The sequence below is a fragment of the Chlorocebus sabaeus genome, chromosome 9 (genome assembly GCF_047675955.1).
Source record: "Chlorocebus sabaeus isolate Y175 chromosome 9, mChlSab1.0.hap1, whole genome shotgun sequence".
Lineage (NCBI taxonomy): Eukaryota > Metazoa > Chordata > Mammalia > Primates > Cercopithecidae > Chlorocebus > Chlorocebus sabaeus.
Genome location: NC_132912.1, coordinates 122,225,426 through 122,802,141, shown reverse-complemented (window position 1 = coordinate 122,802,141; position 576,716 = coordinate 122,225,426). Strand labels below are relative to the sequence as shown.

Sequence of the window (576,716 nt, the reverse complement as noted above, 5' to 3'; positions counted from 1 at the left end):
TTAACTGACTTTCAAAGCATAAGGTTGGCACTGATTGGTTGACTTTTGGAGAGATGCTCAATGAAGCAAGTTGTCGTTGACTGATTTAAAGCCACTTCTGGTTTTCACTGCTTACCACGGCTATAAAATTGGCAGTATTTTCTTGAGAGTGTGGGGACTTTTCCTTCTCAGTCTCTGCCACACCTCTTGATTTAGACTCATGAAGAATTAAAGGGAAATAGCATTACTAACTCCAGGTAGATCACGCCCATCTCATCCCCTTGCCTCTGTGACTAGCCACTGTTTACCAAGAAAATGAAATAGACTTGGCTGGGCTTGCTTTCCACAGAACCATGCTGCTTGCTTTATTGCTTCCTGCGCTCTCCAGGTGACTGTGGATTGATGAATAAATCCTTTCTGCTTTTTGTTATGGTCTCAGGAACAACTGATGATAAAATAGGTAGTTTTCGTTTTCCTTTTTTAAGGGAAAAGTTTCTAACTTTTTTGGTCCTCTTAAACTTCAGCCACTCTTCTTGGCTTCTTCTTAGTTGTGGTCTGTGCCTCTGCATTCGGAGGCCAAATGAATGAATATGTAAGTCAACAAATTCTGTTGATGTGAATATGCCCAACTTTTCAAAACTTGGATTTGCTGGATGGGAGACAGGATGTATCCAGGAGAAATACCTAAAAATGCACAGCTACCTTAACGATACCGAGGGAATTATAGAGATAGTAAGTACTAAAAGAATTCAGAAGTGAGAGCAAGGCTGAGCGATTAGGCAGGCTTCACAGAGGAGATGAAACTTAATCTGGCTCTAAAATACCATTTGTATTTTAATAGGCCGAGAAGAGGAAGCATTAAAAATGGATGACAAAACATTTTAAGTCAAGGTGGGGATTTATTTTATCTATTTAAAGATAATGAAGAAGAGTTCTGCTTCTAGTTACTAAGTAGAGAGTTGCAAGAGACCATTATCCTTTGTCTAACAACCAAATAATATGAATAAGCTATACATGTATATGAACTAAACCTTCACTCTAGAAAATGAGCAGCCATTCATAGAGGAGAAGAGACTTGCGGCTGCTCTCCTCCCTGGCTGAGCAACAACAGGATTAATGCTGCAAGGGTGGGGGTAAAGAGGAACCAGTCAAAACTTGAATAAACATTTAAAGACCATAGTGAACTGGAATGACAGATTAGAATTCCAGGAGTCCCAGTCCCAGAGCAGGTTGCACCTGCCTGCCCAGTCTTTGCACAGGTCTTCACTGAGTGCTTTGGGCAGTACACTAAAAGCTGGAGGCAGAACTGAGAGAGATTTTCCCTGAGGCACACAGGGAGGGACTCCTCCAAGTCTCTGGGAGGTAGGGGAAGAACAGGATAGCAATCCAAGGCACTAAACACTCTCAGCCACAGAGAGCTCAGAATAATGTCCCTATAGCACCCAGGAAAGTAGAGAGAAATCTCCCTAGGTACAAAATGTCTAGGGCTGGACTGTGGGGGCAAGTCAGGTATCTAGGAACCCAAAAAGCTGGGAGTGGATTGTAAAAAACAGAGAGATCCATTAGGAAAACTGGCAATTCAGCTATAATAAACAAAGAGCTCTTCCGATCTAAACAGTGGTCAGATTCTACAGAATCTGAATGCCCTACAGAAGAGAATGCCCTGTGCCTGCTCCCAAAATATTTGAAGCAAATGGTGAACTGAATCAAAGCTGCAAAAATGGCCAGTCCTAGCTGAACTACAGATAGGACTGATTCACTACCTCACTCTATCTGCTTGAAATAAGAAAGAACATGCCCATTTCTGGAAGTAAACTTTCTTTACTTCAGTCTCTATTGTTCTTTTATACAAAATATCCAGCATACATCAAAAATCATAAGGCACACAAAGAAGCAAAAGAAAAAATATGATCCATAGACAAAAAATAGTCAACAGAAGCACACACAAAGATGGCCCAGCATTTGAAATTATTAGACATGAACTTTAAAATAACTATGATATATCGAAAAGATACCTGCACTCTCGTGTTTGTTGCAGAATGGCTCGCAATACCCAAGATGTGGAAGTAACCGAAGGATCTATCAACAGATGAATGGGTAAAGAAAATGTGGTACCTATACACAATGGAGTACTATTCAGCCATAAAAAAGAATGAGATTATGTTATTTGGAACAACATGGATGGAACTGGAGGTCATTATGTTAAGTGAAATAAGCTAGGCACAGAGAGACAAACATCACATGTTCTCAATTCTGGGATCTAAAAGTCAAAACAATTGAACTCATGGAGATAGAGAATAGAAGGATGGTTACCGGAGGTTGGGAAGGGTAATGTGAGGCTGGGGGGAATGGCTATGGTTAATAGGTACAAAAACAGAAAGAATGGGCCGGGCGTGGTGGCTCAAGCCTGTAATCCCAGCACTTTGGGAGGCCGAGACGGGTGGATCACGAGGTCAGAAGATCGAGACCATCCTGGCTAACATGGTGAAACCCCGTCTCTACTAAAAAAATACAAAAAAATTAGCCGGGCAAGGTGGCAGGCGCCTGTAGTCCCAGCTACTCGGGAGGCTGAGGCAGGAGAATGGCGGGAACCCGGGAGGCGGAGCTTGCAGTGAGCTGAGATCATGCCACTGCACTCCAGCCCAGGCGACAGAGCGAGACTCCATCCAAAAAAAAAAAAAAAAAAAAAAAAAAAAAAAAAAATAGAAAGAATGAATGAGACCTAGTATTTTACAGCACAACAGGGGGACAATTGCCAATACTAATTTAATTGTACATTTAAAAATAACTAAGAGTATAATTGGATTGTTTGTAAAGGATAAGTGCTTGAGAGGATGGATATCCCATTTTCTATGAATTTTCCATCACATGGAAATATTATGTATTACAGGCCTGTATCAAAATATCTCATATACCCCATAAATGTATACATCTACTATGTACCTACAAAAATTAAAAATAAAATAAATAACAATAATATAGGTGCTAAAAATATCTAGTGGAAAAATAGACAACATGTTAAACAGAGAATTTCAGCATATTTACAGAAACTATAAAGACCACAAGGAGACCAGTCAGTTAAAACAGAGAGAACACATTTTCAAGGTTTTCACCTTTTGTTATTAGTTTTTTTTCCCATCAACTTAGGTTAGCTTCTTTATTTTACATATGTAAAGAATAGTTTTAAAAAGCAAACTTTTCTAACAAGCCAAATAAAATTGTGTGTGCTAGACCTAAATTATCTTGGAACATAAATTAGAAACTTTTATTAATCTCAAAGTAAAAACAACATTTGAAACATATCTATATCTAAGCTACTAAACATATGCCAAACATGCAATCTCTGTAGATCTTTCTTAGTTATTATAACTTACTTTCATTTATAAGGAATTGATGGCTCATTTCTTTTCACATAAAAGACATCATAAACACACCAATTCTTTAACTGACACTTTGCAGTCACATGGAGTCATCCTAATTTGTCAAACCAACTCTTAAACGAATGGGTTTATTATTACATGCAAGTTCATCCTCTATTTCATTAATGACTAATATGCAAAAAAAGTTTTCCACTTTATTTTTCTTTTAGATAAATTAGAGGGCAAGATGGTCAACCATTGTCCTGGTTTTTACAAAAGAAAATCATGACTTTGCAATAATTAAATTCACTGAACATACCGAAGATTAATTAATTGGCACCATTAAGTGAAGACTATGTTTTACTTCATTAAACTCCAAACTTACTGATGGTAATATTCCAGGCCTGTGATTCTTATGTCTTCTTTGCCTAAAGGCCTTGGGAAGTTTTATAACATGTCAGCCCCATGCTGGTCAGTCAGATTTTCCTTCCAGAATTCACAAAGACGGGTTACATTTCACTGTTCACGTCATCTTTGCATGTACCATTCCTGAAAGGACCTGTTTAGTATTCATCCTAAAGCAAATCTGATGAAAAGTATGAAATAAACACAAACCCCAAAATGCAAAACCTTTTTAAGAGACCAAACTAATCTTAGTATTTTAGTAATTGCCATATTGAAACAATTTCCCCAAGAAGTTGACAATTGCATTCAGAAGGATGCAAAGAAAACCAAGTATCTCAAAAAATAAGCTCTCCAGCAAGGATACAAGATCAAAATAATTTTGCCAACCATTCCCAGACTTGTGAGTGTCATAAAATGTCTTTTATTGCTGCTTTTTATTTCATCTCCCAAATCACTCCTCTCTTTTCATTTTGCCTCATCAATGCACGCCCCCAGAATGGCAGGGCAGCCATTTGCTTAGAAAGCATTCAGCTCTGGCGGGTTTCCACTGGGTGACCACTGGCATCCTTTCTATGGTGTGGGCAAACAGGAAAGGCAACTGTCTTTCCTGGGGAACTTTCTGGGGAAAGTAGGGAACTTTCTTTCCCTACTGCCTGCCTTCCTGGGCTGCCACTCCACAAGAATATCCTGTATCCCATACAATAAAAGGAATTTCTCTTGGGCTTCATGAAAACTGGAACTGACAAGAATCTCAGAAGTGCTCTAGAAATGGCTTGGGATAGCAGTGGCGGAGATGGAAGGAGTGGTTTACAGAGAGGAAGGAGACAGGGACCAAGACAGAGAAAGCCAGACAGCACAAGAAAAGAAAAAGGTCTGCTCATTAAAATCAGACCAAAAACATGTTTTGCAATCTAAATTATAGATTGGTATTTTATTGGGAAAGGGGAAGGGGTGTTTACATTTTTCCATTGAAACATGTTTACTTAATGTCCATATTATTCATGAAAACTGTAATCACAACATGCTTTTAAGAGACAGCTGAGCTGAGTCATCAGCTACCAAGCATCAAACAGTTCTTCCTCCCTCTTTCAACACCCAACATTCACCAACAGCATGGCATGTTTCTTTTTGTTTGTTTGCTTTGTTTAGAGAAAGAGGAGAGGACCTCACACATTAACAGCCTAAGACTGGTCCTGAGTTTCATAAACCCTGAGAGACTGACCAAAAATGCCCCTGTATGTCCAGATCTTTGTCACTGTGTCCAACCCTCCCATCTGCATACCACTCCTTTTAAGACCCATGTGTTTGCCCCAGGGCATGGTAAATAGTCTTCCTCAAGCATTCCCTCCCCTCCCCTCACTGTAGTAATCCCACAACCATCACTGAAGATTTGTTCTTGGTTCCAGACTTTCAAGAAAGGATGAGGGGCAAGGAGGGACAGGGAGAAGGAGGCAGTGAATGAGTGGAGCAATAGGCTGAGCCTGAGGTTAGAGCCTGGAACAGAATCATCTACCTTCTTGCCGCTTTTGCGGTCAAGAAACTGGCTGGGGTGATAGGAACTCAGAGGGCTAACAGTGGGCCTTAATGCCTGAAAAATGAGAGTGCTAGACCCTCACAGATCATCTCTTAGTCCCCCTCTAGCACTGAAATTTCAACATCCTAGAACCTTGCCTTTCACATGGACTTGCTCAAAGTTTGACATTCAGCGTAGGGTTGCCAAATTTAGCAAATACAGAAGCAGAATGCCCAGTTAAATTAGACTCAGATAAACAGTGAATAATATTTTGGTATAAGTATATCCTATGCAATACTTGGGACATACCTATTCTAAAAAAAATCATTCCTTGTTTATCTGAAAATTTAACTGGGTGTCCTGAATTTTATCAGGCATCTCTCTGATTTAGTAGACAATTCATAAATTGTTGTTCACATAGCCACCACTTACTCAGCACTAATTATGACTGGGGCCTGGGATTTATAAGAATCATTTGATACTAACAGGCTTATGAGAGAAGTAAAGACAGAGGCTCCTTGGAGTGAGGCAGTAAGAGCAGGACAGAAGTCCTGGCCCAGGTGTCTGCATGCCATTTACATGCAATCATTTAGCAATTATTGCAATATTGACAATGCATCAAATATCTTTGGAATGCTGAGCATGGAACACTATTTGCCTTTAGGGAAGAGAATTGAGAATCAGAGGTGAGAGAGAGAATTATTCTTCACTGCTTATCTTTCATCTCTACTGTTTGGATCTTTTTGTTTTAGCAACACATGCAATCTACGCAACTTTTTAAATTGAAATAAAACTAAGTCCCAAATAAAGATTGGTGTAATTTGCAATTTTGGTAAATAGACTTTTGTCAACATTAGTGCTTTATCAGAAAGAGTGGCAACAACACTCTTATAAACATGTTGATGATGTTTCTTTTTGTTGAAGGTAGAGTCCCTCCTCACAGCATTGTCCCCAGTTACTTACAGACTGTAAAACACAGTCTTGCTATATGGGCAGACTACACATCTCAGGGGTTTGGCATACAGATTATTTTGTCACCCAGGTACTAAGCATAGTACCTGAGAGGTAGTTTTTTGATCCTATCCCTTCTCCCCGCCTCCACCCTCAAGTAATCCCCAGTGTCTGTCATTCCCCTCTTTGTGTCCATGTGTTCTCATGGTTTAGCTCTTATTTATAAGTGAGAACGTGCGAGATTTGTTTTACACACAGTTTCCCTATATAACAAACCTGCACATGTACCCCTGAACCTGAAATAAAAGTTAAAAATGAATACATAAGAAGATGGCCGAATAGGAACAGCTCCAGTCTCCAACTCCCAGCGCGAGCGACACAGAAGACCGGTGATTTCTGCATTTTCAACTGAGGTACTGGGTTCATCTCACTGGGGAGTGCCAGACGATCGGTGCTGGTCAGCTGCTGCAGCCCGACCAGCGAGAGCTGAAGCAGGGCGAGGCATTGCCTCACTTGGAAAGCGCAAGGGGGAAGGGAATCCCTTTTCCTAGCCAGGGGAACTGAGACACACAACACCTGGAAAATCGGGTAACTCCCACCCCAATACTGCGCTTTAAGCAGACAGGCACACCAGGAGATCATATCCCACACCTGGCCGGGAGTGTCCCACACCCACGGAGCCTCCCTCATTGCTAGCACAGCAGTCTGTGATCTACCGGCAAGGCAGCAGCGAGGCTGGGGGAGGGGCGCCCGCCATTGCTGAGGCTTAAGTAGGTAAACAAAGCTGCTGGGAAGCTCGAACTGGGTGGAGCTCACAGCAGCTCAAGGAAACCTGCCTGTCTCTGTAGACTCCACCTCTGGGGACAGGGCACAGTAAATAATAACAAACGCAGCAGCTCTGCAGACGCAAACGACTCTGTCTGACAGCTTTGAAGAGAGCAGTGGATCTCCCAACACGGAGGTTGAGATCTGAGAAGGGACAGACTCCCTGCTCAAGTGGGTCCCTGACCCCTGAGTAGCCTAACTGGGAGACATCCCCCACTAGGGGCAGTCTGACACCCCACACCTCACAGGGTGGAGTACACCCCTGAGAGGAAGATTCCAAAGCAAGAATCAGACAGGTACACTCGCTGTTCAGAAATATTCTATCTTCTGCAGCCTCTGCTGCTGATACCCAGGCAAACAGGGTCTGGAGTGGACCTCAAGCAATCTCCTACAGCTACAACCTACAGCTGAGGATCCTCACTGTTAGAAGGAAAGCTATCAAACAGGAAGGACACCTACACCAAAACCCCATCAGTACATCACCATCATCAAAGACCAGAGGCAGAAAAAACCACAAAGGTGGGGAAAAAGCAGGGCAGAAAAGCTGGAAATTCAAAAAATAAGAGCGCATCTCCCCCGGCAAAGGAGCGCAGCTCATCGCCAGCAACGGATCAAAGCTGGACGGAGAATGACTTCAACGAGATGAGAGAAGAAGGCTTCAGTCCATCAAATTTCTCAGAGCTAAAGGAGGAATTACGTACCCAGCGCAAAGAAACTAAAAATCTTGAAAAAAAAGTGGAAGAATTGATGGCTAGAGTAATTAATGCAGAGAAGCTCACAAACGAAATGAAAGAGACGAAAACCATGGCACGAGAAATACGTGACAAATGCACAAGCTTCAGTAACCGTCTCGATCAACTGGAAGAAAGAATGTCAGCGATGGAGGATCAAATGAATGAAATGAAGCGAGAAGAGAAACCAAAAGAAAAAAGAAGAAAAAGAAATGAACAAAGCCTGCAAGAAGTATGGGATTATGTAAAAAGACCAAATCTACGTCTGATTGGGGTGCCTGAAAGTGAGGGGGAAAATGGAACCAAGTTGGAAAACACTCTTCAGGATATCATCCAGGAGAACTTCCCCAACCTAGTAGGGCAGGCCAACATTCAAATCCAGGAAATACAGAGAACGCCACAAAGATACTCCTCGAGAAGAGCAACTCCAAGACACATAATTGCCAGATTCACCAAAGTTGAAATGAAGGAAAAAATCTTAAGGGCAGCCAGAGAGAAAGGTCGGGTTACCCACAAAGGGAAGCCCATCAGACTAACAGCAGATCTCTCGGCAGAAACTCTTCAAGCCAGAAGAGAGTGGGGGCCAATATTCAACATTCTTAAAGAAAAGAATTTTAAACCCAGAATTTTATATCCAGCCAAACTAAGTTTCATAAGTGAAGGAGAAATAAAATCCTTTACAGATAAGCAAATGCTTAGAGATTTTGTCACCACTAGGCCTGCCTTACAAGAGACCCTGAAGGAAGCACTAAACATGGAAAGGAACAACCGGTACCAGCCATTGCAAAAACATGCCAAAATGTAAAGACCATCAAGGCTAGGAAGAAACTGCATCAACTAACGAGCAAAATAACCAGTTAATATCATAATGGCAGGATCAAGTTCACACATAACAATCTTAACCTTAAATGTAAATGGACTAAATGCTCCAATTAAAAGACACAGACTGGCAAACTGGATAAAGAGTCAAGACCCATAAGTCTGCTGTATTCAGGAGACCCATCTCACACGCAGAGACATACATAGGCTCAAAATAAAGGGATGGAGGAAGATTTACCAAGCAAATGGAGAACACAAAAAAGCGGGGGTTGCAATACTAGTCTCTGATAAAACAGACTTTAAACCATCAAAGATCAAAAGAGACAAAGAAGGCCATTACATAATGGTAAAGGGATCAATTCAACAGGAAGAGCTAATTATCCTAAATATATATGCACCCAATACAGGAGCACCCAGATTCATAAAGCAAGTCCTTAGAGACTTACAAAGAGACTTAGACTCCCATACAATAATAATGGGAGACTTCAACACTCCACTGTCAACATTAGACAGATCAACGAGACAGAAAGTTAACAAGGATATCCAGGAATTGAACTCATCTCTGCAGCAAGCAGACCTAATAGACATCTATAGAACTCTCCACCCCAAATCAACAGAATATACATTCTTCTCAGCACCACATCGTACTTACTCCAAAATTGACCACGTAATTGGAAGTAAAGCACTCCTCAGCAAATGTACAAGAACAGAAATTATAACAAACTGTCTCTCAGACCACAGTGCAATCAAATTAGAACTCAGGACTAAGAAACTCAATCAAAACCGCTCAACTACATGGAAACTGAACAACCTGCTCCTGAATGACTACTGGGTACATAACGAAATGAAGGCAGAAATAAAGATGTTCTTTGAAACCAATGAGAACAAAGATACAACATACCAGAATCTCTGGGACACATTTAAAGCAGTGTGTAGAGGGAAATTTATAGCACTAAATGCCCACAAGAGAAAGCAGGAAAGATCTAAAATTGACACTCTAACATCGCAATTAAAAGAACTAGAGAAGCAAGAGCAAACACAGTTGAAAGCTAGCAGAAGGCAAGAAATAACTAAGATCAGAGCAGAACTGAAGGAGATAGAGACACAAAAAACCCTCCAAAAAATCAATGAATCCAGGAGTTGGTTTTTTGAAAAGATCAACAAAATTGACAGACCACTAGCAAGACTAATAAAGAAGAAAAGAGAGAAGAATCAAATCGACGCAATTAAAAATGATAAAGGGGATATCACCACCGACCCCACAGAAATACAAACTACCATCAGAGAATACTATAAACACCTCTACGCAAATAAACTGGAAAATCTAGAAGAAATGGATAATTTCCTGGACACTTACACTCTTCCAAGACTAAACCAGGAAGAAGTTGAATCCCTGAATAGACCAATAGTAGGCTCTGAAATTGAGGGAATAATTAATAGCCTACCAACCAAAAAAAGTCCAGGACCAGATGGATTCACAGCTGAATTCTACCAGAGGTACAAGGAGGAGCTGGTACCATTCCTTCTGAAACTATTCCAATCAATAGAAAAAGAGGGAATCCTCCCTAACTCATTTTATGAGGCCAACATCATCCTGATACCAAAGCCTGGCAGAGACACAACAAAAAAAGAGAATTTTAGACCAATATCCCTGATGAACATCGATGCAAAAATCCTCAATAAAATACTGGCAAACCAGATTCAGCAGCACATCAAAAAGCTTATCCACCATGATCAAGTGGGCTTCATCCCTGGGATGCAAGGCTGGTTCAACATTCGCAAATCAATAAACATAATCCAGCATATAAACAGAACCAATGACAAAAAACACATGATTATCTCAATAGATGCAGAAAAGGCTTTTGACAAAATTCAACAGCCCTTCATGCTAAAAACGCTCAATAAATTCGGTATTGATGGAACGTACCTCAAAATAATAAGAGCTATTTATGACAAACCCACAGCCAATATCATACTGAATGGGCAAAAACTGGAAAAATTCCCTTTGAAAACTGGCACAAGACAGGGATGCCCTCTCTCACCACTCCTATTCAACATAGTGTTGGAAGTTCTGGCTAGGGCAATCAGGCAAGAGAAAGAAATCAAGGGGATTCAGTTAGGAAAAGAAGAAGTCAAATTGTCCCTGTTTGCAGACGACATGATTGTATATTTAGAAAACCCCATTGTCTCAGCCCAAAATCTCCTTAAGCTGATCAGCAACTTCAGCAAAGTCTCAGGATACAAAATTAATGTGCAAAAATCACAAGCATTCTTATACACCAGTGACAGTCAAACAGAGAGCCAAATCAGGAATGAACTTCCATTCACAATTGCTTCAAAGAGAATAAAATACCTAGGAATCCAACTTACAAGGGATGTAAAGGACCTCTTCAAGGAGAACTACAAACCACTGCTCAGTGAAATCAAAGAGGACACAAACAAATGGAAGAACATACCATGCTCATGGATAGGAAGAATCAATATCGTGAAAATGGCCATACTGCCCAAGGTAATTTATAGATTCAATGCCATCCCCATCAAGCTACCAATGAGCTTCTTCACAGAATTGGAAAAAACTGCTTTAAAGTTCATATGGAACCAAAAAAGAGCCCGCATCTCCAAGACAATCCTAAGTCAAAAGAACAAAGCTGGAGGCATCACGCTACCTGACTTCAAACTATACTACAAGGCTACAGTAACCAAAACAGCATGGTACTGGTACCAAAACAGAGATATAGACCAATGGAACAGAACAGAGTCCTCAGAAATAATACCACACATCTACAGCCATCTGATCTTTGACAAACCTGAGAGAAACAAGAAATGGGGAAAGGATTCCCTATTTAATAAATGGTGCTGGGAAAACTGGCTAGCCATAAGTAGAAAGCTGAAACTGGATCCTTTCCTTACTCCTTATACGAAAATTAATTCAAGATGGATTAGAGACTTAAATGTTAGACCTAATACCATAAAAATCCTAGAGGAAAACCTAGGTAGTACCATTCAGGACATAGGCATGGGCAAAGACTTCATGTCTAAAACACCAAAAGCAACGGCAGCAAAAGCCAAAATTGACAAATGGGATCTCATCAAACTAAAGAGCTTCTGCACAGCAAAAGAAACTACCATCAGAGTGAGCAGGCAACCTACAGAATGGGAGAAAATTTTTGCAATCTACTCATCTGACAAAGGGCTAATATCCAGAACCTACAAAGAACTCAAACAAATTTACAAGAAAAAAACAAACAACCCCATCCAAAAGTGGGCAAAGGATATGAACAGACATTTCTCAAAAGAAGACATTCATACAGCCAACAGACACATGAAAAAATGCTCATCATCACTGGCCATCAGAGAAATGCAAATCAAAACCACAATGAGATACCATCTCACACCAGTTAGAATGGCGATCATTCAAAAGTCAGGAAACAACAGGTGCTGGAGAGGATGTGGAGAAATAGGAACACTTTTACACTGTTGGTGGGATTGTAAACTAGTTCAACCATTATGGAAAACAGTATGGCGATTCCTCAAGGATCTAGAACTAGATGTACCATATGACCCAGCCATCCCATTACTGGGTATATACCCAAAGGATTATAAATTATGCTGCTATAAGGACACATGCACACGTATGTTTATTGCAGCACTATTCACAATAGCAAAGACTTGGAATCAACCCAAATGTCCATCAGTGACAGATTGGATTAAGAAAATGTGGCACATATACACCATGGAATACTATGCAGCCATAAAAAAGGATGAGTTTGTGTCCTTTGTAGGGACATGGATGCAGCTGGAAACCATCATTCTTAGCAAACTATCACAAGAACAGAAAACCAAACACCGCATGTTCTCACTCGTAGGTGGGAACTGAACAATGAGATCACTTGGACTCGGGAAGGGGAACATCACACACCGGGGCCTATCATGGGGAGGGGGGAGGGGGGAGGGATTGCAATGGGAGTTATACCTGATGTAAATGACGAGTTGATGGGTGCAGCACACCAACATGGCACAAGTATACATATGCAGCAAACCTGCACGTTGTGCACATGTACCCTACAACTTGAAGTTTAATAATAATAAATTAATTTAAAAAAATAAAAAATAAAAATAAAAAAAAAAAATGAATACATAAATACTGTCTCACTTTTCTGTGCAAGAACCCTACCCAGTTAATTAGGGAGAAAATTCCCCTTTGCCTCAGACTCCAGCTTTTCTGTGAACTCCACTGCCTCTGTTTCTCCCGGAGGCAGAGAGCAGCTTTTACTTGGATGAATAACTTATCCGAGGGAGCATTCTGTTCCCCAGACTGCCTGGGAGGCAAAGCAGAAAGCCGCCTCACAAATCCTGGACCCACTGGGAAGAACCTTTGATCTCACCCTACTGACTCCACGGAGTCTCATTAGTGGTTCCAAATGTCAGATGTCCTGTTCCCCCTAGTCCTAAAGGCTGAGACACAAAGACTAAGACTCAATGGATTCAGCTCTAAATGTTTAAGGATGAAAAGACATTTTCATGAAAATCCTATGGTAGCAAAGTTATTTTCTCCTAAGTGGACGTCAACCCATGGTTTCTCGTTCTCTCAGATACACAGATCTGCACACACAAAGAAATTATTATAGTTTAAAAAAAAAAAAAAAACTATCTGCTTGGGACCTACACTTCACAATTTTTGCAAATTATCACTATCGTTCTCAAAAACCAGATTGTCAGCATTGCAAGAGAAGGTAGGTCAAGGAAAATAAGCATTCTTTGAGGCATTCAGCCAGATGTGATTTGAAGCAGTCCGTGAGAGGTGTGCATGCACAGCACACAATTAGCAGTTCCTGTCTCTGCACGAGTTCTTCTTCCAGCACCAGGAAGCCTCCAGGCGCTTGCAAAGGCTGGCCTCAGATGAAGCACCACAAGCCAGCTCCTTCCACTATTAATTGGTAAAAATTGAATGCCATCGATAAAAAGGTGAATAGTCAGTGACTGCAAAAGCATCAAATGGCAAAATGACAGTGAGCTTCTCATGTATATTATTTACAGCTCAGAGTGCAAAGGATGCAGGAAAGAGAAAGGAAGGTTAGCACTTTCTGTAGGAACAACTGGATAACTGAAATTGTGCAAAAAGGCAGATAAATATGGACCAGAGTGCCTTGCATTAGCATCCAGACTGATCTTATGATGTCACTGACACCATCTGGAAAACAAGAGACATGGCGCCAACCTGAAATAATCGAAGGAATCAGAATCCAGTTATTAAAAGGTTGTTCCAGGGAAAAACTGAGAAGAGCCATTTGAGAGACAGACTCCAGGGAAATGGGATCAGTGTTCCGAAGTTTAAAGTTAAGTTCTTGCTTACACAGGCAGGAAACAAAGAAATCTGACAGGATAACATTTTTCTATACAAGGCTAGTTTATGAGTGAAACAACTTAATTACTTACGGTCTGTTTTCTTTTCTCTACAACTTGTTTTCATCTCCTTTCCAATGATTTTTTTTAAAATAATCCCAACTCTTATTTGAGATTCAGTGGGTATGTGCAGGTTTGTTACCTGAGTATCTTGTGTGATGCTGAGGTTTGGAGTATGAACATTTCCATCACCCAGGTAGTGAGCATAATATCCAACAGTTTTACAACCCTTGCCCCTCTTCCTCTCTCACCATCCAGTAGTCTCCATTTAAGTCCATGTGTACCCAGTGTTTACCTCTCACTTATAAGTGAGAACATGCCGTATTTGCTTTTCTATTCTCGCATTAATTTGCTTAGGATAATGGCCTCCAGCTGCATCCTTGTTGCTGCAAAGAACACGATTTCATTCTTGTTATTGCTGTGTAGTATTCCATGGTGTTTATGTGCTACATTATCTAGTCCACCACTGATGGGCATCTAGGTTGATGCCATGTCTTTGCTCTTCTGAATAGTGCTGTGATGAAGAGTATATTTAACATTCCATCTTCAGACAATGTGATAGCCATAAAGTCTTTGCATAAGAAAGGCAAGGGGAAGGTAATCTAAAATGAAGATCAATAACAAAGAAGGAAAGGGTCTTCCCTGTCACTCTTTAGTCATTTACAACATTTTACAAAACAATGCAGTTAGGGAAGAAGGCTAATCTATAATCAGAGAAACAAAGGTTATAGCTGCCTACGTTACAGCTGCCTGTCACATAACTCAGGCCCCATAATCACATTCCTTTAAGGTTCAAAATACTTTAGAGTTCCAACAGCTTAGTTTTAAAATTACTTATTTTCACACTGGTTTCTCACTTGCTCTGCTCCTACCTCCCTGGGAAGTACTGGGATTATGCAGTAGAAAGGAACATATGTGCATATTAAAACGATGACTTTTCTATTTTCTCCATCCTCCCCACCCTGTCGTGGTTTTCATAGCTCTTACCATCACCCAACATGTTACCAGTTCATTTATCCCCTGCCTGTCTTTCCCAGCCTGCTGCAAGCTCCAGAAGAGCAGAAGCTTTCTTTTATTCACAAGAAAATCTCCAACTCCTAGAACAGCATCTGACACATAGTATAGGGCACCAGTAAACATGTGCTGAACTACTGGATTTATCCTTTTATTCACTGAGCACTCAGCAGGCACCTGGGGATTTTGCTGAGTGATGTGTATGCAGATGATGAACTGGATAAACAGAATGTGGTCTGTCCATACAATGGAATATTCTTTAGCCATAAAAAGGAATGAAGTGCTGATACATGCTACCACATGGATGAGCCTTGAAAATATTATGGTAAATGAAAGAAGTGAACATAAAAGGCCACACATTGTATGATTCCATTTCAGTGAATTGTCCAGAATAAGCAAACCCATAAAAATGGAAAGCAGGTAAGTGGTTGCCAGGGGCTGGGCGATTTGGGGATTGGGGAGAGTGAGGGGATGGGAAGTAATAGTTAAAGATGATAAAGTTTTGGGGGAGTGCTGATGAAAATGTCCTAAATTGATTATGGTAACGGTAACACACCTCTGTGAATATACTAAAAATCATTAAATTACATATTTAAAAATGGGTGAATTGTAAAGTATGAAAATTACATCTCAATAAAGCTATTACAAAAATAAATCTGACTTCATCATCACAGCAACATCACAATTCTGCCTTCTTTATGCCTCACTTCCCATCAAATTGTCTTTTCCAGGAAAAATAACTAATAGAAATGCTAATAATAACTCATTTCTTCAATTATTCTCCTTTTTTTCTAAAGAAATCCTCATAAAGCATCAGACAACCACAGATGGGGCCCATTGTCTCAGGTGAGTCATTTTCAGCATCCTCCTCTTCATCTCCAGGGCAGGAGCTGGACTAACCTCTCAAAAAGAAGGATGATATATTAGTACCTGACTATTGCAGAAGAAAATATGAAATATAAGTGCAAGTCTTATCACTCTTAGGAATCAGGATTTCCCTGGTCAGGGAAAGAGTTATCATTTTTGGCAGCAGAAATTTTGATTTGATTTCCAACCCACTTGGAGACCAACTGATAAAATGCTGTTAACTGTCACATTGTCAGCTGTTTTCAAAAAAAGTAAAATAAAACCAACACATTTGTTATTTTAAAAACAGGCAGAGTGATTCTTCAGTTTAAACCTCTGCTAGATTTTGAAATTCTCTGAGGTCTTCCATTCCCCCCTAACATTTATAAATGTCTAGCTGAGTTCCGAACAATCCAGAATCATGACTTCGCTTCATCCCCTTTTTTCTTTTTCTTATTCCCTGACCCTCAGTCTACAGACATGAACCACTCTCATCTGTCCCTGAGAGGACAAGGCCCTGGCAGTGTTGCAAGCACTCCGCACTTTCAGAAAGCATCTTCGGGTCAAAAAGCAAAGAGCAGCACGTTCTTCTCTGATGAAACTATAGCTTCTGGCTGTCCTCTTGTAGCTCCAAAGTGGTTGCACAATGGAGATACAGATTTCTGAAACAAGACCATTCAGCCTTACTGATCTACAGAAAGTCATTGTCTTTAGTACTAAGAGGGAAAAAAAAAAAAAACTATTTTATGTGGTTTTGCTCTATTTTTGAAGGAAAAAAAAAATAGCTTACTTTTTTCTCTGTAGACGTTGGGAGAGGAATCAAAAAAATTGAAAAAGCTGGGGAAAGCACCAGCTCCAAAACATTCCCGTTGCTCAGCACTCAGCAGTGAGTGCTGGGTGACATAGATGGAGTCACACCTAGGCTGTGGGATAGCAGACGGTACGATCGTGTGTCTCCTCTGGTGTGAGCACCCCTGAGAGCCATCCATGGGCTCAGCTCTGTGCTGGACATGGGAGGTACCATGTGCTTACTGCCAGCCCTGCTCCAGTATGTTCATGAACATGCTAAACTGGTTTATAATACAGCACTAGAGCAGAGCTTCTCAACCTCGGCACTCCTGACAAGCTGGGCTGGAGAGATCTCTGGAGTGGGGGCTTCCTGTGCACTGTAGGGGGTTCAGGAGCAGCCCGAGCCTCTGCACACTGAATACCAGTAGTAGCTCCTGAGTCGTGACAACCAAAAATGTCTCCATCCCTGGGGTGCGGGGAAATCACACTGCATAAGGGCCGTAATTGGAGTAAATGTAAAGTTCTAGAGGGGTTGAGAACAGTTCAATTCAAGGGGTAGAAGCACCCCCCGGGACCTTACTCGCAGGCTCACAGAGCACACAGAATGAGATGCAAATAAAAGTTGCTTCCGGCCAATTGTAAGAGAAACAGCAAAGAGAAGATGAGGGCTGTACTGAAAAGCCACAGGAACAAAAAGGAATTTGAACAAGCTACTCGGGGCAACTAGGTAGGGCAGGGAAGATCACACTGTGAACAGCATTAAGTGATGCCAAGTCTGTTGTCTGGCATGGGCTTAGTTACCCCTTGGTGAGAGTCGGGAGCCAGGAATGCAGGGATTGCTCCCGTGGGTGGGAGATTGGGTTGGGAAACATAAAGCTTTCTTTTCTTACCAAGTGGGTTTAACATGGCACTTCCCACCCCACCCAAACCAAATCTTCATGCTACTTCAGGTTAGGAGGAGCCAAGTTCCAGATGCAGTGAATCTCTGCCTGTGTGGACAAAGAGATATGTTCAAAGATGAACCCAGAGAGGGTAAAGTGGACTAGGGAGAACTTCAGAGGATGCTCAGGTCCAGGAACAGCCTCACTCCCTGTAAGGTCGGTGTCCAGAGCCCCATAGCAACTAAGACCAACCCAGCTCTCAGAAGAAAGAATGTCAAAATGCTTGTTCAATTTCACATTCAGTGCCCAGAATCTTTTCTTCACAACTGAAATGAAATGAGCTGAAGGAGGTGAGTCCATGCATGAATCTTCAGCTCACAAAGGAAATACATAAGGAGCACGGTAAGTGCCTGCTGTCCTCCCAGAACGCCTCCCAGGGCGGCCGAACAAACGTTTGCTGCGCAAAGCCTGGTGTTGGATTAAAGGGGCGGTTTAATTCTTTCCTAGGAACACGCAAGAGATCTACAGCTCTGATCTCCAGGATAGTGAAATGAGGTGGTGAACGATAAGGGCATAATTTAGCCAGCTCAGTGAATAAATAATCATTGCAAATGAAGCAGTAGCACCAAGTAATTAAATTAATTTGTCTCATAGACATGATTCCCCGACTCTCCACTGACAAAGTTGCCTTTCTAGATTTGACTTTTACTGTTGGGCCCTCTTTGGATGCTGAAAGAAGTTCTTAGCTTCCTATTCTCAGAGGGTTCCCCTGGAAAGGGCGTGAAGAATCATAGACAAACATTCCATTCTTCACCCCGTGCTGCCAGCCCCATCACGTCCAAAGGGTGGGATGTAGACACCATCACAGTTACATGTTTTTCTATCTTCCCTTTGACGCTTTCAATTTTCTTCTGCATTTCTGAGCTAAAATTGTAACAGGTTTAAAGTTGGGAAAGGGATGCAGGAAAGACGGACCAGGTATGAAGGCTACTTTCATAAATTGGGGCTTTAATATTAACATACAGACCATGTTCATAAAACCTCAAAATCTACCTTATGTAGAGATCAGGACAAAATTAGAATAAGGAAAAAAAAGTCTGTTTAAGTAATTATCTTTTTTTTTTTTTTTAAGACCACAGACTCAAGAAGGACATAATTGGAATTTTTTTTTTTTTTTTTTTTTTTTGCCATGGCCTGGAAAGAAAGGTACATTCAACCACAAAACAGGCCTCTCTGAAAAAGCCATTGCCGTGGACTGCCACAATGACAAGACACAAATACCTTCTGGTGTGGGAGCCACAGGACATGTGAGCCTCCTTGCTGGTTCTCCTCTTATATCAAAGACCACTCTCACAAGATGAGGCACTCAATATCTTTTATCAAACCAGTGATCACCTGCAAGCTATGGTATATTTTTACAGCTGTGTAGAGCTATGTGGCATGAGAATGTGGGACTTATAAATTGCTGACCAATAAATAGACATTATGGGCAACAGCATCTTATCAGCCAGTGTGCACTAAGGTTTCAGGAACAGTTGTTTCTGACCTTACTACCCAATGAGGAATAACTGATTCACTTTTCAGAGGTATATTAACCCAATTCGGACATCACGGAATGCTTGAAAAATAATTCTTCAGTACATTAAACAGTCTCCTGGATCTATTAAAGCGAGCTTATTCATAAAATATTATATTGCCTGTTTTTGTCATTGCCATATGCCAGATTTTTTTTTAATGACATTGTGAAAATAAAAGGCATTTTTAAAGGGAAAGATCAAAAATCCTTCCCCAAAGAGCATTTTCAACTCTCTCCATCACTTCCTCAATTCAGCTTCTCCCTCTACCAGCCTCCTAAAACTGCTCTCCAAGGTTAGCATCCTGAAACCTCCCGAACTTTAGTCCAGAACCCCCTCTCCACCACCGATCATCCTCCTGAGCCTCTCAGACCATTTGAGAGAATTCCCCTCCCCACCCTCACCCTCCCCACCCTCACCCTCCTCTCCTCTGCCACCCCTCAACTCCCATTTATGGACATGGTCTTCCCGTCCAGCTTTCAAGACACTGCTTCTTGCTGGCTGGCTTTCCACCTCTTTGCTCTCCTTCACTTCTTCATGCTTTTAATTTGTTTCCCCTGCCTGCTTTCTAAAGGAAGATGTTCCCACCATGGCTTTGACCATGATCCCCCACCATGCTCTCTCTGGATTCTCTCTTCATTCACCCCCTAGTTTGCACACACAGCCTCAACTCTTTCCTAAAACCCTGATGACAGTTGTCCCCAAAGATCCCCCAGCCCTTAAACTGGATCTGTGCAGGCCCAGCTCATCATCTTTCCTCCAGATGATACCTCCAGGCTTCCCGATCTCTGCTCCCCCATCATCCCAGGTATCCAGCCAAAAACCCCAACAGCCCACTTGGGTTTGGCTTCTCCCCCGAGGCCCCTTTTCCAGGACCCTCGTCACAGCTCTTCACTCCTCGTTATTCCCATTGCCACGGCCCTGGTTCAGGCTATTGTGAGCCCTAGCCTGGTCTACTTTTTCTTAGCTGGTCTTCCTGCCATTCTCACTGAGCCATCCCTGAGAGGTTGCATTTAAGATGAGAAGGCCAGCCAAGCACTTAAGCCAGGAGGGCTGCCCATGGTATACGGGCTTACTCAGAGCTGCAAAACACCGCTCCTGCCAAGGAACAAAGCTACCCAGACTCCAAGTAGACATGATGAGCACCAGACCTACTGTATGTACATATACTCCTCTATTAAGTTTATGTTAAACACTGGGGAAACAAACATAAAACATATTTCTTGGCAGGACACAGTGGCTCACATCTGTAATCTCAGCACTTCGGGAGCCAAAGTGGAAGGGTCACTTGAGGCCATATTTCGAGACCAGCCCGGGCAACATAGTGAGACCCTGTGTGGATTTAAAATTCATCTGATTTCAGTTCTCCAAGGAAACCTCTTAATTCCGGGATCACTGACTGTAAATCAAACAAAACAAGTAAACACAGACAGATTATATATATGGTGTTAAGTATCATGTCCTGAATATTCGTCACGAACCCAGAACTGTGCCAAGTGGTACAGGGTGTACATTAAAAATATTCCCTTACCCCGTCTCTACTAAAAAAAAAATACAAAAAACTAGCCGGGCGAGGTGGCGGGCGCCTGTAGTCCCAGCTACTCGGGAGGCTGAGGCAGGAGAATGGCGTAAAACCCGGGAGGCGGAGCTTGCAGTGAGCTGAGATCTGGCCACTGCACTCCAGCCTGGGCGACAAAGCGAGACTCCGTCTCAAAAAAAAAAAAAAAAAAAAAAAAAAAAAAAAAAAAAAAATCCCTTCATTTCTGAGAAGTCTGAGGGGAAAAAAGAAAAAGAAAAAATATATATATTCCCCACCACAGGACCTGCAACCTAACCTGAAGAAAGAATTCAGGACACTGTCTCTGCCCCCCAAGAACGGTAAAGTCTAATTTGAGTAGAATCCTGAAGACCATAACAATTCTCAAATAAAAAGCGCCTGGAAGATAAAATTATTTAAAGAAGAAAAAAAGCTTTATTTGGAAAAATTCATTCTTAGAAAAAAAATTATCACAAGGATAAATAAAATAAATAAAAGCCTGGTTTATTTTTCTCTTCTGTAATTCCGGGATCCTACCGCTAGGTTTGTGATGCTCTAGAACAGTTTAAATAACATACAAGGGTGTCTTCCCTAGCCACGCAAAATGTAGCTTCAGTTCATTTCAAGGTTTAAAATGAGTAGATCACCTAAGGATAGGCTCAGGAGACAGAAGAACAAAACACAGCCATAAAATCAAACCAACCAACGATGTCAGCTCTGAAAATACTGGGAAACTGCTTTTTTTTTTTTTTTTTTTTTTTTTTTTTAATGATAAATGGCACTTCTGCAATGAGACCTGGGCTGGTGGGCAGCTTTCCTAACTCCATCAAAAGCCACCACCTAGGGAAGAAACCCTTAACCAATGGTTAGTTATGGGATCATCAAAGGCGGGTCATATGCCGTCCAAAGAAAGAGCTGAGCGCTGATTGAGTGTGTTGAGATGGAAGTACTTATTGTGCTTGGGAAAGCAGGCATTCATAATCTTCCATGTCTCTCTTACATTTAGAAATCCAAATATATCTGCACATTTATTTTTAGACTTACTGTTTTACACCTAAAAGCCTCTTAATTAACCTATCAATCACAGACTTTAAACTGTTTATACGTCTGAAATGCGTGCATTGGTTTTCTTCCAAATGCTAACCTGCCTCCAGTCCGTGGGTTCTTGAGAAACTCTGGGAAGCCAGTCATGAGCTAGGACGATAAGGATCCTGGCTCCCCATGGCCTTTGCCGGAACGCCTTTTGGCACACACTGGCTTGCAGTTTGGGTCTCAGAGCTATGCAAACTACAAACCCCATTCCTCTTCCCTTAGGATCACATTCCAACGCCAAATGGCAGATTAATTGAACATAGAATTGCAAATTGCTTTGGCTTTTCCTACTTTGAATTTGTTTCCTGTGATCTTATGTATAGAATGTGGAAACCAAGGATAATGCCCATTATAACCATATCTGTAATATTTGGGACCAAAGAGATCCAAGGAATGTCTTTAAAATATGCAAGCACACATGCGTGTACATATGTGCACACATGCATGTACATATGTGCACACATGTGGACACACACTGACACAATCTAATGCCTTGGGGACAGGTAGAAGAGAAACCAGGCAGTTTGCAAGTCAACCAGTTTTCATTTCCACCAACTATGCACACGTTTCCATTGAAAGACAAGGGACAAGGACGTGGATCTCTCTTTCATACTTACCTGTTTTTATCTTGGAACTTAAAAGCAACTTAATCACATTAATTAGGTTTCACAGCAGTGCTGCAATATCTTTTTTTGAAATTTCTGAAACCAGAATAAATGGAGGTTGTACCCCAAGATCATTCTTGGGGTCCTGCAAGCAAACTAATTTTATCTAAAACTTAGACTAAATTAGAAAATTATTTCAAAAGGATCACATATCCCCAAACAATGGAAAAGACATAAAAAGAAGCAGAAGAGAAGTATAGCAAAAGGAACAAAAACAAAAGTTGCCCTTAGAAGTCATATCTCCAAATTTGAGGCGTTTTTGTTTCATAATATTGCTTCTTTTTTGGAATATACTTTAAAACAGTTATCTGAATTCCTAGGTGATAGGTTCCTTTCAGGGTAACAGCGGGAGTCCTGCTTGTGAATTCAATACACAACCAGGGCCATATCTGCTTTTATGTTTTAAGCATGAAAGTATTTTAACAACTATTCTGACTGCATTATCAACTTAGCAATGGAGAGAAATGCTGCGAGATTCAAAGACTTCCAAAGTGAACACGAGCCCATCGTATTATCTTAAAAATCATGACGAGTTTGTTTCATCATTTCAGTTCTTTGAGTTTTATACCCTGGTTCTCAGGCACTGGGCAATGCCCACAGCAAGAATGAATACTTGGGAAATTAATTCATAGGACATCTTTTTCTTGTTATGAAAAGTTATATTTTCTTCTAATGACATGACACACTAACTCTTGGCTCCAAACATGCTTTATTTGCAACATCCTTAAGACCCATTTATACCTAATGTTCCATTATTGGAATGCTAAGCATGTGGGAGTTATTTATATCCTACTGCTCAAGGTCATCGCCAAGATCTGATTGCAAAAATTCAAAAAATTTGCAACCTCTGGCATAAATGGGTTAATCAAGTGGTATGACTCTGCTGCCCAAAATTTAATTGTAAACCTGAAAGGGGATCCCCAAATTCCCACTAGTCGCTATTAAGAACCATCTCAGAGCCTTCACCCAGAGCCTCTGTTCTGCCTTCCCAGGAGGCAGAGGTCAGTTCATCTGTTAGTCCTTGCTTAGATCCAAGCCGGGCATTTTATCTATGTGTATCTCAAATCACACTTGCCGGGGAAATGCAAGGGGGAAGAAACCTTCCTGCTCTCATCCTCCCTTTCTGGAACTTGGCCCACTTAGAATATTGCTTCCTGATCCTTCCAATAAGCTAAAACCCCAGAGGCACTTAACAATTAAAAGGGACCAGAGGCATTCGATTGGAACATGTACATCATGCATAAAATCTAGCTGTTCTTTCTCATGGCCCCCATATTGCTAACATTGCCTGCCCAAGTAAAAATGCAAATTGCCACATAGTTTAATCTGTGCAGGATTCTTACCTTTGTGCAATTAAAAGAGAATAAATTTGAAAGTTTTCATTCTTCCCCCTCTGCCTCCACCAAAAGAAGTAAAAACATTAAAGCCACTAAGAGACTTCAAGTTCACACTGAATTCCTCTGAGCTAGGAGATTTAGGAGATCATGAGCAATCACACTTCTTTTACAGAGAATTCAGGCAGGATCAAATTAGGTTGTCTGGTTTTCATAGTCCCCACAGGTCACAGTTCTGTTTAGTATCAACAGACCCAGAACTTATTATGACAGCAAGTTCAGTCTATTTCCAAAATATCATTCCCCTAAGGTGTAAATACTGGCCAAGCAAGCTGACCATCACATTAGCCAAGCAAGGTCAGTTGCTCACCCCACCTCCCTGACCTAGAATGTTCCTTTTAAGAAAACTTGGCCAGGCGCAGTGGCTCATGCCTGTAATCCTGGCACTTTGGGAGGCTGAGGTAGGCAGGTCACCTGAGGTTAGCAGTTCAAGACCAGCCTAGCCAACATGGTGAAACCCCATGTCTACCAAACATACAAAAATTAGCTGGGCATGGTGCTGGGCATCTGTAATCCCAACTACTCAGGAGGCTGAGGCAGAATTGCTTGAACCCAGGAGGCAGCAGTTGCAGTGAGCCAAGATCGTGTCACCGCACTCTAGCCTGGGCAACACAGACTCCCTTTCAAACAAACAAACAAACAAAAATATAGCTGCTGCACGTACCAGATGGATATGTACTAGGTGGATACCACTTGAATTGGGCATACTGACACATCTCCTGAATTTGTAGATTTTTTTTTTTTAGATGGAGTCTTGCTGTGTTGCCCAGGCTGGAGTGCAGTGGTGTGATCTCAGCTCACTGCAACCAAGCTCCACCTCCCGGGCTCAAGCAATTGTCCTGCCTCAGCCTCCCAAGTGACTGGGATTACAGGTGCCTGCCATCATGCCCCACTAAATTTTTTTGTATTTTTAGTCGATACAGGGTTTCACCATGTTGACCAGGCTGGTTTTGAACTCCTGACCTCAAATGATCGGCCCACCTGGGCCTCCCGAAGTGGTAGGATTACAGGTGTGAGCCACCACTCCTGGCCCTGAATTTGTAGATTAACCCCAATAACAAAGTAAAAATGGCCCCTAATTAAGTACTAATAATTAAGTATAAACTACTATGTGTAGTTTATAGATATTCTCTCATTTTTTTCTTCACAACAATCCTACAACATTGATACTCTTGTTAGTCCTATTTCAGACAAGGAGACTAAGGCTCAGAGAGGCTAAATAAGTTGCCCATGGTTACACAGCAAGTAATAAGGGCAGAACCAGGATTCAAACCCAGACCTTTTCCACCCCAAAGCCCTGCACTAAGCCTCTCCTCTACTACCCATCGTGATCTGCCATGTGCCCACAGGGGTCCCCTGACTCTCCTCACACTTCCTTCGCGGCCTCATCACCTTCTCGGCCTCTGAGTTCTGGAATGTCTGCTTAGCTTTCCCTGGAAGTAGCCTAGGCTCTTCCCAACTGTGACCCAGGCTCTGTGGCTCCGCTAGGCTATTGTGCATCCCATCCTGGCCTAGGCTCCAGAATGTTCCATGCTGTCTGCCTTGTGGGTTACAGTCCCACGCATCCACCAGGACTCTGGATGTTCCATCATAACTTATGTGAAATCCCTTGCAACATCCTGCAAAGAGTACTGTAGGTTTATCCTCATTTTACTAGAAACTGAAGATCAAAAGGATTAGTGTCTTCCATGGGTCATGCAACTTATTTAGTGGCAATTCCTGGATTGGACCCCAGTAGTTGGCCTTGAAAAGCCTTGTTTTCCCCATTATTCCATGGTACACCGTACAGAGAATAAATCAACAACCAATTCAACAACCGTGTATAGGTTATTGATTTATTCTCTCCACTACAACATTTTCCATTTGTAGTAATTTCTAGTTCAAAAGAAAAGGAAATTTTTCAAAAATTATTACCTCAGTTGCAGTAGCGAGCATCCCCACAATTCTTGTGGTTTCACACAGCAGTAGTTTTGTTCTCACTGCTACCAAGTCCACTGTGGGTTCACCCACGCCACTCTCTGAGGAAACTGCCCCTCACATGGTGACTCAGGTCTGCACCCCCACATCACCCTGCTCTTCCACGGATGCCCCATCAGGGGAAGAGCTAGGAGAGACTGGAGAGGCAGCACCATTTGAGAGGTAACATGAGTGATTTCAGAGGTAACATGAGTGATTTCAGAGGTAACAAGGTCACACAGCTAAAAGGTGGCACATTAGGGACCCAAATCCAGATTTATCTACCTCTAAAATCTGAGTTCTTCTCAAGAGAGATGTACCTATTTTATATACCATGACAATTCTACATAAACAAGAGGCACTTACTGCGCATTAGCTGGAGCTGGTGCTGTGCCTTGCTGACTTGTCTGGGGGTTGGCTGGCTGATCTCGGCTGGCCTCCGTTGGGATGACTTGGATGACATGACTCTGCTCCACATGCCTCTCCTCCTCCAGGAGGCTAGCCTGGGCATTTTTCATAGCAACAGCAGAGGCACCAGGGCAGACCAACCCAAAGCAAGTCATATGGCTGAGCCCAGAGTCAGGGGTAAGAGGAATGGTGAGGGAGTACTGCAATGTAATATTGCAAAAGGAGTAGAATTAGTCCAGGGACGTGCAAAGCTTTTCTGTGAAAGGCCATTTGGTAAGTATTTCTGACTTTGTAGACTATACTATTTCTGCCCCAATTACCCAAACTCTGTGATTGAAGCATGAAATAGGCCATAAATAATAAGTAAGCTGATGAATGTGTTCCAATAAAACTTCATTTAGAAAAACAAACAGCAGGCCCAATTTTCTCTCAGGGCCATAGTTTGCCAACCCCTGAATTAGGGCTGTCATTGTACCTTCCACAGAGGACTCTTGTCCTATTTCTAGAACTATCTTGTTGGACATTCTTGAAGATGTCACCTTTCTTCTTGTCTGACCTTAATGTTTTAATTTACGATGTAAGGATGGTCAAGTAATTTTTTTAGAAGTATAAAATTCGTACATTCATCATCCAAATTATATTATCATGTAAACCAAATGATATATTCTGGGGCCTAGTGTAAGACATTATTCTCAGCCTGTTAATAGAATATTGTGTTTGTCCTTAGTATTATTGCTCACCTGCACAGGCTGAAATTCTACCATTTTTATTTGAACAAGATTTGTCATGCAAAAGACACTGATTACTAGCAATATAATCTTAGCTCCATCAAAGTCAAATAGATTTCTCCATTCATCCAACTAGGAAGTCAGCGAGATATATGGAATGAAAAACAAACTGACATTTTTAATGACAAATGGGTAGCAAAGCTTTATGGATTAAGAGAATAAAAAATTAAATACTAGGGAATAAACACTGGGTGATATCAATGAAGGTCATAAAGAAACATACCATTAACTGATCTATGAAGATAAGCTATAGTTGAGGAACACTATAAAACAGGAAGCAGGTATCCACAGGGAACACAGTATTTAACTGAAGGTTATTCTGTTTATCATCATCTCTTTTATTAGCACGTCAATAGCATGTAATTCAGTGAACTGCAATATCACAGGAGGATATTTTTGCTTTTTTCTTCTCCATTAATCTTCCCTGCTAGGCTGTTGCCAGAATTACAAATAAGAATATTTACATTAATAGCTACTGCAAAGAGAAAAATGCATGTGAAATAACTCTGCAACTATCCATAAAACCAGGGCAACATGCAGAGGTTTGCAGACATCAAGGGGTCAATTTTTGCTCCCAGGGAACACTTGGTGATGTTTGGAGATATTTTTGATTGTCACAACTGGGGAGTGCTGTTGGCATCTAGTGGGTAAAGGCCAGGGATGATATGAAACATCCTACAATGCACAGGAAGGGTGCACACAGCAAGAAATTACATGGACTAAAGTCTCAACACCTTCTAGGCTGAGAAACCTGCTTTTCATAGATGAAAAAAGCATAAGCTCACACTGACAGCAGCTTTTCAATCACTGGAAACTCCAAATCATGATCATATATCACACAAAAGGGACATGTATTTTAGACCATCCCGAGGGACTTGATTTTGTAGCCTAGCAACATTTCAAGGCAGGTATGTGGTGTCAAAAGATTCTGCAGAAGTGCCAGAGAAAAGCACCATTTCAAAAAATGGGATACAATTCCAAAACCTGGCCCAGAAATGATAAATGGCCCCAAATACTGAGCGACTCATTTGGTTTTAAGTATATTAATAAACTGCCTTTACTATGTAAATAAAGAATCATTTTTTTAAAGCCTACATTGTGGATAGTTTCTAAACCAAACCACAACATATATGGCAAGAATCTCATCACAAATCATCTCATTTGAATTGTGTCTTGACAATCACATGCAACATCAGTTTTACTGTAACTTGTCATGATGTATCTCCAACAGGATGTAATTTATCAGCAGGTCAAAGAGCTGGAAAATTAATATCTGTTTAGCTAAATAGATCACACCTGTTAGCAAACTTGTCCCAATAATCTGGCATCATGGTTTATGATATATGCAGACCAAGGTCATTTATCACTTGGATTATTTATATAACTCACAGTCTTGTTTTCTGAATGTGTGTGTGTGCCTGCACATGTGCACACATTTATGTGAACTCTTTGAAATGCTTTTACATAATATGTTTAAAAAAAATAAGTGAAGGGAGTGCTAAATCACCTCTGCAACTTTCTTTGAATTCTGTTTCTCTGTTGCTTTGTTCTTCCACCTAAACAGCAATTGGTGTCATTTGTCATTCCCACTTCAATTTATTCCTAAACTGCCAGTGATAGGTTTTCTGCAAAAACACACGAGAGTTCCAGGGCCTGAGAAAAATTCCCACAAATAAACCTTAGCCCTTCATTAACAGCAAAAGAGCTCTCCAGCCCTCCTTTGGGGGCTCTCCTGAGCAAAAGTGTGCATAGGAGTAGTGACAAGCAAAATTTGCAGAGTCAGGTCAACCCAGGTTCAAAACCCACCTTGACCACATCCGGACTGTGACCTCAGACAAGTAGCATAACCTCCCTGATCCTCAGCCCCATACATGGAAAGTGGAGATAAAATTACCCACCTCCAATTTGCACACCCATGTTCATAGCATCATTATTCACAATAGCTAAAACTTGGAAGCAACCCAAATGTCCATCAACAGCTGAATGGATAAACAAAATGTGGTGTACACTTATGATACAGTTTGGCTGTGTCCCCACCCAAATCTCACCTTGAATTGTAGCTCCCATAATTCCCATGTGTTGTGGGAAAGACACAGTGGGAGATAATTGAATCAGGGAGGTGGTTTCCCCTATACTGCTCTCGTGGTAGTGAATAAGTCTCACAAGATCTGACGGTTTTATAAGGGGAAAGCCCTTTCACTTGGCTCTCATTCTCTCTTTGCTGGCCACCATGTAAAACATACCTTTGCTCCTCCTTTGCCTTCCACCATGATTGTGAGGCCTCCCCAGCCACATGGAACTGTGAATCCATTAAGCCTCTTTCTTTTATAAATTACCCAGTCTTGAGTATGTCTTTATCAGCCGTGTAAAAATGCGCTAATACAACATACAATAGAATATTATTCAGCCTTCAAAAGAAATAAAATCCTGATACATTCTACAACATGGATGAAGCTTGAGGACATTATGCTAAGTGAAATAAGCCAGTCACAAAAAGACAAATACTGCAGGAGTCCACTTACACAAAGTACTTGAAGTAGTCAAATTCATAGAAAGAGAAAGTAGGGTGGTGGTTACCAGGGATAGGGAGGAAAGGGAATGGGGAGTTTTTGTTTAATGGGTCTAAGATTTCAGATTTGCAAGATGAAAAACTTCGGCAGATCTGCTGCACGACAATGTGAATATACTTAAAACATGACTGAACTATACACCTAAAAATAGTTAAAATGGTAAATTTTATGGTGTGTGGTTCTTACCACAATTTCAAAAAATTTTAACATACCTGCTAAAACTGTTGTGAGAACGAAATGAGGTTATGCTAAGAAAGAGAGAGGACAAGCAACACAGAGAAAGCAAACAAAGGATAATGAAAAAGGCTTGGAGCAAGTAGGCAACAGTGAAGAGAAAGTTTCCTGCCAAAGACCAAGACCAGGAGCCCTTGTCCTTAAATAAGAGGTAGGCGCGGTGGTGGGTGGCAAGAACCTTTAATCCTGTTGTGAGAATGAAATGAGGTTACTGAGCACAGAGTTCAGCACATAGCCCTCTGTTAGTGTCAGGAATCATTATTAGCTAAATAGCCTGCTAACTATTCCATCAAGTCCGTTTTGAACATGCATTTTGAGCCTGACCCTGTGCTAGAGTGAAGAACAGTACGCATGAGAAAGAGACATTATCCCATCAGGTTGCCCACAAGGACACTGAGGAAGAACACCTGGCCCAGGTGAAAGAGCAGAACAAGGCAGGGATGCTAAGTTCCATGAGCCAGACCAATGACACTGGGTATCAGAGAGGAGGAAAATTAGGCAGAAATTTCAAGGATGCATTGGGAAGCTCCTGGCCCAACACCTGGCCCAGAACAAGTGCACAAGAGCATTGGCCATCGTTATTATCACTGTCATCTTCTGTAAATGGGATGGGATGAGTGCCTCCTCTATCACCAGGATTAACGGTTCTTGCCACCCACCACCGCACCTACCTCTTATTTAAGGACAAGGGCTCCTGGTCTTGGTCTTTGGCAGGAAACTTTTCTCTTCACTGTTGTCTGCTTGCCCCGAGTCTTTTTCATTATCCTTTGTTTGCTTTCTCTGTGTTGCTTGTCCTCTCTCTTTCTTAGCCTTCGGCTCAGTTTGGGAGTTATTTGATTTATTATTGGCCACACAGGCAAACCTATTCCTTTCCTTGCTAAATTTTATAACTTTACAAATGTTGGCAATAGGGGTGACCACAAAAACTATAAACCATCTCCATGAAGTCTTTTCAATTCATTCAGATTGCTGTGGATTATGTAACATCTTTAAAAAAAAAAAAAAAAAAAAAAAAAAAAGGCACGTTTGTTTTATCCTTTTACTTAAACTTTACTTGTTTTTTGCTTGATTTGGCTTTTATTAACAAAAAACTTTCCCACAAAAGAAATGAAGCTGCCAGCACATAGTTCTCTAGGCATTAGGGCTCCCTCATCAAACTCAGGAAATGGCAACCATCACCCAAGAAATTTGACTTGCGGTAAAAACACTTTGTCCCATCATCAACCTTACCCACTGCCAAAGAGTGAATGCTTGGTCAACCTGGGTCACAATTTTGGCCTGGGCATTCTAAAAGTGTAGAATGTTAGAGTTTGAAACAAACATAAAAACGACCCTGTTCAATCCCACACTTAACAAGGAGACTGAGGCTTATGAAGAGGAACCTACCTAACAATGACTGTACCCATTTATTACTATGTCTTTCTGCTCACTATTGACCAATCCAGCATTGCCCAGTGGTACCTGGGGGAAAAGTCAACTCTTGTCCTTCTACAGCTTCCAAATTTCCAGAGCTTGCCCCTGAGAAACCAATCTCTTCTTCTCAGCCAGCCCTCCACTGCAACTTGAATTGATGGCTCTATAAAAATAAAATCCATTTGGGAAATGTTTGCCTTTTCCTTCTGACATAACTGGGACATGACATACTGAAGAGTTCGAGCTACGAAGGATTTCTCATGCCCTAAACCCAGACTCACCAAGACCTCTACCACCTCAACCCCACCTAACACCTCAAATATCACCCTGTGCCCAAATTTCATGTAAATGTTAATTCTAGCAAGCATCATGTGATATTTTTCTTGCAACAGACAAGAGGGTGAGTACTGTAACTGATTACAGCTCTTTGAGGTCCTCATGTGCTGAACCCAGTTTATGCACTCCCCAGGCCTTCCAACCTCCCTCCCTGCCCATCCACTTCCTCCCTTCTTGCTTCCCAGAGCCATCCTAAAAGGGTTCATGCCAGTCTCTTAGCTGCAGAGCCCTGGCTTCTGCCACCACCACATTTGCTGGCACCAATTAAGGTGCCCTACATGTGGTATCAACTGGCAAAGTCCACCCAGCTGCACACTGGCCAGACAAGACCCATGGCAGCCTTGTCTTCCCCGGCAGCTCCCTGGAGGGAGCAGGAAACAACCCAGATATGCTAACAGCCTACAGCATGAATTTTGGCTGATGAAGCCGAGAGACAGGAAGGAGCAAGCTGGTGAGGCTCTCACCCTCCCTCCCCACTTTGGATGGGACCTCCAGTGGGATTCCTCACTTCTCATCCAGCAACTGACCCATGTACTGTTTTCTTACCAACTCTGGTGGTGCACTCTGTAACCCACGACCTTGTCTTTCCTTTCCTTGCTTCCTCTCCTATTTGTTCTTTGGGGTCTCACCCTCAATAAAGCTTGAGTACAGAGCAGGGCAAGCTTTCTCTGTAAATAGCCAGATGCTAAATATTTCCAGCTTTGCAGGCTAGACAGTCACTGCTGCAACTACTGCACTCTACCATTGCCGCACAAAAGCAGCCATTGACAATTTGTAAGTGGGCATGACTGTGTTCCAATAAAACTTTATTTATGAGCATAGACATTTGAATTTCATAAAATAGTCACATGTCACACAATATGGGCATATCTCAGAAATACTGCATGCTCAGTGCTAGACTACCACAATAAAGCAAATATCACAGTAAGGTGAGTCACACAAATTTTTTGGTTTTCCCATGCAAATAAACATTATGTTTACACTATACTGTAGTCTATTAAGTGTGCAATCACATTATATCTATGTGTGTGTGTGTGTGTACATACATACCTTAATTTTAAAATGCTTTATTGCTAAAAAAAAAAAAAAAAAAAAAAAAAAAAAAAAAAGTTAACAATCACCTGAGCCTTCAGGGAATTATAATCTTTTTGTTGATGGAGGATCTTGCCTCAATGTTGATGGCTGCTGACTGACCAGGGTGATGATTACTGAAGGTTGTGGTGACTATGGCAATTTCTTAAAATAAGACAACACTGAAGTCTGATGCAACAATTGACTCTTCCTTTCATGAAAGATTTCTCCATAGGATGCGATGCTGATTGATAGCATTTTACCCACAGTAGAACTTCTTTGAAAATTGGAGTTAATCCTCTCAAATTTTGCCACTGCTTTATTAACTAAGTTAATGTAATATCCTAAATTCTTTGTTCTAATTTCAACAACATTCCCAGCGTCTTCACCAGGAGCAGATTCCATCTCAAGAAACCACTTTCTTTGCTCATCCATAAGGGGCAACTCCTCACTGGGCACGGTGGTTCACACCTGTAATCTCAGCACTTTGGGAGGCCAAGGTGGGCGGATCACTTGAGGTCAGGAATTTGAGACCTAGCCTGGCCAACGTGGTGAAACGCCATCTCTACTAAAAATTAAAAAATTAGCTGGGCATGGTGGCCTGTAATCCTAGTTACTTGGGAGGTTGAAGTAGGAGAATTGCTTGAACCCAGGAGGCAGAGGTTGCAGTGAGCCGAGATCGTGCCGCTGCACTCCAGCCTGAGTGACAGAGTAAGACTCCATCTCAAAAAAAAGACACAACTCCTCATCCATTTAAGTTTTCTCATGAGATTGCAGCAATTCAGCCAGATCCTCAGACTCCATTTTTAATTCTAGTTCTTTTGCTGTTTTCATCATATCTGCAGTTACTTCCCCCAGTGAAATTTTGAACCCTTCTCAAAATCATCCATGAGGATTGGAACCAACTTTTCCATACTCCTGTTAATGTTAATATTTGACCTTCTCCCATAAATTACAAATGTTCTTAATGGTATCTAGAATGGTGAATTCTTTCCAGAGGGTTTTCTATTGACTATGCCCAGATCCATCAGAGGAATCAATATCTATGGCAGCTATAGCCGTATAAAATGTATTTCTTAAATAATAAGACTTAAAAGTCAAAATTACTTCTTGATCCAAGGGCTGAAGAATGAATGTTATTTTAAGAGACATGGAAAGAACATTAACCTCCTGTACACCTCCATCAGAGCTGTTAGGTGACCAGATGTATTGTCAATGAGTAGTAATATTTTGAAAAGAATAACTTTTCTGAGCAGTAGTTCTCAAAAGTAGGCTTAAAATGTTCAGTACACCATGCTGTAAACAGATATGCTGTTATCCAGGCTTTGTTGCTGCATTTATGTAGAACGAGCAGAGTAGATTCAGCACTATTCTTAAGGGCCCCAGGATTTTTAGAGTGGAAAATGAGCATTGGCTCCAATTTAAAGTCCCCAGCTGCATTAACCCCTAACAAGAGAGTCAGCCTGTTCTTTGAAGTTTTTAAACCAAGCATTGACTTCTTTCTAGCAATGAAAATTCTAGATGACATCTTCTTCCAATAGAAGGCTGGTTCATCTACACTGAAAACCTGTTGGTCAGTGTAGCCACCTTCTCGATGATCTTGGCTATATCTTCTGGATAACTTGCTGCAGTTTCTACACCAGCATTTGCTGCTTCACTTTGTACTTTTATGCTAGAGAGATGGTTTCTTTCTTTAACCTCATAAACCAACCTCTGCTTGCTTCCAGCTTTTCTTCTGAAGTTTCTTCCCCTCTCTCAAGCTTCTCAGAACTGAGGAGAATTAGGGCCTTGCTCTGGATTAGGCTTTGGCTTAAAGGAATGTTATGACTGGTTTGATATTCTATCCAGACTACTAAAACTTTCTTCATATTAGCAATAAGATTGTTTTGCTTTCTTATCATTTGTGTGATTTAAAGTGGGAAATGTGACTCTTCCTTTCACTTTAAGAGAGAGAGGTTATTGCAGGGTTATTAATTGCTCTAATTTAAATATTGTTATGTCTCAAGGAATAAGAAGGCCTGAGTGGGGAACACATACAATATTGATTAAAGTCATTATCTTCTATGGACAGGGCCCATGGCACCCTAAACCAATTACAATTATAACAACAACAAAGATCACTGATCACAGATCATTGTAATAGATATAATAATACTGGAAACATTTGGAATATTTTAAGAACCACCAAAATGCAAAACAGAGACACAAAAAGAGCACGTGCTGCTGGAAAAATGGCACTGAAGGACTTGCTCAATGCAGAGCTGCCACAAACCTTTGATTTGTAAAAGACACAGTATCACAAAGAGCAATAAAGTGAAGTACAATTAAACAAGATATGCCTGTATTCGTCTTCTTACAATATTCTGTCAACCATTTAAAAAATGGACAAACCACAGCTGGGCATGGTGGCTCAGGTCTGTAATACCAGCATTTTAGGAGGCCAAGGTGGGCAGATCACCTGAGGTCAGGAGTTTGAGATCAGCCTGGCCAATATGGCAAAACCCCATCTCTACTAAAAATACAAAAATTAGCTGGGCATAGTGGAGCACACCTCAGCTACTTGGGAGGCTGAGGCAGGTGAATTGTTTTAACACAATTCACAATTAAGGTGGAAGTTGCAGTGAGCTGAGATCGCGCCACTGCTCTCCAGCCTGGGCGACAGAGAGACTCTGTCTCAAAAAAATAAAAAATAAAAAAAGGAAAAACCATTACTTGTTCATGGGCAGTACAAAACAGGCAGTGGGCTAGATTTGACCCCTAGGCCATTGTTTACCAACCCCTGATTTAAATCACTGAGTTGTTGGGTTTCTTAGCTCACAGCCTATGCAAAAATAGGTGACACAGGCCAAAGTATGCCAGCCCCTGCTTTAGCACAGAAGCTTTGTTTACAGCCTGTTTTTTACAAATCCCAGACTAAGACACACCACAGTCATAATCCTTAGGTAAATTTTAAAAATAGTAATTTTTTTTTAAGCTTTCTTAATAATTCTCTGCACTGAATTAGAGCCTGAGTTGCTGGCAGGTCATACCAAGAAAGCCAAATTCCTCACTTCCTTCCTGCAGCCGTCCTAATCAGTGAAGCTCAGGGATGCAGAGACTGGTCCCCACAGCTCCTGCTGTGTCAAAGCCACCTTCCGTTCTCGTTTATCTTTCCCTGGGTGTAATTCTTTACTCCCCTTTAAGGTCAAGAAACATAGATTACATTCCTTTGTATCCTCCACTAGTTCTTCCTGCACAATGAATATTTATTACTCAATAAACATATGTTGATTCTTTATGAGAGCAGGAGCAAGAGGACAGCTTTGGTGATGGAGCTGAATTGCCTTTATCAGAGCTGCTTAAGGAGGGAATAGGTTGCCTTGGAGAGATGTGAATTTCTCATGTCTTAGATATTCAAGAAGGTCTATAAGATCACAAGGCGAGGATGCTAAAGGTTAAGAATTCACACCTCAAGTAGAGGATAAGACTTCATTTTGGCCCCTAGAGTCAGTGACTCCCCAGATTTAGACAAAAGTTGAAGAGTTAGCTCTCAGAGATGCAAGAGAAAGAAGGTAAGAGCATTGTTAGAATTCCAACCATATGCCAGACACTGAACTGACTGCTTCATACATTAATTATAATAACAACCAAGATGTATTAACCCTACAATATGTGCCAAGTACTGTGTAGTATTTTTTTACAATCTGCTCCAAGGACACACAGCTGAAAAACAAAACAAGAACAAAACCCCAGTCCAATTGACCTCAAAGGCCATGAGTTACCCTTCTTATGCCCTTCTCCTTGAGTGGGAGGTAAGGTCACACCATGAGGTCCTTCTACATCTTGATGAGACCATATTGTCCAACCACTATAAGTGACACTAATGGGTTTTTTTTAGTTATTATTTTACTAAGTTGAGATCTATTGTGATGCTTCTGCTCTTGAAAAAGAACATTTCAAAGAATCAAACTACTCCTTAACTTAAAAAAAAAAAAAAAAGTAGAGAATCGTAGTTGTTACGGAACATGGACTCACCCCAGGGAAGTGGGAATAGCTCATAGCAAACTGCATCATAGCACACCACTAATTAAGAATGCTTAAATGGCAGTGAGTGCCTCAGAGGGCCGCCACAGGCTAGAACCATGCTGTTCCAATGAGCCTGGAAATAAGCACTTTGTCATTAACCTGACATATAATTTATGTGGGTATAAATGTGTCTCCTCCCTTCCCAAAATGGGCAGGAGCCAACGCAGTATCCCAGCTGTGCACCCCAGCTTCTCCACAGAGAAATACAATTCTCCTAATGATCTAACTTTTGTTTTGACCCAGAGCCCATTTTAAAATACTGCCTCTCTCCAGACCTCCTGCCAACAACAGCGAGCTGATGTGCTGCTTAGGAGAGCCTGAGAGCAGTGCTATTATTTCTGCAGACATTCACCCTGATGCATGTTAATCAGCTGCATTAACCCAATGGGCAAGAACAAGGCCTTACGGTTTGCCCACCTGGAGAAGCAGCCAGGTTCAGGGACACAAAAACAGGCCAAGTCTACACCCATGGGCATTTGACTTCCTGAGACCCTGGGACCCTTGCACTCACAGGTTCACAGCGTCCTCACCATTTGGATATTATTTATATTGCTGTTGTCTTGAAGCAACCTAGGATGCAAGTCCTAGGAGCCTCTCTCAGCATTCCAGGTCTGCAGCAAGACTGCGCTGAAGGAGGCGTAATGAGGCAGCTTCTCCCTCTGCATTAGCTCAAGTTACTGCGGTGACCCAAGCACAGCTGTGGCAGCCCATCCATCTTGTCACCTCTGCAGAAGCAAGCATCTGCTCCCCTCCCCAGGTCTCTGCCAGGCTCAGCTGTCATCCTGCAACTGCCTCCATTCACACCACTCTCCAGGCCTCCAGTCAAAAACTCCCTGGAGAAAGGGTTCCATCTGTCAGTTGGCTGTCTTCCAACGAGGAGTGCCCTATTGACCAGAGTTCTTGAGCCCGGTCACTTGAGAGGCCACCACTGACCTACATACTAGTTCTTTTTCCTTCTTATAGTTCCAAACCACACTCCCATTTCCCTCCTCCACTCCACCACCTTAGGCAACCTCTCCAAAGTGCTCAATGTGCACCTTCTTGGTTGCACTCTTACAAAATGAATACATGATTATGTGTGCATTTTCATAAATGTACATTATGTGCGTGTTGTTGATCTCATTCTGTTTCCTTAAATTCTGGTTTTTCTCTTCTAGGGTCAAGCTCTACCCCCTTTTATGTGATAAAAGTTATGAGTAATGTAATAAGTTATGGATATGCTTACCAGAAAAATACGTGAAAGGAAACAGTAAATTTTGCACACAATTTTAGGGTGTTCACATGTGGTAAAAGCCATCTTTGGACCCCTGAGGGTCAGGGAGCTGAGGCTGAGCCTTTGTCAGATACACTGGCCTTTAGCCAGGGCTTGATGGTCTAGTCTGATCAGTAGTAGCCAGGGAAATAGGGTCACAAGACAGAAAAAGGACACCTGTGCACAGAGAACTTCCTGTAGCCCATCTTCTCTGAGGGGGTTGGCCATGGCAGCCATTCTAAGTACAGTGAACTTCCTTTCAGTCTGTTCCTCCAATAAAGGAATGTAATATCATAATAACCCACATGTTATTCCCATTCTGAATGCCCTTTCAGCTCATCCCCTTACTCATACCCATCACCTCCTTCAAAATTCAGAGTCCTACCAGAGGGAATTCTTCTGTATTAATCTGTTTTCACACTGCTAATAAAGACATACCCAAGACCGGGTAATTTATAAAGAAAAAGAGGTTTAATGGACTCACAGTTCCACATGGCTGGGGAGGCCTCACAATCATGGCAGAAGATGAAAGGCACATCTTACATGGCGGCAGGCAAGAGAGAATGAGAGCCAAGCAAAAGGGGAAACCCCTTATAAAACTATCAGGTTATGTGAGACTTACTCACTACCATAATAACAGTATAGGGGAATCTGCCCCCATGATTCAATTATCTCCCACTGGGTCCCTCCCACAACACATGGGAATTATGGGAGCTACAACTCAAGATGAGATTTCAGTGAAGACACAGCCAAACTATATCATCTTCTCATCTTTACAAACCATTTTAGTCACACTTGCCTGACATAAAATTTTGAATTTGTTATATGATGTTTAGAAAGAATTCCAAACAGTTTTTTTCAGTTATGGTTTACCCCTATCACCAGGTTGTAAACCCACTGAAAAAAGGAGCCAGTCTGCAATACATATGAAGAGGTAGAGAATGGTGTTCATCTGAATTCCAGAGTGCAGAGGGATGAGAATGATTGTCATGAGAAAGAGGAGGAGAGCTGGACCCCATTTTCAGGAGGCTAGGGTCAGTGGGAAGGTTTTGTATCAAGACCTTAGTACAAAACAAAACACCACAGAGCTCAGTGGCTTCAAACCATCTTTGTTATCATCTCTCATGGTTCCGTCCATCGCCTGGACTTAGCAGGGCTGATGAGGCCCACAAAGCTGCCTCATTCCCCCATCCCGCTGCTGCTGCTTCCACTTCCTCTGAAAATGCTGTTTCGCTATTGTGACACCTACTGTTTGCCAGCAGCCTCCAGCCAGGCTTGGTCTCTGCTCCTCGGCTGCTGGTTCTGCTCTGCTTCTGCCCCTGAGGAAGGAGGCTCTCCCCACAAGTGGCAGCTGGATGACCAGCCTTGGAAGATTGTGAGTCCTGTAGGTCCCGAAGAGCTGGGCTTGCTTTTACATGTCCACAGTTCTCTCTGCAGAGAATTTATGACAAGCTCCCAGGGCTTAGACTGGAAAACAAGAGGTATGAAAAAATACATTAAAAAATAAAAATTTTAGGACGGGCGTGGTGGCTCACGCCTGTAATCCCAGCACTTTGGGAGGCCGAGATGGGCGGATCACAAGGTCAGGAGATCGAGACCATCCTGGCTAACACGGTGAAACCCCGTCTCTACCAAAAATACAAAAAATTAGCTGGGCGTGGTAGCGGGCGCCTGTAGTCCCAGCTACTCCGGAGGCTGAGGCAGGAGAATGGCGTGAACCCGGGAGGCGGAGCTTGCAGTGAGCCAAGATGGCACCACTGCACTCCAGCCTGGGTGACAGAGCAAGACTCCATCTCAAATAAATAAATTAATTAATTTAATTAAATTAAAATGTTTTAAAAGTTTGCTGAAGTCTTCCTTCCCCATCACGACCCTCTTTTGCCACACGCCCATTTTTCTCCTCCTCAAAATGAATTTTCTGCCTTCCTGGAACACACTCCCCAGAGTCAGAGAACAGGTTTTATCTTCTCTTTGAGCTCAACTTCATTCCCCCTACCTGAATTTACCAATACCAGCCAGTGCTATGCTGGTGAAGATGTGGTGGAACCAACACTCTCATGCTACCAAAAGAAGTGGAAATGAGCTGAATCGTTTTGGAAAACAGTTTGACAAGAATCGTTAGAGCCCCTTCTAAATTTCTCCTCTACAAATTTATCCTAAGGAAATAATCTTAAATGCACAAAAGTTATGGATATACAGATGTTATTAAGAATAGCAAGGCAGCCAGGTACAGTGACTTGCATGTGTGATCCTGCCTACTAGGGAGACTGAGGTGGGAGGATCTGAGGCCAGGAGTTTGAGACCAGCCTGGGCAACACAGCAAGATCCTGTCTCTAAAAAACAAAACCAAATAAATAATAGCAAGGCAAAGAAAATAATCTAAATGTCCAGTATTGGCAAATAATAAAATAGATTGGCATATCTAATGAAATGATTAAATGCTACTTAAATTGATTATAAAAATGATGTAATAATGTGGGGAAAATTAAAATACTTATGTATCATGTAGTTAAAGAATAAGGTGATGTAAAATTGTGTACAAGTCTTAGAACCAAATTTGTTTTGAATCCTATGCATAGGATGTACCAAAATGTACCAAAATGCTAAAAACGATTGTATTGTGTTGGGATAGGTTTATGTAAATGTTTCTTCTCTCACATAAGTTTCAAAATGAAAATAAGGTTGCCTAATGATCCTGTCTGCTCCCTTCCTCAGAAAGCAGAATTAATGGTCCTAAGTATTATCAAAGCAGTTGGCTCTTTAGAGACAGGTTCTATGGTATATACATGTAAACTGCCATTACAGTTTTCTTTCTGATGCTCTTTTAGCATACCATATCTTTACACATAGCAATATTCAGGAAAAAAAAAAAAACAATCCAGTGAAATACTGTATTTCCACTTTGGAAACCACGCTCCACATTCTGTCTAACTTTGCTTCCGTGACCAGAACCCCCATTCAGTATAAAGTCAGCAATTTCCACGCCATATACTGTGTGCTCTCCCAGAGCTGAAAATCAGAATGACAAGAGAAACTCAAAGCTGCCACAAATTGTCAAAGGTGCATGTTATTGTAACAACAATCTGGCAGCAGCAGGCAGAGCTTATTCCTACAGGAGCAGCTGTTGGATAGGAACTGTTGAGAGAAAGAAAGGAGAAGATGAACATGTACTAACAGTCACTAACCAGCAACTTGTATCTTGAGTATTCCTAAAGAAGGTGTTTACATTTGAGGTGGTGGTCCTGGCACGTTTTAAACATCTAAACATCACTGTAGAGAGAGAATTCCATTTAGATCCAGTTCATGTTGAACTTTACTCCAGAGGCTTCCTAGCAGAATAGCTCTTGTGATTTGAAAGTGAGAGCCGCATGTAGGAAGCTGACTCCACAAGCCTTCAGTAGCCTTCTGACATCAACACCTGTAAGACCAGAAACTGAGCTAAACCTTGGCGGTTGAACACAGCAAGAAGAACGGTGGCTTTTGGAATTGGAAAGACTTGGGTTCAAATCCAGACTCAGACACTTACTGGCTATGTCTCCTTGGCAAGATGCTTAGTCTCCTTCGGCCTCCATTGTCTCATCAGTAAAATGAGAATAATAATTCCTGTTTTACAGGATTCTTAGGAGGATCAGAAATGACCTATGTAAATATGAGTTAGCATATGACCCAGCAGTTCCACTCCTGGGTATCTGTTCAAGGGAAACGAAAACACATGTCCACACAAAAACTTATACATGAATGCTTCTAGTGGTATTACTCATAATAGCACAAAAGTAGAAACACTCAAATGTCAGCTGAGGAATGGATAAGCAAAATGTGGCAAAATCAAAAATGGAATATTATCCAGCAATAAAAAAAGAATGGAGTACAGATACATACTGCAACATGGATGAATCCTGAAAACATCACACTAAATGAAAGAAGTCAGACACAAAAGCCACACATTACATGATTCCATTTATATGAAATTGTCCAGAATAGGCAATTCTACAGAGACAGAAAGTAGATTGTGGTGGCTGAGAAGGATCAGGGGTAGTTAATGGATATAGGGTTTCTTTTTGAGGTGGTGGAAATACACTAAAATTGACTGTGGTGACGGTTGCACATATCTGAATATACTAAAACCCACTGAATCATAACACTCTAAATGGATAAAATGTATGATATGTGTATTATATCTCAACAAAGCTGTTATTTCAAAAAAGAAATGGTATGTGTAAAATGCCTCATGTAGTTCCAGGTATTCAATAAATCATGGTTACTCATACACCTGCCATTCAGTTATGATTGGACCTCACTTCTCTCCCTTCTAGAAAGTACACAACTTCTTTTGTGCAGTGTGTTTCCTGCTCAAAAGGTAATACTAGAAGCAAAATTATAATCCCTAAAAAAGACTTTTGAGCTTACCATTTCTTTTTACAAATGGGAAAATTGAGGCCCAGAAGACTGATATTTCCTACTTGGAAAACTGCAAATAAGGGTCAGTTAGAAGAGAATATAGGGAAGGAAGGTGGATCAATCAAGCAGAACATGCCAGCAAAGCCAGACAAGAGCAACAGCAGTGAAGCTCCAAAAACATTGGTGCTCCCCAGGTTCAAGGCTGTTCCTGGAGGAAGGCTGCAGGTGGGGAAAGGCAGGATGAATAGTAGGAAGAATGTTAAACGGGGTTAGCTCATAAAGCATCCTACGAATAACGCTTGCTGAAGTTGGGCAGAAGCTCTTTTTATTGGAGTTTGATCCTAGAAGTAAAACTGGAATACGAGAGCAAGTTGGGACCGTTTGGCAGTCTATATAAATAACATTTTTATCTGCTTTGTTGTAGTTTTTTGTTGCTGTTTTTTGGTATGGTGGGGATTGTTTTGTGTTTTTAGTTTAGTTTTGGTTTTTTGTCTTTTGCAGAAATGTATGAATATGGCTCTTCAGACTTCCAAATTTGGAGAGTTTGGGGGAAATAATCTATGGTCAAATATGAGTTTTAGAGGAGAAAAAAAATATTTTTCCCTTACCCATCTTAGATTCATTGGCTGGGGCTGTGTACATTATTAACAAGCTAAAAGGCCACATTTCCCAGCCTCTCTTGCAGCTAACTGTGATAATGTGATCATGTTCTAAGTAATGATACATAAATGGGAGACTTCCCAGAAAGTGCCTTAAAGGGAAGTGCATGCTTTTCTTTTTCCACCTCTGTTACCTGGAACTCAGATGTGAAGACCAGAGCTCAGGCAGCTGTCATAAACACGAGGGTGAGGGCCTCACCCTATGACTGGCAGAGGGGAGACCTGGGAGAAGCCCGGGTCCCTGGCAACCTCACAAAGTGCCATACCAATCCTGAATTTCCTACCTCCAGACTTTGTTATGTGAGAGAAAAATAAGCTTTAGTCACGCCTTAATCTCATTAGACTATATCCCAATTTTTTTTTTAAGTGTCACTTGTCTCAAGAAATTTTTAATTTGCAGACGAAAATATCTGAAAGTTTACCTTCAAAGACAACTTCTCTCATGGAAATTACACTCAGTCATGGAGACAAAAGAAAAAAAGCAGGTGGGGGGGGTGTCTTAGGGAGACAAGCTGGACCTGAAGAATAATTCTGGGAACTCCACAAAAACTCACTGTTCTTGTTTACCCTGTTCTAAGTCACAGGAAATTGAATTAATTTTTGTAAATGTCAAATATTAGTGTTACCCAACCAGCAATAGTGCGTACTAACACACTACTAATGTATGCCTTAGGACATTTCTATTTGCACAATATGCAGCAAACACAGGACAAGAAATCTCCTTCTACTGAATCACTGCACAAGCTAGAACTACATAAAATATGAGTCTGCTTTCAGAGATTCACATCTGAGACGGGTCCCTTGGTCTTACAGTCAGCTGGGCATAAGTGGACGGTTGAGGAATGTAGACTCCCATTGGAGATAAATGAAGCTAGCTGCCGACAGGCATAGGACCATAAAGAATTAAACACAATCCTGATTTCAATCCCAGAGGTTTCTAGTGCCTGGGCTTGCATAACACTGGCCAGTCCTGTTCAATCTCAAATGCACCACCACAGCCCAGGAGAGAGACAGCCCAGACAGGGAAAGCAGCAATTCTCCCTGAGCTGTCTTCCGGTCTCTACAGAACAATCGGCCAAGCCTTCCCCTTGTTTTGGAGACACATAGCGCTTATTCACTACCTTAATGAAGTCCTACTGTGGCATCTCCAGAAATGTATGTAGGAGAGGAAAACACATGCCTCCCTCTACCCTTCTAGGGCCTTTGGCTAGTCTAGGAATGAAACTGACAGAAGATTAACAGGGGAAAAGTCATATTAAATATGTACACATGTAACGGAGTCCCACAAACATTCGAGAAGCAAGGAAGTGGCCAGATGATTGAGACTTATACAGCATCCTAAGCTACAGAAAGGGGTAGGAGGGACAACACAAATTGATAGAGTTTGAATGTTTGTCCCCTCCAAATCTCATATTGAAATGTGATCCCGTGTTGGGGGTGGGGCCTGGTGGGAGGTGGGGTCATGGGGTGGATCCCTCATGAATGGCTTGGTGTTCTCCCCATGGTAATGAGTGAGCTCTCACTCTATTTGTTGTTTAAAGGAGCCTCGCACCTCCTCCTCTCTCTCTCTCTCTTGCTCCTTCTCTCACCATGTGACATGTCCGCTCCCCCATGGCCTTCTGCCATGAGTAAAAGCTTCCTGAAGCCTCCACAGAAGCTGGCACCATGCTTGTACAGCCTGCAAAACTGTGACCCCAATAAACCTCTTTTCTTTAAAAATTACCCAGCCTCCAGGATTTCATTAGAGTAATGCAAAACAGACTAATACAGAGGATGAGGGAAGGAAATGTATGATGAATAGAGGTTGTTTTGTTATGCAGATGAAAGTCTCTCAGATAATAAAAGCTGTGGGAGCAGCTCTAATGACTAGTGAAAATTCCGTTTAGAGAGGTCCATTGTTTTTACAAAAGGGCAACTTTTCAGATCTACTCCTGGGTCTGCAGTTTCTCAAAATAACCAGCTGAAATTAATCAATATGCTAAAGAGGGATATTTGGGTGGCATATTCTGAGTTCCTATTGTCACATTTTGGGGTGATGTGTCCTCAGTCCCAATATGTGCTTGGAGAGCCTTGTCTTCCACTTCATGTCTAATAGTTTTTTAGCCACATTGAATGAGCCTGTTGCAGGTGCCCTGTGGGGAGGGTGGGGGGGGGGTGAACATTTGCAGCAGACACCACTGACCCCACCCGGATCCCCTTGGATCCCCCTCCTGGTGCTGAGTTCCCATGCTCCAGCCCCCACTGACAGCTCCTAACTACAAGCCACTCAGAGCAGAGCATCACCCTTGGGCTCCAGGGACCACCAGCCTATGTGGAGAGTGGAAATATCTGGACTTCTGTGTCCCTAGGGGCAGCTGGTAGCCTCTGGCTGACCAGTGCCAGGGCTAGGCTCGCTTTCCTCCAGAAGACAAACTCTGAGGTGCAACTCACACTCCAGAGCTCCTTTCTGGCTCAGGCTGAAGCTGGGTCTTCACCAGTCAGACCCCTGCTTGGCCCCTTTCTCTTCCCATCTTTGCCTCTACAACTCCCTTCTCCTAGGAGCACATCCTTTATAAATCCCTCTGCCTGCTCCCTTCCTCCTTCATAAATCCCTTGCACCTGAATCCTTGGCTCAGGGCCCGCTTCTGAGGGACCCCTCCTAAGGCAGAGTGCTTGGGAAGAAAGGCATGCCCATAGAAACAACCAGAATGATCATCAGACATGATTCTGGGGTCTACTGGGGGAAGCTGTACTCTCCTGACATTTTATTAGTTGATGTTTTCTGCCACAGTTAAGAACTTGGGAAACAGAATCAGACACTGACTTAATTAAATGAGGCTCAAAGCTGTCCCAGCTTCAGTAAACACGGACACCTGGATCTTACACACACACGCCCATCTCAACTCTGCACACGCAGGAGGGAGAGAGAGCTTTGCTGGAAAAAGAGGGCAAATCCTCTTTCAAACTGTAGCTGCCCCAGGCTGAAATTTGAAAGGCTGCTCAGCCTCCACCCAAGACTGAGTCTGAAAATCCACCATTAGGATTAATTCCTTGGGGTTGGGGTAGAAGGGATTGCATCTCCAGACCTCTTCAGAGTAAAAAAAAAAAAAAGAAAGAAAGAAAGAAGAAAAGAAAAGAAAAACCCTAGTCATTATCAGATATTAATATATTTTTGATAATTGACTTTATGAGGAGGCTGATATGAAGCTTCCCATGGCAATTATAGCTATAGAATGTAGAAATATGTCCAAAGAAAGATGTTCGGGAAAGGGGGCAGTCAGAGGCAGGTGAGTGAGCAGTACAGGGAGAGGAGAGAAGCAGACAGGAATTTACAAACAGGAGCTGGGGCTCTAACTTGTGGGATTTGATGGTGAGATGTCTCACAGGAAGTTCTCCCCTCCCAGACAGGGGGCCCCGGGCTTCCTGCCTCAGAATTATAGCAGCAGGCATCATGGGAAGGTGAAGAGCTTCCCCAAGGATGACCCTTCCAAGCCAGTCCACCTCACAGCTCTCCTGGGATACAAGGCTGGCATGACCCACATCCTGTGCAAAGTCACAGAAGCTGCTGCCACACACTGCTGCGTGGTCTGAAATGATACCTAGTAGTATTCACCACTTAGTATAATAATAACAGCCACCATGTATTGAGCAATTAGTACTCAATTAAATCCAAGCACTGTGATAGGTAAACACTTTATAAGAATCCTCTTGTTTAAACCCCATAATAACCCCATGGGGTTGGTACCATGATTATTCCTATTTTACCAATTAAGAGGCATATGGGTTAAATAAAAGCTAATCAGTGTTGGAGGCAGGATTCAAACCCAGGGTATCTGACTCCAAACCAGCCACCGTGCTTCTCCTAATGCATCCTCCCTGTTCTGCAGATGTGGAAGCTAAGGTGGAACATAGGCACGTGGGCTGTATCGAAAGGTTAGTGACTGAAGAGCAGGACCCAGAATCGGGGCTACCCACTCCCAGCCTAGTGGTCCACAGCAATTCTTTCACCCAAGGGACCAAGTCAGAGGCCTTCAGGGAGAACTTCAGCTCTGCAGCATGGATCCCCACCCCTTCTGGTCCAAACCCTGCCAACCCTCCAGCCTCACCTCCAGTCTCACCAGGGCATGCCCTGTCTGCTAAGCCTGCTCTCCTGTACCACCATGTCCCAAAATGCCATGCTCACACTGTTGGAACCTAGTTTTTAGATTCCTTCCTGGGCAGGGGTCGCCACGAGAGACCACTCGACACGGAAGTCACAGCGGAGAGATTTATTGCTAGCGCGCTAGGGTCCTATGTCCTAAGTTGGCCACAGGACCCCGAATGCTTGTTACAGACAGTTTATAAAGGCAAAAACCACAAAAATTCACAAAGCTTGAGGTGCAAGATGATTGGAGCAGGTTATGGCCTGAGCAAGGTGTCTTACTCTGATTGGTTGGTTTGAACCTGGTTTGAACCCGCGCGGGGTATTTCCCGGACTTGTTCTTCTGTTTGAGTTCCAGGAATTTGGGTGGGTGTTTTAGATAGCCACATGGACATCAGGCGGGTGTTTTAGATGGCCACCTGGTCATTGGGTGGGTGCTTTAGATGGCCACCTGGTCATTGGGCGGGGGCTTTTAGATGGCCACCTGGTGTGGCTTTTCTAAGCTTCTAAGTTTCTAAGTCTCTAAGTCTAAAAGTTTCTAAGTTTCTAAGTCTATAGGTCTCTAAGTCTCTAAAGGTTTCTAAGTTTCTAAGTCTATAGGTCTCTAAGTCTCTAAAGGTTTCTAAGTTTCTAAATCTATTTTCAACACCTTCCCTCCCTTTGCACAAGTTGTCCCCATAGAAGTGACTGCCAGGGAATGCCTTTTCCCCTACCTGTTTGATTAATTCTACTCATCCTTCAAGGTTTCTTACAGCACCTCCCCCGTACGATTCCCTGAGCTTTTCCTAACATCCAACCCACACACCCACACTCCTCCCTGACCACCCTGCTCAGCCTTCCTCCTCACTCCCCCAGCTGCACACAGACATCCTCCACATGAAAGCATGTTTATCCCAGTGCACATCTGTCTCTACCTCCCACTGCAAGCTTCAAGAGAGAGTCCCACATGTTGCTCAATTGTGTCTCCAGGAAGATTAGGACACTTAGGCATGCTCCACAGAGAGGGAACAAGCAAGCAAATAGCCACTGAGATCACACTCAGAAATAACTGGTTATTTCTTACCACAAAAAGTAAGTACATGAGGAAATGCAGATGTTAATTAGCTTGATTTAGTCATTCCACAATGTATGCATATTTGAAAACACATGTGTGCATAATAAATATGTACAAATTTTGTCAATAAAGAAAAACTGGTTGTCAAGCATATTTTGTACCACCCCGAAATTTTTTTTATTTCTGTAAGTTAAAAGTTCAGCCAAAAGTTGAACAATAATTGCCTTCTGTAAGAAACAAAAGAATCTCAGGGAAATGCAAATCAAAATTACAATGAGATACCACTTCACACCTGTTAGGATGGCTATTATCAAAAAACAAAAGGCGAATGTTGGTGAGAAGGTCAAGAAATGGAACCCTTCTGCACCGTTGGTAGGAATGGAAAATAGTGTAGTCACTATGGAAAACAATACGGAGGTTCCTCAAAAAATTAAAAATAGAACTACAATACGATCCAGCAATCCCACTTCTAGATGCTTATCCAAAAGAATTGAGATCAGGATCTCAAAGAAGTATCTGCCCTTTTGTGTCTATTGCATCATTCACAATCTCCAAGATATGGAAACAACCTAAGCATCCATCAACACATGAATGGATAAAGAAAACATAATGTGTACGTGCAAAGAATATTATCCAGCCTTAAAAAAGAAGAAAACCCTGCCATTTGGAACAACATGGATGAACGTGGAGGACATTATGCTAAGTGAAATAAGCCAGGCATAGAAGGATAAATACTACATAGGCAATTCCACTTATATGATGTGTCTAAAATAGTCAAACTCATAGCACCAGAGAATACAAAAGGTTGCTACGGGCTGTGGGTGAGGGGAATTGGGGACTTGTTCAATGGCTATAAAGTTTTGGTTATGTCAGATGAATAAGCTCTAGAGGTCTGTTGTGCAACTCAGTGTCTATAGTTAACAACACAGCATTATGCACTTCAAAGTTTAAGAGGGTAGATCTTATATTAGTGCTCCTAACACAGTAAAAAAAAAAAAAAAAGAAAGAAAGAAAGGGGGGCGGGAAGAGGGACACAAGGAAGCCTTGAGAGGTGATGAATATGCCTATTACCTTGACTGTGATGATGGTACTGGTATTGGCATATGTCCAAACTCATCAAATTGTGTTTTAGTCACATTAAATATGTGCTTTATATATTAATTATACACAATAAAGCTATAACTACAAAAAAGGGAAAAAGAATTGCCTAAAACTGAATGATTACATATATACTCTTGCCCACAGACTGCATGGCCATTTGCTGAACACATAGCCTGCAATTCCGCTCAGTTACCACATACTGGATTCCCCATGGCTTGTCTGATCTTCTGCCTCTCGAGGGTTGGAGGGACACAGGAGATCAAGGGACAGGGCAGCCACCCATCCACTCTCACTTCTCACCCCCTCTCTGTTAAGTGATGCCAAATCCCTCCTCATGACGTCAAGAGCAAGGAGAACACAGTCTTTCCAAGGCAGCCCATTCTATCATGACAGAGCTAAGACAATTAAATCAGACCCACAAGAGAAAAATATCCTGTGTTCAACCATAATCTGCCTCCATGTAATTCTTCCCCAATACTCTTGGTTCACCCCTAAGTCCACTCAGATCCAGTGTAATCCCTTTTCCAGAAAAGAGCCCTTCAGAATCCTCCCAAGTCCCATCAGAGTCGAGATTCAATATCTCCAGCTCTGCCAACCACTCCTCTCTGGACAGGGCTTTGCATCCCCCACCACACTGACTGCCCTTCTTGGCACCTGCCACGATTTGTCAACAACTCACCAGCGTCACCAACTCTGCTGCTGTTGATGCTGCCCAGGACTCTATTACCTCTTTTGGCAGCTACAGCCCAGTGCTTCCTCACTGAGTTTACGGACAACCAAATTCTCCAGTCGTTTCCATTCATGTCACTAGTAAGCCATATCCCTCTCATTCTAAATGGGGCAGCTGGGCTTATGGACTGTGATGGTTAATATCAGGTGTCAACTTGATCGGACTGAAGGCTGCCTATATAGCTGGTGAAGTATTGTTTCTGGGTGTGTCTGTAAGGGTGTTGCCAGAGGAGATTAACACTTTAGTCGGTGGACTGGTAGAGGAAGACCCACCCTCAATCTGGGCAGGCACCATCCAATCGGCTGCCAGCATGGCTAGAACAAAGCAGGCAGAAGAAGGTGGGAAAACCTGGCTTGCTGAGTCTTCTGCCTTTCACCTTTTTCCTGTGCTGGATGCTTCCTTGAACATCAGACTCCAGGTTCTTCAACCTTTGGACTCTTGGACTTACACCAGTGGTTTGCCAGGGGCCCTCAGGCCTTCAACCACAGATTGAAGGTTGCACTATGGGCTTCCCTACTTTTGAGGCTTTAGGACTCAAACTGAGCCACTACTGGCTTCCTTGCTCCTCAGCTTGTAGATAATCTTTCATTGGACTTAATATTGTGATTGTGTGAGTCAATTCTCCTTAATAAACTCCCTTTCACATATACATACATCCTATTAGTTCTGTCCTTCTGGGAACCCTAACACATGGACCTTAAATAGATTCAGGTAAATTTCACTTTGCTACGTCATTGTGGCAGAGACTGCTGGCTGGTGCTCTAGATCCATTTCCTCTTCTTCCCAGACACACAGCAAGAATCCACTTCCCAGCCTCCCATGCAGGTGACTTAGTCTTAGCCAACAAAATGTGAACCACAGTCGAGGTATTTAAGAAGCAAGTGTGGCTTCAGAACACCACACAGTTGCTGATAAATGTTTTTCTTTATAGAAGAACTCTGACTAATAAATGAGGATGGAATGATAGAATTAGAATATCACCACTTTACAACCCTCTAATGAAATAATGAATGTACACTGTGATCATTAGTAGTCAAAACACACACTATCTATGAACTAAACTTGTCCAAAAAAATCACCTGTATCTCAACAAGACTCTAAATTTAATTATTAGTTCAGAGGAATATGTTTACATAATGGAGATGCAACCAGCAAAATCCAAACTGGGAGACTCTACAGAACAAGTGACCCAATAATAAAGTTAAAAGGACAAATGTGAGGAGGGAGGGAGATGTATAGATTAAGAGAAACTTAATCCCCCACCATCCAACAACCACATATGTGTACACATCAACCAATGCAATGTGAATATCCTTGTTTGAATCATGATTCAAAAGTGTTGAGAGGGAGAGAGAGAGAGAATCTGAATCAGGGAAACTTGAACATTGATAAGATGTTTGATATTAGGAAACTACTTTCAGTATCTTAGGAGTGATAATGGTGTCATAGTCATGCTTATAAAAAATAGAGTCCTTTTCTTTCAGACATCCATACTTACCTATAAAAATGATACGATGGCTGGGATTGGCTTCAAAAAAATCCAGTAGGGTAGGAAAAGGAGGAATAGAAATGAAACAAGGGTGGTCCTGAATAGATTGTTGCTGAATCTGAATGATACGCATTTGGAGTGAAGTTTAGACCTCTGTTTTTTTATACATTTCAAATATTCCATAGTAAAAGATAAAGGTTATTTTAAAAGAAAGTGAATGTCCCTCCTCCATCCTTCCTCTTAAGAATGCACACCTGGAGGGGGATGCAAATGAGGTGTTTGGGGATGGGAGGCCCACAGGATGGAAGGAGCCGGGTCCTCATGGGAAGTCATCAGCCAGACATGAATATGCACCTCAGGCTACTGTGTGAACAAGCACTAAAGTTCCATTGTATAGGAGCCATTATAGCATTTTGGGTCTATTTGTTTCCACTCTCTTGTCTACACATAAAATACATCAACAAATAATTTGGTCTTGGCCCACAACTTTTACTATGTACTCTTCAAAATTATGCTTTCATCCAAATCGTTTTCTCTTATTGGCTTTGTGTGCATTTTTGCATTTGAGCTATGACATGAAAATGCCAAGGACAGCATATTTGAATGTTGGACAATGTCCTGTGGCCATCATTAAAACTCTCTACAGGGAGACCAAGTCAATTAATCAACATCCTTTGAGTAGCGATTCTGTTGTGAATATATCTAATTATACTAACCCTTGCTTATAGTACTCTGTTCTGTGTAGAGATTACTATGTCCCTGTCAGATACTTTGTTAAACTCTAACTAGGTAACTGACAGTTGGGTCTAATAACTATGTTAGAAAAAAGGAAATAAGATCAGATTTAGAGCCAGGCAAGGTGGCTCATGCCTGTAATCTCAGCACTTTGGGAGGCCAAGGCAGGTGGATCACCTGAGGTCAGGAGTTCAAGACTAGCCTGGCCAACATGGTGAAACTCCATCTCTACTAAAAATACAAAAAAAAAAAAAATAGATGGGCATGGTGGCACATGCCTGTAATCCCAGCTACTCTGGAGGCTGAGGCAGGCGAATCGCTTGAACCCGGGAGGCAGAGGTTGCAGTGAGCTGAGATCATGCCATTGCACTCCAGCCTGGGCGACAAGAGTGAAACTCCATCTCAGGGAAAAAAAAAAAGATCAGGTTTGATTTATTCTTACTAAACCCACATTAACTCTATTGATCACTTTCAGTTCTAAGTGCTCACAAGTAATTCCCTTAATAATTTCTTCTAAAATCTTGACTGGCTTCTGTTGTCAAGCTCACCAGTCTATAATTTGGGGAAGGGGGAAGCCATCTTTCCCTTTTCAAAAATCAAAACTATCTTTGTAGGGTCTCCAAACTTTCAACACCACTCCCTTTTGTCCTCCACAGTCCCTCAAATCCACCCACAATGGTTGGGTTGAACCCACTTGGAGAATCCACTTGGCAAATATTTCCTTAGCCTGAGATACCTGAAGTCATTTAGAGGAGCTCAGGCACTCAGTGCCAATTCACTTTTTATCAGTATGTATTCTACCACTCTTGTTGAGAGTCTCTTCTCTGAAAGAAAAGAGAAGCAAGATAAGAATAAAGTCATTCTACTTTCTCCATGTCAATTACATTCATCAGACTCATCTTCCACAACAGTTAGCTGTTTCCTTTGGAAAGAAACGGTAGATTCTCAATGCCTTGAGTCCCTCTAGCTCCCTTCTGTGCCCAGCTCACATCCAGCTTCTCAGAGACAAGAGACATGCCAATTGCACACTCTTTAGCACAAGCAGGGCTGCAGCCCCACGTCCACATCTGGCCTCCAACCCCATGACCTGGATGAGCAATGTACCAACTTCACAGCAATGTATGATCTTTTAACCTTCAGTGCCAGGTCAAGGCTAGCTGGCAGCATGGGTTGCCTTTGTGTTTCAATCCCCAGGCCCTACTAACTCAGCAGCATTAGATCAAAGAGAGTAGAGGAAGAATGAACAGGAGAATCCCTCACAAAGGAGAAAAGTGATTTGTCAGAATCCATTTCACATGAAATTTCTTTACTCCTTCATAAAAATCTCTTCCTCCTGGAATGATGGTGTTGTATGCACTCCTGAGGGTTCCCTTTTAGTTCCAGCTCACATGAGGTTAACCACGGAGCAGAGACAATCCCTGAGGCCCCCTAGACAGGAGTGCATGGCTGACACACGCTTGACCCCAAGCCATCCTTGTCATTCTCGCTTTGCCTAGCACTAGAAAGCCTTCTGGCCATCCTTGGCATTTTTGTTTCAAATCCCAAATCATTCTCATCCTTGGCCTTTCTAACACTACCTTTCCAGATCTACGCCATACTCAATCGTGTGCCTTTCCCGTCCTCCTTTAAAGATGACCATTCATCCAAATGCTATGCTGGCAAAGAGCAACCCTCTCAGGGCTGCCATTTCCTCCCTCCCTAAACTGACTTGAGGTTTCCAAGTCGAGCTACATTGCCCAAACCTTCTCCATATGATAAATCTCTTCCCTGTGTTCTGACTATGGATTTATGTCTCTGCTTTTTCTAAAACTTATGAAGTCTCCTCCTTCGGGTCTATGGTGTGCACGTTATGCCCTGCCTTTGTCTGGTATCAGTGGGATGGAGGTGGTGAGCGAATAGACAAAACCAGTCAGAGATTATTTTAAACTTACCAAGAGCTGGGTGATTTTAGGAATTATATAGAAAAAAAATACAACATCCCATCAAGGTCAACATCTTTAGAATCACATAGGAAAGACATTTCTATGTTTTAAGAGCCAATAAAGTACAAAATCCAATGAGGCGATCAACTTGCACGGGAGTGTATGTAGACAGGAGAACAAGAAGATGCATAACTTGAATCCAGGGACACAGGTTAGGAGACAATACCCCTCTTGAAGATGTGGAGTCTTGATGAAGGGTTCCTATAAACACAGCGTTCTGTAGCCCTGGCACATGTCCACTGTGCTGGTTCAACCAAGCCAATAAGGCAGCTTCTAACACTGTGCAGGCAGCAAATTAGTTTCCTTACTGAGTACACATCTTCTAACCTTAGGAATACTTAGAATTAAGTATACAATTATTGGAACTTGCTAGACTTAAAGCGGTGAAATACGTAAATTGATCTTTAAAAGTTGAAGAACTCATTTTTTCTGTATACAAAATCTACCCTGAAGGCACCAAAAGACACATCTTTTTCCCAAGGTTGCCACTAACTTCACTTCACTATTCAATTTCTCCTCCGACTGGGCTATGGGTAACAGTGCAGGGGTTGCTCCCTGCCCTCAGGGAGGACAGACAACCTCCAGCCAGACAAGAGAAGGACCTGTCAGACTTTCTCCTTCTAGCTGAGCCTCCCACAGGCAGCCATGTGGTTAAGCCCTGAGTTACACCAAATGTGCCTGTGGGCCATTTGGGGAATTTGCATCCATTTGTCCCATTTGGCCACACAGAATCCCGTCCTGAAAACACTTTGACTCCTCAATCCTTTTATCCTCACTCCATGGGCCTCAATGGCTTTTCCCACCAGCCCTGCAGATTCCCAAGAAGAGTTGCATCTTATTGAGTTAACACCAGTCACAGCTTCATTCTGAACAGACTTATTTTCTTTAAGTAAGAGCTAGCTCCCCCTTAGAGCCATGGTTTCTCACATTACCAAATAAGATGCTATTGTTCACTCGTGATCGTGTGGAATGAGATCATTCAGATAATTCAATAAAAAATAAGACTGGAGGGGAGAAGCAACTTTCCTCTGCCTCTTAGGTTCTGTGGCTGGGCCTGAGAATCCAGCTGAAATAAGACAGACTAACAGAGAAAAGCACACAAATTATATATGATATTTTTACATGTACCTAGGAACCTTACAGGAGAGATGAAGACCGTAAGAAGTGTTTAGGACTCAATGCCTTTTTAGAAAGTGTTAGGACTCAATGCCTTTTTAACAAAAGAATGATTAATTTGAAAAGATGTGTCAAGACAAAGGAAAAGGGTTTCAAGCTTCTAGGGGTGGTAAGTTGTGAGAAAGTGACTAGGAAATATATGGGAGCAACTAGTGGGAGACAATGGTTATGTTAGTAGGTGTGTTTGTACAGGTTCATCTCATTATCGCCTCCTACTCTCTGGTGATGAGAATGTTCTTCTCTTCCAGGTGTATAGAGGGCCCCTTTCTCATGGGAAGTTTTATGACCTGCTTTTAGGTAGAAGAGGAGGTCAGAGAACCCTCCCTGCATCTGCTATTTCTTAAGTCCCTTCAACTCAAAATAATCAATTGCCAAAGTGGCATATTTTGAGGTTGCATGTTCTGAACCCCTTCAAGACATGGATGAAATGTACTCACTTGTGTGAAACATCAGTCCACAACTCACCCCTGAAATCTGACTCTCTAGGTCTGAAATCTGGCTCAGCTACTTCCTAGTTGTGTAACTTTGCTCTTGGATCCTCGGTTTCCCAATCTGTAAAATGTGTCCAAAAATAATACCTAAGTGCCACCTAAAGCTGTCATAGGAATGAAATTCTATGACCCACATAAGCACTTAGTCCATAAGAAGTGTTCTATAAATGCAATAATCACTGCAGATTCAGGGGTATTTGGAGTCTATCCACTGGCTCCCAGGAGGTACAAATCCACACTTCAGTGGAACAGTCTACTTCAGTCTTAATATTAATGACTTTCCTGGCTTTGCCTCTTCCATTATTTCCTGCATTCAACTAAACCTAGCTTTGACCTAAAAGAAAGCAAGATCTGAAGCAAGGAAATGGAATTTTGAGAGAAAACATAGCAAATTCAATAAGCTCTTAGAAAATAAGTCTTCTGAACCTGTCATTTTCACACTAACTACCTTGTAAACTCCTAGAAAGTGAAGACTTGCAACTTTTTAATCAAAATTTAATTAGCAACTTGCACACAATAAGCACTTGGTGATCAGGAATATAAATGAAAAAAGTAATAAGTTTCCAGTCACTAGGTACCAGGAAAACCAATTCGTCATTCATTCTTACTCATTAAAGACAACTTCTCCAAGCTCTTGCCCGAGAGACACCCAGCAATGATTTCTCAGAGCTTGGATTGTAGAGCCCCTTCCTCTCTTAGTCACTTACTCCCAGTATCCCACTCCCCTGCCTGTATTTGGTTTCCATGTCCTCTGAGAGATCCTCATTGTGTGAAATAGAGAATTCCTGTTAACAAGAATGATCTGGAAAACACTGGAATGTGAGTTCCTTCTCTGTAGGAACATGCTAACAGTACGTATATTTGTGGTCATTATCTTTCCCCTCTCCGATATCAGGATGTAGCCTGTGGGCTTCATGACAGGTATTGTTCCTACAAGCCCAAATTGCAATCTTTTCCCGACAAGATATCTCATAAAGAGTTTATATCACACGAGCTCCAGGCTTAGTCAATAATTTTTAAAGTTGCTCTCCTACCAAGAAGCCTCTTCTCCAAACATGCCTGGAGGAAGAAAATCCAAGACCCTTTACAGTTTACACCTATAAACATACTATTAGAAAAGGCTCAAGTACCCAAATCCCAGAGATCTGTGGAGGATGTCAAAAAATTTGATTGCCTCCATAAAGGTCTGTTATATTTGTAAAAACTCAAGGGCATTGTGTGGTTTAATCTGGCTTCTTTTTATTTTTTTATTATTTTTTATTATTTTTTTATTTTTTTTTGAGATGGAGTCTTGCTCTGTCACCCAGGCTAGAGTGCAGTGGCGCAGTCTCGGCTCACTGCAACTCTGGCTTCCGGGTTCAAGTGATTCTCCTGCCTCAGCCTCCCTAGTAGCTGGGATTACAGATGCGCACCACCACGCCCGGCTAATTTTTGTATTTTTAGTAGAGATGGGGTTTCACCATGTTGGTCAGGCTGGTCTCGAACTCCTGACCTTGTGATCCGCCTGCCTTGGCCTCCCAAAGTGCTGGGATTACAGGCCTGAGCCACTGCACCCAGTCTAATCTGGCTTCTTAAATAGCAAAGTTACTTTCTGATACGTAGGGAATCCGCAGCAAGCTAAAAGAAGTTAAATTCAGTAGCAAATGGTGTAGCAAATTATTTCAAGAACGGTAAATAAGAACAGGGAATGTCAAGGTTCTCCCAAACATTCAGAGTTGAACATGAAATCACCACCCAAAGGATGGGAGAGATATTTGAATATTCACTTTGTGAGAGACTGTATTCCAGGGCCAGGATGAGGAGTGCATTTGAAGTCTGTGTTTACTTGAAAAATATCTGGCCAGACAAAGCGGCTCATGTTTGCAATCCCAGCACTTTGGGAGACCGAAGCGGGTGGATCACTTGAAGTCAGGAGTTTGAGACCAAAATGGTGAAACTCTGTCTCTACTAAAAATACAACAATTAGCCAGGGATGGTGGCGGGCGCCTGTAATCCCAGCTATTCGGGAGGCCGAGGCAGGAGAATCACTTGAACCTGGGAGGTGGAGGTTGTGGTGAGCCAAGATTGTGCCACTGCACTCCAGCCTGAGTGACCGAGTGAGACTCTGTCTCAAAAAAAAGAAAAAAAAAAAAGAAAAGAAAAGAAAAAGAAAAAGAGAAACATCTGCTGTAGAGCAAATGAGTTTAACAGCTCTAAGGAGTGAAGATATCAGAAGAAGAAAGATTAGCTGCTAATTTAACAAACATCTATAGAGTTCCTTATTGGGATATGCCAGGCACCAATCCCAGATGGTGCTAAATAAGAAAGATGCACTCCTTAGCTGCATGAAGCTTAAAGTCCAGTGAAAAAGTACTTGTCATTCCACCGAAAAAATCAAACCCCACGCTCCTACATGATGAGCAGGGTTCTTGGTTCTATATTGAAAAGGAGGAAGCTGGACAGCCTGGAACACACAGAAAGAGTAGTAGAGAAAAAGATCCGGGGGCCCCAAGTGCCCTCCATGGGCATACAGTGACATGGTCTGCACACTTGAGTTGTCCGGAAAAAGATGGTAAAGGCTCTAACAGCAATGAAACATTCAGCTGTTACCCCTTTCTTCAATTCTGTGCTCAGCCAACAACATCCTTGTCGTAACTCGGCTTCCAAGATAAGGCCGAGGCTTTTAGTTACCTTCCTGATACTAATTTTCCCCTTCTTTCTGTCAAAGAAGATAAACTTCTTCTCTCCCCTCTTATATTCTGTGCCTGGAGGCCAGTGAATTAAACAAACAAAAGGCAGATTTAAAAGGAGATGAGGTACACGTTTTTTGTTAATATTTACATGCATGAGAGTTCACAGAAAAGAAGTGAAACTCAAAGAAGCAGACAGAACTGGGGCTTATATGCCATTTTCACAAGGAAAAGGGGATTGAGTGGGTTTTTTAAGCAAGACAGAGGGATTTTTTTTAACTTTTATTTTAGGTTCAGGGGTACATGAAAATTTAGGCTTTAGCAGATTTGTTATATAGGTAAACTTGTGTCACAGGGGTTTGTTGTATAGATTATTTACAGGTACTAAGTACTCCCAGGTACTAAGCCTAATACCCAGTGGTTATTTTTTTCTGATCCTCTCCTTCCTCCCATCCTCCATCCTTAAGGAGGCTCCAGCGTCTGTCGTTCCCCTCTTTGTGTCCACGAGTTCTCATCATTTAGCTCCCACTTATAAGGGAGAACATGTGGTATTTTTTTTCTGCTCCTGCATTAGTTTGCTAAGAATAATGACCTCCAGCTCCATATAGGTTCCTGCAAAGGACATGATCTCATTTTTTTTTATGAGTGCGAAAATGGTATCCCATGGCATATATGTACCACATTTTCTTTATCCAGTCATCACTGATGAGCATTTAGGTTGATTCCACGTCTTCACTATTGTGAATAATGCGCAGCGAACACACGTGTGCAGGTGTCTTTATGGTAGAATGATTTCTATTCCTTTGGGTGTATACCCAGTAATGGGATTACTGGGTTGAATGGTAGTTCTGTTTTGAGCTCTTTGAGAAATCGCCACATTGTGGAACTGCTTTCCACAATGGTTGAACTAATTTATACTCCCACCCACGGTGTATAAGCATTCCCTTTCTCCACAAACTTACCAGCATCTGTCATTTTTTGACTTTCTAATAACAGCCATTCTGGCTGGTATGAGATGATATCTCATTGTGGTTTTGATGTACATTTCTCTAATGATCAGTGATGCTGAGCTTTTTTTTATTTTTTTCATTTATTTGTTGGCTGCGTGTATGTCTTCTTTTGAAAAGTATCTGTTCATGTCCTTTGCCCACTTTTTAATGGAGTTGTTTGTTTTTTGCTTGTTAATCTAAGATCCTTATAGGTGCTGGATATTAGACCTTTTTCAGATGCATCATTTGTAAATATTTTCTCCCATTCTGTATGTTGTCTATTTACTCTGTTGATAGTTTCTTTCACTGTGCAGAAGAAGCTCTGTAGTTTAATTAGATCCCATTTGTCAATTTTTGCTTTTGTTGCAATTGCTTTTGGCATCTTCATCATGAAATCTTTGCCCATTCCTATGTCCAGAATGGTATTGCCTCAGTTCTCTCAGGGCTTTTATAGTTTTAAGTTTTACATTTAAGCCTTTAATCCACCTTGAGTTGATTTTTGTATATGGTGTAAGAGAGGGGTCCAATTTCAATCTTCTGCATATGGCCAGCCAGTTATCCCAGCACCATTTAATGAATAGGGAACCCTTTCCCATTGCTTGTTTTTGTCAAGCTTTGTCAAAGATCAGATGATTGTAGGTGTGCAGCTTTATTTATGGCTTTCTATTCTGTTCCATTGGACTATGTGTCTGTTTTTGTACCAGTACCATGACATTTTGGTTACTGGAGCCCTGCAGTATAGTTTAAGTCAGTTAATGTGATGTCATCAGCTTTGTTCTTTTTGCTGAGAATTGCCTTGGGTATTTGGGCTTGCTTTCAGTAACGTACAAACTTTAAAATAGCTTTTTGGCTCAGTATGGTGGCTCCTGCCTGTAATCCCAGCACTTTGGGAGGCCAAGGCCAGTGGATGACCTGAGGCCAGGGGTTCAAGACTAGCCTGGTCAACATGATGAAACCCTATATCTACTAAAAATATAAAAATTAGCTGGGCATGGTGGCACATACCTGTAGTTCCAGCTACTCGGGAAGCTGAGGCACAAGAGTCGCTTGAACCTAGGAGGTGGAGGTTGCAGTGAGCCGAGATCATGCCACTGCACTTCAGCCTGACTGACAGAACAAGATTCTGTCTCAAAAAATAAGTAAATAAATGAATACATAATAAAATCGCTTTTTCTAGTTCTGGGAAGAATGTCACTAATGGTTTCATAGAAATAGGATTGAATCTATAAATTACTTTGAGCAGTATGGCCATTTTAATGAAAATGATTCTTCCTATCCATGAGCATGGAATGTTTTTCCATTTGTGTGTGTCATCTGATTTCTTTGAGCAATGTTTTGTAATTCTCATTGTAGAGATCTTTCACATCTCTGGTTGGCTGTATTCCTAGACATTTTGGTTTTTTTGTGGCAAGTGTGAATGGGATTGTGTTCTTGATTTGGCTCTTGGCTTGGTTGTTGTTGGTTCAGAGGAATGCTAGTGATTTTTATACATTGATTTCATATCCTGAAACTTAGTTGAAGTTGTTTTTTCAGCTGAAGGAGCTTTTGGCCCAGGACTATGGGGTTTTCTAGATATAGAATCATGTCATCTGCAAACAGGGATAATTTCACTTCCTCTCTTCCTACTTGGGGTTGGGTTGTAAGGGACAATAAATTGTGGGGAAGGGACTAGGAGAGTTACAGAAAAACTAATGGAAGACAACGGCTATTAGTAAGGTCTGTTTATGCAAACTCATCTCAGTATCCACTCTCTGCCTCCAGTGATGAGTTACCACTCCTGGTTCAGACGAGGCACTTCTCATAGGGAAATTCATCCCCTGCTTTTAGGCAGATAAGAGGAGGACAGAGAATTCTTCCTGCATCTGTTGATTATCAATTGAAAGAAAACTGAAAAAAAGAAAATTGAAAAGAGCTTGTAGCTCTTTTTAAAAATGGCATATTTTGGGGTGGCATATTCTTATCTGCTTCATTTCTTAATAGAACATCTAGCTGAATATATGGCCACCTAGAGTAAAGACTATATTTCCCACATGCCCTTGCAGCCAGCCTTGTCCATGTGACTTAGTTCTGGGCAATAGGATGTGAGAAGTGTTATGGGCAACCTCCGTGTCAAGCTCCTACAAGAAATGCATCAGCCCTTTTCTCCTTCTCCCTTCTCACTGACTGGAAAGCAGACACGGTAGCGGGCATTCTTGGATCACGTGGATGAGGTCACATCCTAGGGATGATGAACAAATAAATAGAAGAAAATTGGGTCCCTAAGGTCTTTCTGAGCTTGAACTTTTATATGCAAATAACCAAATTTCTATTGTATTTGGGCTACCATAAAACTTGGATCTTGGATCTGTCTTATTCAGTTGAACTTATACCCTGACTAATATAATGTGTAAATTTCCCCTTACAGGGAACACAAGTCAGAAGACATGCATGTTCAGCCCTCTGGTAGTCCTATTTCATATGGCAAATTAATACACTAGCAGTTGTCCCGAAAGCAGGAGTCAGCCTTCTGCAGTCTGCCAGCAGGGATAATAGCAGATGCCCAAGTCCAGCCTCTTGGAAATGCTCTTAGAGGTCAGCCCCCAAGCCTATAACAATAAAAAGAGCTCAGATGGTACAGAGGATGTTGAACCTCACCACAGCACAAACAATAGGGATACAGCCAGCAATCCCTCAAGGGTCTGAATAACCAGACCTGCAATCTCATCATTACTATAGACTTTCGTGGTCATGCGCCCTTTTTTTTTTTATCTGTTTTACAATCCATGGCTAACTTGGCCAGAGTTCTCATAGAAAGTGTAGTGTTATGCTAATCCATTGTTAAAAGAAAAACTTTAGAAAAAATAAATTTGACAGGCTGGGTGTGGTGGCTCACATCTGCAATCCAAGTAGTGGAAGGATTGCTTGAGCCCAGGAGTTCAAGACCAGCCTGGGCAACATAGTGAGACCCTATGACTACAAAAAAATTCTTAAAATTAAGCCAGGCATGATGGTGTGCACCTGTAGTCCCAGTCACTCCGGAGGCTGAGCCCAGGAGGTCAAAGCTGCAGTGAGCCGTGATTGTGCCACTGCACTGCAGCCTGAGTGACAGAGCAAGACTCTATCTCAGTCAATCAATTAATCAACTCAACAGCATTCCTTTGAGCATTAGAGGGTTCATGAATTGGACATCACTCAAAACCAAAAGAGGTCCAAAGAGCTCTGCTCCATAGCATGACCAGCAAACTTTTATAGGTTGACCACAGAAGCTAAGTAGAGAAATTACTTGATTGGCTACAGCTTGGCATTTGCCTTATTTGGGTATAATCCAGTGGAGAGTCCCAAGTTAGAGGTTGGTTGGGGATTTCTGATTGGTTAAGCTCAAGTTTTGTTTTACAAATTCCATTGAAATGGATTTTGGTTTGCTCTCCAGATACAGAGACAACTTTGGGCTAATGGTCTCCTTCTTATTTTCTTTAACACCATGATGACCAAATTGTCATAATTTGTTGGAACTTTCTTGATGTTAGCACCAAACACCTTGCATCCTGGAAACTCCTTAGTCCTAAGCAAACAGGGATGGTTGGTCACCCTGCGTGATGCATCCCGGTACATGGACAAAGAGCTGAATCCACATCCTACCCCAGATTCCTACAACCCTCTGTGTGTGGTCTTTATATTTCACTCATCCCATTGTCCGAAGACATTGTGAGTGTCCCTGTGAGCTCCTCCCCAGCACCTGCTATAGTGCCTGGCACAGCCCAGAGATAACTAAGAGCTCCTTTAACTGTATTATATTCTAGCGGGCATGTGTGTATTTTGCTCTCTTAAACTATTGGAAAGTCATCCTTGGTAAAAGAGAAAAATGACATTACAGGATAGGGAGGGAAAGGAGTGACATATTTAATGAAACACATTTGAAAGTTGGGAAATGACGAGAATTATATCTCAAGCGCTGCTCTGGAAATGGAATAAAGACAGCAGCATTCCAAACCCTCCCATTTTACAAAGCCAGAAGAATTATTTTGATTACTGACAGCTCCTGCTATAAAACTTGGGAACAAGATCATAAAGCAAGTTACAATAAGGCATGCTTCAAAAGTCGGAGACACAAAGGCTGAATAATGAGGATGGGCCATTTCTAATTAACAATGGCTCTGGACTGCCCTCCGGGAGTTGAGGCATAAATCAAGTGGTGACTGTTGTCTATGAAGTTTGTCCCCATTGCTACCCCTGCCACATTGAGCTGCTATGAGCTGCTGCTTTCTGTCTGTCTGTTATTTCCCCCGACACCAGGAGTTCCTGGAGGGCAGGGATATCTGGCACAGTGCTGAGCACATGACTGGCATTGAATGAATTCCTGTGGATGTCACCAAAGGTTCCCTGGTCCCCAGATAATAGCTTTTCTGGACAGTGCAGGGGTAAAAAGTGAGGACTCACCTAGACTGCCTCTGAGTGCTTCCGTTTCCTGATCCATAAAATAGCACCTAACCCACAATGTTTTATGAGGACTAAAGAAGTCACACGCAGAGACTCTGGAATCCTGCGTGGCATAGAGTAGGTGTCATAAAGTAGTGCTGCTTTGATTACTTCCACAATATGACACTATCTATTCATTGTGAAACTTTGAACAGCCTGGAAGTTGATTTACTCAAATGCTAAGTGAAAACAGTAAGTTACATTAGAGTGCATGTGGGATGATGCCATTTATGTAAGAAAAAAAATGTGTGAGCAGCTGAAGGCACCTGGCCCAGGCCCCCAGAAAGGAAAGGGTAGAGGGAAGAGGAGGAAAAGGGTAAAAGCAAGAAAGGAAAGCAAGCAGAACAGTCACACTTTGTTCTCCTCACTCCTGAATTGTTTAAATCTTCTGCAGTATGAATATAATCATGTCTCATTCACGGACTTAAAAAAAAAATAAGGCAAAAAAATCACCAAAATGGATCCCTGAAATCATACTGACCAGTGTTGCCCTATGAAAGCTCCTGACCACTCGGCCAACATCCCCAGGCTGAATGTTGCATGCTGGGCCTCACCCTCACCCAGAGCCCCTCATCCCAAGCAGGGCTGATGCTGGGGGCTAAATAGTTCTTTGCTGTGGGGCTGTCCTATGCATTGTCAGTCGTCCAGCAGCATCCAGGCCTCCATGCCGCTACATGATAGTGCTATTCCTTGGAGCAGTCCAAGTTGTGACAACCAAAAATGTCTCCAGACATTACCAAATGCCAAATGATTTTGCTCCAAGGGGGCGAAATCACCCTGGATGGGAACTAATGTTGACCCATTTTGTGAAAATGAGTAAGTGATTGCCACCTATTTTTAGGGAGTGCCACCTATATGCCCCTCACTTCTGAGCAAAGCCCAGCATCAGCATGGCAGAAGGGGGCATCGAGAGTGCTAAGCTAGATCATCAGCTAGATCTGCTGCTGCTTCTTCCTTTCTTGGAGAGATGGGATCTCGTTATGTTGCCCAAACTGGATTCAAATTCCTGGGCTCGACAGGCACTCACCAGTACCCTGAATACACTGAGCTTGTCTGCTTTGTTTTTTTGTTTTCTTTTCTTTTCTTTTCTTTTTTCTTTTCGAGGCAGGGTCTCACTCTGTGGTCCTGGCTGGTGTGCAATGGCACCACTCATAGCGCACTGCAGCCTCAAATTTTGGGCTCAAGCAAGTCTCCCACCTCAGCCTCCCAAGTAGCTGGGACCACAGGCGCACATCGTATGCTTATTCTTCACTATTGTAGACAGAACAACCTGAGGACCATTATCCACGTCCTCTTTGTAAACACTGCATCTCCCCCAAGACTGTAAAAACCATTCCACAACATTTGGTTTGCAAAACAACCCTTCCCCACACCTGTTCCTGCTCCTCTCAGTCTCACAAGAAAATGTCATCTCTTTCCCTGGGGTCCCAGGCCATGATGACAGTTTACATTTATATTGTGTGTTCTGCTAGGAGAGGATGTGAAGAGCTAAACTACACAGGGGACTTTTGGGAGAAACTATCAGAATCAGAAACCAGAGGCACTGAAGGATCATGGCTCTGGGAGTGGTTTGGGCAGCTGAAGAGGTTAAAACAGAGGACAAGTTTCTATAATTTGAGAAGCTAAAGCATTCCTTCTCCCCTGACCCCAACTCTCCTCCTCCCGCTTCCCCTTCTCTCCCCTCCCTCCCTCTACCTTTCGTCTTCCTCTTCCTCGCTAAGGGGAATTGGGCTAAGTTAGGGACTCTGGGCAGGAACCCCTAAGAACTTCCAGATGCAGAATCTCCAACTTGAGATTTAGCCCCTGCAAAATCTAGCCTGTCGGTGAGAGACTAGCCTGTCGGTGGGAGCGGCACTGGGCTTAGTGGTAGAAACCTTGGTCTGCTTTCCTCCTGCTGAGTGTGACTTTGGCAAAGCTCTTATCCTCCCTGGACCTCAGTTTCTTCATTTATGAACTAGAGATAATAATCTACCTGCTGTATTGGCCTCGTAGGATTATTCTAAGAGGTCAGTGAGATAATGTTTGTGTTGAGCTTTATAAATGATACAGAGGTATGCCAGCTGTTCTGGTCCTAAGACTCATCCCCTCAAATAGCTGCAGGCCTTACAATCCCCAAGAGATGAAAATAAGAAGGGGATGGAGGGTGAGAGGTGATTTGTCAGGAGACACCCGAAGAGATCTGGGTACTGGCCACGTAGCATGTCCCATGGAATAGGAGCTAAGATTTCATGAAGACTGATAAACTCCAGCATTAGAGCATATTTCCAGGTTATCTCTCAATCTGTCTCCCTCCAGATATAGCACAATAGCTATTCACATGGGAACGGGAAGCAAAGGGAGGGTGGGAAACTTTTCAGGAGACAGAGCCTAACAGCCACGTCACCCTCTGTCTTAAGGGGCCTGGAGGCCTTGTGCCCTCCTTTGACATTCCAAAGGGGATTCTAACAGACTCCTTAAATTGCCGTCAAAGCTCAAAGTCCTAAACGTATAATCTAGGTGGGGGAAGTATATGTCAGTCACCTTTTCCCCCTATACAGCCTTATTGCCCAGATGTTATTGTTGAATTCAAGGCACGGAGGCAAGATTCTCCAACACAGGTAATCTAACCAGATACGCTGTCTGGGGAGGCACAGAGAAGACTGGCATGCCCTGATGGGCCATCGGAGGCTGCCCTGCTCTGGCAGAGGATAGGAAAATGGCTCATGCTGCTAGAGGAAAGTATTTGTAAATCTGCTGTCTGAGTAGCTTCAAAGCAACAGAACCTCACCTTTTGCAAATGAGAAATGGAGACTCTGTGATATGACCCCCAGATATTAGATTAAGAACAACTCTCACTACTATTGCCATCTACTGAGATCTCTGATGTGCCAAGCAACTAGCTAAATGCTTTTCCTATCTTTTTTCACTTAATCTGCCCTACACAGGCAAGCAGATGAGGACCCGTAGCAAAGGGACTCGCCCAAAATGACACCATCTGCGAGTAGCAGAGTCAGGATTCGAACACAGATCTGTCTAATCCCAAAGTTTTAACCTCAACCACAACTCACGCCACCTGCAAGCTGCCCAGCAGTGTCTCCTTCCAGCAGTTAGTTTTAGAGTGTACATTAATCAATGTTGCATAGTAATAAAGTCACAAAGTGGTTCACAGTGGCTCACCGTGCAGCCAAGGTTAATTTCCCTGACCCACATCCCCTGTCCTGGCCCTCTTCTAAACTCTGTTTAAGAAGTAAAGGGGGTTGTAGGGGAGCGGACAAAAAAGCCAGTGAACTTTTGGAACTATCTTCAATTTAGTGGACCAAAGAAATAATTAACCCAAAGGTTAGATTCCTTTTTCTGTTTACAATCTAAACATGTTATAAGGAAAGTCAAAAGTGGGGTCTTTGAAAAGCTGAATGAAAAGGACTAACCCCTTCAAAGCAATTCAAAAAATGGGGGAAAAAAGAAAGCAGGAAAGTAAGAAAAATTAGAAATGAGACTACAAATATGAGAGCAATTAAAATAGTTAATGAAAATAACTGGTTATGCCAATAAATTTGAATACCAAGATGAAATTGATGGCTGTTAGTAAAATGAATTGCCAAAACAGACTCAAGAAGTGATAGAACTGAACAATCATGATAGAATTCTTGGGGAAAATATGTCAAACATCTACCACTACAGTAGGAACCAGACCCAAATAGTTTTGTCCATAAATTCTATCTGTCCTTAAAAGAATAGTTAATTCCTACGCTATTCAAATTATAACAGAAAATGAAAGAAGATGAAAAATTTTTTCCAAATTGTTTTGAGAAGTAGACATAACTTTGATTCAAAATATAATTTTTAAGTTAAAAAAATTTATAGTCTTGTATTATTAATAATACAGATGAAAAACCTTACTCAATATATTAATAAAATGAATTTGAAAGTATTTTTTTTTGGTTTTGGTTTTGTTTTTTTAATATATTTTTTGGTTTTCCATTCCTGAGTTACTTCATTTACAATAATGGCCTCCAGCTCCATCCAAGTTGTGCAAAAGACGTAATTTTTTCTTTTTTATGGCTGAGTAGTATTCCATGGTGGGTGGGTGTGTGTGTGTGTGTGTGTGTGTGTGTGTGTGTGTGTGTGTCTGCGTATGCACCACATTTTTTAGCTACTTATTGGTCAGTGGGCACTTAGGTTGGTTCCATATCTTTGCAATTGTGAATTATGCTGCAATAAATAAATACACATGTGAAGTGTGCAGGTGTTTTTTTGATATAATGACTTATTTTCTTCTGAGTAGAATGAGTAAAATGGATCTAAGTGTTGATCTACTTTTGGTTCTTTAAGAAATCTCCATACTGTTTTCCATAGAGGCTGTACTAATTTACCTTCCCACCAGCAGTGTATAAGCTTTCCCTTGAAAGCATATTTTTGAAGCGCAGTGAGCAAGTTGGGTTTATAACAGGGATTTCAGGATGGGTTAAAATTATTAAATGGTTTAACATCAGGAAATTTATTAGTGTAATTCATTGTATCAGTAGGTTAAAGATGAAAAATCCATATGCTTACTTTAATAGATGTCAGAAAAAGAATTATGCAAAAATTCTGAGTAAAATTATAATTTTTAAAAAATCTAAATTTGATAGGGTATTCAACATATATCAAAAGCAAACAACATATTAAATAAAAGTATGCTACTGAAGTTAAAACAGGAAAGGATGACTGCTATTACCACTACTTTTCAACATTGTTCTTGAGGTTCTAAAATTATTATTTATAGATTTTATTCCCAGAAAGTCCATGCACCTCAACTAAAAACCTATTAGAACCAAAGACATTCAGTTAACACAACTATATAAAAGCTAAATATATACAAGCCGGGCGCAGTAGCTCACACCTGTAATCCCAGTACGTTGGGAGGCTGAGGTGGGCGAATCACGAGGTCAGGAGATCAAGACCATCTTGGCTAACTGGTGAAACCCGGTCTCTACTAAAAAAAATACAAAAAAAGTTAGCCGGGCGTGGTGGTGGGCTCCTGTAGTCCCAGCTACTCAGGAGGCTGAGGCAGGAGAATGGCGTGAACCTGGGACACGGAGCTTGCAGTGAGCCGATATAGGGCCACTGCACTCCAGCCCGGGTGACAGAGCCAGGCTCCATCTCAAAAAAAAAAAAAAAAAAAAAAAAAAGCTGGGCGCGGTGGCTCACGCCTGTAATCCTAGCACTTTGGGAGGCTGAGGTGGGCGGATCATGAGGTCAGGAGATCGAGACCATCCTGGCTAACACGGTGAAACGCCATCTCTACTAAAAATACAAAAAATTAGCCGGGCGCCTGTAGTCCCAGCTACTCGGGAGGCTGAGGCAGGAGAATGGCGTGAACCGAGAAGGCGGAGCTTGCAGTGAACTGAGATAGCGCCACTGCAGTCGGGCCTGGGCAACAGAGAGAGACTCCATCTCAAAAAAAAAAAAAAAAAAAGCTAAAGCTAAACTAAAGCTAAATATATTCAAATCAAAGTTTTCATTTATATCAGCAACAAGAAATTATAAAACATAATATAGTAGATCCACCTCAAAATATTTTTTAAAAGTTTAATGCCAAAAAATAAAATTAAGAAAAGACTTATTATTTAATAATCAAGAGGATGATAGGAATAATTTCCTTCATGTTTTCTTGATTCTTTTAATACAACCCGGAATTAAACCCTGTGGCCATAAGAGGCCTGAGAAATTATTCAGTCTCGCTCCCCGTTCACTATAAAGGAAACTACCAACCCCACCGAGTTTGAACAACGTCACTGGGCTCATAAATCCTGTAAGAAGCTGGAGAAACACTAGAATGCAAATCCAGTCCATCCTCTTCCTCCTCCACTTTACTACTTTCATTAAAGGATTTTATATGCCAAAAAGATGCATCTAAAATGCCCTCTGATTTAAGAAAAATAATTTGCAAATGCCGTGGAGATTAAAACAATCTGTGATTGTTTTCTTATGTACTTTAAATTGTCTTTGTGAAACAAAGGTCTACAGGGTAGAACAAATGTAATGTGCTCTTCCGTAACACCAAACTGTAGGCAATTAGTGCTTTTCAATAGTCATTATGCCATTTCTAAAACAATAAAACCTAGTGACCATGATGCCTGGTAGCAGATTGCAGTGCATCTCATCTGTAAACTCCCCAAAGTGTCAGTTTAAATCTGTGCATGGTATTGCAATTATAATGAAAAATGTTCTGAATTTAAAGCTATCTACCTTCAACCATCTGGAGATGCTCCTTTATTAAATGTGCTTCTAGCATTGGTGGAGTCTCATGATAATTCATTTTTGAAAGAAAAGAAATTCATCCCTGGTTCACAAGCCTGTTCAGACAGCCTTGCAGTCTTGCATTTAATAATAGCCTGAGAAAGAGAGAACAAAAGCTGCTGTATCTCTGCTGAGACAATTCGAAGACAGAGACCAGAGAGATAAAGACTATCCTGGTCTCAGATGCGGTTAAAATTTAAAAGCAACTTACAAGTCAATTCAAGAAAGACTGACAAATCCAGGAAGACATTAGCTGTAATACAAACATGAGATTACTATCAAGCTGTAATAACAAAATCCAAACATTTTCTCACCATCACCTTTATGAGAGAAAGAAAGAAAGAAAGAAAGAAAGAAAGAAAGAAAGAAAGAAAGAAAGAAAGAAAGAAAGAAAGAAAGAAAGAAAGAAAGAAAGAAAGAAAGGACGTTAGCATAAAAAGAGAAAGCACTGCAGTTCCTGAAAGTTTAAATCCCAATCTTCTTGCTCAGCATATTTTTCCAAAAGAATAAAATACATATTCGGGGAAGATGTAAAAGAGGCTATAATATAGTCCATACCATTTTCTTTAATGTAGGCCATTCTATTTTCTTTTGGGAAAATTGCTTCTCCTTTTCTATATGTAATTGTTCAAAAGGTGAGGTCTTTAAGCGCATGTGCTGGGCATCTGTTTACACAGCCTCCTTTACCTTGCTTTCATTGTAAGGGGATCCCACATTTTCTTTTTTTTTTTAATTATTATTATTATACTTTAAGTTCTGGGGTACATGTGCAGAACGTGCAGTTTTGTTACACAGGTGTACACGTGCCATGGTGGTTTGCTCCACCCATCAACCCGTCATCTACATTAGGTATTTCTCCTAATGCTATCCCTCCCCTAGCCACCAACCCCCCAACAGGCCCCAATGTGTGATGTTCCCCTCCCTATGTCCATGTGTTCTCATTGTTCAATTCTCACTTATGATTGAGAACATGCGGTGTTTTGTATTTTTAGTAGAGACAGGGTTTCATCATGTTGGTCAGGCTGGTCTCGAACTCCTGATCTCGTTCTTGTGACAGTTTGCTGAGAATGATGGTTTCCAGCTTCATCCATGTCCCTGCAAGGACGTGAACTCATCCTTTTTTATGGCTGCATAGTATTCCATGGTGTATATGTGCCACATTTTCTTTATCCAGTCTATTATTGATGGACATTTGGGTTGGTTCCAAGACTCTGCTATTGTGAATAGTGCCACAATAAACAAACATGTGCATGTGTCTTTATAATAGAATGGGGAATCCCACATTTTCTATGAGGAACTGCACTTTCCCAATTCTGAGCCATGTGGCTTAGGACACACACACACACACAAACACACACACACACTTAGCTATATGGCTAGACCATCAGTGTGGCTTAGGAAACACACACACACACACACACACACACTTAGTTACATGGCTAGACCATCGGCACAGGCTGAAGTGAGACACAGCTGATGTTCTCTCACTGCCCCTTGAGAAAACTGAGCAGTTTCTCCAGGGAGACCCTGAGTCAGAGGAGGCCTCCCTCTCCAGATGGAAGCTTTCTAAGCCAGGGCAGAGTCAAGGCATCTTTCCTCCACTCACAATCAGTCGCCTGCATCAAACCTGTTTCCACTGCCCCTGCCACCCGCTGCCAACTCTGGAAGAACCGGTTTCAGGAAAAGAAGCAGATACACAGTCATGTGCCACAAAATGATGTTTCAGTCAATGAAGGAATGCATATACAAGGGTGATCCCATAAGATTATAATGGAGCTGAAAAAGTCCTATTGCTCAGTGACATCGTAGTTGCTGTCATACCAGAGCGTAACACATTACTCACATGCTTGTGGTGATGCTGGTATAAATAAACCTACTGTGCTGCCAGTTGTATAAAAATGTAGCATATACAATTGTGTACAGTACATAATATTTGATAATGATAATAAATGACAATGTTACTGGTTTGTCAATTTACTATACTATTATTGTTATTTTAGAGTGTACTTTCTTCTACTTACATTTAAAAAATAGTTAAAAGTACCCCGGGCACAGGCTCATGCCTGTAATCCCAGTACTTTGGGAGGCCGAGGCAGGTGGATCACGAGGTCAGGAGTTCGAGACCAGCCTGACCAACATAATGAAACCCTGTCTCTACTAAAAATACAAAAATTAGTTGGGCATAGTGGCGCGTGCATGTAACCCCAGCTACTCAGGAGGCTGAGGCAGGAGAATCGCTTGAACCTGGGAGGCGAAGGTTGCAGTGAGCTGAGATAGCACCACTGCACTCCAGCCTTGGCGACAGAGCAAGACTCCATCTAAACAAAATAAATAAATAAAATAAAATAAAGCTAAATGTAAAAGTGCCTCATGCAGGTCCTTCGGGAGGAATTACAGAAGGCGGCATTATTATCACAGAAGATGACAGCTCCTTGTCTGTTATTGCTTCTGAAGACCTTCCAGTGGGACAAACTGCAGAGGTGGAAGACAGTCATACTGGTGATCCTGACCCTGTGTAGGCCTAGGCTAACATATGTATTTGTGACTTAGTTTTCAACAAAAAAGTTTTAAAAAGTAAACAATTTAAAAATATGGAAAAAACTTTATAAAACAAGGATATAAAGAAAATATTTTGTGTACCTGTACAATGTGTTTGTGTTTTAAGCTAAGTGTTATCACAAAAGAGTCAAAAATTGTTAAAAAATTAAAAAGTTTAGAAAGTAAAAAAACTTGACACTAAGCTAAGATTAATGTGTTATTGAAGGAAGCAAACTTTTTTTTATAAATGTAGTATAGCCTAAGCATACAGTGTTAATAAAGTCTACAGTAGTGCACGGTAATGTCCTAGGCCTTCCCATTCACTCACCACTCACTCACTGATTTGCCCAGAGCAACATTCGGTCCTGCAAGCTCCCTTTATGTAAGTGCCCTTGACAGGTATATCATTTTGTATCTTTTTTTTTTTTTCTCAGACAGAGTCTAGCTCTGTTGCCAGGCTAGAGTGCAGTGGCATGATCTCAGCTCAGCTCACTGCAATCTCCGCCTCCCAAGTTCAAGCGATTCTCCTGCCTCAGCCTCCCGAGTAGCTGGGATTACAAGCCGCCAAGCCCAGCTAATTTTCTGTATATTTAGTGGAGACGGGGTTTCACCATGTTGGCCAGGATGGTCTCAGTCTCCTGAACTCATGATCCGCCCACCTCAGCCTCCCAAAGTGCTGGGATTATAGGCGTGAGCCACTGTGCCCGGCCCATTTTGTATCTTTTACCATATGTTTACTGTACCTTTTCTATGTTTCCATATATTTATATACATAAATTCTTACCATTGTGTTACAACTGCCTACAGTATTCAGTAAGTAATATCCTGTATAGGTTTGTAACCTAGGAGCAACAGGCCTTACCATATACTAGCCTGGGCTGATAACCCACCTAGTTTTATGTAAATACACTCTGTGATACTCACACAATGACAAAATCGCCTAATGATGCATTTTTCAGAACGTACCTCTATCATTGAGCAACACATGACTGAACTTCAAGGACATATTAAGCCCCTCCCCCTCACACTATAGGTCCCTGGAGTAACAGGTTGGACTGGGGGAAAGGTTTAAGCCAATTATAGATGAAAGTTTCAGCCTGGATAGAACTAAGTAAAAAGTAATGAAAATGTTAAAGAATTTGCTCAAGATTTTATTAAGGGACAGGAAAGAGGAAATTGACAAAGTATGGCTATAGGCAATGACTGCAAGAAATAAAAACTATTTCTTGTTTATGTCCCCCTGAGTTTGACACATTACAGATTATTTTTAACAACAAAATCATAATAGCACAGGAAAATAAGAAAGGCCATCAAAGGCTATAAAATGATTTTAAATCCTGGGAAGATAACAGATGGAGTTACATTAGTATAAAAATCAGAACTAAGAACATGCTAGCCCAGAAGACCTGAGATGACTGAGGCTAACCCCAAGGGCCCCGGAGAACTCCATACTCTCTACAGAGAAACACCAGGTGCAGGGGCTGGCCAGGCGGCCATGATCAGAGAGATTTACCAAAGAACTGCATTCTGAATCAGTGACAGTGCTAATGGGGGTTTCCTGCAGCTGTTGAGGGAGGGTAGAGATTGATTTCAAAGATGCACGAGGGAAATTTTGAGAGTGATGGGAGTATTCTACATCTTGATAGGGATGGTAGTTAAACGGCAGATAGATTCAACACCAAAAAGGAATGCACCACTGCGCTCCAGCCTTTTTACATTTTATTATATGTAAATTATACCTTAGTAAAGTTGATTTTTTTAAAAGAGATTTCAGCTACACATTAACCAGCTGAAAGGTATGGGTCGTGTTTGGATCCTAATTCAAACAGGTTAGGGAAACAAGAGAACTTAAAGGATAAATTGGAAAATATGAACATAATCTGAATATTCTATGATTTAGGTATTATTGCTGATTTAGAAGTGGGTATGATGAAGGTATTGTGGTACATTTAGAAAGAGTATCCTTATCTCTTACAGATTTACACTAAAATGTTTACAAATGAAAGTATACAATGTCTGGGGTTTGATTCAAAATAATTCAGTGGGGTGGATATAATGAAAGGGACTACAAAGGAAACAAAATTGGCCACAAGTTAATTATTGGGTGATGGATACATGAGGCTCATTATACTCTTCCCATTATTTTTTTGTATGTTTGGAATTTTCCACATTAAAAACTTAGAAATAATTATATGCTGATATGGTTTGGATCTGTGTTCCCGCCAAATCTCATGCTGAATTGTAATCCCCAATGTTGGAGGCGGCATCTGGTGGGAAGTGACTGGATCACGGCAGTGGATTTCTCATGATTGGTTTAGCATCATCCCCCTTGGTACTGCCCCTGCAAAAGTGAGTTCTTGTGAGATCTGGTTGTTTAAAAAGTGTGTAGTACCTCCCCTCTCTTTCTCTTTCTCCTGCTCCAGCCATGCAAAGTGCCAGCTCCCGCTTAGCCTTCCACCATGATTATAAGTTTCCTGAGACTTTCCCAGAAGCTGAGCAGATGCCAGCACCAGGCTTCCTGTACAGCTTGCAGGATCATGAGCCAATTAAACCTCCTTTCTTTATAAATTACCCAGTCTCAGGTATTTCTTTTTAGCATTGCAAGAATGGACTTACACATATGCACATATGAAAAAGACCAAAAGAAACTTCAATAACATATTAAATTGATCATGGTTTTTAGAATTAGGGTTATTGATGATTTCCAAGTTTTTCTCCATAATTTTTATCAAAACTTTTTTAGGAACATAACATTTTAGGGTTTGGTTTTTTTTTTTTTTTTAATCTGTTTTAATTTTACCCATCCTTTAAGAATAACTCAAGTCTTCTCTCCTCCAAGAGCCTCCCTTGGTCCCTCTGACAAAGACTGTCTTCCTTCAACAGCGCATGTGAAACTACTTCCTCTTCTTAGCACTTGACACATGATATCTTTGGTAACTGATTATCGCATATGTTTAATGTGGCAGTCCGGGGGGGGGCGGTCCCTAAGACCGTTCTTGGGTTTAATCTTTTGCTAGGATTCAAATAACTCAAAAAAATCCTTATACTCGTGATTCTAGTTTATCAAACTGAAAGGATACAGATTAAAATCAACAAAGAAAGAAGATGCACGAGGTAGAATCCAACGGAGACCAGGCATGAGCTTCCAGGTGTGCTCTCCCAGGAGAGCCATGCAGACAACACTTAAACTCCCCTCAGCAACGATGTATGGCAATGCACACAAGGTATTCACACCCAGGGACGCTCAGCTGAGTCTTGGTATCTGGGGATTTTACCGCGGCTCAGTGGTGAAGACATGGTTGACTGGCTGTGTGGCTGGCCTTAGTCTCCAGCCCCTCCAGAAGTCAAACCCATACTATGTAGCCCAAGGCTACCACCGCAAATCATGCTGCGCTTTGGTCTCAATGCTTGTTCCCTAAAAATGCATATGTTGAAACTTAATCCCCAATGTGATAGTATTAACAGGCAGAGCCTTTAGGAAGTGATTAGCTCTCCACCCTCATGAATGGGATTAGTTCCTTCATAAAAGAGGCCTGAGGGAGCCTTTCCACCCCTTCTGCCATGGAAGAACACAGCGGCAAGGTGCTGTTTATGAAGCAGAGAGTCCTTACCAGACAGTGGATCTGCTGGTGCCTTGATCTTAAACCTCTAGAATGTGAGCAACAAATTCTGTTCTTTGTAAGTTACCCAGTCTAAGACATTTTGTTGTAGCAGTGATAGCAGCAGCAGGCCATCTCATGCAGCCACTGCCATCATGTGGGCTGCTGCAGGGAAGACACAGGGAGGAGGCAAACAGCCCCTCCCACCCCAAGCCCACCACCCTGGGGGCTGCCACAATGGGGCCAGGCTGGGTCGTGCTATGGGCAAGGGGGAGCTCCAGATCACCCCTGAGGGCCAGGACCACAGCAGGAGCTCACGGCAACATCATCCCTGCCCCGCTGCCTGCCCAGGCCCAGTGAGGACCTGGGGCCCCTGCCCCAGGCTGCAAGGGGGCGCAGCCGGGTGCCGTGCCCATAACAGCAGCCCGAACAGACTAAGACACACTGTTAGCACAGACTATCTGGTATGACTCAAGGCCTCTAGGTAAACAAGACATTCTTCCCAAGCAGGATATTCCACAGATTTGGAGGTTACCTCCCAGGAGCTAGGCGAGGGTCATACTTTTGGGGGACAAGGTTGACCCTTCACTTCTCATTTATATTTTCAATCCCCTGAAATACCGTAAATGTTTCATTTATACTTTCAAGCAGAAATACCATAAATTTCGCTGTATTTCAGTTATTTGGCATGTGCTTTGCACAGAGAAGAAAAATGCTTTCTGTCAAGGCCGTTGCCCCACACACACTTACTGAGAGAGGCCGACTCAGAGTCTGTTGGAAGTAAAAGAGGCAGTGGAATTAGGGTTTCCACCATCAGAGATGGACAAAACCTGTGAGAAACGGAAGAAAACAGTTCAGGGAACTGAGCAATAAGGAATTTTGGGAAAGAATTGAAAAGGCAGGTAGAACTGTGTTTTTTGAAGTGAAGTCAGCAGACCAGCAGCATCAGCATGACCTGAGAACCTGTTAGAAATACAAATTCTAGGCTGGACGTGGTGGATCACACCTGTAATTCCAGCACTTCGGGAGTCAAAAGCAGGAGGATCGCTTGAGCCTAGAAGTCCAAGACCAGCCTGGGCAACATAGGGAGATCCTATTTCTAAATAAATTAGCTAGGTGTGGTATCACATCCTGTAATTCAATTCAATTCAATTCTGAACTAACTACCCAGAGATAGTGTCAGATTCCACAGGTTGAAGGATTCAGTTTCATGAAACTGACCTTACTCCAGATGCCACTCACAAGTGTTGGGTCCTCAGATTTCCAGAACTTCTGTCCAACTTGGCAATAAATCAGGGGTTCTCACAAACCCCTCATCAGCTTTGATAATTTGCTAGAACAGCTCTCAGACCTCAGAAGTCACAACTTGCTTTTAAGAGTTCATTATCAAGAATACAAGCCAGGAAAAGCCAAAAGGAAGAGACGCATAAGGAAAGGTATGGGAAACGGATGCAGAGTTTTCACGCGCTCTCTGGGCACGCCACCCTCCCAGCACCTCCATATAGTCACCAGCCCAGCTCCCCAAACCCCATTGTTTAGAGATTTTTATGGAAGTGTCATGACACAGGTATGACTTTTTTTTTTTTTTTTTTTTTTTTGAGACGGAGTCTCGCGCTGTCGCCCAGGCTGGAGTGCAGTGGTGCAATCTCGGCTCACTGCATGTTCCACCTCCCGGGTTCACGCCATTCTCCTGCCTCAGCCTCCCGAGTAGCTGGGACTACAGGCACCCACCACTACGCCTGGATAATTTTTTTTTTTTTTTTTGTATTTTTAGTAGAGAGACAGGGTTTCACCATGTTAGCCAGGATGGCCTCGATCTCCTGGCCTCGTGATCCACCCATCTCGGCCTCCGAAAGTGCTGGGATTACAGGCGTGAGCCACTGCGCCCGGCCAATTTATTATACATTGGTGATTGAACTTAACCTGCAGCCCCTCTCCCTTCCCAGAGGTCAGGAGAGTAGGACTGAAAGTTTCAGTCCTCTAACCATGCCTTGGTCTTTCTGGTGACCAGCCCCTATCCTGAAGCTGTGTAGGGGAACCCAGCCACCAGTCATGTCCTTAACATATCACTCTGGAGATTACCAGAGTCTTTTGGAGCTATGTGCCAGGAACCGGGGACAAAGACCAAATATATATGCTTTTTTTTTTTTTTTTTTTTTTGAGACAGGATCTCTCTGTGTCACCCAGGCTAGAGTGCAATGGCACGATCTCAGCTCACTGTAACGTCCACCTCCCAGGTTCAAGCAATTCTCATGCCTCAGCCTCCCAAGTAGCTGGGATTACAGGCGTGCACCACCATGCCTGGCTAATTTTTGCATTTTTGGTAGAGATGGGGGCTCACCGTGTTGCCCAAGCTGATCTCAAACCCCTGACCTCTATGTTTGGATATTTGGACACAACAGCCACTGGCGTAAAGTGCAGTCTATGAAGATCACAGCTCCAAAAGCTCCACTTCACTCAACTATTCGGGGCCCACATAGGTAGCAAAGTGGCTAACCAGTGACATTACACTCTCACGAAAGGTCAGGTTGTAGAGACTTGTTAATAAGAACAGAGAATGCATAAAGTTCCTTTTGCTTCTAGAATGAACCATGTTGCCCAGTAGCCCCAAGGAGCCCCCCAGTTTCTCTCATAGGAACCAAAATGGGTTCAAGCCAAGGATCTAACTGGTAAACCAACAGAACAATATTTATGAAAAATTAAAGTGCAATGTTTTATAAATGCTAACCCACTCTTTGGCCTGGATTTATGGCTTGCTCTAACAGCTCACTCTTCTCTCCCCTCAAGCTCAGGTTCTCATTTGCACCCAGTTTATTAGGAAAAATAGATTGGAGCAGGGAAATTTCCATAACAATGATCTTCTCTCATGCTGAAGACATTCTTAATCAATGAACTGACAGCATAATGGGCTGCTCATTAGATCCTTCAAGAATAATAAGTCCCAGGCAAGTGAAGGGGCTCTGCCTGAGCCTAAAATTGAGGAAACCACAGAGAAAGATATGAAAAAAGCCCTGAGGCTGCAGCAGATCTTCTTAAAAAGGAACTGTCTGGGTGAGGTACTTGGCATTTTGCAAAAGATTATCATGGCGTTGTAAGCATAACAACTTTCACTTATGATTATTTATAAAAAGAAAAATGAATAATGAATTTGGTGTTGTGATTAGACAGCCTAAAATACATACATTCAAATCATTGTAAGTGTTTTAAAGAAGAGGTATCAGTAGCTTATTTCTGAGTAAACAAACCATCACAAAACTCAGTGGCTTAAAACAACAATCAGTTGTTGTTTCTCACACACCTGGAGGTAGGGGGTGACTAGTCTAGTCTAGGCTCAGCAGGGATGGCTCTGCTCCACGTGTCACTTATCTTCCCTGGACTAGTGGACCAGCTGAGGCACAGTCTCCTCATGGTGATGGCCCAGGCACAGGAAGTCAGGTGGAAACCCACAAAGTCACTTAGCCTAGGTTTGGACTTGACACCATCACTTCCGCCTCATTCTGTTGGCCAAAGCAACACACATAGATTAAACCCAAAGTCAAGGGGCATGGATGGAATGCACGATATAGGGAAGGGTAAACCTAGGGGCCAATAATGCAATCTACAACAGGGAGAAATGCATTTTTCCCATAAGGCATATGAACTGAAATTCTCTATAGTTGAACACAGTTTCTTGATTTTTTTTCCATAATAAAACTATTTCTTTAAAGGTGACAGAATGTATTTGCTGTAAACTACTTTTTCAGCCTCATCTCCATAATGCTCTGGCTTGCACAAACCTTCCACTGGAACGCAACTAGCCAAATTACTGGCTCCCAAACATACCCTATAATTCTACTTTTTTTTTTCCTTTGCTTAGAGCAGTGATTGTCAAAGTGTGGTCCCTGGACAAGCAGCATCAGCATCACATAATAATTCACGAGAAATGCAAATTCTAAGTCTTCCTCCAAGACTTACTAAATCAGAGTAGTCTGTGTTTTGATAAGCACTTCAGGTGATTCTAATGCAGGTTGAAATACGAAAATCACTGTCTTCCCCCACAGAGGACATTTGATTCTGTTCCTATTATTAAGCCCAATGCAGATACCCCCTGAAGAATGCTTTATGTCACCATCTCCCCCAGCCAAGACTATCTCCCCACTTTAAACTCTCCTGGTACTTATTATATAGTCAGTAAATTATTAGTTACTTTTTCATATTACCATATCTTATCTTCCCAGCCCAACTATAGATACTATAGCCCAACTATAGATACTGGTCAACAGGCCATTTACCGTGCAATTTAGAGTCAGAGGGACCTAAGATCTAGTCCCAGTTATGCCCCTTACTAAGTACATGGTCTTGGGCAGGTGACCTAACCTCTCTGAGCCTCAATTTCCTCATATGGATATGAAATTGGTAAAACTCACTCACTCCACAGTGTTTATGCAAAAATAGAAGTAAGCTAACACCAAGCACTTTCAGCATGGCATCAAGAAGGCTGGGGCCAGTATTGGAGACCAGAACATGCCACCCCAAAATATGCCACTTTGGTATAAGGATTATTTTGAGCCAAAGGCAACTGAGAATCAACAGATGAGGGAAGTCTTCTCTTACCTCTCATTTTCTGCCTTAAAGCAGGACATAAATTTATAAAGATGTCCCTCCTTCCCTCTCTACCAGGAAGGACAAAGGTTGATCACCAAAGACAACTTTAGACCCTTATCAGCTTGAAGATGACATCAGAGGAATCTACCCAACAAACTTTACTAACCAGACTTTATCTATCATTCATTTCTCATTTATTTTCTTTTCCACAACTTCTAGCTCATAAAGACTCAAGATCTGTTTTCTTTCTTTTTTTAATTTCAGCTTTTATTTTTGGTTCAAAGGGTACATGTGCAAGTTTGTCACATGGGTAAATTGTGTGTCACTGGAGTTTGGTACACAAACGATTTTGACACCAGGTAATAGGCATAGTACCCAACAGGTCATTTTTTTACCCTCACCCTCCACCCACCCTCCACCATCAAGTGGGCCTTGGTGTCTATTTTTCCCCTCTTTCTGTCTATGTGTACCCAATGTTTAGCTCCCACTTCTAAGTGAGAACATACATTGTTCAGTTTTCTGTTCCTGTATTGATTTGCTTAGGATAATGGCCTCCAGCTGCATCCACGTTATTGCAAAAGACATGATTTCATTCTTTTTACGGCTGTGTAGTATTCCCTAGAAAATGTGTATCAAAGTCCTTTCTCTTTGTCTTGTCACTTCTCCCAAAATGTGTTGTTTTTGTTGAAGATGCTGTATAGGCCAGAGTTGTAAGGCACCTCTTTGAGATTTACTCATTTTTCCCTGGTATCTCCCATGAATACATGAGGCATACATGTTAATAAACTTCTGCTTTTCTCTTGTTAACCTGGTTTTTGTTATAGGGATCTGTTCCAGGTAAGAGGAAGGTGGGGGAAAAATTATTTCTTCCTCTCTTATACCAGTATTTGGGCTTCTTCACCTCTGCTACAGCATCTTACCCACTGCAGATGAATGCATTAAACTGCTGGTTAAACATTTGTTCTGTTTTAAATATAAATGGGATTTTATTCTCTGGACTTGTGCTCTCTCCCCTGAGAAGTCCAGAGTTTTCCTATGCTGTGCATTATTCATTCTCACTATCGTTTTTGGTCACAAGAGTAGAGTTCTGAAGGATTGCTGAGGCCTCAGGACCTAACAGCCAGCGAGCTCGCTCCAATGCCCACATGCTGCTCTGAGAACAATGAAGCAGAGACATTTATGAGATCTAAAATTCTTTGTGGAGCTTGTCTCCTGACCCTGGACCTCCTTTCAATTGGGTTTACAAGAGGCATCGAGACATTCAGCTGTTTGATCAGTGCCATATGAGGACAGAGTGATTTTCAACATGGCATGAACCAAGTGGTAAATTATCCCAGCTAAAATAATCCCCATCAAAGAGAGATGCCGGACTTGAGCTTTCAGAGTTGACTCTCAGGTATGTTAGTCATTGTCATCCAGGACCTTTGGCTAATTCAACTTTTTTGTGAATGACCTGGAGGTTCAAGTTGAAGAGATGGTGACCCATGAGACAAAGAGAATTAAAATGCTCTTAATTACAAAGAATTTGAATGTGTTGCACCTAGGAATTTAGAAATGTGAACCCTGGTTAAAATCATTTAAGATTTGTGAATTAAAGCATAATTACTTTCATTTCATTCTAAGAAATGCTAATTATGAAGCTAGTTTTGCAAAGAAATCATCATGTATTGGGGGAAAGGTTTAATCACTACACATTTGGAGATAGAGGATTCATTTGCTGGTAGATAATACAGATGCCAGAACTGAGTTTCTGGGGAACAATATAGTTCCACTCTTTTGAAAAGACATTACAGTAGCCCTGTTGAAATATTTACACTTTTCTGAAGGATGTTCATCACATGGAATTGGAAGCACCAGAGAAACAAAAACTGGTAACCAGTTTTTCGTCTCAAGGGACATAGATTGGAGGTGGCAATGTCCAACTGTACCTGGGCCCCGGGCTCAGAAAAAGCCACTGTAAGCAGCAGCAGTTCAGAAATCCCTGCTGCTCTTCCAGACCCATCTCCATCCTTCCAAAATGACTCCCTTGTTTATAAAATCCCAAAATTTCTCCCTTTTCTCTGGGATATTCCCTCATTAATAAATGATATCCCAATTGCGATAGCCCAAATAAATTCATTTCAATTGCCCAGGGAATTCTGTCCTAAACAGAAGGAAAAAACGTCTCTCTCTACTTTTTCTTTCCCAACTAAAAATGCAATTGGTACATGGTTAAGTCTGTATCTACCTATCACTAGGTATAAAGTTAAAAGTTCTATTCAGTGCATCTTCTCAATGTTGTACCTCCTACATCTAACTTCAAACCAGCATATTTAGAATCACTTTCTTGCCAGATATTTGGCTTAGGCACAGCTGTGGGTACTGCCAGTTAGAAAGCTCAGCTCTTTGTTTTTCTACAGCCAGAGCACTACCTGGTCTTATTAGACTAAATAAAGATGAGAGTCCTTCTAGTTATTGTCCACCTCTGGTCTGGATGCCCACTACCTGCTGGCTGACCTCCTCTTGCACATGGAGCCTGCTGGTGGGTGCTCCACGGTGAAGTGTTGGCTGAACTCCCTGCCTGCCCATCTGACCTCCCCCTGCTAGACTCTGCTGATGCCTGTCTAGTGTAAAAGACAGACTACTTGGATCAATTAAGGGGGTGATTTCATTCAAGCTACTGCTATGTTAGGACCCAGAAAGCAATACCCTAAAGTATGGCACTTTTGGCATGCTGAGTACTTTGAACTATAGGAGATTGGAAGGCCCCAGAAGTGGCCTCAGAACAAGGTTTCTCTGACCTTCTTCCCTCTGTCTCTATCCCCTCTTTCCCCCTCCGCTCTTTCCCCCACTTTTCCGCAGGAAGGGTCTCTCTCTGAAGTTCTCTTATCCACCTAAAGATAGACTTTCCAGAAAGAATACAACTATCATAAGCTCCCTCCCCAAGAATCTCAAAAACCAGGGAAGATTAACTGTATCGCAAGAGAAGAGACTGAATGCCTAGACAGGCTTTATCACAGCCTATCACCCTTACTTTTAAGGGCTGTTCAGAGATAATTTTTGTTTCCTGGGAGACTTTTTATCTACATAACAAGATGACCTAGGTTTGTTGTGCATTTCCTCCCCTCGCCTTCCCAGAACTTGTGTCACTATCACCCCCAGAAGCCCCAGGCCACTTTTCCTTTCTGTAGCTCAGATGCTCTATAAACTTCAATCATTTGACCCTTTTTTGAGCCTCACATTTTGTGGGACTCCCATGTGTATGCACATAATTAAAGTAGTTTTTCTCCTGTTAATCTGTCTACTGTCAATCTATTGCACAGATTCAACTATGGAAACTTCACAGGGTACAGAGGAAGTTTTCCCTCCCCTACAACTATAAAGAAGATGTTGATTAATGAGGAATACCTGAAAGAAAGGAAGTTGGCCTGGGATTTTCTAGAGACACATAGGTCAGGTGTGGTGGCTCACATCTATAATCCCAGTACTTTGGGAGGCCAAGGTGGGTGGATCACTTGAGGTCAGAAATTCGAGACTAGTCTGGCCAACATGGCAAAACCCCATCTCCACTCAAAATACAAAAATTATCTGGGCTTGGTGGCAGGCACCTCCAATCCCAGCTACTTGGGAGGCTGAGGCAAGAGAATCGCTTGAACCTGGAAGGGGGAGGTTGCAGTGAGCCAAGATGGTGCAAATGAGCTCCAGCCTGGGCAACAGAGTGAGACTCCATCTCAAAAAAATAAAATAAATTTAAAATTTTTTTTTTAAATAGAGGCAAGTAGGCAAGAAATTCATCCTCAATTCTCATGGGGGTCATAAGGAAGAGTGGAGGTGGCTCTCATCTTGGAATTTGTTGGAATATTCAAGAGCAGAGTGGTCATCTACAATTAGCCCTTTCTCAGAACACAAAAGGGTGGGAGATTCCTCAATCAGCTCTGTGTTTTGGGAGCACAAGGCTAAGGAAAAATGCAACATTGTCACCAGTACTGAGTTTCTACCATCTCACCAGAAACTGAGCTCTGATAAGCCCCTTGCAGGCCGCCATGTGCCAAAACAAAACAGTTATTTTAAAAACAATAATTGCCAACTTTCATACTATAATGCTGTTTTCTTGGGGCATTTGGAGTTCAGCTAATTGATCAACCCCCAGGAAGAGATTTTCAGCAAACTGGCTTTCAGAAAGCTGAACCACTTCCTCACAACATTCTCTAAGATCAGACAGACACAGGCATTTTTGTGCATCTCCTAAAACAAATGCTGAAGCCCCTGAGAGCTGTGAGGGTCAAGAGAGAGCCTTCCTCTTGGCCCTCTGAGGGTTCACTGAGAAATCAACTCACAAAAGGTGGGTTCATTGGAGAAAAGGCACACAGATTTATTTAACATGTATACACGGGAAACTCATAGAGTGATTACCACCTTCAGCATGGTTCAGAAGCTTATATTCCATCCTAGAAAAGCAGGTTATGGGAGAAGAGAAGAAACATTCTGCTTGAAACAAGCCCAATTTTCCAACAAGCTGTATTCCCATAGAACAGAAGTTTGAGAAACTTACATTTGTACAATGAAACACACCTGCTGCCTGTTGACCAGCTCCTCCTCCTTACCCCTCCCTAATTCCTGTTTTCCAGCATGTACATGGTTAAAATGAGATGCTAGACCCATTGAACCACCTGCTGCCTGTTTATCACCTCCTCTTTCTTGCCCCTCCTGTTTTCCTTCTCAACTAGATAAACCCTTAACTTAGTAAGAGACAACGTGGATTGGAGGTTTGGCTTCTGTCTCTCTGGCTGACATCATCCATAAAATAATGAACCTTCTTCCCTGGCAATACTCATTGTCTCAGTGACTGGCTTTCTATGCAGTGGGCAATGTGATCTAGAGAGAACCCCTGGTATTCAAGAACATGTTGAAGGACAATAAAGGATTACTAGGGAGAATGTATTCAGGTATTACTAGGGAGAATGTATTCAGGAACATGTTGAGGGACAATAAAGGATTACTAGAGACTAACTAGGACATTATCTTGTGAAAGGGTCTGTTCAGGTGTGGCTACAATCTTACTCTTACAGGGAGGGGAAGAAGAAACAGTTGTTCTCCTTGATGGGTCTGGGTCTTAGGCAGATGAAGGAGCTTCCATTCTTTGGGAGAGATGGTGGTGGGCTGAGGGAGGTCAGAGAGACCTTGAGGCTTCTTCAGTTCAGTATGTCAAAGTGCCATATTTGGGAATATCAGTTTCTGAGCCCAATAGGACCCTGACTTGCCTTGCAAGCTCACACACAGCACATTTCCTCCAGAGCCAGGGAGTCCTCAATAAATGTCATCCAAATTAAAGCATCCTTGGATGTAAATCTATCATTTGTTCATCAAGCAAAATCACGTTTCAGTAGTTTCCAGCTCTGCAAATCTCAAATCCATCAGCTGTATTTGAACTGTACGGGCAGAAAGGAGACAAAGATAACAGCCAGGGGGCTTATTTATGCCCCCGGGTTTTTCCCGGCTCCCTGGACCTGGTCCTGTGCTTGTCCATACACTGGGTGTCAGAGTGCCAGGGAGACTGACTGTAACCACAGCAAGGCAGAAAGCAGAAGGAAGACCAAAACCTACAGGAAAACCAAAACCTCCCACACTCGGCACAGTGTGATTGAACAGCAAAGTACCTTGTGTAAATCCGAGTGTGGACATCTGTGTTTCCTCAGAACAGAACGAGAAGCTCTCAAGAGTTCTAAAACTGCCCTTCTAGCATCACATCTAGGAAGATGTGACCCCACCTGGGGAAAAAAAGAAGCTGTGGGTAGCCACAGTGGGCTTGGATGGAAGAGGCTGAGAGCTCTAGCTTGGCGCCACCATGGAGAAGATTCTCACCCAGAGAAAGATGAAAGGAAGCCAGGCTGGCCACAGAGAGCAACTGATAACGCAGCACTTCAAGTCACTTCCCAGCAATCAGGGCTCAGAGGCAAGCAGAGCAAAAGCCAGGAGACAGCACTACATGGGGCCCAAAGAGACTGAGTCAGACCCAGAGTATTTCTTTGACCACACATGCTAAAGGCTAACGCCTTCATTCCGCAGTCAGGAGAACTCGTAATACACCATCAGACCCCACCATGTCATGATGGGGAGATGGAATATACAAATGCACAAGGCTCAGGCCACACATGCTGGTAGAACTATGACCCACAACCTCCACAGCAAGCAACCCAGACATGGTCAATGAGTGCCAGCTTCCAAGTCAGAACGAACCAGGGAAAGCCTCCCAAACCAATGAGCTCAGAGGCCTGCTTCCAGTCAACCCACCTGCAGCCTCCCTCTGCCAACAGCTTCCCATCAGAGCACACCCAAAGCCTTTCTTTCTCCCTCTAAGGGTTTACCTCTCCCCTGCATGTCTCGGAGTGCCTGCCATTACATGCAACAAAAGCAGTCTCCCGGCTAGAGCAAGTTTCCATAAATCACCTTTGCTTGTTCTCACTGAGGGAGAGGGGGGTCTTTGTTAATTGCCACATGTTAGAATTCACCACAAAGCATAACGGTGGCATGATCAAGGGGTGTCACTGTAGCCCTTTACAAATCCCCAGCTGTGGAAAGGCCACATTTTCTTAGGCCACTTTCATACCAGCATGAGTGGTTGATTGTGAAATTAAGTTTTTATTGCTTTGCAGTAAAAACGTAAGAGATGCCTTCCCTCCAAAGGCTGGGAACTAAACGTGACTCAAAGTTGTGTCCCAGTTTACTTATCTACAGACTCATTAAATGAACCTCCTCCTTAGAGATACTGTGAAGATTAAGTGTTTATACATGTAATGTGCTTAGATCATAATAACTAGCATATATTAGTACTCAGTCACAATTTACAACTTGGACCTCGCACAGTGGCTCACACCTGTAATCCCAGCACTTTGGGAGGCTAAGGCAGAAAGATCACTTGAGGTCAGGAGTTCAAGACCAGACTGGGCAACATAGTGAGACCCCCATCTCTACAAAAAAAATTTTTTTTTAATTAACCAGGCATCGGGTGCATGTGATGACTTGCACCTGTAATCCCAGCACTTTGGGAAGCTAAGACAGGTGGATCACTTGAGACCAGGAGTTCAAGGCCACCCTGACCAACATGGTGAAACCTTGTCTCTACTAAAAATACAAAAATTAGTTGGGCATGGTGGTTCACGCCTATAATCCCATCTACTTGGGAGGCTGAGGCAGGAGAATCACTTGAACCTGGGAGGCGGAGATTGCAGTGAGCTGAGATCATGCCACAGCACTCCAGACTGGGTGACAGAGTGAGACTCTGTCTCAAAAAAAACAAAATAAAATAAAAAATAAAATAAAATAAAAATTAGCCAGGCACAGTGGTACATCCCTGTGGTCCCAGCTACTGGAGAGGCTGAGGTGGGAGGATCACTTGAGCCCAAGAAGTGGAGGCTGCAGTCAGTCATTATCATACCACCACACTCCAGTCTGGGCAACAGAGCAAGACCCTGTCGGGGAAAAAAAAAAAAAAAAAAAAAAAGACGAGCAACTTGTCATGCTATTTCAAGAGTATGGAGTTGTTAGTCTGAACTCATACTTTGTCATTGTTATAAAGACCTCAACCAAGCACCCCTCTGATTCTGTATATCTGCCAGGTGGGGCCTACAATAGAATGTTCTCAGGGGAACCCTTACCTGCTTTTGCTCGTGAACTCACTCCTCTTGAATTTATCTCTGTTTGGCTTACTTCTTTCTAGATGTGCTGTGTGTCACAATACAGACTGGAAAGGGGAAGCACTAAAGGTCTATCAGGGTGGCTGGGTCAAGAGTGGGACCTGTGGTGAGACACAGGATGGTGGAGAGGGGCAGGTGTGGGATGCAGGAAAAGTCTACTGTCTGGAAGGAGAAAACAGCATCTGCTGTTGTTTTAGAGTGAAGTGTTCTTATTTGTGACACCTGTTGTTATGGGTAGAATTGTTTCCTCCCCACAACAATTTATATGTTGAAGTCTTAACTCCTAGTACCTCAGAATGCAACCTTATTTGGAAATAGGGTCATTGCAGATGTAATCAATTAAGATGAGGTCATACTGGAGTAGGGTGGGCCCCTAATCCAATAAAACTGGTGTCCTTATAAAAAGTGAGAATTTGGACACAGGCAAGCACACAGGGAAAGGCCATGTGGAGACTGGAGTTATGCTGCCACCAGCCAAGGTACTCCCAGAAGCTGGAAAGGGAGCCTGGCCCTGCTGTCATCGTGTGCGTGTGTGTGTGTGTGTGTGTGTGTGTGTACGCGTGACAGGGTCTCACTCTGTTGCCCAGGCTGGAGTGCAGTGGTGTGATGTTGGCTCACTGAAGCCTCGACATCTTGGGTTCAAGCAATCCTTCCCAACTCAGCCTCCCAAGTAGCTGGGACCACAGGCATGCACCACCACACCCAGTTAATTTTGGTTTGGTTTTACTTTGGTTTGGTTTTGGTAGAGACAGAGTTCTGCCATGTTGCCCAAGCTGGTCTCAAAATCCTGGGCTTAATTAATCCCCTTGCCTCAGCCTCCCAAAGTACTGGAATTACAGGCATAAGCCACCACAGCCGGCCTTGATTTTAGAGTTCTGACCTCCAGAACTGTGAGTCAATGTACTTCTGTTGTTCTAAGAGCCAGTTGGTGGTTCTTTGTAACAGCAGCCCTAGAAAACCAATACACTTGTAGAAAAGCTAAATTACTGAAAAAAGAATCTGCCCTGGTGCAGTCATATACTGCCTGAGATCCTATTCCACCCAAAGGGAGAGAATAAAAATAATATATAAAAATCGCCACCAGCCTTTAATAACCACCCCAGAAAGCAGGACTTCCCACCCTCACAAACTACAGATCAGAGTGTGCCCTGATGCTGCCTTTTCAGAAGCCAGTGTGACAGAATTCCCAAAGAAATACACAAACCCTTTGACACAGAAATTTCGCTCACAGGACCTGATCCTCACACATACTTGCAATTAAATGCACAAAGATCCACACAAGAATATATTCAATGCAGCAGTTGTTGATAATCACCAAAGCAGGGGGACAAAACCTAACCTATAAATGCCTCAGTAGTGATGTACCACCCACATAGAATAACCTGTGGTGACTAGGCCTTCCCAGACGAATCTCAATACTAACGTGGAAAACTCTCTAGGCCTAATTGTTAGGAGAAAAAAGCAAATTGTGGATCAACAGATGTAGTATGTAACAATACACGTGTTTAAAAAAACAGGGCCCAGGCACAGTGGTTTAAGACTGTAATCCCAAAGTAAGGCCAAGGTGGGCAGATCATGAGTTCAGAAGTTCAAGACCAGCCTGGCCAAGATGGTAAAACCCTGTCTCTACTGAAAATGCAAAAATTAGCCGGGCATGGTGGCATGCGCCTGTAATCCCAGCTACTCAGGAGGCTGAAGCAGGTGAATTGCTTGAATCCGGGAGGCAGAGGTTACAGTGAGCCAAAACTGCGTCATTACACTCCAGCCTGGGCAACAGAGTGAGACTCCATCTCAAAAAAAAAAACCCAGTAGAGGTTCTGGATGTTGAGGAATGACAGGGGAAGTACCTGTGGGTATAAATCGGTAGCACAAAGATTATTATCGTTATCTTAGTCCATTTGGGCATAATTATCTTAGTCCACCATAAGCTACCAAAGTTAGGTAGCTTATAAACAAACAAACAAAAGACATTTATTTCTCATAGCTCGGGAGGCTGGGAAGTCCAAGATCAAGGCGCAGATGGATTCAGTGTCTGGTGGGGGCCGTTTTCCTCAGAGATGATGCCTTCTCACTGGGTCCTCACAGGGTGGAAGGGCAAACTGGGGTCTCTTCTTTATAAGAGCACTAATCCATCTCATAAAGTCTCCACTTCCCAAAGGCCCTACTTCTTCATACAATCATATTGGGGATTAGGTTCCAATGTGTGAATTTGGGGACAGCACAAACATCCAGGCCATAGCACTGGTGATGGGACAGTGCTCTGTACCTTGATCACCATGGTGATTACATGAGTCTACACATGTGATCAAATGGCAGAGAACTACACACCCACATTGTACCAATGTCCACTGCTGGTTTTGATATTGGGGGAAACTGGGTGAAGAGTTCAGAGGACCTCGCAGCTCTATCCTTGCAACTTCCTGTTAACCTAGAATTACTTCAAAATAAAAAGTTTTTTGTAAGTAAAAACAAATGCAAAATAATAAAATAATTACATAGAACATTTAAAAAAACTCTTTATGTATGTATATATACTCCTATGGATATGAGTGTCTATGAATGCACAGGAAACGTTTGAAAGCACAGTCATTAATCATTGCCAGTCCTTTTCCCTGGGATGGGTGTGGAATTTGTGGAGAGTACAGCACTGTACTCTAGAACTCTATCAACCTTAGCATTGACGGAATAGTTTACAACAAAGCCTGTACTTTGTAATAATGCTACTTTGAAGAGCAATCTATTTGTCCACCTCTGAGGGATGGCACTAACTAACCACCTTTGTTTTCTATTTAAAAATAAAATAAGCTAAGAAGAGTGAGAAAAGTATCTATAATTGAAGAACATTGCTTCACACACCAGCTCTTCTGGGTAAGTCAACGATGGGGCTTTTGTCTGCCACCTGGAGAGGAGATTCAGCACAATAGAAGAGGGGCTGGAATCAAAAGGACCCAGTCAGTCCATCAGCAGCCCACTGGCCTCTCCCTCGCATTTGTGATTGTTAACTGCCCCCTGCAGAAGCTTCCCTTTGTATCACTATAGTCCCCCTCATCTGTGGGGAATATGTCCCCAAACCCTCAGCAGATGCCTGAACCTGCAGATTGTACTGATCCCTATACATACTGTGTTCTTTCCTATGCATGTATACCTATGGCAAAGTCAGACTTATCAATTAGGCACAGCAGGGGATTAAAAACAATAATAATAAAATAGAACTGTAACAATATATTGTAATAAAAGTTACATAAATGTGGTCTCTCTCTCTCTCTTAAAGTATTTTAATATTTTTAGACCGCAGTTGATCATGGGTAACTAAAACCACTTTAAGTAAAGCTGTGGATAAGAGGGGACTACTCTATACACACTGAGAAAAAGGTCTGTGAAACAAAACAAGAAAGCAGAGCACTTGCTTTTGTCTATTTTGGAGAAACTATTTATAAGGATTCCTGAAACCACTTGCATATGTGGAAGAGTAGGAGTCCAGTTGTAAGAGAAAAATATTAGGACCTCTCCCCTCCCCCTCCCTCTCCTCCTCTCTCCCACTCCCGTCCCTCTCCTTCTCCCTCACCCACCTCCTCCCACCACCTCTCTGTTGAGGCAGGGCAGGTAAGGGCTGCCCCCATGTAGAAAGTGTGCTACCAAGAAAGATTTGCATTGGAAGGGCCAGATGTATGCTGCATAGACCTTACAGGCAGTCTCTCTTCTCCTTCTTGCTTCCTTTGCACAGAATCACCATAGATATCACAGGAGCTTGTGCAGTTGGAGGAAAGGAAAAGAAAACCATTTAACAGCAGGCTGTCTCCTCTACACAAAAGACACCTTGTTCAACAGGAGAATTTACCAGGATTTGAGACAAGCCCTTACTGTCAAAGAGTGTTGTGGCCAGCCGTGTGCTCCAGGCATGTGTTTTTCTTGGAAACCTCATCAGGAGACAGTGACAGTTGGCAAGGACTCATGCACTGAAGTTCCGGCTCGTACTATCATTCCACGTTCACCCTGCTGCCACCACCCCTTTAACAGCCCTAGAAGGACAGCGACTCAGCCCTGGATGTGTACAAGTTAAAAGAAGGGAATCGAACCCCCTTTAAAGGAGTCTAGAATGCCAGCTTTGGGTAATCATGACTCGATGCTTTATCATTTACTTCATCACTACCTCGACCATTGGGATTTGCAAGAATTTCCCTTTAACAAAGTAGATCTTTTCTAGTAGGGTCTGCCCTCCCACCCTTTTATTTTCCTTTTTATTCTTTTATTCGGTCCCTGATGACTTCATATCTCTTGAGGAATGGCTGAAACCCCTTACAACAGCCCTGACTTCTGAACCAAAAGTCAGTATTCCCTGGACACACAGGATCCTGTCACACACAAGGAGGGGTCAAAAGAGACCAGTGGCCATGCCAGATAATGACTAGCAGAAGAACCATCAACTCTTCCAAAGTCAAAATTATTATTTTTTATAGACAATGTATTAGTACTTTTTCATGCTACTGATAAAGACATACCCAAGACTGGGCAATTTACAAAGGGAAGAGGTTTAATGGAGAACTCACACTTCCATGTGGCTGGGGAAGCTTCACAATCATGGCGGAAGCAAGAAGGAGCAAGTCACATTTTACATGGATGGCGGCAGGCAAAGAGAGGGCTTGTGTAGGGAAACTCCCATTTTTTAGAATTATTAGATCTCATGAGACTCACTCACTGTCATGAGCACAGCACAGGAAAGACCCACCCCCATGATCCAATTACCTCCTACCAGGTCCCTCCCACAACATGTGGGAATTAAAGATGAGATTTGGGTGGGGACACAGTCAAACCATATCAGAGGGCCTGCAACTATTTTTCATAATCATCAAAGTCATTTACTGAGCACCAACTGGATATATGGCCACTTCGAACACTAAGATGTGACCCTTGCCCTTATGATGTTTTCAAAATTGAGATCAAATCCACGTACCATAAAAGTCACTATGTTGCCTCCAACTTTAAACCATAACTTTTATACTAACCAATCTGGACAGTGAATTTACTCATTGAATTCCCTAAGGGTATACTTGCGAACCAAGTTATTTTAGCAACTCTACATAGAAGGTATAATACTTAAAGTTCAAGGCTGTCTTGTGGCCTCCCAAGACCTCCTCCAGTGGGCCCTTCCCCCTACCCCCAGCCTCGTCTCACACCCTCTCCCATTCTCCCTGGGCTCTGGCCACACAGGTCTGCCCTCAGCTCCTTCAACACTAAGCTTTGCCTGCTTGTCACTGCCTCTTCTTGGAAAGCTCCTTTCCTGACTCTGCAAGACCTGTGTCTTATGCACATCCCAGCCTCACTGTCCCCACCTAGGACACCTCGCTTCATGTAAGAACTTTCCTCTCTCTCATCATCCCATCTCCCTCCCTCCCTCCACTGAACAAAACTTGTAATTATCTTTTTATTTTATTTTATTTTATTTTATTGAGACAGAGTCACTCTGTTGAACAGGCTGGAGTGCAGAGGTGCAATCTTGGCTCACTGCAATCTCTGCCTCCTGGGTTCAAGCAATTCTCCTGCCTCAGCCTCCTGAGTAGCTGGGACTACAGGCACGTGCCACCATGCCCAGCTAATTTTTTTTTTTTTTTTTTTTTTTGGCTTTTTAGTAGAGAAAAGGTTTCACCATGTTAGCCAGGATGGTCTCAATCTCCTGACCTCATGATCCATCCACCTCGGCCTCCCAAAATGCTGGGATTACAGGTGTGAATCACCATGCCCGGCCATAATTACCTTTTTATTTGTTCACTCATTTACATCTTCACTCTCCATCCTCTTCCCATAAGAAAGTAGGCTTCACAAATGCAAGGAGTTTGTCTCTACCGTTATCACTGAGTACAATGTGGGACCCTACTCATGCTCACCGTGAATAAACCTGCTTTCAATATTTTCCTAAGATTCACATAAAACTTTGGGGCTTTAATCACCCACTTATCTCTGTGTTAGAACAGATCTAGTATTGCTTTCCAAGGAAAGTGTTGGTACTTCAGACAAGTACTTCTGTGAGCCCTGGGCAAGTGAGCCAGCCCTCAGTTCAGGCACAAATCCTGGTCAGATCCAGGATGCCCACCCTTTCTCCAGCCCAGGGTGGATGCTCTGTAGCTATTTGTCAGAGGACAGACATCAAACTCACTGCTATCCTATATTTAGCAACTCCCACTTAGCTGCCAGAAATAATATGATGAAGGGCTGCCTGGAGAATGTGCCATAAATTCTTTCCTTTATTTATTTATGTATTTATGAGACAGAGGCTCACTCTGTCACTCAGGTTGGAGTGCAGTGGTGATATCATAGTTCACTGCAGCCTCCAACTCCTGGGCTCAAGCGATCGCCCCATCCCAGCCTCCTATAGCCACTGGGACTACAGGCATGAGCCAACCTGCCTGGCTTCTTTCCTTTAATTTTTAATGTAACTTTTTTTGCATCAGCTAGAAAAAAATTGAGCCATTTTTTATTCCCATATGAAAGTTTTTACTAAACTATACTTTTTCACTCTACCGTTGACCCACATTGAAAGATACTATGAGACACAACCCTAGGAAACTCATTATTCTATATGATTATATATTCTGTCTGAATGTTTTTGAGGATATTATTTGCTACATGACACTGGGTCTCCTACTGAAGACCCACAAGAGAAATCTCTCAGCTCCCCTGTAACAAGAATAGCTGTGCTTTTCTGAACACTGGCTTGTTTTTAATCTTTTACGTGCCACGAATCTTATTTATGCCTGTGCTTTGGAGGCTAAGGAGCTCATAGCCACACTTTTGGAACATACCATGGACACTTGATGTGCTAATTTTACCCTGGGCTTCACTGGATTTTTTATAAACTTATTTTCCTTTGATCTCTATTTCTTTACTCACTTATTTTTATCTTGTTAAACTAAATCTATTATTGTCTCATAATCCTTTCTAGAATAAGGCAGGGAATCTATATAAGCAGAGTTAAGATTTTGACAGTTTGATGCCATGTTACATAAAAACAGTGATACGGGGGTATATTTGGACAGCCTGGCTTAAAATACAGACTGTGTAGCATTTCCAGGGTTTAGTTCTGAGGCTCCTAGGGTCAGCCCCAGGACTACTGAAATTTACACCAAGCAATAAATCTATGGGGTAGTCTATTAGGAAAGATGTCTTTCATGATGCCAGGGACAAAGAAAACACACAGTGGCTTCCAGTATGAGCATCTAGGCAAACTCATTAGGTTGGATGCTCCAAGTGGAAGATGGTGATCTGTAACAGAGCTGCTATCTACATGGGTAACTCTCTTTTTAGTGTGTGCTCTGGGTGAGTTTCAACATTCTACTCCATGCATCCTCTCTATTACCCCATCTCTCACCTCACTAACCCCATAACCCTTCTATTCATATCCATTATCAACACACCCCCACCTATGGTTTGAATGTATCCCCCAGAATTCGTAACTTAATCCCCAATGTGACAGTGTTGGAAGGTGGGGCCTAATGGAAGGGTTGGGTCAAGAGGGCTCAGCCCTCATGAATAGGTCAATACCATTATGAAAAGGGCTTGCAGGAGTGGGTTCACTGTCTTGGGCTCTTTGTCTATCCACCTTCCGCCATGGGATGGTGCAGCTCTAAGGCTCTTACCAGATGCTGGCCCCTTGATATTAGACTTCAGCTTGCAGAAGTGTGAGCCAACAAATTCCTGTTCTTTATAAATTACCAAGTATGTAGTATTTTGTTATAGCAGACAAAACAGACAAAGCCACCCTTCAAAGCCCTCACCCTCTTCTCTGAGCATTTCCTTCTTGTTCCTCTGGAAATCAGATGGTCTGGTAGGGAGGAAAAAAAAATTGTTTTCCTTCCCTGGGTCTCTGGCTGGAGCTCTGGAAACTAAACTGACAAAAGACAGATTAACAAGAAAATAACGGAGAGTATAACACATGCAACGCGCATACACAGATGAGAAACAGTGATACGAAACTCAACGTGGTCGTTAGATCTTGGGGCTTGTTTAACATCTTAATGAAGAACAATAAATTTTTTAGAAAAGTGACAAGACAAAGGAAAAGGCGTGTAAGCTTTTAGGGGCAGCAGACTGTGGGAAGGTAAATATATGGGGAAAACCAGTGGAAGATAAGGTTCATTTGGTAAGATTTGTTTGTGCAGCCCGTCTTGGTGCTGATACTCCTTCTTCTTCATGGCCATAAAACCTCCCTGGGAGAGGGATTTATGGCAGGCCTTATTTCTCCGGAGTACCTGCTTTTAGTAAGATAAGGGAAGCTCTGGGAAAGCTTCTTTCTGCATTGGCTCTCATTTGCCTCCGTCTCAAAATAATCCCTGTGCCAAAGCAGCATATTTTGGGGTGACATATTCTGATCCTCTGCAATCTCTAATCATCCCTTCCCTGAAGCCAGCGCCACCATGTTGGAAAAGGTCAAGGGATGCCATTCACATGGGAGGCAATGCTGTGCAGTGAGCATTTGATGTGACCATTGGGAGGCAGCCTGGGCTGTGGTCCCTCAAGGGGTGCTGCTTTCTCTTCTGCATTTCACATCCCTCAAAGCCTGGAGGTGCAAGCTCTTGGAACAGAACATCCCCAGATCAGTCTTCACTGTTCCATACAGTTTCTATCTACCAACCTCCCAGTCGCTCCTCCCCATTCACTGATGACTGCAGCATTTGTCTTGATCTCTTTCTCCTCCCACTGCTGTTATTATTCTCAGTGATTTCAACATCCACTGGATGCCCCATCCCACACTCTGGCCTTTCAGTCTTTGCCTTTAATCTTAGTTTCAATAATCTTTTCCTTCACTGCACCACAGCCTCACAACTGGAGTCATCAATAACGGTGCCTCCTCCAATCTCAAAGTCCAACATCCAAATTCCTTGTCCATCCTTTCCTATCCTTCCACTCACCTACTGCTATGGTTGGAATGTTCATTGCCTCCAAAATTCAGGTCGAAGTATAGTTGTCATTGTAGCAGTATTAAGAGGTGGGACCTAAGCAGTATTAAGAGGTGCTTAGGCCAAAAGAGCTCCGCCTTCATGGGTGGGGTTGGTCTTGTTATAAAAGGGTGAGTTCAGCCTTCTGCCATGGCTGATGTGGCAAGAAGGCCTCACCAGATGCTGGTCCCTTGATCTTGACCTTCTCAACCTCCAGAACTGTGAGCCAATAAATTTCTGTTTATTATAAATAGTAAACAGTCAGGTATTATGTTATAGCAGCAAAAATAGACTAAGACACCAACTCTAGGGCTTCCACTCTAGCAAAGGTTTTCTGATCCACTGGCCCCAACACTTTTTCACTATTCAGAGCCCCAGTTGGGTTAAACTCCATTTAACCCAAACACATAGTGAAGCTCTTCTGGAGATTTTTGCATGGCCAAGCTGACTGGACTCATTTCACATTTATATCAGATGTGCAATTGACACTGGCAGGCACTCCTCCTACGCCTCCCCAAAACGTGCTCTTTCCCACTCTCTGGGATTATAAAAACTGAAATAATCCAGGCCATCAATGAACATCACCTGGGTTGTCCAGGTTGCTCCAGACTGTGGCCAGCCACCAGTGGGGTCCAGTCACAAGGATCACTCAGATTTCACAGGCTAGTGGGGGCCTCAGCCCCTTTTGCACTCCTGGGGCTGCCTGGGAGCCTCTCACATGCTTGTGTACGGTTCTCTCAACATTGGACTTTTTGTCCTCCTCTCTTTGACATCTGCTACTCAAAAAGTCACTTGAGGTGGCACCTCCCTGTGGCTGGCCACCAACAGGATGCCTTTCAGGATCATGCTGCAGTGGAAATGAGTGTACTCTTTGCTCAGGACCCTTGTCTGTTCCCTGTGGAGCTGGCAGGACTATGATCACAGCACTCCAGCCACGAGACTAAGCACTCGACCTGGGTTCAGCTGGTCATAGTATCCCATACCCCAGCACAATGGTTGGTCCAGGAGTGGGTACTGCCATAAGCCTGGGCCCCCAGAGTTCTTATCCACAAATACTGGGAGATGAAAAGGCATCTTTCCACTGAGTCCGTTTCCCTGGGGGATGTGAATCTAGGGCAGTGATAGCCATTTTTCCTTCTAGGTGGAGAAAGCCTTTCTTCAGGGGGCCAATACTCAGAGAGATAGAGAGCCCAGGTACCGTCACCTGAACCTGTACATTCCATCCAGGCCTGAAGATCGGTCCCTGGGCTGGACAGGTACAAGCATCAATTAATTCTCCTTTGTGCTGGACCCAGTTTGATTTGGGTTTCCTTCATTTCTTGGCACAACGAAGCACCATTAGTAGAGCTGGTTGTCCATGCCGAGACCTGATACTCTTGATTCTGCTCCCCTTGAGGAGCCAAGACTGCTTGAAGTCCCCTGGCATCTTCACCACAGCTACACTGTGCTCCACGCAGGAGAAGGAACAGTGGACCCCTCACTGTGCTGCACACTGAGTGCAACTGAGACCCCAGAACCTCACTGGTTCCTACAGTTTCTGCACTGCTGTTCCTACAGCAGCCACACTCTCTCCGGACTCAGATCAAGTTGTTGAATCTGAACTGAAGGTAAATGTGCAAGGCATGAGCCCTGTTGTCCTCCTCAATCCAGGCTCTTCGTCAGCACCAATGCAAAAATCTCTCCTCCCTCCCCTTCCAGTCAATAGCCCTCTGCCCCTCCATTGTCACACGTGCTCAGACATATCTGAACACCCAGTTAAACTCAGTCCGCAAACAAACACACACACACACACACACACACACACGCACGCACGCACTTACTTCTATGCTTAAGGTAAAAAGAAAGAGCCAAAGGAAAGGATTGTAGAGTGTTTTGCTCAGAAAGTCAAGAGGAAGGCCATCCATGCAAAGAAAATGAAGAGAATAATAAATATAATAACTGAAATGCCTTTTAAGAGATTCAGAAAGGACAATCTGTTTTCCCCTTCAAATGCCAGCCAAAAGGGGGGGAAAAGTTTCCAGCCTCTACTTAAAAACACAGCCCAACTGTAATTTCCTATGGCTAAATCCACTGCCTGATTGGTCTCTGCCTGGGACCATTTTTGAGTAGCTGCCCTTTTCTCCATCAATAGGCTTACAGTGGGAATGACCATGTTCAGTCAGCACAACCCCCAACTCCCACCATCCCCTGACCACAGACCAATACCCTCTAGCCCAGGAATTTGGAATGAAGACCAAAAGAGGCAGCTCAGCCCTACAGGAGGGCAAGGAGGACTATAACTGTAAGAGCTGCTGGCTGCAATTTTCTAGATACTGCATCCTGGCTCTGGTTTATGCTGAGGCCCAACCATGGCCCTGATCTTGGGTTCCACCATGGACCCCAAAGAATTCTGTTTGCTGAAACTAGCTCAAATGGATTTTTGGTACTTGGCAGCCAAGAGTATTAATTAGAAGAGACATTCGATGAGGCAAAGATGATTATTAGAGGAACTTAATGAAAAGAGCAAAGTGATTCCCTTCCCCTCTAAAAAAAGTAAGGAGACCAAATCCATGTCTCCAAAGATGGACATGCTGGAGGATGAGTGTCAGGCAAGGGACCATGGGCACATTATTCTCCCCTAGTGCTAGTGATGTCAAGATGAAGAAAAGGAGCAGTTACTTTGAAAAAGAAAACTGGATTGACAGCTGTCTTGGGAACATGCAGAAAGAGGCCAATCTTTAAAACTGAAGCTAGGTAGGGAAGGAATGAGTAACTGCATTACCATAAGCAAATAAGTGACATTTGACCTTCTGCCATGGTTCATGTGAACTCGGTCAGCTGTACTGGCCCCAGAGGTTGCCCTCCCTTACTTAGAGCTAAAAAGCTGACTTCAAAATTTCTCAGCTGATGACAGTATTCTCAGGAAGAGCCCATGAAGTGACAGATGGGAAGATGTTTTGCAAAGTTGTAATCACTCCACCAGCACAAAAGAGAGAAATCATCATTTAATTTCTGTCCCACAATTATTATCCTGTTGAACATGCGGAACACAGTAGAGAGAGAAACTAATGAAAAATAAGCAATTTTCTAAAATTAAAACAAAAAAAATTAACACAGGCCAGAAATCTGATTACATCGTTTCTGTGAGTAAAGCCTTTCTATGACTTCCCGCCACCTACAGATCAAGTCCCAGATCTGGACATTGTGGCTCCGCCACATTGCCCCTTCCCCTCCCCCTGCCCCAGTCTTGCCCTCTGGGCACCAGCAACATCAAAGGCTTATGACTCTCCTACTCACCACGCTGGTCCTCATCTCTGTGCCTGGTGGCCAGCTTCTGGTACATCTCCTTCCTTGTTGACACAGATTTTCCTTACTTTTTTGAAAAATCGCTTTGTTCTTACCACTTCGTGTTCCTCTAACAATCATCTTTGCCTCATTGACTGTCTCTTCTAATTAATATTGTTCTGGCTGCAAGTAACAACAACCAGCTGAGCTGGCTTCAGCAGAGAGAATTCACTGGAGTGACATTGCCTGCCCCCATATCACCTGGCTCATTCACCTGCTTAATTCCTACTTTTTTTTCTTTTTTCTTTTTTACTTTTTTTTTTTTTTTTTGAGATGGCATCTCACTCTGTCGCCCTAGCTGGAGTGGAGTGCAGTGGCGTGATCTGGGCTCACTGCAACCTCTGCCTCCTGGGTTCAAGCGATTCTCATGCCTCAGCCGCCAGAGGAGCTGGGATTACAGGTGCACACCACCACTTCTGGCTAATTTTTTGTATTTTTAGTAAAGATGGGGTTTCACCATGTTGGCCAGGCTGGTCTCGAACTCCTGGTCTCAAGTGATCCACCCACCTCGGCCTCCCCAAGTGCTGGGATTACAGGCATGAGCCACCTACTTCTTTCTTTAACCTTCAGCTCATGGATCCCCTACTCCAGCAAGACTTCAAGACCCTGCTGGGTTAGATGCCCTACCTCTGCACTTCCAAAGTGTTCTGTACAACACTTTTGCCATCTTCCTCACCAGTGAAATCAGGAGCTCCTCAAGGGCAGAAACTTGATTCCCCAGTGTGAGTTATTTGCACAGCTGGTTGGGAAAATTCAATATGTGTTGGACACATACACAAATTACCAAGAAGGTGAATTCTTGCTGGTGACCGATGTAATGGATATGAATCACTGTCACGCATACATATGTTTTTTAATTTCCTGAGCAGTTATCCTTGCCCATGGAATCCTATTTCTCCAGAGTCGATTTCAATCTATTTCACCCACATTCTGCCTGCTTCAGACTCTCTGGCATCCTCTCTCGCTCAGATTTTTCCATTTGAACTTGAGATTGTTTCATTTATTACCATTATGTTGTTCTGAAACATAAGGCCACACTTATTATTGTGGATTTGATGTTATCTGGTGACAAAAAGACTAATTAGGAATTATCTCATGTTTCAGCTCTCAGGATGCTTTTTTCAAATGACTGACGCTGAATGACTTGCTTGCCGTTTAAATAACAATAATAAGCAGATAAGCAGGTCTTATTTATATGTAAGTGTTCCATATATGATCTCACTTCATCCTTACAATAGTCCTGAATAGTCATTATTGTTGCCATTTTATAGATGAGGAAATTGGTACTTACAGAGATTAAGTAACTTGCTCAATATGCTACAGATAGTAAACAGTAGAACCCAGAACCAAGCTGAGGATATCAGATTCTAAACCATCCACCATTCATATCAATGGGTGCAATTACACCCAAACAGAAGCCAAATGAAGAAAAGGAGGGGGCTGAGAATGGGTGTGATGTGAACCCAAAAGGATGATAAGAAGCTTGACCAAAAACAAGTGACTATGTTTCATTATGTTCCCAGCAACTTTTTTATTGCTCTAAGAATGTGTGTTACTTTCTTTATTCTCTTACTGTCTGTCATAAAACTGGAAACTGGAACCTAAGGCTAGGAGTGATTGGAGTGCATTAATCCTCACTTCTCAGCTGGAATTTGACATAAGACCATATATCTAAGACCACCTTAGGAATCTCTTGAAAGCAATAAGTTTGCAAACTAAATTGCCAGCAGCAGCACAAACCACCTTGGGGTTTGTGAGGTCTGCACCTCCTCCCACCCCCTGCTATGAATGCTGCTCACCAGGACTCACACATTCTCTGAGACCAGCATGCAAACTATAAATCACCAAGACTTAGGAGGATAAGGAAGACTCCTTCAGGGTTTCCTCTGGATGCAACAGACATAGACACTGTTCTGTGCAACCCCACCTGGGCTTCCTGATGGACATGCCCCTAAAAATTACAGCAATGCTCTAACAAATGTCCAATGAAAATTTCATTCAGATCCACTGACATAGATTGGAAAAGAACACATGTGAGTCCGAGTATGCAGTCTGCTTCACTGCTTCTCATTTGGGGTACATTTCTCCATTGGGCCAGAAACAGAAAAGTCTTAAAAGTGCTGAGTCCAGATATTTTAAATTAATGAAAAGCACATATCAAAACTTAATGGGGGAAAATAGGTCAGCTCCCATTTTTTATCAAGAAAAAGGGCTCAGTGGTAAAGCCTTGGAATGCACTGCAGACTGAAAATGTGTTGCCATTAGAAGAAATGAGGCTGAGGTGTAAGGGTTTCCTCTGTTTTTGACTTTCTTTCTCCATAAGTGACAGAAAATGCGGTTTATTCATAGAATTTCACTATGAATTGCTTGAGGAAAGTAGACTTGAAAAAAATCTATTGAAATAAATGTTTTCTGGAAGGTAAGTACACAAGTGAAAGGAAATGTTTAAGTTCTACCAAACGACTGATGATTTGTAAAAATGGTAACTGTGAAGCAAGGCAGGTGTATTAGTCCATTTTTATACTGCTGTGAAGAAATACCCAAAACTGGGTAATTTATTTAAAAAAAAAAAAAAAAAAAAAAAGAGGTTTAATGGACTCACAGGTCCACATGGCTGGCGAGCCCTCACAATCATGGCAGAAGCTGAAGGAAGAGCAAAAAGACTTCATACATGGTGTCAGGCAAGAGGGCATGTGCAGGGGAACTGCCCTTTATAAAACCATCAGATCTCATGAGACTTATTCACTGTCATGAGAACAGCATGGGATAAACCCACCTCCATGATTCAATTGCGTCTTACTGGGTCCCTCCCATGACATGTGGGCATTATGGGAGCTACAGTTCAAGATGAGATTGAGTGGGGACACAGCCAAACCATATCAACCAGGTTGGAAATATTGCTCATTAGTGTATATTAAGACTTGTCTAATTCATCTTGCGAACAGAGGGAAATAAGGGAGCAATAAAGTAAAGCCATTCCCGTGACTTGTGAATTAACAGGAACTTGCTTCTCTTTCTGTCTCCTACAGATGAGACAGAACTGTCATTGTTCCCTTGCCATGTGCTGTGGAGTGACTCTTCCCAAAGAGAATGCTACCAACATATAAGTTGTCACATTATCCTCTCATGTCTGATTTCAAACAAGGCATTCAATGGTCACAAGGTAGAAGCAGCCCAACTGTTCATCAATACATAAATGAAGAAACAAAATGTTATCTACATAACACACAATGGATGTTACTCAGCCATAAAAAAGAATGAAGTGCTGATATATACTACTATGTGGATGACCCTTGAAACATTATGCTAAGTGAAATAACCCAGACACACAAGGCCACATATTGTATAATTTCATTTTTTTCTTTAATGGTCATTATTATTTTTCCAGCTTTATTGAGGTACTGCTGACAAATAAAATTTTATACATCCAAGGTGTATAACATGATGATTTTATACATGTATAAATTGTATAATGATTGCCACAATCGAATTAACCATCACCATTTGGTGTGTGTGTGCACATGTATGTGGTGAAAACACTTAAGATTTACTCTTGGCTGGGTGTGGTGGCTCACACCCATAATCCCAGCACTTTGAGAGGCTGAAGTGGGAAGATCGCTTGAGTCCAGAAGTTCAAGACAAGCCTGGGCAACATAGTGAGACCTTGTCTCTATTTAAAAAAATAAAAAATTTAAAAAGATCTACTCTTAGCAAATTTAAAATAAATCATACAGTATCATTAACTACAGCCACCATGCTGCACATTATATCCCCCAAACTTATTCATTTTATAACTGGAAGTTTGTACTCTTATTCAGCATCTCCCCATTTCCCCCAACCTCTCAGCCTCTGGCAACCACCATTCTACTCTCTGCTTCTAGGAGTCCAGCTCTTTTATCCCACACATCAATGAGATCATACAGTATTTGTCTTTCTGTGTCTGGCTCATTTCACTTAGCATAATGCCCCCTCCAAGTTCATCCCTGTTGGCACAAATGGCAGGATTTCCTTCTTTTTATGGCTGAAGAGTACTCTATTTTATTTATTCATCCATCTGTCAATGAGTTGTTTTTCTATCTTGGCTACTGTGAATAATGCTACTATAAACATGAAGATGCAGATATCTCTTCAAAATACTGATTTCATTTCCTTTGATATATACTCAGAAATGGATTGCTTGATTGTATGGTAGTTCTATTTTTAATTTTTTGAGGAACCTCCACACTGTTTCCCATAATGGCTATACCAATTTACATTCCCAGTGGACGAGGGTTCCAATTTCTCCACATCCTCACCAACACTTGTTATCTCTTGGGTTTGTTTTTTTTTTTTTAATAATACCTGTCCTAACAGGTGTGAGCTGATATCTCATTGTGGTTTTGATTTGCATTTCCCTGATGATTAGCACCATTTGTTGCCCATTTGTATATCCTCTTTGGAAAAATGTCTATTCAGGTTCTTTGCACCTATTTTTTAATCAAGGTATTTGACTTTTTCCTATTGAGTTGTATGAGTTCCTTATATATTTTGGATATTAACTCCTTGTAAGATATACGGTCTGCAAATATATTTTCCCATTCTGTAGGTTGTCTTTTCTTTTTTCTTAATTTTTTTTCTTTTCTCTTTTGATCTGCCACTTCAGGAGGTTGTCTTTTCATTTTGTTGGTTATTTCCTTTGCTGTGCAGGAGATTTTTAGTTTGATAGAGCCCCACTTGCCTATTTTTCCTTTTGTTGCCTGTGCTTTTGATGTCATATCCAAAATATCATCACCAACAAATGTCAAGGAACTTTCTCCTTATGTTTTCTTCTAGACATTTTATGATTTTAAGTCTTATATTTATGTCTTTAATCCATTTTGAGTTAATTTTTGTATATGGTGTAAGGCAAGAATCTAATTTCATTCTTTTGCATGTGGATATTATTTTCCCAGCACCATTTTTTAAAGAGACTATCCTTTCCCCACTGTGTGTTCCTAATGCCCTTGGGAAAGATTTGTTGACTGCATAAGTGGAGGTTTATTTCTGAGCTTATATAATTCCATTCATATTAAATATCAGAATAGGTGAATTCATAGAGACAGAATGCCAGTCGATGATTGCACAGAGCTAGGGAAAGAGGAGAATAGGGAGCAACTGCTTAATGGATACGGGGTTCCCTTTTGGAGTGAAGAAAATGTTTTAGAATTAGATAAAGGTGTGACTGTACAACATTGTGAACGTATAAATGCCTCTGAATTTTTCACTTTAAAATTGTTAATTTTATCTCATGTGAATTTCACTTCAATTTTTAAAATTCTATAAAGGCATTTACCTTAATAAATGCTATATGGAAATTTTAACACCTAAGTAAGAGGATGGTGTAATAAATGCTTATAGTAAAAACACTTTTATGAGAGCAGGCCTGCTGCCCTCCACTTCACTCAAAACTGAAGCATGGAATTCTCTGGATGGGTCAGAATCTTCTGAAGAGATATAGATTTAATTACAGGACTATGGGTTTAGTTGAGTAGGAAACTTCCCAGCCACAATATTCTATCTACCATCTCCTACGTCCATTCTTACAAGAAAAAAAAATGCAAATGTCAACATCTCCCAAACTTCTTTCTTTAAAGCTGTGCCATGGTCATGTCTGCCTTTTGTTGAGTACCTTGGATGTGGGAGAGCAAACTGTCCCGCCCCAAGACGGCCCTTCAGGTTCACGGAAACACCACGCACCATAGCACTCACAAGCTCCTCTAGTATGCAAACCTACATCCATACTCAGGGTCCAGCCACTGCACAGGGAAAGACCTGAGTTTTAAAGAAATCGGGAAATCTGAGAACACTGGAAAGTTTACTTTTTGCTGGCTCAAGCCTTATTATATTTGCTCCATCTCCACATAAAACCCTACTCTAAGGAAATATACTGTACAAGAGAGATACGTTATTATGAATCCCAGGCCACAACTCTCAACTCTTCCCTCCCAGAAAGAAATACCCTAGAGTTAAAAACTACTTCATTTCTAAAATAACTTATCAGGACTTTAAAATAACTCTGCTGCCCGCAACCAGAAATTGGCTAAAGCAGGTTCAAAGCTGAATGGGTGGAAGAGATAATGCAATTCCTAGTGCAGTTCTTTCCACATGGGGCCATAGGAGGAGAGAGCATCTGAACACACTGCTCTTCCTTAGACACACTCTTTTCAAGTTGAACATTTGCACAGGACAATGACTAGGAAAGACACATATCTGAATGTACATAGAAAGTAACTCATAAGCAGTGATGCAAAGTTGGAATCAGAAGCTGAATGCAAATCTGAAAGCTACACTTGTGCAGCATCTCCACCCAGAAATTCCTCAATACTGTAGGGGAAAAAAATCCAATTTGTCAGTGTTGACAAGAAAACATATTATTATTCTAAAGACTGCTTTTCCTTGGGACCCATTTCAGGAGATGCAGGCACAGAACACAATGCAATGCGTGCACTAGGAACTGTCCAAGGTTCCCAAATAAATCTCCTACTGTTATCTCCCTTGAGAAGAAAAGAAACAAACCAAGGAAATAAATACTATTGCACCAAACTGGTAATTAGAGAATCAGTAAACAGAGCAAGCCCTAAAGTTTGGATCCCATCATATTTGTCTTTCTCTCCTCACTCTAGAATTTTTGGCACATCTTCGGATAGGGGGAAACTGATCAAAATGATGAGCTACTGACAGTCCAGCTCCCCTTGCCTCAAGTCATAAATACAACTTCCCTCTCTTTCAGAATCTCTACTCGTATCAGAGAACATAAGACAGACAGAGGTTTGCATTAAGAAATTCTTTTTTTATCTTTTTTTTTTCTTCAGAGATCCTTGTTCTGATGCATTAAGAAATTTTTTTTGTTTTGTTTTGTTTTTTGTTTTTTGTTTGTTTTTTTGTTTTTTTTGAGATGGAGTCTTGCTCTGTCACCCAGTCTGGAGTGCAGTGGTGTGACTTCAGCTCACTGCAACTGAAGTAGCTGGGATTACAGGTGCATGCCACCATGCCTAATTTTTTATATTCTTGGTAGAGACAGGGTTTCCCCATGTTGTCCAGGCTGGTCTCGAACTCCTGACCTCAAGTGATCTGCCCACCTCAGCCTCCCAAAGTGACGGACCACCTGATTTGTGAACTCCCTGGAATTTTGCACAAAATGTGTGTTTACCTGCATCATCTACAGAGAGGGGCAATAATTTCATCAAGCCCTCAGAGGCATCCTTAACCCAAAAAAGCTGTAGGTTCATTATTTTAAAGGCTCCCAAGAGAGATCAAATGACTGAGCAGAACCTAGTTTTGGCTTGGTCCTTGGGTTGCTGCCATCTTTACCATATTCAGAATCTGGTCTTCAGAAGCTACAGAAATATTTTCACTCTACTGGTTTATTCAAACAATTTTTGTTGTACCTGTTATGTACAAGAATGGGGGGTGGAGCCAAAAGCCATTGTAAAATTTGAAACCAAGTCCCACAAAATTAGGCAAGCATCAATTAAGAGAACTCACAATGCGAAAGCAAATCAGGTACATTTTACAAAGACTTGCTCCAAATCAGCAATGACTTACGTTGATTTGGCTTACTTGAGACTTGAAATTTAACAGATATGCTCTTAGATCCTTCAACTTTCCTTCAGTTTAACCTGTACCTTTAGACACAACATTGTGAGGTTGCAACTTAAATTCATATCCACATCTGCAGATAGTCACAAAACTAAATCAAGTCACTAGCATATTGTGGTTTCCCAAAACTCTAGTCCTATATACAATTTTCTTTTTTTGGCGCTTTTTTTAATTGTACTTTAAGTTCTAGGGTACATGTGCACAACGTGCAGGTTTGTTACATAGGTACACACGTGCCGTGATGGTGTGCTGCACCCATTAACTCAACATTTACATTAGGTGTATCTCCTACTGCTATCCCTCTCCCCTCCCCGCCTCCCCACAACAGGCCCCAGTGTGTGATGTTCCCCTTCCTGTGTCCAAGTGTTCTCGTTGTTCCATTCCCACCTATGAGTGAGAACATGCGGTGTTTGGTTTTTTGTCCTTGTGATAGTTTGCTGCGAATGATGGTTTCTAGCTTCATCCATGTCCCTACAAAGGACATGAACTCATCCTTTTTTTATGGCTGCATAGTATTCCGTGGTGTATATGTGCCACATTTTCTTAATCCAGTCTATCATTGATGGACATTTTGGTTGGTTCCAAGTCTTTGCTATTGTGAATAGTGCTGCAATAAACATACGTGTGCATGTGTCTTTTTAGCAGCATGATTTATAATCCTTTGGGTATATACCCAGTAAAGGGATGGCTGGGTCAAATGGTATTTCTGGTTCTAGATCCTTGAGAAATCACCACACTGCCTTCCACAATGGTTGAACTAGTTTACAGTCCCAACAACAGTGTCAAAGTGTTCCTATTTCTCCACATCCTCTCAAGCACCTGTTGTTTCCTGACTTTTTAATGATTGCCATTCTAACTGGTGTGAGAGGGTATCTCATTGTGGTTTTGATTTGCATTTCTCTGATGGCCAGTGACCATGAGCATTTTTCCTGTCTGTTGGCTGCATAAATGTCTTATTTTGAGAAGTGTCTGTTCATATTCTTCACCCACTTTTTGATGGGGTTATTTATTGTAAATTTGATTGAGTTGTTTGTAGATTCTGGATATTAGCCCTTTGTCAGATGGGTAGATTGCAAAAATTTTCTCCCATGCTGTAGGTTGCCTGTTCACTCTGATGACAGTTTCTTTTGCTGTGCAGAAGCTCTTTAATTAGATCCCATTTGTCTAATTTGGCTTTTATTGCCACTGCTTTTGGTGTTTTAGACGTGAAGCCCTTGCCCATGCCTATGTCCTGAATATTGCCTAGGTTTTTTTCTAGGGTTTTTATGGTTTTAGGTCTAACATTTAAGTCTTTAATCCGTCTTGAATTAATTTTTGTATAAGGAATAAGGAAGGGATCAAGTTTCAGCTTTCTACATATGGCTAGCCAGTTTTCCCAGCACCATTTATTAAATAGGGAATCCTTTCCCCATTTCTTGTTTTTGTCAGGTTTGTCAAAGATCAGATGGTTGTAGATGTGTGGTATTATTTATGAGGGCTCTGCTCTGTTCCATTGGTCTATATCTCTGTTTTGGTACCAGTACCATGCTGTTCTGGTTACTGTAGCCTTGAAGTATAGTTTGAAGTCAGGTAGCATGATGCCTCTAGTCCTATATATAATTTTCTTAACAGCTGCTATTAATTTGTCTTGCGTGATCCCAGGTGGAACCAGTTCTATTCTCTAGAATCTTCTCTGACAAACACTAGAGTTTGTGTGTTTCCTCCACACAAACTCAAAAGCAGATGCCAGATCCACACGGGCACTTTGTTTATAAAAAAATCACCTCACAGCATGGAGAATGCAGGTTCTGATCTTCAACAGGAAAGTCCCTTAAAATGTCTCTTCAGCAAGGAAGTCCCTTAAAGGTTTCTCCTCACTCCCACCCCTGCTGTATTTCTCTCCAATGTATTTCTGTCGTTTATCAAGAGGATGTCCAGGCTTAGAGATGTTCGTGTTTACATCGAAAGAAAGCAGCAGAGCTGAATGGGAAGTGAGGCAGTGCTGCAGCCGCAGAACCCAGCCTCCCAACCAGAGGTCATTCTGGGAAGGTGGTATCCCAGTTTTACTGAGAAGAAAACAGAGATGCATGTATGTCTACACAGTATTTGGTCACTCACAGGCCAGCATTCTTCCCATTCCTCCAGGAGCAGGGCAGTTACCTCTGAGCTGTTAATGGCAGCACTGAGTCAGCCCTAAGGTAAAATGTCAAGATCAGCCCTGGGCAAGACAGTGAGGCTGGCCAAATTCGGCTCTTCTCACACCCCATCCAGCCTGTCCCCTTTCTACTTCTTCCCCCACCAACCTCCACCCCCGGCGAATCACCCACCAGCAGCCCACTCCGTGAGCACATCCTTCAGAGATCCTTGTTCTGATCCATAAGAAATTCTTAACAGAGATGGACCACCTGATTTGTGAACTCCCTGGAACTGGGCACAAAATGTTGTGTTTACCTGGCCCTGAAAACCACCCCAGTCCCCTGGCGTGTCCCTGGCTTGGGATCTTATGGGACATGTTTTCTCTCACTTCTGGGTGAACAGAGATGTCCTGCACAACCAGCCTGTCTCCCTCTCTCTCTTTCCAAGCAAAATGTGTGTGTCTTAGCAGTGACATTTGGAGACCAAGCCTTCATACTGGCTTCCCAGTGGAATACAGTGTGGGCTTGTCTTGGATGCTCCTGGAGCAGTGACAGATGCTGCCAGGTGGGGTTCTGGGTGCTGACTTCCACGCAGGTGCCAGGGTGAATGCAAATTCCCTCCAGGCATTGCAGCCATTTGCTCCAATCTCGCCTCTGCCAGCCTCTCCTCTGCCAAATTCAACCCTGGGTTTTTTGGCTTCTTTTACTTTCTCTGCCCCAACCCCTGAGGAAGCTGTTAATGAATGGACAACTGCCCAGAGACCAGCAGCCACAGGCCGGTGGAAGCCACGAAGCTAGAGAAGCTCCAAAGGGAACAGGCCCCGCTGGCGACCTTGCCCGGCCAGTGTGTGGTGGGGCCACGCCCCAGCTGCACTGAACTGTCACACTCGGAGCTGCACTCTCCGCAGGAGCACGCATCTTAGCAGGACAGCTTTCTCGACCAGAAATACAGATACAACAATTAACTACAACCCACGACGGCCTCACATAAGAGCTGCAGCCCCGAGCTCCTCGAGGGCCCTCTGCGAAGGCAGCCGTGTTCCTCCAGGGGGCTGTGTACTCTTCGAGACACTGTGGGTGCTGGCGGGCTACAGAGAGGAGCCAGGGTCACATTGCATCTTCCGAATTCTCTCCCTCTGCACCTTGGTGACTCCGGAGAGGACCAGGCAGAGCCGGGAGTCACGCACCGGGGCCAGACGGGGATCCCAGTCCCTCCTGCGCCACCTGCGGGTCGCTCCATGCGCGGCGACTCAGGGTCTGCAAATGGGGTGGTGACAAGAGATGCAGACAGCTCTTTTGCGCTTCTTCGGGGGCTGCAGAGTTGCAGGGAGGATTGGATGAGTCCAGCGTTCGGCGTCAGGGTTCACTATCAAAAAGGTTTGCTATTTCTATCCCATCCGGTTTCTTCTAACAACTCTTTTTTTCTCTTGTGTCCCTGGAATCACAAGACCTCACTGCATTTCACTACACAAAAACACACAGCTAAAACCGAGGTATCCTGATGCAAGTCACTGACCCCAAAGAGAAAATACTGATTTTCTCCCAGGAATTACACAGGGTCCAGATGGAAGAGTGCTGTTTATCTGACCACCAAGATTCTCAACCTCACTGTCATTTTCAGACAAAAATCAAAAACTATGTAAATATAAGGAACATCTCCTTATGTGCCTCCTCAGCAGTGTTCATACTTTACAGAAAGCTATCAAAGTTTCCGTCTTTTCTGACATAAATGGAGAAACAGCAACAGAGAATTGAAAACAAGGGAAGTAACTACACTATTTGGTAAAATATGTTGAAGTCCTAGTGCCCAGGGCCTCAGAATGGGACGTTATTTGAAAATAGGGTCATTTTAGAGATGGAGTCTTGCTCTGTTGCCCAGGCTGGAGTGCAGTGGCACAATCACAGCTCACTGCAGCCTTGAGCTCCTGGGCTCAAGTGATTCTTCCTGCCTCAGCCTCCTGAGTAGCTGGGACCACAGGCAGCTCAATATACAGTTAGATGAGGTCATACTAAAGTAGCGTAGGCCCCAATCCAATATGACTGGTATCTACAACAAAGGGAAAAATCTAGACACAGGCACACGCAGAGAGTGATATGGTTTGGTTCTGTGTCCCCATCAAATCTCATGTCGAACTATATTCCCCAGTGTTGGAAGTGGGGCCTGGTGGGAGGTGACTGGATCATGGGTGTGGCTCCTCATGAATGGTTTAACACCATACCCTTTGGTGCTGTTCTCATGATAGTGAGTTCTCGCCAGATCTGGTTGTCTAAACGTATGTAGCCCCTGCCCCTCACCCACTCTCTCTCTCTCTCTCTTGCTCCTGCTCCAGCCATGAAAGATGAGCCTGCTTCCCCTTCACCTCCCACCATAATTGTAAGTTTCCTGAGGACTCCCTAGAAGCCAAGTAGACGCCAGCATCATACTTCCTGTATGGCCTACAGAACTGTGAGCCAATTACACCTCTTTTATTTAATAAATGACTCAGTATATTTCTTTATAGCAATGCAAGAATGGGCAAATACACGGGGAGAGTATCATGTGAGCATGAAAGCAGAGGCCAGGATCATGTGTCTACATGCCGAGGAGCATCAGAGATGCCCAGCAAACCATGAAAAGCCAGGGGAGAGGCCTGGAACAGATTCTCCCTCACAGCTCTTGGAAGGAATCAATCCTCCCAACACCTTGATCTCCAATTTCTACTCTCCAGAACTGGGAAATAACAAATTTCTATTGCAGGAAGAAGCCAAGGCAGAGGTAGAGGAAGAGGACGTGGCTATTGCAGAGGAAGAGGGGGTCGTAGGTCATATTGTCTCTCAAGACAACTCTTTCAAAGTGATAGGGGATTTGGGATATTTTTTATACAGGTTTTGTTTATGTCAGTTTTTAATCAACATAAATGTAGGACAATCAAAGTTTCTGCTTTGTGCTGTGTGTTACAGTAGCTCTAGCAAACTGATATATTCTTCCACAACCAGAAAGTTCAGGGAAAGTCATACATTCTTTCTTCCACAACCAGAAATTGTAGGTTATGTGGAGAATAGACAACACCGGGTGGTCTGTGGATATTCATGGATTTACTCGACAAAGATTTTTGGGTACCTGCCCTTGGTAGCTACTGTGCTTGGCTCCAGGGCTATAACAGAGGGTAAATCACAGTCCAGTCAGATAGGCTCTCAAGCCACAACACTGACTTCCCTACAGCCAGGGAAAGTGCTTAGGGAGCATGGGGGGAGTCGCATGGGGCTTAGAGGTATCTAGGAGGAATCTGCATGTAACCAGGAGCAGCTGTGTGTAACCAAGGAGAGCCAGAGGTGGCCAGGATAACAGATGCAACAGCAATCAGGGCTACAACAGTGAAAGAAGAGGCTCCTGGCAGCTTCACATGCCCACAACCACTGTTGCTGACACAAAAATATAGGGAGGAAACTTCTCTTAGCAACTGGCATGACATCTTATCTTATTGAAAAGACATTTTGCTAAGAATTTGGAGTGGGCAACTATGATGAGACCTCAAATGTTAAGTTGCAGTAAAACTGTAGGTCACTAAACTGCTTCTAGGTGAGAGTAGGATCTGTTACCTGCATTGATTCATCTGGCTGAGCAAGTTAGGCTGAGCCCTGCACAGGGAAGCAAAGAGATTCCTAGTGGAAGGGCAAACGGCAAGGCAAGCGACTCTGGGGACAGAGAGAAATGCCTAATTGGGATTTTTAAGTCAGTTATTGAGGTGAAGGGTGGTTAAAGTCCTCCCTCTGTTTCTTCCAGGAATTTGCCAGTGACTGCCCCCATTGTTCCTCAATGCTCGGGGAAGTACCTTGGTGGGGACAGCCCAGTGAAAAGGACAGGTGAACGCTGACAGCTGATTAGCCCAGATGCTATGTTTTTTTTTAATAATTTTCTCACCCTTACCCTAATTGCGAGGCATGTGCACAAACAGAAACACCACCTCATTCCAAGTAAAAACTATTCTCGAGAATGATGTTTTCCGAAAACAATGGTATTTGCTACATTCTTAAACTAACCCCTCTGTGGACAGGGAGGCTTATCTTTAGGTCTCACAAACACCATGCAAGGTGTGTAGCATCCTGCCCATTTTAAAGATGAGGAAGAGAGGCTCCGGGGAGCCCAAGTAACTTGCCAGAACCTGCAGTGGTGTGCAGTGGGAACTGGATTCTCTCTCCCTCCACCCAGATGCCTTTCAATTCCAGAACGTGACTGCCTGACCCCTTCATGCCCCTCAGTCAGTTCACCAAACTGGAAATCACAGAGTCTGTGTGTGACGGAAATGAACAGCCTAACACATTTCAGGGGCGCTGAGAGTGTGGGGAGCAGTGGGAGTGTTTACAAGACTTTTCTAGGATGAAAGCACTTGTGTTCATAGACTTTGTAAAGTTCTCGCTATCTAATCACATCTCCAGAAGCAATGCTGGATTTGCCCTCTCTCGCTTTTACACCTATATACAGAAAGATGACCTCCAAACGGTGCTGTGGTCACAGTCACCCAAATCTTAATTCACAGTTTTACAACTGTAAGGAGCCTAGATTTTTCTGTAATAGGCAGAAATCTGCTGAGTGCCCAGTTTTTTATGGTATATGGTTTTAATTCCCCCCAACTCAATTATTATTCTATACATATTAAAAGCTACACTCAGTCTTCGGGTGGCTGAATTATTTTTTCTTAACATAGTTCATGAATTATGGCTTATATACAATGAAATTCTATGTAACCACTAAAAAGAGAAGTAGGTACATATATGTAAAAGAAAGTATGTCTATAGTATGTCAAATGAAACAAAGTAAAGAGGAGAATGGCATATATATGGGCCTATTTTCATTCTAAAAAATAAAAGATCAGGCAGGCATGGTGGCTCATGCCTATAATCCCAGCACTTTGGGCAGCCGAGGCGGGCAGATCCCCTGAAGTAAGGAGTTCGAGACCAGCCTGACCAACATGGCGAAACATCATCTCTACTAAAAGTATAAAAATTAGCCAGGTGTGGTGGCTGGTGCCTGTAATCCCGGCTACTCGGGAAGCTGAGGCAGGAGAACTGCTTGAACCCGGGAGGTGGAGTTTGCAGCGAGCCGAGATCACGCCAATGCACTCCAGCCTGGGTGACAAGAGCAATACTCCATCTCATAAATAAATAAATAAATATATATATATATATATATATATATATATGAAGAGATACAAGAAACGTTCACACAACCACACGTGGTTAAAATTGGGAAAGGAGCCCCAAAAAAACAGGGGAGCTTGGCATCTGCCTTCCATTGAGCATTAAGGGAGCAGTCTGAGAAATTGCTGCTCAGCCAATGGACCAGCCACATACACTGTCAGTCTTTGGTTTGCTTAGGGTTTCTATCATGAACAAGTGTTGAATTTCATCAACTGCTTTTTTGGCACATGTCGAGATGATCACAAGACTTTTCTCCCTTAACCCATATTTTACTTCAATTGATGTTATAATGTTAAATCAAACCCAGCTTGTTCGTGATTTACACAACTAATGGAGGCAGGATTTGGCTGGCTAATATTTTTGGTAGGATTTTTGTAATCATGTTTCTAAGTGAGCTTCCTTTCCCATTCAGCCCATGTCAGGTTATGGAATCAAAGTTATTCAACTCTTAAACTATGACTTGAGAATTGTTCCTTCTTTTTCAATATTCTGGAATAATTTGTATATAATTTGGATTATTTATTTCTGGAATCTCTGATAGAAATTGCCAGTAAAAACCATCTGGAATATCCTTCGTGGAAAAACTTTTAACAAATGGTTCAATTTTCTTAGATTATAAGACTATTCAATATTCGATTTCTTCTTAATTTTAGTAGGCTATATTTTTTTACAAGTTTGTCTATTTTATCTAAACTTAATGTTTGTATGCTTAAAGAGGCTTATATTTTAGTGTCTGATTCCTAATATTTTCATTTCTAATATTGTCTGTTTCTCTCTCCTTTTCTAGATCATTTTTACCAAAAGTTTGACATTTGTTTTAGTCTTTTTCAAGAATCAAACTGGCTTTATATACCCTCTCGACAGAAAATGTTTTTCTATTGTTATTCTAATGTTTTATAGTTTGTTAATGTCTGTCTTTAACCTATTACTTTCACATTTGATTTGGGTTTATCCTGCTTTCTTTCTACTTAAGTCTGATGGTTGTTAGTTCATTAATTTTTCGCCTTTAACATATTCAATATTAATTTATTAAATATAATATGGGAGATTTAATATTCATACTCAATATGTTATTAACTTATCAAATATAAAATGGGATATCCTATATTATACGTCATATATTTAACATGTTATATTAAATTATATTAGATATTTAACACTCTCCATTTTCTTCTAAGAAATCCTCCACGATATTTAATATTTTACCAATACCTCATGCACCACTGACCCCAAGGAATTGTGGGGCAGCTAGATAGGTACTGACATCAGTTGCCAGCAAAGGCCCCCCTAGTGCTGTGGCACAACCCATATTGTGCCCTTCCCCCTTTGTTGCTCACTGGCTCCCAGTTTTGCTCAGGTGTTGAGAGTCCTTGGCTTCTCAGGCTGTTTCCAGCCCCAAGGGGTTAATGCTGAGTACTGAGCCACTGTGGGAATCCAATTCCCTCCCATGTGATCAGAACAAACCTTGCATGTGACTCAATCTGAGCCATTGGGATTGGAGGAAAGCCTGGCAGGGGTAGATGCGGGAGAATTCACAGAAAGGTTTTTGTTCCCAATAAAAAGAAACACAAAGGAGAAAACACTGCTCCCCTTTGCTAAATGTTGTCACATTCAGTGGCAGGAACTCCCAAAGCTATTTTGCAACTGTGAGAGGGAATGTTTCCCACACACCGAAAATGGCAGAGCTGAAAGCGAAAAAGCAACAAGGAACTGATGACATGGAAGCCCTGCGACTGCATTTCTTGTTACATAAGATAAGCTCCTTGTTATTCAAGCTCCTTTTACCAGGTCTCATTATTTGCAGCTAAAATTGTCCTGCAGGTGCCACAGGAAGACAGCCTCCTGCCTGCTGAATGACACTGAGTGGCAGTTTTACAGTGCCATTGCGATGTCATCTTAGAATGCTTACCATGAATAGGGCAACTGAAAAAGACACCTATGCGTTCTTGCAGCATTGCTTATGTCATCTTAGAAAAAGCACATTATTCTACGTTATTCTTTTGTTCTTAGGAACTCAGGAAAATGTCTCTTTTGTAAACTCATATTAAAATGATAGATGATCAGAATAAGCTTGTGAGGGGAAAAAATAAATAAATGAATTGAGATCAGAGCTTGTGTCTGCCATTGTGAGGACCCAGAGCAGCCTCCTAAAAAGCCACATTACCAGCTGGGCATTCACATGGCCCAAGACACGGGATGTGTCCCTGTACATGCGTCACTACCTGCCAAGTACAGTACAGGCATGTTGGAATGGTCTTGGCTAAGCACTGACTTTTCAGAAGATAACATTTCCATGTTAGGGTCCTTGCCCATATCTTCAAATGCTGTCTTCAATTGGCATTATTCAGTGTCCTTGGGTTGCAGGTAACTGAAACATTATCTCAGAATAGTTTAAGAGGGCAAAAAGGAAAAGCACACATTTAATGGTTCGTGTGGGCAAACCAAGGAAAGGGGTGTCTGGACATAAGGATCTAAGCACCCCTTCAGGATGTTGCCTCCTCTTCTCGGCTTTTCTCTGCACATCAGCTGCCTTCTCTCAGGCAGATTTCCCCACAGGGCTGGAACCACAACGGCCAGCAGCCCATGGCTGTCACGCAGAGTCTCAGGTGGAAAGGCAAGCCTTCCCCCCACCAGCTCCAGTGGGAAACTCTCTCACTGCCCAGTTTGGGTCACATGCTTATTACTGGACCAATCTCTATGAGAAAGAGGGTGTTGGGAGTAGAACTGTGTTCTCCCAAAAGATATATACAAGTCCTAACTCTTGGTGTCTGTGAATGTAACCTTGTTTGGAAACAGGGTCTCTGCAGATGTAATCAAGTTCAGATGGGGTTGTATTGTAATAGGGTGAGCCCCAGTCCAATAACTGGTGTCCTTATAAGAAGTGAGAAGTTTGGACACAGGTTGGAGTGATGCATTTACAAACCAAGAGACACTAGGGATTGCCAGCAACTCTCAGAAGCTGGGAGAGAGAAATGAAACAGATTCTACCTCAGAGTCTCCAGAAGCAACCAACCCTACCATCACCTTGCTTTAAGACTCCTACCCGCTACTACTGTGAGAGAATCCATTTCTGTTGTGGTAAGCTACCCAGTTTGTGGCATTTCATTATAGCAATTACAGCAGTTGTAGGAAACTAAGACGGAGGGCAGGACACCTCATTTAGTATAAATGTGCATGGCATAGGCTTTATTTTAAACTGTTTCTTTTCAAAAACTTTTCTTATCTAGCACATTTATACTAGATAAGGTGACCCCTTGTGATGGTTAATTTTATATATCAACCTGAATGGACTAAGAGATGCCCAGATAGCTGATAAAACATTATTTCTAGGTGTGTCTGTGAGGGTGTTTCCAGAAGAGACCTTTGAATCAGTAGAGTGATTCAAAGTAAACAAGACCACGGTCACCAATGTGGATGGCAGTCAAAAGATGAATTTTCTCTCTCTCTGGTTGAGCTGGGATGTCCAATTTCTTCTGCCCTTGGACATCAGTGTTCCCAGTTCTTGGGCCTTTGGACTTGGACCAGGACTTACACCACTAGCTCTCCTGTCTCTCAGGTCTTTGGACTACGACTGAATTACACAATGGAATCTCCTGGTTCTCCAGCTTGCACATGGTAGAGCATGGGACTTCTTGGTCTCCATAATCATGTGAACCAACTTCCAATAGTACATGTATATCTCCTAGTGCTTCTGTTTCTCTGGATTGCAGGTTGGTCAGGTGCCCACTGCAGTGGGAAGGGAGGCGGGGATACTATGAATGGCAGCCCCTAATACATGGCTGGAGGAGAAGAAAGAGCTGTGCCCCAGAGAAGGGAGAGGGACCTTGTTACTAGAAGAAGAGTGTAAAGAGTGCTGGTCAGGCAAGCACACGAGCAACTGCGTCATTTCACACTGTCATCCTCTGTGGTCAGATTTCTTAGAGATGGAGAGAGGGGAATATGGTTTTGGGTGGCAGGAAATGTTTATTCCTTCTTCTGAAGATAGTGCAGATTCCTTCATCCAAAGCTAGGAATTTATAAGCCACTGCAGTTTGAACAGTTTTATTCTTCAAGGATTGAAGTAACTTGATTTGGTTTGACACTCAGGAAGTTCATGGATTCACTCTGTGGTGCAATTCTGCTGTAAGAAATGTTTTATTAATTACATCAAGATAATAACAACTTAAAAGTAAAGTTCCTGTGAAGCACATATTCTATTTCAGTTACCTATCAGAGTTGACCTTTTATCTCAGCAATAAAATTGAAATTATGCATCAAATATGATAAAAATCTTTTCCAAGGAATTGAAATTAGTTATCATTAAGGTGCTTTAAAACTATTTTTAATTGCTAACATGCTGATATTAAATGGAGAGTTAGAAGATGAAAAAGTGTTACTTATACAGAGTAATCTTCAAGCAGACACCATTAGATGGCCTCGTGCTTAAAGATTCTATTTCAAGGCAAGCCCTACTGCAGTTAGAAGCCTAATGAACCACACAGACAGAATCCTTTCACAGCCTGGGCAGTCAGGAATCTTCTCCACAACATGTATTCACTTTCAGCATGCACGCCTTGCACGTGGACAGCGAAGATAAAGGAATCAGCCTCATGAATATGCATTCAAACCAGTCAGCCAAGAAAGAATCTACTGAGACCTCACTCATCATAGCCAAAGTGCTGCTTTAGACACTCTATGTATATCAACTAAGTTAAATCTCACAATACGCTTATGGGTTGGGTACTATTATTATCCCCATTTGATAGAAGCAAACTAAGAAACAGAAGTTATGACACTTGCCCAGATCACACAGCCAAGACAGTGGCGGAGCACCAGGGTTCTAGAGTCTGTGATCTTAACCTGCCTGGGACAAGAGGCTCTGACAAAGATCCCTAAAGGGTCTTAAAATACCTCTGCTGAGATAAAACCTTTCCAGGTGAAGCTTTAGTCAACAGTGCTTGATAGCAGAAAGCGAAATGGTAAGTACAGAAATCAGTTCTATCCATCCACGCAGTGTTTGACGACAACCACAGGAGGTGGTAAAGGAAGTGAGGGGGGTGCCCTGGAAGGACAGGCAGGATTGGGTTAAGGTGAGCAGAATCCAGGCATTCATAACACAGAGACAGCCACACTTTGCCTCTTTGCCATAGAATAGAGTCGTCTGTTTCCTTTCAGGTAGCTTGGGCCAGAATCCACAGGTCACCAGGAAATGTATGACAAGACAACCCAGGTGAATAGGTGCAAACCCCTGTAAACGAGGGTGACCAACTCATCCTGGCCTTTCCAGGCATTCCCTAGTTTTCACACTAAAGTGTCGAGTCCAGGGACCCTGTGAGTCCTGGGCAGATAGAATGCTTGGTCACCTTACTTGTAAAATTCTAAAAGGAGAAGGAAAGCTTTTCAAAAAGAAACAGTTAACAACAAAGCCTATGCCATGCACATTTATACTAGATAAGGTGACCCCTTGTGATGGTTAATTTTATGTACCAACCTGACTGGACTAAGAGATGCCCAGATAGCTGATAAAACATTATTTCTAAGTATGTCTGTCAGGGTGTTTCCAGAAGAGACCTTGGAATCAGTAAAGAAGACCGCCGTCACCAATGTGGATGGCATCCTCCAATCCATTGAGGGCCCAAATAGAACAAAAAAGCAGTCAAAAGATGAATTCTCTCTATCTCTGTCTCTCTCTCTCCGCTTAAACTGGGATGTCCAATTTCTTCTGCCCTTGGACATCAGTGCTCCCAGTTCTTGGGCCTTTGGACTTGGACCAGGACTTACACCACTAGCTCTCCTGTCTCTCAGGTCTTTGGCCTCATACTGAATTATACCACTGGATTGCCTGGTTCTCCAGATTGCAGATGTCAGATCATGGAACTTCTTGGCCTCCATAATCACATGAACCAAATCCTAGAATACATATACGTCTCCTAGTGGTTCTGTTTCTCTGAAGAAACTGCCTAAGACACCTCAAAAAGACTAAAACCATTGATACCACTGAACCTGAGCTTCTCTGGACACTGCCATATCGAGGCTGTGGGACCTTAGGAGAATCACCTTGTCACTCCAGGCCTTAGGAGGATCACCTCATCTTGTTGGGCCCTAGTTTTCCTACCTGTAAAATTAAAGGTTTGAAGTTAAGGTCAATTTCAGTGCTAATAACCAATCTATTATTCTTGAGTTAACATCAGTGTTAGAGGAGAGCTCCTGACCAAACACACACACATACACACACACACACACTCCCTATACAAAGTTTTCTTATTTAGGGGAAAAACTCATACCGCACATTATTTTTCACTTGAGATATTCATTATTTGAGGTATACTCTAGCATAAATTTAGTACTTGGGGATTTTTTAAATGATGATTTTTCTAGATTGTTAACATGTTTCCTAATTTTACTATAGCCAGTTTTAATTTCATAATTAAGGGTGGGGGTGGGGAGATGCTTTCAGAATAAACGATGCGATAAACATCACAAGATGTTCTTCATGAATGGTAGCTCTTATCTCCCAGACATGTACCTTGGGAAGACTGAACAAGCTAGGTCAGGAGAGCAGCAACCACTAGGAGCTCTCCGCTCCAAATAACAAGGTCCCTGTTGATTGGTCTACCATGTTGCCATTTGAAGACAAGGGTAGAATTTGTATAGTGGATTGATTATTAAAGAAATGTGGTTAGAACAATTCTAGTCAACAAAACTCCACTGAGCATACAGGCCACAGAGAGCTGTGGCTGGGCAAATCTAACTGAAATATAAGCAACTCAGCTTCAATAAGTATAAGAAAATGGTTGTGTTGGCCGGGCGCAGAGGCTCATGCCTATAATCCCAGCACTTTGGGAGGCCCAGATGGGTGGATCACCTGAGGTCAGGAGTTCAAGACCACCCTGCCCAACATGGTAAAACCTCATCTCTACTAAAAGTATGGAAAAAAAAAAAAATAGCTGGGCCTGGTGGCATCCACCTGTAATCCCAGCTACTCGGGAGGCTGAGAGGCAAGAGAATCGCTTAAAACTGGGAGACGGAGGTTGCAGTGAGCTGAGATCGTGCCACTGTCCTCCAGCCTGGGTGATAGAGCAAAACTCTGTCAAAAAAAAAAAAGGTTGTGAACTATTTTCTACGTTGATGTTGGGGAAGCGGACAGCCTATTTGCCAGGTAGTACATCATGTGACCACTCACCTTTCCTCTGTGCCCAACTATGATTACCCTCTCACTCTTTGTTTCCAAAGGAATGCAGAACCAATTTTTTAAATCATGTCTTTATTTCCTGGGATAGAGGATATGCTCTAGAGAAGAGATTAAGACTATGAACACTGATGCCCTTCTGACCTGACTCAGCCTTGTACTTCGCTCTTGAGTTCAACCTACTTATACAGATGGCAGGTGGCAAATAAAGACAAAATTATGTTGTCTACCCACTGAGACGGGATGCATCTCAGGTAAGGGACTCATATCCAAGATCATGCTGTCAATCAAAGACAGAAAAATTAGATCCTAAACTTCCAGTAAACAGAGCAACAAGTATTTTTACCTTTCATATCAGCAAGAGGGTTATCTCATCTTTAGCTGGTAAGAACTTGTTCTGCAGACAGATTGCAATTTAACATCTAGCGTGCCATCTCTGATGGGCAACATGCACAAACTTTCTGCCATTTCCTATCTACAAGATCAGAGTAAGTGTCCAAGGTTTGGTTTATTTTAGGTATCCCTAAATACAGAAGTACCCCTGAGTTAGGGTGACACAGAGCATTCTAGAAGCAACTTTATAGAAAACCTTAATTGCAGGCTTAATCCCAAAATAGAAATTCTCTTCACTGCAAACTGTCAGTGTGATTTGGCATGCCCCAAAATACACACTTGGGTGCCATTGGTCATCCTTTCATTAGAGTTTTATTTCTGAGCTGCCTGAAGCTTTTTATTCTCTTATCTTCCTAAACTTCAGTCATTTAAAATAGTGTGACAGTTATGAAACAATAAACGTAGACATCAGTGAAAATGGCATGCTGTCCAGAATTAGACACACATAAATGATCAGTTGGGTTTTAACAAAGGTGCCAGGGCAATGGATTAAAAAAATCTTTTTAACAAATGGCCCTGGGGCAATTGGTCATCCACATGCAAAAAAGAAAAGAACAACTCAAAATGCATTATAGACCTAAATATGAGGGCTAGTACTATAAAATTTCTGGAATACACGGGAGAAAATCTTAATGACTTTGGGTTAGGCAAAGATTTCTTCAGTAAGACACAAAAAGCAGGAACTATTTTTGTAATTGATAAATTGGACTCCATCAAAAATATAAAAATTTTACTCTTCAAAAAACGCTTTTTGCAAAAATATTTGCAAAACTTACATCTATCCAAAGTACATAAAAAATGCTTACAGTTCAATAATAAGACAAATTAGCAAAATATTGAACAGACATTTCGCCAAAGAAGACACGGATGGCAAATAAGCACAAGAAAAAAAATGCTCTTTATCATTAGTCATCAAGGAAATACAAATAAAAATCACAATAAAACGCCAGGATGCACCCACTAGAATGGCTAAAATTAAAAAGACTGAAAATAACAAGTGATGGCAAAGATGTAGAGGAAGGAAATCCTAACCAGTGCAATCAAGCAAGAGAAAGAAATAAAGGGCCTCCAAATTGGAAAAGAGGAAGTCAAACTATCTACGTTTTCCAATGGTATAATCATATACCTAAAAAACCCTAAAGTATCCTCCGAAAGACTTCTAGATTTAATAAATGAATTCAGTAAAGTCTCAGGTTACAAAATCAATGTGCTACTATACACTGACAACAATCAAGCTGAGACTCAAATCAAGAACTCAATCCCCTTTACAATAGCTGCAAAAAATAAAATAAAATACCTAGGAATATACTTAACCAAGGAGGTGAAAGATCTATATAAGGAGAACTACAAAACACTGCTGAAAGAAATCACAGTGACACAAATGGAAATACCTGTCATGCTTATGGACTGGAAGAATTAATATCATAAAAATAACCATACTTCCCAAAGCAATCTACAGATTAAATGCAATTACTATCAAAATACCAACATCATTGTTCACAGCATTAGAAAAAAATTCTAAAACTCACATAGAACCAAAAAAAAGCCTAAATAGCCAAAGCAATCCTAAGCAAAAAGAACAAATCTGGAGGCATCACATTATCCAACTTCAAATTATACTACAAAGCTGTAGTAGCCAAAACAGCATGGTACTGGCACAAAAGTATACACATAGACCAATGGAATAGTGCACAGAACCCAGAAACAAAGCCAGATACTTACAACCAACTGATCTGCAACAAAGTACACAAAAACATAAATTAGGGAAAGGAAACCCTGTTCAGTAAATGGTGCTGGAAACTGGATAGCCATATGTGGAAGAATGAAACTGGATTCCTATCTCTCACCATATATAAAAATCATCTCAAGATAGATTAAAGACTTAAATCTAAGACCTGAAATTATAAAAATCCTAGAAGAAAACCTAGAAAAAACTCTTCTAGACATTGGCGTAGGCAAAGAATTTATGACTCAGACCTCAAAAGCAAATGCAACAAAAGCAAAAATAAATAAATGGGACCTGATTAAACTAAAAAGCTTCTGTACAGCAAAATAAATAATCAGCAGAGTAAACAGGCAACCCACAGAATGGTAGAAAATATTTGCAAACTATGCATCCAACAATATTTTGACTAATCTCCATAATCTACAAGGAACTCAAATCAGCAAGGAGAAAAACAAATAATCCCATCAAAAAGCGGGCAAAGGGTTCTGCATTCCCTGCACAAAATGCCTGGCAAAGCCACAGAAACCATCCCTGCTACGGAAGAGGAGGTGCCACAGCTCCAGGCTGACAGAGGGTCTGGAACAGAATCTGACAGTGATGAATCAGTACCAGAGCCTGAGGAACAGGATTCCACACAGACAACCACACAACAAGCCCAGTTGGCAGCAGCAGCTGAAATTAATGAAGAAACAGTCAGTAAAGCAAAACAGAGTCAGAGTGAAAAGAAAGCACAGAAGGCTATGTCCAAACTGGATCTTTGACAGGTTACAGGGGTCACTAGAGTCACTATCTGGAAATCTAAGAATATCCTCTCTTTGTCATCACAAAACCAGATGTCTGTAAGAGCCCTGCTTTGGATACCTACATAGTTTTTGGGGGAACCAAAAATGAAGATTTATCTCAGCAAGCACAGCTAGCAGCTGCTGAGAAATTCAAAGTTCAAGGTAAAGCTATCTCAAACATTTAAGAAAAAACACAGACTCCAACTGTACAAGAGGAGAGTTAAGAGGAAGAAGTTGATAAAACAGGTGTGGAAGTTAAGGGCATGGAACTGGTCATGCCCTTGTCGAAGCAAATATGTCCAAAGCAAAGGCAGTCCAAGCCCTGAAGAACAATGGTAGTGATGTTGTAAATGCTATTATGGAATTAACAAAGTAACCAACTGAAAACAACTTGTTCAGTGTTTCCAAGAAGTAACTGCAGCTTGATTTGAAATGTGTCCTGTTTCTAGAAGAGCAATAACAATCATTGCAGTCTGGCTCTCTAGGAAGCCCTATCCCTAGGAAAAGGGAGACTGCACCACATCAAGGGATCACCCTGTGGTACAAAAGAATCTGAACAGCAACCCTTGAGTTCCAGATTTTTCCACTGAAATAGCCTATCCAAATAGAAGGAATCAAAAAAGTAATTCTGGTGATGTGACAAAATGAGGTTCTATAACATCCCCAAAAGACCACACTATCTCCCCAGTAATAGAACCAAACCAAGGAAAAAATCTCTGAATTGCCAGGTAAAGAATTCAGAAAGTTGATTATTAAGCTACTCAAGGAGACACCACAGAAAGGTAAAAACCAACTTAAAGAAATATAAAAAACAATACAGGATATCATCCCCAGAGAAACAGATGTCATAAAGAAAAAACAATCACAACTTCTGGAAATAAAAGATACACTTAAGAAATACAAAATGCACTGCAAAGTGTCAACAATACACTATAACAAGGAGACGGAAGAACTTCAGAGCTCAAAGATAAGGCTTTAAAATTCACCCGATCAGACAAAGACAAAGAAAAAAGAATTTCTGAAAATGAACAAAGACTCCAAGAAATTTGGGATTATGTTAAATGACCAAACCTAAGAATAATTGGTGTTCCTGAGGAAGAGGAGAAATCTAAAAGTTTGGAAAACATATTTGAGGGAATAATTGAAAATAATAATAAAAAAAACTTCCCTGGCCTCACTAGAGATCTAGACATCCCAATACAAGAAACTCAAAAAAAACACCTGGGAAATTCACCACAAAAAGATCATCACCTAGTCACATAGTCATCAGGTTATCTAAAGTCAAGACAGAGAAAAGAATCAACAGCTGTGAGGCAAAAGTATCAGGTAACCTATAAAGGAAAACCTATCAGATTAACAGCAGATTTCTCACCAGAAACCTTAGGAGCCAGAAAGGATTGGGGTCCTATCTTTAGCCCCCTCAAACAAAATAATTGTCAGTCAAGAATTTTTTATCCAGCAAAACTAAGCTTCATAAATGAAGGAGAGAAAAAGCCATTCTCAGACAAACAAATGCTGAGTGAATTTACCACTACCAAGCCAGCATTATAAGAAATGCTAAAAGGAGTTCTAAATCTTGGAACAAAACCTCCAAATATACCAAATAGAACCTCCCTAAAGCATAAATCTCACAGGCACTATAAAACAATAACACAATGAAAAAAAGGTGTTCAGGCAGCAACTAGTACAATGAATAAAACAGCACCTCACATCTGAATACTAACGTTGAATGTAAATGACCTAAATGCCCCACTTACAAGATACAAAATGGCAGAATGGATAAAAATCCACCAACCAAGTATCTGCTGCCTTCAAGAGACTCACTTAACACATAAGGACTCACATAAATTTAAGGTAAAGAGGTGGAAAAATATGTTCCATGCAAATGGAAACCAAAAGCAAAAAAGAGTAGCTACTTTTATATCAGACAAAACAAACTTTAAAGCAAAAACAGTTTAAAAAGACAAAGAGGGATATTGTATAATTACAAAAGGATCCATCTAACAGAAAAATATCACAATCCTAAATATATATACACCTAACACTGGAGCTCCCATATTTATAAAACAATTATTACTAGAGCTAAGAAATTAGATAGATGGCAACACAATAACAGTGGGGAACTTCAGTACTCCACTGACACCACTAGACAAGTCATCAAGACAGAAAGTCAACAAAAAATAATGAATTTAAACTGTACCTTAGAACAAATGGACTTAACAGATATTTACAGAACATTCTACCCAACAACTGCAGAATGTACATTCTTTTCTTCAGCACATGGAACATTCTCCAAAATAGACTATATGATAGACCAGAAAACAAGCCTCAGCAAATTTAAGAAAATCAAAATTATATAAGGCACCCTCTCAGAAGAGTGGAATAAACCCAGAAATTAACTCCAAAAAGAACCCTCAAAACTATAAAAATACATTGAAATTAAATAATCTGCTCCTGAACAATCTTTGGGTCAATAATGAAATCAAGATGGAAATTTAAAAATTATTTGAATTGAATGATAATAGTGACACAACTTATCAAAACCTCTGGGATACAGCAAAAGTGGTGCTAAGAAGAAAGTTCATAGCATTACATGCCTACATCAGAAGTCTGAAAGAGCACAAATAGACAATATGATGTCACATCTCAAGGAACTAGAGAAACGAGAACAAATCAAACTCAAACCCAGCAGAAGAAAAGAAATAACAAAGAGCAGAACTAAATGAAATTGAAAAAAAAAATACGAAAGATAATTGAAGCAAAAAGCTGGTTCTTTGAAAAGATAAACAAAGTTGATAGACAATTAGCGAGATTAACCAAGAAATAAAAAGAGAAGATCCAAATAAGCTTAATTAGAAACAAAACAGTAGATATTACAACCTATATCACAGAAATACAAAAGATCATTTAAGGCTACAATGAATACTTTTACATGCACAAACCAGAAAATCTAGAGGAGATGGGAAAATTCCTGGAAATATACAAACCTCCTAGATTAAATCAGAAAGAAATAGAAACTCTGAACAGACCAATAACAAGTAGCGAATTGAAACAGTAATTAAATAATTGCCAACAAAAAAAAAAAGTCCAGCACCAAATTCTATCAGGCATTCAAAGAACAGGTACCAATCTTGCCAAAACTATTCCAAAAGATACAGAAAGAAGGAATCCTCTGTAAGTCATTCTATGAAACCAGTATTACCCTAATACCAAAACCAGGACAAGACATAACAAAAAAAGAAAACTCCAGACCAATATCCCTGATGAACATAGATGCAAAAATCCTCAACAAAATATCAGCTTGCCAAATTCAACAACATATCAAAAAGATAATCCATCATGATCAAGTGGATTTCATACCAAAGATGCAGGCATGGTTTAATATACACAAGTCAATAAATGTGACACACCACATAAACAGAATTAAAAACAAAAATCATATGATCATCTCAATAGATGCAGAAAAAGCATTTGACAAATCCAGCATCTCTTTATTAATATATTAAAACCCTGAGCAAAGTCAGCATAGAACAAAATACCTCAAGCTAATAAAAGCCATCTATGACAAACCCACAGTCAACATTATACTGATCAGGAAAAAGCTGAAAGCATTTCCCCTGAGAACTGGAACAAGACAAGGATGCCCACTTTCACCACTGTTATTCACCATTGTAGTGGAATTCCTAGCCAGAGCAATCAGACAAGAGAAAGAAATAAAGGGCATCCAAACTGGTAAAGAGGAAGTCAAACTGTCGCTGTTCACCAATGATATGATCATATACATAGAAAACCCTAAAGACTCATCCAGAAAGCTCCTAGACTTGATAAATGAATTTAGTAAAGTGTCAGGATACAAAATGAATGTACATAAATCAGTAGCACTGCTATACACCAACAATGATCAAGCTGAGAATAAAATCAAGAACTCAATCCCTTTTACAACAGCTCCATAAAAAATAACATACTTAGGAATATACCTAACCAAGGAGGTAAAAGACCTCTACAAGGAAAACTACAAAACACTGCTGAAAGAAATCACAGACGACACAAACAAATGGAAATACATCCCATGCTTAGGGATGGGTAAAATCAATATTGTGAAAATGACGATACTGCCAAAAGCAATCTACAAATTCAATGCAATTCCCATCAAAATACCACCATCATTCTTCACAGAACCAGAAAAAACAATCCTAAAATTCATATGGAACCATAAAAGAGCCCACACAGTCAAAGCAGGACTATGTAAAAAGAACAAATCTGGAGGCCCTAGGTTACCCAACTTCAAACTATACCACAAGTTACCAAAACAGCATGGTTCTGGTATAAAAACAGGCATGCAGACCAGTCGAACAGAATAGAGAACCCAGAAATAAAACCAAATATTTACAGCCAACTGATCTTTGACAAAGCAAACAAAAACATAAAGTGCGGAAAGGACACCCTATTCAACAAATGGTGCTAGGATAATTGGCAAGTCACATGTAGGAGAATGAAACTAGATCTTCATCTCTCACCTTATAAAAAAATCAACTCCAGATGGATCAAAGACTTAAATCTAAGACCCGAAACTATAAAATTTCTGAAAGATAACATCAGAAAAACCCTCCTAGACATTGGCTTAGGCAAAGATTTCATGACCAAGAACCCAAAGCAAATTCAACAAAAACAAAGATAAATATGTGGGACTTAATTAAAGAGCTTTTGCACAGCAAAAGGAACAGTCAGCAGAGTAAACAACAACCCACAGAGAGAAAATATTTGCAAACTATGCATCCGACAAAGGACTCATATCCAGAATCTACAAGGAGCTCAAACAAATCAACAAGAGAAAAACAAATAATCCTATCAAAAAGTAGCCTAAAGACATGAATAAACAAGTCTCAAAAGAACATATACAAGCAGCCAACAAACATATGAAAAAATGCTGGACATCACGAATTATCAGGGAACTGCAAATCAAAACCACAATGAGATACCACCTTACTCTTGCAAGACTTTTTTTATTTAAAAAATCAAAACATAACAGATGTTGGCATGGATGTGGCAAAAAGGGAACACTGTTACACTGCTAGTAGGAATGTAAACAAGTGCAAACACTATGGAAAACAGAAAGGAGATTCCTTAAAGAACTAAAAGTAGATCTACCATTTGATCCAGCAATCCCACTGCCGGGTATCTACCCAGAGGAAAAGAAGTCATTATGTGAAAAAGACACTTGCACGTGCATGTTTATAGCAGCACAATTTGCAATTGCAAAAATATGGAACCAGCTTAAATGCCCATCGACTAACCAATGAATAAAAAATGTGATGTGTGTGTTTTATATATATAATGTGTGATATATACATATACACACACATATATAGGAATAAATATATATATAGGAATATATAAAAAGTAATGAAATAATGGTATTCACAGTAACCTAGATGGAGGTGGAGACCATTATTCTAAGTAAAGTAATTCAGGAATGGAAAACTAAACATGGTATGTTCTCACTTATAAGTGAGAGCTAGGCTATGAGGACACAAAGGCAGAAGAATGATATAATGGACTTTGGGAACTCAGGTGGAGATGGGTGGGAGAGGAGCAAGGAATAAAATACTACACATTGGGTGCAGTGTACACTGCTCAGATGACAGGCACACCAAAATCTCAGAAATCACCACTAAAGAACTTCTCCATGCAACCGAACACCACCTGTTCCCCGAAAAAATAAAAAAATAAAAAGAAATAAAATAATAAAGACCAAAAAAGTGGGCAAAGGACATGAATAGACACTACTCAAAAGAAGATATACGAATAGCCAGCAAACGTATGAAAACATGATTAACATCACTAATCATCAGGGAGATGCAAATTAAAACCACAATGAGATACTACCTTACCCCAACCAGAATGGCCATTTTATCTGAAGTCAAAAAACAACAGATGTACGTATGGATGTGGTACAAAGGGAATGCTTATGCACTGCTGGTAGGAATGTAAATTAGTACAACCTCTATGGAAAACAGTATGGAGATTTCTCAAAGAACTAAAAGTAGATCAACCACTAGATCCAGCAATCCCACTACTGGGTATCCACCCATAGGAAAAGTCATAATATCAAAAAGATATCTGCATGCGTATGTTTATCACAGTGCCATTTACCATTGCAAAGATATGGAACTAACCTAAGTGCTCATCGGCTGATAAGTGGATAAAGTAGACATGATAGATAGATAGATAGGTAGAGAGAGAGAGAGAGAGAGATACACACACAGAGACACGCACACACACACACTATGAAATACTACTCAGTCATAAATAAGAATGAAATAATGCCTTCTGCAGCAACTTGGATGCAGGATGGAGCTGGCGGCCATTATTCTAAGTGAAATAACACAGGAATGAAAAACCAAGTACTGTATGCTCTCACTTATAAGGGAGGCATACGGAGGGGTATAATAGACATTGGAGACTTAGAAGTGGGGAGAGGTGGGGGAGAGGTAAAGAATAAAAAGCAACATACTGGGTACAATGTACACTACTCGGGGGATATGTGCACTAAAATCTCAGATTTTACCACTGTACAATTTATCCATGTAACCAAAAACTGCTTGTTCCCCAAAAGCTATTGAAATCAAAAATATATTTTTAAAAAGATGTACAAACTCTCATACATTGCTAATAGGAGTGTAAAATGATACACTTTGGAATACAAGCAGTTCCTTATAAATTTAACATACAGCTACTATAAGAACCAGCAATTCCACTCCACTTATTAACCCAAAAGAAATGGAAGTATATGTCCACACATAACTTTCATGCAAATGTTTAAAATAGCTTTATTCAAAACAGCCAAAAACTAAAAGTAGTCCAAATATTCACCTGTAGGTGAATGGATAAACAAATCTTGATATACCCAAACAAAGGAATATTCAGCAATAAAAATAAACTCTTGAAACCCACAACATAGATTAATCTCAAAAACAGTATGCAGAGTGAAAGAAGCCACACCCAAAATACATATGTCCTGTATGATTTCATTCATATATATATAATATACACATATATGTATATATACACACACATATATGTGTATGAATAAAAAACAATGCTATCAAAAAGTAGGATTTCATTCATATATATAATATACACATATATGTATATATATACAGGCACATATATATGAATGATGTGTGTGTGTATATATGAATGAAATTATATACACACATATGTATGTGTATATATATAAATTTTTTTTGAGACAGGATCTGGCTCTGTCACTCAGGCTGGAGTGCAGTGGCGCAATTTTGGCTCACTGCAACCTCTGTCTCCCAGGCTCAAGAGATCCTCCCATATCAGCCTCCTGAGTAACTGGGACCACAGGTGCATGCCACCATGCCCGGATAATTTTTATATTTTTTGTAAAGGCAGGGTTTTGCCTTGATGACAAGGCTAGGCCTGAATTCCTGGGCTCAAGCAATCCACCCACCTCAGCCTCCCAAAGTGCTGGGATTACAGGCATGAGCCACCACACCTGGCCGATGCCATATATTTAAAATTCTAGAAAATGCAATCTAATCTATAGCAATAAAAGCTGATCTGTGATTGCTTGGGACTAGAGGTGAAAGAGGGATTGACCATAAGAAGACAGAGAAGGAACTTAGGCCTGATGGAAATCTTGTGTGTGGATCATGGTGGTGGTTATATGCATACATTCATCAAATTCACCAAAATTAAAATAGGTGAAGCTCATTTTATATTAATTTATCTCAATAAACTGAATTTTTTTTTAAAAGGGGGAAACTTTCCAAGAAGCAGCATTAAAACATAGTTGCCGCCGTATCAGCAGGGGATTGGTCCCAGGACTCCCACGGATACCAAAATCCACAGATGGTCATGTCCTGACACAATGTATGAGTGATGTATACCTTTGTTACACATAGGCTTTGTTGCATATAATGCATATAAGCTATGCACACCCTCCCATTTACTTTAAATCATCTCCAGATTACCTATAATACCTAACACAATGTAAACGCTATGTAAATAGTTGTTATACTGTGTTGATGTTTGTATTATTTTTATTATTGTATTATTCTTTTTACTTTTTTATTTTTCTAATAATTTTAACCAATAGTTGGTTGAATCCTCGGATATGGAATCTGCAGATACAGAGGGCCAACTGTACAATAAACTGAAACTTTCTTCCTGGGGTAATCAGAGGATTAAAAAAATAAAAAGAGAGTAACTTCTCCTTAAGTGAATCAGTGTTTTTAATCTCCAAAATCAACTGTGAGGACACACCGCCTTTTGCAGTTACAACTAACTCTACAAAGTGCCTGCCTTTTCCATCCTTCATCCCATCTTTGGATAAGATTTTAATGATCAGCTAATACATTAACAGGAATTAGTTGGCAACCATGGAAAAGGTCAGGCTTTATAGACATGGAACAGAAGAGGGGCGAAGGCTGCAGTTTCACCTCAAGCCTTAGGAGATCCAGGCGCAGTGTCTCACACCTATAATCCCAGCACTTTGGGAGGCCGAGGAGGGTGGATCACTTGAGGTCAGGAGTTCGAGACCAGCCTGGCCAACATGGTGAAATCCTGTCTCTACTAAAAATACAAAAATTAGCCAGCCATGGTGGCACACACCTGTAATCCCAGCTACTCTGGAGGCTGAGGCATGAGAATCGCTTGAACCCGGGAGGCAGAGGTTGCAGTGAGTCAAGATATATGTAAAATGTATGGAATACTGGCATTCTAAGAATACACCCATGAGCTGTGGAGACGACGGAGAAGAAGAAACAGAGGGAGAAAGAGAAAGCAGAGGGGGCATCCTCTCAGCTGCTCGGCCTCTTGCTCTCGCTCAGGCACCTGACCCTTCAATTTCCCATGGGACAACCTGGACACAGGTCAGGCTACAGCAAGGAACCAAGCAATGAACGGTTCAGAAGCAGCAGCCTTGGCCGCTGAAAACGATGCATCTGCTCAGACCCACTCCTAACAGCAACGGGACTCCAGGTTAAAAGTCCCAGTGTAGGCTCATGTCCTGTACACCTAAAATATCAAAAGTTATAAATCAAGCTATCAAACTGCTAAAGGCAATGTGACATATTATCCTACATTGATCAGTATACCTTCATATGGACAAAGTTTAAAATATGTATAAAGTTAGGTTTTAATATAACTGAGGGTTGGCAAAATATCAAACAACTAAATGTAGTATTGCCTATGTCTGAGTGTTCTATTAACGGGCTAGTGGTGTTTGATATGTAACAAAGGTATACACCATTCATACATGACATTTATTTCATAAGTTTTATTTTTCCTGACTTCATTTTAACAAAATTATAATTCTAGAACTTTGAGAGGCTGAGGCAGGAGCATTGTTCGAGCACAGGAGTTTGAGACCAGCCTGCGCAACACAGCAAAATCCCACATCTATAAAAACATTTTTTTAATGAGCCAGGTGTGGTGGCATGTGCCTGTAGTCCCAGATACTCTGGAGATTGAGATGGGAGGATTGCCTGAGCCCAGGAGATCAAGGCTGCAGTGAGCTGTGATTACACCTGGGCCACAGAGCAAGACCCTGTCTCAAAAATAAAAATTTTCATATACTTTGTGTTAGATTGATAGCAATGCCTTAAACTATTAAATAATAAAATGTAATAATATTCAAAATGTATAAAATTAGAATGAATTTTCATGAAAAATATAAATTATTTGATTTTTTAAATTAAAATTATTTTTATGCTTTCAAGATAGGTTATTTTTCTAAAATATTCCAAAGTATATACGTATACAAAATCCAAATTTTAACTAATGAATATAAAATTTTTACATCAAGAGTTTTTAAAGCTGAAGTTGTATTTAATTTATGGAAAATGTAATCAAAGCACATTAAATATATTTTGGAGAAGTAGGCCAGGCACGGTGGCTCAAGGCTGTAATCCCAGCACTTTGGGAGGCCGAGACGGGCGGATCACGAGGTCAGGAGATCAAGACCATCCTGGCTAACACGGTGAAACCGCGTATTTACTAAAAAATACAAAAAAACTAGCCGGGCGAGGTGGCGGGCACCTGTAGTCCCAGCTACTCGGGAGGCTGAGGCAGGAGAATGGGGTAAACCCGGGAGGTGGGGCTTGCAGTGAGCTGAGATCGCGCCACTGCACTATAGCCCGGGCGTCAGAGCGAGACTCTGCCTCAAAAAAAAAAAAAAAAGTAAAACTATTCCTAATTTTAGTGTTCAATTTCCATCTAGCCCCCTATATAAAGAATAGATAACACACTTCAGACATATTACTTCTAGAGCTACATAAATACAAATTTAAGAATAATATGCACTGTTTTAACATTGCAAATTATCCCTCAGCTACCATGTGTAGCTATTGCAGAACTGTGCTAATTTATGAGGACCTCTGGAACCAAGAATTGGAGCACAAAGAGAAATAAGAAAATGAACGTTTGGCGCTACTGGGAAACAGTAACTCTTTATGCAAGAATTCATTACAAGTTAATTAAAGATAAATTAATTAAATGATTTTTTCTTTACCTCAGTGCTCTGCTGGTCAAATCATTCTTACCCTCCCAAGCAAGTCCAACCCAGGCAGCAGCACAACCCTCAAATTTGTGGCATTCAGATACAGTTGCCTTTGTTTCAAGGACATAGGGCAAGAATATGTATGTATGAAGAATTTCCCTGGGACCTGAATGGTGTTAGTCACAAAAGCAGATGCTGAGCACCAGTTCTTAAAGTGACAGAGCTGGCCATTTGGTCTTTGACGTGTGTGTGTGTATGTGTGTGTGTGTGTGTATGTGTGGGTATTTATGAAATATGAGACTCTCTAAAGCATAGGGCTGAAGTCTAAATGCACCAGTGCTTGTGATAACTCTTACATTTTTTATCTGAATATATCCACTTTTTATTCAGATCAGTTAAATTAATCTTTAATTATACAAGTAATTTGTAAATATATTCCTTTGTTCCAAAATTATTTAAACGTTGAAGATAAGGCTAAAATCCAACTCATCTATCTACCCTCCCCCCCACTGTTATAGGTTTGGCTGCAAGTTCATTACCCATCTTTCTAAATGCATTACATCATAGTAATAGCCGACACTGGTACAATACCAGTATTCTAAGCATTTTACATCCTTCATCCTTCTTGCTTTTTATCTTTTTAAAATCCTCATAACAACCCCATAAGACAGCTACTTTACATAAACATACTCATATATTTACTTATCAAGGATCTATAGCACTGCGTGTGTTCAGCATAAAATATATCATACTTAAGGCTTAGCCTTGAAACATAGTTTGTTCTCTTAATGTATCTTGGAGATCTACTCATGTCAGGACATTAAGATCTTACTTTCCTTCTTAGTAGCAAGAGGTATATGTAAGCAAAATACACCTCTTGCTTTGGGAGGGAAACAAGTTTTCTAAAGGCATTCAGAATTTCCCATTTACTGAGATTTCTAATTTCTTGATTTCTAATTATTTTCAGCGTCTGAGATCCCCAGGCAGTTAGCAATCAGGTGAAAGGTTAGCTGCACAGCTGGCCAACACAAAGCCTCCCTCTGCAAAAACTCGAATTTGCTCTGGAACATATTTCTCCCACCAGAAACATGTCAGTTCTTGAAATGAAAAAAGGACAAAAGCCCCACCAAGCTATTTCAGGATGACTTTGTAATAAACATATATGAAGGAGCAGGAATAGTCACATCCATACAATTATTCTTCATTAGAGAAGACCCACCTCTTCGGGACTAAATTACCAACATACCAAATTGACCTCAGCCCTCCCTTTCAACTCCCAGCAACCTGCACCCCGTCACCACCAACGATTCTGTCTTGCATTCTGAATTAGCACAAGCAGCTGAATTCTCCTCCATGCTATTCCTCTTCCCCGCCGCCACTTGCATCTCTACCTCATAAATAGATCTATTCCTACATGGAGCTTTCTACTGGGTGTTGGATGAACGATTGTCTAAGTTATCTTTTCACATTAATAAGTGAGTGGCTGCTACTTCTCTCTCAAAACTGCCCAAACAAGAGCTTGTTTTAATCTAAACAACTCTTTGGTGAATTGAGGCTCTTTGGGAGAATACATTTAGGGACAGGGAAACCACACAAATACTTACTCCACTTCATGATTGTCAGTAAGAAAGGCAAACGAGCTCATTAGTATTTATGATGCATCAAAGATGACACCAGAGATGCAGAGTAGAGCTAAACATAAATAAACAAAGTGGTCAGCATGGAACAACCGAGCTTGCTGGGACCATAAACCTTCAGGCAAGAGCTGAAAGGAGAAATGAGGCAAAAAACGGGGAGAGGTAATGAGAACTGATATTTTTATCCTTTCTTCTCTGCAATAGCAAAGTAGAATTCGACTGCTTTAATAATGAGGAGTTTGGATGTTAGCATGCTAGAGCCTTTGTGTTTCTTCATGAGAAGAAGCGCCTGGATAATTTTGCTAATACTTGTTATTTGCCCCCAAAGTCTCACTGGGGGAGTTTTCCACCATCACCCTGCATCACTTAGGAAAATAATAATCCCGAAATCCTTATCAGTCTAGGTCTCGTCTCTAGGGAAGTCCCCATGTTTTTAAGCGCTCTTGCCCTTATGCATAAAACATATTTGTTACACTCACCCCCAGTGACTGGAAAATACAGACCCAATATGCTTCACCCAGCTGTACCTTTAAGAGAAATGTGGTGTGTGGCTGGGCGCGGTGGCTCACGCCTGTAATCCCAGCACTTTGAGAGGCCGAGGTGGGCGGATCACGAGGTCAGGAGATGGAGACAATCCTGGCTAACACGGTGAAACCCCGTCTCTACTAAAAATACAAAAATTTAGTCGGGCGTGGTGGCGGGCGCCTGCAGTCTCAGCTGCTCGGGAGGCTGAGGCAGCAAAATGGCGGGAACCTGGGGGGCGGAGCTTGCAGTGAGCCAAGATGGCGCCACCGCACTCCAGCCTGGGTGACGGAGCGAGACTCCGCCTCAAAAAAAAAAAGAGAAATGTGGTATGCACAGACTTTGTGGGAATGTTGAATTCCACACACAAGACCCATCAGCCTATGCTGCCCTCCTCTTCTCACCTCTGACAGCCTCTGATACACATCCCTCCCCATACGCCCTCCCCTACAGCCTCTCATGACACCCCCCCTCCGTACAAATCCCTACCATAGCCTCTGATGCCAAGTCCTGCCCCACAACCCCCCCACAGCCTCTGATGCCACACAACTTCCCACACACCATTCCCACAGCTTCTGATGCCCCGCCCCTCCTCACACACACACTTCCCACACAGCCTCTGATGTTACCCTCTTCTGCACACATCCCTTCCATAGCCTCTGATGCCAAGCTCCTCCCCACACCTCCCACAGCCTCTGATGCCACACCCCTCACTCTCACCACCCTCCCGTCCCCACAGGCTCTATGAGGGTCGAAGCAGATGGATTTCTGGAGCCCAGGAGTTCGAGACCAACCTGGGCATCATGGTGAAACCCCACCTCTACGAAAAATATAAAAAATTATCTGGGCATGGTGGTGTGCACCTGTGGTCCCAGCTACTCAGGATGCTGAGGTGGATCTCTTGAGCCTGGGAGGTGGAGATGGAGGTGGAGGTGACAGTGAGCCAAAATCACAGCACTGCACTCCAGCCTAGGCGACAGAGCCAGACCCCCTCTCACTCTCTCTCTATATATACACACACACACATAAAAAATATAATATATATAATATATAATTATTGAATATAATATATAAAATATGTATATATAATATATAGATATATAATATTTTATATTATAAAATATGATACCCCACCTACCCAGAGATCACCCTGGACCTCTGGGTCCTCACAATTTCCCACAGTTGGATGCATCACTGGCTTTGGTCCTCCACGACCCAGGCAAGCAGTGTGGGGTCCATGTTGACATGCTCACTGACCAACACTAGGCCTGGCAGTGAGTGGGTGGGTACATATGTTGTGCAAGAAGGCTGGGCCTTCCTGGAAAAACTGATATTTTTCTGGTGGCCTGGCTGAGACCAGCTCTTCTCTTTCCTGGTACTTCTTTCTGGAGCTGCTATGGAAGCTCTGGAACAAGCTCCCTAGCTGCAGGCCCAGCCAATGCCCAATCTGGGCCCCACCACTTTGCTGCATAGCACACAGGTAGCCCAGGGGTGGAGTTGCCCATCCAGCCTTGCTACCTCCATCTGATGGCAAGCTGTCAAAACAGGGAGCCACGCTGCTTTCTAAACAGGGGAAGGACAACTTCTACATGGACAGAACCCAAACTTGACTGAGAGGGAAGGAAGCAGGGAGTCCCCCAGCCGTGGTTAGGGATGATGTAGGCTGGCCAGCCAAAACAGTCTAACAGGTGAGCAAGGGAAAAAGCCTTAGAGTCAGGTGTATCTGCCTTCCAATCCCAGCTCTGCAACTCACCAGCTGTGGGGCCTTGAGCTTCTCTGAACCTCAATTTCCTCATTTGCAAAACAGGCATAACAGTGTCAGTAGTTGATCCATAAGCCTGTTGTAAGGATTGAGTGAATGAATGCATGTTAAACCTTTAGTGCTCCAGGAATGTTTGTCATAGTCATTATCCATTCAGAAGAAAGTCTGAGCAACTAGACCCACCAAACATAAATCAAAGTAGATTTATAGGAGACCCTATAAATTCCAGGCCCAGGACAGGAAGCGGGCAAGGACATGGTCATGGAGTCTGTGCTATAGATAGAAAATGCAGGGGAGGGTTATTCCTGGGATCATGTAGAATCCAAAGGCAACCGGTACAAGGACAAGAGGAACTGCAACCCATGGGAGAGGTCATGACCACAGAACTTCTGGAAGGAGTTATTTATTTATGTTAATATAGTCCATTTTAAAGACTGGGACTCCTCCTGTAAATGCCTTGGCCTATCCACAGGCACTTACCAGCCTCTGGCCCGGCTCCTGACAACTCAGTTCAAAGCAGCCCCTGCTTGGAAGATAAAAAGGAAATCTCCCACCCCATTCCCTCCATTCCTACTGGAGACATGTTGGGCCATTTTGTACTTAAAATAATAAATGGCTGGGCATGGTGGCTCATGCCTATAATCCTAGTACTTTGGGAAGCTCAGATAGGTGGATTGCTTGAGCTTAGGAGTTCGAGACCAGTCTGGGCAACATGGCAAATCCCCATCTCTACAAAAAATACAAAAATTAGCCAGGTGTTGTAGTGGATGCCTATAGTCCCTTGAGCTATTCAGAAGGCTGAGGTGGGAGGATGGCTTGAGCCTGCGAGGTGGGGATTGCAGTGAGCTGAGATCACACCACTGCACTCCAGCCTGGGTGAACTTGTCTCAAAAAACATTAAGTTAAAATAAAAATAAAATAAAGAATGTGCTGTGATCTGAATGTTTGTGTCCCACAAAATTCATGTGTTGAAATCCTAACCCTCAAGGTGACAGTATTAAGAGGTGGAGCCTTTGAGAGGTAATTAGGTCATGAGGGTTCTTTCCTCATAAATGGGAGTAATGTCCTTAGTAAAGAGGCCAGAGGGAGCTTATTCACCCCTCTGCCATGTGAGGACAGATAGAAGGTGACATCTACGAGGAATAGGCTCTCAACAGACACCAAATCTGCTGGTGCCTTGATCTTGGACTTCCCAGCCTCCAGAACTGTGAGCAACAAATTTCCATTTTTTTATAAATTGCCCAGTCTAAGGTACGTTTGTGATAGTAGCCCAAATGGACTAAGACAGACCCCTTCCTGAGATCTGTACTTGTGATATAGGATTGCTATGTACAAACAAATGGAAAAACATTCCATGCTCGTGGATAGGAAGAATCAATGTCATTAAAATGGCCATACTGTCCAAAGTAATTTATAGATTCAATGCTATTCCTATTAAACTACCAATGACATTCTTCACAGAACTAGAAAAAACTATTTTAACATTCATATGTAACCAAAAAAAGGCACAAATATTCAAGGCAATCCTAAGCAAAAAGAACAAAGCTGGAGGCATCATGCTACACAACTTCAAACTATACTACAGGGCTACAGTAACCAAAACAGCATGGTACTGTACATGGTACAAAAACAAACACATAAACTAATGGAACAGAATAAAGAACCCATAAATAAAGCCCCACACCTACAACCATCTGGCCCTCAACAAAGTCAACAGTAACAAGCAATGGGGAAATAACTCCCTATTCAACAAATGGTGTTGAGATAACTGGCTAGTTATATGCAGAAGATTGAAACTGGACCCCTTTCTCTCATCTTGTACAAAAATCAACTCAAGATGGATTAAAGACAAATATAAAACCTAAAACCATAAAAACCTAGAAGAAAGTCTAGAAAATATCATTCTGGACATAGGCCCTGGCAAAGATTTCATGACAAAGACGCCAAAAGCAACTGCAACAACAACAATTGACAAGTGGGACCTAATTAAATCAAAGACCTTCTGCATAGAAAAAGAAACTATCAACAAAGTGAACAGACAACCTACAGAATGGGAGAAAATATTTATAAACTATGCACTGACAAAGGCCTAATATCCAGAATCTATAAGGAACTTAAATTAACAAGCAAAAAACAACCCCATTAAAAATGGCCAAGGAGCCAGGTGCAGTGGCTCACACCTGTAATCCCAGCACTTTGGGAGGCTGAGGCAGAAAGATTGCTTGAGCCCAGGAGTTAAAGACCAGCTTGGGCAACAAAGTAAGACTCTGTCTCTATAAAAAATCAAAAATTAACTGAGCGTGGTGCTGCATGCCTGCAGCTGCATGGGAGGTTGAGACAGGAAGATCCCTTGAGCCCAGGAGGTCGAGGCTACAGTGAGCCATGTTCATGCCATTTTTTGAAACATGATCTCAAAAAAATAAAAATAAAAAATAGGCAAAGGAGATGAACAGACACTTCTTAAAAGACACACACAGCCAACAAGCATATGAAAAAATGGTTAACATCACTAATCATTAGAAAAACATAAAACAAAACAATAATCAGATACTGTCTCACACTAGTCAAAATGGCTATTATTAAAAAATATATAACGGATGCTGGCAAAATTACAGAGGAAAGAGACTGCTTGTACACTGCTGGTGGAAATGTGAATTAGTTTCAGCCACTGTGGAAAGCAGTTTGGAGATTTCTCAAATAACTTAAAACAGAACTACCATGCAACCTAGCAATCCCATTACTAGGTATATACCCAAAGGAATATAAACTGTTCTACCATAAAGATACAGCACTATTCACAATAGCAAAGACATGGAATCAATCTAGATGCCCTTCAGTGGTGAACTGGATAAAGAAACCGAGCATTGACAGTGAGGAGACTCCAAATGCAGATCCTGAGACACCTCCAAGAGTCTGGGATTGGATTTTGAACAGCAACTCTAGAAGATTCTGATGTAAGTAACCCAAGGATCATAATTTTTAAAGACATATTCAAACATTCACTAAAAATATTTTTTAAACACTTTATAACTAAGATGTACATGGCTTTAGTAACTAGAGTCTTCCCAAGTGGAAATGATATGACTCTTATGTAATTATCCCTAGGATTCCATCCAGGGCCCCCGGGTGGAGAGGAGTGATCTCTCTGAGCCACCAAACTCTTAGTGGAGGCCTGCTGTATACCAGAAACCATGCCGAAGGTGCAAAACCTTCCAGACACACAAAATAATAATAACTTGTATTTATTCAGTACCTCATGAGGTGACAGTTCATTGACGTGTTCTGATTTATTAATCTTAGGGAGAACTTCACAAGCTAGGTACTATTCCCCCCACCTCCATTTCACATGTAAGAAATAGAAGACTCTGGCTGGGCGTGGTGGCTCACACCTGTAATCCCGGCACTTTGGGAGGCCAAGGCAGATGGATCACTTGAGGTCAGGAGTTCGAAACTTGAGGTCAGGAGTTCGACACCAGCCTGGCCAACACGGTGAAACCCCATCTCTACTAAAAATACAAAAATTAGCCAGGCATGGTGGCACCTGTAATCCCATCTACTTGGGAGGCCGAGGCAGAAGAATCGCTTGAACCCAGGAGACAGAGGTTGTAGTGAGCAACAGAGTGAGACTCCGTATCAAAAAAAAAAAAACAGAAATATAAGACTCAAAGAGGTTAAATATATTTTCTGAGTGCACACAGTAAATAGGTGGTAGAGCCAGGATTCCAGCGTGGGCAGCCTGACTCCTGAGCCGACACCGTCATATGAAATGACATGCCGTACAAAAATGAAACCTAAAGTACAGCCGAGGAGAAGAGGGGAAACTAAGATCAACAAAGGTGAGCAGGATGCCGTTCTCCTCCTCCAGAGGCTGCTGTTGTCCATGAAAGGAATTCAGCCAGGGGGCCTGCTGAGTCATCTGCATTTGTTTCCTAGCTGGGCACTGATGCCAACTCGCTGGGCAAACTGGGACAAATAAACATTTCTAGGGCTCTATGAGAGAAAGAACAGGAGAGAGATGAGAACTCAACAATATTTTAAGTTCTTCCCAACTTTAAGAATCCTGTGATTCTACCTACAGTCCTACCTAAATAGCTACAATCAAAATATTCTTCCAAGTGAGAATATATGACATTCTTAATCGCAGAAGGCTCGATAAATTACAAACCTTTTTAAGAATTAAATTTCTTCTTTCAGGCAGTGCTAAAGAGAATGAAACCAAAAACCCATTTCCAAGAGCTTTAATCTCGAGTTCTTCTGAAAGATTTCCAAAAAAGTTCTCTTTCTGGACCTAAGGCCAGTCTAAAGTCTTCCATATATAGTTAGGAATATTTGGCTTCACGAATGCTGAGCTCATTCGTATTATCTTTCAAAGGGACTTTCTTTGTGCCAAATCATGGTGAAAACCGTGAAGAGAAATGCCTTTCAAACCTTATGAGACTTAAATGTCTCTAAAAACATCTTCAACTTAAACCTAGCCTATTCAACACACAGACCTTAAAAAGTGGTACATATCATAGTAACTCATTACTGTGAAATAATGCCATTATTTGCTTCACAATGGGACTCACTAGTTTTTCTTTTAAATAAACTCTTTTGTAGCATCATAAATGGAATTTTGTGTATAAAGAGTGGAGTCCTAAATAGGGAGGAGGAGTCAGGCTGGTGGGAGTAGGGAAAAGAAGAAAGAAAAAGCAGATAAGCTGTAAGTCTGCCTTTCTTCATGGTCCAGGACACAATCTTCCTGTGTCCAGCGATTACCAGTTCCTCAGCTGATACAAAATGCAAGCTAGCTAACTGCAACCTTGGCGTTACCAGTAGTGCACAAAGCCCTCTTCAGCACACAGCCCAGGCACCATTCTATAAAAGCCCCAGCAAGCCTTTGTCTCCTTACAGTTAGCTCCTCTCACGTTGATTTGCCTGTCACTGTCTTGCAACGTATGTTTCTTTACTACAACCCCTCTTTAATGCATGGATGTATTTTCATACTTTTTCTAATAAATCTGCCTTTCTTTAACTACAACCGTCTTGGCAAATTCTTCTACCACCCACACCATTGGCCCAGAGAGTTGCCAACTTACCCACGACATACACCATTATCTTTCCACACCCTTTCAGACATAAAATAATAATAGCTAATATTTATTCAGTACTTACTGAGGTGACAGTTCCTTAATGTGTTTTGATGTATTAATCTTAAGGAGAACTTCACAAGCTAAGTGTTATTTTTGCCCCATTTTACATGTAAGAAATAAAAGATTCAAAGAGGTGAAATAAGTTTTCTGAGTTCACACAAAAAATAGGTGGTGGAGTCAGTGTTCAGGCACTGGCAGTCTGACTCCTGAGCCTACACTATTATATAAAACAAGGTGCCCTGCAGAAATGAAACCTAAAGTACAGCAGAGGATAAAAGGGAAACCAGAATCAACAGCTGATTTGGCATCCTCTTCAGAATCGTCAAGATGTAAAATAATTTGGATTATCTATGTTGACATTTCAGGTCCATCTAATCCAAGTCTGATTGAAATTTTATAAAGTTAATAAATAGTATCACCCCAACAGACTCAAATAGACTCCATTAATTCACAGTTTCCCATGTTTCAGTTATTTCTTTACCATCTGCATGATTTTTGCCATATTCATGTATCACCTGAACTATTATTTACCTAATAATTTTATTTAAATCATCTACTTTATATCAAAAGGAGTATATGAAACCTTTGAACCCACTGGTTTTGGGTGCTAGTTATATTTTTAAAACTACCTTTAAAATAAATATATAGTCACTTAAATTTTAAAAACTATTCATGTATTCTCTAAGATTTTATTTATTATACTTGTAGCAATGTATACCACAGTTGGGATATGCTGAAATTGAAAACCTGTGGCTTCTAGAACTATGGTAGAATTAAGAGATGTCAGTCACAAAGTCTTCATTGGAAGCTACTAGGAGTCTAGACCAGTCTGTATGAGAATGTCTTTACCAATAGAGACAAATGCAAGGAAAGTTCAACCCAACCGTCTGTGACTTTTAAACCCCCATCAATTGCCATGAAGAACTGTGAAGAAATAAATATAGTCACAAGAATAGTTTTTGTGACCTTCTAATATATGGTTTGTCCTCACATTAAATGTAGTACAGCGTATCTTTAAGAATTAACTCTTGTTAAACTCTATCTTCTCTCAAAATCTACAGTTGTTTCTAATTGTTGGATGTCTGAGTTGACTTTAGAAGGGCATCTTTGAACTGCTCAATAGAGGGCAGAGTTTTAAGGTCTCCACTGGTATAAGAAATAAGTTACTGACACTAGAAGCCTCTGGATTCTGATGAAAAGAAACTGTCATTGAAGAAGCAGCTTGTATTATAGCGTATCACCCCAGTGACTGGAACATAAAAAAGTGAAGGCAGCAACTATGGCTAAATTCCATTAACTCATTTTCCTCATTCATAGTTCTTAGAGTCTTGAAAGTCAGTTAATCCCTTGAAAGAAAACAAAGATGGGCCAGGCACGGTGGCTCACGCCTGTAATCCCAATACTTTGGGAGGCCAAGGCAGGCTGATCACTTGAGGTCAGGAGTTCGAGACCAGCCTGGCCAACATGGTAAAACCCTGTCTTCACTAAAAACACACAAAAATTAGCCAGCCATGGTGGCTCGTGCCTGTAATCTCAGCTACTCAGGAGGCTGAGGCAGGAGAATTGCTTGAACCCGGGAGGTGGAGGTTGCAGTGAACTGAGATCGTGTCACTGCACTCCAGCCTAGAAGTCAGAGCTTTTTTTCTTTCATAAAAAAAGAAAGAAAACAGTGATGCACCAGAAACTAGATGAATCACCAGTCCACGCTGACAGCCCATGAGGCTACCATACATTTCCTGTTGACCTTATAAGTAGTTTTAGAAGGTACTAAGGAAGCGGGAGAAAGATGAGTATTTTATATGTGTGTAGGGGCGGGGGGAGTGTGGGGCGAGCATCTGATCTGATCCTGTTCTCTGTAATCGTCATCTTTCATTTCACAAAGAAGGAGCAGTAGACTTTAATCCTGAAGAAAGGTACTCCACCACCTCTTAGTTTTATAATTTAAACTACCATTTTACTCTGTTCAAAGAGATAAATGATATCATAACACACAAATCAATTTAGGTTTGAATTCATGTTAGGAAAGTAAATATAACCACTGATATTTCCATAATAAATTTAATTTTCATTCAGCCTCTGTTTACAAGACTGCAGAATTCATTCCTTAAACCAAAATCCCATTAGCATATGTTAAAAAAAAATCCAGAGGAATAGTCCCCTTTTTGTTTTAAGGGTTTTTAAGTCAATTCATCCGTCCTGTTAGAGGGGAAACTGAAGGAGGTTTAATATATAAGAACTCATGTGATTGCCTCATAAATCACAAGATATAGGCAAAATAAGGACTTTGGGATTTCAGAGACAGATAAAAAACGTCTATGAAAAGACAACGTAACCTGATGGGCCATTGGAATATTGCCCTTACCTACACTGCTGCAGACACCAAATACAGCCCACAGATACGGGTTTTTCCACCTGCACAGGGTTTTTGGTTTTGTTTGTTCAGAAGGAGTCTTGCTCTGTAACCCAGGCTGGAGTGCAGTGGCGAGATCTCGGCTCACTGAAACCTCCGCCTCCCAGGTTCAAGCGATCCTCATGCCTCTGCTTCCAGAGCAGCTGAGATTACAGATATGCACCACTATGCCTGGCTATCTTTTGTATTTTTGGTAAAGACGGGGTTTAGCCATGTTGGCGGGGCTGGTCTTGAACTCCTGACCACAAGTGATCGGCCTGCCTCAGCCTCCCAAAATGCTGGGGTTACAGGCATGAGCCACCGTGCCCAGCCTGCATAGGGTTTTGAAAAATTAACTTAATTGCCTGCATTTAAAATTGGGAGATTTCATATTAAAATGTGGACTTCCAATTACCTTGAAAACCCAATTTCTGGCAACACGATGCCCACCCTCCAGCATGTCAGCAATCAGTGGAACTGCCCCCATGAGAGCGCCACTGTTCCCACTCCACTGGTTCTGTCACCATCCCAGTCCTACAGGTATTTGAAATTGAACCTCCTGATGGGCATCGAGGATTTATTAAAGGAAAGGGAGAGAGACAGAGAGAGAGAGAGACAGAGAGAGAAACAAGCCTGGCTGGTAACAGAAGTAGGAGCACCCTGGGAGGTCACACGTTCTTCTGTTAGTGGCCCAGCCAGTGTTAATACTTACCATCATCCCTCTTAGGAGGCAGGTAATGTTTGCAAACAAGGTGACAATTAAATTGCCGGACTCTTCCCTGCTTCCAGGCACCACTATAACTTTTCAGACAAATTAGAAGCCACCTCAGAAATGACCTTTCAGAGTTCTTGAGAGGCTGTTCAAGTCTGGAACACACACGTACATGCCACTACAAATGTTGAGATGCAAGGCATGCCCCATCTTTAAAGTCAACTTAAATGCTGGTACCATTCTGCTAAGCAAGCCACGGCCGCCACATGGCATACGGCTGTGATCAGGTGGGAATAGCTGAGCATGGGGGCAGCACTTGGGGAGGATACAGGGAACTGACCTGCCTCCCTGGGGTCCACTCTACTAGGAAGGGAGAGAGCCTTTTGCTCTCATCTCCTGTCCTGGGAATCACCCCATAGTTACCGTCAGGAACTATGCCTCGAAAGGGCACTACTTGGGGAATGAACCAGTGGCCTTGGCCTGTTTAACATTATGAGCTCATTAACTCACCAGAGTAGACACCAGCACAGGGAATGAAAAGAAGATATTGGAAACCTATGGCCTGGTGGTTGTGGGAAAGGATAGTTAATTGTGTTAAAAAAAAAAAAAAAAAAAAAGCAATTTGCAGAAGGTACACGTGTGAGGAAAATATCCGGAAGGATACACACCAAATGTCAACACTAACTCTCCCAGAGAATGACTGTTCGTTTACACAGTCTGCTCTGCTTGAGTGTTCTAAAGCAAGCAGGGATTGCTTTCATAGTTATAAAAACTCTTAAAATAGATGATTATAAAGTAGTCAATATAAAATATTCTTATAAAATACATGTTAGACGTAGAGATACATTTCTGCATTAAAAAGCTTATTTCTGTGTAATAGAACTATGAGGTAATTATTTTCTTCTTTGTAATTGTATCCTCCAAATTTTCTACTTTCATAATCTGGGAAAAAATAATAAACATTAATGAAAAATTTTAAGATAAATCTTGTATCTTAAATCATCTCTCACCCTCATCCTCTAACTCCTATATTTAACTGAAACAGAAAGTTCCTATTTGCCTTCCCCACCCTGATTTCCATATCCCATTCCCCGCTACAGTGTTTCCTCTCTCACATCTCCCTGTCATGACAGCATCTGTTGACATGGCCAGTGAGTGACAACATGTCAAACAGAATCCCAGCATTAAGACGTGCTCAGGAGTAATCCCTAAAGGAAGCTGGTTCCTAAATGTCACGTTTATCAAGCTCCCTTTTTGCCCCAATTGTCCACACCCACAACGTTCAGTAGAACTGAGACTCAAAGCAAAGGTCCTGGTGAAGATGACTGCAGAACATTTAGGTAGGCCGGGCACGGTGGCTCACGCCTATAATCCCAACCCTGAGGGAGGCCAGCGTGGGCAGATCACCTGAGGTCAGGAGTTCGAGACTGGCCTGGCCAACATGGTGAAACCCCGTCTCTACTAAAAATACAAAAATTAGCCAGGTGTGATGGCAGACACCTGTAGTCCCAGCTACTCGGGAGGCTGAGACAGGAGAATCACTCGAACCCTAGAGGCGGAGGTTGCAGTGAGCCAAGATCGTACCACTGCACTCCAGCCTGGGTGACACAGCAAGACTCTGTCTCAGAAAAAAAAAAAAAAAAAGAACATTGAGGTAAAGTACAAAGCCCCCAAAGAAGTCCTGTTTTATGATATTTTCCGGTCTGGGCTGGGGGGAACTTCAAATGTCTTTTTCTAGAGCATATTCTGGGTAAAGAGTGTGTGGCAAATTAGCTGAACTCTAGATAATGTGGCTGAATGATGTGCTACCCTCACTCACGAAACCTCTTACTGGGGTGTAATCATTGTGTCAACTAGAATGGCCCATAGGGTGCCCAGGTATTTGGTTCAATGTTATTCTGGGTGTGTCTGTGAGGCTGTTTCTGGAAGAGATGAGCATTCGAATGGGTAGACTGAGGAAAGCAGATGGCCCTCCCCAGTGTGGGTGGGCACCATTCAATCCACTGAGGGCCTGAACAGAACAAAAGGCAGAGGAACAGAGAATTTGCCTGTCTGCCTACTTGAGCTGAGCCCTCCATCTTCTCCCAGCCTGGACAAGGGCAGCTTCAACTTTGTCCCTTGCATCACAAAGGTCAGGAAATAACACAGAGATGGCAGCAAGGGTTGTTGGAACTGAGTGGGTGCTCGCAGCCGGTCACAACCCTCCCAAAGACCCAGATAGGCAAGGAAAAGAACCAAAGCTTCCCCACACCCATGCCTTCCCCACACCTAGCATCCAGGAAGGGGGAGAATGCAGAACAGCGGCCAAGGGTCTGGCATTTAGGGGCCACTGAGTTGTCTGTGGAGGACCACAGACACCACAGACAGTGCCGGTGAAGACCCAGTGACATAACCAGGGCAGGAGGCTGAGGTAGGACCAAGACCACAGGAGATCCAGGAAGGCTGCCACAGTGGCATTTGTGAAAGCTCTGCCCCAGCTCAGCAGCCACCCCTAGAGTGCCTGGCCTTCAAGATGAATATGATTGAAGTCACTGATTTTATTTCAAATGTTAGTGACCAGATCGCATTTTCCTGTATCACACAAATGAAGGCTAGAGATCAGAAATTAAAAACAGAAAATTAACACTCCTTGTACACCCAAGTCTATAGAAATGTGTACCACTCTAGAGAGAATGGATGAGAAGGTATCCTCCCCTTGCCACTGGAAGCACCCAAGGCCCTGCCACAGGTGACAGCCCCTGAGGGGTGGACTCTGAGGGTCCTATCTTGCCTCTGCCTCATCAGTTGCGAAGTCACCCAAAGCAACCAACAAGGTCTTGCTGGTGCCACCCCACAGTCTGGGGCAGGGACCTTATGACATGCCATTGCTGTCCGCCATTCAGTGTGCAGGGCCCTAATCTGTTTTCTGGCTCTCTTGGGACCTCACTAGTTTTTTCACCCTGCAGGCAGAACACAGAACCATGACGAGAGTTAGGCCCAGCAGCAGCCACTGTCCTGGCAGGAGCAAAAAGGACCAGATCTGAGTCACCACCTTCCTTGTTCCGGCTGGGCAGGGCCCTGGCCCCATTCCTCAAGGTCCACCTCTTCAGCCTACACTCTCTCAGGCGAAGGAAGCCTCCAACTCCCCTTTCCAGCCCCTTCTTGACAAAACTCACAGAATTAACCCCAGGAGCTTCTCCCAGCCTCCCAGGCAGCCAGCCTCCAGCACTCCTCCTGCTGTTTCTCCTCTTCTTTAACCCCTTACCTCTAGGGCGGACCCACTGTGGGTCAGTGCTTCTGAAGCCTCCTGGATGTGCGGGTGACTCTGGCCCCCTGCTGCCATCTCCATGCTCACAATGACACACAAGCCTGGGCAGGTGCTCCCATGAACCCCATGGCAGGAGTTCTCCCGTCCTTGCTGAGGAGGGAGGAGGGAGGAGGGTATTTTTTCCCCAAAGGGTTGAGAAATGACCAGATGGGCAGAGCTCTGGAGGGGCTGCCATGGGGTCCAAGGTCTTTGGGTGAGCACCTTCTCGGACTGTGAGAGGCAGGAGCAGGAGGTCCTGGGGCAGATATTCCAAGCTCAGCCTGGCTCCTGGTCCTATTACTGGCATTTAAGCCAGAATAGGACTCCCAGGGAGGGTGTGCACTAACTCCCCAAGGACAAGTGTGTGACCTTCTCTGAACCCCACTTTCCTTGACTATCAGAAGGGACACAGGCACTTTCAAGGGCTTTGGTGAACCGCGTAGGTGGCCCCAATAAATGGTAGCTGTTCCTATTTCCTCTCTCCAGCACTAGCTGTAATTCTCTGTGTCTTTTTCACAGCATCCTTAAAAAGACAGCTAATGCAGCAGGGCGTTAGGCTGAATACTTAGTATTTTACATATGCCCATCCCCCCACAAGACTGCGTTTAACAAAACTGCACATAACTCTTTATTTCCCTTAACATAACATGGGGACCAGGTGCAGTGGCTCACGCCTATAATCCCAGCACTTTGAGAGGCCAGTTCAGGAAGACAGCTTTGAGGCAGGAGAATAGGGTCTGGAGGCAGGGAACCTACAGCCAATTTGTGCTGAATTCCTAGAACGGAATCAAAAGGAAAACTCCATCTCTTCACACCCAAGTAACAAAAGGATCAAAGGCTACTCCCTTTGCAAACCTACCCCCCACTTTTCTGCCTTGCAGATGAAAAATGAAAGTATCTCTGATTGGTCCCCTCCTGCAACCAGTCAGACTGGTTGCAGGCCAAGTCTTCATGTGTAACTTCGTAATTTCACTTCAGCCTCTGATTGGTCATCTTCCACAACTAATCAAACTGGTTGCAGGCCACTACTTCATTTACATAGGTGCTAACCAAGTAACAAATGGGAAACCTCTAGAGGGCATTTAAGCCCCAGAAAACTCTGTAACCAGCACTCATGAGCCACTTACACAAGTCCACTCCCACTCTGTGGGGTGTACTTTTATTTCAATAAATTTGTGCTTTTGTTGCTTCATTCTTTCATTGCTTTGTACATTTATTTTTGTCCAATTCTTTATTCAAAACGCCAAGAACCTGGAGGCCTCATAGTCAAGACCCTCCACCAGTAACAGCTTGAGGCCAGAATTTCAAGACCAGCCCAGGCAACACAGCAAGATCCCATCTCTACAAAAAAAAAAAAACAAAAAACAAAAATTAGCTGGGTATGGTGGTGCACGCCTGTAGTCCCAGCTATTCAAGAGGGTCCTTCGAGCCCTGGAGTTCAAGGCTACAGTGAACTACAATCACACTATTGTACTCCAACCTGGGCAACAGAGTGAGACCATGTCTCAGAATAAATGAATGAATAAAAATGACATAGGAAATATGTTGTAGCAGGACGAGCCACAGACAAAAACCCCTCAGACACCGAGTTGTGAAAGGAAAAGGCTTTATTCAGCTGGGTGCATCGGCAGACTCACATCTCCAAAAACCGAGCTCCCTGAGTGAGCAATTCCTGTCCCTTTTAAGGGCTCACAACTCTAAGGAGGTCCGCGTGAGAGGGTCGTGTGATTGACTGAGCAAGCAGTGGGTACGTGACTGGGGGCTGCATGCACTGGTAATCAGAATGGAACAGAACAGGACGGGGATTTTCACGATGCTTTTCCATACAACGTCTGAAATCTATAGATAGCACGAGCAGCTAGGTCAGGGGTTGATCTTTAACTACCAGGGCGCGGTGCTGGACTGTCTGCCTATGGATTCCATTTCTGCCTTTTAGTTTTTACTTCTTCTTTCTTTGGAGGCAGAAATTGGGCATAAGACAATATGAGGGGTGGTCTCCTCCCTTAATGTAAGGAAATTTTTGTAGAGATCTACTTCAAAAGTTGTGTAATTTGTTGACCCTGCTAGGTACCAGGAATTGTGTATGTGCTTTATAGACATAATCTTACAACTCTGAGAGTGGATATTATTTTACAAATGAGGACAAAGAGTCATTCAGATACTATCACCTCTGTTTTATACATGAGTAAACTGAGATGCCAGGAAGTTAGGTCATTAATAACAACAACAGATAATATTAACTATTCTGTTTACAAATGTGAAATAAAAATATAAATGTGTGTGCACACATGATTGCCGGGCACATACTAAGCATTAAACACGTCTTAATGACTTAATACTACAAGGAGTTTTTACTTAATCATCCCAACAACCCTGTGAAGAAGGTATTTTTATTATCTACATTTTACACATGAGGAAATCAGGTCATAGAGAGGTTAAACAAATTGCCTTGGTCACATAGTTCCTAAGTGGTGGAAAAGAGATTTGAACTCAAGCAGGCCAAATCTCAACTACTTCAATATTCTGCTCAGTCTCACAGCGGGTAAGTGGTAGAGGTAGAATGTGAAACTGTATCTGACTCCAAAGCCCACATTCTTGACCCACCTTGATATTAATAATTTGTGAGGATCATAATTCATTTACTCAGAGAAAGCTCACACAGCCTCTGTGTTCTGGTGGGGACTGAGTCCACACTGACCCCCTGAGACTCTCTGGACTGTGCCTTATTCATAAGCCTGTAGGTAGCAATGCTGTGACAGACAGCCAAACAAAATAAGCTAGACAGTTAGGATTCCATGAATAATAATATCCATGCCCTTCAGACTCTAGAGTAATGCTGCTCTCAAAATTCAGATGTTGTAGTTTCTAATGCAATTCTAATTTGTTCTCCAAATGAATGTGAACTTTCCCTCCTCCACACCCTCAGAGCATTTATTGGACTTTCTCAGAATATGGACTTTTTCCATATTCTGGTTACTGGAGGACTACTCTTCTCACCCCTTCTAGAACTAATGCCTTGAGAATTGTATGGTTAAAAGATGAATTTGGGTGCTGTATAAGAGGCACCTCCAAATAACAATGGCTTAAACATGGTGGAAGTTTGTTTCTTGCTCACATAATGGTACAGCTGCAGAGTGTGGGGCTGGAGGGAGGCTCTGCTCCACAGTGTTATGCAGGGATCAAAGCATCTCCCATCTGTGGCTCTGCCATCTCCAGAGGACTGCCTTCAGCTGTCCACAATGGCTCAACGCCTTATAAGGGGTAAAGGTGGAAAGGAAGGGCAAGCCCCTGCCTTTTAAAGACAGAACCAAGTTAGAAGTTCTGTTATTATAATACCAAAGAAAGGGAGAACAGATAATGAAAGGAAATTAGCCATCTCAAGCGGCCATGCCTTAGGAAATACGTTCAGAATGATGTTATATGCATGCAGACGTTTCTTCATTTAACAAAGATAAATAAAATGCCACTATATTTCAGATCCAATGCAAGGCATTTATAAACAATGGATGAATAAATGAATGAGTCCCTTTTTTGGAAAAGCAATCTGGAGGTAAGGCCATGAAAATTTCATGAGGGCAAATAATTTAAAAGATGGACACAAGTAATTTCTTCCCATAGAAGGTTGTAGATACTAACAGATATATTTTAAACTGAACTTTTTGTGGCTTGCTGAAAAATATGGAAAATCAATTATAAAGAAAGTAAACAAACAGCCCTGATTTATCAGGCTGTGCTGCCACCAGCAAAATATATTCCAGAGTCTCAGTCCTGAATTTTTACTTTGATGACTTTTTGTGTATTTTATTCTGAAATATATTTTTATTTTTCCCTACACACAAAAAAACACACAAATTGTCACTTGTTGCATTTAGACAAATACATGGGTCCAAAACTGAATTCCTTCTGTGTCTTGTATAAGATAAACACTCAGGGGATTTCACCTGGGAGAGGTGCCAAAAGTCCAAATCCAATTTATTATGATTTCTAAATAATACATAAACCACCACATAAAGCCTTTAATAATAATGTTGGTTGAGCTGCCACTGGAATGCATCACTGTTGTCAGACATAGACATCACCAACTCAGCTTTTCTCATTTCCCAAATTCCATTAAGATTCATCTCCACCATCTTCCCAGATGGTGCCATCACCCTCTCCACCTCTTCCCACCATAAAAAAAGTCCAACAAATGTTTTGCACTTAGCATTTTAACTAAAATGCTAATAGTAATATGAATAGTAATACTAAAGCACAAAATTTTTAAATTCAAATGTTAAGAGATAGTGAAAGTTTTGCACTGAATTCAAGTGAAGTTGTATTTAATTAGAGTAAGGTTTTCAGAACTTAGGCTTTAGGTTTCAAAGAGGCAGAGGTAGGTCTTGGGAATTTATATTTGCTTCCCCCATGCTGTTAAATTGTGATGTTTTTCTCTACATTCATTGCTCCTAAGAACCCTGATTTAATTTCTCGTTTCCCTCCTTGGCACACAGATCTGCTATATTTACACACTGCTATTTCCCAGAGAACAGCTGCTATGCCCAGTCCAACAGCTTTCTTTCCTCCAAATGCATTGGGCTTAATAAAAAGGAGTAATTCCTAGGTAGCAGTAAATTCCTTAATAAAAAGGAATAATTCCTAGGCAGTAAGACTTCCCCATCTAGGGGAAACGAAGCATTGTCCCTCAGAAAGAATTTTGCAATCCTCATTTTATGTAACGGAATTCAATACACATTTATTTAGCTATTGCAGAGAAAGTACTTGGCAGTTGCTCTGGCATATAGTTACTATTTGCTTAAAACTTACTATAATGAAGGCAAAATTCTAAGTCCACTGAGGAACACTGCAACTCACCGGTTTATTAAAAATACTCATAGATCATTAACTATCCATTTATTCATTAACATATATTTATGGAGCAAGTACTAAGTGCTAGACATCATTCTGTTTCCAAAACAAACATGGCCCCTACTTTCATGGATCTTCCAAGCTAGTGGGAAAGGCAGACAACCAAACAATAGCGCAAATGAATGTAAAACTAATTGTCAAATTGGAAAAGTGTTACAACTCGTATAAAGCCTGCGTCTCTGTGGTTCAATTTCCTAGCACGGTCACAGTCAAAGAAACACAATCTACCAAATAAAACTACTTTCAGTAGGGTTCAGGTCTCTGTCAAGGTCATGAAAAACAAGTCAAGACTGAGAAATGGTCACAGACCAGGAGACTGGGGAGATGTGAAAACTAAATATAATGCACCGCCCTGGATTGGAACAGGAAGAAGATATGAATAGAAAAACTGGTAAAACCAAATAAAATCTGGAGTTGGATTAATGAACTATATAGTCTGGTTACTGAAACTAACCAAAGTCAGTTTCTCTGTTTTGACAAATGTGACATGGTAATGTAAGATGTTAACAATGGTGTAAATTGGGTAAGGGGCATATGGAAATCCTCTCTACTATCTTTGCAACCTTTCTGTAAATCTAAAATTATTTCAAAATAAGAAATTTTTTTTGAATTTTTTTTTGAGACGGAGTTTCGCTCTTGTTGCCCCAGGCTGGAGTGCAGTGACGCAATCTCAGCTGCCTCCCGAGTTCAAGCGATTCTCCTGCCTCAGCCTCCCAAGTAGCTGAGATCACAGTTGCCTACCACCACGCCCGGCTATTTTTCTGTATTTTTAGTAGAGATGAGGTTTCACCTTGTTGGCCAGACTGGTCTCGAACTCCTGACCTCAGGTGATCCACCTGCCTCGGCCTCCCAAAATGCTGGGATTACAGGCATGAGCCACCGCGCCTGGCCTAGAAATATATATATATTTTAAAAGCTCATATCTTTGAGTTCTCAAAAATGCATAATGGTAAATAACCATAGGCCATAGTAACACTTATAAAAGTCTCTGTTTGTGATTTATCTCTTAGGTTAGTTATCTATGGCTTTGTAATAAATTAACCCCAAACTTATCATAAATCTGGGAATGCCTCAGCTTAAAGCATCTTCAAGGCTCAGCTGGGACTGGAGAATCCAACACAAAGCTCACTCATGTGGTTGTTGGCAGCCTCAGCTTCTTGCTGGTCATCGGCTGGAGGCTTCAGTACTTCACCCTGTGACCTTCCCACATACAGCAGCCTGATGGCTGCTGGCTTTCCCCAAAGTAAGTGATCTGACAGAGCAAGAACACACGTGCAAGACGGAAGCCACAGTCCTTTTATGGCCTAACTCAGAAGTGACAAACCATCATTTCTCCATACTCCACTCATTAGAGGCAAGACACTATGTACAGCCTTACACACAAGGAAAGAGAAATTAAGCTCTGCCTCTTTAAGCAAGCAAAATCAAAGAATTTGGGGTTTTGTGTTGTTGTTTTGGTTTTGTTTTTTGGGGTTTGGTTTTGTTTTTTTCAGAAGGAGTCTAGCTCTGTCATCCAGGCTGGGGTGCAGTGGTGCAATCTTGGCTCACTGCAACCTCTGCCTCCTGAGTTCAAGCAATTCTCATGCCTCGACCTCCAGAGTAGCTGGAATTACAGGCGCGTGCCACTACACCTGGCTAATTTTTTTGTATTTTTAGTAGAGACAGAGTTTCGCCATGTTGGCCAGGCTGGTCTCGAACTCCTGACTTCAGGTGATCTGCCGGTCTCAGCCTCCCAAAGTGCTGGGATTATGGGCATGAGCCACTGCCCCTGGCCAAATAATTTGTTTTTAAAACTGCCACACCTCTACTCCCTCCAGTACTCCCACCAAAATCACACACACACACAAAAAAAAAGGTACAAAAACTAGCATAAAGTCACAAAGACAAGGAAATCTGAGAAGCCAGCAGCAACAAAAATCCAGAACCGGGAAATCAGGAAACTGAATCACACTTAGAAGATACAAGGAAGCCTAATTGTGAGCCAACAGTAGCGAAGCCAGGAGGCCACACAACCTGCACCTCAGAATCTCAGCACATCACGCCAATCAGCAGCACCGGGTACTGCTGGGAATGGGGTGAAGGAGTAAGCTGACAATTCTAGGACTGGATGGGAGTCTATTTAAGAAGCAGTTTTACACTAGCTTCGGCAGCACATATGCTAAAATGGGAACAATACAGAGAAGATTAGCACAGCCCCTACGCAAGGATGATACGCAAATTTATAAAGCATTCCATATTTTGTTTCGCCAATCAACATTGCAAGTGAAGTAAAGTCTGTTGAAATGCACCATGAAGCTCTGAGTGAAGCTCTTCCTGGGGACAAGGTGGGCCTCAAGGTCAAGAATGTGTCTGTCAAAGATATTTGTCGTGGCAACGTTGCTGGTGACCACAAAAATGATCCACCAGTGGACGCAGCCAGTTTCACTGCTCAGGTGATTATCCTGAGCCACCCAGGCCAAATCGGTGCAGGCTATGCCCCTGTACTGGATTGTCACACAGCTCACGTTGCATGCAAGTTTGCTGAGCTGAAGGAAAAGATTGATCGTTGTTCTGGTAAGAAGCCGGAAGATGGCCCTAAATGCTTGAAGTCTGGTGATGCTGCCATTGTTGATATGGTTCCTTATGAGCCCATGTGTGTTGAGAGCTTCTCAGACTATCCTCCTCCGGGTTATTTTGCTGTTTGTGATGTGAGACAGACAGTTGTCATGGGTGTCATCAAAGCAATGAACAAGAAGGCTGCTGGAGCTGTCAAGGTCACCAAGTCTGCCCAGAAAGCTCAGAGGGCCAAATGAATATCATCCCTAATACCTGCCACCCCAATCCTAACCTGTGGTGGAAGAATGGTCTCAGAACTGTTTGTTTCAATTGGCCATTTAAGTTTAATAGTAAAATAATGGTTAATGATAACAATGCACCATAAATCCCTCAGAAAGAAAGAAGAATGTTTTGTGGACCACTGCTTTTTTTTTTTTTTTTTTCACATGTAGCAGGTTTAAGTTATTAGTTTTTAAAATCAGTACTTTTTAATGGAAACTTGACCAAAAAATCTGTCACAGAATTTTGAGGTCCATTAAAACAATGACTTAATGAGGGAAAAAAAAACAAAAAACAAAAACGTAGTTTTAGCATAAGTCCCTACTTCTCAGGTATAGGCTGGACCTAGTGACTTCCTTCCAAAGGACCTAGTATGAAAGGAGGAAACAAAAGAGTAACTTTACAGTGGAGAAACCTGACAAACACCATTTCAGCTGGGAGATCAAGGCCAACATGGACAGTCATAAGCCAACATCATCAATCATGATAGGATGAAAATGGCATTTTAGGCCTGGCACAGTGGCTTACACATGTAATTCCAGTACTTTGGGAGGCTGAGGTTGGAGGATCACTTGAAGCCAGGAGTTCAAGAACAGCCTGGGACACATAGCAAGACCCTATCTCTACAAAAAGTTTTTAAAATTAGCCAGTTTTAGTGGCACACCTGTAGTCCTTGCTACTCGGGAGGCTGAGGTGGGAAAATTGCTTGATTTGATCCCAGGAGCTCAAGGCTGCAGTGAGCCATTGTGCCACCGCACTCCAGCCTAGGCAACGGAGTGAGAGTCTGTCTCATATTAAAAAATAGTTGGGGGGTATATTTCATCTCTGGGGTCTTCCTCCCAATAACCCATAACCTCGTTCTTATTGTGGAAAAAAGATCAGATAAATTCCAGTATAATAGCAGGACATCCTACAAAATACCATCCCAGTATTCCTCAAAACACTCAAGGTCATAGAAAACAAGGAAAGTCTTAGAGACTATCGTAGCCAAAAGGATCCTGCAGACACATGACAGCTAAGTGTAACGCAGTATCCCAGATGGGATCCTGGAATGGAAAAAGGACATTAGGAAAAAACGAAGAATATAAAAATAAACTATCGACTTTAGCTAATAATAATGTATATGTATTTGTTCATTAATCATAACAAATGTGTCTCACTAATGTAAGATGCTAGTAATAGAAGAAACACTTTGGGGTATATGGGAGCACTCTGGGGTACATGGGAACAGTCAAGTCTAAAGCCATTCTAAAAAGAAAAGGTATTTACTAAGAAGTAGGCTTTTCCCAACCAGGTGCCTCCCAGCAGATGCCTCTCTCCGATCCTGGCAGAAAACAGGTTTAGTCACTGGAGTGAGGAAAACAGACCAACGCAGCAACCGTAGTTGAGGGGCAGGGTACGCTACTTGAAATGTTAGATTAGGTAAGATTTTACACATTGATGTTTAAATACCCAGCCCCACTCCCTGACTCTGAACCATGAGGGAAACTCAGTCTTCTACATTCCAAGGAGATTTAAAAATTCTTCTCTGACCAATCCCAGTGAAAAGACTGAAAGGTACTGAAATAGTGAAAGGAGTTAGCCAGCTTGCTTTAGGCAGACAGTAAGAGAAGCATCCCTCGGAGAACCTGCGACCTACCCCACAAGGGTTTACAACAGATGTTTTGTGCAGATAAAGGAACTTCACAGGGGTGCTTGCCAAGACGTGCCTGCAGGGGACGCGTGCTGAGGGGATGGGGGGCTGGAGCCACCAAAAACTTTCGCCTTATACAAATAGGGAACCCAGCCCATCAGGTTGGATATATAAAAGCCCTTGAATTCAGCTGTGAAGGGGCAATCGGGAACCTGCTTTCAGGACCCTGCTCTTTGCTGAGAACTTTCCTTTCACTTAATAAATTCTACTCCGCTCACTCTTCGATCTCCGTGTGCATAATTTTTTTCTGAGCATGAGACAAGAACCCAGATCTGGCCAAGCTAAGCAACAGAAAGGCCTGCATCATTTGGAGAGGAGGAGAAATTCCCCCAGTGAAACAGCCCACGCTATGGTATGGTTTAAATTCAACAAGCCCAGTCCCACACATAGGGGTTTTTAATGTCTCAATCTTAAAAAGAATTGCCAGGTGTTTGAGGAAAACCTTAACAAAAAGAGAATAAAAATAACAGAAAGCAATTGGAAAGAAACAGACACTACAAAAAGGAAAAAGTCTTCAAAGCTAGATTCAATTTTTTTCAGAGCATTAAGAGAATATATTATCCCAATGAAACAAGAATAGGATGCAATAAAATACAAACATTAAGAGAGAAAATATAGGCCAGGCCTGGTGGCTCATGCCTGCAGTCCTAGCACTTTGGGAGGCCGAGGTCAAAGGATCACTTGAACCCAGGAGCTAGAGACCAGCCTAGGCGATATAATGAGACCTTGTCTCTATGAAAAAAAAAAAAAAATAGCCAGGCATAGTGGTACACGCCTGTGGTTCAAGCTACTCAGGAGGCTGAAGTGGGAGGATTGCTTGAGCCCTGGAGGTCAAGGCTGCAGTGAACCATGATTGCTCCACTGCACTCTAGTTGGGTGACAGAGTGAGGTCCTGTCAAAAAAAAAAAAAAAAAAAACAAGAGAGAGAGAAGGAGAAAACAGGGCTCCTGGAAACCAAATTTTTAGAAGCCAAAATGACAAACTTAAAATACAAAAAGACAAAGGGATGAAAAACATTAGAAAAATAAGAAGAATAGTAGACCAGTCCAGGGGTTCCAACACTCAGATAATAGAAGTGCCAAAGGGAGATTACAAAAAAATAAAAGAGAAGCAAATTCACTTATATTTCAAGAACATGTTTCAGAATTTAAAGAATAACTCTGTACATTGAGGTGGCCAACTGGCAGTGAATAAAAATAGATCCACATCTACTCATAAAATTGTGAGATTTTGAAACACAGGAGACATGATTGAGCCAAGCAGCAATTCCGCTCTTTTTGTAGTGACTGGTTTAGGATTGGGCATGCAGTGCAGTTCTAACTAATGAGACATGAAGAGAAGTTTGCTTTGGTCTTTTGGAAATATTTCTTTATTTCTTTTTTTTATTTCTTTTTTTTTTTTTTTTAAAGAGACAGGGTCTCACTCTGTTACCTAGGCTGGAGTGCAGTGGTGCAATCTCTGCTCACTACAACCTCCACTTCCCAGGCTCAAGTGATCCTCCTACCTCAGCATCCTGAGTAGCTGGGACTACAGGCGTGTATCACCATGCCCTGCTAATTCTTGTAATTTTTGTAAAGACAGAGTTTTGACATGTTGCCCAGGCTGGTCTTGAACTTCTGAGCTCAAGTGATCCACTCACCTCAGCCTCCCAAAGTGCTGGCATTACAGGCATGAGCCACCACACCCAGCCTTTGGAAACTCAAACAGACGCGGGAAAAGAGTCTTCCCTTTTTCTGTTTCTAGGCATCTTGAACTGCCTCAGCCATCTCTGAACCACAAGAGCGGCTTAAGAGGACACACATTTTTAAGTGGAAGAGTTAGGTCTTAAATCTACCTCCAAATCTCATGTTGTTAAATGTGCTCCTAGTCCACACTGAAAGACTTACCAGGGAAAAGGGCCTGATGAATGAATTGTACCTGAGGCTCCAATTTTTCAGAAGTTTATATATCAAGGGCCTCCAATTAGCTCATGTCACTTTTCTGAAACCTCTGCAACTTGAATTTGAATATTCCTTAGTACTATTAGAAAGTAACCCTAGAATATATAAATCCTTGAACATCAATAGCCTGGAAGTCACAGTAACAGCACTTATTAGTTTAACCTACAATTCATTTAAAATGTCATCTTCTAATAACCAGATGGCTGATTAAAGCACAGTACCACAGAGGCCAAGGTCATGAATTGGAATCTCCAGGTATATACTAGTTTACTTTAATCATTTCTACTGTCATAATCTCCACCACTAACTGCAACCGATAATCTTTCAATCATAAGAAGTCAGACTCTAAAATAAGAGGTGAGTATTATTGTGTGACCAAAAAAAAAAAAAATGAGGAGGTGGTTGAATTGGAGGTGGGGGGAATTGCCCTATTCCTGCCAAAAAAAATAGTAATCACAACAGTGGTCAGAAAGCATCTTCTTTATAAACAAAGAAAAGCTATTGTGTTTTCCGATTCAGGCAATAGCTCCACTGTGTCCAACGGTATCAACTACCCACTACAGATTGACAACACCCAAATCAAATCTCTGGTCAGATACCTCTCCTAAGTTCCAAGGCACATAGCCACCTGTGAAATCATCCCTATACACTTTATAAAATTAATCAGGGAAGAAGGGAGGGGGAGAAATGAAAATAAACCAAGCTTGCAGCACATTCAGCATTAATCATGAGGTCAGCTTGCTCCTGACCACTTCTTCACAGTTGTTTGCCACCCATTGCCCCAGAATCACATAGACCCTAGAATATAGTTCCTTTTAACTGCTCTATACATAACAACTTGAACTTGAACATTGTGAAATGTTGTTTTCCATTTCAGATATTCTTTCAGGTCCTGCATACTGATGAAACTACTGATGCCAGCTGGTCTGATGGACCCCAAAAGGAGTCAACTCACCAAAGAATGCAGTTTCCACATCTTGATGATTTCATCCCCCTTATCCTGCCCAATCAATGACTCCAATTTCCTAACCCCTTGCCCTCCATGATCTCCTTAAAACCCCAGCCCAGAACTCCTTGGAGAGATGGATTTGAGGGTCCCTCTCATCTCCTCACTTGGCCTCCCTGCAATCATTAAACTCTTTCTCTGCTGCAAACTCTTCTGTCTCCGTTCATTGGTCAGTTACTGCACAGCTGGCATGTGAATCTGGTGGTCCTGTAACACCTGCAACGTATATCTCCTTCTAAATGTCCTAACGATATCTCAAACTCAACCTATTTAAAACACCTCTTAGATTGTATGTTCTCCTTCCAATCTCAATGCGTGACACCACCATTCAACACGTTGCCCAAGCCAAAACTTGGAAACCATTCTCAACCACTCTGTCTCTGAACAACAGGTCTGTTATCCTTCTTTCTCAACATTTCTTCACTCTGACTCCCCCTCTGTACCCTAATTTAGGTATCCTTTTCCATTCTATTTCAACAGACTTCTAACTAGTCATCTGCTTCTAGTATCTTCTCTCTTCAATGTCCATGGTCATTAGTTATACTAAAATGCAAATCCAATGTGAGGAAGTGAAGGCAGGTGGAGAGGTAGGTATGGAGTTCATCATCTGGGCCATATGAGGTATCTGTGTTTCATTTTCTGATTAGGGAATCTCTAAGGGTTTTACTCAGGGGAGTGACATAGTCATAAACTTTCTTTTGCCACTTAGTGGATGTAGGTTCTCATTGGTACTTAAATTTGTGTTTTTCTTATTGAGGTTGAGCATCTTCTCATATACTAATTCATTTAGGCTTCCCCTCTTATAACTTTCCTATTATTCATATAATTCCCCTTTTCCCTTTTTCTTTTAAATGTGTTTCTTGTTTTTTCCCATGCTGATGTTTAGGTATTTTTCTCTACATTCTGGAAACTAATTTTTTCTCAGTCATAGATGTTGGAAATATATTTTACCAGCCATCACCTATTCATTTACATTAGCGATGGTGCTCACCTTTCAACATCACCCCTCAAAAAAGTATTTTTAATATATTCAAATCTGTTTTTCATTATATATACTTTGAGGATCCTGTTTAAAAATATCTCCCCTGTCCAAGATCACAAAGAATAATCTATACTTTTTTCTATTAACATTGCACTTTTATCTTTAAATTCAGGTCTCTGTGTGTGTGTGTGTGTGTGTGTGTGTGTAAGACAGGGTCTCAGTCTGTCACCCAAGCTGGAGTGCAGTGGCACAATCTTGGCTCACTGCAATCTCCAGCTCCAGGTTGAAGCAATTCTCCCACCTCAGCTTCCCAAGTAGCTGGTACTACAGGTGCATGCCAACACGCTTGGCTAATTTTTGTATTTTTTGGTAGAGACGAGATTTTACCATGTTTCCCAGGCTGGTCTCAAACTCCTGACTTCAAGTGGTCCACCTGCCTTGGCCTCCTAAAGTGCTGGAATTACAGGTGTGAACCACTGCTGGGCCTAAATTTAGGTCTGTAATCCACCAGGAGTTTACTTCTGGGTATGGTATGAGATGAGGATACAACTTTATTTTGCTCCAGATAATGGAGCCCATTTTCCCAAGATTATTTACCAAATATTCTCCTTTTCCCTATCCCTATAAAGTACCACATTCCCAAATATAGAAGGTCTATTTCTGGATGCTTTTCTGTTCCATTGGGCCTGTTTTTATAACATATGCCTGTATTTATAATAAATGTCAGTATCTGACAGCGTAAGTCTCATTTCTTTGGCCCCAAAAATGTCTTATTCATGAAGTTTGATTCCTCCATCTAATTTGCAAAATCCATTTAATTAAGTCCTCTAAAACACTCAGACTTTTAATTGGAATGACACTGAATTTATGGACTAATTATGTGAGAATCAACCAGTGTTATAATGTTGTCATCCGTCCATAGCTCTTTGTTTATTTACATTTTATTTTATATTCTTTAATAGAGTTTCTAATTTTTCTTTATAAAAGTCTTCAGACTTTTTTATTATGTTAACTCCCAGAAAATTTATAGGCCTATGGAGTTTGGGGACTTTTGCTATTTTAATTTGTACCTTATTTTCTTTACATTTTATGATGAGTTATTTCTAGAGTAGAAGATACTATTATTAAAATTTATCTTGTACCTCCAAACCTGCTGAACTTTTAATTCTCTTTTTAGTTCTAATGGTTTAGTTACTCTCTTGGGTTTACTTTGAAAAGTCTCCTTCTATCTAAAAATAACAACAATTTTGTCTCTTCAATTTCATGTTAGTTCTGACTTAGGTTCAGCTATATGTAACAGAGCCCCCAAATAACAGTAGCTTAAGAAGATAGAAATTCATTTCTCTCTCATGTAAAAGTTCAGATGTAGGGAGTCCAGGCCTGGTACCAAAGTTCGACAGCAGCCTTGGGGTGCATCCTCATCCTCATGCTCCCATGTGATGCTCCTGGCATCACATCCACACAGGACCCACAAAGGAAACACCTCAGAAATTGCACACGCAGCTCCTACTTACAACTCACTAGCCAAAACCCAGCTTTAGATCTTGAAAAATCATCTCTTCACTATTTGTTTTACTTCACTATTTCATTGACTTCTGCTTTTACTATTACTTCTTTTCTTCTTTCAAATTTACTCTATCCTGTTTTCTTGAATTGAAAGCTGAGCTCATTTCTTTTCCATCCTCCCTGGTTTCTAGTTTTATTTACCACCATAAATTCCCCTCTTGGCACAGTGTTAGTTGCATCACATAAATATCACCATGTCCCACTTTGATTATCATCCAGTCCTAAGAATTTTGTAATTTCTCCTTGTGATAGGGCAGCTCCTGACTTGGCTCCAGTGATCCTTGCCTCCTAGTATTCCTGCCCTTGTGTAACACCTCTCCTGGAGAGAAGGCTGGTCCTAGAGACTTTCTTCTAGAATATGACAAAGGTGATGAGATGTCAGTTCCCAGATTAGGTTATAAAAGACTACGACACTCCTCTTGCCAGCACACGCTCTCTTACTCACTCTGATGGAGCAAGGGGCCATGCTGGGACATCCACAGAGCAAGGAACTGTGGGCAACCTCTGGCCCACAGCCAGTAAGGAGCTGAGGCCCTCAGTCCAACAGGCAGCAAGGTTCTAAATCCTGCCAACAACCACGTGAATGGGCTTGGAAAAAGGTCCTTCTCCAGCTGAGCCTTAAGACGACTGCAGGTTGGGTGCAGTGGCTCACACCTGTAATCCCAGCACTTTGGGAGGCTGAGGCAGGTGGATCACTTGGGCTCAGAAGTTCGAGACCAGCCTGGGCAACATGGCGAGACTCCCCCCTCCCCCGTCTCTACAAAAAAAAAAAAAAAAAAAACACAGAAATTAGCCAGGTGTGATGGCATGCACCTATAGTCCCAGCTACTTGGGAAGCTGAGGTAGGAGGATGGCTTGAGCCCAGGAGAAGGAGGTTGCAGCGAGCTGAGATCTCACCACTGCACTCCAGCCTGGGTGACAAAGCCAGACCCTATTTCAAAGAAAAAAAAAAAATTACTGCAGCCTCAGCTGCCACCTTGACCCTGAGCCAGAGCACACAGCTAAACCACACCTGAATTCCTGATCCACTGAAACTAAGAGATAACGTTTTATTTTATGCCACTAAGTCTTGGGATAATTAGTTATGTTACATAACAATAGATGATTAATATACCCCTATATCTTCTTTAACCCAGGAATTAATTTTCAGTGATACATTTTTAAATTTTTAGTCATATAGGATTTGTCATTAGTCTTCTGTATTCTCTCTTGCTGCTGTAACAAACTACCACAAGCTTAGTGGCATTGAAACAACTCAAATTTATTATCTTACAGTTCTGGACACAGGTCTTACCGGGCTAAAGTCACAGCATAGGCAGGGCTGTGTGTTCCTTTCTGGAGACTCTGAGGGAGAATTCGTTTCCTTGCTCATTCAGGCTGTTTCTTGCTGCGCTTGGCCTGAGATCCCCGTTTCCTTACTGGCTGTTTTGTTACAGCTGAGGACCACTCCCAGTTTTCAGAGGCCACCCACAGCCCTTGGTTCATGGCCCCCTCCCTTCATCATCAAAGCCAGCAACAGCAGGTCAGGACTTGTTTACATTCCACCTCTCTGACCATTATTCCATAACCATGGCTCCCTCTGGTTACAGCTGGGAATGGTTATCCCCTTTTTAAGGACTGATGGGATTCAACTGAGCCCACCTGGATAAACCAGGCTACTCTCACCATCTCAAGACCCTTAACCTTAATCAAATCTGCAAAATCACTTTTGCCATGTAAAGTAATATAGTCATGGGTTCTGGGAATTTAAGTGTGGACATCTTTGCAGGGCCATTATTCTTGCTACCACATCTTCCAATACTGATTTGTAATTTAATTATATTTCCACCACAGGATATAGTTCAGATGAAGTCATTTCTTTCTTATTCACTGAGAATTCCTTTGTGACACAGATACAATACACAAACATTGTGCCGGTTCTGTTTTTGCTCAAAATAATACTTTTTTTCTGAAATGTAAAGTTAAACATCTCTCTGCTAATTTGAGATAAGTGATCACATTATTAAACACTTCCATATCCCTGGTCATTTTTTTCTGCTTAATTTATCAGCTTTTGAGTATGTGTCAAAATCTCCAACTATAATTCTTGATTTATCTATCATCTTAATTCTTTCTGTTGTCATTGTTTTATTTATTTATTTTTTAGTAGATATGGGGATCTCGCTATATTGCCCAAGCTGGTCTCAAACTCCTGGGCTCATGTGATCCTCCTGCCTCAGCCTCCCAAAATCCTGGGATTATGGATGTGAGCCATCATTCCCAGCCTCTCATCTTAATTCTACCACAAATTACTTGATGTATTTCAGGGGTATAATATTATGGGCAGGCATCTGTAATTGTTATATCTTCTTGGTCCATCATTCCTTTTATCAGCACGCGGCACCTTGCTTCATCTTTGGTTAGGTTGTTTTGCTGCTGCTGTGTTTCGTTTGCTGTAAATTTATTTTGTCTGATAGTAAGATTACTCCCTGAGCTTTTTTCTTGTTCACATCTGCCTGCTGCATCTCTTTTTGTACATTTATTTTCCGTTTCCGTATATCCTTTTCTTGTAAGAGTGACTTGGTAGATCACACGTTGCTGGGCCCCAGGATCCCCTCATTTAGCCCATCAGAGAGTCTCTGAGTTTTGATGGTTACCTTTCTTTCACAGGGCTTCTCCTCCTCAGATGCCTTCTAACTGTTCCTCGGAGCTCTCCATTATTCCCTTAAGATTACCTGTCCCTCGGGTAGGGATGGCTCCTTGGTAGAGAGGAAAGAGCCTAGGGTCTATGCCTCTCCAGGTGAGCTGGAGGTGAGAAGGCAGAGAACCTCTACATAGGCTTTCCAGGCTCAAGCAAATCTTGCCTGGGGGCCCTCTGGAGTGAACAGTGGTAGAGGTTCTGGTCTAGTGGAAGTGGGTACTCGATCAACCAGTGTGTTCACTTGCCTGCTTACTTAAGAGTTGCTGTAGATTGTAAGATTTTGAGCAAGCCAACTTCTGCGTCCAGCCATACAAGCCAAGGTTTCCAACCGCACTAGGGAGGGCCTCCCAGCTCCCACCAAGTTCACCCAGGGCAGTGTCAGAGACAGGCAAAGCCCCGAGTAAAACCCAGTTCAGTCCATTCTGGCCTTGATTTCCTCCCCTGCCCAACTCCAGACCCCCTGCCCCGGACCCGACGCTCTCCTTTCTCCAAAGCCCTTGGGATCAGCTGCCAAGTGAGGCTCCAAGTGCATCACCCTCCCTGTCGCTTCTTGGGCATCTATGGGGTTGAGATGGGAAGAAGTTGGCTTCCTCGACTAGAAGATAAATTCTGAATAGCCTGTAACAGAGATTTGTTTTTCTTGCAAGAAACAGTAAAATTATTTATTGCCTATACAAGCTAATTTCAATTTTGAGCCTCTCCTGTGGTCAGGCTGGTGGGAAAACACAAGCTCTTTATTTCCCATAGGTAATATATTCACATGGCTCAGAAATAAAAAATAAACATAAGTGATACTGTAAAAATCTCCCTCCTACCTGCATATAAAACTGCTAATATTGGTTTCTTATGCATCTTTCCAGAGTTTCATCAAACATACACAAGTAAGGATAAAAATGTATTCTATATGCACACACACACACACACACACACACATTCTTATTTGCTCCCTTTTCCACAAAGGACCGCACACTGTACAATCTACTCAGTATTTTGCCTTTGTTATTTCACTTCAAATGTCTGGTAGACCTTTCAACAAAGAGATTGAGCATTCTTCTTTACAGCTATACAGTATCCCTTGGTGTGGAGGACTATACTTTATCCAACCATCTCCCATTGATAGACATTGAGGTTATTTACAATCTTCTGCCATTACAAACAATGCTGTGTTGAATAACGTAGAGAGTTTAAACAATGGGGGAAATGTAAAAGATAGCGGAGGCATTTCACTATGTGTTTCCCAGTAATTTTTTTTTCCCTGCTGCTCTTTCTTCCTGCTGCATTTTTGTTTTCCTGGAAGCCCAATGTTGATGCTTTATTTGCAGTCTGCACATTGTTCAGGATCATTTTAGCCATTGGAACTATACAGTAAAATAGAAAAATGTACATTTGTGGAAGTCTTGAAAGTTAACAATAACAACTACAAATCTCACACTCATTCAGGGCCTTCTGCAGCCTTGAGCGCTCAGATAGCAGGCTGACGGGGATTTTGCAAGCTCAACACACGGTGATCATCAGATGCAGACACCTCCCTCCTGTCACAGCAGACTAAGAAGCACAGGGTGCACCAGTCAGGCCACTCTTTCCAGAGCTTCTGACATCATGAAAGGTACACAGAGATTTTTTTCACAGTGATCTATAGCTCTCAAAAACCCACTGGCATTAATACCCAAAAGAATTGAAAGCAGAAAACTCTGCAAGATATTTGTACAACCATTTCTTTCTTTCCCATCTTTTCCTTCCTTCCTTCCTCCCTCCCTCCCTCCCTCTCTCTCTCTCTTTCTCTCTCTTTTTCTTTCTTTCTTTCAACAGCGTCTCCCTTTGTTGCCCAGGCTAGACTACAGCAGCTTGATCTCAGCTTACTGCAGCTTTAACCTCCTGGGCCTCAAGCAATCCTCACAGCTCAGCCTCCCAAGTGTCTGGGACTATAGGTTGTGCCACCACACCTGGCTAATTTTTCTGTATTTTTTTTTGAGAGATGGGGTCTCACTTTGTTGCCCAGGCTGGTCTCAAACTCCTGGGCTCAAGTGATCCTCCCTCCTTGGCCTCCCAGCGTGCTGGGATTACAGGCATGAGCCGCCACGCGGGACCTGTACACCCATTTCGTAATAGTATGATTCACAGTGGCCAAGGAGCGAAGGCCACTCAAATGTCCATTGGCCAATAGACGGATAAATAAAATGTGGTGTATAATACAATGGAATATTATTCAGCCTTAAAAAGAAGGGGAATCCTGACACATGCTACAACATGAGCCTATCTTGAGATGATGCTACGTGAAATAAGCCAGTCACAAAAGGACAAATGCTATATAATCCCACTTATAGGAGGTACCTACAGTAGTCAAACCGACGGCAAAAGAAGATGGAATGGTGGTTTCCAGGGACTGGGGGAAGGGGAAAGGGGGAGTTACTGCCTAATGGGTACTGAATTTCAGGGTTTTTTGTTTTGTTCTGAGACAGAGTTGTGCTCTTTTGACCAGGCTGTAGTGCAGTGGCACGATCGTCAGCTCACTGCAACCTCCGCCTCCAGGGTTCAAGCAATTCTCTGCCTCAGCCTCCTGAGTAGCTGGGATTACAGGTGCCCACCACCACACCAGGCTAATTTTTGTATTTTTAGTAGAGATGGGATTTCACCATCTTGGCCAGGGTGGTCTTGAACTCCTGACCTCGTGATCCATCCACCTCGGCCTCCCAAAGTGCTGGGATTACAGGCGTGAGCCACCGCACCCGGCCAGAATTTCAGTTTTGCAAGATGAAAACAATTCTGGAAAGGGATGGTGGTGATGATTACACAACTATTAGCATGTACTTAATCCCACTGAACTGCCTACACCTAAAAATGGTTAAGATGTGTATTTTACCACAATTTTAATTTTTTTAACAGAGTAAAATAATAAACATTGGCAGTCCCTTGGTTAACATCAGTCTTTCTGTATAAGCAGCCATATGCAGAGCCTTCTCTGATTGAATCATTTTTCTCCATAATCCATTTCTCCACAATCAGAGAAGACAGTTGTACAGAAAAGATCTCATCATGAGGATGATATTAGTGAAAGTACAAGTTCGTATTAATCAGGCCCCTACTGAGCCAGGCACTAAGCTAAGCTCCTTACTTTATCTCATCAAATCCTTATTAAAGCTCTGCAAGGTCAACATTATCTGCATTTTACAGATGAGAAAACTAATCTCAACAATGCCAAGAAAAACAGCTGAAAACTATTAGCACTAATGAGCGAAAGGAGTGGGGCAGATAGACCTGCTACCAATGGGAAGTCACCAGTACTTTCCTAGGTACGAACAATAACAAACTTGAAATTGTTTTTTAAAAGTCCCACTCAGGCCGGGCGCGGTGGCTCAAGCCTGTAATCCCAGCACTTTGGGAGGCGGAGACGGGCGGATCACGAGGTCAGGAGATCGAGACCATCCTGGCTAACACGGTGAAACCCCGTCTCTAGTAAAAAATACAAAAAAACTAGCCGGGCAAGGTGGCAGGTGCCTGTAGTCCCAGCTACTCGGGAGGTTGAGGCAGGAGAATGGCGTGAACCTGGGAGGCGGAGCTTGCAGTGAGCGGAGATCCGGCCACTGTACTCCAGCCTGGGCAATACAGTGAGACTCTGTCTCAAAAAAAAATAAAAAATAAAATAAATAAAATAAAGTCCCACTCAAACAACAACTAAAACCACAAAACATTGGGAAAAGGGCTGGAAAAATCTAGTAGAGAAATGTAAATAGGAGAGGGATTAGGACGAGAGAGGGACGAAATTCACCTTTTACCTGGTGTATCTCTGTATAGTTTGAATTTTTACAATTGCTTTTGTAACAACAAAATCTTAATATAAAAGTGAGGTTAAGAAAATTGTCCAGAGTCAATATCTGAAAGTGAATTGGTCTAAATTCAAAGGCTAATCCTGGCCAGGCGTGGTGGTTCACGCCTGTAATCCCGTCACTTTGGGAGGTTGAGGCAGGCGAATCACTTGAGATCAGGAGTTTGAGAACAGCCTGGCCAATATGGCGAAACCCCGTCTCTACTAAAAATACAAAAAATTAGCCAGGCACAGCGGCGCACAGCTGTGGTCCCAGCTACTCTGGAAGCTGAGGCGTGAGAATCACTTGAACCTGGGAGGCAGAGGTTGCAGGGAACCGAGATCGCACCACTGCACTCCAGCCTGGGCAACAGAGCAGGACTCTGTCTCTAAATAAATAAACAAACAAACAAAGGCCTTTTTTTATGTTCTGTCATCCTAGAATCCACCCAAGACGACTGCTGGCTGGTGCCACGTGTCATCCTGAGAGGACATGCACGTTAGAAGGACATTTTCGGATTACAAAGCCAGAAGGAAAAGACTTGGTTGGATGTCTCCTTCAGTAAAGAGACATTGTGGGCGTTTTCCGTTTGCTTTTGCATTTGTTTTTGTTTCGCTTTGTTTGTTTTGGAACTGAGTCTCGCTCTATTGCCCAGGCTGGAGTGCAGTGGTGCGATCTCGGCTCACTGCAACCTCTGCCTCCCAGGTTCAAGCAATTCTCCTGCCTCAGCCTCCTGAGTAGCTGAGTAGCTGGGACTACAGGCGTGCACCACCATGCCTGGCTTATTTTTTTGTATTTTTAGTAGAGATGGGGTTTCACCGTGTTAGCCAGGATGGTCTCAATCTCCTGACCTCGTGATCTGCCCACCTCGGCCTCACCAAAGTGCTGGGATTACAGATGTGAGCCACCACACCCGGCCGTGTGTGTGTTTGTTTTCTAAGGATCATCATCAAAATGAAAACACAAAATTCACATTCCCATGGGGGCTCAGTGACCCACCCGCATGCCGCGTTCAGTCTCGTGTGAATAGAATCGCTTTAGAAGACTCCCTGATTTGGGAGCTTTTCGAGCCAGGGTAACCGTGTGTACCTGGGGCAAGGGTGATGGGATTGTGCTTTACGCAAGTGAATGGCGCCCTGGACCACAGCTCAATGCAGAGCTGCTGCTCTCGGCTCAACTTCCCGCCTGATTTCCCCTGCACCTTCTTCCGGGTCGAGCCCCCAAGTACTGGCCCTTTGGCTTGGATTCAGTTTTCCCCCTGCCTACAATCCTTCAGAGACACTGTCCACCTGCACCCCGCCCGTGACTTCTGCTTCCCCTGGGCACTGAGCCTTGGAGCTCTGGACTTCCCCAGCGACAGACCACACTCCAGGAGCTCAGACCAGGGGCAGCGCTTCAGGCCTCCACGTTTTTGAGGGCTCCAGGCAGTTTCCTGAGGGTGCTTCAGAAAAAAAAACATCACTTGCATCCGGAGAGTCACATTCCCTTGGGAGACTCCCTCTCACTTTACCCCTAGTATCCTTCCAAATCCTGGGCACTTTACAAGTCCCCATGGCAATGCATGCATGGCCCGGAACTCCCAGTCAACTGTCACTCTTGTGCTCGCTCTCTCACTCACTTTCTCCCTCCCTCCTTACTTCATGGCTGTGCTATTCCCCACACCAAGATTTCTAGCCCACTAGGCATGCACATCTCTTGTATCAATTCATTTTCTTTTTTTTTTTGTTTTTGAGACAGAGTCTCGCTGTGTCACCCAGGCTGGAGTGCAGTGGCGTGATCTCGGCTCACTGCAACCTCCGCCTCCCGGGTTCAAGTGATTCTCCTGCCTCAGTCTCCCAAGCAACTGGGACTACAGGCATGTGCCACCATACCTGGCTAATTTTTTAATTTTTTTTTATTTTTAGTATAGACAGGGTTTCACGATGTGGCTAGGCTGTTCTCCATCTCCTGACCTCAGGTGATCTGCCTATCTTGACCTCCCAAAGTGCTGGGATTACAGGCGTGAGCTACTGCGCCCGGCCCATTTTCCATATAGCAAATTCCTCTGTGCAGTGGAGTTTCTCTAACAATATAATAACAAGCATTTGTAAAGCACTCTTGCATACCTTGCTTTATTTGGTCCTTTCATGTGATCTGTCCAAATGAGCTGTCTACACAATGACTTGGGTAATAATACCTAGCATTCTTGAGCACTGACTGTGTTCCAGACAATGAGCTAAAAAGCACTTTATTATCCTCAAACTGTCTTTCTTCGGAGGTTATTATTATCCACATTTCATAAATGAGGACACATGCTCAGAGGTGGTAAGTAACTTTCCTAGCGTCACACAGCTAGTAGGTGATGCAGCCTGGATTCAAAGCCAGGTCTATAGACCTTGAAGTTCTTTCTGTTACACTGTAGCTCAGGTAAACGTGACCATATTTACAAATGCCAATACATGGCGAAGGGGGTAACAGAAAAGCTATAAAATTCAATAGTGAATTCAGAAGCACATAAATCTGGACAAATGACCTTCCCCTCCTCCCTGGAACTGAGGAAGTCCCTGTATTACAATGATCAATGCCATTTATTCAGCGTCTCTTTGGTGCCAGTCCTAATGGCTTCATGTGTAATTTTTCTTACTAGATGTGTGATGGTAATCAAGTCTCCTGACTTCCCTTACTCCCAGTTTTGTCATGTAGAGTAAGAAGACAATGCCTGCTCCTGCACTGTTATAAGAAGTGACAGAGATGAAGCATGAATAGCACTCGGGACTGGGGGGAGCAGCAATCATGACTGTAGCGAGGACTGTGATCGGGGTCAGAAAACATTCTACATGGACCTTCCTAGGAGGCAGGCAGCCTTCCCAGAAGCACCCCACTTCCCCTAGCCAGCTGTCTCCCCAACAGCACCGGCCAGGACTGAGTATGTGGCCATCCCTGGGCCATCCCTGGTAAAGGGACAAGTGCCATGCTTAGGCTAGTCACATGGGGTGGAAGAACACAGGCCAAACAGACAACATTCTTTTTAAATAAATTTCTTTTTATTTATTAGTTTAGAGACAGGGTCTCACTCTGTCACCCGTACTGGAGTGCAGTGGTGCCATCATGGCTCACTGCAGCTTGGACCTCCACGGCTCAAGCCATCCCCACCATCTATTTCAGCCTCCCAAGTAGCTGGGACTACAGGTGTGTGCCACCAAGTCTGGCTAATTTTTCAAGTTTTTTTGTAGAGACAGACTCTTGCCATGTTGCCAAGACTGGTCTTGAACTCCTGGCTCAAGCAATCCTCCCTCCTTGGCCTCCCAAAGTGCTGGGATTACAAGCATGGGCCACTGCACCTGGCCCTTTTAATTTTTTTTTTAACTTAAGCCCCTCCAAAAACATTAAAAGGGATCTAATCCATAACCTCCAGTGATATTTCTCAAATCCCCATTTCACACCACCCCAATTTCTCCAAAGCCCCTCAGAAGACCCCTCCTCCTAAGGCTCTTCCTCTACCGCCAGCCCTTAGAGGCCCTTTCCCCTATGATCTATATTGACTTGGCCTCTTCTAATGACAGCTTTCCTTCTTCCCTCTGTCTCCAGTCTGGTCTTTCTCTGCTCAACTATGGGGTGGTCCTTGACTCCTCTCTCCCATCCCAAACCCGGTTGATCAGAAAACCCTCCAGTCTCTACCTTCAAACTAGGTCCAGAATCCAGCCACGCTTCACCCTTTCCCTTCTACCATGGAGGTCCAGGTCACATCATCTCTCACCTGGGCTCCTGTAAGAGCCTCCTCTGTAGCCTCGTCACTCCCACCCTTGCCCTTTAGTTGAGGCTGGGACGTGCCATCCTGCTCAACTCTTCAAACAGAGGTATTCATTTCCCCAGTTTCCAGAAGCGTCACCTGCCAATGGCACTCAATAGAGTCCCTTCAGGAATTTCCCTCTTAGGGAAGGGGCTGGGTTTAGGAGAAGAGTTGCCTGGCTGAGCTCACATCCCCTTTCTGGGAGCAGCCCACATGCTATGACTGGTCGAGGCAGGGGTATCAAGTCCAGGTCCCTCGCCTCCATTCGGGACATCTCTGAAAGGCCATCCCATTGGGCCTCTGCTGCAACTGCCACACTTAGGCCTCTGCCCAATCCTGCCTCCCTCACTCCCCGGCAGATGCTGATCCCAAGTGTGTACCCCAATAAACTTTCTGCATGTTTTCCTCTCTCAGAGTCTGTTTCTGGGGAAATCCAACCAGTGACACCCCTGCTGTCCTCTCTCCCCAAGCAGCCAGAAGGATGCTATTGAAATACAAGTCCCATCATGTCACACCTCTGCCCAGGTTCTCCAGGGACTCCTCATTTCTCTAAGGGTAAAAGTCAAGGCCCTTTAATGGCTCCAAGAGCCTGACCAGCCCGCCCTGACTTCTCTCTCCTTGGCTTTTTTCCTACAGCCTCCCCAGCCTCCTTGCCTCGCTAGGCATGCTCCTGCCTTCAAGCCTGGGTTCCCACTTTGGATTCTCTCTACCCACTGCACTCTGGCCTCACCCCTTTGTGTGGCTCATGCCCTCACTTCCCTCTGGTTTCTGCTCAAATGTTACCTGTGCATGAAGCCAAGACGGATACCACTCCCAAATTATCTCCCTTGGCCCACCTTTTTTTTTTTTTTTTTTTTTTTTGAGATAGGATCTCAGTCTGTGACCCAGGCTGGAGTTCAGTGGTGCAATCACAGCAGCCTGGAGCTCCTAGGTTCAGGCAATCCTCCCACCTCAGCCTCCCAAGTAGCTAGGACTACAGACATGCACCACAACACCTAGCTAATTTGTGTATTTTTTGTAGACATAGGGTCTCATTATGTTACCCAGGTTGGTCTCAAATTACCGGACTCAAGCGACCTGCCCACCTTGGCCTCCCAAAGTGCTGGGATTACAGGCACAAACCACAGCGCCCAGTCCCACTTTATTTTTTCCATAGCATCTGTCACATTCCAGCCTACCATACATCTCCACATACCATTTATCCTGCACATTGCTTATCTGCTGCCTGGCTTCCCACTGGAACTTAAGCTCATGACAGGGATCTCTGTTTTGTTCACTGCCATATCCAAGTGCCAGGAACAGAGCCTGGCTCGTGGTAGGCTTAACCATGAATCTTTAGAATGGATGAGTGAATCAATGCATGAATCCAAACGTGCATCACAAAACCCTAGACACTCCTCAAACAGCAACAGCAGAGCTTTCCATGTCAGTGTGGGAAAGAGGAGTGAGTCTATGAGTTCTCTCACAATCATTGTGTTCTGTGTCATCTACCTTGTAAGCAAAGATTGCCACCAATTTCAATGTCCAAATTTACACTCACATTAAGATCCTATTTCTGCCTAGTGAAAAAAAAGAGAATGATACCCTAGGCCCAAAGTAAAGGCTTCTCCGGGTGGATGTGACAACTGGATGAAACCACGCATGGCAACAGCTTCATCTAGTGCCTGCCATACAGCGTGTGCTTTATGAAAGGCAGATGCAGCTGCTTCTTTTATTTCCTTCTCAATGCTCCTCAGTGCTGGCCCAAGGAGAAACAAAACATCAGACAGGTTGATGCCAATGATAGTTGAGTTTGGTCTTTGATATTAGGTGAAATTTATTTTCCAATTTTCTGTGATGTAGTTATAATTACAATTTAAATTGTATACATATATATTTACTTAAGGAGAAGTCAAATATCTAGTGTGTAGAATAAATAATTTACGTGAATACATGAAAAAAAATGTATTAACCAAGAAGTAAAAGTAGTCAGGCTAATGTCCAGAGTTGAATCAGAAATAAAAGATTCAATGGGCACTGTGGCTCACGCCTGTAATCCCAGCACTTTGACAGGTTGAGGTGGGTGGATCACTTGAGCTCAGGAGTTCAAAGACCAACCTGGGCAACATAGCAAGACCCCATCTGTATAAAAAAAAATTTTGCTTTAATCAGCCAGGCATGGTGTTACGCTCCGGTTGTCCTAGTTACTCAGGTGACTGAGGTAGGAAGATTGCCTGAGCACAGGAGGTTGATGTTACAGTGAGTTATCACTGCACCACTGCACCCTACCCTGGGCAACAGTGTGAGAAAACAAAGAAAGAAAGAAAGAGAAAGAAGGAAGGAAAGGAAGGAAAGAAGGAAAGGAAGGAAAGGAAGAAGGAAGGAAGAAGGAAGGAAAGGAAAGGAAAGGAAAGGAAAGGAAAGGAAAGGAAAGGAAAGGAAAGGAAAGGAAAGGAAAGGAAAGGAAAGGAAAGGAGAAAGGAAGAAATGGAGGGAGGGAGAAGAAAGGAAGAAAGGGAGGGAGGGGGGAGGAAGAAAGGGGAAGGAAAGGAGAAAGGAAGGAAGGAAGGAGGGAGGAAGGGAGGGAAGGGAGGAAGGAAGCGAGGAAGAAATGATTCCATTAACGGAAATTGTTATGAAAGAATTTTCTGATACAGAAGATGGCACATTCTATGCATCAATTTTTTTTAAAGGCAGAAACAGGAAATCAAATTTAAATTGGGTCAGAAAAGTTAACTTTTACTATAAAGAGAAAAATCCTTTAATCTATCCAGGTGTTTTATCAGGGTCTGCCTTCTCTAACTCTGGAAACTTTTCAAACTTCATGCTTACTTCTTCCTTTAAAGAGTGAAGTTCACCAACTCTTGTACATATGTAAAGAGATTAATTTTTAAGCTCTCTGCTCTGATATAAAATATACACCATCTCCTCTCCTTTCATGTTCAGTTCCCACTGGACCAAACCAGGCATAAAAAGTTTGAAGAAGCCTCAGCTATTATTAAGGGAGAAATATAGGGTTCAAAAAATGGATCAAGGAGATTTAAAAATAAGCCCATCTATTAATTGTTTTCTATATGTCAAATACATACACCCATGGGCTCATTTAAATCTCACAATAGCCCTAAAAAATAAGGAATGTTATAACCCTTCTTGTACACTTAGTACACTAAAGCTAGGACGAGGTAGCTAGTCCAAGATTACACAATGAGTAAGTGTTGGAACAAGAGCTTGATCAGACATAGTGTTCTGTTTCCAGCCTGTGCTCTTAGCCACTGCCCTACATCCCATCCGACCTCAGTGATATGCCACAGTGAGAGCACTGCTGGGGCAGATGAGGCAGTAGCACTGTTTCTCCCCTAGGATCACAGACAAAGGTGCATGGAGGACACCAGTTGTGCGTGCACGGCAACCTTACTAAGGGCCAAGGCTACTAAGGGCCCAGTCCTTGGGAAATGTTCCCCAAAAAAGAGATGTGACTGGAAAGAATTCTAAAGGCAAAGCTATAAAAGCCACTGTGGAAATTCACAGAAACGGTGCCTATTATGTGAAAGCCTGTTCAATACAAGACATTTTTGTCAAGTAAGGACTTAAGAAGTGATTTAAAGCCACCCAGCACTTTACCATAATGCACCTCAGGGTGGGGTTTTCTTTGTATTTTTCCTGCCCAGCTTAGGGTAAATAGTACTTCCTGAAACCATGAGCCAGTTTTGGAAGATCCTTGTCAACGATCTCTTCAAATACTGCCCCTGCCCTAATCTCTGTCCTCCCTGCCTTCAAGGACTCCAATTACACACGTTAAACCTTTCACCATCACCTGTGTGTCTCTCGTACTCTTTCCTGAGTTTTCCATCCTTTTCCTCTCTCTGCTCCAGTCCATTTCTTTCTGACTGACCTTCCAATTCACTATTCGTCTCTTCAACTGTCTTATCTGTTGTGAAGCCCACTATTGAACCCTCAAAGCTCCGTTGTTCTATTTCTCAGTTCTAGAATTTCCATCCAGTTCCTTTTTATCTCTAGTTCCTTACTAGAAGTCACTAAACTGGGATCTAATGTCTTGATATTAATCAGTTACCTTAATGTCTGTGTCTAATACTTCCAATGTCTGGATCTACTGTAGATCTGTTTTTACTGTGTTTTTTTTCTTTTGGTTTTCAGTCATGTAGATTAGACATTGTGTATGGCAAACTATAGAAGTAATTTGAATCTCTGGGTGACATTATCTTCCTCCCAAAAGCATCTGTTTTGCTTCTGGAAGTCAGTTCAAAGAGGGGTAGATCACCCTAATAATACCAATGATTAAGCCGATTTAACCGTGGGCTTGTCTTTGTGAGGGCTTCTCTACTTCTGGCTCATTCCCTTCTGAAGAAATAGACCCAAGGTATATACCAGAGCTCTGCCTCCTTGTTGTACCCTAAATACAGCTTTGGTCTCCTCCATCCTATTAGTGCCAGAGGCTCTCCTCTCACCTTCTTAGCCTCTCATTTGCCACTTTCTCCTTTGGCAGTAATCTCAAGGGGAGAAGTGGCACCAAGTGCCACACTTGTTTTGCTGTGCTTCCTTTCTCTCTGAGATGGTGGCCCCTCATGTCCTCACTTCCTTGGGAGGCTCTGCTACCTTCAAACAGATTTTTTACATACATTATATTTTCTAGTTGTTTTCAGCGGGAGGGCTGGTGTACAATAAGCTAGTCCACCATTACTGAACGTGCAAATCCCTCTCACGGCATTACAGTTGAAAATGTGGTGAGCTGGGTACTAAAAATTGGATGGGGAAAAAAAAAGCCAACAAGGAAACAGTTACAATCTGGAAGACAAGATTTCTTGGCAAGACGAAACATGGGAAGGACTACTCTGATCTCTCTCTTCTCCTCTCATATGCATAATCTGGATTTAACAGCTTTAGGAAGATAAATTAGAGGAGCTAACCAGGTTTGTGGGAAAATAATACCTATAGCTAATAATTAGATTTTCTGAAAGTAAAGGGGCATCTTCAAGGGCAAATTTAATTCTACAATAAAAGTAAACTAATAAAATGCCACCGATACTGCAAAAAGGATTTAAAATATTGCTGATACTAGCCATGTCGATCAACTCAAATACTAGACACAAGCATCTGAATGAAAACAAATAAATATAATAGAAATCACATACATAGCATACACCAGATAATTCAAAACTTTCCAAAATATTAATCCTTTCCAGAAAAGTTATATGTTCCATAACTATCTGTGCAAGTCACATTTAAATAGCATCCACCAGTCAACCCAGGATTTAGACACAAACTACTGCCTTTTGGTAAACTCTCTCCTTCTAGTTGAATCAGACTCGAGAGCCCTGGGAAACGTATTGAATGGCCACTGTGTTCAATGGAATGCCTTCTAGAATTCACACTTTCCATAACACACACACACACACACACACACACACATTCTCTCTCTCATTGGGTTCTTTAGTAAAATTAATTTTTGGTTGAATAACAGAAAAGTCACTTTACTACCTAGCTAAGTAGCTGAGGTTTAACCCTAAATTTATCATAGAGTTTTGGTGGATGCCAACACTGCCATTCAGGGAACAAAATCTTAGGGGTGATGAGCCTTCAAAGAGGGTGAACGAAGACTCAGAGTCAAGTGAAGGAAATTTCATTTCCTTAGCAACTTCCCATTTCACTTGACCTCAGAGAAATCTTACCTGTGCAGTGTAAACTGAATTTGAAACCTAAGTCAGATATTCACAAAGCTTTCTCTGAAAAGAGGTTCATCAAAAGGTGAATCTACCTACATATCTTTCTATCCATACACAGAGATATAGGCAGACACACACACACACACACACACACACACATAATTAGAAAACTGGACTGTATTAGTCCATTCTCACACTGCCAATAACGACATACCCAAGACTGGGTAATTTATAAAGGAAAGAGGTTTAATTGACTCACAGTTCAGTATGGCTGGGGAGGCCTCAGGAAACTTACAATCATGGCAGAAGGGGAAGCAAACACATCCTTCTTCACATGGCAGCAGCAAGGAGAAATGCTGAGCAAACGGGGGAAAAGCCCTTTATCTTGTGGAGAACTCACTATCATGAGAACAGCATGAGGGTAACCTCTCCCATTATTAAATTACCTCCCACCAGATCCCTCCCACAACATGTGGGGATTATGGGAACCACAATTCAAGATGAGACTTGGGTGGGAGACTTGAATTGGGAACTACAATTCAAGATAAGACGTGGAATTATGGGAACTACAATTCAAGATGAGACTTAGCCAAACCATGCCATGAACACAATCCAAAAATCAAATAATAGGGAGTTGGTTAAGTAAAACCGGATTTTTACTTCACCAGTATCTTCTTAATAGAAGATTTTTTTTAATAACATGAAAAAAATTCACAATCTAATAAAGGAAAAATGTTCCAAACATTATAATGTGGTCAAATTTTTATAAGGAAAAATGCAAAATGGTGAGGATATATGTGATTTTTATTTTTTCATTTATGCTTTTTTGCATTTTCCTAATTTTCTAATCCAACACAGTGCCAAGAGCTATTTCCTATTCATTCATTTTACAGCCTATCAGTTGCCAATAATCTATTTCCACAGAGAAGCAAAACAGTGCCACAGAAAAGGCCTTGACCCAGAGTAGGAAGATATAAGCCAAGTTCCAGCTTCACCATTCACGCCTGAGTCACTGTGGACAAGTTGCATCACTTCTGGGACCCTCGGCTCTCCCTTCTATGAAGATGAAGGTCATCTAAGTACATGAGGTGATGCGTATGTTAATTAGCTTGATTTGGCCATCCCACAATGTATACATATTTCAAAACATCATGTTGTAGAACATACATATAATTTTTATTTGTCAATTTAAAAAATGAAAATAAAATGATGGCGATCATCATCCCTGTCCTGCTTTCTTCCCTCAATAAGCATGAAGGTCAAATGAAGTGAAGTCCATGAAAGCCATCTGCAGAGTGGAAGCATGATCCAAGAAAAGAAATAATTAGTAACCATTAAAATTTTTTTTTCTTTTTTTTTTTTTTTTGAGACAGGGTCTTGCCAGGCTGCAGTGCTCTGTGGTCACAGCTTACTGCAGCCCTGACCTCCCAGGCTCAAGCAATCCTCCCAGCTAAGCTCCCAAGTAGCTAGGATCCAGGCATGTACTACCACGCCCAGCTATTTTTTTTTTTTTTGATAGAGACGGGGTCTCACTGTGTTGTCCAGGTTGGTCTCAAACTCCTGAACTCAAGCGATCCACCCACCTTAACCTCCTAAGTGCCAGGATTACAGGCACGAGCTGCAGCACCCAGCCTAAAAACGCTTTTAAAGTTCTTGTAGATCTATGACTCAAGCTTCTAAAGTTAAAGGCTCTGTATTTTACATCAGATAATATAGCCACCCTTACCAGGTACATGGTACCTCAATGTGAATGTGGGACCTGCACAGACCACCAAGTCAGGACTGCTGGACAGGTGGGGAGCACCAGCCAACAGAGAGAAAAAAACAAGATGTTTATAAAAAGCACTGCAGTGTGGCCAGCCATGGTGGCTCACACCTGTAATCCCAGCACTTTGGGAGGCCTACGTGGGTGGGTCACTTGAGGTCAGGAGCTCCAGACCAGCCTGGGCAACATGGTGAAACACCACCTCTACTAAAAGTACAAAAATTAGCTGGGTGTGGTGGTGCACACCTGTAGTCCCCACTACTTGGGAGGCTGAAGCACAAGAATCACTTGACCCCAGAAGGCAGAGATTGCAGTGAGCCAAGATCACACCACTGCACTCCAGCCTGGGTGACAGAACCAGATCCCATCCAACATACACACACACACTCAAAAACCCACAGCAGTGAAAAAACAACTGTCCCAGGCCCACTGCAGTGAAAAAACAGCTGTCCCAGACCCCCAGTGACACGTTATCAACAGTGATAAGGCAGAAAAAACAGAAAAAGGCAAGGTTGGAATGTTGTGAGAGACATATCCACAAAGGAAGAACAAGGTCTTTTTTTTTTTTTTTTTTTAAGAGAGGGTCTTGCTCTGTCACCCAGGCGGGAGTGTGGTGGCACAATCATGGCTCACTATAGCCTTGACCTCCTAAGCTCAAGCAATCCTCCCACCTCAGCCTCCTGAGTAGCTGGGACCACAGACACACATCACCATGCCCAGCTAATTAAAAAAAAATTTTGTGGCCGGGTGCAGTGGCTCACGCCTGTAATCCTAGGCCAAGGCGGGCAAATCACGAGGTCAGGAGATTGAGACCATCCTGGCTAACACAGTGAAACCTCATCTCTACTAAAAATACAAAAAATTAGCCTGGCATGGTAGCAGGCGCCTATATTCCCAGTTACTCGGGAGGCTGAGGCAGGAGAATGCTGTGAAACTGAGAGGTGGAGCTTGCAGTGAGCCAAGATTGCACCACAGCACTCCAGCCTGGACGACAGGCAAGACTCCGTCTAAAAACAAAACAAAACAAAACAAAACAAAATGTCTGTAGAGATGAGGTCTCCCTATATTTATATTGCTTTCCTGTATTGCTAGCCTCAAACTTTTGGGCTCACACAATCCTCCCACCTCAGCCTCCCAAAGTGCTGGGATTATAAGCATAAGCCACCATGCCCAACCGAGATCATCTTTTTTAGATAATCACATATTCCTCTCCCTTCCAAATCCACTAGAATCTTGATCAACACACTCAGAGATTTTTTTCCAAACTTTGAGAGAACATTAACAAAATAATTTTATTATTATTATTTTGAGAAAAAAATTCATTTTGAGAGAAAAAACAAAATAAGTACAACTTTGGATCTTCATCTCATTTTTAAATTTTTGCTTTCTCTACTCTGACCACAATTCTACCACTTAATCATTTTGTGATCTTGAACAAGTCACTCAGCTTTTAAAATCTGTTTCCTTACCTGTAAAATGTGCCTGTCCCATTCCTGTGCCACAAACGTCAACATGACGTATGAAGTTCTTAATCAGTTTTGGACTCAAGGTGGACATGAATGGACCTGGACTCAGGAGATTGGGACCGTAGTTCTGGCTTTGTCATTATCTACCACCATGATCACACCTCCTCCCTTCTCAGATTGCCTGGGACTGGTTGGTGGATTCCTGAGTCTGCACTCCAGCCACGGTTCAAGCTATACATGTCTGCATATCCACTGATCTCTCAGAATGGAGATGTTTACATACAAGTGACCACCCTGTTATTTCAGGCAGCATTCTGCCTCTATCTGCTGTGCCAACTTTACACAGATGGTGCTGCCAAGCTGTCAATCACAGTGTTCATTTGAGTTGTTTTCCTAGTTACAGAAATAAACAGATTTGCACTGACATGTCCAAGGGTTTCTATTGTCTGATAAGACACCTGTGACCAAAACTAGAAATTTGTGACAGTTCAAGGCATCCTCCCTCCTGTCCTCCAGTTTCTTCCCAAACTGACCATCCTATTTTGTTTAGCCACTCTGAACATGTTTCCAAGTTTCCACTCTATATTATAAACTTCCCATGATGAATAATCCAGAATAATCCAGCATATATAAATTTTTGTCTTTTTTTTTTGAGATGGAGTCTCGCTCTGTCACCCAGGATGGAGCACAGTGGTGCGATCTCAGCTCACTGCAACATCCACCTTCTGGGTTCAAGCGATTCTCTTGCCTCAGCCTCCCAAGTAGCTAGGATTACAGGCACGCGCCACCACGCCCAGCTAATTTTTGTATTTTCAGTAGAGATGGGGTTTCACCATGTTGGTCAAGCTGGTCTCAAACTCCTGACCTCAAGTGATCCGCCCGCCTTGGCCTCCCAAAGTGCTGAGATTACAGGTGTGAGCTACCGTGCCTGGCCCTGTCCATTTTTTTTTAAAAGACTCTATTTCTGAAAGTTCAATTATTGGACTAAAAGATACAGATCATTTTAAGGCTCTTGATACATATTATACTAAGTCATTTTCTAGAAAAGAAGCACCCATTGATATTCCCACGAGCAATGTATGAGCTTGTGGGTCCATCTCTTTTTATCTGCCAATATAAGCAGTTAAAAAGAAGACATTTCCTTTTAAATTTTAATTTATATGTTTGAGATAAGTAATGAGGATGAACATCTTCTTTAACTGGATTTTTTTTCCTAGTGAATTGTCTGTTTATGTCCTTTTCATGTTTTTCAGTTGCTAAAAGTTCACCATAAGAAAATCTGTAGAGCAATCTCTTCCACAGCTAAAAATATGGGAGACTTAACTGTCAACATAAAAAGTGACCACTTTCAAGCTCGCTGGGATTCATACTATGCAAATTTAAACATCTATAAAATAAAAACTTTTCAAATGTTCATTTCTTTTTGGATCTTCGCAAGTGGGAATTCAGTTCCAGTTGACTCCCCATGATCCCTCCTGCAATTCAAGAATGCTTTCCAGAACTCTCAGATATGCCACGGAGTAGAATGTTGATGTTCTTCTCTCAGCACCAAAGCAAGCAGTGACAGATATGGCTCTAAAACCCAGTCACCAGACTGAATTTAATTCTTTACACATAAGCAGCACATGTTCGACTACAGAGATGTCCAGGGATTCTGAAACCTTAATTTTAACATATTTCTTCTGGAGAAGACTTAATTTTTTTCTTATTGAGTCTCAAAATCAATTCAAAACTCACTATATTTGACAACAGTTGAGGTTAACAGACTATTATTGTCATTAACAAAATTATCCTGATTATATAGAGGGTAAAACTCCATAGGACCCGGGCAATAAAAAGTGATGGCAGAGGGAGATAGTCCATACACAGTCATCCAAGGTCACAGTCATGATAGATTCGGATGCTGACAAAACTGATTTGGAAAAGGGGCAAAAATGTAGAAGTATTTGGCTGGATTCTAAAATGTGTTCGAAAATGAAAAGTGGTATCAGAAAACGAATTTTTACAAAAGTTAGTTGAAAGGTATCTGCGTTAAATGAGACACGGCATCAAGAAAAAATCTTGGCTGGACACAGTGGCTCACGCCTCTAATCCCAGCACGTTGGGAGGCCAAGGCAGGTGGATCACCTGAGGCCGGGAGTTCAAGACCAACCTGGCCAACATGGTGAAACCCCATCTCTACTAAACATGCAAAAAAGTAGCTGGGTGTGGTGGCACGAGCCTGTAGTCCCAGGTACTCATGAGGCTGAGGCACGAGAATCACTTGAGTCCAGGAGGCGGAGGTTGCAATGAGACAAGATTGCAACACTGCACTCCAGTGACAGAGTGAGACTCTACCCCACTCCAAAAAAAAAAAAAAAACAAGAAAAAATCTCAACCCTCCACTACAACTGTCTATTCCAAATCTGAGACTCTGAAGAGAGGTACCACCCCGACGCTGAATGAATGAAATAAAATCTCTGTCTCTCTCTCACAGACTCACATGGAAGAAAACAAGCTAGTAAACTTCAAGGCACTGCCAAAGTTCTAACGATAAGGAAAGGAAAGGGACGCTTCAAACTAAGAATTTCTGGATGCTATCCAGAAAAATCTATCTAGTAAAAACGATCATGGGTATTAAAGACACTAAAGTAAGTGTTCTGACACAAGATAATGATTTGAGGGGAAGGTTTAAATTTTTCCACAGGGAAAAGCTTTTCAATTGTTTTTTATTTCGATTAAAAAAGAGGACTAAATCCAAAGTCCTTGAGCAAATGTGTACTTCCCACCCTAGCAAAACCACCTCACAAGATGTCTGCACGTTTTGAACAAGGGCATCTCCTTGTGTCACTGGCTACTTGCTGGAATCTCCTCTCTCGGGGACCAGGGCATGCCATGGGAACTGGGGAACAGAGGGCAAAGTCGTCATTCACACCCTTTCCTCAGCTTACGGATGTTCACGTGGCCCAGCTGTGCTGCAGTGCCCTCTGCAATTCCACCGTTCCCATTTTGTCGGGGGAAGGGGCTGCAAGGTTGAGGACAGCATGGCAGAAGTGGGCTGCAGATGCCAAGAAAGGGAGAAGCAGCACTCTAATAAGCTTGTTCTGGGAACTCTGGGTTTGCCTCCCCTTTAATGTCCTTTGAGACAAAAGAGTGGAATGAATAACCTAGCTTAGTTCACGCAGAGGGAGCAAAGGCAAGTCCGGCTGGGAGAAAGGCTGGAGGAAGGCAGGGAAGGCCAGGGAATTCTGAACACAGGAAATCAGCTCCTCCCCTCCTACGGTTCAGGGGAGCCGGGAAGACTTTTAAGGATGAGCCAGAAGGGCAGAGGTTTCCGGACAGACTGCAGTCGTGGATCTTACGTGGGCATCAGCCCCGGCTAAAGGAAAACCAGAGAATGAAGGGAGGATGGAGGGGGACCAACCCAAGGAAAACAAGGCCGGCAGTGACCACTAAGAAACTCGGTAGACACACAGCCTAGGTCAACACTTTCCACACTCTTTTTTGAAGACAAATAGATCATCTTGCATGTATTCCTCCCTCTTCAGTTCAAAGGGTAGTTATACAAACATCTGGATCCTGTTAATTAAACACCTGGAGTTCAGTGGTGCGATCACAGCTCACTGCAGCCTCGACCTCCTTAGCTAGGACCAGGCATGTGCCACCACATCCAGCGAATTTTGTTTTTTATTTTTTGTAGAGACAAGGTCTTGCTATGTTGCCCATGTTGGTCTCGAACTCCTGGTCTCCAGTGATCCTCCCACCTCAGCCTCCCAAAGGGTTGGGATTACAGGCATGAGCCACCACGCCTGGCCTTTATCCTATTTAGAACAATTTGGGAATCTTCATTAACACAAAGTCTTTACTCCCACATTTAAAAAAAAAAAAATTAAAATGGGCTTTGACTGCCTAAGTGTTTGCAAAAAGAGGCAGGCAATTTGTAAGTATTTGAAAATACGTCTTTCTATAGTAGAGGTTTCCCTTTATTTTTATGTTGGAGGCACAAGCACGCTTTCTTTACTCTGCCCTGCCATTAACTGTGTGGGTTTGGGCAAGATGACGACCTTCTATGAGCCTTGCTTCTTTCCTCTGTAAAACAACGATGACAACGCCTTCAATCGCCTCTGTAAAGATACACACAAGAGCTAGAGCTTGTGCAGCGCCTAAGACACAGTCAGCACCCAAAACGCATGAGTTCCCTCCCCAGCTCTCTTCCAGGAGGTAACAGCCAGGGAACTACAACAGCTTCCTTCACTTGAAGTTGCTGGAGGGGTCAGAAGCGCTCTTCAAAATAGTTTTACAACTCCTGACTAGTAAATATACCCTGAAAAGAGGAGCAAATTGGCCTCAAAGAAACAGCTGGGCACAGGTGTTGAGCGGCATAGGAGAATAATGCATCTTAGCTGGTGGCAAGCACTTTCCAATATTCCAAACTGTGCTTCTTTCAACAAGAGTGAATGTTATTAAGTGGCTGCAAAAACAAAAGCACCACTAGAAATGCTTTCTTTAAAAATTGTTTAATGAAAATCACACTCAACGCATTCATGTAGCTCTCTCTGCATTTTGTGCTTAACAACTTAATCTCTTCAGTTGCCCAAGTTGTGACGCTCTTTCCCACCTCGTGTCTTTCCACAGGTCTGGAATGCACTGTCCTTTTTCCGTCTTCACCTGGCCACATCTCTTTACCTGTCTTTTAGGTCCCTGACTGTATTCGTCTGTTTTCACACTGCTATCAAGGTACTACCTGAGACTGGGCAATTTATAAACAAAAGAGGTTCAACTGACTCACAGTTCTGCATGGTTGGGGAGACCTCAGGAAACTTACAACCACGACGAACCTCAGGAAACTTACAATTATGATGAAAGGCAAAGGGGAAGCAGGCACCTTCTTCACAAGGTGGCAGGAGAGAGAGTGCAGGGAAAACTGCCACTTTTAAAACCATCAGACCTTGTGAGAACTCCCTATCATGAGAACAGCATGGGGAAACAGCTCCCATGATCCAATCACCTCCCACCAGGTCCCTCCCCCGACACATGGGGATAACAATTCAAGATGAGATTTGGGTGGGGCCACAGAGCCAAACCGTATCACTGACACCACCACTGAAGCTGGGAAAAGGGCACATGGGAATTCATTGTACCATTCTCCATACTTTTGAGTATTTGTGAAAATTCCATAGTAAGGTCTTTTAAAAACCACTCTTTAATACAAGAAATGAAAGAAAAACATGGTGGGTTATCCCAACTACGCCAATCCCACCAGTCTGTGAACCTGAACGGCAGCACAACCACTAATAAATATGTAGCATTGCCCACTATCTCATGGATGTGTCCTCAATAACTCCTGGCCTGTTTTATGTGTCATCATACAATTTCATATATGAAACTCATTTCACTTGATCTGAAGCTGAAAGAAGTATTAAACAACGAGCCGGAATTATTTCCTAAACTCCCACTGGTGTTAACAACATGACATTATTTTCATTGTTCTGTGGGACCAATACATTTGGGAAATCTGCAAGACTTGCTGTTTTATTTTTTATTTACTTATTTTGAGACGGAGTCTCACTCTGTCACTCAGGCTGCAGTACAGTGGTGAGATCTCAGCTCACTGCAACCTCCACCTCCCGGGTTCAAGCAATTCTCCTGCCTCAGCCTCCTGTAGCTGCGACTACAGGCGCGTGCCACCATGCCTGGCTAATTTTTTGTATTTTTAGTAGAGATGGGGTTTCACCATGTTAGCCAGAATGGTCTCGATCTCCTGATCTGGTGATCTGCTTGCCTCGGCCTCCCAAAGTGCTGGCATTATAGGTGTGAGCCACTGCACCCGGCCAAGAGTTACCGTTTTACAGCAGGAAACGGTATCAGGAAGAAAAGAGGGCAGAATTTAGGAAGAAAAAAAAAAGTGTTTTCTTGATCCTTATCCCAAAATGAGTTTAAAGTAGAGAATCAGGACACAAACAAGTTATCCAAAAGTGTTACATAAGAGCCCCGCTGACTTGCATGGAAGCAAGCATTACCTCCCCACATGCCATCTAGCCCACCTGTTCCATAGCTCCTCACCCCTTTCCAATGACTGTGCCTCCTGCAGACTTACGCACTTGACAGCTCTACAGATATCTGAGAGCCCTCTGTGAGCAGACTCTAAAGTGCTCTCCCTAGCAGGGCTCAACCACAAGAAACCCGGCCAAAGCTCTACCCAGGGAGGACTGAAGTGGTGGTGCCCTGGAATGAAGGCCTGGGTCATCCCCGGACTCAAGTGCTCATGGTAAAAGAACAACAGTAGTAATAATCAGTTAACATTCTGAGTGCCCACTGTGTGCTGAGCACCACGATAGGTATTTTATTCATATTTTTGCTTAATCCTCACAACTCTTCTATGAAGTTGAGGAATTTAATGACAAAAGAAACTGAGCAAAAACAAGACAAAAACACTTTGCTGAGAGGTTAGGGGGAAAGATCTTGCCCAAGGATTCATTGCTAAATAGAGCTTGGACACAAATAAAAGTAGGTGGACACTAGAGCTCTTTAGTATGCTATTAAGTTTTGGGAAGCTCAATTAGGAGGTGAAATACCAGGATAAGACTGATAACCCCCTGAGAAGTATTACAGAAATGTCATGAAGACAGGTTAGCTGACAGTCCGTCCTGTGCACCGCAGGGAGACAGTCAACAGCAGGAACACAATGTCAGCACCCCAGCTCACAGACGAACTGAATTCTAACCACTCTCCTCTGAGGACCCAGCCCTGGGAAACCGACTCAAACTAAGCCGGAATGCCAACTTATTAAGTTACAATGAGAACTATAACTTGGAGGAAAACCAAAACACTCAGTGTCTGCAGTTCAAGTTTCCACCAGAAAGCTGCTTCGTAAACACTGAAGTACAGCATTAAGATAGTTAGATGCCTCAAGTCATAAAAACCTGAAACAATGGTACTATAAATACCAGTATCATCCTAGGTTTTCTGGGATAATCTTCAGTACTCTTATCATGAGACCAAATGCTGTGAGTTACTATTTCAAATACATGATCATCCCTGCCAAGATAGCGGCATCTCCTCCTTTTCATGTTCAAGGTTCTATATAGATCACACCTTTTCAATAACATACTTACCTCAAAAATCACTCGAATCTGTGCAGTTTCCTTGTCTTATACTGTGGTTTTGAGAAAACATGCTTGTCTGTTTGGATTCAAGAAGCACACATGTCCAGCAGACTTGGAAAGCAGGTTCCTCTTGTCATACAGCACGTTAACATAGCAGACGAGGCCTGGGTGTCTTCATCAGTACTGTGACGACTTTTTCACCTTTGATTTCAGATGCTGGTGCTTTTAAATTTTTGTGCCAAACTCTACACATGAAACACTTCTGGAATAACTAGAGACATGACTTTCTTTATCTGGGGAAAAGGAGGGCATTAAACCAGATTAGGGGCTGGGAGGGGAGGTTGTCGGGGGATGAGCCGCTCCTGAGGAAGAGGCAGAGGTCAAGCTTCACTCAGCAGCTGGACTCTCACCTAGTTTATAGACTGAAATCCTGCAAGGTGGTTACAACAGTGAACAATATGTTCATAGACTCTGCCCTCAGGGGACCTACTGTTTTTTGTTTTTTAAGAGATTGAATAGTAATACATACATACATATGTATATCTGTATGTATGTATGTATATATCCACAGGCAGAATCACCCAAAAATTCTATTTCCTGTTTCCTCAAGTATTAAAAGGAAAGGGCAAGACTGCTGCCACTTAGTTGCCATATGCTGCTTCTACGAACCCTGGTCTTTCTCTGCCCATTACTCAGAAGACAGGCTGAATGACACAAACAAAACCAGATGTAAATTGAAAAATCAAACTGGATTTTATTGAAATATATATAAATAACCCTCTCTTTTCTTTATTTCATCAGTATTGGGAAGTTAAGTGAAAATTAATTAAAAAGTAGTAGTCCTGAGAGAAATGAAGGCTGAAAGGGAATCAAGAAAACCATATTCTATCCCAGATCTGCCACTACCCACTCTGGGAAAGTCATTTAGTGTCCTGGCCTCAGCTGTAGAATGAGGTGGCTGAAATCTATGTTGTCCAGAGTCAATTACAGTTCTTAAAATTTTGCTGTTCTAATTCTACCATTAGGAGCCAATGCTAATGCTATGTATTGACCATATAAGCAGATACTCACAATACAAAGGGAATAAACACTGAGTTCATGGGGATACTTTAAAGGAAGACAAGAGAAATACAGAAGTTTGCTGCTTAAAAAAATGCATTAATGTTACTGCTTTATTCACACTAATTAGAATATATACACAAAAAATGTGTATCATATATCACTTTCAAAAATTTCCATGTTCCATGAGAACTATGTAAACAATGCAAAATATTTCTACTACATAACAAAAGAAGAAAATCAGCATTCCCATGTAGTATTAGGAAAATATTTAGATAATTTGAATTTATAGTAAAACAAAATGAAATATTACAAAGCAGTCTTGTCATGAAGTAGCCTTATATAGCCCAGAAGCAATACATTTCATACTTTCAAACACTTTGGTATAAGTGAAATTAATACAAAGCAAAAAGAAGAAGAAAACAAAACCTCTACTTTGGTTTTCACATTATTGGAACTTCAGCAACAAGGCAATTGCACAGCTACCTTGGATGACAAAATGGAAAACCTCTCATCTGCTCGCTTCTCCTCCTGGAAATGGACGTGCTAGGAGAGCGCTTCACAGGACTTCTGGAAAATAAGGTGCATCTCACTTCCTTCCACAATCAGGCTCTCAGCAATAGTTTGAGAGATTTATAAAACCTCAGATTCAATTGGGATATGAGTGATCTTGATTATTTCCTCTTAACAAATATAAATGATCTTCCATTAAGGCAGCTCAGAAGTACAATTCACATTTAAAGTAGAACATAAATCTCTTAAAAATCATATTTCTCTTAAAAATCATATTACTATAGTTTCTCAACAAGTTCATACTTGAATAAAAAAAAAATACTGCATTAATAAAAAGAAAAATCCAAGTTTAATAGCCCACTAACAATACTTCTTAAGAAACAGAAATAACCGTTTACATGCTACAAATATTTCTTCATTGATATCACATATAACTTTGACAACTATACAACTAAACTGATCTGTGGAATCTGTCACAGCATCATTTTTATAATTACGTTTTCTCACCGATACTGTCCAAATGTGGTACTGATTTTTTTCACTGTCTTAGTTCTGTGTACTGTCTTTTGAATCCCTATATCCGAGGATTGTGGCTGAGCAATTGTTGATGAATCGCTCTTCTGTCATCCACCACAGGAGCAAAGTGGGAACGTCCTCTGAGGATTTTCTCAGCATTGGAAATTGTACCGGGATTTTCTGTGCAGACAAGAAAGTCTTAAAAAGAGAAACAAAAACAAAAACAAAAACAATAATATCAGTGAACTTTACAAATTTACAGTCAAATATAATGCATCGTCTTTTCTTAAGTAAAAGAACGGACAATTGGCCAGGTGCAGTGGTTCAGGCCTGTAATCCCACCACTTTGGGAGGCCTAGGCAGGCAGATCACAAGGTTAGGAGATTGAGACCATCCTGGCTAACACGGTGAAACCCCATCTCTACTAAAAATACAAAAAATTACCCTGGCATGGTGGTGGGCGCCTGTAGTCCCAGCTACTCAGGAGGCTGAGGCAGGAGAATGGTGTGAACCCAGGAGGCGGAGCTTGCAGTGAGCCAAGATCGCGCCACTGCACCCCAGCCTTGGGGACAGACCAAGACTCCATCTCAAAAAGAAATAAAAGAACGGACAATCCACCAGTGCTCAACTTTACTGACAAACACTGCAAACCGCCTCCAAAGAGCACAGCCTGTGAGCAAGTCCTCAGACAGGCCTTCCAAAGGGACAAGAGTGCCCAGGAAACACTCAGTAAGATTAACCAGCATGATAATCTTCATAGCAAAGCCAGTACAGAGAGTAAAAGACACAATTTAAAGTTAGTTATGGCCAGGTGTTGTGGCTCATTCCTGTAATCCCAGTACAGGCCAAGGCAAGTGGATCATCTCCCAAGGCGAGGGGATCATCTCAGCTCAGAAGTTTGAGACCAGCCTGGGCAACTTGGGGAAACCCTGTCTCTACCAAAAAATAAAAAAATTAGCCGGGCGTTGTGGCACACACCTGTGGTCCCAGCCTCTCGAGACGCTGAGTTAGGAGGATCACTTGAGCCCAGGAGGCAGAGGTTGCAGTGAGCCAAGATCACGCCACTGCACTCCAAGATGGGTGACAGAGTGAGACCCCTTCTCAAAAAATTAAAATAAAGTATTTTATTTTATTTTTCTTCTTTGAGACAGAGTCTCGCCCTGTCGCCCAGGCTGAAGTGCAATGGCGTGATCTCGGATCACTGCACCCTCTGCCTCCTGGGTTCAAAATATTCTCCTGCCTCAGCCTCCCGAGTAGCTGGGACTACAGGCGCATGCTACCATACCTGGCTAATTTTTGTATTTTTAGTAGAAATAAGGTTTCACCATATTGGCCAGGCTGGTCTCAAACTCCTGACCTCGTGATCCACAGGCCTCGGCTTCCAAAAGTGCTGGGATTACAGGCGTGAGCCACGGTGCCCGGCTAAAATAAAACATTGATGAAAAATAATATTAGTTATTTGCCATGTTAACTTGAGGCTTTTTAATTTTTATTTAATTATTTATTTTTGAGACAGGGTCTCACTCTACAATCCAGGCTGCAGTGCAGTGGCGTGATCACAGCTCACTGCAGCCTCAATCTCCCGAACTCCAGCAATCCTCTCACCTCAGCCTCCCAAGTTGCTGGGACTACAGGTGCACACCATCATGCCGCCAGCGATTTTGGTTTTTTTTACTTTTAGTAGAGACGAGGTGTTGCTATGTTGCTCAGCTGGTCTCAAACTCCTGAACTCGAGCAATCTGCCCACCTCAGTCTCCAAAGTGCTAAGATTACAAGTGTAAGCCACCACGCCTGGCCAATTTGAGACTTTTCAAAGAACAATCCTAAAAAGGACTAAAAGGACATAAACATAAAACAACCATTCAGCAAAACTGCTCTAAGCTTGAATGAACCATGTATAGAATGACTGTTAACATTTTAAATGGATTATCTTACGATATTAGTACAGTATTAGAAACTTAAATTCTTGCCTAAATTTTACAGCCAAGTATAGGAAGAAATAAATAAAACAATTACAGTGAATGAATCATACGTGAAATAGAAGGTTCTTACTGAGTTTTTCATAAAAGGTGATGGCAAAATCCTAGACTTACTATTCTTTTGGTTTTGTTTGCTTTGCTTTGTTTTGTTGGGGGAAAGAGTGTCAGGGGAACTTCAATTATTTCCAACTTCGTTCGGGATAACTGCGAAGACTATGGTATACTGAGAACTTCTACTGCCAGCTATTATGCATAAAATTACAATTATTAAAACACCATAGTTCACCAAATCTAGGACACCATCGATTGTGACACTTCACTGTTATGTACCATAAAAAGATGCCCAGAAAGGGAGTCTCCAAGGAAAAGCCCTCACAAAAAGTGGGGGTACCAAACATCTATAGTCTCAGTGCGGGATAAAAGCAACCAACTATATGCATAAGGGATGGCAAAGAGGCCTGCACCCCTCTTCCTTGACAATGGAAAATGGGAACAAAAACTCCGATATCTGAACTGATAATCCCTGCAAATTTTGGGTGCTGAATTCACACTATCAGCATAGTCCTAAAAAATCTCAAGCAGAGAAATGAGCTTAAGCAGAGGCAGGTTGGTAAAGCCCTTCCCCCAGTAACCAGCAGAAGAAAATGCATGGCTTCTCATAAAGAACTCAGCTTCCGTTAAGACAACAGCTGACTTAAATTTTCTTTTTCTTTTTTTTTTTTTTTCCCAAAGAGACGAGGTTTCACTATGTTGCCCAGGCTGGTCTCAAACTCCCGGGCTCAAGTAATCCTCCCATAGTGCTGGGATTACGCGTATGAGACGCTACACCAGCCCCAGCAGCTGATTTTAAGATGCATTACAAATTTAAAGGTGTTAAAATGTGGAAAATATATGACTTGAAATCAATGAAGTAGCATAGACAAATAAATCGCTAGAAGAGATGAGAAAGCCTAGGAAACAAATATGAATTAAAATGTCCAACAACAGCAAAATATTTGGCATATGATAAAAACATCAAACCAATGACAAAACGGTACATTATTCAATATATCGCACAGACAGAAATGATTATGTAAGAAAAAAGTTAAATTGTTTTCTATACCTTACTCTTCTAAATTACAAAGCCAAATGGGAAAGAAAAAAAAAGAACTAAAAGAAAATAAATGTAAAAATCTAAAAACTAATTAATCATAAAAGACTGGGCTATGGTAGTGTTGCTGTTGATGTTGTTTTGAGACGAGTCTCACTCTGTCATCTAGGTGGGAGTGCAGTGGCACAATCTTGGGTCACTGCAACTTTTGCCTCCTGGGTTCAAGCAATTATCCTGCCTCAGCGTCCCAAGTAGCTGGAATTACAGGTGCCCACCACCACACTCATCTAATTTTTGTATTTTTAATAGAGGCTGGGGTTCTCCATATTGGCCAGGCTGGTCTCAACCTCCTGACCTCTGGTGATCCATCCACCTCGGCCTGCCAAAATGCTGGGATTACAGGCATGAGCCATCGTGCCCAGCGTAGGGCTACGTGTTTTTAAAACATGCTCCCCTCAACTCCCGCCAAAAAAATCCAAAGTATAAGGAAAACTAAAAGGCTAATTTCAAACTGGGAAAAAATATTTGCAATGACAAAAGCTGATATCCTTAAATATATTTATAAATCCGTAAGAAAGAAAAGGACCCTACCCCATACCTCCAAGAAAATGCATAAACGTCAAGAACAGGCAACTGACAAAAGAAACATAATCAGCCAGTTAAGATACACCCAAAGAGCTCAACTTCACTAGTAATAGAAAAGTAAATAAAAATGGTATTATAACAATTTCTGGCTGCCAAATTGGCAAAAAAAATTTTTTAATCAGTAATACCGGCCGGGCGCTCATGCCTGTAATCCCAGCACTTTGGGAGGCCAAGGCGGGCTGATCACAAGGTCAGGAGATCAAGACCATCCTGGTTAACATGGTGACACCCCGTCTCTACTAAAAAAATACAAAAAACTAGCCGGGCGTGGTGGCAGGCGCCTGCAGTCCCAGCTACTCGGGAGGCTGAGGCAGAAGAATGGCATGAACCCAGGAGGCAGAGCTTGCAGTCAGCCGAGAGGCGCCACTGCACTCCAGCCTGGGCGACAGTGAGACTTCATCTCAAAAAATATATATTTAAAAAAAAAATCGGTAACACCCACTGTTTCCAAGAGTGCAAGAATACTGGCCTTTACATACTGACGGTAAATATGAAAACTGAGCAACTTTTCTGGAATGCAATTTAGTAAAATGTAGGGATCAAAAAGCTTTTCTTTTTTTTGAGACAGAATCTTACACCGTTGCCCAGGCTGGAGTGCAGTGGCACAATCTCAGCTCACTGCAACCTCCACCTCCCGGGTTTTAAGTGATCCTCCTGCCTCAGCCTCCCAAGTAGGTGAGATCACACCTGGCTAATTTTTTTGTATTTTTAGTAGAGACGTGGTTTCACTATGTCAGCCAGGCTGGTCTCAAACTCCTGACCTCAAGTGATCCACCTGCCTTGGCCTCTCAAGCTGGGATTACAGGCATGAGCCACCACACCCGGCCAAAAATCTTTTAAAAATGTGCAATATTCTCAGAAATAAGAACACTACTTCTAAGAATGTATCCAAAGCAAACAGAGATGGGCAAAAAGTGTGTAAAACTACATATCAGAGTTATTTATAATTGAGAAAATTTGGAAAATCACCTAACACCCAACAATGGGGTAAAATTAAGTATTTTAATACAAGAACTATAAAATGGAATGAAATGCAACTATTAAAATATCATGTATCACTGTAGTACTGTTCATACTAATAAAAGATTAGAATAACTGAAATGCCGTTGAGTAGGGTACTGGTTAAGCAAATTATGGTGCAATAGTCAACAGAATACATAAAAAGAACAAGGTCACTCTCGTGGTCTGATCCAGATTTTTCTCTCCACCTGAAATGGTCTTCTTCCTCCAGATATCCACCTGGCTCACTTGCTCGAATGACACTTTGCCCGTGAAAGGGGTCCCTTGCCATCTTATATACAATAACAACTTGCTCCCATCCCAAATGAATTCTTCTCCTCCTTGTCCAGCTGCTCAATCTTTACCATGTGGTACATTTCAATTGTCCACGTGCTGTCTGCCTTCCATTAGAAGAAAAAAGGTCCTTGAGGGCAGAGGCTTTGGTCCACTGCTATGAAGCCCAATACCTAAAATAGCACCTGGCACTTAAGTAACGTGCTCAACAGATACTGGACAGATGGATGAATGGATGGAGGGGCAGACGGATGGATGAATGGACGGATGGATAGATATGGGACAATCTCAAAGATACAAAGGTAATAACGGTGTGTCAATTTTGCTATCATTTGTCTTTTTTTTGAGATGGACTCTCTGTCATCCAGGCCGGAGTACAGTGGTGCAATCTCAGCTCACTGCAACCTCCACCTCCTGGGTTCAAGCGATTCTCCTGCCTCAGCCTCCTGAGTTGCTGGGATTACAGGCGCCCACTACCACGCCCGGCTAATTTTTGTATTTTTAGTAGAGACAGGGTTTCACCATGTTAGCCAGGCTAGTCTTGAACTCCTAACCTCAAGTAATCCACCTGCCTCAGCCTCCCAAAGTGCTGGGATCACAGGCGTGAGCCACCGCGCCCAGCCTCTTTTGTCTTTTAAAAAAGAAAAACTTAAAAGTGTGTGTGATATGTTAATAGATATCTGGAAGGATACACAAAACTTGGAACACTGGTTGCCTCAGGCAGGGAGGTTGGGGGTGAGTTATGGGAGAGCAATCTTTCACTTCTGGCCTTGCAGTTCCCAACTACAGGAACCCGCCACCACACCCGGCTAATTTTTGTATTTTTAGTAGAGACGGGGTTTCACTATGTTGGCCAGACTGGTCTCAAACTCCTGACCTCAGGTGATCTGCAGGCCTTGGCCTCCCAAAAGTGCTGGGATTAGAGGCGTGAGACACCATGCCTGGCCTACACTTTAGTTCTCTTTTACTTTGTTACAAGTTTAATTTTGGAAATGGAGCCAAAAAAATTTCTCTAAGGAAACCCTACTAAAAGTAGTTACCTCTCTAAAACGAGGAGGCAGAAGATGAGGCTGAAGGAATGTTCATCTACCACTTACAATTAGAAAACCAAAAATGGCAGGAACTTCCTTTGATTTCAGTAATTTAGAGCTCAGCATTTTGTATCTGGTTCTTTCAAAGGCTTTAAAATTTCTAACTTTGTAAAAAACACATTAGTTATTTTTAAAAGTGATGCATAATCTAGTAAGGAAAAACAGGTATCTGGTATCTCAGGAGGACAGTTAGGAATACAGAGTGTGGCTGAGTTGCAGGTCAGCCGACCCATCACAGACTTAACCTCCTTCTCTATTCTTTCCCTCTATAAAGATTGGGAACGCTCAGAATATCACTTCCACGATCTTTCATACAGACTGGAGATACTGGACATTAGACACAGGCCTAGTCAATACGTATGAGTAAATTTTTGGACAAGCTTCTGCTTCCCTAATTAAGAGAGCGACAGATGTGAGGAATACTACCCTCTCCCCTCTTCCCTCTTATTCATGTTGTGAATATACGCATGGTATCTGCAACTATGGGGGCATCTTGTAACTAGGAGGCAGCAAGAGCCAACATTCAGGTGGGAAGATGCGAGCACTCTGGGTGTCTGGTGAAGTCATTCAACAGAGGAACCCTTCTTGTTACAGAATAAAAATAAACCTCTATTTGTTTAATGTATTGTAAACTGGGTTCTGTGAACCTGCAGCCAAAGGAATTCCTAACTGATATTCTTCGGAATCTATTTTAAAAAGAAACTGCCGGGCGCGGTGGCTCACGCCTGTAATCCCAGCACTTTGGGAGGCCGAGGCGGGCGGATCACAAGGTCAGGAGATCGAGATCATGGTGAAACCCCGTCTCTACTAAAAATAGAAAAAATTAGCCGGGCGCAGTGGCGGGCGCCTGTAGTCCCAGCTACTGGGGAGGCTGAGGTAGGAGAATGGCGTGAACCCGGGAGGCGGAGCTTGCAGTGAGCCGAGATTGCGCCACTGCACTCCAGCCTGGGCTACAGAGCGAGACTCCGTCTCAAAAAAAAGAAACTAAAAATAAATGAACTCAAATTCTAGGTAAATTTAGAAAGAAGACTGTAATAAATCAGAAGTGTAAATTACAAGCCAATTCTCTTCCTTAATGTCTCTATTGTAAATTTTTAAAAACGACAACAAAAACTCAGAGGAAACAGAAAAAAGCAAAATCAGTCAACATCAACTCCACACAACAGATTTGAGAATGCAAACATTCAGAATTTATACATCCAATAAGGAATAAACTCACACAGTAAAACTGAAGTTTGATCAATGCTGGGGCTGTTCTGGACTAATGTTCATTGTTCGATAAATTTCTTTAAGTAATAATAGAGCAGTATCTTCAGATTCCCTATGAAAAGGAAAAGCATATTTACTTAAGAGACAATTAGTAGAAATTAACTTCTACGCACAATGGTGGAAAATGCAGGTTCTATTCTATTCAACTCTAAGAAGGGAAAATGATAGCAATGTAATCTCAGTGTAATAAATAAAGCAGTGTAATCTCAGAGCTGTCCTTAAAAACCAGATGGATACTGATTAGCTCCTAAACAGTTGTGCTGCAATTCTCCTTGGTGACAGGGATACAGGAAAGAATGAGCGATTTCAAAGTCCCTACCCCTCCCACTGTGAAAGGCATTCCCACAAAAACTGTGCAAGAACCAAGGGTCTTTGGTCAAAAGCAGATGACATACTGCCATCTTGTGGGTAACTAAAGAGGAAAAATAACGATTCTGAATATATAGGAGTTCAAATGAATATTCATAGCACATAGTATCAGTAAAAGAATCTCACTAAAACTAAAATTGCTGCACATGGTAGCACCAAAAGCCCACTCAAATGTTACCAAATTTAAGAACACTTACCAATAGCATAAGTGACTCTGAAGAGCGAAAAGATATTCATTAAAACTCTCTATTGGTTTTTCTTGGAGAACGTAGTCAATTCGGCGGCCTCCATTTAGCATTCCAACCTTTCCTAAGTAGTCCTCATCCTTGGAAAAATCTGGACTTTCAACAACCTTTTCTGCTAGAATTTAAACCATTTCAATATCAAAGTCAATCACTTAATCATTATCCTTTGACTTTAGCTGACTTTCTGGGCTCAATGAGAATACTGCTTGACGCAGGTAGCAGCCTGAGGAGCTACCAGGCTCACTCCCGGTTCTCCAAAGAGCCAGGGGAAGAGGGGCTGGTTACCCGAGAGAGAGGAGAAAGAGCCAACAAGCTGAGAGAAGTTGTGAAGATTAAGGGGTGAGAAAGCATTGCAGAAAGAAAGGAAATAGGATTAGAATCTGAAAAAGTCAAAAAACATCATGGCACAATGACTTTCACATCGTATGTCAAGTCTGTAACATAGTTAAACAACAGTATCAGGAAAAAAACTTCTCAGAGTGAGTCTTTAAAATGCAAACACTAAAACAAACTGAGTTCTCAACTCAGATATTCCACTCTGGCCTTAGGAATCTCAATATAATTTTTAAATTGTAGAGGGAAAAGTTCAGTAACTATCAGATAAAAACCCACTAAAAAAAGATGGCATGGGTTTTGAAGTAATGCAACTGACAGTACAGTTTATCTTAACAGATTTTCCTTTAAAGAGCTTCTATAATTTAACCAAAAAGTCTAGAAAGGAAACGCATCATCATATAACTTTTAAGTATTATGTTCATATAAAACATTTGTATTAGAAAATGCCTCAAATGTCAAATTTACCTTCAACTACTTGCTTTTCTTCTTCTTCTTTGATCTGATTGGCCACCTTCTCCAATTCTTCTTGTAACTGGGTTGAAGAGGTATGAGCACGGGCAAACTCATTTAACGTCTGCCAAGCACTTTTGAGAGAGCTAATAAAACCCTGCTTCAAATCAGATCCCATACGAGAGAGACTTTCTTTCAATTCTAAAGAGATTAAGATGACACAACAAGTTAATCAGTCACTGGGTAAACTTCTGCCTCACAAAAATTACAAGTTAACACTCTTCTCAGACAGGATAAGATTGCTTCTTCCTCTTTTAAATGTCAAATATATGGAGTGCCTCAGCCAAGAACCAACATGTTAAAATGTCATGGAGAGTCTTATTCTGTTTTTTGTTTTTTTTGTTTTTAATGACTAAACTTGATCCAGCCAAAATCTATAAATTTCCTCTTTCCAAATAAAAGAAGTTCAAATACCATAAAAATACAAGCACATTCGGCCAGGCATGGTGCCTCACGCCTGTAATCCCAGCACTTTGGGAGGCCGACGCGGGCGGATCACGAGGTCAGGAGATCGACACCATCCTGGTTAACACAGTGAAACCCCGTCTCTACTAAAAATACAAAAAATTAGGGCATAGTGGCGGGTGCCTGTAGTCCCAGCTACTCGGGAGGCTGAGACAGGAGAATGGTGGGAACCCGGGGGGCGGAGCTTGCAGTGAGCCGAGATCATGTCACTGCAGTCCATCCTGGGCAACAGAGCAAGACTCCAACTCAAAAAAAAAGTAAGCACATTGTTATGCTTCCCCCCCCCCCTTTTTTTTTTTACTGTAAGTTTAAACACCAGGGTCAGACACAATAGCTCACACTAGTAATCCCGAAACTTTGGGAAGCCAAGATAGAAGAATCATTTGAGGTCTGAAGTTCAAGACCAGCCTGGGCAACATAGTGAGACCCTGTCTCTATTTTAAATAACAAATAAAAATAAAAAGAGGCCTACGAGATTTAAAAATCACTGTTTTTCTAATCCGTAAACAGGAAGTGGTTTTGGGAATTTAAGATTCTTTTTTTTTTTTTTTTTTGAGACGGAGTCTCACGGAGACTGGAGTGCAGTAGCACAATCTCAGCTCACTGCTACCTTCGCCTCCCAGGTTCAAGTGGAGAATTAAACATTCTGATAAAACCACAACTTAAACCCCAAATTAGAAATGAAGAAACCCCTGCTCCTTCAGTTTTTCTACTGTTGTCTAATAATCATGTGTGAATTCAAGGTCTCTAAGTTATCAAACACATGTCTTATTTTAACTAAAAAAGAGTTCAATATTTTTAAAAAGCATGTTAGCAAAACAAAAAGAAAACACACTTTCACATAAGAGTGCACGATCACTTTTCCTTCTCTTCTACCCCTCCCATCCCTTCCACCCAAATTTTTAAATGTAGGGTTAATATACACCATTAACAGGAAGGGGAGAAACCTAATTCTACTTGGAATCACCAATCCATTATGTTTATGAATTTTTTCTACCAGAAAAGTGTGTCTAGTTAGCAAGAAAATAGCAGCTCACTTAGACAACATCAAGTTTCTTTCTTGATGGTCTGGTCATTACTTTAAAAACTGTTCTTCTTCCTAATTCCAAAACTTATAACCAAACTCTATCAAAATCTAATTATGCATCTTATCGCCTTATTACCAACTTCTCCCTACCCCTAATTACCTCGACAATTAGAATGCCATCAAAGAGAAAGAATTCATTTGTGACTTTGTTAAAGCTCTTCCAAATTCTTAGTTTAAAAGTTCTGAACATAGTAGGCACTTAAATAATATTAATTCTCTCAGAGACGATTTAGTGTCAAAATTTTCATAATTCATTACAGATTACAAATGACAGGAAAAAAAGTTTTTATAGTATTTGCTTTTTACCTAAATGAAGTCTTTTTCTGCCTTTGTGATGTGGAATGAGAACAGCTTTTAGGTCCAAATCTGGAACAATCATAGGTTCTAATCTATATGCCACTGGATCAAGCTATAAATAGAAGAATTTATGAATAAATAAAAGAAATTTATGAAAGCTGTTTTGAATTATATGCCTTCACTGGGTAAGAAAATGGATACATGGCAAACCAGAGATTTTTATTTTTCTCCACACCTTATTCAAATACTGACACTTATGAAAAGATTTTCTAGTTTGTGTGTAAGATTACTTTGCAAGCAAAGCAAAAGAACGAACAAAGGTTTTTGATAAATAAGTTTATTGGAAAGTGTCAGACTATACCTCTTAGAACACAGAGCTGAATCTTATAAAATCAAGATAGGTATTAATTCCCAAGAAATAAGAATATGAGAATTTATTAGGCTAAAGAGGACAGCTTCTTCTTCTTCAAAAAAGAAAGTAAAAGGCCAGGCACAGTGGTTCATGCCTATAATCCTAGCAATTTGGGAGGCTGAGATGGAAGGATCACTTGAGGCCAGGAGTTTGAGACCAGCGTGGTCAACATAGTAAGACCCCATCTCTATAAAAAAGTAAAAAATGTTAAAAAAAGAAAAAAAGATTTTAAAAAAGAAAGTAAATTCAATTACTCACCGGATGATAAATATTGAAGAACCCTTTACAGGTAGGAAGGCTGTAATTCTCATCTATCCTATCAACTCCTCGAATAGTGAGAAACATAGCAATTGGAGACCCCAAGGCAAAAAATATCTCTGGTTCAAAATCTAATGAGTTGTAAGCAACAGAAACCTGGAAAGAATCAAATAACAATAAAAGATGATTGTTCCAATGTCACATAGTAGAAAATTCTTTTGAATTTTCAGGCCGGGCATAGTGGCTCATGCCTATAATCCCAGCACTTTGGGAGGCCGAGGTGGGCAGATCACAAGATCAGGAGATGGAAACCATCCTGGCTAACACAGTGAAACCCTGTCTCTACTAAAAATATAGAACAATTAGTCAGGTGTGGTGGCATGCACCTGTAGTCCCAGCTACTCAGGAGGCTAAGGCAGGAGAATCGCTTGAACCTGGGAGGCGGAGGTTGCAGTGAGCCAAGATCACGCCACTGCACTCCAGCCTAGGTGACTGAGCAAGACTCCATCTCAAAAAAAAAAAAAAGTACTAAAAAATTTATCTTTAAAATCTTTATAGACTATTATATCCTCTGGCTATACTTTTACTTATTGTCTAGCACAACATAATAGTCTATAAGAATTACTATATTTATTATGGTTATAAATATGGTTAAAACTTTAGACTTCTAAACTCAAACTGCCTGGGTCTGAATCATGGTTTCATTCACTGTGTGACCTTGGGCAAGTTTCTTAACCTCTCTCTGCTCCACCTCAGTTTCCTGATTTATAAAATGGGGATTATAACAATGCCAAGCTCACATGTGATTGAAAAATAAATAACCTAATTCACATAAAGTGGTTAGCACAGAGCTTGGCACAGCTTAAGCACTCAATGAGCGTTACTTCTGTTATTATTATAACTATCATCCTCTCCAGTTAAGTTTCTTTCCATCAGAAAATGATTTGTCCTGAAAGAGCACATTTTGAGTAGCTTACATGTAGCCTCTCCAAGAGAAAACACAGTCATCTGAATAGCACTGTACAATTTGCAAAGCTCTTTCATTTGGTTCTCAGTAGCAGGAAATGTGTCTTTTTACTTTAGTATCTCGAGAGTGAAGCACAATGAATGGCATAATCCAAGTGTTCAACAGAGGTACGCAGAAAGAGGGAGGCAAGGCAAGAACCATTGTGCCTATGGCGAAGCTCAAATATGCGACATGACTTACCCAAGAATACAGACCCAGTGAGTGGTGGAGTGCGGACTTAAATGTGGGACTTCTAATTCCAAATCCAATTGTCTTTCTACTATACTAAGCTGCCCCTTCTAACAAAGTCTAGACTTCACATTCCTAGGCTTGCCCTTATATTTGCAAATTCGACAGTTTTGTTCCAGCAAACAAAAAGAAGAAAAAGAAAGTTAAAGAACAATCACAAACTGGAAGAAATATTTACAACATACATGACAAGGAGCTAATAACCTTAATATGTAAATATTTTATAAATGTCAGTAAAGGAAAAAACAAATAGAAAAACAGGTAAATTCAACACTTCACAAAAGAAAAATGTCTAAAAAACATGAGAAAATAACCTCAGTAGTGCTCAAAGAAATACAGTGTGATACCATTTTCCCTATGGGGTTATCAGAAACGTAAATGAAATACTAAAAAGAAAGTAAGAAGTACTAACAAGAAAGAAAAAAAATTGCATGAAAATACACACAAAAAATTAATTCTTTAGAATCAAGGTGTCAAAGTGAAACTACTACATATTTTTAAAGGAAAATGATAATACCAGTACCGGCAACGGACAGAGGAAACAGGCAACCTTCTAAACTGCCAGTGAGAATACAGATTGATGTCTCCCCCAGGGAAGGGACTGTGTCCATCATCTGGCCCAGCTATCCTATGTCTACCAACTTAACTGGAAGAAATAATAAAGAATGTGCACAGAAAACTGGCTTTAAAATGTTCATTACTAGACAACTTAAAAGAGTAAAAAGTAGAAATTGCCTACATGTTAAATATGATGGGTTGAACTGTGTCCCCACAAAACATTTATGTTGAAGTCCTAACCCCCAATACCTCATAATGTGACTTTATTTGGAAATAGGGTATTTAAAAAGGTAATCAAGTTAAAATGAGATCACTGTGGTGGCCCTAATCTGATTGATACATAAAAAGGGGAAATTTGGCCACCCAGCCAGACACTCACAGAGGGAAGATGCTATTAAGAGATAAGGAGAATACAACATAAAAACGAAGCCTGGAGGGATGCATCTATAAACCTAGAACTGCCAAAGATGGCCAACAAATCCCCAGCAGCTCGGAAGAAACACGAAAGGATTCCCCTCCAAGTTTCAGAGAGAAAATGGTCCTGCCACCACCCTATCTATTCTGCTCTGCAGAACTGTACGGCAACAAATTTCTCATGTTTAAGGCCACCCAGGTTGTGGAACTTTGTTATGGCACCTTAAGAAACTAATACCTTCAATAATAAGGAAATAAGAATAAGTCATTATCTCTCCAAACAGTGAAATTAGTCATTACTGATTACAGCAGTCATTAAAAATGCAGTTGTAGGCCCGATGCAGTAGTTCATGCCTATAATCCTGGCACTTTGGGAAGCCAAAGCAGGAAGACGACTTGAGGCCAGTTGGAGGCTAACCTGAGTAACACAGTAAGACTGTCACTACAAAAAATGAAAAAATTAGCCGGGCGTGGTGGTGCATGGCTACAGTCCCAGCTACCTGGGAGGCTGAGGTAGGAGGTGTCCCTTAAACCCAAACCCCAAAACCTTGAGGTTACAATGGGCTATGATCACATCACTGCACTCCAGCCTGTGCAACAGAGCAAGACTGTCTCTAAAAAGGAAAAAAGAAAAGAAAATGAAGTTGTAAAGGAATATTTACTTACATAAGAATATATTCCTCTAAAACTTCACTGTTAATACAAATCAAACATCCAATTTCATTTTGTAGCTTCATGAACTCACTTACAGAAATGCATCTTTACATACTCAACTGTAAATATCCTGACAGTAACACTGTCTAAAAGGCTTTTAATAATTCTAAAAGCCACTGTGATATAAGTATGTTAAAGCATATTACTAAATGCAGCATTGGTCAATTTTTATAAGACTTTTTCCCCAAGGGAAGAATTATGAGTACTAGGAAACATAAGTTGAGTCAGTACAGCCAAGTTGCTCTCATAGAAACTGAAGTATATTCTGAACATAATTTTTTAACTATGGCCACTTCTGTTGTTAGTGGCTATAATAGAATGATGCTATAAAAGTACGAGTGGTGGGAAAACTGAAATAGAGACAATTTCAAAAGTTAGACAACACGTTCTGTATGCATTTAATCCCTTATTTTGAGCACTGTTGAAGAAGAAAAAAATTTTCACTAAGAGAAAATCAATTTTCTCCACATCCCAAATAAATGTTAAATAAATATTTAAAGAACTTAAAGCCAAGCCACATGATAAAGATGTATGATTTCAACACGAACTCTGTAGCCCTAGTCAATACGTAAACTTACCTGTCCGGCACCAACTTCAAAAGACTCATAATTCACACACACCGAAGACACGCAAGCACCAACTGGAAGTTTCCTCTTTGGCTCATTAGATTCGGAGGGGAGGGAAGCCATGTCTTTAGTCTTCTGGGTACTTTGCTCTTGTCCTTTTGTAGAAGTGGCCGCCACCGCCTTCTTTTCTGATGCTGCTTTTTTCTGTAAAATACCAAAATTTAATAACATAATCATGAGGAAAGGTTCAGCTCTCAGCTATCATTACAAAACATGCTATCTCAGTATTAAGGAATGATTAGCAACTTCTCAGGAATAGTAACAACCTTGTGATTACTTTAAAAAATGTTCTTTTTATTCCCTGCAGCTTTTGCTTCAGTTGATTAAAAAAAAAAATGTACAGGCCAGGCACAGTGGCTCACCCCTGTAATCTCAGCATTTTGGGAGACCAAGGGGGAAGGATAGTTTGAGGCCAGGAGTTCAAGACCAACCTGAGCAACAGAGTGAGACCTCCATCTCTAGAAAAAATTAAAAATTAGTCAGGTCTGATAATGCACACCGGTGGTCCCAGCTACTCAGGAGGCTAGGGTGGGAGGATCACTTCAGCCTAGAAGGTCAAGGCTGCAGTGACCTGTGATCGTGCCACCGCACTCCACCCTGGGCAACAGAGAGAGACCTGTCTCAAAAAACAATGTTTAATTTAAAAAAATTTTTACATGTCCTTTTTAGAAATGCATACTAAACATTTAGGGAACAAATGTCATGATGTCTATAGCTGAAAATTCTTAAGAAAAATAATTAAGAAGCAAAGAAAATATAGCAAAACAGTTACAACTAAGTATTGGCTCTCATTAGACAAATCTCAAAAATATTACTTTGAGTAAAAGAAACCAAGTATAAAAGAATACATACTGTTCATTCTACTTACATGAATTTTTTAAATAGGCAAACTATTCCGTATTGAAGGAAATCAGAAGAGCGGTTTTGCGGTGGGAGGAGTTAACTAGAAAGAAGCATGAGGGAGCTACCTGAGCTCTCTCATGAAATAGAAATGAACACAAAACAGAAATGAACACAGAAATGTTCAATTTCTTGTTTTAGGCAGTGACGACGCAAGTGCATACAATCGTGAAAACTTACCCTACTGCACACTTACGATCTATGCATTTCAGCACAGTGGCTCATGCCTGTAATCCCAGCACTTTGGGAGGCTGAGGTGGGTGGATCACTTGAGCTCAGGGGTTCAAGATCAACCTGAGCAACATGGTAAGATGCCATCTCTAAAAAATAACAGAAAAATTAGCCGGGCACGTGGTGCATGCCTGAAGTCCCAGCTACTCAGGAGGATGAGGTGGGAGGATTGCTTGAACCCAGAAGGTGGAGGTTGCAGTGAGCCATGTGTGCGCCATTGCACTCCAGCATGAGTGACAGTATGAGACCCTGTCTCAAAAAATAATAATTTTTTAAAAGATCTATGCATTTCCATAAATAAACAAAACTTTGGAGCATCTACATAAGGTGTTATCTCAGCTGGGCGCAGTGCCTCACGCCTGTAATCCCAGCACTTTGGGAGGCTGAGGCGGGTGGATCATTTGAGGTCAGGAATTTGAGACCAGCCTGACCAACATGGCAAAACCCCGTCTCTACTAAAAATACAAAAAAGTTACCCAGGCATGGTGACATGCACCTGTAATCCCAGCTACTCGGGACTGAGGCAAGAGACTTGCTTGAAACTGGGAGGCGGAGGTTGCAGTGAGCCAAGATCCACCACTGCATTCCAGCCTGAGCGAAAGAGCAGGACAAAAAAAAAAAAAAAAAAAAAAATGGTGTTATCTCTATAATGAGCAAAAAGTCATTCACACTGGTTTGTAATTTGCCCTGAATACAGCAGCAACAGTAACACAGGAGAAATTTAAATAGTTGGGTGGGAGGGGGAGTTGTTTACTTCCCAATAACACAAGTTAGGCTGTGAATGACTGAGTGTTAGTTTCTGTTTAAACAGCTATTAACAGTGCCTAAACAACACAGCTGGCCAAAATGATCTTATCTACTATTGAATTCCAAACACCAGGAAATCAGGAAAGTAAGTCGAACTGGTTAACTGAAAAGGCAACCTATAAAAAAGAAAACTCTTAGCCAGCTTGTAACTGTTTCCTCCATCAGTGTTTTAAAAGGCTGGGTTATCTCTGCCCTTTGGAGGCAATACAAAATTAAGCCTAAAATCCGAAATAAGGAACATTTTCAGGGTTCCTCACTTCTGAGTGCTTTCTCACTCAGGAATGCCTCCCGTTAAATTCATAAAACATTCTAAATTGTTGAGAGCTGTCTGAGGAGATCAGAAACTGTCCTGTTGCCAAGAGTTGTTTTGTTCAAAATTTTGCAATAATTTTTAAACTGTGAACCAACAGTGTTTAAAAGTGAACCAGCATAGGCTGGGCGTGGTGGCTCACTCTTGTAATCCCAGCACTTTGGGAGGCCAAGGCAGGTGGATCACCTGAGGTCAGGAGTTTGAGACCAGTCTGACCAACATGGTGAAACTCCACCTCTACTAAAAATACAAAAATTAGCTGGGCGTGGTGGCAGGTGCCTATAATCCCAGCTAGTTGGGAGACTGAATCAGGAGAATCACTTGAACCTGGGAGGCCGAGGTTGCAGTGAGCTGAGATCACGCCACTGCACTCCAGCCTGGGAGACAAAGCGAGACTCCCTCTCAAAAAAAAAAAAAAAAAAAAAAAACACTGAACCAACATATACATACTTGACTATCAATATTCCCAACACTAGAAACAATTCCTTTTCAAATGAAAATTACTAAGATGCTTTAAAAAGTAAAAAAAGTGCACAGTCACAAATATCACAAATATTTGATCTCCTTACTATAAAATAATCGCTAATTTTGGTCCCATTATTTCAGTTACAGTAAATCAACAGGACACACCATATTACTTTTGTACCGATCTAGTAGCACCTTGTTATCTGTAAGAAATGTAAAGCAATCAATGGCAACTCAGCTGAGAAAGTTTCATGGTTCATCCAAAGGCAATTACCTTTTAATTTAAAAAATAATATCACTCTATAGATTTTTGCTCATTTCAAAACATTCTTATAAATGCCATAATTTATGTATCTAAGCAACTGCAGTCCATAAACCAGTCTCCTACAAATTCTTCAAGAACTATAGAATCCTTTTCTACTTTTTTCCCTTTCATTACAGAATAAATTAAGAACATGGTATAGGGCCTGAACACAAAGCTCGTTTCTTGTTTTTGTTTTTTTTTACAGGCTTTTGCTTCACTGATATATAAACATGTATACACAGAGACAAGCATTTTTATGTATGGAGCATGCAGCCTGTATACAGGAGCAACACTGACACGCTTGAGTCCTAGTCTCAGTTTGACTACTGTGCTCATCAGAGACAGACGCCTGGGGATCTACTCACACTCACAGGGTTGCTGTGAGGCTCACATGAGATGAAAAGCTCTTTGTAAACTGGAATTACAGAACAATTCAACATACAAGAAAAATGACACGAAAGATACCTCTTAACGGCCAAAACTAATAACCTTTCTCAGCAGTTAATCAAATACTGCTTGTCTATGTCTAAAACGTCTTTTGAGTTGCTCCCTTCCTCTCTACCTCCTACCTTATACCCTATCATCTCTCTTTCAGTCACGGTACAATTACAATTACTACTATGTAAGATTGCAGCCACCTCCACTTCACACCTTTCCAACTTCATCTGTGCACTGTGACCAAGCAAACTCTTCACAACCCGAAAGTTAAAATTAAAATTTAGACTACACAGATGATTTGGTGCTAAATCATAACTTGTGATAGAATAAGCAGGTCAGTATTTTGTAATGTTTGTTTAAAAACACCATGACTTTCATGGCCATAAGAACATGTTTGAGAACCACTCCCTTACAAGACAAAATCCAAGCCCTCACACCTGCCATTTGGACCTTTGGAACCCTCTGCCCTTCCCAGTTTCCAGCTTCCCTGATGCTACAGGAAAACAACATGCCAGCTTCCAGAAGGCTATCTCCCCTAATGTTATCCCTCCCTCAAGCTCAAGCACCATCACCTTGGGGAAGTCTTCTCTCACCAACCCCATGCTTGTTTCAACAAGCCAGAACTGCCACCTCTCATCTGCCTCAGGACAGCACACACAGCACGCTATTATGGGGCTGGTATGTTGTCATTTGAGCTCAACACGCTCCCCCTAACTAGACAGCACACTCTTGGTTAATCTCTGGCTCCCAAGAATTGAACACAGTGCCTGACTCAAAAGAGGTAGCTATTCAATAAAATGCTGAAAGACTCAATTCCTTAAGCTAACCACTAAAAAAAAAAAAAAAAAAATCAGTCCTATGACTTTATAGTCATTTTCCATATAAAGAAATGACGTAGGTTAAGTTCCAAATAGGTAGTAAAATAATAGAACCATAGAAATTCAAAAGATGGAAGGATCATCAAAGAGCATGTTAATAACAATAAAAATAAGACAGCCACCCTGTCATCTAATTTTTCTAATTAGAAAACCTCTGTAAAATTAATTTGATCAATAAATTAAAATTAATAAAACAAGTACAATTTTCCAGTTGTTCTAGTTTTAAATGCTTTTTAGTTGTTGCCTTGTTTTGTATTGTTAAAAATTTTTGCTGTTTAGTGTTTAATGAGACTTTAGTGTGTATGTTTTGCCTCATCTCTTTAGATGACAAGGCCTGGGAAGAAAGTAAGCTATTACTTGGTGCTAAGCTTTGCATGCATTATTTCATCCTTACTCCAACCCTATGAGGAAGGTATTATTACCTCCATTTTAGAAATGAAGAAAACAAAGGATCAGAAAAATTAACAAAATCACTCACGCTCAGAAGGCTGAGGCGGGAGGATAGCTTGAGCCCAGGAGTTTGAGACCAGCAGTGGGAAACACAGCAAGATCCCATCTCAAAATAAACAAACAAATAAAACCAAATAAAAATTGCTCATTAATATGCAGTTAATGAATGGTTGAGCTGAGAATTTGTCAGAACTTAACCAGTTTTTGCACCAGGAAAACCTTAAATATCCATTTTAAAACTGAAAGCCCTTCATCCTAGGAACTTAGTCCCAGGAAAACCAGGATGGTCACTTAGCCTAATGTGGACTTAAGCTCAACTCTGACTGACTCCTAAGTCTGGGTTTCCATCAGCTCCCTTACTGTGCCCTAGGTAGGGAGCAAACTAGCTTACCTAACCATAGCAGTATCAACATTTTCTACAACATAAACAAGCTGGTCACACCACGAGTTTTAGTTTTTCTTGAGTCAGAGGTGAACTTTACCAGTTTGGCTGCTTTATGTTCTACAAAGTTAGCTATCTTCTTTCTGGGTCCAAGGGGTATCCCCATTTCCTTCAGGTCATCAACTGTACACATAAGCTTTAAAAGGAAACAGACAAGCACATTAATCAATCTAGTGATAGAAGAACTGAAATGAGAATATGAAAATCATAAAGAAACCACATCATCTAAAGCAATCTAAGAGCCACTCAACTTTTTAAAAGTTAATTATTTTGTATTTAAATCATGCATTGCTTTAGGCTATAAAATCTTAGGCCTCCACACCTAAATCATTCTATTAATTAGCAGAAAATACATGTATGTTATACAAAATTTCAAAGCTATATATAGTCAAGCATACGATGAAATATCTTCCTTCCACTGCTGTCCCAACCATACAATTCTCCTTTCAGCAGCAACTGTGGAAATTCACTCTTTGAAGAGATGTCTTATGTATGCATAGCACCCCTATATGTTTTTCTCTGTGTGTGTGGTCTGCTATGCACACAGTACTGAACTTTGCTCTCTTCACGTAAATGTATCCTAGAGACAGGTATCTCTGACACTGCTTCATTCGTTCAACAGCTGTAGGGTACTCCATTATGTGGATGCACCATAAATGATTTCACTAGCACACTACTCCTCAACACCAATGGTGTTTCTAATGTTCTGTTATATTGCAAACACTGCGGTGAGTATCCTTGTAGATATTCTTGTGTGAATATTTCTCTATAGGAAATATTCCTGGCGATGAAATTGATGAAGCAAAGGGTAATTTTTATATTCTTAAAGATATTGCCAAACTGCCCTCCAAAGAGTCTGTACCAATTTACAGTCTGACGAACAATATATCACAATGCCTACTTCCCTTCATCCTGGCCACACAGCATATTATCAAACCTCCTATTTTTTCAAACTGGTAAGTTAAAAAAAATCCCATTGTACTTTCAATTTCCATTTCTCTTATGAGTTTCCACATGCAAAGAAACTATTTGATATTTCCTTTTCTGCAAATCACGTTTATATTCTTTGCCTATTTACGTAACACACTGATGTGATGGTCTTTCTGTAACTGATTTGTAGAAGCTTTGAATATTAATGAAGTAAGCCCTCTGTCTATAATGTGTGTTGCAAATGTATCACTGGCCTTTAGATGTTGTTTATGGTGTCTACTGTTACACAATTGTTTTCTTTGATGGCTTCTGGATTTTGCATCATACTCAGAAAAGCCTTTCAGATTATAAAAAATATTCTTCTGTGTTTTTCAATTTTTTAAACCGTTTCAGTCTTTGTCTACTCTGGAATGTATTTTGATATAAAAGTGTTTATTCTTAATTTTCAATCTATACACAAGAAAAACAATTTCAAACAAAGTGAAGCAAACTATGATCAGTACCAGAGATTCCATATCAATCTTTTCCTTTTCAAAAGTGCTAAAGTATTCAGAGAGGCTAAGTGCTTCCAGAGTTTCTTGCAAAGTTAGGACTTCTTCATTTTCAACATCAAGGTCACATGACTCATCCAAAGTCAGCTTTGGCTCTTCAGGCAACTTTAAAAAAAGTATGAAAAATATTACAAGCTCAGAAAAACTCCCATATAACAACTCCTTATCTACGAAAAATCTGAAACAATTTTGCTTTATAGACAAATCATAATTTTAGGTACAGTACTTTGCCATTCAAAGTTTGAATGTTCTGGCCAGGCCCAGTGGCTCAGGCCTGTAATCCCAGCACTCTGGGAGGCTGAGACAGGCACATCACCTGAGGTCAGGAGTTGAAGACCAGCCTGGCCAACATGGTGAAACCCCGTCTCTACCAAAAACACAAAAATTAGCCAGGCGTGGTGGCAGGCACCTGTAATCCCAGCTACTTGGGAGGCTGAGGCAGGAGAATCACTTGAACCCAAGAGACAGAGGTCGCAGTGAGCCAAGATACCATTGCACTCTAGCCTGAGTGACAAGAGCGAAACTCTGCCTCAAAAAAAAAAAATTTTGAATATTCTGAAAAGTATATAAATTTAATAAATCACTCATGTCTCCATTTCCTATAATTTACATTTTTAAAAATCATAAACTTTCATATTTAAATTTATAATCCATAAAGAAGAGGAGTGAGAAACTCAAATAAAGAGCCACATGATTCCATTCCATTTCTAAACCTCAGTGTACTTTAATATGTAAAACCAGTTTCAGGGCTGGACACGGTAGCTATTTTATTTGGGCCTATAACTGTACTCTGAATTTGGGGACTCTCTGAAGAGTTATTGATCCCAGCACTTTGGGAGGCCAAGGCAGGAGGATCGCTTGAGGCCAGGAGAGAACTCAAGACTAGCCCAAGCAACCAAGCAAGCCTTCGTTAAAACAAAAAAACAAACAAACAAACGTTTCAGGAAACAGTTCAGACTTTCGAAAACTGTTCAGCTCCATAGACTCTAAATCAAAATGTTAATTGGCCATGTACAGACATACCTGCTTTTCCTGAAAATGTAGCTGCTTCACAACTCCATTAGCAACAGCAAGAGGTCCAGGACACTTTGATAAATTCAAATCTTTTTGATTAGACAGGATGTCAAACAATATTAAAGAACCTAAGAAAAAGAAACATTTTGCCTTATAATGTAGTAGGTGCTTTTATAACACTAAATAAATTCTTTTTTCAATGTCTATAGTCAAAAGTCATACAGAAGTCACGTTACTCAAGACATGATAATTAATAATTTTATCAAACAGCAGAATAAATTAAAATACGTAGCATTCCCTAGGTAATACTAGAGATGAATATAGAAAAGGCAGAACCTAAACTCAAAGCATTCATTTCTACCCTTTCTGAAACTTAAAATCTATAATTCTTAATTTTGCATTAACAATATCACCTATACTGAAACCAGTTATAACTCAACAAAAATTCTATTTAAAATGTGAATATTTGACAGTTTTACCTAAACTGTGACCAGCAACAGAGACACCTCCTTTGAAGTCTGGGTTCCGACTCATAAACAGTGCATGCAGACGGTTTATCTCCATTCCTACTTTTTCCACAATTGTCTGACAGTAGGTAGGGCTGTTATAAAATAAAATATCTAGCAAAGTTTCATTGGTAAAGTGACGAAATCGACCAATACTTGGCAAAGTGATTTTCTTAATATTCCTGTTTAAAAAGAAAAATACAGCACATTCAGTCAACATCTACCTTAAATTTACAGATTTTTTAAAGTTTAGATTTTTGACTCCTGAAAATACACTAAGAAAACCCCACAGACTAAATATGAGTTGTTTCTGTAGACAGTCATTATAAATAAATCAAGATAGGCCAGATGCGGTGGCTCACATCTGCAATCCCAGCACTTTGGGAGGCCGAGGTGGGTGGATCACTTGAGGTCAGGAGTTCAAAACCAACCAAGCCAACATGGCGAAACCCCGTCTTTACTAAAAATACACAAATTAGCCAAGTGTGGTGGTGTACATCTGTAATCCCAGCTACTCAGGAGGGTGAGGCAGGAGAATTGCTTGAACCTAAAAGACAGAGAGGTTGTAGTGAGCCGAGATTGTACCACACTGCACTCCAGTCTAGGCGACAGAGCAAGATTCCATCTCAAAAAAAAATTCTTTTGTAATCAAAAGTTAGCCACACGTCATAGCACGCACCTGTAGACCCAGCTGTTTGGGAGGCTGAAGAATGAGTATTGCTTGAACCCAGGAGGTGGTGGTTGCAGTGAGGCGAGATTGTGCCACCACACTCCAGCCTGGGCAACAGAGCGAGACTCCACCTCGAAAAAAAATTAAAAATATAAAGATAAAGCCAAAAAAATGTGTGCTGCCATATGTGGTGGCTCATGCCTATAATCCTAGCACTTTGAGAGGCTAGGGGCAGGAGGATCGCTTGAGCTCAGGAGATCAAGACCAGCTTGAGCAACACAGTGAGACTCCATCTCTACAAAAAATTTAAAAATTAGCCAGGCAAGGCGGCTTGTGCCTGTAGTCCCAGCTACTTGGGAGACTGAGGTGGGAGGACCACTTGAGCCCAGGAGACCAAGGCCACAGTGAGCCATGATCATGCCAGTGTGCTCCAGAGCCTGGGTGACAGTGAGATGTTGTCTCAAAAATAATTTCTTTTTTTTTTTTTTTTTAAGCTATTTGTGCTTATAACTATACTATGAATCATGGGATTCTCTGAAGAGTCAGTTGCTATATAAGTCATATGCAAAGATTTCTATTTTATTTTTAAAGAAGGAAGATTACTCTTCCATTTTTCTTCCAGTTAACTGCAAATCTGGACACCTGACAAAACTTGTGGGTCAAAAGGACTAAAGAGAATATCAAACAGAAAAAACAGGGCTACATGGAATGAAAAATCTTTCCAAATTTGAGAATGACCAAAATGAAATTTAGGAATACACACAAAGAAAACACCCTTAAAATAGGGCCTAACATAGATAAAATGCTGTTGTAGAAATAGTTTTATTAAACTATGTACCCTGAAACATTACGGCGTTCACTAAAATCTAGACAGGTGCCAGCATAACTATTACCTGTATTTATGATTCTCAGTTGGGAGCATTCAAAATTGAGCAGAGTATTGTTAATTGTCACAGTGCCTGGTGAGCACTGCTAGTACTGAGTGGTCTTTACCCTAAGGAAGTTAAGTGGTCTGCACTGCAACAGCAAAGAACTGTCCCGACGAGAGCATCTCCAATGAGAAACAATATTCTGAATCTGTGGTTCTCAGTCAGGGTGATTTTTACCCTCCAGGGGACATCTGGCAATTTCTGGAGACATTTTTGGTTGGGTGGAAAGGCCATTAGGCATCTTACTGTATAAAGGACAGCCCCCTGTCTAAACCGCTACAGATTAAAATTGTATTTTAAAACCAGCTAAAATTTCTTAGATTCTCTTAAATATTTACAAGAGGAATGCACACACACAGAGAGAAAAGTAGTGTGCAAACTTTACAGCCAATATTTAATCATATGTCAGAAGTATACAATTTTAAAAGACATTGATTGAAGCTACAATAAACTATTTCATATTATGGTTTAAATTTTAAATTTAAATTTGACTGATTTGAAAAACAAGTTATCAAAATCCACAAACCTGTCAACACCTGTGGCGTCCCCACCCAAAGAACTATGCCAATGAACTGGAAGGAACTCCACTCTGCTTATTTTCCCGTCATCTGAAGATTTCTTGAAATGTGTCTGCAGCAATTTGAGAGAAACCACCCTAAAATCATCCACTTCAAGAAAAAGAAAAAAAAAATAAATTAAATTCTCCTAGCTTGATAGCTAGTCAGCAGTTACCTCAAACATGCCAGTATTTTTAATAACATAAAGATACGTTATTTTAAGAAAAAAAATGAGGATAAGAGAATTAGTAAAATTTTTAAAAAAGAAAGGAATAAGTAACTTTTGGGAAGCTCTTTTCAACTTTCCATTATTGCAGAGGAATAGATACTTGGGATGAATCAGTTCAACTACCACTGCTGGGAGGAGGCAGCACGGCACCTTGGGGAAAGGCTCTGGAATCACACTGCCAGCTCCAGGTTCCAGGCCCTACTGACTGTGAGAAGGGAGAGTTTCTCTCACCCCCACCCCTACCTACCTCTTCACCCCCAACCCCCACTGCCCTGGGCCTCAGTTCCTCATTAGTCACAGTAGCGGCAATAACAGTGACAGCGCCTATACCCCAAAGGTTTATTTGTGAGGGTCAAATGACAAGACATCCAAGATACTTGGCATATACCAAATATTCAATAAATACCAACTATTATTATATAGACATAAAAATAAAACTTCAAAAATTTAAGTCAGCCAGGCAGATTCACGTTTCCATTAAACAACTTCTCCCAACTCGCTGACTATAAATCCCTTCAGTGCAGAGGTGCTCCTCGCTGCTGCAGGTGCTCAGGCAAAGGCTGTCAGCAAGATCCCTTCTAATTCCTCAGAGTCTGGGATTTTATGAGTCACATGTGTCACAAGAGCAAATCAAGCACAACTTAGTATTTCCCACTGACCATTTAAATCTTCTCTTACAGCCCCCTCAGCAAGTAGTACACAGCTGGGAACTATCCTAAAAACGAATACTCCAAAGCCCTTCTATTAGTTCTCAGATCATCCCATGAAATACAATATGCCCAACACTTACCACACTCAATAATGCTCCTAAAGCGTAAGTCACACACAGGTCCAATGCCATGCACCACGAACACCAAATGGTCAACTTGAGGCATCTCCCCTATTAAAAAAATTTTTAAACATACATAAAAGATGGCAATTTGTTTGGATTTTCCCAATGGCAATATTCTAGATATCTTTTTTGTCATCACAAACTTGCCAAAGAAATTCATGACCCTTCAAAGAGAATAAGCCTCATTACCTCTGTCAAATTAGAGGAACAGTTTGTCCCTCTCAGCAAATAAAAGTGAACTAGAACAAGAGGTGAAGGCAGCAGGCTCTCTCTCTTCCCAGATGCTATTAGCACATGATGAATAGCAGGTTTGTATCTACGGAGGCTCCACAACCTTGTGAGGCTTCACAACTCCCCAGGACACTAAGCCCCACATGGTGATTACTCAGATTTCATAATGAGAATTGATTTATAATAAACATACATTTTACATACACTTCAATAAACATGGAGTATACGTAATTGTAAAAATAAAATCCATTCTTAAATAATAGTATAGAAGAAACCAAAGCATATACACTAAAGCAGGCAACGGCAAACAATGGCCCACAGGTCAAATCCTACCCACTACCTGTTTTGTTTATTTTGTTTTGTTTTTGAGACAGAGTTTCGCTCTTCTTGCCTGGGCTAGAGTGCAATGGCACGATTTCGGTTCCCTGCAACCTCTGCCTCCCAGGTTCAAGCGATTCTCCTGCCTCAGCCTCCCAAGTAGCTGGGATTACAGGCACCTGCCACCATGCCCGGCTGATTTTTATATATGTATTTTTTTTAGTAGAGACAGGGTTTCACCATGTTGGCCAGGCTGGTCTCGAACTCCTGACCTCAGGTGATCCACTTGCCTCGGCCTCCCAAAGTGCTGGGATTACAGGCATGAGTCACCAGTCCCAGCCACCTGTTTTTATAAATAAAGTTTTTTACAAAAGTGAAACCATTCAAGGAAAAACATAAAAATAAATAAAGTTTTATGGGCTGGGTGTGGTGGCTCACGCCTGTAATTCCAGCACTTTGGGAGGCTGAGGCACGTGGATCACTTGAGGTCAGGAGTTCAAAACCAGCCTGGCCAACATGTCAAAACCCTGTCTCTACTAAAAATACAAAAATTAGCCAGGTGTGGTGGTGGGTGCCTGTAATCCCAGCTACTCGGGAGGCTGAGACACAAGAATCGCTTGAACCCAGTGGGTGGAAGTTGCAGTGAGCCCAGATCACACCACTGCACTCTAGCCTGGGAAACAGAGTAAGACTCCGTTTTTTTAAAGAAAAAAAAAAAAAAAGTTTTATGGAACATGGATATGCCCATTTGTTTACATACAGTCTTCAGTTGATTTCACACAACAATGGCAAAGCTGAGTAGCTGTAACAGAGACCATATAGCCTGCAAAGCCTATCTGCTATCTGACCCTTTACAGAAAAAGTCTACAATCCCCGCACCAGAGTAACACAAACCAGCGAGGTGTAAAAACACAAGCTTAAAAGCATTGCCAAACCTTAGTTCCAACCAGCAAAGTGCTTCTCCACAACAAAACATATTTTAGAATCTATGCTATGTGGTTGATGTATTTTAACAGAATTTCAAATTTAAAGATAAAGATATATCTGTATGTCCTCACTCATATGTAGGAGCTACAGAAGTTTATCTCACAGAGGTAAGAGCAGAATGATGGCTACCAGAGCCTGGGAAGGGTCGAGGGGAAGTAAAGATAAAAAGAGGTTAATTAATGGGTACAACCATACAGGTATGTTGAAGGAATAACTTCTGTTAGATAGCACAGTAGGGTGACAACAGTTAAAAATAATTTATTGTATATTTCAAAATACCCAGGAGAGGCAGGGTGCAGTGGCTCACACCTATAATCCCAGCACTTTGGGAAGCTGAGGTAGGTGGATGACTTGAGGCCAGGAGTGTGAGACTAGCCTGGCCAACACGTGAAACCACATCTCTTCTAAAAATCTAAAAATTAGCCAGGCGTGGTGGTACACGCCTATAATCCCAGCTACTCGGGAGGCTGAGGCAGGAGAATCGCATGAACCTGGGAGGTGGAGGTTGTAGTGAGCCGAGATCACGCCACTGTACTCCAGCCTGGGCAACAGAGTGAGACCCTGTCTGAAAAAAGAAAAAGAAAAGAAAAAAAAGAAAAAGAAAAAGAAAAATACCTAGGAGAAAAGACCTGAAATGTTCCCAACACAAAGAAATGATGAATGTTTGAAGTGATGGACATACTACTTACTTCAATTTCATCATTACATTTATCAAAATATCAGGTGTACCCCATTAATATGTATAATTATTATGCATCAAATAAAAAATAAAGATACAAAAGTAATAAAATCAAAAAGAAAGATACGGCCAGGCACAGTGGCTCACGCCTATAATTTCAGCACTTTGGGAGGCCGAGGCAGGCAAACGGCTTGAGCTCAGGAGTTCGAGAAAAGCCTGGGCAACATGGCAAAACTTCATCTCTACAAAAAATAGGAATATTAGCTGGGACTGGTGGTACATGCCTTTCATCCCAGCTACTCAGGAGGCTGAAGTGGGAGGATCACTTGAGTCCAGGAGGTTGAGGCTGTAGTGAGCCGTGTTCATTCACAACACAGCACTCCAGCCTGAGTGACAGAATGAGACCCTATCTCAAAAAAAAAAAAAAAAGGATATGCGCCAAACTGGCTGATTTCTGCATGCTATGGCCGCTGTGGCAGGGACTTCTAATAACTGTGTTTCTTTCTTCATCATTCTAAAGAATGATGCTAAAATGGAGAGGACTAAAACAGACCTCAGTTCTAAACAAACTATACACACCGTCAGGAATTTCATCAAGGTTATCGTCAATTCCACGCTTTACAACCCTGGGCCTTGTCTGTCCATCTTGCGTGGTCCCCCATTCATCTGGCACTGAGGACGGCTGGAACTGAACAATAACCTTCAAGATGCAACAGAATTATGACAAAGCTCATTAACAAATTCTTTTCCACTACAGGCTAAGTAGTTTAATACATAATAAGCTACACCTCAGAGTATGGAGACTTATAAATTATTAGTACTGTTCCCCCAAAACAATTTTAAAGGAGTCTTGCTAGTGTTCACTAACCACCAAAATTAAGCAAATCGGTATCTTTCTAATGCTTATGTTGAAAATTATACAATTAAATCAGAAGTATTACACCTTGATTTAAAAACTTATAACACAGGCCAGGTATGGTGGCTCATACCTGTAATCCCAGCACTTTGAGAGGCCGAGGTGGGAGGATCACCTAAGCCCAGGAGCTCAAGACAAGCCTGAGCAATATGGTGAGACCGTCTCCACAAAAAATTTAAAAATTAGCCAGGCATGGTGGTGCATGCCTGTGGTCCCAGCTTCTCAGGAGGCCAAGGCAGAAGGATCACTTGACCCCAGGAGGTCAAGGCTGCAATGAGCTGTGTTTGTGCTACTGCACTCCGGCCTGAGCAACAGAGCAAAATCCTGTCTCAAAAAAAACCCAAAAATAAACAAAAATAAAAGCTAAATAAAACTCCAGGTTTACACAAAAGAAATCAAGGACAGACCCGGTGCAGTGGCTCATGCCCGTAATCCCAACACTTTTGAGACGCCAAGGTAGGAGGACCGCTTGAGCTCAGGAGTTCCAGAGAAGCCTGGGCAACAAAGTTAGAGACCTTGTCTCTACAAAAAATAATCATAATAAAATAAAATAAAAACAAAAAAAGAAATCAAGGACAAGTAACCTGCAACTGAGGAGTCTTTGTCTTATAAAAACATGTAAAGCAAAATCCTTTAAATACTAAGATTCCCAATAAAATAAAATTTCAATTTCAACGACAAAAACATAATGACAAAACCCTACCACTTTTTAGGAAATACATTCTGTTAAACCAACTGTATTAAATTCAGCCCTGTACCACATAGAAAATTTTCTTTAAAAAAAAAAAAAAAAAGAATATATATTGATGTAGTATGCAAAATATTTGTCTTAAAAAAAAAGAAAAGGTTAGCCAGGCGCGTTGGCTCACACCTGTAATCTCAGCACTTTGGGAGGCGGAGGCAGGAGGAAGGCTTGAGCCCAAGAGTTCCAGACCAGCCTGGGCAAGACAGCAAGACCCCATCTCTGCAAAAAAATCTTAAAAACTGGCCAAGCAAGGTGGCGCAGGAAAGCTGAGGCAGGAGGATCCCTTGAGCTCAGAGTTCGAGGATGCAGCAAGTTGTGATTGGCCACTGCACTGCAGCCTGGGTAAGAGTGAGACCCTGTCTCTTAAAAAAACAAAAAGACTGGCCGGGTGCGGTGGCTCAAGCCTGTAATCCCAGCACTTTGGGAGGTCGAGACGGGCGGATCATGAGGTCAGGAGATCGAGACCATCCTGGCTAACACGGTGAAACCCCGTTTCTACTAAAAAAAATACAAAAAAAAACTAGCTGGGCGTGGTGGCAGGCGCCTGTAGTCCCAGCTACTCGGGAGGCTGAGGCAGGAGAATGGCGTAAACCCGGGAGGCGGAGCTTGCAGTGAGCTGAGATCCAGCCACTGCACTCCAGCCTGGGCGACAGAGCGAGACTCCATCTCAAAAAAAAAAAAAAACCACAAAAAGATTAAGAGTGGTTACTATGTAGAGGAGAAATGAGGAAGGCAGAGATAGGAGGCTTTTATTTTTCATTTAATGTCCTTTTAAACTGTTTACATTTTGTTGGCATATGAATGTTTTTATTTTTATTTCAGTATCAATAAGGACTACAGAAGTAGTTGGATTATAAGTTTTTTAATATACTTTTCTATTAAAAAAATGAATAAATAAAAAGCCTATGTTCTCAGAAACTACGGTGTTCTAAACCCCATGCCAGATGCTTTTGCATAAATTACCTCACTTCATCTAAAATATGACCCTGGGAGATCATTATTGCAGGTGAGGAACTTGGAGCTCAGAGAAATTAAGGTTGGCAAATGAAAGAATCAGAACACCAGCAATCAATATTTTTTTAAAAACAAGATAAATTCATAAAGACAAGAAAAAGAAAAAGAAAAAGGACACATTTTTACTTGAAAGGTTAGAGCAAACCACATCAAGCGCAGACAGGCATACTACAGCCCACAGGAAAAATCTGGCCCACCATCTGTTTTTATGAATAAAGATTCATTGAAAATATCATACCCATTGGTTTATACATTGTCTCTGGCTGCTTTCACACAGTGGCAGAGCTGGTGGCTGCAACAGGGAACAGGTAACTTGCAAAGCCTTAAATATTTTGTCTCTGGCTCTTTATAGAAAAAGCTTGCCAACTTCTGATCAAGTGATAAAAATTATCAAGCAACTTCTACAGTGCATACTAAACTCCAGTTATCATGTTGCCATAAACAGAAACTTCATAAGAAATACTAACTTTATTTATTTATTTAGACAGAGTCTTGCTCTGTCACCCAGGCTGGGGTGAGCGTGATCACAGCTCACTACAATCTCAAACTCTTGGGCTCAAGTGATCCTCCCATTTCAGCCTCCCGAGTAGCTAGACAGGTGCACACCACTATACTCAGCTAATTTTTGTAGAGATAGAGTCTCTTTGTTGCCCAGGCTGGTCTCAAACTCCTAGCCTCAAGCAATCTTCCCACTTTGGCTTCCCAAAATGCTGGGATTACAGTTGTGAGCCACCATATCCAGCCTGAGAAAAATTTACTTTTTATTTTGAGATGAGGTCTTGCTCTGTCACCCAGGCTGGAGGGCAGTGGGGCACAATCATGACTCACTGCAGCCTCAATCTCCCAGGTTCACGTAATCCTCCCACCTCAGCCTCTCGAGTAGCTGGAACTACAGGCACGTGCCACTATGCCCAGCTAATTTTTCTTTTTTTTTTTTTTTTGAGACGGAGTCTCGCTCTGTCGCCCAGGCTGGAGTGTAATGGCCGGATCTCAGCTCACTGCGAGCTCTGCTTCCCGGATTTACGCCATTCTCCTGCGTCAGCCTCCCGAGTAGCTGGGACTATTGGCGCTCGCCACCTCGCCTGGCTAGTTTTTTGTATTTTTTTAGTAGAGACGGGGTTTCACCGTGTTAGCCAGGATGGTCTCGATCTCCTGACCTCATGATCCGCCCGTCTCGGCCTCCCAAAGTGCTGGGATTACAGGCTTGAGCCACCGCGTCCGGCCCTGCCCAGCTAATTTTTCTATTTTTTATAGAGACAGGGTTCTGCTGTCCCCCTGGCTCAAGCATTCCACCTGTCTCAGCCTCTCACAGGCGTGAACCTCGCCCTACGAAAAATCTGTGTTTTTGTTTCTATGATCAATGTGAATCATAGAAACATATTTGTTTCTATAAGAAACTATTTTAAAAGCAATGCATTTGTTATAAAAACATTCCCACTGTAGAAGTTACTAAAAATGAACAATTTATCAAACACGTACAGAAAATATTAAAATGAACTTAATACCTTAATATTTTAAATAGCATCATTACCTTTGGATTGTGCATAACAATTGTCTCTCCACTTGGAAACTCTAATCTTCGGTGCCACTGATTAGTGGTTACAGCTTTTTTATATTCAGCCTATAATGGGGGAAACAACATATATTCTAATACGACAAATTTACACCATATTGAAAGTATGGAGAAAAATGATAACTATAATCGTGATAAAAATAACAGTAATAGCAGTTCTCATCTCCTGACTGGTTAACATTATTTTTTATCACCTTATACATATCGTTCAAGTAATTACTCTCAATCACTCCTAAATAATAGGATCCCCATTATATAATGAAGAAAACCAAGTTTTAGGCAGTCTGTTCATTTCCTAGGGCTGCATTAACAAAGTACCACAAACAGAGTGACTTGGAAAACTGGATCCAAGACCCCTCAAAGATACTAAAATCCCTGGTGTTCAAGTCCTTTATATAAAATAGCACTGTTTTTGCACAAAACCTACATACATCCTCCCTTATATTTTAAATCCTCTCTAGATTACTTAGAATAACTAATAAAATGTAGATGGGATATCAATAGTTACACTGTAATTTTTATTTTTTATTTTCTTGAGACAGAGTCTTGCTCTGTTGCCCAGGCTGGAGTACAGTGGTGCAATCTCTGCTCACTGCAACCTCCGCCTCCCGGGTTCAGGCGATTCTCCTGCCTCAGCCTACCGAGTAACTGGCATTACAGGCAATGCACCACCACATCTGGCTAATTTTTGTATTTTTAGTAGAGACAAGGTTTCACCACATTGGCCATGCTGGTCTCAAACTCCTGACTTGAGATGATCCGCCCGCCTCAGCCTCCCAAAAGTACTGGGATTACAGGCGTGAGCCACCGTGCCTAGCCTGTGTTATTTTTATTGTTGTTGTTTTCTAAATATTTTCAGAGTATTTGGTTGAATCCGCAGATGTGGAACCTGTGGATACCGAGGGCCAATCACACTATTCTAGTTTCTATAAAGCACAAGTCTGAGGACCTCTTGAGGAGAGATTCAACACAAAGGCGGGGCCTCTGGCATATCCACAAGTCCTTTTTTTTTGCTCATTTCTTTTTTTAATTGACAAGTAAAAATTGTTAAAGTCTCTTTTTAAAACTAGTGACAGTGAGTATTTGACAACCATGTGAAAATAGAAGTATTTCCTTTTCTGTCTTGGACAATCATTCAGTAACAATTCCTCTTCATCAGTCTTCTGTACTTTTGTGTTTTTTTTGAGGTGGAGTCTCACTCTGTCACCCAGGTTGGAGTGCAATGGCATGATCTCAGCTCACTGCAACCTCCACCTCCCGGGTTCAAGCGATACTCCTGCCTCAGCCTCCTGAGTAGCTGGGATTACAGGCAGGCATAACCATACCGGGCTAATTTTGTATTTTTAGTAGAGACGAGGTTTCACCATGTTGGCCAGGCTGCTCTCGAAATCCTGACCTCAAGCGATCAGCCCGCCTCAGCCTCCAAAGTGCTGGGATTACAGGAGTGAGTCACCATGCCCAGCCTAGCCTTCTGTACTTCTGACCCTTCTCTTCGATTAAAAAAAAAAAAAAAAACTTTAAATATAATTTATAATTTCTAAAAGCAAGGCCACAAACAACAATGATTAAAGAAAGAAAACTTTCACCATCTTAAAAATTATTTTCAGGCCAGGTGTGGTGGCTCACACCTGTAATCCCAGCACTTTGGGAGGCCAATGCCGGTGGATCACCTGAGGTCAGGAGTTCAAGACCATCCTGATCAGTGTGGTGAAACCCTGACTCTACTAAAACACAAAAATTAGCTGGGCATGGTGGCAGGCACCTGTAATCCCAGCAACTCGGAAGGCTGAGGCAGGAGAACCACTTGAATCCAGGAGGCAGAGGTTGCAGTAAGCTGAAATCGTGCCACTGCACTCCACCCTGGGGGACAGAATGAGACCTTGTTTAAAAAATAAAGAATTTTCACTTCTTCATATTCCCTTTCAATTCACAGCTTTATAGTAAGTATTATCTGGTAAAGATTCCACATTCCATTGTCGAAATGGTCTTGGTTATCCTTGACATTTCGATCTTCCACAAAAAAGTTAGAAGCAGTTTACAAATTTTACCAAAAAACAAAAAATCCTGATGTGAATTTTGATTGGGATTGCCTAAAATTTATCAGATAATTTGGGAAGAATTGATATCTTTTATGATAGTGCCTACTTGAATATAATGTTTAGCTCCGTTTCTTTTTTTTTCTGAGACAAGGTCTTGTTCTGTCGCCCAGGCTAAAGTGATGTGGCACCATCACAGTTCACTGCAGCCTCAAGATCCCAGGCTCAAGCAATCCTCCTGCCTCTGCCTCCCGAGCAGCTAAGACCACAGGCATGAGCCACCACGCCCAGCTAATTTGTGTGTGTGAATTTTTTGTAGAGACAGGGTTTTGCTGTGTTGTCCAGGCTGGTCTAGAACTCCTGAGCTGAAGCAACCCACCTAGCTTGGCCTCCCAGAGTGCTGGGATCACAGGCAGGAGCCACCACGCCCAACCTAGTTCCATTTGTTGAGGTCGCCTTTTACATTCTTCAATTCTGTTTTGTAGTTTATCTCCATAAAGTTCACAGGTACTTTGCTTGGACTTTTTCCCTACATTGCCTGTAGTTTTATAGATATATAGTCTCTCTGTTACAAATACATAGTATCTTCTTTTTCGATTTTTAGTTGGTTATTTCCATGGCACAGGAATGTCACTAATTTACGTATGTTAATTTTATATACACGGACTTGCAAAAAACTCTTGTATTGGTGCTAATAATATTTCTAGAGGTTCTGCTGATTTTCCACGTAGACAATCACGTCTTCATCAAATTAAAGGTATTCTCTGTCTCCAACCCTTCCGTTGTTTTATCTTAGTGCTCTGACAGGACAGGATCACCAACAGGATGCTGAGCAATATGTATCTTGTTCCCTTTCTATTACTGGCTTTCTCACTTCCTAACCTTCTGTGCCTCTTCCCTGATCTGGTTTGAGTTTCCTGGAAGAAGCTGAACAAAAGCTAAGGTCTCCCTAGGTAGCCATGTGTTGCTGCAATGGTCGGTATGTGGATATCTATTCTGCCTGAAAGTCTATGTCACCCATATAAAATCAAATAAAGATAAAATGTAGACTTTCAGACACAGATTGGACTTGAAAATATACACTTCAGCTTCAAAATAGTAAAACTAAACATTTAATCTGGGGACTTGACAGCTTCGTAGGGGCCTACCAAAGGTACCAAAAATTACAATATGTCTTTATTTATGTCTAAAATTAAGCTATAGATATCAGCATTCCTTTACATTTTTCTTTATATATACATATATACACGCATATATACACACACACATATATATACACATATATAAATATATGCTTTCTTTTTTTTCTGAGGGAGGGTTTCACTCCCATTGCCCAGGCTGGAATGCAGTGGCATGATCTCAGCTCACTGCAGCCTCGACTTCCCTGGCTCAGGTGATCCTTCCTCCTCAGCCTCCCGAGTAGGTGGGACTACTGACGTGTGCCCCCACGCCTGGCTAGTTTTTGTATTTTTAGTAGAGACATGTTTTCGCCATGTTGGCCAGGCTGTTCTCAAAACTCCTGGCCTCAAGAAATCTGCCCAACTCGGCCTCCCATAGTGCTGGGATTATAGACACGAGCCACCACACCTAGCCAGAAGTTAACTAAAACATTCTGTATCTCATTTCCCATCTATGCAACTGAATTCACTGAACGTATTTCAAATATCTAACATTCAACTCTTAAGTAGTATTAACATAAGCATTTAGCACAATTATACAAAGAAATTGTAGATTTAAGATGGCTAATAAGGCTCATGATACTTCTTCCAATTCTATTTATTTATTTTCACAAATCAGAAGTTAATTTCAAGCCTTTTACTGAATATTAATTTGAAAATGTCCATATGCCTGGCATTTTCTATCAACAACAAATCCCAGCAGCCTAGGTTCTATTGAAGGCTTGACACAAGCACCTTGTTAGATCTGTGATGTACCTCTGTAAACCATATTCCATCTTTAGACACAGATGCCACGATTAGCACCTCATGAGTGATGACACCACTTAAAAAGTAATCTTCTCCGTGAACAGCATCAAGACAAGCTGTCTTGTAAGTAAAGTCAGCTCCACTGTCAATGTTACTCACCAATGTATATAGGACCTACATTTTTTTAAAGAAACTCATAAAGAAATAAAGCTCCCATACCTCTAGTTTTTCACTGAACTCCTCAGTATAGGGAATAAATCGACTATCTGTGTCCCCCTTGTAAAACCAAGTACAGCGTCTCACTTCAGCTGGCTCCTCTTCCCAGTAGGCAGCCTTCCTTATTCGGTCATAGAGGTAAACATCGTAGCGCCCTCCATCCGTGCCAAGAACCACGCTCTCTGGATCTGGCTGAACTAGAGAACAAAATTAACACTTTTCCTGACTGCTGCAAGGCGTATTTTAAAATAATCAATAATCAGCTGGGCGCAGTGGCTCATGCCTATAATCCCAGCACACTGGGAGGCCGAGGCAGGTGGATCACTTGGGGTCAGGAGTTTGAGACCAGCCTGGCCAATGGTGAAACCCCCATCTACTAAAAATACAAAAATTAGCCAGGTGTGGTGGCACATGCTTGTAATTCCAGCTACTTGGGAGGCTGAGGCAGGAGAATTGTTTGAACTCAGGAAGCAGAGGTTGCAGTGAGTCCAGATTGCACCACTGCACTACAGCCTGGGCAGCAGAGTGAGACTCTGTCTCAAGAAAATAAAAATAAAATAACAAATAATGAATATGGTGACTACTCAGTCTTTAAAGACAAAAAACTAAGCTCATTTTTATTTAAAAATAGAAGTTTAAGATTAATCTGTGCTGCTCAAAATTATGACTCTTCTTAAGCACAAAAGAAACAGTCAAGGCAAACTTTAAAAACATAATTCAAAGAACTGATGGATTTTTTAAAAAATCAGAACAATAATATCTACGTAACACAATGTTCCATGGAATATGTTTCTAAAGGCCATTAATAGGTGACTTTTAAGTCCACGATCAAATAATACCAGGATAAACAAAGAAACACGTTTCTACACTGCAGGACTTCTCAAAGCATTAACGCACTCCTGCACACCATCTCTCTCAAGACCTAGATACCGTGAGCAGCATTTCCAAACCTCATCTGACCAGGGAACACTTTTTTCACAGAGCATCTCCAGATCGAGAGTTCCACAGAAAGCCCTTTATAAATGCCCCCATAACTACAAATGAATAAGGGAAACAGAAAAATTGAAACTTGGATTATATGAACTGCTCAAGTTCTCTGATTCAAAATACCTTTAAACTACAAAGTAAATTACTAAAACACTTCTTCAAATACCTTACCCCAGTAACTCAGGACTTTTATTATTATCGTCATCTTAAGGTAGAATCTGGGGTCTATAAGGATCAAAGAATTTGACAGTCACAGAAAATACATCATGGATAAATACTCATTCCTTCTCTTCCTAAAATCAAGTATGAATGATGCATGACCAATGTTTACCTGAATTATAGATTTCTTCAAGATTCAAAGAATCAAACACACTAAAAGGCATCCACAGTTGTTTGTATTCTACCTCCTTGCAGTAAAACCAGTGGGGCTGAACAGGCTCATATTGGTTTTGAAGTAGAAAAGGAGGTGGCACTTGAACAGAGGGAGCCCCAGGTCTGGCAGGTACCTGCTGCTGTGCTGGAGACTGCATTGAAGGAGGAACCTGGAGGGGACGGCAAAGTTAAGACTGTCAGACTTGTCCAAAAGAATTCTGAATATGCTTCACACCCAAACTGATGTTAGTAGTAATTATCCTACACGTATACCTGGACAATTATATAGTGTAATAACTAGACCCCAAAGCAATTTTAAGAAGAATTTTTAAACCTAACAAAACCCCAAATCAAGGATAAATGCTTGAGGGGAAGGATACCTATACCCCATTTATCCTGACGTGATGATTACACATTGCATGTCTGTATCAAAATATCTCATATAACTCGCAAACATATACACCTACTATGTACCTACAAAAATTAAAAATTTAAAAATTTAGAAAAAAATCAATTACCAGGTGAACTAGACCTTCTCACAGAACAAAGTAAACTAACACCTTTATAGAAATCAATCTAGCAATACTTCTTCCATGATTTATTTAACCTTTCCTGTGTGTGTGTGAGGCGGAGTTTCGCTCTTGTTGCCCAGGCTGGAGTGCAATGGCGCAATGCGCAACCTCCGTCTCCCGGGTTCAAGCAATTCTCCTGCCTCAGCCTCCCGAGTAGCTGGGATTACAGGCATGCGCCGCCACACCCAGCTAATTTTGTATTTTCAGTAGAGACAGGGTTTCTCCAGATTGGTCAGGCTGGTTGCAAACTCCTGACCTCAGATGACCTGCCTGCGTTGGCCTCTCAAAGCGTTGGGATTATAGGCGTGAGCCACCACGCCCGGCCTATTGAACCTTTAAAATATGCCTATTCCTTGATCTACTCATTTGATTTCTAAGAATTTATCCTAAAGATAGGATTGCATTGGGAGTTATACCTGATGTAAATGACGAGTTGATGGGTGCAGCACACCAACATGGCACAAGTATACATATGTAGCAAACCTGCACGTTGTGCACATGTACCCTACAACTTGAAGTTTAATAATAATAAATAAATTAAAAAAAAAAAAAAAAAAGAATTATAACAAATAGCCCAGGCATGGTGGCTCACGCCTGTAATCCTGCCACTTTGGGAGGCTGAGGTGGGTGGATTACCTGAGGTCAGGAGTCCGAGACAAGCCGGGCCAACATTGTAAAACTCTGTCTCCACTAAAAATACAAAAATCAGCTGGATGTGGTGGCATGGGCCTGTAATCCCAGCTATTTGGGAGGCTGAGGCAGGAGAATCGCTTGAACCCCGGAGGCGAAGGTTGCAGTGAGCTGAGATTGCACCACTGCACTACAGCCTGAGTAACAAAGCGAGACTCTGTCTCGTAAAATAAATAAAAAATAAAAAAAAAAATTTACCCACAAGGATGTACACCAAAAGGTTATTTAAAATAGGAAATCAGTGTGTACAACTGTCAAAACTCAGCTAATTGTACACTTTAAATAAATCGAATTGTACACTGTAAATGGATGCCTTTTACTGTATGTAAATTATACCTCAATAATATTGATTATAAAATTGTAATTAATAAATTTGGAATGTTTGCAAAAAAACAAATAAAATAAAATAGGAAATCACTGGAAATAATAAAAATGCCTAACAGAAGCCTGATTAAATAATATTTCACTCAAATGCTAGATCGTCCAGAGTCATTAAAAATGTCTTATATCCTTTCTGCAGGAGATAGCTGAAAAAAAAAAATAAGTAAATAAACAAAAACAAAAGTTTTAGAGGACATGATGGTTCATGCCTATAATCCCAGAACTTTGGGAGGCCAGGGAAGGAGGATCACTTGAGGCCAGGAGTTCGAGACCAACATCAGCAACACAGCAATATCCTGTTTCTACAAACAAATCTAAAGATCACCCGGACATGGTGGGGCACACTTGTAGTCCCAGCTACTCCGGAGGCTGAAGTATAGTTCAAGGTTGCAGTAGAATGTAATCACACCACTGCACTCCAGCCTGGGTGACAGAGCAAGACCCAACATCTCTTTAAAAAAAACAAGGAAGAAGAATAAAAATTAATGTTTTAGAAAAAAATCTTAGTAACATTTCAAGTATATTCACAAAAAAAAAATAGATTATAGAAACCACAGGTACTCTGTGATGTTTGCCAAAAAAAAGACATATAACAAAATGAAAACAGTGATTATCTACAGACATTTTTTATTAAATTCAATATTCGGCATTTTTCAAATTTTCTACAAAAATGATTTTAAAATCAGACTATACTTATTTTTAAATGTTTGAATTAGACACCATTTTGGGCCAGGTGTGGTGGCTCACACCTGTAATCCCAGCACTTTGGTAGGCTGAGGTAGGAAGATCACTTGAGGCCCAGGAGTTTGAGACTGCAGGTGAGCTGTGATTGCGCCACTGTATTCCAGCCTGGACAACAGAATGAGACCCAGTCTCAAAGACATATACAATTTAGCCCATAATCTCAGAACTTTGAGAGGTCAAGGCAGGAGAACTGCTTGAGCCCAGGAGTTTGTGACCAGCCTGGGCAATATAGTGAGACCTCATTTCTACAAAACATAAAAAAAAATTAGCCAGGTATGGCAGCACGTGCCTGTGGTCCCAGCTACTGGTGAGGCTGAAGTAGGGGGATCACTTGAACCTGAGAACTTGAGGCTACAGTGAGCCGTTATCATGCCACTGCACTCTAGCCTGAGTGGCAGAGCAAGACCTGGCCTCAAAAAAAAGAAAAAAAATATATATATATACACACACATATGCGCACACACACACACGTATATATACATACATACACATAATTTCTAAAAAATCATTTTGAAGTATTATGTCAACACTCAATTTCCTGAGATCCATAGCTGTGCTGTGGTTATATAGAAGGATGTCCTTATGCTTAGCAAATGTACACCAGGAATTTAGGAGTAAAAAATCATAATGTATTTTACTGACCTTCAAATGTTCCCCCCAAAACTGCATATATACAGAAAAAGAAAAAAACAAAGGGGGGAAGGAAGGGAATAGGGAGGGGCAGGAGGAGAAGTAGGAGGAAGGGGCGGGAGAAAGGCATGGGGGAAAGGGAGAAGGCTCACATATACCAGTGTGTGCACAGGCACAAATTAAAAAACAAATGGGATAAAATGTTAATGATACATAAACCTGGTGAAGGATATCAGAGTACTCTTTGTACTATTTTTATTTTTGCAACTTTTCAAGTTTGAAATTATCATTTTTAAAATTATTATCTAAAAACCTTTTTAAAATTTTAAGCAACAAACTATAATTAGTTCGTTATAGTTAGCAAAAATACTAACTATATACCACATGCTATGAATTTGGTTACTTTTCAGAATGCCGAAATCCAACATTGTCAAAAATTTGTGTATTGGTATGATTTAAACGAAATGATAAAACAGAGTCCATTCTCTAACAGAGAAGTTAGTTACATTCTGATCACAATACTGCTATCTCCACCACACCGAAATGGGTTCTTAATTCTTTTTAATCATTTCTCTTTTTGTTTAATTCCACTGATTTTCTTTGGAAATCAAATGAACAATTAGTTGGGAAAAATGCATAAGGGAATTTCATAAAATGTACCCAATGAATATGTTATTCCACCAACTCCCCCTAGATAGAGTTTGACTGATCTAGATCCAAACTCCATAAATAAAAAGAAATTACTGAAGTAATCAATTTTAGTCCCTGTAATTGACTGTTTTGATTGACTAGTGTAACTAAAAGATGAGAAACTAGTGGTCTGTTAAGACAATAACTGCTTCATCTCATATGTCGCTAGACAACACTTATTATTTTTACCTTACTCTAAAATCTGGAAATACTGACATGTAGCTAACTCATTAAAATCAATTACTACTTCAATAAACAAGTAATACACACTAAAATATGAGCCATCCAATAAGCTATCTTTAAAACAATGTTTACTTCATGTAGCTTACAAAGAATACTCTCTGAAACTAATTTGTCATCATATTGACTGTAAGATGTGAAATGTTTTTTAAAACATAGGTTCAGGTGAGAAAGAAGAAACAGAGTTAATAAGTAGGACACAAAATCATGTCTCCATACCGGCGGCAAAGATCCTGGAGGCATCTGGTACATCTGAACAGGGGGTCCAGACGGTGGAGGATGAGCAGGGGGGCCTGGTGTTTGACACTGCTGCAGCTGGGGTGGTGCAATGTAAGGATTAGCCCTGCTGCTGCCAGGGGTATGGCGATATGGATTGTATCCTGGCTGGGGAACTCCTTGGGGTGGGTTCCCAAAATGTGAAGGAGGGAGACTACTTGGCTGAGAAGGCAGGTAAGAATTTATTCCCATCAGTGAGGAAGGTGGAGCACCAGGTTGAGCCTTTGAAATGGATGGTGAAAACGCATTCGAGACATCTTGGGATCCAGTTGTAAAAGGGAGAGCAGTCGGGGGCTTGGGGAATCCTGATTGTCCACCTGAGGTTGCTGCAGTTGTTAATGGTGACTGTCCAATATTCCCAAAAGGATCACTGCTGCTTGATACCTGAGAGAAGTAACTAACTGTCTGTGGGGCAGACGTGTGAACAGAAGTTTGACCAAGGAAGCTGTCCTCCTCACCAACATCTGTGGAATCCTCTGAAATGGAACAAGAGAGCATGTGGTTTAAAGGGTACTCTATCATTCCGCAGATACGATTCTATAAGGAAGGGCTAGCAATTATACTTCCTTATTTGTTCTTCAAACTTGCTATTTCTGCATTACAGAAAAAAAAAAAGTTTTTTCTTTTTTTCTTTGAAAACTGAAACCCCGTCTCTACTAAAAAATACAAAAAAACTAGCCAGGCGAGGTGGCAGGCGCCTGTAGTCCCAGCTACTCGGGAGGCTGAGGCAGGAGAATGGCGGGAACCCGGGAGGCGGAGCTTGCAGTGAGCTGAGATTTGGCCGCTGCACTCCAGCCTGGGCGACAGAGCGAGACTCCATCTCAAAAAAAAAAAAAAAAAGAAAAAAGAAAACTTGCTCTTTAGAAATGAAAAACTAGAAAACATGAATAAGAAAACGTAAGAGGAAACAATTATAATTCATTCATAAGTCCACCTCCCAGAGACAATCGCACTGTTAACAGTTAACATTTTACTACACACCCTTCCATACTTTTAAAATAAATACAAATAGTTATTTGTTATTTATTTTGTAAATATATATTTGTATATGGAAGTTTTTAAAAATAGAAACAAAATCTATACTTACTATTTTTACTTTTTTTTTTTTTTTTTCCTGAGACAGGGTCTCACTATGTTGCCCAGGCTGGAGTGCAGTGGCGCGAGCTCAGCTCACTGCAACCTCTGCCTCCCAGGTTCAAGCAATTCTCGTGCCTCAGCCTCCCAAGTAGCCGGGATTACAGGCGCCTACCACCATGCCCAGCTAATTTTTGTATTTTTTTTTCTTTTAGTAGAGATGAAGTTTCACCATGTTGACCAGGCTGGTCTCAAACTCCTGACCTCAAGTGATCTGCCTGCCTTGGTCTCCCAAAGTGCTGGAATTACAGGCATGAGCCCCCATGCCTGGCCTTACATATTATTTTTTATCTGTTTTTCTTAGTAAGAAATAATGCAATTGTTACTCTACTACCCAAATACGCATAATTTTATTTCTATAGTGATAATGAGAGACTAAAGATAACTCTGTTAACAAGAAGGGGTGTGTCAGGAATCTTACCTACAAAGCACTTATTGTACAAATGAACACGTGGTATTTGTATTCCCAAGGCAAAGTAGGTCAACCATTAATTGCCATTCCCTAAAATCATGTACTACCACACACTTATCATTCTAGAATACCAAACTGCTGAAAAGGTCACTTTCTAACCAAGGGAAAATCTCCCATCCCTTTGTCCAACCTGATGTTCACTGTGGGTATTAACAATTCCAATTTAGCTTCTGTTCTACTTCCAAGTTGTAAAACAAAAGCATTTTTCCTGTACATCTCCTCAAAAGTCCACCTATTATTCCTTACTAAACTTTTATTTTCACTAGCTTGTAGCTTTCATCTTCTTCCTCCTAATCTTCCCTGCCCCTGCCTCATTCCCTCTTACCTCCTTGCTGGCGGCATGGAATCCATCAGAGGGCTGGACTCACTCACAGCACACAGGCACACTCTGGTCCCTGCCCTTGGAGACCTGCCAAAAGGCAGCCTTCTTCCAAGCTTTGGGCTCCAAGCTTCTTGACCTCTGCTGAGACTAGGGCTTGAGCTTCTTGAGCTCCCATAATTCACACACATCAGTTTAACTAAAATACTCCACTATTCGAAATACTCCTCTTGATATTTTCTTTGTAACTAAAAATAAAACATCCCTTGCTGCACGAGGCCCTGTGTCAGTCTGTATCATTCCACTTCTCTGATATGTCCAGCTCCCACCCCTCTTTTCAGGTCAGTGACCCTCATTTGGACTTACCTGTATTTCTTAATTCATTCCCAACAATTAAAAGCAAGCAAGGAAAAAAAAACAAAAAAAAACCTCAGTGGTATCTTTCATCCTTTAAAAAAACTTGAGGTCAACCTGATCCAAGAAACTTTTTTCTGATCAGCATCAACTACAAATGAAATGCTCTCCACATACTGCTGCCCTCACCTCTGGGGCCCTTTCTCATTTCATTTGGACACATGTCATCTAAAGCCACAACTTTAATAGGCACTTGTATATCTGTGACACTCCCAACTCTATCGCAAACCCAGACTGTTGTCATGTATTCCAGAACTTGTTTTCCAACTACTTCCTCAATGTTTTTGGCAGATTTAGCCAAATATACCTTACGCTTAGTAAGCCCAAAACAGTTTATTATCTTAACTACGCACCTCCGTGCTCCCTTTTCTGTATTTCACTATATCCACCGATGTTTGCCAACATCCATTCAGACATTCAAACCAGAAACCTCAAGTCTCTCAGACTCCTCCCTCTCTCTCATACCCTTCATTTAATCATTCAAATCTTTATTCAAGAAATATTTACTCGGGATGCATTATGTACAGAGCTCAGTCTTGGGTCTAAAACTAAACAAAAATGGGCCTCTGTGCTGACAGACAGAGCTGACACTCTGGTCTTCTGTGAGTCTCTATAAGTGTGTAGTCTACACATCTCACACGTCTGCTCCCGGCTCCTCACACCCAATGTGGCTGACTTGGGCTAGACTGCCATCGCCGCTGCCAGCCTCTCGCTATGCCTCCCAACCGAATCCTCTTGCTACAGTCAACCTTATTCCAGTGCAACTAGAGAAAACTCCAGTCTTTCTGAAACACACATCTAACTTCACTGCCTTGTTGAAAATCCTTCAAAGGCTCCCAAAACCCAACAAGATGAACTACAAACTCCTCCTGAGTATGGTATATGTGACCCATAGACCACCGAGGCCACTCCACTGCCCACACTCTAGTCAAAGTGATCTACTGGGGGCAGAGGACACACGGGAGAGGAGACAAAGGTGAAAAGACAGGAGAGAGGGATGAGCTCCATCCCTGTCCCATTCCACCAACCACTAACTCCTGCCAAATCTGCAGATTTTCTCACAGCTTCAGACTTCACATATGCCTGTCTCTCCAGATTCCCTCACTTCTATGTATCCTTCAACACTCAGCTCAAGCATCACCTCCCCTAAGAGGCCCTGAAGGCCTAAGGGACATCCATTCCCCAGCTCAGCCAGCCTGAGACCCACAGCATTCACAGCCATCTATCAATCCCTCTTTCTAACTGTTCTAAACCTGTATCACAGTTGCTTTCACAGGTGGGTGTGTGTATACATATATACTGTGCAGTCACTGAGGGCAGGGCTGTCTGCTCTTCTGTGTCTCCCAGCTTCTGGAACAATGCCTGGCAAATAGAAACTGCTCAATCCATGTCTGGTTTTTGTTTTTGTTTTGTTTTTGAGATGGAGTCTCACTCTGTCGCTCAGGGTGGAGTGCAGTGGCATGACCTCAGCTCGCTGCAACATCCACCTCAAGCAATTCTCGTGCTCAGCCTCCCAAGTAGCTGGGATTATAGGCGCCCACCACCACGTCCAATTAATTTTTGTATTTTTAGTTGAGATGGGGTTTTGCCATGTTGACCAGGCTGGTCTTGAACTCCAGACCTCAGGTGATCCACCCACCTCAGCCTCCCAAAGTGCAGGGATTACAGGCGTGAGCCACTGTGCCAGGCCTTCCATGTCTGTTGAATATATGAAATTGCTTCCTGCGTCTCTTTCACTTATATGATTAACTGTTGCTTCCAAGGAGACTGTTTCTTCTTTTTCTCTGGAAATTCTCTGAATGGGTTTCTGAGATTTTTAGAGATGAATTTTAGTTCTAAAAACTATTAATGTTCACACACACACACACAGACTGTCTCCAAGAAATAAGAGCATTAAAGACAGGTATAGCTATACTAGACTTCACAATGAAAATGTTTAGCATGAATTCACAGTGACACACAAACCAAATACTACATAGCAAGGAAGATGGACATAACCAAACAACTTTAATGGTGCAGAGGATGATTAGAAAACCCCAGGTAAAGCCTTATTTATTCCTGCATCCTCTCACAGCATTCTGCTCCAACGATGCTGCTTCTTCACCAAAGACAGCAACGCCTAACCTTTCAACCACAGGTCAAATTGAGACATCATTTTGACTCCCATCCTTTTACTCATTCAACAAACATCCACTGAATAACTGGTCTACTACATACCACACATCATTCTACGCAGTGGGAATATAATCGTGAATAAAACTAAGTTTTTGCTTTCATGGTCTTACATCCTAGTGGAGTGGAATAAACAAGTATGTGTACATGTCAGGTAGTGACCAGCGTCAAGAAGAAACATTAACACATGGGCAGGGGAACCTTTATGTACAGCTGTTTCCAGCGAGCCTGTCCTCGCTTCTCCATGAAACTGTCTTTAGTCCTTCAAACAAGAATAAATTACTCACTGCAAACTCAATATTCAAAGACGATCTACTTACTAGGCCCTAAACAACATCCTGGAAATAAAAAGGCAATTAGGTCATAGCTGCTGAAGAAGACCGCAGTCCAAATGGAGAAGCAGGTGTGTTTATTTCACAAACATTAAATCACACTGTCTGGCAGGCAGTATACTTGGTGCTTTTCAAAAATTAGAGCATTTCTAATTATAATTCTGTGAGGCTATACATATACAGAAACTGAAGCACAGAGAAGTAAACTAAAATTCCTACAGTTACACAGCAAGTTACTGGCAGGGCAAGGACTGGAATACAGTCTGTGCTCCTAAACACCATGCTCTGGGCTATGCTACATCATCATCAAAAAAGCAATCTCCCTGGACAATAATACAAATATGAAAAAAGAGCTAGGAGTGCACATAGGCGTGGGGTCCTAAGAGAACAAGAAAAAGTTTCTTGGAAGAAGTGATGGATTGTCTTGAAAGACGAAAATTGGCCAGGCGCTCACACCTGTAATCCCAGCACTTTGGGAGGCCGAGGCAGGCGGATCACTTGAGGTCCGGAGAGTGAGACCATCCTGGCCAACATGGTGAAACCCCGTCTCTACTATAAATACAAAAATTAGCAGGGCATGCACGCCTGTAGTCCCAGCTACTCGGGAGGCTGAGGCAGGAGAATCACTTGAACTCGAAATGTGGAGGATGCAGTGAGCCGAGATCGCGCCACTGGATTCCACCCTGGGCGACAAAGCAAGACTCCGTCTCAAAAAAAAAAAAAAAAAAAAAAAGGTGAGGAATGCATTTTATATGTCTACTTCACAAATATTACGTTTCTCCTAGAAGAGGGGCACAGTCCATCTTACAAGATATCTTACTGTAATCTAGAAGATATCCTACTGTATCACAACAATCTCCTAGTAGGAGACAGTGTATCATATCCCAGGAGAGGGGCACAGTCCATCCTAGGAGGTATCTTACCGTATCGATACCTAGGAGTCTCCTAGTGGGAGATAGACTACTGTACCCTAGGAGAGGGCCACTGTTTACTTGCATTCCCTGCCAGCACCTGGCGTAACAACAACGGGTGTTCAGCAAAGATTTGTGGAATGCCAGTGTACGAATGAATGTCCAGCACTCTGGACAACTCGGAACAGTGGGTTTCTGCAATGAAGAGCAAATCGCATCACCTGCCGCCTCCAAGATCCCAAAGCCCCCGACCCACTCAAACCTGGTCACTAATGATCTTGGCAAGCTATCGAGAGGGTAGCTGGAGGCAAAAGGAGTATCTCCCGTCTGACCCTTGTCACAGCACGTCCCCCGCCCTCCCCTTATTACCTCCGGGCAAGAGCAGGGAGGCCGGGGAAGCTGAGGCCTGGGTGACTGGAATGAAGGGCACATTGAAGCTGAACTCCGTGGCCGAGGAGGAGAAAAGTAAGTTAGTGCCCGACGAGGAGGTGGAGACGCCGCCGCTGCCACCGTTAGGTTTTCTCTCCGCCATGGCTGCGGCCCACCTTCCGATACACGTCTCCGGGTACTCAGTACGGCACCACTGACCGGAAACCGAACACTCTCCCGGCCAGCGCACTTCCGCACTTGCGCACAGGAGCCGGAACTACGGGTAGCTAGTCAGCCGCCCTCTCCCTTCCCCCAGCCAGCGCCGCCAGAAATCAACATGGCGGCAATGTCTTCCCGCCCGAGTCTGGCACGTGACACCCTTGGAGGCGGAGAGGGGCTGAGGCAAAGGCCGGGAGGGAGCGTGGGGGCGTGGTCCCCGCAGGTTCTGGATGGAAGTGGGAATTGACACGCAATTGACCCTGAGAGTCACAGGTTGTGGCTGATATCTATGGGCTGCCTAAAAGTACTGTCAAGATGACTCTCCTGACAAAGATTTTGGAGGAACAGCGGAATCCTGCTGGACGCTGCCCGAAGGAGGAAAGGAGGAAGAGGGTTGTGTAGGAATTCGCATGCAAGGCCGAACCAAACACCCTCTCCAAAACCACTTCTCTTTCTGGACTGAACTGAACTTTGGCATTGACCCAGAAATAGAAATGGTAAAATTTTTTTAAGTGTTTAATACATAGGGGGAAAAAAAATCTTTGATTTATTTTTGTTGTTTTGTGTTTTTCGTTTGTTTTTTTGGTTTTTTTTTGGTTTTTTTGTTTTGTTTTTTGTTTTGAGACGAGTCTCGCTCTGTTGCCCAGGCTGGAGTGCTGTGGCGCGATCTCGGGTCACTGCAAACTCTGCCTCCCAGGTTCAAGTGATTCTCCTGCGTCATCCTCCCGGGTAGCTGGGACTACAGGCGCCTGCCACCACGCCTGGCTAATTTTTTGTATTTTTAGTAAAGATGGGGTTTCACCGAGTTGGCCAGGATGGTCTCAATCTCCTGACCTTGTGATCCGCCCGCCTCAGCCTCACAAAGTGCTGGAATTACAGGCATGAGCCACTGCATCCGGCCAAAAACAAATATTTAAAAACGAAATCAAACCGGACGCCTTGGCGCAGGCCTGCAATCCCAGCACTTTGTGAGGCAGAGCGGGAAGACAGCTTGAGCCCAGGAGGTTGAGACCAGCCTGGCCAACATGGCGAAACCCAGTCTCTACTAAAAATGCAAAAATTAGCCGGGCGTGGTGGCATGGCACCTATAGTCTCAGCTACTCAGGAGGCTGATGTGGGAAGATTGCTTGAGGCTAAATTAACCCTGATCTTGCCACTCACTGTGCTCCAGCCCAGGCAACAAGGCGAGGCCCTGTCTCGTTAAAAAAAGAAAGAAAAGAAACCAGGACATTGAAATTAGAGATCTGACATTTTAGATAGCTTTCTATATCCACAGTAAGCTGACTGTTTCAATCCAGAAGGTACTGTGGATAACTTGGACATAATTGTCATCTTTCATAGTTAGAGATTTTGAAAGAAAATATAACTTAAGCAATCTTTCAGCTTCTTGGAGGTTGGGAGAGGAGATCCCAAAAGAACACTCAAAATAATGAAACTCTCCCCGGCTGTTTCCACCTATGTAGAACCTAAATTTATTAATTCAATAATGATTTCATGTGCTTACTGTCAAAAAAAAATTTTTAAGTGGGACACTCGTTAAAGCAGTAAATTAGATTTTATTTAATGAAAACTATTGCAGTAGGGAAGTGGGTCCAGCATGAACTGAACACAACTTTGCTGAAACAAAAGATTGGAGGCTTTTTAGAGGCTGTGGTGTGCTAAGGGAAAGGCACTGAGGAGTGTGAAGAGGTGGTTGGTCCTGCAACTAGGCCACCTGCGTGTGTTAATCCATGCTTATCCAGAGGAGACACATAATTCTTCTGTTTTCATGACACGCAGTGGTGTAAGAGAGCAAGGTAGCCATAGGGACTGGGAATGAGAATGAGAAGCACCTTTGAATGTTTGCAGTTCAAGAGACAAACCCCCAGGTCCTTGAGAAGACAATTCTTGGTGGTCATGTGTCCAGAATTGGTTCCTTCCAGTGGGTTCTTGGTCTCACTAACTTCAAGAATGAAGCCTCGGACCTTCGCAGTGAGTATTACAGCTCTTAGAGGGGGCATAGACCCAAAGAGTGAGCAGCAGCAAGATTTATTGTGAAGAGCAAAAGAACAAAGCTTCCACAGCATGGAAGGGGACCCAGGTTGCTGCTGCTGGCTGAGGGGGTGGCCAGCTTTTATTCCCTTATTTGTGTCCCCCCCCCCCCACATCCTGCTGATTGGTCCATTTTACAGAGTGCTGATTGGTGCATTTACAGTCCTTTAGCTAGGCACAGAGTGCTGATTGATGCATTTTTACAGAGTGCTGATTGGTGCATTTACAATCCTCTAGCTAGACACAGAGCGCTGATTGGTGCGTTTACAATCCTCTAGCTAGACACAGAGCACTGATTGGTGCGTTTTTGCAGAGTGTGATTGGTGCATTTACAGTCCTCTAGCTAGACACAGAGCACTGATTGGCACATTTTTACAGAGTGCTGATTGGTGCATTTACAATCCTCTAGCTAGACACAGCGCTGATTGGTGCGTTTACAATTCTCTAGCTAGACAGACAAGTTCTTCAAGTCCCCACTCACCCCAGGAAGTCCAGCTGGCTTCACCTCTCAATCCCGCCTCTAAACAGGACACCCCAACTGCTGTTGGGAATTGGGCGATGACCAGTCTAGCTACTTCCTGCTGGATAGGGGTGAAGAAGGAGCCCTACAGTTGTAGTGTCCTCCAGAGGGGAACTCTTTAGGCCAGTCAAAGGGCCAGCGGGTTGGTCCAGGGGTCCTCAGTAGAAGTTGTTAGTTGAGCTCATTTGGGGTTCCATTTGTAAGACCATCTGTAGCTTGATAGCCTTGATCTTAGAGGAAACAAATTTGACAAGGAGGTTAAAAATACAGGGCCCGAAGACGAGTAATCGCAAGATAGCTGTCATGGGAACTAGAAAGGGGAGAAGCCATATCGCTCAACTCCAGAGGTTGATATAAGCATTTGAAAGGCGTTGTCTGATTTCAGAAGCCTTTTTCTGTAAACGCCAGGTGGCATCTCATACTATACCTGACTGGTTAGTGTAAAAACAACACTGTTCCCCTAAGAAGATGCAAAGTCCTCCTTTGTCATCAGTGAGGAGGTCTAGGCCTTGGCAGTTTTGGAGAGTCACTGCTGCCAAAGAGTCTATTAGGGATTGTAGAATAAGGATAGATTTTGTTATTTCTTGCAAACTGTCTGAGAAATCCTTTGAGAGTGTGTGGTAGTAGGATAATACATGTAATAAGACCCCTTTCAGTCCGTATTAACTTAGAATTGGTATAGATGGCTCCTTCCTGATTCTGTGAGTACTTTAAGGTTTGGCTGAGTGCAAACAGCTCAAGCACGTTTCAACAGACCAATTATTAGGCAATTTTCCTAACTCTGCTTATTCAAGAGTTTCCTTATCATTTACTGAATACTCATTATGTCTTTCTCCCTTGATCATTGGGGAGAAACCATCTATCAGTCCTGTCCTGAAGGGAGTTCCCCCTAGCTCTGGTCGGACCTTTGTATGGTAATTAATATTAGGTCCCCTGTTAGGAAACCTGCTAGGTTAAGGATTTTTGATAGGAAGGCTATGGGTTGTCAGTGGCCTCAGTGCTTTCAGGCTATGCCTTTGTTTACACTGACAACCAGGTGGTGTTGGAGTGTTATAGGGTCACAGAAAAGACCTTCAATTATCAATTATAGGTTTTAAATTTCCTCTGACTTTTAAAGGAATAGGGTACACTGTTTTTTCTTTACTATGTTTCTCTCTTTCTCTTTGACTTTCTATCTCTTTCTCTCTTTGATTCCTTCTTTGTCTCTGTCTCTTCCTCTCTGTCTCTTCGACTTTCCGTCTTTCCCCATCTTTCCTTCTCTCCTTGATTTTCTCTCTCTCTCTCTCTCTTTCTTTCCTGCTCTCTGCTGGTCTTTCCCTGCTTCTGCCAGCTGCTTATGCTGCTGTTCTCCCATCTCCTTCCCCTTTTTGATGTCTTTGGCAGTGTAAGACTGCCACCTCCTTGGGTTTTTGCACTGCATGCAACAACTCCATGATTTCCTTGTGGTATTTAATGGGGATTCCTCCAGAGGCTAGGAACTCCCTTTCTTTCCATATTGCAGCATGGGCTTGTAGGCTTAGGTAAGCATACTTGCTATCTGTATACACACTTATTCTTTTTCCCTTTCTAAGGCTCAGGTAAGTGCCACTAGTTCTGCTAACTGGGTGCTGGTCCCTGGGGGAAGAGGCTTACTTTCAAGTACTGTTACATCACTAACTATGGCATAACCTGCCCTTCATATCCCATTCTCCACAGATGAACTTCCATCAGTGTATAGGTTAAGGTCAGGATTAGCTAAGGAGACTTCTAAGAGATCCTCTCGGGAGGTGTAAGTCTGGACTATAATTTGTTGGCAGTCATGCTCGATTGGTTCTCCATCCTCTGGGAGAAAAGTGACAGGATTGAGGGCCGCACATGTGCATATTTGAAGCACCAGTCCCTCAAGGAGTAGCACCTGGTATCTGAGCAGGTGGTTGTCTGATAGCCATAAACTTCCTTTGGCACCTAGTATGCCATTTACATCATGAGTAGTCCAGACAGTGAGATCCTTTTCTTGTATTATTTTGATAGCCTCTGACAGTAAGATGGCCACCACTGCAACTACCTGTAAACAGTTAGGCCAGGCTTTTGCAACTGTATCAGTTTCCTTACTTAGGTATGCCACTGGTTGTGGGGTTGTCCCACAAGTGTGAGTAAGGACTCCAAGAGATATTCCTGCTCTCTCTGTAATGTATAAAGAGAAGTTTTGTCCTGTGGGAAGGCTTAAAGCTAGAGCTTGTACTAGGGCCTGCTTTAAGGTTTTGAAGGTTGTTTCTGCCTCTGGTTCCCATTCTACTAGATGAGTATTTGCTGCTGGGTCTCCTTGATTAGAGTATAGAGGGGTCTGGTCATCTCACTGTATCCAGGGATCCATAGTTGGCAAAAACGGTGATCCCAAGGAACCCCTGTAACTGTTTTAATGTCTTAGGGCAAGAATAAGCCAGTATAGGCTGTATTCGTTCCTTGCTGAGGGCCCTGGTTCTTCTGGCTAAAATTAGGTCTAGATATTTGACTTGTTATAGGCAGAGCTGGGCCTTCGATTTAGATGCCTTGTACCCTTGATTAGCTGGAAAGTTCAAGAGATCTAGAGTGGCCTGCTGGTATGATGCTTCCAAACTGGTAACCAAAAGTAAATCATCCACATACTGAAAGACTACAGTGCCTGGACTTGAGAAGTGGCCTAGATATTGGGCCAGTTCCTGACCAAACAGATGAAGGCTATCCCTAAACCCCTGGGACAAGACTGTCCACATAAATTGGGATGTGTGGTCTGTAGGATCCTCAAAGGCAAAGAGAAACTGGCAGTCAGAGTGCAGGGGAATACAGAAGAAGGCATCCTTGAGGTCCAGAACAGTGAACCATTCTGCTTCCCGTGGTATTTGAGAGAGCAGGGTATAGGGGTTGGGTACAACTGGATATAGAGGAATTACTGCCTCATTGATGAGTCTAAGATCTTGCACTAGTCTCCACTGACCATTCAATTTTTGTACTCCTAGAATTGGGGTGTTGCAGGGACTGTTGCATTTTATTGCTAATTCTTGAGCTTTTAAATGTCTAACAATATCCTGTAATCCTTTATGAGCTTCAGACCTTAAGGGATATTGCCTTTGATAAGGAAAAGTGGTGAGGTCTTTTAGCCTGATTTGGACTGGGCGGGCATTTTTTGCCCTTCCAAATTGTCCTTCCAATGCCCAGATTTCAGGGTTGATTCCCTCCTCAAGCAGGGCACAACAAATGGGTAATTTGTTCCCCATATTCCTGTAGATAGTAGCGCCACCTTTGGCTGATATGTCCCTCCCTAATAAGGGTATGGGAATTTCAGGTATAACAAGAGAGGCATGTGAAAAGAGCAAAGTCTCCCAATTACAACTGAGGAGGTGGGAGAAATACCTGGTTACAGGCTGTCCCAGGATTCCTCGGATGGTAATGGACCTTGAGCACAGCCTTCCAGGACAGGAGATTAACACTGAGAAAGCCACGCCAGTGTCTAGGAGGAAGTCAATTTCCTGGCCCTCAATGGTTAAACATACCCGGGGCTCAGTGAGGGTGATGACATGAGCTGGCGCTTGCCCTGGGTACCCTCAGGCCTGTTGTTGGATCATCTGGTTGGGGGTTTCTGGCCCAGAGAACCTTTGTCCTCTGGGGCAGTGCGCCTTCCAGTGATTGCCTCGGCATAGTGGACCTGGGCGAGGGGGCAGCTTGTTTCTTGTTGGACAATCTTTTTTAAGGTGTCCTTGCAAACCACACGGATAACAAGCCCCACCGGGTGATTGGCCTGCTCCATTTTCTGTCCTTTCTGAACCACCAAGGTTGGTTTGTCTGAGGGCCATGACTAAGGCTGCGGATTCCTCTGATCTCGCTTTTCCTTTTTGGCCTGTTCCTCTTGGTCCCTATTATAGAACACTGAGGTTGCCAAGTTTAATAATGCCTCCAGATTTTGTTCAGGGAACAGGGCTCACTTTTGGAGCTTTCTGCTGATATCTGCAGCTGATTGGGTAACAAATTTATCTTTTAGGATCAATTGACCCTCGAGTGAGTTGTGTGACAGGGGAGTATATTTTCTTAAGGCCTCCCATAGCTGCTCGAGGAAGGCAGAAGAATTTTCTTCCTTTCCCTGAGTTATGGTGGACATCATTGAATAATTCATGGGCTTTTTCCTAATTCTCCTTAGTCCTTCCAGAACACAGGTCAACAGATGTTTGCGACTCCAGTCCCCATGATCTGAGTCGAGGTCCCAGTGGAGATCCACACTGGGGATGGCTTGCTGAACGGTAGGGAATTTGTGCTTTCCAGGTATCTCCAGACTCTCAGGCTGCAGGTAAAGCCGCATTCTTTTCATTAAAGGCCAGGGTTAGATCTAACAATAGCATGATATCTCTCCAAGTGAGATTGAAGGTTTGCCCTAGACCCTATAGGACATCTATATACCTATCAGGATTATCTGGAAACTTTCCCAGGTCTGTCTTGATCTGCTTTAAATCAGAGAGGGAGAAAGGGACATGTACCCGGGTTGGGCCAAACTTCCCTCCCCCTACAGCTTGAAGGGGACATAACTGATAGCCCAGGGGGTTTTGTGGTCCTTTGGAGATTTCTTTGCTTATTTCCTTCTGGGCAGGGGAGATTAGAAGAGGCTTATCATTACTAGGAAGGGGAGCTATAGGGAGGCTAGGATATGGGGGTAAGCTGAGAGGTCCTCTTGCAGCATGTAAATTGCAAGTTTTGCATAGTTGTGGATTCTCCTTCAATGAAAAGAAAGCTTGGACATAAGGTATTTCACTCCATTTGCCTTGCCTCTTAAAGAAAAGATCAAGCTGCAGGATAGTATTGTAATTTATACTTCCCTCAGGCGGCCATTTTTCGCCATCAGAGAGAGAATATTGGGGCCAGGCCATAGTGCAGAAAAAAAATGAGCCACTTCTTTTTCGGGGTTTGTGGGTCAAATTGCTCCCAATGGCTTAGGATGCATTTCAAGGATGAGCCTGTTGATGCCTGAGTGTTTTCCATCTGAAAGAAAAAACCGCCCAGAGTTTTGGTTTGTTTGTTTTCTCCCCTTGCCCAAGAACCCGCAATGGTCCCTGGACCCTGCTGATCGGAATAGTTGCGCTCAACAACGCAGCAGCAGAAACCCCTCTTGCCCAAGAATCTGCAACGGTCCCTGGAGCCTACTGATCAAAATAGTTGTGCTCACTGATGCAGCAGAAACCCCTCTTTCCCAAGAACCCGCAAGGGTCCCTGGATCCCGCTGATCAGAATAGTCATGCTCACCGACACAGCAGCAGAAACCTCTTTCCCAAGGGCCCACAACGGTCCCTGGACCCTGCTGATCAGAATAGTTGCGCTCACCGATGCAGCAGCAGAAACCCCAATTTTCCTCTTAGACCACAAAGAGGACCAAGGAAGATCGGATTTAGTGGCCCTTACTGACACATTCTCGAAAACCTGTTAGACTCCTAAGTGTTCTCCTGTTAGTATTGGGACCTTACCCCTGCCCTATAAAGATGTTATACCCCAAAAGTGAAGTGGAAGTCCATACCCTGAGGGAGGGAAAGGATTTTCCCAGGGTTGGAAGAGTATCTTTTGTCCTCACTTATCATCATGTGAATAGGAAGGATATCATTTCTGAGGCTCCCCATATCCTAGCTTCAGGAATAGGCTTTGTTAGGCCTGCTTGTCTGAGGAGGGATCCTAAAAGGACAGTTGGTCTCCCCACTTAACGGCACTTTGGGCAAAAATTATGTCTTTCTGATTGGTGAGCCCAGGTGCCTAAAGAAGGGAACAGAGTCCTGAAGTTTATACTAGAAATCATTCTTATAGGAGAAACTAGAAAAGCACCAGAGACAGGGAGTGGTTTTTAGAAGCAGGACTAGCCTCAGATAAGAGAGGTGAGAGGAAGTTTGTCTGACAGGCGTTATGACCCAGGAGGCAAGAATCAGGATAGATAGGATAGATGGGTGTGTCTCGCTTGGGCGATGGGACTTCGGGAGTTCCGCTCATGGCTACAGGGTCAACCAACTTTTTGTCAGGACCCCAGAGCTGAAAGGCCTTCCTCTCTGTTGATCCTCAGCTCAGCCCAGAAGTACAGGAAAAGTGGAAGCTGGTTCCAGGCAAACCAGTGCTCCCAACTCCAAAGAGTTGGGGGTTGTTAGAGAGCCCTTTCCCAGAAAGCCTGACACCTATGTCTTTACTCCGGCAGCCACGCTAGTTGCTTTTAACTGGTCAACAGGTGCCCAGTATTTAGCCCCCGAATTCTAAGGAAAAATAGGACAGTATAGCAAGCAAAAGGGGTCCGATGGTACTCACCACTTGGTGATAGTCCCTTCATGGTCGCCAAGATGTGTCCGGAGTTGGTTCCTTCCGGTGGGTTCTTGGTCTTGCTGACTTCAAGAATGAAGCCACAGACCTTTGTGGTAAGTGTTACAGCTCTTAAAGGTGGCACGGACCCAAAGAGTGAGTAGCAGCAAGATTTATTGTGTAGAGCAAAAGAACAAAGCTTCCACAGTGTGGAAGGGGACCTGAGTGGGTTGCCACTGCTGGCTGGGGGTGGCCAGCTTTTATTCCCTTATTTGTCCCTGCCCATGTCCTGCTGATTGGTCCATTTTACAAAGTGCTGATTGGTCCACTTTACAGAGTGCTGACTGGTGCATTTACAATCCTTTAGCCCCAGAGTGATGTTCCTTTAGCTAGACACAGGGTGCTGATTGGTGTGTTTCTACAGAGTGCTGATTGGTGTGTCAAAGATTTACATGTCCAAGTAGCAGAGGAAGGGTTTACAATTCCAAGCTTTCTAAAGTAACTGCTCTAAGGTATAGTAGGGGACAGTAAGCTACTTTAACAAAAGGACCCAAAAATGCAATGGCTCAAACAAGATAGAAGCTCAGTCCTCACTCTCATAAGAGTACATGTTGGTACCCAGCTTTCTGTCTTCAACATAGGGCTGCCAAGGCTGCTCTAGTGGTTGCCATCCAAGTTAGCAGGAAATCAAAGCAGTTGAGGGACAAATATTTCATCTTAACAAGTGGGGCAGAAGTTGCATCCCTTCTGTTCACATTCCATTGATGAGAACTTCCACAAAAGGCATGTCTAGGTGCACGAAGAGCTGGGAAATACAGTCCCCACCTGGGAAACTACATTCTAACTACATATAACTGTGGAGGAAGAAGATTTGGTGGGCAAATGACAATTGCTACCACAGTCTGCCCCTCTGGCTAGCAAATTCCCACCCTTCCCAGACATAGAACATATGTCTATGTCCCTTCCCAAAGGAGGCAACCACCTACATCCAACTTAAAATTCCAGGATCTTTCAGCATAGCTCAACCCTTTTGATTGCGTCCAAATGTGGCTCTTTATAGTCTAGTGAACCATGACTGTAAGATGCCCAATAGCCAATAGTGGAGCAAGAACAACGTAACTTCCATCAAGCCCCCACTGGAAAAAAGGAGGAATGGAAAACACAGCAATCACTTTCACAGAAATGATTGAATCCTGATAGGCATGAATTGGAAATGCGCCCTGCTCTCAGAGTGGAAAATTTTCATGGTTAGTCCGGCTGCTTCCGGTATGTTAATAACTCCCTGGCCCGCTGGAAATAATCCTCAGTCTACAGTCGTCTGAGGCACTGGCTTTGCCCTCAGGAAGTACTATGGTTTAGATGTTTGTCCCCTCCAAATCTCATGTTGAAATATGATTCCCAATGTTGGAGATGGGGCCTGGTGGGAGGTATTTGGGTCATGGGGGCAGATCCCTCATGGATGTCTTAGTGCCGTCCTCACAACAATAATGAGTTTTCATTCTAAGTTCAGGCAAGATCCGGTCATTTAAAAGATTATGGTACCTGTCCCCCTCTCTCTCTTGCTCTCACTTTTGCCATGTGATGCACCTGCCCCCCTTCACCTTCTTCCATGATTGTGAGCTTCCTGAGGCCCTCAACAGAAGCAGATGCCAGCACCATGTTTCCTGTACAGCCTGCAGAACTGTGAGACAATTAAACCTCTTTTCTTCATAAATGACCCAACCTCATGTATTTATAGCGACACAAAAAGCGAACTAACACAGAGATATCTCCTGATCTATGATCTTCCTTGGCCATATCTAATGTGACATTAGGGGGTCAGGTGCGGTGGTTCCCAATACTTTCAGAGGTTGAGGCAGGAGGATCACTTGAGCCCAGGAGTTCACGACCAGCCTGGGCAACATGGCAAGACCCTGTCTCTACTCAAATAAAATCTGAGATGAGATGAGATGAGATGAGATGAGATGAGATGAGATGAGATGAGATGAGATGAGATGAAATGAAAATGAAAACCAGGCATGGTGGTGCATGCCTGTAGTCCCAGCTACTTTGGAGACTGAAGCAGGATAATCAGTTGGGCCTGGGAGGTCGAAGCTGCTGTGAGCTGTGATTGCACCACTGCACTCCAGCATGGATGACAGAGTGAGACCCTGTCTCAAAAAAAAATGTTGTTAAGTGGCATCAGGGCCAGGCATGGTGGCTAACACCTATAATCCAACACTTTGGGAAGCCAAGGTGAGCAGATCATTTGAGGTCAGGAGTTCAAGACCAGCCTGGTCAACATGGTGAAACCCATCTTTACTAAAAATACAAAAATTAGCCAGGCGTGGTGGCACATGCCTGTAGTCCCAGCTACTCGTGGCTGAGGCAGGAGAATCACTTGAACCTGGGAGGTGGAAGTTGCAGTGAGCTGAGATCACGCCACTGCACTCCAGCCTGGGCAACAGAGCAAGTCTCCATCTCAAAAAAAAGTGGGGGGGGCGCGTCGGGAAGCATGTCTGTCCCTCTTTGGTGGACTGTACAGCTTTGGCAGCCCATTTCTTGCTGGTAAAAGTTTGAGGCCTAAGACTTGCTTTTGAGGCCTGTACAAGTTCCTAGGTTGTTTTTTGTTGTTGTTGTTGTTTGTTTTCTGAGACAGGATCTTGCTCTGTCACCCAGGCTGCAGTACAGTGGCATGATCACGGCTCACTGCAGCCTCAACCTCCCAGACCCAAGCGATCCTTTCACCTCAGCCTCCTGAGTAGCTGGACCACAGGCCTGTGCCACCATGCCTGGCTCATTTATTTCATTTTAATTTTTGTAGAGATGGGATCTCCCTATTTTGCCTAGGCTGGACAGTTGCTGGCGTTTTCAGGCCCTGCTCCTGGTATTTTATTTCCTGTCAGTTCCAAATTCTTTACTTCCTTGTCTGATTCAAGCTTATTTTTCAGCCTAATTGGGGGTTACCTTGAAGTGATTTGAAATAGGCTCCCGTAGGAGAGGACCATCCTTGATTTGAACTTTGCCGTAAGGCTGGATTCTTCTGATTACCCAAGAAGTCTCAAAGGACCCTTGAAAACAGTTTTCAGCAAAAAATTTTACCTCCTATGATTTGAATATTGAATTGGTTGCCATTTCCAACCCTGTAAAGTCTCAATATCTCTTGTACTGTCCAATGTGGTGGCCTCTAGCCACCCGCGTCTGGTGAGCACTAGACATATGACTATCTGAACTGAGAAGTGCTGTAAGTATAAAATACGTACAGAATTTCAAAGACTACAGGAAACAAAGTAAAATATCTTATTAATAATATTTGTATTGATTCTTTTTTCAAATTGTATTATTTTTGACATGCTGGGTTAAATATACTACAAAAGTTAATTTATGGCTGGGCGTGGTGGCTCATGCCTGTAATCCCAGCACTTTGGGAGGTCAAGATGGGTGGATCACCCCGACTCTTCTAAAAATACAAAAATTAGCCAGGCGTGGTAGCACGTGCCTATAATCCCAGCTACTCGGGAGGCTGAGGCAGGAGAATCACTTAAACCCAGGAGGTAGAGGTTGCAGTGAGCTGAGATCACACCACTGCACTCCAGCCTGGGTGACAGAGCAAGACTCTGTCTCAAAAAATAAAAAAATTAAACATTAATTTACCTATTTATTTTTACTTTTTAAAGTATGACTGCTGACAACTTTTAAATTACATACATGGCTCACACAATATTTCTAAGAGAAGTGCATATACAAACAGACAATGGTCAGATTATATTTAATTTTTATTTTTTTAGACAGGGTCTCATTCTGTCACCCACGCTGAAGTGCAGTGGCACAATTACGGCTCACTGCAGCCTCAACCTCCTGGGCTCAAGTGATCCTCCCACCTCACCCCCAAGTAGCTGTAACTACAGGCACACACCAACTAATTATTGTATTATTGTTACAGACGACGGAGTTTCACCACTTTGCCCAAGCTGGTCTCGAACTCCTAGGCTCAAGCAATTCACCCACCTTGGACTCCCAAAGTGCTGGGATTACAGGCATGAGCCACTGTGCCCAGCAGTCAGACTATAGTTAACAATAAAACTCTGACCCACAACCTCTGCAGCAATTAGACCAGAAACGTTATAACTGAGTCAATGCCATCTTCCCAATTTTTCCTACCCCCAAAAAACAGAAACAGTTCAGGAATCCCCCCTATCTTTTTGTGTTCTGATAAAGGGTTAATTGCAAAGGACCACTTTGCTCTTACATATTCCAACATAAGACCTGCCTCCACCCTTCCTCAATGATTCCTTTGTTTTTATAAAGCCCCAAATATTAACCCTCCTGTTTGCGATGTTCATGAATGGATGCTCTCCCGCTTGCAACAGTCTGAATCAAACCATCCCCTTATTTTTCTGGAGCATTCTGCTTTCATGTATCACCACCCACTATCTGAGCACGAAATTAGAGCCACATTATTTTCTGTATGTTATGATAGCACCCCACTTCTGATACGAATTTCTGAACTAATAAGAGCAAGTGCTGGCAGCTGTATAAAGAGACCTCAGACTGCAATGTTCACATAAAAATCCAAGGCGTCTTTAAGTAGGTCATTCTAGTTATCACCCTCCCATGTATCAGGAAGGACGAAAAAACATGCAGGGCCAATTTTTTTTTCCGTAAAAAAAAGGAAGTTCGGCTGGGCACAGTGGCTCACATTTGTAATCCCAGCACTTTGGGAGGCCATGGCAGGAGAATTGCTTGAGCCCAGGAGTTCGAGACCAGTCTGGGCAACATGAGAAGATACCGTCTCTATAAAAAAAGAAATAGAAGTGGAAGTTCCAAACATCTCACTCACTCATGAGTTCATTGGTGAGAACTTAATTACGCAGCCTTATCTGGCTGCAAAGAAGTCTAGGAAATGTGGTCCCTTGCTGGGAAACCAACCTCAGCTACATGTCTATAGCTGAGAAATGCAGTTCTTCACTGGGCAACCTATCTATAACTATGGAAGAGGAGGAGGACAGATTTTTTTCTGAGGTCTCAATAAAAAGAAGAAAGAGGGAAAAAAAGATAATCTTTAAGGTAATGGTGGTAGAAGATCCTAGGAAGACAATTTTGGACCAGAAGTAAAAGGCAGCAAGTCCAGGCTGGAATAGGTCAAAAGACTCTGGAAAAGATGTCCAAGAAAATGAAGTAGTGTATCTAAATATCTGATGTGTCTAAATATCTAGAGATGATATTTAGGCAGTTTATAGAAAGTGGGCATTATTCATTCAGCAACTATTTATTGAGCATCTATTGTATGTGAGGCACTATTCTAGGTGCTGGGAAACAAAACAGCGTACAAATACCCAAATCATTGCGTCAGGGATCTTATAACCTAGTGGAAATCTAGTTGGTATTGCATTTTTGATAAGTACACAGAAAACTAGCAAATGTTTACCCCATTTACCCCAACCTGGAGGCAACTACTTTCCCCTCTTTCAGCTGGTTCTTTCAGTATTGCTGTATTCCTAAATTAACATGATTCCATTGCCACTTGTGATTTTTCCTTTTTTCCTCTATTGCATTATCTATTGAGTTTTCAAATGAAAGATCAGGATTTTGCTCTTTTTTATCTTCTTGGTCATCATCACATATGTGAGTCCTTCACCTCCCCCCAGCCTCCCAAAATAGTTAATTATAAAGTTGGTTAGATCAATGTTTAAATTGTAACTTTATTGTGACTATGTAAACACTTTTAATAGCAAGTCTAAATTGTAACTATTTCGCTTTTCCTGTACAGGTTTTTGTTTTTGTAGTCTTAAAGCTTACAAAGTCTTTCCCCGACAATTTTCACCTTACTGTTATTTATCTTTCAAATTCTAGTGTAAATGTCACATTTTCAGAGAAGCCCTGAAACATCCTTTTCTCCTACCCATAACTCTTCCCCATTCCCTTGTTTTAGAACATTTTGTGCTGCCATAACATTGCCACAAACTGGGTAATTTATAAAGAAAATTGATTGGCTGGGCACGGTGGCTCACACCTGCAATCCCAGCATTTTGGGAGGCTGAGGCAGGCGGACCACCTGGGGTCAGGAGTTTGAGACCAGCCTGACCAACATGGAGAAACCCCATCTCTACTGAAAACACAAAATTAGCCAGCCGTGGTGGCACATGCCTGTAATCCCAGCTACTCAGGAGGCTGAGGCAGGAGAATCGCTTGAACCTGGGAGGCGGAGGTTGCGGTGAGCCGAGATCGCGCCATTGCACTCCAGCCTGGGCAACAAGAGCAAAACTCCCTCTCAAAAAAGGATATAATAATAAATAAACAAACAAATAAATAAATAAATGTATTTCTTACAGTTCTGGAGGCTGGGAAGTTCAATATCAAGGTGCTGGCATCTGACAAGGGCTTTCTTGCTGCATCATCATAAGGCAAAGGGAAAGAGGGTGAGAGAAGGTGAAAGAGAGCATAAGCAAGAGCGTGTGTGTGTGTGTGTGTGTGTGTGTGTGTATGCGTACGTGTGTGCGTGCCTGCACACACATCGGAAGAAAGAGCCAAACTCACTTTTATAACCAACCCACTCCTGCAATAGTGACATTAATCCCTTCATAAGGGCCCTGCCCCATAAAGGTCCTACCTCTCAACACTGTTGCATTGGGGATTAAGTTTCCAACACACAAACTCTGGGGCACACATTCAACCCTTACCATTCCCTCACTAGAACAGGTACACCTCTGTTTATTCCTCTTATAAATCTTCACCTATTCTTGCCTAGCACCTATTGTGAGTAATTACTAATAAGTCTTCTACTAGGCTGTATGTTCCATGAGGGCAGAGATAGAATCTCTCTTTTCACCCCAGTATTTCCAGTGCTCTCTCAGTATATTTTTTGTTTGTTTTTGTTTTTGAGACCCAGTCTCGCTCTGTTGCCCAGGCTGGAGTGCAGTGGGGCAATCTTGGTCCACTGCAGCCTCCACCCCCGGGGTTCCAGCGATTCTCCCGCCTCAGCCTCCCAAGTAGCTGGGACTACCAGCACGTGCCACCATGCTCGACTAATTTTTGTACTTTTTTTTAGTGGAGACGGGGTTTCACCGTATTAGCCAGGATGGTCTCTATCTCCTGACCTCGTGATCCACCTGCCTGGACCTCCTAAAGTGCTGGGATTACAGGCGTGAGCCACCGTGCCCAGCCACTCTCTCAGTAATTTTCTATAGACAGAGTTACTTAATGCCCTCCTTAAAAATATAGGCTCGGGGCCGGGCACGGTGGCTCACGCCTGTAATCCCAGCACTTTGGGAGGCCAAGACGGCCGGATCACGAGGTCAGGAGATCGAGACCATCCTGGCTAATACGGTGAAACCCCGTCTCTACTAAAAATACAAAAAAAAATTAGCCGGGCGTGGTGGCGGGCACCTGTGGTCCCAGCTACAGGGAAGGCTGAGGCAGGAAAATGGCGTGAACCCGGGAGCCGGAGCTTGCAGCGAGCCGAGATCGCGCCACTGCACTCCAGCCTGGGCGACAGAGCGAGACTTCGTCACAAAAAAAAAAAAAAAAAAAAAAAAAAACAGGCTTGGGTGGGGGCAGAAGTGTGGTTACTGATAGTGGGAAGAAAGAAATCTTGCCATAGAGACACACCTTCATGAACCCTCCCCTGGCCTTTTACATTTTCATAACTACTTATCATCATTATTGTCATTGTTATTATTTTTAGAAATGGGGTGTTCCTCTGTCTCCCAGGCCAGAGTGCAGCAGCGCGATCATAGTTCACTGTAACCTCGAACTCCTGGGCTCAAGTGAGCCTCCCACCTCAGTCTCCCAAGTATCTGAGACTACAAGTGCACACTACCTCCCCCAGCTCCATAACTACTTAGTAGCAAAACATCGTGCCACAGAAAAATTGGAGGGTTATTCGCATTATAAAATAATTACATTTCAGAAGGATCACAGTGTCTCCTTAAGTAAAATACGAGCAATTAAAAAAAAAATAAATCACTAAATATGCTGCCAAAGAAGAAACCAAAAGTTGAAGTATTCACAGAGATGGGATTCACGACTTGCTACCCCAAAATATGGCACCTTGGCATATTAAATATTTTAAGCTGAAGGAATTTGAGAAACAGCACGTGCGGAAAGGCTCCCTGGCCTTCCCCTGAAGCAGATTATAAGACCCTGACGTGAGAGCTGCCCTCCCTCCTCCTGGAGGACAGGAGCATCCTATCTTAAAGATGAAGGGACACAGAAAGGAATCTAACACACAGGCCTTGCTAAATTTCCCCTAGTTTGCTGGACTTCGCTCACGTTCTTCCATGACTCTCTTCATCAAACCTAGCATAAAAGCACTTGGTTTTAACTGCTTCTTTGGATCTTAATTTCCTTATGAAGGCTCCCATTTCTTGTAAAACGTACATGAAATAAAGTGCATATTTTTCTCTTGTTAATCTATCTTTTTTTTACAGGGGTCCAACGTAGAATCTAGAAGGGCAGACGGAAAAGATATTTTTCCTCCCTTATAGTAGCCACTGCTGAGTTGGTATCAAACTGCAATTTAGATAAAGTAAATTTGAATTTACAATGATTTAAGAGCAGACATTTCCATATCATACATTTAATTTGCCTGTTACTGGCCATGAAGCAAAAATATGGGATTTCCCCATTTGATGCCAGGGTCTTGGCAACCCTGTCCCCTAAATGAATGAATGGAATGGTGGTAATGTCCTGGATTTGAAACTCAAGTTTTCTCAACTTACCCAAACTCACAAGAACCAGATGTACAATTTAGTGTGTCAACTACTTTACACTAAGAAATACAAACTACTCGTTTTTGCCCTGAAGTCAACCAGAATGTCACTCCAAAATGTGCCACTTTGGCATAAGGATTATTTTAATATTATTAATTTAATTATAGTAGTATTATCTTGGTAATTGAAAAGCAGATCCAGACAGTCCCCAACTGAACGATGGTTTGACAAGATTTTTTGACTTTATGATGGTGTGAAAACAACACGCATACAGTAGAACCCATACTTCAATTACCCATACAGCCATTCTGTTTTTAACTTTCAGTACAGTATTCAATAAATTGCATGAGATATACAACATTTTATTATAAAACGGGCTTCGTGTTAGATGCTTTTGCCCAACTGTAGGCTAATGTACATATTCTGAGCATGTTTGCAGTAGCCTACTGATGTTTGATAGGTTCCGTGTATTAAAACACATTTTCAACTAATGATATTTTCTTTTTTCTTTTTTTTTTTTTTGAGACGCATTCTCGCTCTGTTGCCAGGCCGGAGTGTAGTGGCGTGATCTCGGCTCACTGCAACCTCCGCCTCCTGGGTTGAAGTGGTTCTCCTGCCTCAGCCTCCAGAGTAGCTGGGAAAAACAGGCGCGTGCCACCACACCCAGCTAATTTTTGTATTTTTAGTAGGGATGGGGTTTCACCATGTTGGCCAGGATGGTCTCCATTTCTTGGCCTTGTGATCTGCCCGCCTTGGCCTCCCAAAATGTTGGGATTACAGGCGTGAGCCACCGCGCTGGGTCTCAACTAATGACATTTTCAATTTACAATGGGTTTATTGGGATGTAACTCCATCATAAGTAGAATAAGCAGAGGAGCATCTGTACAAAACAAGCTCCCAACCCTTCCACTAGTGCCTAAAAGCAGGACATTTTCAAAAGTGTCCCACCTCATCTCGCTCTACCAGGGACAAAAGTTAATCACCAGAGACAACTTTAGACCCTTATCAGCCAGAGATGGCACTAGAAGAACCTACGTAACACACTTCACTCACTACCTGTAACTATCATTAGTTTCTCATATTTCTACCTTTCCATTCTGCTGCTTTTGGAAACCTCAAACTGCTTTCGTCATTTCTCCACAAAGTTGCTGTTCTTCATTGTAAATGCTACGTAATCCCCCATTCTAAGCCACCTGTTCGAGTTACTCTTCCTTGAGTTTTGCCCATATAAGATGTATATGTTACTAAATTTTTCTCTTGCCAATCCGTGCTTTGTGATAAGGGCTCCAGTGGAGAACCTAGAAAGGTAGAAGGATTTTTCAAGGAGGACTTGAGACGCGGGTTCCGTTCTTTTCCTTCAGCTCCTCACTTTGTAGATTGCATTCAGGTCATTCCCCTCCCGTTACCATGTCCTTTTTTCATTGAGTAGATATATCTGATGGGCCTGGGGGTTTTCTTAGGTACATTCCAGGTCCAGGGGAAACACAGTTTCTTTCTTTCTTTCTTTTTTTTTTTTATCGGACAGCCTCCTGAACTAGAAGAGGTTCAGAGCGACTCCCACAGTTTCACTCTTGAACTTGGGTATTTTCCCAAAAAGCTGCTACAGCCGGTCTTCGTAGCTTCCTTCTCCAGGGTATCCCGGCGGCGCGCAGTGCAGGCACCTCGCCCGCTCCCTGACGGCGGCTGCCAGCTTCCAGACAGAGGCCGACCCGGTGTTCGCAGCCCAGGCGCAGGCCGGGCCCGGCGCGTTTAGAGACCCCGCCCCTCGGTAAGGAACCGTCCCTGAGCCACAGGGTCTGACGCGACTGCAGAGGGAGCGCGGGGTCCCCTGAGGTTCCCCTTCTCTAAATGTGCACCTTCCTCAGGGAGACCCTGTGCAGCTGAGGGAAAGTCACCACTCAGGGTTTCGGGCCGAGGGCCCAGATAAAAGAGCTGCCATCAGCAAAAAAAGAAAAAAGCACGAAGAAGAGGTGGGCGGATTTCCAAGGCGATTCCGCCCACTGAGGTCTCTGAGCTTATGCTTTTCAGCTGTTGTGCGAAGACTCGCTTTGCGCTCTTAGCGAACTATGGGAGCTCCCGCTACACGCCGGCACATGGGGACAAACCACAACGCGCCGCCCTTGGAACACAACGCCGGGCCCGCGCTGCGCAGCCTCCAGCGGCGCTGCGTGCCCTTCCTTTTGCCCGTCTCCAAGATGGCGGCGCCGCCGCCACCGCCCCGGCCCGCCCCTCCTCCTCGCCCCGCAGAGCCGCGCCGCGCCGCGCGCTCCCGCCGCCCCTCCCCGCGCGAGCTCCACCCAGGTCGCAGGCAGCGCGGTCGGCGGCGGCTGTTTCCCGCCATTGTGCGAAGTGAAGGCTAGGGGCCCGTACGCGCCCGCCTGCCCGTCGCCAGCAGCTCCTCGGCAGCCCCACCGCAGCCGCCGCTCCCTGAGGCGCGGGAGGCCCGCGCCCCGCCGCTCGCTGTGCGTGGGAGGGCGCGAGCGAGGAGCGGCCGAGCCGCCGAAGAGGAGCTGGGCGCCGGCCGCCCGGCCGCGCTCTGCCCGCGGATCGCCTCCGCCCGGTCCACGCCGGCCCCGGCCCCTGGCGAGATGCCGTGTGGGGAGGATTGGCTCAGCCACCCGCTGGGAATCGTGCAGGGCTTCTTCGGTGAGTGGCGGCGCCGGGGGGCGGGCCGGGCGGGCAGCCGAGTTTGCCGAGACCCGGGGCTGGGCCCCGCCGCGCGGCCCCCAGCGGTACCACCTCGAGGGTTCGCGCGGCCCGAGACGGCGCCCTGGGGCCTGCACCGGCCCCAGCTGGGACAGCCTCTCCCTCGGTCGCAGCAGATAGGGGTAGGAGTCGGGCCGCAGGTACCTCCCACCTGCCCGAGTCGCAGCTCGCGAGTCGCCAAGGTGAAGTCGTGGGGCGCGGGCTGTGATTGACGGTCTCGCTTCCAGCCTGTGGCAGGGTCAGGGCCCCGGGCGCAACAAACTCGGGGAGGTCCTCGAACCCTGGGGAGGGCCCGCAGAGCCGCGGGGAGGGAAACCACTTTGCCTGTGGGAAGCCCGCAGGATATTTCAAAACTTCCGGTGCGTCGGGGAGTGCTCACTTGCACAGAAGTTGGTTCTAACTCCTATGTTACCCTCATTCTCTCTCTCAGAGATAAGATTTAATGTTCATAGCTTAATTTTCCTGTTGGGATGACTTTAGAATCCATCTAGTCTGGATCTATTCCTGTGCCAGAGCCAGCAAGAAATACTGAGCTACTTGAGTTTGTACGTGGGGCTGAGAACGCTGCAGGCGAGCTTAGTAAATTTTGGTTGCGATTGCTGTTGCTACTTTACTGCGAAGGGTATACAAAGAAAAATGTATATTTGTTATCGGTAACTGGGCATTTTGACAACCGTTCCATTCCCCAGTGTCTTTTTGCACGTAATGAGTGGTGGAGTCAGACCCAACTAGAAATCACTGTAGATGGCAACACCTGACTTGTCTGGAGTTAACTTAGAGTTGTAGAGCGGCCTTAGCTTATTGAAAAAACATCTTGGGGTACTAGGGAGAAAAGGCAATAGGAAGCTAAATCATCCTCAGCAGCCAAAACCGACGGCAAACAATGTATGGTATTTCTTATAGGAGGGCCTCTTGTGCTCAGGAAGTCCTTATTAATTTACCTATAATTTTAATTAGTTTAGTTATCTGGCTTCCTAGGCTGAAACTAAAGGCATTACGTTAGAAGAAAGCCTGGATAGACGTCCGGACTTAGCCAGTGAACACTGACAGCCTGATGAAATTTAAAACTACCTTCATACTTCAAAAAACAAACCAACAAAGGCGAATTCACTATATAGCAGTCAAGGGTGCTTTGAGGAAGGGGCATGTATTTCTCCACTAAATCCTAGTAATTTATCTTCTTAATAATCCTAGAACTGATAATCGATGCTCAACATAATGGCCCCAAGATGTCAAGTGAAGATTCAATTGTAGCATTGGTTTAAGAGGGCGCAGATGCATAGATACTTTTTAGGAAAAATCCTTCCAAAGTAAAAAGGTTCGGTGCTTAAAGGGTTACATTTCAGTTACTAATATTAGAAAGTTTATGAGAAATACCCTATACTCTGATTTTGCTGGATAAATGAGATGATTTCATATTTGATAGAGATTTGAATGTATTTGTGTCAAGTTTTGTCTCCTAAGTGTATGATCCTAAGGGACACATCTCATCATAGTACAGGAAGGATATAACTTAGATATAAAATAATAGCTTTAGAATTTTATAAATTCTGTGGATTGTTGTGGGAACTTGAAGTTTGTTGATGTGCTTCTCCCCAGAATGTCTTGTTCCCATGTATGTTGTGTCTTACAGAAAAATCATAATATGTTTGTAGAAGCTATCACTGTGATTATATTGCTTACCTTTATCATAACAGCATTACAAGTATGTTTGTGTGATAACGTACAGGCACTTTTTGGTTTGATAGGAAATTGTTTTCCACCCAAATAGGTAATGCATATGTATTGTACAAAAAGAAAAAAACAGTTCAGTAACATACAGCAGAAAAGGAAAGATCTTTAAAGATCCTTTATCTTCCAGATAACCTCTGGTTCGTGGTTATGTAGTTTATTTTCTCTGCATATATTTAGACAGTTTTTTTAAACTGAAAAGTTAAGTTTGGTTATGTGTTTTATTTTGAAATATGCATTTCTTTTTCTTTTTTTTTTTTTTTTGAGACAGTCTCACACTGTTGCCCAGGCTGGAGTGCAGTAGCACGATCTTGGCTCACTGCAGCCTCCACCTCCCGGGTTCAAGCGTTTCTCATGCCTCAGCCTCCTGAGTAGCTGGGACTACAGGCACGCGCCACCACGCCTGGCTAATTTTTGTATTTTTAGTAGAGACGGGGTTTCACAACGTTGGCCAGGATGGTCTCGATATCTTGACCTTGTGATCCACCTGCCTGGGCTTCTCAAAGTGCTGGGGTTACAGGCGTGAGCCGTTGTGTCAGGCAGCCTGAATTTTTCCCTTTCTTATTGTCCTTGTCATATAGTGTTGTATAAACTTATTAACCCCTTGTCATATAGTGTTGTATAAACTTATTAACCCTTTCATATATTTTAAGTTAGATGTTACAGTAATCTAGAGTGTGCTGTCCAGGGCAGTAGCCTTGTGTGGCTATTTAAACGCAAATTAATTAAAATTACACAAAATTAAAAATTCAGCTCCTGGGTGTTACCTCATTTCAAGTGCTCAGTAGCTACATGTGGATAGGGGGTATTGTATTAGCACAGATCTAGAAATTCCTGACATCAGGAAGTTCTATGTACAGCGCTCATCCAGACTATACTACTTTTTAGCACGTGATGCTAGTTATTTTGGATAACCAGCTAATCACTCTCTTCCAGGATCTGAATTTGGTCACTGTGTCTTATCCATTCTAGGGGTGTGCGTGTGTGTGTGATGGAGTTTCGTTCTTGTCCTCCAGGCTGGAGTGCAACAGTGTGATCTCGGCTCACTGCAACCTCCGCCTCCCAGGTTCAAGCAATTCTGCCTCAGCCTCTGGAGTAGCTGGGATTACAAGTGCCTGCCACCATGCCCAGCTAATTTTCTTTTTTTTTTTTTTTTCTGTTTTTTTGAGATTGAGTCTCGCTCTGTCGCCCAGGCTAGGGTGCAGTGTTACAATTTTGGCTCACAGCAGCCTTTGCCTCCTGGGTTCAAGCGATTCTCCTGCCTCAGCCTCCCGAGTAGCTGGGATTGCAGGTGCATGCCCCCATGCCCAGCTAATTTTTGTATATTTAGTAAAGACGGTTACACCATGTTGACCAGGCTGGTCTTGAACTCGTGACCTAGTGATCCGCCCACCTCAGCCTCCCAAAGTGCTGGGATTACAGGCGTGAGCCACCGTGCCCGGCCCAGACCCTCATCTCCAATGCTACCGTCATAATTAAGGCCATTGTAGGTCTCTTTCCTGGATGCTGGAACAGCCCTCTAACTGGTTTCTTGCCTCCAGTCTTGCTTCTCTTCCACCTTCCACACTGGAACCAAGTCCTTCAGTGACTTCTTGTTACCCTTACTATCTGATCCAGGCCTTTTAAAGTGGTTTATGAGGCCCTTGTTGGCTCCACCCTTGCCTTGCTCTCAGACTTCATCACTGCGTGCCCCCTCCTCATACTCTCCATCCCAGCCGCACTGAACCTTCTTTCAGTTCTTTGATTCTGAACCTGTGTCTAGGCGTTTTGCATCTGCTATTTCTTGTGCCTGATTCCCCCTCAGATCCCATGTCCACTTTTCTGGCTAAGTCTTACTTTTCCTTTGGGAACCTAAGTTAGGTACCAAAGTAGGGTACCCCTGCTCCACAGTACTGCAGGATCCTATTATACATGTCTTTGAAAAATAGTGTGTAAAGCGCATTGTTCGAATTCCTTATTTCAGAAGTTCCTTTGCTGGATTTTGACCTTGCGAATTCGGGCCTGTATCTGCATTACTCACCACTGTATCCTAATTTCCTAGAATATGCCTTGTACGTTGAAAGTGCTCAGTGGACACGTTGAACGAAAGCAGTGGAAAGACTGATTAATCAGAAATGTTGTTAATTGAAATGGCTAGTGAGATCACAAATCTCAAAATTTTTCTTTTCTTTTTTTTTTGGAGTCAGAGTCTTGCTCTGTTTCCCAGGCTGGAGTGCAGTGGCGCGATCTTAGCTCACTGCAACCTCCGCCTCCTGAGTTCAAGCTATTCTCATGCCTCAGCCTCTCGAGTAGCTGGGATTACAAGCGTGCACCACCATGCCCGGCTAATTTTTGTATTTTTAGTAGAAGACAGGATTTTGCCATGTTGGCCAGGCTGGTCTCGAACTCCTGGCCTCAAGTGATCCATCCCTCCCCTGACCCCTTGGCCTCCCAAAGTGCTATGATAACAGGTGTGAGCCACTGTGCCCAGCCTCTTTAGCTGTTTTCCCTTCAATTATTGGTTAGACCAAGATCATTATTCTGGTTATATTTAAGGTTCTTTGGTTGTATCTAACAGAACTAGACTAGCTCAGGCAAAAAAGAGCAGTGTTGGGTGGAGGGGGGCAGAGCAGACTATTTTATCACTAGCGTTTTAGAGAATTTAAAGCAATAATAAAATGAACTAAAAGTTAGTTGGTCTGCTTTTTATTATCACCATGAATCTAAGCAGACAGTCCATGCCCTTATTGTCTGTACCCACCTTGGACCTCTCTTACCACTCTGTCCTTGGTAGGCCACTGAAAAAAAGTTAATTTATATTAAGGCTATAAAACCCAACAGCAGGGAGAGTGGTTGGGTATTCGAAGAGACTGAGTGGAATCAGGAACTGGAAAGCTAGCAGGAATCCAAGCAACTCTATTTCTCTCTTGGGCTACGTTCATCTCTGCACTTTCTCTTTCTCTACTCCATGTCTCCCAAATTTACTTGTTCTCAGTTCCAGCCCACGCTAGCTAGCATCTTTATTTTCAGGCATAGAAAATCTGATTGACACAACATGGAGTCAAGAATCCATTCACTCAGGGATCAGTCATCTGTGGCCATGGCACAGAGTTAGGTGGGACAGTCGTGACTATTATCCACACCTCAACAGTGGGGGCGTTCTCAGAGAAGAATAGCTCTGGCAGCCATGGCAAATGGCATACGTAGGAGTTTTTAAGTTATAATAACTTACACATGGTTTTAAAAATTCAACATGATGGTATGAACTGAGTGAAAGTATGTGCTCCCTCCATTGAAGTAACCACTTTTTTTTTTTTTTTTTTTGAGACGGAGTCTCGCTCTGTCACCCAGGCTAGAGTGCAGTGATGCAATCTCGGCTCACTGCAACCTCCGCCTCCCAGGTTCAAGCAGTTCTACTGCCTCAGCCTCCTGAGTAGCTGGGACTACAGGCGCCCATCACCACACCCTGCTAACTTTTTGTATTTTCATATAGATGGTGTTTCACTGTATTGCTCAGGCTGGTCCAAAACTTTTTTTTCTTTGAAATATAATTCACATAACAAAATTTACTATTTTAAAATGTACAATTTAATTTTTTTAACTGTATTCATAATGATATTGTGCAACCATCATCACCACTATTTTTTTCTTTGTCTTTTTTGTTTTCTTTTTCTTTTTCTTTTTTTTGAGACGGGGTCTCACTCTATTGCCCAGGCTGGAGTGCAGTGGCGCAGTCTTAGCTCACTGCGACCTCTGCCTACCGGGTTCAAGCGATTCTCTCGCCTCAGCCTCCCAAGTAGCTGGGATTACAGGCATGCACCACCATTTCCGGCTAATTTTTGTATTTTTAGTAGAGATGGAGTTTTACCATGTTGGTCAGGCTGCTCTTGAACTCCTGATCTCAGGTGATCCACACACCTTGGCCTAGCAAAGTGTTGGGATTACAGGCGTGAGTCACCACGCCCGGCCGCCACTATCATTTTCATCACTCCAAAAAGAAACCCCATACCTTTAGCAGTCTCTCCCATTTCTTCCCCTCTTCCATCCTCTGGCAACAAGTATACTTCTGGCCATAGATTTACCTATTCTGGACGTTTCGTGTAGATGGAATTATACAACATGTGGCCTTTGGGCTCTGGCTTCTTTTCATTTACCATGATATTTTCATGGTTCATCCATGTCATAGTATGAATCAGTACTGCATTCTTTATTTTATCTATCTATCTGTCTCTCTGTCTGTCTATCTATCTACCTATCTATCTATCTATCTATTTTTAAGAGACAGAGCCTAGCTCTGTCATCCAGGCTGGAATGCTGTGTGGCAAGATCATGGCTCACGGCAGCCTTAAACTTCCAGTCTCAAGTGATCCTGCAGCCTCAGCTTCCCGAGTAGCTGGGACTACAGGCATGTATTACCACACCCAGCTAATTTTTAAATCATTTTTTGTAGATTTGGGGTCTCACTATGTTGCCCAGGCTCCATTCACACTGCCTCGGCCTCCCGAAGTGCTGGGATTACAGATGTGAGGCACTATACCCAGTCTGCTTTCCTTTTTCTGACTGAAAATAACATGCCATTGTGTGTCTATACTGCATTTTGTTTATCCACGTATTTGCTGATGGACACGGGTTATTTCCTGGCTGTTGTAAATAGTGCTGCTATAAACATTCATATACAAGTTTTTGTATGAATAAATTTTTTGGTTCTGTCCCAGATGTACCTAGGGATGGACGTGCAAGGTCGTATGATAGTTTTATATTTAACTTTTTGAGGAATTGCTGAACTTTTCCACAGTGATGGCACCATTTTACTTCCTGAGTTCAAGCAATTCTCCTACCTCAGCCTTCCAAGTAGCTGGGATTACAGGTACCCGCCACCAAGCCCAGCTAACTTTTGTATTTTTAGTAGAGATGAGGTTTCACCATGTTGGCCAGGCTGGTCTCAAACTACTGACCTCAGGTAATCTGCCTGCCTTGGCTTCCCTAAATGCTGGGATAACAGGCATGAGCCACCATGCCTGGCCTAAAATGCTTTTAAGAAAGGTTGTGTGAGAAGAGAACAAGAGGCACATTATATAATGTTAAAACAGTCAGTTCACCAAGAAGACCTAACTATATATGCACCAAGCAACAGAGCTTCAAAATATATGAAGCAAAAACCATCAGAAGTAAAAGAAGAAATAGACAAATCTGCAATTGTAGTTAGATATTTTACTACTCCTCTCTCAGTGCTTGACAGAATAGTGGATAGGAAATCAAAAAGAATACTGAACAACACAAAACTGCACAACATTGTCAACCAAGTAGATCTAATTGACATTTGTCTACCTAATGACAGTGGAATACACATTCTTTTCAAGTGCTTTTCAAGTGTGCATGTAGCATTCAGCAAGATAAACCATATTCTGGGTCATAAACCAAATAGTAAACTTTATGTGTAAAAAGAATACTTCTAAACAATCCATGGATTAAAGACTCTCAAAGAAAAGCTTTAAACATTGTGAACTAAACCAAAATGAAAACTCAGCATATCAAAATTGGTGGGATACAGCCAAAGATGTGCTTAGATGCATTAACTGGCTTTATTAGAAGAGAAAGTCTCAAGTGAATAATTTAAGCTTCCACCTGTGAAACTAGAAATAAAGAGCAAAATAAACCCAAATTAAACAGAAGAAAGAAATAATAGAGAACAAAAATCTGAGAAATAGAAAACAGGAGGAAAAAAATATCAGTGAAACTCAAAGCTCTTTAAAAAAAATCAATAAAATTGTAAACCTCTAGCAAGACTGGCAAAAGAAGAAAAAAAAGGAAAACAAATTACCAATATTAGAAAAGAAAAAAAGGAAGACAAATTACCAATATTAGAAAAGAAAGAGGAGATACCACCGTAGACTGTACAGGCATGAAAAGGATAATACAAATAGCTCTGCATATATAAATTCATCAGCTTCGATGAAATGGACCAGTTCCTCAAAAACCACTGTATTAGTTTTCTATTTCTCCTATAACAAATTACAAATGTAGTGACTTTAAAACAAAGGGTTTTTATTTACAGTCCTGGAGACAGAAGTCTGACATGGGTCTTACTGGGATAAAATCAAATTGTTGACAGGACTTGCATTCCATTGTGGAGGCTTTAGGAGATAATCTGTTCCTTGTCTTTTCCTGCATCTAGAGTCTGCCCACATTTCTTGGCTTGTGGCCCCCTTCCATTTTCAAAGACAACAAGTCGAGTTGTTCTCACGTCTTACTCTAACTTCCTCTTTTGCGGCATCCTTCCACATTTAAGGACTCTTGTGATTACATTGGACCCACCCAGATAATTTGGTTTTTTAAGTTCAACTGATTATTAACCTTAATTCCATCTGCTACCTTAATTCCCATGTAACATATATTTACAAGTTCTGGAGATTAGGACATGAATATCTTGGTTGGGTGGTGGGGTGTGGCATTATTCTGCTGATCACAACCATAAGCTATCCAAACTCGCCCAAGTAGGTAGCCAACTGTCCCCATGGCCCCATTTCTCTCTAGACTCCCCCCAGAACTTCTGTTGTACTTTCTCACTGAATTTACCTACCTACTCTAGTTAACTCATATAAGTAGAATCATACAATATTTCACCTTTTATGTCTGGCTTATCTCACTTAGCATAATGTTTTCAAGGTTTGTTCCTGTTGTCCTCATTGCTTTCTTTCTTTCTTTCTTTCTTTCTTTTTTTCTTTTGAGTCTGATCCTCACTCTGTCTCCCAGGCTGGAGTGCAGTGGTGCAATCTCAGCTCACTGAAACCTCCGCCTCCTGGGTTCAAGCGATTCTCCTGTCTCAGACTCCCGAGTAGCTGGGATTACAGGCATGTACCACCACACCCGGCTAATTTTTGTATTTTTAGTAGAGACGGGGTTTCGCCATGTTTTCCAGGCTGGTCTCGAACTCCTGACCTCAGGTGATCCGCCCGCCTTGGCCTCCCAAAATGCTGGGATTACAGCGTGAGCCACCGCACCCGGCCCTCGCTGCTTTTTAATAAAGATACAAAACCTAATTCAAATGGAAAAAGGATATTCTTTTCCACAAAGACATGAACAATTCAACATTTACATGCAAAAATAAAAACCTCAACCTATACCTTATATTTCATATAAGGTTAAGTCAAAATGGATCCTAGATCTAAGTATAAAACCTGAAACTATAAAACTTTTAGAAGAAAACAGATCTTTGTGACCTGGGGTTTGGCAATGAGTTCTTAAGACATGACACCAAAGGCACAGTGTATAAAACAGAAATTTGATAAATTGGGCTTCATCAAAATTAAAACCCTTTGCTCTGTAAAAAAAAAAAAAAAAAAAAAAGGCCGGGCGCGGTGGCTCAAGCCTGTAATCCCAGCACTTTGGGAGGCCGAGACGGGCGGATCACGAGGTCAGGAGATCGAGACCATCCTGGCTAACACGGTGAAACCCCGTCTCTACTAAAAACACAAAAAACTAGCCGGGCGTGGTGGTGGTCGCCTGTAGTCCCAGCTACTCGGGAGGCTGAGGCAGGAGAATGGCGTAAACCCGGGAGGCGGAGCTTGCAGTGAGCTGAGATCCGGCCACTGCACTCCAGACCGGGCGACAGAGCGAGACTCCGTCTCAAAAAAAAAAAAAAAAAAAAAAAAAATTAGGAACATGAAAAGACAAGTGATACACTGGGATAATATATTTGAAAATCCAGTATCAGAAAAAGAACTTGAATCCAGAATATCAAAGAAAACACAGTGGTAATTTAAAAACTCAATTTAAAAAGGGGCAAAAGATTTAAGTAGATTTAAATAGATATTTCACCAGAAAGGATACAAGGATGGCAAATATCCCCCTGAGAAGAGTTCAGCATTGTTAGACGTTAGGGAAATGCAAATTTAAGCCATAGTATTACATATTAGAACAGCTAAAATTTAAAAATACATAGTGATAATACTGGTACTGGCAAGGATGCGAACAGCTGGATCTCTTAGCAAAACGGTGCAGCCACTCTGGAAGACAGGTAGAATCTTAATCATACGTTTACCACGTACTCAGCTGTGTCATATCTAGATATTCATTCTAGAGAAATGAAAATTCATGTTCACGTGAAAATCTGTAGACACGTGTTTTATAGTTTTGTTTATAGTTGTCAAACCTGAAGACAATCTGAATGTCCTTCAGCAAGCAAATACATAAACAAATTGGTTGTTATTCAGAGGAATAATAACAATAAAAAGAAATGAAGTATTGATATACAGATGTGTTAGGGAGTCCCATAACTACCCGTATGCTTGAAGATTTACTAAAAGGACTTATATGATTCATTGTATAGTTGTACGCCTCCTAAGATTAATTGCAGCAATATAGTAAGGATACATAGTTGGATCCTAAGGACACACATGGAGTCTGGAGGAATCCAGTGTCTTGATAATTTTTTCTTTCTGCGCGGTGGAGGGGGCAGGGGTGGGGGACGAAGTTTTACTCTTGTCGCCCAGGCTGGAGTGCAGTGGGGCAGTCTTGGCTCACTGCAACCTCCACTTCCTGGGTTCAAGCGATTCTCCTGCCTCAGCCTCCCGAGTAGCTGGGATTACAGGCGCACACCATCACGCCCAGCTAATTTTTGTATTTTTAGTAGAAAAGGGGTTTCGCCATGTTGGCCAGACTTGTCTCAAACTCCTGACCTCAGGTGATCCGCCCACCTTGGCCTTCCAAAGTGCTGGAATTACAGGTGTGAGCCACCACGCCCAGCCAAGAGAATTTTTTCATTTCAAGTGCAGAGGCAGCAGGATCGATCACTTGAGCCCAGAAGTTCGAGACCAACCTGGACAAGATAGGGAGACCTCCGTCTCTACAAAAAGACTTAAAAATTAGCCAGGCGTGGTGGTACGTGCCTGTGGTCCTAGCTACTTAGGAGACTGAGGCCAGAGGATCACTTGAGCCCAGGAAATTAAGGTTGCAGTGAGCCAGGACCACACCCCTGTACTCCATCCTGGGTGACAGAGCAACACAACACCGTCTGAAAAAAGAAAATTGTATTTATATACATTCCAGTAACTTAGAAATAACTTGCTGCTCCCCAGTCACTGCTTGATGTAGCTTTACTATTTGTTACGTGGTATTCTCACATTTTTTACACAATTGCAGGCAGAATAGTTGGTGTGGCAGTCATGGCTGTGTCTTTTGTTTAAACATCCATTTTGACTACAAGCGAAAATACCCACTTATCTTTTACCCAATTCACTGTATCTAGTAGAGCAGCGATTCTTAAACTTCAGTGTGCATTATAGTCACCTAGAGGGCTTTTAAAAACACGAATTGGTAGGCCCCACCCCTAAGAGTTTCTGATTCTGTGGTTTGGGGTTGGGCTGAATAATTTGCATTTCTAGTAAGTTTACTCAGGTGATGCTAATGATGCTGGTCAGGGAACCAACTTTGAGGACCAGTTTGTTAGTGGATTTAACGCCTGCACATTAGAATCACCTGTGGAGTCCCCATCCCTACTTCTTTTTCAGAACTGGCTCTTGTCCGGTTAAGTAAACGTGTTTGTAAGTCCTGCTCAAACATGGTATTAGGATTTTATGGTCCTTTTCAACAGATGCAGCTCCGTAACAAGTGTAGACTTTTAATTTTTTACTCCCAATCTTCATAACACTTGTGTGATGACTATAAATGGTGGCAGGAGTGGCCAGCTGTGTGGTTTGGTGGTTTTAGTTCACATAAATCTGTATTCCATCAATAGCTCACTTTTTGGTCTTGGCCAGTTTCCATAAGTGCCTCCTGTACATAGCTTGTTAATTTTAAGGACTAAATAGTAACTACACAGTAGAGAAACTGGCTGTCACTTTGGGTGATCAAAATTAACATCACCAATGAAGGGAAGATGGGCATCATTTCTTTTCAGACAACTGGAAGGACAAACATCACTTATACAGCAGTTTGACAACATCATTTAAACAGCAGTTTGGTTATACTTGATTGGAATCCGATCATAAGGGAACCAACAGATCCAGATTGAGAAGCATTCAATTTTTTATAAAGGACCTTATTCTTCTTAAATAGCAATATCATAAAATAAAAAGTTTGCAGAACTATTCCATATTAAAGGAGATTAAAGAGATCTGATAGCTAAATACAAAAGTGATCCTAAGCTGGGTCCTGTACTGAAGGGGAAAAAGTGCTGTAGAGGATAGTATTGGGTCATATGACAAACTGGGATATAGATGGTAGACCAGATAAAAAGTATTGTGTCAATTTTGAATTTCCTGAGGTTGATAACAGTACTATGGTTAGTACTGTTCCTTAGGAGACACACTGATAATATTTGGAGGCAAAAATACCTGACAGTGCAACCTAATCTTAAATGAGTCAGAAAAATGTAAGAGATGGAGCAGATGATAAGCAAATGGGGCAAGGATACCAGGTGTTCTTTCCAACTTTTTTGAATCTGGAATTATTCCCAAATGAAGTTATAAACAAAAAACTTCAGCTCTTTATTTCAGGATAGTTGTAAAGATAAACAAAAAACTATATAAAAATGTATTAAAAGAACAGAGTGCTTTACAAGCAGTGGCTCAAATGCTGCTGAATCTAGGTGGCCTTGTATCACATTCTGTAGGTGTCCCCAGCTACACTGTGGGTGCCAGAGAGCCTGCAGGAGGTCAGCATCCTCCTGATTTGTAACTGTCCCTCCCCCAGCTCAGTACAGCTTCTTGAATGTGTCTTGTGTAGTACTTCAGACACACTGAAGTATGAAATTCATCCTATCTAAAATTCATTCTATCATAGTAGCAAATTTTAGTTTGTTTTCTGCTGGCTAAACTATTGTGTGACTCACCTGATCATAGCCTCTTATTATATATTGCATATACGTTAGCTTTGAAAAGTATATTTCTCTTTCAGCCCAAAATGGAGTTAATCCTGACTGGGAGAAGAAAGTAATTGAATATTTTAAGGAAAAGCTGAAGGAAAATAATGCTCCTAAGTGGGTAAGCTTATTGCTATTTTTCTCTTAGTAGAGTAACTAAGTAACCCACATGTAATTTAAAGATATGTAAATTAATGTGTGCTTCTGCTTCAAGTACATTTGTATTAAAAGATTTTGGTTGTTTGATAATTAAATTTAAGCAAATAAATACTTATACATTATGCCTCTAGGTGGCAGTAACTGACTGTGTTACTTCCTGAGACATATCTTTAGTTGCAGGAGTCAGTTACCTTTGTTTTATTACCTTCATTTTAAAAGAATTGGCATGTGCTAGTTTTAGGAGAAGAGCTCAACAAAGTAAATGCCTTTTTGATCGTTGAAAAGTGTTCTGAATTAAAAGCATTTTTTAGCATTCTTTCACATTATGGTCAAATGTTATCTAAAACTTGGAAGAAATGGAAGAGAATTTGGGTTCCAGCAATTATGTTGACCATTGAGATCATTTGGGTCCCTGACGAGGCATGGGGGGGTGGGTGTGTGTGTGTTTAACAATTTTGAGTCTGGACATAAAGTTTGTGTATATATGCTTAATGTTGTATAGACAGGATGTTTAGTTGACTTAACCTGATTATTTTCCTTTAAGGTACCATCACTGAACGAAGTTCCCCTTCATTATTTGAAACCTAATAGTTTTGTGAAATTTCGTTGCATGATTCAGGATATGTTTGACCCTGAGTTTTACATGGGAGTTTATGAAACGGTTAACCAAAACACAAAAGCACATGTGAGTATTGCTGTTTTCATCAATTTGTGGTGTTAATTTTGTTCTTGTACTGTTTGTGGTAGTTTTGGTTCTGATATATTGATATAATTCTGTTTTTCTATGTTTTGGGTCATAGGTTCTTCATTTTGGAAAATATAGAGATGTAGCAGAGTGTGGGGTATGTATCTTTAATATATATAAAACATTTTTAGTAAGAATTTTTTCCTAAACAGAGAATTTATTTGTTTAGCTAATCTTAGATTTATTTATCTTGTGTATAAGTTACAAGAAATCACGTGAAATGTTTTCCTTGTTTGACTTTATTTAGGAGTTTGATGTGACTTTTTTTAATCCTTCAGAGATCTTTTAGAAGGAGAAATACTGTTAATGCCAAAATTAATTCCTCTCTCCAATATCTGTATATAATATATGTAAAACAAAGTACCCTAGGGTGCAAAATTAAGTCGTTTTTAATTCCTTCAAAGACAAAGCCAGTGGCAATTCCACTGTTTCTTTCATAGAAAACTGTCAGAATCAGCCTATAATACAGAAATTTAATGAAATACTCGTTCCTAAGTAGCTCCAAGATGAGATTCAAAAGTCATATATTATTCCCTAGGAAAGGCATATTCTCTTTCATATATACTTAGAAAACTTTAGGAAGTGGAAAGGACCCAAGAGACATCAAGTTTGAGCCTAATACATACAAGCAAGGATTTTTTGTTTGCTTTTCTCTCTAGGCCCAAGGTACCTTTTTCCTAGAATGAGTCTTTTATTTATGACTCTTGAGCAACATATGTACCAACTCTCTGTTAGCCTTTGGTAGTGTCACACTTGGACAGCCTCATCTATTTTATTGACCCATTTCCAGATGCTGGGATTACTGAGTTACATTAATACTCAGCTTTTTCTAGTATACAGTAATGTAATTAATATATTAGCCTGATGTGTTAGGGCTCCTTAAACGAGGAATACCGTAATCATTAATGTAGTTGATCCATTAGGCTTGGCACAGTATTTGTTTTATGGAAACACTCTAAAAGAAAAACAGACCTGAAGTTCATCATGTGTAAGATTACATAAAAATGTCTTTCACATGAGTTCATTACTCTAATTGTCAGAAGTTACATTTTTGTTTAATATAATCTTTGCAGTAACCTTCCAAATTAGGGCAGTTTCTCTGTCCAGATCTGCCTACTGAACTAGAATATTTAATTAGCAACAACTGTTGTGAATTAACGGACTGATATTGGGGTTTGATAAATCAGTTTCCTAAGGTTTGGGTAGGCCAAGAGTTATAGAATTTATTTGTTTAGCTAATCTTAAATTTATTTATCTTGTCTCCAAGAATATAAGAATATAAAAAGGCCTAGATAGAATCCAAGAATATAAAAAGGCCTAGATAACCTCCAAGAATATAAAGAATATAAAAAGACTCCAAGAATATAAAAAGGCCTAGATAACCTCATAAAAGTAAGGTTCTAGATCCACAAAGCAGAGAACTAGACCCAAATTATAAGTCACTCCACAGAGGTCCCATTTTTCTGGATTTGAGGGAGGAAGTGTTTGATGACTGTATTTGAAGTGATTTTATATCAGTTTTCTTTTAAAAAGTGATAGTTTGGAATTAGTTACTTGTTAACTCTGTAAAATATTTGTTGTGGTGCTATGTGAAAATGTGGTTGCTAATTTTAAAATAAATTTTGTGGTGTTTTTAAATAAATTTTTTAAAATACTTTTTTATGTCTATCACAGCCTCAACAAGAACTTGATTTAAACTCTCCACGAAATACCACTTTGGAAAGACAGACTTTCTATTGTGTTCCGGTGCCTGGGGAATCTACGTGGGTAAAAGAAATATCCTTTATCTGAACTTTCTTATTGTGTTGATGGTTTCTAAAACCTTAACCTTTAATTATTCTTCCTTTGCAAAGCTTGGCTTTATTTCAATAAAATGTGTTTCATTTGTTCTAATTGAGAAAACTCGTAAAACAGGCTAAGCGTTTGTCACCGAGGAATGCTAAAATTACAGTACATTTCTATAGTGAAATACTGTTAAAAAGATTGAGGTAATTTTTTTTTTCTTTGAAATAGGGACTTACTGTCACCCAGGCTGGAGTGCAGTGGCACAAACATGGCTCACTGCTGCTTCATCCTCCTGGGTTCAAGCAATCCTCCTGCCTTGGCCTCCCAAGTAGCTGGGATCACAAGCGTGTGCCACCATCCCTGGCGAATTTTTTGATTTCTTTTAGAAAGAGGGTTCACTTTGTTGCCCAAGCTGGTCTTGAACTCCTGGGCTCAAGTGATCCTCTCACCTCAGCCTCCCAAAGTGCAGGGATTATAGACGTGAGCTACCACACCCCACCTAAGGCACATTTAAAGGTACTGAAAAAATATAATACTTAAAGTAAAAAAATAGTTTAAAATTAGAATTCATTCTAACTTTCTTAAGGGAAAACGTGTTGGCTCTTTTGAGAGGGGGTTGTAGAAACATTTCCTTTTTATTTACGATAGTAGTTTTTTAAGGCAAGGCCCACCTACACCGAAATGCACAGATTTTAAGGTAATGCACCGTGATTTGGATAAATGCATACATCCATATAATTTATACCCCAAAGTAAAGAACTTGTGCCTAAAAAATTCCTTTCTGCCTTTTTCTAGTCACTACCTCCTCCCCTGCAAGCACAATCCTGAATTCTTTGACTATCGCTTGGTTTTGCTTATTCTTGAATGACGTCTAAATGGACTCATATAGTATATAGTCTTTGTGTTTGACATCTTCTGTTTAACATCATGCATCTGAGAGTCATCCATGTTGTGCATATCAGTAGTTCTTCGTTTCTTTCTTTTTTTTATTTTTATTTTTTGCTAAGTATTATTTGTTTATACAGTCTCCAGTTGAGCATTTAGGTGGTTTACAGTTTTAAGCTGGGCATTTTCTTTGTGAGAACATTTTAAACTACTGATTCAGTTTGTTTGTTTGTTTGTTTGTTTGTTTATTCTTTTGTTTTTGAGATGGAGTCTTGCTCTGCTGCCAGTCTGGAGTGCAGTGGCATGATCTCAGCTCACTGCAACCTCCATCTCCTGGGTTCAAGTGATTCTCCTGCCTCAACCTCCCAAGTAGCTGGGACTACAGGTGCACGCCACCATGCCAGCCAGTTTTTGTGTTTTTAGTAGAGACGGGGTTTCACCATGTTGGCCAGGATGGTCTCAATCTCTTGACCTCATGATCCACCTGCCTTGGCCTCCCAAAGTGCTGGTATTACAGGAGTGACTAATTCCGTTTTTTAACATATTTTGAGTCAGTTGTGATAAATTGTATCTTTCAAGGACTGTTTTGAAGTCATTTAAGCCCAGTTGTTGAATTTATTGACATAGAGCTTATCAGAGTATTTTCTTTTTAATGTCTGTGGGATATCTAGCATTGATCTCCTGCATTCCCAATAATATTAGTCTGTTTGTCACTTCAGTTTTCTGTTTTCTGCTCCATCCATTTCTGCTTTATTTCCTTCTTTTTGGTTTGGTTTTAATTGGTCTTTTTCTACCTTTTTTTTGGTTTGTTTGTTTGTTTTTTTTTAAAGATGGGGTCTTGCTGGCGCTGTCGCCCAGGCTGGAGTGCAGTGGCACAATCTCGGCTCACTGCAACCTCCGTCTCCCAGGTTCAGGCAGTTCTCTGCCTCAGCCTCCCAAGTAGCTGGGATTTGCAGGCGCCCGCCACCCCGCCTGGCTAAGTTTTTTGTATTTTTAGTAGAGATGGGGTTTCACCATGTTGGCCAGGCTGGTCTTGAACTCCTGACCTCGTGGTCTACCTGCCTCAGCCTCCCAAAGTGCTGGGATTATAGGTGTGAGCCACCGTGCCTGGCCCTTTTTCTAGCTTTTTAAGGTGGATGCTCAGATTATTGATTTCGAATTTTTCTTGTTTTCTAATATTAGGAACTAAAGCTATAAATTTCTCCCCAATCACTGCTTTAGTTGCATCCCACAAGTTTTCATTTGTTAGGTTTTTACTGTTACTCAATTCAAAATATTTTCTAATACTTGTGATTTCTTCTTTGATCCTTCGCCCTTGCGACAGTCTGTGTATTCTCATTCTTCATGCTATTTTTGTCATAGATTTCACTCATCCTTAGATTATAGAGCCCACAACATACTATTTTTGTTCCAAACAGTCATTTGTCTTTTATATAAATTAAGAAGCAAGAATTATTTTTCTTTTATATTTGGCATCACTTCCCTTAGCGATATTATTATGATTATGATTTTTTTTTTTTTTTTGAGACAGAGTCCTGCTCTGTCACCAGGCTGGAGTACAGTGGTGCAGTCTCAGCTCACTGCAACCTCTGCTTCCCGGATTCAAGTGATTCTTCTGCCTCAGCCTCTGAAGTAGCTGGGGCTACAGGTGTGTGCCACCATGCCAGTTTTTTTGTGTTTTTAGTAGAGATAGGGTTTCACCGTGTTGGCCAGGATGGTCTCAATCTCCTGACATCAGGTGATCCACCCACCTTAGCCTCCCAAAGTGCTGGGATTACAGGCATGAGCCACTGTGCCTGGCCAGCAATTTTTTTTTTTTAACTACAGATCTGTTTGTGACGAATTCTGTCAGTTTCTGTTCAATTGAAAATGTCTCTTATTTCACCTTCATTTTTGTTTATTTTATTTATTTATTTTTTGATACAGGGTCTCTCCCTTTGTTGCCCAGGCTGGTCTCGAACTCCTGAGCTCAAGTGATCCACCCGCCTCAACGTCCCAAAGCACTAGGATTCCAGATGTGAGCCACCACGCCCAGCCTCATCTTAATTTTTGAGGAACATTTTCATTGGATATAGAATTATTTTGTATTTTAATATTTTATTTATTTAAAAAAAATAGGCCAGGCACAGTGGCTCATTCCTATAATCCCAGCACTCTGGGAGGCAGAGGCAGGAGGATCACTTGAGGCCAGGAGTTTGAGACCAACCTGGCCAACATAGCAAAACTCTGTCTCTACAAAAAATACAAAAATTAGCCAGGCGTGGTGGTGGTCATCTGTGGTTCTGGCTACTCCGGTGGCTTGAGACGGGAGGATCACCTGAACCCAGAAGACTGAGGTTGCAGTGAGCTGAAATTGCACCACTGCACTCCACCCTAGGCAACAGAAGGAGACTCTGTCTCAAAGAAAAAGGAAAGAAAAAAAAAGAGGTGAGTTCTCACTATGTTGCCCAGGCTACTATCAACCTCCTAGACTGAGCGATCCTCCTACCTGAGCCTCCCAAAGTGCTGGGTTTACCGAAGTTAGCCACTGCATCCACCTGGGATTTGTTAGGAGTGGTGCAGAACAGCCCTTGTGCAGTAGATCATCCTTATTCATGAGGTCTACTATTTCTGGGTCTTACGCAAATGCCTGGGATGACTAGCAGGGTCCATTCTGGTATTACACTACTTCCAGAGTCTCCATTTAACTCTCTGCCAACTAGCAGCTGTTCTGTGCTAGACCTCAGGGAATCTTGACTTGTATATCCACAGTTTAGTGTTTTGTCAGAGATCCAAATGTAACCTTCTGGGTCTTTTATCTGTAACTACTTCCTTTCTAGTACTTCTTTGCAAATTCCAGTTGCTTCACTAGCCCGGAACTAGTGCTCTGTCTTCTCCACCCAGTAAGAACAGGGCCTCTACTGCTCTTTGTTGCAGTTTGGAGAATGTCTCCAGGAGAGAGCTGGGAGAATTTGGAGTTTACCTGCTGTGTTTCTCCTCATTCAAGGATCATAAGGTTATGCTCCCTGTTGTCCAGTGACTGAAAACAGTCACTTCACATATTTTTTCCAGTTACATTGTTGTTTACAGCAAGGATAGCAGCATAAGGTTGATGCCTGTTAGTCTCATGACCAAAACTAGAAGTCTAGCCTCCTTTTAAAAATGTATTTCCATTTTAACTGAATTGCCAAGCTAGTGGTTTTTTATAAGTCATATAATTAGCAAAACATTCAGGATAGTCCTCAGTTTATGGTAGTCTTTTTCTTAACTTTTCGTTTAACGCCTATGTTAATGCAAACCAAGCTCGAGTCAGTCCCTCAACATCCTACACTCCCAGTCGCCACAAGAGGAGTTATGAAGATGATGACGATATGGACCTACAGCCCAATAAACAGAAAGACCAACATGCAGGTGCCAGACAAGCAGGTAGTGTGTGCCAACAGGTTTTCTCTAGACTTTGCTGTCTTAAGTGGATTGGTTTTCAGAGTGAATTGTTACATGATATGGCTCTATATTTAGGAGCTGGCAATTTGTCAGAGTTACGGACAGTGTTGAGAGTTTTTACAGTACCATTTGATCAGACTGTGCTTCACAAATGAGCAATTAGGCATCACTGTGACAAGTGGCTGCTCTAATGTATGTTTTTGGAGTCACAAGTGCCTATCTGTAAAGGTCTTTTCTATCTTCCTATTTATTTTTTTCCTAATTCTTAAATAATACAGAAGCCTGGTACTTTACCCTAAAAATGAGTTATTTTTATCTGAAAACATGCTTTCTCATTTTCTTTTTGTTTGTTTGTGTTTTGAGACAGGATTTCACTCCCATCACCCAGGCTGGAGTGCAGTGGCATAATTGTGGCTTACTTGTAGCCTTGACCTCCTGGGCTCAAGTGATCCCCTGTCACTTCAACCTGCCTAGTAGCTAGGGCTGTAGGCACATGCCACCACACGCAGCAAACTTTTTAAATTTTGTAGAGATGTAGAGATGGGATCTCACTGTGTTACCCAGGCTGGTCTCAAACTCCTGGGCTCAAGTGATCCTTCTGTATCAGCCTCCCAAAGCCACTGGCATGACAGGCGTAAGCTACCACTCCCAACCAGTCTTAACTTTTATAAGCAGTGGATTTCTTTGTTATGGCGGGTATATTAAATTTGTCTTTATTTTTCCTTTTATGTGTTATCACCTCCCTTCAGCACCTTTAAGCAGAAGGAAGATTAAAGGACAAGGAGGCAAAACAAATCAGTCTGGTCATTTATTATCTGCAAGATTGTGTAGAGAAGGGAAATTGTTTTATTTTATTTTTTTTTGGAGACGGAGTTTCACTCTAGTTGCCCCAGCTGGATTGCAATGGCACAATCTCGGCTCACTGCAAGCTCCGCCTCCTGGGTTCAAGCGATTCTCCTGCCTCAGCCTCCTGAGTAGCTGGAATTACAGGCATGCGCCACCACGCCCAGCTAATTTTGTATTTTTAGTAAAGAAGGGGTTTCTCCATGTTGGTCAGACTGGTCTCAAACTCCTGTTGTCAGATGATCAGCCCACCTCGGCCTCCCAAAGTACTGGGATTACAGGTGGGAGCCACCATGCCCGGCCAAGGCAAATTTAACAATTAGTGGTAAACAAGGATTTACTAATGCATTTTATTTACCCATATATCACTCTACTTTATAAATTGATATTTCCAAATTTTCTTAATGCTGAGATCTATTTTAGTGTGTTTAAAATTAGAATGTTTTACTATAAATACATATAAATGTCATAGTATTCTTTTTCTGCACCGATCCCCAGAATATATTAAAATTAATGGTCTATCACGTAGCCTGGACAACATGGCAAAACCCCATCTCTATTAAAAATACAAAAATTAGCCAGGCATGGTGGTGGGTGCCTGTAATCCCAGCTATTTGGGAGACTAAGTAGAATCACTTGAACCCAGAGGGGCGGAGATTTCAGTGAGCTGAGATCATGCACTCCAGCCTGAGTGACAGAGACTCCATCTCAAATAAATATCATAGTAACTTATATATTGTAATATATTCGAGTATGTATTCTAGTCCAGGAAATATGTTAATTCTCTTATCATTTAAGCAGTTGATGCTACTTTTTATTTCTTACCATACTTGTTCGAATGTCTTAATGCAGGCTTTTTATGCGTTTGAGTTCTTTATTTATATAAAGTAAAATTTGTTGGTGTTTAGTCAATCTTTTAGACTATATATATTTTTAAACTTTTTATTTTGACACAGTATCGATTTACATGCAGTTGTAAGAAATAATACAGAGAGGCTGGTCGCGGTGGCTCACACCCATAATCCCAGCCCTTCGGGAGGCCAAGGCAGGCACATCACTTGAGGTCAGGATTTCCAGTCTGGCCAGCATGGTGAAACCCCATCTGTACTAAAAATACAGAAATTAGCTAGGTATGGTTGTGCATGCCTGTAATCCCAGCTACTTAGGAGGCTGAGGCAGAAGAATTGCTTGAACCCGGGAGGCGAAGGTTGCAGTGAGCCGCGATCATGCCACCATGCTCCAGCCTGGGTGACAGGGCGAGACTCTGTCTGGAAAAAAAAAAGAAATAATACAGAAAGATCTTGTATACCTTTTAGCCTCTACTTCCCCCAATGGTAACACCTTACATAATTATAGTAGAATATCATAACCAGGAAATGGACATTGATACAATCATTTTTTTCTTTTCTTTTTTTTTTTTTTGAGACGGAGTTTTGCTGTGTCGTCGCCCATGCTGGAGTGCAGCGGCATAATCTCGGCTCACTGCAACCTCCGCCTCCCAGGTTCAAGCGATTCTCCTGCCTCAGCCTCCAGAGTAGCTGGGACTACAGGCTCACGCCACCACGCCTGGCTAATGTTTGTATTTTTAGTAGACATGGGGTTTCACCATGTTGGCCAAGATGTTCTTGATCTCTTGACCTTGTAATCTTCTCGCCTCGGCCTCCCGAAGTGCTGGGATTACAGGCGTGAGCCACCACGCCCAGGCGATACCATCACATTTTTACATGTACTTACTTGTGAAGATTTAGTTCTTTGCAGTTTTGTGGGGTTTTTTTGTTTTTGTTTTTGAGATGGAGTCTCGCTCTGTTGCCCAGGCTGGAGTACAGTGGTGCGATCTCGGCTCACTGCAAGCTTCGCCTCCTGGGTTCATGCCATTCTCCTGCCTCAGCCTCCCGAGTAGCTGGGACTTCAGGCGCCCGCCACCACGCCCAGCTAATTTTTTGTATTTTTAGTAGAGATGGGGTTTCACCGTGTTAGCCAGGATGGTCTCGATCTCCTGACCTCATGATCCACCCACCTCGGCCTCCCAAAGTGCTGGGATTAGAGGCGTGAGCCACCACGCCCGGCCTGTTCTTTGCAGTTTTATCACATAGGTGGATTCATGTGGCCACCACCACAGTTAGGATCGGGAATATTTCAGTAGTTTGTCCCTTTTATTGCTGAGTGGTATTCCATGGTATGGCAGGCTATCATTTGATTCTCATGTTATCAGCCCTAAGGTGTAACTACTTTAGGAGTTGGGGTTATTCTTTTAATGACCTGTATGTCCCCAACAACTGGTTTGATTCCTTATACATACTGGATATTAGTAAGTATTTGGTAAATTAATTTATTGCTGTATGGTTTTATTCTGCTTAATTAATAGAAAAAGTATGTTCTACCAAGGAGTTTTGCTGTCGGTAGACCATGTATTCCTTAAATCAAAGTTGTCAAAGTAACCATATTGCAAATCAGCTTTTGAAACTGGTTATACATGAGATTTGATGGGAGGAATTTTTTGATACCTTTATAGTAAGGGAAAAAAATAAATTTTTAGATCTTCATATTTATCTTTGTTCTCTTACAGATCAAACAAAAGACTTTGTTAGTATGTGCTGTTTCCTTAAAAACTGTAGCAACGTGAACTTTGCAAACTCAGAAGCATCACATATGTCAAACTTGAAAGGCACTTATGGAATGTTCTTTTTCTCCAGGAGGGCTTAGAAATGACTAAGTGCAATGCTATCCTTTGAATTTAGGGAGCGTTGGTGGTCTTCAATGGTGTGGAGAGCCAAAACGTTTAGAAACTGAAGCTTCTACTGGGCAACAGCTGAACTCTCTGAACTTCTCTTCTCCTTTTGATTTGAATTTTCCATTGCCAGGAGAGAAGGGCCCTGCGTGCCTTGTGAAGGTAATAAAACCTTTCTTAGGTCTGACACTGACATGTTATGTGTCTCAGAAAGTAGCTTAGTGTCTGAGCATTTGCATTCATTTTCTTATGCTGGACTAGCTATAGCAAATCACTGCAAATTTAATAGCCTAAAGCAGCAAAAGTTTATCATCTTACAGGCTTTAGGTCAGAAATCCAACATGGTCTCACCGAGGTAAACTTCTTTGTATGTAGGAGTTGGGCTACTTCCTTTCTCGGAGCCCCTAAGGGAGAATTTTCTTGGCTTGTGGCTCCTTCTTCCATATTCATAGCTAGCAACATTGCATTTGTCTGACCATTTTTTTCATGGTGACATCTCACCTGACCACAACCAGGAAAGGTTCCCCGGTTTTAAGAATCTCTGTGATTACATGGGGCCCACCCAGTTAATCGAGGATAATCCACCCCATTTCAAGGTTATTAATCACACCTCTGCACGTTCCTTTTGCATATAAGCTAACATATTCACAAGTTAAAAGAATCAACATCTCAAATGCAGAAGCAGAACAACTTTTAAATTATGTCTGTTCCCTTCCTGTATCATTTCTAACATATAATCTTCATTTTTGTCTTCTTCCTTCTCTCAGCAAAACCTATTTCTCACTTGTATTTAAAATAAAACAGAAGGAAGAAAACTTTTAATAGTTTGTTCTTCCATCTTACTTATTCTAGTGTTTTGATGCTGATAAATGAGCAAGTGACAGAAGGTTTTAAAATGATTGTTAAGGATTTCCATCCTTTGTGCATTTTGGGTTTTCTTGTTTTGGAGGCAGGGGGGTTTGTTTTGTTTTATTGAGGCAGTCTCACTCTGTTGTCCAGGCTGGTATGCAGTGGCATAATCTCGGCTCAGTGCAACTTCTACCTCCTGGGTTCAGGCGATTCTCGTGCCTCAGCCTCCTGAGTAGCTGAGATTACAGGTGTGTGCCACCACACCCAGCTAGTTTTTTGTATTTTTCCTAGAGATGGGGTTTCACTATGTTGGCTAGGCTGGTCTCGAATTCCTGACCTCAAGTGATCCACCCACCTCAGCCTTCCAAAGTGCCGGGATTCCAGGGGTGAGCCACTGCACTCAGATTCTCAGTGGTTTTAATTGAAATGACACTTCAGTCATATGGCACAGGGACCAAAATTACCACCTTTTCCCCTGCCATGCTTCTACCGGGTCTGTTCAGTAAATAAATGGCCTTGACGATTACTAAAGTCCATCATGACAATTTTGAACTTTTTTTTTTTTTTTTAAATTGTGAAAAATCTTCTGGCCATTCCAAGTTTTGTGTTAATCTAATGTTGCAGTTCATGAATAAATGCAAAGTTAATCATCTTGTTTTTGTTTTTTTCTTTTCTTGATGTGGTTAATAGATTTTGAGATAGTGCACGTTTCTAGTTTTAACTGTCAGCCTTTGGGAAAAGCCCTTTTTTAATTTTAGTAAAAGACTTTTTTTTTTGTAGTACTGTGGTATATTGAAAAGAGATATTAGTCTGGAAGTTAGGCATCCTGTGTTTTGGTTTTTCACTTATTTGCTAACTAGCAGAGTGACTCTTGGTCTCAATTTATAAAAATTTATAAAATAAAGGACTTGCTTTAATGGGTCCATTTCCTGATCTAAAATTCTAAGATGTTAGTACTCCAAGACTAGTATGTTAAGCTTTGTGTCTGTTCTAACAGTATGATTTCATGTGGTCTCTTGTTAGGTTTATGAAGATTGGGATTGTTTCAAAGTAAATGACATTCTTGAGCTGTATGGCATACTGTCTGTGGATCCTGTGCTGAGTATACTGAATAACGATGAAAGGTGAGTCTGTGCTCTTTTTCTGGTCTCCTTTATTTTTATGTAATTTCAAGTTTTCGGGAAAGTTACAGGATGGTTTTGAAGAACTCCCTTCCCGGATGTACCAGTTGTAAACACATGCACCCCATGCGCTCTGTCATTCATTTGTGCTCTCTATGGATGCACACATTTTTCTGAAACACTTGAAAGTGTGTTGCAGAAATCAAACCCTTTTACCCCAACTGCTTGTCAGCATTTCCTAAGAGCACTGACTTTCTCATATGTAATCAGAGTACAGGTATCAAAACTAGGAAATTTGCCACAAATACACAATACACTAATCCACAATCTATACTGAATTTTACTAATTGTCTTAATCATGTTCTTTCTTACACTTCTCCCTTCCGCATCCCCCAGTCCAGGGTTCGGAAGCTCGCTTAGTCTCTACTGAGTTCATACTGTATTTCTGATTCCAGTTCAGCACTACAGGTGTCGTTCTACTTGTTCTCCTTTCTGTGTTAGTGTAACTCTTAAACTTGATTCCCATTTTTCACAATCTGTCATTTGCACATTTGTACAACATAAGAGAAGGGAATTTCAGAATTGTTAACTCATACCTCTATAAAACATAAACCTAAATAACTAGAGTTCAATCTGAAATAGTCCTCAGCCTTTGTCTTTCATGGTCTTGCCACTTTTTTTTCCCCCCTTAAACAACAGAAATATATGTCTTCCAGTAGTTCTGGAGACTGGGAAGTCCAAAATCAAGTTCCCAGCAGATCTTGTTTCTAGTGAGGGCCCACTTCTGGTTTGCAGATGGCTGTCTTCTTACGTGGTAGAGAGCAGAAAGCCTTGACGTTTTTGAAGAGTGTAAGCGGGTTACCAGTTACTTGTTTCCTCATGGTTATACTCAATGTTGCGCATTTTTGGCAAGAATATTACAGAAGTGATGTATCCTCAGTATGTTAAAGCAGGAGGCATGTGATGTCAGTCTCTTCCGTTACTGGTGAGGTTAATTTTCATCAGTTGGTTAAGGTGGTGTCTTCCCGATGTCTCTTCTCTAGAGTTACATTTCTCACTTTGTAATTGACAAGTAACTTGGAGGAAGATAATTTGGGACGTAAATATCCAGTTTCTCATTAAACTTTCACCAATTTATTTTAGCATTAATTGATGATTCTTGCTTGAATCAGTTATTACGATGTTGGCAATTCTCTAACTCAGTACATTTATTTATTGGCATTCTACTATAAAAGATATCTCTTTTGTTTATTCAAGTAATTTATTTACTTATATTTAGTATGGACTAATAGATTCTGATTTTATTCAATGTTAATATCATTATATTATTTTGAGACCCAAGTTTTCCCAGATGTGGCTAGTGGGAGCCACTTTAAGCAGGTGCTGGGTCCTTTTTTTGAGATGATCTTATCATTTTTTAATATTTATTTTCTGGCATATTAAGCTGTTGCAGCTTCATCATATACTTTGAAGATCTGAGTCCTAGATGTGCTCGTTGGTACTGGGTTAGCTTTGCATCTAGGCCCTTAAAGCAGACAGAGCTAGGATATATGCAACATATGTATACATATGTATGCATACACATTTAAATGCACACATATATACTCACACATGCATGTTTTGTGTATTTCTAACATCCATGAGAAACCATGGGTTCATATTTCTGATTCCAGTTCAGCACAGCAGGAGTCACATGTTCTAGTTGGTCTCCTATGTTTATGACTTCCTTTTCTAACAAATTTGATTCCCATTATTCACAATCTGTCGTTTCCCCATTTCTGCCATATACAGAAGGGAATTTCAGAATTGGTAAACCATACCACTACAAAACAAACTAGTAATTAGTGTTCAGTACGTTTCCAGTTCATTTTTATTTTAGAATGCAGCTGTGTAGACAGAGCTGTGTTCCAGTTACTCAGGTAACTTTTCTTCCCCTTCAGTGTGATTTCATTATTTATTCTACTTAGATTCATTTATGTCTGATTATGTTTCACTTCAGTTTTTCCTCCATCCTTACTGGTTTTTTTCTTTTTAATATAGGAAACATTAACATCGTTGCCAAATTCAAACTACACAAAAAGATTCTCAGAGGTGTGGTTCTGAGCTATCCCCATTCCTGCTGTCTGTTCCCACCCAGCCTCCTTAGGGAACCATAGTTTCTGGTTTATCCTTCCTGTATTTTTTTTTACACAAAAATAAGTAGATAAGTATACATTTTATTTCTACCTTTTTGTTCTATAAAAGGTAGCATAGTATATGTACTCTTTTATACTTTTTAATTTTTTTTATTAACAACGTATCTTGGAAATCTAGATCTTCCTCATTCTTTTTTGTTTTGCTTTGAGATTGCCAAAAGCAAGGGCTAATGTCCCTCATCTACACCAGAGTCCTCTTGTTGAATAGTGGACATTCATCATCTTACATCTTAGTTTCTGTGTAAGATGAACTTAACATTTTTCACAGTTACAAAAAAAAAAGGTACAAAACAAAAATTTTAAACAACTTTAAGCTTAACCATCCCTTAATAATAGTGTATGAGATTGTTCATCTTGGCAATTTCTGATTATGATGACTTTCCTGCTTTAGTTACTTCACTCTTGTTGCAGTTTAGTTTAGAGGTTGTATTAGTCAGGGCTCTCTAAAGGGTCAGAACTGATAGGCTAGATGAATATATGAAGGGGAGTTTATTAGGAGAATTGACTCACACGATCACAAAGTAAAGTCCCACAATAGGCCGTCTGCAAGCTGAGGAGCAGGGAAGCCAGTCTGAGTCCCAAAACCTCAAAAGTAGGGAAGCCAATAGTGCAGGCTTCAGTCCATGGCTGAAGGCCTAAGAGGCCCTGGCAAACCACTGGTGTAGGTCCAAGAGTCCAAAAGCTGAAGAACTTGCAAGTCTGATGTTTGAGGGCAAGAAGCATCCAGCATGAGAGAAAGATGGAGGCCGGAAGACTCAACCAGTCTGCTCTTTCCATGCCTGCCTTTATGCTGGCAGTTGATTAGATGCTGCCCACCCAGACTGAGGGTGGGTCTCCCTCTCCCAGCCCACTGACTCAAATGTTAATCTCCTTTGGCAACACCCTCACAGACACACCCAGGAACAATACTTTGCATCCTTCAATCCAGTCAGATTGACACTCAGTATTAACCATCACAGAGGTTAGGAGCACAGACAGGCAGACAGCCTGGGTTGGAGTCCTGACTTGGCCACTTACCAGTTGTGTGACCTTGGGCTTGGTTTGCTCGTTGTAAATCAGGGTAGATGGGAGGTTTTGGTGAATTTGTACGTGTAAAGCATTGAACATTGTCTGTCACATGGTACATACTATGGAAAAGGTTATTATGCTTGTATTAAAATATACAGGAGTATGAATTTATTACTTCAGTGTCTATAGAATCTATAAAGTCAAGATCTAAAAGCATTTTAGCCATTTGTTTCAGTCGTCTCACAAATCTATCTGCAAATTTATTTAGCAAATCTGAAAAATTCATAACTTTCAATTGCTTGTCTACTCAGTATTTGAGGGATCATGTAAGAATAAAATTTAGGAAATACAATTAGCAAGATAGGAGATGAATGGATTCTCCACACACTAATAGATACTGATGGCTTTTGAGAAAAAGACCCCAGTTTTTGAGATCTGCTGTCAAGTATTCGGTGTCTCAGCCAATAGTTCAAGGACTACTTATGTTTTGAAATAGCCTTATGAGTGACATCCTACATTCCATTTATTGAAGTGCTGAATAAAAAATATTATTGTTCCTGGCCAGGCACGGTGACTCACGCCTGTAATCCCAGCACTTTGGGAGGCCAAGGCAGGCAGATCACTTGAGGTCAGGAGTTCAAGACCAGCCTGGCCAACATAGCGAAACCCTGTCTCTACTAAAAATACAAAAATTAGCCAGGCTTGGTGGCGCACATCTGTAATCTCAGCTACTCAGGAGGCTGAGGCACGAGAGTCGCTTGAACCCAGGAGGCAGAGGTTGCAACGAGCTGAGATCGTACCGCTGCGCTCCAGCCTGGGCAACACAGTGAGACTCTGTCAAAAAAAAAAAAAAAAACTGTTCTTGAAAAATGGAATAAATGCATTATTTCATGATATGTCTTAACAAGCCTGAAGTCTGTGTGATGTTAACACTTTAGAATGAGAGGCCACTTTCTGTTCTTTAAGGAGATGTACAGGTGGAAATATTCTTGGCTTGGACTTTTGTTTTCTAAGGTGCATATTATTTTTGCATCTGTGCAATTGATGTCTCTCTAAATTGAAACTTTATCGTCTCTCCACAGGGATGCCTCTGCACTGCTGGATCCGATGGAGTGCACAGACACAGCAGAGGAGCAGAGAGTACACAGTCCTCCTGCTTCATTAGTGCCGAGAATTCATGTGATCTTAGCCCAGAAGTTGCAACACATCAACCCGTTATTGCCTGCCTGCCTTAATAAAGAGGAGAGCAAAACCTGTAAGTGTAAGTGTTACAGCCTAGTGAACTGTTAGCCTCAGTGTGTGTCCAGAGCTGCCTGTAACGTGCTCATAGTGGAATTGAGAGTCAGGTCTTCATTCCTCACAATAAGTGTTTTCAGTAATCTCTCTCTCATTGCCCCATTTTTCTCTTACATTAATTCTCTTCATTGAAATGAGGACAAAAAAGAAGTATACAAGGCTGGGTGCAGTGGCTCACGCCTGCAATCTCAACACTTTGGGAGGCCGAGGTGGGTGGATCACCTGAGGTCAGGAGTTCGAGACCAGCCTGGCCAATATAGTGAAACCCCATCTCTACTAAAAATACAAAATTAGCCAGGTGTGGTGGCATGTGCCTGTAATCCCAGCTACTCAGAAGGCTGAGGCAGGAGAATCACTTGAACCAGAGGCAGTGGTTGCAGTCAGCAGAGATGGCGCCATTGCACTCCAGGCTGGGCAAAAAAGAACAAAACTCAGTCTCAAAAGAAAAATAAAAAAGGAGGATGCAAACTGTCTTATTTTTAAGATTAGCGTCACTTACTGATATGTTAAGCTTTACTCACTGTCTACTGAATTGTTGCGCTTTGCCCACAGTTATTTTTCACCTAAGACACTTGAGAGGAATTGGTGTGTGTGTCCTGACTCAGGTCTCCTTTTCTCCTTCAGTTGTTTCAAGTTTCATGTCCGAATTGTCTCCAGTCAGAGCAGAACTTCTTGGGTTCCTCACTCATGCCCTTCTAGGGGATAGTTTGGCTGCTGAATACCTTATATTACATCTTATCTCCACAGTGTAAGTGCTGTATCCTGGTGGGAATTAGGGGAGTTTGGTGTGTGTAGAAGTGGAAGAGCGGGAATATTGCTGGTGTAATTTGTATGTTTTCCTTATTGGGCTTCATCAGATGGTTTTTATCTGTTCAGTGTAACAACTGTTAAACCAAATCACAGACAAATTCCTTTTCTTACAGTTTCACATTTAGCATTTTGATTATGTCCCCTTAAATTTTAGAGCCAAAATCAGATAAAGCAGTAGTCCCCAACCTTTTTGGCACCAAGGACCCGTTTCACGGAAGACCATTTTTCCATGGACCAGAGTGGGGATGGTTTCAGGATGAAACTATTCCACCTCAGATCATCAGGCATTAGTTAGATTCTCATAAGGAACACACAAATGTGCAGTTCACAGTAGGGTTCGCACTCCTGTGAGAGTCTGATGCCGCTGCTGATCTGATAGGAGACGGAACTCAGGCAGTAATGCCCGTTCGCCCACCCCTCACCTCCTGCGTTGTGGCGCGGTTCCTAACGGGTCCTGGTCCACGGCCTGGGCATGGGGGACCCCTGGGATAAAGGAACTGGCTGATGAGTAAAATGAGCTGTTTTATCCTTTTTGCATTCTGAACACTCTGTTTATACATCTCAAGGCACAGCGTCACGTGCACATTTAACATGGACATTGACACTAGCACCACATCCCTTGACTCCACTGTATTTGTTTTCTGATTTTAAAATGTAGACCTTTGACAGGTTACAAGAACATAAAAAGGAAAATGCACATCATTTGTAATTTCACCACTTAGAACCTCTGTTATCCTTTTGGTACACGTTCATTGGTTTTTGTTTACATACGTATACATCCCTGCATAGATCTTAGTTACACTCTAAGCACAGATCCGTGTCTTGCTTTCAGCAGTTGATATATATTAAACATTTTCCCATCATAATGCTTCATGAACTTTGTAGTGGCTGCAAAGTATTTCACTATGCAGTTGTACCATATTGTAACCATTTCCCTAAATGTTAGGTTTTCCTAGCTTTTCTCTATTACAAAGTTGCAGGAAGGAAACATCTTTGTGCTGTAAATCTTATCTTTTCTCAGATCAGTCTCTGACAGTAGTACATAATGGTTGAGAGCACTGACTCTGTAACCAAACTATCCGGATTCATATCCCAGTTCTGGCAGCTTCCAGCTAGATGAGTATGTTGCTTATTATCATCTCTGTGCCTCAGATTTCTCATCTATAAAGCAAAGACAACAGTACCTACCTCTGAATAGTTAGGGGTTAAATGAGGAAGCATTTACGCACTCAGAACAGTCTTTGTGGCACATGACCAGCAGCACTTACATACAAATATTGGCTATTACTTTTATTGCTGTTATTCTGATAAAATAACTAGTCAGAATATTCTGGTTTATTTTTAATGACAATATTAAGCTAATTTTTCTAGTCTGCTTTTCGATAGAAATCAGGAAATCACTTCAGCATCTTATTGATTGATTTCTTTCTTTTCTAGATATACAAGAAGAGATGTCCTTCCACTAGGAAAATTTACAGTTAATTTGAGTGGTTGCCCACGGAATAGTACCTTCACGGAACACTTGTATCGAATTATTCAACATCTTGTTCCAGCAGTAAGATGAATATAAATATGTATTATAAACCTAAGCACACTTAACAAATCCATCTAACTGTCTTTCATTCACCTCAAATATTTAACTTAGAGTTTTTAATAGAGCTTATTTAAGGGGAAACAAAGCCTGCCAAGTTACGTAATTTAAAATGTACTTTCCCCTAAACGTTTCGCTTTTTTTTTCTTTTTGCCTAAGCACAAATTTCTGTAAGTCTAACAGTTAACACAATTGCAGTAAATCCCTTAAAATTATACTCTGTTGATACCAATTTGTCCAGTTTGGTATCCTTTTTGTGCACTAAAGTCTTAAATCCAAATAAACTCTAAATTATAGGAGCATAATTCTTTTAGTTGAGGTAATAAAGTTCTTTATCTCCATTGCCTCAATTTTAATTCCTATTTGGAAAGTTGAGCTCACTTTATTTGCCAGGGTATTTGGAATTCAGTATTTGTGTGGTGGTAGGATCTTGGGAACGGGAATTGCTTCTGATCAGTTGTGTGACTGAAAATACTGATCACTTCTTTGGAAATTGAAGAGGGTGCACTAGATCCTTATTGAACCAAATGTATTGAGTGTCTCAGTGCTAGCACTTGTCCAGGCCCTCAAGAAGCAGAAGTGGACCCGAATACACCAGCAGTTCTCAGTCTCCTCAGACTCACTTTATACTCTGAAAAATGTATTAGTACTCAAAGAGCTGTTTTTCATGTTATGATTATATTTATCTTTAATTTACCAAACTAGATGATGAAGCAAATACATCTATTAAAGATTAAAAATTACATATAAATATTTTTATAAAAACAACTTTTCCCAAGCCAAAAATGATTAGTGATGAAAGTGACATTGTTTTACATTCTTGCAAATCTCTTTAATGTCTGGATTAATAGGAGACAATGGATGCTTGTATCTGCTTCGGCCTTCAGTCTGTTGTAATCTCAGGTTTTGATTGAAGTATGTGAAGGAAAGCTGACCTCACACAGATGGAAAAGTAGTTGGTAAAGGAAGGATGGTTTCCATAGCCTTTGCAGATAACTGGGTGGTGGTCTTTGATACTAGACCAAAACTGTCCACATGACATTTTCTTAAAGATAGTTAAGTGTGGAATCTGAAATCCTATTCGTAAACTTTCTATAGTCTGCTATGGTAAAATTCATTAGTCTCATATATTGAAAGGATCTTTTATCCATGCATGATTTTAACCTGATTGACCCTGTAAAAGGGTTTAAGCAATTCCCTGGGAGTTCTTGGGACCACATTTTGAGAATTATTGAAACAGTCAGATCCTTTGCCCTCACAGAGTTTAATTTAGGTAGAAGACCAACAAACAAATAAATATATGGTAGGTCATTTAAGCACCCTTAAGCTCCCCCTGTTTTCTTAGAATCACTGAGGTAACAAAACTCCTCTAAATTTTTGCAATATATCTTACCTCTTCCTTGACAGCCTTCCCCCACCATACCCTCTTCTCCATCCCTGCCACATTGTTGCAGGCTGGAGGGGTGGAAGAATGGATTGGTGTATAAGGCAGAGCACAGAGGGTGTTGGGAATGGTGGCCCAGGAGCTGGAGGAGGAGCGTAGATGGGTCGCTTTCTCGTTACAGTGAGCGAGAAGGTGCACGCGTCCTGGAGGCACCTCCCGAGAGCTGCAGCAGATGCCCCCACAGCTCAGTGTGCTCTGCTCCTTGATTTGTCTCTGAAAAGTTTGTTCAAAAGTGTCTGTGATGAATGAATATAATTTTAACTCAAAGAATATAGAGGAAAATTAAGCTTTTCTCTCCCTGTCTTGAAAAATAAAATTAACATTTTCTTTTTGCTAGCTAGCATGTGTTAGGTGAAAGAGGTTAGGCTTTGGGGTATTTAATATTTGTATGTCAGTTATCTACCATTTGTTTCATTGGTTAAATAAAAATTTATTTTCTTTTTATTTATTTATTTATTTATTTATTTATTTATTTATTTATTTATTTTTTGAGACGGAGTCTCGCTCTGGTTCCCAGGCTGGAGTGCAGTGGCCAGATCTCAGCTCACTGCAGGCTCCGCCTCCTGGTTTACGTCATTCTCCTGCCTCAACCTCCCGAGTAGCTGGGACTACAGGTGCCTGCCACCTCACCCGGCTAATTTTTTTTGTATTTTAGTAGAGACGGGTTTTCACCGTGTTAGCCTGGATGGTCTCGATCTCTTGACCTCGTGATCCGCCCGTCTCAGTCTCCCAAAGTGCTGGGATTACAGGCTTGAGCCACCACGCCTGGCCAAAAAAAAAATTGATTTTCAAGAATATTGAACAAGACATTTGAAAATAAAGCAGCTCATAGAATGGATGAAATTCAAATGTAAGATCTAGATACTATTTTTGCTTCTAGAGTTCAAGAAACCATATCACTGCTCCCTTAGAAATTTATAAGATCACTTTTTCCATATAAAACACAGTGTTTAATTCCAAGTACATATTTTCTTAAAACAGGGAAACTTAAATTCTTGTTCACTAAAAAATTTCTCTTTGCAGTCTTTTCGTCTACAGATGACTATAGAGAACATGAACCATTTGAAATTCATTCCCCACAAAGACTACACAGCCAATCGCTTGGTCAGTGGGCTCCTCCAGCTGCCCAGCAATACTTCCCTTGTAATCGATGAGACTCTCCTGGAACAGGGGCAGCTGGATACCCCAGGTATGTACATAGATGTTTCCCTTCCATTACTGACTTCCTTTCCACTAAAGCCAGATCTAGGAATAACTTTTAGAAGAGTATCTATGGACAAAGACAAATTCACATTTAACAAATAAAGGCTTGGCATATGAATTTGATTAAAGCATGTTATAAACTAATTAAATTGTATATACCAACTGTGTTTTGCCATAGTATTCTGAAAGTAGTACAGTAGAACAGATACTATATATATATAATGTATCATATATCTTCTAATATATATCTTATATATTTTATATATTATTTATAATGGAGCAATAATATAAAGGGTAGTATTAATATAATGGAGTACAATAGAACAGATACTATATATATTATGTATCATATCTTCTAATATATATTTTATATATAATAGGTTTTATATTTATAATTTATATATAATTTATAATGTAAATAATATATAACATATGGAGCAATAATAAATACAATATATAAATAATATGTAATTAATAAAAATAATACATGTATCTTTTATATATTTATAATGGAGCAATAATATAAAGGGTAGTATTAATATAAAGGAGCAGTAATATAAAGGGTAGTATTAGATGTTGAGGGTCATAAGGGTTCTTTGGTGAAAAGTTTTATTGCGTCAGCAGATGGTTGGAGCCATCTGTATGGGCCTACAATGTTGGGTTCTTTGTGTAGTTGTATATAACCTAAAATTTTTCACTCAGTGAGTATAAGGAACGGTAGACACAGGGTCTCACTATGTTGCCCAGCTGATCTTGAATTCCTGGGCTCAAGTGATCCTCCTGCCTTGGCCTCCCACAGTGCTGGGATTATAGGTGTGAGCCACTGCAGCTACCCCAAATAGCTTTTTAAAAAACTGAAATGGGAGGAAGCTGATCTAACATTTTTTTTTTTTTTTTTTTTTTTTTGAGACAGACTCTTGCCCTGTTGCCCAGGCTGGAGTGCAGTGGCATAATCTTGGCTCACTGCAAGCTCCAACTCCCAGGTTCACGCCATTCTGCCTTAGCCTCCCGAGTAGCTGGGACTACAGGTGCCCACCACCATGCCTGGCTAATTATTTTTTAACCTCGCATTGTAAAGTTTTTAAATGTTTTTCAGAGAATGTCTGAAAAATAATCAAATGATTTGCACTAACCTCAGTTATGGAATATATTATAAAATCACAAGAAGCAGATTGTTTACCAGTGCTCAAATGAAGACAATTAAGAATATACTGCTGGTGATTAGCTCAAGAGGTAAAGGTAGAAAAAAAAATGAGGTAGACTGGGTACGTTTAAGGCAAAGGGGAATATAAAATCTGTAAAATTCACTAGGCTGATGTATGTATGAAGGTAGTTTTAGTGTTTCCTTATTTTAGCCCTGTAAATACACCACTTAGAAATAACTGTACTTGCTTGGGAACTATTTTATGTCTAGGTGCATACCAGATGCTAGGTATTAGATTTGTGGGGGGGATCCCCTGGCCCCATAAAGTTCTACCTTGACCAAGAGTGTTGTAAGCCTACACACTTAGTGATGTTTAGCTTAGTAAATTGGACAGCGCCTCATACCCTTTATTAAAAGCGGTAGAAACTTCATGGCTCATCATTGGTGTCAGCAAAACTGATTTGTTGAGATGATTAAAGTCAAATGACTGAAAGTGTTTTCCTGCCTTCGTAGGTGTTCATAATGTGACTGCCCTGAGCAACCTCATAACATGGCAGAAGGTGGATTATGACTTCAGCTACCATCAGATGGAATTCCCCTGCAATATCAACGTTCTCATTACTTCGGAGGGGAGGTCACTCCTCCCGGTACGATGAGTCATTTTTAAATGGAGGGAGGTTGACATGGGAAAAATACCTAGGTTTTTGCTGTTTCTTGGTACCACTTATTAATAAGTTACATTTGTTGTAAAAAACTGTGACTGCTGATCATTTAAGGGAACTGAGTATTTTGCACTGCCATGGATGAAAACCTTACATCTGCCAAGCTCAGATATCAGCAAGTCACGAGACCAGCAAGGCTGTTGGCAGCAGAAACACCCACATCAAAGCATAGCAAGATTGCCTGATTTTAACCTCCAGACTTCTGTTCTTGCTGCCTTTGACCCATTGTTTTCTGCTAATCTTATGTGAAAAATATTTTAGAGTTCCTTTGAAAATGTCCTTGGTTACTTGGTAGTTATTTTCATGCTTTACAGTGAAATGCTCTGGTATGTCCTCAGAGCGGCTGGTAAAGAGTGTTTTTAATTCTGAGGATGATGGGAAATGCTTCCGGTTGTCAAATGGTTTATAGTCTCTGTATAACAGTATTCACCTGTGATTGATGAGAAAGTCTTTGATAAGAATGAAATGGCTCAAGGTTATGTTCTCTGTGTGCAGGTGTGATAGACCTTTTTAATTAGCTGCTTTTTAGAGGTTGGCTACATTTTTGTGTGCTTACTGATACCATTGAGGGAACATAAGTAACCAAGAAAAAGCTAACTTTCATAATTATTTCTGAGGTAGTTATAAAGCATGTAAAGTAATACTAAAAATAGATTCTCACTGGGTGCAGTGGCTCACACCTGTAATCCTAACACTTTGGGAGGCCAAGGTAGGTGGATTGCGTGAGCCCAGAACTTTGAGGCCAGCCTGGACAATGTGACAAAACTTGTCTCTACAAAAAATTCAAAAATTAGCCAGGCTTGGTGGCATGCACCTGTGGTGCCACTACCAAGGAGGCTGAGGTGGGAGGATCGCTTGAGCCTGGGAGGCAGGTTGCAGTGAGCTGTGATCACACCACTGCACTCCTCTGTCTTGCACACATTCAAAAAAAAAATTATTCCCTCCCCCTAAATAATAAATGGTATTTTCTAATTCCTGTAGGGGCTGACAGAGACGATGCATCTTTCTTTAAAAATGTAGATTTAATTTAGGAACTCAGAAAATACAGTGTACTTCTTCTCTTTTCAGGCAGACTGCCAGATTCACTTACAGCCCCAGCTAATTCCACCAAACATGGAAGAATACATGAACAGCCTTCTCTCAGCGGTGCTGCCTTCCGTGCTGAACAAATTCCGCATTTATCTAACCCTTTTGAGATTCTTGGAATATAGCATATCTGATGAAATAACCAAGGTATGTCTAGGTTAAAATAAAGGATTTCCCTGTGTTGAATTGCAGTATGCAGCCAATTTACATTTACCATAATTACTGATGAGGTGATTTTGCTATTTGTTTTCTGTCATGTCTTTTTTTATTACTCTGTTACTCCATTATTGTCTTTTTGTTTGAAATAGATATTTTCCAGTGTCCCATTTTAATCCCTTGAAGTTTCTTGAAGTGACTTTCTTAGTGGCTGCCCCAGGGGGATAAACTTAACATGTTAGTATAATCATCTATTAAGGATTAATGCCAGTTTTTGTTATTTTTAATTTAAAAAAATTTGTGTGGCTAATGCCAGTTTAATTATAATATACAAAGACTTTGCCCCTTTATAATTCCGTTCCTTCTCCTCTCCCTTGTGCTGCTGTCATACAATTACCTCTCTATACATTGTATGTACATCAACACATTTAGAATTACTGCTTTTGCAGTTGTCTAATTTTAGAGAAAAAAGAAACGGAGAAGACTACTGTACTATTTTTTCTATTTGCCTATGCAGTCACTTTTACCAGCAACCTTTCCTCATGTGGGTTCATGTTACTGCCTAGTATCTTTTCATTTCAGCTCAAAGAACTGCCTTTAGTGTTTCTTACATGGCAGGTCTACTTGTGCAAATGCTTTTTTTTTTTTTTTTTTTTTTTTTGAGACAGGGTCTCACTCTGTCACCCAGGCTAGAGTGCAGTGGTGTGATTGTGGCTCATTGCAGCCTCAACCCCCTCAGGCTCAAGTGATCCTCCCACTTCAGCCTTCTGAGTAGTTGGGACTACAGGCATGTGCCACTGTGCCCAGCTAATTCTTTGATGTGTGTGTGGAGATAGGGGTCTCCTTGTGTTGCCCAGGCTAGTCTCGGACTCCTGGATTCAAGTGATCCTCTGTCCTTGGCCTCCCAAAATTCTGGGATTAGAGGTGTGAGTGACCATGCCCAGCCCTCTTTTAAGTTTTTGTTTATCTGGGAATGTCTTAATTTCTCCTTAAGGCTACTTTTGCTGGATGTAGAATTCTTGGTTTATAGTCTGTCTCATCATTTTGAGTATGTGCTCCCACTACCACTTTCTGGCCTCTTGTTTCTACTGAGAAGCCAGCTAGTTTCTGATGAGGATCCTTTGTACACACTGAGTCATTTTTCTGTCACTGCTTTCAAGATTCTCTGGCTTTTGACAGTTTTGACTATGATGTGTCTGTGTGTAGATCTCAGAGTTTATCCTACATGGAGTTTGTTGAGCTTCTTGGAGGTGCAGAGTAATTCACATTTTGAGGAAGTTTTCAACAAATTTGGGCAGGTTTTGGCCACGTTTCTTTCTGCGTCATTTCTCTCTCCTCTCCCTCTGACACCCCCACTGTGTATCTGATGGTGCATTTAATGGTATCCCACAGGTCTTCAAGCCTCTGTTCATTTTTCCTCATTCTTCTTTTTTTGTTCTTAGACTAATCTCAGTGAACTTATCTTCAAGTTTAGTGATTTTCTTCTGCCTGGTCAAATCTGAGTACCTCTAGAGAATTTTTACTATGTTTTTCAACTCCAGAATTTTTATTTCCTTCTAAAAAATTACTTCTTTTTATTGATACTATTTGGTGATTCTCCTATTTTCCTGAAGTTCTTTTTATGTAGTTTCCTTTAGTTCTTTGAATGTTTAAAATAGCCAACTTAGAGTCTTTTTGTCTGATGTTTGAGTTTCCTCTGGGACAGTTTCTACTGACTCCCTTATCCCCAAAGTGTGAGCCATACCTTCTGGTTTCTTTGTACCTTTCTGTTGAAAACCAGACATTTTATTTGGTCAGTGGGGTCTCTCTCTGTCACCCAGGCTGGAATAGTAAGTAGCACAACCACAGCTACACTGCAGCCTTAAACTCCTGGGCTCAAGTGATCCTCTTGCCTCAGTAGCTGGGATCATAAGTGTGCGCCACCATGCCCAACTAAAGTTTGTTGTTTTTGTTTTTTCTTTTTTTTGTAGTGATGAGGTATTGCTTTATTACCCAGGCTGATCAACTCCTGGCTTCAAGTAGTCCTCCCACCTTGGCCTCCCAATGTGTTGGGATTACAGGCGTGAGCCACCACACCTAGCCACAACCAGACATTTTAAATTATATATTATGATAACTCTGCTTGGGAAGTTAGACTCTGGAAATTAAACCTCCCTAGGGTTTATTGTTGTTGCTATTTGTTACTGTTGGTAGGTTGTTTAGTAACTTTTTTGACTAATCCTATAAAGTCTGTATCTTTGTCACATGTGGGCACTGAAGTCTCTGCTCTGTTAGTTTTGTGGTTAATGATTGGAAAGAAATTTCCTTAAATGCCAGCAAGTAGTTAGTCTCTCAGTCTAAGGGTGAATAATAATCATAAATAAAAATAAAAGTTGGGGCAACCCTTCAACACATAGCCATACAATTTACAAGCCTGCCTTAGCCTTCATTTCCTGCTCACACAGAGCCTCCAGGTTATCCAGAGGTGGGAGTTTAAGGTCTCTGAGCATGTCTGCAGCCTTCCAAGGTTTTCAGAGCCCTCTGTGGACATCTCATTTCCCAGTTAGCTTTTCTGTTTAAGGGTTTGGGTTAGTCTGTTGTTTGCCACAACTGTTACCCAGTGTCTCAGGTAGCTAAGGTGATTAATAATTTCGTCTGATTGTTTTTGATAAATGCCCTGGGGAAAGAGGTGGTTCATAGTAGACAGGCTTCCAGTCACTTTAAATAAAGACAACCTTGCAAATGGGTCCTTCCAGGGAGCCACCAGACAGGTGGTCAGATGACAGTTCTCCAGGAATGGCACTTTGAAGGAGCCCTAGCCCTGTTCTCTCTCCGGTGGCTGCCAGGCTGTTGGCTTTTGAAGAAGCTATTAATTACCGCCTGGAGGGGAAGGGGTTGGAATATAGGAGTAGGACATGTTAAAATGCCGCAAGGCTCAACATTCTTACCAGTAATCACCTGGTTTTCTGGCATAAATGCTCTCTGGATTGCTGCAAGTGTGGTTTTATTTCTAGTTTTTAAGAAGCTGATTATGTTAACAGTAGAGACAGTTTTCTGCAGTCCTCTCTCTGCCATTTTCACTAACATCACTCCTCCTTTGCTGAAAAGCGTTCCTATGCCAGTTGCTGATTTATATGTTTGCTTGACCTTAAATGAATCTGAGTTTCATTATTTTCTTTTCATCAGCAGCATTATTTATGTATATGCTTTGGTACTTTCACCTATATTGCCTCCTTTGTCTAAGAGGCTGACATCCACCTTATTATATCAGTCAAGGAACCATGTTCATTTCCTCTTCCTTACAAAAATGCACATCATTTACATTTACTCTTTTGATAAAGGCAGTTGAAGATGACTTTGTGGAAATGCGGAAGAATGACCCTCAGAGCATCACTGCTGATGATCTTCACCAGCTGCTCGTGGTGGCTCGGTGAGTGGCACGTGTGCATCGTTTTCTCAGTAAGCTTGTGTATATAAGTCTTCTGAGTTATTCAGCAGTAACTGAGGCAGACTTCTAAAAACAGAAATGAACTTTTCCTTTCAAAAACGCTGTTATGAAAGGGCTCATTGAGGGGGAATCGAGTTTGGCTGGTGATCTCTTCAGTGGAACAGGCGTGCTGCTTGTTCTCTAAGCTTCAAAGAGCGAGCCACCCTCCAATTCTGACTCTTCAACACTTTCTTTGTAGAAGCCTGACTTGGCTATTGACGTGTGTGTAACTGCCAGACGGTCTTGTCTCCTAACATGGTCTGTGTTTTCACCAAGTATTCCTAGGTCTTAAAAAAATTTAAAACTTACTTTCCCAGCTCTAGACTTACATTTGTTTCCGTGTTTCCAACCAGGTGTCTGTCTCTCAGTGCTGGTCAGACAACGCTGTCAAGAGAACGATGGCTGAGAGCGAAGCAGCTGGAGTCTTTAAGAAGAACGAGGCTCCAGCAGCAGAAATGTGTGAATGGAAATGAACTTTAAAGATCTGATGCCTGTGAAGAGTAATGGGCAAATTGTAGCCACATGATTGTAAAATTCAGATGTTCATTTATACCACATTGTTTTATAGGTAATTTCTATCACAAACCAATGACATTTCCTGAAACCAAGCCTGATAACATCTGATGTTTATATGATATTCAGTAAGGACTTTTACCTTACTGATTTCATGGAACTTTTGAAGTTTGTTTTATAATTATATAAATTAGTAATGATGTAAAAAAAAGTATTTGATATTAAAAGTTTAATATTGATAATGTTGCTGATTATACCTTTTCCTTAGCTTCAGCTGAGTCATAGGCCAGACTGTTGAAATGCTGAAATGAAGAAGGTTGTTGCAATTTCAAAGTCAGAGGTATCATGCTTCGGATTCCTTACGTTTTCCAGTTCTGTTTTTCCAGTTCACAGTGGGTTGGGTTGGGGTGCATTCAGTAGTCCATCGTTGGGGAACGGAGGCGTATTTGCCATTGATTCACATGACTACGTAAAATTCTGTCCTGTCATTTCCCAGATGTTTGGCCATAGAAACTTTTTCTCACTTAACATTTGTTAACAGCCTGCAAAACTAGACTTGTACATGGCAGACTTTTGTATTTTGTGGACCAGTAGTAACACTTCCAAAAATCTGGGGGACTCTAAGGTTGCCAATCTACCTTGCCAAGTAATTTGAATAAATCACTATTATCACCATTTTTTTCATAAAAGGACAATCTCTTTGAATAAGAGTCCTTTAAATGGAATGAATGTAGCTTTGGGGGGCAAAAGAAACCGAGACACTACATTGTCTTTATCTTCTCCTATCCCGGTGCAGTTGAGAACCATGCATAAGGGAATGCTGTGCTACAAAGCTGTGTCCACATACGAAAACAAAACAGTAAGCTTAAAAACCAATACCCCCTTTAGAAAGTTATTTTCTTAATGTCATGTTGTAGTTGCTTTGATTCTATTGGATTTTTGGCATTTTATGTAGGTTCATCCGTTGGTTCCAAGTATGTTAGATCAGCTAACATCTGCTACTTCAGTAACAGCCTCATACAGCTGCAGGTAGGTTTTCTCCAGACCAATTAGTTTCAATAGAGCAAACTAACAGACTATAGTAGCATGGTTATGGCAACCAGAATCTTCAGAAAGGTTAGGACGTTACTTTTGAAGCTGGCAGTGGTATGAAGTAGCTTACCTAGTTGGAGACAGATCAAGGATCCCTTACATTTTTTCCTATAAGGCCTAAATTGACATTGTTAACCAAGGAAACAGGGTCAGCCTTGAAAAATCAAGGAATTCATTGTACCTAATAACTGAAGTAAAAATTACTAGTTGTTCAACTTTTCCTAAACGCAAATCTATTTTTATAAACTAATGTAAATAATGTTTATATTAGAGTTTAACTGGTTTTCATTTTTATAACTGGTAGACTAGACCTTCCTTAAACTTTTAGAAATAAAATGAAGGCTTAACCTGGATTTGTGAGGATAAAATACATTTTCTTTAACTATCCTACAGCAAAGTAGATTAGTCACCATGTGTTTTTTGTGCCAATGTAAATTGTAATTTACCAAAGAAAAATACATACATTGCTTGGTCTTGCAGAAAAGTTCCCTTGAAAGAATCTTTCCAATAAATAAAACTTCCCAAATTACCAGTACCTTGGGCTGTTTTTCATGAATGATAAGATTCACCATCCCATGTGATCTGTGTGGGAAAAGGCCATGTCCTCCTGGTGGAAGACATGAGAGAGGTGAACTGAAGTGGAGGTGGTGCAGCAAGAGGGACCTTCCTGCTCAAGGCCCACCCAGGCAGCGCAATGCAGTGCAGCGCTTGGCTGCAGAAATCCTTTGTCCCTCACCTATATACACATGGACAGTCAAGTTTGTTGCTCAAAGGCACAGCGTTAACCCTGTATGGCCAGGAAACTGAGTAGACTCCTGTGTAACCCTGCGTGGAACTTTGCCTTAAAATAACTTTTCAAAAATCTCTTTCAAAACTGTTTCTGTGGAGTTTAAACATGTATTTTATCACCTAATGTTGGGTTGTATTTTCTCCCGTGTTGGGAACCCTTAATATTTTCAGGACCCAGAAGAAAAGTTGGTAGAAGCAAGCATTCAGTTTTGAATGTTTGGATTTAAAGTATAGTTTCTGATCCATTTTACTTTTTAAATCATGAGTATACTTCAAAGGAGTAAAATACTGGCAACAGCTAGACCAAGTGTTCAGTTATAGCAAATTTGCCCCGTTTACAAATTCTTTAATCTGTTATGCAAGGAATTCTCATACACATTTGTCACTTTAAATTACAATGATACTTTATTTTAACAATCACAAGATTTAACACGTAAAAAAAAAAGATACCACTAATAAATAACACAAGTGGAATGCTTATCAGAGTTACAACAGACATAATGTTCAGCCGAGAATCAATCACATCAACAGAGTAAAGCTCTAAAGATACCAGACAAACCAGTACTTGTTGGAATATGCCGTACAACTTTCTTACCATGGGGATTACAGGGGCAAACCCTGGTTCTGTGTGGTCAAGAGTTATAGTCAGATTCAGCACAGTTGTGCTTCAGTCTAAAATTTTTTTGAGACCGTCTTGCTCTGTCCCCCAGGCTGGAGATCAGTGGCACAATCACAGCTCACTGCAGCCTCAACCTCACGGGCTCGAGCAATCTTCCTGCATAGCTAGAAACACAGGCATGTACCACTAAGCCCAGCTAATTTTTGTATTTTCTTGTAGAGACATATGTTTCCCAGGCTGGTCTCAAACTCCTGGCCTCCCAGTGTTGGGATTATAGGTGTGAGCCACTGCACTTGGCCCAGACTAAATTTTGAAGTTGTTGATCGTCTACATAAGATGTCGAGGATGCCCCTCCTGGAATAAATGAAAACCGGACTTCTGGGATTTCCAGTAGCCAATATGTGTGTGTTCTTACGTTCCTGAAAACAGCAAAATGGAATTTAATAGGTGCTGGTATTCACCTCTGATGTATCAGGTTTACTGTGTGACAAGTCTTAATATTCCTAGGTTTACACTGTATAGGCAGCAGAGTATTTTTAATGTGTTCAAGTAGAATGTGGGGGAAATTAGGATCAAATGAGAATTCAATTCTTTAGTGTCAATAACCCTCAACTCCTCAGGGAATAGTTAAGCCATCAAAACTAAAATAGCTTTATATTCAAATGCTTTGGTAACATGTTAGTCACTAAAAACTAAATGTGTAATTTGTAGAGGTAACACACAGGAATGAACTGACAAACAGAACAAATTATGAAAAATGCTAATCCCCTAAGCATCTGCATGTCCAGCCCTTGTGTCTACTTAATGTAGTCTACGCACCCCACTCCAAAAAAAAGGTTTATCCCAAAGTGACCTGTTGCTGAATTACTTTCAAATAAGCAAAGTGCTCTGTAGTGTATAAGCTACTCAGGTCTACACATTCTAGAATGATGCGCTTCTGTAGTCCTGGCTCTAAAATGTGGGAATCTACTCAGGTTCAGCCTCCTTTTAAAACCCTTTCCAATAAACAGAATTTGTGATCCCTGGATTCAGACAGTACAATTAAAATACCCCAAGAGATAAAAACTTCATACTTTTAAATAAAAGCCATGGAAGGATTCTTATGGCTAAAAGCTAAATCTGAATTATCCGTGTCTGGCATTGTATAAACATATTTTTAAGTTCATTTTGCTGGACTTGATTAATGACTTCAGGTTCTGCAGGACTCTTCTGAACTTTTGCCACTGCAAAGTTTATCCCATGGGTTAATCCAGCTTGGGTAATACTAGCAACCTGGACCATGGAACTTCGAATCTTGGCAAAGGGAGAGACTGCTCTGCTGCTACTGCTCTCTGAAGGAGAAGGAGTTACGTGAAGCCCTGTCTCAAGTTCAAGCATGCCGGAAGCAGAGCTGGGGGTTTTTTGAGATGCAACTGAATGCGCTGGCTCAACTGACAAAAACTGTGGGCCTGTTGCAGAGAGAGAGACATCTAATTGAGATGGCCGAGAAGGTGTCTGTTCTGTTGATTCTGACTGGGTTTCTTCGTTTGAAACTTCACTGGTCATTTGATTTCTTTCCTGACTAGCCTGCTGACACACAGACCTGGGCTCTGAAAGGTGGGTCACTTTGTTTTGTGCATCTTGCACAAATCTGTGGCAGTAAATATCCATAGGCTTGGCAAAGCCAGTCAATATGTGTATGTTGCCAGCAGAAGGGCTTTTCTTCAAAGGAGACTCCTGGCCTTTTCCAAGCCCACTGCCATGAGCAACAGTTATCTCTGAAGGAGCATGACTGCTACTATCTGTGCTGCTAAGAGACTGGGACCGACTACCCAATCGAGGCGCTGAAGCAATAATACCACAACTAGGAAGAACGTAATCTACTGGCCCTACACTCTCTAATGAGTTAGCTAGCTGCCTGTCTTCATCAGACTTAGAATTTGTAAGGAATTCATCAGAGTGGTATGAGTCATTATCTGAAGACATGTCCCCATCAGACTCTGCCTGAACTTTATCCATCACTCCTGTGTTTTCCATAGTTTCAAGACTACTGTCTGATTTCCAAAGATTTACTTTTAAGTTTGGTTTTAGAAAGTTAACTTTCATTTCAGGTTTGGTAAAGTTTCCTAGCTTTCGGAGGTTGCCAATATTTACATTGGATTTGGTCTGCTTCACTTTTTGATTTAGAGATGAAAATTTGCTCATTAAAAAATTCTTTCCCTGGGCCAAAGAACCTTGGTTTTGAGATCTGATACCAATGATGTCTTCGTGAGGTTTACTGCTCTTCCTGCAAATTAAAAGAAAAGAAGTTAATCCCCCATGGAATCCAGTATACCAGTTCCAGTTATTAATATAAGTGAAAACACTTACTTATTCAAATTGGTCCCAACTTCTTGAGAACACTGCATTGCTAATTGATAGATAACCCCTCAGAGTTGACATTAAAACAGTGCTATCCAATAGAAATATGTGAAATACATATGTAATTACAATTTTTCTAGCAGCCACATTAAAAAGCAGCAATGAAATTAATTTTAATATTTAACCCAATATATACAAAATATTTCAACATAAAAATATTAAAAGATTAATATTCCTTTTTGAACTAATTTAATATAGGCAATGTGTAGTGTTCTATAATTACAGCACACCTGAATTCAGCCTAGCTGCATTCTAAAAGGCTTCACAAGCACATGTGGTGAGTGGCTGCTACTGTGGGCAGTGCGGGTCTAGCACCGCCACCATCTGACTATAAATGGGAATCTGCAGCACCTGAACTCAGGGTATCTAGACATCCCAGCGTGGCTCAATTCAGGTAGTGCGGGGAGAGAGGGGTAAGACTTCCATTTTCTTATATGTCCTGTGGGTTACCTGAATTTATTTAAAAAAAGATTTGGGACATTTAACACAATTACTCTTAGTGTCTTCTCTCCTTTGGTATCCCTCATGACAGCTACAAATAAGAGAGAAAAGTTGATGCTATTTGCCACAAATGTCTCAGTCTGTGCATTTGTCTTGTTGGGTCATGCAAGGTCACTTGATCATGAGCATACTACAGAAAAATTATGGGTTAAAGTAATTCTTCAGCAAAAGCCTCAACAATTTTCTTCTGGCCAAATGGTTCTCTTCACTAGTAGAATGTGGACCACAAAACCCGACAGATGCTCATTAGAAAGAAAAGCCACACTTTTTAAATGTGAAATAATCTGTTGATAGGCATTCTTTTTCCAAATTCAAAAGCCTGTTTAAAACATACTATTTTCTCTACAAAGTACTTAGAAAAAATTTCAATGTCTCCTCTCATCAGTTTACTTAGGAGTTAAAAATGTATCGCTTGTGGCCACATGAGTTGTGTCAAGGACGGCAAAATCCTTGCAGGGGCTTGCTCTCAGACTGATTCTCTTGGCAAAATACCACCTACCTAAGTACTTGTGGCGACAGTGTTACTCTATCAAAACTTTTAAACACACCTAGAGGGATATCCTAAGCTTATTTTAAATGCCATATCACTCATGAAAATGAAACTCTGGGCCGGGTGCAGTGGCTCACGCCTGTAATCCCAGCACTTTGGGAGACCAAGGCGGGCGGATCACGAGGTCAGGAGATCGAGACCATCCTAACACGGTGAAACCTCATCTCTACTAAAAATGCAAAAAATTAGCCTGTAGTCCCAGCTACTCGGGAGGCTGAGGCAGGAGAATGGCATGATGAACCTGGGAGGCAGAGCTTGCAGTGAGCCGAGATTGTGCCACTGCACTCCAGCCTGGGTGAGAGCAAGACTCCGTCCCCCAAAAAAAAAAGAAGATGAAACTCTGGGTCTTCAGAGTTTTTCCTGAAACTGAGGATAAGCAATAACCTTTAAGGAGGTGGGTGCAGGGTTAAAGGAGTCTGACAATCAGTTTGGCACTGTTAGGGACAAGTGATATAGTCACGTCTTTTAATCCAGATTCACAACCTGGGGATGCTATTCTCAAGAAATTATCCTAAACATGAGAAAGTAATACATGACAAAGATATCTGTCATGACTTTTTTATAAAAGGAAAAAATGCTAGCAACCAAAATTCTTGGCAACTGGGTTTAATAGGTGTGTGCCAGGTCTAAGTGCATTATCATTCAGTTCATGCAATGCACTGATATGGATTTTCTCTCATCTTACAGATAACAAAACTGAAGTAAAGGCTTATGTTTTCCAAGGTTAAAGAGTAATTGATAGAACCAGGAGTCACAGAATCCACATTCTGAACCCACACAATACATTTCCAAACAGATCACAGTAGGCATCTATTTAAATGGTAGTTACGAATTCTACAGTAATATGGAAAATGCATAAAATACAATCTTTAGCAATGAAAGATTATTAACCTGTATAGGTTAAAAATGTGTACAAGAGGCTGGGTGCAGTGGCTTTCCAGAAGAATTCCAATTAACAAGTGTAGAAGGAATGAGAATTAGAAAAATCACCACAGATCATGACAGGAATAAATACCATAGACAAGATCCATGATGGTTATGAATAGACTTAAGTTTACACAGAAACAATATTTACATAGTCTCAGAGTGTTTTCCCCTAAATATTTAGCAATTATAAAGAGGAAGACACAAAGTTTGCAGTGCAGAATCCTGGCAGATGCTACTACCCCAGCCAAGTAATCAAGCTTATTCTCAACAATACTACATAGGCCATTATGCCCTCCCTCCCCACAGCATGAGGCTCTGAGAAGTGCACATCGCTTCTGCGGTGTCCTTCCTGACAATGCGTAACCTCAGCTTTATCAGGAAAAAACACTGGACAAACCTAGCTTAAGGGATGTTCTACAAAACAGCTGACCAGTACTCTTAAAAAAAATGTCAAAATTATGAAAGAGAAGACAAGATTGAGGAAGTAACATTAAATTATAGAGACAACTAAATGCGGTGTGGAATCCCAACTGGATCCTGGAACAGAAAAAGGGTGCTAGTGAACACCTAGTGAAATCTGTACTTTGATTAATCTTACCGTGGCAAGGTTACTTTCTTAAGTTTTGATGAATGATCTATGGTTATAAATTGGTAACATGAAGGGAAACCGAAGGAAGGGTACATGGAAACCCTGTAAATTACCTGTGCAGCTCTTCTGTAAGTCTAACACTTACCTGAAAACTGTATACATGAAGAATGTTAAAAGTATTTTGATCTGCAGAAATTTGATCCTTACCTCTCTAAATACCAACACCTTACCATAATGTGATCTCCTCCCCTTTCCCCCTGCAAAGAATTTTAAAGAAATAAGACTTTGGATAAGAATGCCTTTATTCTTGAGAGAAGCAGTATGCTCACCTCTCAAGTTTCTTCTCAATTATGGGGACATCCGATCCCATGGCTTGCTTGGTGATCTGCAGCATCTCTGCAATGCACTGAAGGGTATCTGCAACCCAAATATAACTGCTTGCCAATTTCTCCATGAACATATTTAAAAAAATAGCAGTTCTAACCCATATACCACTGAATGAAATTTGTGGTTGTATAATTAAATACAAATTTATTGGCTTCAATTTATAGAAAACTGCTACCTGTTCACTACTCTCCCCACTAATTCATGATGTTCTAAAATTTTAAGAGAAAAGAACAAAAACAAAAGAATGAAATCGAGGAATTAGAAATTTGTTCTAACTCATGTTTGTTCAAGCACTGTGACAGATGCCGAGGCAACAGCCATGGACAAGGCAGGCATAGCTCCTGCCTGCTACAAATGAAAAGAACATGACATGTGAAGAGCCTTGACACCCATATGATCACTGATGGGGCCAAACTCACTGAGAATCCCTGCTGAAGAGAACTTTGCCCCAAACTAAACAACACATTCAGATCATCTCCCTGGGCTGCTGGAAACAGAGCTGCTATTTCAAGGTCTCATATTCCAAAGCTATTCCCAGGACCCTCTCTCATTCAGTTGGTGATATGAAATGTCCCCAATTCCTTTTGGGCTTTTAAGAATAAACAGAAAGTTTTCACTGAATACTTTCATCTCTTCCTCTTTTTACCTTTTCCATCCTCTTCAGGATTACGCATTACAGCTCGCAGTGTGTGGAAATAGCCACTCGCTTCTTTGTATCTGTAGTGCAGTCGCATGCAGGAGAACTTTGGCTTACCAAAAAGAGTGGGTTCAGGGCCTAAAAACCCAAACGAATATGTATAAAGTTAACTCTTTCACATAACATTTTCTTCTATTATCTTCAAAAAACCCAACACATTTTTCTTTGTAATATAAATGACAGCACACAAAATACAAACTTCTGGTGACCATTTGCTTTGATAAAGCAAGCTAGAAAAACTCTTTCAATCTCAATCATTTAAGCTTTCTTGATCCCTAGGGTAATCTTCACAAGGTAAATAATAAAAGGAATATGGTTATTATGATAAGACTGTATCCATCACTAACCCATAACGAATAGAAAGGAAGTTCTAAGAAGTAGACAGCTTGGAATATCCCTTTCTGGTTTTCTTACATGTTATACTGGTCTCCAAATTCCACTGTAAGAAGAGCCGACATTTCTGCCTTAGGATTTCATATCTATTCCCTAGACCTTATCAAAATGCTACTAACAACAAATGGAAAATAATAGTGAAAAAAAGCATTTGTAGGTGAAACTTAAACCAGGTAATTTGACCCCCTCTTGGAAACAACAGCATTTGCTTTTTATGACTTGATTAGTAAGTTAAAACTTACCTATTTCGATTTTTTCCAGGTCTTCTAGACTTAGTCGTTGATACTGGTTTACTTTATCAACTTCATCATCATAACTAGATAAAGGGAAATGAAGTTAAAAGAGGATTTAAATCAAAAGCATATTTGGCTCATTAGGGAAGGCACAATAGCTGCAAACTGTTACATACAGTTAACAAAATCTTCCACAGCACATACATTCTGGGGTAAAATGTTAAACATAAGAACTATTTTAAAATTTTAAAAATTAACAAGAGTAACATATATAGTTCAACAGCTAAGGGAAAATAAGTTCACAGATCTAACAGTTAATAAAAGCAACTAGGGCCAGGCACAGTGGCTCACACCTGTAATCCCAGCAGTTTGGGAGGCCGAGGCAGGTGGATCACGAGGTCAGGAGTTCGAGACCAGCCTGAGCAACATGGAGAAACCCCATCTTTCCTAAAAACACAAAATTAGCTGGGCATGGTGGCGCATGCCTGTGATCCCAGCTACTCAGGAGGTTGAGGCAGGAGAATCACTTGAACCCGGGAGGTGGAGGTTGCAGTGAGCCGAGATCATGCCACTGTACTCCAGCCTGGGCAAAAAGAGCGAAACTCCGTCTCAAAAAAAAAAAAAGCAACTACAAGGTTAAAATAAGTTTTATAAAAACTCATATAAAATGAAAACAAACCTAAAACCTAACCTACAAGGCAAATGCGCCCATGCCCACATGCGCACGCAAACACACACACACACACACACACACACACACACACACAGATGGAGGGAGGGAGGGAGGGGGGGAAGAGGGAGGCAGAGAGAGAGAAAAAAAAACTATGTATCTGGGAACAATACAGCTGTTAAATATGATATCCAAAATCAAGATTGAAAAATCCATATGATATATGCCAACAGGCATCTGGGCAAATGACTAAAAAATAACAGTTTACACAAAGCCAAAACCAAAGTGAATATTTACTGAGTAAATATAAATTAGAAAAATACTGGTAAGGTGTGGGGAAACAAGTGCTTGTATTTTGCTACTAGCACTGTTCATTCAGGGTCTTTCTGGAGATCAATCTGACAACAAACCACAGAAGTCGTAAATCATCATACGCTTGTAACCAAAGAAGTGCGCAGATGCATGCACACACACACACGCACACACAGACACGTTACTGCATAAAGACAACTGCATCATTCGTAGCAACAAAAAACTGGAAAACTGGAAGTAATTTAATACCTAACAGTAAGGAAAAACTTTACTATAGTAATACAAACAATGATATGTGGTCATTAGTGATAAAAATGTATGGAATACATCAAAATCTGGGAGATATATAGGAAACAATACCAAATGCCAAAAGAATACAACATAAACATATTAACTATAAAATCATGCTTTCACACCAATAAAGATAAAAGGGAGTTAGAATGACGTAACAGTTATATAAGGTAAAGGGGTTCCATGAAGTTTCATAAAATATATAACAAAGCCATATTCTCATTTTTTTGTTACGAATTCTAAAAAGAAAATTTACTCAAATTTAAAACACAAAATCGAAAGCTTTAAATCAATAAGCAACTTACTAGGCCACGTAGTAGGCAGAGTTAGAAAGCAGTAACAGCACATCCACATCTCTGTGAGTAGCATCAATGAGGCTAAACAAATATGACACAGGAGTTTAATATTTTCATTTTCATCTGCAGTTTTTGCCAAGCATATTTCTAAAGCAGAGATACTTAGGACAAAAAAATTGGCCAGGGGGAGGGAAAAAAAAAAGAGAATCAATGAGTTCTACTGCAGTTAGATGTAATACAATCTATCCATTTGGACAGTCTTTAAAAAACAAGGAAAAGCCGATCTGGGAAGTGAGGGATGGAGAGTAGAGAAAGGCAGCCAAAGGAGGGAGGAGTCCCTCAGGAAATGGGATAACTTGAGGTGGGGGAGTGGTGGGATTGGAGGATGATAGAGAAATAGTTAAGGGAAGAAAAAAGAAAAACGTGAGAGTGAGAAGGGAGAAATCTTAATTATCTCACATTATCTAATCTTCAAAATAACACACTGTACATTCAGGGTATCTTTACATTCATGTGGAATACATCTTTTGAAAGACTTTTACATGAATACAGTACTTATGTGCAAAAATGGAACAAGTCCAAGCTACTTTTGCATGTTTGTCATTATAGATTAATTTATTTGGCTTTCAATAAACAAACACCCTTATTCTAAGTCTACTTTGCCATGTTTATACCCACTCTAAAATCAATTATGAAAATAAGAATCAGAATCCAGGTAGTGTTGATGAACCATGAAACCAAAACTACAATAAAATGTACATCCTTGTAAAATTACCAATAGGAAAATTCTTAAAGTATAAAATCTACAAATAATTAACACAGGCAGAATCTGAATTAAAATGAAACTTTTAGTCTAATATTAATCTAACAATAATAGCCTTTCCAGCAAAAGGTAGAGATGTTTCTGCATTCTTATACTGGTCTCCAAATTCCACTGTAAGAAAGACGACATTTCTCCCTTGGGATTTCATACCTATTCCCTAGATCTTATCAAAATGCTACTAAATACAAGCAGAAAATAATAGTGGAAAAAAAGCGTTTGTAAGTGAAACTTAAACCATGGACTAAATCTGCGTAAGAATGAGGTCACTGTTTAACAGGTACTGCAGGGAAGGATTTACCCTAATCTTAAACTGCAGTTTTTTACATCAGAGACACCTTGTTGTAGCTTGAGTCTGACAGTCTTAATCTAAAACAACAAATTCACCTCAATTTGCACGTACAATATCGAAAAATACAACAAATGACATAATGAGATGCCAGGACAGGAAACACAGATCGATTCTAGGAGCCAAAATCTGAGCATTAACCAATTAATCAATGGGAAAAGGACAACGATCCAAGCAGCCTCATGGAGAATAATACCAAATAACACTGTAAAACGTAGTTAAGTTTTATGCATTGATACTTACGTGCACTCTGAAAATTGTTGCTTGAGCCAAGCCATAAAAATTACGTCACGACACATTTTAATACAAAATAAATTCTACTACTACAGTGTTACTTTCACCCTGACTTCCTCTTTTGGCATTAATATTTACATCAGCCAAACATGATCCCCAGTCAAAAACATTATGTCCTTAACAAAAAGCACTTGGCACGTAACAGGCAGTCGGAAAATGTCAACCCTCCCCCCACCCCCAATTTTACTGAAGTCTTAGTTGCAGTAAATATTTAATTCCCTCCCCACCCACCCTTCCCCTTAAAATTTAAAAAAAAAAAAAAAAAAGCACGTTCAATACGAACAAGAAACAAGACGAAAAACCCTTTAGGTATTTCCCCACCCCACCCCGCGTTTGCAGCTCTGAAGCAGCTGCTCTACTCGTTTTTGTTTTCCCGCCACTGGGGCAAGCCCTCCTTCCACACTATGAAGACGAAAATTGCCAGCACCACATGAAGCCCGACCACTGCGACAATGGTAGCGTAAAAGCCGCTGTCTTCCGGGGACATCAACATCAGACTTTGGAAAAGAAGTAATTTGCAGGAAAAATATAACCCCACAGGAACTTTAACCATAAGTCCTGCAAAAAGGAGAAAAATCTTGAAAGTCATAGCCACAACGCCCTCAGACTTGGGCTCGGCTGCTGCGGCCGTGGCAGCCCGCTGCGCTGTAGGTGGAGGCCTGTGAGAGCGCGGCATCGTCAGTCAGTCCGTCCGTCTGTCTGTCCGTCGATGCCTCGAGGCTCAAACAGCCGCCTGCACCCAACCTCGCGCCTGCAGCGAATGCGGCGAATGCGGCAACTGCGACGCGGCAGTGCCAAGTCACGCCCAGGGGACACATCTAGCTTCCGGGGGCTCACTTCCGGCCTCGGCTGGCGACCAGTGCGCATGCGCGCTCCATCCTGCGCATCCTACGCCTTCTAAGGAGGGCACGGACCCCGGCCCGGCGGGGGAGGGGCGCCAGGGTGGCCACTCCCGCGAGAGTTTGCTGGCGCCTTCGCCTTCGTCAGGGTCAGTGCCTGCGGCTAGAGGGGGAGGCTGGCGGGCCGGGCCAGGGTACCGCGCCGAGCGTCTGGCTCCTAGGCCATCACATGCCTAAAAGATAGTGGCTGCCGTGTGCCTGGCCACTCCACTGCCACGGCTGGACCGGACAGTCGGCCTGAGAGCACGGAAGCGAGTCGAAGCAAGTTGGGAACACCACTTGGCTTCGCAGAGAGGTGACGCGGGCCCTGCAGGTCCGCAGTTGCCTCTCCAGTCTCAGAGTCTCTTTGCCGCTGTCGATAGAGTCGGGGGTTTCCTGCGATAACGGGCGGGAAAAGACAAGAAAGGCAGAGAGGTCTAGGGTGCGTCTAGGGTGGCCCGAACAGAGCTGCGCACTCTGACTCTAGGTCGGAGTGCGTCTAGGGTGGCCCGAACAGAGCTGCGCTCAGCCTTGCAAGGGAAAAGGGCCAGGACAGGCACGGGCGTGCTGGACAGTTCCCGGTTCCCAGTTCTCTGTATCCAGTGCCCAATGCCCTGGGCCGGGACCCCGCAGCCAGGCCTACTTCCCCGCTGGGACCGCGCATTTCCAAACTGCTTGCCTGTTTTTCCAGCAGATATTTAAACACAGCTGGGGCTGCAGTGAGGTGAGTGAGGAGGTACTGGTCTCTGGTACAAATTTTAAAGGGTGTCATTAATTTTGTCAACCAATTAGTGCAATATTTTTAAAAATCAAAATGCAAAAATATGATGGACAAAGCATCAAACATTTAAGTAGAGATAGAATACACCCCTGTAGTTGCATAATCGTACCTCACTCACCTGATCCTAATCCCAGCTCTGTTCCCAAAAAAACTATTTACAAATCAACAACCCAATTAAAAAATGGGCAAAGGGTTTGAATACATGTTTTTCCAAGTAAGACACAGAAATAGCCAACAGTACAAACAAAAAAAATCCTTAACATCGTTTGTCATTAGGGAAATGCAAATCAAAACCACAATGAGATACCACTTCACACTAAATAGGATGACTACAATTAGAAAAAAAGGAAAATAAGTGAATAAGTATTGGCAAAGACTGGAGATACTGGAACCCTCCAAACTGGAATGCACTGAAATACACTGCTGGTGGAAATGTAAAATGGCATGGCGACTGTAGAAAATAGTTTGGCAGTTTCTCAAAAGTTAAACAGGATTATTGGATAATCTGGCCATTTCCACCCAAAAGAGCTATTTAATAGAGACAGGTGTTCAAACGAAAACCTGTACACAAATGTTCATAGCAGCACTATTTACAATGGTCAAAATGTGGAAATAACCCAAATGCCCATCAACAGAAGAAAGAACAAAATGTGGTCTATAATGAAATACTATTCAGCTACAAAAAGGAATGAAGCTCTGACACATGCCACAACATGGATTAACCTGGAAAACATTATGCTAAGTGAAAGCAGCCAGTCACAAAAGGTCACATAATTATATTATTCCACTTGAATGAAATGTCTAGAATATGCAAATCCAGAGACAGAATTAGATTAGTGGTTGCTTAGGGATGGGATTGTGGAGCGTAGGGAAGTGACAGCTAAAGGGTACGGGCCTTCTCTTTGTGGTGATGAAAATGTCCTAAAATTGACCATGGTGATGGCTGCACAACTCTGAATATACTACAGACCATTGAATTACATGCTTTAAATACGTGAATTATACGGTATATGAATTATATGTCTCAATAAAACTGTTTAAACACACACACGCACACACATATTTCACGAGTGGATGGTTGAGGCAGGCAGGCAGTAAGAGCAAATTCCCAAGCCTGACAGCTGAGCCTTCCACTGGCTGGCTCTCCAGAGACTTGCACCCCCACTGCCACTTCCAGGGCCACCTCTTGTCCTCCAGCAGGAGCCTCTGTTCTGGGTCAACACCTCCAGCCGAGCTGATGGATTGTACAGAGGTTCTATAGCAAACTCGTCCCAAGAGCAGGTTTCCAAATCTCTCATCAAGAGAGAGGGAAACAGCACCATTAGGAAAATCTTTAAGCCTTGCAGTAAGTGGAAGAAAAATATCGATGGCAAAATCAAAGAAATATCAGCAGTATTACAAAGAATCACACCCACAAGACAAAGACGTGCCTGTACGAAGAGGAGTTGCTGAAGAATTCTCTAATCAAGATAGAAACGCAGTAGTTACTTTGAAAACTCAAACAGCACATGATACCCGCTGTCTCCCCCGAGAGTAATCCACAGGAGAGGAAAATGTAGGAAGAAGGTAACAGTTCTCTATCTGAAAAAGCACCCTCTAGAAGAAAAGAGACCTCTTGAAAACCATTCTGAGACCCAGTTCCTGCTCCACCTCCTCCAGCTCCTCCTAAGCCCCAGCCTAAATCCCTAAACCACCTGGCTCTCCAAAAGGGGCTCACAGTGGAGCCAGCCACAGGGAGATTAAGTGCCTTCCACTAAAAAAAATACCAAGACCTCTGGTAGGCAGCCCTCATCCTGCTACACAAGCCAAGGAAAACGACCTGAGAAGCCACTGGCTCCAAAACATTGGCTTCGCTGGCTCTTACGTCCACCTCTTCCTGTCCCCAACCTTCAAAGGAACAAGTTTCTAGCAAAACATTAACCACGGGGACCACCAACAGCAAGGAAAATCTAGCAAGCAGCCAACACCTCAACCATTATGAGATGCAACCAGTCTGGCATGGTGAGCTTTAGAGGAGATCTTTCCGGAACAGAGTGGAGAGTCTCAAAATGTAGCAACCATGCCTGTCTCCAAAGAGCAGACCACACACAAATTCCACAAGTCTGGGATCTTTGTGTCCCGTGTTCTACCTCCTCCTCTTGACAATCAACACATCATTCCCTCAGACACTCCTGCTGTCCTGGTTAGTGACGGAGCTCCCCTGCCCATCTCTGCCTTAAACCCAAGTCAGCTTCTCTGGACTGAGAGCCAGCAGACAGAACCACTCTGCATCAGACACTGGTTTATACATTAGAGAAGACAACATTTTCACAACCAGCAACACATCAGGAAAGACAGCACCTCAGCTAACAATTCCTGCACTGATGGGAAAATCTTCAGAATCTTTCAGTGTCCCAAAGGATGAAGATCAAAGGAAATCACTGGGCCAATGACTCTGACGAGTCTATTTTGGACACCAATGACCACAAGGAAGAAGATAAGGATGGCAGTGGAGGTTCTAGCACTTAACACAGGTGAAGAATACTCTCACAATCATTCTTGGCAACTGATCATCTAAGAAAGAATCAGAGGAGAAAACACTGTGTAGCAACATCTGAGCAAGAGAGTCAGGGAATCCGACAACAAATTGGAAAGTAATTGGGAGACTCAGAGGGCCCCAATGGAAGCTATCCTAAAATTAAAGAATAAAGAAGTAGAGGGCTGGGCGCGGTGGCTCACGCCTGTAATCCCAGCACTTTGGGAGGCCGAGGCAGGCAGAACACGAGGTCAGGAGATCGAGACCATCCTGGCTACCACGGTGAAACCCCATCTCTACTAAAAATACAAAAAATTAGGCGGGCGTGGTGGCGGGCGCCTGTAGTCCCAGCTACTTGGGAGGCTGAGGCAGAAAAATGGCATTAACCCAGGAGGCAGAATTTGCAGTGAGCCGAGATTGTGCCAATGCACTTTAACCTGAGCGACAGAGCGAGACTCCGTCTCAAAAAAAAAAAAAAAAAAAAGTAGAAGAAACAAAAATACAACTAAAAGGCAAACTCAGCAGAAAGCTCAGCCTGAGACCCGCAGTGGGGCAGCTGCAAGCCCTGGACCAGGTTAGCATCTACAGACAAAGCAGTGATAAGGACTGACCGAAGTAACTTAAAGGTTTCATTGTCCATCATGCCATGTGAGACTATTTGGGTCATCTTTAGGGGGAGCCCCATGTGCTGAAAACCTGATAACACACTGAATGCATGTGTTTCGGCCTCACTTGTCATGAAGGAAGAGTGGGCAGCTGCTTTTCGGGGAAGAACTCAGCTGTACAGCCCAAATGCAGCAATAAGCAACAGGAAGAATGCACTGGCCTTCACTAACACACGTGACTGATGCTAAGTTACGTGTGACTGATGGTAAGCTATTCTTCATTGGGAGCTTTATTTTTATTTATTTATTCATTTTTCGGTTTTTTTTTTTTTTTTTTTTGAGACACAGTCTCACTCTGTCACCCAGGTTGGAGTACAATGGCGTGATCTTGGCTCACCGCAACCTCTGCTTGCCGGGTTCAAGCAATTCACCTGCCTCAGCCTCCCAAGCAGCTGAGACTACAGGCACGCACCACAATGCCCAGCTAATTTTTTTATTTTTAGTAGAGACAGAGTTTCACCATGCTGGCCTGGTCTCGAACTCCTGACCTCATGATCTGCCCGCCTCAGCCTCCCAAAGTGCTGGGATTACAGGCACGAGCCACCGCACTCGGCCCTAGGAACTTTAATTAAAGAAGAACAGAAGATACTCACTGTTCCCTGTTACTGGAAAGCCAAATTCTATAGTGCTGGATTAAAGAAAAATAGGAAATGCATTTACTGGGCACTGGAAAGAGGTGGGAGTCAAAAATCAGGAAAAAAAAAAAAGAGAAGCATTTCATCATGTTAGTGAATAAAAGAAAACTGAAGCACAATGGTATTTCTGAGGCAGATATTTGGTGGCTGAGAACTTAAAAGATTTGAGACTCTAATCACCCAACAGTGACTTTTTTTTTAAGAGACAGGGTCTCACTACATTGTCCAGGCTGGTCTTGAATTGCTGGCCTCAAGTGACCCTCCAACCTCAGCCTCCCAAAGCACTGGGATTACAGGTATAAGCTACAGTGCCCAGCCAGTGATTTAAAGACCTAATCCTAGAGGACTATTCTTGTTTCACCACACTTTTTTTTTTTTTTTTTTTTTTGAGACAGGGTCTCACTCTGTCACCCAGGCTGGAGTTGAGTGCTGCAGTCATGGCTCACTGCAGCCTCAAATGCCTGAGCTCAAGAGTTCCTCCCTCCTCAGCCTCCTGAGTAGCTGGGACTATAGGCATGCACCACAACACCAGGCTAATTTTAAAATTTTTTTGTAGAGATGAGCTTTCAAACTCCTGGACTCAAATGATCCTCTTGCCTCGGCCTCCCAAAGTGCTGGGGTTATAGGTGCAAGCCACCGTACCATTATTCATTATTTTGATTAATACAATTGTCAGAAATAAGTTTTTATGAATCTTTGCAAGAGGCTTCTAATGACTCTTAAAGCATCCTTACCCAAACTTTGTTGCAAACTTTAAATAGCAAAGCTATATACACTTTACATTTTTTAATACTCTTCACCCCACGGCACCAATTTTCCATAAAAATTACAGAATTGGAAATCAAATCATCAAGTGCAATGTACTCTACAAAATGGTAGCCAGCACTAGAAAGAAACCTTTTGGTTTTCCCCAATTTTGATTATCCCAAAGTAGACACAAAAATACTTGATTGAAGAAAGATGATATTGACAATCATGATGATATTGATACCCTCTTAAAAATCTAAGTGCAGTTAAAACTCAAGAAAAATGCAGGTGTGCTGCCAGCAGTTATTTTTGAATGGGAATTAAAATTACTTTTTTTTTTTTGGTGCTACATTAACTTGGATTGCTGCCACTAAAAAAAAAACAAGTGAAGGAGGTGAATCAAAATAGCTTTACCAAATGACTTAAACAAACACAAAAACCTTCTGCTAGGTTGTGTGTGAGGAAAACTTCAGCTCTTATTTTTAAAGTCCACAAATTACATCCATACATAACAGTATTTACTATCAAAGTGAAAAAAATCCATGGGTTTAATGTCATGGGATGTTTCCCTATGAATCCACAAGTCAATGTTGTTTTTTATTCCTTTTAATATATGAATACTATCTTTCATTTAATTGTACTTTCAAGGACATTTTATGCCCCTCTTACTAAAAACACGCAAAATGTATGAGATAAAATCGAACTAGAGTGCTTTATTCTTAAAGCTTGGGTTACAATTTCCTAAAATGTTTCTGATTTATAATATTAAAGATTATCGTTTTAGATTTCAGCCTAAAGGCAAGCATTCAATCTAGTGGATAAATTTAGATCCTGCTATTCATTGATATTTTTAAGAACCACTTGAAACTGGATAGTTTTTGTTATTTAAAAAAAAAAAAAAAGAATATTAGTTGGCCTATTTATTTTATGCAAGGTGAGGACCACTTTATAAGCAATAAAAATATCCAGCCTCACTGCACCTCTTATTGCACTCACTTATGTGCATTAATACAATAAACCTAGATTCTAGGGCAGGGAGGGGGAAACCCACAGCCCGCTGCAGGCTGTAGTTCGGCAGTTTAAATTTTTTTAAATCAAATACTGCACCAAAATATTTTTCTTCATTACCAAGTTTTTAGAGCCTCCTTAATTTTGCATCCAAGGCAAGTGCCTCAGTCAGCTTGCCTTACTACCAGCCCATAGAGGAAACAGCCAAGCGCCATGCATCCATGCCCACAGCTTTAGGGACAATTGCCAGTGTTAATCATGACAACTTCCCAACATCTGTTAAGCAAGCTGGTCACCTGGACACCACTCCAACTTACCTGGGGTCACAGTCAATGAGGGCCCAGCCCCCATGGAACTTCTCATCATCAGGCAGTAGTAATTTCATGTAACTTTGTAAGAGCTGGCTAATTAGTTCCTGGTGGCTTCTCTGATTTTCCTTATGCAAAGCTTCATGTTCTTTCTCCTTGGTAAATATGGAATAAAGATCTTCTGTCACTGGAATGCCTTGCATCAAATCTAGGGTGGAATTGTTAATATCTATCATCATTTTAGTTTACTAATATATTTTTAAAAAACAAAAGAGTATAAGACCTAAAACTGTAAAGCTCTTGGAAGAAAACACGAGCATAAATCTTTGTGACGGATTAGGCATGATTTTTAAGATATGATACTAAAATCATAACAAAAGAAAAAAACAGACAAATTGGACATCATAAAAATTAAAAACTGTGTTTCAAAGGGCACCATCACAAAAGTGAAAAGATGACCCCTAGAACAGGAGAAAATATTTACAATTCATCTATCTGGTAAGGGACTTGTATCTAGAATAAAGAACCCCTACAAATCAATAATAAAAAGATAAGCCAGTTGTAAAATGAGCAAAGATCTGAACAGACAAGCTAACTTCCTCTTGGCGGGGCATGCGGCGCAGCCTTAATAAATCATCATAATCCCATTCCCTATCCTCCCTATCTCACTGTCTCATGGGACAATGACACTCAAGGAGGCTTCGGTGAAAAAGGATCTGCCAACCACTGGCCCTACACAGGAAAGAGACAAGCACAGATTGCTACTGGCTTCTATCTCTCAACCTTGAAGATCTCTCAGCCAGCTTCAGGATCTGGATGCAGCTGATGCTATGGATGGCTGAACTGAGAGGAGACAGAACTGGGGTCTTCAATGATGTAACTGAGTAGCTAGGCCAACCAATGGAAGCAAGATACCTTCTTTTTTCCTTGAATATCAACTGCTAAAATCCAATTCTGTAGTCATAGCATGCACCCTCCATGTCTGGCAAATGAATCAAACTTCTTTACATTACACTTCTCAAATTCCTAAGTGGCCTGTGTCTAGGCCCTACTAGACTGATGTGTGCATTAAATAATCAGGTGAAGAAACAAGATTTCAAAAAGACCCTCAGGGACCACAGGTCAGTTATGTTACATTTGGTTCTAATCCAGAACACTCTGCATTTACTTTAATCCTATACAGTAACATCTTCATGAAAATTAAATTTAAAAAATGTCAATGCATAAATTCTACTGGGCAATCTATCTTTCCATTTCCTCTTCCAAAAAAATGAGTTGGTTAGGGTAATCTCTAAATCTGGTACCCTAATATTCTGTTAAACCATGCTTATGGAAAAGGCTGATATATTTGTCCACAGCAAGAACATACAACAAATAGCATACAGGAAAAATAATCTGGTTACATTGCTCAGTCTTGAGTAATGAGAAAACAAATGGAATAAGAAGTTTTAAATTGTTGAGATTTTAGGGCACCTTATTCCACACTCCAGGAGCTTCAAACCCTGCTTTCTATTACCTGGGTAACAAACTGACGAATATGCATGGAACATAGATGGTTTCTTTTGTTGCTCCAGCCAAAAATATTTGTCAAATTCTAATCTTGTAAAAATTTGAATTTGATGTATTGGGTAAGATGCTCAATACAGAAACACAAGTATATTACAAAACATGAATTATGTTAATGAAGCTGGTTTCTGTAAAGTATTAGTCACAGAAGACATAAATTTTGAGGAAAGAAAAGCTTTTCTGCTTCTTACCTATAACAGCTTGCCTATAAGCATCCTTAAATCGGTTGAGGTAATATCTGTTTGCTGAGTTCACTCCATCTTTCATAACTCCTGCTAACTTCCTTTCTCCTGTCCTTGTAAAGTCACCCTGTCAAACAAAAACTCATTTTGACACCTTATTTAAACACAAGAATGCCCCCAAAATAAATTGTGAGCTTTCAGTTCAAGTATGGAATTCTACAGGCTTTTGTAATTTACAAGGTCTGACTTTTATAATTTTCAAATAGTATAGTTAAATTAAAATATCTACTAGTATTCTACCCTGATCTAAGCTCGTCAAATAATTACACATGCTATTTGTGGCATCAAGTCTTCACAGTTAGATGGTGCTTTAGGGTAAAGCCATTCTTAGCAATTTGTAGAATTTCTAGAATTTACAGGTCAAAACCAATTATATGACAAACACCAGAACAATAAAAACTATTTACATCTCAAGCTGGTGTAATATTCAAAAACCAAGTTTCTGATGTGGGAAAATGTGGATAGCTCCCTAGAGTTCATCACAATGGGCTTTTAGCCTGGGTGTGTAGGTGAGGAGCTCTACACAGGGAGGAAAAGCAGGGGTTTCCATACCTTGCTGCCCATCACCAGCACCTGCAGAACCCAGTGACAACTTCAACTGTTTTGTTTCCCTTGCACTTTTCACAACAAAGATGTCAGAGCAAGTCCCTAGAGAAGTGGTGACTTAAACTTAAGGCAAGGCAGGTGTAGTTTCTTTTTCCCTATCCCAACCCCTCCATTTCTCTCCAAGGCAATCTCAGAAATCTCAGTCCTAAAACTAACAATTTAGGAAGAACATGCTGCCAATTAGGCCAGTCACAGGGAATATTAGTAGAGCAACAAGTCTCCATTACAGAAAAAAGGTATGAATACTCATCTCGAAGAAGTTTAAAATCAAGGGGAAAAAAAGAGAAGTGTTTCGCTTTAAGCACTAACTTATACCAGGCCTTTTTTTTTTTTTTTTTTTTTTTGAGACAGAGTCTTGCTCTGTCGCCCAGGCTGGAGTGCAATGGTGCAATCTCGGCTCACTGCAACCTCTGCCTCTCGGGTTCAAGTGATTCTCACTCCTCAGCCATCTGAGTTGCTGAGATTACAGGCTCACGCCACCATGCCCAGCTAATTTTTATATTTTTGTAGAGATGGGGTTTCACCTTGTTGGCCAGGCTGGTCTTGAACTCCTGACCTCAGGTGATCCACCTGCCTTGGCCTCCTAAAGTGCTGGGATTACAGGGGTGAGCCACTGTACCTGGCCTGTACCAAGACTTCTAAAGTTTACCTTCTGTAATTAATAAAAAGCTTTTGATATTTATCACTCAACGCAAAAAAAGGACTGATGCCTGTTAAATCCTTGATGGTACAATCTGTATAAGAAGTACCTTGAGATGAACTAGAACCTTGAAGAATGATTAACATAAACCTAAACAAATTCTAACACTTCCTACTGCCACAGAGGAGAACGCCCTCAGATGGAGGAATTTATTTACTAGAGAATGTATTTTATATTTAACTTAATATTCTGTGAGGACTAGCTCTATAGGATCTTCAAAAGACTTTTAATAACTAAAACGTTTCTTCTGCATTTACGTGTGTCAGAGAATATTCTAAGCCCTTACATGCACTGACTCATATGATCCCATAGCAGTCTTTTGAAATACGTCTAGTATAATTCCTGTGTGACAAATCAGAGTGGTTAAGTGACTTGCCCAAGGTCAAAGCTAGTTAAGAGGCAGGGTTGGGATTCAAACTCAAAGACGAAGTATGACACTGGTGGCCAAAACCTGCCAGCAGACATGCTCTGTTCTGTCAGTTTTGAAAACCAACCATTTCATATAAAATTCTGGATTTCCAGAATCCCTTGAAAAACTGGAGGGTCTGGCAACACAGGCCCCTCCAGAGAGAGCACACACTCCTCCTCAGGTCCACACAGCCCCCTCTCCCTCTGATGTAATGTGTGGCCTGCTTGAGTCACATTACCTGGCCCTGCCTTAGCCAAACATTTCAGAAAAGAGTCAACTATACACACCCCCAACCTGGAGCCCACATACCTTTCTATGGTTTTAAACCACAGTCTAACCTGTGTCCTACATAATGACCCACAGATGCCTGCTGCAAGTATTTACCTTCAGAGCAGCCGTCCCAGCATACTGTCTGCTAATGGAGTCACCATTATTGGCCCACATTATCTGGTAGATGCGATTACATTTCACAGGTAATGGCTGTTCCGGGGGCATCACACCTAATTTTTTCAGCTAAAATGAACACATTGGTGGATTAACTGTATATAGGCCAGGAAACCATAGCAAAAAATGTGTATTGCAGAAAAAGGAAACATATTCACATACAATTCAGGACCCTTAGATATAAGAAACAGTCTTTTCGGACTCGTTGTTAATGAAGTGGGGCTTGAAGGATGGCTTTATACATTGCTACAAGGTGAATACATATAATGAAATATTTATACTGTTTTGGTACAATTTTTAATGTGCAGAATCATACTATTATATTTTGTCTTTGTTTTAAATTTGCCTATTAAGTGAAACCAAATATCAAAAAAGCACACAGAAACAATACTAATAGTGGCAGAATAGTTAAGTGCCTGGTGTTAACTCTGTGCCAAGGATAGGGTTCTAAGAGTTTTTTTACACTGTTTTTTCACATTCACTAGTCCTAACAACACTATGTAATCACTACTGTTATCACCTACATTTTACAAATGATGAGACTGAGGTTTGGAGAGGTTAAGTTCTTTGTACGGAGTCAAAACCTTGTATGTGGCAAAGTCAGGGCTTGAACTCAAACCTGGCTTAAACACTACGTAAGATAAACAGATTCATGCACTCAAAGTATAGTCACAAGGTTATTTTATGTATTTTATTTTATTAATTTTTATTTTAAAGATAGAGTCTTACTCTCTCCCCCAAGCTGGAGTGCAGTGGCACGATCTGGGCTCACTACAACCTCCGCCTCCTGGATTCAAGTGATTTTCATGCCTCAGCCTCCCGAGTAGCTGGGATTACAGATGCCTGCCACCATGCCCGGCTAGTAGGGAGGGGGTTTTAGTAGACAGGGGGTTTTGCCATTTTGGCCAAGCTGGTCTCAAACTCCTGATCTCAGGTGATCCACCTGCCTCGGCCTCCCAAAGTGCTCGGATTATAGGCATGGGCCACTGCGCCCAGCCTACACAGCACATTTCTGCTTGGCCTGCTGGATCTGCCAATAAGAGGCACTCATGGAAGCCCGTGCCACAGGAGGAGGAAAAAGACACAGGTTCCTTCACCTGTGTTCCTCCCGTCAGCAGCTCCCTCCCCAACAGCCTGGGCAACAGAGCAAGACTCCATCTCAAAAAAAAAAAAAAAGAAAAAGAAATGCAGTATCAAGACTCCCAGCCCCAAACACAGAAGGGTGGGGCTTGGAGGTGAGAGAGAAAAGGTAAATGACCACACAGTGCCACCCAACAGACTTTACAATGTTGGTTGTCACATTTTTGAAACGAGTGATTAAGAAAATCTCACTTTATTTAACTTTATGTAACTTATTTCCAGTGCAGGTTGTGCTTTCCAGGATTTAAATGCAACAAGGGTGTTTGTATGCTGTAAGCGTTCTATAGAATATTTGACATTTGAAAAATATTTAGCTATTTACTTACTCATAGAAAAAAAGCATTTCAAAATAAGTATTTGCAATCCAACAGACTCCAAATTACCTGCTGTTCCATGACCACTCTCGCGATGGCAGCTTGGACCACGTTGGTGCGATCCAGGCAGTCCATACAATTAACACGAAAAATCCCTTCCTGCTTACATATTACCCCAGCTTCATCAACCCTTTTAAAAAATAATACAGAATTATTTTACAATATAAAATAATAGGGTTTTCAAAAGACACAAGTCTTTAAAGTATAACAATAAAACAGCAGCATTGGCTGTAATTTGCTTGGTATATCTTTATATGCTATGCATTATTAAGTCATTTATAGACATCATTGTTAATTTACACAATAACATCGCAAGGAAGATATCATCCTCATCTTAAGGGAGAAAAAAATTGGGGTGCAAAGTGACTTGCCCCAAGTTCTACAAATACTAGGCAGAGCTGACATCATCCCAAGTTATGTTTTCCTACATGTAAAAAACCAGAAGGCACTTTAAAACACCGTTGTTCCTTTAAAGTAGAAATGCATCTAAACTCTCCGAAACAGACGAAGTTATTTTACCACCCAGTGAGGAGTCATGCCGCATGGCTTGCTCATCTCATTTCTCTGGCCACCCGCGTAGTCTTAACATCTAATCGAATGTTCTGTTCTGTACTTTAAGCCAATTTAAACTTCCTGTATTCAGAACCATTTTCCGTCTCTGATAATTTTGAAATACCTGAAAACTGAGACCAAGTACCTCTAAGCCTTCCTTCCTGTGTTAGGAACAGTAAGAGGAGAAAGAGAAAATGCGGACCATGGGGCATGAGAAGGAATAAATTCATCTCCTTAAAGAACAGTCAGAGTGTTTCACTTCATTTGGCCTGACCATTTCACACCTTCTCCCTGTTCAAAGCTAACACCGCCTGCCTAAGGGTCAACAACATTCTCTTGAAAAGAATAGGAACTGGGAAGCAAATGAACAACAAAAAAATGCCGTCTCTGCATACTGTTATCAGTTTGATGCTCAGTGGCACTATGATTTCACAGATCCCAGAGTTTGTAAAAAGGAATTCTTGTAAAATACCTACCAACACCACTTCATATCAAGAATAATGTCATAAATGGCATCTGTTAGGGTCTGAACATTCTCAAACTTCATTCCTCGGCTAAAATCCATGCCAAAAGAAAGAAAAAATCTTTAATTTAATCATAGATTTTTTTTAAAACTTAAGATATGCTATTTAATGCAGTTTGGAAAACACTGCAACTGATCAACACTATTCTCAGAAAGCCATCTTACCAGTGCTCATGGAAGTCAAAGGAAACGTAAGTGAGGTGTGAGTTATTGAAAAGCAACACTTGCTTCAGGTAAGCATCGCCAATAATCTTCTCTCTTCCTGCCTGGTCTACCAAGTTAATAATAACCTATAAGAGCAAAGAAACAGAAAAAATTAAGTTTAATTAGATGTTAGAATCATAATGTGGTTTTTAACAATTTGGAATTATGTGTTAGAAATACTTTATAGCCATGCTTAGAAATTAATTCACTCAAATATCAATTTTTTTCCTATAAAATTTCATTTGTTACCTATATTTAAGTTTATGAGAATTGACATCAATGACAGTAATAGCTTTTCTATACATTTGCAATAACCAATTAGAATGAAATAATGAAAACAAGGTCCTTTGTAATAGCAAATATTTTAGATATCTAGATTTAAAAAGAAATATAGAAAGCCTAAATACTGAACATGATAAAATGCTGCTGAAGTACATAAAGCATATGATAGAAAACCTGAACAAACAGAAACATATACCATGTTGCTAGGCAGCAAGGTTCAATACTGTAAAGATTTCAAGTCTCCACCAATTAATCTATACATTGAACCATCCCAATCAAAATTCCATCAGGATCTGTTAATGAACTTGACAACTCAAAAGTTCATCTGGAAGAGTAAATACGTGGAAAAAATTTGGAAACTACTAATAAAAAAGGGACTTGCCCCATTGGAGAGCAAAACATACTCTAAATCTGTAGCAATTAAAACTGTCATACTAATGTAGAAATAGATAAGTGACTCAACAGAACAGGAGTGGTGGCCCAAAGGCAGACCTAGGTAAACACTGAAGAATCTAAGATATGCTCACGATACCACTGTGGGGCAAATATGGACTAGTCTGTAAATGATACTAGGATGTCTATGTGTGGGGTAAGGAGAAACTTACATTAGCTCCCTACCTCATTAATTATACACAAATAAATTCTAGATGCATTAATAATCTAAATAGTATTTCTAGTTATAATAGAGCTAGAAGATAACTTGGAATAATGTTTCCATAAACGTAGGTTGGGGCATGACTTTCTAAGCATAACATTAAACAATTTTAAGCCTGTGTACCAAATGACAGTATAAGCAAAGGTAAGAAAGCAAAGTGCTACCTAGGAGAATACACCTGCAACATAAAAACCAATAATGCATAAAGAGTCCTAAATACAATACGGAAAAAAATGGGTAAAGGATACAGAGGAAATCCACATGAGAAAATATACAAATAGCTAATAAACATGAAACTACAATTTCTGAACCTATACTCAATGAAGAGATGACAACTTTAATACTCAAAGAAGTGCAATTTAAAACAGAAAATGAATTTTCACTTATACCTAGGCAAATGTGAATACTAAACACAGACTGCACTGGTCAATATGTGAGGAAATGGGCACTGGCTCCTACTGCTGCTTCAAAACAAAAAACAAAACAAAACAAAAAACTGGTATGCTCGTTTCAGAAGCAAAAGAGTGGTGAGCATCAAGTTTAAATATACATACTGTCTGATCCAGCAATTTCATTTCCATAAATTCATTCTATAAAATATACAAGTTCCCAAAATATATAAAATACTTTCTGTTCCTAGTCCATGGAGTTTTTTAAAAAAAGAGACATTTTCTGGAGAATTTTTATAATATTAACAGCAAAATAACCAGTATATCCTAAAGGTCCACCAATAGAGAAATGGCTAAACAGCAGCCATGAGATCTTAAATGAAAACAGCGGTACAATCGTATATATGGCAGAGTTTTGTTTTGACTCGAGTTTTTAATTGTGTATATGCGTGTGTCAAGGTGTTTTTTTTGCTGCGTATGACAAATTTGAGTCAACTGACTCATACCTCAGAACAAGTCTGGAAGCAGGACAGTTCCAACATGGCTTAACAATGATTCCCAATACCATTAAGGACACAGGTTCTTTCCATCCCCTTACTCTGCCATTCTTCCCATCTTTTTTATTCTGTCAGCATACTGGCTGATCCTGAGGCTGGTTCCTTCACAGTCTTGAGAGAGCTGTAGCAGTTCCACATGAAACCCAGACACAGCAACCACAGGGGGACTATTGGTTCCTGTATCTCTTATTAGAGCAGGAAACCTGTTCCCAGAAGCCTCCCAGGGGACTTACAGGTGCACGCCTGAACCAATCACCAATCACTGGTGAGAGCAATGGGACCACCATGACTGAGTCAGACCGACCGTGGGCCCATCGCCCTGGAAAGCAATTACCCAGGAAAAGGTGGAAAAATGAACACTGTTGGGGTATTGTTAGAAATCAGGAAGTGTCTGTTCAATACACACACCTAGAAAATTGATGTGAAAGTCAACAGGGAGCAGGGATGTGTGGGGGAAACAGTTATTTCCTCTGCTTACACACCTTAATATTGTGTTGTTTTATAATTGCATGTTACATTTAAAATGTGGTTTATTCGTTACTGTATTTTTATTTTTTAATTTTACTTATTTACTTATTTATTTTGGAGACAGAGTCTCACTCCATCACCCAGGCTGGAGTGCAGTGGCATAATCATGGCTCACTGCAGCCTTCACCTCCTGGGCTCAAGTGATCCTCCCACTTTGGCCTTCTGTGTAGCTGGGACTACAGCCATGCGCCACCAGGCCTGGCTAAATTTTAATTTTTTGTAGAGACAGCCTCTACTCTTTATAGCTACTTATAATTACACATATTACTAATTCATGAATTTATTCACATTGAAAGAAATTCAAATGTAAAATAAGGTCAAATCCTTCCTGACCACAACCCAATCCCATGGCCCTCCCTGGAGGTAACCTCTGTTATCAGTTGGGTGTGTTCCCATTCAGCCCACATAAATGCATTTCTGTACAAATATGCATGTCATATGTGTGTGGATAGAATAGATGGAAGAGAACTGCCTGTATGTAAATGACCTAATTTTGTTTTGTGGGATTTTTTAAATGGCTAACATACCATATGCTGTTACAGTTTTCTCTTCTTACTCCACAAGGTGATTTTAAGATCTTCCCATGTTAGTACACGTGGATTTACCTCATTCTTTTCCACCATTTATATTCAATACTTTAGATGCGCCATGCTTGATTTTCCCACCCACTGTCCTCCTGATGAACAATTAGGTTGTTCCTACACTGCAATGAGTGTCCATGTTCATGCCTCTTTGACTGAATAGGTTTCTCTCAGACAGATTTAACAATTTTTTCTATTACAGTTCTAGTTGCTCCACGCCCTTGTCAAAATTTGGTATTCCCTCCACCTTCTTTTTTTTTTGGAGACAGAGTCTTGCTCTGTCACCCAGGCTGGAACGCAGTAGTATGACCTCGGCTCACTGCAACCTCTGCCTCCTGGGCTCAAGTGATTCTCCCACTTCAGCCTCCTGAGTAGCTGGGACTACAGGTGCATCCCACTGTGCCCAGCTAATTTTTGTATTTTTGGTAGAGAAAGGATTTCTCCACGTTACCTAGGCTTCCTGACTTTATGTTAGTCATTCAGTTGTGTTGAGTAGTGGCTTTAATTTGCATTTTCCTGACAGTTAATGAAGCGGAGCCTTTTGCATACATCTGTTGACTTTCTGGATATCCTCTTTTGTCCAGCTCTTTTGGGTTGTACATCCTTTTGAATAAATGTATAGGTTTTTTTTTTTTTTTTTGAGACGGAGTCTCACTCTGTCGCCCAAGCTGGAGTGCGATGGCGCAATCTCGGCTCACTGCAACCTCTGCCTTCTAGGTTCAAGCAATTCTCCCGCCTCAGTCTCCCGAGTAGCTGGGATTACAGGCACCAGCCACCATGTCCGGTTAATTTTTTGTATTTTATTTTATTTTATTTTATTTTATTTTATTTTATTTTATTTTATTTTAAGTAGAGATAGGGTTTCACTATGCTGGCCAGGGTGGTCTCAAACTCCTGACCTCATGATCCATCCACTTCGGCCTCCCAAAGTGCTGGGATTACAGGCATGAGCCACCGCACCTGGCCAGCATTTTTAAATATACTCTACGTGTAAGACCTTTGTCATACATACACTGAAAAATCTTAAATATCTTCTACCACTTTGTAAACGGCCTTTCCATTCTCTTGTGTTTTTTTTTTTTTGAGCCTCAGACGGAGCCTCACTCTGTCACCCAGGCTGAAGTGCAGTGTTGTGATCTCGGCTCACTACAAGCTCCGCCTCCCGGGTTCAAGCCATTCTCCTGCCTCAGCCTCCCGAGTAGCTGGACTACAGGTGCCCGCCACCACGCCCGGCTAATTTTTTGTTAGAGACAGGGTTTCACTGCGTTAGCCAGGATGACTTGATCTCCTGACCTCATGATCCACCTGCCTCGGCCTCCCAAAGTGCTGGGATAACAGGCAAGAGCCACCGCACCCGGCCTCTCTTATGCCTTAACAAACAAAAGTTTTTTATTTTAATAAAGTCAAATTTGTCATTTATTTTTCACTATGGTGTTTTCTAAAGCCATATATAATTTTAATACAATTTGAATAATATTTACAATAGTATTTTAATATTTATAATTTAGTAAAGTTTTAATGAAAACAAATTTAAAGTCTATTTGTCAATTTTTTCATTAGAGTGTTTTTTAAAAAATAAAAACTATCTCCTAGATGGGCATTACCTCTTATTAAATAACTAATAAAATATGTGATACATAATAATACATTGAAAACATGGGAAGACAATAGTTAGTGCTTTTTAAAGTCCTATTTAAGATACCAGGTCAAAAAGATGTTCTATTTTTTCTTCTAAAAGCTTTATTGCTTAACCTTTCACATTTAGGTTCATAATCCATCTCAACTGATTTTTGTATAGGGTATATATAAGATAGATATCAAAAATTAAAATTACTGGGTTAAGCAATGTAAGTATGTTTAATTTAATTGATAATACCTTCAAAATGGCTGTACCAACTTATGCTCCTTCAACCAATGTGTGACAGTTATTTCAAAACCTAAATACTCGCCCCTTTAACTCTTATCATCAAACCTCATAATTTTTTCAATCTGAGGGTTTGCTATTTCCCTGCTAAGACTTTGTGATTGCCCAAAATTTATATATTAATTTAGAAGAACTGAAATCTATTTAATATCGAGACTTCCCTTCCAGGAACATGGTATTTTCTCTCCACTTAAGTCAGGTTTTCCGCTGTGTTCTTCAGTAGTTTTTTTTCTTTTTTTCCTCCATATACATGCTATCTTTTTGTATGTTATTTTAAGTTGTTTCTTCCTATTTCATTTTTGTTGCTGAAAAAAATGCATTTACCTATTCATTACACATTACACGGCATTACTCATTCACAGTGGTCATTGCTAATGGATAACAGCATTACTATTATATATTTGTCTTGTATCAAAATCGTTGAACTTGTATCTCACCTACCAGTTTTCAGTTGATTTTGGTTTATACACTTGCATTCCTATATGGGAGTGCATATGAAGGTGAGCAGAGAAAAAAAGATACTGAAAAATACATAACAAGTTATCTCTAGGAGGTGGAACTGTAGGTGGTACTGAGACATGACTTTCATTCCTTGGTCTAGATGCTTCTTAGATTGTTATAATTAATTGATAGTCTAATCTCTTCACGCTATCCAAACACAGTCTAAAGTAGCGGACTCTGCTGGGCACAGTGGCACGTGCCTGTAGTCCCAGCTACTAGGAAGGCTGAGGAGAGAAGATTGCTTGAGCCCAGGAGTTTGAGTACAGCCTAGGCAATATAGTAAGACAGAATCTCTTAAAAAAAAAAAAAGTAGCTGACTCAATGATTATTCTTAAAGAATATTAAGAAAACTCTTAGCTTAAATATGTTTAACATCATGACAAATGCTTTAATTTTGAATAGTACAATGTTATTTTTATGAAATTTAAAGAAAGATAGTTATTTCTAAAGATGAAGGAACATTTTACTATTGTAGATCAAAGCCCACCTGTTTTTTGTAAATGTTCAGTTGTTCTTCGAAATGGGCACAGAAATAGGCAACAGTTTCCTTTTCACCTACAAAGAAGTGATACAAAATCTTTTTTTCCTTCCCATGTTTAAGACATATTAGTGTCTACTCCATCTTTATTCTTACTTTTAAATAATTTATTGACAGCCCAAATGAACTAAGATTGTCTAAAACCATCATTTAAAAATGAAATGCTAAGTCAAAGATCTGATTTTTTTCCAATTACACTACACTAAAATATATCTGAAAGTGCAAACTATGACATTATGAGATTACTTATATATCCAGCCTACTTCTCAGAAACGCTTTCACGTAGTTTAAAAGAGAATAAAAACGCCTCTAAAACAATATTTTAAAAACCAAAACTATACTGAATTCTCATGAATACCAACTAAGTTTTGAGAGAGAAATATACTTTAACAATTTTTTAAAAATCAGCCCCATTCAATAATTAGATTTAAATGACTTAGCTATTCCAATACTAAAGACAAGACACTGGAAGAAACAAAATACTCAAGATTTAAATTTAAAAAATTTAAAAAAAAAACTTTCAGAGAAAAATATTGGAGTAAAGGCGTCTTATTGATTTTTGGTAGATTCCATCTTAAGCTATCTCCTGCTTCTACAAATATTGGCTAGATTTGCTCCTTTCCAAAGTTAAACATTCAATACAGTACTCTTCAAAGCAACAGCAATTTAAAGTCTCTGAAGTAAGCTGTTTTGCTCTACTGTTAGAGAAATTTTGTAGTTAAATAAGTGACTTAGTCAACTATTTTTATTCCTATGATTATTACACCACTGTCTATTACATTTTTCAAATACAAGTTATTGTTTTGAATGAAGTATCTGGCAAAGCAAATCCAAACCCAAGAGGTATCTAATTTCTTAAAAACTATTCTCTCTGAAATCATCATTTGCAAACAATATAATTGACCTGCTTACTTTTGTCCAGCCGCGGTCTTGGATTGTATCGATACCCAACCTGGCTCCAAAAGACAGGCACAGAGCCTCGTGTTTGAACAAACGACAGGGTATGATTATGAACATGAATTAACTGCTCAGTCTCCACATAATTTGCAACATTTCCATTTTTATCCACTCCTCTTCGTTTATAGCGCATTCCTGAAAGAAAATTAAAACAGAAAACAGCAACACTTTTAAAAATTTATTTAGTCTGACTAGATTATGCTTCCTAATCAAATGTATGTCTTCCAGGATATTCTTGGGGATTCAGTGTGCAACTGCCAAGAACAGTATCAACTTACCCCAAATCTTAACTGTATGCATCATTGTTTTTAACAAGTTGAAGCTCAGTTCTTCTGAACTGAAAGAAAGGTTTTCCCAAAGGCGCTAGCACACAGGAAGGATTTATCACGGTGATACAGGCTGTCAGTGGAGTGCCAGTATTCTGAAGCACATCTCAAGTGACTTTCTCTCTTCTCTCTATATATGTACCTCCTTTTCCTTTTCATTTTGCTAACTCTTATTCACCCCTCTTCAAAAATTTGTCTCCAGTTATATCACAGTATTTAGAGTCCCCAAGCACTTTGAAGCCAACTGTGTTTCCATATCCATTATTGTCATTAGCATTTCAACACATCTGCAGCTTTTCCATTCTCGCCTGGATTTGATTTGCATGCTATTAGAGCCCTCCACTCACCTGCTCTGTGCCTACTTCGGCGTGAAATGAGAGCCACTAGAAATCGTGGGTGAATATCATCTACACAGGTGGACTCCTGAGGGGGGGTCTCCGGGCTGCTTTTCTCATCATCAGATGATTCGGTATAATTAACCACAAGTTCTTCAATCTGTACAAAACCTTGGATCATGGGGATAATCCAAAAGTTCACATCTGGGGTCTGAAAACAAAATGAACATCATATTGTTTCTATTCTGTACAGCACTGCTACTTTCTTAAACCCAAACAGTAGTCGGCACATATTTCTCAGTTTATTGGAAGCAGAAACCTTCCATTATTCAACCATATTTTCTGCTTATTGAAGAATACCATGGAAGGAAGGGACAGAGGAGGTCGTTCCTTTTCTTTATGGTGAACGCAGCCTAAGAGCCAGACTGCCTGGGTACAAATCCAAGCCCACCATTTATTAACTCACTGAGGGGAGTCACCCTCACCATCGCTGTCCTTCTCTGTGAAATAGTAACAACTACTTCATGAAAATGTGAAGATTAAATGGATAATACACATAAAGTGTTCAGCACAGTGCCTGCCATATAGGAAGTATTTAACAAATGTTTATGATTCTCAACTCCCAATTGTATTAAGGCTTTAATAAAATACAACCAACTCTGATCACTTTATTATGAAACACACAGGTCTACTTTATTCTCTGGCTTAGAAAAAAAAAAATTTCGCTTCCTCAAGCTAAAATCTAAGTCACAAATGAAACAAAAAAAAAAAAAACCCATTTCATAAATGTCTTATTTTAAAATGTCATCCAACATAATTAGGACAGTATTGATTAAAGATTTCTTCTTCTGGTCGGTCGCAGTGGATCAACATTGTAATCCCAGCACTTTAGGAGGCTCAGGCGGGTGATTCACTTGAGGTCAGGAGTTTGAGACCAGACTGGGCAACATGGTGAAACCCCGTCTCTATTAAAAATACAAAAAATTAGCCGGGCATGGTGGCGCAAGCTATAATCCCAGCTACTTGGGAGGCTGAGGCAGGAAAATCGCTTGAACCTCGGAGGTGGAAGTTGCAGGGAGGTGGAGGTTGCAGTGAGCTGAGATCATGCCACTGCACTACAGCCTGGGTGACAGAGCGAGACTCTGTCAAAAAAACAAATAAATAAAATAAAGATTTCTTCTTCTGTCCCTTTCAGTTAGACTAAGAAGACAGATTTCTCAACTTATTGTCTGCAGAGACAGTAAAGGATAAAAATGCTCCAGAAAGTTGTTCTTCGTCCTACTTTCTCTCTTATCTCCCTAAGTGTACCCAGGCTTAATCTCAGCATCCACTTCAAATCCACCTCTTCTTCCATCACCAAACACTCCAGATCCTATCTCACGGTTTTGTTTTGTTTTATGGGGCCTGCAGATAGGATGTTAGGAAAGTGGTAAAAATTGAAAATGGTGAGGTAGAGGATCTGTCTGCATTCTTATCATCATTCCCATCATTTATATTTCTGTTCTAGCAATAAATGCAAAACTCTTGACAGGCATAGAGAAATTTATGCTGCCAAATGTCACCTTTGAATATGACAACTTCAAGTCGTCAGTTTTAAATGGTAATGCAAAAGCATTCTGACAAAAACTCGGCAAAAACAATTAGAGCTCGATCTTGTCAGCACACAGGACAAATGCTCATTATAGATGCCCCTGCTTTTCTCCTCTACCACTGGGTTTTGGTGGTCACAGTTTGATCAGCATTGCAAATGGAGGTAAGAATAATCTCAGGCCTCATTCTCCATAGAGGCAATTGATGGATATCTAGCGAAGACACCACAGAGTATGGGAAAATCACTGATACTAACCACCAGTAAGGGGGATAAACCAAAAGGAAAAGGTCTGAAACTTCTGAAAGGTTAAAAGATAATATATGACTTTATTCACCTATTTGCCTGCTTTGTTTAGTGTTGAAAAGACAAGTGGCACATAACAGGCCTGCCATAAATATTTGTTGATTGAATGAATTGTCTTCAGACAGTCAATTTTCCAACATACATGACCAAGAAAAGGAAGAAAGTAATCATCAAACCAGAGGAACTCCATGCAATAATCTCATCATATTCTGTATCTTCCCTCAATCAAACACCGGTAGTACAGCAATGGCCTTAGAGATTTGTCTATTCCAATTCCCAGATGCGAAAACAGAGGTGCGGCAAAAGTAAAAATAAGTGGTACCATTACAGGAAAACTGGGCTTCAACTTTCCCAATGGGTAGAAAGAAAATACCTCTTTTGGCCGGGTGTGGTGGCTCACATCTGTAATCCCAGCTCTTTGGGAGGCCGAGCTGGGCGGATCACGAGGTCAGGAGATCGAGACCATCCTTGCTAATACAGTGAAACCTGGTCTCTACTAAAAATACAAAAAATTAGCCGGGTGTGGCGGCAGGCGCCTGTAGTCCCAGCTACTCGGGAGGCTGAGGCAGGAGAACGGTGTGAACCTGGGAGGCGGAGCTTGCAGTGAGCTGAGATCGTGCCACTGCACTCCAGCCTGGGCAACAGAGCGAGACTCCGTTTCAAAAAAAAAAAAAGAAAAGAAAAAAGAAAATACCTCTTTTGCAGGACCTCTACGAACATGAGTTCCACAGCCTTAACTTACCACTATCCTATGGGAATCTGCTAAAAAGACAGGCCTGTGAGGAGGCAGTGGAATTGTAAACCGCCTTAAAATAATGCCTTGGTTTTCCTACCTAAATGATTCCCATTCCATAGGGGAAAACATAGTGATCTTTAAAAATGTATCTTAATTAAAAAACATTTGCTTAACAATTATATCCAGACGTTTTAGAAACAATACCAATTTCAGTAGGGTTAGGATATTTTAGAAACAACTACTCACACCAATCTCAGTAAGATCTTGTATCATGTATTTATTCCAAAAAAATCGGTCATCAACCTAGAAAAGGTGCAGAAACAACAGGTCAGAAACACATTATTTCAGTTTTCCTACAAAAGCCAAAACAGGCCATCACTTGTTCCCAAGGGCAGACCCTGCTCTATGAGCTGTGAGTGGTACCTTCTGCCAGAGGGGCCGACCATCCCTCTCCCCAGTGCTCTGCCTCTGCACCGAATTGGTCAGGTCATAGGTCAAGCTATAATAAAAGGATTCCGAGTCCATGAACATCTTCAGCAACTCTTCAAGCAATCTCCTCTCCAACTTCTCCTTCTCTTTACTTTCCTTAACCTACAAGAAATTAACGTACTATTACTACAGAAATTAAATGTAAAGTAATCTGAGGATAACACGTAAATTCCTAAGAGAGAAGTGAAAATAATCCCAAGGACATAAGGAGACAGTGCTTCAATACAACAAATGGTTTGAAAATAAATTTTCTGAGTACAGAATTATCTCTCCATTTAAAACTAATCAAAGATGAATTCAAAGCCCGTATCAATTAAACTCTTACTTTCTTTTTATTAGGAGCAGACACATTGGATTTAATATGCGTAAAGGTCTTCAGTAGAAACTTTGAGTCATCAGGAGATGGTATAATCTTCTCTGGTTTGTTAATACCAAAATGATGCTTCTTACAGAGCTAAATAGGAAGAGAAAGATGATTTGTTATTATTAATATCTGTTAAGTGTTCGAGTGCAAAATTAAATGCTACTGCTCAGGCATTCTGATTAACAGTAAACCTCAAGACTTAGAAAAATTATCAAGTAGATCATTGATGGCACACACAGCTGTGAGTCCCATGATGAGAAAGCTACAGCAGAGGATAAAACACAAAGAATACAGGGCAGGATAGACTTAGGAATTAGAGGTGGAAAATTCAGGTTAGGCTCATAATCAGTTCTCCTCTAACGTAACTGAAGAATGAAATGTTCTGGCTGAGGTTATTAATGCTTTGGAAATTAGTATCTAAGAATTTAAAAATTGCAAAATGCACATTTGCTATGCTTCAGGGTTATGATTTTACAGGTATCTGTGCTAAATACCAATGCTAATTGAGTGTTTTGGTTGAGAAGATGGCTTCAGAGCCTGCTCTAGTGGGAGCCCTAAAAGTTGGCCATTTCAACCACTCCCTCTCCTCCTATGCTCACACGCACTAATGAAATCAGCTTAATAACATACGCTTTGGGTCCGGAGATTAGTTAAACTTGAAGAAGCAGTAATTAGGGGCTGCAGGAGAAGTGCCGCACAACTGACAAGGGTAAGGAAGGGCATGGGAGCGTGAATACAGCTGTGTAAAGATAACAGTAGGCACAGAAGGTTCTAAAGAAGGCTACCTGGTTAAAGTTGAGGGTTTTACATATAATTTCATGTAGCTCAGCAAACAAAGCAAATATTTTGAAATGTACACACAAATTCTGTTAACAATATGCAGACCAATTCCATTTTTTCAACAAACTAGTTCCATTGCTACACTAAGTAGGAGACTCTTAATAAAAACTAATACTTACTAAATGCTTATTATCATCAGTGTGTTACAAAATTACTATTAACATAAAATGAGAAGAAAAGCAAATTTAAACTTTGATTATTTAAGAAAAGGGGGAGAGAGAGCGTCCCTGTTTTATTACATTTGGAAGTAGAAACTAATAACCGGACCAAATTTTCATGTGCAATGGAATCTCCAGATGATTTCAAGCCTTTTCAAAATTATGGCTATCAAAAACTGTCCACACGGGTTTCACACCATGATTACAGCTTTAAGCTGCTCCTGCCCTGCCATTAAAGACAAGGGAACTAAAGATGAAGCAGAAAAGCTTTATATTCCATCAGCCAGAACAGCTCACTTTTTATTTCCCTTCAAATAAAACTAGCAAGAACTCCAGGTGACAGGGAAGGAGAGAAGACAGAACCAAGTGTATGGATACAGCACCCCTCTTTCTGTGATGGTTTCTGTTAGCACACAGGCCCATCCTCCTCTGCCCCTCTGCTCTGCACACCCCCGCTCGGCTCCTCTTCCTCAACCACTGCTGTCCTCTTACTCACTCTGCACTCCTCACTGCCTCCAGCTCCACTCCTCCCATTCTCTCCCCAACCCACGCCTCCACCCCACTTTCACCCCTACCACTCTCCCAAGCTGCTGTCTCCAGCATGATCAATGACCTCCACTTTACTAAATCCAATGCTCTTGGTTCTTAACCTCTCAGGAGCATCTGAGTCACTCCCTCATCCTACAATACACGGCTTCACCTGGCTCCCACTGGTCACTCCTCCTCTACCGCTTTGACTGGTTCCTTTCCAGCCTCCTGCTTGATGTCTAGGTGCCCCAAGCTTCAGTCCCTGATCCCCTTCTCGTCTGCATTCACTCCCTCCGTGATTTCATCCAGACTCACGGATTCCAATACCGTCCATATGCCAACCCAACTTCCCAAATGTTTATTTCCAGCCCAGCTCTCTCCCAAAACTCCAGCCTCACATATCCCAACATTTCCACTGGGATGTCTACCAGACATCTCAAACTCAACACGTCCAAAACCAGACCCTCCCCTCCCCTCCACCAGCTTCACCTCCTAGTCCTCTCTGCCCCCTGCTCACCCCACTCCACCCACATTGGCTTCCTTGCTATTCCTCAACACAGCTGTCCTCTCTGCCCGGACACCCCCTCCCCAGATATCTTACCTCCATCTTCACTCCTGGGCACTCCCTCCACCACACTTACTGTGCTCAACTTTCATTTCCATCAGCGTTTATTACTTTCCAACATACTACAGTTATTGTGCTGATGTTTATCATCTGTCTCCACCTTCTATAATGTAAGCTCCTTCAAGGCAGGATCTTTGTCTTGTTGACTCCTACCTCCAGTGCCTTAGCAGTGGCTGCGGTCGGAGCTTTCACAGCCATCACTCCCCTTCTCCCATGAACATGCCGCACACACCCCACCCTCCTTGATACAGTATTACTGGGGCAGCAGAGCAGCAGTTTTAAACAGATGCTCCCCTTTGGTCTCCTGCTACTGCTCTGCTTGTGGCACCAGGCCACTGTTGGCTAGCAATTTTTAGATAAAATGTTAGTGATTAGGCCTATGAATAACACTTAAAAACCTGAAAACATGCTTACTTGCTCAAGACCGAGCTACAGATTGTTACAATTTTAGTATTAAAAAGGGGATACACAGACACTGTCACCCTTTTTTTTTTTTTTTTTTTTTGAGACGGAATTTCGCTCTTGTTGCCCAGGCTGGAGTGCAATGGTGCGGTTTCGGCTCACCACAACCTCCACTTCCTGGGTTTAAACAATTCTCCTGCCTCAGCCTCCCAAGTAGCTGGGATTACAGGCATGCACCACCATGCCCGGCTAATATTGTATTTTTAGTAGAGACGAAGTTTCTCCATGTTGGTCAGGCTGGTCTCAAACTCCCGACCTCATGTGATCTGCCCGCCTCAGCCTCCCAAAGTGCTGGGATTATAGGCATGAGCCACCACGCCCGGCCAACATAATCATTCTTAAGAGCACTCAAGCCAGCAAAATCCTCCCCCTGGGAGTCTATCAAAGGTATGGCTATTTCAAGTAAATGGGCAACAGCACACCTAGTCTGCACCCAGGTTTTCCTCACTCAGGAAGACGGAGTCCATTTTTCTCTTCAAGGTTAGTTTCTGGGATTAGGACCTGGGCTCATCATTCACCCCTTTCCTTTGTCCCAACCTCTAATAGCCCCTTTCCTAGCACCTTGGGACATGTTTACACATGTGAGAATCTTCTTTTAAATCCATTCCTCAAACCTGGAATCCACTCTGAGAGCCAGCAGGGTACACTGTCCCAGCCACTGGAACTGCAACGACTATAATCTGATTGGGGCAGGTCAAGGAGTAAAGGCTCCAATGACACTGCTTAGGCCTCCTAACTCTGTCTCTCGGAATGTGGCACTCATGAACACTCCCTGCTGTCTCTTCCTCTGGTCCCCATGACAGCCATCTCCCCGGGTCCTTCCCCACCTCTGGCTGTTTCTTCTCAGACTCCTTTGCGGGTGTATCTTTCTTCTCTAAAACTGATGGTATTCCCAGTGTTCTACCCTTAACTCTCTTCTCAGTCTTCATGCTCCATCTAGAAAATGTCACCCTCTTTCCTCATTTTAACTACTACTACGTTTGCTAACTCCACTCCTTCGCCCTAATCTCAAGACTGATACATGTGACATCTCCCCTACACTGAGACACACTAGACTCTCAAACTCAGCATCTCTAGAACTGAGCAACATCTGCTCCCCAAATATTGTTCCTTCTCTGGTATGTCCTATTTCAGGTAATGACGGCACCACCCACGGGATCATTTAAGCAAGAAACCTTGGAATCATCTTCCATCATTCTCCTTCTCTAAGTCTCTCCTATCAACGCCAACCACTGCATGCTCATTGTTATGGTGTTGATTCAGATCCCTATCTTTTGTCCAGACCAGTATTTCTTCATGGAAGTGCTACTGGCATGGCACACAGGAGATGCTCTATGCAGGACTGATTATCCAACTCAGTGCAGACACTCTAACAGCTCCCCTCATGATCTAGGGAGTTCCACCTGAGCACCAGGCCTCAAGTGCTAAGCATGGTCCCAGGCTCCCATCTCCCATGAAGCCCTGTTAGTCCCCTTTACTGTGTAGGGGCCAAATTCCCACCTGCTACTGTCTGCTTCTAGATGCAGACCCAGAAACGCTATGGCTTCAGTCTGATCTACTTTAAAAATTGCTTATTCTCTAAGCTTGGCATTTCCTTCCTTCCTGCTTGCCTTCCTCCCTCCCTCCTTCCTTCCTCCCCTCCCCTTCCCCTTCCCTTTCCTTCCTTCCTTCCTTCTTCCTTTCCCTTTCCTCCCTTCTTTCCTTCTTTGAGACAGAGTATCGCTCTGTTGCCCAGGCTAGAGTGCAAGGGCACAATCTCAGCTTGCTGCAACCTCTGCCTCCCAGATCCAAGCGGTTCTCCCACCTCAGCCTCTGGAGTAGCTGGAACTACAGGCATGTGCCACCATGCCTGGCTAAGTTTTGTATTTTTAATAGAGATAGGGTTTCACCATGTTGGCCAGGCTGGTCTTGAACTGCTGACCTCAAGTGATCTGCTCGCCTCAGCCTCCCAAAGCGTTGGGATTACAAGCATGAGTCACCACATCTGGTCTTTTCTATTTTTATTTCTTTCATCTACCCTCATCCTGGCCTTGAAACAGAGTTAATATAAGCCCATCATCCCTTAACTTCCTTATGTACAATTCCAAAATCCAAAAAACTCTAAAACCTGAAAGTGTATTTTTTAAGTTAAAAACTCGTTTAATGACAAAGCATGCCCTGAACTGATATGATAATCATCACTTACCTCCCCCCTTAGTATGAATAGTCATACAATTCTTTAAAAAACATTAACGTGTTTTATTGTAGGGTAATGCTTCAGAACCACTTTAGACTGTAGAAAATACATGGAATAACCATTTGAAAACCCCAAAAAACTTGAATTCTAAAACAAATATGGCCCCAGGAAGTTCAGATAGGGATTGTGGATCTGTATAGCAAAGTTCAAACTCACGGAAACACCTTTACTGGAAGGCTTTCTCTGTCTCTTAAAAGTGATTTTTTTCTAAATAAAAATTTTAAATTGCTGGCCAGGTGCTGGGGCTCACACCTATAATCCCAGCACGTTGGGAGGTTAAGGCAGGCAGATCACTTAAGCCCAGGTATTCAAGACCAGCATGGGGAATACAGTGAGACCCTATCTCTTCAAAAAATAGAAAAAAAAAAAAGAAAAAAAATTAGCCAGGGGTGGTGGCGCATGCCTGTAGTCCCAGCCACTTGGAGGGCTGAAGGCAGGAGGATCGTGCCACTGCATTCCAGCCTGTGTGACAGAGCGAGACCCTGTCTCAAACAAACAAATGAGATTACTATAAATGTAAACATTTCCAATGAGTATGTCAGAATCTTCTACACAGTTACCTTTAGAAAATAAAGTACAGAGCACTACCTTTCTGAAACGGTTAAATTCAGTCCTGACAAAAAACAGGGATAGAGAAAATTACTTAGGATACCTTCCCAGTCCTAAGGTATTTTGTTTACACAGAGCCCCAGGGATTACAATGCATAGCACTGGCAACAGGGTCACCTTCCCTTTTCCAGAGGCCCAGCCAGTTTTGTGTGGTACGTGGTTAGGTCCTTATCACAACTCTGAAACATGAGATTTCAAAAAGAAAACACCACAGCTACAACTCCCAGCTACTTCTCCACAAGCTCCACAGCACTTCCCTAGTTTTTTAATTGTGCTTGCAACTTACATCTTATGACCGAGATTAAGGGTTGATGTTGCTGCTGCCATTTAAGAAAAGGTACGTAAATAATTTTATGTGAAAAGCTGGTATCTACAACCATCTGAAGCTAAAATTTTAAACAGATGTCTGATGGAAACTAAACAGGGAAAATGATGCGGTTATCTATTAAGGCAATGAGATACGCAAATAAGATATGCAGACATGGAACAAAACCTATATAACTTTAAAGAGTATAAAGAAAAAACATCTATGTCCTCATTGTTTAAACCATCACAGATTCTTCGTACCCTTATACAGATTTTTAAATATTCTTCTTTAGAGACAGGGTCTCACTCCACCATCCAGGCTGGAGTGCTGTGGTGCAATCACAGCTCACTGCAGCCTCAAACTCCAGAGCTCAAGTAATCCTCCTGCCTCAGCCTCCTGACTACCTGTGACTATAGGTATACACCACTACACCCAGCTAAATTTTTTTTTTTTTTTTTTTTTTTTTGAGACGAAGTTTCACTCTTGTTGCCCAAGCTGCAGTGCAATGGCATGATCTCCGCTCACCACAACCTCCGCCTCCCAGGTTCAAACGATTCTCCTGCCTCAGCCTCCCGAGTAGCTGGGATTATAGGCATGTGCCACCATGCCCGGTTAATTTTGTATTTTTAGTAGAGACGGGGTTTCTCCATGTTGGTCAGGCTGGTCTTGACCTCAGGTGATCTGCCCGCCTCAGCCTCCCAAAGTGCTGAGATTACAGGAGTGAGTCACCACACCCGGCCAACACCCAGCTAACTTTCAAATTTTTTATAGAGACAGGGTCTTGCTATGTTGCCCAGGCTGGTCTCAAACTCCTGGCCTGAAGCAATCCTCCCACCTCGGCCACCCAAAGTGCTGAGATTACAGGCATGAGCCACTGCACTTGACCCCTACCTCTCTCTCTCTCTCTCTCTCTTTTTGGAGACAGTGTCTCATTCCATTGCCCAGGTTGGAGTGCAGGGGCACAATCACAGTTCACTGCAGCCTCAAAGTCCCGGGCTAAGGTGATCTCCCGGGTAGCTGGGACTACAGGGATGTACCACCACACATGGCTGTTTTTGTACAGGCAGAGTCTCACCACGTTGCCCAGGCTGGTCTCAATCCTCCTGCCTCGGCCTCCCAAAGTGCTAGGATTATAGGCATAAGCCACTGTGCCTGGCCTCTTTACATCATTTTTGTAAAATAGCACACTGTTTTGAAAATCAGGCACAGTGGCTCACGTCTATAATCCCAGCACTTTGGGAAGCCAAGGCGGGTGGATCACCAGGTCAGGAGATCAAGACCATCTAACCAGGCTGACACAGTGAAACCCCATCTCTGCTAAAAATATAAAAAATTAGTCGGGTGTGGTGGCACATAACTGCAGTCCCAGCTACTTGAGAGGCTGAAGCAGAAGAATCATTTCAACCAAGGGAGGCGGAGGTTGCAGTGAGCCGAGATCATGTCACTGTACTCCAGCCTGGGGGACAGAGCGAGGCTCTGTTTCAAAAAAAAAAAAAAAAAAAATCAGTCTGGCAGTTCCACAAAAGGTTAGAGTTACCATATGACCCAGCAATTCCATTCCTAGGTACACACCCAAGAGAGATAAAAACAAATATATCACCAAGAACTTGTATGCAAAATGGTTTATAACAGCATTATTCATAATAGCTAAAAGGTGGAAACAACTCAAATGTCCATCAGCTGATGAACAGAGAAATAAAATGTGACATAGCCATACAAGGGATTATCTGACAATAAAGAAAAATAAAGTACTGCTACACACTACAACTGGCACGAAACTTAAAAGCCATGCTAGGTGAAAGAAGTCCACCACAAAAGGCCACGTGGTGTATTATTCTGTTTATATGAGATGTCCAGAATAGACAAATATTTATAGAGACAGAAAGGAGATTAGTGGTTGCATGGTGCTGAGGAGCTGGAGTTGGGAAGGAAATGAGGAGTGGCTGCTAACGAAGACGGGGTTTTTTCGGGGGATGATGAAAGGTTCTAAAATTGATTGTGGTGATAACCACACGACTCTGAATACACTAAAAACCATTGACTTATATACTTTAAATGGGTGAACTGTATGGTATTTGAATTATTTTTTTTAATTGGCAAACAAATAAGGCATATATTTGAGATAAAAAGACAACAGAGGCAGAAAACTAGAAATTCTATTAATACCCATCTCTGAAATAAGATTGCTTCTGCTCCAATTACAGAACACAGACTTAGGCTTTAGCAAATCTGGGAACAGTGACCACATTAAAAGATGCTGCTGGAATAAATGCAGCTTATTCAAACTGATACACAGACATCCAAATCAGAAAGTCATACTAAGGAGGAATACGTAGTTTTGTTTAACAAAGTCTTCCTATGTTCTTAAAAAAATAATAAGACTAGAAGAAAATATGTAAAAATGCAAAACAGAAAAACTATTCTGAAACATGTGAAAGTAACACTGGTCCTCCAAAGAGCCTAGGTACAAATGGAAACACCCACCAAAACTCAGTAGACTATTAATAACAATTATTTCCAAGTAGGGGAATTTTTTTTCTTCTCTTTTACAATTTACTGTATAATCAAAAAACACAATGTAAAAAGGATTAAGCTTCTAAAAACTCTTTTAAATTGAGTTATACGGAAATTGAAATAAAGATACCAAGATTTAAATTAACATGTTAAAAGAAAATAAAGTCGTGATTTTCAACGTGGTTATTTGCCCTTCCTGCTGTTCACTGTTGTAAAGCTCCTTTACCATAAAACAGGATTACAAGGAAAGAAAAAATGGCGAAAGCACAAATTGCTAAAATTATAATCTCTTGAGAAAGGTGTACTAAACTATTCACTGAGATAGGATCTGGAAATACTTTCTCTGTTGTTACTTTTACTCCTAATTAGCAGAGTCATTACGTATATTCAGCTGTTAATGTGAACCACAATCTTGCGGCCCCTGAGAAGTGCAGTAGTTTATACTGTACAGCCCAACAGCTGTCAAAATAATCATGTCTATGGAGGAAATCTCACTTTCCTTTTTATTTGAATATAATCTCTTTCCCTTAGATTATCGAGAGAAAGAAAAGGGAAAGTAAGAAGAATAAGGAAGTTCTTAAAGCTTTGATAATATTCACACTTTTGGGCTTAAAAACTCCATGTAAATGTTAGTTCCTAAAGCCATCTTGGTTTTTTCCCCATTTATTAAATAGTCAGCTACTAGTCTCAAAAATGTTAGATTGGTGGCCATGAACGACATCAGAAAACCTCCCTGAAGGCCTCAACCTTTTCTGAATGAGGTGTGACATTTAATTTCCCCAGAACTGGGAGAGCCAAATATGCAAATCCTGACTGGCGGATGGACAAAGTGCTGGGCAGGCTGGCTCCCGGCTCTAAATCAAACTGCCAGAGACCCCAGGCTTAGTGCTCAAACCTGAATGCCAGACCAAAGGGTGCCCACCTTCAAGGGAAAGGCCTGTGGTAACAAGCCATCCTGATCTTTCAGTGCGTCAGCAAAACCATCCAAAAGACATTGCCAGCAAATTTATTGGCTTAGGAAACTAATACAATTTTTGCTGGTCTGGCTGCTCTTCACCAAAAAAAAAAAAAAAAAAAAAAGATGCAAACAAAAACTATAAACATCTGCTTTTAATAGGCCTAATTGCCGCCCAGGCTTTTTGTCTCTCGATCAGCAATAGTGAATAGTGTTCTAGCATAAGTACCAACAAAAGGAGAATAAGAACTCCAAACTTTTTTCGATTCCTGTAACAAATAATAATCAGAGTCCGCTTAAATTCATTTTAATGTTTCTTAAAATTCGACTGTCAAACTTCCAGTGACACTTAAAGCATAAAAATAGCTTCATTTTTACTTATTCTTAAGGCAATTTAACCCTGTCCCCAAACTTCCTCCCCAAGAACTCTACATGGAAAAACACGTGCTGACTTGTGGGGCAGTGCGTGCTTTGCTATCATTACCTGCTGTTCAGGTAACAGGGCGGCAGCTCAGCGCAGTTACACAGGACCAGGCAGCCTGAGTCTAGATCCAGGCCCCACCCGTACCAGCTTCGTGACTTAAACCTTGCCAGGCCGCCTTTATTTTTATTTTATTTTCTGAAATCTACTCACTCATTTTTTTTTTTTCCCCCCACAAGACAAGGTCTGGCTATGTTACCCAGGCTGGTCTGGAACCACTCAGCTCAAGCGATCCTCCAGCCTCAGCCTGTCAAAGAAAGGAGCCACCCACCTAGCCTCCTTTCTTTATTTGTAGTAATGCCCACTTCATAGGGTGGTCCTAAGGACTAAATATTATCATCTATGTAATACACAGGGCCCGCCTGGCACAATGAACAAACAGTGAACAAAAGAGGCTATGGCTACGTCGGAGTGAGGACAATTCCTAGGCGTCAAATCCCCACACTGAGAGCACACAGGACATAAATGCTTTCATGGGTTACTTCTACTAAGAGGCAGCACCTTGTGGTAAAAAAACACTGGCCCTAGGCAATCTCATATATTTCGTCCTTAAATCACTCTACTTGTGGACTTGAGCTCTTCTCTGGAAAATAAACAGATTACATTAGACGAGTGACTGTCTTCCTTTTAAAAAACTTTCTTTTTAAACTGTAATAGGGTAATATATGCTTAGAAAATGTTCAAGAAATGCAGATAAAAGAGGATATAATAAGAGGTCTCCTTTTCTTAACTCACTCCTTTTCCCTAGAAGTTTTCAAACTGTATTGTGGCCCTAGGGCTCCCTGGAAACGGAAGGTGGCTTCCAAGGAGAGATCAAGTGGACAGAGCCCCAGGGATTCCCCCAACACTACTTCAACCACAGTGGCTCTGCTTTTATGTGTCTTCTATACTAGGTTTCATGGATTTTGAGACAAGGGTTCCACTACTAAAATGAAGTTGGAAAATCATAGGATTAAATTATTTTAAAAACATTACCCAGCTCTAAAAATGTAAGTCTGTGGTCTACTGAACCAAATCCTCATATTTGCTATTACATTTATATCAGGTTTCCATATAATTTCCCTTTATTTCACCTTACCTCTAGCTCAAGATCCTGAGGTTCCATTTCAGAAAGTGACAGCACAGCAATTTTGGTAACTTTACAGACCTCATGGTCTCCTGGGAGTTTGCCCACCAAAGCTTTCTGCCGAATTAGAATAAGCCACCATGGAAGATCTGAAAGAGGAGAGTCATAATAAAGTCTGGCGTTTTTAGAGTGCTACTGTTCTGACAAGTTGAAGGCGAATAACCTAACAATGATAACAAAAAAAAAATGTGCATCCAAAATAAACTTTTAAAGTAAAACATGTCACAAAGACATAAAATGACCCTTAAACATGTGAAAAGACGTTCAATCTCACTCATAATTAGAGAAATGTAAATTAAAACCAGTTGTGACACCATGCTCACCCATCAGATTGGGAACAATTAACCAGAATGACAACACATATGCTGGCGAGGCTGCGAGAAAACTGAAAACAGCTGTGCAGGTGAGAATACCGACGACAAATACAACTTTTCTGGAAGGAAATTTAGCAGTACCTAACAATACAACAAATGCACTTACCTTTAATCAGTCCAGTGATCCCACCCTTGGGAATTTACCCTGAGGGTACACCTCAACAACAAAGTACATACACTGAAGCCTATTTTATAATTACAAAACACTGGAAACAGCCTAAAGTCCAGATACAGGACAGTGGTTGAATAAACTATGGCACATCCATGCAATGGAGTACTATGCAGCTGTAAAAAAAAAAAAAAAAAAAGTATTCTATAAATTAATAAGGAAGGATTCCTGGATGCATTAAGTAGATAAACCGAATATATTATTAACATACCGCTATCCCTCGGTATCTGCAGGGGACCGGCTCCAGGACCCCTGTGGACACCAAATTCCACGAATGCTCAAGTCCATCATGTAAAATGGCATAGTATTTGTATATAACCAATGCACATCCTCTCATATACTTGAAATCGTCTCTGGATTGCTTACAATACCTGATATAATCTAAATGCTATGGTAAACAGTTTTTAAACTGTATTGTTTAAGGAATAATGACGATAAAAAATGTCTATATATGTCCAGTACAGATGCAATCATCCTTTTTTTTTCCAAAAATTTTCCATCAATGGTTAGTTAGAGCCACAGATAGAGAACTCAATAGATACACAGGGCTGACTGTACATAATAAGACTATGTTACAATAACATAATAAATACATGTTTTTGTTTTTGTTTTGAGACTGGGTCTCACTCTGTCACCCAGGCTAGAGTGCAGTGGTGCAATCTCAGCTTATGGCAGCCTCTGCCTCCTGGGCTCAAGCAATCCTCCCACCTCAGCCTCTAAAGTAGCTGGGACCACAGGCATGCACCACCATGCCCAGCTAATTTTTGTACTTTTTTTAGAGATGGGGTTTTGCCATGTTGCCCAGGCTGGTCTCAAACTGCTGGGCTCAAGCAATCTGCCAGCCTTGACCTCCCAAAGTGCTGGGATTATAGGAATGAGCCACCGTGCCCAGCCAATAAAATATATTATCAAATCAAAGCATAAAAGAATACCTACAGTGTACTACCCTTCATGTAAGAAAGAAAATATGAGGTGATACATATCTATACATACAGTCACGTACCACATAATGATGTTTCAGTCAATGATGGGCTACATATGCAGTAGTGGTCCCTTAAAATTATAATGGAGCTGAAAAATTCCTGTCACTTAGTGACATCGTAATGTAGCATGACATATTACACGTGTGTGTGATTCTGGTATAAACCTACTGCACTGCTAGTGATAGAAAAGTATACAACATACAATTACATATGTACATAAGACTTGATAATGATAATAAATGACTGTTACTGGTTTATGTATTTGCTATACTATTTATCATTATTTTAGGTGTACTCCTATTTATAAATAAGGGTACAAAGAAAATGTTTTTGCACAGTTGTACAATGTGTTTGTGTTTTAACCTGTAATTACAGAAGAGTCAAAAAGTTTTAAAACATTACAGAGTTTATAAAGTAAAAAAGTTACAGTAAGCTAAGGTTAATTTAGTATTGAAGAAAGAAAAAAATTTTGGCAGGGCATGGAGGCTCATTCATGCCTGTAATTCCAGCACTTTGAGAGGCCCAAGTAGGAGGATTGCTTGAGTCCAGGACTTCAAGACCAGCCTGGATAACATACGGAGACCTCGTTTCTACAAAAAATTTAAAAATTAGCCAGGAGTTGGGACACGCACCTGTAGTCCCAGCTACTCAGGAGGCTGAGGTAGGAGGATCGCTTAAGCCTGGGAGGTTGACGCAGCAGTGAGTCATGGTCATGCCACCGCACTCCAGCTTGGGTGACAGGAAAGATCCCATCTCATAAAAAATAAAAAATAAAACAAAAAAAGAAAAACCAAAAAAAAATTTTTTTAAAAAGAAAGAAGAAATTTTAAAATAAAGTCAGTGTCGCCTACACGTATGGTGTATATAAAGTCTACAGTAGTATACGATAATGTCCTAGGCCTTCACATTCACTCACTGACTCGTCCAGAGCAACTTCTGGTTCCATAAGTTCCATTCATAGTTAAGTACCCAATACAGGTATACCATTTTTATCTTTTACACCATATCTTTTATACAGTATTTTTACCGTACCATTTCTATGTTTAGATGAAATTGCCCAACAACGCATTTCTCATTAAGTGATGCCTAACTATATGTATCCACGCATTTGTACAAAAACAAGAGGAGAGAGAAGTCAGTGAGATTAGTTATCTCCACAGAGTAGGTGGAAACGGGGTAGAAAGAAGAGGGGATGGGAATAGGATAAAAGAGATGAGGGGGAAATGACAGTTCTCTGAGTATGCCCTGGCAAATGACTGACTGGTCTCTGAGTAGAATTCTGACTCTTAAAACAATGGTAATGTTTCACATATCCCTTCAAATAAATAGTTCAAATCAACCAGAATGTGGGAGAACCTCAAACTGCAAACCCAACTCTATTAAAAATTAAGACTAGGCCGGGCACGGTGGCTCATGCCTGTAATCCCAGCACTTTGGGAGGCCGAGGCAGGCAGATCATGAGGTTAGGAGATTGAGACCATCCTGGCTAACACGGTGAAACCCCATCTCTACTAAAAAATACAAACAATTAGCCAGGCGTGGTGGCGGGCACCTGTACTCCCAGCTACTCGGGAGACTGAGGCAGAAGAGTGGCGTGAACCCGGGAGGTGGAGCTTGCAGTAAGCCAAGATCGCGCCACTGCACTCCAGCCTGGGTGACAGTGCGAGACTCTGTCTCAAAAAGTAAATAAATAAATAAGAATAGAACTAAACTGTAGGAGATAGAGAAGAAAAAATTAACCTAAGTAACTTCAGAAAACTATTTGGTAAAGATAAAGACAAAAAAAAACCGTATGCACTATTGTACTCTGGTTACTAAATTTATTTTTCAGAAGAGTATGGGTTGGTAATTCTCTAACTACTTTGTGTGTACACTAGGACTGAACAGAGAACTAAATATATTGAGGAGAATGGAGGGAAAATGATAAAACAACCTAAAGAAACCTTTAATAAATACAAGACAGAAAGAAGCAAACACCCAATCTTTCCAATCCAAATTTCTACTTCTCACAAGAGACTTTTAATTAAACGAAAAATAGTCTAAGAAAGACGGCGTGCAAAAGCAATTTTTCAGTTTATGAGACTACACCATTAAAAAACACACTTCCCAATTAGACCCCAAACCAAAAATTATTGAAATTGTGTTTCAGGAATTTATTATAGAAAAATAACACCATATATTTCCCATATAAAAGAATTTTTATAAAGGATATACAGGCTGGGCACAGTGGTTCACACTTATAATCCTAGCACTTTGGGAGGCCAAGGTGGGCAGATCACATCAGGCCAGGAGCTCAAAACCAGCCTGGACAACATTTCAAAACTCTGTCTCTACTAAAAATACAAAAATTAGCCAGGCATGGTGGTGCACATATGTAATCCCAGCTACTCGGAGGGCTGAGGCATGAGAATCGCTTGAACTCGGGAGGCAGAGGTTGCAGTGAGCTGAGATGGCGCCACTGAACTCCAGCCTGGGCGAGACAGTGAGACTCTGCCTCAAAAACAAATTTTTTAAAATAAATAAATAGTAATAAAAAGGATATATAATATCTTCATTTGCCCCATTTATTCCCCAAGTATTGATCAACTCTCATTTTAGAAATGGTGCTCTTGGAGATATGCTTTAAGCATTTCATAAATGCAAAAGTTTGGAAACATTTCATAATTCCTTATAAAATAGGGTGGAAATTTACTTCAAAGTTTTAAGGCTTTTATAGGCCATTTCCCTATTATCATTAAACATTAACTGAAGACCCATGTGCTAGGAAATTAATCAGGCATGAATACACATTACCAAGCATCTTGTAGGGGTTATGTGAAACATTACCTGTTAGCTGCTTGGAAACAAACCTAACATGTAAATCTTCCTAAAAAGCACATAACAGATAACAAACTGTTCAATGTCAATAAATTTTGTTGAATAAAAAGAAATCCTTACAATAGGTCTCTTAACCTCACAGGAATAATTTCTATCTTATTTTATCTTATTTATTTTTCTTTTCTGAGATGGAGTCTCGTGCTGTTGCGAGGCTGGAGTGCAGCGGCGCAATCTCGGCTCATTGCAACCTCCACCTCCCAGGTTTAAGCAATTCTCCCGCCTCAGCCTCTTGGGTAGCTGGGACTACGGGCGCCCGCCACCACACCTGGCTAATTTTTGTAGGTTTTTTTGTTTTGTTTTTTTGTAGTTTTTTATATTTTTTAGTAGAGACGGGGTTTCACCCTATTGGCCAGGCTGGTCTCAAACGCCTGACCTTGTGATCCGCCCGACTCGGCCTCCCAAAGTGCCGGGATTACAGGCGTGAGCCACCGTGCCCGGCCATTTCTATCTTATAGTGAACAATTTACAGTTGGGCCAGGCATGGTGGGTCATCCCTGTAATCCCAGCACTTTGGGAGGCTGAGGAGGCAGGATTACTCAAGGCCAGGGGTTCAAAAACAGCCTGGCCAGCATAGCAAGACTCCAGCCCTATAAAAATTGTTTTTAAAAATTAGCCAAGGCCAGGTGCAGTGGCTCATGCCTGTAATCCCAGCATTCTGGGAAGCTGAGATGAGTGGATCGCTTGAGTCCAGAAGTTTCAAACCAGCCTGGGCAACACAGCAAAACCCCATCTCTGCAAAAGATACAAAAGTTATCTGGGCATGGTGGTACATGCCTGTAGTCTCAACTACTCAGGAGGCTGAGCGGGGAGGATCATTTCAGCCCAGGAGTTCAAGGCTGCAGTGAGCTATGACTGCATCACTGTACTCCAGCCTGAATGACAGAGCAAGACCATGTCTCTAAAAAAATAAATAAATAATAAATCTTTATGACTCAAAGACCTCTCTCTCTCTCTCTCTCACACACACACACACACACACACACACACACACACACACGAAGGCCCTTCCTAGTTTACATCTTCTTGCCCTGATTTGCTCTGGATTCATTTCACATCAACATTACAAATTATGATTTTAATAAATTCAATAACAAAACCACAATGTACATTATCAAATATAGTATCTTTCCAATAAACCATCTAACGGTATAGTGCTGAAAATATAAAATTTTTAACTTTCAAACACAGGTTTTATTTCACATACAAACTCACTTGGAAAACCAAGAGGCATCTTTTTTCCCACAAAAACACTTGTATTGCCAATACTTAAACTCAACTTACACATTCAAATACATTTTAAAATAAAATATACATTTTTTAGCATTAACTACTCATATACAAAAATGTGAAAAATCTATGTGCTTTTTAAAAGGTTACAGATATTCAATATGCCTTGCAGTTATGATGAAGATTAAATCTGAGAAAATATAATGTAACAGAAACAAAGCCTTCTCAATAGTAGCCTTCCTTTTTCAAGGAGGCTTCAAATGTCCTAGACTTTGAGGTGAGAACTTGGACTCAAGTTTTAGCTCCATCATTTACTTCTTGTACACTTCAAAGCATAATACTTAGCTGCTCCGATTCTGTTTTCTCATATGAAAACTGGGATAAAACTGCCTACTTCAGAGAATGGCTATGAGGATTAACAATTTGTATAATTCATGATGTTATTCCTAAAATGTTTACTGAACATCTACTATAAGTATCACAAAGCAATTTATGTCTTTTTTTTTTTTTTTTGAGATGGAGTGTCGCTCTCTCTCCCAGTGTGGAGTGCAGTGGCGCGATCTCGGTTCACTGCAAGCTCTGCCTCCAGGGTTCATGCCATTCTGCCTCAGCCTCCCTGAGTAGCTGGGACTATAGGCGCCCGCCACCACACCCAGCTAATTGTTTGTATTTTTTAGTAGAGACGGGGTTTCACCATGTTAGCCAGGATGGTCTCGATCTCCTGACCTTGTGATCTGCCCGCCTCGGCCTCCCAAAGAGCTGGGATTATAGGGGTGAGCCACCGTGCCCAGCCTGGTGTCTATTTTTATTACCACTACACCCTGCTAATAGATTCCATTTCCAACCTATAGTCAAAAAACTAAAAAACATTCAAATAATGTGCCCCAGGCTTGCAACTGGCCGATAGGATTTTTTTAAAACTTCCCTTTTGGACATCTTCATACATAAAAGTAGAGAGAGCAATATAATCAAACCAAATCCACCCACCACCTAGACCCAGCAGTTATCAATGCATGACTCAGTCTTCTATGACGTCCAACTTTTTTTTTCCCAATGACTCTGTACCTGTCTTTTAATTTTAAAGAATTCCAAATCTAGAAAGTAAAAAAGAAACCCCATGGGCTTTGGGTTAAAAATCTGAGTTATATTCTATTTGAGGCTGGGCACGGCGGCCCACGCTTGTAATCCCAGCACTTTGGGAGGCCAAGGCAGGAAGATTGCTTCAACCCAGGAGACCAGCCTGGGCAACATGGGGAAACTCTGTCTCTACAAAAAAAAAATTTAAAAATTAGCCAGGCATGATGGAGCAACCCTGTAGTTCCAGCTACTCAGGAGGCTGAGAGTGGAAGCATCACCTAAACCAGGGAGGTCAAGGCTGCAGTGAGCCATGATCACGCCACTGCAGTCCAGCCTGGGCAACAAGAATGAGAGACACAGAAGGAAAGGGAAAGGGAAAGGAAAGAGAGACGAGAGAGAGAGAGAGAGAGAGAGAGAGAGAGAGAGAGAGAGATAGAGAGAGAGAGAGAGATAGAGAGAGAGAGAAAGAAAGAAAGAAAGAAAGAAAGAAAGAAAGAAAGAAAGAAAGAAAGAAAGAAAAGAAAGAAAAGAAAGAAAGAAAGAAAAAATTATATTTGATAATCCAGTTTCTTCCAGAAATAAATGGCAAAAAAATATTTTAGATTCTAGCATAATCAAATATATAAAATTTTTCTGACTGATTTTTCCCCCTAAGGAAACCTAAAGAGAATGTGAGTGAAGAAAAATTCCAACCACTTATCATACCATTTTCCAAAGAAGAGAGAAATTAAGGTCGATAACTTAGATTATAACGTGTAGATATCTATTTCCTTACAAATTTTACTTCGTTTAGTTTTTTTTATTTTTGATCTATATGTAAGACTGAAACAGTGAGGAAAAAAACTAACATTGAGCTTTACTATGTGCTGTATATTTTTCATTTGCTAAACCTCAGCCTCGTGGAAAAAGCATGAACTCTAGATATAATATAAAAGGTTAAAAACTATACATATTGTAAAGAAATGGAATATTATATATTTAGCAAAGTTTTTCAGACCTTGAGAAATCAATAATATATTAATAGATGGGAGTCCACTGATGTGGCCACATATAAATATATACATACACAAAAGCATTAATATAGGCCACTTTCGTATGTAATAGAAAAAAGGTGTCAGAACATTAGCAACAGGAGCAATAAGGTTTCCGGGACTAATTCCAATTAAGAAATGTCTAGGTTGGAAGTGGTACTCCCAGCACTTTGGGAGGCCAAGGCAGAGGGATGGCTTGTGCCCCAGGGGTTCAAGACCAGCCTGGACAAAATAGCCAGACCGAGTCTCGAAAGAAAAGAAAAGAAAAGAGAAAAACAAAACAAACGAACGAACTAAAGAAAGGTCTAATATCTACATGAAAAGCACCACAGAACTTTCATTTAGAGCATACAGAAAATAAATACATGAAAGCACCATGCGCCTAGATGCACAGGTTCAGTATTTCAAGCTTGTTGGTATCTCTCAAATTAATATAGAAATTTACTGCAATTTCAATCAAAATTCTAATGGGACTTCTGGGAATTTTTTTTTTTTTTTTTTTGGAGACAGAGTCTCGCTCTGTCGTCCAGGCTGGAGTGCACTGGTGCGATCTCCGCTCACTGCAACTTCCGCCTCCCGAGTTCAAGCAATTCTCCTGCCTCAGCCTTCTGAGTAGCTAGGACTACAGGCGCCCGCCACCATGCCCAGCTAATTTTTGTATTTTTAGTAGAGATGGGGTTTCATCATGTAGCCAGGATGGTCTCGATCTCTTGACCTTGTGATCCACCCACCTTGGCCTCCCAAAGTGCTGGGATTACAGGCGTGAGCCACTGAGCCCACATGGGAAATTTAAATCTATTTTAAATTTCACTTGAAACACTACATGTGTAAAAATATCCAGTAAAAATTTAGAAAAGAAATTGAGACTATTTGTCTTCCTAGGCAGAATTACGGTAACGCCAGGCGTGGTGGCTCGCACCTGTAATTCCAGCTACTTCGGAGGCTGACTGCTTGAGCTCAAGAGTTCAAGAAGCTGGCAGTAGGCTACGATTGCATCACTGTACTCCAGCATGGGGGAAAGAGTGAAACCCAACATGGAAGACAGAGCAAGCGTGGGAGGAAAAAAGCATGGGAATTAAAACTTGATACTAATAAAGGAATAAATGAATCACTAGAATAGAGAAGCCAGACATGACTTATGTAAAAATGAGCATCTCATAAATGATGATAAAGAAGGGAAAAGAATGGTGTCTCAATAAACTGAAACAACAGACACTGGAGATTCCGAAACGGGGGATGGTGGGAAGGCAGCAAGGGTTGGAAAACCACCTATTGGGTAGTATGTTCACCTGTTTGAGTGACAGGATCAACAGAGGACCAAAACTCAGCATCATGCAATATACTCGTGTAACAAACCTGCACACGTTCCCCCTGAAACTAAAATTTAAGGTTTTTACTTAATTTTAAGATAAAAAATAGGCTGGGAGAGGTGGCTTATGTCTGTAATCCCAGCACTTTGGGAGGCCAGGGTGGGTGGATTGCTTGAGTCCAGGAGTTTGAGACTAGCCTGTGCAACACAGCGAGACCCTGTCTCTACAAAAAAAACACAAAAATTAGCCGAGCATGGTGGCAGACGTCTGTAGTTCCAGCTATTCAGGAAGCTGACGTGGGAGGATCGCTTGACCCCAAAAGGCGAAGGTTGCAGTAAGACAAGTTCCAGCTACTGCACTCTATCCTGGGCAACAGAGCAAGACCCTGTCTCAAAAAAGACAATAATTTTTAAAAATTAGGCTGGGCGCAGTGGCTCACACCTGTAATCCCAGCACTTTGGGAGACTGAGGCAAGTGGATCACGAGGTCATGCATTCAAGACCATCCTGGCCAACACGGTGAAACCCCATTTCTATTAAAAATACAAAAATTAGCTGGGCATGGTGGCATGTGCCTATAATCCCAGCTACTCAGGAGGCTGAGGCAGGAGAATTGCTTGAACCGGGACCCAGGAGGCAGAGGTTGCAGTGAGTCGAGATCTCACCACTGCACTCAAGCCCGGGCTACAGAGCAAGATTCCATCTCAAAAAAAAAAAATCAAAACCATGTTGAAATAATTGGTTCTCCACACACACAAAAAGTTAAATTCCCACTGCAAGCCATGCCCCAAAATTAATTGTAGATGAGCTAATTGCTAAAAATACAAACAAAACAAAATACAGCAGATTCTTTATCATCTCAGAGCAGAAGGACCTTTGGAAGCATGATACATAATCCAGAAGTCACAAAATGAACAGGTTTGATTACATTAAAAATGAAACATATCTTGGTGGTAAATCACACTATAAACAAAATGAAAAGCAAATGACAAACAGGAAAGTATTTGTGACACATGGCATGCTAAAGGTAAGTATTTATGAAATATAAAGAGCTGTATCAACCAACAAGAAAAACGTAATAGGTTTCCTCTTGGTAATTTTCCATCCACAGATTCCTACCTACCACACTCTTTTGCTGTATATTCTTACCTGCCACACTCTTTTCCTTACTATATTTGGAATTGAGCACAATCCTAGACTGAGGTTTCTTTTCCCCTTGTGCAATAGTTCCTCAATAAAATCTGTAGAAAAGGAAAAGATAACGTCCCCAAAGTAAAAAAAGATACAAATCCGCACTTTATGGAGGGAGTACAGATGATAAACATTAAAAATATAATTAAGCTCAGCAATAATCAAATAAATATAAATTAAAATAGGAAGATCCCTTTTTCTCCATCAGATTGTCAAAAAGAAATCTCTTTGTGAAAGGTAACAATATTGGAGATGCATCAAAATTCAAACTGTGTATATGCTTCATCCAATCTGTTCCTCTCCTAGCAATGTATTCTATAGACTTGAGAAGGTTGGGAAAATGAAGACTGTAAGCATAATAATTGTATTTTTTTGTAAATGCATAAAGAAACTCTGGGAGGATTCACAAGAAACCAATAATGATGGTGCTAGGTTGGATGAAGTAGTGGAAATAGGGCAGATAGGGACAGGGGAGTGAGGGAGGCTTCGCTGAATACCTTTTACTACTATTTACATTGTTAAACCATGCACTTATACTACCTAAAAATTTAAATTTTAAAAAAAAAGTCCTTCTGCGGAAACAACCCAAACATCCATCAAGGGATGAAGGAACAGACAAAACGTGGTCTATCCATACAAGGGAATATTATTCAGCTATAAAGGGAGGAAGTGCTGACACATGCTTCAACATGGACGATCCTTAAAAACATTGTGCTAAGTGAAAAAAGCCAATCACAAAGGTCCACACATGTGTATGATTTTGTTTATGTGAAATACTGAGAACAGGAAAATCACTAGAGACAGAGGTAGATTAGGTTAGTGGTTGCCAGGAGCTGGGTGAAGGGGTAATGAGAAATAACTGGCCATCTGAGAGGTTTCATTCTTGGATGCTGAAAATGTTCTGGAATTAGAGAGTGATAAATGTTGCATAACCTTGCAAATCTACTAAAAACCACTTAACTGTACACTTTAAAAGGGTCAATTTTATGGCATGTAAATTAAATCTCAAGTTTTTTGTTTTTTGTTTTTTAAAAAAGCTCCTTCTGAAGAACAAAAGAACTTGTTAGGAGCCTTAAGATAATAAAAAACTAAAAAGTATACTTTCTGCCAAAAATGGAGGTTAGGATAGGACAGCCAACACTAGTGAAAAGATGTAGCTGTCTGGAATAGTGTTCAAGGGAATAATCAAAATTATCACAAAAAGAAAAATTATGAACTGAACACTGAGCTATTTCCAAGCAAAAACAACACTCACTCTAGAAAATAAAACAAACAAACAAAACCTCACAAAAAATAACAGCAGTCTCTATTCCTGTAATTATTTTGCCTTAGGTGAAACAAAACACAACACTACTGCCACATAAAAGCCTGAGATGTCCAGCAGGAATGTGCGTATTGAGCTACAGGGTTAAATGATCTCTACTTTTTATACTTAGAATTAAAACAAGACAAATGTAAAGGTACAGCATCACTACTGTTTGGTAATCCTATTATCCATCAGGCATCATTTTACAATAAAATTTTTAAAAGCACCAAAGTAGGCTATGTATTTATTTGTCATCCACCAGGAAAAGAAATTTGGTTCAATTAAAGTGCCATTTTGAGATTCGGATATACACAGTATAACAAAGAATAAAAAAAAAAAAATAGAATCTAGCAAGGCCTGACAGCATAAAGATTTTTTTTCCAACTTTTTAAACATATTACAATTTTGTTACAAGGTTACAAAATTGTAACCTTGCCTCTTCCAGGAAAAAAAGAGACAAGAAACCTGACTTCCCCAGCAAGATAACAAAAACTGATTAGGAAGTGATTATCTTGAAAAGCATGACCAGGAGGGCAAGCTAAAACAATATTCCTGGAAAACATTCAATTGCTTGACTTAGAAAGTGACTCACTCAAAAGGAGATGAGCAATTGTAAGATAAAGATTTTCATGCCACTTTACAAAAAAAAAATTTTCTCCTGCATTATGGTTCTCTGGAGGAACAGAACCAAGAGGATATATAAATAAGAGGAGATTTATTATTGGAATTGCTCACATGACTATAGAAGCCAAAAAGTCCCAACAATCTGCCATCTGCAAGTTGGAGAACCAGAAAAGCCTGTGGTGTTATTCAGTCCAAGTCCAGCGGAGTCAACGGTCAAAGTCACAGTCCAAATCCGAAGGGCCTAGAACTGGGAGGCTGAGGGTTTAAGTCCCAATCTGAGTCCGAAAGCTTGAGATCCAGGAGCTCTGATGTCCAAGAGCAGGAGAAGATGGATGCCCAGGCTCAAACACAGTGAATCCATACTTCCTTTTTGGTTCTGTTCCGGCCCTCAACAGATGGGATGATGCTCACCTCCACTGGGGAGGATGGGTCTTCTTTACTCAGTCCACCAACTCAAACCCAAGTCTCTTCTGGAAACACCATCACACACATGACCAGAAATCATTTTGTACCAGCTTTCTGGGCATCCCTTCCCAGTCAAGTTGACACAAAAAATTAAACATCATTGCCAGATCCAGTGGTGTGTGCCTGTAGTCCCAGCTGCTCAGGAGGCTGAGGCAGGAGCATCACTGGAGCCCGGCAGCATAGTGAGACACTGTCTCAAAAAGTAAATAAATATAAATAAAAATTTTTAAATTAACCGACTCCCTACTCATGACCTTACCTCTAAGGGGTACTGCAACTACATATTTCTAGACATGGCTAACCATCCTACTGACATACAGAAAAGATACACATTTAATCCACCAATGCATGTCCAGCATTTTTATTTTTATTAACATTATATAGGGAATATATGAATATATCCCATTTTTTGAAAGTTTAAACACTACAGATAAATCTGAAGTTCTCTTTGACCACTATTCCCCACTCCATGGAAATGCTTTAAACCTAATCCAAACCCTGCTTTCTTAGTTCTCTCACATAAGGAAAACAGGAGAAATGGAAAGTAACCAGTTACTTTGGCACTAGTCCTTTAAATTTTACTTGAGAACTTAAAATGACTTATGTTCACAGCATACAACCATAATTTATTTTGTAGGCTCTATTTTCACTGCTCTTTTAAACACTTTGCAATTTATCTCTATAAACATTCATGTGAGGAACAAAGGCAAAAAGGAAGAGAAGGTGCATTTACTAATGAGTCTCAGGTGTTTACTTCCTTTAGTATGCTCTAACACTGCACACTACATTCCTGAGGCCAAGATTACCTTTCCTAGGTCCACTGGAACAGTCACAGAGAGTCTGGGAAATGGTCAGAGAGCACCCATCAGCCTGAACACTCACATGGTTGTGCGATTATGACTTGAGGAGCTAGCACAGGAGAATTCATAATTTTTTTATTTTCTTTCTCTCCCTTTTAAGAGACAGGATTCTCATTATATTGGCCAGGCTGGAGAGCAGTGGTTATTCACAGGCTTGACCCCACTACTGATCACAGCATGGGAATTCTGACCTGCTCCGTTTCTGACCTGGGCCAGTTCACTCCTCCTTAGGCAACCCGGACGTCCCCCCTCCCAAGAGGCTGCCGTGTTTGATGCCAAACTTAGTGCAGACACCCAATCAGCATAGCTCACCCCAGCCCAGAACTCCTGGGCCCAAGTGATCCTCCCACCTTAGCCCTCTAGTAGCTAGGACTATAGGTGTGTGCTACCACACTTGACAAGAATTTATAATTATATTGACCCATCAACAAATACTAACCCAAAGACAGAGGTGCATACTATATACTCCAAAGTCTTTTGTAGCATAATATTCAAATACAAGTATTTCTTGAAGGGCTTCTGCAGATTATGCTCAAAGCGCCACAGAAGAGTCTGTATTTGCACTGGATACATCAGAGGATGGAGACATGTTGGTAAAGAAGGAAAAAAATCTGAAAAGGGGAAAAGTCTGATCACCTTTCCTTTCTTCTCTGTCCCATTGCCAACAGGAATACTCACGTTCCTCTGTCATTTCAAATTGACAGTCTAAACTAAAAAACGTAAGCCAAATTACTCACTGCTTTATATATATACATATATAGCTGGTTTGAAGGTTATGCTTAGGTGCATACAAATTTCAAACTGTTCTACCTTTCTGGTGACTTGAAAATTTTGTTATTTTTGAAATGATTCTCTCTCTCTACTTCTTGCCTTAAATTCTACTTTGATATTAGCACAGTGACACCAGTTTTCGTTAGGCTAATGTTCGCAGTTTCTATGCTTTTACTTTCTATATTCACATATCCAAGGCATTTGTCTTGAAAGCAAGCATGTAGATGGATTTTATTGTTTTCCTAGTATAAATATCTTTGGTTTTTAATAGAAGCATTAAGTCTACTCATTTGTTATGTAATGACTGTCATATTTAGGAATCAAACTATCTTACTATTTGTCCCATTTGTTCCATACATACCTTTTCTTGCCTTCTTTTAGATTAAGTTTTTAAATCATTATGATTCTGCTTTTCCCCTTTATGAGCTTTTTACAATATTATTCTGTTAGTGGTTACACTGTAGGGGATAACACGAACCCTAATTTACAAAAGCCTAATGTAAATTCGTACTTTTTCCAGCTGCTGGACAGTGAAAGGACTTAGATACCAACTCCTTTTAACTCCCCACTGTTACTATTATTGTTGTGTATTTTAATTCTACATTTAAAGTTAAGCCCCATCCATATATGATGACAAATTCACTTAAATTTACTATTTCCCCTTTCCATTGATCTTCATTTCTTCCTACCCCTCCATGCTCCCATCTGGAATCATTTTCCTTTTGCCTGAACATCTCTCTATTTTTGTTTTTAGGGGTGGGGGTGGGACAGAGTCTCGCTCTGTTGCCCAGGCTGGAGTACAGTGGCACAATCTTGGCTCACTGCAACCTCTGCCTCCCAGATCCAAGCAATTCTCCTGCCTCAGCCTCCCGAGTAGCTGGGATTGCAGGCGCCCACCACCATGCCTGGCTAATTTTCATATTTTCAGTACAGACAGGGTATTACCATGTTGGACCAGGCTGGTCTTGAACTCCTAGCCTCAGGTGATCCGCCCGCCTTGGCCTCCCAAACTCCTGGGATTATAGGTATGAGCCACTGCGCCCAGTCCTCTCTAGTATTTCTTTTAATGCAGAGACTCCTGGTGACAAATTCTCCCAGTTTTTGTCTCAAAATGTCTTTATTTTTCTTAATTTCTGAAGGTATAAAATTCTGGACAGGCCCTTTGACGACATCATTCCATTGTCTTCTGGCTTCCATTGTTTCTATCAATGCTTATGCCTTTGAATTTAATGTGTATTTTTTTCTTTGGCTGCTTTTAGGATATCCTCTTTGTCTTTACATTTCATCAGTTTTACTATGAAGTAACTGAGTGTGGTTTTATGTTTTTTCCCCTTGGATTCAAAGTACTTCTTGAATCTGTGGCTTGTATTTATAGTTGGTTTTAGAAAATTCTTGGCCATTATCTCATCAAATACTACTGCTGTCAGAAACAGAACCTCTGACTAGTTTTCTTGATCTCATTTTTTTTGTGTTTTTTTTTTTTGTTTGTTTTGTTTTTTTTTTTGAGACGGAGTCTGGCTCTGTCGCCCAGGCTGGAGTGCAGTGGCCGGATCTCAGCTCACTGCAAGCTCCGCCTCCCGGGTTCACGCCATTCTCCTGCCTCAGCCTCCCGAGTAGCTGGGACTACAGGCGCCCGCCACCTCGCCCGGCTATTTTTTTGTATTTTTTAGTAGAGACAGGGTTTCACTGTGTTAGCCAGGATGGTCTCGATCTCCTGACCTTGTGATCTGCCAGTCTCGGCCTCCCAAAGTGCTGGGATTACAGGCTTGAGCCACCGCACCCGGCCTCTTGATCTCATTTTTAAAGTGTAGGAAATATCTGTAAATGACCCTGTGATGGTTAATTTTGTGGGTCAACTTGACTGGGAAGGGACGCCCAGATTGCTGGTAAAACATTATTTCTGGGTTTGCGTGTGATGGTATTTCCAGAAGAGATTTGCGTTTGAATTGGTAAACTGAATAAAGACTGCCCTCACCAATACAGATGGGCATCATCTGATCCACTGAGTGCCAGAATAGAACAAAAAGGCAGAGGATGGGCTACCTTGCTCTCTGAGCTGGGACATCATCTTCTCCTGCCTGCAGACATCAGTGCTCCTGGTCGTCAGGCCCTTGGATTCCAACTGAGACTTACATCGACTCCCCTGGTTCTCAGTTATTTGGGTTTGGACTAGAACTATACCACCAGCTTTCCTGGTTCTCCAGATTGCAGATGGCAGCCTCCATAATCACATGAGCCAATTCCTTATAATACTTATCCCTAAATAACAAATCTCTCTATATAATAATCTCTGTATAGATGTTAAATCTCTGTATACACACACACACACACATACACACACACACACAGTTTACCCCTGAACAACGCAGGAGTTAGGGATGCTGACTCCCCATGCACATACAACTTTTGGCCAGGCGTGGTGGCTCACACCCATAATCCCAGCACTTTGGGAGGCCAAGACAGGTGGATCACCTGAGCTCAGGAGTTTGAAACCAGACTGGGCAACATAGCAAAACCCCATCTCTACAAAAAAAATACAAAAATTATCCAGGTACCATGGCATGCACCTGTAGTCCCAGCTACTCAAGAGACTGAAGCGTGAGAATTGCTGGAACCTAGGCAGTCGAGGCTGTAGTGAGCTGAGATTGCTCCATTTCACTCCAGCCTAGGCAACAGAGCAAGATCCTGTCTCAAAAACAAAAACAAAATCCACATACAGCTTTTGACTCCCCCAAAACTTAACTATGAAAAGTCTACTATTGATCAGAAGCCTAACATAAATAGTTGATTAACACATACTTTGTATGCTATATTATATACTGTATTCTTACAATAAAGTAAGCTAGGCCAGGCACGGTGGCTCACACCTGTAATCCCAGCACTTTGGGAAGCCCAGACAAGTGGATCACCTGAGGTCAGGGGTTCGAGACCAGCCTGGCCAACATGGTGAAACCCCATCTCTATGAAAAATACAAAAGATTAGCTGGGCATGGTGGCAGGCACCTGTAATCCCAGCTACTTGGGAGGCTGAGGCAGGAGAATCACTTGAACCCAGGAGGCAGAGGTTGCAGTGAGCTGAGATTGCACCACTGTACTACAGCCTGGGCGACAAGAGGGAAACTCTGTCTCAAAAAAAAATGAACATATGAAAAAAGTAAGCTAGAGAAAAGAAAATGCTATTAAAAAAACCACAAGGGGCCAGGTTTGGTGGTTCACACCTGTAATCACAGCACTTTGCAAGGCCAAGACAGGCGGATCAGCTGAGGTCAGGAGTTCAAGACCAACCTGGCCAACAAGGTGAAACTCCATCTCTACAAAAAATTAGCCAGGCATGGTGGTGCATGCCTGCAATCCCAGCTACTTGGGAGGCTGAGGTAGGAGCATTGCTTGAACCTGGGAGGCGGAAGTTGCAGTGAGCTGAGGTCGCACTATTGCATTCCAGCCTGGGCAACAAGAACGAAACTCGGTCTCAAAAAAAAAAAAAAAAAAGAAAGAAAGAAAACCATAAAGAAGAGAAAATGTATTTACTACTCATTAAGTGGAAGTGGATCATTACAAAGATCTTCATCCTTATCTTCATGTTGAGTAGGCTGAGGAAGAGGAAGGAAGAGAAGGGGTTGGTCTTGAGGTCTCAGGTATGGCAGAGGCAAAAGAAAATACACTATACATGAACCCACAGAGTTTAAACTTGTGTCGTCCAAGGGTCAACTCTGTGTGTGTGTGTGCATGTGTGTGTGTGCATGCATGTGCGCATATATACACTATTGGTTCTGGAAAGCCCTAATAAAGATTTTGGTACCAAGCAGCAGGGGTGCTGCTATAACAAACATCTAAAGATGTGGAAGCAGCTTTGGAACTGGGTAATGGGTAGAGGCTGGAAGAGTTTGGAGGTGCATACTATTAGAAAAAGCCTACACTGCCCTGCATGAACCTTTAAAGGTGATGCTGGTGAGGACTCAGAAAGAAGAGAGATGAGCTGTAGAAAAAGCCTCAATCTTCTCAGAGAATTCCTAAGTAATCCTGAGCAGAATGTCAGTAGAAAACACGAACAGTAAAGAGCATTCTGGTAAAGTCTCACATTAAAATAAGGAATGTGTTACTGGACAATATGGAGATGATCCTTGTTATAAAGTGGCAAAGAACTTGGTTGAAGTGTGTGCATGTTCTAGTATTTTGTGGAAGGGAGGACTTAAGAGTGCAATTGGATATTTACCTGAAGCAATTTCTAAGCAAAATGTCAAAGGTGCAGTTTGCCTCCTCCTGCCTGATTATAGTAAAATGCGAAAAGAGAGCTATGACTTAAAGACAGAATTGCTAAGCAAAAATGAAGTAGAACTTAAAGATTTGAAAAGTTCTACCCAGACTACAGAAGTTTTAAAAAAGGCCTGTTCAGGGGAAAACACTACAGGTGTGCCCAAGTCCCTCTGATGAGGAGAGCAATATGGGTGTGAACCATGGACTTGATAAGCCACTTCAGCAGGAGAACAGCCAGTGTGAGATGAAAGGGAAGGAACTGGGAAGGAATGAAGGATGGCTGTCGGTCTTCCTGGGTTTTACAGGCCAGAACCACAGAGCTTTTTGGCCGAGAATGTGTACTATTCTTCAAGACAAGGGCAGAACAAGTCCAAAGGTGATTAAGAGATCATCAGGGCTGCTTCCTTGGTTTCAAAAGGGGTAGGCGGGGACTGCCTTATTCAACAGGCAAGATGGTCTCTGCCAGACGCCATGGGGATAGGAACAACCAGCAGGGCCCTAGGGGCACAACCCTTTCTGGGTAGAGCTGTGGAAGCAGGCCCCCCACCTCAGCAGGTCTGGAAGGTAGAACCTATACCGCAGTGGGCCTGGAGTGCAGAACAAGGACTCAGTGAAGATTATTCTCGAGCCTTAAGATCTCAAGGAGTTTGCCGTATAGTTTGGACTTACAAGGGTTCCACTGCCCCTTTCTTCTTTCCTATTTCTCTTTTGAAAATGGAAATATCTAGCCCAAGTATGTCCTACCATTGTATTTTCTAAGTACATAACTTGTTTGGTTTCACGGGTTTGCAGCTGAAGAGCAATTTGCCTCAGGATGAATCATACCCTGAGCGTCACCCACATCTGAGTTAGATGATATTTAAATGAGACTTTGGATTTTTTACTTTAAGAGTTGATGCTGGAATTAGTTAAGAGTTTGGGAATGTTGGGATTATAATGAATGTATTTTGTATATGAGAAGAGCATACATTTGGGGGGACAGGGCAGAATGTTATAAGCTAAATGTTTATGTCCCCCCAAATTCATACAGTCACCCCTCAGTATCTGCAGGGGATTGGTTCTACAACCCCCATAGACACCAAAATCCTCAAATGTTCAAGTCCCTTATGTAAAATGGCATAGTATCAATACTTCCATATATCTGCGCACATCCTCCTGTATACTTTAAATCATCTCTAGATTACTTATAATACCTAATACAATATAAATGCTGTTTAAATAGTTGTTATATTATTTTTATTGGGTTTTTTCCCCTGAATATTTTTGATCTGCAGATGTGGAACCTACAGATAGGGAGGACCGTGACTATGTTGAAATCCTAATCCCTCATGTTATGGTATTTGGAGGTGGGGCTTTTGGTAGATGATGAGGTTATTAGGGCTCCACCATCACAAATGGGATTAGTACCCTTATAAATGAGACCCAGGAGAGCTCCCTCACGCCTCCTGCCATGTGAGGACTCAGTGAGAAGAGGCCATCCATGAATAAAAGGCAGCCCCTCACCAGACATCAAATCTGCTGGGGTTTTGATTTTAGGCTGCCCAGCCTCCAGAGCCATCAGAAATACATTTCTGTTGTTTATAAGCCACCTAGTCCGTGACATTCTGTTATAGCACCCAGAACAGACAAAGAGAGAAGTATTACACACAGTTGACCCTTGAATAACACAAGTTTGAACTGCAAGGGTCCACCTACATGGAGATTTTTTCCAATCAAATGCAGATTGAAGACAGTATTCGTGGAATGAGAAACCCACATAAACAGAGTCAACTTTTCATACATGGAAGTTTGACGGAGCCAACTTCGGGACTTGAGTATGCATGGATTTTGGTATATATGGGTGGTCCTGGAACCAATCCCTCCCCCCTCATACCAAGAGACAACTGAACTATAATATTAACATGCTAAGAGAAATAATTAGGAAAATATCTTAGTAGTTTATCCCAAGGCATATTATGCTCCCATTTTATTTACAAATCTTTGGTAGGAATGTAAATTGAGTCCTAAGTGTCCATAAAACCTACTTCATTGATACCTGCTACATAAGTTATTAACTGCCTATTTAGCACTTTCAAGTGAATAGAACGTGAGTCTATAAAGTAGGTTTTATGCACACTTATGCATGAATTTAAATTTCAACTAAAAATATGAATTCACAGTACGTTTAGTGAGTTTTTCTGTTTTATATTTAAAGCCACGTCTTTAAAAAAAAAAAAAAAAACAAACTACATTAAGAGAAATGTTTCATCCCCCCTAGTGGAAGTAGAGCACCATATATCCCTGATTATGTTTCAGGGAACAACATACATCAAGTAAATGGAATAACAAGTAATGCCACCACCACGCCAGTGCTGGCTTGTTCAACGTCAGGTACCTAATAGCTAAAAGTACATCACATTAGGCTTCTAATGCTCTCAGTGACTAAAGAGCTAACTATTAATTTGTTCATCTTCTAAACATAGCAGCTATTCCATGTTTCCTGACTGGTTGTTCTGTTCCTTACTGAAGTTTCCTAAGTCTAGGTTTATAGAAAACTGACAATGACTCACAGGGAGAGCATCTAGAGCAAAAGACATTTTTAATAGGCTCTATTTCAAAAGTACCAAATGGTGCCATTAGATGTATATTCTGCTTAGCCTGTAAAGCTTAAGACTGTAGTTAAATCCCTAAATAAATCTTCCATAAAATGAAATAATCTTGAAATAATCTATTATACTCTATAAAAAACATAAACTCTTGTATCTATAAGAAATAGAAAAGTCTTGGAAAACCAGGAAAGCCTAACTTATTAAGTACTGTTAGGCAAAATGATTTTCTACATAAAAATGTATTTTCCAGATAACTACAGCTTATCCCCCTAAAATACTAAAATGTTTTCCTGTATGTTTATTGAAAGCTTTAATACTTTCCTACCCATTAAACTCCAGCATACTAAGGACAATCAGGATTTTTACTCACGATGCGAGTTAATCATCATAAAGATAAATTAATGCTTTGAAAAGTGACATAAAAATGCTTCAAGGTTGGAGGTGATTGGTCCGTACACAAAGGGAATCAGGCCCATGGGTTGTAACAAACCTGCTATCCAAGTCAATTAAATAGCCTTCATTTTTTGCTGTCAATTGTTGTTACTGGCCAAGCCTAAGTAAGCGAGAACTTAACATATTTGTCGAGATCTCCTTTCTTAAACACAATTAGCTTTGACAATAATTTGAATGGAATTACTTTTAAATGTTCAGTAAGATAAAAAGTCCAAAAAGTAATACAAAGAAGGAAATAAATACAGAAAGCACCTGTATAGGTGGCCCACGCAGTCATTTTTACCTTAATAATCCTCCTTTTCTTATTTTTATTTATTTATTTATTTTTTGAGACGGAGTCTCGCTCTATTGCCCAGGCTGGAGTGCAGTGGTGTAATCTTGGCTCACTGCAAGCTCCACCTCCTGGGTTCACGCCATTCTCCTGCCTCAGCCTCCCGCGTAACTGGGACTACAGGTGCCAGCCACCACGCCCAGCTTTTTTTTTTTTTTTTTTTTTTTGTATTTTTAGTAGATACGGGGTTTCACCGTGTTAGCCAGGATGGTCTCGATCTCCTGACCTCGTGTTCTGCCTGCCTCAGCCTCCCAAAGAGAAGGGATTACAGGCATGAGCCACCGCGCCCAGCCTCTTAGTTTTATTTTTTAAGAGACGGGGTCTCACTAGGTTGCCCAGGCTGGAGTGCATGGCTATTCGCAGGCATGACCATAGCGCACAGCAGCCTCAAGCTCCTGGCCTCAAGCAGTCCTCTTACCCTCAGCCTCCCAAGTAGCTGGGACTACAGGCACACGCCACTGCACCCAGCTTTCCTTCCCTCTTTCTGAGGCTAAAAACCAAACCTTTAACAATGCTGCTATTGAAATCACTGAGGAAAACTGGAGTATAACAACAAATGGGCCGGGAGTGGTGGCTCACGCCTGTAATCCCAGCACTCTGGGAGGCCGAGGCGGGCAGATCACAAGGTCGGGAGATCGAGACCATCCTGGCTAACACGGTGAAACCCCGTCTCTACTAAAAATACAAAAAATCAGCCGGGCGTGGTGGCGGGCGCCTGTAGTCCCAGCTACTCGGGAGGCTGAGGGAGGAGAATGGCGAGAACCCGGGAGGCGGAGCTTGCGGTGAGGCGAGAGCGCGGCCACTGCACTCCAGCCTGGGCCACAGAGCCAGACTCCGTCTCAAAAAAAAAAAAAAAAAAAGAACAAATGGGTTTATGACTAGAAAAAGGAGTGACAGTGGAATAGCACATGAGGCACGCCGGCCTGCCTCTCAAGTATCTCTCTGCCTGAAAATATAAAAGTCTGCCATGCCACTTAGAGATATGCTCAAGAACAAGAACCATACTTGTGTAACTACGCTCTGGGGAGCTCAGAACTGTGGGTCACACTCATGTGACTTGTTCAAGCATCACTTCTACCATGGAGGTGGAACCATCCGCACCAAGGAGACGGGCTCAAGACTAGGAACAAGGGAAGTGGGAAATTCTGAAGCACAAAATGTAGGGACAAGTTGAGAGGAGCAAAGAGAGAAGGATGAAGCACTCAGCATCTAGGTACCTGAGAGGAAAGGAAAAGGAACAGGAGAGAAGCAAAAACAAGATGAATGAGAAGATACCGGAGAATGTAATCCTCTCACACCACTTAGCTGCCTGCATCTAAGACTCAAGTCTGTTAAGAAAATGGGTCAGCTAAATTACAGTTAAAGAATCTTCTAAGGGTTAACCAGGAATCTGATGGCCGATGAAAATCTTACTTCTAGGCCAGGTGTGGTGCCTCAGGCCTGTAATCTCAGGACTTTGGGAGGCCGAAGCAGGCAGATCACTTAAGGCAAGGAGCTCGAGACCAGCCTGGCCAACATGATGAAACCCTGTTTCTACTAAAAATACAAAAATTAGCCACTTAAGGGTGAGGCACGAGAATCGCTTGAACCAAGGAGGCAGAGTTTGCAGTGAGCCGAGATTGTGCCACTGCACTCCAGCTTGGGCTACAAGAGCAAGACTCTGTTTCAAAAAAAAAAAAAAAAAAAAAGTAAATCTTACCTCTGAAAGTCAGTAACTCTGAGATCCTTGTGAGAAAATGAATATAAAATGACTGTATCTGAGGCTGGGCACAGTGCTCATGCCTGTAATCCCAGCACTTTGAAAGGCCAAGGCAGGCAGATTGCTTGAGCCCAGGAGTTCAAGACCAGCCTGAGCAACATGACAAAACCCTGTCGCTATTAAAAAATACAAAAATTAGCTGGGCACAGTGGCATATGCCTGCATTCCCAGCTACTTGAGAGACAGATGGGAGGATCACTGGAGCCCAGTTAGGTCAAAGCTGCAGTGAACCATGATCATGCCACTGCACTCCAGCCTGGGTAACAGAGTGAGACTCTGTCTCGAAAACAAAAACAAAACAAAACAGACTGTATTTGGTTTTGTTTTGTTTTCGAGATGGAGTTTCGCTCTTGTCGCCCAGGCTGGAGTGCAATGGCATGATCTCGGCTCACTGCAACCTCTGCCTCCCGGGTTCAAGGGATTCTCCTGTCTCAGCCTCCCAATTAGCTTGGATTACTAGCTACTAGGGAGCTAGTAATGTTGGTCAGGCTGGTCTCAAACTCCCAACCTCAGGTGATCCACGTGCCTCAGCCTCCCACAGTGCTGGGGTTACAGGCGTAAGCCACTGCATGCAGCCAAAAAAGACTATATTTGATTTATATTTTAGATCACTTATATTTTGATAGCAATATTATAAGATATAAATTGTACCTCAAGATATATTTATATATAATTTACATATTATAAATGTCATCCATTGTAAGGAAACGAGTCAATGATTTTAATACATGTATAGAGTTAGGTAACCAGCATCACAACACCTACATGTTTTTAACTATGTGAGTTGTCAGTAGACAATAAAACAACCCGCTTCTCTCACGTAGAGCTGCACACAGGCAAACTCATATCTCAACAGAAGCAATAACTAAAAGGTTTGTGCCACGACTCAGGCCTCCAGCAGAGGATGAAAGCTCTGCAGGGACCCTGTCAGACCCTCTTGTTTCTCTCCAATGTCCTTAAGGAGTGAGGTTTCCAACGGCGTTTAAGGCATGCACTAAAACAATGCTAGTGACACTCCATTCATTCACCACTAAAATATATAAAAATTCCATGTCACTAGTGCCATAGCAAAGTCTCCATAGACAGCAGAAGACTAAAATCAGTATTAAAATCATATGCATAATACACTTTACCATCTTAATGATTGAGACATCGTCACCACTTCAAAAGTGAAAGAACAGCAGATGGCGAGTACTATTTTAATGAATGAGATCTACTTGAGTGAATTTTTGTCTAGGATTGTTCAGTACTATCAGTAGTAATTCAGTTAATTACTAAACAAAGAGTCTCTATTGCCACATTAATCAAGACTCCTGACAATTTTCTCTTCATCTAGTCCTGAATATATCGTGGGATATATTCCTTTACTAATGAATCTTTTTGCTTTTTATCTTTACTTCTTACCCTAATTGAGCTTATCCTCTTCTCAATCTTGAAAATACATTTTAACTTGAAGAGGTTTTGTGATCTATTTTAAATCTCCAGCCTAAAGCAGCCTTTTCCTGGATATCTGTGTGAAGATATGACTACACCCAGACATTACATAGAAAATGAAGAGAAGAAACACATCAATCATGTGGGCCTTTTGCACAGCTGCATACTCTGCCAAGAACCACCTCTCCTCTCAATGCCTCCCCTCCCACCCCTGGCCCTGTCTGTATGAGATGCTTTCCATCCTGAAACCCCAGCTCCACCCATATGAGACGCCTTCCAACCAGGAGCACCAGCTCCACCCATATGAGATGCTTTCCATCCAGAAGCCCCAGCTCCACCCAGTTGGGCTCTTCTGTCATACACACCACAGCATCCCACACTTGTCTTCAGATGATTACGTTTGTAATGGTAAAACTGTGTGACTGGTAATTAACATCTATCACTCAGATTCTGAGTCTAGGTTTCTAGAAGCTTCGACCTGCAGCCCCAGCACTGAGTACAGGCCATGAGGCAAGTAGGTACTCTGTAGATACTTGTTAAATCCATAAGTACTCGCTGAATATTTCTGAATTGCCCTGCAGTGGGCCAGCACAGAGAGACACAGCAGGTAAGCAGAACAGACATGGCCCCAACTGCTGTCTTCGTGGAGGTTATTTCCATGAGAAGACAGACAAAAAAGAAAAAGAAAAAATTAATATGTAATTACAATTGTGATATGAAATTGACTACCATTCTTTTTTTTTTTGAGATGGAGTCTCACTCTGTCACCCAGGCTGGAGTGCAGTGGCGAGATCTCAGCTCACTGCAGCATCCACCTCCCAGGTTCAAGCAATTCTCATGCCTCAGCCTCCCGAGTGGTTGGGATTACAGGCACACGCCACCATGCCCGGCTAATTTTCATATTTTTAGTAGAGATGGGGTTTCACCGTGTGGTCAGGCTGGTCTCAAATTCCTGACCTCAAGTGACCTGCCTGCCTCGGCCCCCCAAAGTGCTAGGATTATAGGTGTGAGCCACCGCGCGCCTGGCCTTGACTACCATTTTTATTTCCTCCTGGATACAATGAATTTTTTTAATGTTGATTTTTCACAGATCCACACTTTTCTTTCACCTATTTGATACATTACACATCCCTCCTACTTTCTGTTCCTCATATTAGAAAATCTCGGCCGGGTGCGGTGGCTCATGCCTATAATCCCAGCACTTTGGAAGGCCGAGGCAAGTCGATCACCTGAGGTCAGGAGTTCAAGACCAGTCTGGCCAACATGGGGAAACGCCCTCTCCACTAAAAATACAAAAATAAGCCAGGCATGGTGACATGTGCCTATAATCCCAGCTACTCAGGAGGCTGAGGCAGGAGAATCGCTTGAACCCGGGGGGCTGAGGTTGCAGTAAGCCGAGATCGCGCCACTGCACTCCAGCCTGGGTGACAGAGCGAGACTCCGTCTCAAAAACAAATAAATAAAATAAATAAAATACATAAATAAATCTCAACTGGTCAAACCAAAGTCAGACATGTTTGAGTTGTTGGAAGACAGACTACATTACACCCTGGCTGAAGTCCACCTGCCTGCAAATGTCTGAGGAAGAGGTCTTGCAACCCAAAAACAGGCTAATGGTTCTAAATAGATATTTTCTAGGCATTAGGGTACACAGAACCTTTTTTTTGGCAGAGCTTACTAAAAGGGCAGGCAATTGTCAACAGAGGATAACACGAACAAAAATAGTTTGAAATTCTTCTATAATATTTTTTAAAAGAAACATGTGGATTACAAAATAACTTTCACTAATGTTACTAATCTGTTATTACCAAAAACATTACTTTTTATACATTTTCACAATGTAGTCTCTTTTAGTGACTTGTTCTGTTTTGTTTGTCGTTTCTTGTTTTTTTGGTGTTTTTTTTTAAGAGAAAGTCTTGCTCTCTAGCCCAGGTTGGAGTGCAGTGGTGCGATCTTGGCTCACTGCAACATCCACCTCCTGGGTTCAAACGATTCTCCTGCCTCAACCTCCCGGGTAGCTGGGATTACAGGCGGGGTTGAGACAGGGTTTCACCATGTTGGCCAGGCTGGTCTCGAACTCCTGACCCCAAGCGATCCACCTGCCTTGGTCTCCCAAAGTGCCAGGATTACAGGCTGAGTCACCACATCCGGCCTGTGATTTGTTCTTATTACAGTTTCAGCAAAAATTAACATTAGAAAAATAGTCCATGTTTAAAATTTGTTCAAAATTGTATAGCCACAATGTAAGTGGTTCTTGAGTAGAATATCTGATACCCATGAGGATCTTTAAGAAGGAAAAAAAAATAGTAATCAGCATATATTGAATGGTTTGTTTTGTTTTTTTGTTTTGTTCTTCTTGAGACAGAGTCCCGCTCTGTCACCCAGACTGGAGTGTAGTGGCGCGATCCCAGCTCACTGCAACCTCTGCCTCCTGGGTTCAGGCGATTCTCCTGCCTCAGCCTCCCGGGTAGCTGGGATTCCAAGTGTGTGCCATCACACCCGGCTAATTTTTGTATTTGTAGCAGATATGGGGTTTCACCATGTTGGTCAGGCTGGCCTCGATCTCCTGACCTTGTGATCTGCCTACCTCAGCCTCCCAGAGTGCTGAAATTACACGTGACAGGAGCCACCACGTCTGGCTGAATGCATATTATTACCAAGAACTCACTTTATGTGAGTTTTATTAAATCTTCGCAATAACTGTATCAAGGAACTATAATCAGCTTTGTCTTATAGATGGCAACTGAGGCTTAGATGAGGTCACCTGACTCAAGGCAATTGTGTGATCTTGCAGAATTAGTCCACGTCTGGAGTGGGTTCCTAGTCAATGATATTCAAGGACTGGTCTATCACACTGAAATAAGGGCAAGCAGCAGGAAACAGCAACACCAGACTAGAATTCTTTTTGACATGCTTTTGTAATGAAGCATTTTGGTAGATATTACGTTCCTGTTATGGGCTAAACTGTGTCCCCTTAAAATTCATATGCTGAAGTCCTAACTCCTAGGACCTCAGAATATGATTATATTTAGAGACAGGGTCTTCAAAGGGGTAATTAGGTTAAAATGAGTTTGAGTGGGCCTTAATCCAAAATGACTGGTGTCATTACAAGATGAGGAAATTTAGACAGACACACAGTTACAGAGGGAAGACCACATGAAGACACAAGGGGACAGTGGCCATGTACAAGATTAGGACAGAGGCCTCAGGAGGAACCAACACAGCCAACATCTTGATTTCAGACTTGTGTTCCAGAATTGTGAGAAAATACGATTCCATTGTTTAAGCCACCCAGCTGGTAGCACTTTGCTATGGCAGCAAACTAATACAGTTCCTAAGTCACGAGCACTTGCTTCATTCCACAGAGCTCAGAGTTCAGTGACAGTCAGGAACAGCGGCATGGCTCACCCACGCCACTTTAAGACTGTCAATGACATCTGTTCAAATAAATTTATGTTCCCATCTCCTTAGGCAAGAAGAAAAATTTGTGCATTAATATGTGGAGAATAAGTAGGAGGGAAACAGGAGAGAGTTTCAGTACAGACATTTTATTCCCCTCAACCCCTATCCTCCAAAGATAAGATGTTCCCAGGGAAAATGCCCCTCGAGTAATTTTCTCGATTCTTTCTCACACACAGCAGGCACATACCTCCCTTCTAGCCAATCTGAACCAGGGCAAGAGCTTTAATGGGGGGCAAGGAGAGGAGAGGAGGAGGTATCCCTGAGGACAGACAAGGAGAGTAAGTAAGATGGGTGCTCACAGGCAAGGGCCTGGGGGTGGAGTGACATGGAGAGGGTTGGGAGGGAGGGAAAAGCAGCAGGGGCCCAGCAAAGAGTTTCCTGTGCTGCCTCCCCAATTGCTTTCTTAAGAGCCAAACCTTTCAAGTGATGTGACAAGAAGAAGGAGGAAAAAAAAAAGGTCCAAGGATTAGGAGAATGAAAAATTAAGAGAATTTCCCTGCCCTTTTTTCCTTTTTTATACTTTCTCCAGTTCACTCTACTCTCCACCTCTCCCTCTTTCAAAATATCCTACATCACAGGTATTCTCACTGCCTATCAACCACCTATTCTGGGACCAAAGAACGGAAAGGAGGAGCAGTACATATAAAGGGGGCTGACCACAGATGGCCATACCTTCACCGCCTCCTATTGACCATACTTTGACTGTATCACAAACTCATCAGCCATCAACTAACTTACATTTGCACATCAGTTGTAGGAGACAGCTTCTGAGCTGTCTGCCAAGTCCAAACCCTCCTGCTCTGACTTCCACCTAGAGGATTGGGACTCTGGAGCACGTCTGACCTACGTGACCCCGGCCAGGAGTCCCACGGCCCAAGATGGGCAAATAAGCCTCTTACCTAGAAGTCTAATGTGGACTCACTACTCAGTCTTTTTTGATTGCTGGTCAGTTTCCAGTCATTACAGGGAATATCAGTTGTCAGTTGGTTTGAGGCTAGGGGTGTCATTTTGAAGGCAGAAATTTTGTCCTACGTCATACAAACAGAGAAAGTCAAAAAGAGAGAAGAATAAAAGAGACATAGGAGAAGAGGCAGTTGTCAGAGACCAACTGCCCCAATAAAGTAATCCTGGATCCTGTACAACATCCGTTTCTGTCTTGTTTTTGGTCCCTTGGGTTCTTCATAAAAAAGTGTGTGTTTTTGCATAAGCTGATAGGTTTGTATTTGCAACCAAAGAGCCTTGATAAAATAGTGATTTACAATTTACTAAGCACTTGCAGGTACGATAGTTAGCTCATTTGGGACTCACAATATCCTATGAAAATGAAGAGAGCAGTTTCTTTTACCTTGTGTAACAACTTAAGACATACAGGCCCTTGAGCACTGGTAGCTGTCTTCTCAGCACCCAGTCACTACCCTGAAAGGACATCCAGGTTACCCAGGAGAGAGAGGAGGACTCAAGGAGAGGCTTTGTGAGACGAGAGACATGGAGAGAGGGGCCAGGTGAAGGAGAACTAAGGCCACCCAGGCAAACTCCTGGTGAATGTTGCTACGTGAATGACCCCAGCCAACACAACAGAGAAGAGCAGAGCTGCTCTGTCAACGCATAGAATCATGAGAAATTATAGACTGTTGTTGTTTTAAGCCATTAACTTCTGGGACTGGCTTGTTACATAACAAGAGATACATGAAATAGATGTTAGGCAGCTTCTCCTGTATCTCAAAGCTAAATAAATACAGCTTGTCTTCAGGTCTCCTAACTGATTGCAGTGATTTATTCACTGTGCTAAGATGTGACTGAAAATGAGGAAAAATAACTCAAACGTGTCATTTAAATAACAGAAAACGAATTTTAGCTCAGAACACCCAGCTGTGAAATTATCCTGTCAGCATGTAAATGAATTAAAAATATATGTATGTAAATGTGGACAGGTAGGAGAGTGTTATTAAAATACTTGGTTACATGGTTACACAATGACTAAATGCTTTTCTTCTCTGTGTTGAATTTTTTTAAAAAAACCTACCAAATACAGAATATACAACAATGCTCATAGCAGTATTAGTTCTAATAGCAAAACAAAAAAAGAAACAACTCAATTACCCAGTGAGAGGAAAAAGAACACATCATGATATATTCATAAATAGTGAAAATAAGGAACTACAGTTTCATGCATGAATAAATCTCAAAAATATAAATAAAAATAAGTGAAAGAACAAAAACAACTTAATATCACTTATATAAAATCCCCAAAATACAACCCTTAGCAACATCTGTGGGAATACATATATAATAAAAGGAAAAATGAAAACCAAGTAAATACAAAATTCAAAATAGCAGGTTCCTTTAAGGGGAAGGAAATAGGAAACATTTGGGAAAAGGCACACAGATGGCTCCAAACACATTGTTCATATTTCCTTTCTTTTATTTACTTATTTTTTTTTTTGAGATGGAGTTTCACTCTTGTTGCCCAGGCTGGAGTGCAATGGCACAATCTCGGCTCACTGCAACCACCATCTCCCAGGTTCAAGCGATTCTCCAGCCTCAGCCTCCCGAGTAGCTGAGATTACAGGCATGCGTCACCACGCCCACATAATTTTGGTACTTTTAGTAGAGACAGGGTTTCTCCATGTTGGTCAGGTCGGTCTCGAACTCCCGACCTCGGATGACCCGCCTGCCTCGGCCTCCCAAAGTTCTGGGATTATAGGTGTGAGTCACTGTGCCTGGCTCATATTTTAAAACAACCAAAGAATCTAGCAAGGGAAAATTAGCTTGTTCCAGATATATGTGCTTATTTCTGATACACAAAAATCAATCTAGCTCCCAAATGCTTAATGTTATTTTTAAATAAAAAGGACACATTATAGAGATATATACTCACAATTACACAGAAATAATGGCAAAGCCTCCTATAATTCATAACTCATCAAAATTGATACCAAAGGAAATGTATCCTTTGGTAGTGCTTAAAATATTTCATTTAGGTGCTTAAAATATTTCATTTAGGCCAGGCATGGTGGCTCATGCCTGTAATCCCAGGACGTTGGGAGCCCACGGCAGGAGGATCGCTGGAGGCCAGGAGTTTGAGACCAGTCTGGGCAACGTAGCAAGAACCCATCTCTAATTTTAAAAAGCTCCCTGAAGGGCAAGGCACCAAAAAAGAAAAAATAAAATTTCATTTGGCCCCTTTCCATTAGCTTTTTAGGACCTGCCTATATAATACCTGTTATACTTTCCCACCAACAAAATTCCCTTTAAGCTCAGGACACAGGTGCCTGTCATTCCAAGTGAGGGCCTGGTGAGTGACCTGGACTTCCCATCAATCTGCCTGTCCTGGACAGGGATCTCTGTCAGGACCACACTGTGTGCTAAGAGACCCATACTCCTCTGGCAGAGCTGACTGCATCAGGAACAGACAGCTGACATAAAGCCAATCAGTCATGGTCTGCCACCTGCTTGCCTCTCCAGCTTTATTCCTACTACTCTCCTCTGAGATCGATGCATTTGCTGTATCTTTCCTTCATAGCACCTTCCACAATTATCAAATAATCATACGTTTATTTCCGTGACTACTCTTTGATACCTGTCTTTCTTCCTAAACTGTAAGCTCCATGAGGGTAGAAACAGGGCGGTTTTTGCTCATTATTGTGTTCTACCAACAAGCACGATTCCTGACACACAGCAAGTGTTCAGTAAGTTTTGTAACAGGAAGAAGTGTGATATTATGTCACCTTTTTTCTAAAGTTTTCTTTTTTATTTCATTAAACTTATATGGAAATACACCCACTTTGAGCAGACCCAAAATTAAGACAAAGGAATCAAAGCTGTAAGAGAATCTCATGTATCCTCAAAGAGGAAAACACCAAAAAATGCTACAATAAATCTGACAAGTTTAAGGAGTTTACAGAAACATACCTGAATGAAGTTGAATTTTTCCAATAACACCTTCTACCAAGCCCAAACAAATGGGATTCCAGGCAAGAAGTAGATCAGTAGCTAAAAGGAAATAGGAAGCAGTGATGAGAAAACATTCACCAGAAAATATATTAAAACAATATCTTTAGCAGCGTATTAAAAAAAAATCAACGTCCCAAAAAAGTAGTATGAATATCCAAATGGAATACATTACCATAAAGCAGTTTGTGACAAAGTATTAAATGTGAGGCCTGAATAAGGCTTCGGATACAGTAAGGCTTCTGATAGTTAAGGGGAGAGCAGTAACAATCAGAAAATCTTCCCAGATAGGAAGCAGTACCTTGGCGCCCTACAGTGGAGGAACGGGGCCATTACACTACAAGAAGGCAAATGGAGGAGCTGCTTGTGGTCCTACAGCACAGAGCCAGTTCCGGATCCAAAGACAGGGCCTAAGAAATTGCCACAGAGCTGTCCACTTACTGGATCACATTCTGGAAAATACCTTTTCCCAAAGATGCTTATACCAAACAAAGAAATCCGGAAAGCAACTGCTCTTTTATATGACTTCCAGGACAAATACAATAGGAACTGTTTCCGTTTGAGTGCCTTCTATGTGCCAGGCATCTCAATCAGTGTTCCTCATCTAAACCACAGAACAGTGATTTGGGTGACAGTTTTCTCACTTCTTCCATATGAGAAATTAGATGACACAAGCTGGTTCCACTCTAGACACACAAGAGAGAAGCAAATTCATTACATGCCACAGATGCCTAAGGACAGGGTTGATTCTCTTGTGTGACCCAGACTGCAAAAGGTTATATACATGGTAATAAATGTAACATTTCTGGTAGTTCAACAGGTGAAGATTAGCAAGAATGAAAACGATATGTGTCTTGGCAGAAAATTAAAATTACATTTTCATTATTATCATTTGCAGTTTATTTTAGTGAAACTTAACACTTAATCTGTAACTCACAAAGTAATTATACACTTAATAGTTTAGCCCCACAAATTCATTTGAGTTTTGACTATTGTATCTTGAATGTCTTTGTTATGATACATTCAACGGAAGGCAAAAAAAGCTGACTTGTCTTTGGCTGGATGCGATGGCTCACGCCTGTAATCCCAGCACTTTGGGAGGCTGAGGAGGGTGGATAGCCTGAGGTCAGGAGTTCGAGACCAGCCAGCCCACATGGTGAAACCTCATCTCTACAAAAATTAGCCAGGCATGGTGGCATGCGCCTGTAGTCCCAGCTACTCAGGAGGCTGAGGTGGGAGAATGGCTTGAATCCAGGAGGTAGAGGTTGCAGTCAGCCAAGATCACGCCACAGCACTCCAGCCCAGGCGACAGTGCAATACTGTTTTTATTGCAAGAATTAAAGCAAAAGAAGAAATTTATTTTTTTAAGGCTGTTATAATGCATTATCATTTCTAATCTTGACAACTCTGAGTTAAGTTTAAGAAGTCCCACTTTACAGATGAGGAGACAAATGCTGAGGAAAGTAAAACATGGTCAGGTCATACCATGAATCGGATCAAGGCTGCTACCAAAAACAGGTCTGCCTTTTAGCCCCTGCTCTAAACCATTCTGTTACAGTGTCTCCTTCAGAAATTATGCATGGAACTAATCAGTAAGACAATGATTTTTAAATAACATGTACTATAAAATCAAAGAAAAAAAATCATCACCTATCCCACCACCCAGAGATAACTTCTTCAGCTACATTTCAGGGCGTTTGTTTGCATACATAACAAACTGCAGCACTATAAATAAGCATTATTGATGGCAGCCGTAGCCTGTCTGGTTGCATCGGGGGAGGCGCGGCCAGGGCTGCACCCTCCAAGGAGCCAGTAGGGCAGAGAACAAGCAGGAGTGCTGCCCCCTACCAAGTTGGCCGGGTGGGAGCTCCATGCTCCTGGCACAGTTGCAGCCAGCAGAGGCTCCAGACCTGGGCATTCCTGCATTCTCAGGGACCCGAGAAGACCTCTCTTCCCTCGCGGGTTCAGAAGTGCCTGCTCCCACTCCCTGCTCCCAGCACCTGCTCTGGTGCAGAGCGAGTTGTGGCCAAGCCCAGGCACCGTCACAACCGGGTCGGGTGTGCACAGGCTCGGACAGTGCTGACACACCAGCCCCCTGCTGCCTCAGCCTCCACTGGACTTTGGGTGCCGATGAGCGTGGGAAAGAGGCCAGCAGGGGTAAGGGCAGCTCCAAGTGGGCCTGCAAGCACCTCTTGGCCCAAACAGCCTGGGCAGTGGAGGGAGGCAGACACAGGTTCCTGCCCAGAAAGGGGCAGGTCACATGTAAAACCCCACCTTCAAGCCAGGAATAACCTGAAGCCTGGGGTCCAAGCTGCAGGTTCCGGGTGGAGTCTGCGGGCTGGAGTAAGAACTTAGGGTGCTTTCTTCAGGCCATCCGTGGCCTCCCATGGACTAATCAGAGCACACGTTTCCTCCATTCTGAGCCCATAAAAATCCCAGACTCAGCCAGACTCATAGATGTCCAGACCACCAGCTGTGGGAGGGAGCTGCCCACTTCCGGTCTCCTCATCGGATGACCTGCCTGCAGAAAGGAGCTACCCACTTCAGGTCTCCTGAGAGCTCTTCTGGGGCTCAATGAAGCTGCTCTCTGCCTTGCTCACCCTCCAGTTGTCCACGTACCTCGTGTACCTCATTCTTCCTGGACACAGGACCCCTGAATGTTGGGGCTGAAAAAGTTGTAACGCAAACAGGACCAAAACATGCCCCCTGCACACCAGGCTGCGGGCAACAAGAAGGAGGGAAGGGCTGCAGCCCTTCAGGGACACCATACCTAGGGGCTCTCCAAGTCAGGACTGTGACACCTTCTTTGGGGCTCTGCAGTTCCTGGCATCTCCAAGTTTCCAGGTATCACTGCATTCCCCAGTGCCTGCAGTGGAAGCTGCTTGTGGTACGCCTGGTCCAGCCACAGCCTTGCACCGAGCCAGTGTCTGTACCGGTGCCTAGGGCTGCCTGCCCTGCCACGGCTGGCACACCTGGCTGTGCACAGTGGCTGGACCCCACGCTCACTCACACACCACTCGCCGCTCCGCACCTGGCTTGCCATTGGCAGGCATGGGATCTGGGCTGGTAGTGCAAGCCAAGCGCAGCTTACCAAGCCAAGAGGGTGGAAGAAGCCCAGTGGACCCAAGGAAAACTCAGGCAAAAGCACCACTGGCCACATAAGTGTCCAGGTGGAAAAGCAACACCCCAAGGATCCCATGACATTATAGTTCTTTAAATAATTTTTTCTAACATTTCTAACATAATTTTTCTAACATTTCATGAGTATTTTCTTCTTTAAAATATTCTTCAAGATTACAACTTCATGGTGGCATAATCTTCCACGTAAGGAAGTACTTCCTCAAAGAAAACATTTAAGTGATTTGAAGTTTTTCCCCCATCATAAAAAACACTGTGATAAATGATGAATATTATGCAAATATCTGCCTCTCTAATTAATAGCTTTTGGATAGATTCTTGGGAATTAACAGGTTAAAACCTTAAAAATGTAAACTTCTCAAATAATACCAAATTGTTTGCTACAAAGGTTACATACCAAGTTAGATTTCTGCCAGAAGCACATGAATTTCTTTTTCGAATTAAAAAAAATTTTTTTTTTAAGCAAGGCCAGGCGCAGTGGCTCACGCCTGTAACCCCAACATTTTGGGAGGCCAAGGTGGGTGGATTGCTTGAGGCCAGGAGTTCAGCCTGGCCAACATGGTAAAAACCCACCTTTACTAAAAATGCACAAAAAATAAGCTGGGGGTGGTGGTGCGTGCCTGTAATCCCAGCTTCTTGGGAGGCTGAGGCATGAGAATTGCTTGAACCAGGAGTGGAGGCTGCAGTGAACTGAGATCACACCACTGCACTCCAGCCTGGGGGACAGAGCAAGATTCTGTCTCAAAAAATAATAATAATAATTTTGAGTTAAAAATTTAGAATTTATCTAATTTTGCTAATTTGATGGCATCTGGCAGCTATTGCCTAACATGATGTTTCTTTCTTTTCTATTGCTGATAAGATTAAACACTTAATTATAAAATTGGCTACTTATGGCCGGGCATGGTGGCTCATGCCTGTAATCCCAGCACTTTGGAAGGCCGAGGCGGGAGGATCACCTGAGGTCAGGAGTTCAAGACCAGCCTGGCCAAAGTGGAGAAACCCCATCTCTACTAAAAATACAAAAATTAGCTGGGCGTGTTGGCACACATCTGTAATCCCAGCTACTTGGGAGGCTGAGGCACAAGAATCTCTTGAATCTGGGAAGTGGAAGTTGCTGTGAGCCGAGATTACATCACTGCACTCAACTACAGCCTGGGCAACGGAGCAAGACTCTGTTTAAAAAAAAAAAAAATTTGGCTGCTTATATGTCATGTCATCTTCTATGATTTTCTTGTTCATGCCTCCTAACCATTTTTCTTTATATCCCTCATTGACTTACGAGTTCCTTTCATATTAAGGACTTCAACTCTTTGACATGTTTGCAAATATTTTCAGTTTTTAATTTTTATATCTTTTGGCTTACAAAGTTGTTCCTTAGTATCAGCTACTGTATTTACTGATTTCATCTCTGTCAGTTGTTAACTATTTAACCCTAATGCCAGTGGAATAAAGATAACCCTGATTTCTTTCCAAATAGTGAGGCAGAATCCTGTATCAGGCAGGCCATGTCTCAACATCTGCCAACACAGATGCCCCTGCTAAGGAAAGAGCTCCGGCTACCCAGAACTCTGACAGCCACCTTGACCACAGATGAACAGACCACAGTTGTAGGACTCTATCCCTTGGGTACCAAATAAGCTTTAGGAACAGAAGAAGGAGGTAAAAACAGAGTTAAAGCAGTCAGGGAGGGCCATGTAGAAGAAGTGGAGCATCTGGCACAAGGACAGCAGCAAGAAAAAATAATATAGCAGGTAAAAAAAAAGTATAAGATTTGTTCTGTTATGTGCCCCATCATTGGAAAAACACATATCAAGTACTTGCCAGGAACCAGACACTGTATCACGTTAAGATGATATAAAAATAATGAAGCAAACAGTGTAGATAACAGAAGACCAGTAGGTACACTGGAGATATGAAGATAATGCTGGAAAAGTAAACTAAGGCCAACTGTGGAAAAACTTGAATAAACAGTAATGAGCCTGGCCAGGCATGGTGGCTCACACATGTAATCCCAGCACTTTGGGACGCCAAGGCGGGTAGATCACAGGTCAGGAGTCCAAGACCAGCCTGACCAACATGGTGAAACTCCGTCTCTACTAAAAATACAAAAATTAGCCGGGCATGGTAGCGTATGCCTGTAATCCCAGTTACTCAGGAGGCTGAGGCAGGAGAATCACTTGAACCTGGGAGGCGGAGGTTGCAGTGAGCCGAGATCACGACACTGCACTCCAGCCTGAGTGACAGAGCGAGACTTATCTCAAAAAACAAAACAAAACAAAACAAAAAAACAGTAATGAGCCTGAGCTTCCTAGAGACCATGGAAAGCAGATAATAAATAAAGTAGGTAAAACAAGATTACAGTCAGGGATTACATCACAAGGTTGATGTAACTCAGTAAACCTTACCCAAAAGTTAAATTGTGTTTTCAATCATTTAGAAGGTCCATCGTAAGAGACACTTTTACATCAAGACCTAGTGAACACATAGATGTATGCAGGTACCAGAAACAAAAGTTTCATGAAATAATATTTGAAAAGAGGTGGAGATTGGGAGTAAGAAACCCACTTGGATTACTGCAAAAGTCTTGGCCTAAAATGACATGAAAGGTGATGGAGAAAAGAGTTCGAGAAAAAAAAAAATAGAAGAAAAAATAACCAAAAAAAGATTAAAAAAGAAAGAAAGAGAAAAGAAAAGAGCTTAGGGAGTAAGCTGGTAGTGGGTGAAGAATCCACAGGAGGAGATAAACATGAAAGTCCTCAAAAGAAGCTATGTGGAGGACAGGGAGAGGGCAAATCAAAGATGACACTGAGACACCTATTCTCTCCTGAGTGGGAATGGATGAGGATATGAGTGAGAAGAGCAAGAGGGAGCATGGCAGAAAGGATACGGCATACAGCAGCTGAGAGGAAGGGCTGATGAGAACCTCCTCATTCAATACCCTTTTCCATCTTTGGCATTGTGAACCATGTAAATGCATCATCCAGTCAAGAAAATAAGATTTCAACTTAAAAAAAAAAAGAACTAGAAAAAAACTATAAAAAAGTCTGTGTTGTAGTCTAATGACTAAAAACAATAGTCATTAGTAGTCCAAAATGAAAACCAGTTAAACCCATAAGACTGAGTTCATGATGAGATGATCAAGAAGAAACAACTGGATTTAAGAACAAGAGGAGGGACTAGGCTCAGTGGCTCATGCCTATAATCTCAGCATTTTAGGAGGCTGAGGCAGGAGGATTACTTGAGGTCAGGGGTTTGAGACCAGCTTGGGCAACACAGCAAGATCCCCTGTCTCTACAAAATATTAGCCAGGTGTGGTGGCATGCACCTGTAGTCCCAGCTACTCAGGAGGCTGAGGCAGGAGGATCACTTGAGCCCAGGAATTTGAGGCTGCAGGGAGCTCTGATGGTGCCACTGCACTCTAGCCTGGGGGACAGAGCGAGACTCCATCTCAAAAAAACAAAAAACAAAAACAAGAAAGAGATAAGATGTTGAATAAGGAAAAGACGACAGGTGACAAAAAAAAGCTACAAGTATAAAAGTTAACCTTGGAAAGGAAAGAAGATACTATCTGTTTCTTCTAAGTCTGGAAGAAAAGATGAAAGTCTAAACATAGAAATGGAGAAGAGAAGCAGACGAGTATATCCTATGCCCTTGACTCAGTAAAAACAGGAGTCAAAGTCGTCTTTGTTTTAGCAAGGGGAAGGACGGAGGAGTAATGGGGCACTGGAGGCTAGGTGTGGGAAAGGAATTTCGAAAGTCAATTTGCAAGTGTTCTATGTGCGCTTGAAATGTATGTATATTTTTTAAGTCAGTGTTGTCAGGAAAAAGGGGGGGAGTCAATCCATTAGTGGGTCATCAAATCATTTTCGTATAAAGAGATCAGCATTAATAGCACTAAAACAGAATAGAAGAGAAAACAAAACCACAGTGTAAAGAAAAATATTTAATGAAACTTTGGTTTCTGGTACAACCTTGTGAATTTTGTCCAACTCCTCTACGTACTTGCTAATTTTTCTGACTGCTTCACCTGTTAGTTTTTGAGAGAGGTCTTACTTTTTAAAATCTCACGCTTTGTTTTCTTCCTTATTTTTATATCTTTCAGGATTATTATATTTTCCTGGTGAACTGCTCTGCTTATCAGGATGTAATAACTGGTTTTATTTCAAATAATACTTTTTGCCCTAAAGTCTAGTTGGTATAACATTAATATTGTGAAAGAAACACATTAGGCATTAAAAAGGGATAAATATGAATACTGCCAACTACCAGTCCAACTCCCACAGCCTTGGGAATAAAGTCCAAATTCCTTGGAAAGGCTTGTGAGACCCTGCATGGGCTAGTCCTATCCATCCCCCTCCTGCCCCCCACCCCCAGCAACCTAGCCTTCAGTCATCCTGAACTATGTGCAGCCTGGGCCTAGAATGCGACTCCCCACCCACTTCTGCCTGTCTTTCATTCCAGACTTAGAACAAGGGTCAGTCCTCTTCCTGGACACATTCCCTACTCCACCCACACCCAGCAGAGCTGACCAGACTCTCTCATGTGGATCCCCTAAACCCTGCGCATATTTCCATCACGGCACCTTACTTTGGTTTAGTCCATATGTCATTACTGACTTGCCTGTCTCCTTGACTGAATAGGAATTCATCAGGAAGAGGAAGCTCATTTAGACCTTGTCTCCTCGAGCTTCTGTTCCCAGTGCATGGTACACAGAAAGCTCCCAAATGGACGGGTAAATACATGATGTAGAAAGTGGAGGCAAGTTGAAATCAGATAATTTGCACAGAATCATGCTGGAAGGATTTACTACTTAAAGTAGCAAAAGATAAAGTCATCATAGAATCAGGTTGGAATGATTTACTACTTATGGTGGCAAAAGTAAAGTCATCTCATCTGGGCTATTTGAGACAAAGACATTAAGGCTGGCATAGGTAAAGTAACTGCCCAACACTGCACAGCTTGTTAACATCAAAACACTTTCTCACTCTCAGACTAGGGCTCTTTTTTTTTTTTTTTTTTTTTTTTTTTCCAGATGGAGTTTTGTTCTTGTCGCCCAGGCTGGAATGTAATGGCGCAATCTTGGCTCACTGCACCCTCCATCTCCCAGGTTCAAGCAATTCTCTTGCCTCAACCTCCCAAGTAGCTGGGATTACAGGCATGTACCACCACACCTGGTTAATTTTGTATTTTTAGTAGAGACGAGGTTTGGTCATATTGGTCAGACTGGTCTCTAACTCCCAGGCTCAGGTGACCCACCCACCTCGGCCTCTCAAAGTAATGGATTACAGGCGTGAGCTACCGCACCCAGTCAGACCAGGGCTCTTTCTAACACCGTAAGTTTCCCCACCAAATTCTCTCTGGTGCAATCCTCTCATATTTGTATGGGGCTTTCAGCTCAGGACCATCATCCCAGGTACTCCAAAATGGCTTTTTTTTTTTTTTCCACCAAGTCCTATTGGTTATATCTCCCCAATAACTGATGAATCTTTCACTTCTCTTGACCCCTACTGCTACTATCCTTGCCCAGGGCCAAGACTTTCACCATCTGGATCATTTAAAAAGCTGTTGTCTGGCCAGGCGCAGTGGCTCATGCCTGTAATCCCAGCACTTTGGGAGGCCGAGGCAGGTGGATCATGAGGTCAGGAGTTCAAGACCAGCCTGGCCAAGATGGTGAAACCCTGTCTCTATTAAAACTACAAAAAAAAAATTAACCAGGCGTGGTGGTGAACACCTGTAATCCCAGTTACTCGGGAGACTGAAGCAGAGAATTGCTTGAATCCAGGAGGCAGAGGTTGCATCACAGCTGAGATCACGCCACTGCACTCCAGCATGGACAACAGAGCGAAACTCTGTCTCAAAAAATAAATAAATAAAATAAAAAATAAAAAGCTGTTGTCAGGCCAGGCGCGGTGGCTCATGCCTATAATCCCAGCACTTTGGGAGGCTAAGGAGGGCAGATCACTTGAGGTCAGGAGTTCGAGATCAGTCTGGTCAACACTGTAAAACCCCATCTCTACTAAAAATACAAAAATTAGCCGGCCGTGGTGGTGGGCACCTGTACTCCCAGCTACTTTGGAGGCCCAGGTGGGAGAATCGCTTGAACCTGAGAGGCAGAGGTTGCAGTGAGCTGAGATCTCACTAATGCACTCCAGCCTGGGCAACACAGTGAGACTCCGTCTCAAAAAATAATAATAATAAATAAAAACAAAACACTGTTGGCCTCTAGCAGGCTGCTTAACACATAACGGACACTCAAATGTCTACTGAAGGCAGACTCTAAATAGTTCGGTACTGCTGGCCATGCGGAATAAGACAGGGAGCAGGAAGAATGAGGCTGAAGAACTAAACAGGAACCCACTCAGTGGGACAACAGGTAGTAAAATCAGGAGCCGCCTCCTCCAGCAGGGCAGATTTGGATTTGAGATAGAACACAGGACAAATGTGTAGAGGATGAACGTGAAGGGGCCTGAAGCCAGAGAGTCAGGTTACAGGTAAGAATGTGCTAGGACTGGGGCTGACTGTAGAACTGGAAAGCTGGACAGAATTCAGCTACTTGGATGTGCTATAGATGCAGTCTGCATTTGGTGTGTTGGGTGAAGAATCCTCGCTCTACTACAGTCTCTGAATCCCTCTCACCTTCAGTTTCCTCCTTTGTAAACAGAATTCCATCTAACTTAGCCAGACACCTGTAGTCCCAGGTTTTCATGAGGATTACATGCATTATGTGAAAAGTGCCCAGCATCTGTCACATAATAAATGTTAATAACTTTCACCTCAAGTTGAGAAACGTGTATGTATTTAAAACTCCAGGCTCCTACCATTCAGTAACCTCTCCATAATTTTTTTTAGGGTCTTCATACGTCTTAAAATAAAAATGTATGGGGCCAGGCACAGTGGCTCACGCCTGTAATCCCAGCACTTTGGGAGGCCGAGGCAGGTGGATGATGAGGTCAGGAGTTTGAAGACCAGCCTGGCCAACATGGTGAAACCCTGTCTCTATTAAAAACATAAAAATTAGCTGGATGTGGTGGTGGGCGCCTGTAATTCCAGGCACGGGAGGCTGAGGCAGGAGAATCACTTCAAACTGGAAGGCGGAGGTTGCAATGAGCCAAGATGGTGCCACTGCACTCCAGCCTGGGCAAAAGAGCGAAACTCCGCCTCAAAAAAAAAAGAAAAAGAAAAAAGTATGAAAGAAAAAACCCAACTTCAATACATTTTTCAATTACTAAACCTCATGGTAGAACCATAATTCCTGAATGCCTTCTCAGAGTAATAAGTGCTTCATGGAAATATCTTAATGCCTAGATATGCCCCATAATTCTATTTTCTCAGAATGGGAAACATTGACCTGCAGCTCTGATACAGCATAAAACTGGGCATCCAGCGTTCAGTCCCAACAACCAAATTCTGGTTCAAATGGTAAATCAAGCATGACTGCAAACTTCCTCCCCACGCCCCACACCCCCTACAGACACACGAGAGATGGAGAATCTAGAAAAGGTAGAATCTCAAGGGAGGTAAAAAACATGCTTGGGAAAGACATGGATACTGGTAAACTCCAGTTCCATATGTGAATAAGTATGAGGTCCTAAGGCTGGGGAAACTACAGAAGAATATAAATAGAAAGTGTAACTTTTAATGAGCAACAGAAAGATACCTGACAACATTTCAGTCATCCAATAGAAAATAGGGGGAAAATGGCAGGAGCAATACAAATAAAGAAAGCATAATAAATGGAAAACATAAATAAAAGGTAGAAATAACTTCTAATACATTTATAGTTACAATAAATGTAAACAGTTTCAACTAACCAATGAAAAGACAGACTACTGGCTGGGTGTGGTACTCACACCTGTAAACCAACACTTTGGGAGGCTGAGACAGGCAGATTGCTTGAGCCCAGGAGTTCAAGACCAGTCTGGGCAACATGGTGAAACACCATTTCTACAAAAAATACAAAAAATTAGCCAGGCACCTGTAGTTCCAGCCACCCAGGAGGCTAAAGTGGGAGGATCACCTGAGCCCAGGAGGTCAGGGATACAGTGACCCATGATCACGCCACTGCACTCCAGCCTGGGTGACAAAGTGAGACCCTATCTCAAAAAAAAAAAAAAATACAGAAAGAAATAAACGATTAAGTCTGAACCCCTCTATCAGTTTATTTAATTCTATGGCAATTTACAGTTTAGCACTATAAACCTGCAGTCCAGCATAACAGGCACTCATTCAACAGTTATTGAACAAAATTTTAAAAAAGCATCAAAGAGTAAAACTAAATTTTTCCTACCAATTGCTTATTTTCATTGACTTGTAATAAGAATACCATCCTAAGTTTTTATTGTTTTTGAAGTTAGCCCCAAAATATCAGTCTTTGCTATGCAGGCACTTTTATTTATGTATTTATTTTCTTCTTTTATACAAACCAGGAATGAGCTTGGATTTTTAATTTCAGGTGCTTTTAATAATAAACGCATTTATCTTTCAATAAATATAATACATCATGAGAATATGGTTTCTTAAAATGAAAGACTCACCTGAAACTTCTGGGCAATGTTTTTTTTTCCCTCAAGACAAGGTCTCACTCTGTTACCCAGACTGAAGTGCAGTAGCATGATCATAACTAACTGCAGCCTCCAACTCCTGAACTCAATCGATCCTCTCACCTCAGCCTCCCAAGCAGCTGGGAATACAGGCACACACCATGATGTTCAGCTCATTTTTTTTTTTTTAACTTTTATTTTTTTTTTAGTAGGGATAAGGTCTATCTATATTGCCCAGGCTGATCTCAAACTCCTGGACTCAAGTGATCCTCCCCCATCAGCCTCCCAAAATGCTGGGATTACAGGCATGAGCCACCATGCCTGGCCTGGGCAATTTAAATTATCTTGAAATCTTTATATTATCTTGAAAACTCTAGCAGGTGCACATAACTTCTCATACTAATATAGAGATAAGAGACACAAGACTATAGAGGAAGTCCTGAAGCAGGTACTGTAATTGACACAAGAAGGGAGACTATGTGCGTTGTGTTGAGCTGCTCTGACTTTGCTGCCTGGTATATTGCCTGGCATACAGCTGACACTTCAAAATGTGTGTATGTATTTAAAATCTGTGGTTCTTCACCAAAGAAATAAAACAAGTTTGCATTAAAGAGTCTGTCTGTACAGAGGACATGTGTAGATAGTATTAGTCCAGGCATAAGCAGCAATTGCCCTTAGTAGTGGATATCCTACTGACCATATTAATGGCTACTCTGGGGACAGAAGGCACTGGAATGGCAGAGAAAATGGCCAGCAGACTCATACTATCCTTCTGCAAAGAATAACCATGTAACTGATCTAATCTAACAAATGTATTGTTTTCTGATCTTTCCTTCAGAAGGTATACTCTAATGTGGCATACAAATTCAAAAAAAAATTTTTAATTCACAAATTGTAAAAGTTAAGATCATCAACGTTATCTATAAGGAAGGGTTGCTTATAAGAGTATAGCATTTTTGAAATAATGCCAAATTTTAGTGAAATAATAATGTAACATACACCCGAAGTCATAAGTATTTGCAATAAGCTCAATTGTTTGACCCATCAGGTCAACATTTCCACTCTTATTGCAGATCCATTTGGCAGTACATGGCTTCTATTTTCATATGCCCTCCTCTTCCTGGTACACAGAAAACAACGGATTAAGTACTGTGTGCCTGCACAGAGCATGAGTCACTCATTCCAAGATGGAAGAATGAAGGCACTCCCTCAGCCCAAGAACAAGCCTGGGTTTTAAAGCACAGCTGCTGAAGCTTATAGGCACTTTCACTGTGTCTTAAAAGAAAAAAAAAAAAAGGTATCAGGGTATGTATAAATAATCAGACCCATATTTCATTTCCTGCTAAAGACAAAGGATATTACTGCTCTAAAAAGACAATCACCAACACAAAATCAAACAGATGAGGAAAAGGGTTTTAGAATGAGAAACTAAAAGTTCCAATTGTTAGCTTATCTATGCTTTAATTCTCAGAATTTAATTAGGCGAGGAAAACAGCTTAAGGAATAATTTGATTCAGGTGCTATCTTATAAATGCAAAGTTTGATACACATTTCCTTGAACTCTCTAACGGTAATTATTCTCCAGCATTCCACAAGCTAAAGAGCTAATCCAATTTAGAAGGTCTAGCAGCTGGTGATTCCCCAGTCTTAAATCTAACTCAGTGGTTATCAGTGCTGGCTGCTCATTACCATCATCTAGGAGCTTTATAGTACTAATCCCTGAGCATCAGAGATGGTCTCAATTGGTTAGGGCAGGGCCCTGGAATAGGTATTCTTTAAATCTCCCCCTGGTGATTCTAATGTACAGCCAGCTTGAGAATCACTAGTGCAAATGATTATAGGTCACTGGGAAGGACCTGTATTAGTAACTTGGTCTTATCGGTCTGACTGAAAGATGACGCCTGTAGCACATACAACTTTAAACTCTCATGTAATAAAGTAGTATAAACTGCATAAAGATCTCATAATATAGGGAGGTGGCATAAAAGCTGGTCTGAACTAGCAGAAGGAAATACACTTCATAAAGTAACCACAAGAATATTTAAAAGATTAGAGATACCACCTAGAAAAGAAACTTATTTCCAGGCCAGGCACATCAGCTCATATCTGTAATCCCAGCACTCTGGGCGGCCCAGAGAGGAGGATCACTTGAGCCCAGGGGTTTGAGACCAGCCTGGATAATATAGCGAGACTCTGTCTCCAGAAAAAATAAAAAAATAAAAAAAAAAACCTTCACCAGGTGTGGTGGTACCCACCTGTAATCCTAGTTACTCAGGAGGCTGAGGCGGGAGGATCACCCGAGCCCAGGAGTTCAAGGCTGCAGTGAGCTATCCCACATTCCAGCCTGGGTGACAGAGCAAGACCCTGTCTCTAAAAAAAAATAAAAATTTCTAGACATTTTTATTTAAAAAGGGATCTAATTACAGCACAGCAAGACAGTCACAAAGTTTTGATCATCATGAAGGAAATTAGAAATTGGTTCTTACACAATATCCAAACACAAAATTGTTGATTCTCTATACGAAGCATAAAGTCCTAACTGTCGCATCTCAAGAAAAGACCCAAAGCAACTCAAAAAAGAACAGAGGACAACTAAAGAAAAGGACTTTCATGAAAGGTCACACAATGTAATTAGGTCATTTCAGCCTAGGAGGACCTGATGGAAATGAACACAATTATGAAAGATATCAACTTACCTGTATACCACTTAATACCAGTATAGGAAACCTACACATTTAAAAGTCATGGTTTGGGCTGGGTGCAGTGGCTCATGCCTGTAATCTGAGAACTTTGGGAGGTTCAGCAGGAGGACTGCTTGAAGCTAGGAGTTCAAGACTAACCTGGCCAACATAGTGAGACCCCATCTTTATTATTTAAAAAAAACGAAAAATCATGGTTTGGGAATGAAAAAGGCAGTACAGCTTAAATTACAACTTTCCAAACTCATTACCTTAAGAATCTGACAGTAACAACCACCTCAAACAAAGATTAGATAAATCCTTGGGTGATGTATTCATAATGCATCACCCAAGAAATATAGCAATGTGTTGGGATATACCCCTCACCTTTTGCTGTCCCCAAAACTGTCTTTTGATATCACTTTCAAAAACAGGATTTTGAGAGCTAAATCAAAGCACAGATGAGCTAAGAATCACTATTTTCCTTTCTTCATTTTAGAGCTATTAACAGAGAAGCGTAAAATTAGCAATTCCATCATTAAATAGATGTAACCTTTCTCCCAGTTGGTGTTTAAATAATTTCCTGGCCGGGCACGGTGGCTCAAGCCTGTAATCCCAGCACTCTGGGAGGCCAAGGCGGGCAGATCACAAGGTCAGGAGTTCGAGACCAGCCTGACCAACATGGTGAAACCCCATCTCTACTAAAAATACAAAAATTAGCCAGGTGCGGTGGTGCACGCCTGTAATCCCAGCTACTTGGGAGGCTGAGGCAGGAGAATCGCTTGAACCCGGGAGGCAGAGATTGCAGTGGGCCGAGATCACACCACTGTACTCCAGCCTGGGCAACAGAGCGAGACTCCATCTCAAAAAAAAAAAAAAAAAAAAAAATTTCCTATCTTTTCCTGAAACTTTTTTCAAAATTTATTTACTCTATCCCGTCTACGATTGTTTGCACAGTCATCCTACCACCACAGGTCCTCATCAACAGAAAGCTACCTTCAAACCTGATCAGGTCTAGGATTTGCCATTTTACTTGACCTCAAATGGCTCTATGTTACAGCTCCATCAGGGTATCTGCCTCTATAGAATGTGTGTCTCTCCTCCATCAGGCCACGTCCTCTGCCAGGATGGGGATGGTGTTTTAAGTATCTTTTTACTTTGGCATATGCCTAGCAGACAGGTCTTCAATAACTGTTTGTAAAAGGATTAAACAACTTTAAAGAATTTTTTTTTTTTTTTTTTTTTTTTTTTTTTTTTTGAGAGAGAGTTTCGCTCTTGTTGCCCAGGCTGGAGTGCAATGGTGCGATCTCGGCTCACTGCAACCTCCGCCTCCCGGGTTCCAGCGATTCTCCTGCCTCAGTCTCCGGAGTAGCTGGATTACAGGCGCTCGCCACCACGTCTGGCTAATTTCGGCATTTTCAGTAGAGACAGGATTTCACCATGTTGGCCAGGCAGATCTCAAACTACTGACCTCAGGTGATCTGCCCACCTCAACCTCCCAAAGTGGCTGGGATTACAGGCATAAGCCACTGCGCCTGGCCCACAGAATTTTAGGCGATGTAATTTGTTAGGAGAAATAAATATAATACTAAATTAGTTAGATGTTGGGGGGTAAGGGCTGCTTCTTCAAGAAAAGTATTTGGAAGGTGCAAATGGGAGTAAATGACACAGCTACACAGATGAATTCTGGAAGTCCCTGCCTAGAAAAGAGACTGTTACTCTTCTAAACTCCCAGGTCCACCCAACACAGTTGCTCCCTGGGAGGACATTCTTTAAGCTGGAAATAGGAGAATGTTTATATCTGTTATAAAAACAATGTATAATGATACTGCGAAACATCAATATTATACCTGCGAATTACTCAAATTGAGAGCATTATGGGATGTTTTTAATTTCCTAACATTTCAGTTAGATAACTGCTTCAAATCATCCATACTGACATTGCAGAAATTGTGAAATTTGAAATTCAGTGTTAACTTCAAAGTGAAAAGCTGTTTCAAAGAATGAGATTCATAAAGAAAATTGCCTCAGTATTTTAAAGTATCCCACTATCAAGTTTAAAAAATGCAAGGGTAAACTTGAAGGAACCTGAAATTAAAATAAAATAATGAAAAAAAAAAAATCAGGGAACACTGACCTAAAATCAACCTGTATTTCAGACTTACCAAAGCAAGAATGTGTGGATGCTATTTTGTGAATGAAAGCAGATCCCTTAAGAGTCTCCAACAACCAGAAAATGAGTCATCCTAAAAACATGTGATTTAATTAAGATACCACCAGTAAGTCTTGTGAAGGTACTGTAATGCTGAATGTTCAGTGTTCATCCTCACTTTACAAATATTATTTATACATTATCACTTAATGTGTTATCAATAGCTACTGATAACCTTTAACAATCATTACTTCCCTATGTTGTTAAACATACTGATTCAAACGTTCTCCTCAGCTCAATTATGGGCAGCTGACATGTAATGACTACGACTTACATCAGCTAAGGACTTAGATTGACTAGAGGCTCTGTGACATTGTTGCTACTTCTCAAACCTCTGTTTGCAAAGGTAGATTTTTAAAGGTTATGTTTTAAAATATATTTGAACAGGAATAGAACCATTTACAAAAAGACACACAAAGAGGTAGTAATACAGTTTGTAAAGTTCTAATGCATTTAATTCCCCATAAAACCATGCCAAAACAAGGTTGGACTATGATTCTGAGAATGTATTGAATCAACAGCACATTGATTCTGCTACTGGGTGCAGTGGCTCATGCCTGTAATCCCAGAACTTTGGGAGGTTGAGCAGGAGGACTGCTTGAGGCCAGGAGTTCAAGACTAACCTGGCCAACATAGTGAGACCTCGTCTCTATTATTTAAAAAAAAAACGAAAAATCACGGTTTGGGAATGAAAAAGGAAGTACAGCTTAAATTACAACTTTCCAAACTCATTACCTTAAGAACCTGAAAGTAACAACCACCTCAAAGATTAGATAAATCCTTGGGTGATGCATTCATAATGCACCCAAGAAACATGGCAATGTGTTGGGATATACCCCAAACTAGTTTGATCAAACTAGTTTGATTTTCAAGTAGTCCAGTATTATCTGCAAATACATGAACAAATTCCATCATAAAAATTCCATCACTAAAATTAGCAACAACAACCTTCTCTGCACAAGGGCCGGTTTGGAAAAAATAAAGAAGTCTATGGGTCCCATTTATTTTTATTCAGAAAGAAAATAAATTTAATGAATTCCATAGGCTTAAGAGTGAAATTCCTACTTCACTGAATAAAATGACAGTGAGAAATTTGCACAACTTTTTTAGGTGGCAAGAGAGGCAGTGTGTTCTAGTCTTTTGTTCTTATATTCTCCCTTTAAACTTCCCTATAACCCCTTTGCTGCTCAAACTATACAAGGTAGACCAGGGACTAGAATTATTTCAATTCATTCAATACAACTTTCACAGAAAACCTGCTATGGGCCAGGTGATGAGTCTCGTCCTCTTTCTCCCTGCCAGGGGGGTGTTTAGGCCAGGCAAGTGGGACAAGCAGGGACCTGAACCAATGCAGCCAGGTTCCCCAAAGACCAAGCTGTCAGTACACCTTAGTTTCTGGCACCTTCACAATCTACTAAAAAAAAAAAAACAAAACTTGATACTACCTCTCCTCTAAAGCATGCCTTTGGCAAGTCTTGGCCTCTGCTGGCCAGGGCCTGGCCAAAACACAAGTGTCTAGGAACCAGTGATTCTACAAAGGCTCTCCCTTCTTTGAAGGTAGTTTTGCCCTACAGGCTTCTCCTCCATTTCACCTCTGCTGTGCATGCTCTGAAAGGATGTTTATGAAATTGGATCTAGGACTGGTGAAAAGCTACACTGAGAAAGGCTTCAGGTTGCTCATTCCTGGAGGAAATAGTTCCCAATGAGTAACATATCAATGTTTCTGCTCAAAGATCTACCCTGTATCTATTCCCTTCCCAAACTGCAGATGTTCCAAACACTTAAGAGGAGAAACCAGATCAACTGACGGTAGCTGGAAAAACTACTACTAGTCAATTCATTACATAACAACATTCCCTGTAACTATAAGAATTTTGCAAGAAAGTCAGTGCAGGCATAGGGTCAATGAACAAACCAGTTATCACATTATTAGCCTTTTCTTTCTACATAGCGCTTTCCTCAATGTGCTCGCTTTGACATTTGAGAGGCTATTTAATTCTCTATACAGGCTACACTATAATGATTAGGATAGCTAAAGATACATTTCAGCTATTACCCATGAAAATATAAATCCTATCACTTTCTAGTCAAGAAGGTAGAAAGGTTCATAAAACGTTTTTGTCAATACTGAGGAAAACCTGGTATTACAGTCAAACACTGGGTTAGAGCCTGGCTCTCCCTCTGTGAACTTGGTCAAATTACTTCTCTGTGCCTCAGTTTCCTCATCTGTAAAATGAGGATAATAATGAAACCCTCCTCCCAAGGTTTACTGTGGAGATGAAATGAAATAACACATGTAAACGTCACGAAACAGTGTCTGGCTCAGAAAAGTACTCAGTTGCAGCTGGGATTACAGGCCAGTCGCGGTGGCTCACACCTGTAATCCCAGCACTTTTGGGAGGCCGAAGCGGGCCGATCACCTGAGGTCAGGAGTTCAAGACCAACTTGGCCAATATGGCAAAACCCCATCCCTACTAAAAGTACAAAAATTAGCCAGGCATGGTGGCAGTCGCCAGTAATCCCAGCTACTCAGGAGGCTGAGGCAGAGGGAATTGCTTGAACCCGGGAAGCAGAGACTGCAGTGAGCCGAGATCACGCCACTGTACTCCAGCCTGGGCAACAGAGCAAACCTCTGTCTCAAAAAAAAAAAAAAAAAAAAAAAGAAAAAAAGAAAGAAAATCAAATCGCTCAAGAAATAAAAGCTGTTATTATTAGCTGCTCTTAATCTCAGGTAATGATGTAGACAACAAAATACACACAAAAACCTCCCTCAATCTGTAAAACCTGATCCCAAAAATTGTCAGTTACCTTAGAAAGACCTTGTCCTCCTGCCAGGCATGGTGGCCCATGCCTGCAATCCCAGCACTTTGGGAGGCCGAGGTAGGCGGAATGCCTGAGCTCAGAAGTTCGAGACCAGCGTGGGGATTGTGGTGAAACCCTGTCTCTACTAAAAACACAAAAAATTAGCCGGGCGTGGTGGCAGGCACCTGTAGTCCCAGATACTCAGGAGGCTACAGCACCAGAATCGCTTGAAACCTGGAGGCCGAGGTTGCAGTGGGCAAAGATCATGCCACAACACTCCAGCCTGGGCGACAGAGCAAGACTGTCTACACACACACACACAAAACCACTTGTCTTCTTTAAGCCAAAAATGAGTGGTGGGTGAAAACATGGTAAAGATAAGTCTTTTCTACCTTCAAATGGGAAATAAATGTACAGTCATATAAACATGTACAAGCATAAAAATAAACATACAGATCTATTCAATTCAACTGTTAGCCTGTCAGCAATATAAAATATGGAGTAAAAAGTAGTACAAGATATAAAACTAGTAACCCATTATAAAAACTGAAGACTAAATACACTAAGAAAAAAACTGGTTATTCAACAACAAAAATGATTAGAAAGATTTTGTAAACATATTTAATATGTAATTTAAAGTGCCCTATTAAATTTTGTCATGGTGATTTGCAAATTTTTAGTAAACACAATATTTTTTTTCTGAAACAGTCTCACTCTGCTGCCCAGGTTAGAGTACAGTGGCGCCACCTCAGCTCACTGCAACCTCTGCCTCCCAGGTTCAAGCAATTCTCATGTCTCAGCCTCCCGAGTAGCCTCCCACCACACCTGGCTAATTTTTGTATTTTCAGTAGAGACAGGGTTTTACCATGTTGGCCAGGCTGGTCTTGAACTCCTGACCTCAGGTGATCCATCCACCTCGGCCTTCCAAAGTGCTGGGATTACAGGCGTGAGCCACCATGCCTAGCCACAAACATAATTTTTTAAAAAGATTAAGTTCAAACTCCTTTTTTAAAAAAGTAAATACCAAATGCCACAAAACTCCAAATAAACAGAATCATTTCACAAAAATGATTCCTCAAAAAAAAATTCCAGGTGGATTTCAATTCCATAATTATGGTTTCTCATTCAAAAAAGTTAACCTCATATAACATAGTAAAAATAATTTCATTATCAAAAATTAACTCTGAGAAGAACAGGAAAATTTTTTAATGTTTCTGTGAATTCTAACTAATACCTAGTACCCCTCAAAAAAAAAATGTTCAGGCTGGGCACAGTAGCTCACGCCTGTAATCCCAGCACTTTGGGAGGCCAAGGCAGGCAGATCACAAGGTCAAGAGATCGAGAGCATCCTGGCCAACATGATGAAACCCTATCTCTACCAAAAATACAAAAAATTAGCCGGGCGTGGTGGCGCATGCCTGTAGTTCCAGCTACTGGGAAGGCTGAGGCAGGAGAATTGCTTGAACCCGGGAGGCAGAGGTTGCAGTGAGCCAAGATCACGCCACTGCACTCTAGCCTGGCAACAGAACGAGACTCCATCTCAAAAAGAAAAAGTTCACTGGGATTCATCAATTACAGTATCACCTTTCCATATATAGTTTCTAAGATTATGAATGTTATATGTATGACAGATGCTTTGAGATCTCTTCTTGGTCACTCAGTCTCAGAACAGAAAGTGAATTATTATATAATTTACGCACAGCTATAAATTATATAATACTGTCATATCAGACAAAGCCACAAGGACTAGGGGAAGCAATTTTAAGACCAAAGAGATAAGACCATATTACCATTCCCTCAAAGTGGATTGTATTATATTTCTTTTTGAGTCTTTAAATTACAATTCTTATCCTGAGATATTAGACTCTACTCTCAGAAGATTACTGAATGTTTACACAGTGCTTTATCATCTTCCCTGTAGAAAATAATAACCAGGGCGGGCCCGGTGGCTCACACCTGTAATCCCAGCACCTTGGGAGGCCAGGGCAGGTGGATCACCTGAGGTCAGGAGTCCGAGACCAGCCTGGCCAACACGGCAAAACCCTGTCTCTAGTAAAAATACAAAAACTTGCCAGGTGTGGTGATAGGTGCCTATAGTCCCAGCTACTCAGGAGGCTGAGACAGGATAATGGCTTGAACCTGGGAGGCGGAGGTTACAGTGAGCCGAGATCACGCCATTGCACTCCAGCTTGGGCAACAAGAGCAAAACTCCATCTCAAAAAAAAAAAAAAAAAGAAAAGGAAAGGAAAGAACCGAAATATTTTTCTCTGGTAGTCATTATCTTACAATAGACAAAAGCATCTATCAAAAAACAGTGCTATGTATGAATACAGATTACTCACTACCCTTAAAAAAATTAGAAACACCAGAAAAAAAACAATACTCGGTTTTTTAGCTGGGAGAAAAAAAAAACTGAAAAAGTTTAAATAATGTTAAAGAGGAAAGTAAGGAATATTACCAAAAAGATATTTTAAAAGCCCAGTGTGGTGGCTCATGCCCATAATTCCAGCACTTTGGGAGGCCAAGGTGGAAGGATCACTTGAGCCCAGGAGGCCATGATCAGCCTGAGTGATACAGTGAGACTCCATCTCTACCAAAAAAAAAAAAAAAAAAAATTACAGGTGTGGTAGCACACACCTGTAGTCCCAGCTACTTGGAGGGCTGAGGTGGGAGGAATAGCTTGACCCCGGGAGATAGGGGCTACAGCAAGCCATGATCATGCCACTGCACTCCAGCCTGGGTGACAGAGCAAGACCCTGTCTCAGAAGAAAAAAAAAAAAAGATAATGAGATAATGCTACATCAGATAGAAATACAATACAAGTGCAGGTGTACCTTTCCTCATATTTCTTTATCTAAATGGATAGAGATTTTCCACTCCAATTAAAATATATTCAAAACAGCCCTAAAAAGAGGCCGGGCGCAGTGGGTCAAGCCTGTAATCCCAGTACTTTGGGAGGCCGAGGTGGGCGATCACCTGAGGTCAGGGGTTTGAGACCAGCCTGGCCAACATGGTGAAACCCCATCTCTATCAAAAAATACAAAAATTAGCTGGGTGAGGTGGCACACACCCGTAGTCCCGGCTACTCGGGAGTCTGAGGCAGGAGAATCACTTGAATCCAGGAGGCGGAGGATGCAGTAAGCCGAGATCACACCACCGCACTTCAGCCTGGGAAACAGAGCAAGACTCATGTCTACCGCCTGCCCGCCCCGCCCCTTCCCCGTCCCCCCAAAAAAAACAGGCCTAAAAAGAGCAACAAACATAATACAATATCTTATTTCTAAAGCAATGATATTACTGAGAGAGAACTTAGACTTAACTTTAATTCAGCTCAACTCAAACAAAAACGCCTTCTGTGTCCTAAGTACTCTAAAGCCCAGAGACACCAAGATGAGGAGTAAATACAGCCCTTGCCTTGGGGAACACACTGGGACTTCCCACTGGGGAAGAAGTAGGCAAACTTTTATTATATGATGATGCATAGGATTAGAACTGAAGTGTGCACTAAGTGTAGAAAATGCCTGGAAACACTATAAAAAAGGTGGCCAATAATTCTGCCCCAAGGATGAGGGGTAGCATCTGAGCTGGGTCTTATAGAATGAACTAGGTAGGAAAAGGGGATGACAGTAACAAACATTCCAGGCTAAATGAGTATTTTAATCTTAAATATCATCATTACTTATCCTTCTGATGTCTCTAGAAAAAGGAAAACTCTTGTTTCGGGTTGTTCAATAGCCACAAATGTAAAAACCACGATGCCCACAAGCTTTTTCGAGCTTACAATACCGCCCTTTTAAAAAAGAAAAGGACTTAGTCAGTAATCTATTCAGCTAAACAACCAGTAGGAAACAATGAAAGATTTTAAATGCTGTCACTACAAACAGCAGCAAAACAGAGGGGAAAAAGCAGAGGGGAAAAGTCCAATAAAATAAAGAGAATGTTAAATGATTCCATATATAGAAAAAGATCTGAAAAGCACTTATTCAATTAAAATGCCATTCTTAAATAGCCATTAGTTAGAAAGGATCTTCAGTCCCGGACAGGATAAACTATGAGAAAATCAAGTAAGTGCATGGGATTCTTTATTCCCTGGCTATCCTGAACACCTTAAGATCAAAACTGGCTGTCACTTCTGAAATATGACCTCTTCCTTCCTCTAGACATTTGATCTCCTTGGTCTGTGGCCCGCGATATTCTAAAAAGTATGATAATCTCAAGTGCAAAGGCTATAGCTACTTTACTCCCCCAAAAAAGTTTTAAATTTGCCTTCTGACGTGGACTTTGGATAAACAGTAATCCAAACTGCATGGCTTCATTAAAGAATCTAGGCGCAGGTTAGCCTTTATAGTTGAAGAAACTAGGGTGTAGAAAAGTTTGTTGTCAGATGAGTTGGAGACGATCTTAAGTCCCATCCAGCTCTAACAGTCTAAGCTTTTAGAATCCAAGAAGTTGCCTCTTTTGACAACCTAGGAATTTTGAAATCTGCTTTACTTCAGGCTGTACTGAAGCCTTACCCAAATTTGGGGGAGTGAAAGGAGAGAAGGAGAGAAAGCCAGGCAAATGGTCAAATCAGAGAAGAGAATGACAGAAGACTGGCCAAAATTAGCCTATCTACAACAACTCTATCCCAAGATCATCACGAACTTTATCTGGGCCAAGGAGTTTATTCTCCATTCTGAAAAAGAGGAAATAAAACATAATAGCAAGAAAATACAGACAGAGCCTGGGAAAAAAATAAGTTATCCTTCACTGCTCTGGCAAAGCAACTAGTAGGCTTTCCTAAGCAGTGGGGCCTGCCCAAAAGCGTTCTGGAGGTCACAGAACTGCCCCGTGTCAGTGTCTCGACTCTACGCTGTGACCCCGAACGAGTTACTAATAACCTCTCACTGCTTTCTCCTCACCTGAAAAAGAGGATCCCACACGTGTCCTGTAAGGTTGTTGTGGGGATTGGGAATAATATATTAAAGGGCCTGTCCTTAAAAGCCATCCTGTAAGTGGTACCACGCTGTGATCTGAAAAGCTCATCTGAACCTTTTATCCTTTTCAATTCATATCATGTAATCCTTCTGTCTAGACTGCACATAAGAATTACAAGTAAGTCTGAAAAGCTCTGGCTCCTCCCTTAAAGAACTCTATCCTCTCACTTTTCCTAAAGTGAAAGAATCTCTGAGTGACATGGGGAAAGGATTGGCAAGCCAAAAGGGGCAGGTGCCACGCAGCCCCATCTTACAAGAAACTGGACTGTCAGCGCTCTGAGGGCAGGGACTGCTCCGTTAAAACCAGATTGCACACACATTTTCCTAAAGCAAGTTAATTGTAGACTTAAGCCTCTCGGAACAGCTTACATGACACCAAACATGGACCCACAATACATTTTGTGTCGCACAACATCAAGTCACACAAAAATCTCAAAATTATACATTACAATACATTTTAATTATGCTGCGGCATTAAAGCCAAAGACAAAGGCTTTAAACCGAGTGCCTATGAGGTAACCATAGTGAAGTCACACCTTTAATAATAAGGAACCAAGAATACACGGGATGGCAACAGGGAGTGAGTGTCCAGCAGAGCCGTCGACGGAACTAGCGCAACCGCTCCAGGTCCGAATTCGAACCCAGAACTTCTGGCGAAGGCCATGTAAGAACCACTCCAAGGAGGAAGAGGCCTTTAATGCCAGGGGCACCTTGCTGGAACTTTCTGCCGGGGGGACCCCCTCCCCTCGGCCTGGGCCCCAAGCCCCAAGGGCGGCCGCGCGACGCGGTGGGAGGGACGAGGGTCGCCAGCCCCCTCTGCTCCGCATTGGGGCAGGGGCTCGGCGCTGCCCTCGGAGAAAGGCCAGGCTCCCTCCAGTCAGGGAATAATGACAGCTCGCGCGCTCGCAGCCCGCCCCGCCCCGCCTCGCCAGGCCCGCAGGCTGCTCCTCCCGCCCGGCTGAGGGGTCCGGCCGCGCCCCCTCCTCTCCCCGCACTGGCCCGGGGCGCCCCCCGCCCACACCGCCAGCCTCACCGGGTCGGAGCTGGAGGCCGCCGTCGCGGCGGCTGCACCACAGCGCGCGCTCGCCCTGCTGCAGGATGTAGTGGTCCTTGGCTTGGAAGAGCTCCATGCCAGCCCCGCGCGCCCAGGGAGGCGGCGGCCCGCGGGCGGCGCACGGGGCTTCCTAGTCGGTCGCGGCCGCCAGAGCCCGCGCCTCGGGGAGCGGCCCGGTAGGAACGGCGCCGAGGAGCAGCAGCCGAGGGAACGCCCCAGGGGACCCAACCGATAGGAGGAGAACGCGCCCCGGCGGCAGCGGTGGCGGCCGTAGAGGCCTCTCCCCCGGCTCCTCCCCTTCCCCGGCTCCGCCCCGGGCCCGGCTCCACCCCCTCCGCTGGCTCCTCTCCCGGAGCCCCCGGCTCCGCCCCTCAGCCTCCTCCTCTTTTCAGTTCCCTCCCGCTTCCTGCCCTTTCCTCCGCCTTCTCCCGGGTGTCTCCTCCCAGCTCCCACCCGCGGGTCTTTCCTCCTCCCTCTCCTCCTTCCGCCCACCCCTCCCGCTCTTCCCCCAGGCCCCTCCTCCGGCGCGCCCGCCTTCTTGCTGTGGCCACCGGTGGCCTCCCGGGAGCTCGGCCGAGTCGGGCTGGGCTGGGCTGGGCTGACCGCCTCCCTCCGCGCGGCATTGGGAACAGGCGCCCACCGCTGGGGCCTCCCCTCCGTGCGGGCGGGCGCTCACGCTTCACCAGGCCCTCTAAAGCCAGGCCGAGTCCTGCAATCCAGCCCCACACCCGCTCTCCCGGGGCGGCGCGGGGTACGTTCCCCGCGGGCCTGCGCTGCCTGCCCGTACCGAAACCAGGCAAGACCCCGGGGCCTGGCTACAGGGGTTCATCCCCAGCCAAGCGAAGGCGTCTTCTGTTTTCGTATTTCCTATTAGAAATTTGACAACAGGAGACATTCAATAAATGCACATCGACGAGGGAGAGCATGTAACAATAGAAAACACACAAGCATTAGCAGCACAGGGCTAAAGAGAGAGGAAAGGAGGAATGTACAGATGCTGCTGTTTTTCCCGAATTAAGCAGGGCGGGTTGGAGAAGACTTCACAAATGGAGCCAGTTAATGAAGCAAGCGGAAGGAATATCGTTTGGCGAGGATAAGATGAATGGAGAACCTCTCGGGGAAGGAGGAGTCTCCCCCAAACATCCTTGAGTTCAGTCTGTCTTGAAAAACCAGTTGGTATCCTGAACAGAATGGGTCTGGGGAATGAGGCCCCCACTTCCGGGGCCAGTTGCAGGACTGTCTAGCTGTGTGATCTTGGGGAAGTCTCTTGGTCTCAGATGGTGGTTGAACTAATGACCTTTTCTTACACTCCCAGTTCTATAAATCAGTGAGTCTTTCTACTCCTAACTCCTTATCTTCTCTAATGCCTGAATCGGAAATAAGAGAAAAAGACAAGAGGTAGGAGATGAGAAAAAGAAGGCAATACTGTTTTTTTTTTTTTTTTTTTTTTTTTTTGAGTTTAGGAGTGGAGATTTACAGGCAAAAGAAAAAGAAGGGAGAACAGCTCTCTCTCTTGCGAGAGAGAGGGGTGCCCGAATGGGACTTCTTAGAAGGCAATACTTTTAACCTTCTGCCCAAGTAAAAAGTGAGAGGGTACAAAAGCAGGAAGGAGTTCCACATGACTAATTATTGCAGCCCACAGTGTTGAATTTCCATAGCACAGAAAGTCCAATGATAACAAAGCGTCCTGGAATCTTTTCTAGGGTACCATGCCTCTGTGCTGTCCAGACACCTCAACATAAAGGTCCAGTGTATCAAATCTTCGTGATGTGATTTGGAGAAAGAAGATAATGAAGCTATAAGAAGCTTTAGTGGAACCATCGGTTTCAGATTGATTGTTGAATTCAGCCATATGTTGACTTAGCAAAAATGAGAATGAAAAAATCCTATGAAGACGTTGTATCCTGCAAATTATTTCATTATTGTTTTATGAATTACATTGCCAGATGTGAAGAAAACAATGCTGTTCTGTTTTAAAACAATTAATTAGTTCATTGAAACTTTTCCTGATGTTTTAAATCAGTGGTTCCAACCCTGGCTGCCTGTTAGAATCACCTGGGGAATTTTTCAAACATATCAATGCTTGGACCTTAGACCAATTAAATCAGAATTTAATTGGGGTGGGGCTCTGGCATCGGTTTGTTTGTTTTTTCTAAGCTCCCCAGATGACTTTAATATGCAGTCAGGCTTGAACACCACTATTTTAAATGAAATTAATTAGTAAAATCTGCCCGACAGCAGCTTAGAAAAAACAGCAGTCAGTCATTAACTAATGCCATCATATGGGCTTGGTTACCTGTAAATCCAAAGTTAACAAGCAAAGTCTTTAGGAGAGAGGAAAACATGGAGGGGAGATGCTTCTGTAATCTATCTGACCCCAGTGCACACTGCTGTCTCCCTCAGGCTCCAAACGCATGCTGTGGGGTAGGCACAGCTCTAGGCTGGCTGAACAAAATGAGTGAAAAGAGCACATGTTTTCTGTCCCTGGTAGATGTCACATCCCCAATCTACTGCCACAGTTGTCTTGCCTTGTTTCTGCTATGAACTTCCTGAACCTTGGCCTCTGCAGCCTCTCCACTCCCTGGCTAGCCTATCCTCGGCCTGTGGCTAACTTGCCAGCCTCATCACCCTCTTCTAGCTTCCTAATTCAAGGTCCTCCTGCCCCGATGCCACGCAGGTTTTAGTGAAAAGTTCACGTGATGCTGCTCTCCTTTTTTTTTTTTTTTTTTTTTTCTGAGACGGAGTCTGGCTCTGTCTCTCCGGCTGGAGTGCAGTGGCGAGATCTCAGCTCACTGCAAGCTGCGCCTCCCGGGTTTACGCCATTCTCCTGCCTCAGCCTCCCGAGTAGCTGGGACTACAGGCGCCCGCCACCTCGCCCGGCTAGTTTTTTTGTACTTTTTGGTAGAGACGGGGTTTCACCTTGTTAGCCAGGATGGTCTGGATCTCCTGACCTCGTGATCCGCCCGTCTCGGCCTCCCAAAGTGCTGGGATTACAGGCCTGAGCCACCGCGCTCGGCCTGCTCTCCTTTTTAAACATGGATGACCATCATACATATTATATATCTTCTTTTACATATATGGCATATGTATGCTAATTTAAGTATAATCACTAAGGAGTTTGTTTCTAGCCAGTTCTGTGTGATCTTGGTCAGTTTACTCAATCTCGTTTGGTCTCAGTGTCCTTATTTATGAAAAGAGATGATGAGTAAGTGTTCCCTTCCAGTGCTGAAATCAGTGTGAGGATATGCATCCACGTGATTAAACCTACACAAATAATGATGGTACATAAGCCAACTCTGATGACCGATTTAGCCCTTCAGTGTCAGGTTTATTATTTGTCTCTGAGATCTTTGGATTAGATTTTGGTGTCCTCTGGTGAGGTTTGACTTTAACGTCATCTCCTGTCTTCTGTCTACTTGTTCATAGTCTTGTTTGTTGTCTATGAGAACTTTCTTCAGTCTTGTCTATGAGAAATCTCCCAAAAGAAGATATTTATATTTATATAAATATGTTCCCCCCTCCCCCTGCCTGCCAGGAGGCTGCTCATGTTGCAGGTCAGCAGTCCGGGTGGCTTAACTTTTTTTTTTTTTTTTTGAGATGGAGTTTCACTCTTGTTGCCCAAGCTGGAGTGTAATGGTGCAATCTCAGCTCACTGCAACCTCCACCTCCCGGGTTCAAGTGATTCTCCTGCCTCAGCCTCCCAAGTAGCCATGATTACAGGCATGAGCTACCACGCCCAGGTAATTTTTTGGTTTTTTAGTAGAAACAGGGTTTCGCCATGTTAGCCAGGCTGGTCTTGAACTCCTGACCTCATGATCCACCCGCCTCAGCCTCCCAAAGTGCCGGGATTGCAGGTGTAACAGGTGGCTTAACTTTAGGGTTAAGGACCCCAAACACTCAAAAGCTGTGATGGTGAATTTTATGTGTCAACATGACTAGGCTAAGAGCTGCCCAGAAAGCTGGTGAAACATTATTTCTGGGTATGTGTGTGTGAGGGTGTTTCTGGAAGAGATTAGCATTTGAGTTGGTAGATTGAGTAAAGAAGACTCCCCTCACCGACGTGGTGGTCATCTAATCCTTAAGGACAAGAATAGAACAAAAAGGTGGAAGAAGAACAAATGTGTTCCCTGTTGAACCGGGTCATTCATCTCCTCCTGCCTGCAGATATCGGAGCAGATATAGTTCGGGGCTCTCAGACCCAGATTGACCTCCCTGGTTCTTAGGCCTTTAGGTTTGGACTGGAACTGTACCACAGGCTTTCCTGGTTCTCCAGCTTGCAGAAGGTAGACTGGGACTTCTCAACCTCCATAATCTCATGAGTCAATCGCTCATCATAAATTTTCTTCTACATATGTATATATATTCTATTGTTTCTGTTTCTCTGGAGAACTGTGAAGGTAGAATGCAATGGACTGCTTTCCCAAAATTTGTATGTTGAAATTCTAACCTGCAAGGTGATAATATTAGGAGACAAGGCCTTTGAAAAGTAATTAGCTCATTAGAGCACTTATAAGAGACCCCAACAAGGTCCCTTGCCCCTTCCACCACATGAGGGCATCTCAAGGAAACATGTTCGTCTTAAGAACCAGAGAGCAGGCCCTCACCAGACACTGAATCTACCAGTGCCTTAATCTTGAACTTCCCAGCCTTCAGAACTGTTGGGGGAAAAAAAAATTCTGTTGTTTATAAGTCACCCAGTCTATGGTATTTTTTTTTTGTTTGTTTTTTTGGTTTTTTTTTAGCCCAAACAGACTAACACACAAGTCAATTTTTTACATTTGGCCAAACAGCCAATTTCTCATGGATTTATCAGCCAGCAAACTTATGCTACCTCCTCACATAACTTCATCAAGGATGGCTGGAAATTGTACTGTTGGAGCACTTTGACATATATAAAGTTCTTCAGGCTGGGCGAGGTGGCTCACACCTTAATTCCAGCACTTTGGGAGGCCAAGGCAGGCGGATCACTTGAGGCCAGAGTTCAAGACCAGCCTGGCCAACATGGTGAAACCCTATCTCTACTAAAAATACAAAAATTAGCCGGGTGAGGTGGTGGGTGCCTGTAATCCCAGCTACTCGGGAGGCTGAGGCAGGAGAATCGCTTGAACCTGGGAGGCGAAAGTTGCAGTGAGCCGAGGTGGTGCCACTGCACCCAGCCTGGGTCACATAGCGAGACTGTCTCTAAAATAAAATAAAATAAAATGGTTGTTCAGTTGAGAAGCACCATGGACCAAGAAAAACGAAAGTCCCTCATGAGGAGACTGTCATGTAGGCCTAAAAGAGGCCATTTTATTTAATGTAGAAGATCACCTTTTTTTCACTTCTATACTTTGGGGTTAATAATTACTGGCTTTTTAATTGTATGGCCTGATAAAATTGTCAAGGACCTATTCAAGAGGCTGAGGTGGGAGGATCACTTGAGCTCAAGAGTTCAAGGCTACAGTGAGCTATGACTAAGCCACTGTACTCTAGCCTCGGTAGGAGAGCGAGAAGTGAGACCCAGTCTCAAAAAAAAAAATGGGGAACCGGGCATGGTGGCTCATGCCTGTAATCCCAGCACTTTGGGAGGCTGAGGCGGGCAGATCACCTGAGGTCATGAGTTCAAGACCAGCCTGGCCAACATGGTGAAACCCCGTCTCTACTAAAAATACCAAAAATTAGCCATGCGTAGTGGCGGGCGCCTATAATCCCAGCTACTCAGGAGGCTGAGACAGGAGAATCACTTGAACCCGGGAGGCGGAGGTTGCAGTGAGCCAAGATCACGCCATTGTACTCCAGCCTGGGCAACAAAAGCGAAACTCCGTATCAAAGAAAAAAGAAAAGAAAAGAAAAGAAAATTTAGGCCAGGTGTGGTAGCTCACACCTGTAATCCCTGTAATCCCAGCACTTTGGGAGGCTGAGGTGGGTGGATCACCTGAGGTCAGAAGTTTGAGACCAGCCTGGCCAACATGGTGAAACCCCATCTCTACAAAAAAAAATACAAGAATTAGCTGGGCATGGTGATGGGTGCCTGTAATCCCAGCTACTCTGGAGGCTGAGGCGGGAGAATCACTTGAACCCAGGAGGCAGAGGCTGCAGTGAGCCGAGATGGCACTATTGCACTCCAGCCTGGGTAACAAGAGCGAAACTCCATCTCAAAAAAAAAAAAAAATTGATTAAACCAGCCATAATTATTTGTGTATGTGTGCGTGTGTGCGTGTGTGCATGTGTGCATGTGCGAGAGAGAGCATGTCTTTTCTGCATCTAATATTTCTCTTCTGTCCTTGCAGAGGAGATAATTAGCCTTGTTCAGTGATAATTTCATAGTTGTCTAAAACCAGCTGTCTCTCACTTCCTTTCTGTTATGCATTTACTCTTCAATTAAAAAAAAAAAAGATAGCTTTAAAAAATTAGTTTGCTCTAAATAAGCTAATTTGGAAAAAATGTCCAAGATACACTGTTAAATAGAAAAAGTCCGAGTTAGGCCGGGCATGGTGACTCACGCCTGTAATCCCAGCACTTTGGGAGGCTGAGGCAGGTGGATCATTTGAGACCAGGAGTTTGAGACCACCCTGGCCAACATGGTGAAACCCCGTTTCTACTAAAAATACAAAAATTAGCTGGGCATGGTGGCATGGCACCTGTACTCCCAGCTAATCAGGAGGCTGAAGGCGGGAGAATCGCTTGAACCTGGGAGGCAGAGGTTGTAGTGAGCTGAGATCACACCATTGCACTCCAGCCTGAGTGACAGAGTGAGACCCTGTGTCAAAAAAAATAATAAATAAAGAAAGAAAAGAAAAGAAAAAGTCCAAATTGCAGAACATAATTTTCTAGTATCCCATTTGAGTTTTTAAAATGAGGGAATGGAAGAGAGATTATATTTTTATAAGTCCAGAACATTTCTGAAACAAAACACAAAATCTAGTTCCCTTTGAGGGATGGAAATGGGGGTGGTGAGTGGAGGGGCTGTGAAAGCAAATGAGGAACGTAGGAAGGAGGGTGGAGACACTTTTCACTTTATATTCCTGTGCACTTTTTTTTTTTAAATTTTGTGGATATATAGTAGATGTGTATATTTATGGGGTACATGAGATGTCTTGATACAGCTGTATGCTCTTGATTTTTTAAAAAACTATGTGCTCTTAATGTTTTACACCTTAAAAAACTAATTATGTGTTTACACCTATTGTTTTTACACCTTAAAAAACAAATCATTCCTCTACCACACATCGAAACATATTTTTAGGCAATGTATTACCTAAGGATCTAAAGTATTTTGCCTCTGACCGGGCACAGTGGCTCACGCCTGTAATCCCAGCACTTTGGGAGACCAAGGCGGGTGGATCATCTGAGGTTAGGAGTTTGAGACCAGCCTGGCCAACATGGAGAAATCCTGTCTGTACTAAAAATAAAAAAAATTTGCTGAGTGTGGTGGAGGGCACCTGTAACCCAGCTATTCAGGAGGCTGAGGCAGGAGAATTGATTGAAGCCAGGAGGCAGAGGTCGCAGTGAGCCAACATCATGCCATTGCACTCCAGCCTAAGCGACAAGAGAGAAACTCTGTCTTTAAAAAAAATGCATTGTTAGGTAGTCATGTTAGAGATTTTTCAAATCACGCTTTGCACTGCGCAGAAAAACAACAGGGGGATGTTACTCTGGTAGAAAGTTGGTACATCTTAAAAGCTGCCCGGTGGATTTTGAACCTGTTGTTACTTCTCCTGGTTAAAGAAAATAATATCCTACAGTGTTTCACCATTTCATAAGAGTTGCACTTAGTGACAAGGAAACATGGGGTTTTGGCTTTCCTAATAGTGCTGTTCTTTCCCTTCAATTTTACAGCAATCCTTCAACAAGACTGAAAAGTACAGTGAGGGGATGTGTGTTGCAGGTGGGGGTGTTTGGACAGCTTCTGACTACAGAAGCAAAGGCATGGGGGTATAGAGGCGGGGGCGGTGGGGGGAGCGAACGAAGCATGAAATGTGATTTACAAGTTTCCAAGATGGTGACTTTAACTATGATGGGTAACCAGAGACCAGCTGCAAAAATGTGGCCAATATATTTTGAAAATTTGGCCCTCATTCTAATTTCAGGATTAGAGTGCTGTTGCTGCTTCTGAAATCCTGCAAGATATTCACATTTCAGTTACTCCCAAGTGGCACATGATTTCTCATGGCTTTTCTCATTGCTGTTCTCTGAGTTAATCGAGTGGGGATTCTAACTTGTAGGTACGATGCTTATAAAGCTACAATCCATGGGATTCAGTCCAGGCAACATTGAGGTTAAAAAAAAAAATTCATTCTATACAATTAAAAACAATTTGAGAAAACTCAAATCCTTTGTGTGTATTTCTCAAATATTTTAAAGCCCTGTATAATTTCTTTTATATCTTTTTTTTTCTTCTCACCATTGTTCTCATCTAGCACAAATATTCCCATATCTCTCCTCTCAAAATTCAAGAAAGCTTTCTCCCTCCAGCACCTTTTTCAGTTCCTTGTTGTGAAATCTGACCAAATCACTTAGGGCTATTTCCCCTGGCAAAGCCTGGCCTACTGGGGGTCGGGGGGGTCGGAGGGGGGGGGCCAGAGGGGAGGAAAAAGCACAAAGCTAAGCCAGAAAACTCTCTAGCTGCGGCTAGGGCAGGGGGAAGAGGAAAGGTTAGAAACACTCAAACATTAACAAGTCTAGCCCATCACCTCAGCATAAACATAGTTCCCCTTTGGGATTCAGTAACAAGTGTTTTCATTTTGAATGGGAACAAAATGTGTCCTATAAACAATTTGATACAGGTTCCATACATTCAAAGGCTGCCGACTGGTCTCTGGACTTTTCTTCCCTTGTGATTTCCTAATTGGAACTAGACAGTCTGGTTCAGAGGAGGACAGCAAGTTTGCAGGGCTGCTGCCTGCCTGCAGAGAGGCACAAGCACTGGATCTGAAGTGATTCCCCAGAGCCTCCCCCCTCCTACCCGCATTTGCTCCTATTTGGAGTGAATTACTGATTCTTCTGCCTGTGGAGCCTGGAGCTGAGAAATCCAAGGGAAGAGATGAGTGCCAAGGGGCAGCTGCGGTGGCCTCTGCTCTCTTGTTCTCCTCTACCCACCCCCAGCCCTGGGAAGCAGAACAGCCTACCAATTGTATATACCCCCCCAGTCAACACTGGCAAGTGTCATTGGGGTCCCAGCCCACCTCACCTATTCACCAGCCAGATGTGCTAAGGCCAATCTCGCAGCTGTCCTAGATCAGTTTCCCCCTAGGCAAAATGGAGATAAGATATAAAATTTTCTTCACAAGGTTGTCATCAGAACTAAATGAAGTCATCTCTTTGAAAGGGTGTTTTAAACTCTAAAGAGTTATCAAAACGTTATTTTGCATATATTTTTTAAAAATCTATTTTATGGCTGGGCGCGGTGGCTTAGGCCTGTAATCCCAGCACTTTGGGAGGCTGACGCGGATGGATTGCTTAAGTCCAGGAGCTGAAGACAAGCCTGGGCAACATGGCAAGACCCCATCTCTACAAAAAATATGAAAAAGTTAGCTGGGTGTGGTGGTGCGCACCTATAGTCCCAGCTACCCAAGAGGCTGAGGTGGGAAGATCACTTGAGCTCAGGAGGCAGAGGTTGCAGTGAGCCATGATCATGCCATTGCACTCCAGCCTAGCTGACTGAGCAAGACCCTGTCTCAAAAAAAAAATCTATTTTATGTGTAAAGTTTTCCCTTCTACACTCATTATTTGACAAATTCCTCACATATATATAATATATATATTTTAATATATAGTAACATATACATGTAAAGCTAAACACATTTTAATTTTATATATGTAAGTGATTTACGTTTTTAGCTCAATTCACATCACCAGAATATAGAAGTAGTGGACATTAATTGTGTAACTATAAGTTGGATGTTGGCCTTGATTCCCAGCCAGAGACAGAGGATTTGTCCTGAGGCAAAAGAAACTTAATCTTCAAGACTCTTTGATTTCATCCAAAGCCCTAATTCTGTATTCACTATTTTGTATTCTCCTTTCTAAAGAGGACCCTCCTTATTGGAAGAAGCTTCAGGCATCACAGTTCTTGCCCCATCGCTAGCAGCAAAGAACCTTCTGTGCTTCCACATCCCAGGAGGATCTGTGCCTGTTCGTTGTCTTCTCTTGGCTTGTCTCCCCTCTGTGATCATTCTGTCGTGTCCTTTTAGCCACTCCTCCTCTTCTGAGCTCAGATACACTTTCTGCTCCCTCCAGCTCTCTAATCCACTAACAATTATGGAGCTGGTTGAGCACACACACACACATACACACATTTGTTTTAGAGATAAATTTAGAGATGGGAAACTATGTTTAAAGATGGCACCATTCATCCCAATGACTCAGACAGAGCTATTCCCAGTTCATGTGGAGCCCTTATATTGAAAATAGAGCTAGGAAGCATCTTTGATTCAGTAATGCCAGGGTATAGATTTTCCAGGAGTAGATTCAAAAGTACTATTAATAGGCAGAGAGTGTTTTCATCGTGTGATGCTAGACCGGGTGGTTTCAGGAAAAAATGTAATACTCAGTGGCAAGGCGTGCTTGTCCTTGGGGGATTCAGCACCAACCTGGCCACAGCCACTGCTGGTTAAGGCACTGCCTGGAAGCAGCAAGGAATCACAGTCCTCCACCAATTCATAGGAATCCAAGTCCACTGCCCCCCAACTCCAGAGTCATCAGAGCTGTAGTGGTAGGGATTATGGGATACTTGGGGAGATAGAAGGCAGGTTCCAGCCTGTGAGAAGGGTTGGAATTTCCAAGGTAGGCGTTAGGACATTTCATACTGGGAGGGGAATTAAAGGAGAGCAGGAGACAATCCAAAATTAGGGGAAAACCAGGCGCGGTGGCTCATGCCTGTAATCCCAGCACTTTAGGAGGCTGACGTAGGCAGATCACTTGAGGCCAGGAGTTGGAGGCCAGCCTGGCCAACATGGTGAAACTCCGTCTCTACTAAAAATACAAAAATTAGGCGTGATGGTGCATGCCTGTAACCCCAGCTACTTGGGAGGCTGAGACACGAGAATCACTTGAACCCTGGAGGTGGAGGTTGTAGTCAACTGAGATTACACCACTATACTCCAGCCTGGGCGACAGAGCAAGACTCTGTCTCAAAAAAAAAAAAAAAAAATTGGAGGCAATACACAGTATCCATTCAAAATATTCTCTTTTTTTGTTGTTTTTGTTTGTTTGTTTTGTTTTTTGTTTTTTGAGACAGAGTCTTGCTCTATCGCCCAGGCTGGAGTGTAGCGGTGCCATCTCAGCTCACTACAACCTCTGCCTCCTGGGTTCAAATGATTCTTATGCCTCAGCTCCCTGAGTAGCTGAGACTACAGGTGTCCCCCACCATGCCCGGCTAATTTTTGTATTTTTAGTAGAGATAGGGTTTCACCATATTGGTCAGGCTGGTCTCAAACTCGTGACCTTGTGATCCACCCACCTCGGCCTCCCAAAGTGTTGGGATTACAGGCCTGAGCCACCCGTGCCTGGGCCAGAATATTCTCTTAATATATATAATTCTGTTACTATTGTATATATGTATGTGTGTGTGTATATATATGTGTATACACACACACATACATATATACACACACACATACATATACACACACACATATGTTAGGAATTTGTCAAATAATGATTTTGGAGAGGAAAACTTTACATATAAAATAGATTTTTTAAAAGTATAAACATATAAACATTTCTGTAACACTGTAGTTTATAGACACCCTTCCAAAAACTTCATATAGTTCTGCTAACAACCTTGTAGAGAAAATTTTATATTTTATCTCCATTTTACATAGGGAGAAACTGACCTTGGAGAGCTGGGAGCTTTGCCTAAGCATATCTTCAGAATAGTCTCTGAAGGCCTGAACAGAGAGGCCTGCCCCACATTACTTTCACCCTGCGTGGCATGGTAGGATGAAGGTGCAGCTTCCTATCCGGGGATGGCTTTCACTCGCTTGTCTGACATTTCCATCATATCTAACCCCCTGCAGTCAGCTGAATAACGGCCCTCAATGATATCAGAATCCTGTAAATGTTACCTATATGGAAAAAGGGTCTTTGCAGATGTGATTAGGGATCTTATCCTGGGATATCCAGGTGGGCCCTAAATGCAGTCATGTGTATGTGAATAAGGCGGTGGCAGAGGGCTGGGCATGGTGGCTCACGCCTGTAATCCCTGCACTTTGGGAGGCCGAACCAGGTGGATCATCTGAGGTTAGGAGTTCAAGACCAGCCTGGCCAAAATGGTGAAACCCCATCTCTACTAAAAATACACAAATGTAGCCAGGTGTGGTGATGGGTGCCTATAATCCCAGCTACTCAGGAGGCTGAGGTAGGAGAATTGCTTGAACCCAGGAGTCAGGGGTTGCAGCAGTGAGCCGAGGTCGCATCACTGCGCTCAAGACTAGGCAACAAGAGCAAGACTCTGTCTAAAAAAAAAAAAAGGAGGCAGAGGGAGATTTTACACACGGGAGAAAGTGAGTGTAGGAAGACAAAGCCAAGAGATAGTTGAAGGTGCTGTTCTTTAAGATGGGCAAACTGGGCTGGGCGCAGTGGCTCACACCTGTAATCCTAACACTTTGGGAGGCCAAGGCGGGTGTGTCACAAGGTCAGGAGTTCAAGACCAGTCTGGCCAACATGGTGAAACCCCATCTCAACTAAAAATACAAAAAATTAGCCGGGTGTGGTGGCATGCACCTGTGGTCCCAGCTACTCAGGAGGCTGAGGCAGGAGAATCACTTGAACCTGGGAGGCGGAGGTTGCAGTGAACTGAGATCGTGCCACTACACTTCAGCCTGGGCAACAGAGTGAGACTCTGTCTCCAAAAAAAAAAAAAAAGATGGGCAAGCCAAGAAATGCCAGCCCCCACTGGATGCTGGAAGAGACAAGAAACTGATTCTCCCCTAGAGCCTCTGAAGGGAGAAAGGCACTGCCAACACCTTGATTTTGGCCCAGTGAGACTGATTTTGGACTTTTGTGCTACAGAACTTTAAAAGCATAAAAGTGTGTTGTTTTAAGCCACCAGGTTTGTCCTAATTTGTTGTGGCAGCCACAGGAAACAAATACAACATCTTTCAGAATCCCATGCATTTGGTCTGACAAAGATGGGCGGCCCTGGCGTCTCATCATCAGATGCAGTGATGATTCCTGGGGGGTTCCTAGTGGAGAGGGTGTGTTAGTCCATTTTCACACTGCTGATAAAGGCATACCGGAGACTGGGCAATTTATAAAAGAAAGAAGTTTAATGGACCTACAGTTCCACATGGATGGGGAAGCCTCATAATCATGGTGGAAGGCAAGGAGGGGCAAAGTCACATCTTACATGGATGGCAGCAGGCAAAGAAAGAGCTTGTGCAGGGAAACTCTCCCTTATAATAACCATTAGATCTCGTGAGACTTACTCACTATCACAAGAACAGCACAGGAAAGACCTGCCCCCATGATTCAATTACCTCCCACCAGGTCCCTTCCACAACACGTGGGAATTCAAGATGAGATTTGGATGAGGACACAGCCAAAGCATGTCAGAGGGCCTGCTGGGCCAGTGCCCCCTCCTAACCTGTAGAGGTCTATATGAGTTTCCTAGAGCTGCCATACAATTGACCACAAACTTGATGGCTTAAAACAACAGAAATTGATTCTCTCACTGTTCTGGAGGCCAAGTCCAAAGTCATGGTGTTGGCAGGGTCAATTCCTCATGGAGACACTGTGAGCGAATCCGTTCCATGCCTCTCTCCTACCTTCTGGTGGCTCCTGCAACCCTTGGTGTGCCTTGGCTTAGAGCGCATCACTCCAATCTCTGACTCCACCCTCATATGAATCTTCACTTGGCCTTCTTCCATGGGTTTCTATTTATTTGTGTGTGTGTGTGTGTGTGTGTGTGTGTGTGTGATTTTCTTTTTTTTTTTTTTTTTCTTTTTTTTTTGAGACAAGGTCTCACTTTGTTGCCCTGGCTGGAGTTCAATAGCATGATCATGGCTCACTGCAGCCTCAACCTTCTGGGTTCAGGTGATCCTCTCACCTCAGCCTCCCGAGTAGCTGGGACTACAGGGATGTACCACCATGCCTAATTTTTATATACTTTATAGAGACCAGATCTTGCCATATGGTCTAGGCTGGTCTCAAACTCCTGGGCTCAAGCAATCCAGCCACCTCAGCCTCCCAAAGTGCTGGGATTACAGGCATTAGGTATCATGCCCAGCCTAACATACACTTTTTTTTTTCCATACAGACAGGGTCTTGCTATGTTGCCCAGGCTGGTCTTGAACTACTGGCCTCAAGTGATCCTTCTGCCTCTGCCTCCCATAGTGTTGGAATTATAGGCTTGTGCCACCACGCCAGGCCTCCCCGTGTTTCTGTGTGTCTTCCCCTTTTCTGTCTCTTGAAAGGACACTGGTCATTGGATTTAGGGCCCATCCTAATCCAGGGTGATCTTATCCCAGGATCCTTAAATTAATTGCATCTTCAAAAACTCTACTTCCAAATAAGGTCACATTCACAAGTACTGAGAATTACGACTTGGACATATCTTTTGGGAGGACACTCATTACAGGGGCTAATACCCTCCCCTCCCACTCAGTGGGGGAAAAATAGAGAATCCAGCAGTCACCTATCCAGCCTAATGAAGACTTGGCAAGTTGCAGCAACTTGCCCACAGTCAGGCAACAAATTTCTGACACCAGGCCTCATAGAAACCAACCTCAGAATCTCTAACCCAGCATGATTTCCACTGCACCACCCAGCCTCTCATGTAACTCCCTACCTGGGAACAATGCTATTCCATTCAAAATCAGCTTCAGACCCGGTGAAGTGGCTCATGCCTATAATCGCAGTGCTTTGGGAGGCTGAGGCGGGATGCTTACTTGAACCCAGGAATTCAAGACTATAGCCACCTATGATAGTGCCACTGCAGTCCAGCCTGGGCAACAGAGGGAGACCCTGCCTCAAAACAAACAAACAAATAAAATCAGCTTCAAATATCTAAATTGCCAGTCTTCATACAATCCCTTCTGGCAGAAAAGACAAGCCTACCATACACTAAACATGGGCGTCACACTTCCATACTTCAAGTTGATGTCTGAAAAATTTAAGAAAGCATTATGATTCCAATACTTATCTTCCTGTTCTTGTTGCTAAATGATGATTTTTTTTTCTCATAAATGGAATAATTTCTCAAAAGCTAGCTGCCTTTATGCCCCTAAGCAGCTATCCTGATGTTTCAGAATGTAGAAGATTCTTTGCACTGAAGGAAAAATAATCACCTCCCAGTTTGTGATGAGTTCTCTGGCTCTAAAGCCCTTTGTACGTGTTACTTGTGCAGATGAATACCCTCAAGAGATCTCCTCAGGGGATTTCGGTCAGTAGTTTCCATTTGTCATGCAGTATGTTTGAAAGGGAAGGAAACTATTTCTGTGGGTATATGCTAGATAATTCACACCACTCGTTTTTCTTTTTGTTTTGTTTTTTGTTTTGTTTTGTTTTGGAGGCAGAGTCTCACTCTGTTGCCCAGGCTGGAGTGCACTGGTATGATCTTGACTCACTGCAACCTCCACCTCCCGGGGTCAAGTGATTCTCCTGCCTCAGCCTCCCAAGTAGCTGGGATTACAGGCACACGCCACCACACCCTGCTAATTTTTTTTTTGTTTTTTTGTAATTTTAGTAGAGATGGGGTTTTGCCATGTTGGCCAGGCTGGTCTCGAACGCATAAGCTCAGGCAATCCGCCTGCCTCAGCCTCCCAAAGTGCTGGAATTACAAGTGTGAGCCACTGCACCCAGCTGACACTGTACCACTTGTATAATCCTAACACAGGTTTGAGATCTCTTCTTTGGACCTGCAGCTACTGTATGAAATTCACAAGCACTTGTCAAGCACTGTGCCTGTCCCTGCACTGCTCCCTGTATCAGCTCTCTAGGGCTGCCATCACCAGGTGCCACAAACTGGGTGGCTGAAAACAATGGAAATCTATTATCTCACAATTCTGGAGGCTAGAGGTCTCAAATCAAGGCATTGGCAGGGCCATGTGCTCTCTGAAGGCAGTGGGGGAGGATCCTTCCTTGCCTCTTCCTAGTTCTGGCAATCCTTGGCGTTCCTTGGCATGTGGCTGCATCACTCCAATGTCTGCCTCCACTGTCACATGGCATTTTCCTCCCATCTGTCTGCACGTGTCTCTCTCAGCTCCATTCTTCTTTTTTTTTTCTAAGAGATGGGGTCTCACTCTGTTTCCCAGGCTGGAGTGCAGTGGTGTCATCACAGCTTATCGCAGCCTCAACATCCTGGGCTCAAGAAATCTTCCCACCTCAGCCTCCCAAATAGCTAGGACCACAGGCATACGCCATCATGCCTGGCTTATTTATTTTTTTGGAAAGGTAGGGCCTCCCTATGTTGCCCAGACTAGTCTCGAATTCCTGGGCTCGAGTGATCCTCTAGCCTTGGCCTCCCAAAGTGCTGAGATTACAGGTGTGAGCTACCGCACCCACCCAGTTCTCTTCTTCTTATAAGGGCACCAGTCAGATTGGATGTAGGGCCCACCCACCCCCCTAATCCAGTAGGACCTCATTTTAATGACTAATTACATCTGCCAAAAGCCCTATCTCCAAATAAGGTCACATTCACAGGGTGCTGGTAGACAGGAATTTGGGGAGAACACTAACCCAGTAAACGTGCCCAAGGGGGATTGTACCTTTTTTTGAATGGCTTCTACTGCTCCCTTTAATATACCAATTCCTATGTCACTGATATGGTGTGGCTGTGTCCCCAATCTCATCTTGAATTGTAGCTCCCATCATTCCTGTGTGTTGCGGGAGGAACCCAGTGGGAGATAGCTGAATCATGGGGGCGGTTTCCCCCATACTGTTCTCATGCTAGTGAATAAGTTTCACGAGATCTGATGGTTTTATATGCAGTTTTCCCTTTCACTTGGCTCTCATTCTGTCTTGCCTGCCACCATGTAAAACGTGCCTTTCACCTTTCACCATGATTGTGAGCCCCACCCCAGCCACGAGGAACTGTGAGTCCATTAAACCTCTTTTTCTTTATAAATTACCCAGTCTCGGGTATGTCTTTATCAGCAGCATGAAAATGGACTAATATAGTCGCTCAGAAAGAAAAAGCCATAGAGAGAGTAATAGAAGCCTGTCTAAATTAATCATACTGTTTCCTTCTATTTTTAAAGAGCACAGATCTATTTACTCTTAAAGAAAAGTAAAACATCAGCATGAGGGAATGAAGTATGACAGCAGCCAAACTGTTAAATAGTGACTATTTGCAGCCTCTCCCTCTGCCCCTACTACCTGAGTACGTTTTATTGTTATTCACACTTCCTCTCCCCTTCCCTGCTCTCAAGAAGACTCCAACTCTGCAGCCAACCTGTATCTGATGACTTGCTCAGAGCTCTCAAAGCTGTATGAAGCAGATGGCCAAATCGATGGCTTTGTCATTCATCCTCCTCCCCACCCCTCCCCTACCCTTCAGGCTGAGCTCCAGAATGTGGAAGATCATGTGGCCAGGACCCAGCTGTCTTAGACTGCTCAAGCTGCAGTCTAACTGACAAAGTGTGACAGAGTGGCAGGCTTAGCCAAGAGAAATTTACATCCTCACACTTTTGGAGGCTAGAAGTCTGTATTAGTCCATTCTCATGCTGCTACAAGGACATACGTGAGACTGGATAATTTATAAAGGAAAGAAGTTTAATTGACTCACAGTTCTGCAGAGCTGGGAGGTTTCAGGAAAGTTATAATCATGGTGGAAGGGAAAGCAAACATGTCCTTCTTCACATGGCAGCAGCAAGGAGAAGCAGAGTGAAGCAGGGAAAATTCTCTTATAAAAAAACTATTAGATCTTGTGAGAACTCACTTGCTCTCACAAGAACAGCATGGAGGTAACTACCCCCATGATTCAATTACCTCCCACTGGGCCCCTGCCACAACATATGGGGATTTGGGGAGCTACAGTTCAAGATGAGATTTTGGTGGGGACAGAGCCAAACCATATCAAAGTCCAAGATCAAGGTGTTGGCAGGGTTGATGTCTTCTGCGGTCTGTCTCCTTCACTTACCATTGGCCTCTTCTTGCTGCGTCCTCACATAATTATCTCCAGGTTTATGTATTGTGTGTGTCCTAATCTTCTCTTCATACAAGGACATCAGTCATATTGTATTAGGGCCCAACCTCATTTTACCTTAATCAGCTCTTTAAGAGCCCTGTCTTCAAATCCAGTCACAGTCTGAGGTACTTGGGGGTTTGGACTTCAACATGTAGATTTCAGGAAGGCACAGTTCAGCCCATAACACCAGCCAAAGATCTTATCATCAGTTTACCTGCTCTTCCCTCCTCCCCCCATCATTCCCTACCTTAGGGCCTATCCAAATTGCCCTACAAAATGTAGAGTCCCTTCCCTATGCACAATATGAAATATATGAAATAATATAGACATATAGAATCCAGATGCTTGCAACAACCTGTTCATGACTGATATACTCTTGGTGAAATAATATAGACATCTAGAAACCAGATGCTTGCAACAACCTATTCATGACTGATACACTCTTAAGGTTCTTGGATAAATGGGAGTACCTATTAAAAATGATTCAGGCCAGACACAGTGGCTCACACCTATAATCCCATCACTTTGGGAAGTCAAAGTGGGAAGATTGCTTGAACTCAGGAGTTCAAGACCAGCCTAGGCAACAAAGCGAGACCTTGTATCTACTAAATTAAAAAAAAAAAAAAAAAAAATCAGCCAGGTGTAGTGGCAAATGCCTGTAGTCCCAGCTACTTGGGAAGTTGAGGCTGGAGGGTCACTTGAAATCAAGGCTACAGTGAGCTATGATCGTGCCACTGAGCTCCAGCCAGGGCAACAGAGCAAGACCCAGTCTCAGTCAATCAATCAATAAGATCCTTTCAGAGACATCTTGAAAATATGTTTTAACTGAGAAAGTGGAAAAAAAAAGTCAAGAAACTGACTTAGTTTCATTATTAGTCTAATCTAAAATAACATGTTTGCTGTGTGCTAAAAATAATACTCAGACTCTCTGACTGAGTAAGCACACTGAGAATAAACAAGTTTTTTTTTTTTAATCTCAAAAACGTCAATCATAATCAACACCCAATGTGGGAAAGTATCTTCCTCTTAAAAATATTAAGAAGGTGGCTGAGTGTGGTGGCTTACGCCTATAGTCCCAGCACTTTGGGAGGCTGAGGTGGGCGGATCACAGGACTTCAAGACCAGCCTGGCCAACATGGTGAAACCCCATCTCTACTAAAAACACAAAAATTAGTTGGGTGGCAGGCACCTGTAATCCCAGCTGCTTGGGAGACTGAGGCAGGAGAATCGCTTAAGTCCAGGAGGCAGAGGTTGCAGTGAGCCAAGATTGTGCCATTGCACTCCAGCCTGGGCAACAGAGCAAGACTCTGTCTCACAAAAAAAAAAAAAAAAAAATTAAGAAGGTGAGCAGTGAGCAACAAAAATGTCTAGATTTTACAGACAGAATGAGAGCCCAAAGGTTGTATGCACTGAAAAACAAAACCAAACAGCTATTCATATTTTCCTTAGGGTTTGAGGACAAAGACGCTCTAGAAGGTTATAATGGAGCCAGAAAGGAAGCATACAAAAATATCCCTATCTATTTTTGTAAAGACAGGGTCTCACTATGTTGCCCAGTCTGGTCTTGAACTCCAGGCCTTAAGTGATCCTTCTGCCTCAGCCTCCCAAAGTGCTGGAATTATAGGCGTACGCCACCACCTGTGGCTGGGTTTCTCTTTCAACTGGCAAAATAGAACCTTCCTTGGAGTTAGAAAGTAGGAGATCAGGGAGTTTCTCACTAATGATGGTGTAATTCAGCAAAGGATCCCTTTTCGGGTCATCAGCTTAGTGTCAGTTCCTGGTTCTATCTGACTCATTGCAGTAGTGGGAGATTTCAAAAACTTGAAGTCGGGAGGGTTTACATCAATTTCACATATTACAAACAACAACAGCTCACAGCGCTAGCGAGGCATCCCATTCTACTTATCTTTACAACCTAACAAGAGCAGGAATACAGTCAACAGAAATATTCTTCTCTGCTACGAACAGATTGAAATAAATACCTGAGTTCCTGATAAAATGGAAAATAACACCTTTCCATATGTGTGGAATCACCAATGACATCAAAACAAAAATTATTGCTAGGTACCAAGGAGAAAATGTCTTGAGGACAAGATGTGAATAGCAAGTTCAGAAGAAGGGAAGGTCAGTCAAAAAAGAAAAAAAAAAAAAGCAGCCTCCTGGACAACAGAGTGAGACTCAAAAAAAAAAAAAAGGGATGAAGGAAGATTATCATGATGCTACCTCTAATTTTCTATAGCAGGCTCCATAGAGCTCAAAATACTTTAAAGACATATTTTTATTCTGAAGTAGCAGGAAGGAAATATCAGCAGCGTTTACAGATGGTGAAACTGAAGCGTCACATTGTTGGGGGATGCCTAGTTCTCCCTGCAGCATCTGGTAGCTGCGCAGGACGGGGCCTGGAGAGTGAGTTTCTGTCTTTCCTAGGAGCTTACCAACTCAGTCATCAGAAGGTTTCCCCAATCCAAATATATTTTATTTTAATGTAAAAATAGAATATATTGTCTGGGCACAGTGGCTCACGCCTGTAATCTCAACACTTTGGGAAGATCACAAGGTCAGGAGATCCAGACCATCCTGGCTAACACGGTGAAACCCCGTCTCTACTAAAAATATAAGAAATAGCTGGGCGCAGTGGCGGGCGCCTGTAGTCCCAACTACTCAGGAGGCTGAGGCAGGAGAATGGTGTGAACCCAAGAGGCGGAGCTTGCAATGAGCCAAGATCGTATCACTGCACTCCAGCCTGGGCAATAGTGCGAGACTCTGTCTCAAAAAAACAAAACAAAACAAAATATGTTAATAATGATATTACAATTTCCATCAGAAATCTCAAGGCTATTGAGAACCAGGATTAGTCTACCAATTACAATAAGAGAAAGGGCTGGGCACAGTGGCTCATGCCTGTAATTCCAGCACTTTGGGAGGCTGAGGTGGGAGGATTGCTTGAGCCCAGGAGTTTGAGACCAGCTTCGGCAACATAGTGAGACCCCATCTGTATAAAACATAAGTGAATTAATAAATAAAATAAGAGAGGGGACAAAGAGATGTGGTCATTTGATCAGTGTATTGGTTTTCTAGGGCTGCTGTAACAAATGACCATAAAGTGGGTTGCAGTAAACAACAGAAATGTATTTTCTCACAATTCTGGAGGCTAGAAATCCAAAATCAAGGTGTTGGCTGAGACAGGCTCCCTCTGAAGCCTCCAAGAGAGAATCCTTCCTTGCCTTTTCCAGCGTCTGGAGGCTGCCTGCAATTCTTGGTGTTCCTTGGCTTGTACACGTATCACTCCAATTTCTGTCTCATTTGCCACACGGCACTCTCCCTGTATGTCTGTGTCTGTATCAGTGTTCAAATTTTTCTCTTCTTATAAAGGTACCAGTCACTGAACTACTGTTCCAGTAAAACCTCATCTTAACTTTTTTAGATCTACAAAGGATCTATTTCCAAGTAAAATCACATTCATAGGATTAGGACTAGAGCAAATCTTTAAGGGGACATGATTCAATCAGCAACAATCAGTTTGAAAACAATATATTACTACCTAGTGGTAAATACACTTAAAACTACCAAAGGCCATGACTCTCCCCCCAAAAGTGGAGATAGCATCATCTTTACTGTTGAAATAGCCCGGAATGTCTTTCTCAAAAGCTCTCTCTAGATGTTCTTCCTACCTCTAAGACTCATGATTCTATAACTTGAAACTTACCATCTCACAGTCTCTCTATATGCAGTTTTTCCATTAAACATTTTCACATCCCCATCGTTGAAGCTGGTAGCAGTGTTTTGTGTTTTGTTTTTTTTTTCCAGAGGAAACTTGTCCTGAAGTGGAGTGTTTTATTCTAAACAGTTCATGTATTCTTTAGAAGAAAAGGAGAGGGATGTTCACAGATGGAAAAACATATAATAAGAATAATCAACATATTTGAGCTTCCATTCTGCTTAAGACTGTGGTAGACACCATCAGTCTGTTTAATACACATGACTGTTCCCATTTAGGGACGTGGAAAATGAGGGGCGGAGCACAAAAGGAACTTGCCAAGGTCTCACGGACCCAAAGAGGGTAAAGGGTAAGCTACAGACAGATGCACCCTACTTCTGACCCCAAGAGCAACAAAACTAGGACAAGTGAAAAGAGCAGAGAGGATGGGATGAGAAAGGCCAGGAACAGACGCTTCCTTCTTTTCTTTTGTACCAAGCAGCTGTTTGTTCAGGAGCCACTGTTTCCCATTTGTGCAGTGCTGCTTCTGCACCTCAGCAAATTTTTGACCTACCAACAGAACCAGAATAAGCCACTCACACAACACCCGACAACAGGGACCCATTGTCATGGAAGTCAGGTGGCTGAGAGCTAAGCATTATTCCCCTGATCTGTTTCTGTCATGGGCGTTGTTTGGAGGTTGGATGAAATCATGAAATGTAAGCATTCTTTCTAAGCCTGGAAGCAGCCCAGTGAAATTCAATGATTCATTCCTGATCCCAGCTACCTCCTTTTACCCCACAATATTCTTTCTCCACCTTCTCCTACAAAAGCATTTATTCACTCAATAACTGCTATGTGCTAGTTTTAACAATCTGACAACTCAAAGAGGTAGACATCAGCTCTCTTTTTTTTTTTTTTTTTGAGACGAAGTCTAGCTCTGTCGCCCAGGCTGGAGTTGAAGTTGCAGTGGCTCAATCTTGGCTCACTGCAACCTCCGCCTCCCGGGTTCAAGCGATTCTTCTGCCTCAGCCTTCTGAGTAGCTGGGATTATAGGCGTGCGCCACCACGTCTGGCTAATTTTTTATATTTTTAGTAGAGACGGGGTTTCACCATGTTGACCAGGCTGGTCTTGAACTCCTGACCTCGTGATTCACCCGCCTCAGCCTCCCAAAGTACTGGGATTATAGGCGTGAGCCACAGCGCCCGGCCTTTTTTTTTTTTTTTTTTTCTTTAGAATTGCGAAACCATAGAGAGACAAGTCAAAATAACTCCTGAAGATTGTCTCTTAATGCAAGAGAAATACAAATAACCAGATTTCTTCTTTCTCTTTGGACTTAAAAATGAAGTCTCATGTGATTTATCTTTGCAATTCCAAGAAAATATTTAATGTTTTATTTTCTCCTTTTTACCATATTTTACTTTACTCTCTCGCTTTCTGCTGTTCTGAATTGTTTTTATCGCCTTCTTTGTTCTTAGAATTTTCCTTTGCCCCCATTTTTTCCCTCTTCTTCAGTTTCCTAATCGTCCCAGCTATTTTACTCTCTCTTTCTTATGGTTCTCTCTAGAATCATAAAAGTGTAGAAATTTAATATGAAAAGGGACTTTCAGTTAGTTTAGCAGTACCATTTTACAGATGAAGAGCTAAGGTTTAGGGAATTTGTCCAAAGTATTCCAGTTAATTTGTGGGAGGACCTGGCACTGGAACCCAAATGTCCTGGTTACCTGAATACAGCTCCAATTCCTTCTTTATATCTAATGCCACATTCATATGAGATATCTTCATATCCCGGCCATACCTGCTGATCTCTTGTGCTGCATATTAATGTCAAATCGTAGGCTCCGGGCCATCAAGTATGGATTTATTTATTTATTTTTATTTTTGAGACAGGGTCTCTGTTGCCCAGGCTGGAGTGCAGTGGTGTGATCTCGGCTCACTGCAAGTATGGATTTAGTTATTCTGGTGCTTAAAACGTTTGAGGTGTCATTTTTCTGAGTAGATGGCACACGATTTCATGAAATCTGTGAAATGCGGCTTCCTTATTTAATTTTATGAAAAAGAGAAATACAAAGAACAAAAGGGGAAATTTTGATACAGTATTACCAATAGTAAAAGTGGTAATTCTTGAGAAAGAAAGAGGAAGTGAAATTGTACAACTCAAAAATATGCTCATGGTATACTCATAAGATTTCAGTCAGTAGCACAATCTAATAATAAAACACTTGGGTCATAGGTCAAACAAGTAATTACAATCTGATGTTTTAACTAATTAGAGTGGAAGCAAATTTTATCCAATGTTGTGTCCCCACGATTCCAACAGTTCTTGATGCATCCCAAGTGCTCAGTGCACTTTGTCTAATAAATGTTGACTGACATAAATATGTGGTCTAGAGAAAGTTAAATTAGAAGATCGACTCAACTCTGGATTCAGGGTTCTTTTAATGCCAATATTCTAATTCTAATTTTGAAAAGCAGCACAAGAATATTACCAGTTAGAAAGAAAGAATCCAGCCAGGTGCGGTAGCTCATGCCTATTATCCCAGCACTTTGGGAGGCCGAGGCGGGTGGATCACCTGAGGTCAGGAGTTCAAGACCAGCCTGGCCAACATGGTGAAATACTATCTGTACCAAAAATACAAAAATTAGCTGGGCGTTGTGGCATGTGCCTGTAGTCCCAGCTACTCAGGAGGCTGAGGCAGGAGAATTGCTTGAGCCAGGGAGGTGGAGGTTGCAGTGAGCCATGATCGTGCCACTGCACTTCAGCCTGGGTGACAGAGAGAGACACTGTCTAAAAAAAAAAAAAAGGTTAACACAGTAAACATCATGTTATGCATATTTTCCCATAATTAAAAAAAAGAAAAAAGCAAGGTAGGGAAAATGTGTATAGTTTTGAGTAAGGAGGGAGATAAATCTAGATATATTATTACTTATATATTACAAAGAAAAATAGATTTAAATTTTAAATTGTTAACTATAGTGGAAAAGAGGGAACAGGGTAGAAAACACAGGGATATAAGCTAGATTTATTTGAATATACCTTGCTTTGTAGATTAGATTTTGAAATTGTGTAGATATTTTATATAATTACAGAATAAAATAAACAGGCAATCTCAAAAAGAGAAGAAGAGGAACTATATCTCCCCTATCTCTCTTTCTCTATTCCAGCAACCTTATAGACCACTATTCCAGATGATAGTGGTACAAGCTAGAAGGGGGCTGCCTGACCCCTATGGACTTCATGTGAGCCAAGAAATAAACTCGCATTGAGTTAAGCCACTGAAACATTGCAGAAGCTAGGAGAGATTGGTTTTCATTGTTGTTGTTGTTGTTTTGTTTTGTTTTGAGACAGGGTCTCGCTCTGTCGTCTAGGCTGGAGTGCAGAGGCAAATTCCGCCTCCTGGCTCAAGCAATCTTCCCATCTCAGCTTCGCAAGTAGCTGGGACTAAAGGCACACGCCACCATGCTCAGCTAATTTTTGTACTTTTTGTAGAGATGGGGTTTCACCACGTTGCCCAGGCTGGTCTCAACTCCTGAGCTCAAGCGATCTGCCCACCTTGGCCTCCCAAAGGGCCAGGATTACAGGCACGAGCCACCACGCCTGGTCTAGGGTATATTATTACCAAATACCAGGTGAAGCACTTGGCCCTGACTCATGCTGAGCAGTCAGTACAAATACAGCCAAGCCTCGGGTCAGCCCCAGAACCAAGAATGAGAACCACTCAGACGCCCTGTCAGAATCACATCTCTTTCCCTCTTGGAACATGTTTCTTTTTTTTTCTCATGTAGAGATCAGTTTTCTCTGCTTCTCTCTTCACATGATAAACAGAAGGTAACTATCCCATAATCCACAAATTAATTTTTCCTCCACTCAAGAGGCCAGTAAGTTCAGGTATTGGCTGTCTCTCAGGCTAATTCCCTAAAGTCTCAATCCCCTCAAGAGAAAATATTACTACTTTAGCTTGGGTTAAGTGTGTGCTTGTGGCCCCATAATATGGTCACTGGAGGAGGATCTTGCCGCCCTCCAGCCCCGGCTGTGAGTGGGGTAGGCAGTCACCCAAAAGCAGTCACTGGAAGGCTCCACAGGCATTCCCTCTAAAATGACTCTGTTGGTTGGGATATGGGTTCAGAGACCCCAAATAATAACGGTATCAACAGATAAAGCAGTTCTTGTTTCCTTTCTTGAACAGCTGTATGTAGGCAGCTTAGAGCTCATATGGTAGTTGTCATGGGTTGAATAGGATCTCCCAAAAATTCGTATCCACCCAGAATCTCAGAAGGCAACTTTACTTGGGAACAGGGTCCCTACAGATGTAATTAGTTAAGGATTTGGAGATGAACTCATCCTGAACTTAGGGTGCACCCTAAATCCAACGACTGGTGTCGCTATAAGGAAAGGAGAGGACATAGAGGAACACACAAAAAAAGGCCATGTGAAGATGGGGCCAGAGATTACAGTGATGCTGCCACAAGGCAAGGAACACCTGGGACCACCAGAAGCTGGAAGAGGCAGGAAGGATTCTTCCCTGGAGCCTTCAGAGGGAGCATGGCCCTGCTGACACCTTGATTTCAGACTTCCAACCTTCAGGACTATGAGAGAATAACTTTATATTGTTTCAAGCCACCTAGCTTGTGATCATTTGTTATGGTGACTGTAGAGCACTGATATAATGGTTTTGGGGGGCATCTGGGATCAGGCTACTTCCAGCTTCCTTTCCACTATCCCGACAAGGTGGCTCTCATCCGCATAATCCAGGATGGATCTCCAGGCTTCATATCCATCAAGCGTTGGGATGGGAAGGGGAAAGAAGGAGCTCACTCCCTCCCTTTGAGGACACAGCTTGAGTAGCACCCCACACTTCCACTTCCCTCCCACAGCCAAGCCCAGACGCAAGGAAGGACGGGAAACACAGTCTACTGTTTAGAGACAGAGTCTTACTCTGATGCCCAGGCTGGAGTGTAGTGGCAACATCATAGCCCACTGCAGCCTCAAACTCCTAGGCTCAAACAATCCTCCCACCTCAGCCTCCCGAGTAGCGGGACTGGCTAATTAAAAAAATTGTCTGTAGAGATGGGGTTTCACTACATTGCCCAGGCTGGTCTTGAACTTCTGATCCTCCCACCTCAGCCTCCCAAATTGCTGGGATTATAGTCGTGAGCCATTGCATGCTCAGCCAAACTGCTACTTTTTTAAAGCAGAGACTTGCCTTAGGATAGTTAATATGGTAGTGGAATATAAAATGTCCTTTTTCATAAAATGGAAATGTTAATTCTTATTTGATACGGTTGTTGGGAGGATGTAATGAGATAATAATGCCTGGCTCACAGAAGGCACTCAGTAAACAATAGTTATCGTTGAAGGTGGGAAAGGCTGGGGTACGTCAATCAATTCATTCATGTATCCAGAAAACGTTTGATGAGAGCACACACTCAGTGTTGGTATTAAGGGTCTAGGGAGTCACTCCCACTACCCCCACTCTAAGAGTCACACCAATAGAATATATGTCCAAGGATCTCTAGCCAAGCAGGAAACAGAAAACCAACCTTGACACAAAGCTCTAGTAAAAACTGGATTTGAACATGGCTTAAACCTAGACCTAAGGGAGACATAATCCTCCTTTTCCACTGAACTGAACAGAGGAAGACTCACAGAGCAGGAGTCACTGGACCTACCCATCCAGTCATAGCGGAGAAGTTGGAAGAAAGAGAATGATAGATCCTCGCTTCCCCTGCCACAGAGGTGGTCCTGCCAAGGGGTGCTAACCCCACAGAAGCATTATATCTGAGCTCAGGCAAAGTGAGAAGGGTGGGACCTGCGGCCTGGCCTTTAAGACCAGTTACCCACCAATGAGATTGGCCCAATCAGACCTTCAACCTCTCCCCTGGGAGGAAGCAACTAAAGGAAAGGAGAAGGATGATGGAAGTGTTTCCTCAAAATGTTCTTCCAAATAGGAAGAGAAGCAGAAATCTTCTCCACATCCAGGGTCTAAAGAGGAACTGAACTTTTATCTGGTTCTCTTTAAGCTACCAGGTATTTGGAAGTTGGGGAGGGTGTTCATGGCTTGAAGAGAAGGATATACAAAGACATGGAACCACAAAAGATCATGGCAAGTCCAGAAAAGGGTCAGTAGTTTATTTTGTCTGAAGCATAGCCATTGTATGGAGGAAACAACAGGAGAAGTGTCTAAGCAGCCAGGCAGGTGCAAGATGATTTGTCAAGATTGATTAATTTGAAGAAAGGTGGCTATCAGAAAGTAATGGGAAACATCATATTTATCCATGAAATGCCAGGAGCATTCTCTTTAAGTCAAGGAACACAAGGATATTTGTTATTCCTGATATTATTCAGCATTTTTGCTAGACATTGCAATAACACAATAAAAAGAATAAGAGAGGCTGGGCACAGTGACTCACGCCTGTAATCCCAGCACTTTGGGAGGCCATGGCAGGTGGATTACTTGAGGCCAGGAGTTCGAGACCAGCCTGGCCAACATGGTGAAACCCCGTCTCTACTAAAAATACAAAAATTAGCCAGTCATGGTGGTGAGCACCTGTAATCCCAGCTACTCAGGAGGCTGAAGCAGGAGATCACTTGAACCTGAGAGATAGAGGTTGCAGTGAGTTGAGATAGCACCACTGCACTCCAGCCTGGGCGACAGAGTGAGACTCTGTCTGAAAAAAAAAAAAAAAGGAAAAGAAAAGAAAAGAAAAAAATACGAGGCACGACATAGGATAAATTAATTTATAATTAATCATTATTATAGGTATGATCGTCTACCTCTTGCCATCTTACCGAAACAGCTAGATTGGATCTTGTTTTAATCTACTAGGGTGACCATAACAAAATATCACAGACTGGGGGGTTTACACAACAGGAATTTATTTTCTCACAGTTCTGGAACCTGAAAGTCCAAGATCAAAGTTCAACAGGTTTGGTTCCTCCTGAAGCCTCGTTCCTTGGCTTGCAGACAGTCTTTTCTCTGTGTAGGGTATGTTCCTGGTGTCCATTCCTCCGGTTGCATTAGCTTAGGACCCCATCCTTACGATCTTATTTAACTTTAATTACTTCTTTTTTGAAAAAGAGTACACCAGACTAGGCTGACCAACATGGAGAAACCCTGTCTCTACTAAAAACACAAAATTAGCCAGGCGTGGTGGCGCATGCCTGTAATCCCAGCTACTTGGGAGGCTGAGGCAGGAGAATCGCTTGAACCTGGGAGATGGAGGTTGCAGTGAGCCTAGATCGTGCCGCTGCACTCTAGCCTGGGCAAAAAGAGCGAAACTCCATCTTAATTAAAAAAAAAACCAAAAAAACAAAAAAACAAAACAAAAAAAACAACGCTGGGCGCAGCGGCTCACTCCTATAATCCCAGCACTTCGGGAGGCCGAGGCGAGCGGATTATGAGGTCAGGAGATCGAGATGAGGAATGGAGATAGAGACAGAGACACAAGTCAAGCAAGCATCTGAAACCTCTCTCCCCAGTCTTCCTACTTCTTGAAGACAGAGCAGGCTTTTTACTCAAACAGTGGTCTTCAGACACTGTTCTTTAGACTCACCTGGGGGAGCTTTAGAAATTTGTCAGTATCTGGGCGCCTCCTGTAGAGTTTTTATTTAACGGGTCTGGGGTAAATGTGGGCTTGTGTATTGTTTCTATTCACCTTTTTAAAGCGTACAATTGAGTAGTTTTTAGTATATTCACAAAGTTGGGCAACCATCACCACTGTCTAATTCCAGAACATCTTCACCACCGCAAAAAGAAACCCATCAGATTCCCTCCCATTGCCCCCAACTCCCAGCTCCTGGCAATCACCAAGCTTCTTTATTTTCTTTCCTTTTCCCTTCCTTCCTTCCTTTCTTTCTTTTCTCTGCTTGATGGAGTTTCACTCTTGTTGCCTAGGCTGAAGTACAATGGCGCAGTCTCGGCTCACCACAACCTCCGCCTCCCGGGTTCAAGCAATTCTCCTGGCACAGCCTCCTGAGTAGCTGGGATTACAGGCATACACCACCAGGCCCGGCTAATTTTTGTATTTTTAGTAGACGGGGTTTCTCCATGTTGGTCAGGCTGGTCTCGAACTCCCGACCTCAGGTGATCCACCCGCCTCCACCTTCAAAGTACTGGGATTACAGGTGTGAGCCACCGTGTCCATCCACTACTTTCTTTCTCTAGGGAGATGCTCCTGCTGGGCACTTCAGATGACTGGAATCATACAGTATGCGCCTTTTGTACCTGTCTTCCTTCATGGGTTTATGTATTATTTTTAAATCTCACTGATTGTACAGCCAGAGTTAAGAACCATCCCGCCGGGCGCGGTGGCTCAAGCCTGTAATCCCAGCACTTTGGGAGGCCGAGATGGGCGGATCACGAGGTCAGAAGATCGAGACCATCCTGGCTAACATGGTGAAATCCCGTCTCTACTAAAAAATACAAAAAAAAAAAAAAAAAAACTAGCCGGGCGAGGTGGCGGGCGCCTGTAGTCCCAGCTACTCGGGAGGCTGAGGCAGGAGAATGGCGGGAACCCGGGAGGCAGAGCTTGCAGTGAGCTGAGATCCGGCCACTGCACTCCAGCCTGGGAGATAGAGCGAGACTCCTTCTCAAAAAAAAAAAAAAAAAAAGAACCATCCCTGCTAACAGAAGTTCCTTCGTGGAAACAATAAAACTTGCAAAGGCATCCCCTGAACCTCACCTAGGATCAATCCACAGCAGACTCCCCCCAGCTCCTGCAGAAAAAGCTGGGAAAGGGCTCTGATTGGCCCAGCTTGGGTCACATGCTCAACCCTTGCCCAATCACAGTGTTTAAGAAATAATCATGTGATCCCTCCCTTGGGCTCTAGCCTAAGCAAAATGGGGGACTTGAAAAAGGACTTTCAGTAGATCCAATTTAGAAACTCGTACAGGAAGTTTATTTTATTTTTTTCAGGTCCCTTTTCTGGGCAGGCGACGCAGCTTAAACTACTAAGGCAAACCGATTAACCTTAAGATCTTCATGTTACATGTCTGGTAAAATGATGCTGCAGGAAAAAAGATACTCTACCAATTTATAGGAAATACAGAAGACTGGGGATCTTGTTAAATGATACCATGGGGAGTCAATGGACAAAATTCAGACTGTGGGAAACTCTCCAGAAGAGACAATATATTTGTTTTTTGTTTGTTTGTTTTGTTTTAATTTTGATAAATAAACTGCAAGGAAAAGAAAAAGAGCTAGAAAGAGAAACTAAAATTGGAAGACATTTAAAGCCACAGCAACCAATCACAATGTATAGGTATTATTTAGATCCTAATTTTTCACAAGTGTATTACATTTGTGAGATAATTAGAAACCTGAATATGAGATATTTAATGATTATATTAAGGAATTATTGTTCATTCTTTCAGATATGGTAATAGTATTTTTTAAATCTTTGTTTGTTTTTTGAGATAGGGTCTCTATCACCCAGGCCAGAGTGTAGTGGCACAGTCTCAGCTCACTGCAACCTCCACCTCCCAGGCTCAAGCGATTCTTGTGCCTCAGTCTCCTAAGTAGCTGGGACTACAGGTGTATGCCACTGTGCCCAGCTAATTTTTTGTAGTCTTAGTAGAGATGGGGTTTTGCCATGTTGTCCTGGCTGGTCTTGAACTCCTGACCTCAGGCAATCTGCCTGCCTTGGCCTCCCAAAGTGCTAGGATTACAGGTGTGAGCCACCTCACCTGGCCAAAATCTTAATCTTTTAGAAATCTGTACTCAAATATTTATGAATGAAAATGACAGGCTGTATGGGATTTGGTTCAAAATATTATGTGAGAGGGAGTGGATTAGGATAGGGATGGAGCAGGCCTGGTTTGGGTTGACGGTTGTTGGGATTGGGAGGATGGGAAAACAGGAACATTATAATATTCTGTCTTCTTTAATGAATGTTCAACACTCTGTATAATAGTTCGGGTATGGTGGCTCAAGCCTGTAATCCCAGCACTTGGGAGGCCGTGGTGGGGGAATGGTTTGAGCCCAGGAATTCAAGACCAGCCCAGGCAACATGGCAAAACCCCATCTATACAAAAACAAAAATTAGGCCAGGCATGGTGGCCCAGTTGCTTAGGAGGCTGAGGCGGGAGGATTGCTTGAGCTCAGAAGGTTGAGGCTGCAGTGAGCAGTGTTCATACTACTGTACTCCAGCCTGGGCAACAGAGGGAGACCCTGTCTCAAAAAACAAACAAACAAACAAAAAACACAAAAAAACCTGCACAATAAAAATGTTAAAAGTAACAAAAGAGGGCACGGTGGCTCATGCCTGTAATCCCAGAACTTTGGGAGGCCGAGGCAGGAGGATCACCTGAGGTGGGGAGTTCAAGACCAGCACGATTAACATGGAGAAACCCCGTCTCTACTAAAAATACAAAATTACCAGGCATGGTGGCACATGCCTGTAATCCCAGCTCCTCGGGAGGCTGAGGCAGGAGAATTGCTTGAACCTGGGAGGCGGAGGTTGCAGTGAGCCGAAATCATGCCACCACACTCCAGCCTGGGCAACAAGAGCGAAATTCCATCTCAAAAAAAAAAAAAAGTAACAAATGTATGTATTTATATTGAAGCTGTCCTGCCTCTATTTTTTGTTATAGTGGTTTGAGTCTGTGTATATATAAAAGTACTAAAACTGACGGAAGTGGTGGCCCATCTCGAGCAGCCGCTGTGAAGACACCAGCTGCAGTAGCGGAGGCACAGCCAGGGCTGTGTGCTCCATGGAGCCGGAGCCAGGCGGGAGCCCTGCACTCCTAGGCACAGCTGTAGCTGCCCAGCCGCAGCTGCAGACCCAGGAACCCCTGCTGTCTCGGGGACCCAGGAAGACCCCCTGCCCCTGAAGGCTCCGAAGCACCTGCTCCCCCTGCCTGGTCTCTCCCCACTCCTGGTGTCTGCTCTGATTCAGAGCAAAGTTGTGACCAAGACCATGTGCTGTTGAAACCTAGCCGGATGTGCATGCACTCAGGGTGGAGCTGACAAACCAGTCCCCTGCCACCTCAGCCCCCTCCAGACTTTGGGCACCAATGATCATGGGAGGGAGGCCAAGCGGGTGGTGAGGGTGGCTCAGCATGGGTCTTCAGGAAACCCTCAGCATGAACAGCCTGGGTGTGGTGGGTGACATGTAGATGGTGGCAGGAGGCAGACAGGCTTCTGGGCAGAAAGAGGTGGGTCCCCGGTGAAGCCCCACCTTCAAGCCAGGGAGAGCCTAAATCATGGGGGCTGGGTGGTCAGTTCTGGGTGCAGTCTGCTGCCTGAAGTGAGAACTTATGGTGCTTTTTTCAGGCCCGCTCATGGCCACCCATGGACCAATCAGCACACACTTTCTCCCTTCTGAAGCCCATAAAAACCCTCAACTCAGTCAGACTCACAGAGACTTTGGGATGACCTGCTGCAGATAGGAGCTAACTCCTCTAGGTCTCCTCTCCACTGAGGGCTGCAGACGTTGGGACGACCTGCCTGCAGATAGGAGCTACCTGCTCTGGGACTCCTCTCTGCTGAGGGCTACAGACGTTGGGACTACCGGCTGCAGGAAGGAGCTACCGGCTTCGGTCTCCTTGACTCGTCAGGATGACCTGCCTGTGAATAGGAGCTAGCCACTTTGGGTCTCCTGAGAGCTGTTCTGCCACTCAGTGAAGCTCCTCTCCACCTCACTCACCCTCTAGTTATCTGTGTACTGTGTACCTCATTCTTCCTAGATGCATGACAAGATCTCAGGACCTGCTGAATGGTGGGACTGAAAGAACTGTAACACAAACAGGGCTGAAACACAAACCCCTGGCTCCCCACATTGCAGGCAACAAGAAGAGAAGAGCTCTGGCCCTTCAGTGAGCTCAGACCTAGGGGCTCTCCAAGCCAGGGCTGTGACACCTCTTTGGGGTTCTGCAGTTCCCAGCATCTCCAGGTTTGCAGGTGCCACCACATTACCCTCATTCAGACATGGGTGCCTGCAGCAGAAGCCACATGCAGTACATCTGGTCCAGCCACAGCTTTTCATGGAGCCAGCACCTGTGGTGGCACCTGGAGCTGCCCGTCCCACCATAGCAGCCAGCATGCCTGGCTGTGCACAGTGGCCGGACCCCATGCTTGCTCGCCCACACACCCGCCACTCCACGCCTGGCTTGCCCTTGGCAGGTGTGGGACCCGACACAGCCTACCGGGCCAAGTGGGTGGGATGAGCCCAGTGGGCAGGAGCAATATTCAGGCAGAAGGCGCTGCTAGCCACAGAGGTTTTCCATCTGGAAAAATGACACCCCAAGGATCCTGTGACAAAACTACATTTCTTTTAAAAAGGAGGAAGGAGGCAGGAAAATAGCCCTCTGGCCATGGGGAGAGTAACTCAGTGGGGGTTACTGGATTGGGTGGTTGGAAGACTGAAAGTGAAGAGCCCGTTTAGGAGAATGACTCCAAGAATGATGGTGGTGGCAGGAAGGAAAAAGAAAAGATGGAAGCTCCAAAAGTAGAACACTGGATATTTGATCTATGAAGGGATTATTGTCTTTTTTTTTTTTTTTTTTTTTTTTGAGACGGAGTTTTGCTCTTGTTGCCCAGGCTGGAGTGCAGTGGCACAATCTCGGCTCACTGAAACCTCTGCCTCCCAGGTTCAAGTGATTCTCCTGCCTCAGCCTCCCAAGTAGCTGGGATTACAGGCACACACCACCATGCCCAGCCAATTTTTTGTATTTGAGATGGAGTTTCACCATGTTGGTCAGGCTGGTCTCAAACTCCTGACCTCTGGTGATCCACCCGCCTCAGCCTCCCAAAGTGCTGGGATTACAGGTGTGATCCACTGTACCTGGCCTGTCAATTATTTCATGTTTGGTGTTTGGTTGGGTTTAGAGTGAAGGAAAGAAGGTATTAAGCATGATGCTGTTTCTGGCCTGAGCAACTGGGTGGCACCATCTCCTGAAGTAGGAAACATCAGGGAGAAGAAGGTAGAAGGGGGATGGCGTGCCACTGTGCATACAGTGACTTTGAGATACCTGTGGGATGTCTAGGTGGAGCTGTCCAGCTGGGTGAGGTCTGGGATGAGGTCGTGCACATACAGAAAGTTGGAACGGATTCGTATAGAGCAGGTGACCAAGGCCATGTGCAAGAGGCAGATGGCCTGGAGAGGGACTAGAAAGGACTCTGGAAAGGAAAGGAAAATCCAGACCAAGGGGATGGTCAGCTCACAACATAGGCTGGAAGGAAATAGCCAAAATACAGGAGGAAAACTAAAGATGGTAAATCTCGTGGGAGTTACAGGAAAGGGGGCAGGAAAAGGGTCAACAGCTCCAGAAGCCACTGAACATTCATACACAGGAAGAAAGGAATACTGTCCATTGGATTCAACAACAAAGACACTGTTTATGATCTCAGTGAAAGCAGTTTCCGGGCTGCTGAGCACATAGGCCAATGCCCTGGGTGGAGGCGTGAATGGGAGGCATACAAAGCTGCTTCTTGTGGCCTGCTCTCCCCCCCTACCTCTAAGGGAGGCTGTCCTGTCCACCATCCTGTGGCCCTAAACAGTCACATCCTGTAATCTGAGGCCAGTGACCTATGACTTGTCTCCTCACTTGAAGAAATTACCAGGCTAATTAGGTTCCATCTCTTGAGCATCTGCTGACAGCAGGAGCTGGGCTAAAGATCCTGAAGTTGACTGAAGCTGGAGTGGTCATTACGGGATGGTGCCAGATGGGTAAGTAGAGAGTGGGCGAAATGGCAGAGATGGTCAGAGAGAAGCAGACACACACACACACACAGATGAGGAAGGAGAGGGCAGGGTAGAGAGGAGGAGGAGCCCATCCTGACGAGTTTGCAGCCTCTGTTCCAGGTTTCCATGAGGCCAGCTATCATTCAGCATCTTGGGTAAGAGGTCTGGGGTGAGGTTGAGAAGATACAGAAAGTCGGAACGGATTCGTGTAGAGCAGGTGACTGAGGTCATGTGGGAGAGGGAGACAGCCTGGAGAGGGGCTAGAAAGGACTCTGGAAAAGAAAGGGAAATCCAGACCCAGAGGATCTATTGCTAGATTTGCATGTGGTTGCCAGTGTGTCCCTACAGGAAGAAGCTCCCTAGAGCCAGCCAGATGGGTCTCTATTCCAAAGGAACTTGAACAGAACAGGAAGTGAGAAGGTAGAGGGAACAGAACAGGAAGTGAGGAGGTAGAGGGAACAGAACAGGAAGTGAGGAGGTAGAGGGAATAGAACAGGAAGTGAGGAGGTAGAGGCAGTGAGTGTGGATAACTCCTTTAAGAAGTTTAATTTTGCAGGGAGGAGAGAGATGGAGCAACAACAGGATAGAGTGGTGAGAACAACTTAAAGATATATATATATATATATATATATATATATGGTTTTTTTGGTTTGTTTGTTTTTTGAGATGGAGCCTCACTCTGTCATCCAGGCTGGGGTGCAGTGGCGCGATCTCAGCTCACTGCAACCTCCGCCTCTCAGGTTCAAGTGATTCTCTTGCCTCAGCCTCATGAGTAGCTGGGACTACAGGTGCCCACCACCATGTCTTGCTAAGTTTTGTATTTTTAGTAGAGACAGGGTTTCATCACATTGGTCAGGCTGGTCTTGAATTCCTGACCTCATGATCCACCTGCCTCAGCCTCCCAAAGTGCTGGGAATCCAGGTGTGAGCCACCACGCCCAGCCTATTAACTTAAAGATATATTTATGTTGCTCGGGATAAATCAAGAGGAGAAGGTGGACACACAAGAGAGCTGGGACAACTGAAAAATCAAGGTCTCAGAAGAGTGGATGGTGGGATCATCTTCGAACAGAGACTGTGAGCTCTATGTCATTGGCACCAATGCATTGGGCCTTTGGCCTCCCCAGGACAGGGTGGGTATCCTCTCAGAGGCCTCTTCTTTTCTTACCCCCCTGGAAAGAGAGGAGCCACAGCGACTGCTGCCGTGTCTTCATCAACCCTGCCTTTCTAATCAGGCTGCTAGCAGCTTGGGTTGGATGCCTGATATTTCACTTCAAATGCCTCCCAGACTTGCTAAGTCACATCCAGGAGGCATTGACAGCTGTGTGTGATCACTTGTGCTGGGACTCTTGAGCAGCACCCAGCTGTAATACAGAGCTTCAAAGGTGGAGCTAGTTATATTCTGGCTGTGTCTTCACCTTGTAAGGCGTACGACAGCCCCTCATAACCTGACAGGCATGATTCTCATTCTTTTTTTTTTTTTTTTTGAGATGGAGTCTCACTCTGTTGCCCAGGCTGGGGTGCAGTGGCGCGATCTCGGCTCACTGCAAGCTCCGCCTCCCGGGTTCACGCCATTCTCCTACCTTAGCCTCTCGAGTAGCTGGAACTACAGGAGCCAACCACCACACCCAGCTAATTTTTTGTATTTTTAGTAGAGACGGGGTTTCACCGTGTTAGCCAGGACGGTCTTGATCTCCGGACCTCGTGATCTGCCCACCTCGGCCTCCCAAAGTGCTGGGATTACAGGCATGAGCCACCACGCCCAGCCAAAGCCACCACGCCTGGCCATTTCTCATTACTTCTTTGCAAACACTCTATGCCCCAGCTCCTCCAGACAGCTCACTGTAGAACGGCTCCCCATTCCTTTTCAGTCTGCCCTACTAAAGATCCCTGAGCAATTTGCAGGGAAGGACTGAGTCTTGTTCGTCAAGGTACATCGAACTCCTAGCACAGTGCCAGGTATAGAGTAGCATTCAGTAATACCTGGGGGATACAATTTTCCCTGAATGCACATCATGCTTTCGCACCTGCAGGCTTTTGTTCATGATACTCCTGCTCCCCAGAAGATCCTCTTCCCATTTCAGACTCTTAACTAGATTCTCCTAATCTACTGTCTCTCTCTGTCCCCTCCAGCACCCGATTACTCTTCATCTTCTTAGCCCGTTGTGCTCTGTCCTGAGTTACCCCAGCATACTGTATTCAAACGGCTGGTTTATTCGATTCACTGCCCTTACCCCTTTACCCCTATTAGGCCTGAAGACAATGGATAGGCTTTACCCATCTTTATATTCCAGTCTGAAACTCACTGTGTTTCTTTTTCTTTTTCTTTCTTTTTTTTTTTTTTTTTGAGACACGGTCTCACTTTATGACCCAGGCTATGGAGTGCAGTGGCACAATCATGGCTCACTGCTGCAGCCTTGAACTCCTGGGCTCAAGTGATCCTCCTACCTCAGCCTCCCAAGTAGCTGGGACTACAGGCATGCACCATCATGCCCAGCTTTTTTATTTTGTATTTTCAGGGGAGACAAGGTCGCACCGTGTTTCCCAGGTTGGTCTCCTAGGCTCAAATGACCCTCCCACTTTGCCCTCCCAAAGTACTGGGATTACAGGCATGAACCACCGCGCCCGGCCTATTCTGTTTCTTAGCAGCAATTCGAATAATGTCTGCTGTATAGTAGGTATCAATATACCTGTGTAATCCACGTAGGACAGGCTTCTCTTCTGTGTCCTGGAGTACTTCTTGCTAAAATACAGCGGGGAGAGATGGGACAGGAATTAAATATTCAGTCTCACTCTCAATTTTGAAACTGCCTCAGACCATAGGACTCTCTAAGTTTAGTGACACCTGGTGGCACCTCCATGGCAGGGGTGGAGGGCTACAACTCTGCTGGAGACACTCACCCAGTTGATCAGAAAGTGCTTATCACCCTTTTGGCCACCTCACTAGTCCCCACTGACTGCTAAGGAGGCCACAACGAACTTGCTACGGGAAAGGGGTCCCCAAGAGAATGTTCTTGGATCTCACACAAGAAAGAATTCAGGGTGAGTCTGCAGGGTAAAGTGAAAGCAAGTTTATTAAGAAAGTAAAGGAATATAAGAATGGCTACTGTGGTCAGGCACAATGGCTCATGCCTGTAATCCCAGCACTTTGGGAGGCCAAGGCAGGGCGGATCATGAGGTCAGGAGTTCGAGACCAGCCTGACCAACATGGTGAAACCCCATCTCTACTAAAAATACAAAAATAAGCCGGGCGTGGTGGCGCACGCCTGTAATCCCAGCTACTCAGGAGGCTGAGGCAGAAGAATCGCTTGAACCCAGGAGGCAGAGATTGCAGTGAGCCGAGATTGCACCACTGCACTCCAGCCTGCATGACAGAGCTGATTTGTCTCAAAACAAAACAAAAAAAAACAAAGCCTGGGCATGGTGGCTCACATCTGTAATCCCAGCACTTTGGGAAGCCGAGGCGGGTGGATCACCTGAGGTCAGGAGTTCGAGACCAGCCTGACAAGTATGGTGAAACCCTGTCTCTACTAAAAATACAAAAGTTAGCCAGGCATGGTGGCACGCGCCTGTAGTCCCAGCTACTCAGAAGGCTGAGGCAGGAGAATGGCATGAACTTGGGAGGCAGAGCTTGCAGTGAGCCGAGATCGCACCACTGCACTCCAGCCTGGGCGACAGAGTGAGATTCCATCTCAAAAAAAGAAAAAAAAGAAAGAAAAAAAACTAGCTATGGCAAAGACAGAGCAACCCCAAGGGCTGCTGGTTGCCCGTTTTTATGGTTATTTCTTGATGATATGCTGAACAAGCAGTGGATTATTCATGCCTCCCCTTTTGAGACCAAATAGAGTAATTTCCTGATGTTGCCATGGCATTTGTAAACTGTCATGGTGCTGGTGGGAGCATAGCAGTGAGGTCACTCTCATTGCCATCTTGGTTTTGGTGGGTTTTGGCTGGCTTCTTTACTGCAGGCTGTTTTATCAGCAAGGTCTTTGTGACCTGTATCTTGTGTTGACCTCCCGTCTCATCCTGTGACTTAGAATGCCTAACCTTCTGGGAATGTAGCCGAGTAGGTTTCAGGCTCATTTTACCCAGCTCCTATTCAAGGTGGAGTTGCTCTAGTTCACATGCCTGATAGACTGGAGGTACAGGTAGATCTCACGGAGCAGCCAGTATAGTCTGGATGAAGGAACAAAGGAAACGACACAGTTCCCTTGTACCATTCATGCTGAAGAGGTCTTATAGAATTAGGCCTCCAGAAAGAGGGGGCCCACAAAGACCCTCCCTTTCTCTCCATTTCTCCATCTGCCCTCAATACCCCTCTTCCTGCCAACCCCTCTTTCATGCAACTAGACCCAATACCTTTCTCTTTTCCTCCAGATACTTCTTTTTGCAGTTTACCGTTACCCTAACCTTGTTTTTTTCCTGCTTAGTCCAGCATTTCCCCAGAAATGTATCTTGACATCTCCCACTATGACTGTGGATTTGTCTATTTCTCTTTTTATTTCTGTCAACTCTGTTATGTATTTTAAAGCTTTGTTCTTTATTAGGTGCTGCACATCATGTGTGAAAAATTATAGATATCACTTGAGGCCCTAGATGATAGTAAGATTTGTTTTTTGCTTGTGGAAGGCAGTTGGGGTCTGGGCAGACACCCTTAATCCAGTGGTTTTCAACCACAGGTGATTTTTTCCCCGCCATGGGACATTTGGCAATGTCTGGAAAGTTTGGTTGTCAGAATTTGGGGAAGGGGAGTTGCTGCTGGCATCCAGTGATTAAAGGCCGGGAATGCTAAACATTGCATAGGATGGTCCACTGATAATGTCAATATCAGTGTCAATAGCACTGAGGTTGAGAAAGCTTGCCCTAATCCAATTATCGGAGGCGTTTGAACCAGAGTAACTCCATCTTGAGTAGGGGCTGTGTAAAATAAGGCTGAGACCTGCTGGGCTGCATTCCTAGAAGGTTAGGCGTTGTAAGTCATGGGATGAGATAGGAGGTCAGCAGAAGATACAGGTCATAAAGACCTTGCTAATAAACCAGGTGGCAGTAAAGAAGCCGGCTAAAACCCACCAAGGCCAAGATAGCAACAAGAGTGACCTCTGGTTGTCCTCACTGCCACACTCCCACTTGCGCCATGACAGTTTACAAATGCCATGACAACATCAGGAAGTTACCCTATATGGTCTCAAAAGGGGAGGCATGAATAATCCACCCCTTGGTTAGCATATCATCAAGAAATAACCATAAAAATGGGCAACCGGCAGCCCTTGGGGCTGCGCTGCCTATGTGGTAGCTATTCTTTTATTCCTTTACTTTCCCAATAAACTTGCTTTCACTTTATTCTATGGACTTACCCTGAATTCTGTCTTGCTCCAGATCCAAGAACCTTCTCTTGTGGTCTGGATCAGGACCCCTTTCCTGTAACACAATCAAACGTTAAGCCAATGGGAAGCTGGGTTTCAGTTTTCGTGAGAGTTTCTCTATTTTCATTCCTATTCCTTCTAAAGAGTGAGGCCCTTTGGAAGTCGAAAGCTGGCGACTTCCTTCCTTAGCATAAGACTGCTGGGCGCTTCTCTGCCTCATGAAATAGGCAAATGCCTCAAAATTCAAAGCTCTGCTAACCCTTCTTTCCAGGACCTTGACCCTCAAATCCTCACCCCCTTGGTGGCTCACCTTCAAATATGTCTTGTTTGTTTTGCCAGCTTTTCTAGCTGCTCTGGATAGGAGAGCTGATCTGCCAATCTGCCTTTAGGGGAAACAGCAAGAGATTGCCTCTCAGTCTTTTCTCGAAGCTTTCAAATGCAGGCTTTAGGCCTATTGTGACGCTAACACACTCTCCTCTGCCCTTACTTTGCCCATTCTGCATGGAGTGGGCAGCTCTAGTCCCCCAAGCATGAAAGAAGTTGGGTACTCCCGTTTCTGATCATTACTGCCACCAGGAAGAGCTATGGGGTGAGAAGGGGGTGGATTTCTCCCTAGTTATGTAAGAAACAAGCAGGTCTCGCCCTTCGTTTTTCCTTTCTCATACAAGGTAAAATGCTGCAGTCTCATACGAGGCAGCATATTTTTCCCGTTAACAGTATTTTGATCCTGTTTCTTAGGAAAGAATAAGCCTGGAATTAAAGTGCGGGGAGCGTTCACCTTCCCCCCACCCCAAAGTCTGGCTTTCAGTGCTGGAAAACCAAGCAAGTGGTGACTGGGCCGGATCACAAATGGATGCGGTCAGCTCCCGTTATTAGGATAGAATTCTAATCAGATTGTGGATCCGATTACCTCTGACTCATAAATCTCCCTCCTTTAGAAAACAGGGATGTCTCATTTACTGGAGGAATGACAGTGTGAATGGAGGCAGGGTTGCGTTCTCACCAGCCGAGATAAACGTCGACCAGACCAGCACAGACATCCTGTGCTCGCTTCCTTTACTTGGTTTTCAGATGAGGCCTTGGTGTATCACTGGTTTTGTAAGGAATACGAAATAATGGCAGAAGTGATTCTTCAGGTGAGTCATTTTATTATAAAATGGAGCCCACAGTCAGGAACTGCTCCCTGAGAGGGCAGGACAGGATTTCCCTGCGCGGGGAGTGAAAGCAGAAGGCGTAGTCACGATGCGCTCCCTACTGGTCAGCGAGGGGAAATCCCTCACCTCAGGTTTCAATTAGTGCGGCTGAGTCCTGGATTAAGAACCTCAGACCCGGCCGGGGGCGGTGGCTCACGCCTGTAATCCCAGCACTTTGGGATGCCGAGGTGGGCGGATCACGAGGTCGGGAAATCAAGACCAGCCTGGCTAACACGCTGATCTACTAAAAATGCAAAAAATTAGCCGGGCGTGGCGGCGGGCACCTGTGGTCCCAGCTACTTGGGAGCCTGAGCCAGGAGAATGGCGTGAACCCGGGAGGAGGAGCTTGCAGTGAGCCGACATCGCGCCACTGCACTCCAGCCTGGGCTTTTCTCAAAAAGAAAAAAAGAACCTCAGACCTGAGGCCAGGCGCAGTGGCTCACACCTGTAGCCCCAGCACTTTGGGAGGCTGAGGTGGGTGGATCACTTGAGGCCAGGAGTTTGAGACCAGCCTGGCCAACATGGTGAAACCCCGTCTCTGGTAAAATAACAAAAATTAGCTGGGTGTGGTGGTGCATGCCTGCAATTCCAGCTACTTGGGAGGCTGAGGCAGGGGAATCGCTTGAACCCGGGAGGCGGAGGTTACAGTGAGCCGAGATGGCACCATTGCACTCCAAAGAATCACAAAACTGGCCGGGCGCGGTGGCTTACGCCTGTAATCTCAGCACTTTGGGAGGCCGAGGTGGGCGGATCACGAGGTCAGGAGGTGTAGACCAGCCTGACCAACATGGCAAAACCCTTAGCTGGGCGTGGTGGTGTCCAACTACTGGGGAGGCTGAGGCAGGAGAATTGCTTGAACCGGGGAGGCCAACGGAGGTTGCAGTGAGCCTAAATCGTGCCACTGCACTCCAGACTGGGTGACAGAGAGAAACCTCGTCTCAAAAAAAGAAAAAAAAGAAAAGAAAATTTACTGAGAATCCCAGAACGGAAGTGGAATTCCATGAATCCAATAGAATTACATTAAATTCCATGAGCTGGAATCCAATTCCATGAATGAAATTTCATGAATCCGATGGGATTCATGGAATTGCTAACACACGGTGAGATACTAAGGAGGTTAAGATGAAGAGCCCCTGTCTCAGGACTCCACGGCCTAATTTTACAGCCACAATCTGCTAAGGTCAGAGGTAGCCTTAACTTGTACTATACTCATAAATCAATCTCCCTGGAGATTTCAAACCTTCAAATTGCTTTCGTAAAGCCTTAACTCCTTCCAACCTGAGGAATTCGATTGAAAAAAAGCCTTAGCTCTAAAGAAAGATTTTGAGTTTCTCATTCCAGTGGACCACAAAAAAAAAAAAAAAAAAAAAAAAAAAAAATTGCATTTGTGCAAAATCAACCATTTACATTTTATACTAATCAATAAGTAATTCTTGGGCCTTGTGCTTGTTTGTAAACACATGCCTTCTCTCTTTCATTCTAACCTGAAACTTCATCCTTATCTATTCTTGCAGTGATTATTAAATGTAATTTTATTTTAAAACAATATATTTTCTTCTGTTAATTTCTTAGTTTTTTTTTCCTTTTCTTTTCTTTTCTATAGACAGAGCCTGTGTCGCCCAGGCTGGAGTGCAGTGGCGTGATCTCGGCTCATTGCAACCTCTCTTTCCTGCGTTCAAGCTAGTCTCCTGCCTCAGCCTCCCAAGTAGCCGGGATTATAGGCATGCGCCACGAAGCCTGGCTAATTTTTTTTTTTTTTTTTTTTTTTTTTTTTGGTATTTTTAGTAGACGGGGTTTAGCCGTGTTGGCCAAGTTGGTCTCAAACTCCTGACCTCAAGTGATCCACCTGCCTCGGCCTCCCAGAGTGCTGGGATTACAGGCGTGCCTGAGCCACCATGCCCAGATTCTTTTGTTAATTAATTTAATTTAATTTTTAAATTTCTTTTTTTCTTTTTTTTTTTTTGAGATGGAGTCTCGCTCTGTCACCCAGGCTAGAGTGCTGGAGTGCAGTGGCGGGATCTCGGCTCACTGCAAGCTCTGCCTCCTGGGTTCACGCCATTCTCCTGCCTCAGCCTCCCGAGTTGCTGGGACTACAGGCGCCCGCCACCATGCCCGGCTAATTTTTTCTATTTTTAGTAGAGATGGGGTTTTACCGTGTTAGCCAGGATGGTCTCGATCTCCTGACTTCGTGATCCGCCCGCCTCGGCCTCCCAAAGTGCTGGGATTACAGGCGCGAGTCACCACACCCGACATAATTTTTGAATTTCTATTGATATACTATAGTTGTACTTATTGTGAGGATACATGTGATATTTTAATACATGTATACAATGCTTAGGATCAAATCAGGGTAGCTGAGATATCCATCGCCTCTATGTATTTTCTTATATCTTGATCATTAGAGTGAAATATAAGGAACAAAACACTAAAATGGAGAAGTTACCATGTTTTTCATATTTTTAAATCCTAAGGGTTTGAAAGGTATATATTTGGGATAATGGACCTTTTTGTCTTTTTTTGTCTGAAGGAAATTTGTGTCCCAATCATTAGTCAAAATTATCTCCAAAAAATGTTAATGAAACTGGGCACCTTTTGGGGGCCTTTTTTTTTTTTTTTTTTTTGAGATGGAGTCTCGCTCTGTCACCCAGGCTGGAGTGCAGTGGTGCGATCTCGGCTCACTGCAAGCTCCGCCTCCCGGGTTTACGCCATTCTCCTGCCTCAGCCTCCCGAGAAGCTGGGACTACAGACGCTCGCCACCTCGCCCGGCTATTTTTTTGTATTCTTTACTAGAGACGGGGTTTCACCGGGTTAGCCAGGATGGTCTCAATCTCCTGACCTCGCGATTCGCCCGCCTCGGCCTCCCAAAGTGCTGGTTATTACACGCGTGAACCACCGCGCCCGGCCGAAACATTTTAAAAATATGTCAGCTACTTCAATGTCAGAGGGTGGACAGAGTTGGCTGAGAACAGTCACATTTAGGCAAGAGTCTTGTGTGCACTCTTTTGGTTATGAAAATGTAGGGCAAGTAAGCACTCGTTGCCCTGAGTGAAAAGTGACATAAACTTTTTTTTAAAGGGTTGATGAAGCCTGTCCCTCCCTTAATACCTCTTGATGGGCAAATTTCATTGTTGGACTGGGGCTCACGCCTGTAATTCCAGCACTTTGGGAGGCCAAGGCAGGCAGATCATCTGAGGTCAGGAGTTCGAGACCAGCCTGGGCAACATGGTGAAATACAAAAGTACTAAAAATACAAAAATTAGCCGGACGTGGTGGCAGGTGCCTGTAATCCCAGCTACTTGGGATGCTAAGACGGGAGAATCACTTGAACCAGGGAGGTGGAGGTTGCTGTGAGCTGAGATTGCACCACTGTACTCCAACCTGGGCAACAAGAGTAAAATTCCATTTCAAAATAAATAAATAAATAAATTGAGAGATTTCACAGGAACAAATTTCTGGTCTTTCTGGAAAATTGGAAATCTCTTGTGACACTGGACCAACGCCCCACATGACTATTGCTGCCTGGGGCCGAGCCTCAGTCCCTGGGTCTGCCCCCATCCTACATCCCACTTGTGACAGCTTGGCTCTGTCAATCCTCCACCCGGCTGGCCTTGTGAACTTTGAGATCACACCTTGTAGAAGGCTTGTGCTGGGATAGAACTGGCTCAGTGCTGGGGGATCCCTGAAGGGACCCCAGAATTTGAATTCCAGATTCCTGGAGGATATCAGCTGAAGGCTCACCTTTCTGTGTGCCCTGTAGGCATAGATAAGTTTGGTGTTCAGGAGAAAGAGGGTACCAGAGCTCCAAGCTTGTTCCAGCGCTTTGGATCCATTTCCATCAGTTCTTATAGCTGCTCCTCAGACCCTAGCAGCCAAGATGGTGAAGCGAACTGAGAGCAAGTTTGCTTTTCAGGAAGCCTTGGAGGCTGCAAGTGATAAACTTGTCATAGTTGACTTCTCAGCCACGTGGTGTCGGCCTTGCAAAAAGATCAAGCTTTTCTTTCATTCCCTCTCTGAAAAGTATTCCAACATGGTATTCTTTGAAGTACATGTGGCTGACTGTCAGGATGTTGCTTCAGAATGTGAAGTCAAATGCATCCCAACCTTCCAGTTTTTGTTTGTTTGTTTGTTTGCTTGTTTGTTTGTTTGTTTGCTTGCTTGTTTTTGAGACAGAGTTTTCCTCTTGTCCCCCAGGCTGGAGTGCAATGCGAGATCACGGCTCACTGCAACCTCCACCTCCCGGGTTCAAGTGATTCTCCTGCCTCAGCCTCCCAAGTAGCTGGGATTACAGACATGCGCCACCAGGCCTGGCTAAGTTTTGTATTTTTAGTAGAGATGGAGTTTCTCCATGTTGGTCAGGTTGGTCTCGAACTCCTGACCTCAGGTGATCCACCCACCTCAGCCTCCCAAAGTGATGGGATTACAGGTGTGAGCCACCGCGCCTGGCCCTTTCCAGTTTTTTAAGGGACAAAAGGTGGGTGAATTTTCTGCATCTAATAAGGAAAAGCTTGAAGTCACCATTAATGAATTAGTCTAATCATGTTTTCTGAAAACATAACCAGCCATTGGCTATTTAAAACTTGTAATTATTTTTATTTACATAAAGTATAAAGTATGGAGACTATAAACCCAACTGCCATCTGGATGACAATAAAATATTAATTCTACCCTTCAAAAAAAAAAAAAGAGTGTACCAGAAACAGACCCAGAGACGACTGGGGTCTGGGAGGAGGAAGCTGGAGGACCGGTGAGTGTGAACAGTATGCGTCAGTCAGGGTTCTCCATAGAGACAAAATATACAGTGCTTGTGTGGTGGGGATGTGTATGTGTGTGGGGGTTTCATTTTTATTATAAATAGAGACTGGTTTTTGCCATGTTTCCCAAGCTGGTCTTGAACTCCTGGGCTTAGGCAATCCACCCTCCTCGGTCTCCCAAAGTGCTGGGATTACAGGCATGAGCCACTGCACCCAGCCATGTATGTTTTTTTTTTGTTTTTTGTTTTTTGTTTTTTTTTAAGAATTGGCTCACATGATTGTGGGGACAGACAAGTTGGAAAGCTGTAGGGTAGGGCAGGGCAGGGCATCAGGCTAGAAACTCAGCTGGGGCGGATGCTGTAGTCTTGAGGCAGAATTTCTTCTCCTCCAGGAGAAGTCAGCTGATGGTATATGTTAACGGAGTCTGCAGAATATGTGCTCAGCAGCATCTAGTGTTGGAGTTAAGTAGCTGGGTGCTATGGTCCAGCCAAGGTGCCGCCTGAAACACCCTCACATGGTGGGAAGAGCGCAATTGAGGAAGGAACCCCGGAGACCTTGATGTTGAAGAGAGGGCAAGGGAAGAGGGTGAGTCAGAGGAGAGCTGGAGACATTGCATAACACCGGTGACAGTGTGTTCACAGGAGTGGTTTCGGTAGGGGTGAGTGCAGGAATGGATGGCTGTGGGTGGATCAGGATGTGGGAGGTGAGGGGGCTTAGCTGACTCTTCCACGACTTGTGATCAGAAGGTGGGGACGGTGAGCCGGGGGCGGTGAGCCAGGCATGGTGGCTCACGACTGTAATCCCAGCACTTTGGGAGGCCAAAGTGGGTTGATCACTTGAGGTCAGGAGTTCAAGACCAGCCTGGCCAACATGGTGAAACCCCATCTCTACTAAAAATACAAAATTTAGTTGGGTGTGGTGGCGCATGTCTATAATCCCAGCTACTCGGGAGGCTGAGGTGGGAGAGTTGCTTGAACTTGGGAGGCGGAGGTTGCAGTGAGCCGAAATTGCACTACTTCACTCCAGCCTGGGTGACAGAGCAAGACCCTGTATCACCAAAAGAAAGTCAGGGCGGGGGTACAGTGAGGAGGAAGTGTTTCTTTTTGGTTTGTGCTTTCTGTAGGCTAAGGAGAAGAGCCAGTGGAGAGAGAAAGAGATGAAGTGGAAGACAGTGAGTGAGGGGCTGGCGGGAGTATTTTCCCTCTTCAAACCAGAGGAGACCTTCTCGCTCAGCCTCCACGCAGCCGGCCAGATCCTAGGGCAAAGCTCTGGCTAGAGAAGGCAAGGACAGGCAAGATAATGTTTTAGAAAAAGATCCTTTCCATCTGGAATACTTTTTCCAACCCCCTTCACACCTTCAGGCTGGCTTCTAGTTGTACCAGGAACTCTGGGCCCACTTGTGAGGTACGGGGGTGACCCTGTCCATCAGGAGGACCTGTGGCTGCCTCCTCATCCCTTCCACCAAGCACAGGATAACACCATTGCTGGCTTCTGCTGCCCTCTCTTGTGGTCCTGTACCTCCTCACCTGCTCAGATGCTCCCCGGGGACTGATGTAGCTCTTCCTGGTCTCCACTGGTTCTTACTGGGTAGTGCTGGACAATACCTTAGAGTACCAGGAAGGCAGGGAGCTGGCCAAGTGCACATACAGGAGCGGAGGAATTTTTACAAAGCGACAAAGTATAACGTGGGAATTACAGATCTTCCTTACATTTCTTTTGTTGTTTTTATTTTGAATTATGTATCGAGGGAAGCGCTACAATTTTTCCCATAGGTGGGTGTCTAGGGCTTCTCCAGCCCCGCGCTCAGCCCTCTGCACTCACACTTTTAGAGCCACAGGATGTGGAAGGGCACCAGAATCACAAAGGGTGGGTGTGCCTGCTGGAGCTTCTTTTGTGCTGCCTGAAAGTTCAAAACACGCTGAAACAGGGAAAGAAAGGTATTTGCCCAAGTGACTAAGACATGTTCCAGCATTTTCCCACAGGCTTCTGCACATCTCAAAATAACTGCAACCCTGGATCCTGTCTGTTGGCATTCGATTACATTTGTATAATGTTACAGACAGTGGGCCGGCCAGCCAGCCACACTCACACAGGGGCTTGCAGGACCGCAGAGCCCATAATGGAACTCCATGCTATGCATCCTGGCTAGGCTGCCAAGGGAGAAATACCAAGGCAGAGACCACAACAGTAGCAAGTGCAGGCCTGCCAGAAACATCCAGATCACCAAGAGGCAACTTGGGCAAGGCCCTCCTTTCACAGATGAGAGCAAAGGGCACAGAGAGAGGAAATGACTTACATAAATTAACTTAAATAAATTACATATCTGGGAATTATGAAAGGAAGTTGGTGAAAGAGTTGGTCCTAAACTCACATCTCCTAAAGATGGTATTTATTTGTGCAGGAACATCAATGTAGCCTTAGAATCATAACATCTTAAGTGGAAGGGAGTTTTAAGCACCCCCTGGCCATCCAGGGTGCCTCTGTGCCCGGGTCTGGACAACAACGTGGGAAGAAGGAAGTGTTGGAATGGACCTGCCACCCCCGTGGGGATTCACAGTCTTGCTGAGGAAATGACTCAGGGTGTTGAGAAAACAACTGGGTTTTGGCAAATGCACAGAAGGGCGCTGGGAGCTTTGGGAAGGGAGAGTCTGACAAGGAATGCGTGGTCCACGCCGGGAAACTTTCAACCCAAGGTGGGCCTCAGAGTGGGAAGATCTGGAGGCCAGGCATGGTGGCGCACATCTGTAATCCCAGCACTTTGGGAGGCTGAGGCGGGCAGATCACTTGAGGTCAGGAGACTAGCCTAGACTGGCCAACGTGGCAAAACCCCATCTCTACTAAAAATACAAAAATTAGCCAGGCGTGGTGGTGCACGCCTATAATCCTGGCTGCTCAGGAGGCTGAGGCAGGAGAATTGCTTGAACCTGGGAGGCAGAGGTTTCAGTGAGCTGAGATTGCACCACTGCACTTCAGCCTGGGTGACAGAATGAGACTCTGTCTCAAAAAAAAAAAAAAAGGAGTGGGAAGATTTGGAAAAGCAGATGGCGGGGCCCGTGCAGGCATCGCAGGAAATAGCCCTGACGCTCGGTAGATGCTCAGTGGCTGTAGCCCCCCAGTGCTTACAGGGGCCAAGACAGTTGAGTCACCAAGAGGGTGCAGCTAGCTCTATGCCGTGCTCCCCACACAAGGCCCGGGGCCACCGTCACAGGCCGGATAACTCCCGTCCTGATGCCCATGGCATGTCTCCATTTGGATGATTGAAAATATTCCAACCACATTAAAGAGCTACTTATTTGATGATGTTTAGTGATAAAAATACTATCAACCTAATTCAGTAACCACTCAAGCAGACTTAACGTCATATGAGGTCCACTGAGTCCCAAAAAGAAGTGGTCACATCAACTTTTTTGAGACCAAGCCTCACTCTGTTGCTCAGGCTGGAGTGTAGTAGCGTGATCTTGGCTCACTGCAACCTCTGCCTCCCAGGTTCAAGCAATTCCCGTGCCTCAGCCCCCCGAGTAGCTGGGACTATAGGCGTGTGCCACCATGCTAGGCTGATTTTTGTATTTTTAGTAGAGGTGGGGTTTCACCACGTTTGCCAGGCTGGTCTCGAACTCCTGACCTCAAGTAATCCACCCGCCTCGGCCTCCCAAAGTGCTGGGATTACAGGCATAAGCCACCGCACCCAGCCTGGTTCATTTTTAAAATAGTCCAGTAGGCTTTTGTTTTTTTCCTATTTACATGTTCCGAGTTTCTAGAATCAGTGGCATGTCGGCTTGTACTCCCCAAATGAGTTCACCCAGGAATGATGTTGGCAGATTCCCATGGGAATGACTTCAGCCTTCCTCAGCAGGCTAACAGTGGCAAGCACACCAGTGTGTATTTTTGTGCAGCATCGTCAGGCGCCAGTATTAAACTCCATACAGTCATGAGAAGTTCAGCTCGGGGGCTCTTAAGTCAGCACCTCACTGAGAGTTCCAAGGTCTCAGGCCTTTCTCTTTTCACTTTATTTGGCAAGCAGTTAAATAAATAAAATAAAATAAAAAGTAAAAAAATCCAGCAGATCTCCATGCTGTGGGGCTGTGGTCCCTCCCAAGCTTTTAAAAAAGAAAAAAACCACTGGCACAGCAAGAAGAATCTCCTTCTACCCAGGCCTGAGTGTATCTGGTCCCTAACTCCAGAGGCTTCTAGGAACCCAACCCAGGAAGATAAATCTGGTCTCAGTTTGGTTTGGTGACTCACACGGTGTTAATAAAGATGACCCCAAGATTCTCAGAGCACATTTCCAACCCCCAGTGACCTAGACTCCAAGGAACACTTTGGCCAGCCTTGGGCAATAGTGGGAGCTGGCTTCCCTGTGCGCTTCCATTTTTAATTTTTGGAGACAGGGTCTCACTCTGTTGCCCAGGCTGGAGTGCAGTGGTGGGATCACAGCTCATGGCAGCCTTGATCTCTTAGACTTCAGCTATCTTCACATCTCAGCCTCCCTGGTAGCTTGAGACTAAAGACGCATGCCACCACACCTAGCTAATTTGTTTTCTGTAGAGACAGGGTCTTGCTATGTTGCCCAGGCCGGTCTCAAACTCCTGGCCTCAAGGAATCCTCCTGCCTTCACCTCCCAAATTGCTGGGGTAACAGGTGTGAGCCATTGCACCAGGCCCTCTGGGCATTTTTGGATAGTCTCAGCCTCTTGGTGAGGCCTGAGGCCAGGTGGGCAGACATGCTACTTAAGTGGCACCTTGGCTGTTGGCTGCGTCGGTCTGAAGGGATGCAGCAGGCATATTCCCATTACCTGAGTTCACAGCCCTGAGTCTTCCCAGGTTCCTGTTGCAATCTGAGACTGAGAGGTGACCAAGACAATTTTCTCATGAGCCAGGCTATTGGAGACATCACAAAACCCAAAGCAGGCTTGTTAAATGCACCTGTCATTTATTCTGACTGAAACCAGGGACAGACAATCTCCATGTTGCCACTGCTTTCAAAGGTTTAGAAACCACAAAACCCATTTTCAGTTATATTACTTTATTTTCTTTTTTTAAATGTAGCATTAAAATCATCCAACATACAGATATTCCTATGGCCTCTGGCACATTTTACTCTCTCTAAAGTTAGGTATTTTAAATATGAGATGAAGAAAATCATCTCATTAAAATGGCAACATTTCTGATAAATGTGTTTCATATTTACGTGATGGGTAATTGACTCCCCATCTACCCCTTCAGTCCAGAGCTACAGAAGACAGTGCACAACCACAGCTAACAGGTGGAGGGTGCCCAAGTAGACAGGGCTCCAGAATAACAAGCAACGGGGTTCAACTTCTGAAACAACAAGCAACTTCTTTATTTGTACAGAGTAAGGATATAGAAGAAAAGCCTCATTTTCCTTTTCAGCCCTTTTATTAGTGTTTTGCCTCTACCGAAGTTACTGCATACCAAGCAGCTAATAATAAAAACCAACTGACTTAAAGTCTCTGAAATGCATGCAACTTAAAATTCCCTAAAGCACACATCGGTTCTGAGTCTGATTTTCACGGGGCAGAAGCTACGGTGCTGTTGGGTTACCAGGGGTGTCTGTCGTGCTGCTGGGGTTTGAAGTTGCTGCTGCTGTGGCTTCTGGCTGCTGGGTTTCTGTGTGGGGATCTTCCCCATTTCCAGCATTTTTCTTGCCCTTGTCTGCTGCCACGGCACCCATCTCCATGATTGCCTGCAGTGGCTGATCGGCCTCAAGGTTGCTGGGCTGGAGTTCATAGACCTGGACTTGACCTGGGACATCAATGGCTTTCTGTTCAAGTTTTTCCAAGATGGTCTGAACCTTCCTGACACCGTCTCTCCTGGCCTGACGCACATCGGCTCGTCCCTCGGGGTCCACTGAATCCAGGGCCAGCAGCTCTTTGGTCAAATACTCTTCGATCATCAGGTACTTTTTGTCAGTCTTCTTGCCTTCAAAGTTGTCTACAGCCTGCTCCAGCCCCTGCACCTTCTCCAGGATGGCTTCCACTTTCAGCACTCCTGGATGTTTTGGGGGAGCCTCGGCTTCTCCTGGTTTTGGAGGTGTAGCTTCTACAGGGGCAGTGCTGGGGGCTGCCCTCTCTTCTGCAGCCACATTCTTGGGGGAAGAGGGGACAGCAGAAGGGCCAGGACTGGGAGAAGGACAAGGAACTGAAGCAGGGGGAACTTTTACCTCTACCTTCTCAGAGGGAGGTGGGGGCTTCTGGGAAACAGGTTTAGAATCCGCCTCTTTGCGGATCACTTGAATTGGGACGTGTCCAGGAGGGAGTTCTGGTCCAACTGGGCCTGGCTTACTTTCTGGTTTGTTTTCAGGCTGGGGAACAGGTGCAGATTCTCGATGGGTCATGGGCTGCTGAAAAAGAAAAAAGGACACAAAAAGATATTTTTAATAACTGACTGAAATCACAGAAATTGTAGCTAGCACAGATTAGAAAGAAAACTGAAAAATGGCTTTTAAAAAAAGTTTAATAGTATAAAAGATTTTCAAAGTCAATCAATGGCTGTTACAAAATAAAAACATGGTATTAATCATGTATGTAACTAAACTATTAGTCAGGCTTCCATTGATCACCCCGGGCTATTTGTCTGTTACCTCTCACTGAATTTCTCTGTAGATGGTATTCTTACGACAATGAAAAGAAACCTAACCCTACACAAAATCTTTAAAAATTAGCCAGGTGTGGGAGCTTGCACCTGTAGTCCCAGCTACTCAGAAGGCTGAGGTGGAAGAACCACTTGAGCCCAGGAATCCAAGGCTGTAGTGAGCCATGATTATGTCATTGCACTCCAGTCTGAGTGATAGAGCGAGATCCTGTCTCAAAAGAGGGAGGGAGGGAGGGAGGGAGGAAGGGAGGAGGGAGGAAGGGAGGGAGGGAGAGAGGGAAGGAAGGAGGGAGGAAAGAAGGAAAGAAGGGAGGGAGGGAGGGAGGGAAGGGAAAGACATAGCAAAAACTCATGCTGACTGCTGAACTAGGCTGACTTAGAGCAGACTCCTGAGTGACTCCAGCTCTCAGGTGATGCAGCCTTGGAGTCGCTGCCTCTGGTCCTCCTTCCTTACGCTGTGCAGACAGTCTGCTCACGGTGTGATCTTCTCGTCTCCTGTTTTAGGAAAGATATGATCTTCTTTTTTTAAAACCATGACAGCCTAGTAGTTTCTGCCCAGACCAATGAATTTTTTTAGAATTAGCCAAGATGCTCTAAATAGTTAACTCTAGAACAATTTTGCTTCCGGATAGCTGTGCTGTAGCCTAACATTCAGCAATGACACAGCACCTCTGTGCTAGCCTCTGGCTGCACAGGTTTTCCTGTGACTGTAAACTACAGTCATACAGACATATAGAGTTTTGGGGGGGACGGGGTCTCACTCTGTTGCCCAGGCTAGAGTGCAGTGGGGTTATCACAGCTCACTGCAGCCTCAACCTTCTGGCCTCAGGTGATCCTCTCACCTTAGCTTCATGATTAGTTGGAACTACAGGCACATACCATCATGCCTGGCTAACTTTTGTATTTTTTTTGTAGAGGCAGGGTTTCGCCATGCTGCCTAGGCTGGTCTTGAATTTCTGAGCTCAAGCAATCTGCCCACCTCAGCCTCCCAAAGTGCTAGGATTATAGGTGTGAGCCACCATGCCTAGTAAACCATATATTTTTAAATGAGCTATGCTCAAAACAAAAATACATTGACTCTTTTTGGTTTTTTTTTTTTTTTGAGGTAGAGCCTCACTCTGTCACCCAGGCTGAAGTGTGCAGTGGTGTGATCTCAGTTCACTGCAACCTCTGCCTCCTGGGTTCAAGCAATCCTCCCACCCCAGCCTCCCAAGTAGCTGGGATTACAGGCGCCCGCCACCATGCCCGGCCTTTTTTTTGGTATTTTTAGTAGAGATGGGGTTTCATCATGTTGGCCAGGCTGGTCTTGAACTCCTGACCTTAAGTGATGCACCCACCTCGGCCTCCCAAAGTGCTAGGATTACAGGTGTGAGCCACTGCGCTTGGCCTTATCTTGGCTCTTATTCATGTAAGTGAATATCTAAAACCTTTTTTAAAATCTCACCCTAATTTCATCAACTGGGAAATAACTAGACTATATTATTTCTAAACTATTCCCAGTTTACAACACTCAATTCCACTATAATGTTCAGTGAGGTGAAATCCTGGAAAGCCTCCCGAAAGGGAACTTTGCATCAGCTCCAAAAGGGAGGTTACCACAAACATGGTTAATGGGGGTAAAAACAGGATGAGATAGTGTTTCACTGATTATGAGAAATACATGGGAATCATTTAGATAAAATATCCCTCTCTCTACAAATGGGCCCCTCCTAGGATTGCTGAATCCGAGTATGGATCTGGTGTGAGACGTAGCTGTCTACACCCCAGCAACCTCCTTTTCCATCAAATCTCTTTCACCAATCCAGACATCCTCAGCTTTGGCCCTTACCACTCACAACCCAACCACGCACCCCTCCCAGGTTCTAACAACAAGACGGCTGTGTAAGAAGTGACTTTAGAAACACTTTAGAGAGGGTGTTCCACGGCCTGTGCTCTTCAAAAACATCAAGGCCGTGAAAGTCAAGAAAGGCCGAGGAACTGTCCCAGACTGAGGGAAGACTAAAGAGAAGTTGCGTCTAAACGCAGTGCTCATGATCCTTGTTTCAATCCTGGAAGACATCCTGGAAGTGGGGACAAACTGCTATAAAAAAGATTAGAAAATGGGCTGTGCACTGGATAATAATGTTGTAAGAATGTTAAATTTCCTGAATCTTGTAAGTCTGCCACGGTTATGAATGAGAATGTCTTCCTCTTAGGAAAATATTTGCTATTCAGGGGAAAAGGGACATTACGTCTACAAATACTTTTCAAACAGTTAAAACACATCACTAATATGAGAGAGAGAAGAAATGACAAGACGAATGCAGACATGTTGACAAACAGTGAACTGGATGAAGTGTATGTGGGACTCTGTATGATTCACACAACTCTTCTATCAGGTTGAAATTATTTCCAAATAAAAAAAATTTTTAAGAGGAGGGTGCTCTGTTCCAGCGCCCTGGCCAGTGTGAGCATTTGTAATAAAAGAATAACCCATGTTTGTTCACAAGGGGCTTTCCTCTTTAAAAACTGTAGCATTCAGCTGCTGGAGTTGCAGCCACAGGGGGCCCAGGGCTGCTGACTGTTCTGTGCTAGGCTGCAAGCTGCTCACACTAAATGACATCCTCTTCCAGGAACCGGCACCTCGTGTCTCCACTGGAAGATAACCAGACCCCTGCCTACAACCTTCCCCAGGCCAGCACGGCTTCCAACCCGCCATAGCTGGCTGGTACCTCGGCCAGACCACATGGTGCCTGATGACACAGGGAGGAGGGGTTAAGACATGGGCCCTGTGGTCAGGCTCAGCCCTCAGCTGAAGAGAGAAAATGAACACTTCTGAAATACCCAGAATAATCACATGTTGAACTCATACAAGTTGGGAGTCTCTCATTAAGGGACTCATATGAGGCGTCATGAGATGAGAAGGATGAGTAGGCTTCATGGAGGAGACAAAACTGGCTCATCCCTCGGAGGACGGAGAGAACCTGTACTGTGCAGGCATTTCAGGGAGCGGGTTCAGCATGGGCAAAGGCACAGGGCTGGGAATGAGCAGCATGGGCCTGCAGAGTGGAGTGGGTAACTGAGCGGAAGGTGACACGCTGCCTACGCCCAAGATGAGGCTGTGGCTGCAGTGTGGATGGGGGTGTGAAGAGCCCTGAAAGGGTGTGGTGGGCACTAAGGAACCTGGTCCCAGGTATGTAAGTTCTTCCAAGCTGTTTCTTCTGCCCTAAGTCAGCTGCAATGCACAACGATCAGCCCAGCATAAGCTGCAGAGTGCGGAGGGCCTGAGCAATTGTCCTGAATTTCTGTTAATACCTAGCAGTTTCTCAAATCTCACTTCCCTCCAGGTACACACATGTTAAATAGGCAGGGATAAAGGGGGAACCCAGGGCACCCCACAGAGCTCCTGCAGCCCTGGAGACATACCACCATAACCAGTCTGCTGACGACTAACTTCCCGTACCTGAGGCCTGTCGACCACGGTGTGCACACGGATGGGCGAGGGGGAGTGGAGTGGCGTGCTGCTCCTGGCTGGTGAGCCCTCCCGGCTCGATGCACTCTGGACAGGTGACCTGAATGGGGAAGCCGCCCGCAGGGGCCGGGGCTCCCAGTCATCCCCCTGGATCTTGTGGTATACAGGCTGGTGGGTCTGGTACTCCCCCTGCTGCGCTGGGTAGTGCGTCTTCTGGGCTTGGTGGAAGGAGGGCTGGGCTGCTGGCCGGGTAACGTTCTGCTCGTGTATCACCGGAATGGAGATGTACCCCCGTGGGAGCTGGTGACTGCCCAGGCTGCTCCTGCCGGAGGAAGGCAGGCTAGCCGATGAGGATGAGGATGAGCAGTCGGAGGCAGCTGGAGACTGGGACCGCTGCAAGAGACACAGGGTAGAGGGCATGACCCCACGAATGAACCCCCTGCCGTGGCATCCTGACCATGCCTTCTGCTGTGCACCTCCTAAGACCTCTTATCTGTAATTTTCAATTTTCAAAATGTGGGGTTAAGACTGGGAGCTTTGGCCAGGCGCGGTGGCTCAAGCCTGTAATCTCAGCACTTTGGGAGGCCAAGACTGGTGGATCACGAGGTCAGGAGATCGAGACCATCCTGGATAACACGGTGAAACCCCGTCTCTACTAAAAAATACAAAAAAAACCTAGCCGGGCGAGGTGGCGGGTGCCTGTAGTCCCAGCTACTCCGGAGGCTGAGGCAGGAGAATGGCGTATGCCTGGGAGGCGGAGCTTGCAGTGAGCTGAGATCACACCACTGCACTCCAGTCTGGGTGACAGAGAGACTCCATTTCAAAAAAAAACCACACACACACAACAAAGACCGAAGGCTTTGGAGTCAAGGGGCCTATGTTCAAATTCCTAGTAATTCAATCATTTTCTAAGCTTCATTCAAAATATAGGAAGAGTGGGCCGGGCGCAGTGGCTCACGCCTGTAATCCCAGCACTTTGAGAGGCCGAGGTGGGTGGATCACAAGGTCAGGAGATAAAGACCATCCTGGCTAACACGGTGAAACCCCATCTCTACTAAAAATACAAAAAATGAGCCGGGGGTGGTGGTGCACGTCTGTCGTCCCAGCTACTTGGGAGGCTGAGGCAGGAGAATGGCTGAACCCGGGAGACGGAATTTGCAGTGAGTCGAAATCGTGCCACTGCACTCCAGCCTGGGCGACAGAGCGAGACTCCGTCTCAAAACAAAAACAAACAAACAAAAAAACAAAATATAGGAAGAGTACCCCCTCCCTCACCGGGCTGCTCTGAAGATGACATGAGTCACCTGGGCAAGTGCCTCAGCCCCAGGCCAGCACACAGGAAGCGCTCATACAGGGGATGTATTGTCCCCATTACCCTTTCTCTGCCAATCTACAGAGAACTTACTTGGCTGAGCAACTGGGAGCTGCAAGCATCCCGTGTGGCCCAAGGCAGCTCAAGTCCCTTTCCCTGCTGGGCCACCTTCTATTCACCCCGAAATTGAGAGCATTTCCCTTTCTAAGTGCCTTGTTAGCTTAAACTTGCGAAGATGTCTCAGATTTACGTGTCACTTTGATTTCTTGCAGCAAAACCATTATAAATATAGGTATTACTTCTTTTTTTGTTGTTGTTGTTTTTGTTTTTCTGAGACAGTCTCACTGTATCACCGAGGCTGGCGTGCAATGGTGCAATCTCAGCTCACTGCAACCTCTGCCTCCTGGGTTCAAGCAATTCTCTGCCTCAGCCTCCTGAGTAGCTGGGATTACAGGAATGTGCTACCCCACCTGGCTAATTTTTGCATATTTTGTAGAGACGAGGTTTCACCATGTTGGCCGGGCTAGTCTCAAATTCCTGGCCTCAAGTAATCCACCTGCCTCAGCCAGGTACTAGCTCTTTAAGAAAAGAAAAAAGCCTCTGCTATTCCACATTAACTGTAACTTTTCACTCTCAAGCAGGTGTGAAGCTGAACAGATTCAGAGGGAGCTGAGAGGCAAGTGTGACTCTGGGTGCAGACAGGACATGGGAGTTTGTGCCCAGGAACAACGCTGACACACACAACGGGATGATCTACAGACAGGAAAATGAGAGGGTTTACTGCTCAGGAATCCTACTAGGAATGCCTCAGATCTCAGCTGAGAACCAGGTTAAATATTTTTTAGCTATTAATGCACAGAATCCATTGACATATCCCTGAGATGTTTGGCTTCAGGATTAAAATGCCGTCTTAAAGCAGCTGCCTTGCTGACTCCTTATTTCTTTTTAAACTGTGGTGCACAGTGAGGACAGGCATTGGGTCTCATTTTCCTATCAATATAGCTCCACAAGTGGTTAAGATTGATCCATAAGCATTGAACTGAACAAAACAGTACACAGCTATCTCTGTGTTTCTGAATAGAAAGCCCAGTGTGAATGAGGAGCACGGAAATTAGGAGCCAGAAGGCAGGTCAGGCTTCCAGTCCCAGCTCTGCTCCCTCCACCTGCGTGCATCTGGAGCAGGCAGGCTGTAGTGTGCCCTTCCGAGCTGTTCCTTAACTACAAAAAGAAGCCATGTGATTCCTGCCCTGCCCCACTGAAGAACAGCCCTATGAGATGCTGGGGGATGACATGGGGCTATCACCCTGTCTTTGCTGGGTGACCTCTCATGCTGCAGGCCAGGCCTAGATGCCCTGCATGTGAACAGGTGCCTGGCCCAGGGCAGTGTCCTCGGGGACTGGGCCCGGCCTGGGAAGCACAGCGGCTCACTCCCCAGCAGGCCCGTGAGCCTGGCCTCTCCTTACCTCAGGTCCGTGAGAGGCTGGGGGCTGGGCTGCCGCCACTGCTGCCACCTGTCCACACTGTTTATCTGGCTGAGTGGTTTCTGGCATACCCCGCAGAGGTGACTGGGACCTCTGAGGAGCCGCTGGTGCCGCCTCAGTTCGGAATCGCTGCATCCCAGGCTGGGGATAGGCATGGAAAGGGTGCGCCTGCCGGTTCTCAGCGCCTTCATGGAGCACGGGAATGGGAATGTAGCCTGGTCGGAGCTGGGGATACACAGGGTGGCCTTCCCTAGCAGGCGGCAGTCTAGAGCCCTCCCGGGAAGGGCCATTGGCAGAGGATGGAGTCTCCTGAAATAAAAAGTGGAGAAACACAGGCTCGTTAGAAACCGGGAAGTGAACCCTCCTGGCGGAGAAAACAGTGTGGCACTTGGCACTGTGATCTTCCTGAGTGACTTGGGCCTCACAGCGTCAGCCAGCTCCCAGCCCCTGCACCCTCCAAACCCTCTACCCCTATAGAGCCTGCTGTCTGGCCAACAGTTTACGAACTAGGGGCGTCAGGAGAAAGCCAAAAGTATCTGTTAAGCACAGGAAAGGTTCCAATTCCCCAAACTGGTAAGACAGGTTTCTTTTCTGGGTGAACGAGGGCAGCAGTGGGTGTAGGAGAGCCGCCCACGCCCGCATTTTCAGAGACCTGGATCGGAAGGTAAGCTCCAGGAGCAGTGGTCAGCACCAACCTCTACATTACAGCAAGCATCTCTGTTTCTAAAAAGGCCCTCGCGTTTCCCAGCAACACAGAGCTTGTGCTGGGCCCAAACACAGGACACAGTTTGGGAATCTTTACAGAGAAGTGGGCTGGGGAGTAAGGGCTGCCTCCTCAGGAGTACTGTTAGAACAATCTGCAGGACGGGGAAGGACAGGGACGCAGAGGCAGCGCAGGGGGAGAGGAGCACGCAGGGTTAACTGTGCCGCCTAATGATGCCAACTGACAAAGATTCTCTGCTTGGCCAAACCTTAGGCTTCTGAAGCTTCTCCTAGGCCCATCTGTGCACTTCCTTGTAAAGTCAAGTTTTAGCAAAAGACACTGCTAAGACAGTTTAGCCAGAAGCCCCCTCCCCAGCCTCACTATCTGATCAGCTTCCTCAGCCTCCATCATCCCCAGGTGCTGTCTAATCACTCTGGCCTGTCTTCAGCAAGAATCCTGTTTGGTCAGCGTAGCCAGAAACGCCCTTAGCCCTGATGCTTCCTCTTCTAATGTTCCACCCACTGACCCCCACACTGCTCCCTGACTATCAGTTCCCACGCGCCTGTGCTGTACGTGAAGTTGCACCCAGTCTCTCCCCCCGACTGCAAGACCCCACTGCGTGGTCCCTGTGCCTATCTTGATGGCCCTGAATAAATCTTCATGACTGTGCTTTAACAAGTATCACTGAAGAACTTTTTCTTCAACACAACAGAGCCTGCTTGGGCAAGGAGCAGTTGGAGTCCTTCTCTTATGCCTTCTCTTGAAGTTCTCCCTTCAGTGGCCTGGCTATTTTCAGACCCTTGCGAAGGCCAAGTTCCAGATGTACCGCAGGAAAGATCTTATTTCAGACAACAAGGCTGGCCAGTCACTCACTGGGCAGTGCCATCTCTCAGCAAGCTGGGGCTGTGCAACAGAAGTCCTAACAGTCCCCGAGCGCTGAGGGTCCTTTCCCAGGAGGGGAGCTACTGATACGTGTCACTTGCGTATATCTGTGTAGGGCAACTCTTAAGAAGGGGAGTGATCTTTCCTGACAGCGGCAGCTCTCTGCACAGCAAACAAATGCCAAAGGCTAAGAATCTATGAGCTTTTAGGGGACAATCTCTACTGCTACAAAATCAATCAAAAGTTAAGGACAGATACTGAGGGCTGCTCTGCACTTTGAGTGAACAGACCATTAATTCTGTGATGTTTCTATTTGTGTGCAGGCGTGGGCACCAGGTGGCTGACCCTGGTTTAGCCCTTTCAGGCCCATCAACTGCCTCCCTCCTACTGAGACCCTGCCCTTGGAGGGCCTCCAGCACACAGGAAAGGCATGGGTGTCACTGTGTCCTTGGGGACATGGGCAGACAGGCATTCTCAGATTAGAACAGCCACGTGCTCAGGGCGGCGGCATTACATTAGCCTGCTTAACTCTCAGGTCACCCAAGAGCAGGAGCAGGTCCAGGCCTCACATTCAGAGCTGAATTCCTGCCGCGAGACGGCCCTGACAGGGAGCCAGCAAGAGGCGCTGAAGAAACCCTCTGCTACTCAGCGTTGAGTCATAACATGCCTGTGGGCATTGTGTCCACTCACTGAGGTCCTCCTCCTCCCAGCCGAAATCAGGGCCTGCATTGGTCCTGCACTGTCATTTCTGCTGGCTGCCCAGGGGCTCATTGTTTCTTCCCAGCCATGCGCAAAAGCCTCAACCATCTGCACACTCCACACGGCAGGGCCCAGCAGTGAGCAAACCCTCATCCGCCTCCTGCTCCTGGGCGAACATCCTGCCACCTGCTGAGTAGTCCTATGGGGTTATCAAACCAGCACGGCACACTCCCTGCCAACAGGCGCTTAGAAGATGGGCTAAGGAGGCAGGACGCAAACAAGCAGCAGAATGACTTGGAAAGCACGGAGGCCCTAAGGGCTGGGGAAAGGCATGGGCTCTTCCAGGGTAGACGCTGCCCTAGGTGGGGTCTAAGTGTGATTCGTACCTCTATTCCTAACAGTTCTATGAGCTTGGGTAATTCTCTTACCTCTGTAAGCCTTCACTTCCTTTTCTAAAAAATGGAGCTAGCCAACACCTGCCTGGGAAATGTTGTGAGGTTTTATAAGGGCACATCAAAAGGAATGCCCGGAAGACTGGCAATAAATATGAGTTTCTCCCTAAATAGGCGCAAAATTATGCTCTTCAGACTCCAAAGTGTCAAAGAAATCAAAAGTGAAGGATAAGGCCAGGCGCGGTGGCTTAAGCCTGTAATCCCAGCACCTTGGCCAAGGCAGGCAGATCACCTGACATCAGGAGTTTGAGACCAACCTAACCAACATGGCGAAACCCCATCTCTACTAAAAATACAAAGATTAGCTGGGCATGGTGGTGGGCGCCTGTAGTCCCCGCTATTCAGGAGGCTGAGGCAGGAGAATCGCTTGAACCCCAGAGGCAGAGGTTGCGGTGAGTTGAGATCGTGCCACTGCACTCCAGCCTGGGCAACAGAGCAAGACTTTGTCTCAAAAAGGAAAAAAAAAAAAGAAAAAGTAAAAGTGAAGTACAAAGTGAATCAATGTGCTAGAAACCAGAATGGTGGTCACCTCTGGAGGAGATGATAATGGCTGGGAAGGGTCTCGAAAGAGCTTTCCAAGGTGATGGGAATATTCTCTTTTTCTGGGTGGTGGTAAATGCGTGTACAGCTATGTAAAACTCCATCAAACCCCCACACTGCCCACTCCGCCACATCCCACCCACACTCTCTGGTTTTAACTGGGAGAGCTGCTGATCCCAACCCCTTGTAGCCAGACCCTTCCAGGGTCTTCCAGACCCAAGACTCCCTTGAGGAGATGCAGCTCCTCCTGGAGGAAGCCCCTGGATCCAGAAGGCCCTGAGCCAGTCAGCCACGAGCTGAGCACCTCGTGCATCTTGCTGAGCACATCTGGCACCTCCATTGAAAGAGAAGGGGAAGAAGACAGGAGAGAGAGGAGGAAGGAAAAACAACTCTGTCTGCACACAAGACGCCGACAGCAGAGACTGCTTGCTGGAAGCCAATATTCAACCTTGCCAGAGACATGGCTTAGTCCACGGGGAAGGAACGTGGTCACTGCAGGCAGGGGCAGTGGTGTCAGAAGAGCAGTGGGAAGCAGTGGCAAGGGACAGGCTTGGGGGTCAGTGCTAAGCTGAGGGAGATGAGGCTGGAGGCCCAGGGGCCAGGCTGGAGGTGGGGGCTGAGGTCCACCCTTCTGAATGTTCCAACCATCGCAGGAGATGCCTCAGCAAGACAGAGGGACTGGAAAGAAGCCAGGACATGCTGGCAAGTGAGGAGAGACGTCAGGGAGGAGAGTGAGGAGGTGAGCGCAAAGCAGGGCAGAGGGCCTTGAGGGGAAAGGGCATCCAGAAAGATGAGGGGCACATGGGGGGAAGGGGACCTCCACTGCATATGAGGTCCACTGAACAGGCCAAGCCTGCTGGCACAGCTGGAAAGAAGAGAAGGTCAGGACAGGCAAGGGTGGCCTGGCTGCTTATCCAATAGTCCTGAGGTCTGTACTCCTGGGTCCAGGTGAATTAATGACCCATTTATGCCATTTAATAAAAAACCATGTGTCTCCTTGTGAGCACTGCATCTAAAAGACATTCCAGGCTCCCTTCCACTCTGGTGGGGTTTTGTCAAAAAAAAAAAACAAAAAAAAACCCCTTGCTTTAAATAAAAAACACATGAATTTCACAAAATAGGCAATTAAACACTTCTACGTGAATGAATAATTTCAACCAAAAATGAAACTCCCACCCGTAATGAGGTCTGTGCCGGGAATGCTGATCCACATTTCTAATGCTCCCATCCACCATCATTAGGGTCACAACAGCAAATGCTTCCGTTTTTACTAAGGAAAAAACACTGCCTGGGCCAGGCATGGTGGCTCACACCTGTCATCTCAGCACTTTGGGAGGCTGAGGCGGGGGGATCACCTGAGGTCAGGAGTTCGAGATTAGCCTGGCCAACATGGTGAAACCCTATCTTCACTGAAAAAAAAAAAAATACAAAAGTTAGGCTGGGTGCGGTGGCTCACGCCTGTAATCCCAGCACTTTGGGAGGTCGAGGCGGGTGGATCACGAGGTCAGGAGATTGAGACCATCCTGGCTAACACGGTGAAACCCCGTCTTTACTAAAAATACAAAAAAAAAAAATTAGCTGGGCGTGGTGGCAGGCGCCTGTAGTCTAGGCTGAGGCAGGAGAAAGGCGTGAACCCAGGAGGCAGAGCTTGCAGTGAGCCGAAATCACGCCACTGCACTCCAGCCTGGGCGACAGAGGGAGCCTCCATCTCAAAAAAAAAAAAAAAATTAGCTGGGTGGGGTGGCGGGTGCCTGTAATCCCAGTTACTCGGGAGACTGAGGCAGGAGAATCGCTTGAACCCGGGAGGCGGAGGTTGCAGTGAGCTGAGATCATGCCACTGCACTCCAGCCTGGGCTACAAGAGCGAAACTCTGCCAAACAAAAACAAAAACAAAAACGAAAACGAAAAACAACAAACACCGCCTGGAAGAGTTAAATTGACCTTTCTCTCTTCTACAGTGTTTTCAACACAATCTAGCAAAGAGAGATATTTTGTAAATAGAAGAATCAAAAGAAAAAAATGTGTAATATTTACAATTCTCTTAGAATCTCACTAAAACATGTCTCTTCAATCTACTAAGTGTTTTCAAGTTCAAGCACATCCAGATAATGGTTCTTGGTTACACCAGCATCTCTCAGATAAGGCTCACTACGTGCCCCTTCCTGATGCAAGCGGGAGCTCGGAATCTGCCTCCTCAGAGTTGGGGGGACAGCTCTGTGTGATCACGGGACAGGGACTGGGATGCAACCACAGTGACCAAGCAGATGACTGCTGATCCTCATGGCCACCTCGTCAGGGCCCGCCTGCAGCTCAGAGCTCATTATCCTTATCTCTGGCTAAAGACATCAGGAATACATATTATACAAAATCCAATTAGGAAAGAAGAGCCCAGGGGCTCAGTCCTGACTCTCACTGCTTATCTCACTATATTAATTTATAAAATGAATTGGTTAATTCTGCCCCCTTGTTTGTGCATTGCATTAAAAATCTGAGGCAAGTCTCAGGGCACCAAACAACTCCATGACATGGCCAAGATAGAGAGCAGGAAAAAATGACCCCAGATGAGCCAAAATGTGCCCTATTATACACAAGATATTATGATTAGAGAAAGCCTGAGGTCAGGTTCTGAGCCTTGGTGAGCTGTTGGGCTCATTTGCTTAAGAGCAGGTCTAAACTGCACTACTGGTTTTTAGAAGAAACATGGGCACCGAGGGAACAGCAGGAGACCTGGGAAGAGGCTGCACTTGGTCCTAACGCTGGCTCTGCCCCTAAATACATGTGTTACGGAAGCGGCTCACATGCCCTCTGTGAACCTTAGTTTTCTCAGCTGCAAAATGAAGGGGAGGCCCAAAAATGTTCTAGAAAGCAGTGGCTCTCCAGCGCTTGGGGTATCGAAGCACCCAGGAAATGCAAAAATTACAGACTCTAAGCCAATCCAAGTAGGTCTGATTCCGCAGGTGTGTGAGGAAGCCTGAAGGTCCGCACTGAGAAAAACGATGATCGAAAGTTCCTTTCAGCTCTGATACTCTGCGTGGCCTGATTTCCAAAGTCCCTTCAAGCTCTCAACAGCTATACAAAAAGCCCCCAAACAAGGAAAAGTTAATGTCACAAAAATCTAAAAACGACTACTCCTAACTACACTCAAATCATGTCAGAATTGCCGGCACTCAGAGCACCCCAAAGTTTCATGTCCCAGATGAAGAGGAGGGCCCGCCCAGGTACGGTTGTTCATGTCTGTAATCCCAGGACTTTGGGAGGCCAAGGTGGGTGGATCACCTGAGGTCAGATCCAGTCCAGGAGTTTGAGATCAGCCTGTCCAAAATGGCAAAAACCCCGTCTCTACTAAAAATACAAAAATTAGCTGGCCATGGTGGCGCCTGCCTGTAATCCCAGCTGCTCAGGAGGCTGATGCGCGAGAATCTTTTGAACCTGGGGGTGAGAAGTTGCAATGAGCCAAGACTGCACCACTGCACTCCAGCCTGGGCAGCAGAGTGAGACTCTGTCTCAAAAAAAAAACAAAAACAAAAAACCAAAAAACAAAAGAAGGAAGTGGCTAACACCCAACCCTGTGCCCTAAAAGCGGGGTAGGAACGACAGCCCCTGGGCACCTGCAAGGTGTCTGCCTAGCCAGGCGCACGCCGGGCACGTGCAGGTTCACGAAAGAGCCGTGGAGGAGAATCCACCGTGACCCACCCACAACTGACTCCCTGTACACTGAGTGGCCACTGAACCCTGAAAATGGGCACCTTCTGTGAGCCCCAATCTTGGCTCCATAGTACAGTGCTCTTTAAAAAGTGGGTTCCACATCTACAAACCACAGCTTCCATCACTCTGGTCTGAATTAGGAGAAACAGTAACAAAGGCAACTCTTAGGGCTATCTCGTAGCACTTCTGACTTGGCAGGTCTGGAGTATTAAGTAGGACACAGATTGTATTAACTGGGTTTTCAGGCCAGAAGAGCCTTCACTTGGGTCAGGTGAACACTTCAAAACTTCTAAAACAAAGAAAAAAGATGGAAGAACACAGGAATCCTGGAACTCCCCATATGGGTAAGGCCTGGATCAAAATTAAGTGGCCTGGCTCGCCTCAGTCAGGCAGGAAACAAACAAAACACTTTCTTCCAAAGTGTAACTGGAGCTGGGTGTGGTAGCTCACGCCTGTAATCCCAGGACTTTGGGAGGCCGAGGTGGGAGGATCACCTGAGGTCAGGAGTTCGAGACCAGTTTTGAGGTCAGGAGTTTGAGACCAGTTTGGTCGACATGGTGAAACCCTGTCTCTACTAAAATTCAAAAAAAAAAAAAAAAAAAGTAGCCAGACAGGGTGGTGGGCGCCTGTAATCCCAGGTACTTGGGAGGATGAGGCAGGAGAATTGCTTGAACCCACGAGGCAGAGGTTGCAGTGAGCCGAGATCGTGCTTATTCCACAGATCATGCCATTGCACTCCAGCCCGGGCAAGAGAGTGAGGCTCTGAACTAAAACAAACAACGATCAAAACAAAAAACAAAGCGCAACTGGAGTCGAGCTTTAGCACCAAAGTTCTCTGCTTGCTATGATGGGATGCATGAATGAATTAAGTATTACTGCCCATTTGATACTGAAATAAACAATAAACAGCCATTCACATCCCTACAGCCAAAGTCAAAATCCCTTCAGTCCCCACTGGATTGTAATATAGGGTCTCTCCCACTCCCCCAGCACTGTTTTGGGCACATAACAGACTTGGGGAAAATTCTGAATAATAAACTAAGTCCACATTCCACTTACAGCACACCTGAGGAGTTAGGCTTTGTCCAGAGACTCCTGGTAAGACAAGAGGTCTGTGCCAACCACATACGCTATAAATGATCACAAGTCACAGGCTACTGGAGGCTTTATCTAATACGCCTGTTACTAAAATACATATACATTTTATCCTGAGATAAACAGATGACTGTTCCTACGTGATTTCAAAGATGAAACCAACATTGCTTCTCTTTGCAGCTGTGTCCAAATAAACAGGAATGAACCAGCATGAGCCTGGGTCTTCAAGGTGCCACCCTGGGTTCCAGTCCCTCCTTGACGCTTACCAACTGTGTGACCATGGACAGGACTCCTTGCTACTAAGACTGTTTCCCCAGCTGTAAAGATCCCCACATTTCCCAGGGGTTTTTGCAAGAGTTAAGTGAAATAAGGTACAAGTCTTTGTAAACTCTGAGCTGCTCTGTGCCCTAAACAATTGGGTTTCTTTTTCTTTTTTTTTTTGGAGACTGAGTCTCGTTCTGCCGCCCAGGCTGGAGTGCAATGGCACGATCTCAGCTCACTGCAACTTCCGCCTCCCGAGTTCAAGCAATTCTCATGCCTCAGCCTCCCCAGTAGCTGGGATTACAGGCATATGCCACCATGCCCAGCTAATTTTTGTTTTTGAGACGAAGATTCGCTCTTGTTGCCCAGACTAGAGTGCAATGGCATGATCTCAGCTCACCACAACCTCTGCCTCCCAGGTTCAAACGATTCTCCTGCCTCAGCCTCCTGAGTAGCTGAGATTACAGGCATGGGCCACCACACCCAGCTCATTTTGTATTTTTAGTAGAGATGGGGTTTCACCATGTTGGCCGGGATGGTCTCGAACTCCTGATCTCAAGTGATCTTCCCGCCTCAGCCTCCCAAAGTGCTGGGATTACAGGCGTGAGCCACCGTGCCCAGCCACAATTGTGTTTCTTTATTCCACAAATAGTTATTGATGGACTCAGCTTTTCTTCAGCACTAGCTGGTTGGGCTTACTGTTTAAAAAGCCTAATTCTTTTTTTAAAAATATATTTATTTATTTATTTTAGAGACAAGGTCTCGCTATGGGGCCCAGGCTGCTCTGAACTCCTGGGCTCAAGTGATCTGCCTGCCTCGGCCTCCCAAAGTGCTGGGATTACAGGTGTGAGCCACCACACCCAGTTCAACAAAGCCTAATTTTTCAGTCCATCTCACCAAGTTGGTAGTAAGACGGTCAGAACTAGAAGCCCCTTTATCTGAGAGTCTTAAGAGGACTAATTAGCAAGGATGTCACTTTCTCTGCTGAAGACTATACCTAAAGTTTCACAACCTGGAAGCACACAGCCAAAGACAACTCTAGGGACCCGAGCCCTAAACTACCTGCCTCTCCAAGAGGCCGGGCTGCTGGTCTGGGGAAGAGGCCTGCTCTGCAGACAAACTCCTGGCTGAGCAGGGCACCCAGGTGCACTGACTGTGGCTCCTTGACACACCTCCCTGAGGCCTAGGGAGAAAAGCCAGGCCAGGCTGGGGCACAGAAGGGTCCGCCTGGGAGCAGAACATCTGCTGGCATCTCCTCAACATCCTCAATGGCCCCTCACCAGGGCACACGTCAGTCATCCCCAGGCCAGGCATCCACAGCTGCTGGTATTTCCCCTGCTGGGGGCACTCGAGTCAGCATCCAGGCTCCCCGCAGCCCCAGCCCTGCCGCCTGCCTCACGGGTTCCATGTGGCAGAGGTAGGAACTGGAATGCGGCCCAAGGTCACACAAAAGTTAGCTTCAGGGCATGTGAGAAACTACCTACTTCTTCTTTAGGGGAAAAAAAAGAAAAGCAAAAGAGCAGAGCCACCTGCTTTAATCAATCCAAAGTCACAAATCACAGATGGAAAGTACCTGAAATTTCCATCTCAGGAAGCAAACCCTGAATTTAGACAGAGCCAAGGAGAGGACCTCTCTCATCTGCTACATTTCCATGCTAAACGTAACGGTCAGCCACCTGGCAAGTCCATCCTCCAGACAAGACCTACAAGTGTCTGTTAGGTCTCAGCGTACAGGACACCAGCAGACGTGTATTCTGTACAAAATACAATCTCCAAAAGAAAAACATCCTCAGTTCATCAGCTGCCGTGCAGGCAAGGGGACCCTCTCTGATGGACGGTGAGACTCTTGAGTCCCAGGGGGGGCTCTGCTCCCACCTGCAGTGGCTTCTCAAGCATTTGGCCCATAGCAGCCAGACCCACCAGAAGAGGGTGGTGGCACTTGGAAAACTCCTCCTTCCTTCCATCTGTGGTGACATTTATACCCGAGAGCTGGGTCTAGACCACCTGTGCAGGTAATCGGCCCCTCAGTAAGGTGGGCTGATGTCTCCCCTCACAGGCTGCGCTCCTAGCTCCCGCCTGGTATTTTGGGGCTGCACAGACACGGCTGAGGGAGACCCTCCCCTTGAGGAGCTGGGGCGGAGTAAAGCCAGCGCTCTACACAGCACTGTGCAGGAAACAAGGCCCCAGCCTGTCTCGGGCAGAGGATGGGGAGATGCATCTACAGACACATGGGGCAGGGGTTGGCAGCCGGGTCAAGGCTCCGGAAGGCCCCACAGCTTCATCTGTTACTGTTCCTCTACATCCTCCACTCACAAGGGGCACGGGAAGCCCCAGGGAGGGCTCCGAGGGCCACCTGGACACTAGTGGGGTGAGTCAGCTGCACTCCGTACAAAGGGGTAAGAGGAGGCCTTGCTTCTAAGAAACAAGACCCCTGGCCTGAGAGCTGAAAGGCCCACAGCCAGCCAGGTCAGTCTGCTGTGTGGAGAGGTCACACATCTATCCACAAACACACTTCCACTCCACAGAGCAGGCTGCAAATGTTTCCGGGGGTTCCACGCATGCATCAGTTCAGGTTTTGGGAAGTTCACCTCCCATGCACCATCTTCCTTGATTCTCCCAACCCTGCTGACAGGAGCATTGCTATGCCCACTTCACAGAAGGGGAGACTGAGGCTCAGGGAGGGTAATGCTTTGCCTAAGATCTCTAGAACTCAGGTTTGTCTGATGGTAAGGCCAGGTAGATGCTAACCTTTCTGCTACTCCTGTCACAGCTGTACACTGTGACAATATCCATGCGTCACTAACGTCTCCAAAGCTTCACCTTCCCGGGGTAAAATGCAGCAGGAGAGAAAGGCTTCCATTTCACCCAGCCACACTGGGCTGAGGCTCAGCCCTGGAACATTCAGTTCAAGTGTACTCTGGGTCAGGGAGCCAGCACTCCATGCTGAGTCATCGGGCCAGCCAGGCAGGGCACACGAGAGTGAGAGCACTCAGCTTAATTCTGAGTCACCACAGCCCTAAGAAGGCAGGGACACCCGGCATGGAGCACTGTCAGAACTGGCGAAGACCCCATCCAACCCAGGAAGGAGTGCGAACCCTGCTGGGATGCTGGGGGTCTGAACTGACCCTGAAAGGGTGGGCCAGCGAAGCGGCTGGCTTTTCTTTTGCACATAGAGGCGCCTTCCCATTCTCCCACTGTGTGGATTTTTAAACGATCCATTCATTTATTCATTCATTCAATGTCAAGGAAGAATTTTTTTAAATAACTGAAAAAAATATATAATTCTACTTTAATAAACACTGAGGAAGATACTTTAAAACAGGAAACGTTTGTTCTCCAACTGAATGCTAAGGAATTTTCCATAGAAAGTCTCCCCAGTTCACTGGGGCATAGCCCTGTGCTGGGAGCTCTTGGATGGCTGAGCTGTTTACAGGCTCCTGACGCACAGAGCCGGCACTCTGCGATTCTAGGCTTTTCTGAATTGACAGTGAATAAGAAGCTTCACGTATGCTGTGTCTGATCTTACTGCCAGCCACAGGAAAAGAAAATTTTAAGAGACTCCTTTCACAGTGCCAGGGGCTGCTCTCTGCGCAGCTATAGAAGCGGGGTCTGGCTGCTGCCAGCTACCAGCCTCTCCAGCCCTGCTGGAAGATGCTGTGTCATTGGGAGAAACAAAAAAGATCTTCTCCAGACCTGTAAGGATGAACTTAGGGAATCAATACTGAAGTCCTCTGTGCAGAGAAGGCCACTCACAAAGTGACGAAAAGAAGCAGGCCTCTGGGGACCTTTAGGAGCCCAGGACAACTGTGCAGTTCTTAGGAACCAATGGGAGGCTTCCCAGGACACACCTGCACCCTTTCCGAGCAGCTATTCTGTAACTGCCTTCGCGCTCTGGGCAGGCCCGTGTTCTACCCTTCTCCGCAATCACTCTTGCGATCTTTTCTGAGCCTGTGGACCCTGCCAGGCATCAAGAGGCAGAGATGAAACACACAGACTCTGCCCCAGAACTCTTAACGGGGTGTGACCCCAAGGCAAAGCAGGAAAGTGCAGAGCTTAGGAAAAAATATTCAAATTAAAATAATATGGGGTCCAGAGGAGAGCCAGCCTGCTTCGGACCAGGGAGAGGCAGGACATGTTTTGTGGAGAACAGCCTCAAAGTGGGCAGACTTGTCCCCTATATGGCATTTAACACTGTGACTCGCACACTGTGGGCACCCAGTGAATTTCAGATGGGGTGAAGGAGTGAGTAAAGAGTCGGGCCCATCTCCTAAATCCAGACCCAGGTTCAAGAAACAGGCCAACATTCCTGATTAACTGTACAAAGATGGACTCAAGGCTGTTTATCACCTCAAGCTGTGCCTAGGGAGTATAAAGCAGCCAGGCCCGCTAAAGGCAAGTCTGTCTTTCACCCCTTCAGGAACCCAGGTTGGGGGTAAAGCCACAGAAGTCTTTCTGTTTATCACAGGCCAGGCATACTGCCTCTCTAAGTCTGCTGTTCCATAAGTAAGACGCTTCATAGTTTCTCCTTCAGAGAGCTGGTGAGGATTTAGAGATAAGGCTACCAAAAGCATCCACTCATATCTGGCACATATATATAAGTGTGTTGACAGACAGAAAAATACTACATTCATTCCTCTCTCCCCAAGCTCTTCCTAAGCTTTTGTAAGCTGCCTGGCTTCCTAAAAAGCAGCCAAGGTCCCAAAGATATATTCATCAAAATACGTGACAACTTAGTAACACCAGATATCTCATATGGTATCACATGTGCCACATGATGCATACAGATGAATCCTGCACCTGCAAAACGAGGGGCTCTGAAGCCTGCCTCAGAAGGCCGGCTGATGGGCATGGTGGCGCTCACCTCTAATCCCAGCTACTTGGGAGGCTGAGGCAGGAGAATCACTTGAACCCAGGAAGAGGAGGTTGCAATGAGCCAAGATTGCACCACTGCACTCCAGCCTGGGAGACAGAGTATGACTCTGTCTCAGAAAAAACAAAAATAAAAAACAACAAAAAAAACCAAGGAGGCCAGCTGAGTCTATGCTCTGAGGCAGAAGCAGATCAGGGGTGTGTACCTGATTCACAACAAAAGGGAGCCTGGGAGGGGCTGGAGAAGAACACCGTCAAGTGTGACATGGGGCTCACTCGTGTTCGTCAGTGCCAGAGGATCTCAAAGATCCTAATAAGCAAGGCCTTTGTCTTCAGTTTCTTATGTAAGCTCTCTCAAACATTTAAGAGCAATATTAAAACAGCAAAACTTAAAGGAGAAAGAGTAGGTCTGGATGATGAATGGTTTTCTACTTTGGATGATAAACATCAGAACATCATTTTTAAATGTCAATAGAAAGTAATAAACATGTGGAGTGGTTTATATAAGATGACTGTGTGTCATTCCAGAAACGAGGACAGGACTAAGCAAGCCTCATGGGTGGTATGAAGCTTTCTGACTCACAAGCAGCCCTGATAGCATCCAACAGTTAAGCCTTCCCAGCCCTGGCTAACGTCAAAGCTGCCGCAGGTACTGTGTGCAGGCTCCACCCTCATAAAGGGCAAATCTACCCTACAAAACGGGACAAATGATGTTCTCGGAGGTGCAGTTGGTTCTCATGTGAACAACACAGGCTGTTCTTTAGAGGGGAAAATGAAAGTCCTGGATGAGCTGGGCTCCAAGGCACTGGCCATGCTCTTCATTCGCCCCCCAACAAATCACTTCCATGCAGTTGCACAGGAACTTGCTCAGACATAACTGCAACTTGCTGGAAATACAAAGGAGAGAATGGCCACTCACTTCCTGATTGTGCTCTGCCTCTGCTAAGAGGCATAACAGCTTGCAATCGATCTGGAAAGAGTAAAATGATCTCATCTTTAAGAAAATTCAGGAGGCTCTGCTGAACTTTAAGCAGAATAATGGGTCTCTCTATTTCAATCATAACTTGAAACATTTCCAGTGTTATCTGAAAGGATATTTCTACCTCCCTCTCATAGTGCCTGAGTATAATCTGTTAGATGATTATGGTGAGATTCTGCCAGGTGGGCAAGACAGAAAGAAAAGGCTCTGGCTTGCTTCTTCCTGGGGTCTGGGAGGGTCTCTGGACCACCTCCCCACTCTTGCACTGCCAGCCACCCTGCCACACTTTGCACCGTGCTGTCTCTGCTCTCTTCCCATGTCGCCCCCATATTCACACCTCCAGAAGCCCGGGTACCCAGGGAGTTTCCCCAAGAAGGAAAATGGAGGCTCGGGAAAATGCTCTGCAGGTTAGATATTCAGGAAGCACTAAGCTGCAGCTTGTCCTCCCCCAAATGGGATCACTGGCCATCCGTGGCTCCCACTGCCAGTGCAGCAGAACCAGAACCACCAAAAAAGTTTTTTGGACTGAATAGTTTTCTGGGTCCTACACTGAGCAATTCAGATTTGAACATGGGGTTGGGGGCAGGGAGGTGATGAGACACAGCCTCAATCTGTGTTCTTAACAGTCCCTGGAGACTGCCAGGCTGGTAACCCACAAGATCCACAGAGCTAGAGCGGCCCCGCTCCATGAGGGAGAAAAGTCTCCCTCTCATCCCAAGGAGGCCTGGCGGGAACAGCACTCCAGAATATCCAGCTTCTGTTCTGTTTATTCAGGGAGGAGCCTGGAGGAGTGGCTGCACCAGCACTGAATGCCAACCTCTGCCAAAAAGGGGCCCGTACTGGTATGAACTTGCCAAATTAGTGGGAAGCCCAAGTGTGTAGAAAATCAAACTCCAGGGAGACTGCAGGTGGGGAGGCCCAGCTGCTTAGAATGGGACTGGATGAAGCACAACATCTTTGCCAGCAGCCATCCTGCTTCAGCAATGACAGAAGACACTTGCTTTCGCTCTGCCCTTCTGTGAAAACAGGGAGTTGTCCTAACCACTTCAGGAGAAGGCAGAGGATCAACTGCAAGACGGCAGTAGAGGACTAAATACAAAGGTCTAGTCTTTTCTTTCCATTTTCTTACTAACGTGGTTAAATTTTAAACATCGTGAAGCTGAGTCCTCCCCCAGAAGAGAGGTCGTCTCTGGAGCTCCTCATGCTCAGTGAACAGCTTTTTACTGATTGACAGCATTTCCTCTTGAAGATGATGATGCTCACACGGGCCTCAGCTCAGCTCCTCCAAAGCCACCCTTTGTTTTATGCAAGGGCCCTTTTCTCATTATGCATTGAGAAGCCCATTCCAAATACAAAATGATATTCTAGGATTCTCCACTACATTTAGTCTCCAGCAAGGTGTCATTCACACAAGTGCAACCAGATACTGTGTGCGTCTAAGCACAGGGTTGAAAGCAATGAAGCACAAACAGCTAATGGGCTGAATGTTAGTTTTCTCCTTAAGTTTTGGGGCCATGCTGACAAGTCTCAAGTCTTTCACTTGGTAAAGAGAACTCTCTTCTTGAGTTGATCACGTCCCATCATCAAAATCCAAGCAACCACAGCACAGAGGTCAGTGACCCAGTAACTTGGTGGCCAGGAGGGCACAAAGACAATCAGGTATTCTAGCCTGCATGCTTCAGTTTCACAAAACATTCACTTCCAACTTCTAACAGACACACTACCTCTTACTAGGACTTTCCTGACATTAGTTCTCTCCCTGTAATTGGTACTAGCTGGATGACCTTCAAAGTCACACCTGAATTCTCTGGGTTTTTCAGAAAATAAGAGATCTTCTAACTAAGAGATCTTCACGGACCTTTCAACTTAAAAATTTTGACTATGAAATTTTCAAAGAAACCTTTCCAGCATCAGACTTCTGATGTAATAGTTCTTACTTTTTATTTATTGAGAAGAATAATGGCAGCTAAACCTGCTTTTTTTCTTTTAATAAGGTTTATGAAACCACAGCCTAACCCATGCACCAGGTGGGTACAGGAATATCTCAACTTGCTGGGTAAGTTTCACGCTGAGAACAAAGTGCTGGGAATGTCTATGTTCAAACTTGATCTTCTCTCACAACAAAGGCTGCCAGCAGATACCACTGTCCCTATGTCCACAGGAAGAAGGCCTCAAAATAATAGTTGCAAACCACACTAAAGATCAGGTACATCCACGCAGACTCCTAAGAAAGGTGGTTTGAAATGAGTGTCAGTTTCACCCAAAAATGGGCTGAACAGACACACAAAAAGGTATATGCAACTGTGCCCACCCCAGCTAATTACAGCCTCTTGTATTAATTTTCAAGAATAAATATACAAGTAATCTCTCGTAAATGTAAACTGCTGCCTGTACAGTGTCTCACTGTTGGGCACCGGAGTTTTATCAATATTGTTAAAACAAGAAGTGCATTAAAATGAAGGGAAATAATACAGGTCTTTCTTCTAAAATAATGGGTTACAAAGTATTTTTAATTTGGTGAGTTTTTAAATCTTCAAAATAATTTACCAGCTCTTTGCTGCTTTTATCTTGCCCAGACGGCAGTAACAATTACGCTTTAAGTATAACATATTTATTTTTAAAAACTTTTTATTTTGAAAGCTCAAATTTATATAAAATTGAACGAATAGTATAACTATGATTTTTGAAAATTAACAGACTCATTCCAAATTTACATTTTCAAATTTCATGCTCTTGGGGATTAGGAATATCGTTGCATATATGTAAATGAGACATATTTCTGCTGTATTCCCAAGAGTATCATTACTCAGTTATTTGTGTACTGGTAACAAATTCTAAGTATTTTAATGCCATAACAAGGCAGGAAGCGAATGCCATTATAAATATACACGTATCATTCTCTTTCTCTCCAGTGTGAGGCAATGTGGTAAGGCAATGGCCAACTGTAAGTCTCAGATCTCTAGTTTAGACTTCTGGGGAGAAGTGCACCCTCTTTTATATTTTACAAGTCATACTAGGATACATTCGTATTGAAAGCACTTTCTAACAATAATACCATTTTAATTTAAAATACACACACACACACACACGCGCGCACATATATATGAATGTTTTGACACCAGCCTCCTGAGTCATTGGGTGCCTAAGATGGGACAGCAAACAAGATACCCCTCAACCAAGTTGGAGAACTTGAGCGGTAAAATTCCCCCCAAAAACCACCATCCAAGCTTGCGAGTGTCCTCCTCGAGTCCGCGGTCAGCAGGGTGCGCCGCGGGTCCCGGGACCGGAGGCCGAGCCGGCAGCAGGGGCCGCGGCGGGCCGGAGCCTCCGGAGCTGACCAGGCCGGCCGCCCCCTCCGAGCCCGGGAGCGCGAGGCCAGCGCTGGACACGCGGCCCTCCGCCCCGAGTCGAGCCGTGGACAGCACCGGACCCACTGTGGGGTCGCTTCCCGGGCCACCGGATCGCGGGGCCTCCTTTCGCCTCGACTCCTGTAAAGGGCGGGTCCGGAGCGGGGACTCGTCCGGTAGCACCGGGAGTGTGTGGCGGGGCGCGGAGCCGGTGTCCGCCCGCAAGGGGCCTTCGCCGACCGCCGGGCCCCGCCGCCTGGCGTCTCCCCCGCCCAACCCACTCCCCGCCGCCTGCCGTCGAGGTGGCGCCGCCGACCAGGGCGGGCCGCGGGCCCAGCTCACCTTGGGGCCCTCGGAGGGCACGCGCGGGTCGTTCCACGTCGTGGTGCGGCTGTTGTGGTCCACGAAGAAGGGCCAGCCGGTCTGCGGGTCGATCTTGATCTCCCAGCCGGGGGGCAGGGGGTCGCGGTCACCGTTGCCGGACGCCACCTGCATCATGGGCGAGTGGGTGACGGCGCTCATGCTGGGTCGGGGTCTGCCCGCCGGGGCGCGGGTGTGGGGCGCGGGCTCCGGGCGCCGAGTCTCTGGCCGGGCCGCCGCCGTGGGCCCCTCTCCGCCGCCGACGTGTCCGGGAAGCCGGCGCCGGGCACCTTTATGAATTAAAGGCGGGGGTGACGTGGCCAGAGAGGGGTGGAAGTGTCTGGAAATAGCCTCCTCGGTGCCAGAGGGGAAGGAGGCGATAAAGGGAGGTAGCAACTGGCCGGCTAGAAACTTCTGGTCCAGTCCAGAGAAGTTGGCCGCGGCCCGGGGTTGGACGCGGAGCTCCGCCCTGAGTCATCGGCTATAATCGCGGCGGGCGGGGCTGAGGGGCCGGGGCGGGGCCTCGGCCCGCTCGCCCCTCCCCCACCTTCTCCCGCCCCTCCCCCCGCCGTCTCGTGCGCGTGACCGGGCCGGAGTCGCCGGGGGCGGGCGCGGGCGGGTCTTCGGGGTCCGCCTGCGGGTGGGGCGCCGGAGGAGCTGTACTGGGGGCTTACTCCGTGGCCCCGGGAGGGTTTCGGCTTTCACACTCGCTCTCTCCCTCTCCTTTGCGCCGACTGAGTGTTCCCGGGGCTGGAGCCCGTGCTCCCCGTGCCTGCCGCCCCTCTTTCCTGTACAAAGCCATCTCGCCCACCCCCACCCCCACCCCCCAACCCCCCCATATATGATAGCCGGGGACCATGAGGGCTGTCCGGGAGGAGCGCGGGGACGCTCATCTGACACCAGAAGGAAGCCACGGAGAAAATGGAAGTTAGTGCAAACTCACCTGCCTTCCTTTGGAAACTTCAAGAAAAAAAGATTGTGTCAGCTGATGGCTTTTAGTCTCCTAGACTAAAAAGAAACTTTCGTTGCAGTGAACAGCTTTAAAGAAAAATCACATTTTCTTGGATTCGGATCTTTTTTATGGTAGAAGTTGGTACTTGCTGTCTTACATCTTGACCCTCATTTGGGAAGTAAAGACCGAACCTGGTTTATTCAATTGCACTTGTAACCTGTCAAAGGAGAAAATTACAACACATTTAAAGATCTTTTCTGTTGTTGTTGTTGCTGATTCTCATTTTTTAACTTTTGTTGTTAAAGATCTTAATTTTATTTGTGATTCTAGAATTGGGCAACACCTCCGTTAAATTAGAATAAGTGCTCCCATGAGCTGAGCAGAAGAGGTTGATTTTATAGACAGAGAAGGGCTGAAGAAAGCAGAAACAAAGAACCAAGACTGGATTGGTTGTTTCAAAATTACTTTCCTTGTAAGGAGGGGACAGTGAGACAGAATCATAGAAAAATAACTGATGAGGGCTTGCCACCATGGCTCATGCCTGTAACCCCAGCACTTCGGAAGGCCAAAACTGGAGGACTTCTTGAGTCCAGGAGTTTGAGACCTGCTGGAACAATACAGTAAGACCCCCATCTCCACAAAAACAAAAAATAAGCCAGGTGCAGTGGCTTATGCCTGTAGTCCCAGCTGCTCAGGAGGCTGAGATGGGAGGCTCATTTGAGCCCAGGAGTTTGAAGCTGCCATGAGCTGTGGTTGTGCTTTTCATGCCAGCCTAAGCAACAGAGCAAGACCCTGTCACTTTAAAAGAAAGAGAGAGAAAGAAAGAGAGAAATGACTGGTCATCACCAGGTTACATACATACAGATTACTATACAATTGACCCTTAACATGGCTTTGAACTGAGCAGGTCCACTTGTACATGGATGTTTTTCAATAAAAGTTACACCGAGTGTGCTTGCCTCTCCTGTCTCCCCTTCCATCTCCTCCACCTCTTCTGCTGCTGCCACCCCTGAGACAGCAGAATCAACCCCTCCTCTTCCTTCCCCTCCTCAGCCTCCACATGAAGATAATGAGGACAAAGATGTTTATGATGATCACTTCCACTTATTGAGTAGTAAATGTACATCTCTTCCTTATGATTTTCTTAATAACTTGCTCTTTTCTCTAGCTTACTTTATTGCAAGAATACAGTGTATAATACATATAACATACAACATATGTGTTAATTGACTGTTCATGTTATTGGCAAGGCTTTCGGTCAACAGTAGGCTATTGGTAGTTTTGGGAGATTCAAAAGTATGCAGGGGCCGGGCATGGTGGCTCATACCTGTAATCCCAGCACTTTGGGATGCCAAGCGGTGGATCACTTGAGATCAGGAGTTTGACACCAGCCTGGCCAACATGGTGAAACCCCAACTCTGCTAAAAATGAGCCAGGAGTGGTGGTGGATGCCTGTAATCCAGCTGCTTGGGAGGCTGAGGTAGGAGAATCGCTTGAACCCAGGAGGCGGAGGTTGCAGTGAGTCCAAGATCATTCCACTGCACTCCAGCCTGGGCGACAGAGCCACACTCCAATTCAAAAACAAACAAACAAACAAAAAAGTTTGCAGGGATTTTCTTTTCTTTCTTTCTTTCTTTTTTTTTTTTTTTTTGAGACAGGGTCTTGCTCTGTCTCCCAGACTGGAGTGCAGTGGCGCAATCTCAGCTCACTGTAACCTCCACCTCCCAGGTTCAAGTGATTCTCCTGCCTCAGCCTCTCGAGTAGCTGGGATTACAGGTGTGTACCGCCACGCCCAGCTAGTTTTTGTATTTTTAGTAGAGACAGGGTTTTGCCATGTTGACCAGACTGGTCTCAAACTCCTGGTCTCAAGTGATCCACCTGCCTCAGCTTCCCAAAGTGCTGGGATTACAGGCATGAGCCACCTCCCCCAGCTATGCAGGGATTTTCGACTGCACGAAGTTGGTGCCCCCAACCACCTCCTGTCACCCCCCAGCCCTCACCCCTCATTCGAAAGTAGCTTGTTCGGGAAATTAGACTATCATCTCTCCTGATTTCTCAGAAAGTCAGATTACAACTTGGTTTTGGTTTGGTGATGTAGAACTTTAGCATGAGTGACTCCTTTCTGATTTTTAGTCAGGTCTGTTGAGGCCTAATGCAGGAGCTTAGTCCAAAACAGTGACCTCTTATAACTTTTATTTAACAAACATCAATGAGCACCTCAATTCCCCTGGGAAAGACAGACTGTGTTCCAGAAAGAGAGAATGTTTGGGAGGTGACATTTTAGGTCTTTAGGCACACTGACTCATTCCCTTCCCCAGAAACACTTTGAACTAATATTGGGCCTAGTTTTCAGCTCGGAATCAGAGAATATCCTCGAACCCCAGTCGATACCTCTGCCCTTTCCTGCCCTCAGTTTACTCCTTCTGGAGGAAATGCCAGAGAGGCCTGCCTATCATTTCCAACGGAATGATTCTCACTTGTAAAAGTACGCTTATCCGCTTTGGAGTCCAATAACTCCAGCGGTGATTAGGCCCCTGGGACTGATGCAGGTCACCAAACATGTTAGAGACTGGTGTGTAAACCTGAATATCAATGCACTCATTTCCCATGGGAAATATTACTGTTGAAGGAACTAGACCCCCAAATTCACTAGTCAGTGCCTGTCTTATGCTTCCTTATATCTGCAGCCCTGAACCCAGAGCCCATATTCAATAAATGTTGATGTTTATCAAAGATTGAATCCAGAGTGAAATTTTATTCCTATCTTCTTCCTTGCTCACTTTGCTTTCCACTGCAGTTTAAATAACTACAGTTTAAATAAACACAGAGGCCAGGTGTGGTGGTTCATGCCTGTAATCCCAGCACTTTGGGAGGCAGAGGTGGGCGGATCACTTGAGGTAAGGAGTTCGAGACCAGCCTGGCCAACATAGAGAAACCCCATCTGTACTAAAAATACAAAAATTAGTTGGGCGTGGTGGCAGGTGCCTGTAATCCCAGGTACTCAGGAGGCTGGGGCAGGAAAATCGCTGGAACCTGGGGAGCGGAGTTTGCAGTGACCTGAGATCATGCCATTGCACTCCAGCCTGGGCAACAGAGCGAGACTCTGTCTCAATAAACAAACAAACACCGAAAGTGGTGTTGGCCATTTTTCCCCTGAAAGAAGCAGCAGGGAAGAAGCAGGTTATTCTGGGACTAACATAGCTGCTTCTGACAGTTGCTCTGGAGGCTAAAGCAGCTCCATCTTGGATGCTCATCTGCCATGTTCACTTCTGATGAGCCCCAGTTCTAGGAATGCCTCTAAAATTTCCATTTTCACATACTTACCCTTAGGTCAAAATAACGTTGGTGTTACTATAAACACACACTTACTATAAATCCTGCCTGTGGCGAATTATCTATGGTATACAAGCCCTTGGACTTGAGGGTAACAGTGCAGGGATCCGCCATCTTGTCTTGCAGCCATCCAGGACATGGCTTGTGTTTGTAAGTCCCTATTAAGTGTTTCTTTCTAGAAATTGGATTTGTCCACCTCTTTCTTCAGCTTCTCAGCTTCCTCAGCCTTTGGAGGTAGGTATGCGTAGACCTGCTCAACACAGAACAGTTATCCTCCACTAGGGACTTCCACAGGGCTTGTCTAAAACAGAGACAGAAGTGTTGGAGAGCTGGCTGGAAGAAGCTGCTTCGAGCCACGTTGAATACCGAGCATCATGTCTGGTCCTTGGTGGCTTTTTGTCTTCTCCAGGCCCTCGGACACTCCCTCTTTAGGCCTCCTGGAGTTCATTTGCCCAGATCAGAAGTTTAAGCATGACCCTAAATTTATTTTGCCCCTCACTATTTAATTATCCTTTTTTTTGTTTTGAGACTTGTTCTGTCTCCCAGGTTGGAGTACAGTGGCATGATCTCGGCTCACTGCCACCTCTGCCTCCCTGGCTCAGGCGATTCTCCTGCCTCAGCCTCCCGGAGTAGCTGGGATTACAGGCACCTGCCAGCATGCCCAGCTAATTTTTGTATTTTTAGTAGAGACAGGGTTTCACCATGTTGGCCAGGCTGGTCTTGAACTCCTGACCTTGGGTGATCCGCCTGCCTTAGCCTCCCAAAGTGCTGAGATTCCAGGTGTGAGCCACCATGCCTGGCCCATTTAATTCTCCTTAAATCTGTGGATTCCACCTCCTAGATATTCCTTGATTGTGAACTCCTGTCTGTCTTTAGTGCCACCAACCTCTCCAGGTCACCTTTGCCTGTCCTCTGGACCCTGACACGGCCTCCTGATGGATCTCCCAGCCTCTAATCTTTGTGTGTGTGTGTGTGTGTGTGTGTGTGTGTAAGCAGTTGGTCATGTAAACCAACCTCTAATCTTGTTCATCTCCAATTCATTGCTCACATGGTAGCCAGGGCGATCTTTGAAGCACAAAACAGACCTTGCCCCTTCTCTGCCTAGAATTCTTTAATGCCTCTTGTTGACTCCACACTCCTTGGCTTGGTGTACACAAGACCTTTCTCCCCTCAGCCTGGTGTGCACTCTGGCTGGCCTTGCTGCACCACATCATGCAGGCGCTGACACAACTTGCCCTTGCCTCTGCCCACCCTGCTTCCTCCACCTGGAGAGCCCATCTCTCCAACACCCAGTGGCCTCCCACTCTCTTTGCCTGGCTGACCCCCCTTCATTATCAGGTACTATCTTTGGCATCACTCTTCTTCATCTTCCTGATCTGAGTCATGTGTCCCTTCTATTATGGCAAAAACTGTGATTACTTTTGCACCAACCCAATAGGTGCTCTGTAGAAAGTAAAAAGTTTCCTCTTCAAAGCTTCCCTTCTTGTTAAAGGATAAATCATAAATGTTAAAAATAATAGTTTATTTTAAAGACTGACTTCCTTCAAGCCTCCTTGCTTTGTGCTAATAACTCTTTGTTAAGCCTTGTCGTATGTAGCTATTAGATATAAAAGAATAAGTACAGTCGGCTAGGCGCGGTGGCTCACGCCTGTAATCCCAGCACTTTGGGAAGCCAAGGCAGGTGGATCACAAGGTCAGGAGATCAAGACCATCCTGGCTAACACGGTGAAAACCCGTCTCTACTGAAAATACAAAAACAAAATTAGCTGGGTGTGGTGGCGGGCGCCTGTAGTCCCAGCTACTCTGGAGGCTGAAGCAGGAGAATGGCGTGAACCCGGGAGGCGGAGCTTGCAGTGAGCCGAGATCACGCCGCTGCACTCCAGCCTGAGAGACAGAGCAAGACTCTGTCTCAGAAAAAAAAGAATAAGTACAGTCTATGTCCTTGTACTTTAACCAAGATGTTTGTGCTGGATGTACTCAAAGGCACGTTCCAGCTTGCAGCCTATGCCCCTTCCTTATTTAAAAATACTGTTACTTTTCTAAGTCCTTTCGCAAGCAACTTCATCATTTCCTTTGTTCTCTATTGCTTTCACCTATTTAAGAAAGTTTTAAATTATTAGCCAGTCGGATTTAATTTAGACTGTGAGGTCCCACACCAGCCAATAGAGACAGGACACAGTAGCAGAGACAAACTGCATAAAGGATAAAAATAACTTCCCTCCTTTGTTCAAGTGTGCTCTTGCTATTGTTCCATTTGCAAGGAGCACCCTTTTTGCAAAAAGTAAAATTGCCTTGCTAAAAAAAATTTTTTGTCTAAATGCTAATTTTTCCTTGCCATACCAGGGAACAAGCATTCTGTTTCTAAATAAACATTTTACTTATAACATGCTCCCTTATACATCCCGTGCCACCCTGTCAATTGCACTGCATTGCAATTGCTTGTCTGATGCTCTAATTTGTCCATGGATTGAGTTTCGTGAGGGCAGGAGCAGACTTGTTAATCACCACTGGGTCCCCAACCTCTAGCATGGTGCCTGACAGACAGTAGTTACTAAAGCAACAATAATTGTAATGGCTACCATTTATTGAACATTTACTGCATGCCAGGTACTGTGTGAAAGGCTTTGTTTGGATTACTGCATTTAATTTTTATGGGAGAGGCTGTGATGTGTGCCGCCCAGATCCACTTTCAGGAATGAAGGACTTATTCCACCTACTGTTGGGGATGCTGTAGGAAGCCCAGTCTCAGCTTTATGGTGACTGATGCAGCTGAAGAAAACTGCCTCGCCCAAGATCACACGTCCCTCCAGAAACAACTTGCATCCAGTGACTGATCTACTGAGGAGGGCCTTAGAGGCTCAGTCCCTTTGGTCCAACTCAGAATAGGGCTGACGGGCTACCCCGGCTCCAGAGCGCCCTCTGGGGTTGACTGCTGCTTTCTTTGGGACTACATCACAGCTCAGCTTCTCCCTCTGTGCAGTCCCGCTTCCTGTGTTGCTCCTAGGAGAATTCCGTAATAAAGTCCAGCTTGCTGCCTCTCATAGTCAGCTTCCTGAGGAACCAAGCCTGGAACAATCCTCTTAGCAGCCTTCTAGATAGGCGTTATTATGATTCTCCTTTTACAGATGAAGCAACTAAGGTTTGGAGACATTAACACGAGGCTCTTGATTTGTGGAGGCGGGATTTGAATTGCGGCAATTGACGCTGGATCCCACGCTATTAACCAGGCACTCAAACATGATAAGTGAATCAATGGCTTAGTCCCACTTGTCACCAAGGGAAAAAATGTAAAAAGCTAGAATTGAGAAACAACGCTTTGTGCAAATGACTTTTTCTCAATGCTGAGGAAACAGGAGCCACAGCTGACTGCTGTGGAAGATTATAAATCAGCCCTATCAATGCCGTGCCCAGGCCTGGCTGACTCATAGCACAGGTCACAGACAGAGGACTCGAGCCCAGCTATAATGGTGAGTTTTAAATGAAAATGTCAACCACAAGATTTCAGTGTCTGGATGATTTAATCCATTTCTAATGGAACACAAGAGCCAGCCTAGGAGAACAGCCAGTTCTCCCTGATCTGTGCAAAATGCTGGTCATCACAGGTCATTTTCTTTTTTTTGGGATTTGCCTTTGGGATGCTGTGAGAGATCGGCACGTGCAGTCATGCACACCTTCACCAGCCATGCCCTCTCAGGGGGGCCCTTCCACTAGGGGCAGCCTAGATGAAAGGAGGCCAGGGCCATCTGGATGGAAGCCATGGCCTCTCTCTAATGTCCTGATGGTCAAGTGCATTGGGAGAGAAGGGCTACAGGCAGTAGGTATTAGCACCGAGGGGGATACAAGACGTCCGGCCTGGTTATACTGTGCAGACTTCTATGAAAAGCTCTATAAATATGTCCTGCTGGAGGTGGAGGGGGGAAATCAATATGGCTTCACTGCAGAGTTTAGATTGCAGCACTAACTTTGCATCTGTTATTAAAAGTTAAAGTCTGTGCCTGCTTGGGCCCAGTCACCCTGTGCTCTCTGACCCTGTGTGGCAGGTATATCCTGGAACAAGCATCTGGGCCTTTAATCATAAACCATCCTGTTTAGCTATTTAACTCTCTACATTCTTCCCTGAAAGAATGGCAGGAACCATGGTACTGGGGACTCTAGCATCAAACACTAATTATTTTTTACTTTTTAGTTTTTGAGGTGGAGTCTCACTCTGTTGCCCAGGCTGGAGTACAGTGCTGGGATCTCAGCTCACTGCAACCTCTGCCTCATGAGTAGCTGGGATTATGGGTGTGTGGCACTACACTGGCTAATTTTTGTATTTTTAGTAGGGATGGGGTTTCACCATGTTTGCCAGGCTAGTCTCGAACTGCTGACCTCAAGTGATCCACCTACCTCGGTCTCCCAAAGTGTTAGTATCCCGGCCCGCAGGATCGTCGAAGCAGGCCCTGGAGGAGGGAGTGGGAATTTGGGGAACAAGAGACACGAGAAATGGAGACAAGACAGTGCTCTGATCAAGTCTCGTTTAATGGCAGTAATGCAGTGCCTTATATACACTTGGAGAGGAAGGGGTTGGGCCAAGGCGGAAATGATCTCATTTCAGAGGGCGCGGCCAGGCAGGTTTCGGTTTCAACGGTCGGTCGTCATGTTGCGCCTGCGCTAGGAAGTAACAATTTTGCTACGAAGTAACAATTTTCGCGCGCGGGAAAGATGGGTGAAGAAGAAGCAGGAAGAGCGCCATCTTGTGTGAGGTATTTAATACAGGGGAAAGGGACAAATCTAGGAAGGAGGTGAGAGGTGGAAATGAATAGCGCTCAGGCGTTTAATCGTCAATAATTACTTGCCATGGCCGGGGCGCGCAGCTCCGGACATGTTAGGATTACGGCCAAGAGCAATGGCACTCCAGTTTTTTGTTTGTTTGTTTTTTTAAATATCAGGCGCTGTCCTGATCTCATTTATCTACCCAGCAACTCTAGGAAGCACAGGCTTTTATTAAACCCATTGCGTGGTTGAGGAAACAGGCTTGGAGATGTTGAATAACTTGCCTGAGCTCACATAGCTGACCAGCAGGTAAAACAAGGATTTGAAGCCAGGTCTGGCTGAATCTGCAACCTGTATTTAACCACAAGGCGAAACAGCCCTCCACCTCTTGCTGCCTCTCTTTTTCAGGTGAGTCCTAGCTGAGCAGCTGAATTGCATTGAATAGTATCACCGCAAGTTCACCCACAACCTCAGAATGTGACCTCACTTTGCAGATGTGATCAAATTAAAATGAGGTCATACTAGATTAGAGTGGGTCTTAATCCAATGACTGGTGTCCTCATAACAAGAGGACACCTGTTTATAACTGTAATCCCAGGACTTTGGGAGGCCAAGGTGGACAGATCCCTGGAGTCCAGGAGTTTGAGACCAGCCTGGGCAACATGTCGAAATCCTGTCTCTACAAAATAGCAAACATTAGCTGGGCGTGGTGGTGCAAGCCTGTAGTCTCAGCTACTTGGGAGGCTGGGGTGGGAAGATAGCTTGAGTCCGGGAGGCAGAGGTTGCAGTGGGCCAGTATCATGCCACTGCCCTCCAGCTTGGGTGACACAGCGAGACCTATGCCTCAAAAAAATAAAAATAAAAAGAGGGGCCGGGCACGACAGCTCATGCCTGTAATCCCAGCAGTTTGGGAGGCCAAGGTGGGTGGATCAGATCATTTGAGGTCAGGCGTTCCAGACCAGCCTGACCAACATGGTGAAACCCAATCTCTACTAAAAATACAAAAAAAAAATTAGCCAGGTGTGGTGGCGCATGCCTGTAATCCCAGCTACTGGGGAGGCTGAGGCAGGAGAATTGCTTGAACCCTGGAGGCGCAGGTTGCAGTGAGCCTTGATCACACCACTACACTTCAGCCTGGGCGACAGAGGAAGACTCTGTCTCAAAAATCAATAAATAAATAATAAGTAAATAAAAATAAAAAGAGGGAAATGTTGATACAGAGACACAGACATACAGGAAGAGGACCACGTGACAATGAAGGCAGAGATTGGAGCAATGCACCTGTAAGCCAAGGAGCACCAAGGATTGTCTGCAACCTCCAGAAGCTGGAAGAGGCAGGTAGGATTCTCGTCTAGAGTCTTCCAGAGAGAATATGGCCCTGCTGCCCCCTTCATTCCTGACTTCTTCTTTAAGGTCAGGTTTCAATTCTATCACCCTGACTAAACATAAATGAATGGATAGCTTGTCAAGCAAGAAAACCAATAAATAATGATACGAATGTAGGAGGGAAGTGAAAAATGTCTGGTTACCCATTTGTTTATTCACTCCAACAAGCATATGATGCCAGTCTCTGATGGATGAAACAGGCTCAGCCTCTGTGCTCAGGAGTTAACGATTTTGTGGAGTCAAGAACCCTGTGTATAGTTAAATTACATTACAACGTGGTAAATGCTGTTGCAGAGATACAGATAAAATGCTGAGGGAGCCGAAAAGACAGAGCAACTAACTCAGTTTAGTGAATCTGGGAAGGCTTCAGGGAGACATTTGGGTTGAAAAAATTTTAAATCAATAATCAGTAATATACACACGATACAGAACTCCAGGTGCCAAAGGAAACTGCATTAGTTCACTAGGTCTGCTGGGACAAAGTACCACGAACTGAGTGGCTTAGAACAACAGACATGCATTGTCTCAGGTCTGGACTCTAGAAGTCCAAGCCAAGGTGTCAGCAAGGTTGGTGCCTTCTAGGGGCTGCAAGCGAAAACGCTGTTCCATGCCTCTCACCTAGCTTCTAGTAGTTTGCTGGGCATCGTCCTAATCTGCTTTCATTTTCACATGGCATTCTCCCTGTACGCCTGCCTGGGTCCAAATTCCTCTTTTTTTTTTTTTTTTTGAGACAGAGTTTCACTCTGTCACCCAGGCTGGAGTGCAGTGGCGTGATCTCAGCTCACTGCAACCTCCGCCTCCCGCATTCAAGCAATTCTTGTGCCTCAGCCTCCCCAGTAGCTGGGATTACAGGCACCTGCCACCATGCCCAGCTAATTTTTGTATTTTTAGTAGAGACAGAATTTTGCCATATTGACCAGGCTGGTCTCAAACCCCTGACCTCAGGTGATCCACCCGCCTTGGCCTCCAGAAGTGTTGGAATTACAGGCATGAGCCACCATACCCGCTGCCTCCTTTTCTTTCTTAGATAGAGATGGGGTCTCACTGTGTTACCCAGGTTGGTCTTGAACTCCTAGGCTCAACTGATTATCCTGTCTCAGCCTCCCAAAGTGCTAAGATTACAGGCATGAGCCACCGCACCTAACCTCAAATTCTCCCTTTTCAACAAGGACATTAGGGGCCCACCCTACTCCAGCATGACCTCATCTTAACTAATTACATCTGCAATGACACTATTTCCAAATACACTCACATTTTGAGGTCCTGAGGTAGGACTTCAACATATAACTTGGCGGGGGTGGGGGAGGTTCACAGTTCACCCCGTAACGGGTACTTGGTGAAAAATAAACCTCCCGGCCAGACTTGGTGGCTCACACCTGTAATCCCTGCACTTTGGGAGGCCGAGGTGGGCTGATCACCTGAGGTCAGGAGTTCAAGACCAGCCTGGCCAAGATGGTGAAACCCCACCTCTACTAAAAATACCAAAAAAAAAAATTAGCCTGGCATGGTGGCAGGCACCTGTAATCCCAGCTCCTTGGGAGGCTGAGGCAGGAGAATCACTTGAACCCAGGAGGCCGAGGCAGGAGAATCACTTGAACCCAAGATCTTGCTGTGAGCCAAGATCATGCTACTGCACTCCAGCTTGGGTGACAGAGCAAGACTCTGTCTCAAAAAAAAAAAAAAAAAAAAAAAAAGAAAAGAAAAAGAAAAAAGAAAAGAAAAGAAAGAAAAAGAAAAAGAAATTTCCTTTCCTCTATGCTCCCCAGCTTCCCAGTTCCCTGCTCTAGAGGCAACCAATGTCTCCAGCTTACTGAGTGTTTTTCCAGGGGTCTCCCATTCATTTACCAACATACATGTGCACGTTCTTCCTACTCATAAAATGATAGCCATGTGCACTGGCATTTGCCTTCCTCTTTTTACTTAACAATGTTCCTGTGAAATTTTCCGTATCACTCCACATAGAGCCTCTTTACTCCTTTAAGTGACTGTATGGTACTTTCTAATTTATTGAACTTGTCTCCTATTAATAGATGCTTAGTTTCCAATCTTCTATTACAAACAATGCTGCAGTGTGTGTGTGTGTGTGTGTGTGTGTGGATACACATATATATATATATAGAGAGAGAGAGAGAGAGGGAGAGAGAGAGAGAGAGACAGACAGACAGGGTCTCACTCTGTCACCCAGGCTGGAGTGCAGTGGCGTGATCTCGGCTTACTGCAACCTCCACCTCCTGGGTTCAAGTGATTCTCGTGCCTCAGCCTCCCAAGTAGCTGGGATTACAGCATACACCACCATGCCTGGCTCATTTTTTTTTTGTATTTTTAGTAGAGATGGGTTTCGCCATTGGCCAGGCTGGTCTCAAACTCCTGACCTCAAATGATCCACCTGCCTCAGCCTCCCAAAGTGCTGGGACTACAGGCATGAGCCACCGCACCTGGCCTGCAATGTATTTTCTTGTGCACAGGTCATTTTGCATGAAAGTATGAGTAGATCTATCAATACCTGGAAGTGGAAGTGCTCCGTCATTAGGCCAATGCGTTTTAAAATTTAAGTTATTTTGCCAAATTTGTCTCCAAGGAGGTCAGAGAAGGTCAGCCTCGTGCCAGCAGTGTTTGGAGTGCACGTTCCCCATGATTTTTTTTTTTTTTTTTTTTTTGCCACAGAACAATAGACACCTTTATTCCACGGGCAAAGACAGAAAGGGTGAGGATTTATTTGCCTTTCCGGGCCTTGATTTTCCTGAGATAGAACTCCAACTCCTTGCCCTCTGGCACATAGCCATGGGCTCGGCCACACTGTCCCGGCCTTCATGTGATGCATGCAAGAAGCTTGCCCTGCTGGAACTTCTCCTGGAGTCTCCTCCAGGAGACTGCTGATTTTGGCATTCTTTTCCCTTTCATCGTATTTCTTCCGAATTTTTTTAGATCGTTTTTTGTTTAAAGTCTTTTCTTCCTCAGGAGTCAGCTTGGCTCCCTTCTTGCAGCCCAGGGGCAGCGCATAGTGGGACTAGTATCACTGGCAGTATGGTGTGCTGTCAGTGAGCATGAAGCCGTTCTTCACCAGGGTCTTGGTACAGACCAGCTTGTTATTGGATGCATTGTAGACAACATCAATGATCCTTGTTTTGCGAGTACAACACTTTGAACCCCAGGAGAAATTCCCCATGTCCAGCCTCAGGGCACCACATTTCTTGTTACCTCCCCGTGCACGGACTGTGTGGATGCGGTGGGGGCCAATCTTGGTGTTGGCAGCCAGACACCCCAACTCATACTTATGCTTCTTGTGGTAGGGCTTTCTCTTGTCTCCAGTCTTGCAGCGCTTGTGCCAGTTGTCCCGAGAGATGCCCATTGCTCGGTGCTGGCTGGAAAGAGGCTCCACGATCTTGCCAGACTGTGTTAGCTAATGTTCTGATCTTTGCCAATCTGATATATCCCCCTTATGCTTTTAATTTGAATTTCTATTATGATGAGTGTAATTGAGCATCTTTTCCTTTTTTTTCTTTTTTTTTTTTGAGACAGAGTTTTACTCTTGTTGCCCAGGCTGGAGTGCAGGGGTGCGATCTTGGCTCACTGCAACCTCTGCCTTCCGGTTTCAAGCGATTCTCCTGCCTCAGCCTCCCAAGTAGCCTGGGATTACAGGCACCCACCACCACTCCCAGCTCATTTTTGTATTTTTACCAGAGACGGGATTTTGCCATGTTGATCAGGCTGGTCTCAAACTCCTGACCTCATGATCCGCCTGCCTCAGCCTCCCAGAGTGCTGGGATTACAAGTGTGAGCCACCGCGCCCGGCCCTCTTCAGGGATTTCTTGAACACCTCCTGACAATAATCCTTCAGCTAGGCTCCATGGAAGGTTTCAAAGACATGGAAGAGCTGATCCATGCCTTCTAAACTGGTAGACTCTAGTTGGGGCATTAAGGCTTCTGTGATAGTTAATTTTATGTGTCCAGTTGGTCACAGTACCTAGATATTTGGTCAAACATTATACTGGATGTTTCTGTGAGGACATTTTCTGGATGGCATTTATTGACTCTTTTTTTTTTTTTGAGACAGGGTCTTGCTCTGTCATCCAGACTGGAGTGCAATGGCGTGATCTTGGCTCACTGCAACCTCAGCCTGCTGGGTTCAATCGATCCTCCCACCTCAGCCTCCCAAGTAGCTGAGACTACAAGCATGTGCCACCATGTCTGGCTAATTTTTGTGTTATTATTATTATTATTTTTTTGTAGTGATGGAGTTTCACCATGTTGGCCTAGGCTGGTCTCAAACTCCTGAGTTCAAGCCATCCACCTGCCTTGAACCTCTCAAAATGCTGGAATTGCAGACATGAGCCACCATGCCCAGCCCAAGATTGACATTTAAATCCATGGACTTTGATTCCAATGAAGGATTTATGAAGGGGGAAAAAAATCTGTGAACTTTAAGTAAAGCAGATTGACCTCCATAATATGGGTGGGCCTCATCCCATCAGTTGAAGGTCTTTAACAGAACAAAGACGAACCTCCCCTGGTAAGAAGTTCTGCCAGCAGACTGCCCCTGCCCCTTCCCTAAATCACTAGTTTGCCCACCAACCCTGCAGACTTTGGATTTGCACCTCCATAATCTCGTGAATCAAGTCCTTACAATACATTTCTCTATTTACACATCCTCTTGGTTCTTTTTCTCTGGGAAACCCAGGCTAATATAACTCCTAATGAATTGCATGATCTTCGTGGTGATATCTGACATTACCCGAAGGAAGCCTCCAATCAGAGAGACCTTGAACAGGAACTGGAGATTTCAGCAAGATTCCAAAGCAAAGTCGAGTTTGACTAGACGGAGGAAGAAGGAAGTGCCTTCTGGGTAGGGAAACACATTTGTAAGAGCAAACATATGGAGCTAGGCCCAAGCAGGAGACAAATCTTGGGGTCACAGGTGCTCTGTTACCTTCCCCATAGCAGCTGCCACAGTTGCACCTGGACACTTGTTAGTGGCAGTATGTGTTCAATGTCTGTCTCTCTCCTTAGGCCATAAGCTGGTATTTGGGGCATATATACATTCCTCATGCCTACCTAGTTCCATTTTTTTTTTTTTTGAGACAGAGTCTGGCTCTGTCGCCCAGGCTGGAGTGCAGTGGCCGGATCTCAGCTCACTGCAAGCTCCGCCTCCCGGGTTTACGCCATTCTCCTGCCTCAGCCTCCCGAGTAGCTGGGACTACAGGCGCCGCCACCACGCCCGGCTAGTTTTTTGTATTTTTTAGTGGAGACGGGGTTTCACCGTGTTAGCCAGGATGGTTTCGATCTCCTGACCTCGTGATCCGCCCGTCTTGGCCTCCCAAAGTGCTGGGATTACAGGCTTGAGCCACCGCGCCCGGCCCCTAGTTCCATTCTTAATACAAGTTGGTGTTGATTAAATATTATGAAATGAATGAATTCACTTTGCCTTCCTGCTGAATTATAGTCAATGGCAGAATTAATTCCCTACCCTTTTCCAAAAGGTGTCACAAAATTGGCAATGATGGTTATGAGAATTGCTTTTTCCTAATGGGGAGTCAATTTTATTATTTTCTGTTTCAAAATACATCCTTGTAAACAGTTCAGATAATGCATAAAAATACAAAAAAGAATATCTATAATCTCATTGCCCAGAGATGAGTTGAGAAATGAAATAACATTAAATTGCCACGGACTGTAAAATGTGGTGCATTGTTATTGCCACATTATCAGATCTTTCCTTGCTCCTGAACTGAGATCCTCATATTTGTTGAGTGCTTGCTGTGCATCAGCCAGTGTGTAGGATCTGAAATACAAAGGTAAATAAGGCAAGCATAGGGTATTCCTGGCTTCTGGAAGTGTCTAGTTAGTTATCTAGGCCAGGTAGGCATGGTGGCTCATGCCTGTAATCCCAGTGCTCTGGAAGGCTGAGGCAGGAGAATTGCTTGAATCCAGGAGTTCAAGACCATCCTGGGCAACATAGTGAGAACTCATCTCTATAAAAAATCTTTTAGGCCAGGCACAGTGGCTCATGCCTGTAATCCCAGCACTTTGGGAGGCCAAGGTGGGTGGATGACCTGAGGTCAGGAGTTCCAGACCTGTCTGACCAATATGGTGAAACCCCATCTCTACTAAGAAATACAAAAATTAGCCAGGCATGGTGGCGGGCGCCTATAATCCCAGCTACTTGGGAGGCTGAAGCAGGAGAATCGCTTGAACCCAGGAGATGGAGGTTGCAGTGAGCCGAGATCGTGCCATTGTACTCCAGCCTGGGCAACAGAGCAAGACTCCGTCTTGGAAAAAAAAAAAAAAAAAGGGCCAGGCACGGTGGCTCACGCCTGTAATCCCAGCACTTTGGGAGGTCAAGACAGGTGGATCACAAGGTCAGGAGATCGAGACCATCCTGGCTAACATGGTGAAACCCTGTCTCTACTAAAAATACAAAAAATTAGCCAGGCATGGTGGCATGTGTCTGTAGTCCCAGCTACTTGGGAGGCTGTCTCAAAAAAATAATAATAATAATTAAAAATAATTAGCTGAGTGTGATGGTGCACACCAGTAGCCCCAGCTACTCAGGAGGCTGAGGTGGGAGGATGGCTTGAGCCCAAGAAGTGGAGGCTGCAGTCAGCCAAGATTGCACCACTGCACTCCAGCCTGGGTGACAGAGCAAGGCCCTGTCTCAAAAAAAGAGAAAATTTCCTGGAATCAAAGCTTTTTACGGACTCTGGTGTTTCTGTGTCATCTCTTGGCTGCTGTACACAGGCTCTTTTTGCTGTGCTTGAAAACACGTTTTTCTTTTCCCAAGCTGTGGTGAACAAACTCCTCAGAACATTTCCCCAAAGCCATTTCCATTTGATAGAAAATGTGTTGTTAGATTTTTTGAAGGATTCTTTTCATTACTTCCCCTGGGTCCCTCTGGAAACCTGGCCTCAGTTTAATGATTTTCTTGGTTGTTGTTGTGTTTAAAGATCACATTCTCCTACCAGGGAGCAGCTGTTTACCCTGACAGACCAAACTGGTTTAACTTTGTTACTTTTCACTAATAAAAAGAAACATCGTTCTTAGTAAGTAGAAATAATATTTAACACCATTTTCCTTATTTATGTTTGGTTTGTTTGTTTGTTTGTTTGTTTTCTAGAGACAGAGTCTTGATCTGTTGCCCATCCTGGAGTGCAGTGGTGGAATCATAACTCACTCTACCTTGACCTCCTGTGCTCAAGTAATCCTCCTGCCTCAGCCTCGAGTAGCTTGGACTGCAGGCGTGCACCACCACATCCAGTCGATTTTCTTATTTTTCATAGAGGTGAGGTCTCACTATGTTGCTCAAGCTGGTCTCAAACTCCTGGCCTCAAGCAATAGTCTTGCCTCAGCCTCCCAAAGTGTTGGGATTACAGGCATGAGGCACCATACTCAGCCTTATATTTTGATTTTTTAAATGTTAATAATTTTTAAGTACATAAACAATATATAAAACATATGCTTGTTAGAAAATGTATTTAAAATTTTAGGCCGGGGGCGGTGGCTCACGCCTGTAATCCCAGCACTGTGGGAGGCCAATGTGGGTGGATCACCTGAGGTCAGGAGTTCAAGACCAGCCTGGCCAACATGGTGAAACCCCATCTCTACTAAAAATACAAAAAAATTTGCTAGGCATGGTGGCACACACCTGTAATCTCAGCTACTTGGGAAGCTGAGGCAGGAGAATCGCTTGAACCCAGGAGGCAGAGGTTGCAGTGAGCCAAGATCATGCCATTGCACTCCAGCCTGGGTGACAGCAAGACTTTGTCTCAAAAATTAAAAAATAAAAAATAAAATATTAAACAATTGAATAAAGGAAGCTTATCATCCAACAAGTCTTGGTCTGGCCTTTTTGTTGCTTTCTTTTTATTTTATTTTGGTTTTTTTTTTTTTCCATTGTCAATATTCAATATGATGTTGCTTTCTTTTGTTGTTGTTGTTGTTTTTGTTTTTTTGAGACAGAGTCTCACTGTGCCACCTAGGCTGGAATGCAGCAGTGAGATCTCAGCTCACTGCAACCTCTGCCTCCAGGTTCAAGTGATTGTCCTGTCTCAGTCTTCCAAGTAGCTGGAAGTACAGGTGTGTGCCACCACAACTGGCTAATTGTTGTATTTTGGGTAGAGATGGGGTTTTACCATGTTGGCCAGGCTGGTCTTTAATTCCTGACTTCAAGTGATCCACCTGCCTCGGCCTCCCAAATTGCTGGGATTATAGGCATGAGCCACCACGCTCGGCCCTTTTTAGGGTTGTTCTTACAGGGTATAGGCATGGAGCTTAATGCACTTTCACCTGGGGAAAACTTGTTATGATTTTCCAAAGTTCCTCTGTTCCAGATTAATTTCATTCAAAACCTGTGGATTACAGCTGGGTGAGGTGGCTCGGGCCTGTAATCCCAGCACTTTGGGAGACCGAGGTGGAAGGATCTCCTGAGGTCAGAAGTTTGACACCAGCCTGGCCAACATGGTGAAACCCCATCTCTACTAAAAATACAAAAAAATTAGCCAGGCATGGCGGCGGGCGCCTGTAGTCCCAGCTACTCAGGAGACTGAGGTAGGAGAATAGCTTGAACCCCGGAGGCGGAGGTTGCAGTGAACCAAGATCGCGCCACTGCACTCCAGCCTGGGCGACAGAGCAAGACTCCGTCTCAAAAAACAAAAACAAAAACAAAAACAAAACCTGTTGATCACTCATCCAGCTATTCTGTACTGTTGATTGGCCACAGGATGCCAAGACCTACTCTTGAACTGGAGTGGCAATCTTTGCCCTGGAGGACTCTATACCTGGTGAGGCAGCCTGTGCCCTCAGGGTTAGGACTGGTAGCCCCAGGACTATTTCAGGCCTCAACACTAGGCTGATAAAGGCACATTTTGAAAACTGGGGATAGTGTTTGCTAGTTAGTGGCAGCTCACTGTATGTGCAAATGGCAGGCAGGTCCAATCGCAAAGACCAAGGTGTGCTTGTGCTGGACTCAGTCGCCAACACGATGTGGGAGAGGAGGCCAGTAATATGGTTCTTTCTCTTTTTTTGCCTTTATTGTTAACATTAAGGGCAGAGCTAGATTCTGCAGTCAGAATTTTAGAAAATGTATTGCTTTCTCTCTAGTTACAAAAGCAATTTATATATGCTCTATCAAAGTTGAATGGCTGGATGTGGCGGGTCACACCTGTAACCCCAACACTTTGGGAGGCCAAGGCAGGAGGATTGCTTGAGTCCAGGAGTTTGAGACCAGCCTGGGCAACCTACGGGGAGATCCTGTATTTACATAAAATAAAATTTTTTTAAAATTAGCCAGTTGGCCAGGCACGGTTGCTTATGCCTATAATTCCAATACTCTGGGAGGCCGAGGTGGCAGATCACCTGAGGTCAGGAGTTCGAGACCAGCCTGACCAATGTGGTGAAACCCCGTCTCTACTAAAAATGCAAAAAACTTAGCCATGCGTGGTGGCACATGCCTGCTACTCAGAAGGCTGAGGTGGGAGAATCACTTGAACCTGGGAGGCGGAGGTTGCAGTGAATTGAGATCACACCACTGTACTCCAGCCTAGGTGACAGAGCAAGATTCCATCTCAAAAAAAAAAAAAAAAAATTCAGCCAGGCATGGTGGCATGCACCTGTAGTCCTAGCTACTTGGGAGGCTGAGGCAGGAGGATCACTTAAGCCTGGGAATTCGAGGCTGCAGTAAGCCCTGATTGTGCCACTGCACTCCAGCCTTCATAACAGAACAAGACCCTGTCTCAAATAAATAAACAAAAATTAGAAAATACAGCAGTCATGGCCGGGCGCGGTGGCTCAAGCCTGTAATCCCAGCACTTTGGGAGGCCGAGATGGGCGGATCACGAGGTCAGGAGATCGAGACCATCCTGGCTAACACAGTGAAACCCCGTCTCTACTAAAAAATACAAAAAAATAGCCGGGCAAGGTGGCAGGCACCTGTAGTCCCAGCTACTCGGGAGGCTGAGGCAGGAGAATGGCATAAACTCGGGAGGCGGAGCTTGCAGTGAGCTGAGATCCGGCCACTGCACTCCAGCCTGGGCGACAGAGCGAGACTCCGTCTCAGGAAAAAAAAAAAAAAAAGAAAAGAAAATACAGCAGTCACAAACAAATGAAAATCTCACAAATGGGTGGGAACTCTTAAGGAGACACAATTAAGGTTGATATTGGGAAGAACTTGCTAACAAGTAGGAGTAAGCTCCTGGTCACCGGCCGTATTAACAGAGCAGAAGACCGGATTGTCTCAACCTCTACAAGGACTTGGGGCTCTGATTTTTGTGACGGGGGCGCCTGTCCTCAGCCTACTGGGTTCTAGACGGCATGTCCCTTTGCCCCTATAGAGCAAGAAAGGGCAGAGTGAAGCAAGGCTGTGCAGAATGGTGTTTGCAGAGTGGGTTATAGGCCTCAGGCTGGGAATGCCACTATTTATTCATTCATTCGTTCATCCATCCACCTAATCTTTAAGTATTTATTGAGTGCCTACTGTGGGCTGGACACCACACCAAACTCTGGGGATGTTCTGTGAACAACACAAACTCTGACACTCAAATTATACAGATGATAATTTTGATGCAATTGTTAACACTAAGAAGGAATAGAATAAGATGCCTTGAGAAATTAAATACGGAGGGAACCCTCCAAGTCGGGGGGTCGGGAAGGCATCTTGAGGAAGTCACATGTGAGCTGAAGCTTGTTGGATGAGTGGGAGTTAGCTGGGCAGGAAGAGTGTGGGGAGAAACGACGCCACTGCAGGTGTGAAGGTCTGTGCTAAGGGACCTTCAGGGAATGAGACAAGGCCACTGAGAGAGGCACGTGCTGAATAGGGCTCTGGCTGATGAAGTAGGCGAGGCCCAGGGAGCCTCTATAGGGATGCGAGGATTTATCCCAAGAGTAATAGGAATTGCTTGCAGAATTTTTTTTTTTTTTTTTTTTTTTTTTTTTTGAGATGGAGTCTCACTCTGTCACCCAGGCTGGAGTGCAGTGGTGCGATTTCAGTTCACTGCAATCTCTGCCTCCCGGGTTCAAGCGATTCTCTTGCCTCAGCCTCCTGAGTAGCTGGGATTACAGGTGCCCACCACTACGCCTGGCTAATTTTTGTATTTTTAGTAGAGACGGGGTTCGCCATGTTGGCCAGGCTGGTCTTGAACTCCTGACCTCAGGTGATCTGCCTGCCTGGGCCTCCCAAAGTGCTGGGATTATAGGGGTGAGCCACTGCACCCGGCCCACTTGCAGAATTTTAAGCAGAGGAGTGGTGTGATCAGGTTTGTGTTTTTAAAAAATCATTTGGCTGCCATGTGGAGAATGCCTTGCAGGAGGGTAACATTGGCAGCAGACTCCAGGTTCCCATATAAGTTCAAAGGCCAGAGGGCAAGGCAGAGGGGAAAAAAAAGGTCAACATGAACATTTCAGGGAGAGATGATGTGGCTGGGGCAAGAATAGGTTTGATTGAATATATATTAGTGCCAGGCACTGTGCTCAGCGATTTACCTGCATGATCTCCTTCAATCCTCACAAACACCTATGAAATAGGTACTATTATGATTGTTGTTTTGTAGGGACCACTGAGGCTCAGAGATGTTAAGAAACTTGCCCAAGATCACACAGCTGGTGAATGGAGAGCCAGGATTTGAACTCCTGGGGTTAATTACCACTCGTAACAGCATGCCCCTTGGGCTCAGTTATCACCCATACTGGACAGAATCAGATCAACTCAAACTATACTTCAGAGTAAGAAGCAACAGGCCAGGTGCCATAGCTCACGCTTGTAATCCTAGCACTTTGGAAGTCTGAGTCAGCAGATTGCTTGATCCCAGGAGTTCGAGACCAGCCTAGGTAACATAGCAAGACCCCCATCTCTACAAAAAACACAAACATTAGCCAGGCAGGATGGCACGCACCTGTAGTCCCAACTTCTCAGGATGCTGAGGTGGGAGGATCACCTGAGCCCAGGAAGTTGAGGCTGCAGTGAGTGCTGGACTCCAGCCTGGGTGACAAAGCAAGACCCTGTCTCAAAAAGAAAAGAAAAGAAAAGAAACAGAACTTGGTGATAAATGATTAGTTCTACCTAGTATCGTTGGGACAGCTATTTCAAAGTGAAAATTTGTTGTAGGTATACCTTAACAAGAGGAAAGTTGCAGATCAGTAAATTTACACTAAAGTAATAATAATAATAGCAAACATTTACACAGCACTTTCTCTGCGCTATGTAAAGTTCTTCTAAGAGGTTAATCCTTAGAGGATTCACTTAATCCTCTCAAGAGCCCTAAGAGGGAGGTGTTATTGGTATCATCCCCATTATACAGACAAGGAAACTGAGGTACATAGAGCTCAAGGAACTTGCCCAAGGTCACACAGTAGCAAGTCTCACAAGGGTATATAAGCCCCGGCAGGCTGGCTGGCTGCAGAGGGCGGCCTTTTAACCACAGGCCATGCAGGTTCCAGGGGCTCCTGCAATGTAATAGTCCCCCTACCTGAGGCCAGACCTCACCAGAGGAACTCATTTCTCTGAGTACAAGAGCCCAGGAATGGCTGTGTGTGATGGCTCATGCCTGTAATCCCAGCACTTTGGGAGGCCAAGGTGGGCAGATCACTTGAGGCCAGGAGTTCGAGACCAGGCGCCAACATGGTGAAACTCTGTTTCTACTAAAATATAAAAGTTAGCCGGGCGTGATGGTATGTGCCTGTAATCCCAGCTATTCAGGTGACTGAAGCACGAGAATCACTTGAACTCGGGCAGCAGAGGTTGCAGTGAGCCAAGATTGTGCCGCCGCACTCCACCCTGGGAGACAGTGAGACTCTACCTCAAAGGAGAAAAAAAAAAAAAAAAAAGCCCAGGAGCTTGGTTTTTCCTCTGAGGTCACTCTACAAACATGGTCAGCAACATATAAAATTAGCCTTAGGATTTTTTTTTTTTTTTTTTTTTTTTTTTTTTGAGATAGAGTCTCGCTCAGTCACCCAGGCTGGACTACAGTGGTGAGATCACAGCTCATGCGTTCAAGCCATCCTCCCACCTCAGCCTCACAAGTAGCTGGGCCCACAAGTGTACATCACCATGCCTGGCTAATATTTTTATTTTTTTGTAGAGACAGGATTTCACTATGTTTCCCAGTCTGGTCTCAAACTCCTGGGCTCAAGGAATCTTCCTGCCTTGGCCCCCCAAAGTGCTGGATTACAGCTATGAGAGCCCATGTCCAGCTCCACCTGAGAACATTTAAATCATAAACCTTCCAGACTGGTGTACTCAGCCTTCACTCTCTTAGGTAGAAATCCCGAGTCTGCTGTAAGCTGCTCATTGGAATGGCCTGAACTGAAAAAAGGGGTTTCTTTTCCAGATATTATTTTCTGAATTGGCTGGGTAGGTATTTGTAGGACGATGAGGGGTTATTTGATAAGGAGTCCACAGGGAGAGTTTTCTCAGGCTTCCGATGAAATATTTTCTTTATGCAGATGTGGCCGGCTTGGTGCTTAATAAAGCTTTGCTTAATTTGGATGCCTGTGGAATTATACTTGGAGGGATTGCTATTCAAGGGACCCAGTAGAGGGGCGGCTGTTAGTTCCTCACAAGCTCAGATGTCTTTTTGTAATAGAGAATACAGCTTTCCAAAAAAAATCACAGGCAGCTCCTCATGAACTGGACTCTGAAGACGGGAGGACGCTCGGGTGCCTCCTTGGATCCGGCCTCCCTTCTGAGTTGCTGTCACCCCTGGAGCCATCCACGGTGGTCGTTCCTGTTTCAGATCCTTAGAGGTCTCCCCACTGCTCTCGGGTAGAGCCGAAGGTGTTTGCTGGTCCCACCAAGCTCATCACAGCATCACCCTACCAGCCCTGCCAGCTTTCCTCCCAGCTGTCCTGCTCCCCAGTCCCACCTACACTGTCTCACCTTCTGCCAAAATACCCTGTGCAGGTTCCCTCCTGCCAGAAATGCCGTTCTCCCTTCTCTTCATCTGGTAAACTCCAGCTCATCCTTCAAGGCCCTGACAGAAGTTTCTTGGGGAGACTTCTCCATGGACCCCAGGTAGAGGGAATCAACACCCATAGTGCCATGAGTGATCTAGTACAGCCTTATCATGCACAAATTGTTTGATTATGGCCTCGCTAAACAGAGAGGCCAGGGATCAATTTATTGTCTTCAATTTTCTTTCTTTCTTTTTTTTTTTTTTTTTTTGAGACAGAGTCTTGCTCTGTCACCCAGGCTGGAGTGCAGTGGCACGATCTCAGCTCACTGCAGCTTTTGCCTTTTGGGTTCAAGCGATTCTCCTACCTCAGTCACCTGAGTAGCTGGGATTACAGGCACACACCACCATGCCTGGGTAATTTTTGTATTTTAGTAGAGATAGAGTTTCACCATGTTGGCCAGGCTGACCTTGAACTCCTGATCCACTTGCCTTGACCTCCCAAACTGCTAGGAATTCAGGTATGAGCCACCGCGCACCCTGCCCGTTTTTCTTTCTTTGCCCTATCTGCGGCCCCTCCATCCAGCACGATGCCTGGTGAGCAGTAGCCATACGGGGGAGGCCACACTTCCCAAGCTGTGTCCCACCTATTATTTCATCTTAGCAAGACTGTCCTGACCACAGCCCTGGGGTAAGGTGCCCATGTTTTGGACCATGTGAACCTTGCTTCCCCTATGCATGGGCTTAGAGTGGATCCTTGGAAGCCAACCCATAGGCTGGCATGTGACCTGTGATGACCTGAGAAAAAAAGATGAACCATCAGGTTCTGCTTTTAGGCATGTGAACTAAGAGACATGGGAAGAACTGGCAGGAGAAGAGAGAAGGGGTGTGGCTGAGTCACATGAAGAGGAAGGAACAGGAGGAGTGAAGACGTGGGGATGGCTGCCACTGTAGTGCCTTGAGCTGCCCTGGCTCCCGGGATGCCCTCCAGCTCTTGTCTCTGGGAAGCCTGGCTGGGCTGTAGCTACCGTTCTTGATTTCTGAGATCAGTTCCCATTTGTGGTAGCCGGCCTCCAAGATGGCCCCATGACCATCGCCTTCTGGTATTGTAGCCTCCCACACTGAATAAGGTAGACTGGCATGACCAATAGGATATTCCAGACGAGATGGTTGTGACTTCCAAGACAAAAGATACTGCAGATTCTGCTGTGGTCCTTGAATCACTGCCTCTGAGGAAAGCCAGTCACCATGTTGTGAAGACACTCAAGCAGCCTTGTGGAGAGGCCACATCCACAAGGGCTGAGGCCCTCACCGACAATAAGCACCAACTTACTATGCGTGTGCGTGAGCCACTGTGGAAGTGGATCCTCCCGCCCCAGTCAAGCTAAAACCACTCAGCAAACTGCTCCCAAATTCCTGACCCACAAAAACTCTGTGAGATGATGTTTGCTGTTTCCTGCAGCTAAGTTTTGGAGTAAAGTATTAGGCAGCAATAGATAACTAATATACTTTTTTGTTTCTTTTCAATAAAAATTCTTTGTATTTGCTTGTGTATAAGCACTTGCTAGTTGCTTACTGCTGACGTGTGGTTGGAGGCCCGACTACATACTAGGGGCAGTTTATGCCCTGGAATTAGCAGCTGCTCCACTAGAAGCATAGAAGAAATCCCTCTCTCTCTCTCTCTATATATATATATATATACACACACACACAATATATATATAGTATACTATATATATAATATATATGTATATTATATAAACCAGTAACACATTACCTAGTTTTGCTGTGTTACCATTTTTTATTTATTTATTTTTTTGAGATGGTGTCTCAGTCTGTTGCCCAGGCTGGAGTGCAGTGGTGTGATCTCGGCTCGCTGTGACCTCCGCCTCCTGGGTTCAAGTGATTCTCCTGCCTCAGCCTCCCGAGTAGCTGGGATTACAGGCATGTGCTACCACGCACAGCTAGTTTTTTTATATTTTTAGTAGAGATGGAGTTTTACCATGTTGGCAAGGCTTGTCTCAAACTCCTGACCTCAAGTGATCCACCTGTCTCGGCCTCCCAAAGTGCTGAGATTACAGGTGTGAGCCACCGTGGCTGGCTGTATGTTAACTTTTTTTTTTTTTTTGAGATGAAGTCTCACTCTGTCACCCAGGCCAGAGTACAGTGGCACGATCTTGGCTCACTGCAACCTCCCTTCCCGGGTTCAAGCAATTCTCTGCTTCAGGCTTCTAAGTAGCTGGGATTACAGGCACCTGCCACCACGGCCAACTAATTTTTATACTTTTAGTAGAGACAGTGTTTCACTATCTTGGCGAGGCTGGTCTTGAACTCCTGACCTTGTGATCCATCTGCCTCGGCCTCCCAAAGTGCTAGGATTACAGGCGTGAACCACCGCGCCTGGTCCTATGTCACACATCTCATTTGACCCTCTTAGCAACTGACATAGATATATTATTCTAGATCTCAGATATAGTTACAGCTACAGATTATCTTTATCTTGAGAACTTTTGCATTAATGCCCAGATAAAGCACATTTTGCAGTTTTTTTCACTTAAATATAGGATCAATATGTTCATTTATGCAACAAATATTTACTGAGTTCCTACCATGTATAAGAAGTGTGAAGACATAGAAAGGAAGCAAAAAAAAATTAATCTTGCCTTCAGGGAATTTATAATCTAGTAGGAGCATTAAAACATGTACATAAATATCACCTCTGTTGTGAGGCTATAGAAAAAAAAAAACAAGATATACAGAAATAACTAAAACTATGCAGAAACTTCTAAAGCCCTAACCCCTGGGACTGGGCAGTGGCCTTGTCCTGGGTGTTGTACTAAAAGCTTGTTTTTTTTTTTTTTTGGAGATGGAGTTTCACTTTTGTCGCCCAGGCTGGAGTCCAGTGGTGCAATCTCAGCTCACTGCAACCTCCGCCTCCCGGGTTCAAGTGATTCTCCTCCTCAGCTTTCCGAGTAGCTGGGATTACAGGCATGCACCACCATGCTTGGCTAATTTTTTATGTCTTTTTAGTAGAGATGGGTTTTCACCATGTTGGCCAGGCTGGTCTTGAACTCCTGACCTTGTGATCCACCCACCTCGGCCTCCCAAAGTGTTGGGATTACAGATGTGAGCCACGGCGCCCAGCCCATAATCCCCATTTTACAGACAAAGAAATGGAGGCTGGGAGACATTCATTAAGCCATTCCCATGCTTTTAACTGTATCACTCTATTATCTGCAAAAAAGATAGTAAAGAAAGGCAAAGATTAGTGTCCATGTATTTTCTGTTTTTTAGTATCGTACTTTATTAAATACAAAAATATGCCACAAAACGTATTTGGTGACGACTACCAGAAAAGTACAAAATCATTTAATAACTGGTTTTCTACACCTTGATTTGTCAAGAAACTCATAAGTAAATGGAAGGTATCTAATAAGTACTTACTGCAGTTACTTACTGGAGTGAACAGTTTTGAGAACAAGAAGAAAACCTGTAACTCTGAAAATGGTTTTTTGTTTGTTTGTTTCTTTTTTTTTTTTTGAGAATGGGTCTCTCTCTGTTGCCTAGGCTGGAATGCAGTGGCGTGATCTTGGCTCACTGCAACCTCCACCTCCCAGGTTCAAGCAGTTCTCCTGCCTCAGCCTCCCGGGTAGCTGAGACTACAGGCATGCGCCAGCACACCCGGCAAATTTTTTAATTTTTAGTAGAGATGAGTTCTCACCATGTTGGCCAGGCCGGTCTCGAACTCCTGACCTCAGGCAATCTGCCTGTCTTGGTCTCCCAAAGCACTGGGATTACAGGCATGAGCCACTGCACCCGGCCTGAAAATTATTTTACATCCCATTCATAGATCTCTTCAAAAGGTCTACTTTAAAAATAAATCACATAAAGAATTGTTTAGACTTGTTTGATGATGCCTCAACTTCAGAACATTTGCAAAGAAATCACATGTAAAAGCAATCATCTCAATACAATTAAATGTTAGTTTAAAAAAAAGTTTCCTTTAAAACAGTGGTTCCCAAAATTTAGCATGCGTCAGAATCTCCTGAGGGAAGCTTGTTAAAATATAGAATGCTGGCCTCCTCCCCAGAGTTTGCTACAAGTTTGCAGGTGGTTCTGATGCTGGTGTGGGCACAACACTTTGAGAAGCACTGCTTTAAGACTTAGTCTGTAGAATTCAAACTAATAAGCAGTGCCCATATGCCTTTGCTTTTTCTAATAGTAAATAAATAAAAGAACATTTCAGGTAGCTGCATCAAACTTGAAGTCTTTAGACTCTTGAAATGTTCTACTGAAACAGAACATATAATTTATTAATCTTGGCTCACAATCGTTCCCATGAGTTCAAAAGACAGAACTACAGGACAGTCCTGAATAATCTATGACTACATGAAAACATTTATTTACACGTCCTCTACAAAATGTATTTACAAAACACATAGCAACTATTAGGGTACACGGACTTTGTTTTTATTTTCGCCATGCTTCTTCTCTATAGGAAATCCAATATGAAATTATAAAGAGCACTGTACTGAAGGCTGGGTGCGGTGGCTCACGCCTGTAATCCCAGCACTTTGGGAGGCCGAGGTGGGTGGATCACCTGAGCTCAGGAGCTCAAGACCAGCCTGGCCAACATGGTGAAACCTCATCTCTACTAAAATATAAAAATTAGCCAGGCACCGTGGCGGGCGCCTGTAATCCCAGCTACTTGGGAGGCTGAGGCAGGAGAACCGCTTGAAACTGGGAGGCGGAGGTTGCAGTGAGCCAAGATCACATCACTGCACTCCAGCCTGGGGGACAGAGTGAGACTCCGTCTCAAAAAAAAGAAAGAAAAAAAAGTACTGTACTCAGAATGAGAACTTCATCTATCAATACACACATAAATAACAGTGAATTGTCGTACTCGAGACTCAGATTCAAGAACTTCTTCATCAGGGAGCAGTCATATTCCACAAAATATATTGATCCATCTTCATTTCTAATCATACACTGTAATGAAAGGAAGCCTTGGTTATCTGTCCGAATAGATACCTGACAAGACAGGACTAATGCCTTTGTAGAGGGTTTCCGTAATCTTGTATCTGTTGACTTGGGTCTGATTATAATGAAATGCTTCCATCAAATCAGAATCTTTGGGGCAGTCAAGGTGAGAACTTCCTATATTTCCAAAAGTAGATAACCTGAAACAAGGCTTGTCAAGAGACATGGTGATTTGTAGGACCTCACTCGTCATATCCAATTCAGAAAAAGCTTCATGGAGCCCCTCTGATTGCAGAATTTTATCAATAACATTTGGTGCTGTAGAAATTAAAGTCCAGGTCCCTGCTTCTGCACAGCAAAAGAAACTACCATCAGAGTGAACAGGCAACCTACAGAATGGGAGAAAATTTTTGCAATCTACTCATCTGACAAAGGGCTAATATCCAGAACTTACAAAGAACTCAAACAAATTTACAAGAAAAAAACAAACAACCCCATCAAAAAGTGGGCAAAGGATATGAACAGACATTTCTCAAAAGAAGACATTCATACAGCCAACAGACACGTGAAAAACTGTTCATCATCACTGGCCATCAGAGAAATGCAAATCAAAACCACAATGAGATACCATCTCACACCAGTTAGAATGGCGATCATAAAAAGTCAGGAAACAACAGGTGCTGGAGAGGATGTGGAGAAATAGGAATGCTTTTACACTCTTGGTGGGATTGTAAACTAGTTCAACCATTATGGAAAACAGTATGGCGATTCCTCAAGGATCTAGAATTAGATGTACCATATGACCCAGCCATCCCATTACTGGGGATATACCCAAAGGATTATAAATCATGCTGCTATAAAGACACATGCACACGTATGTTTATTGCGGCACTATTCACAATAGCAAAGACTTGGAATCAACCCAAATGTCCATCAGTGACAGACTGGATTAAGAAAATGTGGCACATATACACCATGGAATACTATGCAGCCATAAAAAAAGGATGAGTTTGTGTCCTTTGTAGGGACATGGATGCAGCTGGAAACCATCATTCTTAGCAAACTATCACAAGAACAGAAAACCAAACACCGCATGTTCTCACTCATAGGTGGGAACTGAACAATGAGATCACTTGGACTCGGGAAGGGGAACATCACACACCGGGGCCTATCATGGGGAGGGGGGAGGGGGGAGGGATTGCATTGGGAGTTATACCTGATGTAAATGACGAGTTGATGGGTGCTGACGAGTTGATGGGTGCAGCACAGCAACATGGCACAAGTATACATATGTAACAAACCTGCACGTTATGCACAGGTACCCTAGAACTTAAAGTATAATAATAATAAAAAATAAATAAATAATAAATAATAAATAAATAAAGTCCAGGTCCTTCAGGTTCCTGTGTATTGATTTTGCAGACTGCCACCACTCCTCCTTCTTCCAGGAACAGCATCAAAGGGTAGCCATAACCTTGCTAACACATCCGAAGTGCAGTTCAAGTCTCTGGCATAGGACTTGATCCAAAAATAGATAAACAGTCTAAAAGGACAATTAAATTAATTCAAAAAGCAACAGACTCTTCCTGAACTTTAAGCTCTTGAAATATTCCAGCCTGAATAAAAGCATTTGCTTGCACACATTTTGCATTTTCCATTGTTACTTTGATTCCATTTTTAGTTGCGAAATGTGTGGCACATTTTCGGAAATGACTAGGTTTTAAGATAGTGGAGAGATCCCTAACGTTGTCAAGGCTGGCCACAAGGCTGTACTGATCATTCTCGTCTTGGATCTGTTGGGTCAGGAGGGGCATCGCCCACTGCACATTCAGCCCCAAGGGATGCTCCTGGGGCCTGCTCCTGAAGATTGCAAAACACCTTTGCAGAGGGGTCTGGACGCTGGAGAGCCCCTCCCGGCAAATTCCCTGAGGAGGGGCAAGAGCTCCAGGAAACCGCAGAGGAAGTGAAGCAGCTCCTGCCACTCTTCGGATCAGCCTTCCACCTCCCGTTCAAGCATTTTCTTGTAAAGATAATGAAGAGTTAGTTCATCCAAAGATAATGATCAAATTAGTGGAGGGCCTCTTGAAAACAATCTGTTCTAAACTGAAGTCAACTGGGTTCTAGCCACAAGTTGCTTTTACTACTCCTCCCCTCAGACAGTTGGTGGTTTTTGCCAGAGAAGCCCCACTGTTCTCTGTTGGTGCAGTCATTTTTGCACGACTCACCAGGCAGTTTATAGCACAATTTAGAAACACCAGGGATAGCAGGATTACTAATCATGCTGTCTGCTGATGTAAACTCTATTTGGATACAATAATGTTTTTAAATAACCTCAAATACAATTACCACCCTGAGGATGGGGCTGGTTGAATGACTACAGAAATATCATTCAGATAGTTCATTAACTAATTACAGAGCACCACAAACAGAGCCTGCTGCCAGGGAGGGGCCATGGGGATGATTCACAGGGCTGAGCTCAGGGGCCAGAGCGATGTTCAGTTCTTTTCTGGTGCTGGCATCACAAGGTGGCACTCTTGACTGAGACAGAGAGGCTCTTTCCTCCTCTCCTGTCTCTCTAGCATCTGTGGGAAGGTGCTACGGGAGGCACAGAAATACATGCCATGGTCACACGGCTTCAAAAGCTCTCTTCCGTTCCCTCATCACTCACTGCACGTGTAACTGAAGACAAAGTCTCAGGCCGGGTGCGGTAGCTCCTGCCGGTAATCCCAGTACTTTGGGAGGCCAAGGCGGGTGGATCACCTGAGGTCAGGAGGTCAAGACCAGCCTGGCCAACATGGTGAAACCTCATCTCTACTAAAATACAAAACTTAGCCAGGCATGGTGGGGGGTGCCTATAGCCCCAGCTACTAGGGAGGCTGAGGCAGGAGAATTGCTTGAACCCGGGAGGTGGAGGTTGCAGTGAGCCAAGATTGTGCCACTGCACTCCAGCCTGGGTGACACAGCGAGACTCAGTCTCAGGAAAAAAAAAAAAAAAAAACACAAAACAAAGTCTCAAAGAGCTCTGGGCAGGCAGGTTGCTGGTCGCCTATTTAGTTACTGAAGCTGTTGTCTTTTGCTTTTTTGAGGGGTTTGAGCACTGCATGGAAGAAATGTTTATTAGGGACAAATGGGCCCCACTGCCGTGCTGCCTGGGAACACTTGCCAGAGGATCTTGGGTCTTCACTACACAGGACAGGAGTGACCACCTGCCAGCTGGGCTGGTTGTAGTGCCAGCACGTGGTGGGGTTAAAAAAAATCATTTTAAGTTATAAAAGTGTTTGCAAAGCATATGGGAGCCCTGCTACTTTGGGCAAGCCTCTCTTTGAATCTTGGTTTCTTCAACTGTAAATGGGGTTAGTAGTAGTGGTATCCACCTCAAAGAGTTATTGGATCAAACGATATAAAAAATGTGAAGTGCTTAGTATAATGTTTGGCAAGAAGCCAGGGCTCGGTAAATGTGTAGGCCCCTCTTCTCATTGTCATTTGGCTTCATGTGCACTTACATATGGCCTTCAGAGGAGAACAGATTCAGATCTCTGTTCCTTAGCCCCAAGCATGCACCTGTCAGTATTCAGGCCCATGGTTATTTGGCCAGCCTTGTAATGATACTAAAGACTGACTCCTCAGAATGTTTCTTCTGAACTTTCAAAATCAATGACAGTTGCACACTATCTCCTTTGGAGCAAATGTCCCCCCAGCAGACCCTCTCCCCACTTTGTTTTGAAAAAAAGCATTATTTAAGGGAACTATAACTGAGCTGGCTGGCTGTACTACTTTATTTTTCTATTTCCCTCCAAAGTGAATGCCAGACATTTCTAGGCCAAAGACAGGATTAACATTTCTCAGCCTAGTAAACACACCCATCTGGATTCAACACAGGGAGCACCAGCACTCCAACCGTTTCCTGTAATCGGCTTGAAGGATCCAGGGTATAAGCTTGAAAATTAAATTCTAGAAGTGATATTTCCATCCTGGAAGCTGTTTCAATTACAGCTTCTTGCAGATGAACCTCAGATAAGCGGCAAACTTACAAGTCCTGGCGCAGATGTAATGAGTCTGCATGATGGGAACCTGGCCATGCTACAAGGAAGAGGTTGCCTGGAGGCTGAGAACACAATCACTGGACAGAACGACAAACCGGCACTGAGCACCTGTGGCGCTGCAGACATCCGGTGAGACTCTGAGAACAACAGGGAGCCAAATGTGGGCCCCATCCTCAGAGACTTTTGGTCCAGTGGAGGAGATGTATTACCAGGCCATTTCTATGTAATCGGCTAGGATGGTGCTCAACCCTGGTGCTATGAAAACATTAGCCTAGCTTGGGGTCGAGGAAGTGATCCCTGAGCTGAATCTCCATAATTAAGTAACAGTCAGTTGTGTGCAGTAAGGTGGAAAGGATATTTGAAGCAGGGGTAAGAGCAAGCAGAGACCCAATAATATGGAACAGGTGTGTGTGTGTGTATGCATGTCCATGCATGTGTATCTGAGTCTAGCCAGCCCAGTATTCAAGAACAAGAAAGGGAGTGCCCAGGGATTAGCTGGGTATACCTTTGTCCTTCACCATCATTTTTAGCATCAGAAAGTCCTTCAGAAACTGCCCCAAAATCTTGGGTTCAAGACACCAAAATCTTGGGCTCAAGACACCAGATTTCTTTTTTTTTTTTTTTTTTTTTTTTTTTGAGATGGAGTTTCGCTCTTGTTGCCCAGGCTGGAGTGCAATGGTGCAATCTTGGCTCACCACAACCTCCGCCTCCTGGGTTCAAGCGATTCTCCTGCCTCCGCCTCCCTAGTAGCTGGGATTACAGGCATGTGCCACCATGCCCGGCTAATTTTGTATTTTAGTAGAGACGGGGTTTCTCCATGTTGGTCAGGCTGGTCTCGAACTCCTGACCTCAGGTGATCCACCCACCTCGGCCTCCCAAAGTTCTGGGATTATAGGCATGAGCCACTGGACCCAGCAAGACACCAGATTTCTAGGGTGTGAGATTCAGAGCCCAGTGAGTCTTCCCAAGGTTTGCAGAGGCCAATCTTTCGCATTTCTAATCTTTAGATTATAGTGGGGTTGCAGTATTACTAATAGAATTAGGGTTCAGTAGGTATTCAAACAGCCAGTCCATGGAAGCTGAGGAACCTGAGCCCAGAGGGAAACTTCAGGACACACAGCAATCAATCCTGGAACGTCTCTGAGTTTCAGGGCAGTTTTGGAGGTCATTAGGGAGGTAGCAGTGGGCTGATCTGATAACAGATGCCACCTTGCTGACTGTTCTTCCAGTGTGAAAATGACTTGGGAGCACAACGGAGGCTCCTTTTGAAGGCTGGTCCATGAAGCAGAAGCCTCTGTTCTTTTTTCTTTTTCAGAGACAGGGTCTTGCTCTGTCACCCAGGTTGAAGTGCAGTGGTATGATTGCAGCTCACTGAGGCCTTGAACTCCGTAGCTCACGTGATCTTTCTGCCTCAGCCTCCTGAGTAGCTGGGACTACAGACATGTACCACCATACTCAGCCAATTTCTTTTTTTTTTTTTTTTTTTTTTTTTTTTTTTTTTTTTGGAGACGGAGTCTTGCTCTGTAGCCCGGGCTGGAGTGCAGTGGCCGGATCTCAGCTCACTGCAAGCTCCGCCTCCCGGGTTTACGCCATTCTCCTGCCTCAGCCTCCGGAGTAGCTGGGACTACAGGCGCCCGCCACCTCGCCCGGCTAGTTTTTTGTATTTTTAGTAGAGACGGGGTTTCACCGTGTTAGCCAGGCTGGTCTGGATCTCCTGACCGCGTGATCCGCCCGTCTCGGCCTCCCAAAGTGCTGGGATTACAGGCTGTTCATTTTTTATATGTTGCACAGTATATTATTCCTTTTTTACACTATTGATAAAAACATACCTGAGACTGGGAAGAAAAGGGGGTTTAATTTGACTTACAGTTTCACATGGCTGGGTTGGTCTCATAATCATGGCGGAGGGCGAAGGGCACTTCTCACATGGCAGCAGCAAGAGAGAATGAGGAAGAAGCAAATGCGGAAACCGCTGATCAAACCATCAGATCTCGTGAGACTTATTCACTATCATGAGAACAGCATGGAAAAGACAAGCCTCCATGATACAATTACCTCCCCCGGGTCTCTCCCACAACACATGGGAATTCTGGGAGGTACCGTTGAAGTTGAGATTTGAATGGGGACACAGTCAAGTCATATCACACAGTTTGGGTGAAGGATGCTTAATAAGGGAGGGTGCGACATGCAAAAACTGTGACATCTGGCTGCCATCAGCTCCTCCGCCAGCGCCCCAGCATGGGAATTAGTGGAGCACCAGACAGTCCTGAGTTCAAGTCAGTCCTAACCTTGCAGTTGTTTGTGAGACTTATACCACTTAATTTCACAAAGTGCCAAATTCCTTGCTGTTTAAATGGGACAGTCAAGCTTATGGGTAGTTGTGGGTGTCAAATGAATGTACATATGAGGTCTGGCATCACAATGAGTATTTTAATGGATTTTATCCAGATGCCTCCAGATGCTGTTGGATAAAAGGTTGCAGCTAACAACTGACCTTGATTTTTCTGGTTACTTGGGGGTCAGTGTTGCCCTTCAGTTCGGAGGCTCCCCTTAGTGTCACCATGGTGGACAGTGGGGTCAGCCCATCCATAATTACATTCAGAAAACCAGAGGCAGCAGTACCTGAGGGCCTCCAACTTGACCTTTCCTACTCCTGCTTCTACTGAGCTCTGCCTATGAAGCTTCTCAACCACCTCTCAACACCAAACTGTGAGAAAAAGGGTGCCTGCCTAGAAGTGACACAACTTGAGTTTCTTCTTCTTCTTTTTTTTTTTTTGTGTGTGAGACAGGATCTTGGTCTGTTGCCCAGGCTGGAATGCAGTGGCATTATCACAACTTGCCACAGCCTCCATCTCCCAGGCTCAAGTGATCCTCCCATCTCATTCACCTCAGTAGCTGGGACAACAGGTGTGTGCCACCACATCCAACTAATTTTTCATTTTTTGTAAAGACAGAGTCTCACCATGTTGCCCAGGCTTGTCTCAAACTGCTGAACTCAAGTGAAGCTCCTGCTTCAGCCTCCCAAAGTGCTGGGGTTATAGGCGTGAGCCACTGGCCCACTGCACCTAGCACAACCTGGGTTTTCATTCGCTGCCACAATAGAACTTCGCACTGAACACTTCTATTGCCCCTCTTGGTTTCAAAAATCCCAGAAGAGGGGAAGATTTTAAAATATTTAATAGTGTTATTTTTATTTTAGAAGTAATGCAGATTCATTTAAAAAAGGAAAACCCACCACGAATAGTATAGAATGCTGAAAGTGAGTCACTTGACTTCTCCTGGCCTCAGTTTCCTAATCTATAAATGGAAGATAATAGTAATACCTTCCTCTTAGGGTTATTATGTAGATTAAGTGGAGGGTAGGAAAGGCACTTGGTGCAATGCCTGGCACAGAACAAACATCTGATATATGTTAGCAATTACCATTATAGCGATTGTATATCCAGAGATGACTTAGAGTCTCTTTCCAAAAATAAGCCATGTTTACAACAAACACATTTGCACAGAACACTCATACACAGAGAGATGTTATACTTAATGCTCTGCAACTTGCCGTTTTCACTTAACAATAATCTTGAGCATGTTAATGCCTATTAATTCCCCATACTCTTAAAATAACTGGGCAGTATTTTGTTGAATGGATATACCGTAATTTATATGACCAAAGGGGAACATTTAAAATACATAATTACATATTTGCTCAGAGGTTTTATAGTTGAAAATACAGGCAAACAACTATTTGAATAACTCAAACACATTTTCAAAATTTACAAATGTTACAAACTGGACCCACGTTATGTACAAACAGCACTGCTGAGACACAGACTGGAACCTCGAATCAAAAGCACCATGGGCCAAAATGGACAAATCTAATGGGGCAGGTTAAAAGCAGTGTAAGTTACTATACTTATTCCAGATTCATTTGGAACAGAATGGAACATTAAAGGAGGTGTAATAGTTGTTTGTTCAAGCTCTTAACTACAATATAAAGGGACCAGTGATTTCACTATTATATTTTCCAACTGGCTTCCCAGCACCTCGAATTCAATCAGCGTCCTGCTGTGCAGAGGTATTTTGAAATGCGCCAAGTTTTAATTGAAGTGGAAGTGCATGAAACCAGAGTTAATACCAGGAGCAACAAGGAGTCGAATTTATGGAGGTAAACTGTTGCTAGCTCTGCATTTCCACTCCTTTTGGCTGCTGGGGTCAGATGAAATTGTGACTGTAGACTGGATGGTTGGGAGCTGAGCCGCACTGGGTCACAGGTACAGCTGTGGTAATTCTGCCTGGCTTTGGGTTTTCACAAAGAGGCATGCTACAGGGTCCAGCGGCCTAGGCCGAATAGCACTTGGCATGCCTTTCACCGGTTACTATGATGCCTACTGGATGCACCAGGTACTGTGCTGGGACCTAGAGGTACAATGGACAACAGGAGACTGGTGGAGCTTAGATTTTAGTTGGGGAGACTGACACAAACAAGCAAGCAAACAAAATAGATAAAGCTTATGTATGAGTCCATTTTCACACTGCTATGAAGACACTACCTGAGACTGGGTAATTTACTAACAAAAAAGTTTAACTGACTCACAGTTCCGCATGGCTGGGGAAGCTTACAATCATGGCAGATTGTAATGATTGATCCTCCCATCTCATTCACCTCAGTAGCTGGGACAACAGATTTGTACCACCACACCCAACTAATTTTTTATTTTTTTGTAAAGACAGAGTCTCACCATGTTGCCCGGGCTTGTCTCAAACTGCTGAACTCAAGTGAAGCTCCTGCTTCAGCCCCCCAAAGTGCTGGGGTTACAGGCGTGAGCCACTGGCCCACTTCAGCACTTCAGATGTGCTGAAGGGAAAGCAGACACATCTTACTATGGCAAAGCAGGAGAAAGAGAGAGCTCAGGGGAAAATGCGACTTTTTTTTTTCTTTTTTCTTTTTTTTTTTTTTTTTTTTTGAGGTGGAGTGTAGCTCTGTCGCCCAGGCTGGAGTGCAGTGGCCGGATCTCAGCTCACTGCAAGCTCCACCTCCCGGGTTCATGCCATTCTCCGGCCTCAGCCTCCCAAGTAGCTGGGACTACAGGCGCCCGCCACCTCGCCTGGCTAGTTTTTTGTATTTTTTAGTAGAGACGGGGTTTCACCGTGTTAACCAGGATGGTCTCGATCTCTTGACCTCGTGATCCGCCCGTCTCGGCCTCCCAAAGTGCTGGGATTACAGGCTTGAGCCACCGCGCCCGGCCAGCGACTTTTTTTTTTTCTTCGAGACGGAGTTTCGTTCTTGTTGCCCAGGCTGGAATGCAACAGCACGATCTTCGCTAACCGTAACCTCCGCCTCCGAGGTTCAAGCGATTCTCCTGCCTCAGCCTCCCCAGCAGCAGCTGGGATTACAGGCATGCACCACCATGCCCGGCTAATTGGGAAACTGCCACTTTTAAAACCATCAGATCTCATGAGAAGTCCCTCACTATCACGAGAACAGCAAGGAGGAAACCACCCCCATGATCCAATCACCTCCCACCAGGTTCCTCCCTTGACATGTGAGAATTACAGTTTGAGATGAGATCTGAGTGGGGACACAGAGCCAAACCATGTCAGTTTATAATTAGCACTGTGAAAGAAATAACCAGTGATGAAATAGAGAGTAACAAGGGGAATAAGGGGAATCCACTTTCCATAGGAGATGAGGAAGGTGACTGCTGAGCAGTGACTTGATAGATGAGAACAGCCCAGCTCTGGGAAAGGAAAGCAGAAAGAACAAGGGCAAAGGCTTTGGGGTGGGAAAGAGCTTTGTATATTTGATGAACTGGGGAAAGAAAAAACCCGGGAGGCTAAATCAGAGTGGGGAAAAGGAGAAGAAACGAAGGCAATAGGCCATATCCTGCAGGGTTGTGTAGACCACAGCAAGGAGTTTGGATTTCATTCTGAATGCTATGGGAGGCCACAGAAGACATTAAGAAAACTGTGGCATAGCCTGATTCCTATTTTTTCAAAAGGATCACTTGACTGCTGTGTGGAGAATGCATTGAAACGAGGGAGGCCAATGGAGAAGACTGCAGTTTCCCTTGCAAAAGATGATGCTGGTGGAGGCAGAGGCTGCAGCAGCAGATGTACAGCTGTTATCAGTCGCCTTCAGCAGGCCAGAGCCTTCGGTAGGCTTCTCCAGTAGGCTCCAGAACACAAAGGTTCTCCAGGGGTTCCCAACTAACTCACTCCCCAGTGATCTCTCAGGCAACTGCCCGGTGCAGAGGCAAATGTCTGGTGCAATAGGGGTTATGGGACACATCAAGGCAGACACCTGTCTCACTGAAGAGACCAAACATCCCCACATGAGGAATTAAATTATAAAATGCCAGGCCTCCGGCATTGGTGACCAAGAGCACTAGAGTTAGAGGAAGCAGAGATGACTTGTCATCACCGCCGACACCTGTCTTTGGAACCCTTGGCAGAACTCTGTATATCACCTGGTATAGGAAAGGTCTATACCACCTTTCTTTTCCCCAGCCAGGAATACAGACCAATGCCATCTCCCACACTGAATATACCCAGACCCCTTTGGCAGCTTTAGCTACCCGCAACACACGTCTGTTTTTGTTTGTTTGTTTTGAGACAGAGCCTGGCTCTGTCGCCCAGGCTGGAGTGCAGTGGCGCAATCTCGGCTCACTGCAACCTCTACCTCCCAGGTTCAAGCAATCCCCCTGCCTCAGCCTCCCGAGTAGCTGGGATTACAGGCGCCCCCCACCTGTAATCCCAGCTACCATGCCAGCTGATTTTTGTATTTTTAGTAGAGGCGGGGTTCCATCATGTTGGCCAGGCTCAAGACCACCAGGCTGGTCTGGAACTCCTGACCTCAAGTGATCTGCCTGTCTCAGCCTCCCAAACTGCTGGGATGACAGCCGTGAGCCACCGTGTCTGGCCTACACCTGCTTTTTAAAGAGATGCTAAAACCCAAATGGATCTTTTTTTTAAAGACGGAATCTCCCTCTGTCGCCCAGGTTGGAGTGCAGTGGCATCATCTCTGCTCACCACAACCTCCACCTCCCAGGTTCAAGCGATTCTCCCACCTCAGCCTCCAGAGTAGCTGGGATTACAGGCATGTGCCACCACACCCAGTCCCAAATGGATTTTAAATGTTTGGCCTATGGTAGAATAGATATTTAAGGTCCAGCTCTACCTGGTGATTTTTGCCAGCAACCCTCTGATGCAGGAGAACAGAACGCCTACATCACAGGCTCGGGACTAAACAAGTGCTATGTAAATTCAGAGAAGGCAAACCCCTGGGCAAAGCACCTTGGAGAGGCAGGCCTGGGGCTGAGCTTTGACATATGTTTTAGAAACTGGATTTGAGGATGCAGGGCATCCAACACATGAAAAAAAAAACACACACACACACACACTCAGGAGTGTTCAGGAAACAGTACTGGATCAACCTGGATGGAGTCAGAAGCTTATGTCTTTCACAAGGGGAAAAGGGATAGAGCTGTGGTACCAAAAATATAAAAAATCACCTGGGCACAGTGGCTCATGCCTGTAATCCCAGCCCTTTGAGAGGCCGAGGCAGGTGGATCATGAGGTCAGGAGATCGAGACCATCCTGGCTAACACAGTGAAACCCCGTCTCTACTAAAAATACAAAAAATTAGCTGGGCGTAGTGGTGGGCACCTGTAATCCCAGCTACCTGGGAGGTTGAGGCAGGAGAATGGCATGAACCTGGGAGGCAGAGCTTGCAGTGAGCCGAGATCATGCCACTGCACTCTAGCCTGGGTGACAGAGCAATAGCAATACTCTGTCTCAAAATAAATAAATAAATAAATAAATAAATAAATAAATAAATAAATGCCAGTGTGATTATTTGAAATATAGGTGGTTGGGGGCACCAGGCACAATGGCTTGCACCTATAATCTCAGTACTTTGGGACGCTGAGATGGGAGAATCACTTGAGCCCAGAAGTTCAAGACCAGCCTCAGCAACATAGCAAGACCCTGTCTCTACAAAGAATTTTTTAAAATTAGCCAAGCATGGTGGCATGTGCCTGTAATCCCAGCTACTTGGGGGGCTGAGGTAAGAGGATTGACTGAGACTGCAGTGAGCTATGATTATGTCACTGCACTCCAGCCTGGGGAACAGAGTAGGACCTGTCTCAAAAAAAAAAAAGGCTAGGTGTGGTGACCCACACCTGTAATCCCAGCACTTTGGGAGGCTGAGACAGGTGGATCATTTGAGGTCAGGAGTTTGAGACCAGCCTGGCCAACACAGTGAAACCCCATCTGTACTAAAAATACAAGAAAAATTAGCCAGGCATGCTAGCGGGTACCTGTAATCCCAGCTACTCAGGAGGCTGAGGTAGGAGAATTGCTTAAACTGGGGAGGCAGAGGTTGCAGAAAGCCCATATTGCACCATTGCACACCAGCCTGGGTGACAGAGCGAGACTCTGTCTCAAAAAGAAAAGAAAAGAAAAAAGAAAAAGAAAGAAAGAAATATACGTGGTGGGTAGGGAGCCACTCCACTGTTAAGCAGGGTGTGACTTTTCTCTCGGATTGTTTTGAATACCTTCTCTTTGTCTTTGGTGTTCTCCAGCTTTACTATATTGTGTTGGGTGTGGATTTCTTTTTATCTATTTCACCTAGTATGTATTGTGATTCCTATTGTTATGGGCTGAATTGAGAATTGTGTTCCCCTCCCACCACCAAATTCACCTATTGAAGTCCTAACCCCCATGGCCTCAGAATGTGGCTGTATTTGAAGATAGGGTCTTTAAAGAGGTAATTAGATTAAATGAGGTCAGTAGGCTGAGTCCTAATCCAACATGACTGGTGTCCTTATAGAAAGAGATTAAGACACAAACCTACACAGAGGGGAGACCACGTGAAGACACAGGGAGAAGACGGCCACCTGCAAGCCAAGAAGAGAGATTCAGAAGAAACCAACCCTGCTGACACCCTGACCTGAGACTTCTAGACTCCCGAGTGGTAGGAAAATTAATTTCTGTTGTTCAAGCCACCTAGTCTGTGGGGCTTTGTCAGTTCAGTGCTGGCAAATGGATACCCTGATATCTAAGGATGCGTGTCTTTTACATTCTGTAATGTAAGGATGCATCTAAGGATGCGTGTCTTTTACATTCTGGAAAATTCTCAGCTGTTTCTCTTTGGCTATATTTCCTCTTCAGCTGTTTGGCTCTTGTTCTTTTTCTCTGCCCTCTCCTAGCCTGCAATCTAATGAATATTAAACTTATTCTCTCCTCCCTGCCCCATGACCTCTTGTGTTTCCCACCTCCTTCCTGTCCCCATTGCAGGCAGGGCGATTTCTTCAGATCTCTCCTCCAGTTCACTCATCTTCTCAATATCTGCATCAAATTTGGTGTTTGTTTGTTTGTTTAAATAATTGTTTTACATTTTTAAAGTTTCATTTCTTTTTCAAATCTTACCTTTGGCCAAGTGAAATGGCTATGCCTAATTCCAGCACTTTGGGAGGCTGAGGTGGGAGGATTACTTGAGGCCAGGAATTTAAGACCACCCTGGGCAATACGGTGAAATTCCCCATAGCTATAGAAAATTAGCCAGGTGGTTGGGTGCACTGGCTGACTCCTGTAATCCCAGCGCTTTGAGAGGCTGAGGCAGGCAGATCATCTGAGGTCAGGAGTTGAGACCAGCCTGACCATGGTGAAACCCCATCTCTACTAAAAATACAAACAAATTAGCTGGGTGTGGTAGCGCCTGCCTATAGTCCCAGCTACTTGGGAGACTGAGGCAGAATTACTTGAACCCAGGAAGCAAAGATTGCAGTGAACGAAGATCACGTCATTGCACTCTAGCCAGGGCAACAGAACGAGATTCTGTCTCAAAAGAAAAAAAAAAGTGTTCATGTAATTAAAGAATAAATACAATTGTTTGGGCATAACGGCTCATGCCTATAATTCCAGCACTTTGGGAAGCCAAGGGCAGAAGGACTGCAGGCAGTTTGAGACCAGCTTGGGTAACATGGCAAGACCCCCATCTCTGGAAAAAAACAAAAAAAAATAGCTGGGCGTGGTGACACGCACCTGTAATCCCAGCTACTGGAGGGCTGAGATGGGAGGATCACCTGAGCCCAGGAGTTGAAGATTGCAGAGAGCCATGATTGTACCACTGCACTCCAGCTTGGGCATCAGAGCGAGACCCTGTCTCAAAATAAATAAATATAATTGCGATAAAGTAGTATTTTAAATAAGAAAATAATAGAAGCACAAACTCAGAACCTCTGGTGGCAAAACAGAAGAGAGAGAAGGAACATATAGATATCAAGTGTGGGTGATACATTCATTCTTAGGTTGGGTGGTGAATTCCTAAGAATTCAATTTATTCTTGACAATGTCATATGTTTTATATGTATATATATAATGAGTAACATATTACATCTTGTTTTGAAATAGCATTTTGTTTAGGGGAATCAGAAAGGCCCATATTCAGTTAGACACAGTGGCTCATGCCTGTAATCCCAGCACTTTGGGAGGCTGAGGTGGGCAGTTCACTTGAGGTCAGAAGTTCGAGACCAGCCTGGCCATCATGGTGAAACCCCGTCTCTACTAAAAATACAAAAATTAGCTGGGTGTGGTGGCTCACACCTGTAGTCCCAGCTACATGGGAGGCGGAGATAGGAGAATCACTTGAACCCAGGAGGCAGAGGTTGCAGTGAGCCAAGATTGTGCCATTGCATTCCAGCCTAGGTAACAAGAGTGAAACTCCATCTCAAAAAATAAAAAGAAAGAAAGAGAAAGAAACAAAGAAAGGGCCATATTCTACCTCTGGCCAATCACATCTACCTAGACCTAGTTCCAAAGCAGGCAATGGAGGGTAAATGGAAGGCCAGCCAAGAGATTGCGGAATGTTCCTCCAAACCCCACTGGAGAGAGTGGATAGGCTGGGCTGGACCCACAGCTGCCCTCTGTGCCTGAGTTGATCAAGCTGTGAGGACTGTGTACAGGTTCCAAGGTTGAGGGTTTACTTCCCTGATGCTCAGATTTGAGTCTCAGATGCTGGTCTGTGATATGGGACAAGTCAGTTTTACAGGGATCCGCCATCGTTTGGAAGAATGGATGCAGAGAGCAAGACCAAGAACAACACATCCCCTGGAGCCAAGGCAGAGCTGGTGCAGGTCTTGGGAGGAGAAGGGAGAAGGAGGACGCTCACTCTCCAGCGAGGGTGCCAGCTGCCCTTCAGTGCTCCTGTGAGGTGGCATCAGGGGATCCAGGGAGGAGAGCCACACCCTCACCCGAGGTCCCTTTTACTCAGTAACTGTCAGGTGACCAGTGTAGCCCACTTCAGAGGAACTCCCCTTAACTTGAAATCAGGCATGGGGTGGGAGGAGGACAGGAAGGGGCCCTGTATTCCTGCTCCTGGAGGACAGCCTGCTTCAAACAAGGCAGTTCCCGTTTAACATTTTAAAAATCATATTAACACAGTTCCTGGAGCCTATAATACATGTTTCCTTGCTTCTTTTCCCTTCCCCTCAAGGAGCCTACCTTCTCTAGGACGAAGAGTTTACCCAAACTTTTTGATCACGACGGGTGTCGAGGTGCCCTTATTCCCCGCTGGGCCAGCAGGCTGGAGGCTGTCTCCTTAGGGACAGAGCTCCCTCTGCTGGCTCACCAGTCACAGCCTTCAGGATGCAGAACAGAGCCCTTCCCCCAGCAACATCAGCTTCAAATAATTGTCATCATAACCTGTGACTATCTGCTTCTCGTAGAGGACAAACGTCTGTTGATATGTAGCTTAATAGTGATAATATGGAGTATGGCAAAGGCGGGAGAGTCAGCCAGGGCCCGGTGCAGCAGTGACCTTTGGCGTGCTTCTTAATTTCCTTGAGCCTCACTCTTCTCTTTAAAGAGGATATAATGGATCCGTATATCATTCAGGGTACAGTGAGGAAAACAGAAATTATGGTACAGATGCTCCTCAGCTTATGGGTTTATCGGGATGCTCCACCTCCCGATAAACCCATTGAACATTGAACATATGCTATATAGGAATTCGACTTTCAATATTTTTGACTGGGTTTATCCTATATAACCCCATTGTAAGCTGAGGCGTGTCCTGAATGCTATTGCTTTTGCACCATCATAAAGTCGAAGAATCATAAGTGGGGCACTGTGTGTAGTTGTTTTTTTGTTTTGTTTTGTTTTTTTGAGACGGAGTCTCACCCTGTTGCTAGGCTGGAGTAAGTGGTGCAATCTCGGCTCATGCAACCTCCACCTCCTGGGTTCAAGCGATTCTCGTGCCTCAGCCTCCCGAGTAGCTAGGATTACAGGCATATGCCACCACACCCAGATAATTTTTGTATTTTTAGTGGAGATGGGATTTCACCATGTTGGCCAGGATGGACTCAAATTCCTGACCTCAGGTGATCTGCCTGCCTTGGCCTTCCAAAGTGCTGGGATTACAGGTGTGAGCCACCGCACTGGGCCGTGTAGTTTATATAACAGACAGAATGGGTGGGAAACTGTTGAACATATGTTGGGGGACTGGAGAAACAAATGGGTATTTGGGGGTTACAGAGAACAACTACAGGAAGACTGGATAACTTAGAGTGCAGTTTATGCCATGGGTGCAGAGGGAAAAGGAAGGAATGAGGTCCCGAGAACAGTTTTTTCCTGTCCCAAAGGAGATAATAGTGACCCCCAATGGGCAGAAAGGAAGGCTCAGAGGGACTTACCTGGATCTGATAGGTTGGGCCTGTGAGGGAGGCCTCACACTCTACCCCTCTCGAGGAGCTACGAGGGTGTGTATACAGATTGCTGTGCTCCTTACACAGTGTGTAAGAAGAGGAGCGACCTTACATTAGTTTGTTCTGACGCTGCTAATAAAGACATACCCAAGACTGGGTAAGGTATAAAGGAAAGAGGTTTAATGGACTCACAGTTCCACATGGCTGGGAAGGCCTCACAATCACGGCAGAAGGCGAATGAAGAGCAAAGTCACATCTTACATGGTGGCAGGCAAGAGAACTTGTGCAGGGGAACTCCCATTTATAAAACCATCAGATCTCGTGAGACATATTAACTATCATGAGAAGAGTATGGGGGAAACCATGATCCAATTATCTCCACCTGGCCCTGCCCTTGACACATGGGGATTATTACAATTCAAGGTTTGGGTGGGGACACAGAGCCAGACCACAGCAGAGCTACATGTCCATCTCAAAAGCCGGGAAAAGCCTCATTGGTGTCTAGCAGGACACAGACAGCACACTCAGACTGGGGAACGGAAAAGAATGTAATCAAGGGTCTATGTACCAAAGTGCAGGCAGGCCAGCAACAAGGGAGGGCTGGCCCAGCACTCTGAGATTAGTAAGAGCTGGAGCTGTTAACTACCACTCTTAGTTCCATCACATATTCCATGGTGTGAACAATACATAAGACTATTTCTGGTTTTATGCTATTATGGATCATGTTGCTGTGAACATTAAATATTTATTTTACTAATCCCTTTCCTGAAAATATTTTGTTATCACTATTGTCTACAGGATAAAACTTATTTGGCAGCATCCTATAGATTGCTAAATATTATTCCATTGTTTAGATGACGTGCCACAGTCACTTTTTGTTTTGTTTTTGTTTTTCTGAGACAGGGCCTCGCTCTGTCTCCCAGGCTGGAGAGCAGTGGCGTGATATGGTTCACTGCAGTTGCAACCTCCCCAGCTCAAACGATCCTCCCACCTCAGCCTCCTGAGCAACTGGGACCACAGCCAAGTGCCAATACACCTGCCTGATTTTTTTTTCTTTTTCTTTTTCTTTTTCCTTTTCTTTTCTTTTCTTTTTTTTTTTTTGAGATGGAGTCTCACTCTGTCACCCAGGCTGGAGTACAGTGGCGCAATCTTGGCTCACTGCAAGCTCCACCTCCTGGGTTCCCACCATTCTCCTGCCTCAGCCTCCTGAGTAGCTGGGACTACAGGCACCCGCCACCTCACCCGGCTAATTCTTTTGCATTTTTAGTAGAGGCGGGGTTTCACCGTGTTAGCCACGATGGTCTCGATCTGACCTCGTGATCTGCCCACCTCGGCCTCCCAAAGTGCTGGGATTACAGGCGCGAGCCACCGCGCCCGGCCTTTTCTTTTTCTATAGAGACAGGGAAGGGAAGGACCTTCCTAGAACGTGGTGAGCTGTATAATGGCAGCTGCAGGGGTTGTGACATGGGTGCCCTGCCAGCCCACTGTGGCCACCCAGCAGGCAGCAAGCTGGGGGAATAAATACTATCCTCTCTCTTTTCCCTCCTTCTTGCCAGTACTAGAATAGCCAGGTTACATAGAAAATACTTACGCTAAAAAAAAAAAAAAAAAAATGCTTGTTGTTTTTCCGCAGTTCAAATTGAATTGGGAGTCCTGTGTCTCTCTGGCAAGCCTAGCCAGTCCTCCTCATTGGCTGGACCCAGACAGAAGCCACAGCATGAGAGAACCTACAGGTGCAGCCAAATAAGTCACATTGAGTTTTATTCTACAGGCAATAGAGATAATCAAAGATTTTCAGAAAAGGGATTAATAAAATAAATACTTTATTATGCTTTATGTAATATTCACAGCATCATTATTCATAATAGCATGAAACTGGAAATAATTCGATGTACTTAGAACCACAGCCACATGCAATAACATGAATTTTTTGGTTGTTTTTATTATTTATCAAGAAGGAAGAGACTTTTTTTTTAAAGATGGGATCTTGCTCTGTTGCCCGGTGATATGGGTTGGTTGTGTCCCCACCCAAAATCGCATCTAGAACTGTAATCCCCACAATCCCCACATGTCAAGGGCGGGACCAGGTGGAGGTAACTGGATCATGGGGGCAGTTTCCCCATGCTGTTCTAGTGATAGTGAGTGAGTCTCACAAGATCTGATGGTTTTATAAGCATCTGGCATTTCCCTGCTGACTCTTATTCTCTCTCCTGCTGTCCTGGGAAGAGATGCCTTCCGCCATGGTTGTAAGTTTCCTGAGGCCTCCCTAGCCATGCGGAACTGTGAATCAATTAAACTTCTTTTCTTTAAAAATTACTCAGTCTCTCTGGGCATGGTTGTTCACGCCTATAATACCAGAACGTTGGGAGGCCGAGGCGAGTGGGTCACCTGAGGTCAGGAGTTCGAGACCAGCCTGGCCAACATGGCGAAACCCCATCTCTACTAAAAATACAAAAATTAGCTGGGTGTGGTGGCTTACACCTGTAGTCCCAGCTACTCAGAAGGCTGAGGCAGGAGAATGGCGTGAACCCAGGAGGCGGAGGTTGCAGTGAGCCGAGATCGTGCCACTGCACTCCATCCTGGGTGACAGAGCAAGACTCTGTCTCAGGAAAAAACAAACAGAAAAACCACCAGAGTTCCATCCATAAGTTACCCAAACAAATCACCTTTTAGCAACAAACTGGATTTGTCTGCCTTGTTCTTTGGTATCTCTGCTCCGTCTGTGTTTGGGGGTCACTTTGAATATACAGTCGCCTTCATGGAACAGTTGTTTGTTTTTCATTAAAACACGAATGAAGTTAAAAAAGGGCTACACATGGACTAATGATGACAGTATGTTGCAATCCAAGGATTGTGATAAAACCAATTTTGTGCACCTGCAGTCCTTTTAAGGGAAAAGGAGAGAAAGACTAGTGGCAATATGGATTCTATTTTGGAATGGGAAGAGAATAATGGCATAGCCAAGCGTGGTGGCTCATGCCTGCAATCTCAGCACTTTGGGAGGTGGAGGTGGGAGGAACACTTGAGGTGAGGAGTTCGAGACCGGCCTGGCCAACACGGTGGAACCCCGTCTCTACTAAAAATACAAAAATTAGCTAGGTGTGGTGACACGCGCCTGTAGTCCCAGTTACTCGGGAGGCTGAAGCAGGAGAATCACTCAAGCTCAGGAAATGGAGGTTGCAGTGAGCCAAGATTGCACCACTGCACTCCAGCCTGGGCAACAGAGTGAGACCCCTGTCACAGAAAAAAAAAAAAGAAGAATGGCATGAAGAACCAGGAAAGAAAGGCATTCCAATAATCAGTGAAAATTATAGACCAGTAGACCAGAGTAGTAAAAGTAAAGATGGAGAGTGGACAGATTTATCTGACAAACAAGACAGATTTATCTGACAAACAAGAGGGGACATGGGCAGGACTTTGTGATGAAATGAATGTAGGGAAGAAGGCAGATGGTGGAGATGGCTGGTATTTCTAGTTTGTGAGAATGATGTCTCATTCATCAATCTAGGGAATGCCTGGGCAGAATTTTGAGGGGGCTAAACAGCCCAGGGGGACTATTCAAAATTCAAGTATGGAGCTCAAGAAATGGAGAGAAAGGCCAGGCGCGGTGGCTCACGCCTGTAATCGCAGCACTTTGGGAGGCTGAGGCAGGCAGATTACAAGGTCAGGAGATCGAGACCATCCTGGCTAACATGGTGAAACCCTGTCTCTACTGAAAATACAAAAAAAATTAGCTGGGCGTGGTGGCGGGTGCCTGTAGTCCCAGCTACTCGGGAGGCTGAAGCAGGAGAATGGTGTGAACCCGGGAGGTGGAGCTTGCAGTGAGCTGAGATGGTGCCACTGCACTCCAGCCTGGGCGACACAGGGAGACTTTGTCTCAAAATAATAATAATAATAATAATAACAACAACAACAAAAGAAATGGAGAGATAAAGACTAGAGAACAATTTGTATGTAATACTGATATCCACTCTGTCCCCGTACCAGACCCTGGACCAAGCATATTATTCCACTGAATTTTTACAACAATCCTATGATGCCATTATATATGTGACAGAGGAGGAGACTGACTGACTAAAGAAACACTGAACAGTATTTCTTAAGCTGAAGGGTCCAGGTGAGATCAGAAACTCTTAGGTTTGTAATGGTGCCAGTTGGCAAGGTTACCCAATTTTTCTCTGGCAGTTCTTGACAGCCAGTGCAAAGGAGTGAACAACAACAACAACAACAAGAAACCCTAAAAACTAAGGTTAGGGATTTGTGGTAAAGGATAAGGAGGTGAGAAACCAAGGTAGCCAGTGAGAGTTTCCTTTTTTTTTTTTTTTGAGACAGAGTTTTGCTCTGTCACCCGGGCTGGAGTGCAGTGGCACGATCTTGGCTCACTGCAACCTCTGCTTCCCAGATTCAAGTGATTCTCCCCTTCTCAACCTCCCAAGTGGCTGGGATTACATGTATGCACCACCATGCCCAGTTAATTTTTGTATTTGTAGTAGAGATGGGGTTTCGCCATGTTGGCCAGGCTGATCCTAAACTCCTGACCTCGGGTGATCCACCTGCCTCAGCCTCTGGAAGTGCTGAGATTACGAAGTGCTGAGATTACAGGCGTGAGCCACTGTGCCCAGCCCAGTGAGATTTTCTTTTTTTTTTTTTTTTTTTTGAGACGGAGTCTCACTCAGTCGCCCAGGCTGGAGTGCAGTGGCCGCTCTCAGCTCACTGCAAGCTGCGCCTCCTGGGTTCACGCCATTCTCCTGTCTCAGCCTGTCAAGTAGCTGGGACTACAGGTGCCCACCGCCATGCCCGGCTAATTTTTTGCATTTTTAGTAGAGACGGGGGTTCACCGTGTGAGCCAGGATAGTCTCGATCTCCTGACCTCGTGATCCGCCCGCCTCGGCCTCCCAAAGTGCTGGGATTACAGGCTTGAGCCACCGCGCCCGGTCGAGTTTTTTGACTGATGATGCTGTTAGGTTCCTGGTCTAACAGACTGAAATCAGAGAGCAGTTGAAGGACCATAGGAAGGAGTCCATTAAGACCTTCTAAGGATTTAGCAGATTTCCAGTCCCCAATCATCACAGACCACAGATGTGGGGATTCTGCTTGTCACGTAGATCAGAAATTTGTGATTTTTCTAAACCATTCAAAATGACTTGAATACTACAGGCTCTGACAGCAGAAGCTGAGACTGCTATAGGCTGTGCTTCCGACATGTCTATGACGCTCACTTTTCTTATTTAAAATTTAGACCCGCCTTTCGCCATTTGTGTTTTAGTTGCCTGAGTTTTTGAAAGGGGGGCCAGCATGAAGCACAGTATGACAGGAGGAGTTAGTTTTCCCACCAATGCAGCCATGTTGACACTTCTCCTTTTTTTAGATTACTTTTAATTTTATCAGGTCTATGTACCTAGTTTAAAGAATCAAGTAGATCTATAGGGCTTTGTTAGGAGAACCAGAAATTGTTTTCCTGGAACCTCGTCCGTTTCCTGTTTCCTGTTCCCTAGAGTAATCTACTCTCAACTATTTTTCTTTTCTTTTCTTTTTTTTTTTTGAGACGGGGTTCTAACTATGTTGCCCAGGCTGGAGCGCAGTGGCACGATCATGGCTCCCTGCAGCCTCAAACTCTTGGGCTCAAATGATCCTCCCACCTCAACCTCCTGAGTAGCTGGGACTACAGGCACATGCCATTGTGCCCAGCTAATTTTTTTTTTTTTTCATTATTATCTGTAGACACCAGGTCTCACTATGTTACTCAGGCTGGTCTTGAACTCCTGGGCTCAAGTAATACTCCAATGATAGGCTTGAGCCATGCTGCCTGGTTACTACTCTCAACTCTTAATAGGATTTTTAGTGTACACCTTCCTATCTTTAAATAATTGCCACAACTTGATTTCTCAACCTTAGGTATTATTGACTTCCCATCATGAAAGATAAGAATTTATCTCTCTCATTCCTCATCTACCACACACACTCACACTCCCTGTCCACCCATCCTCCAGTGTGTGCCACATTACAATTTTGATTAGCTCAATAGTCCATGTGTGTTTTGTTTTTGTTTTTGTTTTTGAGACAGAGTCTCACTCTGCCGCTCAGGATGGAGTGCAGTGGCATGATCTGGGCTCACTTCAACCTCCACCTCCCGAGTTCAAGAGATTCTCGTGCCTCAGTCTCCCGAGTAGCTGGGATTACAAGCGCCCACTACCATGCATGACTAATTTTAGTATTTTTAGCAGAGACAGGTTTTTGCCATGTTGGCCAGGCTGGCCTCAAACTCCTGACCTCAAGTGATTGGCCTGCCCTGGCCTCATGTGTATGTTATTATGACTCTGTAAATGCTATCCACAGCTGAGCCACGTAATGCAACATAATTACTTTTCCTTTCCTATATAACTTTCATCTTAAAGAGTTAGTAAACTTCGGCCGGGGGCGGTGGCTCACACCTGTAATCCCAGCGCTTTGGGAGGCCGAGGCGGGTGGATCACAAGGTCAGGAGCTCGAGACCATCCTGGTCAACACGGTGAAACCCCATCTCTACTTAAAAAAAATACAAAAAATTAGCTGGGCGTTGTGGCGGGCGCCTGTAGTCTCAGCTACTCAGGAGGCTGAGGCAGGAGAATGGCATGAACCCGGGAGGCGGAGCTTGCAGTGAGCTGAGATCCGGCCACTGCACTCCAGCCTGGGCGACGGAGCAAGACTCTGTCTCAAAAAAAAAAAAAAAAAAAAAAGTCCGGGCGCAGTGGCTCACGCCTGTAATCCCAGCACTTTGGGAGGCCGAGGTGGGTGGATCACGAGGTCAGGAGATGGAGACCATCCTGGCTAACACGGTGAAACCCCGTCTCTACTTAAAAAAAAAAATACAAAAAAATTAGCCGGGCGAGGTGGCGGGCGCCTGTAGTCCCAGCTACTCGGGAGGCTGAGGCAGGAGAATGGCGTGAACCCGGGAGGCGGAGCTTCAGTGAGCTGAGATCCGGCCACTGCACTCCAGCCTGGGTGACAGAGCGAGACTCCGCCTCTAAAAAAAAAAAAAAAAGAAAAGTAAATTTCTTATTTTCTGTTCACTTGGTTTTCTAGGTACTTATTAATAAGATATCCCCAAATTATCCCTCAGTTGTTTGCTTTCCTTTCAGTAAGATCAAATAAATTAGGTATTCTTTAAATTTAATCTTCTTGAGGAAATCTCCATCACAGCCTTTTAAAAAGTAGTGGTGCCCGGCGCGGTGGCTCACGTCTGTAATCCCAGCACTTTGGGAGGCCGGGGCGGGAGGATCACGAGGTCAGGAGATCGAGACCATCCTGGCTAACACAGTGACACCCCCTTTCTGCTAAAAATACAGAAAAATTAGCCAGGCATGGTGGCACATACCTGTAATCCCAGCTGCTCAGGAGGCTGAGGCAAGATAATCACTTGAACCCGGGAGGCAGAGGTTGCAGTGAGTTGAGACTGCACTACTGCACTCCAGCCTGGGTGACTCCGTGTCAAAAAAAAAAAAAAAAAAAAAAATTAGTGGTAAAATACATATAACACAAAATTTACCATTTTAATCCCTTTTAAGTATATAGTTCAGTGGCTTAAGCACATTGGCATTGCTGTGCAACCATCACCACCATCCATCTTCCGAACTCATTTAATCTTCCCAAACTGAAGTATCATACTTATTAATAACTCCCCAGTCCTCTTTCCTCCAATCCCTGGCAACCACCATTCTACTTTCTGTTACTAGGAACTTGACTAGTCTAGGTACCTCATACAAGTGGAATCATATAATGTCCTTTTGTGATTGGCTTATACCCTTTGCATAATGTCCTCAAAGTTCCTCCATGTTGTGGCAAGCATCAGAATTTCCTTCCCTTTAATGGCTGAGTACTATTCTATCACAGGCAAATACCAGCATTTGTTTATCCATTCATCCATTGATGGACGCTTGTGTTGCTTCCACCTTTCAGTTATTGTGAATAATGCTGCTGTGCACATAAGGTGTCTTAGTCTATTCAGGCTGCTGTAACAAAATACACTAAATGCAATAGCTTTTATTTTATTTTTCTGCCCTCTGAACAAATGGATGCTTTTATTTTTTATTTTGTTTTTAGAGACAAGAGTCTTGTTCTGTTGCCTAGGCTACAGTGAGGTGGAGCGATCATAGGTCATCGCAGCCTCAAATTCCTGGGCTCAAGTGAGCCTCTTATGTACCTAGGACTACAGGTGTGCACCACCATGCCTGGATAACTGTTTTTTTTTTTTCTTTTTGTACAGATGCAGGGTGGGGAGGGGGGGCGGGTCTTGCTATGTTGCTCAGGCTAGTCTCTAACTCTTGGTTTCAAGTGATCCTTCTGCATTGACCTCCCAAAGTGCTAGGATTATAGGCATAAGCCACTGTGCCCAGCCTGGATAGCTTCTAAACAATAGAAATTTATTTCTCACAGTTCTGGAGGCTGGATGTTCAAGATTAAAGCACCAGAATGATTGGGTTCTGGTGAAAGCTGTTTTCTGGTTTGTGGATGGTTTGAGTGCAGTGACACAATCATGGCTCACTGCAGCCTCGATCTCCTGGGCCCAAGCAATCCTCTCGTCTCAGCCTTCTGGGTAGCTGGGACTACAGGCATTCATCACCATGCCTAGCTAATTTTTTTTTTTTTTTTTTTGAGATGGAATCTCGCTCTATTGCCCAGGCTGGAGTGCAGTGACAGGACCTAGGCTCACTGCAACTTCCACCTCCTGGGTTCAAGCGATTCTCCTGCCTCTTGAGTAACTGGGATTACAGGCACCTACCACCATGCCTGGATAATTTTTGTATTTTTAGTAGAGACGGGGTTTCACCATACTGGTCAGGCTGGTCTCAAACTCCCAACCTCAGGTGATCTGCCCGCCTCAGCCTCCCAAAGTGCTGGGATTACAGGTGTGAGCCACCGCACCTGGCCTAATTTTTTATTTTCTATAGAGATGGGATTTCACTCTGTTGCTCTGGCTGATCTCAAACTTCTGGGCTCAAACAATCCGCCCGCCTCAGGCTCCCAAAGTGCTAGGATTATAGGTGTGAACCACTATGCTGGACTTTGGGATCTTCTTAATAAAAGCACTAATCCCATTCATGAAAGCTCCACCTCCATGACTTAATTACCTCCCAAAGTCCCCACCTCTAATACCATCACCTTGGTTTAGGTTTTAACATATGAATTTTGGGATGACACACTCAGAAGATAGCAAAAGAGGTACAAATGTCTCTTTGAGACCCTGCTCTCAATTCTTTTGGGTATATTTCAAGAGGTGGAATTGCTGAATCATATGGTAATTATATTTTCAATTTTTTGAGGAACTGTCATACCATTTTCCACAGCAGCTAGACCATTTTACATTCCCACCAGCAGTGCACAAAGCATTCCAGTTTCTCCACATCCATGCCAACACTTGCTGTTTTCTCTTTTGGGTTAGTAGTGAGTCATCCTGGTGGGTGTGATGCTCTTTCCTCTTGGTCGTTTCTTTTCTTTCTTTCTTTTCTTTTTTTTTTTGAGAAGGAGTCTGGCTCTGTTGCCCAGGCTGGAGTGCAGTGGCACGATCTTGGCTCACTGCAACCTCCGCCTCCCGGGTTCAAGGAATTCTCATGCCTGAGCCTCCCAAGTAGCTGGGATTACAGGCATGTGCCACCATGCCCAGCCAATTTTTGTATTTTTAGTAGAGATGGGGTTTCACCATGTTGGCCAATCGGGTCTCAAACTCCTGACCTCAAGTGATCCACCTGCCTCCCAAAGTGCTGGGATTACAAGCGTGAGCCACCACGCCTGGCTCCTTTGGTTGTTTATTTTTTTCTTTTTCTTTTTTTTTTTTTGAGACGGAGTCTCGCTCTGTCGCCCAGGCTGGAGTGCAGTGGCGCGATCTTGGCTCACTGCAAGCTCCGCCTCCCGGGTTTACGCCATTCTCCTGCCTCAGCTTCCCGAGTAGCTGGGACTACAGGCGCCCGCCACCTCGCCCGGCTAGTTTTTTTTGTATTTTTTAGTACAGACGGGATTTCACTGTGTTAGCTAGGATGGTCTCGATCTCCTGACCTCGTGATCCGCCCGTCTCGGCCTCCCAAAGTGCTGGGATTGCAGGCTTGAGCCACCGCACCCGGCCCTTTGGTTGTTTTTTATCAAGTTTTTAGATAGTTCCTCTTCTGACTTCTTATATGTTGGCACTTCCAGGGTTCTCAGTCCGCTCCTCGTCCATGCCCTCCCCTGGGAATACTTTCCCCAATACTAAAATTAAACTACGCCTGCGATTTATTACTCCCAAAGCCAGTCTGAGTGAGCTCCAGACTGCTATATCCATTTATACAATGGACAACTTAAAATACATGCGCCACAAGCAAGTACAAAACCAAATGAACTTTCCCTACAACTGTTTCTTCTCCCATATTCCCTGACTCAGTAAAAGGCCCCAGTCTGGGCCAGGCATGGTGGCTCATGCCTGTAAACTCAGCACTTCGGGAGGCCAAGGTGGGCAGATCAAGAGGTCAGGAGATAGAGACCAGCCTGACCAACATGGTGAAACTAAAAACACAAAAATATTAGCCAGGCATGGTGGCATGCACCTGTAATCCCAGCTACTCAGGAGGCTGAGGCAAGAGAACCGCTTGAATCTGGGAGGTGGAGCTTGCAGTGAGCCCAGATCGCGCCACTGCACTCTAGCCTGGGTGACAGAGCAAGACTCCATCTCAAAAAAAAAAAAAAAAAAAAAAAAGCCCCAGTCTGGACAGCCAGCCAAGCCATTAACATGGGAGTTGGCCAGGTGCAGTGGCTCATGTCTGTAATCCCAACACTTTGGAAGGCCAAGGCAGGCAGATCACTTGAGTTCAGGAGTTTGAGACCAGCCTGGCCAATATGGTGCAACCCCATCTCTACTAAAAATAGGAAAAAAAAAAAAAAAAAAAAAAAAAAAAAAAGCTAGGTGTGGTGGCATGTGCCTGTAATCCCAGCTACCAGGGAGGCTGAGGCAGGAGAATTGCTGGAACCTGGGAGGCAGAGGCTGCAGTGAGCTGAGATCACACCACTATAGTACAGCCTGGGCAACAGAGTGAAACTCCATCTCAAACAAACATGGGAGTTATCTCAGTTTCCCCTTTCTCTCATCCTTCTGCCCTGTCCTCTTGTATCCATAATATTCAGACTCTTCTCATTGATACTGCCTAAATCCACTCAATATATACCTCCTTTTCTCTTACTTGGATGGTTGAAATAATCTCCCACAAGTTCTCTCAGCCTGCTATCTTTCATGCGTATAATACCCCACACTAATGCTTGAGCTATCCTGCTACTATACAGATCTGATGTCACTCCTCTGCTTAAAACCCCTGAATATATATGGAAGAGTGAGGGACCAAGAATAGCCAGGACACTTCTAAAGAAGAGCAAGAAGGAGACATACCCTACCAGGATGAGAACTTATTATGAAGCTATAGTTTGGTATTGGCACAGGCATAGACAAGTTGGCCAATGGACTAGAACAGAGTCCATAATAATAATAAACTCAGTATATATGAAACTCTGGTATCCCTCATGGCTATGAAGCTGTGCTGCTCAGACCTCCCTCCAAGAGAACCTGTTGCAAGGAGTGTAGTTAGTGGACAGCCTCCAAGTGCTGCGTCTTCATGTCCATGGGAGTATTCAGGTGACTACTCTCCCAGAGCAGGCTCTCCCAGAACTGCTTTCAGCCAATGACTGATATTGTGGAGGTACTGGAGCTAGAATCTGTGGGACTCCTGTGGGGGGCAGTCTTTGCTCTGGGCTCCCCACTGGGCTAGCCAGGGCTTTCTCAAAGCCACACCAAGTCTGAGACAATTCCCATTCAGCCCTCCTTCCTGCCTTCTCTCTTTTCACAGGTGTCCAACCTGACCTATGGGCATCCTGACTATTCCATTTCCCCCTCCTTTCATTTTTTTACAAGATTTTCCTTCAGTCCATCTCTTGCACATCTAATTTCTTGTGATCTTCTTCTTAAAGGACTCAAATTGCACAATAACACAGGAAGCATGTTATATCAACTTAGTAGAGGGTGTTCCATAGAGCTTGAAAATAATGCTTATCCATATAGAAAAAATTTAAATTGGATCCCTACCCTACACATATGCAAAATTTAACTCCAGGTAGATTAATGACTCAAAATATCAAAGTTTTATTTTTTGAGACGGGGTCTCATTCTGTCACCCAGGCTGGAGGGCAGTGGTGTGATCTGGGCTCACTGCAACCTCCACCTCCCAGGTTCAAGCGATTCTCGTGCCTCAGTCTCCTGGGTAGCTGGGACTACAGGTGTGTGCCACCATGCCTGGCTAATTTTTATATTTTCAGTAGAGATGGAGTTTTGCCATGCTGGCCAGGCTGGTCTTGAACTCCTGATCTCAAGTGATCCATCCGCCTCAGCTTCCCGAAGTACTGGGATTACAGGTGTGAGCCACCACACCCAGCTCAAAGTCGCACTTTTTATTTATATATTTTTTATCCTCCTGGGCTCCCTGAAAATATCAAAGTTTTAAAACTCTCAGTTTCTATGGATGAGTATATTTTATAATGTATAATTTAGACCTTGAGGTAGGGAAACATTTCTTAAACAAAGACACACATACACTCAAGATAAAGAGACCTGACCATTTTAAAATTAAAAGCTTTTGTTCATCAAAACCATTTTATTTTCTTTCTTTATTTTGAGATGGAGTCTTGCTCTGTCACCCAGGCTGGAGTGCAGTGGAGCGATCTTGGTTCACTGTAACTCTGCCTCCCAGGTTCAAGCAATTCTCCCACCTCAGCCACCCAAGTAGCTGGGATTACAGGCACATGCCACCACTCCTGGCTGAGTTTTGTAGAGACGGGGTTTCACCATATTGGCCAGGCTGGTCTTGAACTCCTGACCTCAGGTGATCCACCTGCCTCAGCCTCCCAAAGTGCTGGGATTACAGGTGTGAGCCACCATGCCTGGCATCAAAAGCATTTTAAAAAGAGAGGGACAAGTTACAAGCTAGAAGATATTTGTAATATACATATGTAACAAAGAATTAGCATCAAAAATTCCTAAAACTCGAGAAAAGCACATATAACCTAATAGAAAAATAGGCAAAAGATATCAACGGGCATGTTTCAGAAGAGGAAACACATATGGTTAACAGAATATGAAGAGATGTTCAACTTTATTGATTAAGTAAAAATTAAGACCACATTGAGCTAATACTTCGATTGTCAGACTACAAAACTAAGTATTGAAGAAAATGTGGATCTGCTCACAGAGCCTCCTAAACGATGCTGATGGGAATACAAATTTGTGTATTCACTTTGGGAAAAACGTTTGACGTTACCCACCAAAATTGAGTGTTCATATACCCTGTTACCTAACAATTTCACTTTTAGGTATAGATCCGAATAGATCAAAGAAAAGCTCTTGCACTCCCTGGTGGTCTAATGGCTGAGGGGTGAAAGGCTCTTCCACATCTATCACAGGAGACACTTACAAGAATGTTCACAGCTGGCCGGGCGCGGTGGCTCACGCCTGTAATCCCAGCACTTTGGGAGGCCGAGGTGGGTGGATCACCTGAGGTCAGGAGTTCGAGACCACCCTGGCCAACATGGTGAAACCTTGTCTCTACTAAAAATACAAAAATTAGCTGGGTGTGGTGATGGGCGCCTGTAATCCCAGCTACTCAGGAGGCTGAGGCAGGAGAATAGCTTGAATGTGGGAGGCGGAGGTTGCAGTGAGCCGAGATTGTACCACTGCACTCCAGCCTGGATGACAGAGCAAGACTCCATCTCAAAAATCAAAATAATAAAATAAAAAAAGAAAGAAAGGTTAAAAAGAAAAAGAATGTTCATAGCAGCATTATCCACAGTAGTAAAAACCTGGAAGCAACCCAAATATCCATTAATGAGAAATCAGACAAATGCAGTATATTTACACACTGGAATATCATATAATAGTCTAAATGAATGAATGATATCCATAAAATATGGCTGAATCTTATGTATGGTACATTAAGTGAAAAGCAGTCTCAAAAGATTACAAGGACATAATTTTTTCCTTTGTAATAGACTTTACTTTTTCGAGCAGTTTTAGGTTTATAGAAGAATTGTGCATGAAGTACAGAGTTCCCATGTGCCCTCTCCCCCATTACAAACATGGTTTCCCCTGTTATTACCGTTTTATATTAGTGTTAACAAGTGTATCAATTGATAATTGATACATAGACTTCAGTTAATCATAATGTATCAATATTGGTTCATCAATTCCAACAAATGTACAACTGAGGAACCACTATTGATACATTATGATTAACTGAAGTCCATAGTTTACATTAGGACTCACTTTATGTGGCACAGTTCTATGGGTTTTGACAAATGAATAAGGTCACGTATCCACTGTTAGAGTACCCTAGTGAATAATTTCACTACCAGTAAAAATGCCCTGTGCTTCACCTAATCATCCCTCTCCTTCCCGGATCCCCTGGCAACCACTGAGTTTTGCCTTTTCCAGACTGTCATATAGTTACAGTTGTAGAGTATACAGCCTTTTCCAAACGGGCTTGTCTTGCGATATACATTTAACATTCCTCCATGTCTTTGTGTAGCTTGATAGCTGTATTAGTCTGTTTTCACAGTGCTGATAAAGACATATGCCAGACTGGGAAGAAAAAGAGGTTTAATCGCGCTTAGAGTTCCACATGGCTGGGAAAGCCTCAGAATCATGGCAGCAGCAAGAGAAAATGAGGAAGATGCAAAAGCGGAAACCCCCGGTAAAACTATCAGATCTCGTGAGACTTATTCATTACCACATGAACAGTATGGGGGGACTGCCCCCATGATTCAAATTATCTCCCCCCCAGGTCCCTCCCACAGCATGTGGTAATTATGAGAGAACAATTCAAGATGAGATCGGGTGTGGATACAGAGCCAAACCATATCAAGAGCTCTTTTTAAAAAAATCATTAAACAATATTTCATTGCATGGATGTACCACCTTGTAGGACAGTTTATCCATTCACTTATATCAAGGACATTTTAGTTGTTTTCAATTTGGGATGATTACAAACAAAGCTGCTGTAAACATTTGTGGACAGGTTGTTTTCAGCTCATTTGGGTAAGTACCTAGGTATTATGTTTAGTTTTGTAAGGAACTGACAAACTGTCCTCCAAAGGGGCTATAACATTTTGCAGTCCTACCCACAAAGAATGACAGTTCCTGTTGCTTTACATACTCATCAGCACTTGGTGGTGTTAGTGCTTTGGATTTTAACCATAACAATTTCACTACCAGTAAACATGCCCATTTTAACCATTCTAGTGTGTAGTGGGCATATTCTTTTTATTAAGTTAAAAAACAACTCAAATATACATGTATATACGTATGATTTTTAGGACTATATACATGTGGAATAAAACCCTGTAGAAGGAAACCAAGAAATAGTAAAGACAGGATTCAGAAAGATGGTTACCCCAAGCGAAGGCAGGGGTGTGTGTTAGTGTGTGTAGGAGGCATAGCATAGATACAGATATAAACTCGTGTCATTATAACTTTTGAGTGTGGTGGGTTTGTGGCTATAATTAAACTAAATTAATAAAGGTGAGTGAGGTAAACTGAATAATTGTCCACCAAAGATTTCTATGTCCTAATTCCCAGAATTTGGGAATGTTATGCTAAAAGAGACTTTGCAGATGTGATTAAGAACCTTGAGATGAGATCATCTTGGCCCAAAGTAATCACAGAAGGTTCTTGTAAATGAAAAGGGGTGGCAGGAGAATCAGTCAAGACAGACGATGTAAGCACAGAAACAGAGAGGAGAGAAGATAGTATGCTTCTTTCCTTGAAGATGGAGGATGGGGCCAAGAGCCGAGGAAAGCAGGCAGCCTTTGGAAGCTGGAAAAGGCAAGGAACCAGACCTGCCAACACCTTGATTTTAGTCCAGTGTAACTGATTTTGGACTTCTGACTTCCAGAATTGTAAGATAATAAATTCGTGTTGTTTTAAGTATCTAAATTTGCAGTAATTTGTTACAGCATCAACAGGAAACTACGACAGTGGGCCAGACATGGGTTAATGAATTGGATTATAATTAAATACAGTTCTACACCTAGGTCCAATTAAAAAAATAGACAAAACCTTTGAGTGGCTCCTCACTGCTTGGAAGAGAAAGCTCAAATTCCTCAGCATGAAACAGATTCTTGACAACACAGTTCTACAAGGTCCCCTCTAGCTTGAGTTCCCTCCCCCCAACCCCAACCCATACATTTTAGCCATAGGTCCTGGCATCTGAGCCCTTTTATTGTTCCCGTGGACTCTCATGCGGCTCAACTCCTTTGCCGTGTCTCTATGAAGTCTTTCAGGTTGAAATTTCCTCCCCTGAAAATTGACAACATAAGGGCTTGCTGCATGGTTGATTCGGCTTTCAAAATTAGGACACAGTGGCACGCACAGGCACCGCCACTTGCAGAGGTCGACATGCACTTAGTACATGTTGGCAGAAGCAACTCTTAAGCTATTACTAACCAGGACAGTTAAGTTCTGGCAATGGACTGAAAGATCTTTCTTCATCGCCACTCTTCACTAAGCTACAAGACCAAGTACTTTCTCCTGAAGGTACTTAGAGGAGGAAAAAAGCACACCAGGAACTGTTGTGGGGGGTGAGAAGACAAATTCTACAGGGCTGCAGAGCTAGTGTGAACATGGTTTCCCTCATCTTCATCCAAAACTGCGTTCCTACCCCACATGACTGATGTCTGTGCACGTCTCTGCCCAAGGATTTTTTTTTTCAACTCCAAGAATACGGGGGGAGTTGGGCAAGTCATTATAATAGAGGACTGCTCTTCTTACCCCATTATCCGATGAGATACTGGATAGGGAAGCCTCTGAAACTTGTAAAGCAATTTGCAAGCAGGCCACCTGCTTGTATTTAACCAATAGGCTAGAAATACCTATGTGTGGGGGAAAACGCGTCCCCAAAACACCCCAGCCCCTCCGGGTCCCCGCCAGCCCAGCCTCTCTCCTGACTGTCGCGCGAAGCGGCGGTTGACTAACGCGGGCCAGCCGTTCTGATGAACACAGGAGGGCCGGACGGGCCTGCTGGCTCGGACACCACGCGGAGGCAGAGCGCTCCCTGAGCCGCAGTTGAAGAAACCGCTCTCGGGCTGGACGAAGGCGGAGCAGCAGCTCAGACTGGGCCAACAGAAGAGCCTTACAATGCCTGGAGCAGTCCGAGGACAGCCCCCGGCGCGAGGCACTCTGGGACTTGTAGTTCGCTTCCCAGGCAGCGCTTTTTCCCACTTGGTCTCCCCGCCTTTCAATGTCGCTTTTATTCTTCCTTTCACCTCCCAGTCCGCCGACTTCCTGGTCGTCGCACGTCCTCACGTATGACTACACTACCCAGAAGTCTCCTCTTCGTGTCCCAGCGCGGGCGGTCGCCGGCGGTTCCTCTGGACTACAGGTTCCAGAAGTCCTATGCAGAAGTGCTTCCCTCTCTCATTTCCAGGACCACAATTCCCAGAGACTTCGGCTTCACGGCGTTTCTCTTTTTGCCCGATCTCTCCTGGAGCTGGCTGGGCTTCGGCCGGCCAGAGGCCCACAGCGACGACGTGATCCGTCGTGAGCGGGTCCCAGGGTTTCCTCGGCGGCCCTTTTTTCTCTCCTCTCTGTCGTCCCCCTTGCAGGCTGTCGCGGCTGGCCTGAGCGGTGACCTGGCGGGTCGCGCCTGCGCTCTGCCCTGTTTCCTGCCTGGCTGGTGGCGGCGGCCATTTTGTTCATCCTCCTCCTCCTCCTGCTCCTCCTGGTTGGAGCGCAGTGTCCGGAGCGGGCTGGGGGGAGAGAGCCCGAGAGCAGGGTTCGGTACCTTTTCCTCTGTCCCCAGCCGGTGCCCAGAGCCCCCCTCCCCTTCCTCCCCACCCCCTCCCCTCCCCAGCCCTGCCCTCCCCCTTGTCCCGGGATCGCTCCGTCGCACCCACCATGATGGAAGACGACGGGCAGCCCCGGACTCTGTGAGTACCCGAGACGAGGGGTGCCAGGCGCCAAGAGGCCCGGGCACCGCGGGACGCTAAGGGAGGGAGCAGGAGAGACTGGGTCGAAGCCGGGACTCTAGGCGGCTCCCTGACCAGGGCGGCATGGACGCGAAGTGCATTCCTCATCTGTCCCCTTTTCCTTGGGAAGGAAATCCTCCCTTCCCCCAAACACAGTCACTTCCTGGGGTCTGGGGCTTGTCTCGACCTTTTTCTCTGGCGCCCTTCTTTGCATGCCCTCCCTAGGCCGGGTTTCTGCACGGCTGAGGCTGTCAGGCCCAGGAGAACTCCTGCACCCCCTGCGCGTTAGGCACCCTGGGCTGGGCCTGGAGCTGCCGGTGCCCACGGGGAAAGGGCCTGGCGGGGGTGGGATTGGGGGTGGGCCCCGCGGGCCCCGAGGAATTAGTACTCACCCCTTACACGTCCTCAGCTCGAGTCGCTCCCGGCTCTTCTCCCCAGCTAAGCTCTCGGAGAAAGCAGGACACTCTTTTACCACTCAAGCCCCTTCTCTCTTTATGCCCCACGTGCCCCCGCCCACGCTGTCAGAAACACCCGCCTAGCGCCCGCTACTTTTGAAGTGCATAAGGGATACCTTTTGCTGCCCGAGCATCTTTCCCTTCTTGGATAAAGAAGTTTACTTTGAGCGCTCCCTACGCTAAACTGACAACCAGTTGTTAAACTCCTTTTGCTCTCTAGGTGTTGCCTCTTCCTAATCTGTTTGTGCGTCGAAACCTTCAGAGTTGGCTAAAATTATGTCTTCATCCGCTATTTGATGTGTGTCTTCTGAACGCTTTTTCTCCTCTCTTGCTGTTGCTTTTTACCTGAAGCCCAATCTAATGAATGAATTCTATCTTACAACCACTTAATTCTGGTTTCCTTCCTTTCCCAATGAAGAGTGATGACTCAGCATTTGCATTCCTTTCTGAGTAGTGTGGCACTCCTTTCTTCTGCATCTTTTTTTTGTTTGTTTTTTAAGTCTGAATAGTTTTTAATTAAATGTTTAAGTTGGGCACCCTAATTTCCCGGCCTCTCCAGGTTCAGCACTCCTACCTTGAGTACCAAGGAGTCAGATCGCTGCTTTGTTTCTCTTGCCTCTCCTGGTATTGATAGGATCATAGTCCACTTGGCTCTGCTGTCTGATGGGGAAATTACTTTTTGGGGAATAGATAAGGTGGATGGGCACTCGAGAAGTTTGACTAGCTTCACATCTCTTCACTCCTACCAAAGAAAGGATGCTCAGTAAAGAAGACAGATGTTCAATATTGATAGAGATTTTTTTGTGTGTGGCCTTGTACAGGAATAAATGTGTTCTCTAACGTCTCACTAAAGAATCCATCCCGTTTTGAGAATCTGAGGCCTACTGAAGCACATCAAATGCTTCAATGCAATGCTTGTTTAGTAGAACGTCTTTGTGTTTTGTGTTGTCTTCCATTTCTGCCTTCTCTCCCTAGAAGAAAGAATTGGGACACACTTAAAATTTGTCCTTCAGGCCAGGTGCGGTGGCTCACACCTGTAATCCCAGCACTTTGGGAGGCCGAGGCGGGCAGATCACGAGGTCAAGAGATCGAGACTATCCTGACCAACATGGTGAAACTACGTCTCTACTAAAAATACAAAAATTAGCTGGGCATGGTGGTGCGCGCCTGTAGTCTCTGCTACTCAGGAGGCTGAGGCAGGAGAATCGCTTGAACCCAGGAGGTGGAGGTTGCAGTGAGCCAAGATCGCACCACTGCACTCCAGACTGGTGACAGAGCGAGACTCTATCTAAACAATTAAAAAAAGAAAGAAAGAAAGAAAGAAAGAAAGAAAGAAAATTTGTCCTTCAACATCTGTTGAAGCCAAGACTTGGTGTTGAGTTACAATGTGTACTTTGATATAAGCATCTGGGAAAGCTAGACTTAAAGACTAGCTAACATGTATTTAACAAAGATAAAAGTTACATCGTATCTAAAAATCTGAAGTGTCATCATCACACACTGAATGATTGATAAATACTCATGGTAGGGGTCTCATTTACTGTATCTGTCTGTTCCTTACCAAGAGGAATGTCTGGTTTTGTAGTGCTCAAGAATGTGCTTTTTTGATGTCTTTTATTTATCTTTGCATCTACCTTGTCTTCATCCCTATCAGAATTTCTCCAGGAGACTAATAAGCTAACTTCTTTGTCACTTATTTCCTTCCTCTACCTTCTCTAATCTCTTGTTCTTTCTTTGAAACAGTTAAGTTGTCTATGTTTACAGTTCTCTAAAACTGTGACATGTGTTCATATGAATAAATAGACATCTTAAGCTCTGTTGTTTTGTATGTCAGTACGTGTTTACTATTCTGTCTTCCTTTTTCCTTCTCCCACCCTTTCCCATGGGGACTTTTTCTTTTTCTTTCTTTCTTTTTTTTTTTTTTTTTTTTTAAGAGAAGGACTACTACATCTTCCTAGGTCTTATCCCTGCAGCACTTAGTTCACTGCCTGGAACATAAGAGGTACTCAGTATTTCTACAATGATTTGTACTTCTTTCATTAAATTAGTATTAAGTTCTTTTTTAAAAGTCCTGGTTGAACTAAGATTGTAGGCAGACATTACCGTCACACGTGGTGCAGTCTGTTGACTTTTATATATTTTTTAAAACCTTCAAATGTAAAATCTTGAGATAAAAACAAATGTTTCACAATTGGGATTTTTATTAGAGTTTAATACAAATAATGCATAGTAGTTTTTCCAAGAGTACGTTTTACATATTCTCAAAGGGTTCTATTAGATATAAGTAACATGATGCAAACTTTGAACATGATTTTAGACGTTGATATCTAGTAGGGTTTTATTTTGTTTATGGAGATCTTATATTTTACATTGTGAGCTATGGATTAGGTTTTTCAAGTGGCCAGTATGTTTTAAAAGAATGTGTTCTTAACAAAGCTTATCTTAAATTGTTTCCTTAAGATGCCTGTGTGTTACTAGTGAGGTTTTTTTCCTGCAGACACACACAAGCTAAGACATATGGTTCTATCTTCAGAAAACAATATGGTGTTTAGAGCCTAGGTAGGTCTTTAAATATTCATTACCTACAGTATTACTAATTTATTTGATGGTATTTAAAGTGGCATAGAATTGCTTTGATGTTGAGCCTAAATTTCTATTTGTCATATAGTTGCTTTAAAGGTCTGTTTTCTGATGTTCTTCATTCTCATTTGACATTTATTTTGGGGTATTATGCATTGAGTAACTTGTGATCTAAAAAAACAAACAAGATCATGCTGTGTAATACTGGTGTTGGAACTGGACTGTCTGACACCTGCCTTGTGGGACACACGTTTCAGGCGTGGGTTGTGTGTAGCTTTGTAGTGCAGTGATTTGATCCATGGTATATCTGAATCTACAATATGACACTAAATTGTAATAGTGTTTTATTGTAGCTTATTTTCTTCGTCTATCTGATGCACCAAAATTGCTAGGAATTCATGTAATACCATGTTATGCAATCCCTTCCTTTAAGGCAATTCTTTCTTCCTGGAAATAAGCTAATGATTTAGAGTATAATCTGAATAAGAGCAAAGCAGAAGAAAATTCTATAAAATATTAAAAAATTGACTGGCTATACCATGGATTTGTCTATACTGTTGCTATAATCAAGCCCCTCATTCAAATTCAACTTAATCATATTCTTTGTTTCTTTAAAGTAAGAGAGTGAGAGTGTGTGTGTGTGTGTGTGTGTGTAAATGTGAATATCTCATATATATAGTTGGTCAATTTAGTTGTACCTCCTGCAACTCTCTTCCATCATGCCTTCTTCCTAAAATGAAATACTGTACTGACGAACAATTAATTAGAGATCTATTGAAGAATATTATTGCAAAATCTCTTCTTGTATAGGACTTGTCAAGAACAAAAGCAGAACTGTTACGGAAATTTAGGTATAGTTTTTTGTGTGAAAATGCTGATAATTTCAGCCTTGGTAGGGCTACTCTTTTCAGAGTGAGAGCACATTCAGTGTTGAAAAGTGTCATTAGTCTTCTGAAAGGCATGATATTCTTAACTTAAAATTCTGCCCAGTCAGACACAAGTAGTAGTTTGGCAATGTGAACTTCTGCCTACTGTGAAACTGCTAAGTTTCTAGCCTCAAATTGGATTTTAACCCTGATGCTAGGGATAAAGGTGTCATTTTCAGTTTTTAATGCTTCAGTTCCTACAGTTCCTGTTCTTAGAAGACAAAATAGACTCTAAGGTATGCCTCTTTTAAATTTTTTCCTTGAGTTAAAAATCATTCTGGTATTTCCTAAGTGTTTACTCTTTGAATTGACCTCTCAATACAAAAATTGGAGCCATTTGTCTTTTTTCTGTTATTTCGTATATGTTCTTTAGGTAGAAATTATATATTTAAAGACTTGGAACTTTAGGTTGACTACTTCATAACCAGAGCAGAAAGAAAGTGAAGTGTAGAAGCTGTAATTTGGAAAGAATAAAGATATCATTTCAATGAACTACCAAGAGATGATCTTACTAGGTCAGGCATTGAACTTTGTCTTAAATATTTTTGTTAGTATTTACTTTGGGACAGATTATTTTATGATAATGTAAAGGTACTTACAACAGAATAGAACAGTACTTTAAAAGCTATACAGTACGTCTCAAGTGTTATGATGCATGAAGGCAAATGGAAATGAAAAAGCAATCTGAAATTTCGGTACAAGAACTCAGTAAAAGAAAAGGCAGTCTGAAATTTGGGTAAAGTTTAGGTGAAATTATATAGTGAATCATGGCCTTTTAATCCTGGTAAATTAAAATATTGTGTGTGTTGTTATGGAAGTCCTTTCATGTTAGTTTTTGAAATTGAGTTTGCTGCTTAACACTTAACTTTGAGTGAAGATAATTTGAAAAATAGGAAACCTTAACACTGGATCTTTTAATAAATATTTCATGACATTCTAAACTTAGATATTAACATTTTCATCTTTGCCTTCAGTGCTAGAAATGTAAATTAATGTATCTAAATATGCCTCTAGAAATTCTTTAAGATCTGTAACTGACAGGAAATAGGTTGACTTGGAATAAGGATTTATTTTTGTTTTTCAGATGAAGTTTCGCTCTTGTTATCCAGGCTGGAGTGCAATGGCATGATCTCAGCCCACTGCAACCTCCGCCTCCCGGATTCAAGCGATTCTCCTGCGTCAGCCTCTCCCAAGTAGCTGGGATTGCAGGCGCCTGCCACCACGCCTGGCTAATTTTTTGTATTTTTAGTAGAGATGGGGTTTCACCATGTTGGCCAGGCTGGTCTTGAACTCCTGACCTCAAGTGATCCACTCTGCCATGGCTTCCCAGAGTGTTAGGATTACAGGTGTGAGCCACTGCACCTGGCGGAATAAAGATCTTATTAAGCAGTGACAGCTTTTATTGTGACTATTAGATACAGAAGGTAACTAATGCCCATACAGTTTTTCCTGAAGAAATTGATGTTTAAACAGTAATGGAAATAGAAAACTATTTAAAATGTGTTATATTAAAGTGATAATTCTATTTTAATTTTTTTATTAGCTAGCTTCAATACGTGAAATTGAGTTTTATCCATCCGTCTTTTAGAAATGAGCTAACTAGCCTTTTAGGCAAGGAACCTAATGTTTAGAAGCTCAAGATCGCTTGTTTGTTTTTCTTTTTTCCTTTTTTTGGAGATAGAGTCTCACTGTGTCCCCCAGGCTGGAGTGCAGTGGTGCGATCTTGGCTCACTGCAACCTCCACCTCCCAGGTTCAAGCGATTCTCCTGCCTCAGCCTCCCGAGTAGCTGGGATTATAGGTGTGCACCACCACACCCGGCTAATTTTTGTATTTTTAGGAGAGATGGGGTTTCACCATGTTGGTCAGGCTGGTCTCAAACTCCTGACCTCATGATCCGCCCGCCTTAGCCTCCCAAAGTGCTGGGATTACAGGCATGAGCCACCATGCCCGGTCAGTTGTTCATTTTTCTTACAGGTAGGTCTACTCTATACAAAAAGAAATCATTTCAGAGATACAGGCTTACAAACACCTACAAGTTAAGAAGGGGCAAGCAGTCTATGGCTGGCTCATAACCCAATAACTTTTTACTCCTGCTGGAAAAAGTATGTCACTACATTTGCCTGCTGATGGGTCAGCTCTTTAGGAGGAAAAGGTGGCACAGTGAACGTAAGCCAGTTTGTCACTTGTTTAGTCCTCTATTTAAGTAATATTGGATGTGTGTTTCAATTTTAGAGCAGGTACACTAAGGTTATTAGTACTCATTGCAATAAAATTCTTAACTGGAAAATTGCTACTAATTCTTAATTGGATCTTTTCAGTTTTTTACTTAACCTAAGCTTTCTCAGTCTATTTTTCCCTTTGAGTATTCCATTTTAAAGCATATTGTGTATTTAATGTGGCAACTATGTTGCAAGTCTTATTTTGGTCTTAATACTCAGTTTCCAGATGTAATATATTACAAGTAGAAAAAGAAATTTACTTTCCAGAATGAATTTTGTTAAATTTTACAGATATTGTTTGGTTTATGATGTTGTTCATAATGGATGCAAATTTGAGGAATTATGCATAGAATACCAGAAAGACTTAAGTGTTTGGCAATTTATTGAGATAAATTAAGATAAATCGATAGAACAAGACATAAACCAAGGTGGTCATCTCTGCATGGTGAAGTAGCATTTTTTTCTTTTCTTTTTTAAACTTTCCTGTATTTAAAATCTTTTACACAAAACACATACGTTCAATTTGTAATTAGAAAAAAAACCCCAAATTTTTAAGTGTCCATAGTCAAAAATATACCTGGATTTGTCTTAATTTTTCTCTGAATTTCTTAAGACATCTTTGTATTTGCTTTTTTATCTACATTAAGATATATTTTGTTGGCTGGGCATGGTGGCTCACTCCTGTAAATCCCAGCATTTTGGGAGGCCCAGGCAGGTGGATCACTTGAGGTCAGGAGTTTGAGACTAGCCAGGCCAACATGGTGAAACCCTGTCTCTACTAAAAATACAAAAATTAGATGGGCGTGGTGGTGCACGCCTGTAGTCCCAGCTACCTGGGAGGCTGAGGCAGGAGAATTGCTTGAACCTGGGAGGCAGAGGTTGCAGTGAGCCGAGATTGCACCACTGCACTCCAGCCTGGGCGACAGAGTGAGACTCCATCTCAAAAAAATGCATATGTATTTTGTTGATTCTGATGCATTTTAGACTAGGAAATTTTATATTTTTCCCTGCTCTCCTAAAATGAAGTAGTGAAGACATCATTGCAAGTAACCTTACTTAGCCAAAAACAAAACAACAAAAACCCTCCACCCTCTGTATGTTTTACTATAACTTTACTCTAATTCTGTTCTTTGTTCATGTAATTGCTTTGGTTGGGAGTCTAAGATAAACTCACTTTATGTTTAATATCCTATTACAATCAGGTGTTTTAATGAATTAGTATTTGTTGTATTTGTGTGTGTGTGTGTGTGCTATAAATTATTTTTAATTAGAAATTGTAGTTATCTTGAGACCGGTTTAAAATTTTAACAATTAGAATAAGATGAGAAAATTATATCCAGGATACAGAATAATAATGCCATTGGGGTATACAAGATCACATTGATTTGTTTTTTAAATGTCTTTCAGAGTGGTATTTTAGTGGCCTAAGAACAATTGTTATTTTCCTAAATAAGGGTTAATCTTACTTTCATAGGATCAGATTTAATTGGATAAATTTTATGGAAAACAGAGGAAGTTAAAGTGAAATAAAAAGTGGCCGGGCGCGATGGCTCACGCCTGTAATTCCAGCACTTTGGGAGGCCAAGGCGGACCGATCACCTGAGGTCAGGTGTTCGAGACCTGCCTGACCAATACGATGAAACCCCGTCTCTACTAAGAACACAAAAATTAGTCAGGCATGGTGGCATGCACCTGTAATCCCAGCTACTCGGGAGACTGAGACAGGAAAATCGTTTCAATCTGGGAGGCGGAGGTTGCAGTGAGCTGAGATCATGCCATTGCACTCCAGCCTGGGCAGGCAGCAAGAGCAAAACTCCATCTCAAAAAAAAAAAAAAGAAAAAGAAAAAGAAAAGGTGATGAATTAAATGATAACACATTAGAGCCAGAGCTAAAGGAAAAATTGCTGATAACATATTTTTTTCTTGTGCAGATACGTAGGTAACCTTTCCAGAGATGTGACAGAAGTCCTTATACTTCAGTTGTTCAGTCAGATTGGACCCTGTAAAAGCTGTAAAATGATAACAGAGGTAAGATCTTCCCAGTTCCATGTGCTGACAATTAGCATGATGGGTTGATTAGCATGATTTTAAAATTGCGTTATAAGCCTCAAGTTATTCTGGTGGAGAGATTTGTGTTGTGTTGACTTATTACTTTGCTTTGGCTCACAAACTAGACTTAGGATGGAGTTTTATTTGAGAGGGCAAAGTTTCTGTGCTGTTAATCTCAAACGGTCATTCTTTGTGGTGTGGTTATCTTGAAGTGATTCTGCTTTTAGAACACTATTAGAGCTCATTTCAGAGTGGTGAAAAACTGGAAAGTATTTCATACAATTCCAATAAGAATGTTAACGATTTGGACACTATATGTTCGTGTGCGAGAACACGAGGTTATATGTGTAGTGTGCAGGACTGTTTGTCTCTTGTGTCTGTAGCAAATACTTAACCTTTTTATGCTTTCCTGCTAAGACTAGCAGCACCCGATGAGTCATGTTTTAGGCTTTTTTTCCTTGTCGTCTTGTTCATTGATCAGCTTTTTTTTTTTTTTCTTTTTGTCTGTTTACTCTGTACTAGATACTGCAGTAAGTGCTAGAGATACACTGGTGAATAAAGATAATTCCTCGTCCCATAGAATTTTACAGTTTAGTAGGGAGACAAAGGAGTTAGCAGGCACTTAGGATATAGGATAATAAAGGCTCCAGAAGCAGACAGCTTAAAGTGCTGCGGGAGCAAATGGGTATCCAGCACAGCCTGAGGTCAACGAGTGGCTTGTTGGAGAAGTCAGTGCCTAGGTGGGAACCTTAAAAGGATAGTAGTACATACTGGCTAGAAAGGAATTGAGGGAAGAAGGGATTCCAAATAAAGGGAACTTTGATCCAGGTTGGTAGGGAGAGCAGGAGTGCTTAGGGCAGAGAGGGAAAAATAGAACCTGTAGCATTGTTGTAGTTTAAAATGGGATTAGTCAGAAGAGATGGCAGGAGTGTATAGAAAGGGCTAGAAACTGTGCTGAGAAGTTTGTTTGGTACTGAAACGGAGAGCTGTTAAAAACCTTTAAAGTGCTTTGGCCTTTTGATTATCTTTCCCAACTAATGACAGTTATCATTTTGTTCTGGTGTATTATATTTTTCTTTCCTGCCTTTAATTATTTGTGCTTTCATCGATCAAAAATTTCCTTTGCACTAGGCACTATACAAGGTACTGGAGATATAATGGAGAGACAGCCAAATGAGTTCCCCAAGCAAATGGGGATGTAAGCCATGAAGAGAATAAAACCGAGTTCTGTGATGATTGGAGGGTTGGTGCTATATAGGCTAGGTGATGAGAGATGTCACCTCTTTGAGCTGAGATGACTAACAAGATGGTGCTATCTATGGTAACAGCTGGAGGCAGAGGAAACAGCAAATACAAAAGTCTTGAGTTGGTAATGAACTTGTGTTTGTGGAATCAAAGGCTGATTACTAGAGTCTGGTGAGGGATGGAGGGAAATGAGTCTAACTAACAGCAGGATTCAGAATCACAGGGCATTATGGGCCATGACATAGTTTGGGTTTTACTCTGGTCGCAGTGGCAGACCAGTGGAGGGGCTTAAGCAGGGGGATGAGGTGCCAAGATTTGTATTTTTAAGCTTACTACTCTATGTAGAGAATGTCTGTTATATGGAGAATAGATTATAGCGGGCAAGAGCAGAAGGAGAAAAACCATCTGGATTTGCTTCACTAGTCTAGGTAAGAGATGATAGAGGCTTATTCTCAAACGTGCTAGCCGAAGTCAAGATAAGGACAGAGGTTGATAGATTTGGAATATGTTTTGGAGGTAGAATTGATAGCACTAGGTTGGCTGTGGGACATAGGGAAAGGAAGAAATCGGGAAATACCCTAAGATTCATGGTAATGCAGTTGCATAGGTGGTAATGCTATTTATTTGCTAAAATGGGGGTGACGTGATGGATGTCACCACAGGGAGCGGTGTTAATCAGGAATTGTGTTTTGGCAATGTTAGATTTAAGACATGAGTTAGACATTGAAGTGGATGTTAGATTAGGCAGTTGGATAAAGTAGTTTGGAATTCTGGAGAGACCAATGCTGAAGCTTGCAGTGGTATTTGAAGCCATGGGACTAGGTGAGTTCACAGAGAGAGAATGATGATGAAGAAGAGCACAGAGGCCGTGAGGTCTGAGCCCTGGACCAGCTCAACATTTAGAGTTTGCATAAAGGAAGAAAGATCCTATGGTGAGGAAACAGGAAAACCTGAGTGTGGTAGGATACAGAGAAGAGAATGTTTAAAGGAGGATGGTGGTCAACTGTAGTGAATTCTGCTTGGAAGTAAAGATTAGGATGGAAAAGGGATCACAGATGCAGCAGAGAGGTCATTGTTGAGCTCTACATGCAGTTTCAGTGGCATGGTTGGCTTAGAAGCCGACAGAAGTAGGTTTAGGAGAGAACGCGTTGTGAGAAAGTGGGGAAAGAGTCACTAGAAAATTTTTGAGAAACATTTGATAAAGATTTATTTTAACAGTATTTTTTAAAACCCCATGTATACATATAGCTATTTGAAGGGTAGAGGGACTCGAAATGAATTTTCATAACTTCCGTATTCTAGAACTCTTAGATTTGAACTTGTAAAGTCTCATATTTCTCTGTCTTGACATTTATGTCATCCAACAAAAATTGGTGACAATACTAAATAAGGTAGGGACATAACTGATTTTTTTTCTTTTTAAGAGACAGGGTCTGACTCTGTCGTCCAGGCCGGAGTGCAGTGGTGCCATCATGGCTCACTGCAGCCTCCAACTCCTGGGTTCAAGCGATCCTCCCACCTCAGTCTCCCAAGTAGCTGGGACAACACCACCACACTTAGTTCATTTTTAAATGTTTTTGTAGAGATTAGTTTCCATGTTACCCAGGCTGGTCTTGAACTCCTAGGCTCAAGTGATCCTCCTGCCTCATCCTGCTAAAGTGCTGAGATTATAGGCATGAGCCACTGCACCCAGCCATAATTGATTTTTTTTTTTTTTTTTTTTGAGACGGAGTCTCGCTATGTTGCCCAGGCTGGAGTGGAGTGCAATGGCATGATCTCGGCTCACCGCAGCCTCGGCCTCCTGGGTTCAAGCGATTCTCCTGCCTCAGCCTCCTGAGTAGCTGAGACTACAGGTGCGTGCCACCAAGCCCCGTTAATTTTTTTTTTTGTATTTTTAGCAGAGACTAGGTTTCACCATGTTGGCCAGGATGGTCTTGATCTTCTGACCTTGTGAACTGCCCACCTCGGCCTCCCAAAGTGCTGGGGTTACAGGCAGGAGCACTTTTTTTTTTTTTTTTTTTTTTTGAGACAGAGTCTGGCTCTGTCGCCCAGGCTGGAGTGCAATGGCACAATCTTGGCTCACTGCAACCTCTACCTTTCAGGTTCAAACGATTCTCCTGCCTCAGCCTCCTGAGTAGCTGGGATTATAGACATCCATCACCAAACCCGGCTGATTTTTGGAATTTTTGGTAGAGATGGGGTCTCACTGTGTTGGTCAGGCTGGTCTCGAACTCCTGACCTCAAGTCATCCAGCTGCCTCAGCCTCCCAAAGTGCTGGGATTACAGGTGTGAGCCACTGCGCCCAGCCCATAATTGATTTTTAGGATGTCACTTGGTGGTGTAAATAAGAAGCTTCCAAAGGGTATAAACTCTAATACAGAGTATCTAGCAGTATTTTTTTTTCTTTCATAAATTTCATTTCAGTATGTGAGAAATCCTTTTTCCCCCATAGTTTTATGATTTTTTTTCTTTAGATGTTATCATAGATTCTAGCTTTCCTTATATAATACAAATATATATTATTGATTCTAAGTCAAATTTTTTTAGAGTTTTATTATCTCTGGTAGTTGGGATGTGACTTAGAAATAAATGGTGTCTTAAATTAGGTTAAATGCAGTGTGATGTGAATATATGAAGTATGTGATATCAATGAATACATGTGTATATGTGCATGCACGTGCATACATTGATTGGGAGCTGGCCTGCTATTAGATAGATTTGAAATTGGTGTTCATGAGTAGACTAGTTTCCTAAAGTGTATGGGATTGTCATAGATCTACCATTGGGCCCCTGTATGTTTTGCTGTGATTATCAATGTTTTCCTTCGAGATCATTGGGGCGAAAGAGATAGGAGTGAAAGGAAAACTCAACTGGCACAATTTTAGCCTCTTATTTATTTTGATGTCCTTTCTTCAGTGAATATTTAGGGTAAATGTAATAACTCTTTTACAAGAAGAATTTACATGTGTGTTTTAATTTGAAGTCTTCCCCCATTTCCTTTCTTTACCTCTTAAGAACAGCATTCACGTGGCTACAACAGTAGGATTTTGTATGAGAGCCCATAGTTTTGTTGTCAGTACTAACGATCCCACTTTTTTTCCCTCAAGGAAATGCCTTCTGGTTCCTTTGCCACTGTTGTTTAGACATCTTATTTTGGATTTTTCTTCTAAAACTTTCCTGGAATGAAAAACTGTGGTTGTTGAAAAGATCTTTATTTTATCTGGTATATTTATCCCTTGTAAGTCCAACTAGAATTCCACATTTTAAATATTATTCTTATAGGGCATTTTACATTGAATAATGATAACTGTTTGTAGCTTTACATAAAAATATATACTTGTACAGTTGTGCAGCTCTTCAGTATAGGTTGCAGTTTCATAGAAATTCGTTTCCAGTTTGGTTGTCAGGTGAGAATGTTGCTATAGCTTGGGTAGTACTACTTTCTTCACATCTTTATAAATGTGTTTTAGGTAACTACTGTCAAGCATAGGGTTGCAGAACATATTTAATATAGATTTTTTATATGGTGTTTTTATTATGTAAAATTGTAGCTTTGTCTTGGAATATTTTATTCAGATACATTTTCAGAACCTCTTTTCTTGATCACTGCTGTTGTTTCTCTGATCTTTGGAAGACCAAATTCAAAGTATATAGAATCTTCAGTACATTAGACTATTCAGTACATTTGGAAGGTAGGGAATTCATTTCAGTCGCTGGTTGTAAAGCTTAAATTTTCCTGTTTTTATTTTCATTCTTTCCATATCCAGAAAAGAAATCGATAAAATTCAGTCTTTGTAGCAGTATAGAATTCCATCATTTGTAGTATTGATCCTAATTTTGATCAGGAGTTTATAAAGTTGGTTCATTCTGTATTTCTGTATCCTGGGATACCACTTACAGAGGATTATGATGCATAAGTAGAACATATTTTAAAAATAATGTTGGAGAAGGAAAGCAATGGTAAGGAGTGGTCCTCATCAGATCTGAGTTTGAGGTTTTGTTTGGTTTAATATAAGCTTCTGTTTTATATTTAACAGACTTCACCAGAATTCTTTATTTTCATTTAATACTGATGCTCATGATTCTACAACTGCTTTTATAGTTCCGTTTGAGTTCAGTAGTATTCTGAGGTGCAAAGTCAGGTTTAGCTTTAAATCTTATTTTAAAAGTCTTAGGCTTTCATAAGCTTATGCAGTCTCACCTTGTACATTCCTAGCTATCAGTAATGTTTTTTCCTGGATTTTCTTCTCAGCAACCCGATAGCAGAAGGGTCAACTCTTCTGTTGGATTTTCTGTTTTGCAGCATACAAGCAATGACCCATATTGCTTTGTGGAATTTTATGAACACAGAGATGCAGCTGCTGCATTAGCTGCTATGAATGGGAGAAAAATTTTGGGAAAGGTAAGATAATAGGATGATGGCACCTTATGAGTACATATATTTGCATGTCAAACTAGTTTGTATTCTTTCTAGGCAAATTTTTGAACAGATACTCAGCTGCTGAGTGATGGTTTTGCTTTATTCAGCTTAGTGCTTTTACAAAAATAACCCTGCTTGATAAATGATTTGATAAGTGGTAAGTGTTGTAACTCATGACATGCCTAATAATTTTATTAAATATAATCTTTATTTTTAGGAGGTCAAAGTAAACTGGGCAACTACACCAAGTAGCCAGAAAAAAGATACTTCCAGTAAGTACTCCTGCTGCATTTTACTGTGGAAGAGTTCTGAAATTATCCAGGAAGCATTACCAGCTTAAATAGGGTTTTTTTCCCTCCTCTAGAGTTGCCTTAAAAAGGTTTTAGTGGCTGACTTCTTAAGTATTTGATTACCAAATGCTCTGATTTCAGATCACTTCCATGTGTTTGTTGGGGATTTGAGTCCAGAAATTACAACAGAAGATATCAAATCAGCATTTGCCCCCTTTGGTAAAATATCGTAAGTATCATAATCAGTACTACACTCAGTTGTGATAGGCAGAATTGTATATGATTAACTTATAATTGAATTAAGATTTTCTTTCTCTAGTTAGTATGGTTTTGTTTTGTTTTGTTATTTTTTATTTATTTATTTTGGTTTGTTTTGAGTAGTGGATGTTGTTGAAAATGTTAATGTCATTTCAGTGTCTTGGGGTCTCGTTTTCATCTAATCCTGTGTATAATATGTTAAAAAAATTTAAGTGATTCTGTTTGTTATCTTTGAAGCAGATGTTTGAATGGTAAAACTTATAAAGTCTAGCTTTTTTGTCATGTGTTTTCAAAATTTGGTGGTTTAGGATAATGAGTTAATCCAAAGTAAATGTGATTTATACTGTGTAAGAGTTGAATAACTTTTATAGGAGGAATTTATAAATGGGAGAGTAGGTAAATCCTTGAATATATTGTGATTAAATTGGAAATGTTCATGTTTTATTATGATAAATGTGTTTTTGATATTTTAGCTGTAAGTGAAAAGTACTGTTATACTATTAAAATGTTTCAATGTATGAGTCATAAATGTGGGTTTAATTAGTAGATGTTTTTTGTTAGTGATATTTGATTCTACTAGTTAAGAGGCAAATGTGGTTTGATTTTTAACAACATTTATGCTCAGATTTTACTGTTGTTACTTGGTAAAAAAAATATATTGGAAAACTAAAAATGATTATGAATTGTAGAAAATGTTTATCATAATTTATCTTTCTGATTAAAATCAGTTTATTTTGTATATTTCCTGTAGATTTAAATTAAACATCTTAGTACTACTTTACAGGAAAGTGTTTCAACTAAGAACAACAATATTTTCTCTATTCAATTTGTTGTTCTATAGATTTAATTTCTTTAAAAGATTTAATTCTTAACTTTCTGTTTTGATATTTGCTTTGCTTTTTAATCTAAATGTGGTAAGTAGTACTATTTTAAAAATCAATATAAAAATAATACAGGTTGCTGTTTTTCAATCTTTATTTATACCTGAGACCTGCAGTTTTTCTTAAGTCCAAGTCACAATTAAAAGTAATAGCATTCTGGTTATTTTGCAGAATTGCTCATAAGAATGGACAGGATCTTGAAGGCTAACTGCAAGGAACTGTGCACACTGGAACTCAGTTGTAGATTTTTTTTCTCATTTCTATTTATTCTTATTATACATTATTTATATATACATATTTTAGTATTTACATTTTAACATTCTATATTCAGTGGAGTTCTATATTTCCAATCATTTAACTTACTCACTAAAATTTCTGTGTAAATTTGTTGTTTTCGTACTGGTGTGCTTAGCATTGTTGTTAGTTTTTTATTCTCCTTTCTTAAATTTCTGAAAATGTCAATTTTTCAAAATTTACAGCTGCCCAAACTCCAAAATGATGGTAGAGAATTGACCAAGAAAAATAAAGAAATCTGTTAACAGGCCATGTATGCCTTTTTAATTCCTATTTTTTCCTCTTTTTCAATTTTTTAATATTTCATATATTTTGTATCACTAGGCAGAAGACATTTAACTATTTAGAGATTGCATGGTAAAGTAGTTAGTATTGTTACAGTAATTTATAGAATCAGTAAACCTTAGAGGACACTAGTAAATAGAATATTAGAAAGGGAAACTGTTGTTCCTATTAATCTTCAAATTTGAGCATTTAGTTTAGAAAGCACAGGCTATTTGATTAGGTTGCATGTTTATTACATGTTTTTGTCCTACTGCTTTTTTCTAACAGGTAAAGAAGCATTAGGGAGAGTTCAGGAATGGTTGTAGTTAATTAGGGCTAACTGGAATTTTATTTTAAAAATGCTCACAATACAGTGTGTGTGGTTCCTTTTAGTTTTTATTTTGAGGGTGGCTCTTACTTCCCTCATTTAGCTGTGCTTCTTTTCACAGGGATGCCCGGGTAGTTAAAGACATGGCAACTGGAAAATCCAAAGGCTATGGTTTTGTATCTTTTTATAACAAACTGGTACGTTCTTCCATCTCAATTTATATTTTTTAATACTAAATTCAGTCATTAGTTACTTAATGTATTGAATCTGAAACTTGAATATACTTGAATGTTAACTGCAAACACAACTTTTATGTAATGTTATGTATGTTTTAATAATAAAGTATAATTTCATTCTTTCATAAACTCAAAAATAAATAGCTAGAAAAAGAATGATTATACTATAAGGAAGATTATTAAAATTGTGTTTGTACATTGGTAAAGGTCAGATGGATTTAGAAGTAAAGCCTAAGTCTAGGACAGATGAGCTAATCTGAGAATTTAGAGAGTAGGTAAATTATATTCAGTTTTAACCATGAAAATCTCAGTTTTAACTCTTCCTTTTAAATTACTATTGATACTGTTATATGACTGGGATGTTAGTGACTACAGCAAATTATATAAATAAAAATTTAAGCAATTCATCTTGATTTTTGCATATATTCTTTGTAAAAGAGGTACCAAAGTAAGCATTTGTGTTAACTATAACATTAAATAATAAAGTGGGCTTTGATTTTAAAGCAGTTTCAATAACTTAAATCACCTTTTTTTTTTTTTTTGAGATAGTCTCACTCTGTTGCCCAGGCTGGAGTCCAGTGGCGCCGTCTCAGCCCACTGCAACCTCCGCCTCCCGAGTTCAAGCAATTCTGCTGCCTCAGCCTCCGGAGTAGCTGGGATTACAGGCATGTGCCACTAAACCCAGCTAATTTTTATATTTTTAGTAGAGACATGGTTTCACTTGTGTTGGCCAGGCTAGTCTCAAACTCCTGACCTCAAGTGATCCTCCTGCCTTGGCCTCCCAAAGTGCTGGGATTACAGGTCATCTACATTTTATTGAAGTGGTAAGATAAAGGGCCAGAGTATCTGTTTTTGCTTAGATTGAATCACTCAAGTTCAAATCATTTTCTAGTTGGTAATAGTTCAGTTTTGTTTTGTTTAGGATGTTTAGTGAATTCATCTACTGATTTGTATTGGATGCAGCGGTGCTGATGCTTTATTTAATCGTGCTGAGTCTTATTTATCACTATTTTCTTTGTGATTGTGCTTTCTTTCTTTTTTATCCACAGGATGCAGAAAATGCGATTGTGCATATGGGAGGTCAGTGGTTGGGTGGTCGTCAAATCCGAACCAACTGGGCCACACGTAAACCACCTGCACCTAAAAGTACACAAGAAAGTAAGATATATCCACTATGTGTGTTAAAATTATAGATTCTTCACAAAATCATGTATCATGTATTCATCTAGTCTCAATTTCTGATTTATTTATTTAAGAGACAGGATCTGGCTCTGTTGCCCAGGCTGGTGTGCGGTGGTGTGATCTTGGCTCACTGTGGCCTGAAACTCCTGGGTATAAGTGATCCTTTCACCTCAGCCTCCTGAGTAACTGGGACTACAGGGACATGCCACCATGCCCAGCTAATTTTTAAATTTTTAATAGAGACAGAGTCTGGTTGTGTTGTCCAGGCTGGACTTAGTATTTAATTAGTGTTGCAAGACACTAATTTCATTTTATGTTTCGTTATCTGAAAATAATTGGGCTATGATATAAGTATTTTTGGAGCTGTGAATCACCTGATTTTATAGATCAAGTCTGTGTCAAATCATAGCATCAATAAAATTATATTTTCTCCTCCCATTGAGGTATATCTTTTTTTTTTTTTTTTTTTTTTTTTTTTGTATTTTTTAGTAGAGACGGGGTTTCACCGTGTTAGCCAGGATGATCTCGATCTCCTGACCTCGTGATCCACCCGTCTCGGCCTCCCAAAGTGCTGGGATTACAGGCTTGAGCCACCGTTTTTTTTTTTTTTTTTTTTTAAGGCGGAGTCTCGCTCTGTCACCCAGGCTGGAGTGCAGTGGTGTGATCTCGGTTCACTGCAACCTTTGCCTCCCAGGTTCAAGCGATTCTCCTGCCTCAGCCTCCTGAGTGGCTGCACAGGCATGTGCCACCACACCCAGCCAATTTTTGTATTTTTAGTAGAGATAGGGTTTCACCGTATTGGTCAGGCTGGTCTCGAGCTCTTGACCTCGTGATCTACCCACCTCAGTCTCCCAAAGTGCTGGGATTATAGGTGTGAGCCACTGCACCCTGCCTTAATTTTTGAATTTTTAGTAGAGACAGGGTTTCGTCATGATGGCCAGGCTGGTGTCGAACTCCTGACCTCACGTGATCCGCCCACTTCAGCCTCCTAGGGTGCTGGTATTACAGGCGTGAGCCCCTGCACCCGGCCTGAGGCATATCTTAATAGTATATAGTAATTAACAAAAGACAGTTTTATAGTACCATATAACAGTCAACGTTTTTGTTTTGTTTCTGCATACAGACAACACTAAGCAGTTGAGATTTGAAGATGTAGTAAACCAGTCAAGTCCAAAAAATTGTACTGTGTACTGTGGAGGAATTGCGTCTGGGTTAACAGGTACAATGTTTGGTTTTCTAATCACCTCTGAGGAGCTTCATCACTATTCTTATGAATTTCATGATACACATCAGCCATGTTTTATTTATATGTTTTGTTTTATAGATCAGCTTATGAGACAGACATTCTCACCATTTGGACAAATTATGGAAATAAGAGTTTTCCCAGAAAAGGGCTATTCATTTGTCAGGTAACACTCTACTTGAAATATCATTATTACTCTTACATTTGATTCATTCTTTTCACTTACGTTCCCCAGGGTATCAGTGTCTGTTATTTTAGTGCTTCTTTGCAATATAGAAGTTTAAGCTACCTACCTAATGTACTTTAGAAAAAAGTACCAACTTGCAGGTATAAACTGATGAGTCTCCATATTACTTACTGTGTTAGGTTCTTAAAAAATAAAAAACAAAACCTATCATTTTTCTTTCTTAGATTTTCAACCCATGAAAGTGCAGCCCATGCCATTGTTTCGGTGAACGGTACTACGATTGAAGGACATGTGGTTAAATGCTATTGGGGTAAAGAATCTCCTGATATGACTAAAAACTTCCAACAGGTAATTCGATTTTTCATAGCACTTTTTAAGGTTTCCATCTTACATATCACATAAAAAGCTTTGGAAACTCTGTAAAATAAACAATAAAATAAAGCATATAGCTACTTTCAGTTGATTGTATTTCAAAATTGATTATTTGCGGTATTAACTGAATCTTAATACTTTCTTTTCACAGGTGTCACCACCCCAATAAACTTAGACAATGATAAATAACAGAGTCCTATTCACATAAGGGTGCTTACTTAGTTTTTCTCTTCCTTGTCTCCCACTCTTTCTTCATATACGGTGTTTCTTACGTGTTCCCTAAAACAATAATTTGCTTTTTCCTAGGTCGACTATAGTCAGTGGGGCCAATGGAGCCAAGTGTATGGAAACCCACAACAATATGGACAGTATATGGCAAATGGGTGGCAAGTACCGCCTTATGGAGTATATGGGCAACCATGGAATCAACAAGGATTTGGAGTAGAGTAAGTTGTTTGAGTTTTTCCAGTATGGAAACATGTGGTTATGAAAAAATAAATAAAAGTGTGTTTTCCTAAGGAGAATCTGTTTTAATTATATACATTGAGCTATTTGGCATTATAGAAACAAATCTAACAAAATATGATTTATGAGGCTAAGGAATTACTTCTCATTACCCAGGTAGAAACGAGGGATTGGGATAACATTTAGTGTGTCCTATGACCCCTGTAAGCAGTTGGTAGAATTTTATTTACATTTGTGATATACTTTTATTTATTTTTGCATGTGAAAGATCTTTGTCCAGGTATATGCAGAAGTTTGATGGTTTTATGCCTATGTGGTATGTGTGAGAAACCTGAGGTTTGTGTGATACAAAGTAACTGCCTTTTTTTTTTTTTTCCTTTTTGTTGATAAGAGTGGGTTCCTCCTTTGTAATTCCCCCACCCAGGGCCAGCCCATACCTTTATTTTCTGATTTCTTCCTTTGAGAGTCTTTCCAACATGAACTTGTGTTTTTAAAATTTGTTATGTAATAGATGATGTATTGAATCATTCACAATTTTTTAAAAATTAGTTTACAGATACTCCTTAGACATCATTGTGCTAAGTTGTGGTTATCTTAAAAATATCGAAGACTAATACATATATCATTTATTTCTTTGATCTATCTATTTGTTGTAGGTGTGTTGATTTCTGGTTTTCTATTCTGTGATTAGGCTCTGCTTGATTTTTGTGTAAATACATACGTGATTTTTTCTTTCTTGTGTTTGCTGAAGATTTTTTTTTTTCTTCCAAGTCAATCACCTTCTGCTGCTTGGATGGGTGGATTTGGTGCTCAGCCTCCCCAAGGACAAGCTCCTCCCCCTGTAATACCTCCTCCTAACCAAGCTGGATATGGTATGGCAAGTTACCAAACACAGTGAGCCGGGACTCTTAAAAAAAATTGTAATTCACGATAGGCTTCGATTTCCTGTGACACTCTGAAGACATGAAAGTAGACATCGGAAAATGAAAATATTTATTTTAAAAATTGAAATGTTTGGAACCTTTAGCACAGATTTGCTTTGGTGAAGGACACATGTCTTCTAGTTCTGCCTTTTTAAGTTTTTGTTCATGATGGATATGAACATGATTTTTCTTTGTGTACAAAAACTAAAATAAAGTCAATAAAGACAATTCTGACTACAAATTTTGATATAATAGGAAAAATGGCTAATACATTTTGATTCTTAGATACTATTCCATTTTTATCTTGCTGTTCAGTATTTTAACTCACTGTGTTTTTAAAAGAGCAAAAAAGGGAGGATCGTGAAAACCTGGGAATCACATATAAGTTCATCCTGAATCCTGATACTCCCCTCCCCTTCCCTGAGGTGGACCACATTTGAAGTCAGCAGAGAAAAAGTGTGATATTCAGAAGAAATGCGTGATTTTGGAGTCGCTTTGGAGGAAATATTTTCTTTCTCTATGCCTAAAGAAACTGAAGCCAGACTGAAGTTTTGCACCCTAAAAAAGGAACAGCATTGTTTGAGTTACTTGAGCAAATGTCGGTGGTCCATGTTAAACATATTTTTAAAACTTCCAAAAGTGTCGATTATTAAAATTGTAGTATATTACATTTCATTTTGGGGGGATATTCCAAGTATGGTGTTTGTATTAAAGTCAGACAGTCATACTTGTGCTTTTACATGAAGTTTAAATGATACACTTTGTAAATATTCAATAACTACAGTGTTTAAAAAGCATGCTTCAACATAGAAGTAGCAGCAATGTAATTATTTGAAGTAACACTTAACACACTCCACTGCATTGAATGCAGTGGATTGATCAGAATGTTAAGACTGACATTTCCAAGGTTGGCTACTATGTAAAATTAAAATTACACAAATTGTGCAGAAAAAGCCTTAATTTTAATTTCATACAAATCTTTGATGCATTAGTATGTTCTAAAATGTCACTGGGAATTAGTTTTGTTTTTTTTTTGTTTTGTTTTTTGCTTTACGTTACTTGGTATGTAAATACCTTGATTAAAACCTTATAAACCAATTTCAAGGTTACTATAAGTTGTATAGTACAAGTGTTTTTTAAAAATCTTGGGGTGTTTTTAAAAATTAAGATATATTTTGCCCAATAATTTTTTTAACAAGATTGCTAAAAACATCTTATTTAGACACTTCAATGTACCAATTTATAATTGGATATTCAGTTTAAATAGTACACAGAGTTGTGGCTTTTATTTTCAATTAATTTTTTCCTTGTGGGCAGTGTGCATGGTATCACAAGCCTGAGCAGAGGCTTAAGTTGTATGTGTGCAGAGTTTGTAAAGGAATCAGTTGGAAGATGCAGAAGACTGAGGTTTGCTTTCAAGGTATTTTTCAGGCTGTGTTGGTAAAATTTGCCTCAAATTTCTATCAAACAGGAATGTAAAATAGATAAAATCCTATGTATTTGAATTGTCAGAGCTAGGGAGTGCAAATGTCTTGGCAATGTATTCAAAATACTGGCCTGGGCACCAAAGAGTGCCTTTTACAGTTATGTAGTAAGATGCAATTGGTACCCACAAATTACTGTTTTCTAAACATTTGAAGTCTTACAATTAGCTTTAAAATAATAATGATTTTATAAATTGGTGATCACAATAATTTTGGTATTCCTTTCCTCCTTTTCCCACTTAGCAATATAGCCAAATGTATTCAACATAAAAATTCATAGGGTCTAAAGTTCATAGTTGGGCCAAATTTTTTTTATGGCACCTTAGTTTTTACCATAATGGTCATCTATTACACTCTTCTGTTCTAAAACATACCCTTATTTCTTTTGTTTATAGTATCTTTGAGGAATGTTTTTGGAAAAGTTAATTTATATTTTATAGGGAGAACACTCAATAAATTATGTTAACTGTGCCCCCGAGTTAAAAATTTTATGAATATATGTGAAACTTGAACAGCTGAAGACTTTTCTTAATTGATAAAATTAAAAATGCTCAGTATGCCTGTTTTGGTCTGCCAGTAAATTAAGTAGCTTATTGAGATAACTAACAGCTAAATATAGCTGTAGTGTTTCCTGACTGTATATTCTATGATTTAATAAAAATTATC

General features: G+C 42.7%; 6 protein-coding genes, 1 non-coding gene and 4 pseudogenes across 17 annotated transcripts; 6 read left to right on the top strand and 5 right to left on the bottom strand.

The window, feature by feature from the left end:
* Positions 1-125,526: 125,526 nt before the first annotated feature.
* Positions 125,527-126,242, top strand: LOC103216617 (nascent polypeptide-associated complex subunit alpha pseudogene; annotated as a pseudogene).
* Positions 126,243-154,894: 28,652 nt separating this feature from the next.
* Positions 154,895-159,473, top strand: LOC103216823 (elongation factor 1-alpha 1 pseudogene; annotated as a pseudogene).
* LOC119628273 (U6 spliceosomal RNA) lies at positions 158,811-158,922 on the top strand. The gene has a single exon (XR_005244562.2). It is a non-coding gene; the product is annotated as a U6 spliceosomal RNA (small nuclear RNA).
* Positions 159,474-193,640: 34,167 nt separating the features above from the next.
* SEC23IP (SEC23 interacting protein) lies at positions 193,641-243,938 on the bottom strand. Of its 2 annotated transcripts, none has more exons than XM_007964265.3 (19): positions 243,700-243,938; positions 237,520-238,052; positions 233,313-233,523; positions 231,998-232,191; positions 227,776-227,865; positions 224,149-224,269; positions 221,313-221,402; positions 220,263-220,404; positions 218,111-218,319; positions 217,641-217,759; positions 216,570-216,722; positions 215,177-215,272; positions 209,864-210,055; positions 206,345-206,500; positions 205,684-205,786; positions 203,781-203,966; positions 202,932-203,091; positions 202,318-202,417; positions 193,641-195,196 (listed from the first exon to the last, which is right to left on the bottom strand). In XM_007964265.3, exons 1-18 carry the CDS (start codon positions 243,860-243,862, stop codon positions 202,336-202,338), a joined length of 3,000 nt encoding a protein of 999 aa, XP_007962456.1. In that variant the 5' UTR covers positions 243,863-243,938; the 3' UTR covers positions 193,641-195,196; positions 202,318-202,335. The 2 variants fall into 2 exon arrangements, with proteins under 2 accessions (XP_007962456.1, XP_007962455.1); XM_007964264.3 differs by having other exon boundaries at positions 202,932-203,094; positions 243,700-243,937.
* Positions 243,939-263,768: 19,830 nt separating this feature from the next.
* On the top strand, positions 263,769-307,505 carry MCMBP (minichromosome maintenance complex binding protein). Of its 2 annotated transcripts, none has more exons than XM_007964263.3 (16): positions 263,769-264,075; positions 276,742-276,827; positions 277,410-277,550; positions 277,666-277,707; positions 279,285-279,386; positions 283,541-283,685; positions 287,285-287,436; positions 289,147-289,247; positions 293,530-293,702; positions 294,368-294,491; positions 295,991-296,108; positions 298,612-298,777; positions 300,449-300,582; positions 301,726-301,890; positions 305,220-305,308; positions 305,719-307,505. In XM_007964263.3, exons 1-16 carry the CDS (start codon positions 264,018-264,020, stop codon positions 305,843-305,845), a joined length of 1,923 nt encoding a protein of 640 aa, XP_007962454.1. In that variant the 5' UTR covers positions 263,769-264,017; the 3' UTR covers positions 305,846-307,505. The 2 variants fall into 2 exon arrangements, with proteins under 2 accessions (XP_007962454.1, XP_007962453.1); XM_007964262.3 differs by having other exon boundaries at positions 293,530-293,708.
* Positions 307,506-308,143: 638 nt separating this feature from the next.
* INPP5F (inositol polyphosphate-5-phosphatase F) lies at positions 308,144-412,463 on the bottom strand. 2 transcript variants are annotated; one of them, XM_007964257.3, is made up of 20 exons: positions 412,160-412,463; positions 386,739-386,819; positions 354,234-354,370; positions 343,402-343,530; positions 343,011-343,178; positions 342,834-342,890; positions 339,970-340,168; positions 339,252-339,431; positions 338,289-338,356; positions 332,346-332,470; positions 332,134-332,211; positions 331,115-331,235; positions 329,532-329,660; positions 327,382-327,499; positions 325,634-325,832; positions 316,634-316,705; positions 315,065-315,138; positions 314,379-314,507; positions 313,675-313,762; positions 308,144-310,644 (listed from the first exon to the last, which is right to left on the bottom strand). In XM_007964257.3, exons 1-20 carry the CDS (start codon positions 412,254-412,256, stop codon positions 309,492-309,494), a joined length of 3,402 nt encoding a protein of 1,133 aa, XP_007962448.3. In that variant the 5' UTR covers positions 412,257-412,463; the 3' UTR covers positions 308,144-309,491. The 2 variants fall into 2 exon arrangements, with proteins under 2 accessions (XP_007962448.3, XP_007962451.3); XM_007964260.3 differs by lacking the exons at positions 325,634-325,832; positions 327,382-327,499; positions 329,532-329,660; ... (10 more) ...; positions 386,739-386,819; positions 412,160-412,463 and adding an exon at positions 318,037-318,304.
* A 45,506-nt stretch (positions 412,464-457,969) lies between these two features.
* LOC119627869 (thioredoxin-like) lies at positions 457,970-458,822 on the top strand. Its single transcript, XM_073019562.1, has 2 exons — positions 457,970-458,343; positions 458,680-458,822. The coding sequence occupies exons 1-2, from the start codon at positions 458,101-458,103 to the stop codon at positions 458,758-458,760; spliced, it is 324 nt and encodes a 107-aa protein (XP_072875663.1). The 5' UTR covers positions 457,970-458,100; the 3' UTR covers positions 458,761-458,822.
* A 5,160-nt stretch (positions 458,823-463,982) lies between these two features.
* BAG3 (BAG cochaperone 3) lies at positions 463,983-490,193 on the bottom strand. Of its 2 annotated transcripts, none has more exons than XM_007964256.3 (4): positions 489,707-490,193; positions 471,815-472,141; positions 469,031-469,432; positions 463,983-465,334 (listed from the first exon to the last, which is right to left on the bottom strand). In XM_007964256.3, the coding sequence occupies exons 1-4, from the start codon at positions 489,884-489,886 to the stop codon at positions 464,519-464,521; spliced, it is 1,725 nt and encodes a 574-aa protein (XP_007962447.2). In that variant the 5' UTR covers positions 489,887-490,193; the 3' UTR covers positions 463,983-464,518. The 2 variants fall into 2 exon arrangements, with proteins under 2 accessions (XP_007962447.2, XP_007962446.2); XM_007964255.3 differs by having other exon boundaries at positions 463,983-465,337; positions 489,707-490,192.
* Positions 490,194-502,489: 12,296 nt separating this feature from the next.
* On the bottom strand, positions 502,490-504,065 carry LOC103216611 (small ribosomal subunit protein eS8 pseudogene; annotated as a pseudogene).
* Positions 504,066-518,885: 14,820 nt separating this feature from the next.
* LOC103216610 (cell cycle checkpoint protein RAD1 pseudogene) lies at positions 518,886-520,979 on the bottom strand (annotated as a pseudogene).
* A 32,179-nt stretch (positions 520,980-553,158) lies between these two features.
* TIAL1 (TIA1 cytotoxic granule associated RNA binding protein like 1) lies at positions 553,159-574,794 on the top strand. Of its 7 annotated transcripts, none has more exons than XM_007964254.3 (13): positions 553,172-553,709; positions 556,701-556,762; positions 561,861-561,957; positions 567,476-567,625; positions 567,861-567,915; positions 568,075-568,162; positions 570,080-570,155; positions 571,244-571,352; positions 572,500-572,595; positions 572,701-572,785; positions 573,031-573,154; positions 573,485-573,624; positions 574,415-574,794. In XM_007964254.3, the coding sequence occupies exons 3-13, from the start codon at positions 561,946-561,948 to the stop codon at positions 574,539-574,541; spliced, it is 1,062 nt and encodes a 353-aa protein (XP_007962445.1). In that variant the 5' UTR covers positions 553,172-553,709; positions 556,701-556,762; positions 561,861-561,945; the 3' UTR covers positions 574,542-574,794. The 7 variants fall into 7 exon arrangements, with proteins under 7 accessions (XP_007962442.1, XP_072875500.1, XP_072875499.1 ...); XM_038009612.2 differs by having other exon boundaries at positions 553,173-553,709; positions 567,527-567,625; XM_007964251.3 differs by lacking the exon at positions 556,701-556,762 and having other exon boundaries at positions 553,159-553,709.
* Positions 574,795-576,716: the final 1,922 nt, after the last annotated feature.

What these genes read in the sequence shown, in the direction of transcription:
- SEC23IP (XM_007964264.3), bottom strand. Translation starts at nt 243,862, where the DNA reads ATGGCGGAGAGAAAACCTAACGGTGGCAGCGGCGGCGTCTCCACCTCC. An exon ending in CTCCCTGCTCTTGCCCGGAG is followed by an intron (nt 238,053 to 243,699) that starts GTAATAAGGGGA and finishes GTTCCATTTCAG; the next exon opens with AGGATTCCACAGATGTTGGT. An exon ending in CCTTGATGAAATTCCTGACG is followed by an intron (nt 221,403 to 224,148) that starts GTGTGTATAGTT and finishes TTTTTTTAATAG; the next exon opens with GGGAGATGCCTCAAGTTGAC.
- MCMBP (XM_007964262.3), top strand. Translation starts at nt 264,018, where the DNA reads ATGCCGTGTGGGGAGGATTGGCTCAGCCACCCGCTGGGAATCGTGCAG. An exon ending in AAAATAATGCTCCTAAGTGG is followed by an intron (nt 276,828 to 277,409) that starts GTAAGCTTATTG and finishes TTTTCCTTTAAG; the next exon opens with GTACCATCACTGAACGAAGT. An exon ending in GAGATGTAGCAGAGTGTGGG is followed by an intron (nt 277,708 to 279,284) that starts GTATGTATCTTT and finishes TGTCTATCACAG; the next exon opens with CCTCAACAAGAACTTGATTT.
- INPP5F (XM_007964257.3), bottom strand. Translation starts at nt 412,256, where the DNA reads ATGGAGCTCTTCCAAGCCAAGGACCACTACATCCTGCAGCAGGGCGAG. An exon ending in CTTGATATGAAGTGGTGTTG is followed by an intron (nt 331,236 to 332,133) that starts GTAGGTATTTTA and finishes ATTTTTTAAAAG; the next exon opens with GGTTGATGAAGCTGGGGTAA. An exon ending in CTCATTGACTGTGACCCCAG is followed by an intron (nt 316,706 to 325,633) that starts GTAAGTTGGAGT and finishes ATATTTGTTTAG; the next exon opens with CCTCATTGATGCTACTCACA.
- LOC119627869 (XM_073019562.1), top strand. Translation starts at nt 458,101, where the DNA reads ATGGTGAAGCGAACTGAGAGCAAGTTTGCTTTTCAGGAAGCCTTGGAG. An exon ending in CAACCTTCCAGTTTTTGTTT is followed by an intron (nt 458,344 to 458,679) that starts GTTTGTTTGTTT and finishes GGCCCTTTCCAG; the next exon opens with TTTTTTAAGGGACAAAAGGT.
- BAG3 (XM_007964255.3), bottom strand. Translation starts at nt 489,886, where the DNA reads ATGAGCGCCGTCACCCACTCGCCCATGATGCAGGTGGCGTCCGGCAAC. An exon ending in TGCCCTCCGAGGGCCCCAAG is followed by an intron (nt 472,142 to 489,706) that starts GTGAGCTGGGCC and finishes TTTTTATTTCAG; the next exon opens with GAGACTCCATCCTCTGCCAA. An exon ending in CCGTGGTCGACAGGCCTCAG is followed by an intron (nt 465,338 to 469,030) that starts GTACGGGAAGTT and finishes TTTCTTTTTCAG; the next exon opens with CAGCCCATGACCCATCGAGA.
- TIAL1 (XM_007964251.3), top strand. Translation starts at nt 553,678, where the DNA reads ATGATGGAAGACGACGGGCAGCCCCGGACTCT. An exon ending in CCAGAAAAAAGATACTTCCA is followed by an intron (nt 567,916 to 568,074) that starts GTAAGTACTCCT and finishes CTCTGATTTCAG; the next exon opens with ATCACTTCCATGTGTTTGTT. An exon ending in ACCTAAAAGTACACAAGAAA is followed by an intron (nt 571,353 to 572,499) that starts GTAAGATATATC and finishes TTCTGCATACAG; the next exon opens with ACAACACTAAGCAGTTGAGA.